The sequence below is a fragment of the Homo sapiens genome, chromosome 11, assembly GCF_000001405.40.
Source record: "Homo sapiens chromosome 11, GRCh38.p14 Primary Assembly".
In the NCBI taxonomy this organism is placed as follows: Eukaryota; Metazoa; Chordata; class Mammalia; order Primates; family Hominidae; genus Homo; species Homo sapiens.
Genome location: NC_000011.10, coordinates 33973522 through 34544658, shown reverse-complemented (window position 1 = coordinate 34544658; position 571137 = coordinate 33973522). Strand labels below are relative to the sequence as shown.

The window sequence follows — 571137 nt, the reverse complement described above, 5'->3', positions numbered from 1 at the left end:
CTCGGGAGGCTGAGGCAGGAGAATCACTTGAACCTGGGAGGCAGATGTTGCAGTGAGCCGAGATTGCACCATTGCACTCCAGCCTGGGCAACAGAGTGAGACTCCGTCTCAAAAATAAACAAATAAATAATAAAGATATCACTGGGAAGGAAGTTCTGGTTCCTTAGCAAGGCAAACAAGAGAGATAGATCGTCCCCAGCACGGCACAGGCACTGCGCTGTTTGTTCTTCATCACCTCCCTCCCACCCTTACATTCTGACCACAGTGGCTGACCTGGGTCCCATTTGCCATTTACTACACATCTCCTGTGTACTAGCTCCTGACAGTGCCTGGACATACAATCTTTCACCCTCCTTGCCTTCATCTTCCAACTAAAATGCACTGCCCCTCTCCATGTGGCAAATAACTTACCTATTTTCCTTTTTTAAAATTTTTGGGCAAAATAAGATTTATTTTTATTTATGGTTTTTGTTCTCTCGATTTGATGATCTTTTAATTTTGAGGAATTACAAAATGAAGTACAAAACAAATAATAACATAAAAAATTCATATTTTACCTCCCACGATTTTTTTTAGATTTTCATTTTAGTTTCAGGAGTACATGTGCAGGTTTGTTACATGGATAAATTATGTGTTGCAGGGGTTTGATGTACAGATTATTTCATCACCCAGGTAATAAGCACGGTAACCAATAGATAGTTTTTTGACCCTCTCCCACCCCCCATCCTCAAGTAGGCCTCCGTGTCTTTTGTTCTCTTCTTTGTGTCTATGTGTACTCAATGTTTAATTCCCACTTATAAGTGAGAACATGCAGTATTTGGTTTTCTGTTCCTGTGCTAGTTTGTTTAGGATAATGGTCTCCAGCTCCATCCATGTTGCTGCAAAGGCCAGGATCTTGTTCTTTTTTGTGGCTGTGTACCTGCCCATTTTTCAAAGCTCAGATAGCACCAGTTTTCAGAGCTTTGTCTTCCCTCTCCAGGGCATGCTTGATCAAGGAGCTTCTTAAATAATAAACAGCAAACACTTAACATAGCATTTATTATATCTTAGGCACTTTTCTAAGCACCTGACATATTTTATTTAACTAATTTAATTCTCACAACAACCCAGTACAGGTACTATTATTATCCCCATTTTACAAATGAGGAAACTGAAGTACAGAGATGTGAAGCCCAGGAGCTGGGACTGGAACTCCCTTCGATGATGCTCTTAACCACTGCCTGCTAAGAACATCTATCCAATACACATATTATCTGTCATAACAAAACTGTTACCATGTTTTTCAGAAGAGAACTATTTCCTTCAAACAAAATCTTCCTCTGATACCCCACCAGTTGCACAGAAAATAGGGGGCTAATCATGGTAGACAGAGAGAACACAATTCCCCGCCACCCGCCAACCCCCAGCACCAACTACAAGAGAATGCTAAGGAAACCCCAGGGCTCCAAAGAGGAGAGCGTGAGAAGCAAAGTCCTAAGATATCTTCTATTTGCCATTCTGCTGTTTACTGGCAAGATGGCCTTCATACCCAAATGTAGTGATGAGACTGCAGAATCTCCCCCACCCAGCAACACAGTTTCTGTGTGAAAATGTCCAAGCATCTTAATGATTAAAGAGCCCTGTGTCATTTCCAGATGGCTGTAGCTTCTTCCATGAAAAACCCAATAGGTTTCAACGCTTTTGCTTTTTCTTAAGCAGAGTATGCAAAGTATAATTTAACCTTCTTGTAACTCGGGACATTCCATTGAATATTAATTGTTGGGCTGTGCAGGAATGTCCTATGCCACCTAAATTTGCTTCCCATACGTGAAACAAGCCCATACTTGAGCGTTCAATTGTGCGTTTTGTAATTTCACTGTTCTTATCGCTATCAGAGGGTCAGGTGTCATTTCTGCTTTCAGTATGCTTACCTCTAACAGCTTCTTCCCCACCTCTTCTAACCTGTTCTTTCTAATCAGCTATGGTTAAAACAAAAAAAAACTTGTTAAAATTGTGCCTAAGGTAAGAATAGGACAGAAAAGCTTCTATCTTAGTAAACTGAATGTCCTTTAGAACAATGACTTGTGACTTCTCTACTGCGGTATTAGAAGGTCTCTTCCCATCTTCTTCATTCATTTAACATTTACTAAGCACTTGCTATGCCAAAAAAGAAAAACCTGGACTGGCTGCTGAGAACAAGAAGATAGATAAAACATAGTCCCTGCCTTCAAGGATTGCATTTAGAATAAGAGACAAGTAAGTAGATATAATGATGCCACCATGGTATAAGCCCTGTGACAATATATGTACAAAGCACAAAAAAAGCATTTAACTCTGCTGTGGAGAGAAGCAGCAGTCAGGGAAGGCTTCCTGAAGGAGGTGGTGTGTGGTCAGGAAAGGCTTCTCAGAGGAGGTGACATGTGAGCCAATTCCTGAAACATCCATTGACAAGAAGTCTCTCTGTCCCATCACCACCAAGACAAAGACAGACTGCCAAAAGGACACACCAGGAAAATGCAAAAGCAAAGAGGCATAACATAGCTCAATGAGTCTGGGAACCCCAAATAGTTCAGGGAAACTGAAGTATGTGTGTGCTTGTGGGAAAAGATGGGAATGGCAGCTGAATCTAAGAAGAAAACTAAGTTAGCAAATCGCTCATCTATTTTTTAAATGCTTGAAGGAAAAATAATGCAAATTTCCCAGAGCAAATTGATAATTAACTTTATCCCACCCATATGTATTTCATGAGCCAAATCAACTTGCTGCAGGGGAGAAAAGAAATCACTAGCAGTGAGCAATTCCCATCTGCTGGACATGCTGCTGTAAGAGCTTTACATGGATCATCTCATTTAATTAACCCAACAAACTGGGAATTCATATTATGTCTATAAATGAGGAAACTGAGGCAAGGAGAGGTTAAGTAACTTTCCTGAGGGCCCAGAGAAAGAAACAGCAATCTAACAACAGAGACAGGGACCTTAGCATTTTGGTTTCCGTGGAGTTGAAGTAGGTGAGCTGGTAGGGCCCAGGTCTAAGGGTGTGAAGAAGGAAATGAGGTGAGAGGAGGAGAGAGAAAGAGAAACAGCATGAGTGAGAGTCAGTAAAATAGGGAGAGAAGTGCAGGAGTGAATGTAAAGGAGGAAAGAAGAGACATTGCCATAGTTTCCCATGGGAGACCCCCTAAGCTAAGGCCTAGGGCTGGAGGCCCCACCGCCCAGTAGACCCTTTGGCAAACACCAAAGGAGAGTGGACCAAGCCCTAGATTCCCATATGTAGAGCCCGAAGGTGCCAGCCATGTAAGTGAGGGAGGAGCTGACCAGCAGCCAGAACGGTGAGCATGAGACTGAAACAGGAATGAGTCTTCCACCTCCATGACCCAGAGACAGTCAAAGGAGATGGGACTCGAGAACTCCTGGCTGGATGAGCTCTAAAGAGCAGTCAGCGCAGATCCCTTATTCTATCGTTGTTGAAACTGAGAGAGGCTGTGAGATTTGCCCACAGACTTCCAACACTAATATGTACTTTTTCTCTGTCTGCCTAAAATTACTCAACTGGTAAGAGAAGAAGCAGAACTAAACTCTAGAGCTCCCGATCTCTTGCAATCCGAATGTTTGTCACTAGCCCTTCCTTCCCTCAGGAGCAATTGCTTAGCCAAGTTCTGGAGACTGAAGTTTAGGACGCTCACAGGGAGAACTACTCTTCCAAAGGTCACAGCTTCAGGGGCAGAAGCAGAGAGGGTAGAAGGCTTTGTGAGTGTAGCAAACCTCGGTTGAGCTCATGAGGAACAGACATTTGTGTGTTACTCCCATGAAGTACCGGATGAATCCTAATTCTTTCTCATGCTTTTCTTGAATAATCTGGACTCCCACTGACTGAGCAAGGGGAAAAGAATTCTAGAAAAATAAGTGGTGAAAGCCTAGAAACCAGAAAACCTTTTGTAAGGAAATTTCATCAGGGTGTCCTGAAAACATTCTGTGTAATGCACTCTGCAAAATGGTCTTCTAATATTCAGAAGCATGTTCTAGGATTGCCTTGCTGGCTGCTAAAATTTTAACAAATACATGCCATCTCTCACTGTGCCCTGCTTCCCTGACTTCTATCCCTGGAACCCCCTGGACTTTCCCACAAGCCAGCTGGTAAAAGTTGCCTGTTCCATCGGGGGGGCTTCCAGAATCTCCAGGATAAGTTCTGATTGGTCCATGCTTGCGCGAGTACTATTTGTCAAATATTTTGAATATCACCTCTGCTTACAAAAACTCTGCAGTTCAGTTTGAGTAAGTTATGTGACATTAATGCTATAATTACTATATGTATACGCTTTCCACCAACCAGGTACAAATATCTATTGAGAATCCACAAGGGTCAAGCCCGGTCCTCAAGCACCAAAAGCAACAGGGAATAAAATCTGACATGGGTCTGTGCAGGGTTTGTGGAGTTTCCCCACTAGTGGGGAAAGTTCTAGGCTGGACCCCCATTGCCAAACAAGGAAACCTACTATAGACATACAGTATTAGCTAGTGATTCTCAACTGGGGCTGGTACAGTCCCTCTCCAGGGCTTCTAGAAAAGGGGGAGACATTTTCAGCTGTTGTAATAACTAGAGGGTGCTACTGGCTTTCACTGGAAATGCAAAAGACAGTCTCACAAAAAGAAAAGTTGTCCTCCCCAAAATGCTAATAGCACTCAGGTTTACTAGAGAAAAAATTAGAATCAATCAACATTAAACCACTATTCAACAAAGTGTTGTGCATATTGAACCACCACCTGCCAGAGTTTTTTAGGATGCTCGCCATTCAAAAATTGGGCAGAATCTACGGGGCAAAAAGTTCTAAGAATCAAATGGGCAAAAAGAATTTAAAGGGGAAAAGTTCTATTTACAGAATCCTACTTTACAGTCAGACAAAGTGTTGCATATAACCAATGCTTCTCCAACTGGAGTCAGGCAAAACGTGCTATATTCTGAACAAAATACCTACAAATCAAAATATATATATGTATATGTTTACTGAACACTCTACTACTACCAATCAAAGGCTATGGATCATGAATACTGAATTTCAGCCCAGTACATAAAGAGTTAAGTTCCTGGCTTGTTATTGATATATGTGTGTGTGTGTGTGTGTGTGTGTGTGTGTGTGTGTGTGTGTGTGTGTGTGTTAAGTGCAGTGTACCTGCTAATCCTTGTGGTTTCTTTCCTTACCAGCCAGAAAGTATTGTCTGAACCCATATGCTTCTCTCTTAAGCTTCCTTTACAGTCGCTGTGTTTAAGAAATAGCAGAAACAGAAGTATTATTTTCACCTTTAGCATTCCCCTAAAGTGAAGCAAAGGATCCCTTGTCCCTGACCACAGGGCTGGGAGCTAGCAAAGTAAATTCTAGTGAAGAAATAGATAGTCTAGAATGCTAACCCATCAGTCAGCCAAAACTACAAACTATTTTCCCGGCATTAATCATGATTCCCACACCAGGACTGTGAAAGCTGCAGTAGCTTCTATATAGTAGCCAGGCAATGAATATGTGTTGAGTGAATGAATGAAATGATGAAACAATGTACACTGGGTCAAGGTGAGGTCTGGATGCTGCCTCAAGCCACCTAGAAGTCAATTCCTAAAACTCTGCCCTATCTCCTACTAAATGTTCAGTAGATTTGTATTGATTTATAATAGCAACCACAGCTGTTACTAAGTTTTTCTTACATGTCAAGCGCTAGACTAATTCTCCATCATTTTGTTTAATCTTCACAGCAATGTTAAGCAGTAGGGTTCATCGTTATCCCTGCTGTACAGATAAGAAAAGTGAGGAGGTAATGAGGAGTTAATCTACATGCCCAAGATCCTATGGCTAGAAAGTGATGGAACAGGTTTTCAATCCCAATCGCTCGTCTCTAGAATTTAGCCACTCTGCCCCCTGGGAAGGGAGAAAAGGGAGTTACTGCCTTCCAATTAGTCAAAGCCCATAGGATTTCAACATGCCTCATTCCACCGTTTTTACAGGCTACCCAGAGAAATGGGAGTCGAAGAAGTTAATTCTGAAACCTGAAGCATCACTACCGAATACTTGAGGAGCACAGTGGTAGGCAGTGTACCCAAAACTCATTAAGAACCAAAGGATAGATAAAGAGCTCCAGAAACCCCACAGCTATAAAAACTAAACAGGCCTGAGAGGGAATAGGGTCAGGGATGGATTCCCTGAGACGGTAGCATCTGACAGCCCTGGAAGATAATGGGATTTGGGGAGTGAGGGGAGCCATGTGGGGAAGAACATTCCAGACAGAGGGAACAGCACGTTGAAACCCCCAGCTTCCAACATCACTACTTCCTGCTGTCAGGTTGGTGCAAAAGTATTGTGATTTTTGCCATTGTAAAACAAAGAAGCGGGAAGAACCATCTCGAAGGAAGAATTTCACTTTCCTGCCTTCTCATTCCTGCTGTTAAGACCCAGGAGCCAGGCCTCAACCTACTAAGAGTAATCGTCACAAGCCCAGCACCCAACCTCTGGAGGAACTTTTATGAAGGCATTTACAGGGTGACAGGAAAGAGCCTGGGACAGGCCACCATAATGAGAAGTTTAGAACTCTAGGGTCAAGAGTGGGTATGCACAGGTGCTCAGATCAGAAAAGGCTACACCTCTGCCCTTTTGAATTTAGGAGATTATACATTAGAAGCATATACATCTCCCCAGAGGTTCAGCTTTCATGGGATCCTTTAATTGCTTCAAACTGGCACTGAGCTCCAGTTTATTTATTCATGTGTATTCTAGAATTTCTCACCCAACAACTCCCTGAGTCCCCAGGCAAACCTGGGGCTCTGTTCAAGATGAGTCACTGGAGATCTCCAAGGTGTTCCTCTGGGTTGAGCCAGTCCTGTCCCCAGCAGGGGATGCTGGGAGCAGGTGTAAGGTGTTTATCCTCCAGCCAGGGCAGCCAGAGAAACTGCAGAGGTCACAGAGGGAAGACGGTGGAAATAGTTGATGAGGGCCCCTGGACCATCAAAGGACTGGCATTTTGGATGTGCTCATTAATAGTAATTGGCAGACAAGGCTCCTCAAGGTTATTCTCAGGGAAGGAGGATTAACAAGATCCTTGTTTCTTCATAGCAAAGAACAGTTTCAAAGGCTAGGTTCATAAACTCTGTGCTGCCAAGAATATTGTCCATTCTATTGGTCATGACTCTTCTAATACAGGTAAGAGACCCAACTCAAACTAGCTTTAAGAAAATAAGAAGAAAAAGAAAGAAGAAAGAAAGTAAGAAAGAAAGAAAGAAAGAAAGAAAGAAAGAGAAAGAAAAGAAAGAAAGAAAGAAAGAAAGAAAGAAAGAAAGAAAGAAAGAAAGAAAAGAAAGAAAGAAAGAAAGAAAGAAAGAAAGAAAGAAAGAAAGAAAGAAAGAAAGAAAGAAAGAAAGAAAGAGGAATGATTGACTCATCCAAGTGAGAATTCTAAGGGGACTTCAGGCATGGCTGGGTCAAGGATCTCAAACAATCAACAAGATTTGGTCTCTCTGTGTGTCAGCTCTGCTTTCCTGTGTGGGTGTCACTCTTGAGCATCCTCCTACCACATGATACATTCCCAGCAGCTCCAGGCTTTCACCTTCCCTGCTTCAAATCCAGGAGAAAGAGAAATTCTTTTAAATAGCTCCAAGAAAGATCCCAAGATCAAGTCTCTTCACAGCCTGGTGGCTGAGTTCCAAAGCAAACATCTCAAAAAAGCTATATAATGTCACTTCCACTGTAGTCATGGTCCCACTCAGACTTGGGGGAGGTGGGGGAGGTAGACTCCAGCTTTCAATTGTTGGCATGTCAAGGAAGAGTACATGGGGAAAGACATATTGTTGCAGCCATCTTTGAAAAATACAATCTGTCCCAGTACTTTGGGAGACCGAGGTGGGCAGATCATGAGCTCAAGAGATGGAGACCATTCTGGCCAACATGGTGAAACCCCATCTCTACTAAAAACACAAAAATTAGCTGGCGTGGTGGTGTGTCTCTATAGTCCCAGCTACTCAGGAGGCTGAGGCAGGAGAATTGCTTGAACCCGGGAGGCAGAGATTGCAGTAAGCCGAGATCACGCCACTGCACTCCAGCCTGGCGACAAGAGACTCCATCTCAAAAAAAAAAAAAAAAAAAGAAAAAGAAAAGAAAGGAAAAACACAATCTGCCAGTGACTAGTGTGCACATTCCACTTTGTGAAGCCCTGCACTACAACAATGTTGGGCTCACTGTTTATTTGACACTCTGCTTTCCAAATTTCCTAATATGTACAACCAAAGAAACATAGTGAATGTTATTTATATTGTAAATTCTCCCTCTGTATACAATAGCAAGTAGGAAAACAGGATATTTTTTAAAGTAATCTCCATTTTTCACTTATCTGTTCACTCAGTAAATATTTGTAGAGTGTCACTTACCTGGACAAGGCACAGTCCCAGGTGCTAGGATAGAATGATAAACAGGATGACATGGTCCCTGGTCTTGTGAAGCTCCAGTCCAGCAGGAAAGACAGTTTTTGTAGGGTAATTGCAGCTATAATGATTGTAATGACAAAGGAAATAAATATACCATGGAATCTAAAACAGGGAGCATTCACCTTGTCTTGGGGTTCAGGGAGGACCTGAAAGATGAGTGGGAGTTACTGGTCAGCTGTCACCTTTTTTTTTTTTTTGAGACAGAGTCTCACTGTCTCCCAGGTTGGAGTGCAGTGGTGCGATCTTGGCTCACTGCAAGCTCCACCTCCCGGGTTCACGCTATTCTCCTGCCTCAGCCTCCCAAGTAGCTGGGACTACAGGCACCCACCACTATGCCCGGCTAATTTTTTTGTATTTTTAATAGAGACGGGGTTTCAACATGTTAGCCAGGATGGTCTCGATCTCCTGACCTCGTGATCTGCCTGCCTCGGCCTCCGAAAGTGCTGGGATTACAGGCGTGAGCCACTGCGCCCAGCCAGCTGTCCCCTTCTTATTAAAATTCCCACCACTGGCCCCCACCTACCCACACACCCCATCCCCCTTTCTGGCTTTAGCTTTCTCTATATCTCTTTCCTTCATCTAACATACATATAGTTCATGCATTTATTTTTCTTTATTGTCTTTCTACCCCTACCAGGATATAAGCTCCATGAGGGTGGAAATTTGTGTCTCTCCCTGTGGTATCCCCAGTACCTATGCAAGTGCCTGGCACATAAAAAGCACTCAATTAATATTTTTTAGGTGGATGCAGAGGGTTCCTGGAAGCGGGACTGTCATGCACACAGGACTTGAGAGAAAGAGTGTGGAACTAAAAGGAGAAGTCCAGCAAATCCAGAATGTTGAAGGAGACAGAAAGTAGAGTCCACTACAAATAATCCAATCATGTATTCACCAACTACTTATTGGATGTCTACTACGTGCCAGGCACTGTTCTGGGCATACATTTTGAGCGTTCAATAAAAGGGCAGAATTCATCACTAGGCTTCAATCAATAACTAGGTTTTATATGAACGTGTAGTCAAAACCAGTTTGTAAAGGCACTGCCACAGTGAATTCTGTAAGCTTAATACATCCCTGCTATGGACTGAATTGTGTTCCCCAAAATTCATATATTGAAGCCCTGACTTCCAGCGTGATGGTATTTGGACATGGGACTTGAGGTAACTAGATATAGATAAGGTCATGAGGGTGGGGCCCTCACGATGGGATTAGTGCCTTTATAAGTAGAGACCAGAAAACTATCTCTCTGTCTTTCTCTCTCTCTCTCTCTCTCTCTCTCTCAGTCTCTGTCTCTCTCTCCATCCATCCATCTCCACATCTCCATCACTCTCCTTCTCTCAGATTTACTGCTCTTTGCACATTAGCCTCCTTCCCTCATCTGATGATGGCTTCCTCCAGGTAGTCAGGGAAAATGTCCCCGAGATTCACCAAGTTTATTGTCCTCACTATTTCTTCTCCCAGAGGAAGAGAAACCCTCCCTTTCTCAGGACCTCTATCTGTCCCTAGTGAGAACTCTGATTGACCCTGTTGGAGCATATGCTCCCTTCTGGGCTCATCATGAGACCCAGGAAATTGGAGAACTCTCATTGGCCATCCTGGAGAAGGGCCAAGAAGTGATTGGAGCAGGGAGAAGCGACTTTGATAAAGGAAAAATGAGTGTTGCCAGAAGAAGAGAAAAGGAATACTGGCCAGGTAAGAATTACTGAGATCCCCTGCATCACCCAGTGGCTACTTGCCTCTGGGCCTGTGTCCTCTATGGGACCAAAATGGCATTGCAAATGACAGTGTAATGAAGCCTTCCTCTGCATCTGCCCAATCCTGACACCCTACCCGCCTTCATGCCTCAATCCAAATGCTACCACCTCTGTGAGGCCTTCCCGATTCCCTAAGATCAAAAGTAGTCATCCTGCCCCCATTGTCAAGGATATACACTGGCCAATGATGGTGCTAGGCTCTTACATCATCTCCCAGATCCTCACATCTCCGGGAAATAAGTACGGTTATTGCCCCCTGTATTTGATGGCTAAGGCTGCCGTAACAAAGACTCATAAAAACTAGGTAGCTTAAACAACAGTCATGAATTCTCTTGCTGTTCTAGAGGCAAGATGTCCAAAGTCAAGGTGTCAGTCTGGCTGGTTCCTCCTGAAGGCTGTGAGGGAAAGTCTGTTCCAGGCCACTCCCCAAGCCCTAGGCATTCCTTGGCTTGGAGATGACCATCTTCTCCCTGTGTCTTCACTTCGTCTTCTCTCTGTACATGTCTGTCTCTGTTTCCAAATTTCCCTTCTTATAAGGACAACTCAACTTAGATATTGGATAGATATTGGATTAGAACTAACCTTAAGAACTTCATCTTAACTTGATCATCTGCAAAGACCCTGTTTCACATTCACGGGTACTGATGGTTAGAACTTCAACATCTTTTGGGAGGCATGTGATTCCATCTATTAAGCCCCCCTTTTTTCTCCACATGAGGAAACTGAGTCAGAGAATTTCGGTAATATTCCAGGGCCACAAAGCCAGTAGGCATCCTAGATGCTAAGGCCTGGGGGTCTTAACAACTTCACTATGTCTCTATTCTCGTTTTTCTCCAGAAATTTCATCTCTCTTCAGAACACTCAACAGACTCAACAGGACACTATTTATGGGATTCGTGTATAATTTTGCATCACCCGTCTAGACTGTAAGCTCCTTTAAAACAGGAATTGAACCTATTATTTCTTTTTTTTTCTTTCTTTCTTTTTTTTGAGACGGAGTCTCACTGACTCTGTCACCCAGGCTAGAGTGCAGTGGTGGGATCTCAACTCACTGCAACCTCCACCTCCCAGGTTCAAGCAATTCTCCTGCCTCTGCCACCCATGTAGCTGGGGTTACAGGAATGCACCACCATGCCTGGCTAATTTTGTGTTTTTAGTAAGAGACAGGGTTTCACCATGTTGGCCAGGCTGGTCTCAAACTCCTGACCTCGAACGACCCACCTGCCTCAGCCTCCCAAAGTGCTGGGATTACAGGTGTGAGCCACTGCTCCTGGCCTGAACCTATTGTTTCTGTTTCCCCAGCCCACCCAGCAAGGGCCCGGTCAACAGCTCTCAGATGAATAGAGGTGAACACCAAAATCAGAGGAAAAGGTGGCTGGTGTTCTTCCTGGAACATTTCATTTTTGAACCAGAGAAGGCTCATCTTGAAGCGTTAATAAAGAAGCTTTTATTTGTCCCTTTGGCTTATTCATTCTCTCAACAACTATTTAATGATCCCCTCCTATGAGTCGAGCATACTGCTAGGCACTGAGATAAATCAGGCAGAACCTACACCCTCTTAGAGCTTACAACCTGGTAAACAAGACAGATGAGTCAATAGATCCTTCTAATGCAATATCTCAGGGAGCACTTATTTCTCAAGTAAAGATTGTTTTGGAGTCAGGAGTCCTCAGAAAAACAATGAAGTCAGGACTTGCCTTCTAAGGCAAGGACTTGAACGACTTCTAAGAAGTTGGAGAAGAGGCCCTATAAGCCAGAGACCATCTTAAAACATCAAACTACAGGTCAGGCATGTTGGTTCACAACTGTAATCTCAGCACTTTGGGTGTCCAAGTCGAGGACATCACTTGAGCCCAAGAGTTTGAGACCAGCCTGGACATCATGGCAAGACTCTGTCTCTACAAAAAATAAAACTAAATTAGCTAGTCATGGTGGTGCCTGCCTGTGGTCCCAGCTACTTGGGAGGCTGGGGTGGGAGGATTGCTTGAGCTCTGGAGTTTGAGGCTGTAGTGAGCGGTAATCACGCAACTGCACTCCAGCCTGGGCAATAGAGTGAGACTCCACCTCCCAAAAAACCATTAAACTATAATACAAGAGAATTCCAGCAAATAATCTCCTTGCTCCTGGTATGGCAGAGAGCCAGACTGAAAAGAGTATGCTTGAGACACTACCTTGGAGCTTGGTCTAAGCCAGCAAACCATAGAAAAACCTCACATAGGTTTCAAATCCAGGCAAGCCTGGGTTCAGATACAGACTCTACTACTCATTAGCTACATGCAGTTAGGGAAATCTCCTAATCTTTGTCTTAGTTTCTTCATCTATAAAATGGGATGATAATAACAAATTGACCCAGTTCTTATGTGGATTAGGTGAAACAAATACACAAAGGACATCCTGTAGTAGAAAAGGCTCTATAAATGTCATCAAAGCAGATTTTGGACATATCAGACCTGGGTTTGAATTCCAGCTCTGCTCAATGCCACCTTGGGAAGCTACTAGACCTCACTAAATCTCAGTTCCCCCCTTATAAAATAGGGAAAATAATGATCTGCCTCATGGAGTTGTTATGAGATTCATGGAGTAAATATATAAAACACTTAGCACATAAAGGTGAGTCATTGCTCTGTTTTTCCTGTCTATGTGGCCCTGTAGCTCTTGCTATTATCTCCTGTTTTTTTCCCATCTTCTTGTCTGGGATTCCTAGATGAGCTCTGACTATTTCCTTTTCTTTTCTTTTTTAATCGTGATAAAATATATATAACACACAATTTTCCATTTTAACCCTTCTTAGATATGCACTTCAGCAATGTGGCGTATATTCACAATGCTGTGCAACCATCATCCCCATCCCTCTCTAGAACATTTTAATCATCCCAAACTGAAACTCTGTACCTATTAAACAACACCAACATCCCCTGCCCCCGCATTCCTCCTCCACTGTCCCACACCAGCAACTACCATTCTATTCTCTATTTCGATGGATTGACTCTTCTCAGCATCTCATGTAAGTGCAATCATACAGTATTTGTCTTTTTGTGGTTGCCTTTTTCACTTAGCGTAATGTCTTCAAGGTTCATCCATGTTGTAGCATGTGTCCAAATTTTATTCCCTGACCATTTCTTTTCAAGTTCAAGTCCATTTGTTTTTCCCTTCTCCAACTCAGGCCACCCCTCTGCCAATTGGAAATATGGAGGCATAATAACACACAAGACAGCATCTGTGTACAAACGAAACACAAACTGTCTTCTTCCTGACTACAAAAGTAATGCATATTCTTTCCTATGGAGCATTTGATGACAGTTCCAAATTCCTCTGAAGGCCACATCAATATCATCCATGCCCCTTGGATGAGGAATGTGTTTCTTGCAGGGAATGGCTTTGTTAGTTTTTCATCCTATAGGGTGGGGCAGGTCTGAAGCAACAGGCAGCTTCTAACCAATGTTTATTCCAAGCAACACCATCGCATATCAACAAATCTACATTCACTGCGTCACCTATCTTTCTCTGGATCCAAAGCTGAAAACACCCTATTGCTCTTCTCCTTTGGGACATAAATATTTCCTTGATCCTATTAATTTTTTAAAATAGATATTGTTGTGGGGTTTGAAACCACTCTATCATGCTAATGAGCTTGGCCTTGCCTGCCCACCACCTCCGTCCCAACCCCAGAGACTCATCCATCACTGGTTCACTGGCTGGGCTTTGGGAGGCTTACCCTGTACTCCTACCCCACCCTGCCCCCAGGAGCTATCATGGAAAAGATTGTGCAGTGTTGCCTGTAACAGTGGAAAGTGGAAGCAGCCTAAACATCTGACACTAAGAAATTAGTTAAATAAATGGAAGCACACTCATAAAACAGAATAGCATGGAAGCTGTTACAATTATGGTGAAGAGCAAAAAAGCATGGAAAGGTATTCAGAATAATCCCATTGTGTGTGTGTGAATATGAGTGTGCATGTGTGTGAACCTTCACTATGTGAAGCAGAATTACTGTGACTTTTCTTGTCTTCTTTGGCCTTGTCTCCATTTTTTGTGTTAGATTCCCAGGGCTGCCATAACAAATTATCACAAATTTAGTGGCTTACGAAAACAGAAATTTATTTTCTCACAGTTCTGGAGGCCAAAAGTCCCAAAACAAGATATCAGCATGGCCATGATCCCTCCAAAGGCTCTAGCAGGGAGCCCCTTCCTTGCCTCTTCCGTTTCTGGTGGCTGCCAGCATTCCTTGACTTGTGTCCACATACTCATTTCTCTGCCTCCACATCACATGGCTTCTCCTCACCTTCTCTTCTTCCAAGTGTCTGTCTGTAAAATCCCTCTGCCTCACTCTTATAAGGATACATGTGACTGCATTTAGGACCCACCCAGATCATCCAGGATAAACTCTTTTTCTCAAGATCCTGAATTTAAACACATCTTACTTACTCCTGACCACATAATGTAATATTCACAGGTTCCAGGGGATTAGGACATGGACAGATCTTTTGGGGATCCACCTTTCAGCCCAATTCACCTTATAATCAACAAAAAGAAACTTCATGTTTTCTTTTTAAGGACTCACTAGTTCGCACATGATTTTAGTTGGAATCCCCACTGCCTGGCTCATGATGGACACAAAGTAAATATTTGTTGAAAGAATGAATAAACTGCCCAGAGTAGGCACTGTGTTCAGTGTGAGAAATTATAAGTGGTTTCTTTCCTCTTTAATTTTTCTTTGTTATTTTTTATTACTACTGTTTTCAGATGCCAAAAAAGATATTTTCTTCTCCCTTTAAAGCTAGGAAGCTAACACTTTCCTGGAGTCCAATATTATAGCACAGGAGGGGGTTTCAGTTTTCTTGGTCTGTCTCCATCCAAAGAGGGTAAATACATGAAGAATTCTCACTCTCGGTGCCCTCCCACCCAGTTTCATTTCTGCAGCCACTTCACAGCAACGTGAAGCCAGACACTGACGTTTTAAGACAGGATCTCTTGTCATTTTGCTCTTCTCCCTTCTGGCACTGGGAACATTGCTGAGCACCAGAGCCAGAGGCTGAGCACCTGAGTGAGATTTATTACCCAGTCTCCCACCTGAGAACCCCTTCCACACAACATACCCCTTAATCCCATTTAAGCAAATAGCACTAAATCTCTACAGGGTCTAGTTTAAGAATGATGAATTGATGCGATTATGCTCCGCCTGCCACACACACACGTGCACACATACACACGCACATTGCAAATTGATTGTGACAATCTTTACATGGAGCAACAAGAGCCTTCTAAACACAGCTCCTTGGGCATCCATGGCCATTGGTCCAATTTGACATGTGAGAGAAAAGCCATTTGCCATTCCTCATCTAGCCTTGGTGAAGAATATCTCTTCATTATCAACAAACAGAAATAAATTGAGCTCCTAATGCTTGTAGGGTTTTACAACCCAGATGTGGATTCAGGGAATGGGATTCAGGGAATGTACAAAAAAAGAGACACAAGGCAAGCCCGGTGGCCTGAGCTAAGGGCCAAAAATGTGATGTACTCAATGTTTTGGAGTAATTGAGATGTCGGTGGAGGCCGTGAGGGCTCCAGGAAAACTGCGGGGAAAGTTAGACTAAAGAAGACCATGAGGCTGTGTGGGAATAAGATTTAGATGAGTGGAGGGGGGTGACAGGTTGACCAAAGTCTCAGAAATCACCACTAAAGTACTTATCCATGTAACCAAACACCACGTGTTCCCCAAAACCCTATTGAAATACAAAAACTAAAATAAAATAAAATGGGCTGGGCATTGTGGCTCACACCTGTAATCCCAGCACTTTGGGAAGCTGAGGCGGGTGGATCGCCTGAGGTCAGGAGTTCAAGACCAGCCTGGCCAACATGGTGAAACCCTATGTCTACTAAAAATACAAAAAATTTGCTGAGCGTGGTGGCAGGCACCTGCAATCCCAGCTACTCGGGAGGCTGAGGCAGGAGAATCGCTTGAACCCAGGAAGCAGAGGTTGCAGTGAGCCAAGATCGCACCATTGCACTCCAGCCTGGGCAATAAGAGTGAAACTCCATCTCAAAATAAATAAATAATAAAATGAAATAAGATGAGTGGAGGAAAATTGAGAGAAGAATTCAGACCTCAAGAAGAGTGTGACCTAAAGCTCAGAGACAGACAGGAATGCATGGGGTGTCTTCCGGGAATAGACAGCAAATCAATTTAGCTGACACCAAGGTCATTCAGGCTCCTGCCCAAAGGTCACCTCTTCAGAGAGGCCTTCCCCGACCAGTCCAGCTAAAACAGAGACTTTGATTTTCTTCCTTGTCATCTAGACTATGAGCTCCACCAAGACAGAGACCTTGTCTATTGCATTCCCCACAGTGCTCCCAGCATCTGGGACATCTTCTGCTCAGAAGATATTCATTGAATGAGTGAAGGGACCAAGGGCTCCTGCAGGGGCACTTGCAGGAGCTCAGTATGGAGAAATATGTGGGTTCAACTGCTATTGCCTTTGAATATCAAACTAAGGACTTTGGCCTACTGAAGAGTATTCCCATCCAACTCCATGGGATGTACTAGGTCAAAAACAGGAATGTCATGCTAAGGACACTTTTGGAATACTGGCCTAAACAAAGTTTAACGTTTTTTTCCTGTAGTTCTTTCATACACATTTACCATATCACTGTGGATATCCAAGTGTGCCCAAGTATTAATACATAGCACCCTTTTTTTTTTTTTTTTTTGTGGACACCAAGTCTCACTCTGTCATCCAGTTTGAAGGGCAGTGGCATGATCTCAGCTCACTGCAACCTCTGCCTCCTGAGTTTTCAAAGGATCTTAGTGCCTCAACCTCCCAAGTAGCTGGGAATACAGGCACGCACCACCACGCCAAGCTAATTTTTGTGTTTTAAGTAGAGACAGGGTTTCCTCATGTAGCCAAGGCTGGTCTCGAACTCTTGGGTTCAAGCAATCCACTCCCCTCAACCTCCCAAAGTGCTGGGATTACAGGCATGAGCCACCACAGCCAGCCCCTTTTCCCTTTTTTTTTTTAATACATCACTCTGATGACACTTTGGGAAATAGAGCTGCAGAAAATGGGAAGTTTTAAAAATGCTGGAGTGGGAGGTTTATGCATACACAATGACATGTTAGGATTAACCTGATAGTATAGATTGGCAAAGGGGAGGGACTTGAAACAGGGAGCCCAGTTTGGGGAATATAGCAGGAGTCATTCCCTCAATTAGTAAGCCACAAATATGATGTGCCAGGTACTGTTCTAGAAAATGAGGATAGTGTAAAAACCAAAACAAAGTCCACTCCACATGGACAGGGCAAAAACATGTTCTGGTTTGCCTAGGACAGTCCCAATTTCTGTTTTTTGGCCCTATATCACTATTAAATAGTGCCATATTTATTCTCAAAAGTGTTTTGGTGAAGTTAATAAACAGTCACCCAACTCATGGAGCTTACCTTCTATAGAAGAGATCATGAAGTTAGCCCACCTGGTGCCTCTGTGTAAATTAGACAGAGGGTCTTCCTCTGGGCAGACAGAGCTCACAGGTGTGTAGTTGGACAAGTAGATATGCCCCTTGTGCAAAGTGAATAAAAACCTTTTTATGGAACGCTTGGCCTGGGAGGCAGAGCTCGGTGTGCATTTCTGCCTCTGTTCCCTTATCAGGTGCAGGGATTTGCCCTCCAGGTGCGGATTCAGGAATGAAACAAAAAGACACAAGGCAATGACTGACCTATCCCTATATGTAGTGAACAGCCTGCATAACAACTAGTTGATGTCCAGAAGATGATCAATAAGCAAATAAATATATAAGCAAATACAATGTCAAATAGTGGAATGCACCCTGAAGAAAACGAAAGTGAAATAGGGACCCTGAGAACGATGAGGGCAGCCATCCAATGTGCACAATTCCAAAAAGCACCCATTGCATTGTGGTCTATGGAAATGGCACCCTTGGGATTGAGCAACATGGCCACCCTGACAGGAGGTGCTATTTTAGAGAGGGTGGTGAGGAAAGGCCTCTCTGTGGAGGTGATAGATAATCTGACACTGACTGTAAGAAAAGAGGGATAAATATGAAAGAAACATCACAGTCAATGTGACATGGTGGCTGGTTTCATGCAAGGGCTTGGGGAATGAGTGTTCAAGAGGACCTCAAGCTTCATGCCTGAGAAACTAGGGAAATGAAGGCGCTGCTCAGATCTGCCCAACATACCGAGCCTGCCACAAGTGGGTGGTGCAGGGAACACACCGGCTAGTGAAACAGGCACAGTCCCTTCTCTTGGGGAGTGGACTATCTCAATGAGGATTTCCCAATGTGCGTCTGGTGGAACACTAGCTGGGTGGTATGCTAATGGGTGTTACGAGAAAGAGTTGCCTAAATAAGTTTGGAAAATGCTGGGCTAAGCAAAATTAAACAGGTTTCTTTACTGAAAGGCTTCTTGGAGCTTTTAATAAGCTGATACGCTTTGTGAACCCCAAGCAGGGAATATGGAGGTCAGCGCCTCCTAACTTAGCTGCCCAAGGAAATTTTTCTTTGCAAGGTATTTCAGGAGGCTCATGTTCCCAGGGAGGGAAACTGGGCTCTAGACAAATGTCAGGTAGGCCAGAATAAAAAATAGAGTCAGGGGGCTGGGCACGGTGGCTCACGCCTATAATCCCAGCACTGTGGTAGGCTGAGGCAGGTGGATCACGAGGTCAGGAGATCGAGACCATCCTGGCTAACACGGTGAAACCCCATCTCTACTAAAAATACAAAAAATTAGCTGGGCGTGATGGCAGGCACCTGCAGTCCCAGCTACTCGGGAGGCTGAGGCAGGAGAATGGTGTGAACCCGGGAGACAGAGCTTGCAGTGAGCGGAGATCGCACCACTGCATTCCAGCCTGGGTAACAGAGCGAGACTCCGTCTCAAAAAATAAAAATAAAAAAAATAGGTCAGGGAAGGGATATGGGAGAGACACAGCCAGCAGAGATAAGGGAGCCACCTCGGTGCCTTCTGCACAGCCCCAAGGAGGGAAGGGGTTGGATCCCACAGCTTCATGGGGCAGAGGTGCCTGTGGCTGTCCCCGCAGGCCTGGCTTTACCCAAGCTCCAGTGGTAACTTCTGAGTCAGCCCCACTCAGGACCAAGTTTAGCCTCTGACTGACTGGCTAAAGTGGTTGTCTGACCTCCCTAGGCCTCCACTTGCCCTTCTATAAAATGGGGATACAAATATTGCCCTCCCTCTCCTGAGTGGCACGAGGCTGTGATAATTACTATTTGGCAGGGTGCTGAGGTACTGACAAGCCCTGTCTGACACATTTCTTTCTGGCTCCTCCAGACGCTGCACACCTCACCTCCACTGGAGACCACAGACCCATCAGCAGCACACGGAGACTTCAGCCACTCACCACAGAGCAAAAGTCTCTCTCTGGCTGTCTCTCTCCGTGGTAGCTCATGTCAAAACGAAAGACTTGCCTAACCCTCTGCTGACCCCTGGGCATTGTGGAGGTGGAAGAGCCGTCTGTCAGCTGCCACTCCAGGACCCTGCTGCGCCTGGGAGGCTGCTCGGGGCCGGGACACCCAGGGGTGGTGTCCCCTGCCTGGAGGCAGCCATGCAGTGTCCTTCTCACTGAGGAGGAGGGGTCGATCCAGCCGGGGCCCTCACAGGGCTGGGTGATGACTACATTGGAGGACCCGAGTCCAGCCCAGCCTGGTGGGACGAAGGAGCTGAGGTGGGTGCTGTGCGGGTCTGAGTGTGCAGGGAGAGGAAAGGGCACCTGGGGGGAGAGGAAATGCTGGGGTCCAGCGGGCAAAGCTGCCCTTGCCCCAAGCCATCTGCCAGGGAGGAAGAAGAGATGGCTCTCCTAGCAAGTGGCAAGGAAACTAAGGCCCTTTTCCTTACACCTTAGCCTGCAAGCCAGCCCCCAATGCCCTCCTAAGGGGTGGGACAACCCTCTTTAGGAAGCAGGACCATCTTTCATAGCTACTTTTTCCTATTTAGTCTGCCTGTGTGATGCATTTTTACTTTTACCCAATTTCATCCAGATAGGGAATGCCGGGAGTCACAAAGCTATGCACGGCACACTGGAGCTTGGGCTGGAGTCTCTTGGAGACAGCTCTGCATGTGGCTAACGTATGGCCTGGCCCCAGGTAGAAGAATGGAAACAGATGTCGGGTCTCCTTGCATGATTTTGAGATGCCAGTGTGCCCACCTGCAGAGTGGGACCAGAATGTGAGCTCATTCAGTTGGCTAGAATCAGAACTCATTCCCGTGTCTTGGGCATTTTACTGTGATCCAGTCATTCATATTGATGCATACCTTGCTTGTCTGTACAGACGTGCCTTCTGCTCAGCCCAAAAACATCCGCTTAGATAGTGGACTTTTGTTTGCATCCTTGGCTAAATTCAGCTGCTGTAAAAAGCATAAGATAGAGCTGAGACTCATGAGGATGCCGATCCAAATCTCCAGGCCCTTGGTATTGAACGCCAGTTTAAAATCAAGATTTCTTAATTCCCGAAAAATGGGAAGTGGGGTCGGGGCCGGGGGGGTGGCGGACAGGAGAGGGGCCAGATTAGGGGCCTGTCTAGCTGTTTCCAGACGCATGCCTTCTTTAAAAGTAGTCGCTGTCTTTAGCCCTAGCATGTTACCGACTGACTTGTCAATGTCAGGGTAGCCACGCAAAGAATCTCCGGCATGTCATTAACCTCGTTCCAACATGTAATTAGCCTGAAAAGCCTCCTTGCTGCCTCCATTCAGCATTACATCATAAAGAATAAGATATTTTACTATTTGCAGCACACGGTGAAGACTTTAAAGAGTTAATTATGGCTCACTGGAGTCCGTCCCCAAGATCCCAAGACCCAGAAATTAAACTGATTATTTTCAAATGTCAGTCTTCAAGAGAGCATTCCAGGCAACCTCCTCTGTGGAATCTGAGGTTGACGCTGGTTTGCAAGGTGACCCACCAGGATACACAAGGGTGGGTTGGAGGAGGTTATTTGATTTCGGCCTTCCTCTTGTATTTGGCCATGTATTTTCAGAGATCGCATCATCTGTACAGGCTTGGAGAGAAAAGAAAAGCAAGGAGAGCTGGAATTCTACTTACCTTCTTGGTTCCGTGGGGTGAATCCACCTAAAGCCATCTGTAATCTCTGAGCTGGAGAGACCAGCAATGTGGCCAGAGTTCAAAGGGAGTTCAGCTGTAATCTGGATGTTACAATCTGAGCCAATCTAACCATGCAGGCTCTGAGGACATTATTATCAGTCAAGTGTAATTATAGATAAAATAGTTTTATTAATCGGCTTCCTAAGGGGACTGTGTTTATCTGATGGCTGTGTGTATGATGTGTGCATGGGAGAAGAGGGAGGGGTCTGTGCTGTGTGTGGTTGGTCTGTACGGTGGGGAGGACAGGGTGTCTGTGGGGAGAGTGTGGTGGATGTAGGGGGTGTGTCTAGGTGCTAGGTGAACTCTCTGTATGAGGGATGGAAGTGTATGTGGTAGCACTGACAGCATGCACACATGCATGTGTGTGTCTGCTTGCCCAGGTTTATTCAGCTGGACTTGAAATTGTGCCTGTTTTATCCACTATACCTTGGATTTGTCATCACCCTTTTCCCAAAAAAGAGGCTTTTCTATATCTGTACAATAATTAGCTAGAGTCTATAGAGTTCCTAGTTGCAAACTCCACCTGCAGATGCCCTCCTTGGCTGCTAACTGTCAGCCAAATTTTCAAATCTTATCTCCAGACCTATCATGGTTTGTCTTAAATGTCCATCACCTTAAAAATGTTTGTCAGTTGCAAAGTATCTTGAATGGGTAGGGCTCCTCCTGAATATTGTTTGGTCTGGCCTAAAGTCAACTTCACTCAGCACTGGGTAGGAAAAATGAACTTTCAGGGCCCAGAACTGCAGGTTTGATTTAAATTTGATCAGGCATCAGTGGGGAGGTGGGTATCCAGTAACACTCCGAGGCTAGGTTCCCCCACAGTGAAGCTGAAGGCCGAGAAACTGCCCAGAGACTGTGGAACAGGCACAGCCAGCCTGGTTGCCTCTGCCCTTCCTGGCAATCTACCTGAATCATTAGTGCCTGGACCAGGCCTCTCCACACACAGCCTTTTTCTGCTGGCTGACTGTGCAACTTGCTGCTCACCCTAGCTGGAACACTTGACCCAAATTATTCCCCACTTCAGAGGGCCTTGTGCAAAATCTGCCCTCTGCCTTTAACTTGGCCCAAAATGACAGCTGAAACCTGGGGTGGATACAGCCTGAAAGCCAGAAACACCAAGTGGCTGCTTCCTTCCTGTAGAGGTAGATAGCATCCATTCTCCCATGGGCACCTCAAAAAGGCAAACTCACCAAAGCCCCACTATTAGGACTTCTGATGTCACACCTGTTGGCCACTCTGCAGAGTGATTTGCTGGGATTCCTGGAGTTTCTTTGCTCCCAGAAAGGCACATAAGGGCCCGGGGGAAAAAGAACAGTTTAGATAAGGAAATAAACATTTTATAAAACTACTGCTCCATTTAAGATGAAAGAGGACTGTTGGCCAAATAAAGTGGCCTTCTCCTAACTCCCAGGGTTTGTAAACTTTTGATGGATTCCAAATAAACTAAAGATGAAAAAATGGATGAATGAATATCTACCATGTGCCAGACACATACACCTTTATTATTTCAATTGATCTAGTGAGTAGTTAATATTATTTTCATTTTGCTAATTTAGAAATGGAGACATCACAGTAATAATCATTTATTGAGTATTTAATATATGCCAGGCACTGGGCTAAGTGCTTCATATATTACATATACCATGTTATCTCATTTAATTGTCACCAAAACTGTATGAAGTGACAATTTATTTTCAGATGAAGAAACCAAGTCTCAAGGAGATAAGTAACTTGGCTACCAAGGGATAGAACTGAGATTTGAACCTACATCAATTAGACTCAAATCCCAGTGCTCTTTCTGTTACTGGTTTTTCTTTAACTGCCTTCTTATGTAGCTTATGTTCCTTGCAAAACCATGGATATCTTTTTAAATTATTGCATCACTCAAAAATATTCAGCCAAGTTCCACATCTCACTGGTTCTTTGGAACCAGAGAGATATCACTGTCCATACAACATGAAACAGAATCCTACCCATCTCCCTTCACACATTGAGAAAGAATTAAAACATAGTTTCATGAACAGGGATGTGGGTAAGAGTGATGTCCAGGACATTGAAGACACCTGTCCAATTGCTTCACAATAATTTCCAAAAATTCCAATCCCAGACACTTACCTTAGGGGTGGACAAGTTCTAAGGGGAGCCCACTTAGGCCTACGGCTTGGGGTACAAGTGAGTCCATGTTGACATGAACCTGTGGGTGAGTCTTGGCAGCTTCTCAATTTTGAGGCCTCTCCCCTTGGATGTGTCAGTACCAGAATCATTGGATTTCTGTTGAGATATGATGTTAAACTCTGTAATAAAGTGACACATCAGAAAACTTCATAATAGTTTTGTAAAAGCATAATACCTAAATTCTTATACCATTCTGTGTTTGCAACAGAGACTTTCTCTAAACAAGTTCCCAAACAGAACCAAACTCAGGAAATTTCAGTGTATGATTTGGACACGTAAACTTTTTAATGGCCAATGAAACTGTGGAAGATGGTAAAAGATTGCAAAGACATGGATAAAAACAACAACAACAACAGTACGGGCCGGGTGTGGTGGCTCACACCTGTAATCCCAGCACTTTGGGAGGCTGAGAAGGGCAAATCACATGAGGCCAGGAATTAGACACCAGCCTGGGCAACATGGTGAAACCCTGTCTCTACTAAAAATACAAAAATTAGCTGGGTGTGGTGGTGTGAGCCTATAATCCCAGCTACACAGGAGGCTGAGGCATGAGAATTGCTTGAACCCAGGAGGCAGAGGCTGCGGTGAGCCGAAATCACAACACTGCATCCCAGGCTGGGTGACTGAGTGAGATTCTGTCAAAAGGAAAGGAAAGGAAAGGAGAGGAGAGGAGAGGAAGAAGAAATGAAAAGAAAGAAAGAAAGAAAGAAAAAGAAAGAAAGAAAGAAAGAAAGAAAGAAAGAAAGAAAGAAAGAAAGAAAGAAAGAGAGAGAAAGAAAGAGAGAAAGAAAAAGAAAGAAAGAAAAGAAAGAAAAAGAAAGAAAGAAGAGAAAGAAAGAAAGAAAGAAAGAAAGAAAGAAAGAAAGAAAGAAAGAAAGAAAGAAAGAAAGAAAAACAGTGTGACTCCCAGAAAAATGTAGGAGTCATATTTTATTTTTTGGGGGCAAGAGTAAGAGCAGAATCAAAGCTGGTGACAAAGTCTCATTTTGCTGCCCCACACAAGTTTGCTCCTAAATAGCAGACAAAATCAGAGGCCTTTTCAATATTGAGGTCCCCATTAACAGTCAGAGGTCCCCTTGTTCATAGGTGCTGATATTCCAGACACATGATTCACAACTTACCCAGGACTGTCACATAGTGACACATGTAAGACTTCCTACTCCCATGAGTAGGAAGTAGCAGTCATGAGCTATCCATGCCTACTCTCTCCTTCCATGCACGGCCAGGTTTCCTCTTGATTGAAAGCGCCCCCAAGACACTGCAGAACACAGTGGCCAATGGGCCTGAGCTTTGAGTTAGGTTATCCTAGGATTGAATCCCAGCTCTGCTACTTAGGTGTGTGACCTGGGGCAAATTACTAAAGCTCTTTGAGCCTCAGTTTTCTCTTCTGTAAAATGGGTATAATAACAGCCCCACTCCTACAGCTATTGTGCTTGGCACATAATAAGCATCCATTTCTAGCAGGTCACCCCAATCCTTCATCACCCAACTCAAATGCCAAATCCCACAGAAAGTTTTTTTCTGGCTGCTCCAGCACTATTAGCTCCTCTTCTCTGAAGTCCTACAGCCCCTAGTTCAAAATTTGGCTTGAAATTAATTAATGCCTCTCAATATTTCTTCTTGAATTCTCTGTTAGGTTATCTATTCCTTGAAGGCCACAACTAGGTCTTACTCTTTTTCACATCCCTCTTATTGATATTAAATACTGCCCTATTGGGTTTTTTATTGTTGTATTTATCAAATTCACATTTTAACATTTCTGAAATCAGGACAAGCTTTATTATCTATCTGCATATTTAACATAGCGCTTCCTCTAAGACAATTGTTTAAGTCGATGACGTATCTTATAACCAACAACATCTTAGCATTAAGTCTTGTTTGACTGATGAGGCTAGATCTGCGTGGATCCAGCATCACTTCTCACCTCCCATGCTCCATCTTCACATCCTTCCACTCCCATCTTTTGACCAAGGACATGCCTACGGGTGACAGTCAGCAGGAGTGAGGTGTTTAGTCTAGAGCTATGGAAGCCAATGTGTGTGGTCACACATGTTATCAAGCTGCATGTGCGATCATTCACACTGGACAGGTGAGGAAACAGGTTCAGAAAGTTACCTTCTCTCAGCAAGTCCAGTGTTCGCTTGCCTGCAAAAAGAGTAAGTGTTTAATAATTGTATGATTGATAATCTATTGATAACCTTCATTAGCATGAATCCCAGATTCGTCAAGCTAATTAGCCTGATCGAGAGGGACCACCCCATTCACTACCCAAGATTCCAATGGCAACACTGTTAGCCCAGTCCGTCCTCTAACAACAGTATGGGCTGGCCACAGGAGTCGTCCATTCCTCAGACTACCATCCCAAACAACTCTCTCAGAAAGCACACCTCATGTCTGCCACTTCCTATGTGTGGTAGGAAAACATCTAAAGAAAATCCTGTCTTCAGGAATCCTTCCTATGAGAAGGGTCCTCTTGGCTGTGCCTCTCAGATCTGTGCTTTTATAGAGGCATTATGGCTTCAGATTCACGGGGCTTACCCAAAATGTAGAAACCTCTAATAGATTGACTTCCAGTGTCTTTACTGGAAGAAGAAAGACCAGCAATATGGTCATGCAGTTGCATCAACTATTTCACAAACATTATCATAATTAAACCTATAACTATAAAATCATATTTTTGTTACAGATTTTAATGAAATCAAATTCTGTCATTTTATATTACAATATTCCCCATTGACTTTGCCATTGTTTAACCTCCAGGGTGCCTTCAGTACTGGAAATAACAGAGACCTTTACTGTCCTGAGGCTCATAGCCAAGGAAGGGTTATTAAGAGGGCCACCTAACTGTTGCTTCGATTGAATCGGGGCTTCTGGTCAGGAAGATGGTAGCATGAACAGCTAAAGAGTGAGTTGGATGTAGGAGGATGAGGGAAAACACCCAAAGAGGAAACAAAGCAAAGAAAGAAATCTGACCAATCAATCAACCAATTGACAATCAACGAATGAGAATTGCTTAAGCACCTACTTTTGCACAAGTCTGTGCAAGGCATTTGGGGGGACAAAAGATTCATGACTCTTGTCCTTGCTTTCAAGGATCCTACCAGCAATTTGGGATGTTTAAGAAAATTGGTATCTCTTCAACTTAGATTCTGCCTCACCGAGAGGTACCAAATGGTAGCATAATGGTAAAGCTTGTGGACTCTGGTGCATAGGCTCCATATATGGTGCATTGGTGTATCCTGCAGAGGCTCCAGTACTGCTTTAAGCTTCATGTGCTATGTGATATTGGGCAAGTTACTTCAACTCTCTATCCCTGTTTCCTCATCAGTAAATTTTAGGTGATAATAATGGTACCTACCTCGGAGGAATGATATAAGGATTAAATGACTTAATACCTGTAGCATGCCTAGACAGTTCTTTGCACCCGGTAAATGCTCAGCAAATGGTAGCTATTATGATTATTCATTGTGGAAGAGGAAGGGCAACATTATCCTACTTGTTATGGTAATGCCCAAAGGTTGGGGCTCTCAACCAATATCTGTGTCTCTCTCTATAGCCCATTACAATAACTGCCATTTATTGAAATTTACCATGCACCAAGAATCATAGTAGTAGATACTTCACTGGTGAGGAAATTGTGACCCTGAAAAGCTGATAGCTCATCTAATGTCTCCCAGGTGGCAGGTGCTAGGAGTTTGTTGTTATATACACCCACTGACAGAAATCTTTTTGTTCCCAAATATTTGAGCCAATAGAGCATAGAAAATTGCATTTTCTCCAACAGACTCTTTTCTAAAAATAATATGAGAATAATAGTGACAGGGGTCTAATCCAAAGCCAGTGCATTTCACCATCACACTGTAAATCTCTCCTTCCAATGGTATTATCTGTGAATTTACCTAAACTTGTTTTTCTAACTCGCTTTTGTTTTCAGCCTGTGCTGCCTCTTGGGATGGTGGTGAAGTTGGCAGGTTGAGGGAAAAAATAAATGACAAAGAAATGTTCACCTTGGTTAAAGAAAGCAAGTTCTAGGAAAAGCATCTGAGATGTGAAGCCTGTTATATGTAGTGAAAAGAATAGGATGGAAGCCTCCAGCCTCTGTCAGATGGTATGCCCTTTAAGTCACATGATTTTATGATCCATGTAGGTATTGAGTGCGTTCTTGATCCCAAGAACGATACTAGGCACCAGATTCAGTGAGGTACCAGAATTTCCACTCTATACTAACAGAAAGATTGTGCCAGCAATAACCATGAATCCTAGAAATCTTGAGCCAACAGAGACAGATGGGCCACCTTTTAGGCCAGTGTTGAGGCCAGAGCAAAAGAAGAGAGGCCAACTTAAGCTCCTGTTTCCACAGCTTGCCTTTAACATTGGTCAGGCCTGAGTTCAGTGCAGGTTTGGCCACTGACCAACTGGGTGAGCCTCAGCAATCATGGCACCTCTGTTTCTTTGTCTTAAAAAAGAAAATAGTGATAGCTACCTCCCACGATAATTGTGAAAAATTACCAAGGAAATACAAGTGAGTCATCCCAGCACAATACTTGGTACATCATAGATGCTCTTTAGGTGTGATTCTCTCCTCCCTATCCGCAAAGAACTGCCCCAGGAGCACCCAGAAACTGATTAGCACAACAGTTAAGAGGATGGGCTCCAGAGGCAGGCAGCCTAGACTAAAATACTTGCTCTACCACTTAGCTGTGTGACCGTGAACAAGTTACTTAACCTCTCTGTGCCTCAGTTTCCTCATCTGTAAATTAGAGATGATCAGTAACTTCCTTGTCGAATATGTATGAAAATTTAATGTAAGGAATATAACAGGTCAAAATGTAAATAAGCCACACTTAGTTAGGGCTCCTTCTACTCCCCAAGTTTTCACTCATTTAATTCACACAACAACCCTACAGGAAATGTATTCCTTTTTTCCCATTTTACAGATGAGGCAACTGGGATGCAGAGATGTTCAATAGGCTTCCCAGACTCACCCAGACAGCAAATGGCAGATCAGAGATTCAAACTTGGGAAGTCTCCTTCCAGAATCTGTTTTCTTAGCCACTACGTTACAATTATAAGCCCAATTGGTGTTACTTAATATTGCTGTATAGCCAGGACACCAGAAGCAGGATAGGCTGGGAGTTCTAAAATGTCTCATTCCTTCTTCTGCCCCCTCCCTCCACCCTAGTCCTTTTACCTTCCTCTTCCATCCCCAGTCCCCATTCTTGTTGTCATTCAACACTCATAATGAAGTTCTTAGATGCTTCATGTTCAATATCATCCAAGATCTCCATTCCAATCAAATTTAAGTTTAAAGTGATAGTTACACTTAATTAGAGTCAAATTCTTCTTTTATTTTGGGTTTATCTTAATCATCCCTTTTATCCACTGATCCAGAAGCCTGCAATTTCACACACGGGCACCCAGAAATGCTATATTATTCATTTGGGACCGTGAGACAAACAGAGTTCATGGTCTTGTACATCCATTGTCAGAAGACTTTTATACTCAAATAATTGAGTCAGTTGGGCAGCCACAGCCCCTGGGGAAAAAATTGAGCCAAAAGAGTATAGAAAAAATATAATTTCTCCAAAAGACTCTTTTTTTTTTTTGAGATGGAGTCTCACTCTGTTGCCTCGGCTGGAGCGCAATGGCGTTATCTCGGCTCACTGCAACCTCCGCCTCCTGGGTTCAAGCGATTCTCCTGCCTCAGCCTCCTGAGTAGCTGGGATTACAGATGTGCACCACCACGCCCAGCTAATTTTTGTATTTTTAATAGAGATGGGGTTTCACCAGGTTGGCCAGGCTGGTCTTGAACTCCTGACCTCATGATCTGCTTGCCTCGGCCTCCCAAAGTGCTGGGATTACAGGCATGAGCCACTGCGCCCAGCCCAAAAGACTCTTTCTAAAAACAGTATCAGAATAACATGTTTTCCCTAAAAACCTCTCCACTGAGAAGAATGTATATGTTCAGAAAGAAACACTGGTAACATTTCAGAAATCAATGACAAGATAGGCCAGTGCCCAACAATGGAAAACACAGTGTGTGGGACTATCACAGTGCACAGTCCCCTAGAAACCAAAGAGGAAGAGAAGTACAGAATTTTAAAGCTTGAAAGAGGCCCAAAGACCATGTAATCCAGTTACTTGCAAACCCTTTCTAAGGGCAGATTCTTTTGTTCAAATGAAATCTTACCCGGAAGATTTATATAAAAGCTGAGATGCTCTTATTGAGTCAGGAAGGAACGGGGTGGTCTAGAGCCTAACCCACTCTACTCCACTCCCATCCTCTCACCCGCAAAAGTCCTTGTAAGGGCTCCAGGGAGCCCCTGGGGTTCCTCAAGTCACAGTTTGAAAAAAATCACTATTTCAATCCCACTTCCTCCTTTTGCCACTGGGGAAAAATGAAGCCCAGAGAAGTCCAGGTTACCCAGCCAAGATAGGGGTCTAGGCAGTCACCTATCTTCCTTCAACAATTTTTCCATGATGACACCCCGAATCCTCTCACGAACTGCCTTTTGTTTCTGCAGACTATATGCGTATTTGTATTTGTGTGTTTGTAACCATGCCCGGTGATCCCAAGAAAACATAACAAACCAGTCCTTGCTTTCGCTTTAAAGCTTGGAGTCTGCCATTTGAATACAACATCTCGGCTGCCCAAGATGGCTAGAAGCAGAATGCAAAAAGGCACAGGGTTATAAATACCTGTCTCATAGATGACCTGGGACACTGTGCTTTGCAGCCTAAATTAGGCAGAGTTTCTGTTGTCACGAAGAAGTACTAAAAAGCGGGCAGTTCTCAGCGAGACACCTGAGAGCTGGCATCCACATGAGGAGAGGCCCCATCACTTACATTACACTCATGAAGCCCAGAGATGTTAGCTACATTTTTCTAGGTAGCACAGCTAGGAAATGATGGACACTGAATTTGAATCTAAAGGCAACTAGCTGCAAAACCTGAGGTCTTAACACTGGGCCTATAATGCTCTTCCTTCTCACCACATGGGAAAAACGGAGAAAGACATGATCTTACAAAAGCACTGGGCTCAGCCAGCCTGGGAGAGAGGCAGCGCAGACCGGCACCAGGGTGGAATCTCTGTGTTTCCCCTCCAGCTTGCACAGAGGAAAATTCCTCACCAAACGCACGATCCCCGCACAGCTCCCAGGGACAAGAATTTTCTGCTTGTTTACTGAGTCCCCTGGGCTGGGAGTGGGGGGTTGCAGGGCAGGGGTGAGCTGCGCACAAAAGCAGGATAAAGGTAAACTTTCTGCATATGAGAACCATTTCCCCCCCTCCAAGGAGCCGTGTCACACTGTATGTCACCGTCATCAAAGGGGCTGTGCGTAAACCTGAAAAACCAAACGGACCTGTCTGTAGGTGTCACTTATATCACAAGGCTACAGGTGTCTTTATTTCCACTGCACGCTGGTGCTGGGAGCGCCTGCCTTCTCTTGCCTTGAAAGCCTCCTCTTTGGACCTAGCCACCGCTGCCCTCACGTAAGCGCCTTTTCTTTGCTTTTTTGGATGAATCGTAAGGGGTGTCAGGGCTCAGAGGCTCGGCCTGGGGCCTGGGTCTGCTCGTCCATCTCCAGCTCCAGGGCCGGCACCTGCGCTGGGTGCAGTCCCAGGGCCTCCGGGAGCTGTTTGACACGGATGTGACGGCTTGCCTCAGAGAGACCTGCTTGCCTCCGCAGGCCGTGTGGCCACCAGCCCTCCTCACAGCCACCACTCCCTCTGGATCCCTTAGCTGAACCAAGGGGAATTAAGAGAACGCGCCCAGGCGCTCAGTTCTCTATCCTCCCTAAAGCTTCTTTAGGAAGGGAAGCTGGATTTTACTCAGAAAAATATTCAGCTTCAAGGAAAGCCCCCCACCTACCCTTCTCCCCTGACTGAATTCCTTTCCCCACCGGCCTGCCCACTGTCCCCCACCCCCTCGATACAGAGAACTCCCTTATTATAGTTTGGGGCATTTTCAGGAATTTGTACAAAACAGTTTTAAAAGAAACCCATTTGCCCTCTGACATCTCCCCAGAAGAGAATGCTTCCAGAAAAGCAATGGTTAGCGTTTTTCCACTGTGTTCTCAGGCCTTGTCAGACTCTGCAGTGTGTGGGGTTTCTGTGGGGTTGCCCCCTGCTGACAGCGACAGGTAGCACAAGCTCCCTCCTCAGGCTGAAGCCGGGCCTGCGTGTGGATGCCTTTTGTACGCCCGAAAGTGTGTCAGACATCACTAGGTGCAATCGCTTCATGTTACAGATGAGGAAACTGAGGCCAGAAAGGCTAGATGACTTAGGGAGGCAGCTCTGTGGTTCAGTCTAGTCCAGAGACCCAGGGAAAGGGGTGGTTTGCCCATCCGAGTGAACGCTTGATTCTGTTGTCTTCGTGTTCTCTGCAATACTGTTTTTCATAATCTAAGGTATTCTCGGGCCGGAGTTTTCAGTTTGGTCATCTCCCTTTTTCAGAAGTCACCAGAGTGGCAAATTTTTAGATACATTGTTGATGGCTGATTTTTCCCTCTAAAACAGGATTGAATATATGTATTATGCCCCGTCCTTTGCATATATCGGATTGCATGATTTAAAAAAAAAAAAATCCCCATTTTAGAGATGAGGAAACCGTAGTTCGAAGAGGGGCATGAATATTTATATACCACATCTATATGAAAAAAAGCTTAAGAATTTCAGCAGTCTGGGTAGTAAGAAATGTGCCCCACGTTCGCAGCAGCAGAGGTAGGATTTAACCCCTGATATATGTAATCCAAAACTGGTAAGCTTTGCATCGAAGCCTACAGCAAACTACATGGCATACCTTTTTGGATCTTCGCTGCACCTTCAGAAAAACAGCTACAAACAAACAAACACGCAAACTCCCTAAGCGAGCTAAAGAAAAATGAGGAATCACTTGACAAGAGGTCAGCAAATTGGTTCTCACAGTTGCTAGGGTTCCTCTCAGAAGAACAAACCCTCAAGCACCCAACCCTCAATCTTTCTTTAGCAGTAAGTGTTGAAATACTCCACTGGGTTCTCCTCAGTGGGCCCCTTCTTAGGGAGGTCCAAGGGCTGGGAAATTGACCCTCCCTTGCTCACAAGTCTTGGGACGGAGTGGACATTTGGGTATCACTGAGGCTTTAAGGAAGGAAAACCGATTTTCTTCCCAATGATACCACTCAGAGGGTGGGGTTGAGGAAGCCCAATCTTGGCCACTTTTTTCTATATTTTGCACCCTATGGCCTAGTTCTGCCCAGTGATGATTTGGCCCGTAAACAGCCAATGTGTAGATGCTTAATTGGGCCAATTTTTGGTCACATGCCCAGAGTGAAGTTGATGATCACCACCAGAGTCAGGAAGGAATTTTCCTCCTCTGGCAAACTGGCCAAGGCTGAGTGGTTTGCTCCTTCCCCTCTCTCTGGGAGGCTGAGCAGGGGTGCCGGGTTGCTCAGGCCATGGGAGCCACACCTGTTATTGCTGCCTCTGATTTGTGTGACACTGAGAAGCCCACAGGCCTGTCCCTCCAACTCGGTGGACCCTCTCTGTGTGCATTTGGTGTGTGAGCCAGCTCTGAGAAGGGTTCAGAAGCCACTGGAGGCATCTGGGGACCTCAGCTTCCATGCCATCTCTGCCTCACTCCCACAGGTACCTGCAGCCAACTTTCTCATGTGTGAAGTGAGCCCACCTGATTCCACCACCTTGTGTTAATCATTCTTGAGCTTTTCCTACTTACTAGGCAGCTAGAATGATGACTACATTTGGGGGAAACTGATTCCAGCTTCCACGGATCTATCGGTGGGCAGTGAGTGAGGGTCCAGAGTGTTTAAGGTACCCAGCTAGGCTGGGCAAAGAATATCCAGTTGTCCTGAGGTATCTACCTCCAACTGGGGTAGAAGGCAGTGGGCACAGGAGAAAAGGGAGAAGAGGAAATCAGGGAGCTTTTTCAGCACTAAAAGTTCAGTCTGTGTGTAGTGGTTGGATTTTCCTCCAATTTGGTGGACTTGCTTGACCAAAAAAATGCAAATATAATCAATGTGTATGCATATGTGTGTGAGTGCCCAGGTTTGGATGTGTTGGCTCAATCAGGTGGGTGTCTGCAGAAAGTCACAGAGTTAGGGCAGACCTTGGGGGCTGTTTTATCTGTGTTCTTGTTTAGTAGTTGAAGAACTGAGATTTGGAGAGGGGCAAGAGGCAGAATCATAACTCCAGGCCCAGGGCTCCTTCCATGATGAGCCAGCTAGTCCCTCACAAAATGAAAAGTATGTCCAGAACAGCAGGCCAAGAGACCTCCCAGCAGATCCCTGTCTGTACTGGCGCTGACACTAGGTGGATCTATCACAGCGCTTCTCCACCTTTTTTTTATCACTTCTCCTAAGGACACTTTTTAGGTCATTTTTTCTTAATCATCTCCCCACCAGAAATGTGAGTACCAGAGATAAACTATACATCTACTGTAGACCTTTGGAGCATGATAAAACACTGTAATTAATAACTCAGTTTTTTGATCCCCAAGAACTCATCTTTGTTCCCTAAAGAGGGGGGCAATATCACCCCCCTTGAGCAGGCCTGGCCTAACCTCAGGCCTGTGTTCACATATCCCTGGGCCTCAGTGTTACTTCTGAGAAAGGGGGCTCTGGACATCTGCCTTTTCACACCTATCCTGCTCTACCTCCACTAAAGAAGTCCTTAAGAGCTAAAATGTTCAATTATTGCAAGGACCTTAGAGGGCCTAGAGAAGAGAGGCTACTGAATACAAAGCAGCCATTATTCTTGAACTCTCACACCTACTGCATGCTGGCTAAGTAGCCAAGGTCTTTTGTGGAGAGCCCAGAGTTAATAACACCCACTCCTGCTGTAACAGGAAAAAAAAAAAAAAACACCTTTTTCTGCTTTTATAAAAGATATTTTTTCCAAAAGCAAGAAATAATTACAGAAGAAAAATAGCATGCTGTACACCTGAGAAGGCCCTTTACAAAAACTTAATGGATATAATTTGCCTTAGAAGGAATTACCAAAGGGAATCAGATACAGCATTGTGTATAGCACTAGAGAGATTACAGATCAAGTGAGTAGGCCGGTATAAAGAGGAGAAAGAATAACAATATTAAAAGAGGTAAAAATACTATTGATCAAAAAATATTTCTAGTTTTTATATAATGCCATTCAATTTACCAAATGACCTTTTTTTTTGTTAATACCCAATGACTTTTGAGAGCAATTAGTGAGGCATAGATGAGGAAGATCTCATTCCCACTGTCGTGTTTTGTATTTGATGGATTCCTTATTTGACACTGAAGACCTGGGGACTGTTTTCTGTTTTCTTCCGTGTGGAATTCACCTCTCCTTTCTCCCAACCCAAAGAAGGTCATATCACAGGCCTGCCATCCTCTTCTTTAGTTTTCTGAGCCTTCTGGCCCAGAAGAAAAGGGATATATTTGTCTTCAGCCCTCACTTAAAGGAACTTTTCTGAAGTCCAGTCCAGAAAGCAGAAGTGGCTTTCAGCTCCTGAGGCCCTTCCCTTCCTCATAACCTCTCACCCCATCCCTCAGCATCCTACCCCCTCCCTGCCCCCCTCACTCAGGATATAAAACCAGCCAATCCGTGGGAAAATCACAGCCCAAACCCAGGCAGCCTTGACATCTGTTTGATTGGGCTCCCAGGAGGAGATCCATGCCCACGATAATCTGCAGAGCACATTAACCCTCTCCAGGCATCAGCAAAGAGACTTCCCAGCAGAGTCTGGAAACTCTTGGGTGATGGCCCAGAAAAGGTGCCTAAGTGTCAGAATTCAAACTCGGTTATATATTTACATCTGGAGAGGAGTTCTCATGCACGTTTTTGTTGTTGTTGTTGTTGTTTTCGAGACAGAGTCTCACTCTGTCACCCAGGCTGGAGTGCAGTGGCACGATCTCAGCTCACTGCAACCTCTGCCTCCTGGGTTCGTGATTCTCATGCCTCAACCTCCTGAGTAGCTGGGATTACAGGTGTGCACCACCATGCCCAGCTAATTGTTGTGTTTTTAGTGGAGACGGGGTTTCGCCATGTTGTCCAGGCTGGTCTCGAACTCCTGACCTCAAGCGATCTGCCCACCTTGGCCTTCCAAAGTGCTGGGATTACAGGCATGAACCACCGCACCCGGCGTCTCATGCACATTTGATGGTGATGATGATGGTGGTTGGAGATTTTCAAGCATCTGCAAAGAATTGACCTTTGGTTTCAGAATCACACAATCCTGCCCCTCTTAGTACTGAGGTTTGATTTGCTATATAAGTGTGCCTTGGGGCTCAATTGTGTTTTCAGAAAGAGAAGCAGATGGGCTGAGAGTCAGAAAACTAAGGACCTCCCTGCCACTTAACTCTGGCATCCACTGGCTATGTGACCTTGAGCTAGTTACACAAATTCCCTGAGTCTCAACTTCCTCAACTGTAAAATGGTGGAGGCGAGGAGGGAAATTGGACTAACTCAGTATCTTCCAACACGTGGTACTCACATCAACTGGCAACATGCCAGATGAATCTGGTTAGGGGTTGCAAACTTTTTCTTAAAGGGCCAGGTATTTTAGGATTAGCAGGCCAAAAGGCAAAATCAAGGATATGATGTAAATATTTATATAACCACTTAAAATGTAACCACTTAAAAATGTAAAGTTTTTTTTATTTTTTATTTTTTATTTTTTATTTTTTTGTGAGACATAGTCTTGCTCTGTCGCCCAGGCTGGAGTGCAGTGGCACAATCTCGGTTCACTGCAACCTCTGCCTCCCAGGTTCAAGCGATTCTCCTGTCTCACTCTCCCGAGTAGCTGGGATTGCAGGCATGCACCAACACACCCAGCTAATGTTTGTATTTTTAGTAGAGACGGGGGTTTCACCATGTTGACCAGGCTGGTCTTGAACTCCTGACCTCAAGTGACCCACCCGCCTCGGCCTCCCAAAGTGCTGGGATTACAGGTGTAAACCACTGCGCCCAGCAGTAAAATTATTTTTAACTGCAGGCTTTACAAAAATAGGTGAGGGACTGCATTTTGCCTATAGGATGTAGTTTGCTAACCCCTGATTTAGGTGGCGCATGAACCATTTTTATTCAAATGCTTAAATATTTATTTTTATGTATGTTTAAAAAATCCTGACTTTCCATTTATATTGCTAATATAAAGTTTTCCTTTTAATTAGCATATTTATGTTAAAACAAAAAGGGAGTTGATGATTTTTTTAAGTATTTTAAGTAAATAATAGTGCTCGTAGTATATGGATTGAGTGAAATTATCACAGTCGTAGGCAAATGACTGAAGTTTAGGAAACACTGGACTAGATGAAGAATTCACTCCTGCCAATCTTAAAATTCCATGTGTTTAATATCCCAAGACACTTACCAGTGGTGTGATCTTGAGCAGCTATGTTCCCTTTGCAAAACGAGGAAAGAACTACTCTATGTCAACATTATTTCAAGAATCAGAAAAAAGAATTCGGGTGAACAGATTGTTTTAATCCACCAAACACAGATTATTATTTTTTCTGAATTGCGGGGAGATGGGATTCAGTAGAGAGTGGCATGTGGGAACATGGGAAGCAGCAAAGTTGAGACCAGCACAGGCAAGAATGTGTGCAAGCGGGGGCCCTAGGCCTGTTCTTTTCTGCCTTCCTTCCAGCCTCAACCACACACCCTGCCCCAGAGCTCCTTGCCGCCACCAAAGTGTGTGGGGACTGGAGCACAGCAATTAGAATGGGCTTTTTAAACAGACACACCTGAGCCACCACCCAGCTTCGCTGGCTTTGCATGTATTACCCGGAATCTCAGAGCCTCCATCCCTCACCTATGAAATGGAACTGCTGCCAGTACCTATCTCAGAGTGGTTGTTCTGAGCAGACCAGGAAGAATATAGCTAAAGTGCTAAAGTACTCAGCATGAAGCCCAAAGTGAAGTGCTTGTTGCAATTACCACAGGTCCACACTCGTCTCCAAAACCTTGGGCCGCACATGCTGCAGAATTCTGAATTCTTCACAGATTTAGGAAGGCGAGATAGTATATATACAGTGGAGTACAGATTACCCCTCAGGGTTTAGGGTTTGCTCTAAACATTAATATTTCTGCACTGCATCATAAGAATATTCACTCAGTGCAATAAATAAAACTGCAACCATAGTTATAAAACTGTATAACATATATATGTTGTATGTATGTGTATGTATGTATGAAACAGTATATAAAACTATATAACATCAATTCAGGACTGTTTTGTGCTAGAAAATAAGATTGCAGCAAACACACACACACGTACACACACACTTCCTTTCAGTTTTCAGAGCTTTCAGATTTCAGAATTATGGATTAATCACACACAGTAATTCTTACCTCATTTTTATTTATTTATTTTTTTCGGCCAGTTTCTGTGGCTCACACCTGTAATCCCAGGACTTTGGGAGGCCAAGAAGGGGAGATCACTTGAGGTCAGGAGTTCGAGACCAGCCTGGCCAACATGGTGAAACTCCATCTTTACTAAAAATACAAAAATTAGCCAGGTTTGATGGTACACACTTGTAGACCCAGCTACTCGGGAGGTGGAGGTGGGAGGATCGCTTGAACCCAGGAGGCAGAGGTTGCAGTGAGCCTAGATCACACCACTACACTCCAGCCTGGCGACAGAGCAGGATTACATCTTTTAAAAAAAACAATTTTATTTTATTTTTATTATTTCAACTTTTAGTTTAGATTCAGGGGGTATGTGTGCAGGTTTGTTACCTGTGTGTATTGCACCATGCTGAGGTTTCAGGTGCTATTGATCTCATCACACAGGTACTGAGTATAGTATCCAGTAGTTAGTTTTTCAACCTTGGCCCCCTTCCCTGCCTCCTCCCTCTGGTAGTCCCCAGTGTCTATTGTCCCCACCTTTATGTCCAGGAGTACTCAACATTTAGTGCCCCCTTCTAAGTGAGAAGATGAGGTATACGGTTTTCTGTTCCTGACTTAATTTGCTCGGGATAATAGCCTCCAGCTGCATCTGTGTTACTGCACAGGGCATGATCTTGTTCTTTCTTATGGCTGCATCTCACGCTGTTTCTAGAAGCATATTATTGAACATCATAAGTCAGAGTTCAGGGGTCAGATGTGAGCAAACAGGAAACATAAATAAAGAGGCAATATTGCATAATCAGAGCCTCCATGCTCCAGTCCCCTCTTTGCCACTTTCTAGTTATATCACTTTGGCAATTGTCTCAACCCTTTTGCCTCAGTTTTCTCATCTAAAATGGGGATAGACAGGATATGGCAAGGGTGGAATAATGTCACTCGTAGGTGACACTAGGCGGTGCCTGCTCCTAGTGAGTGACATATTTGTTATCATTTTTAAAAAACAAGTATCGCCCTGCTAGGGGCTCCTGCACAGTGTGGCTTCAGGAGTACCTCACCCCAGCCTCCTCACGACCTCTCCTGCTGTTGCAGGGTAATGTTGGACTCGGTGACACACAGCACCTTCCTGCCTAATGCATCCTTCTGCGATCCCCTGATGTCGTGGACTGATCTGTTCAGCAATGAAGAGTACTACCCTGCCTTTGAGCATCAGACAGGTGCGTACATTTGAAGGAGCCCATCTGAGTGCAGCCAGGATGGGCTAGGGCAGGAGGTGGTGCTGGCCGCAGGTGGAAGACAAAGCTGTGCTGGGGCCTAGGAACACCAGAGTTCAGGGCAGAGGGCTGGAGGGCTCCTGGATGGAAGGAAGGGCAACCTCTTGCAGATAAAAGGTGCTGGAACCCTCACCCCCAAACTCCCTAGTTCTGTGGCCTCGAGGCCGTGCACGGCTCAGCTAACCTCTCTGAGCCTCGTTTTGCTGCCAAGTAAAATGTACGTCTCTTGGAGTTATTATGATATTTAAACAATGTAGTAGAAAGAAAGCCCTTAGCCCAGGACCTGGTATGCTGTGTTTGCTTGGTCATGGTGGTTTTAGCCAACATTTACTGAACACGAGCTGTGTACCAAACCTTGTGCCAAGCACCATCTCATCCTTGCCAAAGCCCTATGAGATGAACAATTATTATCCCCATTTTATACATGAAGAAACTGAGATACAGAGAGGCTAAGTGACTTGCCCTGGGCCTCACAGTTAAGCTCCATGCAAGTTGACCCATCTTATAATTGATATCACACTGTGGTTATTGATATTAATATATCATTATTCTCTGAGCTTCTATTTCTTTTTCCCTAAACCAGGGGTGATGAGAGCTACTATAAGGACTAAGGGAGCCAAAGGGTGTAAATATGTAGCCTGGCACAAAACAAGTGTTCAGTAAATATGAGCCCCTCACTGTTCCCCAGGCCTCCTTCCCCACCCTCCCTCCTCTTTCTCAGCCTGGATTTCTCCACCTGAGAAGGCAGCATGGGACCTTGAGAAAATCCCATGCCGGAGGGAGGCCAGCCGAGCTTTGCCCCCAGAAACCCTCTGAGGGCCTCTGTCACTGAGGTGCTTGGGTGACCACATATCACAGCACACCTGGCTGACTGCTGGCACAACAGGAGCACACGCTGCTCAGCGGTCATGCAAGTGCCAATCAAGCTGTCAGTCCTCACTGAGTGTTAACCCCATGTAGGAGTCCAGACTCAGTGTCCGGAGGCAGGCAGTGTGCAAGAGAGGCCATGCCTCCAGGGACTGCAAAAAGTCCACTACCAGAAGCCCCTGCCTCTGGGGCCAGGGACCAGGCCACACTCACAGACTTGAGGCACTTACCTACATAATGCAATCCCACACCTGCCCCCACCCCACATGGACACACATACACACACGCGTGCACACACACACACGCACATGTGAAATCTCTCACCCTCATCTGTAAGGTCTAGATCATTGCATTTGGACTTGAATCAAACAGATACATCTTACAATTCTCCTTTAGGCCTAAGAAGCACCTTGTTTCCCAGAAAGACATGAGAAATGTACTGTGTCTCCTTCCCTTGAACTTTGGTTAACAGGTTAAATCTGAAGGAGGAAAATGAAAACTTTCAAGTCGCCGTGCCCTCCCTATGTTTCCCACAGTGGTGGGGCCCAGCTCCAGGCTCTCTCTCTACCTATGCATAAGGCCAGGCCTCACTTAACCCAGACCTGCCATCATGAGAGCCCCCTCTTTCTGCCTATTCTGCTGGGAAGTAGTTGGGGTGGCAGTGGGAGGGGCGGGCTACAACCAGCTGCCCCAGGCAATGGCCTGGGCAGTGAAGCAGCGGCTCTGTGTCATGAAGACCTGGTGTGTCCCAAATGGGAAGTCTGGCTCTGACACTAGCTGTGTCATCTTAACCTCTCATGTCCCAGTTAGTTTCTCATCTGTAAAATGGGAATGACCACAATGCTACCTTGTAGAGTTGTTATGCTAATGAAATGAGTTATCATATGGGAAGTGTTTAGGACACAGTCCGGTACCTGGTAAGCACACATAACTGTTTAAAAAATTGAAGGATTAGCTGGACGTGATGGCTTACACCTGTAATCCTAGCACTTTGGAAGGCCGAGGCAGGATTATCACTTGAGCCTAGGAATTGGAGACCAGCCTGGGCAACATAGTGAGACCTTGTATCTACAAAAAATTGTTTAAAAATTGGCCTGGTATGGTGGCACATGCCTGTAGTCCTAGCTACTTGGGAGGCTGAGGCAGGAGGATCCCTTGAGCCCGGAAGGCCGAGGCTGCAGTGAGCTGCAGTCACGCCACTGCACTCCAGCCTGAGCGACAGTGAGATAAAAAAAAAAGGTTGGGGAGCAGGCATGGTGGCTCCTGCCTGTAATCCCAGCACTTTGGGAGGCCAAGGCAGGCAGATCACCTGAGGTCAGGAGTTTAAGACCAGCCTGGGCAACATGGAGAAACCCCGTCTCTACGAAAAAATACAAAAATTAGCTGGGCATGGTGGCACGCACCTGTAGTCCCAGCTACTCGGGAGGCTGAGACAGGAGGATCCCTTGAGCTCAGAAGGTTGAAGCTGCAGTGAGCTGTGAGTATGCCACTGCACTCCAGCCTGAGCAACAGGGGGAGACTCTGGGTCAAAAAAAAAGGATTAGTTTCAGTTTGGGATAATGAACAAATTCTGGAAGTGAATAGCACTGATGACTGTGCAACAATGTGAATGTACTTAATGCCACTGAACTGTACCCTTAAGAAAAGTTAAAATGATTAAGTGTTATATTATGTATGTTTTACCACAATTTTAAAGAATGAGGTTAACAGAAGTGATCACCAGTGGCATTGCCAGAGTTCCTTAAATCCAACCAAGTCTTAGACATTCAGACACAGCTCTCTGGCCAGAGGCTTCCGCATTTCCATCAACGTCATGAAAGGTTAGACCAGGCCATTGCTAGGATCCCTTCCAGAAGCTTCTGTGATTCCTGCATCAGGCAATATCGAAGACACAGCCTTCTCCTCCCACCACCCACTGAGAAAACAGAAATTCCCATCAAGTCATGCGGCCAGTGAAAATAAAATAGCCTTCGAGACTGGCCCAGGTTCCTAAGGCTCCCTGAGGGATGGAGCCAGGCTTTCAAGTAGCCACCGGCCCTCGGGATTTCAGGGGAAGCTCAGTATCACTGACCTCCAAAAGGTCGAAGTTGGGTGTGAAATGTTCACCTGGAGTAAACACCTCTCTTGGAGCTGCCTGGGCACCGGGTGAGCCTTGTAGCCCCTGCTCTCCTCCACAGGTGGGAGGATTAGCAGGAGGGGCCTTCTGTCTTTTATCAACAAGGACGTTGCCACCCAGAGAGGTGCAGCCATTTGGAGTTTCTACAAAAGCCCCCTCTGGCAGGGGTGGGTCAGGAGACAGCCAGCTTTGCCTCTGGGCACTGCTCAGCCAACTTTCCCTGCTCCATGGCCAGCAGGCTCTGAGATACCTCTCCTGAGGTCCTTACCCACCTCCCAGGAAATACTATCTGGAATTCTGGGCCCTCCTAAAGATTGTTGCAGTGGCAGCTTCCTGTTCACCCAGGTTCATGGGCAGGCACTGCCACTTACCAGCCATGTGACCTGCAGCCAGTTTTTTGAGATATGCTTTCCTCTGCCTCCTGGAGTTGGGGAGATTGAATGATATTTTGTGTACGAAGTGTTTAGTCACGTGCCTGGCACTTGGGAAGTGCTCACCCTAGCCAAGAACTCCTCACCACTCCCTGTTGGGTGGAAAAACAGCCTTCCCTCTCCTCTCTTCATTGTCCATATTGAACAAAAATAACAACAAAACTCCATCTCAAGCTTCTCAGTTCAGAATTTTTAACAGCTTAGATATTTGAGACCTGAGGGAAGGGAAGGAAAAGGAGAAAAAAAAATGATGTGCCTTCTAGACAAATGATGTCTAGGAGAGGGAAGGGTGGAATACTCAGCCTATTTAGGAAAACCAGCTGTTCTCAAAAACCCTTCAAATGGCTTGAGCAGAGTGCCGCTGAATCTGTGCCCTGGTGTGGTAACCACAAAGGATTCTGACCTGCTCTTTGAAGCAGGACTTCTGCTTGGCTGCACTGCAGGCAGGAGGTTGGACAGTCCAGATTGCAAAATACTCTAGAATTTCATGAACTTACCCTGCCTTGCCTGTGGCTTTTTCAAAGTAAAGAACGATGACTACTGGAAAATGTATCCAAGTGGGCGGGAGAGTTGGTTGGGGGGGAGGCTGCATGTAGTTCACATGCATATGATATTTTTAAAAGATGGTTTCTCCAGTCGAGTTCCAGTAGCCAACCCTCCAGTAGTCATTGAGTACCCTGGCCTTGCCACTACTTTCTTTCTGGAATTCTTTCCTTAACCTCCACAGACCAACACCCCTCCCCTGACAGCCAATGTGCCACGCACACATGCAGCGCCTCCTTTGCTTTGGAATCTTGCTTATACTTTGTCAGCTGCAGAGGTTTCTAAACTGAGGTTCCTGAGAGGCTTTAGGGGTTTCCCAGAGGTTCCTTAGGGACCACCAGAGAAGGGAGTGGAAGTGACAGTTGAGAAGATGGGGCTTCAGTCCTTCTCTGTCCACCTCCATCCCTAAGCATGCTTCTCCACTTTAATTCTGAAGACGGTAGAGCACAGTGAGGCTGGGCTGCAGGAGCCAGAATACACCCAGATAACCCACTCCTAGCTCTGCCACTTACGGGTTACGTGAGCTTGAAAAGGGTCACACCCGTGAGCCTTACTTTCTCCCTTTGTAAAATGGGTAACATGACAGAGGACTTCATAGCATTGTGTTAGGGACAACATGAGAAAGCACAAATAATTTAGCATGATAACGGGCACATACTAAGTGCTCAATAAATATGTTAGCTATAATATTATTGCACAATGTGAGATTTTATTTGAAGAAAGCACTTTTTGTAAGAAAAAAAAAAGTGCAAAACCCACTGGTCAGAGAAAGAGGCATCTGCATCCCCACATGGGCTTTCCTAAGCAAGATTCATGTTTTATGTACAGAAGCTTGAGAGCAGATACAAAGGAAAGAATCTAAGAACTTCTAAGTCAAAACCAGATCAACAAATACAAAATCATCTGAAAGTCTGAGGTGAGCCCTGTGGCAGCGCCCACACCTCAGGAGGACTCACTGTTGGCCACCTCTAGCCCAGTGGACATGCACCTGAGCCTTCTGGGTGGCCATGGCCCCAGGACTGCTCAGGGCTTGGCTCTCTTGGCCCCTTCCTAACTCCACGCTCCCAAGGCCATGGCTACTTTGCAGCCAGCCCTTCTCCTGTTTTCTCTATACAGTTTCCTATGCTGCACTGGACTTAACTTTTCCATCTCATGGTCTCTTTCCATAGGCTATGCTGGAAAGCCAGGAAGGGGTATGGGATGGAGCTGGACTGGCTCTGGGAGGAAACTTGAAAGCCATTTATCATTTCAGGTTTTCCCTCATAAAGTCCTTCCTTTCAGTGACAAAGCTGCAATTGATGGTGCCCCTGCTATCCAGTTCATTCACCACCTCTCTTCAGTGCTGCCCCGGGCAAAACACTTTCCCAACTCCCTATGCTAGTAAATCATGCTAATTATGGTCCAAGTTTGTCTAACTCGGGCCTCCTCTGACCCAGACTGTCTGTCTTGTCCCAGCCAAGCCCTGAGCTTGCTTTACTGTAGTTTTTCCTCAGCTAGATTGAGGAAGGCCCCGTTTCCCTGAGAACAAATGTATTCCCAAAATAATAACCAATAACAGGTGACTTATACTGAAAACTTACTGTCATTCAGATACTAGGCTAAGTTCTTTACCTGCATCATTTCCTCTTCACAACAAACCTCCTAAGATATAGGTACTATTGTTATTTTTATTTTACCAGTGAAGGAAACTGAGGTCCAGAGAGGTTAGGACAGTTTGTTAGAGTTGCACAGCTAATCCATTGAAGAGCCAAGATTTCAAATCAGGAAGGTCCATCTCCACAGCCCAGGCTCAGTTGCCACACCCAACCCTGTGACTTCCATTGGAAGGTCCCTTCCACTCCAACAGGCTCATTGGCTGGGAACAAGAATTGGATTCTTGTACAGAATTCCTGTAGCTGGCAGGTTCATCTAGCTTCACAAACTTTCTTACCACTGCTCCCCAATCAGCAGAGGAAAAAGATCAAGTTCTGCTCCAGAGGGACATAACTGAAAGCTCTAAGCTCAAACTTCTTTTAGAACCTGCAAATTTTGCATTCTGCTGCATATCTATTTTGTTGTAATATAAAAATCAGGCCAGGCACAGTGGCTCATGCCTGAAATCCCAACAATTTGGGAGGCTGAAGCAGGAGGATTGCCTGAGCCCAGGAGTTCAAGACCAACCAGCCTGAGCAAAATGGTGAGACCCTGTTCCTACAAAATTAAAAAATTAGCCATGCATGGTGTTGCACAACTGCGGTCCCAGCTACTCAAGAGGCTGAGGCAGGAGGATTGCTTGAGCCCAGGAGGGTGAGCCTGCGGTGAGCCATGTTCGAGCAACTGCACTCCAGCCCGGATGACAGAGTGAGACCCTGTCTCAAAAAAACCAAAAATCAAAATTTTCCCTCAAAATTTTTGCTTTGAGTGAGGCTCCAAGAAAATGAACAGTGTGGGTTCCAGGATCTTTATATAGGAAGGGCTTAGGGACAACAATCCATTTGGAAGAGATGGCCAAAGGACATGTCTGGAAATGATTTTTTTTTTTTGGAAATGGAGTTTCCGTCCTATCACCCAGGCTGGAGTGCAATGGCGCCACCTCGGCTCACTGCAACCTCCACCTCCCGGGTTCAAGCAATTCTCCTGCCTCAGCCTCTCAAGTAGCTGGGATTACAGGCGTGCACCACCACGCCCGCTAATTTTTGTATTATTAGTAGAGACAGGGTTTCACCTTGTTGGCCAGGCTGGTCTTGAACTCCTGACCTCAGGTGATACACCTGCCTCAGCCTCCCAAAGTTCTGGGATTACAGGTGTGAGCCACTGCACCCGACCTGGAAATGATTTTTTAAGAACACTGCATAAGATTGAGAAGACATCAGTTATCTATAACAAAGAAGGAAGTGGGGGATTAATGGACTCACCCTCTGATCTTTCTCTTGAAGATGCATAATGAATATTATGTGACTTTCAATTACCTGCTCTGTGCACCCTGGGGATACAGCACCACCACCATCACCCTCTCCTCTGCTCAGTTTCAGAAGCTTGAGTCTTGTGTGTGTCCTGATGATTAAGAATTTTACAAAGTCACACAGACTCGCCTGTGTCCCCAGCTTTTAAACCAAAGATGGCAGCATTAAGGGACCTAACTCAGGCTGGCAATGCAAAGACAAATTAGCTAGGTTTGGTTTCTAAGCTTGGTTTCTAATATAACTCCTATTTTTTTATGAAGAAAATAAACCGAAGGTCTAGAAAGGGACAAAGCAGCTGGCTTACACATTAAAAAAAAAAATTAGAAGTGTTTGAAGGAATGTAATTAAAGTGGTGACACGGGAAGCCCAGGAGGTAACCCTAATATTGACAAGTATAAGTGGATGATATTTAATGAGCACTTGCCATATGCCTGGCCCTGTTCTAAGTACTTTCCATGTATTAATTTACATAATCCTTTTAATAGCCCAGATAAGTAGGTCCTATTATTTTTATTTTGCAGACGAGTCCAAGGAGGCAGGACCACTAAGTGTGAGAGACCATGTGCCCTTTCAACTTTGAAGGGGAATTCAAAATATAGGAATCCTGGTTTCAAGTTTGAGAACAGTGATTTTCAAGGAGCTTCCTGGAGCTAATACCTTCACCTCCACTCCCAGTAAAACAGGGTTGCTTTTTTCCAGATAAGTTTTAACTTGAAGAAAATATTATTCAACCATAAAAGAATCCTTCAAAGTCTTAGCATGCCCACTCCAAACAATAATCTTGAAGGAGACAAGTGGCCAAAAGCCTGTCAGATTGTTCATCACAAAGTGATGGCCAGGAGTGATCCAGCCCATGAAGACATTTTGACTGGGCTTCCCGTGGTGTTTTGTAAAAACCAAGCCAGTTGCCACACTTGAAAATAGAAATCAGGAGATTTCAGTTAGCAATCTGGTCCTGGCAACACAAGGCCCACCTTTCCACAAGGCAAGGGGTCGGGTAGCCATTGTGCACTTTGGCATGAACTTTCCAATCCCCACTGTCTCCACATGGGGCCACTTCAGGCATAGACATTATCTGCTGACCCTGCGGGCATCTGGTGCACCCACCCAGCTCTGAAAGCTAAAGTCCTCCTTCTGAATTTAAATGCATCTCAGATTATAGCATCACTTGTGAAAATTCCCCTAGAATTTCTGAAAACTCCCTCTAGTTCAATTCTTCCTTCCAATGCAGCTGGCCCTGAAACAAGTGTCCTGACCCACTTCAGACTTCAAAGGAGCTGGCAGAGCCTGCTGCTTAATAATAGTGACCTATGGGCATTCAGATCAAGCCTACCAGGCCCATGATGGTCTACTGGTCGACATAGGCAGAAGGGCCTCATGGCTCAACTTTCCCAAAATGTTGAGATTATTTTATAAATGATAGAAGCGTTGAGAAAAACACTTTACATTTCCAGACAACACAACCCATTAAAAATAATATATTCTGCGGGTATATAACCCCTTATTTGATTGCCCTGAGTTCATGTCTTCCAAGTAGCAAAAGGGTCTTCTTCATGTCTTCATTAAGGTTCTAAACACTATCATCTTCAGTCTCTCCATCCTCTTTCTGATTCTTCAAAGCTAGATTGTATTTTTTATTTTTTCTAGTCAGGCTCTGCTTATCCATTATTTATAATTACAATTACACATATCTACCTTCATCCAAATCTTGCTTTAGTCAGTCTTGAGATGTGTGCCCAACTTGGTCCTCCTCAACCAAGAAGAGTGGGGCGTGGTAAGAGGGAAAATGCCACTTTTCCCTCTTCAGTAGCTCCTTTACTGACAGGCCGCGTGACCTTACAGGGGTCCCGTCAGTCCCCGGAACGGCAATCTCCTCACGTGTAAAGTGGAGAGAGTGACTGTCAGTCACCTGGTCAGTCAGTCACACTCACTGAGGTAGGCCTGTGGTGGGCTAGGCCAGGCTCCAAGCACTCCTGGTTCAGGGCGAGCAAAAGCTCTAGGTCTGGAGGGGAGGGATGAGGAGGACGCCTGATGGGCACTCAGTGAGGAGGAAGAGACCTCTGCGAGGGGGAGTGAGGATGAGCAGAGATTCCTCAGGAGAAGGCAGATGGGGACCACGTTCCATCCAAAGAGAAGTCGCTGTGGGAAGACTCTGGGCCGTGGAGCCTCCTGAAAGAGAAGAGCAGGAGAGGGGCTGGTGAGGAGGGGCTGACAGCGGCGTCCCTCGTCTGGGCAGCCTCCGCTCTGCCACTCTCCTCCCGTCCTGAGGATGGGACCCCCGGAAAAGAGGCCTGCCATGGCACCCAGAGCAGCCATTTTCCTCCCAGTTCTGGGGCTTTGGAAGGAGCTTGCGGATGAGGAGAGGGAGCCTCCGCAGGGCTCTGGCTCCCCTCCAGGGGCCGAGGCCGCACACAAAGCCGCTCTGTGGGTGAGCTTCAAAGCAGAGCGCCGAGGAGCAGGGAGCCAGCGCCAGCAACACCTCCCCGGTGTGGGGCCGACTCCCCGCCTGGGCGTTTCTCCGAATCCTTGAGGCCCCCTTGGCTTCCGCAAACAATATGGCCCTCTTCAAGTGCCAAAGAAAATAACAAGGGGGTGGAAGCAGAGAGGGGAGGGGAGGGAAACGGGAACAGAGCCTTGGCGAAACCTTTCCATGAAATCAACTGTGCCCTCCGACGGCCGCACACCGATGGCCATCTAGGGCAGGGCCCGCAGCTGAAAAATGTCAAGGCTCATAAACATCTCTCACAGGACGCCAGTAAAGTCCAAAAGGCCCCTCAGGTTTACTAAAGCCAGAAATCAGTAGATGAAAGCTCAGGCCGAACTCAGGAATGGCCCCTTGTTCTGCCAGGAACCCCTGCCTGCCCTGAAGAGCCCCCACGGGCCTGGTAAGCCAGCTCCAGCCAGTGGCCAGTGAGCAAGACCTGAGTCATCGGTCTCACCGGCTCCCTGGCTCTTCCTATCTGCCAGGTAGAGGCTACGACATCAGCCTCAAGCACCCTGGCACAATATTGACGCTTTGATCTTAATGCATATAAAATTCTGAAAATTTTTAAATAAAATAAATCAACTGCCCCTCCACCCACCCTTCGGTGGTAAAAGAGATCTCTGGAAGACCTTTGAGTTTTAAGGGGAGCCTCTATTTCCTTTTTTGTGGAATAGCCCAATTACACCTACTGGATAGGATTGTTGAGGGGACCTGAGAAACTTGAGACGACAAGAACGCGTAGCGCCTCGGCTGGCTGAGGGTGCTGAGTGAGTAGTAGCACCTGACAGGCAGAGGACCCACCTCCTGCCTGGAATCATCAGCAACTGACAATGGTGCGAGTTCTACTCACCTTTAAACGCTGCAAATCGCACCACTGCTATTTGCTGTGGGGTATAACATGTGAGGGACCCTTTCTGTCATCGTCACCTTAGCCACTCTCTGCTCTCTGCCTTTCTTTTCAGGCCCTCGTGTTGTGTTCTCTCCAGCTTTCCCCGTGCCTCAGCCACTCTTCACGTTCCATCTCTGCTCTGTGCTGACCCGGTATGGTGGTGTGGGGAGAGCAATGGCTTTCAAGTTCAGGCTAGGGTTCAAATCCAGCTCTGCCACACGCTGGCGTGGGTTCTTGGGAAAGTCCTTCATGACTTTCAAGTTCCTCTTCTGTGATCTCCTGGGGGACGGGGGACCAAACCTGTCCACCATGAATCCTTAACATACAACGTGTGGCTGCACACATAGTAGATATTCAATAATAATGTTTGTAATAGCATTTAAATCCTCCAGGCTCTGTTCCAGGTACTTTTATGTATATTAAGTCATTTAATCTGCAGAACAGCACTATGATACAGGTGCTGTAATTATTCCAATTTTACCAGTAAGGAAACTAAAGCTTTTATTTATTGAATGAAATGAATAAATGAATGAATGTTTTCCATGGCAGATACAATAATTGTTTATGTCAAAGAGCCTGACCAAGTACCTAATACAGCACCTCTTCCATACCTTATGTCCACCCCACTTTCCATTTCTCCTAAGAACAGAAGGACAGAACTGTTGAACACCAAATCTCTACCCCTGGGCCAGGCAAAGCCACATGCCAGCCTCCCAGACAGATGGCACTCACAACTGTCTAGGCATGTACACGACTCCTCTAAAGGAGTGGGGGCTCTGATCTCAGGATAGAAATTACTCTGAACACCACCAAAAACACAAGAACAACAATACAACCAACTCTCCCATGACCACCTTCCTCTGGAGGTGCCTACTATGGTGACGCAAGGACTGTCAGACTCTGGGCAATGTCTAATAACCCAAGGTTCTTGGCACAAGATTGCCAGTAACTGTGCAGAAACAAATAGCCAGCATTGGGCAGCTGCCCTTTAAAGCATAGGGAATCAAAACCAGCTTCAAATGGTTTCTGACACACGGTAGGCATTTAGTAACTATTGAATTGGTTGGTAAGTTTCTGTGTGCCATTCTACATACATTAACCCCAAACTCCATAATAGTCCTGGGCATTGAGCATATTATCCCCATTTTACAGATGAGGAAACTGAGACTTCAATGTCCACAGACCTTGCCAAGCGGAAAGTGGTAGAATCAGAATTTCAACCCAGCTTGTCAAACAGCTGAGTTTGTGCTTTTGATATCATGTTATCTGGAATCAAATAACTGAAGGGCTGTTTTCTTTCTTTCTCCACTAAATGCCTTTTTTTTTGAGCATCAGCACCAAGACTGGTTCTTTCTTGCCCCTGTCATTCCCTCTATGATGCCAAAGTTCATCTGTAGGATCCAGTCCCTCTGGTTTTCTCTGCAGAATAGAAGGTGACCTGGGCTCTGCAGAACACCCAGGGCTGGAGGCCCTTTCAACTTATTGGCTGAGGAATGAGGATGTTACTTAACTGATGCATCCTTCAGGGGCCCTCTCGAAGGCTGTCTTGGGACTGTTGTCCCTCACTTCTTTCTCCTTTGGTGCAGCCTGTGACTCATACTGGACATCAGTCCACCCTGAATACTGGACTAAGCGCCATGTGTGGGAGTGGCTCCAGTTCTGCTGCGACCAGTACAAGTTGGACACCAATTGCATCTCCTTCTGCAACTTCAACATCAGTGGCCTGCAGCTGTGCAGCATGACACAGGAGGAGTTCGTCGAGGCAGCTGGCCTCTGCGGCGAGTACCTGTACTTCATCCTCCAGAACATCCGCACACAAGGTCAGTGTTCAGAGGGCCAGACCTCCAGGGGAGGGACCAGGATTAGGACCAAACAACTTTGAGAAGTCCTTTCCCATCGTGTGAATTGCACAGCAAAATTTTACTAACTGGAGTTCTCGTTAATCCAAACCTTCAATAACTGGAAGCTAGTATGCCAGAATTGGGGATTTTAGGGAAAAGGGAGCGAGTTACAAAAATGCAAATTGAGTGCATTTAAAAAAAGAGAAAGAAAAACGGACACCACGTTCAGGGACTGCCCAGGCACCAGGCTGATAATAATACAGTATATTCATAATGATTTGAAACCACACAGGATGGACAAAAAAGAGGTTTGTGCTTCATCTCTCATTAAGCAGAAGAGGAATAAAATTAAATAGACTACCTTCCCTTTTCTACAGGAGTCCAACTAATTATCATTTCATCACATTCCTAATGGTCAAGGATCAAGTGGCCAGAAGGTGGCGCCAATAGCATTATTTAACTCTTCAACAGGCCTTTTGCATGCAGAATGTCGATGAACATTTTTTCAATCCAGAAAGGTTCTTTGAGAACATCGAGCTCTAATGTCTCAAAGTCACACATAGATAAAGGAACTGATATCCTGAGACATTAAGTGACTTCCTCAAGGTCACACAGCAAACAGGGCTGATTCACAGAAAGTCAGTACAAAGCAAGGGCTTGGAGATCCGAAAGACCTGTGTTCCAACCCTGGCTCCAATACTCCGAGCTACGGAACCTCTGGCGAGTGGCTTAAGCTGTCTGAATCCCCACTGCCTCATCTGTCCAATGGGATAATGACACCTCCATGGGCTTTTTGAGAGGATTCAGGGAAATATTACCTAGAACAGCATATGAAGATGGAAATGCAGTAAATGGCAGCTGTTTTTCCATCATCATTAATATAATCAAGAGGCATATTATAGGATGTTAAAGGAAGCCTATCTCAGCTCAGTTTTAAGAAGGATCTTTTTAAAGGTTAGTACCTTCTTTTGAAAAGGTAATTCAGAAGATACAGGAGATAGGACGATCCCCACCACTGGAGATAATCAAGTAGTCTAATAGCCCCCTGCTTGAAGAGGAGGATATGACAGCGCCTCTTGTTTGCACAGAAAAACCACAGAGGACCCTCCTGCTCTGTGATTCTTTGGCCTCCTCTTGATCCTCATCCATCATGAGCGCTTGAAGGCAGAAAAGCTAAGAATGGTGGCCCTTGGGCACTACATGGCTGGGGCCCTGGGAGCCAAAACTCCAGTGACAATGACCTGCCAAGAGCTGGGATCTGTGTCCTGTGCTCAGAGTGGGCACTCCCTGAAAGAGGACAAGTTTGACCAAGTCACAACGGCTCCAGAAGAAGGAGCTTGGGACTCCATTTAGGATCCTCCCAAGGGAACAGGCTCGCACAAAAATCCTAGGGCCACAGAGAGGGGTGTATTTTATTCTGGAAAAAGATGCAGTTTGGCAATGCCAGCTTGGCCAAATGTCAAGTCAACCTCATTTGTCTCCATGCTCTTGTGCAGCCCCTGTGCTGGCATCTCCCACCACAAGCACCTCTCTTCCCTGGCAATGGTTGCATCAAAAAACAAACAAACAAAAAAAACCTGTTGGCCAGGCACAGTTGCTCAGGCCTGTAATCCCAATACTTTGGGAGGCTGAGGCAGGCAGATCATCTAAGGTCAGGAATTCGAGACAAGCCTGGCCAACATGGTGAAACCCCGTCTCTACTAAAAATACAAAATTAGACAGGCATGGTGGTGCGTGCCTATAATCCCAGTTACTCAGGAGGCTGAGGCATGAGAATCACTTGAACCCAGGAGGTGGAGGTTGCAAGTGAGCCGAGATTGCACCATTGCACTCCAGCCTGGGCAAAAAGAGCAAAATCCTGAAAAAAAAAAAAAAAACAAACCTGTCCCTGGTTTTATTACCCCAGGGCCCTGTGCAAAACTAATAGGCTAAACCTAAAAAAGCCAACTGCTTTTTAATAGGTCATACATTACCTCTTCTTATTGTAAGGAATTCCTGCAATCACAATGCCACCTTTAATGGTGGGATTTCAAGCACTCTCTAGGCCAGGAGTGTTCCATATTGAGCAGTAAAACTATCTACTCCACCAATCTACTCCATTCTGAAATTCCTCTTTTAATGTTTCTCAATCAGATATGTGGATTGTAGATTGTGGAGATATATATATTGTGATCAAAGTTCACACTGTCTCCCATTTGCCCAGGAGACATCGTTTCTGCCTGTGATCCTAGAGTAATTATTATTACCATAGCACTACCTTTCATCCTCAAAAGTGTCTCCATTTAGATCATAAATTCTACAGTTGACTGGGGGTTATTACCTCATGTATGCCTTATACTACCCCATAGGTTTTGACTCTGGCAGAACAGGACACAGAATAAGGCAGTTTTATGGAGGAGAGGAGCTGGAAGGGGGTTGTAAGGCCTCAGCACCATCCAGCTCGGTAGGTATTGCAGTAGGATTTAAGGGCCTAGCAACCTGGGGACACTGGTTGCTGGGAAGCAAGGTCAGAGGTTGGCTTCCACAGCCTAGGAGGGGAATGAGCCCCTCTTCAATCTCCCATCCTGTTCTCAGTCGGCCCTTTGGACAGAGTCAACTGAGGCGCGTGGCTGACCAAAACCAATGAGAACATGACGCCAAGAATAAAAAATCACAACTGTGCCCTGCTCCAGTCTGCTTAGCAAGTAGAGATTAGTCCTCGTGTTGGACCAAGCTAGGACATAGGTATCCTTCAGCCTAAACTGCTATGTGAAAACACAATCTCAAACTCCTCATTCAACCCCAGCCCACCCCATTCTACAGAGGAGAGAACCAAGGTCCTGACATCATCTTCCATATCCTCATTAAACTCAGCATTCACATAGAGCTTTGCACTTCTTGCAACCTCCTATGCCCATTCTCCCCACTGACCAGCACATAACAGGCATTCCAATCCCCAAGGGATTAGAGGCCATGTCAGAGACTATAGACTCTTAGCCACAGGGGAGCTTAGTGGGTATTTTATCTCGTGATGTCAATGAGAAAAACCAACAAGCCCAGAGACTGAGTGAGCAAGGCTGCACAGGGATCAGTAGCCCGGCCCAGCTCAGAGCCCAGCCCTGGACCCCAGACCAGAGCTTACTCCCCAGTGCCTGCTCAGAAAATCTGCAGAGGCTGCTGGGAAGCCTGGTTCTGGGTGCTCCCTCCAAATGACCTTTAATAATGAGGAAATTATCACCTCTCAGGGATGGCTTCAGGGTGACACTCTAAGACCAGATGGTCTCCAAGGTTCCCTCTAAATTGTAACCAACCTCAAGAGGGACAGTCACTCCACTTCCCTCCAACACCCCCTCTCCTGGCCTGGCCAGTGGAAACCAGGATTGCATGGTATGGTTTCTGGATTTCTTTTTCTTTCCCAGGTTACTCCTTTTTTAATGACGCTGAAGAAAGCAAGGCCACCATCAAAGACTGTAAGTAACCAAGCGCAAGCCACCCAAGGCTCTGTCAAGGTTGTCATTGGTACATGGGCTTGACCATTCTTTTAGGATCATACTGAAAAGCTGATGAACCAAAACAATCCCAGACCTGGAGAAAGCAGTGGGGAAAAGCGTGGTGGAAAGAGTGTGACAGAAAGAGCGTGGGTGTGGGTCTGTAGGACCATAGCTTGGGTCTATGGATTGCTTATCGTCTGAGACTCCATTCCCCTATCTGTAAAATAGTGTGACCCTTGTGGGTCGTGGTAAGTTTGAGAAATGATGCACACAAAGAGCCCAGCATGCGCCACCAGTGTAGATGCTCCCAAACCAGTATCCATTTGTCATACATTAATAATACTATTAGAAGCCTTGTGGTTCATAATGCTTAAGAAGACTCTGAGCTCACTAAGCAGGTAGAGTTTATAATTATAAGACGATGGAGGATCTCAAATAGCCTTGTTGATGCTGATGATTAACCTTCCCTGTTTCACTTGGGCAGATGAAGAAGGCTCGGGAAAGGGATCTTTGGTGCTTTCATTTTTCAAAGATGACAATGATGATTACTATTAGTTACTGAGTCCCTGGCCCAGAGGCCAGGAGGAAATGTGGTCCTGGGCAAACCCCATTCCCCCATGGGCTTCAGCTCAGTCATCTGCAGAGAGGGAGCAGAGCGCATGGTGATTTCCAAGGCCTCTGAGGGCTGCAAGCTGGAGGGGCAGACACAGAGGGACTGTTCTTATGGGTTATGATTTTTTCCTCCTTACAGTCCCAAACAATCAACTGAGGACTCACGTTACTTGGATCCTAGTTAACAAAAGTTTTTGGAATTTCGTTTTTCGTTTTGTTTTTGGTGCTTTAGCACAGGAATGGCCAGTTCGTGGACCACACGCTACGGGCTTAAGCAGGTGCACCCTGCTCTGCAGACCGCAGCTGCCCTCACACGAGCAGCTCTGCATTCTGCCAGGTTTCATCACTCGGGGCCCCGGGGTGTAGCATCTCACCCACCTGTGAACAAAGCTCACACACTGTTTCCTGGTGCTGGTAGAATCCCTTGTGATCCATCTGCAGCAGCCTGGGGGATGTAAATCCCAGCTTTTACCACCACACCTAACCCAGTCAAAGCCCCTGGAAGAAATGAGCCTGTGAAGCCTGGGAGACATTACTGTGGCCAAAGGCTTGAGCCACAGGCAGGCATTTGCTTTACTCTCTAAGTAGTAGTGACCTAGACCTGACCAACCCTTTCTCCAGGGGTCAGTGTCTTCACCTACAAATAGGAATCACTTACCAGCCTGCCTTCCACACGACAAAAGGAAGCTAATACAATGGAAAGAGAAGGTGTGTCCAGTAAGTTCTTTTGAAGTAGGTGTAACCTGAATATATAACTAGCCACAGTTAGATTCAATGTGCTGATGATTATGATGATGAGGATAAGGATGAGGATGACAGCTAGCATTTATTGAGTGCTTCCTATGAACCAGGCCCTGTGCTAATATCTTTATAGACATTGTGTCAGGTAATCTTCCCAATATGAGACAAGCCCTAGTGCTATAGCCTTTTTATAGGGGTAGAAACTGAAGCTTAGAGGTTAAAGGTGACATGCTTAGAAGGCAACAGATGACCCAGGTGTGTCTAAATCTAAAGCCCTTCATGCCTTTGCTCCCCTTACCCATTTATTTCTCTCCTGTTTCCTTCATTCTTTGAACAAACATTTATTGGACACTTACTATATGCCAGGCCCAGAGCTAGGCACTGTAGCTGTGGTGATGAGCACTATTTGAGTCTTGCTCTCATTGAGGCAAGGTCGGGGTAGAGATATTAAATAACCCAAATGATAAATACATAACTGCTCATCACGATGATATTATAAAGGGAAAGATCAGCATGTTTTGTGTGTAATGGGGAAAGATTGCATTTAAACTGGGTCCAGGGACAGCTATTTGGAGGAAGAGATAGTTGAATTAAAGCATGAGAAGAAGTTACCCAGGAAAAGAGAGAGAAGAAAAGGTTCCAAGCAGCGAATGGCCAGTGCGGAGGTCACGAGGTGGAACAATCTTGGTGTCTTAGAGAAAGAACCAAAGAAGGCCAGTGAGTCTAGCATTAGCTTGGCCAGTACAGTAGCCACTAGCCACACGGGGCCAGTTTAATTACTTAAGTTATATTAAAATTCAACTCCTCAGTTGCATAGCCAAATTTCAAGTGCTCAATAGCCACAGGTGGCTGCCATCTTGAACCGCTCAGATTCTACTGAGCGGTTCAATTCTGTGATAGTGGAGGCGTAATAACTTGTATAACACTCACGGCATCAGTAGTCTCAGCAGCATCAGCAGAAGGAGGGGTGGGAGCTGAGGCCGAGAGCAGGATAGGGCCAGATCACTCACCACTTTGTGGGCAGCAGAGTTAGGATTTCATTCTGAGCAAGCTGGGAAGCCACTGAAAGGTCATAAGCACGAAAGTGATCAGATCACATTTACATTTTAACATCTCTTGGGCTGCTATTGTCTGGGTCAGAAAGCAGTCTAGCCAGGATGCTCCTGCCCAGAGGAGTGATGATGATGGTGGCCTGGACCCAGCGATGGGGAAGAGATGGGGAGAAGTTTCTAGAAATAGAAGTGGTGGGGCAAGGGCTCTGGGCTAGCATCTCTGGAGCATGAACTCATGGAGACAAGCCCTCTGCTGATGGTTGGTGCCATGGGCTCTTCCCTGTCTGCTCCATTTGGGAGCCTAGAACTAGACTGAACTCAGGGTTAAGAAGTTTAAGTCCACCTGAGAGCCAGCCCCAGAGGCTTTGCCTTATTCCAGCCTCAATGCCCTGGCCAGGACACCATGGCCTTCCCCCGAGACCCCTGAGGACCATCTCTGGCTCTCCCCCAACCCTGATGATCATGCTTTCCCCAAACAGAAACCCTAATGGATAGTTTGATGGGCACAAGGGGAGGTATGAAGACGACAGGTTGGTAGTTTATACAATGAGCCCATTCCAGAAAGTCCAGGACACGTGATCATGGTGCCTATGGCTCAGGTGATGTTTCCTGATCTCAGATATTCCCTGACCCAAAAATGAGAGGCTGCCTTTCAGTGCTGATGTCCCATCCAAAGACCAAGACCTGGCCAATAAGGAAAGTGGCATCCTGGGGCTTTCAGCAATGTTCCCATTGGGTCTTCAACGAAAATGAATATAGCTGTCTTTACCATTTATTAAGCACTTACTATGTACTAAGCATAACACTGTGCCAAGTGTTCTGCTTACATTATCACATTTAATCCTTGTTCTAGCTCCATTAGGGAGTGTTATTATCTCCATTTGCATCTGAGGAAACTGGAGGTGTAATAACTTGCAAGTAAGTGCAGGGGTGAGATTCCAACACATTTCCTCAAAGCCTGTGCTTTTTACATTGTGTGCTATGCACACTCACACATGCACACACACACACACATATTCACATAGGCACACATGTTCCCATGCCCTTCTATTCACTCTGCTGCCCACTAAGTTGAGATCCAAGGCCTGGAAACTCCTCAAGTTCTGGGCCCAGCTTGACAATAATTCAAACAACAGGATGATTTTCAACTTAGTGCCCACTGAAGGTGCCCAGACACACAAGCTACAAAACTGTCAGAGCTGGCCAAAGTGAAACAACCCATTCCCTTTCTGCTTGGTCTCTTCTCTCCACCTGTCCCACTCCCCACCCACCTCCACTGCAGAAATGCCAGTAGAGGGTGTTCTGGGCCCAGGAACCAAGCCTACAGTCCTGGGTTCACTGCCAGGCACCTCCCTGCTCCTGAGCCTCAGAGCTTCTCTGCACCAGCCTGGCATGGGGTGTGGGCTCCATGGCTGGACTGCTAGTGTCATGGGGATACGATAAACTTGTTTCGGAAACCCTGCAACTCAGGCCCCCACCCCAGCTTCTGGAGTGCTTGCAATAAACAATTGAGGATACATCCTTTGGCCACATTTTAAAAGTGTCCAGGCTCAAGGCCAACCAAGCCTCTCCAAATCCCACAGACTGCAGAGAGCCTGGGCCATGTCTCCCCTCATCCCCCACCAGCTGCAGGGACATAGTCAAGATGACAAAAGTTGTGAGCAAGGGAGAGCTGCACCCTGAAACACAACTGGCATTTACAGAGAAATATAGTGGGTTCACGGTGGTGCTACAGATCCACCACCCAGCGCTGGTGGAGGTTGATTTGGGAACCTGCCTCAGTATTAACATTGCAGTAATGACTTTGGCCCCCTGCCCCTGCCACCACCAGCCAAGCAAGGCCTTGACTAGTCAACCAATGAGTACCTTCAAAGCCATCACTGCAGAACTAGGAACAGACAGAACAGGGTTATCTCGGCAAGACCCACGGAAGAAATTCCCATCAGCCTCATAAACCCCTCTCATGCTGATCTGTACTGTGTTCCTCCTACCAAGCCAGATCCCCTTCATCCAAAACATGGGAGAAATCATTAAAATCAAAAGGACAATGTTTTTCCTCCCACTTCTTGCCATTTTGGCATTTCAGTGAACGCTTGTTGTCTATTCACACTTAATAATTCACCTTTGTTTATGACTCCATTTGTTTTCTCTTCTCCTAAAAGATTAAATCAAAACAACAGATCGATCTGGGGGTAGTAATAGACATATCTCATAAGGGTGGGGAAGGTTGAGTGAGCATCTGACAATAGCAAATGCTCAACAAATCTTAGCTAATAATGGTTCATTAAATGTCTATTGAACACCTGCTGTGAAAGACATGATAAAGTAGTAGTTATGAACATTAGCTTTGCAATGAGAACTCTCTGGTTCCACCATCTGGAAAAGATTCTTAAGCTCTCTGGACTTCCAATCCCTCCTCAATAAAATGAAAATCATAATAGTATCACCCAGGGTTGTTATAAGTTTGAAATGAGATACTCTATGTGAAGCCCTTACCAAGCACTTGGCATTTAGTAAGTGCTCCGTAAATATCAGCTGATAGTGGAGGAGAAAAAGAGATGGATCTTTCCAGTAAGGTAGGCCCAGTGTTGTGATACCAAGGAACTCACAGGTGCTCTCTATGGGGCTCATAAGGGGTCTAACCCAGAGGGTCAGTTCAGAGAAGGCTTCCTGAAGAGGTCTTGTGAGAGGTCCGCTGGGTAGAAGTGGAGAGTGGGGAGTCTGTGCAAAGGTCCTGAGGCAGAAGAAAGCCTTGCCTCAATGGAACCATTTGACCTAAGGGAAGGGAAAAAGTTGGGAAGCAGAAAGAGATAAGACTGGAGATCTGGATGGGGGTCAGTCTGTGAAAGGCCTATCTAATGTGCAGCCTTCATCCTGGAAGAAATGGGGAACCACTGCAGGATGTTCAGCTGGCGAGGTGACATGACCCAGTGGCACTGAGAGAGGTCACCCTAAGCAGCAGTGTGGGGCACAGGATGTCATTCCTGCCCTTCCTTCATTCAGCAGTGACAGTGTACATACTAGACGATGCAGCAGGGATAGTTGTACAGTATAATATAGTATAGTATAGTATAGTATAGTATAGTATAGTATAGTATAGTTAGTATAGTGTAGCACAGTACAGTATAGTTAGTATACTACAGTACAGTGCAGTATAGTTAGTATAGTATAGTGCAGTATAGTTAGTATAGTATAGTACAGTAGAGTATAGTTAGTGCAGTCTAGTTCATATAGTACAGTATGTACAGTAGAATACAATATATGGTACAGTATAGTTAGTATAGTATAGTACAGTTATTACAGTATAGTGTGGTATGATTAGTATAGTATGCTACAGTATAATACAATATAGTGTAGTTGGTACAGTGCAGTATAGTTAGTATAATACAGTACAGTATAGTATAGCACAGTACAGTATAGTTAGTATAGTATACTATAGTATAATACAATATAGTATAGTTGGTACAGTGCAGTATAGTTAGTATAATACAGTACAGTATAGTATAGCACAGTACAGTATAGTTAGTATAGTATACTACAGTATAATACAATATAGTTAGTACAGTACAATACAGTTAATATAGTATAGTACAGTATAGTGTGGTACAGTAAATATAGTATACTACAGTGTAATGCAATATAGTATAGTTGGTACAGTACAGTACAGTTAGTATAGTATAGTACACTGTAGTATGGTGTTAGTACAGTACAGTAATAGAATAGTTAGTATAGTGCAGTACAGAACAGTGCAGTATGATATAGTATAGTATAGTTGTCATGGTATACTACAGTACAGTCAGTATAGTTAGTATGGTATAGTGCAGTATAATGTAGTTGGTGTAGTATAGTATAGTACAGTATAGCATAGTTAATATAGCATGGTACAGTACAGTATAGTTGGTATAGTATGCTACAGTACAGTATAGTTAGTACAGCATAGTATGTACAGCACAGGATAGTTAGTATAATATAGTACAGTATGGTGTGGTATAGTACAGTATAGTTAGTATAGTACAGTATGGTGTGGTATAGTACAATATAGTTAGCATAGTACAGTATGGAGTGGTATAGAACAGTATAGTTAGTATAGTGTGGTGCAGTACAGTTACTATAGCATAGCACAGTGGCTGCTCGATGATACTGAGCACCTACTATATGCCCGGCAGTGTGCTAGGTGCTGCAGGGTTATGTTGGGAAACACAAATCCCTGCCCCCTCGTGTGCACAGACAGACAGTGAACTTCATGAATAAATACACCATAGAATATGCTCGAATATTCTATGTAAAATGCGGAGCAGTGGGGAGGATGTGCAGACCCAACTTGAGTGGTCAGAGGAGACCTCACTGGAAGGTGATTTTGAAACAGGATTGAGATGAGGGCGTGCACCACAAGTATCCAAGGGAACAACGTGCAGGACAAGTGGAAGAGCAACTGCGAAGTCCCTGATGTGGAATGTGCCTGCACGTTTCTGGAGAGCCTGAAGCCAGGGTGGCTGGGGCAAAGCAAGCAGGGGGCTAAGAGAAGCGGTGGAGACGAGTGTGAGCTGGAGGGGCAGATCTGGTGCCACCATTTTAAAAACTCATATACTACTCTGGCAATGCTTGTCCTGGTGTCTCAGGTTGTGACTCACAGCCTGAGTTATTAGTTAAATCAGCACGGAGTTAACGTCTTGCTTTCTACCCTTCATAAGCTCTAGTCTCTTTGCTTCTACTTGTGTCTCTTCCAGTCTGTTCTCCACACAGGAGCAAGAGAGATCTTCTTAAATTGAGGATCTTTGCTCTACACTTTGATATAAAGTCCCAAGTCCTTACCATGGCCTCCTAGGAAGGCCCTGCACGGACCTCGATCAAAACCAGATTTATTTATTCTCATCAGGGTGGGGTGAGATTGAATACAAGTGCTCCTCAAAGGCACATCTTAAAGCATCTTGACACCTGCCACCTAGTAATCACCCCCAAAGTGCCTAATGTGGTGTCTTCTACTACAAAGGCATTCAATTAGTATTTGCTCATTTGGGTATGACTTGAGGTCTGAATGTGGCCTCTATATCCCTTTCCACTGCTATAAATTATTCTATTTCAGATGCTGATTCCAACTGCTTGAAAACAAGTGGCATCAAAAGTCAAGACTGTCACAGTCATAGTAGAACAAGTAAGTGCAGGATGCCAGTTTTCATTCTAATTTCTTAAAACCATTCCTCAGACAAAGTCATCTACTTTAATAAGCTTTGAAACTAAATGTTTGAGTTGGACCAGTTACTCCCCAAGGAAGGTAGTAAAGAAATCAGTGATTGCTTTTATACGTATTATCAAAGTCAGATTGATTTCTTCTCATACGAGTGGGTGAGATTAAGCATCTGACAATAGCAAACGCTAAACAAATCATAGCTAATAATTATCCATTAAATGTCTATTGAACACCTACTATGAAAGACATGATCGTAGTTGTGAACATTAGCTTTGGAATGAAAACCCCCTGGGTTCAAGTTCTGGCTCCACCATCTGGCGCCAGATCCAATCCTGGGTCCACTGTGGCTTCATCTCAGAGGAGGATAACAAAGAAAACACCGGGAATTGGCAATCCTATTAGCTTCCCCAGCACTAAGAGATCGGCCCAGAGCAGTGTCAAGCTTGTAATTTCACAAATGTGTGTGTAGAAAACAATTGCTATGTGCTGGGCATAATTCTAACCACTTGGTATGTATTAAATCATTAAATCCTCTAACCTGTCCTAGGAGACAGGTACTCTTTATTATCCCATTTTATAGATGAAGCAACCCTAAAAGTTTATGGTTATAAAGGTAGGAAGAGGTGAATTCAGGACCCAGACTCAGATAATGGGACTCCAGAGCTGGTCTTAACCACCATATCATAGAATAAGAGAAATACCAGCCTTTCATGAAAAACGAATTTGCAGGATCAGTCCACCCAGACAGTTGTGGCTGTGGAATCAGTACAACCATGCTGCCTGTCAGAAAGAAGAATGAAAAGATCATTTGACTGTCATTTCACTCATTCCATAAAAGTTAAACTGTAGTTCCATAGAACATCTGTGAGTCACAGTGTTGCCAGTCATGTAAATTGGGTGTCTCTGAATGTGTGTTTCACAATTGCTTCGATGGGAGACACAGACATGTCACAGCTCAGTAAGTTTCCAGGTAGAGCAATCAGTCATAACAATGGGAAATATTCCACAAAGCAGCAATTCTCATGACCTAGTGAGAAATTGTACATCTCTTCTCTTAAAATTAAAAAAACAAGCTGGGCACGGTGGCTCACACCTGTAATCCCAGCACTTTGGGAAGCTGAGGCGGGTACAACACCTGAGGTCAGGAGTTCGAGGCCAGCCTGGTCAACATGGCGAAACCCCATCTCTACTAAAAATACAAAAAATTAGCCAGGCATGATGGTAGGCACCTATAATCCCAGCTACTTGGGAGGCTGAGGCAGAAGAATCGCTTGAACCCAGGAGGCAGAGGTTGCAGTGAGCCGAGATCGCACCATTGCTCTCCAGCCTGGGCGACAGAGCAAGACTCTGTCTCAAAAAAATTAATTAATTAATTAATTAATTTAAAAAACAATGGTAAATAGTTAATGTTTTCCCCTTTTCAAAAGGCCTCCAAAGTTCTCATCTATGGGAATTTGTACGAGACCTGCTTCTATCTCCTGAAGAAAACTGTGGCATTCTGGAATGGGAAGATAGGGAACAAGGAATTTTTCGGGTGGTTAAATCGGAAGCCCTGGCAAAGATGTGGGGACAAAGGAAGAAAAATGACAGAATGACATATGAAAAGTTGAGCAGAGCCCTGAGGTAAGTTAATAGCATAAAATACTATGAGCCTTCAAGAAGAGTTATATACAATGGCTGGCTGTAGAAAATTACACTGTTTTTGCAGGTTTTTTACTTGATAATGGAAAGGTCATGAGACAAAACTTTGGTTCTTAGTTACAGGTAGGATTATGGTTTGTAAATTGACACGCTGTCCTTAGCATTCTTGGCAGCATTCCCCAGGGATCACTCTGAATCCAGGCCATCTCACACGCCCACACACACAAAGAAAAACACGTTTTGAGCTGAGAATGGTGAGGTTCAGTCTTCAAGATGTCTGGGAAAGGTTTAAGTGTAAGTTGATAACAGGGCATGAAAATACCAGGGTAACCAAAGACCAGCCTTGTCACCTGAGAGGAATGAGGAGACAGTGTTTGTGTTCTGTTGTTTTCCTAGGGTGCAAGCTCTCCCAGAATTTCTCTTCTGCTTGCTTTTTCAGATACTACTATAAAACAGGAATTTTGGAGCGGGTTGACCGAAGGTTAGTGTACAAATTTGGAAAAAATGCACACGGGTGGCAGGAAGACAAGCTATGATCTGCTCCAGGCATCAAGCTCATTTTATGGATTTCTGTCTTTTAAAACAATCAGATTGCAATAGACATTCGAAAGGCTTCATTTTCTTCTCTTTTTTTTTAACCTGCAAACATGCTGATAAAATTTCTCCACATCTCAGCTTACATTTGGATTCAGAGTTGTTGTCTATGGAGGGTGAGAGCAGAAACTCTTAAGAAATCCTTTCTTCTCCCTAAGGGGATGAGGGGATGATCTTTTGTGGTGTCTTGATCAAACTTTATTTTCCTAGAGTTGTGGAATGACAACAGCCCATGCCATTGATGCTGATCAGAGAAAAACTATTCAATTCTGCCATTAGAGACACATCCAATGCTCCCATCCCAAAGGTTCAAAAGTTTTCAAATAACTGTGGCAGCTCACCAAAGGTGGGGGAAAGCATGATTAGTTTGCAGGTTATGGTAGGAGAGGGTGAGATATAAGACATACATACTTTAGATTTTAAATTATTAAAGTCAAAAATCCATAGAAAAGTATCCCTTTTTTTTTTTTTGAGACGGGTTCTCACTATGTTGCCCAGGGCTGGTCTTGAACTCCTATGCTCAAGTGATCCTCCCACCTCAGCCTCCCAAAGTACTGTGATTACAAGCGTGAGCCACGGCACCTGGGCAGAAAAGTATCTTAATTAATGAAAGAGCTAAGCCATCAAGCTGGGACTTAATTGGATTTAACATAGGTTCACAGAAAGTTTCCTAACCAGAGCATCTTTTTGACCACTCAGCAAAACTTCCACAGACATCCTTCTGGACTTAAACACTTAACATTAACCACATTATTAATTGTTGCTGAGTTTATTCCCCCTTCTAACTGATGGCTGGCATCTGATATGCAGAGTTAGTCAACAGACACTGGCATCAATTACAAAATCACTGCTGTTTCTGTGATTCAAGCTGTCAACACAATAAAATCGAAATTCATTGATTCCATCTCAGGTCCAGATGTTAAACGTTTATAAAACCGGAAATGTCCTAACAACTCTGTAATGGCAAATTAAATTGTGTGTCTTTTTTGTTTTGTCTTTCTACCTGATGTGTATTCAAGCGCTATAACACGTATTTCCTTGACAAAAATAGTGACAGTGAATTCACACTAATAAATGTTCATAGGTTAAAGTCTGCACTGACATTTTCTCATCAATCACTGGTATGTAAGTTATCAGTGACTGACAGCTAGGTGGACTGCCCCTAGGACTTCTGTTTCACCAGAGCAGGAATCAAGTGGTGAGGCACTGAATCGCTGTACAGGCTGAAGACCTCCTTATTAGAGTTGAACTTCAAAGTAACTTGTTTTAAAAAATATGAATTACTGTAAAATAATCTATTTTGGATTCATGTGTTTTCCAGGTGGATATAGTTTGTAAACAATGTGAATAAAGTATTTAACATGTTCAACTGTCTGTGTATCATTCAATTCAGCATGGTAGCCTCAGCAAAACACTGACAACCTGTAAAACCTTTGGTGATTCTTCCATTTCCTAGCAGGTGTGGTTGGAGATTTATCTTTTATTTTTGGAGATGGGTTCTTGCTTGTTGCCCAAGCCGTCCTCTAACTCCTGGGCTCAAGTGATCCTCCCGTCTCAACCTCCCAAGTACCTGGATTACTATGAACTTTTGCTAAATCCACACCACACCTGGCAGGCTGGAGATTTTTAAAGAGCCCAAAAAGGTGCAAGAAATATATGGAGTAATCTTACCCTCCACCTTTAATATCATAAGACAGAGGTTCCCATGACAAAATGGAGTTCATTGACGCACATAGCCTACAGATGCATTTTTGTTTGGTGCACATAGTATTGTCTGTTTTCTTGAGGTTTTCTTTTATTTCTTACTGTTACTTCATTGCCTAATTTAGAAATCGAAAGATTCACCTAAAAATCCAGGTTTCTAGCTTCTCTTTTAAAATCATATCTGGCAACACTAGTTTCTCAGTCTCTTGTGGTGGTAATTTCCTGGAGCTAAATTGAAGTTGCACCTTTGGACAGAGGATTTGGTTACTTCCTACTGCCTTCTGGACACGCAGGTTGTCAGCTGCCATTCAACTTTGTTCTTGCACTATTGATGGTGGTTGTTAAAACATCCAGAATGCCTTTACATTTTGAATGTGGGACCCACGTCCTGGCCACCTGAAGATGTAAGTACCATGTTAATGGACCACAGTCAGGATGAAAGGAAAGACTGTCCAGGAGAAGAGAAATTAGCTAACAGGAGGGAAATAGGGAGTTTTCAGGCAAGAGCTTGGCAGTGACAATAAAGCAGAGCCAAGCATCTCAGGAGCATGGCAGGGACTGGGGTGGGACAAACAGGCAGAAGTGGGCAGGACTGCAGAGAAACACACTGTCTGGATGTGGATGCTTTCCCTCCCACTCCCTGGGCACCAAGCAGTTCAGAGAACAAAAACATTCGTTCTTCTTGCTACTCAAGAAATTTTCATTTTATAAAACCATTAAACTAGCATCCTCTTTGCATTAGCTTTCTAGGGTTGCCTGTGACAAATTATCAAAATTGGTGGCTTCAAACAACAGAAATATCTTCTTTCACCCTTCTGGAGGCAACAAGTCTGAAATCAAGGAAGCCATAGGCTCTAAGAAAGAATCCTTCCAAAAAAAAAGAAAAAGAAAGAAAGAAAAGAAAAGAAAAAAGAAAAAAAAGAAGAAGAAAGAATCCTTCCCTTCTTCTTCCTCTTCTGGTGACTCCAGGCATTTTGTGGCTTGTGGCTGCAAAACTCCAATCTCTGCCTCGGTCTCCACATAACCTGCTCCTTCTTCTCCCCTTTGGTCTCTTAGAAGGACACTTATTATTTGATTTAGGCCCCACCTGAGTAATCAGGATAACTTCCTCTTGATCTTTTTTTTTTTTTTTGACACAAAGTTTTGCTCTTATCACCCAGGCTGGAGTGCAGTGGTGCAATCTTGGCTCACGGCAACCTCTGCCTCCCGGATTCAAGTGATTGTCCTGCCTCAGCCTCCCTACCTGAGACTACAGGCACACACCACCATGCCTGGCTAATTTTTTGTATTTTTTAGTAGAGATGGGGTTCCACTATGTTGGCCAGGCTGATTTCAAACTCCTGACCTCAGGTGATTCGCCTGCCCAGGCCTCCCAAAGTGCTAGGATTACAGGCGTGAGCCACCACGCCCAGTTTCCTCTTGATCTGTAACTTATGACATTGCAAAGATCCTTTTTCCAAATGAGTCACACTCACAGGTTCCAAGGATTAGAACATGGATATATCTTTTGGGGGATCACTGTCCAATTCACCACACTCTTTAAAGTAAGAGTTTTACTTAAACATATAGCTCCATAATACAATTCATTGAAGGACAGAAAATACAAGGGACTGTTTAAAATGCCACACTTGGCCCAGCACCGTGGCACACACCTGTAATCCCAGAACTTTGGGAGGGAAAGACAGGCAGATCGCTTGAGCTTAAGAGTTCGAGACTTGCCTGGCCAACATGATGAAACCCCATCTCTACAAAAATTACAAAAATTGGCTGGGCGTGGGGGTGTGCACCTATAGTCCCAGCTACTAGGGAGGCTGAGGCGGGAGGATCGCTTGAGCCCAGAAGGTTGAGGCTGCAGTAAGCTGTGATGGTGCCACTGCACTCAAGTCTGAGTGACAGAGTGAGACGCTGTCTCAAAAAAATAAATAAAATATTACACTTTGAGCAAACAATACCAAAGCAAAACAACAAAAAATTAAAGCAATAGATAATGCAAAATTCAGTTATCAAATAGTCAAATGAGGGAATAAGTACTTGCTTTGTTAAAAGGATCTGCAATAGAACTTTCCATAGCAAACTTCCCATATATTAATATGTGATTGTTTACATTTTTCAGAGGTTCAAAATTATACAGAGCTGGCCACGTGCAGTGGCTCACACCTGTCAATCCCAGTACTTCGAAAGGCCAAGGCGGGCAGATCACTTGAGGTCAGGAATTCGAGGCCAGCCTGGCCAACATGGTGAAACTCTGTCTCTACTAAAAATACAAAAATTAGCTGGACATGGTGGGGTGCATCTGTAATCCCAGCTACTCGGGGGCTGAGACACGAGAGTCACTTGAACTCGATTCAAGCGATTACAGAGGTGGAGGTTGCAGTGAGCCCAAGATCATGCCACTGCACTCCAGCCTGGGCAGGAGAGTGAGAATCCACCTTAAAAAAAAAAAAAAAAAAAAAAAAAACGAATTATACAGAACTTTTTAAGTTGACTTCCACTAACCCCTCACATCTTTAAAAGCACTGATTTAAAAAAAAACGTTAAGGCCTTCAGTTTGGCTTACCAGAGAGTTTAAAGTGGAATTTGGCTCTTTGCCCTTTGGTAATGCCACGAACTAAGAGGCAAAGAAATGGCCCAAGTAGCTTGCTTGTGGCTTTTCTCCCAGAAAAATGAGTGCTAAGAAGTTCTTAAAACACTTCCATAGTACAAATCACAAATCAGAGTGATGCCCTTTACCCAGGAAAGAAAACATTAATGTGGTTGGTCTTGTTTTTGTTTTTTGTGATTGAGTCTCACTCTGTTGCCCAGGCTGGTGTGCAGTGGCACAATCTTGGCTCACTGCAACCTCTCCCTCCTGGGTTCAAGCAATTCTCCTGCCTCAGTCTCCTGAGTAGGTGGGACTACAGGTGTGTACCACCGCACCCAGCTAATTTTTTGTATTTTTAGTAAAGATGGGGTTTCACCATGTTGGTCAGGCTGGTCTCAAACTCCTGACCTCAAATGATCTCCCCTCCTCAGCCTCCCAAAGTGCTGGGCTTACAGGCATGAACCACCGTGCCTGGCCGAATTAATGTGTTTTTAAACCAAAATCCTGACATTTATTTGAAACAAACTAGGCAATCCTTCACAGTGCTTCTAAAAGCCCAGACCAAGCCCTCCTTTTAGAAGAGCAAGTCTCATGAGCAGCGTGAGGTCAGAGATGATCAGGTCCATGCACATTTGTGTCTTTCCACAATGTCTGACTTTCTTGAAGTAATCTCAATCACAAAAGCCACGAGCTGCACGGAGTTCCTAAGGAGGCAGTTTGCCTCAGTGCTTCCCATTTGCTCGATAGTCAGAGCTGCAGTCACACAGGCTCAAGCCACTCCACAAGTCAGTCAATGTGGCAGATCATACATAATAGTATACTTAAAATATAAATGTTATAGATTAAACATGCCACAACAAAGTAATATTGAACATCAAAAGAAGAAGGATAGGAAGAAAGGGTTAATGAATCAATTCAGGGAGAGCGACTAAGGCAAAAAGAATCTCCTGGTCTGCGCCAGGCAGTCCGAGAGCCTTCAGTGGCAGATGCCAGGTGATTATCATGATTAACAGCAAGATGGTGTAGTTAAGACGGCCATTTCAAGCTGCGCAAGTCCTGTTCTTTTTATAGCCACAGTCCTCTAGTGAGGACTGAGAGTGGAAAAGTGTGCTTGTTGATGTCCTCATCTGGTTGGATGCAGTCTTTATTTATTAAGCAAACATCTTGTCCCTGTTCGCAAAGTGCCCTATGAAATATAAGATGGAGTCTCTAAGATGGAGTTACTTATGTCAAGGGGCTTGACACAGCAAAAGAACAGATTTTTATATATTAAGAGTCTAATATTTACATTTTTAGATAGTGGTGTGGCAGAGTGTAGGTGAAAAACACCTTTTTTTTTTTTTGAGACGGAGTCTCGCTCTGTCACCCAGGCTGGAGTGCAGTGGCGCAATCGGCTCACTGCAACCTCCGCCTCCCAGGTTCAAGCAATTTTCCTGCCTCAGCCTCCTGACTGGCTGGGATTACTGGCGCCTGCCACCACGCCCAGCTAATTTTTTTTTGTATTTTTATTAGAGATGGGGTTTCACCATAGTGGCCAGGCTGCTCTTGAACTCTTGACCTCGTGATCCGCCCGCCTCAGCCTTCCAAAGTGCTGGCATTACAGGTGGCAGCCACCGCACCCAGCCAGAAAAACACCTTTTAAGATGAGAATGCAAGAAATGAAAATGTTATGTCCACACAAAAATATGTACAGAAATGTTCATACCAGCACTATTCATAATAGCCAAAAAGTAGAAACAATCCAAATGTCCATCAAATGATAAACGGATAAATAAAACATAGTAAATCCATAAAATGGAATATTATTTGGCAATTAAAAAAATGAAGCACTCATAGATGCTACAATATGTAAGAATCTTGAAAATATTATGCTAAGTGAAAGAAGCCAGTCACAAAAGACCACATACTATATTATTCCATTTAAATGAAACATGCAGAGTAGGCAAATCTTAGATTCATGATGGCCTAGGGCTGGGGACTAGGTTAAGAAAGAAATGGAGAGTGGCTGCTGATAGGTACAGGTTTCCCTTTGGGGTGATGAAAATGCTCCAAAATTGATTGTGGTGATGGTTGCGCAATTCTGTGAATATACAAAAAAAATTTACTCGTACACTTTAAATGGGTGGTTTTTACGGTATGTGAATTATATCTCAATAAAGCTCTTATTTTAAAAAAGAGAGAGAAGAAAAAAGGAAGAAGGAAGAAAAAAAAAGGAGGAGGATGAGGGCAAGGACAAGAAGAAGAGAGAGGAGGAGGAGGAAGAAAAATGAGGAGGAGGAGAAAGGGACGAGGAGGAAAGCTGGGCATGGTGATGTGTGCCTGTAGTCCCAGTTACTCAGGAGGCAGAGGCCACCCTGGGCAACATAATGATATGCCGTCTCTAAAATAAATAAACAATGAAGAAGGCAGTGTGAACGACCAACTGTGTCAAACACCGCTGAGAGGTCATGTAAGACAAGGACTAAGAATGGACCATTGGATTTTTTTGTGGGGTAAAATATACACAAAACTTACCATTTAGCCATTTTTAGGTGTACAGTTCAGTAGCATTAAATACATTCACACTGTTGTGCAACCATCACCACCAACCATCTCCAGAAGTTCTCACCTTTCCCAATAAAAAGTGCAGTGGCGCAATCTTGGCTCACTGCAACCTCCACCTCCTGGGTTCAAGCGATTCTCCCACCTCAGCCTCACGAGTAGCTGGGATTACACGCACATGCCACCACACCCAGCTAATTTTTGTATTTTTAGTAGAAATGGGGTTTCACCACGTTGGCCAGGCTGATCTCAAACTCCTGACCTCAGGTGTTCCACCCGCCTTGGCCTCCCAAAGTGCTGGGTTTACAGGCGTGAGCCACTGCACCCAGCCCGATATATCTATTTTCTATGTCTACAAATATAACAGTCTCAAAGCATACTCAAATACGGGGGGAATTAGGCAGGAGGGTTTGACAGAGGAGTAAAGAAATTTGAGCTAAAAGACCAAGAATGAGTTTGTATCTGTCTGCTAGTGGTCTGTTTCCTGAAGCCCGTAACTCAGGAACTCCTGAAAGTATAAACTGGTTTGGTTTTTTGTTTTTAGTTGTTATTGTTGTTGTTTTCAGACAAGGTCTCACTCTGTTGCCCAGACTGGAGTGCAGTGGTGCAATCACGACTCACTGCAGCCTCAACCTCCTGGGCTCAAGAGATCCTCCCGCCTCAGCCTCCCTAGTAACTGGGACTACAGGCATGCGTTACCATACTCGGCTAATTTTTGTATTTTTTGTACAGACAGGGCTTCGCCATGTTGCCCCGGCTGGTCTCAAACTCCTGAGTTCAAGTGATCCTCCTGCCTTGGCTTCCCAAAGTGCTGGGTTTACAGGCATATGAGCCACCACACCCGGCACAAACTGGTTTTGAATATGAACGGAATAAAGATTTTCAAGGAAAACAAATTTTCATTTAGTATTCAGAACTCATCTTTAAAGTCTTCCATGTGATTTTCAACCATGATAGGCAAATATGGGCTTTAAAAAGAAGGAAGAGGAAAGTGACCAGTGGTTCTGAGCCCTTGTTTTAAAAAGTCAATCACAGGTAAGTGAGCAAATGGACAAGAGATTTAAGTAATTTTCAAAGTTGGGGCATTTGCTATTTTATCAGTGTCTCAGAAGGCTGTCCAAAGGCTATAGATTTAAACAAATAACATGGAGTCCTCGAGATACTGGCATTTCCATTTTTAAGGGTAAACATCTGAAAATGATGATGTTCAAATTAAGAGTCTGGTAGCAGTTTACAGTTACATATGGAGTCGAAAGAAAGAAAATACCATCTCTGTTCTTACGTACAGATTATTTATTGTAAAAATGTAAGCAATTACAAATTGATCTGTTGTGAAATCAGTGCTGAATTAACATTAATGTAACTCCAGTGAAAAAAATGAATTTGATCAATTATTATCAGGAATAAACATTAAGCCATGACGGTGCTCAAGTTATCTTCTGATGACACTGCTGTATTAAATGTACTTTTCCTATGAGAACCTTAGAAAAATAAAAATTTCTGAGTAGATCATCTTTATCTTTTCTTTTTATATATTTATAGCCATATTTTAATATAATAGGCCATGAGGTGATATGTAAACATACATAATTTCAACAAATTTTGTCAAATAAAATCATATTTCTAGCTAGAAACTTGCCTTCTAATCATTTTAAATGAATAATCCAATCATCCGTCAAAACAAATTTTTTTTTTAAATGACTGTTAAATCCTAACCTTCATTTTCCCCTGGGGAAATAGCATTAAAATTGTTACACAATCTGCTATAGAAAGTGGGATTCTCTATTTTGAAGCCACTAGCTTGCATTTGCACATCTAGCACAGGAGAATCTTCATCCAGTGATGAGCGGGTTACACGGATGAACGCTAAGCTTCGCTGCACAGGTGCAGGGCCCCGGCCTCACAGATTTGCCTTCTCCCTTGCCGCCAAGTGAGATCCGGACTGCACAAAGGTGTGAATCGCATTCTGTTTTAAAAGAACAAGATGAGCAGGTTAATCACCTCATGGGCAGCAACGTGATATTTACTCAGTTTTAATATGTATGCAAATGAAAATAATAATTCAGAATTCATTCACTTTAACTGTCTTAAATTGCCCAGCGCTAAAATGAAGAGTATGTGTTTTGCCAGTGAATTCTTTATCTCTCAAATGAATTTCTGCACAGCTGCCTAAGAAATCTAACAGTGGCAGGTAATGGCCCCTGCAGACTGTAATGCTAAGTGGTAACTAAGTCATGCCTACTCCAACCCAGCACACACAGCCTCTGCATGGCCAGGCTGCTCCCAGCTTACCTTAGGCTTCTCAGCATTGTACTTGTCCAGAAGAGCCTGGATGTGGCTCCCGTAGTCAGGGTGGACCTCAGTGAAGTTCTTGACCTAAGGCCAAAGGAAAATAAATGCAAGCATTACTCTAACTCCCTACTATATCACTCCCCAGGGACTGTGGTTTCCCAGTGTTTATTCCATAGGGGAGGAAAGACGTTTCAGCAGGAGGCAGTACTACAGGTGTTTAACAATGCCAGCCTCAGAGTTAAGATGCAGGTCCAGTGAACACTCTGACATATACTGGCTGAGCAACCTCGGATAGGTCACTTAACTTACTGAGCTTATGTCCCTCTGCCGAAATGCGCAAGAAAATGACACCTAATCAGTATAATTTTAAAAATACTATTTGGTCTTTGTCCCCCATTCCTGACACAGATCTAAAACCCTTCGAATGTACTGTCTTTTATATACTACTAAGATGATTCATGGGGGCCTACATAGATTCCTGATGGAGGCTCACACCAGGAAGAACAAGCACGCGATCAGAAGGTTAGAACTTCTAGCCCCACCCCCAAACCTCCAGGGATGGGAGAGGGGCTGGAGATTGTATTCAATCACCCATAGCCAATAATTTCATCAATCATGCCTATGTCATAAAACCTCCAGAAAAACCCACAACTGGCAAGGTCAGGGAGTGTCTGGATTAGTGCACACATCCAGGAGCTAGAAGGGTGGTCCACTCAGGGAGGCACAGAAGCTCCGAGGCCTTCCCCCATGCCCCTCTTCCATTTGTCTATTCCTGAGTTGTATTCTTTATAATAAATTGGTAATCATAAGTAAATCATTTTCCTGAGTTCTATGAGTCTTTCCAGCAAATTATCAAACCTGAGGAAAGGGTTTGATTTGCAGTCAGAATCTGCAGAAGTGTGCATAGCCAGGGTACCTCATTTGTTATCTAAAGTGGGAAATGACCCCTAAATCTTTGGGTTCTGACTCTAGCTCCAGGAGCTACTGTTAGAATTGAATTGAGTTATAGGACACACAGTTACTGTCAAAGAATTACAGAATTGCTTATTGTCGGGGAAAAAAACCCATACAACCTAGGCCAGGCGCAGTGGCTCACGCCCGAAATCCCAGCACTTTGGGAGGCCAAGATGGGTGGATCACCTGAGGTCAGTAGTTCAAGACCAGCCTGGTTAACATGGCAAAACCCCATCTCTACTAAAAACACAAAAATTAGTCGGGCATGGTGGGGCATGCCTGTAGTCCAAGCTACTGGGGAGGCTGAGGCAGGAAAATCTCTTGAACCCAGGAGGCAGAGGTTGCAGTGAGCCGAGATCATGCCACTGCAGTCCAGCCTGGGTGACAGAACAAGACTCCATCTTAAAAAAAAAAAACCCACACAACCTACCTCACAGGATGCTGTGAGAAAAATGCTGAGAAGTGAGGTGCATTTACTGCATGAAAAGAGCTGACCTCAGAGTAAGCGCTTAACAAATTACAGTGATTTACATTGAGAAACGGGCCCAGACACAGCCTAAAGTTAATGTGAAGGATACAAGAACACTGGTACATGCAGCACAACTCCACACACTTCAGGCAGGAATTCCCCAGTGGACAGCAAGAGGAGGCAGGGCATTGGGAACCCATAAAAGCCTTACAGTTTCAGCATATGTGAAAGGAGAATGCCAAGGGTTCCAGCCCAGTTCTGCTATTTACAAGCTGTCGTATCCATTCTCTCCAGTAAAAGGAGATAAATCCTGCCCTGCCTACCACACAGAGCGCCTGTCAAGCTCTCTGCTGATACTGGAACCCAGGCTCTGGGACACAGCCCAGACAGCTGCTAGCCCAGCTGCCCCTAGGAACTGAGAAGCAGCAACTAGGGGCCAAGGAAAAAGGGGGATTTCTAGATTTGCAAAAAGCTTAGCTCTGGGACAGGCCAGGAAACCAGAAGTGAGAGGGCTTCACTCAGCTCGATGAGCGGCCATCAGAAATACCCCAGCACCTTAGCATGAAAGTCTAGCCTGCCTTTTGGAAGCATTGCAGTTCTTATTCCAGAAATCATGCAAATTTCTAGTCTGCATCTGAAGGAGGATCGAGGTATTATGACATTAAGCCTTTAGGCAGGTTTTAAACCATAAAAATGCAAAAAAGAAAGACAGACTGATTGACTGATTGACTGATTTTAGAGACAGGGTCTCCCTATGTTGTCCAGGCTGGCCCTGTATTCCTGGGCTCAAGCGATCCTCCCATCTCAACCTCCTAAGTAGCTAGGACTACAGGTGCATGCCATCACACCGGCTGATATATTTATTATCATCCAAAGTTTAAGTAGAATTGCAGCAGGACTCACATTTTGATATTGCACATTTACTATCTTGCACAGAACTTGGCTGCAGCTGAATTAAACAGAATAGGACAAAATTCAGTCTGAACACAACTAAATTAGTACACACTGGACAAACAGCTAAGGACGATGGATATGCCAGACCAGATAAAACATGGAAAGAAAATAATCAGAAGTTGGTTGGGGATTACTAGTTTATTTTTTTTTTTTTAAGTTCTCTTAAGTCAAGTAAAACAGAAATGGCACTTTCTTTTTAGGGTTCTCCCACACAGCTGCACTGTCTTCCTTAGCCAGCAGAGGACACCCTTCAGCTTACAAAGACTCACCGCTTTCTTCTGGATGAAAATTTGTGCATCCTTCAGGTGGCCGGCAATGTTCTCACACAGACGTTTCCTCTGTTCCTCATTCAGCACGTTCACATAGAATGCCCGCACCTGCTCAGAGAAAAGAGCAAGTGCAGAGAATTGAATCACCAGTTTATCACCAACAAAATTCACCTACTACAACACTTAGGAAATCAATGATAAAAAAAACTTTAGAAGTTAAGAATAATTTTAAATTTTAAATTTGGGTTGTGTCCTTCACTTTTTGTTTTAAGCAAAATAAGTAAAATTCATTTGTTAATAGCTCATACCTGCTTTCTAATAATATCCTTTATAGTAACTGCTATAAATCTCTTATAAATAGATCTACAATTTAAAACCTCACCACATTCTTAATACTGACAAGTCTAAAATGTGCAAGCTGCCTTTGAATGTAAACTTAGCACAATACCTTTGTTCAATTCTCCCAGAACCATGGAGGAAAATTAACTAATTTAGCTAGAGATATAATTTGATATATAGATAATTATATCTATATATAGACATCTAAAAAACTACCTCATTTATACATGTGTATCTGTAGTTATTCAGAAGCCAATATTTCTTAAGCAAGACATATTAATAGTGATATTTTGCTAGATTATTGGGTTGACCTCTAAAATAAATATCCATAAATTAAAATGAAAAATAGGAGCTTAGTATCAGATATGTGAATCCGAGCAGCCTCTGCCCCATTCTGAAATCAAAAGGTTGTAGCTATGATTTTATTCTTACATTTCATTCATTCATTCCACTCATTCAACAAATATTGAGTATCTATAATGTGCGAGACTCTGTTCTACGTGCTGTTCTATTAATGTTTATGAAGTCCAATAATATCCAATTATCCAAAGTATCAACTTCATAAAATATTAAGAGATGCATCATTTCCATAAGTCATCAAATATCAGGCTATAATTATGTTTTTAAATTTTTGAGTAAAGTTTAAACCTGATACCAAAGTTAATCAGACATTTTCGATTAACACAATCTAATCAAAGTACTATATCCTGGGGATTTCCTCAGACCTATCTCCAATTCACTAATTCTCTCTTCAGCTGTATTTGACATATTGCGTGAAAACATCGACTGGGTCACTATATCTGTTGACTTTTTATTTCACAGATTGTAATTTTTGTTTCTAGAAAATATTATTTGGTTATTTTTCAAATCTACCTGTTTTTCTCCTCATATCCTATTGTCTTAATAATATTCCTTTTTTGCATCTCTTTAAATATGTATGTTTATTTTAAAGCCTCTTTCCAATTATCATGTCTATGATTCTTCCATCTATTATTGCATGTGTAATTTCTCATTGGATTTCCTTGTATGTATTCTAATTTTTCACTATGACTCATCAGATGAAGTAGTCTTGATAACATCTATTGTTCTATCTTCCAATTCACTAATCTTCTCTTCAGCCATGTTAACCTCCTTTAAAAGCCATCTATTAAATTCTAATTTCAGTTGTTACATTTTCTAGTTATGTCCATTCAACTCTTTTTCTATAGCTTAAAGTTCTCTTACTAAATTCTTCAAGCAGTCATCTATTTTCTTTTTTTTTTTTTTTTTTTTTTTTGAGACGGAGTCTCGCTCTGTCGCCCAGGCTGGAGTGCAGTGGCGCGATCTCGGCTCACTGCAAGCTCCGCCTCCCGGGTTCACGCCATTCTCCTGCCTCAGCCTCCTGAGTAGCTGGGACTACAGGCGCCCGCCACCACGCCCGGCTAATTTTTTTTTTGTATTTTTAGTAGAGACGGGGTTTCACCGTGTTAGCCAGGATGGTCTTGATCTCCTGACCTCGTGATCCGCCCACCTCAGCCTCCCAAAGTGCTGGGATTACAGGCGTGAGCCACCGCGCCCAGCCCATCTATTTTCTCAAACCTATTAATCAGTCATTTTAAAACCTGTATCTGACAGTTCCATTATTTAAGCCTCCATTAGGTTTGTTTCTACTGTCAGTTTGTAGGGGGTTTTTTCTCCCTCTTGATTTTCAGTCATAAGGTCTTAATGTGTTAGGTGCCTGGTCATTTATTGTTGAATGCTGAACATTTCCATATAAAAAGGTCTAGAATCATTTGAGTTTCTATTTTCCACCAAAGAAAATTTTGTTTGCTTCTGACAGATGGCGTAGAAAGAGATCACCTTAATCCAATCTGAGACTGAGCAGAGGCAAAGTTATGTTTCCTGTATTGTGAAAGCAAGTTTATTTCATGTTTGCCCTTATTCCTAGGCATGGCCCTTTAAGGATTTCAACTGAAAGCCTTGAGTATAACTAGAGGCTCTGCTTCTTAGCAGACCTTGAATTCCAATTTTTGTCCCTTCAGACTCATGAGACTGCTGTAAACACCACTCAGCTTCTGGACCAGTGCTTACAAATTAACAAATACCTTAAGAGGAAAGGAAACCAAATGTCAAGCTTACTTCACTGCACTTTTTTTTCCTGCACTTCTTTTCCATCTTTGATCTTGGTCCCTTAAATCCTTGTTGCTTTGTTAGCTCTCCAAAGCCTTCAAACAAGTGCTTTATGTATTTTACCTACCTTTTCAATGTTCTCCATGAAACGGTAAGTAAGATACAAGCTAGTCTGCCATAGACAGATGCAAGCCCAAGTGAATCATTTTTAAGAGAATAAATCTGGACCTTCTTATGTATTTCCCATGTGATACATCATCACAGAATTATGCTATGAATCTATAACAATAGTATTGTGATTACTTAAAAACCACACTATATCCTATATAGTGATAAGAAATTCTCTCAATAAGAATGAGCACATAATAAATTTTCATGTGTAAGCAATAGCCTCATTAATTTTTGCAGGGGTTGTATGAGCTGGTTTAATACCTGTATTGACCTCACATAGGCAAAATTCTTTGAGAGGCAGGGAATGTACTGTAATATACTTGGTGTCATCTGCATCACCAAAAATAATGCAGTTACATAAAAGGTATGCAGGAAATGTTTTAAGCTCATCTAAAAATGGTTTATATCCCACAATAATGTAATTTCTTTTTTATATATACGTATATATGTATATACGTAAATGCTTTTCAAGCAAAGATATCCTCACAGCGAATTAATTCATGTATAAGTATTTTTTACTTGGAACCCACATTCACAAACTGAGAAACTAGAAATAGGTTCTAATCTAATTTAAATACTAAGTTTAACACTAACTGCTCAAACAGAGCTCTAGAACAACTATACCTTTAACTTTATTATTTTATTGTGTGTGGTATAAGTTGCACTGGACACATTAAGGAGGCAGCTGCCCACCTACAGCCCTTCCAAGTCCAAGGGCCTCCTTCATAGCATGTGCTGAAACAGCTCTTAGGGCAGCCATAGGCAACTGGAAAGAGGATGAGCATTTGCCCTGGGGCGGTTAACTAGAGCCTGACCAAGGCCAATGGTGCAACCTGGGGTGAAAAGATTAGCCAAGTCAATAGGATTCCATCTCTCTAGAATCTAGAGATAGACATGTTGAGAGAAGGAGTAAAAGGTGGTCCAAAAAAAAAAAGTAATAATGGAGAAAGACGCCATAAAGGAGAGTTTTCCATTGTTGTGGAAGAGCCACAACCATGATAAAACAGAAGCTCTGACGCAGATAGGAGAAAACAGGAAGCTGTGGTAAAAATAATCAATTAGCATTGGCAAGCAGAAGCAGACAGATGGAGAATAAGCCACGTGAAGGACGAGCCCTGCAGTGGAAACGCCCACACTCTTGTGGCCGAGGCTCCTGGAGCTATTTTGGATCTCTAGTTCTAGTCCTTGAACCTGGACTGTCCTGCCCAGATTCTTAGATTTGTCTCCACGTAAGCTGTACATGCTCATTTCTTAAATTCCCATGAGATAACTGTTTCCCCAATGCCCCCTCCCCATATCCCTTCAATAAAGTTTGAAGAAACTGAGACGGAGTCTGCATGCTTTGAGGCAAAAGACCAGAGTAATATAACCCTTCAACTCCACCCAGTAAGGGGCCCAATTTACTATTACAGATGAGTCTTCCTTGAATTCAATTTAAGATACATCAGACAGTTGGGGCATTTGCAGGGAGGGGGATTATGCAGGCATTGACAAGGAGAATTAGCAGGTGACTTCCATAGCAGATAAAGAGAAGTCATTACCTGAGTAACGTTATCATCATTGGCAGTGTTGAATCTCCGCACTTCTCCAGAATATTGGATGCTGTGCTCCAGGGCAGAAGGCTGTTGTTCCGGAGCACCAAAGCTGTTGGGGTAGTAATTTGGAGCACCACCTTCAAAACAAAACCACCCAGATGCACTTAGGAATAAGAAAAGTCAAGTAAGTCTGCAAATAATCACTGTGATGAGAAATAAATTCAAGTGGTAATCAAATACACACGTACACATACACAGATATAAACACAACGCACACATATTATTTTTAATTTCCCGCATTTAGCTACAGGTAGTATGAAGATTCTTAGGGAACGCTGCCATCTGCTAAATGCTTGCACAGGCTGCCGCACTTTATGAATGAATCTCAAAGTCCCTTTTGACACTTCAAAGGGTCTCATCTATCAAGTCTTCTGAGGGGTACAGCACATGTAGAAGTTTATACAGGCTTGATTTGGCCACCATATAGGGATGAGGCTCAAAGACACATTTCAAAATTGACTTGAAAAATTGTGTCATTTGGACTTGGGCTCAATTCAAACACTGCATCACAAAATTCTTGAGGGAAATCTGAAAGTTCTGGTTCTGCTCCTTGAATCTACAGACACAAGCATGGAGCTCTGTGATGGGACCTGACTGCTGCAAGGTCACACGGTAGCCAGTGGTAGATATGGGGTTGGAACTCTGGGTTTTTTGTCTCCTCCAGCCCAGCATATACAGTATTTCCATTACAGAACTCTACTTTGCTATTCCGTAAAGTGTTTTTAGGATTCTCAGGGTATCTCTCCTTTACTGACAATGATGACTTTGTTCCATTGTAGCTTCACTTTCATACCCTCCACAGACCAATAAACAAAGAATTTTTTAAAATGTGGTAATTGTATATCAGCACTTACTTATCTGGACTTATAAGAAACAGTGACAAATACAATCAAAATATTTTCTATGACTTTTGAAATAAATTATAAGGCTTTTTTTTCGTTTTAGCATATTTATTTTCTCAACTATGCTTTGGCTGACATTAGCAGAAGCTTTCATTACCCGAGCACACACTGCCTAAACAGGAGTGGCCCAGAAACATATTAAGTGGTTTGAGCAAACCAATCTGGGGTTGGAATTTTAGCCAGCTCACTGCCGTAATAGATTATCCACAGTGGATAATCAAGAGGTGCCTATGTATGACATTCATCAAGACACCAAGTGTGTGTGTAGGGGAAGGAAGAACACCATACTATTATAGAGCCCAATTATTCACTCAACAAATTCAACAGATCAGTCACATCTACATGAAAAGCAAAATGCTCCAAAAACCAGCCATCACAGTGTTTTCTTCATTAAGAACTAGCTCTTTGAAATGTGCCTAGTTAATTTTTAAAATCCTACTTCCAAATGAGCCCTGACCTTTACTCAAAGTGGTAGTTGTCTTTAAAGCACTGACCACAGGAACAATTAAGCTCTTTCACTGAGCTTCAGGGTCACAGCCCAAATGCTCTACTTTTACAATCAAGCCAGGCGCGGTGGCTCATGCCTGTAATCTCAGCACTTTGGGGGGCCAAAGTGGGTGGGTCACCTGAGGTCAAGAGTTCAGGACCAGCCTGGCCAATGAAACCCTGTCTCTACTAAAAATACAAAAATTAGCTGGCGTGGTGGCACACTCCTATACTTCCAGCTACTCGGGAGGCTGAGGCATGAGAATCTCTTGAACCCAGAGGCAGAGGCTGCAGTGAGCCAAGATCATGCACTGCACTCCAGCCTGGGCAACAGAGTGAGACTCTGTCTAAAAAATAAATAAATAGATAAATAAATATAGCAAAATGTAATAGCTATGACCTTTGGGTGTTGGGACTATATGGGAATTTTTCTTTTTTCTTCTTTTTCCTATATATTCCAAATTTTCTTTAGGACACTTGTATTATTTTTATCATAGAAAAATAAACTTTGTTTGAATATAGACATCTGTGGCTATAAATATAAATCATCAGTAAAATTTCTAAAGGGATCAATGCATGCAGTCTATATTACTAAAACACGTGTCCTAAATGGGAAAAGAAAATAACTAAGATCTATATTAAACTGTGGAATAGTAAAAGGAAAAAACTTTAATCAAGCATTCTGCTTGACTTATTAGAAAAAGTAATTAGAACCAGAGGCTGTTTGTATACGACACCAAAAAAAAAGTAGTTAAAAGAAAAAGATCCTAAGTTTGATAAATGAGTTCCAAAAAACAAAAAGTGGTAAGTTGATTCACCTAACTTTATTCACTTAGGAAAAAATGAAGGGAGGGGAATCCTTTGACTTGCTCTGCCTCCCCTACTCTCTTCTCCCCAGCCTTCCCTGCTAATTCTAGCTCCCCTCCAAATTCTAGCTAGACCTGCTCCTCCAGGGCCACAGCAGAACTGCAAAGAGAAACAGAAGACTCCAACTCTTGGCTTTCGCACTTCCAAGGGTCTAAGTCTTGGTGATTTCACAGTGAGTTAAGGAATTGTCCATTTTGGTGAAGTGTCTTCAAAACCTAACTCCCAAGCTGGATGTTACTGTACTCTAGCCAGTGTGAAAGATCTTTCTCCCTGCTTTTAACTACTGGATACAAGTAACATCTGAGGTGGAAATGCTCAATAAAATATATAAAATAGATAAAAAGCATGGAGAGTCCTCAGGCAGCCTAAATCTTCACTGCTGGGCAAAAAAGCGCCCAGTTAGCAGCACCTGGGGAGCACCTTTACCAAGCAGGAGGTCCTGCGGGGCCAGCTTGAGAGCCACTGGCCTGGCCTCCCGCCCATCTGCTCCACGTGCCCTCTGCCCACGCAGGGGGAGCCCAACGTCTTTAGGCCTACCCTGATTGTCCTGCATGCACATCGGGCCGTCACGCTGGTAGTTGGCCACTCGAGCACGGTAGGGACAGTTCACAGGTATATGAAGATAATTGGGTCCCAGGCGATGGCGGTGAGTGTCAGGATAGGCAAAAAGGCGGCCCTGCAGTAATAAATACAATAGACACTGACTAGGGGCAGTAACATATAACATAGGAATGGGCTGTAAACTTCATTCTGAAATTTGAAGTACAAAGCACTCTGTACATGGTTACCACAAAATTCTGCCTTTCCCGCTACTTAAGAGTGAAGCCTCTACTCTTATGAAACGAGTTCTCCCTAACTGAACAGTTCTGAATTTCCCAGGCCCTCTGGCCAACCATAAATCTTCACATCTGTTTTTGGTAATAATATCTTTTTTTTTTCCTTCTGCATAACAAGTTAGTGTCTTGTCTTATACAGTATTACTTCCTATTCCCAAGGAAGTATTGCATTATAAAATAAATGTGCTAGAACGTTAACTAACTGAAATATTGAATTAATTCTATTCCTCCTCATTCCCCCACTCCAGGGAAGGAACCAATCATTTGCTCTTTACAAAAAGCAACACATTTCTACAAAACCAACAGCATGGGAAATTCTTCAAATAAGCACTTCCAACTGGGCACAGTGGCCCATGCCTATTATAATCCCAGCACTCTGGAAGGCCAAGGTGAGAGGATCGCTTGGGCCCAGGAGTTTGAGACCAGCCTGGGCAACACAGCGAGACCTGTCTCTACAAAAAAAAAAATTAAAACATTAGCCGAGCATGGTGGCATGTGCCTGTAGTCCCAGCTACTCCAACAGGCTGAAGTGGGAGGACTGCTTGGCCCAGGGGATTGAGGCAGCAGTGAGCTGCAATCGTGTCACTGCAATCCAGCCTGGGCAACAAAGCAAGATCAGAAAAAAAAAAAAAAAAAAAAAAAAAGTACCGCCCACTCCCATGCTGCCTTCTGAATTATCTCAGAAACACTTTGAGCTCTGAGACTTTCTAGATATAAACAACAATAACAAAAAATCTGTGGTTCAAAATGAAAGCCCTACAATGCCAAAGGTAATCAATCTAAGATTAAATTATGTTCCATGTTAATCAAGGCAAAGATGGCAAGCATCTTGAAATTTCTTTCAGTTAATGCTCAAACAAAAGCTTTATGATAAATTCTGCATTAATCTTAATATCTAATTATTGAACTATTCTCATTATTCATACTCCTTTTCTATGAGCAATTTTTCTTCCATTGAATTTATCATTGGCCTTGAACCTTAAAAGTATTTTTATATCCCTAATTCTATGAGGCAAAATAAAAACCAAATTGAATAGGGCAACTTAAGCAATAACTTTGTTCCAAATCACTGATACCAACAGACTTAATCCAGTCCCAGTGTTCTGTCAATATTTTGCTTTTGGCTGAATGACTCCCTCTTATCATCATTTCAAATAGCCTAAGGTCATATTTAGATGACTAGCCATGCGGCCATGACCAAAACTCAGCTATAGGTTGGAAGCTGGTTGTCTCCTTTGGCTCAAAAAGTTGTGCTCTTGACTCCATCAACAGGATAGGAGATACAATCCTGCCATGGGCAGCTCCTGGATGTAGCCTCTATCACCTAATTCTGATTTTGTGTCACCCTGTGTTTATCAGGCAACCTTACCCCACCTATGGGTGGAGACCAACAAAGGTTGGGAAATGGGCACAGTGAGGCCATACCCTGACACCAGCTTGAATCTAGGCCTTCCCCAAGGCCCTGTGCCTGAACTCCCTTGCTGGACCTGCGTGAGTGGGAAAGCCTTTCCCACCCAAGCAACCGGCCCAACTTCTCCAACTCTTGGCAAAATGCAGAGAATGAGAGCAAGAAAGGCTGCACCTGTGTCCTCAGGTACTCAGGGGACAGGACAGTCTCTCTATGACTTGTATTATATTATTTGTCCATTTCACCATGGTGTGGCTCACCACTTTGGATAAAGTTATAAAACTTAATAACATGACCTTGTTAAAAGGCACCTGTAAACACTGCCCATTAATATATCAACCGCCACTGCCTAGGCTACAATACTCATGAGCTCTCAGCAGGAATAACCCCAAAGCCCCCCTAACTGGCTTTCCACTTCCTGTCCAACAAGACAATCTACATATTCCCTACTCACCTACTCAAAAAATCTCAAATCATTCCTTAATGGTCACCAAATGGCTAAATGAGTACAACAGTCCTTCCCCAACTGTATGGCTCCTCACAGGCTCCATGGTATTGGAACTGATAGCTAAATGACCTAAGAAGGATGGGGGAAAGCTAGGCTAGAAACAATAACTCGACAAACTTATGAAAGCTCTTTCGAACAGTTTCTAAAACTCATTTAAAAAAAAAACAACCTATAAAGAGTACACTGAATTTAAAATAGATATATTTGCCAGAACTAAAATTAATACTAACAGAAATTATATTACTTTCTACTTGTCATCCTTTTTCAGAACTCTCTTCCCCACTGTTTGAATAGCTGCCTTAGACATTTGCTTTCTTAGGAATGTAGAGAATACGTATTTGCTTTGCAGTCCTTTTCCCGGGGGCCTAGTTCTCCATTCAAATCTTCATTGTTCTTCAAATTATATGACTCAGTGCTGCTGACTGCCTCACGGTCCCACTGTGGTTCCAGAGACCCATGGTGACTTGGATTCTTGTGAAAAGAGTTTAGGTAACCTTGTATTCCTCAATCCGTTCCCTCCCTGGGTAACCAGGGTTATGCAGCCTCTGCTCTGCCCATGACAATTTCATGCCTTGGCAAATCCCATTAGCCTCATCCTCTCACAGTTCAGCCACCAGGTAGGGAGTTTTAGGGCCCAGGATTACCTTGTTTTGGCTTCCTCTACTCCCTGGTTTCAATGCAAACTTCTGCTTTTCCTCTGAGAACTGCCTGACTTTCCTTTTGCTATTCCCAATCCCTAGTTGTCGCTTTTTCTATTTATCACCAAGAGGAGTGATTCTACTCAATATATCCCAGACCACACTTCTCAAAACTGAAGAAAGCTTTTCACTCCTACTCAAGCATTTAAGGTCCCCTCTGACATATACTCAATGAACCTACCCAAACTCTATTCTTCTCATTCAGGAGAGAGTGACTGTTTATAGTTTCAACACACCTAACATGTCCCACCTTTGTGCCTATACTCATGTCCTTCTCCTGCCGCATTTTACCTACTAAAAATCAAAATCCTATCTATTCTTCAAAACAATCTCAAATGCTACCTCGTTCATGAAACTTCGTGGCTGACCTCCTATCAGACAAAATTTTGCTTTCTGGATCACCATGGCATTCTGCCTTACATTATGGCACCCAAGACAGTCCACCATACACAACAGACAGGTACTCAATTTGTAACAGTTGAATTGGACTAAAAACTAATGAAAAACTTACTTTCTATAAAAGCCTCAGATGTTCCCCAATGTCATAAGCAAAAAAGTTATTTTTTAAAAACGGAATCTTAGCTTGTCCTCCATGCAGACTGAAACCTGAACTGGAATCAGATACTTACATAAGAAGTAACCTTCAGTCGCTGTGGTCTGATTTAGGGTACAATCTTTAACCTTTGTTTCAAGGTCACAGTCTAAAACCACAAAAGATTGATTTATACAGTAATTATTAAGCCAATTATTTTCTTACTGATTCTGATCCAAAGTACAATTTTTCACTCTTGGTACTCTTGAAAGAGATATTAAAAAGTGATGTAAAACATACTGATGGCTTAACATTAGCAAGGTGAATGGTTAATCCACTGCTTTTATCACTGGCAGCATACATGTAGTTCATAAAGATCATCCCTAGATCTCTTTTTACAAATGGAAAAATTCAAGCATCACCATGAAACAGAAAATGAGGCCAGCCACGGTGGCTCACGCCTATAATCCAGCACTTTGGGAGGCGGAGGCAGGCAGATCACTTGAGGTCAGGAGTTTGAGACCAGCCTGGCCAACAGGGTGAAACCCCGTCTCTACTAAAAATACAAAAATTAGCTGGGCATGGTGGCGGGCGCCTGTAGCTAATCAAGAGGCTGAGGCAGGAGGATCGCTTGAACCTGGGAGGCGGAGGTTGCAGTGAGCCGAGATCATGCCACTGCACTCCAGCCTGGGCGACAGAGCAAGACTCTGTCACAAAAAAAAAAAAAAAAAAAAAAAAAAGAACAAGAAAATAAAGTTAGGCTTACCAAGGTATTATAATTAATTAACCATACTTCAGCTACAGACAGAACAAACCATGCTTCACTCTATCAATACTTAAGGTATTTCTATTATGTCTTTTTTTTTTAATTAAGAGAGTAAGTATTCTTGTCTTCACATATGTAGGGATCTTACCATGGACTTTTGTTTATACTTGGTTTACTCAAGGAATGCTCATTGAAGAATAGTTCACCTCAGTGAATCCCACAAGGTAACCAAGCACCCAGATTAAAGTTTAAGTAATGTTCTTGTTAATTCCTCACATAAAGATCATGCCAAGCTGCATATTTTGTGTGTGCATGCTCACATGGACACCTGCCTCAGAACATCTCAATCCACCAGGCTCACCTGAAGCATTTTGTCAGGACTGGCCTCAATGCCAGGTGGCATGTTGCTTGGGTCGAAGGCTATCTGTTCAACCTCAGCAAAGTAATTAACTGGATTCCGGTTTAAGACCAGTTTACCAACTGGGATGAGAGGGTAGTCCTTGTGAGGCCAAACCTGAAAATGATGTCATATTCACAATTACCAGGCAATCAACTGAAGGAAATCAAAGCTACCCACAAAAATACCAGATTTCAAATACAATCAAGCCAATGAAAATAATTTTTAAATCCAATAAAACATAAGAATTTAAGATGAGTGCCTTAGTTAAATCTTTCACAATAGTAAGTGGTAAATACTGACAGTTTCCCCAGGAAAAAGTACATCAGCTTTTCATAATCTGTTCCCTGTTAATAACAATATATGAAGCCACATACACATACTCAATGAAATGACAAACAGGAACGTGGAAGTAAGATGCTGGTAAGCACTCATTCACAGCTTAGGACACTCTGAAGTGGTACCCTCTGTATTTTGTATATGACTTCCCCATTATTATAATTGTTTGACTAGATTTTTTTTCTAATTAGGTAAGAAGAGACTTAAAAAAGAAAACAATATAGTTGTTTACTGACTCACCTTGGTGAGATCGAATGGATTAAATGGAAAAGTTTCTGCCTGATTAAATGTCATGACCTGGATGTAAAAAGTCCAGGAGGGGTACTTTCCTGTGGCAATGGCGTTAAAAAGATCCCGGATGCCATAGTCAGGATCTTCCTGGGAAAGTCTCGCCGCATCTTCAACAGAAAGGTTTTTGATGCCCTGGTCAGTCTACAAAATGAAAGAAAGAAGCTCCAATGGAAACTTATTGTCAAAGTTATCAAAATTTCATCAGTAATTCATTGAAGGATTATGAGTAACACTGCCCAAAGAATGAACTTTCTTTACAACAATACTTCTATTGTTCAAATCTGATACTAATGAATTTATCAACAAGAAATTCTACTTGATTATCCCAATACTTTTAAATGTCAAGGGAATCCCATCTACACATTTCATATTTAAAATCAGTCCTATCTTTCCCTTTATGTATTCTATTATTTGAATTTTTACACTCATGTTACTTTCCAAATCAGAAAAATCAAAATATACTTAAAAGTAGGCAAAAGATTAATAAAATTAAAGGACTACTTGCCTTTTATCATGAAGTAATGTTTTAATTCCATTTCATGACAGCTCAAATCAATTACTGAGACTGTGCTCGGCCAGTATCCCTTCACCCCTGTCCTATTCCTTTTTTTTTTTTTTTTAATAAATCATAGAATCATAGCTCATAGAGTTGAAAAGAACTTCAGTACAGCCACCTGGAACTAGTTCTCTGACTATGAGCAGGCAAAATTAATATTCTGACTTTCCAAGCAAGACATTAAAACCCAGAGAAGCTGTGTCACTTCATAAGTGCTCCTGTTATCATATCATACTGTTCTTTGATGGACTGACCATGTGATCTTATTCTCAAAGACCTCCCAACAAGCCAAGTGCCGCAGAAAGATTTCCTTAGCAAAAATCAACTCTGAACGCTGGTCTATTTCTACCACAGAAATCCCAACTGTCTCATCAGTGAAAAGGTTTGAACTCTTACTACTGAACAAGAAGTAAAGCCACCTTCAGGATTAAAACAATGAAGGTCACCATGTACAGATCGCCCAAAGAGCTAATATATTAAGTAGTACAATAACACTGCAATACCTTTCTGATTTTAACTGAATCCTTTAGGTTTAGAAAAGAATAATCTTAGGTCAGAATAATCCAGACTGATGAATCCATGTAGATCTCAGGCTACCTTAGGGCCCTAGGATAAAAGACCCACAAGCAATCCAATCTTTCCAGGACTTGTATAGCTGGTAATATTATGCCAACTTCACAGTGAAAAGAACTGGAGCTCAAAGAACTTTTAATACTATGCCCAAGGCCACAATTATCTAGGAGAGTAGAAATTTGAGTTCAGGCTGGCATAACTCCAAGGCTACCAACTAGACTGGCTGTCCTAGATACAACCACTTAGTCTTATTCTAAGTAATACTACATTGACCCTTTTGGCAATTACAAGCCAATGGGTCAACTGTTTCATAAAATTTTTCCTTGTCAAATATTATAGATCCAAGTTATGAATATAAAAAGAGGTGATAGTTTTCCTGTTTGATATACCTACATTAAATTGTTCAGATAAAGAAGAAAGCAGGATAGAAGAAAATAGGGCTTTTGGATGTCACTAAGAGAGAGATTATCCAGTACTGGTCACGAGCCCACTTCTTTCTGCTTATCTTAGCAGCAGTATTTGGAAACAGAGGTTCTCAGGCTTGTTTCTGACTAGCCCTTGGGAGTTCTCTGGGAATATCACTAACATGCCAGGGTTCACTGGCAATATTGCTCATTGTAACAAATGCCATGCTTATACCAAAAGAGGGCCCTTTATAATATTTCAGTTGATTAAAACATTCTCAAAACCCTCCCCAGATGTAACTGATTTGATCTGGCTATATGAATGCAAATTTTTAAAAACAGTATAATTTTGTTTTCTGACATTTGTAATTGATTTTACTTATATGCCTTGTTCATAATAAAACCTCAATAAATGCTAAGTAAATAGATGGATGACTTAAAAAGTTAAAAGAAATGATATTGGAAAGACACTATTGGATGTTGGAAGTGATAATGAGATTGGGATACGCTCCAAGGTCCTCAGATGGTAGCCAACAAAATCAGTACTGATCAATGAGATCAATACTTCCCAACTTTGGGGATGGAGGTGAGGGAAAAGTGGGAGAAGCCTTAATCTTTGCTCAATCCTTCAGGAAAAATAAGGAGGTATGCGGTAGGAGCCTTGTACCCTCTGCCCCAAAGGTAACACATACCTTATAATGGAATTTGCAATAAACTGCCTCCCCATTTGCATTAACCAGCTTGAAAGTATGTGATCCATATCCATTCATGTGGCGATGTCCATCTGGAATCCCCCGATCACTGAACAAGAAAGAAACCTAAAGAACAGAAATATAAAGCCTAAAATGTTTTCATTTAAATCAAAACATCCTTGATTTTTAAGATATTCCTTAGTTTCCAGAAAGTCCCTTAATGACATAAAACATACTAGCCAATTTCCCATGGGAAGGGTTACCATTATTATTTCACTTGTAGAAAATAACAAACAGAAAAATTTTAAATCAAAATGATATGCAAATCACTAATACTATGACTCAAAATTCTATGAAGGAAAGCCAAAACAACCTGAAAACTGGCCTAATTTGTTATTCAAAATTTATTTGCATAGCAAATTTGTTTGGTACTACTTTCCCCCCACTTCCTTAATACAGAGCTTTACCTTACACTACAGACTTTCATCCTTACTACTGCTAAATATCAACTGACAATGTTGCTAGCTATCTATCATCATCATCATCATCATTTAAGGCCGATGAATGGGGGATGATTAGTAAAGCCAGTTACTACAAAACTCTTCACGATCAAGAAATCTGAGGAAGCTGATTCCAATAAAATAGCCAAAACTGGAGAGACACTTTATGAAGAGGCATAATTAAACACTGCATCCCAGGTGATATAATACAATGGCAAAAAAGGGTTCATACCTGATGCAGAGACTCAGGACGTAGGCTCCAGAAGTCCCAGACCATGTCCGGATCCTTCAGATGTGTCTGAGGATTTCTCTTTTGGCTGTGGATAAAAGATGGAAACTAAATAGAAAAAAGAGAGAAAAAAATCCAAAAACTAAGTTTACAGGAATTATGGTGTCTTTCATTATATATGCCTATTACTAGGTTTATGGATTATAATTCTAAATACAATCCTAGAATTTTAAACTGCCAAACCATAATATGAAATTTACTCAGCATAGACAACTAGCATCTAAGATACCCTAAAGTATTTCAAATATACTCAAAACTATAGTCTTTTCTTTTTTTTTTTTTTTAAGACAGGGTCTCACTCTGTCACCCAGGCTGATTGCAATGGCATGATCACAGCTCACTGCAGCTTTGACCTCCTGGGCTCAAGCAAATCTCCCACCTCAGCCTCCCAAGTAGCTGGGACTATAGGCATGAGCCACCACACTTGGCTAATTTTTGTATTTTTTTGCAGAGATATGGTTTTGCCATGTTGCCCAGGCTGGTCTCGAACTCATGGACTCCAGTGATCTGCCTGCCTTGGCCTCCCAAAGTGCTGGGATTTATAGTATTTCTTCACGGAAAAAATATACCCACCCTCCCGCATGCGCGCACGCACACACACCCCCTCCTGCTGACTCAGAGCATGTAGAGACACCCTCTGCTTGTTTCCAAAGTAAAGTCCCTCTTTTTACTAATCTTCGATGCTCTGCAAGGAAAACTAAACTCACTTCCCATTAAGTCAATCTGTCTTAAAATGACAAATCTAAGACCAATGGTAACTGTTCTTACTTTATCTTATTAAATACAGAAAAATGTGTTGAAAAAAGTAGTCCAGACAACTCGCATTCTTTTCTTTCTGCCTTTCCCACGGCTTCTCCTCAAATGCCAACCTATTTGAAATCAATTTAAGTCAACAAACATTTGTTGAGTGCAAAATACTCTATTACCTACCAATATGGGATCCCTGATGAAGAAAATGGGGGTGTTATTTCCAACGAGATCCCAGTTACCATCTTCTGTGTAAAATTTCACTGCAAACCCACGAGGGTCCCGAACTGTGTCAGCTGAACCCGATTCTCCAGCTACAATATTCAAATGGAAACAGGAAGCATAAGCCACAGCACTTTGCATCCAAGAAGCCTGGAGACATAAAGAAGCACCTGGATCCATCCTTTCTAATCCACTTCCAAGAACTAAATTAGGTATTTAAGTGCCCGGGTTATTATTTCTACCCACCAGCTAATTCAGTCCACAAATCAAACAAAATAATTAATTGAGAGCAATAAGAGAACACATGTAATAACAGCTGACAATGTCATTCATTTACCATAATAAGATAACTTTGTTCAAACAGGTAATTGAACTTTTAATTAAAATAAGGGAAGAAAATAATTATGAGGCTTAAAGTAGTGACAAACAGAATAAGTGAGTTGTCAAAATGATGAGGTTAACATTAAGAAAATGAGTTAAAATATTGGTTCTTAGTTCTTAATTTCATTTATTTTTACATTCCACAGTATTTTTAAAATGCAGAGACTGACACAGAAACGGAACTAGTGAAGCACTAGGTATGTTGAAATATAGTATGATAGATCTAATACTATCTCTGTAACGTGAGAAACATCACTTAGCCTCTCAAAAATAAAAAGAATCCCACTCTGCAAAGTAGATCTACAAATCAGAGATTATATCTGTAAAGCACCTAACCACAGTTGGCACAGAATTAATTCTCAATAAAGGTCAGCTGTAGGCATAGTTATTAAATAAGATTTCCACTCTATTCTTCTGTTAGAGGCAACCACTTTTAGGAAAGCTCTTTCCAAATGTCACAGAATTGCAGAGGTAGCCTCTGTGTAAGTGTGATTTCCTAAGACCTCAACAAACAGAAATACAAGTAACTTCCTATGTGTCTCCAAATATGTCTTCTACTGTAAAACCTTGACATAATTTGGAGAAGTGCTTGCTTCCTATTTTCTAATAACTTTTTCTTTAAGTTATAAACATCCCCAAAAGGTGAAGTTGAGTTAAGCCATACCAATCACGCCAATAAACCAACTTACCAACAGTGGAGAACCGAACTGCGATGGGAGTCTTCTTTCCAATATGCTCAAATACCTTTGCCTTGGAGTATTTGGTAATGTCATGTGTGACCTCAAAGTAGCCAAAGGCCCCTAACGAGAAAGACACAGAAATCCTTACCATGAGACCATTACTCAGACATTCAGGTCCTCAACAGGCACCTGGGTGACAAGAGAAAATGATGGTTAGCACCAGCCTTCTGGGAGCTTCCAGTATGTTGGAGGAAGGGGAAATGCCCAAACACAAAATAAAGAGGGTGAAATGCAAAGCCCTATTCTATCATTCAGTGCTAAGTCGAATGCCACATAGCTGGAGCCAAGAGAAGGAGGTGAGTGAGGCTAGAAGTCGTCAAGGTTGGCCCAAGGACACAGGGTCTCAGAGGGGCCTGAAGTACAGGTAGGACCTATGAGAGAAAGTGAAGAACAGAGAGAAGAGGAGATGAAAACATAAGAGAAAGAATCTTTTCAACACTTAGCAACGATGATACAAAGCAAGCAATAAACTAAACAAGTCAAGATGGAAAAATACACACAAACCACTGGAGAAGATGGGGAGAAACCTTATCCAGGAAGAAGAGATGAAGAAATGCAGAAGTCCTAACTGGAAGTCCAAGTCAGCAAGCTAAGAGAAAAACTTCCTTTCTGTGGAGCTCTTTTTCCAACTGAGTTTTTCACTTTCTTTCAAATACCACCCCCATCTTTTGTGTCTGATATAACAGCGATAAAGAAAGTTTTACAGAAATTGTTGGAAAAAAGGAAAGGAAAAATCATCACAAACCCACCACCCTAACATAACTACCCCAAATTTTGCAGCTCATTCCAGTAATTACCCAGTAAGTACATCATTTAAACTTAGTTGCAATTGCAGTGCATGTGTCTATGTCTGTATTTCTGTACAGCAGGTCCTCAAACAACATTGTTTTGTTCAACGTTGTTTCATTATAACGTTGATGAGAAAAAAATCTATTCCTAGCTGAGGCCACCATCTGTGTGGAGTCTGCATGTTCTCCCCATGTCTAGATAGGTTTTCTCCTGGTACTCCAGCTTCCCCCCACATCCCAAAGATGTGCGTGTTAGGTGAACTGGCATGTCTGAATGGTCCCAGTGTGAGTCCACCCTGCAATGGACAGCATCCTGTCCAGGGCTGGCTCTTGCCTTGTACCCCAACCTGCCAGGACAGGCTCTGGCCTCCCACCACCTTGAACTGGAATAAGCTAGTAAATAACTATCTTATTTTACTAATCTTTCTTAAAGGTATGTATGGCTCACATTTATTTCAATGTTTAATATAAGAGGTATTTTGAGTCTCTATTTAGAAGTTTGATGATGTTTTATCAATCAGAAATATGCCATAGGAACTTAACTCTTGCTTACGTCAATTAGCCTATCATAAAATTGGTTTCATTACATGTCGTTTAAAGTCAAAGTTTCCAAGAACCTATTGATGTTAAGTGAGGACTTATTGTATTTTTATTCCTTCAATGATGGGAGAAATGGAAGACTGCTATTTTTAAAAGAAACTATTTTATATATAATGTTTAACCTGAGGAAATAACCATCATTTATTTACTAATTTCCCTACTGCTGGATGTTTTTCCTTTCTCCCACAAATGGAGATTTGACACTTGTGTTAAAGGTCTTCCAATCCTTTGGGAAATAACACTTGACCCAGGTGCTGTGAAACAATCTTTTTACAGCAAATAAACACAGCACTTACCTGCTCCTTTAGCATGCACAACTCTCTCAGGAATTCTCTCTCGGTCAAAATGAGCCATTTCATCAGTGAAAACCACATCCTGAACAAGAAGGGGCCCACGGGGCCCTACTGTAATAACATTAAGTTTGTCTCCTACTGGGTTACCAGCTCCAGTGGTCAGGACATCAGCTTTCTACAGGAACACAGAAAGAAAGTGCAGGAGAGTTAGCACAATCAAACCTTTCATTTACACTGTCACGGGTACATAGCTTTGCAATGTTTATACCATCTGCCCTCTTTTTTAATTTCCTGTGTCCAAAGTACTAAAATCTGACAGGATGGGCCATTGCCTGAAACTTTTAGTGATGCCCCAGAAACCCTTGACAAATCTCAACACTAATCTGCTAAGAAACTTGCTCTGAAGAGCAGAAAGATGATTTTGGAGCCTGAAAATGTGCTCAGCACCTGCTCCAGAGAAAGCCACTGGGTTCTGCAAAGCTCCCAGTCAGAGAGGTGCCCAAAAGCGTCCTACAAGCTTAACAGTGAAATGTCCAATCCAGCAATGAGAAGACGGTCTCCAGGGAAGCTGTGCTGGTCAATACTTTACTCAGAACTTACAAACGCTTTATTACTGCCACGATCTTCAAGTGCGCTACCTTGTTTAGTGCATCTCAAGAAATGTACACCAGCTATTTGCAACATCTCTTTTCAATTAAAAAAAAAAAGTCAATGGCTTTCACTGTCACTAAAAGTAAACTGTTACTGGTAAGGTGGATTATAGTATTAATGTTTTAAAGATAGCAAATGTCTCTGAAATGGGATAGGTTATTTTACTGTAATAAATAATTAATTTTAATCCACCTGATTCTCCAATTTCAGTTACATCAGAAGACACTCAGCTGTCCCTCCTCTAGGGTTAGAGCGGCATTCTTCTAGCCCCACATGATCCTGGAAGCTCATAGCTTCATCTAGTTCCATGGTCAGAGAATACTTTTGACCACAGACAACTGCCTCTGCAGTGTCTTCCCCGGGTCACTGGAAATCAGGAGAGACACGTAAGTGACGCAAAGCTACGCCACCTCCACCTGGGAGAGGAACTCAACGCTGTCTATGACAAAACTCAACAGACCAACTTCACACACAGAGAAAAGCACTATTTTTAGTATTTCCACACACCTAGAGTGGAGTCTGTAGTTTTACTCCCCATGCATGTCTGTCCTGTACATTAAAATAAATTCCTGCCTCTTCTCTAGAAGGCAATACGGTGGGGAGTAGGCACTTACAAAACCACAAAAGATCTGTGAGCTGTTTGAAAAAAGATATTGAATAAAGGAGACCGTGCAATTTGCAAAACTAATAAACAAGACCCTCTCACACACTAGTAAATGCCCTTGCCACTAGAGTTATATCTTCATCCAAGTAGGAAGAGGCCAACATGGCAGCAGGGAGAAACTATGAGTGCCAGCACTAGAGCCTGGGTCCAACTTCCAGTTCTACCAATTACCAGCTATGTAGCTGCTGGTAAGTTACTTATTTATGAGTCTCCATTTTCATCTGCAAAATAGAATAATAAGTACCTCCTAAGGTTAACACATGAATTAAAAGAGTTAAATGTAAAATGCAAGCCACACATTCAACACATATATGCTGTCACTTCACTGGCTGTGAGAACATGACCTCGCAGCAGAAGGAGCAAAGCATTTGAAGTTTTATTTTTCTAGTAATCATGACAGATGCATACTCCTCCATCCACACTCTCTCACTCTACCATCTCTGTCCCTAAACCCATCTAGCAAAGCCCCTTCTAAACTGTCACAGTTTAAGGGTCCAATCAACACTTACCACCCAGTCACATCACTCTTTTGAAGATACATATGTTGCTAATACGTGTGACCCTCTGTGACGTGCTAATACGTGTTACCCTCTGTAGGTTTATTTTTAATTTAAAGTAGAAAATGAACCAGAAAAAAAATTTCTACTTTCTAAAGTAGAAAATGAACCAGAAAAAGAGCAATTTCACCTTTAGTTTAAACCTAAAGCCTTGGTTTTCAACCTTGGCAATGCACTAAAATCACCTGAGGAGCTTTTTAAAGCCTCCTGATGCCTGGGCCATCCCCCCTAGAGATGTCTGATAGAAGTGCCCTGGGTGAGGCCTGGGCTATTTTTAAATGACTCCTGTTCAAGCTAGGATTGAAAACCACTAACCTAGAACTATTGGGTGATAACAAAGTTAAAATAATTAGAGAGCCAGAGCAAACCAAATCTGTTCACTCTTTAAATGCTCTTTTCAACTTACAAACAAGGTATTTAAGGAAGCCTTTAAAAAATAAAGGGACATCCAGGCTGGGCGCGGTGGCTCACACCTGTAATCCCAACACTTCGGGAGGCTGCAGCAGGTGGATCACCTGAGATCAGGAGTTCGAGACCAGCCTGACCAACATGGAGAAACCCTGTCTCTACTAAAAATACAAAATTAGTACCAGGTGCAGTGGAGGGGTGACTGTAGTCCCAGCTACTCGGGAGGCTGAGGCAGGAGAATCGCTTGAACCCAGCAGGCGGAGGTTGCGGTGAGCTGAGATCGTGCCATTGCACTCCAGCCTGGGCAACAGCAGCGAAACTCCGTCTCAAAAAAAAAAAGGGGGGGACATCCCATAAAAGGTACAAGTATGAGAAAAGATACCAAGAAGCTCAGTAAAAGGAACGCTAAACAGATGAGAGTGTTATTTACATGCCAGCATTCTTAACGTGGGGAGGGAGCTGCCCCTAAGGCAGAGATGAGAGCACATCACATGTTCCCTTCTGGTTACCGGGTCAGGGTGATATGGTCAAGAATAAATACCACACCCAAAGGCAGCAGGTGCAGAGTTGGATAAATGAATAAAGTACTAAAGCTTGAGGTGGTCTTTCCTGATGACACTGACTATTAAGAGTGGGAATGCTGGAATTATGGCAGTCCTCCCTCCTGCCCAATGAAGGAATCCCCTCCTTAACATCAATCCTGTTAAGAAATGAAACCTGAGTTTTTAAGTTACAAATGGAGGCTTCAGAATCTCTTCCATTTCCCCACTCTAACAGTTAGATCAATTGTCCTCATTTATATAACAGCTTTCCCCACAAGCTCATGTATATACAATTTACCTTCAAAGCCAGTGGGGCAGGAAAGCTTCAACAGTCAGCAACAGAAAAGGGAAGCCAGGGAGCAAAAACTAGAAAGGAAAAGATCCCCCAACTTCAGGGGATGTTTAGCGCAACATTGGATAAGAGGAACTGATCTAAACTGAAAGATAGAGTATTAATATTAGAAGGTGAGGAGCAGGATGCGGTGTATTTAAGATGAAAATAATTAATGCAATGAAGATTTACTAGATGAAATGAGAGGGTGGGGCTAGAAAACGGACCACGCAAGTTATCTCACTTAAGCCTGTCAATAATCCAGAGATCAATATTATTAATCCCATTTAATGGGCGATACTACAAACTCAGAAAACTTAAGTAACTTTGCAGAGATGTCAGTGTTGTGGCACAGGTTTACTTGTTACATGTAACACGTAAGGACAGGCAAAGAGATTTCCTCCAACTTGCAATTATTGTTTTTAACTCAATGAATAACTTTAGAGCCAGAATATTTTTAAAGAGAGAAAAGCTTCTCTATGGCTGGATAATTTTAAGACCTCTCTCTGGAGAGGTCCTTGTTAACATGTTTACATCTTCCTGGCTGCTAGCTCCCATGACATCCATACGTACCTCTCCTGAACTGCTCTCTCTACCCTGCCCCACACCACTCATGAAGCAGGGCCAAGGGCATCTTCTTGTGCCCCATATAACAAAATATTGTAATTGCCTGTTTATGTCACTGTTTTTCTTTTTTTTTTTTTTTTTTTTTTTTTTTGAGATGGAGTCTCGCTCTATTGCCCAGGCTGGAGTGCAGTGGCATGGTCTCAGCTCACTGTAACCTCCACCTCCTCCCGGGTTCAAGCAATTCTCCCGTCTCAGCCTCCCAAGTAGTTGGGATTACAGGCGACCACCACCACACCCAGCTAATTTTTGTATTTTTAGTAAAGACAGGGTTCCATCATGTTGGCCAGGCTGATGATCTCAAACTCCTGACCTCAAGAAATCCGCCCATCTTGGCCTCCCAAAGTGCTGGGATTATAGGCGTGAGCCACCGCGCCCAGCCTGTCACTATTTTTCCTCTCTAGACTGTGTACTCCTTTTACATCTATATACCTGATCCCTAATACACTGCTCAATATACTAACAAACATAAAACAAATGTGTGTGGATTCAGCATGCAAATAAACTAAACCACGGACCAATATGATATGGCCAAGAGCCTTTCTAACAAGCAGGAGGAAGCAGCAACAGTCTATCCCTCTCCCTGCATCGCCCCTCCAAAAAATGAGAGAAATATTTTAATTTATAAATTCTGATCAAACACCTTTAGACACACTTGTTATGAAAACTGCCACAGAAATTAGCTTGGCTAAAAACTAGCACAATTATTAGAAGTAGGGACTTAAAGTAAAATTCTATTTTGACTTTGCTGCCTTTATAGGCTTCTTTTGGCCAGAGCTAATACATAAATGAAGAAGTTTTCCTGGGAGGAGTAAGGTTGGCTTCATCTGGTGAAATATTTTATCAACATATTACACTTTCCACTTAGTAGTTCCCTTCACTCACAGAAGTTTCAAGAACCTAAACATATTCTTCCACTTTTAATTAAAAGATTGGTTAATGCAAATTGCCCATCAGTCCCAGAGGAGTCATAATGACGTCTTTTCATTCTGTGATAAAGAATGTGCCTAGCGTTTTCTAGCAAATAACTGCCTAACATTCTCCATTTATTCAACAAAGATTCAAGTGCCTACAACGTATACACCCACGTACAGGAAACCAAAGACTGTCCTGACCTTCAAATTTCTTGGTCTGTGGGAAAATAATAAGGGTGGTCTAGATATTGACTGCTGTGGAAGCTAAAGCAATTCCGTCTTAGATACTGATCCACCATGCTGACTTCTGATTAACTCCAGTTTTAAGATTTCCAGTTTATCTATTATTCCTTGTGAAAGAGCCCCTATTTACTATAAATCCTGCCCTGAGGTCAAACAACCTTGACATTATCATACTTCAGTCATGCCATACCTCCCTTCTGAATCGCCCTTCCCTATGGTATTAAGCCCTGGGTCTGAGGGGTAATGGTATGGGATCCACCATCTTGTCTCGCCAACACGCAAGACACAGACATGGTTTCTGGTCCTAAGTCCCTACTAAACATTTCTTTCTGAGAAACTTGATTTGTCAGCCTCTTTCTTTGGCCTCTCAGCTTCCTCAGACTTTGGGGGTAGGTTTGCATAGACCTACCCACCATGCAAAAGCTAAAAAAAAGAAATGAAACCTTAAAAATTTCTGTCCCATCTCCCATAGTCTCTCCCACTGCACATAATGACTTAGCGATTCCATACCTAGGTATATTTCAGGAGAAATGAAAGCACATGTGGACCAAGGGTTAAGTCACTCAGTCACCCCTTCTCCATCCCAAATGTTAGCAGTGTAACATCAATGCAGTTATTACCAGGATTACCCTAAAAAAATATAGACCCTCACAGGCTATAATGCATAGGCAACTCACTGACAGAAATGGATAGTCTAAGACTTAACCTCTCTCCCAGGTAATAAGAGAACTGTATAAAAAGGTAAGGTTTGAAATGTTCAAATTCTCCCATTTTAAAGGGATCAGAGGCTACTTATTAACATTTCCCATTTACCCCCAAGAAAAGAGCACTGGCAGCAAGCTGCACTTAAAAAAAAAAAAAGGAAATGGGTTAAAGGTAAGTATCTCAAAAGAAGAGCCCATGGCATTCTAAGCAGTGAGCAATAAAGTTCCCATTTAAGTTCCCTTCAAAGTGGCTGGGAATACCTGCACAACCACCTCCCTCCTGCCAAGAGAGAAAAAGAAATAAGAATTTTTAAGTGGATCGAGGTCATACTCATGAACACATCTGACTCAATGCTCACTTATTAAAGTTTACAAAACTCCCAATTCACCTGTCAGCAAACCAAATCTGACCACAGAAGATACGCCCAATAAATTGCTTTCACATGGTTGACTGTGTTTCCAAAATAGGACACTCTGATTCTTGAGAGAGGAGGCAACAGAGTGTTCGCCTATAGTAGTCCCAAACCATAAAGCTCTCCTAGATCAGTAAAGCATCACAACTAATTGGGAAGTGGAAGACATCATATTAGCACAAAGCTGCCCACTTAGATAAAAGCATTTACCAAGCAAGGGGAGATTTTTTTTTAATACCATCTGTTACTGTCATAATTTTCTAACAGAATATCTTAATGTCAGAAAGTAAAAATGACATATTCTTTAAAAAGAAATTATGTTGCATGTCCATTGCCGCATCACAAGAAAATGGCTGGACAGATTTTCACCAAATATGAAATGTACGCTTTGGATAATATAGTAGAGTCAGCTTCCTGGACAGGGGGTAGACTACCCCAGGTGTGGCCTGTAACAGAGTTCTAGCCAACAGAATGTAAGTGGCAGTGACCCTGGACCCTAAACCTTCCCACACTCATATACCCTTCTCCACGCTCTTGAGCCTTCTGTGCTGGACAGTGACGCCCATAAAAGCCATGTTTGACCAAGGGGGAGCTTCCTTCAGCCTGGTGCCCTCAATAACTGTGGGAAGCAGAGCACCCACCCACCTCCTTCAACCTCAAACCACTTTGGGCCATTCATGTAGGAAAGGAATACATTTCTTTTTTTTTCTTTTTGAGATGGAGTTTCACTCTTGTTGCCCAGGCTGGAGTGCAATGGCAGGATCTCGGCTTACTGCAACCTCCGCCTCCAGGGTTCAAGTGATTATCCTGCCTCAGCCTCCCAAGCAGCTGGGATTACAGGCATGTGCCACCACGCCCAGCTAATTTTGTATTTTTAGTAGAGACAGGGTTTCTCCATATTGGTCAGGCTAGTTTTGAACTCCTGACCTCAGGTGATCCGCCCACCTCAGCCTCCCAAAGTGCTGGATTATAGGTGTGAGTCACTGCACCCGGCCATAAATTTCTAATATGTTTATACCATGATACATGTTGAGATTTATTATTATAACACTTAGCCTACACATGATTCCACATGATTGAACTTAAAATATGGGCTATGAATTAATAATTTAAAAGCAATTCAATTTTTAAAAAGACAGAAAATTTGAACATATACTTCAAAGGAATATATACCAATGGTCAATAAGCATGTAAAAAGATGCTTTGCATCATTAGTCATCAGAGCAAAGCAAATTAAAACCATAATGAGATACCACTGCACACCCAACAACTAAATGTAAAAGACTGACAACACCAAAAGTTGGTAGGATGTGGAGCAACTGGAACTCCCATACACTGCTGATGAAGTATAAAATGGTACAACCACTTTGGAAAAAGGCTCAGCAGTTTCTCATAACACATTCACTTACCTTATGACCCAATAAATCTACTCCTAGGTATTTCCTAAGAGAAATAAAACCACCTGTGCACAAAAAGACTTATGTAAGAATTTTTATAGCAGCTTTATTTATTTTTAATTTTTAAGACAGGGTCTCCCTCTGTCACCCAGGCTAGAGTGCAGTCATGTAATCATGGCTCACTGCAGCCTCCACACCCCAAGCTCAAGCAATCCTCCCAACTCAACTTCCCGAGTAGCTGGGACTACAGGCATGTGTCACCATGTCTGGCTACTTCTTTTATTTGTTGTAGAGATGGGTTTTCACCATGTTGCTTAGGCTGGTCTCAACTCCTGAGCTCAAACTATCCTCCCACCTCAGCCTCCAAAAGTGGTAGGGTTATAGGCATAAGCCTTCATGCCCAGCCACAGCAGCTTTACTTACAATAGAAAAAAAATTAAATAGCCCAGGTGTCCAGCAACAGGATATCCAAATGGTGGTATATTCAAATAATGGAATCTTACTCAGCAATGAAAAGAACAAACTGCTAATACATGAAACAACTTGAATGAATTAAAGGATGGACAGACAGATGGAGTAACGTAATAAAAGACACAGGGCAAAATGTTCCTTGTAGAATCTAGATGGCAGATATATAGATATACACTGCAAAATTTTTTCAACTTTTCTGAATATTTGAAATTTTTCATTTAAAAAAAGTGTTTGAAAATTATATAGGCTATAAGGCATATGCATAATTCCTTTTGGAGGGCCCTGGGTGGAGGGAGAAGTGCCTAAAAGAAGTAAGCGGTTTTTACTAAGAGCAGCTAAAACTGAGGAACAGTAAGACATCAATGTGACTGCCAATCAGGACGATGTACACAGTGCCCTGAGATGTCATGGACAAAGGGGATGGCTGTATTTCAATTAAGAGCCTCCCAACTATAGATGTGTTTTGGAGTCAGCCATTTCTCACATGGGCAACTATGTAAGGTAAATCAACAGCAGGGACTTCAACAGTTCATGATTCTCCCAAACAAGGAAGAAGGCAGCTAGTCTCAGAATAAAGGGGAGTCCTTTAAAAATGAAAATATTACACCTGTAATCTCGGTACTTTGGGAGGCCAAGGCGGGCAGATCTCCTGAGGTCAGGAGTTCCAGTCCAGCCTGGCCAACATGGTGAAACCCCATCTCTACTAAAAATACAAAAATTAGCTGGGTGTGGTGGTGGACACCTGTAATCCCAGCTACTCGGGAGGCTGAGGCAGGAGAATTGCTTGAATCCGGGAGGCGGAGTTTGCAGTGAGTGGAGATCATACCACTGCACTCCAGCCTGGGCAACAGAGCAAGACTCCGTCTCAAAAAAAAAAAAAGAAAAGAAAAGAAAAAGAAAAAGAAAATATTTTGTTTTGTAAAAATCTCACTACTTTGTCCACACTTTTCTCAATTCACCGAGTATTCATGAAAACTTCAGTGTGAACCAGGATTTGCACCCACTGGGTAAGGAAAGAGTCTTGGGTCCAAGAAGCTGAATTCTAACCTTGTCTCTGCCACTAAGTAGTGGCACATCCTTTACTAAGACTCTACCTCTCTCTGGTTTACTTTAAGAGCTCATGAACCAACCTAATGGTATATAACAAAGAACAGGGCCAAGAGGGGAGATTTTCCAGGCCCTTGGAGGAGAATGGCAGCCTTTTCCCAAACAGGGAACCATTAAAGCAATCCATGAGCACTTAGCATTAATACCCCAGTTCACGAACCTGAGTTTTGAGCAAGAGCACTAGGCAGAATAGGGAAAACAGGGCTGCAGTCCTCTGTCTACCATTAACCAGCAGCCAGGGAACAGGGCAAGACCTTTAGACTCCCTGGGCCAATCTGCCAACAGTAGACTCAGACCAGATGTGGTCTCATCTAATCCAACCTCCTCATAGATGCCCTCTGAGACTCTGCAGCCGTGGGCACAGGCCAGGAATGCCTCCCCCACCACCAAGTTAAAATCCTACTCATTTAAAAAAATTCCTGTTCAAATGTCACCTGCTTTGTCCGGCCCACCTGGTCACTCCCTCTACATTCTACAGATAACCTCTATTAGAGCCCTCACCACGCTGGAGTGTAATCATCTGTTTATGTGTCTCGTCTCCCAGACTAGACTCTCAGCTTCTCAAGGGTGTTGTTCTTGCCGCACTGGAATTTGTACACCTTGCCCCGAACAGTGCCTAGCACCTACAGGTGCTCAAAGAATAGAATAAACGCATTAATCAATCCCTAATGTCACCCCCCAGCTCTAAAATGCTAGGCTTGACATTTTGAAGTGCAAATGAGACAATGAATGTAAAAGTTCTTTTATTTAGTCGTTTAATAATGTGCATAGTACGTACCAGTCACTGTGACTGGTGCTGGAGACCTCAAGATTGTAAAACACAATCCCTGCCCTGCTGGGACCCCACAACTATGAAAGCGTGTAAACAGTATTTCAAGAAGGGCACCATTAGAGCCTGGTTCCACTTCTCCCCTCACTGACTTCCTTGCAGCTGCAGCTCTCTGCCTCTTTCCCCATGAGCCCTCAATCTGTCCTCAAGCTGCGACCTCTGTCCCAGTTGGCAAAAGTGCAAAATTCTGAAGCAACCACCCGAGCCTGTCGCGGACAACAAAGCCTGCAGTCCCGCGCCCCACTACCCGGACCCCCCTCCCCTGCTTCGGCGAATGTAAAAGTCCGTCTGCACCGAAGGGGATCCCCCCTGCCCAGTGAGCCGCGGTACAGTCCCTCCAAGCGCCGCCCCGGGGGAAGCCGGGCCTTTACTTGCCGACGCCCCCGCTTTCTAAACGGACCTTCGGGCCCGCTCGGGGAGCACAGAGTGTACCTGCGCGGCCCGCTGCTCCTTCCAGTGCTGCATCTGGTCGCTGGCGGGATCCCGGCTGTCAGCCATAGCGTGCGGTTTGCTGTGCAGAACACTGCAGGAGGCCTCGGCTCGTGGGTCTCCACCCTCAGCAGGCAAATCTGCCTGTTGCCCCGAGTCCGTGGCGACTTCAGGCTCAGCCAATCAGCACCACCCCCTCGTCCCGCCCCCTCGGGAGGACTGCCTTCTGATTGGCTGCTCGGCGCTAGGCAGGCCAAGATTGGAAGCCCAATGGGCTCGGAGCAGGGCTCTCCGAAGGAGGCCTGAAGACCGGAGATACCCAGGAGGGTGCGGAAAGGAAGGGTCCCGCTCTGGCCCAGCAATTGGAGAGCCTCGCCCCGCCGGCCCGGGGTGCCCGGGATAGCCGAACCCAGGGCGGGGCTCCCGGTTATCAGCATCCTTCAGGCCGCCCTGGGACGCGGCCGTTGGTGGCCTGCCAGTTTTGCAGACGGAATACTTAGACCCTGCTGGGTGGGGCCTTGCGCTCCATAGCTATGCTTTCTCAGCTCTTAAAAAGTCAGCAATCCTGGGTTAAATTACTCTGTACAAAATTAAATTTTGCCATACGCTAATGTAAGTATTATTTGCAACCAAAGGATGGATGGATGCTTTTCTTTTTCTTTCTTAGCTCTTCTTAACTTATTCGTGGATTATCACTTACTAGACTAGTATACTAATTATTTAATATAAAAACACTCTGAAACGTTTATCTCCGTACAGATGGGTGTTGATTTCCTCCTTTACCAGAGAAAAACAACTTAACTTAGATGGGAAAAATGTATTCCCTTGTGATGGGAAAAATGTATTCAACTCTGGTACACTGCCAAATTGGCTTCTTTAAACACTGGAGAAATCTGCTTCCCCAAATTTTACCCCCAGGTAAGCAGGAATTTTGAAAAGCTTTGTGTCTTTAAAAAGCTATGTTGAAGAGTAAAATACTTAGTAATATATAGTACAATATTTAGTAAGTTACTGACTAGTTTGTCATTGTAATCAAAGAGTTTGAATGATTTCTACACCTCCTCAGGTGCTAGGATTTATCTTTAAGCACCTTAATATATATACATAGTATATACCATCATCTTCAAATTAAAAGTTATCAGCTTTTAATTTTTTCCAGTACAACTACATATAATGGGTGGATATATAATAGTGGAAACTTCACATGTTGTTCTTGATCTTACAAAAGTATGATAAGAATCTTGGGCATAAAAGTGGAACTTTAGCAGTTCATTGGAAAAGAAAGCCACAAATTGATCTTTAGCACCCTATACTTTTCCTATATTAAAAACAATTATAAAGATGCTGTTGGCTGTGTAATTTGGTGTCTTTTTCTACCTGCCCGATCCATACTGCCAAGACTGTAAACTCCATGTGGGTCAGGATCCTCCCATCCATAATTTATTGAGCACTTACTATATACCAGGGACTATTCTCAGCTTTTTGTATATTTGCTTAGTTAACCCTCCCAACAACCCTATGAGTTAGATACTAATATTATCTTCATTTTACAGATTAGGAAACAGAGGTATAGGGAGGTTAAATAACTTGCCCAAAGTTACACAGCTATTAAGGGATAGTCAGGATTCTAGCTTCAGCTGTTCATCTCCAAAGTCCACAGTTTGTTGAATAAATAAATGTTGAAATAATCGAGCAAATCATCTTCTTAACTAACCAACACAAATATCAACAAAATAAATAAGAGACCTGGAGTCATTTCTTAACCTTTATTCATTATATAAAAAAAAGCATGTTTTTTTTTCCTTTGTTTTTGTTACTATGGATTTGAATTCCTAAAGAATTATTTCTAGAGAAAGAAATGGAGAAACAAGACTGGTTTCTGATCTTGTCATATCTTGTATTTTAAAATAAAGGGCAGGCTTACAAGTAATGACAATAAATTTATAATGTTACATAGGAGGCTGGGTGCGGGGGCTCACGCCTGTAATCCCAGCACCTTGGGAGGCCGAGGCAGGCGGATCACTTGTGGCCAGAAGTTCGAGACCAGTCTGGCCAACATGGTAAAACCCCACCTCTGCTAAAAATACAAAAATTAGCTGGGCGTGGTGGCACACGCCTGTAGTCTCAGCTACTCAGGTGGCTGAGGCGAGAGAATCACTTGAACCCAAGAGGCGGAGGTTGCAGTGAGCCAAGATTGTGCCACTGCACTCCAGCCTGGGTGACAGAGTGAGGCTTCATCTCAAAAAAATTAAAAATTAAAAAAAGTCACATATTAGGTGGAAGTTCTATCGACTATAATTACAGCTTAAATGAAAACACTTCTTAAAATCAGCCCTAGTTAAAAAATACTTGAAACCAAACCAATACAATTACCTAAAGGTAATTGCAAGTGATTGGTTAGGTAAACAAATTGGGTTCTAGGTTTTAATATTTTAGTCATATGAATTCATGGGTATTTTTATTGATATAAATAAAAATGTTATTTTAAAAATGCTGTTCTCTGAAGTCAATTTTCAGAACTCAATGAAAATAAAATATACTGGCACAAGACATACTGTTATTAATCCTGGTATCAACAAATTTGAAACCAAGCTTGCAAAGTAGACCATGTAACAAATGTTCAAGAAAAACATTTGAGTACTCAGCTAGGAATCTTTATAGACAAATTTTATTTCATCAGTATTGCAAGAAAAGAATGGAGAGAATGAACATCATGTGTTGTTGGATGACAGGCATACAAGACAGCACAAGGGGTAATTACTCTGTTCTGATTCCACCCATCCTCAGAGAGGCCGAGAATGTTCTACATATTTCAGTTTCATTCTCTTCACAGTGGCCTTGTGAGGTAAATTCAGAGTTAGGCAAAAAGGAAGAGAAAAGAACACAACAAGAAACAAAGAGAGTTACAATTCAGTATTGGCTGTTGGCTTTAAGAGAAGAGAATAAACATCACCACAGCTCCATGACTCCTGTTCACTGTGGAACAGGCTTGAGCAAGCCAAAGAAGAAGGTGGGATTTGCTTTAAAAAGTAGCAGTGGTGTTATATGCAGTAGCAGCACATACCTTCTGCTCTGCCTATTTGGCTGCACCATATCTTTCCCGCTTTAATATGAATAATTGCCTACTTGGGAGGAGGCAACCCAGATGTCCTCTGGTGTCTGGTGATGGCCATAGCATGAGCTATGCTAAGGAGAAGAACATGGATGTGCCTTTTCCCGCCTCGGCCTTACGTGCCACGCTACTGATCTGGTGTTTGCAAAAAAAGGAAACATAGGCCAGGCCTGGTGGCTCATGCCTGTAATCCCAGCACTTTGGGAGGCCAAGACAGGTGGATCTCTTGAGGTCAGGAGTTCAAGACCAGCCTGGTCAACATGGCAAAACCCTGTCTCTGCTAAAAATACAAAAATTAGCTGGGCGTGGTGGCTCTTGCCTGTAGTCCCAGCTGCACGTGAGGCTGAGGCAGGAGAATCGCTTGAACCCAGGTGGCAGAGGTTGCAGTGAGCCGGGGTCATGCCACTGCACTCCAGCCCGGGTGACAGAGCAAGACTCCGTCTCAAAAACAAAACAAAACAAAAAACAGAAGAAACATAGAAATAATAATTGGGAATTTGTTTTTACCTTCACTTTTTTTTCTTTTTTTTTTGAGACGAAGTCTCGCTCTGTCACCCAGGCTGGAGTGCAGCGGCAAGATCTCGGCTCACTGCAAGCTCTGCCTCTTGGGTTCATGCCATTCTCCTGCCTCAGCCTCCCGAGTAGCTGGGACTACAGGCGCCCGCCACCACACCCAGCTAATTTTTTTGTGTTTTTAGTAGAGACGGGGTTTCACCGTGTTAGCCAGGATGGTCTCGATCTCCTGACCTCGTGATCCACCCACCTCGGCCTCCCAAAGTGCTGGGATTACAGACGTGAGCCACCTCGCCCGGCCCTTAACTTATTTTTTATACTTACTAATGGAGGCTTGGAAAATGCAGGATAAAATATCAAACAATCATTCAAAGATTACGATAAACAGGTAACATTTTTACCAATATTTTCTCTCTTATATGTTTGTAAAGGAGTGTGTGTGTGTGTGTGAGAGAGAGTTTTACAATGGATCCTATAGAATACATAATCTTATATCCTGCTTTTTCCACCTAACATTATCAGATAAAACTTTTTCCAAGTCATTAAATCTTTTTCCAAAATGTGATATTTTTCTCCTATGCCTACACAATTTGCAATCAAAGGACTATTCCTTTATTTACATACTCCTTTACTGAGAACATTTAAATTGTTTTCTTCTATAACAGTACAGTGACATCCTTCCTCTACATTTGTATTTATTTCCTTAGGACCTGTTTTCAGAGGTCATTTTTGGTTCAAGTCATTTGAACTTTTTAAGGTTCTTGTGACATGTTGTTGATTGTTTTCTGCAATGCTCGAGCTAGTTTATACTGTCACAGGCACTGAGAGTGTGGATTGGAAGTGCAATTTTCAAGACAGGTGAATATCTGGATTCTGGATGTTCATCAATTGCATATTTCATCACATTCTTCTGAGAGAGAAGGCCTCTCATGTTATGTTCAGCCATAACCACTAACCCATGGGAGTCATCCAATATACTGGATGTCTGCTGTGTCCTGGGCCCCCTGCCTATTGGGCTCTGGGAGTACAACAGCAAAGGACGTGGACATAGACAAATAATCAGACAATAACACGGGGAAAAAGTGCTGAGAGAAGGGAAGGCCAGCTGTTATTAGGATTACCTAAGAAGGTCGCCTAACCTGAACCTGCTAAGTCATGGAGGCTTTGAGTAAAGCTGAGAAACTGAATAGGTGTCAGGCGTGGTGTCAGGAGTAAGCATTATATGATCCACCCTGCTACCGCAGAAATCCAGATTGTTAACCACTTTTCCCTAAAAGTCTGACTTCATTCATGGTGATATGGAGATGGCTTGAGTAGGACTCAGTAGCAAGCAAATATTTACAACAGGTGTTGAGCCTTTTTCAAGTTTGTGCAGGTCCACTGGCCTCTGAACTTGACTTTGACTAGCTTAAGCTCCTGCGGCTCACCCACATTCCCTCCTTGCCTCTGGGCTCCTGCAAGGCCTGGGTCAACCAGTCATGTTTAACTACTGGGATTCACATGCTTGGATTGAAGTTATTTTTCCAGTGCTGCTCTCTCAGAGGTATTTTGCTTGCCTCCCTTGTTTATGCTTTAAATGTTGCACCTGGGCTTGACCTTGGGTTTAAGTCTGTTTGCAGAAACCAGACATGGGTTCTTGTACTCTGACAATAAAAATAAAAAGTCAAACCTCATAGACAATCAACACATTCATTATGGACTGAGAGCACACACAATTATGCATCTGTGGAGAAATGAATAGTTATGAAGTATACATGTTTGGGTGGAACCATTGGTCATAGCTAGGAATGGTCAACTAGGGGGAACGGAACAGGTAGCTCTCTTCTCCCTTTCTTTACCATAAACCCAGATCATTACCTAGTAGGGCTCAAGAGAAAAAATAGCATGGTACATGGTTAACAGCCCCAGCGCTAGCATCAGAGCACTTGGGGTCAAATCCCACCATGGCCATTTACAAACTGTGTGAACTTGGGCAAGTCACTTAATTTTTCTAAGCTACCATGTTGCTTTTGTAAAATGGAGATAGTAACACCTTCTATATTAGGTATCACCCAAGCTTCTATAACAAAAAGAGCCTCCCAAAAAACCAACAAAATAGCATAGACAAGATCAAAGCTTATTTCTCTCACAATAAAGCATTTCAGACCTAAATGGTACAGGGCTGGTTAGGCAACTCTGCCATCCTCAATACATAGCTTCCATCTCTGAGTCCAATGTAGCTGCTCACTTGATCATAACTGCATGCCAGCCAGTGGGAAGGGGGACAAAGGAGCAAAGGGAGCCCATGTCCTTTCCTTTTTAGGGCACAATTTGGAAATAGCACACTTTATTTCTACTCACATTCCATTGGCCAGAATTTCGTCACATGGCTATGCCTAGCTATACAGGAAACCGGGAAATGTAGTCACTGGCTGGGTGGCCATGGGCTTGACAAAACTCAGGCATTCTATTATAAAAGAAAAGGGAAGTGAATATCGGTGGCTGATCAGCAGCACCGGCCACACTGACCTCCAAGGGTAGTTGGAGGTTTAGGGAAGATTATATGAACCATATGAGTTAGTTATCTGTATTATCTGATTATTAGTATTTCTATTTATTCTGGAGTGCCATGTAGCTCTTGTATGAGTTGCAACGCTGTTCAGAAAATACAGCAAACTTTGTTGTAGGATATACTATTATACTCATCCTTGCGGGATGTGCTGTAGTTCAGAGACTGCCTCTGGACACTGAAGTTTGGCTCCAAGGTCACATTATGATGAACAAAGGCCAACCACTGCCCTAAACCAAACCTTCCTATCCCACAAAACCATCCTTTCAAAACATATTTTGTTTAATTGACAAACACTTAATATTGCTCTTACTATGTCTAGGCTCTACACTGAGGGATTTTCCAATATTAACCCATCTAATCCTTATAACAATCCTATAAGAGGGAATGGACTCTTACTACCTTCACTTTACATCTGAGGGCACTAAGGTACAGAAAGGTTAAGTAACCTCCCGAAGTTACCCAGATAGTTTGCAATGGGGCCAGGATTCGAACGAGACAGTGTGGCTCTGGAGATCACATCTCCACTCCTACGTTGTTCTGCCTGTGACAAAGTGGGCAGGAATAAAGGAAGATCTTGAGTGAGTGTTCTACATTCTTAGAATTTAACTCCAGCATTGCACTACCCTCTGCCCACCTGAAGACGCGGTGTTACGGGAAGCACCCTGAGTAAAGCAATTGTGAAATCCATGTTTTGTACCCACATAGTTGAGAAGAACCACAAGAAAATGACATTCTTCTCAGTCTTTAAAAGACAAAAAATGGGAAGTTGTTATGGATTTGTAATATAAGAGCATGACAGGCCTAGAGAGCCACATGGGATTGAGGAACAGCCAAAGGCAGGAATGAGAGTGCTGGAGAAGAGGCAGCTTGCAGAGCAGCAAGGATGAAGGAGGAGGAGGAAGATCTCTAGCTGCCTCTCCTTCCTGACAGCAAAGGGCAGGCAGAGACTTAGCTAAACAAGTTCATTCAAAGAATCATTTTCCACCAAGCAAGAGGACCTGTTGCCCTGTATCATCTTATATGCAGCTCCTGTTCCAGGATACGTGGACATAAACAGATTCAGTTCTGAGACACTGTGACATGAAGCAAAATTCTCCTTCTTGTGTCAGATGTGGAAAGCAATTGCTCCAGGCAACCTGAAAATGAAGATCTATTTACTTCTTTTTTTTTAACTGAGAAAATAAAGAGAAACGTTATTTTATTTCCTTGTTTGTCCTCTATATAAATTCTGAAACAAATAAATCATGTCTAGTGCCTACCTGCCTCATCAGTGGGAACTGAACTTGCATTGATTCCAGAAAGACCAAACAAAGGACAGTCTCAATCTGCAGTGACATGATCCCATTTGTGACATTTAATGCAGTTCATATTTCTAACCTGAATATCAAAGGGCTAATTTTTTTTGTTTATGTGATCTTTGGCATATTTTTCTCATGGAGCTTCTTTCTGCCATTTAAATTTGTCTTCATTCTCTCCTGTTTTCTTTTTTCTCTGTTTCCTTTTTTAGCTCCTGGTGGGGCCTCACAAATGAAATTAAGGCCATTCTTTACACATTCATCTCCCATAAGCAATCTATTTTCATATGATTATTGTTCTTTAAGATACTGCTGCCTTCATTCTTCTTGTTTCTTCTTATCATATATTTTCTGTTCTGCCATTCATACTTTTTTTTTTTTTGAGATAAAAGTCTCACTCTCTCGCCCAAGCTGGAGTGCAGTGGCGCCATCTCCGCTCACTGCAACCTCCGTTCTCGGGTTCAAGTGATTCTCCTGTCTAGCCTCCTCAGTAGCTGGGACCACAGACACACGGCTAATTTTTGTATTTTTATAAGAGAGGAGGTTTCGTCATGTTGGCCAGGCTGGTCTCGAACTCCTGGCCTCAAGTGATCCGCCGGCCTCAGCCTCCCAAACTGCTGGGATTACAGGCATGAGCCACCACACCCGGCCCATTCATACTTTTTTGATACTGGATTTGGAGGCAAGATGAACATCCTTCTTGCACATGACATTGTCAGAGGATTTCCCCATCCTTGAGCCAGAGCTGGGGAAAGCAGTGGCTAGCTCTGTAAGCAACATAAACGAACTACTTAGCAAGCACTAGCTTAATTCTCTGAAACTTTGTACTGGGATTTTTCCCAATCCCATCCCACCCAATATTCTAAATGTCAATGAATAACAATCACCGTTGCCTTTCTCTTGTCTGGCTGGCCCCTGAGGTGTGAAACAACTTACTCGATGGGCAAATTATAGATGATACAATATTAGGATTTGTATCATCTTTCTCTTAATGCCCTTTTAAACTCTGCATCCTCAAAAGAAGCCAGAAGCCACGTGGCTCAGCTTGGGGGCCTGTAGTTTACCATGTTGTCTTCTCAGGAAGACCTTTCTTGACCACTTCTTTTAATCTTATAGCTTCCTCTGGCACTTCCTGTCATGCCTTCCCTGCTTTGTGTTTTCTCTGTGATCCTTCTCCCTTTTAACATACTATATAACCGATTTCATTTGTTTATTGGGTATTTCTCCTACTAGAATAGAAGTCCATGAGGATTGGTGGGTTTTGTTTCTGGTTTTGAATTTTCTGCTTATTCTTAGCACCTGCAACAGTTTTCTGGCACCCAGGATATTTGACTAAATGAATGAACAAGCAAGTGAATTAATAGATGAGGTAATACCGGGATAAACCATGTTACAAATAACCAGAGTAAGTGACAATTTGCCTTGAGGGATTTGAGGGAGAATTTGATCAGATGCCTGGCTCAAATACAGATACCCTCCCATTTCATTTTTAAATATATTTTCCTTTAGGACTTGAGTACTTTCCCATATTCTCAAAAAGAGTCCTCTTTTAAAAAATAGATATATTGCCGGGTGCAGTGGCTCATGCCTGTAATCCCAGCACTTTGGGAGGCTGAGGTGGGCAGATCACCTGAGGTCAGGAGTTCGAGACCAGCCTGATCAACATGGAGAAACCTCATCTCTACTAAAAGTACGAAATTAGCCAGGCATGGTGACATGCACCTGTAATCCCTGCTACTCGGGAGGCTGAGGCAGGAGAATCTCTTGAACCAGGGAGGTGGAGGTTTCAGTGAGCCAAGATCATGCCATTGCACTCCAGCCTGGGCAACAAGAGTGAAACTCTGTCTCAAAAAAAAAAAAATAGATATATTACCCCCATTATGAACCTTCTGACATGGTACACCAGGAAGGACTCAACATCGCTTCTGTGGCATTCCTATCAAAAATGCATACTCTGAATCTAATCATGAGGAAACATGAGACAAACTCCAACTGAGGAACAGTCTACAACTGGCCTTTTCAAAATATCAAGATCATGGAAGTTAAGGACTAAAGAACTGTTCCAGTTTAAAAAAGACTAAGGAGACATGCCAACTAAGTATGAAGAGTGTTCCTGGACTGGGTCTTGGAACAGACGGAAAAGACTTCAGAAACATTATGGAGACAATTTATGAAATTTAATATGGGCCATAAACTTAATATGAATAAGAATATTGTATCAATGTTAAATTTCCTTGTTTTGATCATTAGACTGCAGTTATGTAATCTCTTACATCAGAGATTTCTTTTGTGTCTTAGAAAATACACATTGAAGTATTTAGTGGTAAAGAGGCATGATGTCTGCAACTTACTCTCAAATGGGCCAGAAAAAAATATACATCATATATATCCATATACACATGTAAGTAAAGAGAGCAAGCACTTGACAAAATAAATAGAGCAAAATCTGGGTAAAGGGTAAACTGGAGTTACTTATACTATTTTTGTAACTTTCTGCAACTTAGTATTATATCAAAGTAAAAATTTACAAATAAGTATACGTATATTCCTAGGGTGAGTCATACATGAGCATCTCAGGTAATACCTTCATTACAAGTTATTCAGTAGCTGAGAGCAAGAACTGGACACTCTCACTTTTGTTACTTCTTCACCCCAACCTGAGGACCCCCACATGAAGATGAGGAAGAAGTGGAAGACATTAAATTCAAACTTCACCTACATCACCGTTTTGCCTTGGACCCAGTGACTTTTACAGAAACAAATTGAGACACAGAGAAGTTACATAGATTAAAAGATAGAAATACGGGTTAGGGCCAGGCAAGGTGGCTCACACCTGTAATCCTAGCACTTTGGGAGGCCGAGGCAGGTGGATTGCCTGAGCTCAGGAGTTCGAGACCAGCCTGGGCAACATGGCAAAATCCTGCCTCTACTGAAAATACAAAATATTAGCCAGGCATGGTGTTGCATGCCTGTAATCCCAGCTACTCAGGAGGCTGAGGCAGGAGAATCTCTTGAACCTGGGAGGCGGAGGTTGCAGTGAGCCAAGATCATGCCACTGCACTCCAGCTTGGGTAACAGAGCAAGACTCCTGTCTTAAAAAGAAAGAAAGAAATACAGCTTGGGGTGGCAACTCACACCTGTAAGTCCAGACCTCTGGAAGGTTGGAGCAGGAGGATCTCTTGAGTCCAGGAGTTCGAGACCAGCCTGGGCAACATAGTGAGACCTTATCTTTACAAAAAAAATTAAAAATTAGCTGGGCATGGTGGTTCACACCTATAGTGCCAGCTACTCAGGAGGTTGAGGTGGGAGGATCAGTTGAGCCCAGGAGGTAGAGGTTGATCAGTCCACTGATGATAGCTCACTGCACTCCAACCTGGGCAAGACAGCAAGACCCTGTCTCAATAAATAAATAAGTAAGTTAAAAAGTAGGAATATATAAACAGTTAACCAGACAGGCTACACAGAGAAATGACCAAACTATTTTCTTAACCCTTATACATTATGAGATTTAATGTGTTAATACTTATAAAACCCTGAAGTCATCTGACAAAATGTACCCTAAGCTTGCCTTTTATTATCCTGAGATAAGGAATTACTTGACAATGAACATCGTTTCTGACTTTTTTATGACAGTATAATTGGTTGACATTAGTTTAATAAATATCAGTCACAATTTTCAAAATAGGCCCTGATTTTATGGCTGCCTTTGGTGATGTTTGGAACATGCCATCTCTTGCGCTATTAAGTTTACAGATTATTCTGTGTATTGTTCTGTTAGCAAGAACCCTAGCAACACAAGTCTTGATGTCTGAAGTTAACTAAGTGCAAGAAAGCACCTTATCTTATAACAACTTGCATTCCTCAAACATCTGAGCTTCTGTTGAGTGTCCTCAGTAATCATCAACCCTAAAGTAACCCTTGAGCAAGGGAAAGTAGGGTGTTGGAAAGGAGCTGGGGCAGCTGAAGCCCACGACAAAAAAAAAAAAAAAAAAAAAAAAAAAAAAAAGATGCCAAAAGTGCCAGTCATCAAAACTCTTGAGTGCTGTAATGAACGCTCCAGGGAGCATTGTAGTTGGGAGAATGATTCAGCAGTGGCTGACTCTAGGCTACATGGACAGATTCAACGAAGTTTATGGTCAAAAGCATTGCACTGGCTGGAGGCAGAGGAGGTGTGTGGTTTGTAACAGAAAAAGGCATTTGTCCTCCTTACATCATATTACCCTGTGTTATTACTCTCTGCCCCTCTCAAATATATCAACACGAAAGCTCTGTGACCTAAAGATGAAAAGAAATCATTTGCAAAGGTCAAACATTTTTGTGTTATGAAACACAAAAGTCTATGAAATCCACCACATACATTGTGAAACCAAAGTCAAGGTTCTATTTATTCTGTGCCAGTTCAGTGTAGGAAGAAAAAGAAGTGATGAGGCATATTTTTAAAGACAAAAAACTTAAAAAAAATGGACAAAATTATGACTGCAGACATGTGGAGAGTCCTATCTACACCCTGTCAGATGGTCCAAACACTCCACTCCCAACCATTTAGCCAAACTTTGCATCTGTTTATGGCTACATCTAGGAAATCAAAAGCAGATGACAACATCATCACTGCAGCCAATGTTTGTAGCAAATATTCCTTCTCTCCAAAGGCTTAGAAATTTGTGAACGTGGAGCCAGGAAGACGGAATCATAATTAAATGCAGATGTGCTATCATGTTATGCTATTATGCACCTAAAAGAAACAATGACCTGGAGTGCAAAACCAGTGTCTCCCTGAGAGAGCCCCAGATGGCACAGTCGGGCTAAGGACAGATTTCACTGTGGGGACCTGGCTGTGAAGGAAGGCCTAGAAGGAAACTAAAGAGATAAACATTGAGATTAGAGAGTCTACCTTCGTCAATTTAAAAAAAGAAGAAACAAAGATATTAGAGAAAACTCATATTGATCAAGACTAGATCTCAGTTCTGAAATTCGGAGGAAAGTACTGTTTGTCCAGAATAAAAGGAGGGAATTTGCAAAATCCAAAGAATAGTGGATAAGGCATGGATTAAAATAGCTTCAGGCCAGGCACAGTGGCTCACTCCTGTAATCCCAACACTTTGGGAGGCAGAAGCTAGAGGATCGCTTGAGCCCAGGAGTTTGAGACCAGCCTGGGCAACATAGTGAGACCCTGTCTCTAAAAAAAAAAATTAAAAATTAGCTGAGCATCATTGCACACGCCTGTAGTCCCAGTTACTCCAGAGGCTAAGGTGGGAGGATTGCTTGAGCCTAGGAGGTTGAGGCTGCCGTGAGCTGTGATTGTGCCACTACACTCCAGCCTGGGTGACAGAGTGAGACCCTGTCTCAAAAACAACAAATAAACAAAAAATAGCAGCTTCAGTAGAAGCACATTTATCCAGAGGTGGAGGGAAGGAGGCCTGGCTACAAGAAACCTTCATGCTCAACTGGCAAATTCAGCTCTGATTGTAAAGCATAAAAGGAAGTATTTTTAGAGCAATACTTACTCAGGAAACAGTAAAACTGAACATTGTGTTTCATCATAACTGGCTCTAACTTGCTGTGGCTGATTAGGACCATAAATTTTGAGTGATTCAGGTATGCCAGACCCTCAAAGAATCTAACTGAAAACTGTTTATTGACCAATGAACCACAGGACTTGTTTTAACCAACATACAGGCCTGTGGACTCTTTCCTCTCTATCCACAGTGCTAGTTTTCAATCCTTAATTTGTGGCCGTTAACAACCGCTGATTTGTACCCCCTCAGTGAAACTACTCAATCGACTTTTTTCTATAAAATATATTCCATTGTCTGGCAAGTTTTAAAAAAACACTTGATTTTTTTTAAGCACTGAGGACCTTTATATATATTTTTTTTTCAATATTTTATATATATTTTCAATAGCTTTAGGGGTACAAGTGGTTTTTGGTTTCATGGATAAATTGTATAGTGGTGAAGTCTGAATTTTCAGTGCACCCATCACCCAAGTAGTGTTCTTTGTACCCAATAAGCAGTTTGCCATCCCTCATTTCACTTCCACCCTCCCCCTTCTGAGTCTCAAATGTTCGTTATACCACTCTGTATGTCCTTGCATACACATAGCTTAGCTCCCACTTACAAGTGAGAAAACATGTGGTATTTGGTTTTCCACTCTTGAGTTACTTCACTTAGAATAATGGCCTCCAGTTTCATCCAATTTCCTGCAGAAGACCTTCTTTTGTTCTTTTTTATGACTGAGTAGCATTCCATGGTGTATGTAGACCATATTTTCTTTATCCATTCATCAGTTGACGAGCATTTAGGTTGATTCCGTATCTTTGCAATTGTGAATTGTGCTGCAGTAAACATATACATGCATGTATCTTTTTGATTTAATGACTTTTTTTTTCCTTTGAGTAAATAGCCAGTTGTGGGATTGCCAGATTGAATAGTAGATCTACTTTTAGTTTTTCAAGAAACTTCCATACTCTTTTCTGTAGAGGTTGTATTAATTTACATTCCCACCAGTAGCATATAAGAATTCCTTTTTCACCACATCCTTACCAACATCTGTTGTTTTTTGACTTTTTAATAATAGCCATTTTGGCTGGGGTAGGTGATATCTCATTGTGGTTTTAATTTGCATTCCCCGATGATTAGTAATGTTGCACTTTTTAAAAATATGTTTGTTGACCATTTGTATATCTTCTTTTGAGAAATGTCTATTCATGTTCTTTGCCCACTTTTTGATGGGATTATTTGCTTTTTTCTTGCTGATTTGTTTGAATTCCTTGTCGATTCTGGATATAAATCCTTTGTTGGATGCATGGTTTGCAACTATTCTCTCCCATTCTGTGGATTGTATGTTTACTCTGATTATTATTATTATTATTGCTGTACAGAAGCTTTTTCGTTTTTGTTGCATTTGCTTTTGGGGTCAGTCATAAATTTTTTATGTTAACCAATGTCCAGAGGAGTTTTTTCAAGGTTTTCTTCTAGAATTTTTATGGTTTCAGGTCTTAAAGATCTTAATCAAATATCTTTTTTAAAAAAGAGGAACGTGAACAAGAAAGATAAAGGATGATGTGTGTAAAAAGCTAAAGGTGACTGTAGCCCCTAAAAGCTGTATAAAGAAGGGTAGGGTTTGGAAAGTGCCAGCTAATGCTTCCCCATCCCAGGTGTGAGGCAAGGACAATGGAAGGGATGTGAGTACACAGGGATCATTAAGAGACATGTGGCCTCTTTGGATGTAATTCCTGGAGTCCCAGCCACCACTACTGGCCCCTACCTCCATCCCAATGCTTTGGATTTCCTGGTTACAACAGCAGTGGGAAAACTGAAAATCCATTCTTTTTTTTTTTTTTTTTTTTTTTTGAGATGGTGTCTTACTCTGTCACCCAAGCTGAAGTTCAGTGACACCATCTTGGCTCACTGCAACCTCCACCTCCGGATTCAAGTGATTCTCATGCCTCAGCGTCCCATGTAGCTGGGATTACAGGCACCCACCCCCATGCCCAGCTAATTTTTGTATTTTTAGTGGAGACAGGGCTTCACCATGTTAGCCAGGCTGGTCTCAAACTCCTGACTTCAGGTGATCCACCCACCTTGGCCTCCCAAAGTGCTAGGATTACAGGCATGTCTGGCCTGAAAAGCCATTCTTGCAAGAGCTGTTGGTTCGACTCTTCACTTGGAGTCCAGGTTTCTACTGCCAGGGGCACCACCACATCCTGGCATCTCTCCTAATACCACACCATCGTCACCATGGCAACTGTTGCCTCCTCTCGTTTAGTTGCCATCACCTCCACAAGCTTTCACCGCCCCAGTGAGGTACCTCTCCCAATCATGTTGATGTGCCCACAGTACAGGGAGACCAACCATCCTGGTTTACCTGGGACAGAGGGGTTTCCTGGGATGTGGGACTTTCAGTGTTAAAATGGGAAAAGTCCCTGGCAAATCAGGATAGTTGGTCACCTTACCACCATAGTTGCCACAACTGCCACCGCCACTGACTGTGTCTTTGAAGTCGAGGTGGGAACAGTGGAGCATACTTCTGTCCTATGAAACAGTGCTAGGGCAGCTTTTACTTCCACCTTGAGTGCCCTGCCAAGCCCTCAGGGGAAATTCACACATCTCCATTTCCTTGAATGGAATCACGCAACCCTAGGAGGCTGCACTGCCTTCCCTCAGGCCATTTCTCGGTGACAGCTGTGTCCACCCCACTGTCACCCCAGCGATGTTGGCTCCAGGCTGAATCTGCCCATCTTTCCCGCTCCGTTATCTCTGAGGAGGACCTTCACCACACAACCTGAGGAAGGCAAACTGGACTTAAAACTTACTGCAATTGTCTATACGTGTGCACCAATACAATCCATAGAATACTCATGATTTTTAACTGTAAAATCTGCTCAAGTGTTATGCTAAAAGGGTGGAGAAATAATACTTTCAGATAGTTTTTTTCAAAAGAAAGAATGAAATATTTAAAAGAGAAATTTGTTAATCTCACCAAAAGCCTCTTTTTAAAAAAATTGAAATGATACTAATATGCTGTTTTTTATAAAGCCATATATATTCCCTTCAAGTGCTTTAGAAAATAGAGAAAATCATATAAATTTAACCTCCCAAAATCACCCCCAAATTTTACCATCCCAAGATAACCATTGTTAATATTTTTTCACAATTTGATGAATACTCTTCTAGTTTTATCTATGAATGTTTATGCACTTAAATATAGAAGGCTTTAAATAAAATGAGATCATATATATTATTTACAAATATTACATATATACATACTATATAACTTGTGCTTCTCACTTAATATGTCATAAACATCTTTCCATGTTGACAAATAAAAATCTCCATGATCGTTTTTAATGGCTACATGATATCCCATGTATTCCACAGTATTCCATGGATGTTTATTCTAGGCCTTCTTAGCTGCGGTAGATAGCAGCAGAAATTCTCCAAAGAGAAGCTTTTAAGAAAGCATTTTTCTTAACGGCTGCCTCCACTTCATTGCAGTGTTGACATCTCTTAAAAGCCTGCCAAAACTCCAATTCCCACAGTTGTTTACAGAGTAGCCCATAAAATAAGATATCTGAAATGGCATCTTTATCAAACATCACCAAAAAGAGGAAATAGAAAACCCAGAGGCACTCTGGTCTAATAGCCGTGATTCTTGTAAGTAGACTATTCCAGAAAACAAAAACAAAGAGGGGAAAGTAACTGAACTTCCAAACACTGGCAGTGCAATCCAAAGAGGTGAAAAGCAAATTCACATGAGCTGAATAAAGAAACTAGCAATCAGGAAGGAAGCACAGGGGAAATCACAAAAGAAAGCAGAAGAGCAGCCCTTGAGATAAGAAAAAGGAGGCAAACATGAGAAGGGTTCTTCAGAACTTGGAGATCACTGTAGATAACAGCAGAAGCACGGCCCGGCACCGTGGCTAATGCCTGTAATCCCAGCACATTGGGAGGCCAAGGTGGGCAGATTACCTGAAGTCAAGAGTTCGAGACCCACATGGCCAACATGGTGAAAACCCATCTCTACTAAAAATACAAAAATTAGCGGGGCATGGTGGCACGTGCCTGTAATCCCAGCTACTCGGAAGGCTGAGGCAGGAGAATCACTTGAACTTGGGAGGCAGAGGTTGCAGTGAGCCGAGATCACGTCACTGCACTCCAGCCTGAGTGACAGAGTGAGACTTCATCTCGAAAAAAAAAAAAAAACACCAAGCAGATGCATGAAGAAAGAGAAACAAAGGTATAGGAAACAAATGCAGGAGTGCAGACTAATACTTAAATGTCTTTTTTGGTCAGGGCTTTTAGTTGTGAAATATTTTATACTTAAAAATTTGAATATGATATAATTTATATATATGCAATACATACACATATTATAGAGAATAATAAAATCAAACATCTGTGATTCACCACTCAGCCTAAATAGAATCTTACCAATATGGGTAAAACCTTTCGCATATCCTTCCCTGATATTCCCCTTCCTCTCCCTTGCTTTCTTTTATGGTTTAATCAAACATATGTGTTCTATACATAATATACAGAGGGGAGAGTTAGCCTGTTTTTAAACTTTATATAAATGCTATGTGTTCTTTTGTAAACAGAAAACCTGCCTGAACAGAGTCCATCTTTAAGATTTAGAATGTCTGAGTATGTATCATAAGTGGTGGGGGAGGCAAAAGGAAAGTCCCCTTGCATGAAGGCTAAGATGTCTCCTATTAACCACATCAACTGGATGCCCTGTCAGGAGTTGGATGTATATGTATCTTTACATGTCTAGTAAACTCGTAGAAAGGTCTAACACAAATTTTTTTGCAGGGCCCTGAGAATCCTCTTATGAAACGACTCATTCTAGAAACAGCATGAATTGCTGGACCCAGGAATAAAGCCTGAGTTAGGAAGGAGAAGCGGTGATTCTGTGCTGTGCAACCATTGGGTGCAAGTTTAATTCCAAGGGAGAGACAGTGCTATAAAATAAAAGATGGAAGACTTCTTCTCCTATATTCTGTAACACACTGGAGCCCAGGCAACACTGCTATGACATGCCATCATAACAGATAGCAACATAAAAGGGAGAGAGCCATTCTTCCACACTCTGCCCATGATGGCACCAGTTGGGCCTGGGGTGCACATGGTGCCCAGTGGCACTGACCAGAAACAATGGGAGGTTCCCTGGGACCCAGAAAAACAAAGTAGCAGCAGTCCTGGCCAATTTAGATACCACTTTAATATCTTTCCTTGCTGGGATTCTCATAAATATCTGGGAGGAGACTTGGTAGAGGTTTGGACTTCCGTGTCTGATGAAGAAGTGAAATTTGGGTATTGATGTCAATGTGGTTCTATTTTCATCCTGAGGCTGGTAAGCTCTGAAGAAATTTCAAATTACAACCATAATATGTCAGGAGGTAACCTAGAGAAGAAGTAAAGCACTGTTTGGGAAATACAGGGCTAATTCAGTTTGCCTGGAACTTAGAATCTATGGAAGTTATTGGAGAAGTTATTGGCATGAAAGGTAGGTTCCTTCAAGGTGCTATGCTACCAACCCAGAAGGACAGGCTAAGGGGTATGGACTTTTAAGACTTATTCAATAGGAAAAGGAGAAGTGCTGAAAATGTTTTAACATACAATGGCATGCTCAAAACTGTGTTTTAGGAAGATTAATTTTCCAGCAAGATCAAAAAATATCATAAAATGGAGAGAGCAAATGAAGATCAGAAAACAAGTTCAACCACCTCTAAAAGAGTCCAGGTTAGCCGAAATAAGGGCAGTCGCTATGGGATTGATTCAAGAGCAACTGTGAAGTAGAATTGATGAGGACTTGGCATTACATCAGACACATCACTAAATGATGTTTGCAATCACACAATATACCCATGTAACAAACCTACACGTTTACCCCCTGAATCTTAAATAAAAGTTGAAATTATTTTTAAAAAATAAAATAAAGGGCAAATAACTGATTTCATTCACAATGAAAAAAGTTTCCAAATAATGATATGCTATGACTTGCTAATATATATTAAACTTTCTGAAATTTAATGCAATTGAAATTGAATCCATAATGACACCTGGAAAATCTGTACCTATTAAATTCTTCAGTGTTGTCATAACTTGAGTATGAAAGCCCTAAAAGAGAAAAACTTTCTTTATATACATCCTACTTTTTTTTCTTTTTATTTATTTAAAAGGAAAAAAATGTCCTTAAAAGAGAGGTTAAAATATGTCATTTTCCAGACCTTCAGATTGCTACACTGGTCACGTGAAGAGAAATCTGAAAACTATACAGGTGTCTTGTTCTAAAGAATCTGGGAAGTCAGACTTCAAGCGTCATTTCTCCAGATTCTGTGTGTTGGGGATTGGAGTGGGAGTTGAAATAGGTCCCTAATCACACATCTATGAGACATCTGGGGGTAAGAACTGTGAATTTCATGATATTATAGGCTATGAGATTGTTTTATATACTGGCTATTAGACCTAGGGCCCTGTGAATAGGCTGAGAGTGAGGGCAAGCCTCAAATCTTCCTGAAAGATGACCACTGGCTCTGTTTTGAGATGGCAATTTCCCTAGTTCAGAGAAAAGGGATTTATACATCAATTGAATAAATCATTCTTCAATTAAGTGATTCCAAAACAAGATGAAGAAAGCAGCCTCTCCAATAAACTTAATAATTACACCATTCAAGGGTACATCTCTCCTGTTGGAAAGCCATTGCCAAAGATTAACAGAATAGCTGGTGTCCACTTGCTGAGCAGCATTCCTGTAACCTGTGTCCCAGGATTATGATGTGGTGAGAAGACCCGCTACGTAACAAACTGGAGGAGGAGGAACTCTTCTAATTTCTTTGAACTTTAAGAGTTATAAATAAATGTGTCTTTTAACCATGGGGCTTTTTATTTACTTTTGTTTTTATAGGTAAATATGCTTCTTGTAAAATAGAATACAACAAAATATAAATGTACAAAAACTTGCTTCCTATTACCCACTCTCACCCCCAAACTCCTCTCTCTTTCTGTCTTTTTCTCTTCCTCTTCCTCTCCCTCTCTCTCTCTCTCTCTTTTTTTTTTTTTTTTTTTTTTTCTGAGATGGAGTTTCACTCTGTCGCCCAGGCTGGAGTGCAGTGGCACGATCTCAGCTCGCTGCAACTTCCACCTCCCGGGTTCAAGCAATTCTCCTGCCTCAGCCTCCCCAGCAGCTGGGACTACAGGCACCTGCCACCATGCCTGGCTAATTTTTGTAATTTTAGTAGAGACGGGGTTTCACCATGTTGGCCAGGATGGTCCTGATCTCCTGACCTCGTGAGCCACCCACCTCGGCCTCCCAAAGTGCTGGGATTACAGGTGTGAGCCACTGTGCCCAGCCTGTTTATTATTAATATGTATAGCTCCACCTTGTTCTTTTGAGTTGCCACATAACATTCTACAGTGTGAACACATCCTATTTACTTAACCTTTCCATTATTAACAGACATATAGGTTTTCTCTAGTTTTCACTTTTACAAACAATACTGCCCTGAACATCCTTGCAGGGACAACTTTGTATACTGCTGTAAGTCTTCCTGTAAGACAAATTCCTAGAAATGGAATTGCAAAACTCTCCTCCCTTGTGAACAACACTCCATTCTGATTAATCCACAGGCTACCATACTGGCCAAATGTCAATTGTCCCAGCCTTAAAAGTCAGGCATCCAGTAGTTCTCTCCCCACTCTCCCTCCACCTCTTACTTCCTTCTGCATGCTGCCACTAGCTGGTCCTGCTTGAGGCAGCTCGTTTCACAGTCTACTAGTTTTATGTGCAGAGGATCTGGCTGAGCAAAAAGAAGCAAGAATTGGTGCCATAAACATAAAACCAGCTTTCAAAACAATGATCTGAGAAATAGGCTACTGAGAAATAATAGGCAATGAAATAGGTACCTTTAGATCATAAAGTAGACTAAATGGCTTCGTATAGTCCCCATTAGCTCTATTTTGATTCTTTGCCTCATTGCTTCAAATGCTGAGTACTGGGTAGAAGGAGGAATTTCTAGATGTTTTGGTAGATTATCTTTTCTAACTGATAAATTTTTTAAATTGGGCAACTTTTTCCTGATGTTTTCACCAGGAGAAACAGATGGACTGGTACCAAGTATTCACCATAGACACCATACCTCATTTAATCCTCAAAACACTCCTGGGAAGGAGTAGATGATGTAACTGAGGCTCAGCGATGATTAGGTGACTTTCCTGCTATTGAATGAGTCTCAACATTCTAAAGCATGTCACCCCTATGCCAAAGCCCATGTTTCTTTCACTATTTGATAAAAGTGTCATAGTCTTAGCCCAGACCACTTTCTCCAGGTAAGTCGTCAAACAATCTTTTACTAATGCATCTCCTCCCCAGGATAAGGAAGGAACCAAAAGACAGAATAGTATTTTATTTCTGAGCTGGACTCTTGGTCTGTTTTTTGCATTTATTTCTAACAATTATTTGCCATATTTTTGCATCATTGCTATGGTATTTTCTTCCTCATCTTGCTCATATGTGGGTAACTGTCCCAACATTTTATTTGCTCTGATACAATGTTGGTGACTTCTTTACTTTTGTTTTCTAATGAGCTGATATTAAAATAACAATGGAAGAGAATGTTGAAGTTGTTTGCTCTAGATTTAGGGATTAAATTTTTAATATTCCTAGTACCAGTTTTCTCTAATTACTAGAAAAACACCATACTGGCCATAGAAAGAGCCCCCTAGAGGCTAATTGGCATTTATTTGTTTCTGTTGGAATTCAGATCCCCTCTATAGACAGATAAAAGGATAGAAGATAAAAGGAGTTCAGATTCACAGTCTACAAAGTCATAAAATTTATACTGGCAAAATGTAAGAATATACAAGAAAGATTTCGATACATTTAAGAATGATAGCTCCAACAAGGAACTATAAGGAAGATATTAAGAATTTCTTGGTTATTATACATAAACAGAGACTGACAAGAAAAAGAACAACTGCCATATGCTCCCTCCCCTCATAAGTGCCTCGTGGTGAAACTGAGTAGTAATATGATCGATCTGAGACAGAATGGTATTTTTTATGTCCACATGTGTTCCCTTTACTTGCTCTGGCATTAAGGTTCTCTCTATCCAGTGATGCAATAGACAGTTGCTGGTTTTGCAACTCTATGCACTCTACATTTTGTAATATCATCCTAATTTTGCTTTGTAGAGTTATTCCCTCCTCTACTCTACCTTTTATTTACACTTGAAGTCTATCTGCACCAAGTCAGAATGAAACCTAAGCTAATGGGTGCATTCTGTTGCTCCTGCCATAGCAATACATTTACAGATAGACACGTGATCTAACCCAGTCCAATCAGAAACAGAGAGGCTCAATTACAGGACTTTTGTGTAACTTTTCATGAGAAAACAGACTTTCTGGCTGGGCAAGGTGGCTCAAGCCTGTAATCTCAGCACTTTGGGAGGCTGAGGCAGGTGGATCACCTGAGGTCAGGAGTTCGAAACCAGCCTGGCTAACATGGTGAAGCTCCGTCTCTACTAAAAATACAAAAATTAGCTGGGCATAGTGGCGGGCACCTGTAATCCCGGCTACTTGGGAGGCTGAGGTGGGAGAATTGCTTGAACCTGGGAGGCGGAGGTTGCAGTGAGCCAAGATTGCGCCACTGCACTCCAGGCTGGGCAACAGAGTGAGACAGACTCCATCTCAAAAAAAAAAAAAAAGAAAGAAAGAAAAAGAAAAAAGGAAAACAGACTTTCTCAACAGACTTGAATCTGAGAGGATGCAAGGCCAGAACAGCTGTAGCCATTTTATTGCCACATAGAATCTGAGAATAAAACTAACACATGGGGAAATGCAAAATAAAGCCAAGAGCTGGGAAGAAACTAAGACATGCTGATGATGTGTTTTCAGTCCTCAGTCTAGTTTCATCCTATCTACCTAGATATTCAGCCTGGATTTATTATTTATATTATCCAGTGCATTTTCTTCTTTAAGCTAATTTGAGCTGGGACTTCTGGTCACTTGCAACTGTAAAAGTCTCAAGTGATACAGAAATGCCCAGAAGTAGGGCATTTTTAAATGACAGGTTCTAAGATGTAGAATTAGCTGAACTGAGGTGATGTGGAATACATTCAACCCACCTAAACTACACTACTACTATTTTTGATAGGAAACACACAGGATGTTAGAATGGATCGTCTAACCTTGGTTATTTCAATAAGAAATAGAAAAGCTTAAGTTGGAACTGGTCCTTGTGAAAGTACAGACTGAAGAAGATACCTCTTTGCCTCGGAAAGCTCACCCTTTTCGGCATGTAATAGAATGTGGAGGCAGAATCCAAGTTCAACTGAGGGCTGGACAATGGACAAAGCCCTGTCCTATTTTTAGGAGAGAGAAAGTTTCAGGCTGGATTATAGAGTCAATGATTAACTAGTCATTGGTTATTTGGCACTGGAGTTCAGTAAACAGAAATAGGTTGAAATTCATTTTGTTTTAAGAAATGTATATTTCTAGAGAAACTCATGCTTGGCAAACTACAAGAACCCATGATTATTTGTCCATTAAGGCAATCCATCGACTCCTAAACCAATGAATTATGAAACAGACTTGTAATTGTTACAGCCCCCATGATAGCTTTCTCCCCAAATCCCTTTTTAGACGTGGCCACATTTGTCAATCAACAAGGTATGCCCTCCTGTAAATACGCCTTAAGTAAACTAGATTGGCTGACCCCAGAGCTAACATTTCTGGCAAGAAAAGGGAATCTTATTACTCCTCTTCATTAAGATTATGTGCTATAAAATGGTGGCCACTGTGTAATGTTTCCTATATTCCCTTTTTCCAAATGAGTTTAAATTATTTTTATTGTAGTTACTCTTTCCTTTTCTATCATTCTATATTGGGATAATCAAACATCATTCAGCAGTAATTCATCCAACCATGTAGAGCAACAAGAGCAACATTCATGTCCAACTGAGAGAACTGAACGCCGCTGAAGAATCTGTATGTTGAGGTTAGATCGAGTCACTTGATAATACTTTGGGTGTTCTTCTTTCAGGGGAAGGGGAGAGCTGGATGACAGGAACTAAAATCATCCCCATGCATAAAAGAGAATCATATCCAATGTCACACTGTGAAATAGGAGCTGAGGCAGAACTTGCCCACAGGGAAAGGGGGCATCGTTAACTGTGTATATGTGGTGGCTGGAGACAGAGAATGCCATGTGGACAGAAGCTGACAAGCTCCCTGACAGCTGAATGAGTGGATCTGTTGTCTCTACTACCGTTGCAGGACAGGAACCCTAAATTTCCAACTGTACACCTAGTTCTAGATTGCAGGTCCTGAGATTAGTGGAAGATAACTTCGAAAATGCCAAACAGGATAGAATTAGCATAGCGAAGAAGACAAGAAATTTCCACTCAAGATAAAAATGTGAATAAAAATTTCAGAGCAAGGAAAGAGAATGAACACAAAGAGCCAGCCAACAAACTTAATTATGGAGAAATTAATTCATGGCTCTCAAAATACAATTGTAGGCCAGGCATGGTGGCTCACGCCTGTAATCCAAGCACTTTGAGAGGCCAAGGTGGGCAGATCATGAGGTCAAGATTCAAGACCAGCCTGGCAAACATGATGAAACTCTGTCTCTACTAAGAATACAAAAATTAGCTGGGCGTGGTGGTGTGTGCCTGTAATCCCAGCTACTCGGGAGGCTGAGGCAGGAGAATCACTTGAACCCAGGAGGTGTTTGTCACAGTGAGCCGAGATCGCACCACTGCACTCCAGCCTGGGTGACAGAGCAAGTCTCTGTCTCAAAAAAAAAAAAAAAATACAATTGTAAACTGCACTCAAAAAATCACTTTAAGTATGTACATTTAAGAACTTCAAGAAAATAAGTGAAGCAATAGCATGCTTTACAATCAACAAAAAAAGTAGGGAAAAGGCAGATTAGATTAAGAACCAATGGACATGAAAAATAACCAATTGAAAATTCTGTAAATGAAAAATATAGTCATAGAAATACAAACATTTTATGAATTGGATATACAGGTGGTCCTCACTTTGCACAGTGTTGTGCTAGCCAAACCTCATGCAACCATGTCTTCACTTTGCATGATTCTGTGATAACTGAGGACAGGGTTCTGATATGCATAGGTTTCAGTTAACATAGCATCATGCAAACCAAGGATGGCCTGTACTCTGGCCTGGGCAAAATAAAAAACTGAATTAGTGAATACTGGAAACTAGCACAAAAATTTGATGATAAATACAGACCAATAAAGATATTAAAATATGAATGAGAAATGAAGAGAAATAGAGATTAGATTAAAGGATTTTACTAAATGTATAATATATGAGGCTCTCCAAAAGAATAGAACAATATTGAAAGACTGGTAAAGGATTAAGAATTGAAGAAAAATGTCAGATTTTTTAAGTGCCTATTAAATGATAGAAAGGATAAGTGAAATAAAACCTAGCTTGACAAAGCAAAGGTAGCACAGTTATGGAACGAAAGGATAAAAAAAAATCATAAAAGCTAACAGAAAAAAAGGACAAAAATCTTAGAAAGTAAAAATTATACTTATAGCAGACTCCCCTTTCCCAGCAATACATGCCAAAAGACAATGAAGTAAGGTCTTCAAAGTGCTAAAAAGAAATTACTAATAAAATGTAATTTTATACCCAGCTAAAAATCATTCAAGAGCACTTACATAATATAGACATTTAAAACCTACAAAACTCCACTGATGCTTGATAAAAGAACTACTCAAAGACATACTATAGCAAGGAAAAGAGTGAACCCTTGGAGAGGAATGCAATAAAGAACAAATAAAGCCTATGAAAGAGATGTCAGTGAAACCATGCAGAGAATTTGATGTCTGATTTCTAAAGTTCATAGATGTCTGACTCACATATGAGAAAGCTAAAGTAGCCTGGGACAGCAGAGTAGAGGCTATGTCTGGGAAGCAATGGACTCACCTCCAACCATAGGACAGAGGTGCATGAATCCAAGGGATTAAATAGGGATCTGGAATAGCTATGTCAAGGGAGCAAAAATCAAACAGAATTAGTAGAGAAATCCTCAAAGAGCCTGTAAAAGTGCTCATGAGAGAAAGATTTGTTCTTAAATACCTGTCAGGTCCAGAGAGCCCAGAACAATCTTTTAATAGTTCTGGTCAAGAATTTTCCAATCCCCATTTCCTTTCTCCCTCCTCTTGCTTTAACACAGGTGGGGAAGGCAAGAGCAATGGATGGATAAAGGAAGAAGAAAGAGAGGAGCTCATGATGTCTTTCCTTCCCAGATGGCATGTTCTTGTCTGCACCAGACGCTGAATGGGAGAAGAGCAAAAACACAAATACCACATTAAGATGGAAGTTTCACCTTAAAGTAATCATAACTCTTTTGTTTGTTTGTTTGAGACAGGGTATTACTCTGTCACCCAGGCTGGAGTGCAGGGGTACAATCACTTCAGCCTCAACCTCCCAGGCTCAAGCAATCCTCCCATCTCAGCTCCCAGAGTAGCTGGGACTATAGATGCTCCATCATGCCTGGCTAATCTTTTTTTAATTATTATTATTACTTTTTTTTTCAGAAACAGGGTTTCACCATGTTGCCCAGGCTGGTCTCGAACTCCTGGGCTCAAGGGATCTGCCAGCCTTGGCCTCCCAAAGTGCTGGTATTACAGGTGTGAGCCACAGTGATTGACCCATAACATTTTATTATCTGTAACCATTGACTACCCAAGTTTTCGACCAGGAGTAGGGAAAGGATCACCCTCACTGAGAAAGTTCAGCGAGAGACAAAAATGAAGTTGCTTTTGGCTTTTACCATAACACCCTGGTTCAACACTAATTTCAAATACTGCTAGTAGTTGGGGCCACAGATCTAAAATAGGCCCGTAGGCCCTGCCTTCACTCCTTCATGTGGCAAAGAAAACTGCTCAACCTACACAAGCAGAATATCTCTTTTCCCCTTCATGTCCCAGTTCCCCAAAAAAGGGAGGAAATCTTTCCCTCCCATATCCAACACCCCTTTTCTACTCCAGGATGATCAATGGTGGGAAAAGAAAGCATTTCCTTAAGAGAGAAATTCACTTCCTTCTCCCCACAGGAGTATATAATCTGACCGATGACTCAGACAAGAAAATGATGAGTCCAGAGTGAGTGACAATCCAGAGTGAGTTTCCCAAAGTTGTTTAGTCTTAACTAACACTTCACACAGAACATTCCTAGTTCAGTGCAGGTTGAGCTTGAAAGTACAACCAAATCTTTGTCATGGTATCTCCCGCCATGTGAAGTGGAAACAATCAGACCATAGTCCCTCCTTACATGGCCTCATTTCAGATTTTAACCTGGGTTTTAATCTCCTGTCAATTTACACATGAAGATATTAACATCCTCTGAGAACAAGTAATTGTCAGACATGGAATATTCAAATTCAAGAATAAGAAATAAAAAATATGTCTACGGAGGCATGGTTTTAAAGATGGACCCAAATTATATTCCTAAATACCTATCTGGGATAAGAAAAACACAGGTTTTTCTTATCTTTCACTCTCATTCTCATATCACTTCTGACACCAGATGTATGGGGACAGTTTCCCCTATATATTAAGCAATTCTCCAAAGAACACCAGCTGGGTGTCCTACAATTTAAGTCAATTCTGACACTATCTACTTGGAGACAGCATCAGATCCCACAGGTTAAGGGCTCAGTCTCACAAGTCTGCCCCACTTCAAATGCCAATTGCAAACCCCAGGCTGTGACCTGTGCTTCTAACCAACTGGCTATAAATCAGAGTTCCCCTGATATCTTCCTCAGGTTTGATTATTTTTCTGGATGACTCACAGAACTCAAGGAAACACTTAACACTTACCAGTTACCATAAAGGATATTACAAGGGATACAGATGAACAGTTAAATGGAAGAGGTGCGCAGGGCGAGGCATATGGGAAGCGGTTTGGAGAGAGTCCATGTCCTCAATAGGCATGCCACCCTCCTGGTACCTCCATGTATTCAACAATCTAAACCCAGTTCTTTGGAGTGTTTTTACAGAAGCCTCATTATGTAGGCATGATTGTTTACAATCCCTGGCCATTGGTGTTCAATTCAGCTTTCAGTCCCTTGCCCCGTCCCCTCCCTGGAGGTTGGTGGGGTAGTCCCAATCATCTAATCACACCTTGGTCTTTCTAGTGACCAGCCCACATCCTGAAGCTATGTAGGGACTACTAGCCACCAGTCACCTCATTAGCATACAAAAGACACTCTTATTACTATGGACATTCCAGGGGTTTTAGGAGTTGTGTGCCAGGAACCAAGAGCAGAGACCAAATACATATTTCTTATTATAACACAATATCACAATACCATTTGATATCTTAATCTAGAGTATCGCCATTCAGGTCATTGTGTAAATAAAGGAAATCTATTCAAAAGTTTTTTGAAACATTAATTAAATTAAATTAATTTAATTTAATTTAATAAAGTAAATTAAAATTTTCACTTCCAGGCCAGGCGCGGTTGCTCACGTCTGTAATCCCAGTACTTTGGGAGGCCAAGGCGGGTGGATCACTTGAGGTCAGGAGTTTGAGAGCAGCATGGCCAACAGGATGAAACCCCATCTCTACTAAAAGTACAAAAATTAACCAGGCATGGTGGGGTATGCCTGTAATCCCAGCTACTCAGGAGGCTGAGGCAGGAGAATCACTTGAACCTGGAGGCAGAGCTTGCAGTGGGCCAAGATTGTGCCACTGCACTCCAGCCTGGGCCACAGAGGGAGACTCCATCTCAAAAAAAAAAAAAAAATCTTTTCCAAAAACAGATATTAGTAGCATTTTTAAAGTGACATTTCACTATCTAAAGAACTAAAACCATTAGTCTCGCCAAGCGTCCCATTATATCCATCTTTTCAGCATCTGGAGCATTGACATGCATGTCTATAGTGGAAACCTCGTCCTTTTGTCACATATACAGAGGACACCTGATTCACTGATTAGTGTTATGTGACAGGGTGACAACAAATGTAAATAGACTAAACCATCACATTTTCCTTCCCAAGTCCATTTTATCTTTTAAGGTTTGACCCAGTGTTTTTGTTGTTGTTGTTGTTTGTTTTTTTGTTTTTAATATACTATGACTAGCTTTTCAGCAGAAGAAATTTTGAATCTATCTCCCAAAATTATTTGATTCTTGTAGGCAACTAGTTCTGCTCTGCCCCTTGAGTATCAGCTATTGTAGATGGCGCAGGACTGTCACAAAATTTGCGGCTCAGGTTGTTCTCATGTTATCAAATGGTCCTTGACACTGTCAAGTTGGGTGGGTGTTGTGCCATTGCTTTTCCCCCATCTGAGGGTAGTGCCATTTATAAAAATACTCTGAAATCTCTAATCCCCGCAATGACCACTCCTAACTGCTGCCTCCTTGAGCTCAACAGAGATTTGTGCTCCAACAACTTCTCTTACTAGCACCATAGCATGGATCTTTCTTCCTTCCACTCTGTGAACCTCAATAGTATGGCACCGCCTTTATCCCTCAAATGTATTTTTGTTTGTTTGTTTGTTTGTTTGTTTGTTTTGGAGATAGAGTCTTACTCTGTCACCCATGCTGGAGTGCAGTGGCACAATCACAGTTCACTGGGAGGATCACTTGACCTCCCAGGCTCAAGTGATTCTCCCACCTCAGCTTCCCCAGCACATGTCACAACACCCAGCTAATTTTTGTATATTTTGTAAAGACACTACAGTTTAGCCACGTTGCCTAGCTGGTCTCAAACTCCTGGCCTCAAAAGATTCTCCCACCTTGACCTTCCAAAGTGTTGGGATTACAGGCATGAGCCACCATGCCCAGCCTCAAATTATTTTCATCTTCTCCTTAATTATTTCCATCCATGTTGTGGGGCCAGGGATTGCCTAACTCCAGACAGGCTGTCACTCTTTTCTCCTTTGACTTCTTAGGTAACATCACTTTTTATGCTTGAGGCTGGCTTTGAAATGTTAATATCTTGTTAAGACTCCAGTCACATTTGAATGAAAAGGGAATTTTATGGGTAGATCTGGAAATCTATTGCTTATATCATCATTTTCATGAGAATGAATATTTCAAGTTTAAATATAAGTGGAAGGAGCTAGCTAGGGCTACCAGACATTTTTGCCAAGTCAGCAGACCTGTTAGAGAACCCTAAAGAAGAAACAGAAAGTAAGAAAGAAACAAACAGAGCCCACAGAGAACATTCAGGGAACATTCAGGGATCCAATAATGGACGATGTTTCTCCAGTGGCTCTTATGTAAACCCCTATCTCCTGCATACACTGCTGCACCTCTCCTTAGGTTAAAGCCCCTTCTTTCTCCCAGCCTCTGTTGCTCCCTGCCAGGACCTTTGATCCTTTCCAGCTTCCACTGTGAGTTGGATCAATTACAGTGTGTCTCCAGGTCATCGCTTAGCTTACTTCACTTGACAACTGGACATTTTCTGCTTGCTCCTCCAGATTTAATCTCCATCCTCCTCCATTCTAATCTGTACTCTGTGAGTCTTTTTTTTTAATTGACACAAATAATTGTATATATTTATTGGGTAAAAGATGATGTGTTTTGAAATACGTGGACATTGTGGGATGGCTAAATCGACTAATTAACCTGTGTGTGGCCTCACATACTTATCATTTTTTTGTTGTGAGAACATTTAAAATCTACTCTTTTAGCAATACTCAAGAATACATTAACTATAGTCTCCATATCGTACAATAGATTTATTGAACTTTTCTTCCTGATGAACTGAAATTTTGTGTCCTTTGACCAATATCTCCCCAGCACTCTTCACCTGCAGCCCCTAGCAATCACCATTCTACTTTCTGCTTCTATGAGTTCAACATTTTTAGATTCTACATATAAGTGAGAATCTGTGCCTGGCTTATTTCACTTAACATAATGTCCTCCAGGTTCATCCATGCTGTCACAGATAACATGTGACACTTTGTAAGTTAGTTAATGAGATGTCAGTATGGTCCATCTAAATATTAATGGAAGGCAAGTGCTCCCCTACTGTTGAACTTCACTTCTGAAGGCAGGTATCAGAAAAATAAAGGAGGAAAAAACTACAATGTATCTAACTATGACTTATGTTATTGAGAAATTAAAGTGCATATTGAAGCTGTCAATCTCAACATTGCCAACCATCATTCAAACATAGGATGTGTTTATGATGAAGCATCTTAAAGCATCCTGGGAAAATTACAATGATGACTCCCAACTTTCCATTAGCTAGGAATGTAAAGAGTTACAAATATGTGTCCAACCATAAAGATATTTGACATGAATATGTTGAGCTCTAAACAAGAAAAGTAATTTTGGACAAAACAATATCATTAAATGCTGAGAGAAGTTCTTCTATTTTAATAACTGAATTTAGGAAAAACAAGTCCCTCTGCTATTTGCTGGCTGGATTGGGCTAAGGGCGGACCTGGTTTTTGTAACTCTCCCCACCCTTCTTGGGATGTGTCCAGCCCAGTGGGCAGCCTTGTTCTGGAATATCCAGTTAAGCTGGATTGCTGTGGGGGGTGGAGTTACAGTTGCACTTTTTCAACCTAAGAACAGGATGCACCAACACAATCCCTGATTTTCCTTAATTTTTCCAGGGCCTTGATCTTCTTTTGGGATCCACAGAAAACTACCACTGGCACATGGGGGAGTTGATGGTGATAAATTCCAAGGGTAACTGGGAAGAAAAACAACCAAGATCCACTGGAGAAGTCAGTTATTGTTAGGTCAGGCAACATCAACACAATAGACATCTGTTCCATTGAGAAAAAAGAACTCTGTTGAACTGATGAAGCTGTCAGCATAAGTCATGCTCTTTGGGCATGTCATAAAACGACCTGACCTTCAGAGAGGAGGCTGGGGTATCAGAATCCTCATTCCTACCATCAGTGGAATCTGTCATGGTAGAATTTCTTTCCCTGTGTGGTTCCCCCAAATGTACACTGATTATTAACTTTTAAATTCATAGCTTAGGAACTATAGGAGGATCTAGCTCTGCACTGAAAATAATGAAATTCTGCTGGCTAGCCAACCCTCAGTTGTTCCAGATTCAACAGGTTTCTATTGGGTATCTATGCATGCAAATACCAGAGGTTCAACAGTTAACAAGACAGTCATGATCCCTGTGCTATGGATCTTAAGATCTAGTTGTCCTCCTGTTAGCAATATCACCGTATCAAGAATCAATCAACTGTTCCCAATTGACTGAGCTGGAATGAACTGCCCAATCCCCTCCATTTATCAATTTAAAAATAACTCTGAATAGGTTATATCTGTGTATATAGGGTTCAAAACTAATTAAAAGAGAGGACTAGAACCCAGGTCTACTGACTCCCAGACCTTCCCTGTTTGTTGATACTCTGCCCTCCTTTCTACCTACTCCCAAAAAAAGCTTAATTTCCCATGTAGAGTCCTTACACTGGTAAATGTCTGCTGACACATGCAGGAGTCAATGATTATTGACTCTGGCAAAAGCAATACGTTGTCTAGTATATTTACCAACTACTAGAACACAGTGGTGACATAAATTTGTTTTTCATGAAACTTTCTCTATTTCTGAAAGCAAAGTCCACTAGAAAGCCGAACTCGTGGAAAGTATTTCACATAAAATTGTATTTGATGGACATACTTAAAGGGCAAATATTAAATTATGGCTTTAATCTCTATTCTTTTATATATGTCAAGAAAGCCTCATCAAATCTTACCTTTCATATGCATGAAATATTCCTTTAAAGTTGGCTTATCAGATTACTAAAAGAACTTCTGTACCAAAGATTTTTTTAAAATGTGCTAGGCTAAGACAACATTGTGAGATATATTTAGGAGTAGGAAAAAAGGCTGAATTTCCCTTTTTTTTTTTCCTTCTTCTCCTTTCAGGGATCCAGTGAACTCAATGTCCTTTAGTAAATGTACCAGGTAGAGCAGTTGAATTCATGAGAAAATCATCAAGTAGTCAATATTCTGGTTGTCTCAAAAGGATTTCTTTTTAAAAAAAGAAGACCCAAGGAAAACACTATCAATAGAAAGCATTGAATGCTCATAAGGAATTTAGGCAATACCAGGAAAGTGTGTTTGGGGTGAGGGGAAGGGTGAAGAGGGAGAAGTGGAGAAATGGGAGGGTAGAGGGAGAGAGAAGTGGAGAGATGGGAGGGGTGGAGAGAGAGAGAAGTGTGGAGATGGGATGGTGGAGGGAGAGAGAAGTGGAGAGATGGGAGGGTGGAGAGAGAGAGAAGTGGAGAGATGGGAGGGTGGAGGGGGAGAGATGGAAGATTGGAGGGAAAGAGAAGTGGAGAGATGGAAGGGTGGAGGGGGAGAGATGGAAGGTTGGAGGGAAACAGAAGTGGAGAGATGGAAGGGGTGGAGAGAGAAGTGTGGAGATGGGAGGGTGGAAGGAGAGAGAAGTAAGGAGATAGGGTGGAGAGAGAGAGAAGTGGAGAGATGAAAGGGTGGAGGGAAACAGGGGTGGAGGGAGACAGAAGTGGAGAGATGGAAGGGGTGGAGAGAGAGAGAAGTGTGGAGATGGGAGGGTGGAGGGAGAGAGAAGTGGAGAGATGGGAGGGGTCGAGGGAGAGAGAAGTAAGGAGATGAAACGGTGGAGGGAGAGAGAAGTGGAGAGATGGGGGGTTGGAGGGAGAGAGAAGGAGATGGGGGTGGAGGAAAAGAGAAGTGGGGAAATAGGAAGGTAGAGGGAGAGAGAAGTGAGGAGATGGGAGAGAAGGGAAAAGGAAGTTACTTTCACTTTTTCTCTCAATCCAGTGGGGAAGATGTTGATATCAGTCCTATGTCATGGATGAGGAAATTGAAGTTCACATTTGTCGCTTGCTGAAGGTCACGTGACCAGAAATGCAAAGCCCGATCTGACTCATATTCTCCTAATTATAAATGTTACGTGCTTTCTATTACTCAGGCATTGCTACTCTTTCGGTTGTGCCAGGAATGGCATAACCAATATTGTGTTTGATTCTCACAGCAACCCCAGAAAATGAATGTTACTCTAAATCTCAAAATTAAGAAACTGCCTCAAAGAGGTTAGGTCATTTTGCATAGGGCCCCACAGTAAAAACAGCATTTAGCAAATAAGTGGGGGCAAAGCTCTGCCCTTTTTGTTACTTCAGTGTTTCCAAAACACACTCTGGGGATTTGAGGTGAAGAAATGCCACAATATCCTAATCCCTTTGAACAAGGTGATCTTTACATAAAGTTTGATGTGAAGTGTCCTGAAAACAACTGGAACAACCCAGACAAACGTTCTCAACTAGAAGATCCGCTGCCATCTAGATCAGAAGTTTCAAACACAATTGGAGAAAAAGTGGCGGTAGAGCTTCAGGAATGTGATAACACTTGAGGCTGAGGAGGTGGTCAGAGGCATGAAGCCTAAATCATAGCTCTGATGAAGAAAACAGCAGCCCTCATGTTCCTGGAGGTGTGTGCCTGCCCATCCGCAAACACTGCAAATGAATTGCACAGGAGGACTTTCCTTCCACACTTGCCTGATTTGTTCTCAGCGATCCCACTGGAGTGTCCCATCAATCCAGATGAACTGATGGACATCCATTGGTCTCTGCGTAACTTTTAAAATTGGTATAGTATCTACAGCGTGTATAATTGAAACTAACCACAAAGCTTCACATCTTCGTTTCAACTGTTCCATAGCAGAATAAAGCACTTGAAAGGAAATAAAACTCCCTTTCACATGTAGATTATAAGTTTCGATCCTGATATCTGTGCTTGATTTTTATCAGTTTTGTGCAGACTTTATGTCTCATATTTTAAATTCAAATCCCATATTGTAAAGTTTGTACAATTTATCCTGAAGCTTTGTGTTTGGCTGCACCTGAATAAGCTGCTACAAATAGAAGAAAGAATCTCATAGCCTGTATCTATCATTTAGATGTATGGGAAAAATAGGTCTTGCACACAATGAGTTTGGAGCTGAGTAGGAACAATGGAAAAAAATGACATTAGCTGTGGTTGTAAAGTTTTTTGTTTGTTTGTTTTTTACCATCTTGTGAAAGGTTTCTGAAACTCAATAACAAAAAGCAGTTGGTGTTTTAAAAAAGTTCTATTCTTAGAAGCCTGAACATTCTCTTCAAGAATTTTTACATTTTATATTTTTAAAGATAATACTTAAAAATTAATGGAAGCTTATTTTGAATAGCCAAGTAATGCAACAAAGTTTCAGTATAGGCTTTGTACTCATGTTTATTTATACTAGTGGTAACAGTGCTTAACTTCTAATGTGCTGACAAACATGTTTGGTTGCTATTAGGTCGGCACATCCTCATGTCAAAATGACAGCAATGCTCTCACATTTGTACCTAATACCTATTAGGTTTCTTTGTACATTGCACCTAGATACCAGTTAGCCAGCTATCTAGCACTTATCAAAAAGAAAAGTGCTAGACAATCACAGGGCATAAAGTCGTAAGGGGAGCTGAATTCAAGCTATTACCCAGGTTAACCATTGCACCAAAAATTAGATAACATGATTGCTCAATATATGAGCCCTCAGCGGCCAAAAAAATTCACAAAGACAATTGAAAGCAATGTTTAAAAAAATGACTAAAAAGATTGGGCACAGAGGTTCATGCATGTAATCCCAGCATTCTGGGAGGCCAAGGCAGGCGAATCACTTGAGCCCAGGAGTTTGAGACCAACCTAGGCAATATAGGGAGACCCCGTCTCTACCAAAAAACAAAAAAAGAAGTTAGGTGTAGTGGCTCATACCTTTAGTCTTAGCTCCTCAGGAAGCTAAGGCAGGAAGATCACTTGAGCCCAGGAGATTGAGGCTGCAGTGAGCCATGGTCATGCTACTGCACTCCATCCTGGGCAACAGAGTAAGACTGTCTCAAAAACAAAAAATTATAAAATTATAAACTTCATTAAGGCTTGTTTGCTTCATTCTCATGTAATTATTAAATTCTATAAATCAATGGGCAGTGACCAAAAATAGCTTTTATTATGTTTTAGAGTATCTTGTCTGTCACACTAGACTTTGCTGTTTTTGCCCAAGTATCCTGTTTACCTACAGGTAGAAAAACCCTAATGTTTATTTGAGTATCCACCCCTCCTTTATGCAGCCCATGTCTCTAGCAGATACCGTATTAGACAGCATATTAGAACATTCCCATCATTGCAGAAAGTTCTGTTGGATACCACTGATCAAGATCGCAACTGAGATTATATACTATTTATTAACATATTTTATAAGCTTCAAAGCACTTCTTTAAAAATCCTCATTATTATTTATTTATTTATTTATTTATTTTTGAGACAGTCTTGCCCTGTCACCCAGGCTGGAGTACAGTGGTGTGATCTGGGCTCACTGCAACCTCTGCCTCCTGGGTTCAAGCAATTCTCTCACCTCAGTCTCCTGAATGGCTGGGATTACAGGTGCAACCACACCCAGCTAATTTTTTGTATTTTTAATAGAGATGGGATTTCGCCATGTTGGCCAAGTTGGTCTCGAACGCCTGACCTCAGGTGATCCACCTGCCTCGGCCTCCCAAAGTACTGGGATTACATGCATGAGCCACCGTGCCTGGCCTCCCTTATTATTATGATTATTAATCATTTTAAGTCACAGGAAGGGAGTAATTTTCTACAAATAAATGGAGTCCTGTACAGAGCATGGCTATTTCCAATACTAGCTTTTAACACTTTAATAAAATGATCATTACTCAATTACTATTTAATCTCTGTCCATCTTGAAGACTTGTTTAAAATAGAATAGCTTCCTCCTAGAACATTATACAATTCTTCAGCTCTAGTTACTTTGTGCCTTTCCTGATTGCCCAACTTAAATATTGAAAACTATAAAGATACTTAATCAGGGAGCTTTGCTTCGGAGTTAAATCAGCTTGACTTTGAACTGCCAAACAGATTAGGAATGGTATATAGATTTTAACTATTAAAGTCCTAGTTTTCTATCATAGAGCTTTTGATTTTAGAACTATAACAACACAAATTCCCTGGTTACCTAAACTCATTCTCCAAACTATCCATACACAGGAACTGAATTCATCTGGATAGCAAGGAATAATTGTATAAAGAATAAAGCATGCCCCCGAAAGTTTTCTCCTTAGAAGTCTCTCCCATAGGGCCAAGAAACAATATTGGCCAATGACATTCATTCCATAAGAAAATAGATATCAGTGCTTTTTTTATTTTACTTTACTTTATTATTATTTTTTTTTGAGACGGAGTCTCGCTCTGTCGCCCAGGCTGGAGTGCAGTGGCGCGATCTCTGCTCACTGCAAGCTCCGCCTCCTGGGTTCATGCCATTTTCCTGCCTCAGCCTCCCGAGTAGCTGGGACTACAGGAGCCCGCCACCACGCCCGGCTAATTTTTTCGTATTTTTAGTAGAGACGGAGTTTCACTGTATTAGCCAGGATGGTCTCGATCTCCTGACCTCGTGATCCGCCCGCCTCGGCCTCCCAAAGTGCTGGATTACAGGCGTGAGCCACCGTGCCCGGCCTCAGTGCTTTTTTTATAAGTTCTTTCTGTGCCTTTTAAACACATATTGAAGGGAGAGAATCAAGTGGTTCTGATGTGTGCAATGAAGTCATTTATACCAATGGCGATTTAAAATAACGTATTTAGAAATGCAATTAAAAATAAAGTTAAAAATAAAGGCCGGGCGTGGTGGCTCTCGTCTGTAATCCCAACACTTTGGGAGGCCAAGGTGGGCAGATCACCTGAGGTCAGGAGTTCGAGACCAGCCTGGCCAACATGGTGAAACCCCATCTCTGCTAAAAATACAAAAATTAGCCAGGCGTGGTGGCACATGTCTGTAATCCCAGCTACTTGGGAGGCTGAGCCACAAGAATCACTTGAAGGCAGAGGTTGCAGTGAGCAGAGACCACACCATTGCACTCCAGCCTAGGCAACAGAGCAAGACTCTGTCTCAAAAATAAATAAATAAATAAACAAACAAATAAATAAATTTTAAAAATAGACTATGGGTCGGGCACAGTGGCTTAGACTCTCCTGCTTCTGGCTCCCAGGTAGCTAGAACTACCACACCTGGCTGATGTTGATATTTTGACCACCTCCCATGAATCATGAATGTTCTTTTTTTTTTTTTTTTTGAGATAGGGTCTTTCTCTGACACCCAGGCTGGAGTTCAGTGGCATGATCTCGGCTCACTGCAATCTCCGACTCCCAGGTTCATGCAATCCTCCTGCCTCAGCCTCCCTAGTAGCTGGGACTATAAGCATGCACCACCACACCTGACTAATTTTTGTGTTTTTAGTAGAGACAGGGTTCTACCGTGTTGGCCAGGGTGGTCTCGAACTCCTGACCTTAGGTGATCCTCCCAACTTGGCCTCCCAAAGTGCTGGGATTACAGGCATGAGCCACTGTGCCCAGCCTATCATGAATGTTCTTAACGGCATCTAAAATTGTGAATTATTTCCAGAAGTCCTCTGATTTTACTGTGCCCAGATTCAGCAGAGGAATCACTATCTTTGGCAATTATAGCCTTACAAACTGTATTTCTTAAATAATAAGACTTGAAATTTGAATTTACTTCTTCATCCATGGGCTGCAGAAGAGATGTGTTAACAGGCATAAAGACAACATCAATATCTTTGTGGATCTCCATCAGAGCTCTTGGGTGACTAGGTATGTTATCAACGAGCAGTAATATTTTGAAAGAAATACCTTTTTCTGAGCAGTAGGTCTTAACAGTGGGCCTAAAATATTCAGTAAATCATGCTGTAAACAGATGTGCTGTCATCCTGGTTTGACTGTTCCATTTATAGAGCACAGGCTGAGTAGATTTAGCATCATTCTTAAGGGCCCTAGGACTTGGGGAATGGCAATTGTGCAGGGCTACACCAGCCTTGTCCCTGGGTCCATCCTCCTAATTGTAGCCTATGGTGCTGGTAGGCATATCACTAGGACTAAGGTTTGCCTAAAGAGTGGCTGCTTGAAAGCAAATGGGTAAAACCTAGACATGCCCCAATGTCCACTAACACACGTAAGGCCCTTCATGTTGTAAAACAATGGAGGAAGGGGCATGGAAAAAAATACGGGGTGGACTATGGGTGGAGGTTGGAGGTGGGAGTTCAGCTCTCCCCATACTGCCGAATTCCAGAGGAAAACTAGAAGTCTCAGAATTCTAAATTTCAACTTCATGATAACTTCAGGTTATCATGAAGCCAAATTTGGCAATGCAGGAGAACGGTACATATTTTATTTAATAGTTTATTATCTGTTTAGACAAGGGATATGTGAGCCTCTATATTTATTCCTGCCCTGACCCTGGCCCCACAAATGTTAGGGGCAGGTCTGTACAAGGAAGACAAACCTCAAGTGAGATCAAGGGTCCTGTGGGAGCTGGAACTGGACAGAACGAAATCTCACCAGGAATGTGCAGAAATTCTGGCAAGGCTGTTCAATATGTGGTTTGAGCTGACATCTGGGTTACATTTAAATATTTGGAAAATATCAAAATAAGATAAGGCAAAATATGATAACACTGTACTCCATAAAAAGATGGTCTCATCCCCAGAAAACTTAAAATCGAATTAAAGAACATGGAAACAAAGTCAAAAACTACATTAGCAACAATTTATTTTATATTTTAAAGGATGAGAGGGACTATTGAATACACAAGCAAATTACATGCCACCTAAAACATCCAGAGTATTACATCTCGTTTTAGTTTTCCAGGTAATAGAGAAATGGTAAAAACCAGGTAATTGTCAGATATTATTTCGGTGGTCTGTGCCTGAATTTTCAACACAAAGCGTTAAGATGAGATGAGATTATGAAACCACAGTCACACCTCCATGTACACAGAAAACCACGGTGCCATAGGTTTTCTTCACAAGGCCATAGGAAGTCCTGATCAGCCAAATTCAGATCATACTTGCTTTCAGTGCTCATCACATTTTATTTTATTTTATTTTATTTTTTTTGGAGATGGAGTCTTGCTCTGTTGCCCAGGCTGGAGTGCAGTGGCGCGATCTCGGCTCACTGCAAGCTCCACCACCTGGGTTCACGCCATTCTCCTGCCTCATCCTCCTGAGTAGCTGAGACTACAGGTGCCCGCCACGACACCTGGCTAATTTTTTGTATTTTTAGTACACCGTGTGTTTCACCATGTTAGCCAGGATGGTCTCGATCTCCTGACCTCGTGATCCACTGGCCTCGGCCTCCCAAAGTGCTGGGATTACAGGAGTGAGCCACCGCGCCTGGCCCAGATTTTCTTTCTTATTGGCTAACTTCAGTGGCAAATGGAGACCAAGTTTGGCCAGGTTAATTAGGGGCAGCATGCAATGTACAGAGCATTGGTATAGAAGCCAAACTCCCTGAATGTTAGTCTCAGCTCTGAACCCTAACAATCTGTGTGACCTTAGGAGGCCATTAAACCTCTCTGTGGCTCATCTTTATTTTATTTTAATTTTCTTTTAGACAAGATCTCATTTTGTTGCCCAGCCTGGAATGCAATGGCACAATCATAGTTCACTGCAGCCTTGAACTCCTGGGCTCAAGCCATCCTCCTGCCTTAGCCTCCCCAGTAGCTAGACTATAGCCATGCACCACCATACCTGCCTACTACTTTTTTTTTTTTTTTTTTTTTTGCAGAGATGGTAGAGGGGGGCCTGGATCTGCTGCCCAGGCTGGTCTCGAACTCCTGGCCTCAATCAATCCTCTGGCCTTGGCCTCCCAAAAAGTTGGGATTACAGGCATGAGTCACTGTGCCCAGCCCTTCATCTTTAAATTAATGTGATTATGAAGCCTTAGGCATAAACATTCTATGGGATATATGAGTATGTTATTATTTTGTCTCTTTAAGTACAGCTGCTGATGGCATTACTTTCTATCACCAAAAGAACTGACATTTATATCACAGAATAAAAGAGGACACATAAACCAATTCTCATTTCTACTGGGGATAATATTGAAACTAGAGTTCAGAAGGAATCTGTATCAGTTATAATTAGTTGAGTTGGAATTAGAAAGTCCATGGATAAGCAAGGTTTTTAGGTGCACTTCTTCCTAGGTTTAATTTCAACAAAAGAAAATGCTTGCCCTTCTCAGTTACGTGAAGTCTAGGATCTTGTTTTAATTTCCCAAGAGCCCCCATGAGGTAAGTATTATTATTCCTTTATTAAATGTAAGTACCTGCTTCATGAAGTGAATTTAAAATAAAACCATGCATAAAAAAGTACTCAGCACGATCCCTGGTACATAATAAAAGCAATAAATGTTAGCTATTTTATATACATTCATACATATATATTTATATCTGTATATTATGCATATCTCATTTTTATTATGCATAATGTATTACATATGTTTTATTATCTGCACTAGTGGCTTTCAAATTGTGCTCCAAAGAAACAAAGGTTTTCATGGGATCTACAAACAATGAAATATTTGTCACTAATTATAAAAATTAATGAGGAGCATACTTATTGATTTTTTAAAATATATTTTATGTATTGCATGATCTGTGTAAGACTGCTAGAACAATGCATTTTGCTGCTAAAACTAGATTTTTAAACCACTGGTATAATATTCCAATCCATTAATTTTACTGGTGATAAAATGAAAACACGGAGAGCTGAGTTTTTTTAATTTTTGGCTTTGAACACGTTAATATATCTGTTAGGACATATTCAGTTGCAAATAACAGAAAATCCAAATTATCTGCCTTAAATAAGAAAGGCAAATTATCAATAACATAACTAACAGGCAGGTCCAAAAAGAGGGTCTAACTCAAAGTTGGCTTCATTCCACAGCCCAATGACATCATCATGGCCTGTCTTATCTGCTTTCCCCTGTGAGTTTGATCCTACACCTGGCTTCCCTCATGGATGCAACATGGCTGTAACTGTTCCAGGATTTAAAACCATCACAGGTCATTTACAAAGACAGTATGTTTGAATGTCAGCATTCCAAGTGAGAATTCTAACATTTACCCTGTTTAATTAATTTGAGTCTGAACCAATTACTGTTTCCTGGGGAATTGAATATGCCCTCCAGGGGACACCCTGGAAGTTGAGTTGGGTGTTGCTCAGCTTCCTCCAAAGCACACTGGTTTCAATGGATAGCTTATGTGCTCAAACAAAAGCCTGGGTATGGTTAGAAAGGAGAAAGAGGGAATGATCACTTGGTAGACAACGAACAAATGTGTCCTAAACTATGTGACTTTGGGTAAATTACTTCCCTTCTCGTACATATAGAATAAGATATTGGATTTGATGAGTGATTGCAAATGTGAATATGCAGCCAGGCTTGGTGGCTCAAGCCTGTAACATCAGCACTTTGGGAGGCCGAGGCGGGTGGATCACCTGACGTCAGGAGCTCGAGATCAACCTGATCAACATGGAGAAACCCCCGTCTCTACTAAAATACAAAGATTAGCTGGGCATGGTGGCAGGCACCTGTAATCTCTGCTACTTGGGAGGCTGAGGCAGGAGAATCACTTGAACCTGGGAGGCAGAAGTTGCAGTGAGCCGAGATCATGCCACTGCACTCCAGTCTGGGGAATAGAGTGTGGCTCGGTCTCAAAAAGAAAAAAAAAAAAAGAAAGAAAAAATTGGTAAATGTAATTTCCTAAATTTAAGCTCCTTTATCTAATCCCAGCAGAACTTTTGAAGCATTATCCCTGAATAATGATTTGTAATTGAACATGCCCCAGAGGCACATACAAGTAGAAGAATATACAATGTGTCACATAGAATGTGAGTCAGCAGGAAACCTAAATAAAACAAGGATTAGTACCAGCTTGCCCAGTTGCTCAGCCTTCAACAATGGCGTGAAGCCATTTCTGAATTTAGCTTCCCTGTAAATAGCTGCCTAATTCCAGAACCTCACATTAAGGAAGTTGGTGCATTATTTGGTTGGCAACAGTGGCATAGTGAGGGTAAAAGGCCCCAGGAGCCATGTAAAATATTTATGCCTTCACTATTTCAATGCTGCTACTTGAAGTGCTAGATTTTGCAGCATCTAGTGCCTTGTGGACTCCCATAAATCAGATCCCTGTATGTCTCACTGTGACCCATCTTCTCTTTTCTCTGATTGTCAGTGTCTGGTAGAAATGATCCCCTCAGAGAACTATTATTGGAGAACAAAACTCTACTATCATCCAATTATCAGTGCATAACTTCTTTTTTTTTTAAGACAGGGTCTGGCTCTGTCTCCCAGGCTGGAGTCCAGTGGCACGATCTCACTCACTGCAAACTGTGCCTTCATGGCTCAAGCGATTCTTGTATCTCAACCTCCTGAGTAGCTAGGACTACAGGCGTGAGACCCCATGCTTAGCTAATTTTTTTATTTTTAGTAGAGATGGGGTTTCACCACATTGGCCAGGCTGGTCTCGAGCTCCTGACTTCAGGTGATCTGCCCAACTCGGCCTCCCAAAGTGCTGGGATTACAGGCGTGAGCCACTGTGCCTGGCCACATTTACCAATTTTAATATCCTTGTATTTTAGAATTCGGTGTCTAGCGGGCAATAGGATCATCATGGCAGATGGGAGGCAAGACTAGATTGCAGCTCCGGACATAGAAGCTTGCGGAGACACACGTTGTGAATTTTAGCTCCAAATTAACTGTAAGAACAAACCAGCAATCCCAAGAGGACCCACAGACCCTCTGAAGGAAGCGGACTGCTCCTGCAGGACATGGGAGACACCCCAAATACTGTGGGTGCCCCAACTGTGGAAGTGGGAAAGGGAGAGCCTCCTCTCCTGAATACACACCCCCCCACTGGAGAAGCTGAAAGTATGTTTGCAGGAGAAGTTTCCAACTTTACCTAGAGCTGAGTCAATTTAGAGAGCCGAGCAAAATATAGGGGTAGAGGAAGCAGCAGAAAGGCCCTGGTAGCTCACTGGGTCCCCGAGAGGGCCATTCCTGCCTGGCACCATGGGGATCCATCGGCAGAGCAGCCAGAGGAGTGGGGTTGTGGGGGTAAAACTCCACAGGGAGAAGGAAATCTCTAGCTGAACTGTGAAACGATTTGAATAGGGCGAAAAGCCTCCTGGCCAGAACTTGGGGGAGGGCACAAATCCAGTGTGCAGATTCCACAGTTGGGGGAAGAACCAAGCCCTTTCCTTTCACAGCTGGGAGGCTGTAGCCTGAAGCAGGTTTTCAAGCCTGTCTTGCCCTCTGCCTGGAAACAGACTTGGGGCTATTGGGGTTGGGGTGGGGGCACAGTGGGAGTGAGACCAGCCCTTTGGTTTGCATGGGAGCTGGGTGAGGCCTGTGACTGCCGGCTTTCCCCAAGTACCCTGACAACCTGCATGACTCAGCAGAGGCAGCCATAATATTTCTTAGGTATACAATTCCAGTGACCTGGGAATCTCACCCCCATCTGCCACAGCAGCCATAGCAAGACCCACCCAAGGAGAGTCTGAGCTTAGACATGCCTAGCGCTGCCCCCAGCTGATGGTCCTTCTCCTCCCACCCTGGTAGTAGAAGACAAAGGGCATATAATCTTGGGAGTTCTAGGGCCCCACCCACCACCACTACCTCTCCATACTACCACAGCTGATGATCTCTGGAAAGTACCACCTCCCAGCAGGAAGCCAACCAGCACAAAATAGAGCATTAAACCACCAAAGCTAAGAACCCTCATGAAGCCCATTGCACCACCCCGCCACCTCCACCGGAACAGGCACTGGCATCCACAGCTGAGAGACCCATAGACAGTTCACATCACAGGACTCTGCAGACAACCCCCAGTACCAGCCCAGAGCTGGGTAGACTTTCTGGGTGGCTAGACCGGGAAAGAAACAATAATCACTGCAGTTTAGCTCACAGAAAGCCACGTCCATAGGAAAAGGGAGACAGTCTACATCAAGAGAACACCCCATGGGACAAAAGAATCTGAACAAGAGTATTCAGCTCAAGACCTTCCCTCTGACAGAGCCTATGCAAATGAGAAGGAACCAGAAAACCAACCCTGGTAATATGACAAAACAAGCCTCGTTAACATCCCCCAAAAATCACACTAGGTCAACAGAACTGGATCCAAATCAAGAAGAAATCCCTGATTTACCTGAAAAAGAATTCAGGAGGTTAGTTATTAAGCTAATCAGGGAGGCACCAGAGAAAGGCAAAGCCCAGTGCAAGGAAATCTAAAAAAAAGATACAAGAAGTAAAGGGAGAAATATTCAAGGAAATAAATAGCTTAAAGAAAAAGACAATCAAAAATTCAGGAAACATTGGACATACTTACAGAAATGCAAAATGCTCTGGAAAGTCTCAGCAATAGAACTGAACAAGTAGAAGAAAGAAATTCAGAGCTCAAAGACAAGGTCTTTGAATTAACCCAATCCAATACACACAAAGGAAAAAGAATAAGAAAATACGAACAAAGCATCTAAGAGGTCTGAGATTACGTTAAATGACCAAACCTAAGAATAATTGGTGTTCCTGAGGAAGAAGAGAATTCTAAAACCTTGGAAAACATACTTGGGGGAATAATCAAGGAAAATTCCCCAGCCTTGCTAGAGACCTAGACATCCAAACACAAGAAGCAAAAAGAACACCTGGGAAATTCATCACAAAAAGATCATAACCTAGGCACATTATCTTCAGGTTATCCAAAGTTAAGACAAAGGAAATAGTCTTAAGAGCTCTGAGACAGAAGCACCAAGTAACCTATAAAGAAAAACCTATCAGATTAACAGCAGATTTCTCAGCAGAAACCTTACAAGCTGGAAGGGATTGGGGCCCTATCTTCAGCCTCCTCAAATAAAACAATTATCAGCCAAGAATTTTATATCCAGCAAAACTAAGCATCACATATGAAGGAAAGATACAGTCTTTTTCAGACAAACACATACATGTCAAGAGAATTTGCCACTACCAAACCAGCACTACAAGAACTACTAAAAAGGAACTCTAAATGTTGAAACAAATCCTGGAAACACATCAATACATAACCTCTTTAAAGCATAAATCACACAGGACCTATAAAACAAAAATACAGGTTAAAAGCAAAAACAAAAAAAACACAAAGTACACAGGCAACAAATAGCACAATGAATGCAACAGTACCTCCCATTTTAATACTAACATTGAATGTAAATAACCTAAATGCTCCATTTAAAAGATACAGAACTGCAGAATGCATAAAAACTCACCAACCAATAATCTGCTGCCTTCAGGACTCACCTAACATGTAAGGACTCACATAAACTTAAAGTAAAGGGGTGGAAAAAGGCATTTCATGCAAATGGACACCAAAAGTGAGCAGGAGTAGCTACTCTTATAACAGACAAAACAAACTTTAAATCAACAGCAGTTAAAAGAGACAAAGAGGGACATTATGTAATGGTAAAAGGCCTTGTCCAACAGGAAAATATCACAGTCCTAAACATATATGCACCTAACACTGGAGCTCCCAAATTTATAAAACAGTTACTAATAGACTGAAGAAATGAGATAGACAGCAACGCAATAATAGTGGGGGACTTCAATACACCACTGACAGCACTAGACAGGTCATCAAGACAGAAAGCCAACAAAGAAACAATGGATTTAAACTATACTTTGGAACAAATGGACTTAACAGATATATACAGAACATTTCATCCAACAACTGCAGAATATACATTCTATTTAACAGTGCATAGAACCTCCTCCAAGATAGACCATATGATAGGCCATAAAACAAACCTCAATAAATTTAAGAAAATTGAAATTATGTAAGCACTCTCTCAAACCACAGTGGAATACAACTGGAAATCAACTCCAAAAGGAACCTTCAAAACCATGCAAATACATGGAAAATAAATAACCTGCTCCCGAACGAGCATTGGGTCCAAAACGAAATCAAGATGGAAATTAAAAAATTATTCAAACTGAACAACAATAATGATATACCCTCCCAAAACCTCTGGGATACAGCAAAGGTAGTGCTAAAAGAAAGTTTATAGCCCTAAACCCCTACATCAAAAATTCTGGAAGAGCACAAACAGACAATCAAAGGTTGCACCTCAAGGAACTAGAGAAGCAAGAACAAACCAAACCCAAACCCAGCAGAAGAAAGGAAATAACCAAGATCAGAGCAGAAGTAAACGAAATTGAAACACACTAAAAAATACAAAAGATAAATGAAACAAAAATCTGGTTCTTTGAAAAGATAAATAAGATTGCTAGACCATTAGCAAGATTAACCAAGAAAAGAAGAGAGAAAATCCAAATAACCTCACTAAGAAATGAAACAGGCAATATTACAACTGACACCACTGAAATATAAAAGATCATTCAAGGCTACTATGAAACCTTTACACATATAAACTAGAAAACTAGAAGAGATGGATACATTCCTGGAAAAATACAACCCTCCTAGCTTAAATCAGGCAGAATTAGATACCCTGAACAGACCAATAAAAAGCAGCAAGATTGAAATGGCAATTTAAAAATTACCAACAAAAGAAAGTCCAAGACCAAATGGGTTCACAGCAGAATTCTACCAGACATTCAAAGAAGAATTGGTACCAATCTTTTTGACACTATTCCACAAGATAAAGAAAGAAGGAACCCTCCCTAATTCATTCTATGAAGCCAGTGTCACCCTAATACCAAAACCAGGAAAGGGCATAACCAAAAAACAAAACGATAGACCGATATCCTTGATGAACATAGATGCTGACATCCTTAACAAAATACTACCTAACTGAATCCAACAGCATATCAAAAAGATAATCCACCATGATCAAGTGGGTTTCATACCAGGGATGCAGGAATGGTTTAAAATACACAAGTGAATAAACGTGATACACCACATAAGCAGAATTAAAAACAAAAAATCACATGATCATCTCAATGGATGCAGAAAAAGGATTCAACAAAATCCAGCATCCCTTTATGATTAAAACTCTCAGCAAAATCAGCATACAAGGAACACACCTTGTATGTATAAAAATGTAATAAAAGCCAACTATGACAAACCCACAGTCAACATAATACCAAATGGGGAAAAGTTGAAAGCATTCCCTCTGAGAAGCTGAAAGCATTCCCTCTGAGAACTGGAACAAGACAAGGATGCCCACTCTCACCACTCTTCTTCAACACAGTACTGGAAGTCCTAGCCAGAGCAATCAGACAAGAGAAAGAGATAAAAGGAATCCAAATTGGTAAAGAGGAAGTCAAACTGTCACTGTTTGCTGATGATATGATTATGTACCTTGAAAACCCTAAAGACTCCTCCAGAAAGCTCCTAGAATGGATAAAAGAATCCAACAAAGTTTCTGGATACAAGACTCATGTACACAAATCAGTAGCTCTTCTATACACGAATAGTGACCAAGTGGAGAATCAAATCAGAACTCAACCCTTTTACAATAGCTGCAAAAATAAAATAAAATACTTAGCAATATACCTAACCAAGGAGTCAAAAGACCTCTACAAGAGAAACTACAAAACACTGCTGAAAGAAATCACAGATGACACAAACAAATGGAAACACATCCCATGCTCATGGATAGGTAGAATCAATATTATGAAAATGACCACACTGCCAAAAGCAATCTACAAATTCAATGCAATCCCCATCAAAATACCACCATCATTCTTCACAGAATTAGAAAAACAATTCTGAAATTTATATGGAACCAAAAAGGAGCCAGCATAGCCAAAGCAAGACTAAGCAAAAAGAACAAATCTGGAGGCATCACACTACCTGATTTCAAACTCTACTATAAGGCCATAGTCAGAAGAACAATGTGGTACTGGTATAAAAATAGACACATAGACCTATACAGAATAGGAACAGAATAGAGAACCCAGAAATAAATCCAAATACTTACAGCCAACTGATCTTGACAAAGCAAACAAAAACATAAAGTGGGGAAAGGACACCCTTTTCAACAAATGGTGCTGGGATAATTGGCTAGCCACAGGTAGGAGAATGAAACTGGATCCTCATCCCTCATCTTATACACAAATCAACTCAAGATGGATTAAGGACTTAAACCTAAGACCTGAAACTACAAACATCCTAGAAGATAACATTGGAAAAACCCTTCTAGACATAGGCTTAGGCAAGGATTTCATGACCAAGAACCCAAAAACAAATGCAATAAAAACAAAGATAAATAGTTGGGACTTAATTAGACTAAAAACTTTTGCACTGCAAAAGGAACAGCCAGCAGAGTAAACAGACAACCCATGGAGTGGGAGAAAATCTTCACAATCTATACATCTGACAAAGGACTAATACCCAGAATCTACAACGAACTCAAACAAATCAGTAAGAAAAAAAAACAATCCCATCAAATAGTGGGCTAAGGATATGAATAGACAATTATCAAAAGAAGATACACAAATGGCCAACAAACATATGAAAAAATGTTCAACATCACTAATGATCAGGGAAATGCAAATCAAAACCACAATGCGATACTACCTTACTCCTGCAAGAATGGCCATAATCAAAATATCAAAAAACAGTAAATGTTGGTGTGGCTGCAGTGATCAGGGAACACTTCTACACTGCTGGTCGGAATGTAAACTAGTACAGCCATTATGGAAAACAGTGTGGAGATTCCTTAAAGAACTAAAAGTAGAACTATGGTTTGATCCAGCAATCCCACTACTGTGTGTCTACCCAGTGGAAAAGAAGTCATTATATAAAAAAGATGCTTGCACATGCAGGTTTATAGCAGCACAATTCACAATTGCAAAATGGTGGAATCAACCCAAATTCCCATCAATCAATGAGTGGATAAAGAAACTGTGGTGTATGTACATATATGATGGAATACTACTGAGCCATAAAAAGGAATTAATTAGCAGCATTTGCAGTGACCTGAATGAGACTAGAGACTATTATTCTAAGTGAAGTAACTCAGGAATGGAAAACCAAACATCATATGGTCTCACTGATATGTGGTAGCTAAGCTGTAAGGATGCAAAAGCATAAGAATGATACAATAGACTTTGGGGACTTTGGGGGAACAGTGCGAGAGGGGCAAGGGATAAAAGAGTACAAATATGCTGCAGTGTATACTGCTCAGGTGATGGGTGCACCAAAATCTCACAAATCACCACTAAAGAACTTTCTCATGTAACCAAATACCACCTGTACCTCAATAACTTACGAAAAAAAAAAGATGCACATTTCCAAACTACAAAAAAAAAAAGATGTTTAGGAAAGCAGTGTTGGATAATATAAAAAATCCAGACCTTGGTGATAAATAGATTTGGGTTCCAGTCCCTGTTCTTTTCCTTCAACTATAGCAGTTCGGCCTTAACTTATAACTGTGAGTAATATTTGTACCTACTTCTTAGGGTTTTTGTGAGAACTATGGGAGTTATTCATCTAAAGCACTTAGCACAATGCTTAGCACTTAATAAAACAAATTAAATTAATAAACCAAATTAACCAAATTAAATCGGCAATGGCAATGTAAGATTGGCCTGCAAGAGATATAGTGGGAGTACTGGTAGTAGTAAAGATCTGGGTTAATGTAGGGAGCTATCCTTTTATCTTAGTGCTGCTAACTGAACTTCAGTTTTCCTCTGAGGAGCCACCTACACCCTCCCCCGTTCTCAATCCATGAAATCCAGGATGAGTTGACACCAACCTAGGTTCCAGTAGTCAAGATGTAAGTAAAACTTGATCATCGATCAGTTCATTTTATTCCACTAGCACGGTGATGGCGTTAGAGGTGAGAACATGACCCAGTGAGAGCCAATAAGATACAATGACAGTTTTGCTTAAAAAGCTGAGAGAAAGAAGCCTAACATCATTCTGTTGTACTCAAAGCTTGAGTAGGGTGCCCTGTGGCTTTCGGCAGTTACTTTCCCTCACATGAAAAAAAAGCAGGGAAAAAGCCAACACAGAGAAATAATGATGAAAAGAAATAGTCCTGGTGACATAATTTGATGACTACATTCACTTGTGCTGAAGTTATGGTTAAACAAGACAATAAGTTCCATTTTGGGCTTATACTATTTTTGTAGTCAAAAGAACTGGAACTGATATACTCAGATGCATTTTTTAAAAATATTTATGTTAGAAAATAGCCCCACAAACTATTCAACACATTTCTAAAGGTAGTATGTAATTAAAGAGAAAAAGTGCATATGACCATTTCAATAGGTGCAAAAAAAACTCAAATTTTAATATCCATTAATTTTTTTTTTAAATAACAAACTAGGAAAAAGAAGGAATCTCTCTTAATCTAATAGGCGGTATCTGGAAAAATAAAACCATAGCAAATAATTGACTTAGTGGTGAATCATTTAAAAGCTTTCCCTTCCAGACTGAAAACAAGACAAAGATTACACTGATCACAACATTTACTAAACATTGTTGGTTATATTGAAGGCTGTAGATGGTGCAGTAAAGCAAAGAAAGAAAGAGAGAAAAAAAACAATTTGAAAAGAAGTAACCAAACATCATTTTTAGATTGTATAATTATGCACACAGGAAATCCAAAAGAATCTACTGATACATAATTGGAGTAATAAGAAAGTTTAGCATGGTTGCTGGATACAAAGACAATATACAAAAATCAACAGCATTTCTATACTAAAAATAAACAATTAGAAAATTAAATTTTTAAAGTGATAGTATAAACAATAGAATCAGTAATGGTAAGTACATAGAAATAAATCATTTTTAGAAGGTTCAAGCCTCTTCAGGGGTCTTGTGCCTTTAAAAAAAAAATTTGGCCAGGTGCGGTGGCTCACGCCTGTAATCCCAGAACTTTGGGAGGCTGAGGCAGGCAGATTGCCTGAGCTCAGGAGTTTGAGACCAGCCTGGGCAACACAGTGAAACCCTGTCTCTCCTAAAATACAAAAAATTAGCCAGGGAAAAAATTAGCCAGGCGTGGTGGCGGGCACCTGTAGTCCTAGCTACTTGGGAGGCTGAGGCAGGAGAATTGCTTGAACCTAGGAGGCAAAGGTTGCAGTGAGCTGAGATTGTGCCACTGCACTCCAGCCTGGGTGACAGAGTGAGACTCCATTTCCAAAAAAAAAAAAATTTTTAATTTTAATAAAATTTAATTATAAATTAGGTTTTTAAAAAATTATTATGAAATGTAATTATAAATTTTATAACTATGTTGAAGTATATTAAAGGACACATGATTAAATGGAAATTCATACCATATTCATTGACTGAAAGATTCAACAGGGTTTGGGATTTTGTTTTGTTTTAAAACTTGACAAGCTGGTTTTAAAACATATATGATAATGTAAAGGGCCAAAAGTATCCAAGACAATCTTGAATAAGTAGAAAAATGTCAGAGGATTTGCTCTAAGAGATATCAAGATATATAGATATCAAAGCTACAGTAGTTAAAACAATGTAGAATTGATACAGTGATAGACAAACCAAGAGCTAACATAAAAGAGAAACTAAAAAGAGACTCACACTTATGTGGACCTTGATTTAGACAGAGTGGCAATACAGTGTATGAGGAAAATGACAAGTATTTTTAATACTAATGCTGAGACACTCAATTATATATGTAAGAAGAAATAAAATTGGACTTGAAAAGATGCTGACCTCATTGGTAAGAAGGAAAATGCAATTTAAAAATCACAGTGAGACACCGCTACACACTCATCAGAATGGTTAAAATGTAAACCATCTGATGTTTATTGCGGCACTATTCACAATAGCAAAGACTTGGAACCAACCCAAATGTCCATCAGTGATAGACTGGATTTAAAAAATGTGGCACATACACACCATAGAATACTATGTAGCCATAAAAAAGGATGAGTTCATGTCCTTTGTAGGGACATGGATGAAGCTGGAAACCATTAGTCTGAGCAAACTATCACAAGGACAGAAAATCAAACACCGCATGTTCTCACTCATAGGTGGGAATTGAACAATGAGAACACTTGGACACACGTTCCCCACAGGGTGGGGAACATCACACACTGGCGCCTGTCGTGGGGTGGGGGGAGGGGGGAGGGATAGCATTAGGAGATATACCTAATGTAAATGGTGAGTTAGTGGGTGCAGCACACCAACATGGCACATGTATACATATGTAACAAACCTGCACGTTGTGCATATGTACCCTAGAACTTAAAGCACAATAAAAAAAAACGGTAAAAATAAATTTGGATATTAAATTTAAAAAAAATGTAAACCATCTGAAATACCAAGTGTTGGTGAGGGTGTAAAACAATGGGTATCCTCGGCCAGGCACGGTGGCTCACGCCTGTAATCCCAGTACTTTGGGAGGCCGAGGCGGGCAGATTACGAGGTCAGGAGATCGAGACCATCGTGGCTAACACGGTGAAACCCCGTCTCTACTAAAAATACAAAAATTAGCCGGGCGTGGTGGTGGGCGCCTGTAGTCCCAGCTACTCAGGAGGCTGAAGCAGGAGAATGGCATGATGGCATGAACCAGGGAGGCGGAGCTTGCAGTGAGCCTAGATCACACCACTGCACTCCAGCCTGGGCGACAGAGCGAGACTCCGTCTCCAAAAAAAAAAAAAATGGGTATCCTCATGTACTGTTGATAGGAGTGTAAATGGGTTCAAACACTTTGGAAAAAGATGGCATTATTTTTTAATGGGGAAGCAATGCATATCCTGTGACCTAGCAATTTAATTTCACTCCAGATACATAACATATAGGAATGTAGGTATGTCTGTGTATACAAGAATATACATAGAGACATGTACATGGTTTGTAATAACTGAAAACTGGAAATAATCCAAACATCCAGCAACAGGAGAATGCAACTTTTGTGTGATATTTTCATGCAATGGAATGCTATATAGCAATGCAAATAAACAACAGCTACATACCACATGAGTGGATGTTAAAAACAGTCAAGAAACAAGACAACAAAAACACTGCAAAATTACATACTAAAATTGAAAATGGGCAAACTTAAAATGCATTGTTTAGGATGCTTACAAAGGTGGAAAAATTATAAAGAAAAGCAAGGATGTGATTACTATAAATGTAAGAGAGAAAAAAAAGTGATGCAGACAGGAAGAAGTAGCAGGATGGAGAAATCACATAAAAAGTCATACAAAGGGAGGTCTGGGGACTGTCAATTTCCATTGGTGCTATTCAGCAGGACTTCCTGTAATGAAGAAACTGCTCTAGATCTGAGATGTCCAACACTACAGCTTCTTGTCATATGTGGCTACTGAGAACTGGAAATGTGGCTAGTGTGACTGAGGAGATAAATTTTAATATTATTTCGGCCAGGCGTGGTGGCTCAGGCCTGTAATCCCAGCACTTTGGGAGGCTGAGGTGGGTGGATCACCTGAGGTCAGGAGTTCAAGATCAGCCTGGCCAACATGGTGAAACCCCATCTCTACTAAAAATACAAAAATTAGCTGGGCATGGTGGCAGGCACCTGTAATCCCAGCTACTTGGGAGGCTGAGGCAGGAGAATCGCTTGAACCCAGGAGGCAGAGGCTGCAGTAAGCTGAGATCGTACCATTGCACTCCAGCCTGGGCGACAGAGCAAGACTCCGTCTCAAGAAAAAAAAATTAATATTATTTCATTTTAGTTATTTAAAATTTAAATATAAATAGCCCAATGGCTGCTGTTTTGGACAATGCAGCATCTAGTTTGTATCGATCAAGTTTCCAAAGGGAAACAGAGGGCTCACTCAAAATAGAGTAGTGGTCTTTAAAAGGTTTCAGAGAAGAAAAAAGAAACAAAAGAAAAATAGAGTCATTTAAGGAGGATTCATTTATGAGACAGCTAATCACAAAGGTACAGGTATAGGGGAGACACAAGAGATGGTTTTGCAACCTAAGGCTAATGGTAGCCAACCATTAATGTGACCATCCCTAGACCTGAAGGGACAAGGAAAAGATGTGATTCCTAGAAGGAGAGAAAATTAAGTAGATTCTGCCATGTTAAGAGGAGCAGTGACCTTTAGTGGAGAAACCCAGTCAGCCAGAGGTAATATCACATTAGGAGCCAAGGGAATATAAGCCTTAACACCACTCTCTTTTCCTCCCTACAATCTCCTGCTGTGTCTCCCCATCAGCCAGGCCCAAGAGGAAGTCAGAGGGGAAAATTGCTCACAGATCCACACAGGTCAGTCTCCCAGATCAATGTCAGATGGTGGCTAGATCTAGGGGACAAATAAAAGATGCCCAGCACATGGATCTTGACTGAGATGCTTGCTGCGTTATTATTACACTATACATTTTTTACTGTAAGAGATTATAGTATAAAAAAGAAAAGGGAGAAGAGAAGGTAGAAAGGAAAGAAGGAAAAGGAAGGAGAGAAGGGAAGGAAGGAAGCAAGCAAGGAGGGAGGAAGAAGGGAGGGAAGGAAGGAACTAAAAGAGGAAAAATTAAAAAGAAAGTGAATAGAAAGGAAAGAAAATAAACCCGACCAACTAGCTCCTGCATTATGTACTAGTAAGAATCTGATGGATTTATCAACTGAAAAATAGTAACCAAAAGTCTGAATAAATGGTTGTCATCAAATGTTTTTGTCAAGTCAGTAAAATAATACAGCAATTTTTTTTTTTTTTTAGACGGAGTCTCGCTCTTTCACCCAGGCCGGACTGCGGTGGCGCTATCTCGGCTCACTGCAACCTCTGCCTCCTGGGTTCACGCCATTCTCCTGCCTCAGCCTCCCGAGTAGCTGGGACTACAGGCGCCCGCCACCACGCCCGGCTAATTTTTTGTATTTTTAGTAGAAACAGGGTTTCACCATGTTAACCAGGATGGTCTCGATCTCCTGACCTCGTGATCCACCGCCTCGGCCTCCCAAAGTGTTGGGATTACAGGCGTGAGCCACCGCACCCAGACTAATATAGCATTTTTAATGCTATATATTGCATTTCTTAACCTATGATGAATCTTAGACAATGGTCTCCATTTTTTAGTCTTATTGTCTTTCTTTTTAAAGTCACCAGAAATTAAGTAAAGGACGTATAACATGCTCAGAAATGCTATGAACAGGTACCCACAATTGGGTGGGTCTTTGATTTTGTTTGCCTTCCTGTAGTGTTGGAACCGTACTTCAATGTTCTGGGTAAAACTAGAGCCAGGAAAATGAACTATGCGCACATAGTTCATTTTGAAATGCAAAATGCAAAATGAAAATGTGCACATCAATTAGGAATGCTTTGGCTGAAAGTGAAAGACAATCTGGCTAACTGTGGTTTAACACATAGGGATTATTTTTCTACCTATTAAAAAAGTGATATAGGCAACTGCTGGCGTTGATTCAGTGACCCCATAATTTCAGGTCCAGCATCTCTGCAGTTCTTCTGTTCTCTTCCTCCCAATCACAAATGACCAAGACATCACCAAGTATAAAGATTAAGGCACCAGAGGCAGGTAGGAGGAGGCATTGCAAGGTACAAGTGTCAACATTTTGCTTTTATCAGAAAAGCAAAAGCTTTCTCCACAAACCACCAACAGACCACTGCCCACATCTCATGGTCTAGAACTGTGCCACCCCTAGCTGCAAGGAGGCTGGGAAAGTGAATATTTAGTTTTCTCAGCCTTTATAGGGAAGTTGGCAAGAGATAAGAAAACTGGAAACAGCTATTAGTGAAGCCAGCTAAGCTTTAATGCCTAAAATATTCTCCCTGCAACGTCCAAAATATCTACCATGAAAATGAATTCTTTGGCATTAAAAATAACTTTTAGAAGGCATCTATTTACATATACATGTTTCCTGGAAGGATGATGTAGCAACACACTGGTGCCCATTATCATTTTAGCATTAATTTATTTCTGAAGATTTGCTAGTATTTGCCTAGTACAAAGCCAAGTGTTAAGAGAATAAGATAACTAGGCTTCAACATAGTAAAAATATGCCAGGAAAATTCCAGACACCATCAGTGAACCTTATTAGTTTCAATAAGCAGGTGAAGGCATTACATTTAGCAAGTAGGCAGGGCAGGAAACACTAAAATACATTTCACCCACTGCATTATGTCTAGGATCAGCCTCAAAGCCAGCTCCTGAAGGGCATAGCAGATTGCATCTAATATGTGCCATCAAAACTGGCCCACTACTCCTTTTCAGCCTATCCGGAATCAAGCAGGCATGAAAAATGGACATCATGGAGATGTGATGACAGAAGGCACATACCTAGATTTCTTTCCTCATAGTACAGTGGTTGTTAAGAGCACAGAGTCTAGAACTAGCTAGATTCTTGGGCTCCAAATCCTGGCTCTACTAGCTCTATGACCTTATCAAGTTACTGACCATCACTGTGCTTTGGTTGCCTCATCAGTGGAAAAGATCATAGGGTTGTGATGAGAAAAACAAGTTAATAAATGTAAATAAATATGCATGGTGCATAGTAGGTACTATATAAGAGCTGGCTGCAAAAAATAAGGCCTTTCTCCTGTGATCCCATTAGTATTATGCTTTCATATTTATATGTTTTTGGTAAAGTCTTCCTTTTCTTCTTTTTCTTATATAAGAACAACATAGTTTCACTACAAAGAACTCAGAAAGGACAGGGAAGCAAAATAAACTTTTTCAAGAAAAAAAAATCCACAATCCCTTTCCTCAAGGGAAAACCACTACTAACATATCATATTTCACCCATCTATGTATTTTTATTTTTGCAATAGTGTTCTGTAACACATCTTTTTAAAATTTGACAATATATTATGGACATCTTCCACATCTAGAAATATATTTCTACAGTGTCTTTTTAGTTATCACAAAGTATTCTGTTAAATGAGTATTTCATACTTTACCTTGCCAATTTTCTGCTGTTGAATATTGGCATTATTTCTGTTTTTGTTTGGTTGTTTTTTGTTTGTTTGTTTGTTTTTGTTATTACAGATAGCACTGTGATGAACATCTTTAGAGCTAATTTCTAGTGCATGTCCATAATATTTCCATAGGATAAATTCTCAGAAATAAAATTGCTAGGTCAAAAATCATGCGTATTTTTAAGGCTTTGATGAGTGTGCTTCAATTGATCTCCAGAAAAAAAAAATGCATCCAAGTATCCATTCATTTCCTTACCCCTCTTGAAAATACTATTATTTCTGTTTCATTTACAGTTTTCCTACAATCCTTACTAAGATCCCCAAACTTGATGGTGTCTTTGATATAGCACCCACAACACACAAATCTGTGATTTCTATGTATTATTTACCCTCAGCCCTTGGCCCCTGACCTTTCATCTTAGCTGCATCTCGAGGACTTCCTCTGGTGGACTGGATTTTTACCATGATGTATTTTATGGTGGGATTGTCAACACATCAGATGGACGATGTGATTGTCAACACATACCCTGACTAATATCTAAGTCTTCTGACACACTTTTATGTGCTGCTTACTCAATTACTCAACATTTACTCATCACCAGCTGAATTTGTGAACTACATGCTAGGGAAGCAAAGATGAATAATAATAGTCTTTGACCTAGAGGATCTTCAGCTAAAGGGAGGCAGATAGGTAAAAAGATAAATCACAATGCAATGGGAAATATGCTTTTAAAACATTTTTATCCCATGTCATGATAGCAGAAATTGCTATGCAGTTCATTCATTTATTTCCATAATACATAATAGGTCCAAGCTCTATACTTTCATTTTCAAAATTTATTATTTTTTTATAACAAAGCAATACATGCTCATTTCAGAAAGATCAGAAAATGTAGACAAACAGGAAAAAAACGCTACTTTTAAACTGTAATCCCATCTGTCTTGTCACCATTAGCACTTTCATATATTAAGTTGTTTTCTACTTTTTTAAAACAAAAGTTAGATCAAAACACACATGTTGGCTGGGAGCAGTGGCTCATACCTGTAATCTCAGCAATTTGGGAGGCTGAGGCAGGCAGATCACTTGAGGTCAGGAGTTCGAAACCAGCCAGCCAACATGGTGAAACCCCATCTCAACTAAAAATACAAAAATTAGCTGGATGTGGTGGTGCATGCCTGTATTCCCTGCTACTTGGGAGGCTGAGCCAAGAGAATCATTTGAATTCGGGAGGTGGAGGTTGCAGTGAGCCTGGGTGACAGAGCGAGACTCCGTCTCAAAAACAAACAAACAAAAAACATTTCTGTGATTTGCTTTTTTCACCTAATTATCATAAACATATTTCAAGACAAAAGATATATTTCTGCATCACTTTAAATGGCTCCATATTATTCCACTATATGGATATTTACTTATTTTTAACAATCTGCCATTGTTAGACAGTTACATGTTTATATCTTTTTATAATTACTAACAATACTGCAATTGATTTTGTTGCTAAATATTTGTGCTCATTCTTATTTCTTTACCACAAATTCCAATAAGTTAAGTCATGTGATATTTGAAATGCTTTTCTCATAGTCAGATTTAGAGGCAATGGCTGTAATAGATATCTCCCAGCTCAGTTGCTTTTTGTGGCTTTGGGTTTCAGTCCTACCTGCTAAAGATTAAACTTGATCAAAGGTGCATGTTCTAAGTGACATTAGCAGTGTAGTAATCTAGGAGGTCATAGCCCTTGTCCTGCCACAAAAAAAAAAAAAAAAAAAAAAAAAAAAAAAAAATTTCATAAGCTCCATAGACAAATATAGCCCCAGGAAAGCTCTGGAGTACAATTAAGAAGATGCAGCAATCTAAAAGAACTGAGAACACCCACATAGAATACGGTAGGAAGCGTTTTGCCTGCATTCACCTCATTCCCCAGACAAGCAGAGCCCAGTGAAGAAGAATTTCTTCTGCTGTGAGTCCCCCAGTTGGGAAAAAAAGAGAGCAAAAGGACTTGGCAGGCTTCACCATCGAGGACCCCAGCAGTCATTGTGCTAAGGCCCTGCAGTCTTTGCCAAGAGTAACCCCAGCTGCCAGAGTCACCCAGAGCCCATCAAGCTACTTCCTCATGCCAGCCACAGATAAAGGTCTTTCCCTACCAAAGACAGTCTGTAAAGTTTGAAAGAGGTGACTGTTTCTTCAAATGCACAGACACCAATAGGGTCATATCTTAAAGATATTGTGGTTTGGGTTTCAGACCACTGCAATAAAGTAAATATGCAGTAAAGTGAGTCACACAAATTTGTTGGCTTCCCAGTGCATATAAAATATGTTGATATTATACTGTAGTCTATAAAGTGTGCAACAGCATTATTTCCAAAAAACAATGTACATATCCTAATTTAAAAATACCTCATTGCTAAAAAAAAGGCTAATGATCATCTCCTTGATCCACGGGCTGCAAAATAGATGTTGTGTTAGCAGGCAAAAATCAACTTTAAGGCTGGGCATAGTGGCTCATGCCTGTAATCCCAGAAGTTTGGGAGGCCAACGTGGGTGGATCACCTGAGGTCGGGAGTTCGAGACCAGCCTGATCAACATGGAGAAACCCCATCTCTAGTAAAAATATGAAATGAGTGAGGCATGGTGGTGCATGACTGTAATCCCAGCTATTCAGGATGCTGAGGCAGGAGAATCACTTGAACCCAGGAGGCAGAGGTTGCAGTGAGCCGAGATTGCACCATTGCACTCCAGCCTGGGCAACAAGAGCAAAACTCCATCTAAAAAAAAAAAAAAAAAACCAATTTTAGTTTTCTTATCTATCTCCATCAGAGAGAGATCTTGGGTGACTAAGCACATTGTCAATGAGCAGTAATATTTTGAAAGAAATATTTTATTGTGATAAGTAGGTCTCAACAGTAGGATTAAAATATTCAGTAAACCATGCTGTAAACAGATGTACTATCATCCAGTTTTGTTGTTCCATTTTTAGAGCACAGGCAGTGTAGAGTTAGCATAACTCTTAAGGGTCCTGGAATTTTCAGAATGGTAAATGAACACTGGCTTCACCTTAAAGTCATAAGCTGCATTAGCCCCTAATGAGAGAGTCAGCCTGTTCTTTGAAGCTTTGAAGCCAGGCATTGACATCTCTCTAGCTATGAAAGTCCTAGATTACATCATCTGATAGAAGACTGTTTCATTTACACTGAAAATATGTTGTTTACTGTAGCTACCTTCATCAGTGATCTTAACTAGATATTCTGGATAACTTGCTACAGCTTCTAAATCATCTTTTACTGCTTCACCTTGCACATTTATGTTATAAAGATGACCTATTTCCTTAAACCTCATGAGCCATCTTCTGCTAGCTTCCGACTTTTCTTCTGCAGCTTCCTCACCTCTCGCTGCCTTCACAGAATTGAGGAGTGTTAAGTCATGGCTCTAGGTTATGGCTTGGCCTAAGGGAATATTGTGCCTGGTTTGATCTTCCATCCAGACCACTAAAACTTTCTTCATATCAGCAGAAAGTTTGTTTCACTTTTTTTAAAATATCATTTGTGTGTTCACTGGAGTATTACTTTTAATTTCCCTCAAGAACTTTTCTGGACAAGGCATGGTGACTCATGCCTGTAATCCCAGCACTTTGGGAGGCCAAGGCAGGCAGATCACCTGAGGTCAGGAGTTTGAGACCAGCCTGACCAACATGGTGAACACCATTTCTACTAAAAATACAAAATTAGCTGGGCATGGTGGTACATGTCTGTAACCCCAGCTACTCAGGAGGATGAGGCAGGAGAATTGCCTGACCACAGGAGGCAGAGGTTGCAGTGAGCCAAGATTGTGCCACTGCACTCCAGCCTGGGTGACAGAGCAAGACTCCATCTTAAAAAAAAAAAAAAAAAAAAAAAGCTTTTCCTTTGCATTCACAGCTTGGCTGTTTGGCACCACAGGCCTAGCTTTTGGCCTGTCTTGACTTTTAACATGCTTTCCTCACTAGGCTTAATCACTACTAGGTTTTGATTTAAATTAAGAGACATGCAACTTTTCTTTCACTTGAACATGTAGAGTCCATTGTAAGGTTATTAACTGACCTAATTTCTATACTGCTGTGTCTCAGGGAATAGGAAGAGAGATGTCTCAAGGGAAGAAAGAGAGATGAGCGAGTGGCTGGTTGGTAGAGTGATTGGAACATACACAACATTGCCGTGGCTCATGCCTGTAACCTTCCACTTTGGGAGTCTGAGGAGGGCAGATCATCTGAGGTCAGAAGTTCAAGACAAGCCTGGCCAACATGGCAAACCCCCGTCTCTACTAAAATACAAAAATTAGTGGGGCATGGTGGTGCACACCTGTAGTCCCAGCTACTCAGGAGGCTGAGGCAGGAGAATCACATGCTGAGGATTTCTCAGCAGAAACCTTGCAGGCCAGGAAAGAGTGAGATGTTATATTTAAAGTACTGAGAAAGAAAAAAAATTGTCAACCAAGAATATTATACCTAGCAAAACTATCCTTAAAAAAGAAAGAAAGATAAACTTTTTTTCAGACAAACAAAAATTGAGACAGTTTGTCACCACTAGATCTGTCTTGTAAGAAATGCTTAAGGGAGTTATTTAAATTGAAATGAAAACATGATAAACAGCAACATGAGAGCATATGAAAGCACATATCTCACTGTCTATATATTCAGTAAACCATGCTCTAAACAGATATACTGTCATCCAGGATTTATTGTTCCATTTATAGAGCACAGGCAGAGAGTGGATTTAGCATAACTCTTAAGGGCCCTAGGATTTTCAGAATGGTAAATGAGCATTGGCTTCCCTTTAAAGTCATGAGCTGCATTAGCCCCTAACAAGAGAGTCAGCCTGTTGTTTGAAGCCAGGCATTGACTTCAGGTAAATATATAGACAAATACAGAATAATGTATCAATGTAATGGCATTGCATAAATTACTTTTAACCCTAATATCAAAGTTAAAAGACAAAAAATATTTAGAATAAATATAACCGGGGCAGGTATGGCAGCTCATGCTTAAAATCCCAGCATTTTGGGAGGCTGAGGTGGGTAGATCAGTTGAGGCCAGGAGTTCAAGACAAGCCTGGCCAACTTGGTGAAACCCCATCTCTACTATAACTACAAAAATTATCTGGGTATGGTGGCACACGTCTGTAATCCCAGCTACTCAAGTGGCTGGGGCACAAGAATCACTTGAACCTGGGAGGCAAAGGTTGCAGTGAGCCACGATCATGTCACTGCACTCCAGCCTGGGTGACAGAACAAGATTCTGTATCAAAAAAAAAAAAAGGCACAACTATAACCACAAATACCTGTTAATGGATACACAATATAAAAAGAAATAAACTCTGGCTACAAGAACAAAAATATGTATGTATGTGGCAGGGGCAAAAGTGTATAGTTTTTGTATGTAATTAAAGTTAAATTGTTACAAACATAAAATATGCAGATATAGCTACAAGATATTCGATTCCAGCTTTGAGGTAAACACAAAGAAAAAAAATAATAGGTGCACAAAAGATAAAAAGAAAAGAATCCAAGTAAATCACTGCCAAAACAAAGAAAAAATCACCAAATAACAAAAGAAGATAGAAAGTAAGGAAGAGAACAAAATAACTGCAAAACAAGCAAACAGAAACAACAAGATGGCAATAGTAAGTCCTCACTTACCAATTTACTTTAAATGTAAAAGGACTGCAAGAGACTCACTTTAGATTTAAGGACACACATGGGCTGAAAGTGAAGGAATGAAAAAATATATTCCATGCAAATGGTAACCAAAAGAGAAGAGGGTTGGTTATACTTATATCAGACAAAATAGACTGATATAGACAGATAGATAGATAGATAGATGATAGATAGATAGATAAAACTGTTTCTAGAGATAGATGAGGTCATTATATGATGACAAAAGCACAGTTAACAGAAACATGTAATAATTATAAATACTGTACACACTCTACATCAGAGTACCTAAATATATATGCACATATTGACAGACCCAAAAGGAGAAATTAACAGCAATACAATAATAGTAGAACTTTAATATCCTTCTTTCAATAACAGAACATCCAGATTGAAAATCAATAAAGAAACTTGAAAAGAAAACTAACTTGAACAACACATTAGACCAAATGGACCTAACAGACATATATACAGAACTATCCAACAGCAGAATAAACATTCTTCTCAGGTATACACAACGCATTCTCCATGATAGATCACATATTAGTTACAAAACAAGACTTAGCAAATTTAAGAAGATTGAAATCATTCCAGGCATTTTTTGGACCACAATGGAATGAAACTAGAAATCAGCAACAGAAAGAAAATGGGAACATTCACAAATATGTGGAAATTAACAATACACTCATGAACAACCGTTGGGTCAAAGAGGAAATCAAAGTTAATTTTTAAAATATCTCAAGACAAATGAAAATGAAAACACAACATACCAAAACTTATGAGATGCAGCAATAGCAGAACTTACAGGGTGGTTAATAGTGATTAATATCTATGTTAATGAAGAAAATCTTGAATAACTCACCTAACTTTAAACTTTGAGGAACTAAAAAAAGAGCAACACTAAGCCTAAAGTTAGCAGAATGAAACAATAAAGATTAGAGCAGAAATGAATAGAGTAGAAAAACAATAGAAAAAATCAACACAACTAAGAGTCGGGTTTTTGAAAAGATAAAATTGACAAACCCTTAGTTAGACTAACAAAGAAAAAGAGAGGGGAGAGAGAGAGAGACTCAGATAAACCCAGAAATGAAAGAGGAGACATCACAAAGGGTGCCTCAGAAACAAAAAGGATTATAAAAGACTATTATGAACAATTATATGCCAACAAATTGGATAACCTAGAAGAAATCAATAAATTCTTAGTAATATACCACCTACAAAAACCGAACCAAGAATAAATAGGCTGAACAAACAAATAACAAATAAGGAGATTGAATCAGTAATAAAAAAATCTTCCAACAAAGAAAAGCCTAGGACCAGATGGCTTCACAGTGAATTATATCAAACATTCAAAGAAGAATGGTGTATATGTGACACATTTTCTTACATATACACCATGGAATACTATGCAGCCATAAAAAATGATGAGTTCATGTCCTTTGCAGGGACATAGATGAAGCTGGAAACCATCATTCTCAGCAAACTAACACAGGAACAGAAAACCAAACACCGCATGTTCTCACTTATAAGTGGGAGTTGAACAATGAGAACACATGGACACAGGGAGGGGAACATCACACACCAGGGCCTGTTGGGGGTGGGGGGCTAGGGGAGGGATAGCATTAGGAGAAATACCTAATGTAGATGACGGGTTGATGGGTGCAGCAAACCTCCATGGCACCTGTATACCTATGTAACAAACCTTCACATTCTGCACATGTATCTCAGAACTTAAAGTAATAAAAATATAAAATATAAAATAAAATATAAAATATAAAATATAAAATAAAAATATAAAAAAAATAAAAATATAAAGTAATAAAAAAATAAAAAATAAATAAACAAAAAAGAATGAATACTAATCCTTCTTAAAGATGTTAATAATAGGGGAAACTGGGTGTAGGGCCTATGTAGACTCTCTGGACTACCTCCACAATTTTTTTAAGCTAAAGGTATCCTAAAATAAATTGTTTATTATATAAAAGGGCATGTACCATGGGCTGAAGTTCCAAGACTTTTACCCCTGCAGCAGGCTGGGGGCTATCACAGGATGACTATTAGCTCTAAAATGTAATGTCTTCTTCTTTTTCTTTCTTTCTTTCTTTTTTTGAGACAGAGTCTCCTTCTGTCACCCAGGCTGGAAGTACAGTGGTGAGATCTTGGCTCACTGCAACCTCCGCCTCCTGGGTTCAAGAAATTCTCGTGCCTCGGTCTCCCGAGTAGCTGGGATTACAGGCGTGCACCACCACACCTCCTGGCTACATTTTGTATTTTAGTCGAGATGAGGTTTCTCCATGTTGGCCAGGCTGGTCTCAAACTCCTGGCCCTAAGTGATCCTACCTGCCTCAGCCTCCCAAAGTGCTGGGATTACAGGCATGAGCCACCGCACCCGGCCTATAATGTCTTCTTGAAGCCTGATTGGCAGGCTCCCTGGGATAAGTTGCAGACTACCTTCCCAGGTGTTTCTTTCTTCCTAATAGTTTTCTGATATCAACATTTACATCTCAATTCTCTAAGTACACTCTTGGTAGGGTTCTACCTGGCGTGCACTCAGTGTGGCTTACCAGACACCATGGGGGTGTTCCCTGCTGCAAATTTGTACATGATCTTGGTGGACTTCAAGCTGACTGTCATGTCAGCATGTTAGCCCTGTTCAAAGAACAGCTTACTCTCTGGGGGTTTTATTCCTTTTTTTTTTTTTTTTTTTTGAGACGGAATTTTGCTCTTGTTGCCCAGGCTGGAGTACAATGGCAAGATCTCGGCTCACCACAACCTCCGCCTCCCAGGTTCAAGCGATTATCCTGCCTCAGCCTCCTGAGTAGCTGGGATTACAGGCATGCACCACCACACCCAGTTAACTTTGTATTTTTAGTAGAGACGGGGTTTCTCCATGTTGGTCAGGCTGGTCTGGAACTCCCAACCTCAGGTGATCCGCCTGCCTCAGCCTCCCAAAGTGCTGGGATTACAGGCGTGAGCCCCCGCGCCCCGCCATATTCTTATTCAAAGAAAATGAGGGCGGACGCAGTGGCTCAAGCCTGTAATCTCAGCACTTTGGGAGGCCAAGGAGGGTGGATCACGAGGTCAAGAGATCGAGACCATCCTGGCTAACACGGTGAAACCCCGTCTCTACTAAAAGAAAAAATACAAAAAAATTAGCCGGGCGTGGTGGCGGGCGCCTGTAGTCCCAGCTACTCAGGAGGCTAAGGCAGGAGAATGGCATGAACCCAGGAGGCAGAGATTGTAGTGAGCCGAGATCGCGCCACTACACGCCAACCTGGGCGACAGAGTGAGACTCCGGCTCAAAAAAAAAAAAAAAGAAAAGAGAATGAGAAGCAAGATGATGAAGTGGTAGAGTCCTTGAATGACAAACACTAATGAACCAGGGCTTCTGCAGCAGGCCCTGTGCTGGGCATATTGGTACAATGCTTTCAACATGGCTTGCCTAACTCTTCTGGTGTGCAGCGTGCCTGGAGAATTGCTAGATTTAACCCAAGACCCCAGTTATCAACTTTTAGAAAAAATCTTGGAATCAGATTACAGAAAACGAAACAAAATGGTGCTCAAAATTATACCCCAAGAGGCCAGGCGCAGTGACTCACGCCTGTAATCCTTGCACTTTGGGAGGCTGAGGCGGACAGATCAACTGAAGTCAGGAGTTTAAGACCAGCCTGGCCAACATGATGAAACTCCATCTCTACTAAAAATACAAAAATTAGCCAGGCGTGGTGATGTATGCCTGTAATCCCAGCTACCCAGGAAGCTGAGGAAAGAGAATCGCTGAAACCCAGGAGGTGGAGGCTGCAGTGAGCCGAGGTCGCACCACTGCACTCCAGCCTAGGTGACAGAGCAAAACTCCGTTTCCAAAAAAAAAAAAAAAAATAGACAACAACAACAAAAAATTATACCCCAAAAGTTTCACTACACCCCTTTAGTCACCAGTTTCCAGGCTAAGTCTGAACAAGGAGCAGTTGTTTTCCTCTCTTCAACACCTTGAAAAAGCAAATGACAGCAGAGACAGAGTTGCATCATCAGTATTATTTCATCAACTGCTTCTCAAGAATTTCAGAAAGCAGGCTATAACCAGACTCATGGGATGAGTCACGTGGCATTTGCTCTTGTCATTAAGAGTCAGAATGTTTGCTAAAACAGCCATAGCCTGAGTCATCACTTTACAGAATGTCACACGAATAATGCCCAGGAATAAAGAACATTGATTCTCTTTCTTTCACTCCCTGGAAAATACAGCCTTTATAGTGGGGTTATAAGGTACGTGAGAGAGCTACTTCATTAAGTTATTTTTTATTGTAGATTAAATGTTTGAGGTTACTTTTACTTATTGCTGGCCTAAATAATGTCCCACACTGCAATCCTGTCCTTTTTCTAGCTAACTACCTGATCGTGACTTTTCCTTGTTTTGAAGAGAGAAAGTCTTCTAAATGTCCCAAATTGTGGTGTTTTGTGAGTATTTACACATCCTTTGCCAAGAATCTTCATAAGCAAAATATGTGTGGCCCTACAAAGAAAATAGAGCTTTCTATTTTTGATCAATGAGTACTGCATAATTCAGTTAAACTCAACTGAGTTTAATCCAACAAATATTTATTATCTATTCTAGGTTTAAAGTGTACTAAGCTCTAGTGGGGAAAGAGTGTTTCTGTCTTCAAGAAACACAGAACAGTAGGAAAGAAAGACATACACCCGTGAAACAAATTATTAGCTTTACATGATAAATGTCATTCTTTCATTCAACAAAAATATTAAATATTTTCCATGAATCAGAGCCTGTGCGGAGTAGGAACCAGGGATACAAAATTAAATGAAATAGCCTCTGCTTTCAAGGTGCACACAATCAAATGGAGAAACACAGACAAGTAAACAATAGTTACATTAGACTGTGATGAGCGATGATAACAGCAGAAATGGGACCAAAGAGTTGGCAGAGGGGTCTGGGAGGCTTACAGAAAACTTCAGAGAGGAAATGACTTCTGAGAGTTCCCACTAAAAGGAAACAGAGGCAAAGCATGGTGGCTCATGCCTGTAATCCCAGCACTTCGAGAAGCCATGAGGGGCAGATTACTTGAGGCCAGGAGTTCGAGACCAGCCAGGCCAACATGGCGAAACCCCATCTCTACTAAAAATACAAAAATTAGCTGGGAGTGGTGCCTCACACTTGTAATCCCAGCTACTTGGGAGGCTGAGGCACAAGAATCACTTGAACCCAGGAGGCGGAGCTTGCAGTGAGACGAGATCGCACCACTGCACTCCGGCCTGGGCGACAAAGCCAGACTGTCTCTAAAATAAAGAAAAAGAAAACTGTGTTCCAGCATTCATCTGTTGAAATAGGATCACCCCTAATCCCACTAAACCTCTTCAATTTCGACTTGACTCCTTACTTTGATTTGGAATGTTTAAAGAAAAGGTCCTGGCCGGGCGCAGTGGCTCACGCCTGTAATCCCAGCACTTTGGGAGGCTGAGGCGAGTGGATCACCTGAGGTCAGGAGTTCGAGACCAGCCTGACCAACATGGAGAAACCCATCTCTACAAAAAAAAAAAAAATACAAAAACTTAGCCAGGTGTGGTGGTGCATGTCTGTAATCCCAGCTCCTCAGGAGGCTGAGGCAGGAGAATCACTTGAACCCAGGAGGCGGAGGTTGCAGTGAGCCAAGATTGTGCCATTGCACTCTAGCCTGGGCAACAAGAGTGAAACTCTGTCTCAAAAAAAAAGAAAAGAAAAGAAAAGGTCCTAATTGGGGCTCAATTTTTACCCTTTGTTACTGAATTAAGACATATCTCCACTATATTTGTAGGCTTGATTGTTTTTAAATTAATTATGCATTGAAAAGTCTAAAAAAGCTACTATCTTTTAGTTCTTTAAGAAATCTCCACACTGTTTTCCACACTGGTTGTACTAGTTTACATTCCTACCAGCAGTGTAAAAGTGTTCCCTTTACACCATATCCATGCCAACATCTATTTTTTTTTTATTATGGTTATTCTTGCAGGAGTAAGATGGTATCACACTGTGGTTTTGATTTGCATTTCCCTGATCATTAGTGATGTTGAAGATTTTTTCATGTTTGTTGGTCATTTGTATATCTTCTTTTGAAAATTGTCTTTTCATGTCCTTAGCCCACTTTTTGATGGGATTGTTTGGCGTTTTATTGCTGATTTGTTTGAGTTCCTTGTAGAAAGGTTCTGGATATTAGTCCTTTGTTGGAAGTATAGATTGCAAAGATTTTCTCCCATTCTGTGGGCTATTTACTCTGCTCATTGTTTCTTTGGCTGTGCAGAAGCTTTTTAGTTTAAGTCCCATCTATTTATCTTTGTTTTTGTTGCATTTGCTTTTGGGTTCTTGGTGATTAAGTCTTTGCCTAAGCCAATGCCTATAAGGGTTTTTCCAATGTTATCTTCTAGAGTTTTTATGATTTCAGGTCTTAGATTTAAGTCCTTGATCCATCTTGAGATGATTTTTGTAGAAGATGAGAGATGAGAATCCAGTTTTATTCTTCTACATGTGGCTTGCCAATTATCCCTGCACCATTTGTTGAATAGGGTGTCCTTTCCTCCACTTTATGTTTTTGTTTGGTTTGTCAAAGATCAGTTGGCTGTAAGTATTTGGGCTTATTTCTGGGTTCTCTATTCTGTTCCATTGGTCTATGTGCCTATTATTAAGCCAGTACAATGCTGTTTTGGTGACTATGGCCTTATAGCATAGTTTGAAGTCAAGTAAAGTGATGCCTCCAGATTTGTTCTTTTTGCTTTGTCTTGCTTTGGCTATGCAGGCTCATTTTTAGTTCCATATGAATTTTAGGATTGTTTTTTCTAGTTCTGTGAAAAATAATGGTGATATTTTGATGGAAATTGCATTGAATTTGTAATTGTTTTGGCAGTATGGTCATTTTCATAATATTGATTATATCCATCCATGAGCGTGGGATGTATTTCCATTTGTTTGTGTTGTTTATTATTTCTTTCAGCAGTGTTTTGTAGTTTTCCTTGAAGAGTTCTTTTGACTCCTTGGTTAGGTATATTCCTAAGTATTTTATTTTATTTTTGCAGTTATTATAAAAGGGATTGAGTTCTTGATTTGATTATTATCTTGGTTGCTCTTGGTATATACCAGAGCTACTGATTTGTGTACCTTAATTTTGTACCCTGAAACTTTGCTGAATTCATTTTCAGTTCTAGGAGCTTTTTGGAGGAGTCTTTAGGGTTTTCTAGGTATACAATCATATTATCAGCAGTGACAGTTTGACTTCCTCTTTACTAAATTGGATGCCCTTTATTTCTTTCTCCTGTCTGATTGCTCTGTCTAGAACTTCCAGTACAATGTTGAATAGAAGTGGTAAGAGTGGGCATTCTTGTCTTGTTCCAGTTCTCAGGAGGAATGCTTTCAACTTTTCCCCATTCAGTATAATGTTGGCTGTACTTAATTATACATTTAGTATAATTAAGATATGTCCCTTCTGTGCCAATTTTACTGAGGGTTTTAATCATAAAGAGATGCTGGATTTTGTCAAATGCTTTTTCTGCATCTATTGAGATGATCAGGTGATTTTTATTTTTAATTCTGTTTATGTGGTGTATCACATTTATTGACTTGAGTATGTTAAACCATCCCTGCATCCCTGGTATGAAACACACTTGATAATGATGGACTATCTTTTCAATATGCTGTTGGATTCAGTTAGCTAGTATTTTGTTAAGGATTTTTGCATCTATCTTCATCAGGGATATTGGTCTGTAGTTTTCTTTTTTTGTTATGTCCTTTCCTGATTTGGGTATTAGGGTGATACTGGCTTGTATGATTTAGGGAGGATTCCCTCTTTCTCTATTTGTAGAACAGTGTCAGTAGGAATTTGATCCAGCAATCCCACTACTGGCTATCTACCCAGAAAAAAAGGAGTCATTATATGAAAAAGATACTTGCACACACATGTTTATAGCAGCACAATTCACAATTGCAAAAATATGCAACCAGCCCTAATGCCCATCAATCAACACATGGATAAAGAAATTGTATAGATACACCATGAAATACTACTCAGCCATAAAAAGGAACAAAATAATGGTATTTGCAGCAACCTGGATGGAATTGGAGACCATTATTCTAAGTGAAGTAACTCAGGAATGGGAAACCAAACATTGTATGTTCTCACTCATAAGTGGGAGCTAAGCTATGAGGACGCAAAGGCATAAGAATGATATAATGGACTCTGGGGATTTGGGGGAAAGGAATGGGGGGGGTGAGGGATACAAGACAACAAACTGGGCACCTTGTATACTTCTCAGGTGATGGGTACACCAAAATCTCAGCAATCACCACTAAAGAAGTTACTCATATAAGCAAACATCGCCTGTTCCCCAAAAACCTATGGAAATAATTCTTTTTTTTTTTTTTTTTTTTTTTTTTTTTGAGACAGAGTCTCACTCTGTTGCCCAGGCTGGAGTGCAGTGGTGTGATCTCGGCTCACTGCAACCTCCACCTCCCAGGTTCAAGTGATTCTGCTGCCTCAGCCTCCTGAATAGCTGAAATTACAGGTACACGCCACCATGCCCAGCAAATTTTTGTATTTTTAGTAGAGACAGGATTTCACCATGTTGGCCAGGCTGGTCTCGAACTCCTGACATCAGGTAATCCACCGACCTTGGCCTCCCAAAGTGCTGAGATTACAGGCGTGAGCCACCTCGCCCGGCTGGAAATAATTTTTTTAAAGGCTACTATCTGAACTCTGAAGACCACTTCCTCCAGTCCCATCTGCAATTCAGCCATCCATCCCTGTGCTGCAGCTGTCTACAATCATTCCTAATATTAAGCACCCTTGCTTAAGGGCAGACAGAGACATTTTCAGATTTTTTAAAGAATTTATCATTAGGAATAGTTATGTGGTTCCAGATCTATCCTCTTGGGAGATTCAAAAGTTGTTTGTTTGTTTGTTTGTTTGTTTTTACTTTAAATCCTGCTCATGAGTTTTAAAAAATGGCTTCTTAGGTGCAAGTTCATAGCTAAATGATTGAGAGTGCCACCTGCCGGGAACACCTGAAATTCCTGGACTTGCATATTGAATTGCAAGTTTCCTGGACCCAAAGCATTTGAATCAAACTGAGACCCTCTGGTTACAAATGAGGACTCAGTCTCTACGGCTACAGAATTTGCATTTTAAAACAGTTTTGGGGTGCCTTGAGGTTTAAGAAACAAATGTCTTAGTTCCCAAACTTGCCTGATAAGAATCACCCGGGAATTTTTGTTTGTTTGAGACAGCGTCTCATTCTGTCCCACCCCAGAGTGTAGAGACACAATCGTAGCTCACTGCAGCCTTCAATTCCTGGGCTCAAGCGATCCTCCCACCTGAGCCTCCCAAGTAGCTAGGACTAAAAGCACCCAACACCACGCCCTCCTGATTTTTGTATTTTTCTTTTGTAGAGATGGAGTCTTGCTATATTGACAAGCTGGTTTTGAACTCCTGGGCTCAAGTGATCCTCTGGCCTTGGCCTCCCAAAGTGCTGGGATTACAGACATGAGCCACTGTGCCCAGCCAGAATGCTTGTTTAAAATATTTTTACTCCGGATCACATTACAGACTTACTGAATTCGTATTTCCAAGAAAGGTGCCTGGGACTTGAGATTTGTATAAAACCATCAGATGAATATTAAAAGCTGAAATAGATTCTCTATACCAGGGTAGAAGAGCACAATTGTTGATTTTGTTTTTTTTTTAAGCAGATAATTGATAACTAGAATATGAAACATCTAGGTCTGGGAATATGGCAACACTACCACAATCAAGTTGTCCCTGGATTCTCTGTCCCATAATTCAGCTCTGTGGTCTTAAGTGCCAGCCCCTTCCCTAAAATTCTTGCCATTAAACCCCAGGCTCCCAGGCTGGGCAGGGTGGCTCAAGCCTATAATCTCAGCACTTTGGAAAACCGGGGGGGGGTGGGGGGGGCGTGGATCACCTGAGGTCAGGAGTTCGAGACCAGCCTGGCCAACATGGTGAAGCCAGGTCACTATTAAAATACAAAGATTAGCTGGGCGTGGTGGCGGGCGCTTGTAGTCGCAGCTAATCGGGAGGCTGAAGCAGGAGACTTGCTTGAACCTGGGAGGTGGAGGTTGCAGTGAGCCAAGATCACACCACTGCACTCCAACCTGAGCGACAGCAGGAGACTCCATCAAAACACACACACACACACACACACACACACACACACACACACAATCAAAAAAACTCCCAGGCTCCCAGTGGCTTCCTCTGATACCAGCTAACACATTTGTGATGCCAACTGCCTGACAGGCAGAGCTCCTGTTGGAAAGCCCTCCTACAACCTATCTTGTTTGCTTTGTGAACGGTTTTATTAGGTTGGTGCAAAAGTAATTGCGGTTTAGCCATTACTTTCAATGGCAAAAGCCACAATTACTTCTGCACTTACCCCAATTTTTTTTTTTTTTTTTTTTTTGAGCCGGATTCTCCTGCTGTTGCCCAGTCTGGAGTGCAGTGGCGCGATCTCGGCTCACTGCAAGCTCCGCCTCCCGGGTTCACGCCATTCTCCTGCTTCAGCCTCCCGAGTAGCTGGGACTACAGGCCCCCACCACCACGCCTGGCTAATTTTTTGTATTTTTAGTAGAGACGGAGTTTCACAGTGTTAGCACTTACCCCGATTTTCTCCTGTGAAGCAATGTCCTAGGTTTGGAACTACCTTTGGGATCGCATTGTGTCCAAAAGAACCAAATTCCAGCTTTGGGCAATGGTCAGATACTGAAACTGACCAGTCCTAATATCTATCTGGATTTGGTCCAAGGTCCTGCCCTATCACAACTACTTGAGCGAACACATAAGATGTGTCATTGTCTTCATAAGACACAGAAGATAGTCATTGTCTTCTCTTCTTCAAGTTAAATAAAAAGTCCCAGTTACTTTAAAATAGCCTGTGGTATTTGAAAAAAAAAAAAAAAAAACTCTCTGCACAGTTAAGCCCAGGACCAGGATAGCATGGGTTACAAGAAATACAAACAGAGCCTTAAATATTGTAGGTCATGAGTATAGTAGAGGGAGAAACAGAATGCAAAATTTCCCAAAGTTAACCACAAAATTCAATTCTTTTTTTTCTTTTCTTTTTTCTTTTTTTTTTTTTTTGTAGGCCATCTCATGAGACTAGCCATCCTGCGGAACATACCTTGGGGAAGTATTTTTTTCTTCTTCTTTATAACCATTTTGGGGCTTTGTTTTGAATTGTCTGTGTTTTTCTTTAGTCGTGAGATTCAGAACAAATACCTGTGTCAGGAATGGGCTAATCTAGGTTGCACAGGATGGAGGAGACTTTACAGTTTCCACACCATTGGTTTCTTTTTCAACAACTGAGTGTTCTGTTTGATCAACTTCAAAGCAGCTCTGCTAACCATAACACTCCTGTTTACCACGTTTCTCAGCTTTCCTTGCATTCCACAGTATTTCCTTCCTTATGTTTGACCCATTTCTCCCCCAGATGTACCAACCCGCATAGTGAGTCAAAGAACTGACAATGGCTTTTGGTCAGTGGTTTTCCAGTAGCTCTGCAAAGTTTTGGGCTTCCACTGAGTTTCTCAGAAGCTGCCTGAAAATTCATGAATTGGCTCTAGACCCTTCCACCCACAACCCCAAATCAAGCTTTCTGCTTCTTTGTATTTCATATCAAGGCCTGTGTAAGACTGGAAAAAGGGATTTCTCAACTCGGCAATTTGAAAACGACTCATTTAAGTTATCACCTGTTCTCAGGCATATTATGTTAAGTGTCCAAAGAACAACCCAGATGGTTTTCATAATACCGCGATGTAGCAAGCAATGCTTTTGAAATCATCTCTGTGCTCCCTGCTTAGTGACTCTCTAACCCTTGCAGGAGGAGCTATGGAAGCCCCACTTCATCCCAGATTCTGAGACAAGCCTGGCACCTGTCAGCAAATAGTTAAGGAGTTCCCAAACCAGTAAGTTAAGGAGTCCCAAACCAGTAAGTGCCTCAGAGATTCAGGACGTGATTACGCTGCCTGCTACTCCTGACCTGGCTCTGAAAACCTTGTGTCCAAACCCCCGCCTGGAAACCCACAGTCCCAATAACTGAGTCCCTGTCTTGACTCTCTGCACCATCCTTCAGTTCCTACAGGCTCAGCCTTTCCTTGCCCCCTCCCCCAAGGTTTTGGAAATTAGAGTCTTCTACCAGCCACTCTGGTAGGGGCCTGTTTGCTGAATGCTATTTACCACCCGTGTTCTTATCAGTTGCCAGGGCTAGGCACTGTTTGATGTCTGGTTCTGAGCCATTTCTGGTTTGATCTGCTCTCCACCCTGACCTTCCCACTCATCTAAGCAGCTTATTGTCTCTGCCAAGCCCAGACTTAGATTGTCTTTAAAAATCCAAATTTATGGCCAGGTGCAGTGGCTTACACCTGTAATCCCAGCCTTTTGGGAGGCCGAGGAGGGTGGATCACCTGAGGTCGGGAGTTTGAGACCAGCCTGACCAACATGGAGAAACCCTGTCTCTACTAAAAATACAAAATTAGCTGGGCATGGTGGCGCATGCCTGTAATCCTAGCTACTCGGGAGGCGGAGGCAGGAGAATCGCTTGAACCCGGGAGGCGGAGGTTGCAGTGAGCTGACATCATGCCATTGCACTCCAGCTTGGACAACAAGAGTGAAACTCCATCTCAAAAAAAAAAAAAAAAAAGAAAAAAAAAACAAATTTATATGTATCTATGTAAATAGAGGGGCCTCCTCTTCCCTGAGCCTTGAACAGACAGCAGACCCTGGACCTTGCATACATAGGAGCTGGTTCTATGTCCCCAGGACTTGTCTGCCTTTAGCTACCCTTAGGGACAAACCTACCTCCTCACCATGTACTCTCCCACCAATTCAACATGGACTGTGATGTCTTGACAATGGAAGGATGTCTTACTCCTTACACATGGGCTGAGTTCACATCCCATTTAAGACTTTGTATATGCCTTTTCCAAATGGTTTTCTTTGTCCAAGGCCCTAACATTTATCTCCTTTCCTAACATTGCGCTGTGGCGCTGTGACCTAACAATGGGCCACTGTGTTCTGCCATCATTTTGGAAAAACTTCTCTAACAACCATCATTCTTATTTCTCACCTCTTAGGATCATTGGCCTCATTGAGATCTTCACGAAGGCTATAGACCCGTGCTGTCCACTATGGTAGCACTAACTACTTATAGCTATTCAAGTTTAAAATTAAATTAAAGGCTGAGGCAGGAGGATCACTTGAGCTCAGGAGTTCGAGACCAGCCTGGGCAACATGGCAAAATCCTGTCACTATCAAAAATACAAGGAATTAGCTGGGCGTGGTGGCGTGCACCTGTGGTCCCAGCTACTCAGGAGGCTGAGGTGGGAGGACCACTTGAGTTAAGGAGGCAGAGGTTGCAGTAAGCCAAGATCATACCACTGCACTACAGCCTGAGTGACAGTGAGACCCCATCTCAAAAATAATTAATTAATTAAAATTTAAGACTCAGTTCTTCAGTCACAATAGCTAGATTTCAAGTTGCAGCCACAAGTGGTTAGTGGCTTCTGTATTTGATAGCACAGATATGGAACCTTTTTCTTTATCTCAGAAAGTTCTATCAGACAGTCCTGCCTAGAGGCATTGACCCTCTCTCCAGAATATGCAAATATGTACTCATATTAAAAATGTTGTAGGCAATTTTAGGTGATTCAAAGACACTCCCCACTTCCTAAGCCCACCTCCCCAAGGTGTTAGGAACCCCTTTCTGATGTGGGTGGGGGCTGGGCATAGTGGCTCATGCCTGTAATTCCCACACTTTGGGAGGCTGAGGCGGGCAGATCACTTAAGGTCAGAAGTTTGAGACCAGCCTGGCCAGTATGGTGAACCCGTCTCTACTAAAAACACAAAAATTAGCCAGAAGTGGTGGCACATGCCTGTAGTCCCCACTACTTGGTAGGCTGAGGCAGGAGAATCTCTTGAACCTGGGAGGTGGAGGTTTCAGTGAGCCGAGATAGCACCACTGCACTTCAGCCTGAATGACAGAGTGGGACTCTGTCTCAAAAATAATAATAATATGGATGGGGAGCACATGACTCTCCTAAAGTCTATGGAGGAGGCAGGTATCAGGAAAATCTCAGTTCAGATGTCAGTAATCCTTTTCCCTTAACACACAGTCTTAAGCACCTGCTGGTTCCTTGAGAGTTTAAAAAGAAACCTAGCTGTTCATTACATTGCCCCATTCATCCTGTTAGTTTCATTCATTCACTTATTCAATATTTATTGAGCTCCTACTTTACGCTCATACTGACCTAGGCAATGGGATACAAAAGTGAACTCAATGGAGAAGATCCCTTCCCTCATGGAGCTTATATTCTTGTAGGACAGAAAGACAACCAACAAACAAGCAGGTAATGCTCTCTGCTCTATAAACTTAGTTTTCTCCAATTAATTTCAAATCTATTTCTGTAAGCCTGAACATGTTAATTCTCTGCTTAAAGACATTCCCTCCTGACTAGGAGAGTTGATTAAAACCACCTGTGGGAGTTAAAGATCTACATCTGCCAAATGCACTGAAGGTGATCCACAAACTAAATTAAAATTTGGCCACTCTCCAAAGTCAAGGCCATAATCTACCTTTCTCATGAGACAGTTCTGTCTGTAAATAGTTGGGATTATAACACCCTCACTTTCAAGGTAAATTCCAGGGTATTTTATCTCCTAATTTCCAGATTGTTTTTGATTGTGTAAGCACATAGAAGACCTCACACCAGGTAAAGTTTCTAAAGTTTACTTCAAGCTACCTCTGTTACATGATTTTTGCGTGGGTAATCCGAGATCTGCTTCTTAATTGTCAACTCCACTTGGAATTGTTCCAATGTTTGCCAGTGTTCTGTTATGTTCTTTTCTCCTTGTCCAGCTTAATGACAGCTGTTTTTCTTCAAAAACAATGTTTCTTCAAAAATAATGTTTGGGTAAGGCCCGAGTTGGGATGACATTTTCTCTTAATATAATTTGCATTCTTAAAATCAAACACATTACCAGCAGATTGGCTTAACTGAACACATGCACGTATATATAAGAAACCATGTCCTTTCTTTCCTTGACCCAAAGTTTTGTATTTCACCACACTGGCCAACTCCCAAAAGTTGAACTGAAATCAAAGAATTGGTTCATTCTAAGATGGCTGGATATATATATATATATATATATATATATATATATATATATATATTCATCTCTATCTATCTTCCTCCTATTCTTTTTCCCATATCACACAAAACACAAACACAGACACATTCTGGGTTTACTTGGTACTGCCAGTCCTCAGGCTGACTAGAAGACTGAGGAAAATTTGAAAGACAAGAGATCTATCTACAGTCTTTCCTAACTTCCTAGTCCCTTTACCAGATTTTTCCATGAGGATTTGTCTTCCTTTTTTCCTTGAGGAAGCCAACTCTTGAGGGCTACAAAACACTTATTTCAGCATGTGTCTCTAAAAGATAAGAACATTTGATAAATATAACCACACTACCATTACCACATCAAAAAAAAAAAAACAGTTATTCTTTAAGAGCAAACATCGAGGCAGTGTTCCTAATGGTTTCATAATGTCAAATGTTTACTGGCTTTTTAAAACAAATTCAAAATACACATAAGTTCCACACCTTGTAATTGGTTATTATGTCTTTCAAGTCTCTTTAAATGTGTAGGTCTTCTCTCCATCTCTTTCTTTCCTTGAAACTTATTTATTAAAGAAACTCAGTTGTTTGTTCAGAAGCATTTCCCATGGCTGAATTTTGCATAATATATCTTCATGTTGCAGGTCAACATTCACAGGATTCTCAGATTCAGTTGGAGGCATGTTTGATTATCTACACTTTAAGTCATCAAGTAATTTGAATATATTAATATAAATCCCATAGGCTCTTTTTCCCACTCCAGATGATTCCTCCAATAACCTTTCATTCAGTAAGTTCCCCGTTGTAAATTTCCAGTTAAGTAATTCTCTTTAGGTTTGATGGGTGCGCACAACGAAGAAAAGGGGGGACAGGGAAACCTTTCTGAAATTCATTTCCTTTGAATATATCCATTAGAGGGCGACATTGCCTTTAATATTATATTTCCCCAATAAAGTTTTAAATTGCATAAAATTTACTTTTGTATTTTTGACAAGTTGGACCTCATTGCCTACTTTAATTTCTAATCTCACGTCTGTAAAGTGTGACTGCATTCTCCTTTGTTAGTTTGATCTCTGCTGACTTGCGTCTTTGGTATTACAGTACTTCCATCTTTGACTCTGTTCCCAATTCTAACCATCGGGCGGCGATGTTGCATAAATAAAGACCCGCGGAAAGGCAAAATTAAGCGAAACTGCCAAATAAAAAGCAGTTTCACCGGGGGTAAAGGCCATTAATTTAAGAAGGAAAGAGACAAACCAGACATTTCTAGTTCATATCCAACTCACGGCCCAAGGTCAGAACTGTGTAAAATGCAACACAAAGGAGCCATTCAGGAGTGGGGGAGGCTGACTTGGGGAGAGCGAATGCACAATCCCCGCCTTGAGCCTGCGGTTCCACTGGAGGGGGCACAGGTCCGTTTGCGCACGTGCGTGTGAGTAGCCACAGGGCAGCGGCGGGACATGCCTGCACCGGGCATGGGACTGCTGAACCAACAGCGCTCTGGCGGACCGTTTGGGACACCCGCCCGGAGGCAGGTTGGCACTGGCGCTGCCTGGAGGTCAGCCACTCATTGTACCCCGGAGGAACTGGGTCCCGCGGGGGCATACGGCTCGCCCACCGGCACGCGTTAGGAGGCGAACACCTGCATCCAGCTAGGTGTTCCGAGCTCAGCCCAGGGCGAGGGACTGCTCTGCCACCTTCTTCTCATTCTTCCTGTAAGAACACTGTCTATCTCGGACAAAAAGGACCCACCTGACAGCAAGTGGTATCGTCACACAGAGGTAACAGGGAAGTCACGGATCCTCTTGAGAATCTGACAAAAGTTGGTGCCCCTTCCCCATAGTGGCACTCAGAAAACTGCAGGTGAAACCACAAATGGGCGGAGGCACTCACAGGCTTCCTGGGGCCCGTCCATTGATCAGATACCAGGTTAAGAAATTCTGTCCTTATTGGAGCCTAGACGGCAGCGCAAAGGAACCAGACGGACTTGGAAAGAGAGGCAGGGACTCCCTCCTCCCTCCAAACACAGCCAGCGTTTCATCTCGGATTGCGGGAGGGGCCTGGCGGAAGGTGGAGGAGAGGTGGAGCGCCTGGATGGGGCCCTCCCCATTCTCCTGGCCCCAACCCCAGGACGCCTGGCTGCGGAGGGCTCGAAAGCGAGCAGCGAACGCCCAAAGCCTGGGTGGCGGGAAGGTGGCAGCGCCCTGTAGCTTTTCCTTTGCATTTTTCTTTAAATCGTGAGCTCCGGAGCTATCGTTTCGACCGCTGCTTTCCGGTCTCCACCTCCACCTCCCAGTTGGCTGGCTCGCCCTTCCCCCACCCCCCCATCCCCCCCATCCCCCCCCATCCCCACCCCCATCCCAGCCGCGTGCCCGACCCTCGGCCTCCAGCCCCGCCTCCTTCGCCGCGGGGTTTAACCCGAGGCAGAGTGAAATCTGCATAGTGACCGCCCCCTCGGAGATCATTGGTGCAGCCCCGCCCATCGCGGCCGGTGATTGGTAAGCCGCCCGGGGTTATTTGCATGTCGGACGCAGCCGGGTACCCAGCTGTGCTGCCGGCCGGCGCAGCGCAGAAGTTTGCAGAGCGCTTTCTCGCCGGCTGGTCCCGGACTCGCGCTGCGCCCTGCGCCCTGCGCCGCCGCCTCCTCCTTCTGCCGCCGCCGCCCTGTTCTCCCGGGATTCCTTCTCTGTGGAGGACTGACTCTCTGCTTGTGGGAATTAGAGGTGGACAAGGGGGAGTGCCGGGGGGTAGCGACGGGGTTCTTTCCAGTGGCAGCTGCGAGTCGGGACGCCGGGAGCGTGGGGCTCCTGCTGGCCACGGATCTCGGCCACCTTCCCGCGGCCTCCGGGCAGGCAATGCGGCCGCCGAGCCCCGCGACGCAGAGAGGAAGGAGGGTGGCCCGGAGGGCCTAGAGCTTGTTTCTGCCCACTTGGGAAAGAGGGCATGGAGTTGTGAGTGCCCCTCGCTCGGCGACGCCGCCCTCGGCAGGCTCCCCATGGCCGGGACGTACAGCTCGACTCTGAAGACGCTGGAGGACTTGACCTTGGACTCCGGGTATGGGGCCGGGGACTCGTGCCGCTCGCTCAGCCTCTCGTCCTCCAAGTCCAACTCGCAGGCGCTCAACTCTTCGGCGCAGCAGCACCGCGGGGCGGCCTGGTGGTGCTACTCCGGCTCCATGAACAGCCGCCACAACAGCTGGGACACGGTGAACACGGTGCTGCCCGAGGACCCCGAAGTGGCCGACCTCTTCTCGCGCTGTCCGCGGCTCCCCGAGCTGGAGGAGTTCCCCTGGACCGAAGGAGACGTGGCCCGGGTGCTCCGCAAAGGCGCTGGCGGCCGGCGGCTGCCCCAGTTCTCCGCCGAGGCGGTGAGGCGCCTGGCCGGGCTGCTCCGCAGGGCACTGATCCGCGTGGCCCGCGAGGCGCAGCGCCTGAGCGTGCTGCACGCCAAGTGCACCCGCTTTGAGGTGCAGAGCGCCGTGCGCCTGGTGCACAGCTGGGCGCTGGCCGAGAGCTGCGCGCTGGCAGCCGTCAAGGCGCTGTCCCTGTACAGCATGAGCGCCGGCGACGGGCTGCGCCGGGGCAAGTCCGCGCGCTGCGGCCTCACCTTCTCAGTGGGTCGCTTTTTCCGCTGGATGGTGGACACCCGAATCTCCGTGCGCATCCACGAGTACGCAGCCATCTCCCTCACCGCCTGCATGGAGAACCTGGTGGAGGAGATCCGGGCCAGGGTGATGGCCAGCCACAGCCCTGATGGCGGAGGGGCCGGAGGCGGGGAGGTGTCTGCTGAGGCCCTGGAGATGGTCATCAACAACGACGCCGAGCTCTGGGGCGTCTTGCAGCCCTATGAGCATCTCATCTGCGGCAAGAACGCCAATGGTAAGCGCGCGGGCCTCGGACTGGCAGACTGGGTAGGCAAGAAATCCCGCCCTGGGCTACTGGGGGAGTGAATTTCCTGAGACAAAGCTGGTGGCTGTGCCAGTTCTTTGGGAGAAAACGTTTGGTCTGAGGATAGGGTTCATTACATGGCACTTGCCAGAGATTGTTCTAAGGGTGTCTGACTTTTGGAGGGTAAACTTGTGAATGATCTCCATCCTGTTCTGCGTGGCATTGTTACTATCTGCGGGCTGTTCATTGATTGGGTGAGATTGAATCTCTTGACCAAGCCATTCCTGAACCTCTCTTGAAATGAAACTTACTGCCCCGTGGCTCTTTACCGTGATTGACTAGGTCTCTAGCTGCTGTCTTTCCCCAACAGCTGGTTAGATTGACTGATTCTGCCCCCTAGTTTTCCCCAGCTCAATAGCAGCAACCAAAGGGTCCCAACTTAAAGACCTGAACCTTGGATAAGTAAGATGGGCGGAGGGAAGTGGGAAGCCCAAGATCTGGTGCTGCGCCTTGTGCTTTGCTGGGCTGAAGGATGCTGTCAGGCGCTCTCTTGGGGGATGGAGGGGTAGTGGTTCGCTCTTACCTATATGTGCCCAGGAATGATGAAACCTGGGGACCCCGACTCCCCTTCCCAGAAAAGTAACCACAGATTGTCTCCTGAGACCTGATTTTTCCAAGCTGTCACCAACCAAGTGAGCCATTGGTTAAAACCTTGCATTGTATTAAATGTTCTTTCCTGAAAAGAGTGGTGGCCCATCAAGGGGAAGAGATAGGTAACCGCATGGGGTCAAGTCTGGGAAAGGAACCATTGGGTGGTTGCACTTCCCTGAAGATAGCATGGATTTGGTGCAAAGGATGGAAACAAAGCACATGACCTTTTCCCTGACAATGTTAGGGGGTGTGACATTGCATTCAACTGCAAACTACCTACAAGACTTCAGTTTGAGAAGTCAGCACCATAAACTGTTCAGAATGGTATTATGGTTAAACAGCCTTACGATCTGATTGGAAGGCCATTTGGGGGGCAGCTTTCAGTGGCAAATAAGCAGGCAGTGGAAGAGGTCAGGTGGGGACTGGAAAGGGATAAAAGAAGTCAAAACATGGTTTAACATAATCATAATAGCTGAAATGCAAAATAACCCTTAATGTGTCGTCATTATTCTCAGCACTTTGTATTTAACTCAAGTACTCCTAGCAAGCCTATTAGGTAGGTACTTACTGCATAGTATGATGCCCATTTTACAGATAAGGAAACCAAGGTACCCAGCAGTTAAATAATCTGCCCAACATTACATAGATGTTAAATGGCAAAACTGGAATTTGAATCCAGTTTGAATCCAGGTAGGCCCCTTTAAGGTTCTAGATGCTGGTGGAGAAGAAACAGCTTTGTTTTTCTGGTTTGTTGTTGTTGTTTGTTTGTTTGTTTTTCTTACTGGACTATAGCTCTCAGATCTTATGCTTTGTTTTTTGATTAGCCCAGTTTTCGAGAACAGTTGACATGTTAGGCCCATTTTGAAGACACTCTGTACCAAGCATGGCTTACTTTGACATTATTGGTTTTGTTTTTAAATTCTGGCACTGCCAAAGGAGATGCTGGGAATTGAAGAGCATCTGCTGCTTAATTTTCTTCCTCTTAGGTCAGAGCTAAGGTCAGTCCTGAATCTCAGTTGATGATGTCACAGCTGCTTGTTGTGCCTCACCCTCCAGGTTTGTGGCATCAACACTGGGAACAGCAGCTCCAGGGCAGGAAGTGGAGGGCCAGGGGATTTCCATCTCCAGTGGTCATAATTGAGGGAAAGAGTTCTGTACTTTTGGCTGAGAGGAGGCCCAAACTGAACTCAAAGAAGTAAAGGCAGGCTCCTAGGAGAAAAGACTGAAGACCTAACCCTATAAGCCAAACAAGAATAAGGGTGGAACTGTAAATGCAAAACAAAACAAAAACATATATTCATGCAGAACAGGTGCCCAGCACATTGAGAAGCTTCTCCCAGCTTTTCTAACTGCAAATTGAAATAAGGAAGACCAACTCCCTGCCCAGGACACCCTGAAGATGCGAAGTGGCCAGAAGCTGCTAGAAAACAGATGTCTTCTGCTAAAGGGCTTCCAACCAAAGAACTATTTCTTATCTAGGGTCAGCATTCCTTGGGATTTCCTTTATAAGTTGGTCTTTTGGCACCACCTACCCCCCCACCCCCACCCCCCAGCTCCACCACCACCTTTTGTTTTTTTAAATAGAGACAGGGTTTTGCTATGTTGCCCAGGCTGGTTTCAAACTCCTGGGCTCCAGCAGTCCTCCTGCCTCGGCCTCTCAAAATGTTGGGATTACAGGCGACAGGCGTGAGCCACCACACTCAGCCACGACCCCATGTTTTAACCTCCTCCTTGCCCCCCCTTTCCAAACAATCCTCCTTAATCCTGGGTAGTCAAGAGAGCAGGATTCTCTGTGGCAGACAACAAAGCTCCCCGGATGCTCAGAGTCAAAGTGTCTCCCTCTGTACCTTCTCGGGTCTCCAGGGAACTCTCTTGCAGGCGAGGTGACCATTCACTTCCACTTAGCAACTGGATGCTCATTTTTTATACATGAAAACCAGGGGGTGGCCACATTAAACAATAACCAGGCTGATTTATTAAGTCCCTTTAGACAAAGTGAAATGAATGTTTAGTAGAGGGGCAATGAATTACTTATGTCTGAAAGCTGGCTTCAGAGGGAAGCATACACTGCTTAGGAACAAAATGGAGTGGTCCAAACCTTTGTTATATTAAAATTACCCCAAGGCCAGCAAGGTAACGGTTTACACAGCTGAAGACCAACTGGGGAATGACTGCGTATGGGAAGGAGAGTGCTGGTTAGAATTCTTGTCCTGCTGGTCTTCCCTTTAAATTATAAATTTATTGTTGATATGCCTGCTAATTATACAGCATGGGCACATGCATTTGACTCAGCTATATAGGGCTTTTAAACTTAATGTCTTCCAACCAAGAATTTAAGGGCCGTAATCCATCTATTCCTGTCCATTACTCAGAATGCAGGACAAATATGGTTTTGCTCAGCACAAGATGGATAATAAAAGTTCTGCAGTGTTTACAAAACATGATCCCAGCTCCGTAGAGCAGCAGGAGTTATATATTGTTGCTCATTTGGTATTGATGTCCCCAATCCCATGGCAAGGCCATTAAATGATGATATCTTCATGACTTCCTTACGGGAGGTAGAGAAACCAATTTAATAGAGCAGTATTTATAAACAGGTAGTTTGCACAAAATAGAAACTTTTCGCATCCACTCATATCCCTCCCTACTCTCCTCTCTCCTCTCTCTCCCTCCTCTCCCCCATCACTTCCCATAGGTGAGTTTGATGCTGAGCATCACTACTAGGTTTCTTCTTGGTCATTCTTCTTACTAAGCTTTTGTGAGTGTCTGTGGCATTTTAGAAAATCTTCCTCAATTTCTAGATTCTTGATTAAGTGATAGGATATTGGTGAGAATATTCTTGCTCCAAAGAAGTATCCAGGGTGTACAAAAGGATTGCTCTATCCTAGTGGTAACATGCACAAGACTTTGGATTCACCATGAGAGTTTGAAGCCTACCTTTGCCATTTATTTTGTTTTATTTTGTTATTTGTTTATTTTGAGACAGAGTCTTGCTGTATCACCCAGGCTGGAGTGCAGTGGTAAAATCGTAGTTCACTGCAACCTTGAACTCCTGGGTTCTAAGGGTTCCTCCTGCCTCAGCCTCCCAAGTGGCTGGGACTGCAGGCATATGCCACCACACCCAGCTAATTTTTAAAATTTTATTTTTGTAGAGACAGGGTCTTGCTATGTTGCCCAGGCTGGCCTTAAACTCCTGGGCTCAAGGGATTCTCCCGCTTCAGCCTCCCAGAGTGCTGGGATTACAGGCATGACCCATCATGCCTGGCCATACACAACTTTGCCATTTACATGAGTGGCCTGGTGCAATTTTCTTAACCATTCTAACCTTCAATTTTGTCATCTGCAAAATGGGACATAGTAAGAGCACCTAGCTTATATGGGTGGTATGAGAATTAAATGAGACTATAGATTGAAAGATCTTAGCACATAGTAAATGCTCAATAAATAGTAAATTCATTCAACAATTATTGAGCACTGACCCTGTACCCACCACTGTTAAAAGTGCTGTGGACTAAGTGATGAACAAGGGGAAAAGCCCTCCTCTCATGAAGTTTATAATCCAGTGGAGGAAATGAGAAAAAGTAAATAAGCAAGGATTTTCTCTTGGTAATGAGTGTTGTTTAAAATATTTTTTTTAAAGGGCAGGGTAATGGGATGGTGTGACGGGGCTAATTTAAATGACAGTCAAGGAATGCTTCTCTGAAGGTTTATTAGTAATAGCCAGTAATATCAATACTACTAAGGACCTTTAGGCCAAAAATAGTGACTGAGGACTTTTCTGAATGATTCAGTTATTCACCAGCTGAGAGAAGTCTCAACATCTCACTTAGAGCTGAGAAAGAAAAGGGCTGCATGTAGAGCAGGGACGAAACCTCTTCTGGTTGTGGGATTTATTTAGTGATGAGATTGTAGGATGAATTTCTACTGAGAGAAGCAACTGAAGCAGCAAGGGTTGATTGAGCTTGTCAGGTGGTGTTTAATCAGTTTCCACACCTGGGTAGTCTGAAGGATGAGGGCTGCTTCCTATCTCTTTAACCATTTTATTAAAGCCAAGAGAGTTGGTAAAACTGAAACAGAGCAAGCTTTGGAAATGAAAAATTTTTTTTTCTCGCACGCCTGAGAAAGGCAACCCTAGCCTTAAGTAGTAAGAGGAACAAGGTAGAGTTGTTCCACTTCCTCCTACTGAAAGCTCTACCTGACTCCCCCAGCTGGAAGAGCCACCCCTTTGTGATGTTTCCTCAGCACCCAGGACATATTCTTAAATCATTTCCTGCTTGTGTGTGTCTCTCCCATAAAACTGTGCACTTCATAGGCATTGCTGTCTTCCCTGTACCTCTCATGGTGTCTACAATATGTGCTCTATAAATGATGGGCAAATGATAGATCCCGCCATACAGGTTTAAAATTTGTATTTGAATTCCTTTGATATATCAGAACCGTCCCCATTTCTACCAAGGCAGAAAATTTCCAAGTTGTTCTCAATGAATAGAGTCAGCATTTTGGGGCTACATCCAACCTTTGGGTACCCTGCTTTCTAGCAGGGTTCCCAAGTCTGGCTTTGATGTGCAAGATGTGAGTTGGGGGAATTTTCAGTTTAGGAGAATGTCTTCAGTGTACAATACCCAAGAGGAAGGGCTTCACAACAGACGTCTGGTACAGCAGGCCACAGAAAAGTCAACAGGAGGATTGAGTTGAAGGTTTCCTTAAGAATGGAAATACCAACCGCCCCCTTGCCAACAGAGCTGCCCCAGAGGACAATTTATGTTGATGACTATTGCTCAGAAGAGTTTACATCTGTGTCCCACTCCATCTGCCTCCAGTCTGAGGACTGAACCAAGGTAATCAATTGCCAAGACATTCCTGGGTTGGCATCCCAAGAATGGGAAGTTCTGAAACAAACCAGAGACACTTGGTTGCACATCCTCAGCTTTGTCCTTATCCCACCTCACCATCAGTATTCATCCTTTGTCCGACAGGTCAGTGGGTAGATGCTTCGCCTCTATTTCTACTCTTATGCAGCTGTAGTAATAGGTCTGACTTTTCCACAACACCTCAAGCTTATTCTCATCTGTGAGCTTTCTAGGTCCCCATGAGAATCCTGTGAATGTGTGTCCTTTCACTGAGAGGTCTCCATGAGTCCAGAATTCACAGCTCAATAATAACTAAGCTCAATAATGACTAAGTCCCATTTTGCTCAAGCCCCAGGCCTGTGCTTTTCCTATAAAGAATTACAGAATCCAAGGTAGCAAATACAGGTCAGTACTTGGCCCCATTCAGATGGCAGCTAGGGTCAAACTCATAGCAAGAACAACACTTGTTATAGGTCTTGTTTGTTAATGGCCTATGGTGTCCAGACACTTTACATTTGTTAGGCCAGTGAGTGTTCACGACCACAGTGAAAGAGCAGGCACTGACACCCAGGGGTGTATCTTCCTCCAAAGGTTGCTGTTACTCTGTTTAAATGCTGCTTGCTGGCTCTCCCCACCCTAGAGGTGCCACTGATTTTAAAGAGCCATTATTGCTGCTCCTGGGGATGGAAGAAGAGGGCACAGAGAGCTCTGCTGCCCAGGGAGGGCCTTTATAAGTGTCACCTGCTGGTGACCAATAAGCTCAGCTGAATAGAGAAGCCGCAGAGTACACTGCGATGCTCTTCTAAAGGATGGGCGGGTCAGCTCAGCAAAGGCTAATACATGAAGGAGAGAAGGCACCAAGAGGGATTTGAGTCTAGGTCACTGGTCTTGGGGAGCTTGGTGCACCTGTCCTGGAGTTGGCAGAAGAGCCTGTATGAAGGGGGCTTTGATTTCCTCCGAGTCCCCCATGGTGTCCGGCTGCTGACTCCATCTCGGTGTTTAGAGCACAGGGAGAGAATGAGTCAGCGATGTAGCAAAGCAGTGAAGGGCCCAGACTTTGGAGTCTGAATTGAGTCCCAGATTGATTTGCCTCTTACTGACCTAGGCCTTCAAGCAAGTCACACTATGTTTCTATTTCCTCTACTGTAAAATGAGAGGCTTGTACACATGCGGTTGTGCCTTATGCATACTCAGTGCCCTGGGATGTGAGAGATGCAGCCAGGCTTACTGGTGAGAGCACAGCACGGGGTGGGGCTGCCTGGCTGTAATTCCTCATAACTTCACTTGGGAGCTGTGTGACCCTGGGCAAGTTGTTTCACTTCCGTGCCTTAGTTTCTTCCTTGATCACAGGGCACCATTGACATTTTGGACTGGTTAATGTTTTGTCATGAGGTTGTCTTGGGCATTGTAGGATGCTTCATAGCCACCACCAGTTGAGACCATCAAAAATGTCTCCAGACTTTTCCAGATGTTCCCTGGGGAGCAAATTCACCCTTGGCTGTGAAACACAGCTCTATAAGATAGGACTGAAAATAGTACCCAACTCATAGGATGGTTGTGAGAATTTCATAAGAGTCCCTGTGAGGGACTTTGTGTTATGCCTGACACATAAGATATTCTAATTGTTTTTAACAAACTTGTGTTGGATCCACTGATTGTGTTCATTTTTGCCAAAGTCTCTGGTGCAAGGAGGGTCACGACCCAAATCTCAGGGAGATGGGTATTACTCGCAAGGCTTTCCTTGGTGGCTAACAGTTTGTTTGTGGAGGTAGGAGGAAGTTATGGAATCTGGAAAAGCACCCTTGCACCTTGCTCAGTTATGGCTCGATTACCCCCAACAACAAGTGGTCTGGCAGTGGGCAGAGAGATTAGATCTCACCCTCTGAGCTCAAGCCCATCTCTGCCAGGATGACAGCAAGAGTGCACATTCAAAGCTCCAGGCCCCCAGAGAGCAATTCTCCTGTGGATATTGGACCCTGCTTGTGGCAGCCGCCAAATCCTCAGCCACAGATCATAGCAGGTGTTTTGTGTTTTGCTGGCCTGTCATGTAAACACACTTTGTGGTCTTCCTGCTTGTTTTAAAAAAGGCCTAAGTGCTTTTGCAGCTTTGGTTGTGTGCTTGGAGCTGCATGCAGGATTGGGAGGAGATACATAAGGAACACAGCCCAAGTACTCCTGAGGAATGCCATGCCGGCATCATTAATCAACTGCTCACTGAGTGCCAGCTACATCCAAGGCAATGGAGACAGATTAGCAAGGGACAAGAATCTTGACTGTTTTGAGTTTAGAAGTGTTTAGAATCTAGTAGGGAAAGCAAAGCATATATACAGATAGTTACAAAGAAGTTTATAGTGACCACCTTCAAACAAAGAGGGGAGCAATGGCGATAGACTCCACTGTCTAGTCTTCATTGCTGGTTCCCCATTGCGGGTGCTTTTCAGGAGCTGTTTCATTTAATCCTCCCAGCTCCTCTGGAAGGTAGATATAACTTCCATCCCATAGTTGGGGACCTTAAAGCTTCTGGTGATTAGAAAGCTTAAAGGGAAGAGATGACTCCTGGCTGTCTGGGTGGAAGGAAGTCAGGGTTTCTTTGTGGAGGATGTGGCAGGTGTGCCAGTGATTTGGGCAGGTAGAGCTGCGACTGCGGAGATGGGAGGGGATGCAGAGCCCCCAGAGGCTTCCAGGCAGAGGGAACAGTGTGAGCAAAGACCTGGAAGCCAACGCATATGTGTTGGAGAACAGCAAGTTCTCCTGTTTGGGTGGAAGGTTCAGATACATGACAAGCAGGAACAGTGGAGATAACACAGGAAAAAGGAAAGCTTTCCCACATCTTTTATCCAGATGTTAAGAAGCCTGCCAGAGTACAGGATGAGAGTTTTCCAAAACTTATTTTCATAATTCAGAAATTGAGTGTGTCTTCTCCCTAGCTCATCTTAACCATGGCCCCAGACCTCCAATTACTCCTCTTGGTGATTGAAAGCTTGACCTCAAAAATGCACCCGTCTGCTGTCCTAGCAGTAAAAGCATTAAAAGAAGACCTTAACTGAGCAAACTTGGGTTGTGAGGGGTTGAAGAACAAGGCTTCTATCAACCCTTCTTTTCTTGTTGAATTTGGCTCTGACTTTGCATTTCTTCCGTGGCCCTGAATGTAGCATTACAGGCCAAAGCAATCCCAGTACAGAATGAAGGTCAAGACTGGCAAATGTGTTAAACGAGGCCATTGGATCGACTCTTGCCAAAGCAGGATTCTTAATCGTGGAGCATAAAACAGGGTGAGAGAAGATGGTCCCAGAACTTTTTTTTTTCGGTGTTAAGTCCGACTGATGTATACGATATTCGACTTCCAGTTTAGGGTTTATTATTTTGGACAATAAAAGCTCAATTCTCAGAGATGCTGACATTTTAATTCTTAGTTAATGTGTTTCCAGAGCATTGATAATAAAGATTTCAAGCATATTAAATGCTTAATATTGTGGAACCACCTTATAGCTAATTGTCTTCTGAATTGGAGTCCCTAAGGTGCAGCTGAATTCTGCTGATAATAATAAAATGTGATAGGTCATCAATGGCTTAGCTAATAACTCAGGTGTCGGTCTTTTTCCGGACTCCAGTGTTATGAAGGGAAGGAATTTTCTTGTCACTTGACAAAGATAAACTTCATGAACATATTGCAAAAATACATACACAGTCATTTGTAGTTAGTGACTTGAGGCCCACAGTTTCCTTTCTTTCTTTATTTTTATTATTATTTTTTTGACACAAAGTCTCACTCTGTCACCCAGGTTGGAGTGCAGTGCTGCGATCTCAGCTCACTGCAGCCTCCTCCTTCCAGGTTCAAGCAATTCTTCTGCCTCAGCCTCTCAGTTAGCTGAGATTATAGGCAGGCACCACCACACCTGGCTAATTTTCATATTTTTAGTAGAGACAGGGTTTCACCATGTTGGCCAGGCTGGTCTCGAACTCCTGACCTCAAGCGATCTGCCCGCCGTGGCCTCCCAAAGTGCTGGGATTACAGGCATGAGCCACCATGCCCGGCCCATGGTTTGCTTTCTAAAAGTAAGCTGAGGAGAGTCAGGCCCATGATGGAAAAATTAAACAAGAAAACTAAACTTGGAAGCCTGGACATACAAGGTTAGAGTTGAGGAGACATTAAACTGGACCTCAAAGAGGTTGAAATGGGCCTCTCAGTGCACGAAAACCCTCCCTACAGTTGAGGCCAAGCTTTTATTGAAACCTTTACAACTTTTTTTAGTCTGTACATTTTAAAATATGAAAATTAGTATTTGCTGTGAGGAGAGCTATTAATAAACACAAGCCTGAGGCTCACACACCAAGTGGGTGTACGTGCACAAGCATCCGGAACAATCCAGTACAGAGCTATGAGGATTTGGATCCAGAAAATTCTGGGGTGGAGCTTGCCCCGTCTGTGACCTGGCATGAATCATTCCATCTCTTGGATCTCTGTTTCCTTATCTGTGGTGTGGAGAGGTCAGACTAGATTCCCCAAGGGCTTTTCTGTCTCTGATAGTGTTTCTAGACCCCACATGGACACTGTGCAGTCATTTTCCTAAGGTCGAGCGCTGTAATTAGTATCCTTGGGAAAGAAACACCCAGGATGGTGCTGGACGAGCTCTTTGAAGACCTGGCTTGGTAATAGGGCTGGACACTGTCTTTTTAATATTAAGATTAATTGTGATTACTGTACTCAGGGTTTTCCTGTGCCCCTTTCCCCAGAAAGATGAGTGCTACATGCTTTTGGCCGACCTCATGCTTCAGTGCTTGACAGCTGCATCCAGGTCCTGGCAGGCCGGCACTGTGGTGAGATCCAGCTCCGAGGTGACTTCATATAGCATGTGCTTGAAGCCCGCCTACCCAGACTTGGATATTTATAGCAGGGGAGCAGCTAGAAAAAAAAAATTAAATATGCTACACCCTTCTTTATACGATGTGGGACAGAGACAGGCATTGTGAGGAATTTCAAAGGCAGAGCTGTATAATCCAGCAGGATATTTTTAAATGCTGTTTGTTGCCATTGGCAGGGCCGGTGTTTCAAAGAGGAGGGAAAATGAGAGTAACTGAGGATGACAGGCTGCCAGGAATGCTGAAGGCCGAGACATGGAGCTCCATGCTCCGAGGTATACAGGCTCTGAACCCTGATGTACTTCACAGTCACATAGCTTGAATAGGGCTTGGGCAGGTCAGTATGAGAGGCTGGGGAAATGGGGTGGCTTGCCTGTTTCTCTTCCCCAACCGGCCCATCTACCCGTCAAATCCCAAGTTGAAAATTGATGAAATCTTCTGGAGAGGCAGAACATATGGCAAAAAAAGAGTTGCTTTTGTGAAAGCCAGGGACCTGGTTGTTTCTTCTTCAGCCCATCTCAGCAGCCGGGTAATTAAAGTTGTACATGGGGACACAATTTGGAAGCAAGTTGCTTGCAGCTGTTCTTCTGGACTTAATCCACTTGAGTACCAGCTGGGCAGGCCAGGACTATGCTGGGACCCAATTCAGTAGCAGGTGAGAAGGCCTCAGGGGTAGGGCTGCCTCTGAGAAGGCATCGCAATGTCCCCCACCTGTCCAGTGGGTGCTTGTAAAGTATTCTAAGTAGTGTTTTCTACCACACTGGTCTTTGAGGAGACAAATGATGATGGCGGGGGTGGGGAGTCTGAGGACTGTGTAGGGGAGAGGCCAGGAGTTCTGTTTGGGTTACATCCGTTTGTTCACCCAACAAATATTTATTGAGGACTGTGTGCTGGGCACTGTTCCAGGAGCTGGTGATGCAACAAATGAATAAAAGGGGCCTGAAGGAGGGCAGGGTGCAGGCCCTGTGGATAATGAGGCAGAGTGAGGGGAATCACCTGAGGCCAGCCTGGCTGGAGAAGACAGCTCTAGGCAGAGGGAATAGCAAGCATTCCTGGTGGGTTCAAGGAGCCACCAAGGAGAAGCTCCTTCCGTGCGGCTGGGGCGAGTGTAGCAGGAGATGTGGTTGGAGAGGAAATGGTGGGGTGGTTAGTGGGGTAGGCCATTGGGTAATAATTCATTGGCTTTTAGTTCTGAGTAAGCTGAAAAGCATTGGAGGGACTCAAGCACAGAGTGACTTGATCTGATTTGTATTTCCACAAGGTCACTCTCTCTATTGTGTTGGAAATTGACTTTAGTATCAAGTGTGGACGCAGCGGGACCAGCCACTGGCACTTGCCAACAGCTTGGATGTGTGAGGTATGAGAGAGGAATCAAGGATGACACCAAGTTGCTATGGTCTGAGCCCTGGAAGGAGGGAGTGGCCATTGACTGAAGTGGGGAAAGCTGTGTATGGAAGAAGCAGGACTGCACCAAAGATCCTAGTGCGGTTTTAGTTGTCTGTCTCAAATCACATACAGATATCAAATAGGTTGGGCCGGGCACAGTGACTCACACCTGTAATCCTAGCACCTTAGGAGGCTGAGGCAGGTGGATGGCTTGAGTCCAGGAGTTCGAGATCAGACCGGGCAACACGGTGAAACCCCGTTTCTACAAAAAAATACAAAAACTAGCCAGGTATAATGGTGCACATCTGTGGCCCCAGCTACTTGGGAGGCTGAGGTGAGAGGATTGCTTGAGCCCAGGAGGCAGAGGTTGCAGTAAGCCGGTATCACACCACTGCATGCACTCCAGCCTGGGCAACAGAGTGAGACCCTGTCTCCGAAAAACAAATAGGAAGTTGGCTGGGAGACAGGCCACCTTGAACTTCATTAGTCATATGATGGATTGAAATATTGCCCTTCTTTGCCCTTCCAGAGGGTGGGCTCAGTATAGCAGGGCTGCATAGAGACTCAGACAATAGAGATTTAATTTTCAGTCTTACGATCTTTGGCTGATGGCCATAAAAGCCCCTGAATTTTGCTTTCCAGCTTCTTTGTAGGCAGCCAGCAGCCTTTAATAAAGATCATCAACTCTGTTGTTTCCTGTCATTAAAATGGGGGCTGTTTAATTAGTCCAATTGTTCTGTGGATCATTGTGACTTTGCGTCTGTGTCCTTCAATTCTGGGAAAGCAAGACTCCATTTTTCAGGCAGCTTTGGATTCCTGGAGGTCAAGTGTGGGTCTGAAATTTGGCCGGAAAAAGAACGCTCTTAGGTGGCTTGAGAAGGCATGGGGCCTGGAGTGGTGTCCGAATGGTTTGGGAGTATCCAACCGCCTGTTGGATGCTTTGACCTCGGCTGCTCAGGAGGGGCAGGGTGCAAAGCCTGGCTAAGAGATGGGGTCTGAAGGAGTTGTCACTGTCTGATTGCCAGCTAGATAGCTGAGGTCTCTGCCCTCAGTTTTCCTCTTCTGTTAAATGGGGTTGCCATAGTTCCTAGCTGATAGGGTTGTTGTTTCAGTGGTTTTCAATCCTAGATTCACGTTAGTATTATCTGGATAGCTTAAAAATAAAAGTGTCAGCCAGGCATGGTGGCTCAAGCCTGTAATCCCAACGCTTTGGGAGGCCAAGGCAGGCAGATCACCTGAGGCCAGGAGTTCGAGACCAGCCTGGCCAACTTGGTGAAACCCTGTCTCTACTAAAAATACAGAAATGAGGCGGTGTGGTGGCAGGCGCCTGTAATCCCAGCTACTCGGGAGACTGAGACAGGAGAACTACCTGACCCTGGGAGGCAGAGGTTGCAGTGAGCGCAGATCACACCACCACACTCCAGCCTGAGCAACAGAGCGAGACTCTGTCTCAAAAGAAAAAAAGTGTGTGTATGTGTGTGTGTGTCTGTCTGTCTGTCTTAAGGCCCTACCTCCAGATATTCTGAAATAAATGGTCTGGCATGGGGCCCAGACCATGTGGGTAGCATTCCTGGGAGAGCCTGGTATGTAGTGAGGATGCAGACATTAACTATTATTAGTGGTAAAAGCATCCTTGTTCTGGAGTATGTCTTTTCGCCCCACCTAGGATGGTGACTTTCCTTCATTTCACAGCCACAGCAGCTTTGGCTAACTCATCTAGAGGGATCACCAAAGAACACTCAAGAGAAGCTTGAACTGTTAGGTTTACATGGAAAGGGCATGGCTAGATCTAAAATGGGAGCAACATATTAGCCCAGAGTGCTGGCGCACACCTGTAATCCCAGCTACTCGGGAGGCTGAGGCAGCAGGATTGCTTGAACTCAGGATGCGGAGGTTGCAGTGAGCCAAGATCGCACCACTGCCCTCCAGCCTGGGTGACAGAGTGAGACTCCATCTCAAAAAATGAATGAATGAATGAACGAATAAATAAATAAATAAATAAATAAATAAATAAATAAATAAATGAAATGGGAGTGACACCATAAGATGTTATTTGCCCCACTGGTAAATGAAGTGAATACTGTGATTCCCATCTTTAAGATGAAGAAACAAAGTCACAGAGAGGTTTGGTAGCTTGCTCACGGTCATGCAGGTAATAAGTGGTGGTCCAGGCAGTCTTACCCCTGATTCTCTACTCTTCAACCATGTGTGTTCCCTCCCCAGCCAGAGAAGCCAAGAGACTGAATTCTCAACTCTGATACCCAGCACAGACCTACCGTGGGTCAAACTTTTACGAAGCACCAGACCCCGGCCCATGTGCTTCACATGTATTATATCATGTGATTCTTACCATCATATATACTCTTACTCCCATTTTGCTGCTGAAAAACAAGCTCAGAGAAGTTCAGGTGACATAGCTAGTCAATGACACAGCCGGGCTCTTTGAGCTCTGAAGTCCTCATTTGCCCTGTGGCCTCCTGTCCTCAGGAGTGGCCTGGGTGGGGACGAAGCACATGCAGTGATTTCCTGAGCAAAGAAATGAATGGGTTGGCCCAAGAGGACAAGAGGAACTGAAGCAAGGCCAAAGCATCCCTCACTGCATCTCAACAACTGAGCCACTGGGGGCCTGAAAATAGTAACATTGCCCAGTAGGGTGGCCAGCCAGCTGCGCCTGAGAACTGTGGGGTAGGTATTTGTTTCTCTGCGTGTTTAAAGATAATACCGTATGAAGCACATTGTTTCTCTTCTGTTAGTGTGAATGAAATTGCCTCTGAAAGGTTGTGTGTATTGGTTGCTTAAAATAGCTCAAGAGGAAGAATGTTTGGAAGCTGTTAGCTCCTTGAGTCTATTTCCTTGATTTATGATACCTTGGAGAGTGTGGGACCTCTTCTTGTTTACCCTTCTGGCTTTTTCTTTCTACCGTGTTTGAGTCCTTGTGTCATCATAAGCCAAAGGCATTTGTCACCAGAAAATGTGGCAACCTTTCCTAAGTAATTTAATGGGGGACCCTTTACACGTTTAATCTTTTTCCTTAAAGGGAGGAAAATGGGGAGAGGTCATTTGTTTTGGAAATGGCCATTTCTCTCTTCCAGCTGAAAACGTTCCAAGATCAGAGCAATGGCATTTGCTTGGGAGTAAGAAAAATTTGTTTTATTTTTCCGTTCACACTGAGGCCTGGCCTGGGAACTCATGAGTTTTTGTAGAACTTCCATCTTGTGGTGCCCAGGAGACCTGACAAGCTGTGAGTGAGAGGAGCCACAGAGCTGCTCTGTTCAATACGGCAGCCACTTGCCACAGGTGTATATTTAAATGTATTCAAATTCGATAAGGTTAAAAAAAACCATTTCCTCAGTCATGCAAGTCACATTTCTTGTGCTCCCTCGTCATATGTGGCTAGTGGCTACCATATTGGACAATGCAGATATAGAACATTTCCATCATCGCAGACAGTTCTGTGCAACAATACAGCCATTAGAGTGGGTCAGTGGTGGGTCGCTTGGGGCCAGCTTTCTGGGTTTTCACAGGTCTAAAAATTTCAACCATTCCCCAGCTTCTCAGAAGCCCTCTGTTTGCAGAAACAAGAAGATTCATGGAAATGGAGATTAAGGCCATTGGTTCTTGTGGCTCTAACCTCTGGACCCTTGACACAAGGTCGGGTTTTATCATTTCCAAGCTGCGTGGCCTCAGGCAAGTCACTTAGCCCCTCTCAAGTTGTTTCCTCCTCAGCAAAATGGTGTTTTAAAAAATACCTCCCAGGGATGATGTGACTATTTAAACAAAATAACAAAATGTATATAAAACAGTTAGCATAAGGCTTGGCACACAGTAAGAACTTAGATGTGTTACAATGTTTTACCTGCATTTTCTTCTTTGAGCCACACAGTATCCCGCAGAGGTAGATACTGTTGCTGATTTCAAGATGATGGAAGGGGCTTTAGGGAGTGCTATTGCTACCATCACTGCCACTGTTCCTACTGTTGATATTCCTAGGCTTGGGTTCTGCTTTTTCCTCTAAGGCTCATCTTTCCTACTGAGCTTGTTGACTGGCTTCTTGTCATAAATCAGAGGATGTTTGTTTGTTTGAACTAGGAGGTCTTCTGAGCTTTCATTCAGGGACTGTTTCTTCCACCATGGGAGGTGAGCTCTTTCAGAGGTGTTTGCCTAAAGCTGGCCTATTGGTATCTACCTGGAGAGCCGCCACCTGGACAGCTACTGCCAGGATCTGGGGCTCCTTGGAACTTGAGGTTAAAGTTTTTAGTGCTTCACATGACCTGTGGTCCTTTGGCTGAGTCTAACAGAGGCTTCACTGAGATCTTAGCTGAGGGTGGCTTTGGGAGGAGTATCTCTGAGAAGAGTAGGACCAAAAGAGTCCTCTCTTGAGCTGTAGAAAGGATCCTTCTGAAAAGATATTTGGTCACACCTGGGTCCTGGGTTGGTTCGCACCTTGACTCCCCCAGTCACTTGGCTAGATCATATAGCTAATTATTTAACTTTGCAATACCTCAATCTTCTCATCTGCGAAATGGCGATTATACTAAAACTACCTGGCAGGCTGGTTGTGCGAATTAAATGGGATGATGCTAAGTAAAGCATTTAGCCCAGCACATGGCAGGTAGCAGCCACCAGGTATGAGCTACTGTTGCCATCTTCATTATTGTTGCTTCCCAGCAATGGCATTTGGTGCACTATTTTTTCACGTATTGTTCGCATTTTCTCCTTGAGAATGTCTTATCTGTCTAGTCAGAAAAAGCGACCCAGAAGGGGTTTAGTGTGTAAAGTGAGTGTCTAAGTTAAACTTGCATATTATGGACTCTGTGTGGTCTTTTATTCTTCCTTCTTCCCTTCCCTTCCTTCCTGTCCTTTTTTCTTTTTTTGTTTTTGTTTGTTTGTTTGTTTGTTTGGAGGATGGTGGGGCTAAGAAGCATACTGTGCAGTTATCATAAAGCATGACTGTGCAGTTGTCATTCTGGTACCCCACATGGTGACCAGCCTGCCTCCTTCCTGCTGGTTCCAGCTGTATAACAAGCTAACAAGCACCACCCAGTCAAACAGTGTAATCAGAGCTGGATTATTTCTATAGGATTAATTTGTGGTGTGAAGTGCTCATGTATTTATGCAATTGCCACTCGTTTGCCAACATCCAGAATGTGCTAAATCTGCCACTAGTGATGAAATCCAAATAACTTGGAATCATATGTAGGGAATCCAGTAATTTTCATCACCATTGTTACAAGAGAGGAGTTTAAACTGGGGGAATCCAAATGGCACCGAGAAATGATGATATCCCTGCTTTCCAGGGATGATTCTACTCAGGGAAGCACCAATCTCAAAGAGAAAACAGGAAGGACACAAGGCCAGGATATTGCATGATTGTGTTGCCATTGGTGTAACTGGGTCCTCACTGAGGGCCCTCCCAGGCGACCACACCATCGTCTTTTGTGAGGCTTCTCTGGCACTGACAGATCACTCATAGTTAATGGGTAACTCAGACTCTTCTTGCCAAATAGTTGCTTTGTTTGTTATCTGTGCTGTGGTCGCCTTCATTGTCCCCACAGCCCCTCAGGCCTCAGAAGGATGTGGTGTGGAGTGGGGTGTGGTGACCTCTAGCATGAGCCCACACACTTCTTCCCCTTTCCCTTAAGTCACTCATTGCCGGAGCTGGCTGGTTGCAGAAACATCTTGAAGCACTTTAAAAATTGATGTTCTAGACTGGGTGCAGGTTCTCACACCTGTAATCCTAGCACTTTGGGAGGCCTAGGTGGGAGGATCACTTGTGGCCAGGCGTTGGAGACCAGCCTGGTCAAGATGACGAGAAATGGTGTTTTAAAAAATACCTCCCAGGGATGATGTGACTAAACAAAATAGCAAAATGTATATAAAACAGTTAACATAAGGCTTGGCACACAGTAAGAACTTAGATGTGTTACAATGTTTTACCTGCATTTTCTCCTTTGAGCCACACAGTATCCTGCAGAGGTAGATACTGTTGCTGATTTCAAGACGATGGAAGGGGCTTTAGGGAGTGCTCTTGCTACCATCACTGCCACTGTTGCTACTGTTGATATTCCTAGGCTTAGGTTCTGCTTTTTTCCTCCAAGGCTGATGAGACCCTGTCTCTATATAAAAGTAATAGTAATAAATAAGTTTTGAAAATAACATTAGTATTCTGGAACCCACCCTGAATCTATTAAGTGAAAACCTGTAAAAGTGGGGCTAAGACATCTGTTTTTTTGTTTTGTTTTGAGAGGAAGTCTCCCTCTGTCATCCAGGCTGGAGTATAGTGGTGTGATCTCAGCTCACTGCAAGCCTTGCCCCGGTTCAAGTGATTCTGCCACCTCAGCCTCCCAAGTAGCTGGGACTGCAGGTGCACCCCACCACGCCCGGCTAATTTTTTTTTTTTTTGTACTTTTAGTAGAGATGGGGTTTCACCATGTTGGCCAGGCTGGTCTCAAACTCTTAACCTCAAGTGATCTACCCACCTCGACCTCCCAAAGTGCCAGGATTACAGGTGTGAGCCGCCATTCCCGACCAGAACATCTGTATTTTTTTTTTCTTTTCTTTTTTGAGAAGTGGTCTCACTCTGTCACCCAGACTGGAGTGCAGTGGTGCAGTCTCAGCTCATTGCAACCTCCATCTCCTGAGTTCAAGCAATTCTCCTCCCTCAGCCTCCTAAGTAGCTGGGATTACAGGCATGCGCCACCACACCCAGCTAATTTCTGTACTTTTCATGGAGACAGGGTTTCACCATGTTGGCCAGGCTGGTCTTGAACTCCTGATCTCAGGTGATCCACCCTCCTTGGCCTCCCAAAGTGCTGGAATTACAGGTGTGAGCCACTGTGCCTGGCCGACATCTGTATTTTTAAAGCAACTCTTGCGGCGATTCTAGATAAACGGGCAGGTTTGTGAATTCCATCTACATCACTGGGGGTGGATTTTATTCTGCGCTCCTCTCACAGTATGTATGGGGCAAAGGACCCTCTTGAGGATGTACAGTTTGGGAAAGGCCAGTCTTTGAGGGTCTTCTCTGTGGGTGGTAAGATGGAGATCATGGTTAGGGTGATTTGAGTAGGGGGAGGTGGGGAGAGGTGTTAGAAAGATAACCAATGTTTATTGGATGCTATCTCGTTTAATTTTTCCAACCAAATGTGATGAGTCGGTGGTGATAAAAATATAGGTTGTTATTTGCCGAATGCCTACTATGAGGTGAGCAGGACACTAGTGATTTGCATGCAGTATCTTGTGGAATCCTCACTACAGCCTGTGAGCTGTAGGTCACATTATTTATCCTCATTTTACAAATGAGGAAACTGAGGCCTTGAGATAGTTGAAATGACTTGCTCGAGGTCACCCATACACACAAGTAGCAGAGCCAGCGTTTGAGATTAGTACTGTCAGACTTCAAAGCCCACGTTTTCCATGCTGAAAGTTTTAATCAAAAGCATTAGGCTATTGGGTCAAATAAGAATCCTGCATTATAAGTACAGTGTCAGAATTTTTTGAGAAAGCTGCTTGTGCCATCTTTCCTCAAGGTACGGCCCTTTGGCCTTTCCAGTCCTGGCTTTGAGAACCTTGTTATTTCCCTAGGCTGAGACCAGCAGCCAGTCAGCTGTGCCCGTCCTAAGGCTGTCTGTGTTGTGGTCTGCTGTTCCTCCTCCTCAACCCCTGCCTCCTTCCCTACACAGCCCCTGCATGCAACTCTTCTCCCCAGACAGGCGCAGAATCGGGGCCTTCCTCAACAAATAAGCCAGGTTCCGGAAGTGCTGCAGTTTCCACCCAGGTGCAAGCCCAGCACAGGCCTCCTCTTAGCCAGCACTCATCCGAATCCACTCACTTGCACTCAGGTGGTTGTCCTCCTCAGTAAACTGAGAAGCAGTAGGGCCTTGTGATTGACGGTGTGGGTATGAAGCTGGACTGCCTGCATTCAAATCTTGGCTCCACTTCTTCTTGGACAAATTACTTCATATCTCGGTGCCTCAGTTTACTTGTCTGTAAGATAGGGATAATCCTGTTTCCCTCATATGATAGTTGTGGACAAGATTAAATGAACTACACCTCGTAAAATGCTTGGAACAGGACCTGGTGTGTGAGTCTCCCGTATGTTAGTCATGATGATGGTGATGATGATTACCAGTTTGGGGGTTATCTTTGGCCACCCTTCCTTTGGCATGGGGAGGGAGCCCACCCATATGCAAGCATTAACCCTGAGTCTTACAGTAGGGAAATAAGGGCTTTGGAAACAAACCCGGGTCTAACTGCAGGTAAGCTGCTTTTTTTTGTTTGTTTGTTTGTTTTGTTTTTTTTTGAGACAGGGCCTCCCTCTGTCACCTAGGCTGGAGTGTAGTGGTACGATCATGGCTCATGACAACCTCAAACTCCTGGGCTCAAGTGATCTTTCCACCTGATCCTTCCAAACAGCTGGGACTACAGGCACAAGTCACCACACCCAGATAATTTTTTAAAATTTTTTATAGAGATAAGATCTCACTATGTTGGCCAGGCTAGTCTCAAACTTGTGGCCTCAAGCAATCCTCCTGCCTCAGCCTCCCAGAATGCTGTGCCTGGCCTGGCTGCTTTTTTAATGTGGTGCTAGGCAAGTACCTCAACCTATTTGTTTTTTAATCTATAAACTTGGAATGATAGTAGTACCTGCCTTATGGTGTTGTAAATGTGAAATGCAAAAGTGTAAACAATGCTTCTCAGAAGGTGCATGGGCTCAGCTGACATTGAATGAATAGGAGGAAAAATTAGTTGAATAAGCTTTAGTAGTAAGTGAAAAAAATAAGCTCAAAAGATTATATTACAGCACAATACAATGTAGAGAAATTAAAAACAAATATTGGATGGCAGGAACGTCAGGTTCTGGGACAGCTGGAGACAGTGGTGGTGACTGGAATAACTTTACCAAAGGAAAGCTATTTAGTGAACTGTCCCCTCCAGTAGAGTTGGCCAATGTGCTTTGTAACAGAGCCAGACTGTTTTCCTATCTCCCAGGATTTTACTCTTTAGTTAAAACGTTGGCAATCCCAAAGCCTTTTCAACCGCAGGATTGTCAGGTTTAGGTGTCTCATGTGGCCGCTCTACCTCCAGATATATGCTCTCAAAAGGTGTGGCCTGATGAAACTATGGGACCGTTTGGACCTCAAGATCAGAGGTTCAAGCTTCCTGGGATCATAGGTTTTGATTGTCACCTCAATGGGACTGCTTCACAGAAGAAAAGCCTGCTTTATAAAACTTTGCCTGATGTTCTAGCAGAAACTTTATCAAGTGAAAGACACAAGTTTGTGATGACACAATATGTGAATGAATTTCAGGGTAATGATGCACCTGTTGAACAAGAAATTAACAGTGCAGAAACTTAACTTTGAAAGTGCCAGAGTGGAGTGTGCAATACAAACGTGTCCAGAATTGTGGCGAAAAGATTTTGAATCACTGTTTCCAGAAGTAGCTAATAGCAAATTAATCATTCTGACTGTAACACAGAAAACTAAGAATAATATGACTGTTTAGAGTGAAGAAGTAGAAACTGAAAGAGAAGTGCTCTTAGAAAAGTTCATCAATGTTGCTAAGGAAATTTGCTGTACTCTTTGTGCTGAGGGATATTGGGCTGACTTTACTGACCCATCATCTGGTTTGGCATTTTTTTGGACCATATACAAACAACAATCTTTTTGAAACTGATGAATGCTACCGACATTTAGGATTCTCTGTTGATGACCTTCGATGCTTAAAGTGATTCGTCATAGTCTCTGGGGTACCCGTGTAGTTGTAGGAAGCATCTTCACTAATGCAACACCAGACAGCCATATTATGAAGAAATTAAGTGGAAATTAGCGGAAATGTCCATTCATTTGCTGTATTATTTGTATGTAATATTTGGGTTGATCTATAAACACTGTCAGACTAAAGTTTTTAAAATATACTTATTTCTATTTATTTCAGCATTTATGAATTTACAACATTGGTAAGTGATATGGGATTTTAAAATTGCAAATGTTCATTATTCATATCATTGAATACATGTTGAGCACACCCACATTGTATAGGTTGTGGTAATTAGCTTGTAACTAGGGTATTATCTGTTATTGTTATTTCTCCCCTTTATTGGAAAAAGGCCTCAGTTTTAATTACTTTCTTCCAAAAATAAATCACACATTTGGTTACGAAAAAAAAAAAAAACCCAAATATTAAGATGTGCTGAAGGAGTACATTACAGGCACAGTAAATACCATGTAAGAGAGAAAGTGAGGGGATGGGAAACACGGTTGATGGTTATGCCTCATGGGAAGAGGGAAAGGGAAGGATTAGGGGAGGGAGGGTCATATGGTTTAGATGCATGTAGATGGTTGCCAAGGCTCTAGCTTTTGTTTGGGAGTTGAGTTCACATTATAGCTAATTAAAAATGGTCATGAACCAAGGATTATGATAAATCCAATTTGTGCACCTGAGGTTAAAAAATTAGTGGGTTCTCAATAGGTGGTAGCTATTTATTATCCCATGAACCACCTGAACCATGCCACAGGCCACCATTCATACCCTTTCTGATTGCCTCTCATCTGTGCAAAATGCTCTGAGAAGTGAGTTTTCTCTTCCAGCCACAGTGGCTTTCACATGGAGAACACAGAACAGTAGGGATATTTAAGTTGCCTGGATTCTTAGGTTGGGGCAGGTCTTAGGCATGAGCTCCCGTATGTGTCTAAAACAGTTGAACAAAGACAGGGTTGTTTTTGTCCTTGCTGTGCCAGATGTAAAGGCTTTCATTAGAGTCACCTTAGGAGCATTCATGTTAGCCAGGAGATTTTCCTTCCAAGAGAAGGAAACGTTTGGGTTGGATCTGATAGTGTTTGCCTTGGTGTGATTTTAGACCTTTCTGTTTCCATCGTCACCACTCAGCATCATGACTTTTGCCTGTGGCTTTTTTTTTTTTTTTTCACCTGTGGCTCCCTTCCCTTAGTGGAAAGGGGAAGCACCAAGATGTTTGAGACACATCAGTCATGTGCTTGCAGATCCCAGCATCTGGGTATAACGTATCCTCATGTCCTGCCTCTGAATCTTGAATTTGACAGAGTAAAGGAGACAAGAACATAGGTTTTGGAATTAGGGAGACCTGGGTTCAATTTTGGGATCTTCACTGTGTGATTTGAGCTGGAGGCATTACCTGTTTTTCCTTTATTTTATTATATTTTATTTTTTGAGACAGTCTCACTCTTGTCATCCAGGCTGGAGTGCAGTGACACAATCTCAGCTCACTGCAACCTCTGCCTCCCGGGTTCAAGCAATTTTCCTGCCTCAGCCTCCCGAGTAGCTGGGATTACAGGTGAGCACCACGATGCCCAGCTAATTTGTTTATTTTAAGTAGAGACAGGGTTTTGCCATGTTGGCCAGGCTGGTCTTGAACTCTTAACCTCAAGTGATCTGCCCACCTTGGCCTCCCAAAGTGCTGGAATTACAGGCTTGAGCCACCATACCCAGCCTGTTTTTCCTTTATTTTTAGTTTTTGGGAATTTTGTTTGTTTGTTTGTTTTTCTTATTTATTTGTTTTGTTTTGTTTCTCCTTTAGTATAGATTGGGATGCATAAAGACCAGAGTCTTAAATGCACAGCTTGATGAATTTTTACCCAGACATGCCGCTATGTAACTTACCCAGGTCAAGATCAAGATTTAAAACACTCCTGCCTAGGAGACACCCTCATGGCCATTCCTTGTTAGTGTCTACCCCACATAACTATTATTCTGACTCCTGCCACCTTCAATTACTTTTACCTGTTCTTGAACTTCTGGGGGTAGGTAAATTATTAAACCTTTCTGAGCCTCAGTTTATTTTTTAAAGTGATAGTACTTGTGCTATAGGGTTGGATTAGGAGAATCAACTGAGACAACACATGTAAAATCATTCGAGAAATATTTGTAAAACCCTTGATGCTTAATAAGTTAAAGCTGTTTGTTTATGAATGGCCATTGTTGACCTCAAAGTCTTTGCCTGTTTCTCACCCAGACGAAGCAGGCATTTCCCCAGTGCTCACCATAATTCATGTTCCTGTGCCCTCCATTTCCTTCCATGTCCTGTGACTCCCTGAACGCACTTCAGAGACTGTTCCATCAGTGGCTTTCAGGATTTTTTTTTTTTTTTAACTGAAACCAGTTCTTCTTGCTTAATAAGGCAGAGGAAATGGGCAGGAAAGCAGAGTTCTCCTGCCTTTGCCTCTTTTTCAAAGAGGGTCTGTTTGCTCTATTAGCAAAATCAACAGAGGCATTGCTGGACAGCGGGCTAGGCTGGACCAACTCCCCTGGGCTCGGGGGGTGGTCCCTGGATGCTGGGTTTGCTGAGGGCCAGGAGTGGGTCACTGTGTGCTTTCAAAAGCAGCTGGAGGAGCCAGTTTTTCTAGCTCCTCCTCAAAAAACCCAACCAAAATATCTACCCCTGTGATTGGCTAAAATTATCCAATTATAATTTAATTCCCTTAGGTCAAGGGTGGATGGGTGCATAATACCCTGAGTGTGAGTGTGGGGGTTACATTTTCGGAGGGAATAATTTTGCGTGTAGGATTCCATTTGACCTTAGTCTGAATGATTACTAGCGTAGCCTTTCCTTAAGGTAGGTCTTCATGGAGGAGAAGGGAGAACTGTGCAGTGGGTAGGTGGCAGTGAAGATGCAGGAGGCTGGGACAGGTTAGAGGGTGAATGCTCCAAATTTGTGATGTGATCTAGAGCTAGGTCTGCCTACAGCCACATCACATGCATTTACAGATGCCTCCTTTACGTTAAGTGCTGCATCAGAATAGAGGCGAAAAGTTACAGTCCTGCCCTTCAGGAGCTCTGGGTCCGAAAGCAAGAATCAAACAGGCAGTTGTAATACAGGCTATTGCATACTATACTGGGAAGACCATGGCTACAAAATCAGATTGGGGGCATGGAGTTGTCATAGTCCCAGAGGTGGTCATTTGTGTTGAGATCTGAAAGATAAATAGAAGTTAGCCCTCAGGCTTGTAAAACCTGTGACTCATGTCACCATATCCTTGGGACTCTCACCAGGAAATACATTTCCAAGGATAACTTCTGCTCACTCCATAAATGAGGTTTGGCTTTTACTGAACTACTTAACACTTTTGCTAGCAGCAAAGCTGGGGTTTTTAATTTTTCTTTTTCCCGCAGTCTTGCAACCCTTCTACCCCGTGCAATGTAAACTTGAATACATAGATCTTCTGGCTCTGCAAAAGATTATCACTTCTTCTGGGTGAGTGAAAGAGGCTGGATGGGAAGATTCATTTATCAACTGAAGACTTTATTAGTAAGAGTTTATGAGTAAGAGAGTAACCTCATTACAGAGCCAGAAGAGAGAGATGTTTGTTATGGAAGAGATACCCACTTGGCATCCCTCACGTGGCCAGTCATGGTGTTTGGGGCCAGCATGCCAAATTGCTCCAGTTACCATGGGACCCAGACTTAGACAGGAAATCATGGTAGGATGGGAAGGAGTCCAAAATACACATGGCTGGTATATAGGCTACAGTTAGAAAAGAGAGTAAGAGAACAGTGTATCTATTTTCCTGAAGGAGTATTGCAACCTCAGATGGGGTTGTTTTTCCACAACTCCTTACTCCTTGCGTTTTATGGTCCTGATTTTTCAAGCTTTAATTTTTTCCGCGTTAAGCAATACTTACATGAGTTGAAGTGACCCTTTATATGCTTGTGGTAAGCACTTCTTAGGCTTGTCATGTATGCTTTTTAAAATGCCTCCAAACTAAAAAGAAGCCAAAGTCCCTTCAATCAGGAGGACTTTATTCTTCAACACGTGGAAGGAATATCTTTTTGGTTTTACCACAGCTGTCTCTTTCCTGCAAGCAGCCCATTTGAAACCCAGAACTCCCTCGTTTTATGGGATGTGCTGGTGGAACATAGGAGGGGGTCCACTGGAAGGCTGGATTTCTTGGAAATCTCTGCTGCCAAGCTCAGCAACTGAAATTTCTCATTCATAAAGAGGCAGATTTGCATCCTGCCCATGAAGTTGTTAAAAGAAGTTGGAGAATCAGGAAGGGGATCTTACCTGTACTTTTGCAGATGTAGCTCTGGAAAAGTTCCAAAGGGATCTGACTGCATGCACATAGCTTGGGAACAGTTCCAGGCCTCCAGAGGAACATTTAACAGGTCACTATTGATAGCATTTTCCATGAACCACCCTAACATATTTCTTGGGAGTGTGCTAAACTGTTGATGAAATGACAGTTATAGCATGGGGTTTGCACCCCTATGCCTCATTGACAACTATCTCTCTGCTGGATTGGGTATAATTTATCAATTGAATTTATTTCATAAGTTTATTGCCTTTACCCCACACTATGATGTTATAACCATGGCCATTTTAGGAATGAGAGGTGATGACAATAATCCCTAATACAGGTACAGTTTCTCATGGTTTTTACAAAGCACTTTCACATTCTTTCTCATTTGATCTCACAGCTATTATAGCTACCATTTATTGTGTCTTTCTATATATCAGACACCTTACTAAACACTTTATAAACTTTACCTTATTTAATTCTTAAAATAACTCTGTGCAACAATACTCTGATTTGTTCCCATTTTACAAAGAAGGAAACTGAGGGTCAGAGAGATTGGGCCTCTTGACCCAAATCCTAATCTTGGATCTAGGGTAGACTAGGGATTTGAACCTAGATCTACCCAACTCAAAGCCCAAAATACCAGGCAGTACTGGCTCCTATTCTCCCTGTGTTAGAGGCAGAGGGCTTTGTTTTCCTTTAGAAGAAAATGAAGTGCAGAAGGGTTTACTTGAGGTCCCATGGCCAAGGAGTGACCCAGCAGGGACCAGAAGTCAGGAGTCCTGAGATCAGTGCTTTGTCGTTACCCAAGACCTGTTTATCTAAGCAGTATTCCCCAAGTGAAGTCCCTGGCACTTCCCAGCCAGCAACCACTTGGTCAGAAATAGCCAGTCCTGGACTCATACTTGGGCACAGAGATGGGACGGAGTTCTGGGAATCCAGTGCATCATTCTCATTTCCTAAGTAATTTAAAGCTAAGAAACCATAAAGTAGCTTCTAAGTACACTTCTGTTTACCATTTCAGTGTCAGGACTCTGCAGGCTACAGACACAGTTGAATTTACTGGCTTGTTTAAAAGTCCCAAAGTAGGATTGGCTTCAGGTACACTTTGACTCAGAGGTTCACTGGTACCTTTGGGACCCTGTTTCTTTTGCTTACTCTTGCTTCTGGATTCTGCTCCTGGGTTGGCTCCATTATCTGGCAGCCTTTCTCCTGTGGTTGCAAACTAGCTGCAGCAGCCTCAGCTTTGAAGCTGAGTAGGAAAGGGGACCAGTTGGCTTCTTGTGATAGCTCAAAGATTCTGGACTTGAGTCTCGTTGGCTCTGATGGGCCTGGCCTAGGTCATGTGCCCCATCATTGAACCAGTCATTGTAGTCCATAACCACATGCTCCACCCCATGCTGAGAGGGAAGGTTGGGAGCCCTCATGGCCTGAGAACTGTAGGTCAGCTGTGGATAGAAGAGGAAGATTGGATGCTGTGGAGAGAAGATGCTGGGTGATCTGGGCAGGGGGGTGGAGTGGGAAGTGGGATGGAAGATGGATCTGGAAGGAAGTGGAGTGGAAAAACCAGTCTTCTAGAGAAACACATCACCACATTAAGTAGGGCAAGGGTAACTTTATTTGAAGAGTTTCAACAGACCATTAATGAGAGTATCTTTTGGTTGCTGCTGTTAGAGCAATTATTTGTTATATTCACTGACTTCAGTGTTTATTTGTTCTAATGAAACCTTTCCTCTCTGAAAGAGAAGCACTTCTTTAGAGGGTGTCTTAAATATTCAGATTACAGGTTTGAAGGAGTGAGCCATTTAGGTGCTGAATAGCTTGCAGGCTGGGTTTATTTCTGTCTTAATGGGATCTTAAATTGTGCCAGATGAATTTAAATGTTACTTCTCTTCTAGTCTATCTCTGACCCAGTGCTACCTTGACATACTTGAAGTTTTAGTTCAACTGTTTGGTCTAAACTGAGTGTTGACAATTATTATTGAAAAGTTCATCTCGTAGATTTTTGCTTTTAATCAGCTGTAGATGCAAATAGAAGGTGTGACCATATGAGAGGCCACGTGTTTTCAGGATTCTGGATGGCTAAGTGGCCAATTTGCTTTCCATTTCAGAACTAAACCAGACAAGGAGGGGTGTTATAAAATGTTCCTTTTGAAGTACCTACAACTAACTAGATCCAGATAGTGTGAATGTTGAGAGCCAATAAGGGTTCCTTGAATGCCTGCCCGGTGGCCGGCATCTCTAGAGGCATCATGGAGAACAAAAAGGTGGTTTCTGCTCTGGAGGAATGAATGATCCTGTTGCAGTAATAACAGAAACTGTTTATTCAGCAGTTACTAGCTCAGGTACAGTGCTAAGAATTTTGCATACGTTGTCTCATTTAATCCTCATCACACCAGTAGAAGGGCAGATACTGTTCTCCTCAATTTTCAGAGGAAGCAGCAGAGGCTTGGGGAGGTTAGGCAGCCTGCCCCAAGTCACCAAGCAAGTGAGCATCAAAGCCAGCCTCACACCAGGCTCCCTCCAGCTGCAAAGCCTGCGTCCCTCACTCCGATGCTGTGGATAGAGACTGTCATTGCAGGATTTCTCACAGTCAAAAAAGCAAGTACTCCCTTGATAACAGATTTCATCACTCTTGAAACTGGAAGCCTGGGAAGAAGGAAGATTGCCTGAATGCTGAAGCCAGTGTCTTTCCAGAAGGGGGGATACTGAGTGGGCCTCCTTCCAACCTGTCTGACCCACGTGATCTCTCCATCTGTCTGACTTTGACTGCCAATCCAGCCTGGACAGCAGGACCAGTCCAAGCACAAACCAAATCTTTATTCTGGAGTTGGACAGAGTCAGAGTTGCTTAGGGCTGATGAGGCCACCTTAATCTCAATATTTTCACACACTGTGCTAGATGACACATTTCAGAGTACAGGCAGAATGAGGGTTGGAAATGTTAAACAGCCAGCGAGGAGTTGGGTCTGGGAGTGAGACAGCAGACAAAGTGCATTCTAACCATGTACACGCAGCTGCCGGGGGATTGTTTAAACCAGATTCTGCCAAGGTCATAGCAGCAGAAAACATAATCCAGAACTCTTTCTCCCAGGCAGGATCATTTGGTTTCTAAAGTTTTTTTCTCTGTAAGTTTCTCTTGGGAGAAACGTATCTGGGAGAGGGGGAAGAGTGGAAATACGGGAATTTTATTTTAAATCCTTAACAACATGCATATAGAGTCCCACTTATAGGATGATGCTATAGAGTTGACATTTTACCCCCAAGGAAGGAGTATGTAATCCTGGGCTGAGGATGACTTTTTCCAACAAGGTCCCTGACTCCTGTCACTTTTGGGGTTGCTTTCCTTCAAAAGCTAATTGAGAGTGGAAAGGAACTGGGGTGAGTGAAGATAACCAAATGTGCCTGAGGCCTGAGAGTGAGAGCCAGGCCACGTTTCCCCTGCTACTGGGCCCTCAAGTGGCTAGGGGGGTGGATTCCTAGGGTGGGACACAGAGGATCTTCCTGAATTGCTCCCACTCCTTTCCCCTAGAAATATCATCTTCTTTGATGCTTTATATAAAAACTAGGATTGCAATGTCCCTCTTTATCCTTAGTAATCTTCTTTGCTGTGAAGTCTACTTTATCTGATATTAGAGCCACTCCAGCTTTCTTTTGATACGTTTGCGTAATGTTTTTCCATACATTTAATTTTAACTAGCCTATATCGTATTCCAAGTGAGTTTCTTGTATACAGCAAATAGTCATGTTTTGTTGTTTATCTGTTCTCATAATCCATTATCTCCTAACTGGTATGTTTTTTTCTTATTTTATTTTTGAGACGGAGTCTCGCTCTGTTGCCCAGGCTATAGTGTAGTGGCGCAATCTTGGCTCACTGCAACCTCCACCTCCCGGGTTTAAGCGATTCTCCTGTCAGCCTCCTGGGTAGCTGGGATTACAGGAACCCACCACCACGCCCAAATACAAAATAATTTTTGCATTTTTAGTAGAGACAGGCTTTCACCATGTTGCCTAGGCTGATCTTGAACTCCTGACCTCAAATGATCTGCCTGCCTCAGCCTCCCAAAGTGCTGGGATTATAGGCATGAGACAACGCACCCAGCCCTAACTGATATGTTTAGAACATTTACATTTAATCTAATTGTTTATGTATTTGGATCTAGTTTCTGTTATTTTATTATTTGTTTCTGTTTGTTCTGTTTTTGGCTACTCCCTTTCTCCTTTCCTGCCTTTAGATTATTTAAACTTTTTTTTTTTTTTTTGAGACAGGGTCTCCCTCTGACACCCAGGCTGGAATGCAGTAGCATGATCTCGGCTCACTGCAACCTCTGCCTCCCAGATTCAAGTGATTTTCATACATCAGCCTCCCAGGTAGCTGGGACTACAGGCATGTGCCACCACACCTAACTAATTTTTGTATTAATATTTTTAGTAGAGATGGGGGTCTCACCACGTTGGGCAGGCTGGTCTTGAACTCTTGGCCTCAAGTGATCCAACTGCCTTGGCCCCCCAAAGTGTTGGGATTACAAATGTGAGCCACTGTACCTGGCTAGAACATTTTTCAGTATTCTGTTTTAATGTATCTATTATGTGTTTTGACTATATCTCTGTGGTTTTTTTGGTGGGTGGTCTAAGGATTAAAAACTACATACTTAATTTTCCATTGTCAACTTAGAATCGGTATTTTCCTAGATGTTTAAGTGGAATGTATAGAAAGCTCACCACTATCCCTTTACCCTTTGTATAAAATCTAACATTGTAGGAGACTGCTAGCCTATTAGAGTACAGAGAGAGAAGAAAGACCTGGAAGGAATTAAGAGTTGGTTTTACCTCACTCATTCATTCATTTAGTAAACATTTATCCAGCTTTTTCTTTATTTTATTTTATTTTATTTTATTTTATTTTATTTTATTTTATTTTATTTTATTTTATTTTATTTTTTGAGACTGTCTCACTCTGTCGCCCAGGCTGGAGTGCAGTGTTGCAATCTCAGCTTACTGCAACCTCCACCTCCCGAGTTCAAGTGACTCTCCTGCCTCAGCCTTCCAAGTAGCTGGGATTACGGGCATGTGCCACCACACCTGGCTAATTTTTGTATTTGCAGTAGAGATGAGGTTTTGCTGTTTTGGCCAGGCTGGTCTCGAACTCCTGGCCTCAAGTGATCTGCCTGCCTCAATCTCCCAAAGTGCTGGGATTGCAGGCGTGAGTCACTGCACCCGGCCTATCCAGCATTTGACCAGGCAGCAGAATCCCCTCTCCTGGGCTGGATAATCTATAGATCAATACAGTAGTAAGAGTAGTAATAGTAATAGCTAACTTCATTAAGCACTTACTATGTGCCATGCACTTTTCTAGGTTCTTACAGGTAGTATATTGCTATTTCAATAATGCTATGATGTTGGTGCTATGATTATCTGCACCTTATAAGTGAGGAAACTAGGGAACGGAGAGCTTAACTTGCCTAAGGTCACGTCGGCAGCAGATAGCAGAACTTTGGGCCCACTGATTTTTAATCCTGCATTATCACAGAACCTCCATGGGGAAAGAACACATACTGGAAGGTATAGCACTGGTTCTGTCTTGGAGAGCATTTATTCTCCACCACATTCAGACCTTCCTCTGATAGTGGCCACTGATGGACCACTAAAGAGGCTCTTTTTTCCCAAACTAGTTATTTTTCCTATCCTCCTGTAAATATTCATAGGATATCTTCTTTGTGTCAGGGATTATGCACATAATATCAGAGCTCTGAGAACTTTGACTTTGAATCTGAAGTTAAAACTGGGAAGTGTCCAGGTATGGTGGCTCATACCTGTAATCCCAGCACTTTGAGGGGGCCAAGGCAAGAGGATTACTTGAAGCCAGGAGTTTGAGACCAGCCCAGGCAACCTCAACAACAAAAAAGAACAAACCAAAAAAAGAACTGGAAAGCACTCTAACTGTGACCGAATCAGTGCACTTTTCAGATGTGGACTCTGAGGTGGAGGGAGGTGATACAGTCTGCCACGGGCACTCCAGTAGAGGCTGAGCCTGCCGGGACATAGGCCTCTGACTCCTGCTTTGGTGTCTTTGTGCGTCTTTGTGCTTTCTTGGCAGAAAGGTAGGGGAAGCTAAAAAGTAGCAGAGCTGGAAATTCTGATCTGTAACTGAACAGGGACAGCCAGCGGTCCCCAAAGGGGAGCCTCTACTTGCATGCCAAGCCTCAGAAGGCTTTGGCAGCTGGGCTGTGCTATTTAATAACCTCCTGGAGGCTGATCCAGTGGTCTGGCAGCATTACTGACCAATGCTGAGGTTTATTTGTAGGCTTGGGTTTTGCATTTCCTGAAGAGGCAGGAGTGGACCCTAGGAAGAAGTGTTGGAGGGGTAGCTCAGTCTAACTGGCACCTGTTTTTTTAACAGCATGACTTACTGTGGGAATGACAAGTAGATATCACCTCATGGACCAAGCCTGATCAATCATCACTGTCTGGAGCACTGTGGTGAATTCAGGCTCAGAAGAAAGAATTCAGAAATCCATTGATGATGCCTATCATGGGCCCAGGAATAGGGGCTGGAAACTTGTCTGGCAGATATTTACCACTAGTGTGAGGGTTAAAGTAAGCCTGGGATTTTAATTATAGCACAATAATATCTGTCCTCATAGGACTGTTGTGAGGACTAACTAAGAATTTATGTAAAGTAGCTGGGCATGGTGGCTCATGCCTGTAATCCCAGCACTTTGGGAGGCTGAGGCAGGCAGATCACTTGAGGTCAGGAGTTCAAGACCAGCCTGGCCAACATGGTGAAACCCCGTCTCTACTAAAAATACAAAAACTAACTGGGTATGGTGGCAGGCACCTGTAATCCCAGCTACTTAGGAGGCTGATGCAGCATTGTTTGAAACCAGGAGGCAGAGATTGCAGTGAACCAAGATCATACCATGGCACTCCAGCCTGGGCAACAGAGTGACACTCCATCTCAAAAAAAAAAAAAAAAAAAAAAAAAGAGGGAATTTACGTTGATGTAAAGTGCTCATTAGCTTAGTCATTTGTTTTGCTTTGTGTTGGTAAGGGCTTTTCAAAAGAAAGAAAGTTCAGTTTATTCATTCAAATATTTGAGTGCCCTCCATACACCTGGTGCTAATTTGGCCCTGGAGAAAGATTGTGCAAGCTATACTAGGTCACTCTTCTCATGGAGATTGTTCTACATGGAAGAAATAGACAATAATTAGTAAATAAACAAGTAGGATGACTTCACATAGTGATAACTGTATTGAAGAACAACAAAAATTAGGCTAATACGAGACAGAAGGACTATGAAGGGGGAGGAAACCCCTGTGACAGGGTGACATTTGAACAGAGAACGAGCCGATAGTGCAAAGATCTTGGAGAGAGAAGAAAAAATGTGAAAGACTCAAGGAGAAACAGCCTTAAGGCATAGTGAACTTACAGAAGGCAGGCCAGAGACACCATGCCCTAGTTGCTAAATGCTTTCATTATAAAAATTTAAAAACATTAAAAAAGTATACAGGCTTACGTAATAACCTCTGTATATCCATCACATAGATTGAACTGTTAGCTCTGTTTTGACTCTTGCTATCTGCACCTCCCTTTTTTGGCTGTACTTGGTTAAAGCAAATCCCAGACATCATGACATTTTATCCCTAAATACTTCAGTATGTATCCCTTAAAAAATAAGCATTTGCGGCCAGGCGCAGTGACTCACGCCTGTAATTCCAGCACTTTGGGAGGCTGAGGCAGGCGGATCACTTGAGGTCAGGAGTTCGAGACCAGCCTGGCCAACATGGTGAAACCCCGTCTCTACTAAAAATACAAAAATTAGCCGGGCATGGTGGCAGGTGCCTGTAATCCCAGCTACTCGAGCTAAGGTACAAGAATTGCTTGAACCCAGGAGGCAGAGGTTGCAGTGAGCCGAGATCGTGCCACTGCACTCCAGCCTGGGCGATAGAGCGAGACTCAATCTCATAAATAAATAAATAAGCAAGCAAGCATTTGTTCCCACCTAGGCAACATGGTAAAACCCCATCTCTACAAAAAAATACAAAAATTAGCTGGGTGGGTGGTACGCACCTCTGGTCCCAGCTACTGGGAGGGTGGGGGGCTGAAGTTGGAGGATCACTTGAGCCCAGGAAGCAGAGGATGCTGTGAGCCAAGATTGCACCACTGCATTAGAGCCTGGGTGACAGAGAGAAAAAAGCGTTTCCTTACATCCTAATGTAGTTTCTTGCATTTAATTCTCACAATGCCATTGTCATGATTAATAATTTATTCTTTTTCTCTTATTATTTTATTTATATATTTATTTATTTATTTATTTGAGATGGAGTCTCACTGTGTCACCTAGGCTGGAGTGCAGTGGTGCAATCTCAGTTCACTGCAACTTCCACCACCCAGGTTCAAGTGATTGTCCTGCCTCAGCCTTCCTAGTAGCTGGGATTACAGGTGCATGCCACCATGCCCAGCTAATTTTTGTATTTTATTAGACGTGGGGTTTCACCATCTTGGCCAGACTGGTCTCGAACTCCTGACCTCAAGTGATCCACCCTCCTCAACCTCCCAAAGTGCGATTAACAATCTCTTAATACAACCTAGTACTTAGTCTATACCCAAATTTTCCTGCTTGCCTCAAAAATATAAATTAGTTTGAATCAGATTCTAAACAAGGTCTGTGTATTGCATCTAGTTATTAACCAGATCATGTGTTTCATGATGAAAAGGTATTTGACGTCAGACCTACCTTATCTGGATGGGTTTTGCGTGCCTTTCTGGCCAGATATGTAGCTTAGATCGTTAGAAGCCCTGAAGGGCTGTGAACCCCTGCCAATACTGTCAGGTTATTTCCCAGAGGGATATTCAGAAATCCTCTGCCCTTCCTTCATTGTTGCTAACAAAACTGTGGCTCTTTCGGTGTCAGAAGCAATGGGGGTATGAGTTTGGGCTTTCTCTGCTGACCCAGAGGTGAGTCCCGACTGTCCTGAAGGCTGTCACGATTCTAGTCCCATTGAGAGTGATTGGTTTCAGAACAGGCATGTGACCCAGTTCAAGCCATCAAGGCCTGAGGGAAGGATGCTAGGTGGAGCTTCTCTGGAAGGGTTTCTTTTCCCTTGGTTTGGGGTCTTGAGACTTGAATGGTATATGCGAACATCATGTCTAGAGCTGCGGCAGCTGCCATCTCATGACTGCAGGGAAAATCAGGCAAAACCCAACATCTTGATGCAGGCCAAGGTGGGAGAAAGGACATAACTTGGGTCCTTGATGACACTGTTGAGTCACAGAACCAACCAACCCTGAAACTACCCTACCCAGCTCTTCTTACAGGAGACAATAACGCCCTGGCTGTTTAAGCCACTTTTAGTTGTTGGCTTTGCATCCGGGTGCATCCCAATGATACATCACAGGCATCTTTCTGGATAAAGCAATATTGTCTCTAATAGGTTTTTATTTACTTTGAGACAGAAAAGAAGTAACCTTTAAAGTCTATCCTTATTCTCTTGCTTAAACCACTGTTTTTATTTTTTCCAATTGGTTGGTGAATATTTCTCCTTTTTCCTGTTGAACTTCAATTGAATATGGCACACTCTCATGAGTTGTCTATAAACATTTAAGAAGCTTTGGCTTCTGTGGAATAAGAAATACGCAGCTGTTCATTCTCCCTTGCAATGACTTGACCCAAAGTAAAACATCTTTTTTTGTTTGTTTGTTTGTTTTTGAGATGGAGTTTTGCTCTTGTTGCCCAGGCTGGAGTGCAATGGTGAGATCTCAGCTCACTGCAACCTCCGCCTCCTGGGTTCAAGCGATTCTCCCACCTCAGCCTCCCGAGTAGCTGGGATTACAGGCATGCGCCACCATGCCCAGCTAATTTTGTATTTTTAGTAGAGACAGGGTTTCTCCATGTTGGTCAGGCTGGTCTTGAACTCCCGACCTCAGGTGATCCACCCACCTCAGCCTCCCAAAGTGCTGGGATTACAGGCGTGAGCCACCGCACTTGGCCAGTAAAACATCTTTAAATGGCGCAAAGTAAAACTTTGTGGAAGATTTTGGTGCACATTGGCTGAAAGACAGATACAAATGGTATTGGGGAAGATTGGCAAGCTTGAATGTGCTGCTTGCTAACCAGAAGTAAGGCATTCTCAGTAGTGAGCTGGGATTGCCCAGGGGAGATAAAGTTAGTCTGGTATGTTCTAGAGAGTTCCACGGACGTCTAATGTGGACACACGACACCCATATGCCTGCCTGTGGGGTAAGTCCTTCGTGAAGGTTAGGTGAGAGAATTCAAGAGGCAGCCAGCCCACCCAATGGCACCTTGAGCTTTCAAGTTCTACTTTGCTTTGGAGAAGAAATTCTACTGTGGTGAGGTATATCCATCCAAGTGACTTTTATCATAAATCTCTGTACACCTGTGGAGGCATTGAAATGGTCTACAGCTGAAATGGCCTTTTCAGCTCAGATCATCCAGGGATAAGGTTTTAATCATCAACCAGACTGCTTCGGCCACTGAGTACATTTTTAGGACCCTGCCTTCTGACTTCAATTCCCCCAGGAAATACAAAGCATTCAAATGTTAGCCCAAGGGTAACATCCTTAAGAAATAAAATCTGCTCTTTTCTCAAAACCTGAGTGCCTTCCAAAGCCAGAATTAAATTTCTATTTGGGTCATCTGTGCACATATTTTGGGGAGACATAAATCATATGCAGCTCTGTTAGAGATCTCAGGGAGTGAGCTGTGTGTTAAGAATAAAAATAAAATTAAGTAACGTGTGCTAATAGATTAGTATGTTTCAAGTACTGAACTAAATGCTTTATACTCACTAGCTCATTTTAATACACCTGCTCTCTAAAAAGTGGCCAGGCACGGTGGTCACGCCTGTAATCCCAGGACTTTGGAAGGCCAAGGTGGGTGGATCACCTGAGGTCAGGAGTTCGAGGCCAGGCACAGTGTCTCACACCTGTAATCCTAGCCCTTTGGGAGGCCGAGGTGGGTGGATCACCTAAGGTCAGGAGTTCGAGACCAGCCTGGCCAACATGGTGAAACCCATCTCTATTAAAAATACAAAAATTAGCTGGGCGTGGTGGTGCATGCCTGTAGTCCAACCTACTTGGGAGGCTGAGGCAGGAGAATCACTTGAACCTGGGAGGCAGAGGTTGCAGTGAGCAGAGATCACGCCACTGAACTCTAGCCTGGGTGCCAAAGTGAGACTTCATATAAAATAAAATAAATATAAAATAAAATAGTCCTGGTGTCTCATTTTCCAGCTGATAAAACAGAGGCTGGGAGGGGTTAAATAACTTACCACACAGTGTGAAGAGTGACAGTGGGAAGCTCACGCTCAGGTCTGGCTGACTCCACAGCCCGCCTTGGTAATGACTTCAGAGGTGACAGACAGCACTGCATATACTTGGTGTATGTTGGCTGTTCCCTTTTTGTCCCAAACCTGTCCTTGGCTTGGAGCTATCCCACACCTAGGTTTCTCCTCCCCTGCTGCCTAGATACTGGCCAGTGCAGGCATCAGCTGGTCCTGGTGGGACCTGCCCCTTTATGATAAAGCCAAAAGAGATCCCAGTAAGCTTTGGGGTCTCTTCTGACTTTATCACAAAGGGGGAGGTCTCTGTGACCTTCTTCACCTGGCTGTATAATGACCATCTGAAGTCGGTGGGGTTGTGGGGAAGAAGGCCTGAGCCAAGGCTTCTTGTGTGTCAGATCCAGGAAGCATTTTATTTCATTTCATTGCCTTTCCCTGGGTCATCTGTTGTAGAGTCTGAGGTGGTGTCTACTCCAGCGCTGTTCCTATTACTCTGTGGGGCTGACAAGATGTTATCCCCCAGCTCCAGGGGCCTTGGCCATCATCCTTGCTAAGACAGTGCCAGTCTCTGGCTCCAGGATTTCAGTCTGGAAAGAGGTGCCTTTGACATTACAGCTGACTCAGGCTAATAACTGGGCAGTTCCTTTGAAAGGCATGCAAGCTTCCTTCCTTAGCCCTGAGATGACACTTCTTGGTATTTCTCCATCAAAACATCTTGTTTCTCCAAACAGGGGGGTTTATAGATTACTTAGACTAGTGGTTAAGCTGCCCAAGGATGACCTGAGAGCAACATGCTGGATCCTTATCACATTATGGGTCACCTCCCAACTCAGAACATTGAGTTCTGACTCCCCAGCTGGCATTAAATGGAAAATAATCCTCTGGACTCTTGGACTCTGTACTTACTGGCTGATTCACAGTCTAGTAAAACCACCTTCTTTCAACTGCCTAGAAATCTAAGTTGGAATTTTTATTATGACGTCATTGTGTATTTAGTAGCTGAGACTCAGGTCCATCCTGGCCCTGCCACGAGCCAACTGAGTGTCCTTAGACCAGTCCCTTGGTCCCTCAGACCCCAAGCTTCCTCCTTGGGAAAGTGTTGAGAATGACTTTTCTAGATGGTCTCTGGGTTGCCTTTAAAATAAGTCATTCCTTGGAATCATGTCTTTTGCAGTAACATGGGTGGAGCTGGAGGCCATTATCCTAACTGAACTCAGAAGCAGAAAATCAAATATCACATGTTCTCATAAATGGGAGCTAAACAATGGGTATGCATGGACATAAAGATGGAAAAAATAGACACTAGGAACCAAAAAACGTGGAGCCAGGCACAGTGACTCATGCCTATAAATCCCAGCACTTTGGGAGTCTGAGGCAGATGGATCACCTGAGGTCAGGAGTTTGAGACTGGCCTGGCCAATGTGGCGAAAGCTTGTCTCTACTAAAAATGCAAAAAAATTAGCTGGGCATGGTGGCACATGCGTGTAGTCCCAGCTACTTGGGAGGCTGAGGCAGGAGAATTACTTGAACCCAGGAGCTGGAGGTTGCAGTGAGCCAAGATTGTGCCACTGTACTTCATCCAGCCTGGGTGACAGAGCGAGGCTATGTCTCAAAAAAGAGGTAGGGGAGGGGGACGTGGGGAGGGGAGGAGTGGGGGTGAGGGTTGAAAAATTACATATTAGGTAAAGTGTTCAATATTTGAATGATAGGTATGCTAGAAGCCCAATCCCCACCATTATGTGTGTAATACCCATGCAACAAACATGCACATGTATCCCCAAATCTGAAATTTTTTTAAAAAGCCGTTATTAATTTTTTTTTTTTTTTTTTGAGACAGGATTTTGCTCTGTTGCCTGGGCTGGAATGTGGTGACAACATCTTGGTGCACTGCAACCTCCGCCTCCCAGGCTCAAGTGATCCTCCCACCTCATCCTCTCAAGTAGCTGGGACTACAGGCACCTGACTAATTTTTGTATTTTTTTGTGGAGATGGAGTCTTGTCATGTTACCTAGGCTGGTCTTGAACTCCTATACTGAAGCGATCCTCCTGCTTCAGCCTCCCAGACTGCTGGGATTATAGGTGTAAGACACCATGCCTGGCCCATTCTTAATTTCGTTGACCAAGTGTTTCTCTTACTGTTTTCGCACTCTCATTGCCAGTGCCCCCTTATTGAGCAGTCTGTGGGCAGAGCGCAATCAAGGGAAAAATACAAGATGCGGGAGAGGAGACAAACCCCCAACTCCCTTGCCCAGGAAGATTATAGTCTCCAGGGTAGAAAGCCTGTAAACACTGTACTAATGATTGTGATGGAGATCTGAACAGAGGGCAGTGGAATCAGAGGGCAAGATTGCCTAAGCCAGGCTCATCAGGCATATCTAGAATATAAACAGATGGCACAGGTGACATGTTTAACTTACACAAGAGAGGTCATGTCTTTGTTAAACATCCAAAAACCTATGGCATGAAGTACCAAGGGTTCTTGCATGTGTCTCTGGTTGGAATTGTTCTAGTTCTGTTGGTTTTGTAGTCAGTTGCCTATGAGCAGAGCAGAATCAAACAGGCTTTGTGCCTCTACCGCCCTGAGTACCTCAGGCACAGTAGTTTTGAAGCAGACACTGATGGGGCTGGAGTGTTTCGTCCAGATCTTTCTGTTCTTTCCCATGTGCCTCCCGGGCTTCCCCAGTGAGGTCATTAGTGTGTCCAGGGTAAGAACTGTATCACAAGCTTCCCACATATCTTCTGTGCTACCACTGTCTTGGTCACACACAGGTCCTTTGTATACCCTTAATGTAGTCAATTAGGACAGGCTCAGCCAAGCTTTATTTATTCTTGGAAACTCTGTGTGTGCAGTTGTTATTGGTGCGGTTTTTATCACATTCAAGTACACACTGTATTTTTTTTTAAAAACATATTCTGGGGCTCATGGATTATCTTAAAGCTGGGCTTCAGCAGCACCAGTGGCAACAGCAACTTGGCCTTGGTATTTTCACTGCTCAGCCTTGTAGTTGATGATGAAATATTTGCGACAAACACGTTTGCCACTCGGTCACTGACAAGCCTGTGGGTTTTGGGGTAGCAAAAGAGCAGAGTGCAGGAAATGATCCAGTGAGTATCTTTTACCTCCCAGAGGAGCAGAAGGCTCAGCCCATCCACTGTGATTATAGTCAGAGCTGGGCTGGATCTGAAGTTGAGTTTAAAATGAAATCATTGCTGAAAGGCGAGTGCTAACCTACTGTGAGGAGTTCTTGTCTATCCAGAGAGCCCCAGTTTGCTGATGGTTGAAAGAAAGGATGAAAGGGAGCCATTTGCGACTTTTGCAGTGTCCGTATGATCCGTGCCACTGTGATGGCCAGAATCTGGGACTGACCACAAAACACAGCCTCACGTTGGGTGCTGTCAGTGAGGGCTGTCTCCCCTCCTCCTTGCCCAGGGACGGGGTGTCTGGAATGTTAGTTTCCTTGCTGCAGTGTGAGTGAAGCAGAGGAACATCGGCATTTTTAGCCTTGTTCTAGCAACCCTGGCCACTTGATCCCAAAGTTAGTTCTTGTCAAGTGTTGGATAAAACAAAGCAACATATTTTTTCTTTTGTTCTTAACATTTTAACTGCAAACATTTAATCAGCAGTTTGACGATGACTGGTTAGAAATTGCCGCATAAGCTCGCCTTGAAGAAGTTATGCTAAGCCACCTCAGGTTTCTCCACTGTGAGGGGTAGATGCCTGGCACCTGGCTGGCACAGGTGTTGGGAATTCTGTGTGTCAGAAGCACTGAGAGCCTGCCATGAAAGGCAGCTGGAAACCTGGGGGGTGGCTGCTCGTGTCATTTCTGATAGGAAAAGGGAAATTGAATTTAAGGAGACCTGCGCATTTCAGAACTATACTTACCACAGTAAAGCCTCCGGGCTACGGCCAGCCAGAATGTGCCCTTCTCTCCCTGCCCATGTCTGCTCAGCGCCGAGGGTGAGCTATGATTGGGGCAGGGGAGGAGGGATGGAGGAGACAGGCACTGGATGCCAGGAGAGGAGAATGGGAACCCAGAACACATCCCTGGAATCAATCTAATTGTTTCCATTCCTCCTCATGAATGATTGGGGCCTGTATTCCCCAGAGCTTTTTAGCTGCCCAATACAGCTTTCCTTTGTCTCAAAAACCTCCCAAAGATGGGCTTCTAAACCTCGGAAAGCCAAGCCCCAGACCCTCAGAGCCCCATGTCAGGATGGCCCCGGACACAGGTTATTTCAAATAGACTCATTTCTCCCCATCAGCTGAAACCAGTCAGCCTGAACTGGGCGTGTTTATTCAGTGAAACCCAGGAACCTCAGTGCCCTGGTTTTAATCAGGAGACTTGCTCTGTGGTAATTTGGGGCTCCTCGACCAAGGGTCTGGTCCCAGTTAGTTTCCAAATGCCAGGCGTGCTTGTTTCCACAGACAGTGTCTGCGCTCACGTGGCCTCATGCAAATGCACTGTCCAGAAGGCAGGCTCGCGCGAGTGCAGGCCTCTTTTTAATATGGAATTTTGAGCCCTTCTGGCGAGGACTTTTCCAGTCTTTGTTTTTTGAAAAGAGGGTAAGATAATCTGCAGCGGCCTTTCTGGGGAAGTCATTTGGAGTGTTGGGTTGGAGCTTGGCAACATGGAAACCATTAGGGCCATCACAGGGGCTGACTGTACCTTGTAAGTGCGGCATCACCCTCAGCCTCTCAGAACAGGGTTAGCCTCATGGACTCTCAGCCTGTGCTGTCACACAGGGCCCCCCACTCAGAAGGGCTCCACACTTGGCTTAATGATCAGCTATCACTGCCTTGAAATTCTTAATTTTTGAACAAGGAGCCTCCCATTTTCATTTTGATCTGGACCCTGAAAATTATCTAGCCAGTCCTTCTAAGAGGATCCAGGCACCAGCATCGGATACCAGGGGGAGGTTGAGCTCTGCCACTCACCAGTCATGAGCCCTTGGTCTGAGGGGACACTGACCTCCTAGCCTCAGTGTCCTCCTCTCAAAAGAGAGCCATCAGCACCTCTCCCTTGCAGCTGTGTGCAGAGAAGAAAAGATCATGCCCCTGTGGCACCTAGCACAGGTGTGTCACATGGTAGGTCCTTAAAACACACACATCTATTTGACTTTTCTAGTCATTCCTTTCTTCATGCAACAAATACTATTGAACATGGACTATGTGCCAAGCGCTGGCTCAGCCTTGGAGTACAGATACCCTAGTAAGAAAAACAGACCTGGTCCCGCCCTCATCGAGGTTAGAGTCTAATCTCTGACCCACTTAGTGAACAGGTTGCAGAAGCCTCTTCTCTGTTTCAGCATATCCGAGAAGAACAGCCTCAAGTCTGGTGAGACCAGCTGCTCTGGAAGATCTCTTGGGCATGCGACATGGCCATCTATCCAGCCTTCCACATGACCCTCGAGGGTTTTGGGGTGCTGGATATCAGGGAATTAAAGCCACCTGCATGGGAGTATCTCAGGTAGTAGTTTCCCTCATCACTCTGTGACCAGCATTAGCCCCTCTCCTTTGCTGTTGTAAATTTGGGGACCTCCAGCCCCCTCGGTTTCCAGAGCATGTTTATCCATTCACCACATAACAGGCAGCACCCACACCCTAGGACCGTGTGGGAGCCAGGTTGTGCCCTCCAACCTGCCCCACCTTGAAGGAGAACTCGGCCTTAACGTCAGCAGTGCTGGGGCAAGTCCCTTGCTGAGGACGGTGGGGAGGGCTTTTACACAGAGAATCTATGATTATAAGGGTGGTAAGAAATACTAGTAATAATAGTTGGACATAGTGAGTGTGTGTTCATCATCAGGCACTGAGTGCTTTACACAGATCCACTTGTTTCTCCGTAGAGTTGCAAAGTCCTATCATAACCTCTATTTTACAGATGAAGAAACTGAGGCAGGTGCGCCCTCCCAGTGGCATCTCTCCCACTTTCGTGGCATGGCTGATATCACCGTCTACATGAAATGTGTATTGTAACAACTCCATCTCTCAGGGCGTTTGAGATATTCTCCGCACATCCTCCTTGTCCAATGGTCTGGGTTACAATGACTGGGCTGTGTATGAGGCCAAAAGAGCTTCTGCTTCTCCGGGGAGCCTGGGCCCCAAGGGGCAGGAGGTGGCACTCTCTGGGGGGCCTGATGGTGGTGCAGGTTGCTGCTGGGGTTGCTGGCTTGCCTTCTCAGCCAGGTGGCTTGTAAGGAGCTACCATACACTTCAAAGAATGTGGTCAGACCACATCCTACCCAGGAGACAGCTGAGGTGCTCGGGAGCCGGCCCAATGGGACACTCCGTCTGTCCGGGAGCCAGCCTTTCAGAGCCAGCACCAGAAGCGGTTGGGGTGTCTGGTCATTCTGTTACTCCTCTTTCCACTGCTAGCTGCTCTCCAGCTGCTGACCTAATTCCAGGGAAGGTTCCAGAAACCCTTGAGCAAGAAAATGCACATGGGCTCCTGTATAAATTGTTCCACTGACAGTGAGCTATTGTTAACTCTTTCAGTTCCTGGACCATTTCTAAATCATGAATATAGATTTAATTTTAGTGCAGGTAGTTTCACTTGCTAAGAAATTGGGTCTTTTCTATTCTTTCTTTTTTCTTTTTTTCTTCTAAGAACATGGATTTTAGAATCATTTAGGCCTGTGTTTCAGGCCCCAGCTCTGCCACTTGCTAGCTTTGTAACCTAACACAAGTTACCCCTTCTGAGGCGATTTCTCCTATAAAATGAGAATAGTAGCCCAGCATAGTGGCACACGCCTGTAATCCCAGCACTTCGGAAGGCTGAGGTGAGAGGCTTGCCTGAGCCCAGGAGGTCAAGGCTGCAGTGAGCCATGATTGCACCCCTGCCCTCCAAACTGGGTGACAGAGTGGGACCCTGTCTCCAAAAAGAGAATAGTAGAACCCAATACACAGCATTGTTCAGAGGAGTGGGCTTATTTTCTCTTAGACCAGCTGAGAGATGAAAGAACAAATGGGAACTCTGAGGATTGCAAACCAATCTGACCCTGGATACAGTTTAGAGAATAAACTTTTTGATTCAGAAATAATAAAGCGCTGAATGCTCTCCTGGGCACAAAAGCCAGAAACTGGGTTCCGAAGCTGCGTATCCCTGTCAAGCCCTGCGGAATGGCCAGCAATGTGCTTTCATCTTGTTTATCCCTTATAATCCTCAAGGTGACCCCCTACAGCAGTCACCACCCCCGGTTTATAGTGCAGAAAACTCGCCCAATTTGAGCCTGAATCTTCTGGCCCTAAGTCCAACATCACTTGCCTCGTAGAGACCCTCTGAAATGAATGAACAAGGTGTGTTTTCCTGGGATTCCAGTGTTTAATTAAAAAGGGACCATTTAGGGGTATCTGGAGATGCTGTGTCAGGTTGAAGATGCCTTTCCAGGCAGAACCACCTGCTTGTTCCATTGGCTTTCTCTTTTTCTTTTTCTTTTTCTTTTTTTTTTTTTTTGAGATGGAGTCTTGCTCTGTCGCCCAGGCTGGAGTGCAATGGCACAAACTCAGCCCACTGCAACCTCCACCTCCTGGGTTCAAGCAATTCTCCTGCCTTAGCCTCCTGAGTAGCTTGGATTACAGGCGTGCGCCACCATGACCTGCAAATTTTTGTATTTTTAGTAGACACGGGGTTTCACCATGTTGGCCAGGCTGGTCTCCAACTCCTGACCTCAGGTGCTCCGCCCACCTTGGCCTCCCAAAGTGCTGGGATTACAGGTGTGAGCCACCATGCCCGGCCCCCATTGGCTTTCTCTGAATGAACGGGTCATTAGAAGTCCTGCTCCAGCAGAGTAGTAGTTGATTGCTCACTTGTAGCACCTGTTCCATCCTTTACTGTAGGGTTTATCTCAAAAGAGAAAAGTGTAATAATTACCCTAGGAAAGAATACTAGTAACTGGGGCTGGGCTTAAATAAGTGCCTCCCAGTATAAATGGACACCTTCTTTTCAAAAAAGATTTTATACTCGGCCTGGAGAACAACCTCAGCTTATCTCTGAAAGTATTATGTGTTCTCTCTCTCCCTCTCTCTCAAAATATTAGCAGCGGCTTCAGAATTTCTATTTACGTGAGGCGCTCTGCCTTAATCTGGTTCCGAGAGTGGCCGAGGGACTTGTTTGAAGCACCCTTTGCACTGCAAGATGAGATGTTTTTAGAGTGAGCTTATTTGGATTGGTTTGGAGCTGAGGGTAATGATGAGGACAGCTGAGGCCTATCCCAGCCACTCTGGTGTTCTCAGGACTAAATATCACCTTCAGTATTTTTAGATTTCTTGCCAGCAGATAAATTTAGAAGCACTTGCAATGTGCTTTTCTGGGTCTGCAGCATGGAAGTGTTAAGTTCCTGTCCAGCTTCACCTCACAGGTGGCAGCTCTTAGGAGGTCAGACAGCCCTTCCGGGGCCTGACAAGCCAGGGTGTGCATGAGGTCTGTCAGGGTCCCCTGGAACGAGATGCAGCATCCTGGAGCCAGTGAAAGCTAGAGCTCTGAGGAGCCGCCTCTTCTCCCAAGGCCAAGAAGGTCAGAAACTGAAGGCAGTGGAAGGGGTCAGGCTGTGCATACAGCCCCTTTGACATGGAGAAACGGCATCTCTCTGTGGTTTCCTCAGGACCAGCACAAGTCTGACTGGTATCCTCCATCAGGACCTTGGCTGAAGAGAGGGACCACCGGGGAAATTGCTTCCCTTCCAAAAACAGCACAAATGCACACATTTGCTCTCACAGCTGTTTTTGAGTGTGTCGTGTGGGGAGCTGTGCAAGGGACTAAGGATATGAGATGCAGGTGACCATCAGTGGATTAATGAAGGAGACGCACATTAAAGAGCATAACCTCCATGCAGTCCACCCACGGAGGAGAGCCATGTTCCTTCTTAAACAGGGGTCCGTGACCCAGTTGGGTAGGAGGACTTGACTAGCAGAGGGAGGGTGCTGGGGGGTGAGGGAGGTGCAAGGAAAGGGAACAGCATGTGTGAGGGGCCCTGAGGCTGAAAAGAACAGGAACTTAAAGGCTGGAGGGATGCAGCGGAGGTTGATGTGGTCAGAACTGTGCTCTGAAAGGAGGGCTTGCTCTGGCTGGAGGGATAGGTGTGTGAGGAGGAAACCCACAAGGGCACCATGGAGTACTTCAGGGGAGAGGCAAGGCAAGCTTGGGGACGTGAGGGTGGCGGTAGAGAGAAGCAGCAGTGACAGATTTGGAAGTTGATTCGAAACTCAGAGGGTTGCAGGGAGGGGTAGGTGAATCGGGACTCACATTTCTGGCACTCACAGCAGGGTAGATGCTGGAGCTTTAATTGAGAGAGGGAGAGACACAGGACAGGGGCCAAGTTTAGGGTATCTGTGGAATAATAAAGTGGTAAAGTGAAAATGGGATAATGGATCTGAAGATAAGGATTTGAAAGTCATCTGCATATGGATGAGGGATTACTTCTCGAGCCCTTCCTGGGCTCTCAGTGCTTTCCTCCCTGAGCTCCTGTCATTGATGAGCAGGAGACATACATACTGTGCTCCTCCCCCTTTTAGATGCAGGGCGATTGCTCAATGTAATAGAAGTTACTATCACTGTTACTCAATGTCAAGGTCAAGCCCAAGTGATCGCTAGGCCGCTGTCAGGAGTGATCCGGGTTTCCTGACACCTGAAGTTAATACAGTTAAGGAAAAGAATCCAAAATTACAAATGCACAATGAGATATAAAAGTGAATATTTATTTAAAATGAGAAAAATTTGTTAAAGCTGACACACATATCACAAATCAATAACTTTAACTGCCTGACACACCTTGACAATACTGTTTTTCCCCATCTTTTTTTTTTTGACTCTGATCACCTCTTCCTATGACAATGATTCTGTACTGTTTTCTAAAGGAACAATTGAGACTTCCCTTTAAAATAGTTAACCAAAAGTTTGTTTTTCTTTTCTCCAATGGTTTTGAAAATTTTTTTTTTTAACTTCATAACTCATTATTGGTGATGTCAAGTATTAGGATTGTTGTCAAATTTGGGGAAATCGTGGCCACGTTTCTTTCATTTCTGAGCAGTGAGATTTGGAAGAACTTTCCACAAGCCTAGCTTCTGACTCTGTCCGTCATGAGTTTCGTTTCTCCTCTGCTCCCAGCACTGCCTCTGGTGTTGAGCACGGTAATGCCCGTTCATATCTTGATATAACCTCTGACCTGCACCCTTGTGTCATAACACATTTTGCAATAGGAGTCCTTCTGGAAGTCATTGGCATAAGGGATTGTTAGTGATGTATTAACTCTAAGTGGATGTGACTGCTAACCACTGAACCCAGCTGACTGTATCCCCAACTCAATTTCCTTCAACAAGGTCCCCAAAATGCCCACCCAATGCATGGGAACATGTGGTCAGTTGCAGTGGAAAGAGACAATGGTATCAACTGACAGTGGCTAATCTTACTTTGGCAAAAAAACACACGTCCATGTGAACACATTGCCAGGCCCCCTCCAGAAGTTTTGGAAGCAACCTGTATAAGTAGAGGCTGCCTGAAGTTTACGCTTCTTTGGCTTCGTAGTAAATCTGCCTCTGCTGAAATCTCAGCCTATCAGACCATAGAGGCATTCAGGATTGCAGCACATTCATGCCTTGTAAGTGCCAAAACATTGTCATTGCAATAAAATTTTAATTCTTCGAGACCAAAGCATTTGAAAAGCATTTCACACAGTTTCCTGTTTTCTTTGCTTTTCTTTCTTTCTCTTTTCTTTTTTTTTTTTTTTTTTTGAGACAGTTTCCTCTCATTGCCCAAGCTGGAGTGCAATGGCATGATCTCAGCTCACTGCAACTTCCACCTCTTGGGTTCAAGCAATTCTCCTGCCTTAACCTCCTGAGTAGCTGGGAATACAGGCGCCTGCCACCCACGCCCAGCTAATTTTTGTATTTTTAGTGCAGACAGGGTTTCACCATGTTGGCCAGGCTGGTCTTGAACTCCTGACCTCAGGTGATCCACCCGCCTCGGCTTCTCAAAGTACTGGGATTACAGGTGTGAGCCATTGCACCTGGCCAGTTTCCTGTTTTCTTAAACAGTGAGTGAGCTGCATAGATGTGACTATGTTCTTGATGACTCAAGATCCATGAGTATTCTTACAGTGCTTGTGCCCTCAGGGAGTGACCCCAAGATGTGATCGAATGTTGGTCCCAATATTAAATGGCCCCACACTGCAGTCTTAAGTTTTTATGCCTGCTTTTTGTGTTGTAAATGTTTAAGCCCTTCTAATGCTGTTAGCTGTCATTTCTTGCTGCTTTAAACAAGCTGTGGCCTGAGAAATAAAATCAGCCATCTTCTTTCAGTCAGTAGGCTGTTTTGAGGACTTGTTATGTGTCAGGTGATGGGCTGGAAATTTACATATAGTAGCAATGACTAATAATCACAAACATCCATTGCATGCTTGCCCTGTATCCTGTATTCCAAGCTCATCACATGTGTCCACACATGTAATCCTCACAGTAACCTAGGAGGTCGGAGCTACTGTTGTTATCCCCGTTTTGCAGATGAGGAGGCCCAGACACAGAGAAGTGAAGTAACTTGCCCAAAGGGTCCTGATTCCAAAAAATCCACCTTTTGATTCCATCATGCTGTGACTTAGAGAGTCATCTAGCTGGGTGCAGTGGCTCACGCCTGTAATCCCAGCACTTTGGGAGGCCAAGGCAGGCAGTCACGAGGTCAGGAGTTCGAGACCAGCCTGACCAACATGGTGAAACCCTGTCTCTACTAAAAATACAAAAATTAGCTGGGCATGGTGGCGCGTGCCTGTGATCCCAGCTATGTGGGAGGCTGAGGCAGGAGAATCGCTTAAACCCGGGAGACGGAGGTTGCGGTGAGCCGAGATCGCACCACTGCACTCCAGCCTGGGCGACAGAGCGAGACTCCGTCTCAAAAAAAAAAAAAAACAGAGAGTCACCTAACTATGAGGCCAGACTCAAACCATTAACATAAGAATCAGACCAAGAGAGCACAATCTGTGTCCCCAGGGAAATTACACTTTGGAAAATGTGTGAAAGGAAAGAATTTGTAGTGCCCTCTCTCGGAGAGCCATGAACAGGGTCTATGGCGTTTCTGTTGACTGCTCAAACTCTTTCCTTCATTTCCTGCTCATTGGCTGCATTCTGGATGGTGGAGACTGCTGAAGAGCTCAGTGCTGGGGGTGTGAGCTGTTCTCCAAGCATTTTAGGATGTAGTGGTAATACAGGTTATGCATATGAGGAGGTGGGGGAAGATGTAGGGATAAACATGTGATCTCGTTGAGAGAATGTGGCTGGTCACTTCTCAGTTCTGATCTCACAGGTGTTTTAGAGAAGTGACCTAATTGTGCTGGACTCCTCCTTTTTGTGACCTAGCAACCTGTTACCTTCAGGGAGCACTAGGAGCATTGGTTGCTGTTGAACAGTTCTCACAATACCAGGATGGAGGGCTCTCACCCACAGAAGCACAGGCCTGCAGGAGCCTAGGTGACTTGGGTTGTCCTTATGACTTAGGATACCAGGATCTAACAGACGAATTCATTCAGGGAGACATGCAGGGAAGTGTACCCTACACGCAGTGGCCCTTTACTGAGTCTTCTTAAAGTTCGTCTGCTTTTTTTCTTTCTTTTTTTTTTTTTTTTTTTTTTAAGTTTCCTGACATGGTGCTAGCTGTCATTGCTTGCTATGGCTGGAAAACTAGTAAGCAAGCTTCACTTCAGTCCAGAGGCGTCTTTAAGTACCTGCTATGTGCTGAACTCATCAGAACTTTCACACAGCAGAATTTCCCAAATAACTTCTTTGAAGAATTCTATAAAGTAATATTTGTCTATAAAAAGGAAAAGATAACTAAAGAAAGTGGTGTACCTTCCAATCTTTCTTTTCTCGGTTTTACTTATTTTTTTTTTAGAGACAGGGTCTCACTGTGTCACCCAGGCTGGAGTGCAGTGGTGCAGTCATGGCTCACTGCAGCCTCACACTCCTGGGCTCAAGCCATCCTCCCACCTCAGCCTCCTCAGTAGCTGGGACTACAGGCACACACCACCACATCCAGCTTGGAATGTCTTTTTAAAAAACAGCTTTCCAGTCTGGGCGCAGTGGCTCACGCCTGTAATCATAGCACTTTGGGAGCTTGAGGCAGGCAGATCAGCTGAGGTCAGGAGTTCGAGACCATCCTGGCCAACATGGTGAAACCCCACCTCTACTAAAAATACAAAAATTAACCAGGTGTGGTGGTGCACGCCTGTAATCCCAGTTACTCAGGAGGCTGAGGCAGGAGAATCCCTGGAACCTGGGAAGCAGAGGTTGCAGTGAGCCGAGATTGTGCCACTGCACTCCAGCCTAGATGACAGAGAAGACTCCGTCTCAAAAAAAAAAAAAAAAAAAAAAAAAAAAATCAAACTTTCCAGGCAGCTAGTGGGAGCCATTTGCTTCAAGCTTTGTCCTCCCCTGTTGGGTCTACAATGTTGTATAAGGAGAAAATTAGTTTAGAGTCATGGTGCTGAGACCTGTAAATACCTAACTGTATTCTTAGAGAATGTGACTGTTAACTTCCTGTTCTTAGAGAATAGACTTTGGTATGTTTTAGAATTATTTTTTTATACGAACAAATGAATCCAAATTGTATCATTTTATTTAGTTGAGGTTTTGCTGACTCTTAATATTAAGAGTGAATATAATGATGTGGATTGATATTAGATAACATTACTGTGTCAGTATTAACTTTCTTGAGAATGGCAATGTGATATAGAAGAATGTCTTTTGTCTTAGGTGATACATGTTGAAATAGTGATAGAGGAAGCCATGTGTTTGCAACTTTCAAATTGTTCAGAAAATAAAAGATGTTAACAATTGGTGAGTCTAGGTAAAGGGTATATGAGTATTTATTGCACTATCCTTTCTATTTCTCTAAGTTTGAACATGTTCAGAATGAAGGTTTAGAGGGAGGAAAAAGTAAAATTCTACTCCCTTGTCCTCTCCTGTCTCTCTGAAGGTGGAAATCATCATGAATGAAATATATTAAGATATCAGATCTTTTGCCTCTGGTTCCCTTACTCCACACATTTCCTGTCAAGCTCCAAAGCCACCAGTGGAATGTTTATACAACGTGCAAGATGATTTTCTGCTAGGAAGGCGAAACCTCAATAATCGCCCCGTTGACTGGCTATTTCAGTTTGTTGGGAGGCCCATGTGGTGTTACTGCCCCTCTGGTGATGCTTCATGCATAGTGAATGTTTCAAACTGCAAGATTTTCCTCTTTGAGGAGAGAAGTGTGCCAGGTATCAGAGCGAATGTGTGCATGCGGGAGCAAGCCTGTCCTGTAAAACCATCGCTGTTTACACACTTAGGAAACTAACACTGCCAAGAATGAGCATATGGCATGCACAAGGTCTCTCAGGCATGTGTTGGTGGTTTAGTGTGGAGACCTAGCTTAATGTTTTGATTTAAACCTGGGGATGCAAGAGCCTCTTCTAGATCAAGTGTACTTATGTGGGGTCTTCATTCAGAGCCCATGTTTTCTTTAGCCTGAGATGTGTGCCCTGATGTGGAAGCTGCTTGTCCACATAGAAGCAGACACTGCTCTGAGGAGTATTACCTTGCTTAGGTATTAGGCTTGGATGTCAGCACAAATTGCATGTGGCCAAAATAACTCCTGAAAACACTTTGAGTGGTCCATGAATTACACTGACAGGCACCTGGGAACTGAGACTGGCAGAGGAAACACACATTCACTCTGGGTCTATGCCCTTGGAAGAGAGTGGCAGCCAAAACTCCTACACCATGTCAGCCAGGGCCTCTGTGGCTTTTGGGTGGTGAAGAGCCCTCTGCAGTGGACTGCCCGAGTTTGAATCCTGGCCCCACCACTCTTACCTATATGTCCATGGACAAACTATTTGACTCCTCTTAGTCTCTTTCCCTCCCCTCCCTTCCCCTCCATTTCCCTCCTCTCCTTCTCCTAGTCTTCTCTTTCTTTTCTCATGTGGTTTGTCTCCCCATATTGCCCAGGCTGGTCTCAAACTCCTGGGCTCAAGTGATCCACCTATCTTGGCTTCCTGAAGTGTTGGATTACAGGCGTGAGCCCCTATGCCTAGCCTCTGTGTCTGTTTTCATCTGTGAAATGTGAATGATACTTACCTCATGGGTTATTAGGAAGATTAAATCCATTCATTTGTAGGAAGCACTTGTGACAGTATTGGCACATAATTACTTTAATACAATAACTGCCAGGTGCAATGGCTTACACCTGTAATCCCAGCCCTTAGGGAGGCAGAGGCCGGAGAATAGCTTGAGCTCAGGAGTTCAAGGCCTGCCTGGGCAATATAGTGAGATCCTGTTCTCCATAAAAAGAAAAAATAAAGACAAAAAGAATACAATAATCTTTTATCCACAGAGCATATGTTGGACCTCTGATGGATGCCTGAAACTGCGATAGGACTGAGCTCTAGATATACCATGTTTTTTCCTATACACCAATGGGCAGATAGCATATACAGCATGGACCAGCTGGACAAAGGGATGATTCCGTCCTCAGCACCACAGAGCCGGACTGGGCAATATTTCATCATGCTACTCAGAGCGGCACTCGATTTAAAACTTAGGAATTGTTTATTTCTGTATATTTCCCATTTAATATTTCCAGACCATAGTTGACCTCAGGTAACTGAAACCAGAGAAAGTACCCATAGCTGAGGCCAGGCGTGGTGGCTTACACCTGTAATCCCAGCATTTTTGGAGGCCGAGACGGGTGGATTACCTGAGGTCAGAAGTTCGAGACCAGCCTGGCCAACATGGTGAAATCCCGTCTCTACTAAAAATACAAAAATTAGCTGGGCGAGGAGGCACACATCTGTAATCCCAACTACTCGGGAAGCTGAGGCAGGAAAATTGCTTGATCCCAGGAGACAGAGGCTGCAGTGAGCTGAGATCACGCCACTGCACTCCAGCCTGGCCTACAGAGCGAGACTCTGTCTCAAAAAAAAAAAAAAAAAAAAAAAAGCACCCATAGTTCTTTGTAGATAGGGGGACAGCTGTATAAGCATTTATTACTATTTTTTTTCATTTAAGTTAAATGCATTCAAAGTGTGGCTAACCTATAAAGGGTAAAAAGTGTGCATTAGAATTGGCAGTTAAAGAAAGAAAAATTGGATTTCTTCCTCCTGTGGGTGGAAACCTCTACGTGATGCTGCTCTTGTATTCCTTGCAATTGATTAAGAGTGCCTTAGATGTGGGAAAGCTGTTTCTGATCCTCTTATCAGAGTGTAAAGTAAAACATGCTTGACTGGTTAATAAAAACGGAAGACAGTTAGAAAACATTTGTAGGCTGTGCGATGGAGTGGTCCAGAATTGCAGCCAGTAGTTGGTGGGCTGGCCTGTGGCTGCTCTAGGAAGTGCTCAGCACAGGAAGTGACCTTTATATTTCTTCCTAGCCTTACTGTGGCTCTGTCTCTTGACCAATGAAGTGAGCTGACTACTGCCATCTTCCTAAGTACCATAAATCCAACAGCACCGTGGCAAGTGGGAGATGCTAATTGTGTGGTCTATTTGGTTCCTACCTGAGAAAGTGTTCTGTGGCCTCTGCCTAAAATCAAAGGCCTGAAGACAGGAATGTTGAGAAGGAAAGCCATCAGGAATCAATCTGCCAGAGCCAGGAAATTGGGCTGGAGGTGTCTTATCAGGTCCTTATCTTAACGCTGCCCTCCCAGTGAAGCACCAACTACCCTAGATAGAGGTTCCCATTTATAACTGGGGACTTTGCAGCCCCAGACTCCTGAGTAGCTCCCAATCCCCTGGTGAATCTGGGTAATGAACTAAACTGCTAGGAATGCCCCAGCTTCCCTTCTGACTGGGCCTTTGATTATGTCACCTAAGCCTACTACCCCTCGCAAGCGCTAAAGAGGTTGTGGTCTGGAGGGAGTGAGGCTCCTTAGCCTTAGCTGATCACAGGAACATCTTTTTTTGCTTGCTGCCCTTGAGGTATTTTTTAAAGCCACAAACACTGACTCATTCAAGGGCCACAGCCTCAATGACCAACAAACTGTTGAGAGAAATAGCAGGCCCAGGTCAACCCTTGATTTCAGGTCTTGGCAGTGTTTCTGGCTGCAGCCTGAGCCCCTCTGTGGTCTGGGGAATGAGCAGGCCTTCTCATACCAGAGGCTCAGGGCAAGAATTCCTGCTCTCAAGTTTCCCAAGTAGAGTATTCCTTGATGAATTTGAATCTGACCAGTCATGGATTTCAGATAGGAAGAGGTAAGAGTTTAATTTTAGTAGCAATGCTAGGGAAAGATTAAAATCCTGTCTACATATCATCTGAGAATGGTTAAATAAATCATAGCACTTGGATATGGTGAAATGTATGCAGCCCTCATTAAACATTACATCTTTGAAGGAAATGTAATAGCATAGGAAAATACTCATGAAATATCCAGTTGTGGTGGGGAAGAGGGTGGAGACAAGAAACTGTAGCTGTACTGTGGTCCAGTTCTGTAAAAGCATACACATACGTGAGGTGTAGAAATACACCAAAGTGTTACCTAGTGATTATCTTGGGGGTGTACACACACGTGATTTTTATCTTCTATGTATTTTCTAATATTTGCCAAATGTCATACCCTGACATGTATTATGTTTGTGATGTTTATTTTTTTTGACACAGGGTCTCACTCTGTTGCCCAGGCTAGAGTGCAGTGGCACCATCTTGGCCTCACTGCAGCCTAAACCTCTGGGCACAAGCGATCCTTTTGCTTTAGGCTGGAAAGTAGCTAGGACCACAGGCATACACCACCACACCCAGCTAATTTTTGTATTTTCTGTAGAGATGTAGTTTCATCCAATAATTGCCCAGGCTGGTCTCAAACTCTTGGGCTCAAGCCATCCTCCCGCCTTGGCATCCTAAGGTGTTGGGATTACAGGCATGAGCTGCTGCGTCTGGCCTATATTATGTTTAAATGTTTTATTATGTTAAGCCTCCCGTAGCAAGAGGAAACTGAAGTTTTGAATACTCAAAGGTGGATCCATCTCTGGGTCACAGGCAGAGGGAAATGCTAAAATGTGTTATTCAGAGAACAAAATTCAACAGCATTTATCTATTCTCTTCTTTCAGTGTTGAGGCTAGGCCTTCATGCTTTGTTGGTGGATCTGATTGCCCCAATTTATGTAAGCTCATTGTTTATGCTAGCTTTTTGTTTGGCAGGAAAATTACATATTCATCGATTTAGATTTTTTTAAAATCTTGTTTATAGTCAAGTGATCATTCGAAATATCTAGTTCAAGTACACAGGGCCTTATCTGCTATCCCAGGACCTGAAAACACAATTTTTTTTTAAATTCATTTAATGGCAAGATGATGTTCTTTGAAAAACACTAACTACGGGAAAGAAGGAAGCACTGTTTAGAAGCATGTGGGCAGCTCCCTTCTCTGACTTCCTTCCTAACTGCAAGTGACCCAGGTGGACCAAGATGCTGTCAGAGGCCTTCAAGGCTGAAATTCCATTTTCTCTAACAGCTTTGGGGCTGGAAGGCTAACCAGCCACAGAAATATCTGGCAATCGGACAGAGAGACATGAGACCACAAAGATGTTGATAAAGCTTCTTATCCTCTGCTTCCCCCAGCCTCCTCATTAATGGCAAAGATTAAAGACAATTATATCTACCCACGGGAACTAGATGGATCCTCCTCTGCCCTCCACACCAGCCCCCCAGTAAATTGGGTGGATGGATGTATAAGTAAGGTTAACCCAACTGGAAAGTAGTTTATGATTCACTTTCATTTCATGAAAAACAAATCCAAAATGCAGAGCAAAGGAAGGAAAACAAAAGGGGAAGCATTTACAGTCCTTAGTGGGTTGCTCCAACCTAAAACCCCTTCTCATTGGTTATCTTTATTGCGTACCAAGACTTCGAGCACCTCCCCCACCCCCCAGTTTTCTTTTTTTAAAAGAACAGAAGATGAAAACGCTATGAGATGTATGAGCTCTGATTATGCCCAATTACATTTGGCAAGCCTAAGACAAAAATTAATGGGACCAGATTATTCTTCTGTGTGAGATGTAGTATTGCCCAGCCTAACTATTTTAGCTCTTGCCATGCTGTAGATCGTCAAACAAATTAATAACATGCTAATGGGTGCCTTTCAGGCTTCTCGTTTATATTAATGAGTTCCACTCCATCCGATAACCAGTGATTTATAGCACTGGAACTTGCAGCCTGGCTCTATAGATTGTCTTTTGTCACTCTTTCTGGGGTGGAGCAGCCAGCCTAACAAGCTAAATGGTAGGGTTTTGTAATTGAATTCTAAAATGTGAAACGCCTGATGCAAGAACATTTCATTCTGATCATGGCTTTGGAAATTGAAAGGCCTTCAGTACGTCTCCCACTACCCAACGCTGAATGCAGTCTGATTTGGGTTTCCACAACTTGTGAAGCAAGGGTGTGACAAGATTCTTAATGGAGGGTATTCATGCTGAGCTAGCATGGCAGTTAGATTCAGCGGGCTGTAAAATAGCTCCTCTAAAGAAAACAATATATTCTTAAGAGCCATAAAAGAGAACCCTTCCTCACCTTGAAGGTATTCCCACCCCTCATCTTCCCCCCACCAAGCGTAGGAGGCAGAGAGCTCTGACTCTGTGCCAGGCACTGTGCTAACTACTTTATTCTTGACTCATTCAGTCCTCTGTGTGCCTTTATGAAGGAGGCAGCAGTGTTATTCCCATTTTACGGAGATGAAACTGGAGCACAAAGAGGTGAAGTAGCTGACCCATTCTGAGAGCTGCTAAGTGGTGGAGCAAGGCTGCCAGCCCAGGCAACACTCTGCTCCTTTCCGGCTCACCCGCTGCTTCTGGCTTTGTAGCCCTCTTATTTCTAATGTAAGAGGAGTGCAGATTGGGAGCCCCAGATGAGCAAACTCCAAATGCCTTGGCTATGAGGGCCCCGAGAGTAGTTGCTGTCAGTTGAGCCTGGGAAAAGAAAAGCCAGTTAGCAAATGAAAAAATCCGTCCTCCTGAAGGTTTCAGTGAGGGTTCATGTGCTGGTTTAAAATGTCCCATCAGGAGTGGTGGGCTGGCAGGCTCCTAATGGAGCAGGATGGGCCGAGCTGCCACCTCCAGCAGCCTGCAGCCTCCTTGGGCTTTGCAAACAACTGCCTTCATTGTTTTCTGGGAGGAGTATACTACCGTGGCTTTCCAAACACGCAGCTCCTCCAAATAAGGGAACCTGATACCCTTGGAGATCTTGGCTTAAACATCAGAGGAACGTCTTGCTTAAATGATTATTTTTTTAAAAAAAACCATCAATTTGGATTTCATTTTCTTTGGTCCATGACCATCGTGTATAGCCGTGTCCTAGAAATGATCCGAAGACAGCTTATTTTTCATAAGCAACAGTCTGGAAATTTAATTGATATGCCATTCCTGCCCCCCAGTCCAAACCCCTGCCCAGTCTATCCTTTTTACCTACTTTGACTTTGATTCTTTTAGTTCTTCCTATTTTACAATCACCAGCCATTCCAGAAAAACATCTGCTAAAAAGATCCGTTCCCTGTAGTGGGAATTAAGTACATATTTTAACTTCAGACAATTTTACTTAATGTTTTCTACATTGCATGGAGCAGAGGATTAATGCAGACGTCCCTGAAAAGCTCCTATGCAACCTTAAGCTGTGTCTTCAATCATTCAAACTGTTCAAGGGCTGGAATTTGAAAGAGGGTGAGGAAGTACCAAGAATGAAATTAGATAAGGGATCTTTATTAATTTAAACATCTATGCAGGCCCAGTTGTTCATAGGAAACACTGAACTCTTTTGCTTTTGTGTCCCCAAGCCCACCAGTTTTTTATGAGAAGATCACAAATAAAATGACTTTTAAAAGTAATGGGTTTAGGCTGGGTGCTGTTGCTCACACCTATAATCCTAGCACTTTGGGAGGCCGAGGCAGGCAGATCACTCGAGGCCGGGAGTTTGAGACCAGCCTGGCCAACATGGCAAAACCCCATCTCTACCAAAATACAAAAATTAGCCGGGCATGGTGTTCTGCGCCTGTAGTTCCAGCTACTGGGAAGGCTGAGGCACAAGAATCGTTTGAACCCAAGAGGTGGAGCTTGTAGTGAGCCGAGATCATGCCACTGCACACCAGCCTGGGCAACAGAGCGAGACTCTGTCCCAAAATAATTTTTTTTTTAATTTTTTTAAATTTAAAAGAAAAAAAGTAATTGGTTTAAAAAAAAAAAAAGAAACAAGATCATTCCTCACCCCTACCCCAGGTTTCTTTCTATAACTTTTTTGCATTTTGAAATTAGAAATTAAGGCCTTAGTTTTATGCTAAGGCTATGCCATGAATGATTGAGTCTGGTTGGTAATTGGCAATGAAATGTGGATATGTATTCTGTGGTGTGTATTGGAGTAGTTGATAGCCAAGAGTCCTGGGTCTGGTTCCATTTCATACTCACCAAGTGAGATCTTGGGCAAGTCAGTTTGGTTTCTCTGAGTGTCTTAGTCTGTTTATGCTGTTATAACAAAACACCTGAGACTGGGTAATTTATTTAAAAAAAAAAAAAAACAGACATTTATTTCTCACATTTCAGGAGGCTAGGAAGTCCAGGATCAAGGTGCCAGCTTGTTCAGTTGTCAAGTGAGGTCTGCACCCTCCAGAAGGGAATTACAGTGTTTGTATATGGTAGAAGGCAGAAAGTCAGGATAGCCCAATGTCCCTGGGAAGCCTCTTTTATAAGGGCCTTAATCCCCTTCACAAGAGAGGAGCTTTCATGGCGTAATCACCTCTTAAAAGGCCCCACCTTTTAATACCATCACGTCGGCAACACCTGAATTTTGTTTTTTTCTTTTTCTTTCCTTTATTTTTATTTTTTTTTTTTTTTTTTGAGATGGAGTTTCACTCTTGTTGCCCAGGCTGGAGTGCAATGGCGTGATCTCAGCTCACTGCAACCTCCACCTCCCAGGTTCAAGCAATTCTTCTGCCTCAGCCTCCTGAGTAGCTGGGATTACAGGCATGCGCCACTACGCCCAGCTAATTTTGTATTTTTAGTAGAGACAGGGTCAAACTCCTAACCTCAGGTGATCCACCCACCTCAGCCTCCCAAAGTGCTGGGATTACAGGTGTGAGTCACCACGCCCAGCCAACACCTGAATTTTGGAGGGGATACATTAAAACCATAGCACTGAGTCTGAGCAAGATGATAAAAATTGGGTAGATTGTCTGGTTATATCCAGCTTGGAAATTCTCCAGTAGGGGTATGTTTTTGTTTCCGGATATTCTATGCGAAAGCACCTTAGAAACAGTTCACCAGAATTTGGCTGGCATTCTTTAAGTTAACCTCTTAAAAAATATGTAGTTGAGAAGACTGGAGAGAGAGAGAGCAAGCTCTAGGTACAAAGACTAAAGAGAAGCAGGGGACCTTTAAGGAAAAGCAAATCATTCATAAATCCGTGGAACACCTACTGTGTGCCGGGTACCAGGCTAGGAAGTGGGGATATAAAATGAATACGTACAGAAAGTGCCAAGACTAAATCTAGATTTCCTTGTGAAATACTTTTAAAATGTGTTTTCTTTGCATGGTAAGTCCTTTTCTGGCTACACTGTATGTATAAATAAAAGCCTCACTTGTTGAAAGTCATCTTAAAACTCATGAATAGGATAGGTGGTAAATTTCTCTAGGTCTTTGAGCAAGTCACAGGTCAGAGCTGTGCAGAAGTTGGGCCTTTTTAAACCAAAACATTTTCTTCTTCATCCTGCCATAACTGAAGCCTGGAGGACATCACTGTCCCTACAGCCTTCTCCAACTGTGGCGATTTATTTCTGCAATGTCTAGATATGAGTCAGGATCCTCCTTATTGCCATTTCCAGACCATTTCTCTGTTTACTCCTTTAAAAGAAATAGTTTTTTTGAAGCGTACAGCATTTCAGATTATGCCACCTGCTGTCTCTCCTTATTTCAGTGGTGTGCAGTTCTGAGATTCCTGTCTCTGCCCCTTCCTGGAAGATGCTGGCCTCTGCCTCACTGCCTTGCTTTGCACAACTCCCACCTCATTCTTGGCAATGTCAACATCCACAGGGCACACTGGCCTTGTGATTCCTTGACCTACTCACTTCCAATGGTCCTGTCCTTTATCTGACTTCAGCTACCTGCCCTCAGGGTTATACCTTGGGCCTTATGACCAGTAACTGCATCATCTCTGAAATTATCTTATTAAACTTCCTTTTCTCTGACTACCATTCCCATCTTTCCAGCTTAATTTTCTTGGTCCTAACACTCTAGTAGGATCTTCCACTGTCCATGAACTCTCCCACCCTCCTCCTTGTCTCCCTCCCCTCCTTAGATTTTATGCCCCATCACACTGCCTTGCCTTTCATCCTCTTTCACCCTTTCTGGAAAATCCTAACCCTGGTTAAACCCAACTCTGCCCTCTCCCTGCTGGCATCAAGGGAGCTCAATGTGGTTGAAGAATACGCACACACCATGCTGATTGGATTCACTTTATTTTTATTTACTTCTTTAGAGACAAGGTATTGCTCTGTCACCCAGGCTGGAGTACAGTGGCATGATCATAGCTTCCTGCTGCCTTGATCTTCTGGGTTCCAGCAATACTCCCGCCTTAGCCTCCTAAGTAGCTGGGACTACAGGTGCACATCACCATGCCCAACTATGAATTCACTTTCAGTTTTTAGCCTGTTATGGACTGAATGCTTATATCACCCCCAATGTGATGGTGTTTGGAGATAGGACCTTTGGAAGTGATTAGGTCATGAGGGTGGAGCTCTTATGAATGGGATTAGTGCCCTTATAAAAGGGACCCCAGGTAGCTCTTTAGCTCTCTTTCTGCCATGTGAGGACACAGTGAGATGTTGGCAGTCTGCAACCCAGAAGAGGGCCCTCACCAGAACCCAGCCATGCTGGCACCCTGATCTCAGACTTTCAGCCTCCAGAGTGGTGAGAAATAAACTTCTGTTGTTTATAAACTCTCCAGTCTGGGACACTGGTTATAGCAGCCTGGGCTGACTAAGGCATGGTCATGGTCACAGTCACATAAGAGAGCTTTCTGCTTAGCCTGACCATCCCATTCATTCCCTAGCCAGCTCACTCTATTTTCCCACACCTCTCCTCTCTGAAACCTTAAAAGCCTGCCATCCCTTCACATTCAACTACTGACTTTGTTTTACATATCACTGAAAATATATTACAGAAGCAATCAGAAGAATTTCCTTATATTACCTTTCCCAAACAGAGCACTCTTCCTGCATCTGTCTCCATATACCCTGTCAGCCCTCCAGCAGGGACTCGTTCCTCCTCCTGCCTGTGGCCAACCCCCAACTTGTACGTTAGGGTCCCACGACCTCTAGCCTGTGTAAGATCATTGCTCCTGTACTTCTCCCCTCTCTGCTGGATCATTCTCATCAGCAACAAATATGCTATCTTATATAACAATATTTTTATTTTTAATTTTTAAGGATAGGATCTTGCTCTGTTGCCCAGACGAAAGTGCAGTGATGCAATCATAATTCACTACAGCCTCAAACTCCTGGGCTCAAGTGATTCTCCCATCTCAGCCTCCCAAGTAGCTGGGACTACAGGCTTGCACCTCCATGCCTGGCTAATGTTTAAATTGTTTTTGTAGAGGCCCGGCGTGGTGGCTCATGCCTGTAATCCCAACACTTTGGGAGGGTGAGGTGGGTGGATCACGAGGTCAGGAGTTTGAGACCAGCCTGGCCAACATGGTGAAACCCTGTCTCTACTAAAAATTAAAAAAAAATAGCCGGGCATGGTTTGGGCACCTGTAATCCCAGCTGCTCAGGAGGCTGAGGCAGGAGAATCACTTGAACCCGGGAGGTGGAGGTTACATGAGCTGAGATCGCACCACTGCATTCCAGCCTGGGTGATAGAATGAGACTCGGTCTCAAAAAAAAAAAAAAATTGTTTTTGTAGAGACACGAGGGCTCACTATGTTGCCCAGGCTGGTCTCAAACTGGCCTCAAGGGATCGTCCTGCTTTAGCCTCCCAAAGTGCTGAGGTTACAGGCATGAACCACCACACCTGGCAAGAACCATCTTCAAAAGTCTTTTCACCTGGCCTCATGCACATTGTCTTTCAATTTCCGTCTTCTAACTCATAGCGATACTCCTGGGAAGCATTGGCCGTAGTCAGCACCATCATTTTCCCACTGATTCTCTCCCATCAGCAACAATCAAGGTCTCATCTCCACTGCTCCTTTGAAATCACTCTTCATATGGTATCAACAAGTTGTGTATTGTCAGACTCAAAGGCCCATTGTCACTTCTTTCTTGATCTCTCTCTTTTCTTTTTGACAGCGTCTCGCTCTGTTGCCCAAGCTGGAGTGCAGTGGCACAATCACTGTTCACTGCAGCCTCAATGACCCCAGGCTCAAGCCACCATCCCACCTCAGCCTCCTGAGTGGGTGGGACTATGGCCCTCCACCACTCCTGGCTAACTTTTTAAATTTTTTGTAGAGATGAGGTTTTGCCATATTACCCAGGCTGATCTCTAACTCCTGGGCTCAAGGGATCTGCCTGCCTTTGCCTCACTTAAAGCCTTGAGCCACTGTACCCTACCATTTTGTTCTTTTAACATTTATTTTGACATAATTTTCAGATGTATAGAATGTTGCAAGACTAGAACAAAGAATTTTCATACTTCATTTACCCAGATTCCCAAGTGTTAACATTTTACCGACCAGCCTGGCCAACATAGTGAAACCCTGTCTCTATTAAAAATACAAAAAATTAGCCAGGCATGGTGGCATGCACCTGTAGTCCCAGCTACTTGGGAGGCTGAGGCAGGAGAATCGCTTGAACCCAGGAGGCAGAGGTTGCAGTGAGCTGAGATTGTGCCATTGCACTCCAGCCTGGGCGACAGAGGAAGACTCCATCTTGAGGAAAAAAAAAAAATTTACCTTGTTTTCCTTACCCTTACCCTTACCCCAGTCTCTCTCACAGGTGCGTGTGGGTCCACATGTGCAAATTTTTTTCTGCACCTTGGAAGGGTATCTCAGCAGCATTTGACACAGCTGGGCACTTATTCCTTCCCGGAACAGTTCCTGCACTTGGCGCCTGGGGCATGACACCCTTGATTCTCATCTTTCCTCAATGGCTTCTCCTTCTCAGCCCCTTTTGAGAATTATTCCTTCTCCTGAGGGTTGAGAGAGCTCTCTAGGCCCACCCTTGGGCCTCTCCACCCTGGGGCCTCTTCTTCATCTGCTCCAGTTCCCTAGGTGACCCCATCTGGCTCTGAGAGTCACTTCGCAAGTACTACCAGCCAGGACGCTGCCCTCAGCCAGGACGCTGCCCTCAGCCCCAACTCTCCTCCAGCCTCCTCGTGTCCCATCAGGTGTCCCCTGCCCAGAACTGCAGTCCTAGTCTCACCTCCCCTGCTTCTCTCCCTGGGCCCCCCCTCGACATCAGTAAATGGCATGATTTATAGTTACTCTGCTGAAAACCTAGCAGCTATCCTCGATTCTTCTTTCTCACACACCATACCCAGTCTGTGAGCCAGCCTGTCAACTCTGCCCTCAAAAAACACTGTTTCCACTGCTGTTGCTCTAGTCTGAGGCACAGCCCTCACTCTTCCACTGCATCCATGACCTCCTAACCTGTCTCCTTGACCCCACTCTTGCTCCTCAAAACCAGAGCCAGGTTTTAAAAGTTCAACTCTTACCATGCCACTGGTTTGTTAAACTTAGAATAAAATCCAAGGCCCTTCCACAGTGGACCAAGTCATTTGTGATTTGGCCCCTACCTTCCTCAGTGACTCCTTTATTACCACCCTCTGGGGGTTTGTACCTGCTGTTACCTTCACCCAGTGGCCCCATCACAGGCTCCCTGACTTAGTGCAAGTCTCTGCTTCATTGCCACCTCCTCCAGGCAGCCCTCCCTGACCTCCCTATGAGGGAGCTCCACTCCCCTGTCCCTCTCCGTTCGCTTTCCTGGCTTGACTTTTCTTCCTATCAACAACTGCTATCTGCCATACCTGTATTTTCTTATTGTCCATCTTCCACCCACTAGAATATAAGGTCCTTAAGGCAGGACTTTGGTCTGTTTCATATCAACTAAGTACCTTGCCACATAAGAAGTATTTCATAAGTATTTGTTACATGGACAAACCAGTAGGCAAAGGTAAGATGACTGACTGGATTCGGACCACAGTAGAGACCAGTGGTCCTGGCCAGCCTTCACATGGTCTGTGAAGGCTGCCATCTTCACAGACCATGACTAAAAGAACCCGAGGAAAACTAGCTGTTTTCAGGCCAAGGCCAACATCTTAACACTTTGCAAAGTAGGAAAGATCATCTTTGTGCCATAAGGCATGTAGCTTCTGCAGCTGTTTTAGAAGTTTCCAAGTGAGTCTTTGCTAAATCACTCCCAGTCCTCTCAGAGAACACTGCGGCTTTTCCTTCCCTCATTACTGGGGAGGGAGCAGGGTATAGGATGAACAGAAGGAATTTAGCCTTGGATCCAGGGGACTTAGGCCAGTGTCTCAAGCAGAATGAAATACACTATATGCTTGACTTAAGGTCTATTTAGATTTGCTCCTCCCTTCCCTAATTTGGTAGATTTCAAAAATATATGGGCTAGGGTCGCAACTTGGCAAATTAGTATATATGGCTTATGTTTTAAATGTGTAAATCAGTTGCATTCAGGTTCCTAGTGCCTTCGTTTAAATGATACCTTTGTATTATTGGTGTAAGTCACTCTAAAAGCCAAAAAAAAAAACCTCTTATTAGCTACAAGCAAGGATGTTTCTTTACAGACCACTTTGCCCAACCAAAAGCAGCCCATATATGTTAAATAATTTTTTAAAAATTAAAAAAATAAACATATCAGGCCGGGCGTGGTGGCTCACGCCTGTAATCCCAACACTTTGGGAGGCTGAGGTGGGTGGATCACTTGAGGTCAGGAGTTTGAGACCAGCCTGGCCAACATGGTGAAACCCCGACTCTACTAAAACTACAAAAATTAGCAGGGCATGGTGGCAGACGCCTGTAATCCAAGTTACTCGGGAGGCTGAGGCAGGAGAATTGCTTGAACCCGGGAGGCAGAAGTTGCAGTGAGCCAAGACTGCACCATTGCACTCCAGCCTGGGCAACAAGAGCAAAACTCCATCTAAAAAATAAAAATAAAAATAAACTTATCAGTTAGAAGGATAGTTTTCAGTCCTGTGCCCCACGCCGAAGAACACTGTGCCATCTCTGTTCTACTCTGTGATCTTGGAAACTAGAATTGCCAGTTTTACAGCCCATGTGTTCTGCTGATGGAGGGGTCTTCAGCTTTCCCTCCTCCACATTGGGAATGTGCTTACAGACCCCTTCATCCCAGTGGGAGAGGCTGGCTGGGAAGCAAAAACTGGTCCACTTGGGATGAAGACATCAAAGCTGATTCTGATCCAATTAGAAAAAGAGACTATTGTCCTCTTAATTCCCAAAGTTATCAGGCTGTTATGAATACTTAGCCAGTTTCCTTGGGGATTGCTGTGGCATTGACTTAGATCTGAAGCTCATTGATATTCACACATAATGACAAACCCCATTCCCCCATATGTGCAGGGAGCCTGGGAAGGCTGGGAGCCACTTGCTCTGTTTCCACTGGCAGATGAAGGCTTTCAGATTTGCACAGTGGCTGTAAAATGCTGTTTTTCGTCAGTTGGTCTTAAATGAATGTTAGTCTCTTGTGTCTCAGAAAGAAGAATGTGAACACTTTATTGGGAAAAAAATTTATAACTGTTTCCATTTATAGCACTTCAGAGAATGAACATGAGAAATAGTTTAAGCTGGTAATTTTAGCTATTAGGCCTGTCTGTGGAATTCCTGGAGACACTTATCCATCCGTGTTCAAGACAAAATGATTCTCTCCTCTGCAGCACACACTCTTCTTTTGTTCCATGGTGTTTCTGCCTCTGGTTTTTCTTTCTTTCTTTCTTTGTTTTTCTTTTTTCATTTTTTATAGAGACGAGGATCTTGCTATATTGCCCAGGCTGGTCTTGAACTCCTGGCCTCAGGCAATCCTCCCACCTCAGCTTCCTGAAGTGCTGGGATTTACAGGTGTGAGCCACAGCACTTGGCACTCTGGTTTTTCTTGAAGGCATCCTGCCCTTGATGTCTAGATGATTTTCATATCTGCCATATGTGGTTAATGAGCTTCTTAAACAATCTGCTATCTTCGATTACTATCACCTATTACAGAGAAGAACCACACATTTAAAGTTTACCAAGTATTTTCCTGGGGTTACTGGGATTGGCATGGACTGCTGAGGTCAGGGAGGAATTAGATACAATCTTGGCAAAAGAAACTTTTGGCCTTCTCTGCTCCGTGGCCACAATGTAAACCTTAAGTCCAGGTACAGTCTTGAAAATGCAAATTATTCATGGGATCGTGCAAGGGAAGATAGCTACTTTGATACAAATGTAATCTAGAAAGACACTTGCTGTAGTTCTGTTTCTTCTGTACTTCACCATTTGATTATTTCGGTTTCATCTCATGATTTTTTTCCACATCCAAAATCCATCCTAAGGCCAATAGAACTGATTTGCTGCAATTTAGGAATCCCTTTCAAATGTCTTCAGGGACTAGGTCATTTATCTATGTTAATTTGTTTTAAAGAAGCTGTTGGAGGTGAAATAATTGGAAATTGTAGAAGACAACTGGGGAGAGTGAGGACTATAGTTAGTTACAGGCCTTGCCTAAAAGTTACTCAAATATAAACCTTAAAAAGGCTGTGTGGGTCAACCAACACACATCTGATTAGTCCCAGGAGCTGGTTGTTTCTGGGATACTGGTTGCCTAGAGGGTGTGTTTTTATCATCTCTCAGGATTTGGTTACCTGTCCCCAGGCCTCCTTTGTTCTGGTCTGAGGGTCTTGTGCTGAGGGCAAGACCCACTCTGTCCAGCCTGCCTCGGAGGGTGTCTCATGCATTGCCTCTGAACTCCAGAAGAAGCCATTTGGATGGGAAGGAAGACTTGGGGTCAGGGTAGCTTCAAGTTATGGCCTGAGCAGAGTGGGTTTGTGGGCTCATGAGAAATGCCATTAGTTTCCTCCTTACGGTCCTGGAGTCAGGCATGGGTAAATTCCAACTCTGCTGCTTACAAGTAGTATAGCTTTAGGAGGCAAATTGCTTGGCCTCTCTAAGCCTCATTTTCTACCTTTGAGAATGGGATAATGATAATTGAGTTTTCATGAGATAAAATAAAACAATGTAGGTCAAGCACTTAGCACAGTGCCCAGTGCATAGTAAGCACGACATTAGCATTAACCATGGCTGTTGGGACTTAGAGACTTTCTAGATGTGCCATGGCGAACTCCTGAAATTAATTGCAAAATGCTGTGTTGATGTGTACTTTGTTTTTTCCTGCTCTATTACCCTTCATCAGATTCTAAATATGGACCAAGATAGAATAGGAACTTTGATGTTAAGGGAAGCTGAGTAAGTTGTTACAGAACTCAGATGTTTGAGAATTGACAATCAAGTCCTCCTGGACCTAGAAGCATAAGAATTCTGTTAGATTAGCTCTTGCCACCCCTGTCAGAACTTAACTGTTCATAGATTTATGTTATTGACCCACTTTCTTCAAGAGCAGAGGCAGTTTTTCAGGCAGTGCTGACGCCAGAATTGGAAAAGCAGATTCTCATTTAACAAACATGACCTCAGTAAAAACAGCCATGTTGTTGGTCTCCATTTGAAGGCAGAGGTAGGGATTGGGAGTATGTGATTAATAAACCCAGAGGGACTATGAAGGTCACTGCTGATGTTATGACCAGATGCAGGAACGTCCAGAGGAAGGCTATGCTTCGTGTCAGGGCCATAGAGCAGAGCGTTTCCATGTATCTTCTGTCACAGCCCCTATACCTTCCTTGTGCACCCAGGAGAGGAGTGATTTCTGCAACAACACAGAGGCCTAGCCTGCAGGAGAGTGACCTTGGAAACGTGGCTGAGGGTCATCCTTCACTGTCATCTCCCGGTGGGCCTGTGAGCTCCCTAACTACCCCCTCCCGCCCCTACCCTCCTCCTGGGCCGAAAACAACCAAGAGACTAATGAGGCAATGGAAGAATCACACTCTGTCTGTTCTGGGCTCTGTCTGTTCTGTTACAATTTTTTTCAGACCTGATTTAAAGTGCTCAGAAAACTTGCAAGGGGCACATGGCTTCTAGGGGACCCAGCTATTGGAAATCTTTGATTGTTCTTGCACTTAGGATAACTCTGAAGAGTGACCTTATCTTTTGTTTGTTTTCTTTGTTTATGCAATGGGGTGTTTTTAGGTGATTGAATAGAAATTCGTGAAGAAAAAGTAAGATGGATAAAAGGATGGATAGAAGAACAGATCTAGCTAAGTAGGTGATAAGACAAGTATAGCAAAATGTAAATGATAGGCTGTAGTCTAAATAGTGGTTATAAAGGTGTTCACTGTAAAAAAGCTTTCAACTTACTGGCTTTTTTCTGGAGTATGTGAAAAGAAATGCTTTCAACTTTCCTATATGTCTGAAATTTTTAATAATAAAATATTGGGGGAAATGAGTTGAAATATCTGGAAAAATAAAATTTAGATAATGGCTAGAGAAAATTTTCATGGATTTGGGATTCAACATACCACCCCCAGCCTCATTATTATCCCCATTGTGTTCAAGCTCTCTCTTCCTCGTGGCTTATTCATTCGGTCTTGATCATCTCTGGCCATCATGTTCTAAGTGATGTGGATACGATGGTGGGACAAGGTGGCTCTCTGACTGTGGAACATGCATCCTTTCACTTTTCTGGGGGAGTGGAGACAGACAAGCAATAGTGAGATGTTCTATAAAAAAGAAAAAAAATACCACGGAAACAGAGTGAGGAGAGGGTTCAGCTGCCTTACGGAGAGGGCTCAGGAAAGGCCTCTCCAAGGTAAAATAGAAGGGGACCCTCGAAGTCAAGTAATACCTGGGGAAGCCCTAGCTTGTGCGGAGAGCCTCTGTATGTTGTGCAGAAAACTGTCTTCAAAAATTGGAAGATTTCTGAAGAAGTAGGTCTATTTGGTGACTGGAACCAACTGCTCATTCATAGTTGCAGAATTGCCCCAGCCATATAAAGAGGAGATCTGTTTATTTATTTATTTGGCAGAGTCTTGCTCTGTCACCCAGGCTGGTGTGCTCTTAGCTCACTACAGCCTCCACCTCCCAGATTCAAGCGATTCTTCCACCTCAGAGTCCTGAGTAGCTGGGACTACAGGCGCACATCATTAATTTTTGTATTTTTAGTAGAGACAGGGTTTTGCCATGTTGGCCGGGCTGGTCTCAGGCTGGTCTCAAACTCCTGGCCTCTCAAAGTGCTAGGATTACAGGCATGAGCCACCACACCCAGCCAAGAGATCTCTTCTTTTGCTGTGTATATTTTTTAAATTATCATACAGTAAATTTGACTTTTAAGGGTGTGTGTACAGTCCTATGAGTCTTTTTTTTTTTTTTTTCAATAAAGACAAGGTCTTACTATGTTGCCCAGGCTGGTCTTGAACTCCTGGGCTCAAGCAGTCTTCCCACCTCAGCCTCCCGAAGTGCTGGGATTACAGGCATGAGCCATGACAGCACCCAGCCCAAGTCCTATGAGTTAACACATGTATTCATTTGTGCAACCACCACCATGATGAGGAGGCAGAACAGTTCCATCCCTCCAGAGCTCCCTCCTGCTATGCCTGATAGTCACACCCTTCCCTCCCCCAGCCCCGGCAACCACCAATCTGTTCTCCATGGTGGTAGTTCTGTCTTGTGTGAATATCATATAAATGGAGTCATGCAGTATATAAGCTTTTGAGGCTGGTTTCTTTTACTCAGCATAATGTCCGTGAATATGTTTCTAAGCCTCCAAGGGGAGACATGTTGAGAGTCCTAGCTAAAAGGCTTTTGTTTTGCTGGGAATGATGAGAAGAGCAGAAACAGCATGAAAATGGTGATGGATGGTGAGAACCAAAAACAGGAATGGGAGATCTAGAGGTGGATGCTGGAAGAAGGGTGCTGGCGAAGGAACCTAGGAATGGAAAGGGGGATCTTTTTTAAAATATTTTGAGGCCGGGCATGGTGGCTCATGCCTGTAATCCCAGCACTTTGGGAGGCCAAGGCAGGTGGATCACTTGAGGTCAGGAGTTCAAGACCAGCCTGGACAACATGGTGAAACCCCATCTCTACTAAAAATACAAACATTAGCTGGGTGTGGTGGCGGGTGCCTGTAATCCCAGCTACTCAGGAGGCTGAGGCGGGAGAATCGCTTGAACTGGGGAGGCAGAGGTCGCAGTGAGCCGAGATCGTGCCACTGAACTCCAGCCTGGGTAACAGAGCAAGACTCCGTCTCAAATAATAATAAAAATAATAAAGTAGGGTCTCACCGTGATGCCCAGGCTCGTCTTGAACTCCTGGCTCCAAACGATCCTCCTGCCTCTGCCTCCCAAAGTGCTGGGATTACAGGTGTGAGCCACCACATCCAGCCTAAAATTTTTCTTTACTAATTTTTTTTTTTTTGAGACAGGGTCTTTCTATGTTGCCCAGGCTGGCCTCAAACTCCTGGGCTCAGGCAGTCATCCTGCCTCTGCCTCCCAAGTAGCTGAGACTACAGGCGATTATAATGTTTTCTTCTATAAATGTGCAATGTAAATCTCTTTTGTTTTCCCCAACTATAGTATTGGGTCATTGAGTTGAATTTATTTGGGCAATGTACCAAGAGACTCCTTTCCCAAGGTGCAAGTAGGCCCAGGACAGAGGCTGCCCATCAAGTTTAGACCATCCCAGTTACAGACACAAGATGCAGGAGGGGAACTTTTAGCTTAGTAAAAGAAGAAACAACGGAGTAAAAGAAGTGCTTGCCTCTCAGTAACCTGGGCATCTCTTCCCAAAAAGCAGTCAGAAGCACCCAGCCAATTGAGATGTCATAGAGGCCCATGCTGGGAGAGTGGTTGGAGAGCGCTACCCAGCTCTTAAAAATACTGAAATCCCTGAGTGAATCTAGCATTTTGTGCACGTGTGACGGCTCCAGGGTAGAGCAGCAGGCCCCTGTGTTCCCAGCCATGCTATCTTAAGGATGAACCCTCGCCTGGCCTCCCTAAGATTGCACGTATAGAATGGCCTTGTAAACTACAAACCTTTTGAGGTGTTTTTGTTATTACTGTCCATTTCTGCACCTTTGTGGTTAAGAAGGCCTGCAAGATAATTAAAAGAGGGGAAAAAAGGGCCACCCTGTTTTCCGTTGGCAAGGATGCATTGCCATGTTCCTCTGGTTACCGCCAGAGCAAAGCACGCACTAGGTCCTGCTATATAATGATGAATCCCCAGGGACCCCCGATAGTGATCGATAGCACCCGCCTAACTCTGGGGCTTGCATAATGAGCTGCGTAGCCCTGCCAGAGTCATCATCCAGCCTCGGGGAAACCTCCCCTCCCCCACTGTCCACTTGTACAGCAAATGTCCCCCTCCCCACCGGTCCCCTCGGTTGGGTTTCCTTTTGATTGGCAGAGACCCTGTGATTTCCGCCTGGATTGCCTGACAGCCCCCCTCCGCCTGGTCTAATTATGCCAGGGCTGTTCTTGGGCCACAGCGACCCCAGGAAGGCTTTATCAGATTGTCCAACTGACCGTGACCAGATCTCCAGCACCTGCCTCTTTTGCTGACTGAGGATGGAAGGTGTTTACACACAGCGGAGCTGGCAGCTGATTGACTGGCCAGGGTCCTGGGCTGAGGACGGCCAGTCTGAGTGTCAGTGATGAAAAATGGGGTCTGCCTCTCCACCCAGCCTCATTAACACCCCTCTGGCTCCAGGCGGTATCAGGTGGGGTGTGTGCAGGCACACAGCCTGCTGCCAGTGTTCAGGGCCTCCTGACAGATTTCTGGCTGCAGTGCTGGACTTGGGTCCATCTCTTATCATTTTAATTTATTTACAAATATTTATTTATTTTATAAATGTTCCTATGTGTGTTTAAGCCCTCCGCTTTCTCCACCTCTCTGGTTACAGTTACCCATCCCCTGCTTCTTGTTCATCCGTCAACAACTCACCCTAAGTATGACCTCCTCACCTCTGTCTTCCACTCTCACACCTTTTCTTCCAGCGTCAGCTTTCATGGAAGCCAGTCAATAATTCCTGTTTGCAGGCCGATTTATTAGTGTGATTAAAGTTCTGTTTCTGAATAGAAGCTTTGGTGCTGCCTGCCTTTTCCAGGTACCCAAGGGTGATTCTGGTTATACAAAGAGGTTCTGTAAGGCAGCTCAGACATTGGGGCCAATCCTTCTGGTCACTCTGGCAAATGGCCCATTTTGATAAGAACATTAAATCATCCAAATCCTTTAGGGTTACACGGGGGTCATTTGCTCATTAATCACCAGTGGCCTGAGAAGCTAAAGGTTTCCCAAAGCTGAGCCATCTCTGCCCTACAGGATGATGTGACGTGGCCCATTGTCTCAGTTCAGCTGAGCATCCCTGGGCTGAGCCCAGTTCTTCTATCTGAGACATGGATTGGGCCTTACAGCCCAGAGTGAGGTCTCTGCACCAGCAGCATCGGCATTACCTGGGGGCTCGTTAGAAATGCAGACTCTCAAAAGCCCCACCATAGACCTCCTGTATCAGAGCCCTGTTTGGACAAGATCCCAGGGATTCATGTGCATGGCACAGTTTGAGATGCTCTGCATTATCAATCCAGGTAGGGAAGCCCTCCTTTAGATTTACCAAGAAGCTGGAGAACTCAGCAACTTACTTCCATAAAACTGGCTAGTGAAGCATTCTCTCTTCCTTCTGGCTTTAGAAAGGATCTTATTAGGAGATAAGAAAGCCAGTTGGAAGCCTGGTTGCTGAGAGTAAGGAACCAAATGTGGCCCCTGGGACTAAGTTTCCTGGCAGCTGTGTCTCCTTATTCTTGGGGAAATATTTTGCAGTTGAAAGACCACCTACAAAAAATAGTATCCTCAACGGTCACCTTGTGATGCTACCCTCTATGCTGGCTGGCATTTAGTTATAATATTCTGTCCTGACCCATGCTCTAATTTGCCTTTGATTAAATTTGGAACTTTGAAGCTTAGATTTATGAGATGGTATTTTTTCTCAATATATACTTTGATACTTGCTAAATGGATATATGCTACTTCTTTAATCAAGACTTTTTTACAGGCTGGGTGTGGTGGCTCACACCTATAATCCCAGAATTCTAGGAGGCCAAGGTAGGCGGATCACTTGAGGTCAGGAGTTCGAGATCAGCCTGGCCAACATGGTGAAACCCCATCTCTACTAAAAGTACAAAAATTAGCTGAGCATGGTGGCACGTGCCTGTAATCCCAGCTACTCCAGAGGCTGAGACATGAGAATCACTTGAACCCAGGAGGTGGAGGTTGTAGTGAGCTGAGGTCGTGCCACTGCACTCCAGCCTGGGTTACAGAGCGAGATTCCATCTCAAAAAAAGAAAAAGATGGCCGGGCACGGTGGCTTACGCCTGTAATCCCAGCACTTTGGGAGGCCGAGGCAGGCGGATCACGAGGTCAGGAGATCGAGAATGTCCTGGCTAACACTGTGAAACCCCATCTCTACTAAAAATACAAAAAAAAAAAAAAAATTAGCTGGGCATGGTGGCGGGCGCCTGTAGTACCAGCTACTTAGGAGGCTGAGGCTGGGGAATGGCGTGAACCCGGGATGCGGAGCTTGCAGTGAGCCGAGATCGTGCCACTGCACTCCAGCCTGGGCGACAAAGCGAGACTCCATCTCAAAAAAAAAAAGAAAAAGACTTTTTAAAATTTTATAACTAATGCATTCAACATAGACAAACTTAAAAAATATGGATCATGAAAAGCACATTACAAGGCCAGGCACGGTGGCTCATGCTTGTAGTCCCAGCATTTTGGGAGGCCGAGGTGGGCGAATCACCTGAGTTCAGGAGTTTGAGACCAGCCTGGCCAACATGGTGAAACCCCGTCTCTACTAAAAAAAAGAAAAAAAAATTAGCCAGGTGTGGTGGTGCATGCCTGTAATCCCAGCTACTTGGAAGGCTGAGGCAGGCTAATTACCTGAACCTGGGAGGTGGAGGGTGCAGTGAGCCAAGATTGCGCCACTGCACTCCAGCCTGGGCAACAGAGTGAGACTCTGTCTCCAAAAAAAAAGAAAAGAAAAGAAAAAAGAAAAGTACGTTACATCAATCTATCTCACTGCTTGGAGTTTGTGTCAAGATGTTGATGTGCATATAGATATTTTCTTTACAAAAGTGTGATCTCACTTTTAATACTATTTTAAAACCTGCTTTTCACTCAATGTATTATAAATATCTTTCCAAATCAATAAATACAGCTCTTCTACATGTTCATTTTCAATGCCCTACAAGGTATTTCATTATATGAAATGTTCTATATTACAATGGTCTTAATGTTTGTGTCCCCTCCCCACCCCAGATTCATATGTTGATACCTAATCACCAATGGGATTATATTAGGAAGTGAGACCTTTGGGAAGAGGCCCCAGAGAGCTGCTTCGGCTCTTCCACCGTGTGAGGATGCAGGGAGAAAGTGCCATCTATGAACCAGAAAGCAGGCCCTCATTGGACACTTATCTCCCTTGATCTTGTACTTCCCAGTCTCCAGAACCATAAGAGATGAATTTCTGTTGTTTCTAAGTCACCTACCTACATTATGGTATTTTGCTAGAACAGCTCAAACGAACTAAGACATATATAATGGACTTATGTAATCCATCGCCTATTACTAGGTATTTTGATTTATAGTTTATTTGTCCTCTGTTATATCAGCACTGCTGTGAACTTCATCTGTACCAAAATATTTCCATACAGTCTCAATGACTTGTTTGGGATAATTTTTTGAATAATATCAAAGTGTGACATTTGAATAAGAGAAGAGGCACAGTGTTCCAAGAGCTAGAAGGTGAAGGTAAGCCTTGCTTCCATCCTGCGATGTAGCTTCGTGTCTGTGAATAGCAAGCAACTTCAGATGAATAAGCTATCAACATACTGGAACTCGGTGGTGCAGCTTCCTTGTGGGGATGACTCTTAGGAATCATCTGGATTTTCTGAAGAAAACAAATCATTTGGGTTCTGGCCTTCATTGCCCTGCCCAGCGGGAGTCCCCGAAGGGCTGTGCTAGAATTTCAGAGCATGGTTGGCACAGCGTTGGTGAAGGTTACAGGATTGTCTAGACAAAAGGGCCCAGGGGAGGCACAGAGGCTCTGTTAGTGGGTGGAAGGGATGATGCTGTGTGTATGTATTGAGCCACACCCTGGATTTCAGTAGGAGCCAGAATAATTCTGAGGCTTGGGTGTGGGCAGCTGTGCTAAACAGGGAACTCAGGGTGGTTTCAAGCCAGTACAGAGCTAGGACCTGGGATCTAAGATTGGAGCAGACACACATGGAGAAGCAGATAGCGGAATCAGGATCAGCTGTCTGAGTGGGAAGGTCTTAGAGAACCCTTGCTAGGTGTTCACCAGGAAGATGCCCACACCTGTACACTGGATGGGGGTGCATGTTCCTGGGCCAGGAGGGACCACGCTGGGTGTTCTGCTTGCTGAGACAGTGGTTTGGGTGGAGGTTCCCATTCCTGGAATGCCTAGAACTTTGCTGCTTGGCCCAGTATGTTCTGGGCTCCCCCATTTAAGGCAACTATGACCACTTTCATTGCCACCACCTCCTCCTAGCTTGAAACAACCTCCCCTGCTTTGCTCTATCTGTGCCACAATTAAGGAGCTTCCCATTTTCTTCATTATATTGCGGGTAGTTATATGTGTATCTTAGGAAAAGTAGTATGGTGTGAGGAAAGCACCCAAGGACTTTGAGTCCACTGCCTCTTCACTTAATGTTCTGGCTCCTCCAATTGCTGCATCACCCTTGGGTAAGCTAATTAACTTCTCTGAGCCTGAGCATCCGCATTTATTAAACAGGGATTAGATACTTACCTCGCAGGGTGGTTGTAAGGATTAGAAGTAATGACATATAAAGCACCCCTCCCACAATTTAGTGTCTGGCCAGATGGTGGGTGTTGAGATTGTCCGTTATTACTGAGGACTTAATGTGGTCTAGTCTGTAAGGGTTGACAGATCATTGTGGCAGATCCCAGACATGCTTATTATGTTAGCAGTAGGGGCCCTGAGGTCAAAAGGCTTAGGACAGCTATCCTGCCTCCCAGACCTGGGAGGAAAAGAGAGAGAAAGAGGGGCTCCAGGGCAGTTGTCAGAGTTAGGAAGGTGCTGAGTCGCCACAGGCATCAGAGGAGGATTTTCTGAATGGGTACAGTGAGGACCCAGTGGTGCTCTCTCCTCAAACCTACCTGTTGGGAACCAGATCAGCCCAGCAGGCTGGTAGCAGAGCCATGGCCTGGGAACCTGGGTCAGCCTCACTGTCTTAGCTCCAGACTCACCCACTCCCTTTGCAATGCTGTGCTGTGTAGTGGTAAAGCCTGCACACGCTAGGTCCCATTCCTGCGCCATTCTTCCTGCTTGTGTGACCTCAGGCAAGCCCCAAACAGCCTTGTGACTCAATGTTCTCATCTGTACAATAGGGATTATGGCACCTATCGCATAGGGTCCTTGTGAGGATCAAATGTTTATTTATGAAAAGCATTTAGAGACTGGGCACGGTGGCTCACGCCTGTAATCCCAGCACTTTCGGAGGCTGAGTCAGGTGGATCACTTGAGGTTAGGAGTTTAAGACCAGCCTGACCAACATTGTGAAACCCTGTCTCTGGCCAGGTGTGGTGGCACGCACCTGTAGTCCCAGCTATTTGGGAGGCTGAGTCAGGAGAATCACTTGAACCCGGGAGGCCAAGGTTGCAGTGAGCCGAGATCGCACCATTGCACTCCAGCCTGGGTGACGAAAGCAAAACTCCATCTCAAAAAAAAAAAAAAAAAAGAAGAAGAAAGAAAAGAAAAGCATTTAGAATAGTCACTGGCTGTAAAAGTTATTTTCTCTGTGAGTGTTAGCACCTTCTAGAGTTTAGATCTTTATGTGTCGGGCCTTTTGTCTTAACATCTGATTTCTTCTTGAGAGTAGAATCCCTGTCTGGTCCATTTAACCCCCACTGTACATAGTATAAAGTTAAGGATTCATAAATAAGTGTCAGACAGATAGGTTGGGGAAGCTCAGGCTATGACGCCAAATAGATCTGAGTTCAGATTCTGGCTTTGCCCCTAACTCTGTCTGGATCTTTGACTTCTCTGGTCTCATTTCCTCATCTGTATAATGGAATAAAATAGTAGGCTCTTTATAGGATTATAATGAGGATTAAAGTAAAGAACAGACCGGGCATGGCAGCTCACTCCTATAATCCCAGGACTTTGGGAGGCTGAGGCAGAAGGATGACTTGAGCCAGGGGTTCAAGACCAGCCTTGGCAACATAGCAAGACCCCATCTCTATTTAAAAAGATAAATATAAATATATAAAGAACACATTGCAAAGCATGTGGCAGTAGTGAGCTTTCAGGAACTGGTGGTGCTAATGAATAAATAGCACCTTAGTAATGCTCATTCTATCTCACTCACAAACTGGACAGTTCATGCATTTGCTGGGGTTTCATTTTGAAGTAAGAGGATGGTTTGTTTCTGCTTAGTTTTCCCCAGTGACTGAGAACCCTAGCAAGAAAACGAAACACCTGTGCAGACACATTATACCCATGGAGCTGCATTTCTGTATGTACTTTTTGCAGGCCATTATCAGACATTACACTGCCCCAGAGGTTAATTGTAATCTCCAGAGTCCATTGCACTTCCACAGTGGCTGGGATCTTTGGCCACTTTCCCAGCCTGTTTATGGGGAGCCTGACCTGAAGCACATCTCCTAAGTGTTTTCCAAGTTGGCACTGAGTCTCTCCGACTTGGAAATGCCAGCACACAGCTTTGTGTGTGCAATGATTTAGCTCTTATGAAGGCGCCAGTGAAATGCCCACTCCTACCCGGGTGTTGGACATTTTGGAGACCTGGAAAGAAGTAAGCAGTGTTATTGACAAGCACAGGCCCTGCAGGGGACTGTGGGAAGTTAGGCATGATTCTGTCCCTTGTGCCTTAACAAGGACTGGTGAGGACACTCAGCCATTCCCTCAGTGCATCAAAATGGAGGCCAGCACATTGTATAGCCTTAGTTTCTCTATCAGGGATTAGGGTGATAATGATTAACCAGAGGACTTAGGGTCAACTAATCCCCAAAGTGGTTCTCAGAATACTATGAAAATGTAGCACAGGAAAAGGTTCCATGGCCAAATATATTTAGAAAATGCAATGCACTGTCTTTCCTTCTTTGCATTTTATAATATGCAATTTGCATATTCAAGGCCCTGAGAAGTCCTGCAGTAAGGAAACAAACTTAACCTTGTTCAGTCCAGCAGCACCCAAATCAAATTTCCATGAGCATCTTTTTCCCTTTAACATCCCCAGCAGCTAGGAAAAACACTGAAGAAATTCTAGATTATCTAATTATCCCCAAAGTTTATTTTTATTTTTTTAACTTTTTTTTTTAGTTTTTTTGTATTATATCCTGCTCCTTCTGTAGATTGCAAAAGTTTATAACAAGTGATATGTGAATATTAAGAAAGGAGAATCTGAGCCAGGCGCAGTGGCTCACGCCTGTAATCCCAGCACTTTGGCAGGGCGAGGCGGGCAGATCACAAGGTCAGGAGTTTGAGACCAGCCTGGCCAACACAGCGAAACCCTGTCTCTACTAAAAATACAAAAATTAGCCAGGTGTGATGGCAGGCACCTGTAATCCCAGCTACTTGGGAGGCTGAGGCAGGACAATCGCTTGAACCCGGGAAGTGGAGGTTGCAGTGAGCTGAGGCTGTGCCATTGTACTCCAGGCTGGGCAACAAGAGCACGACTCCATCTCAAAAAAAAAAAAAAAAAAAAAAGAGAATCTGTTGTTTTGTTTCATTTTGTTTTTGAGACAGAGTCTTGCTCTGTCACCCAGGCTGGAGTGCAGTGCTCATTATAAGCTCTGCCTCCTGGGTTCAAGCGATTCTCCTGCCTCAGCCTCCTGAGTAGCTGGGATTACAGGTGTGACCACCACACCTGGCTAATTTTTGATTTTTGTAGAGATGGGGTTCACCATATTGGCCAGGCTGGTCTGGAACTCCTGACCTCAAGTGATCCACCCACCTTGGCCTCCCAAAGTGCTAGGATTACAGGCATGAGCCACCGTACCCAGCCAAATCTGTTTGTTTTTTTTTTTAAATAAGACATTTAGGAAATGAAATGAAAAGTATTTGATAACTTCTTTTGTAGCCACTCACTCCTAGATTTTATCATGAAGAATTGCATGACTTACCAATCCACCACCCTCTTGAAATACCAGGGTCATGACATGCCAAAAGCTACCTCCACGGGCTAAGACCTGAACTTGAGTAACAAAGGTAAAATTTGAAATTTCAAAGATGTTCTTTATGAGACCCTAGATTAACTGGGGTTGCATCCAAATGGTTTCATTTGAACTTTTAAATACATACTTCTGGCTGGGCACGGTGGCTTACGCCTGTAATCCCAGCACTTTGAGAGGCTGAGTCGGGTAGGTCACCTGAGGTCAGGAGTTCGAGACCAGCCTGGCCAACATGGTGAAACCCTGTTTCTACAAAAAATACAAAAATTAGCTGTGTGGGGTGGCAGGTCCCTGTAATCCCAGCTACTCAGAAGGCTGAGGCAGGAGAATCACTTGAACCTGGGAGGTGGAGATTGCAGTAAGCTGGGATCACACCATTGCACTCCAACCTGGGTGAGAGAGCAAGACTCCATCTCAAATACGTACATACACACGTACTTCTCAGCCAAGTGGGCACCTACTGTTCTGCTAAGGGATGGAGACATGGACCTGCAGGTTCGCATTCTCCTGGATCTGAGAGGTTATTAGGTCACGTCTGAAGCCTCCATGCCAGCTAAACAAGGAACAGTGGATCAGCAGCGCACCTTGTTTATTGTTGTAGTGCTCCAGTCGTCCATCCCTCTCTCCCCTTGTCTTCTGTGACTGGTCAAGCTAATTTGATTTGACGTCCTGGCATTTGAGATTTGTCAAGTATTGTAACCCTAAGCAGTACTAATATTGAAACCCATACTTGAAATTTATGTAATCCAGATGTGCATGCCAATAAAGCAGAGATGAAATGGCAGGCCCGGATGGGGGAGAGCCAGGCTGGGTGGGGACTGTGTGTGGGGAAGAATTCTGTGGCCCTATATTTTTTCCACATGGTATATACAGCCAAGTAGGATTTTAGGAATTAATATTTTCCCTTAAGAGTAGTAACTGGATTATGAAGTATAGCTTCAAGTAAGTACCAGTATTGGTTTTATTTGTAGCCAAGAATAACTGATTAAGTTTTGAGGAGAAGGAAGGCAATCTATTTTGAGTGCTTTTTAAAACTTTTAAATTGGTTAGGACCCTTCAACAGTGTGGTCTTGGGACTTATTAGTCACATCGAATCAGAACTTTTTTTTTTTTTTTTAACCAAACAAGCAGCACTGGTGAACCAGGATTTGTGACATGGCTCTCTGATGTTGAATTTTTTCTATTTGAGCATATCATTAGAAGTCCCCCCTAAGAAACAAAGACTGTGACCCCTGAGTTGTCAATTCAAAGCCCTCCCACACTGGTAATACCCAAATGCCATTTCTATTTTCTGAGAGCTCAATGAGTAGGTGGATTAAATGTGAAAAGGTTTCTGTTCAGGTATTTGACAGTGGCCTTGATTGGAGCCTCTCTACCGTCTAGCAATGGCCCTGTTGTGTGACTTCCAGGACGACAGCTGTCTTCTCGGGCCATGACCTCTTCCACCTGTGGGATCACAGGACTGTGTCCAGCTGACCCAATGAGAATGGTATAAGTGCTTTATCTCATAGGGAGTTCTGAGTCAAAAATTTTGGTGTTCTTGACATGAAAGATTGGCAGAGTGTATTATTATTCCTTAGTGTTCTGTGCATAATTAACAACCACCCTTAACTAGACCTGGTAGCCCAGGGAAACTGGTCAGACCAGCTAGTGAAAGCAGGTGGAAAATGATCTCGAGGGAAGCACGGAGTCGGGATCCACATTGAGTGGAGGTGACTTGTAGTGGATTAGGGTGCTCATAAAAACCGTGGTTGCAGTTGGTACCAGTGTCATCTGTGGATATTTCTAGGCAGGATATCAAGGGTCAGCTTGCTACTTTAGCCCCCTCTTAAGGCAGGATACAAAAAAAAAAGAGAGCCCTGTATTCAGGGGAGGCATGTGACATGCCATGGTCCCCCATTTCCCCTGCCCTAAACATCTCTGGAGAAAGTCAAGTGTGTGTGGCTTCTACAGCAGGGCTGGATGTTTTTCCCTGGGGTAGGAGGGGCATTTACCTGCTTTTCTTCAGCCATTATTAATAGGGCTCATTCCAGGAGGGGAGGAGAATGGTGCCTGTAACTCAGACTCCCCAGCACAGCCTCGGCCTGCAGGCTTCAGCCCTGTTGGAGTCAGGGCTTGCGTAAGGAATGCTGTCATGGATCCAAGCCAGATAGATTACAAATGATGGAATCTGATGTTTCCTGTTGGGTTTGGGGAAGGGATTCAATGTGGTGTGGGCTTAGGTCCCCACAGTTTACCTCAGAAATAGTCAAGATGCAGGGAGCTGAATGAGGACTCTCGAGGCAGCTTTGCCAGCCTGGAGCCCAGGTGAGTCACTACCACCTCAGAAACATCCTTCAGAGGCCAGGATTCAGGCCCCAGGCGGGAGTCGGAGCATCCAGGCTGCTGGTCCGGTTCTCTCCACTGACGTCATCACCCCCGCTTAGTCTGGAATGGCTGGCAACCTCTGCCTGAGGATGAGAGCTGGCTGGAAGTGGAAAAGCAGGAAATGTTTCCAGATTGGAAACTCAAGGCACGTTTGCGCAATACTGCACTCGGCCAAGACTGTGTGGCTGACCTGCATGCCTAATGGGATCCCAGGTCTGAAACAGGGTTCTGCAGAACCATTGGTCTGACCTCATACCTCCCACCTAGACACAATGATATCTTCTTGGCCAAGAAAAAATGACCTGTATTTTTCTTTTCTTTTTTAATGTTATCCAGCTGAGGTGTGCCTTTAAAAAAAAGAAAAAAATATATACATACACACACACGCGTGTGTGTGTGTGTGTGTGTATATTCCAATCCACTACTTAACGCAGGGATGCAAAGATCATATTAAAACGGCTATAACCAGAAATAAGACAACTGAAAGAATCATAGTATTAATAAAGGGCAAACTGAGAGTCCAGGTGAGAGGAACTGCAGTCTCTGGTGATGGAGTGCAGCCTGGTGGTTTAGAGCTCCAAAATGGAGGCCCGTCAGCCTGGGTTTGAATCCTGGCTCTGTGGCTTACTAGCTGTGACCTTGGCTTCTGTCATCTTCTGTTCTTTTACTTATTGTAAGAAAGGGTGATAGTGCCACATCATGAATTAGTCTAAGACTCGAGTGCACTTCCACGCAAAGTAAGTCCTTAGTAACTGGTAGCTGTTATCATAGTTAAATATCTTTTTTTTTTTTTTTTTTTTTTTTTTTTTTGAGACGGAGTCTCGCTCTGTCGCCCAGGCCGGACTGCGGACTGCAGTGGCGCAATCTCGGCTCACTGCAAGCTCCGCTTCCCGGGTTCACGCCATTCTCCTGCCTCAGCCTCCCGAGTAGCTGGGACTACAGGCGCCCGCCACCGTGCCCGGCTAATTTTTTGTATTTTTAGTAGAGACGGGGTTTCACCTTGTTAGCCAGGATGGTCTCGATCTCCTGACCTCATGATCCACCCGCCTCGGCCTCCCAAAGTGCTGGGATTACAGGCGTGAGCCACCGCGCCCGGCCAAATATCATTATTTTTGAGGCAGGGTCTCACTTGTTATAATTATTGTTATTCCTTCCCTCCAGCCTGCTTTAGAGTGATGCCCATGATGCAGTCAAAGGTGTCTGAGTTCCTTTCACTTTTCTAGATCGTTGCCCCAGTACTAGTGCATAAAGGGATGCAAGGTTTTAGGAACTTTGACCTTGAAGCCAGACTGTGTAGCCACCGTCACTTCTCTCTGGGAGGCTGTTGTCAGATCAGGCCCTGTTCCATCCCTCTCCTCGGAGGTCTGCCAGTGTTACTCAGCCATGAAGCCCATCAAGGGGCCACAGTTCAGATGGAGGAGGAGTCTTTAAGCAGAAGACAGAATGCCTGGGGATGCTGTTGTCTGGGGTCAAATGCTGGCTTCGTCCAGTGGAGAAGTGAGTAGAACCAGCCCACTGTATCCCTTCTGCATCCCCTGCCAGCTTACTCTCTGAAGCAGCAAACCTGGAGTCGGTCGAGGTTCCCCAACAGAGAGACCCCGGGCCTTGCAAGAGCAGGCCTGGACAGCCTGGAGTTTTCTCTCAAAATTGTAACATGGGTTTATTCCAAAACAAAGCAACAAAAGTAGACCCCTGGTGTATCCTTGGCTCACTTCCATAAAGCATCACAACCATTAACCAAAGGAAAAGAAGGCCTGAGCCCTGTGGCGGAAGTCAGGCCAAGATTTTCCTCACTCCCCTCCCTTTCTGGGACCCAGGAATAGTAAAAATAGTAAACATAATTATAACAAAAAATTTAAAAAAATTTTTTTAATTTAAAAAAAGCTAAAAATCATGGAATGTTTGCTAAATGTCAGGACGGTTTAAGTACTTTATATATATTAAGTTATTTAATCTTCCTAGCCTTTAAGAAACGCTATTATTGTTGTTTCCCTTTTACAGATTAGGGGACTAGGGCACAGAGCAGTTATGTAATTTGCTTAAGGTCACACAGCTAGTAGTGGCCATGCCAACTTTAGAACTCAGACAGTCTGGAATTAGAGGCTGTACACTTAACCACAGCTCTGAACTGCGTCTCATGATAGTTATCAAGTTGTTATAGAAATAAACCATATATACGATAAAATGATATCAAACTATACATACACAACATTATTCCAGTGTGTATGGTTGGTTGGTTTTTTTTTTTTTTTTTTTTTTTTTGAGACGGAGTCTTACTCTGTCGCCCAGGCTGGAGTGCAGTGGTGTGGTCTTGGCTCACTGCAAGCTCCGCCTCCCAGGTTCACGCCATTCTCCTGCCTCAGCCTCCCGAGTAGCTGGGACTACAGGTGCCCGCCACCACATCTGGCTAGTTTTTTGTATTTTTAGTAGAGACGGGGTTTCACTGTGTTAGCCAGGATGGTCTCAATCTCCTGACCTCGTGATCCACCTGCCTTGGCCTCCCAAAGTGCTGGGATCACAGGCGTGAGCCACCACGCTTGGCCTGCCAATGTGTATGGTTTTTTAGTTTTGCTATTATACTCTAATTGTGTGAGATTTAACCATCTGGGGAAAGTGAGCAAAGAATACACAGGACCTTTCTGTATTCTTTTTTTTTTTTTTTTTTTGCAGCTTCCTGTGACTCTATAATTATTTCCAAATAAGAGGTCAGAACAAAAGCAAACCACAATCAACAGTGTATTGAATTCTTATTGTATGCCAAGCACTGTGATAAACATTTAACATTTATTATTTTATTTACTCCTAACAGCAACCCAATAAGATGTGGGTACTATCATTATCTTTAGTTACAGATGAGGAAACTGAGGGTTGGCAAGGTTAATAAGTTGGATACCATCAATAAGAAGTAGTATGACCACTGGGTAGTACCCACCTAGATTTATTATAAACATCAAATCAGAAAAAGCACCTGGTATATGGATGTTCTGTAAATGTTGATTTCCATGTGTTTGCTTGGCAAGCACAGAGCCCTGCTAGGTGCCATACACAGTCTAGCATTAGCCAGTCCAAGCCTCTGCTGGTTTGGCTCACAGGATGCTAGGGATATAAGGACAAGTACAACATGTTTCCACCATCAAGGAGCATATAGTTGGGGAACAGTGACTTCCATGGTTCCAAAGGCAAGTTGTATGTATGTATGTATGTATGTATGTATGTATGTATGTATGTATGTATTTGAGATAGGGTCTCACTCTGTCGCCTAAGCTGGAGTGCAGTGGCACAATCACAGCTCATTCAGCCTCAACCTTCTGGGCCCAAGCAATCCTCCTACCTCAGCCTCCCAAGAAGCTGGGACCACAGGTGTGTGCCACCATACCCAGCTAATTATTTTTTGTAGAGGTGGAGTCTCCCTGTGTTGCCCAGGGTAGTCTCAAACTCCTGAGCTCAAGCAATCCTCCCATCTTGGCCTTCCAAAGTGCTGGGATTACAGGCATGAGCCACCACTCCTGGCCTAGTTGTATGTATTTAGCATATGAACCCAGAGGAAGTACCCTCCTACCTCAGAGCTCCCTCCCCTGGAGCCAGAGTCTGGATGGTTGGACCCAAGCCAGGCACCTTCCTGGGACTCAAGGACACAGTGAGGGTTTGAAAGAGGGAGCATTATCAATCACCATGTTGGATGGCATCAGTGATTATTATCTTCATTTCCATCAAAGGTGTCTTGTGAAAGGGTGTCATCAAGTTCAATTTAGTCTGAATCAGGACATGGCAAGGACTTATTTTCTATTTCTGCCCTGGGCTGGACCTGTCTTGAATAATTCAGTGTTCATCATCTACTTCTAAAAGCCGAGCTTCCTGCACTTCCCCGCCATCACCCGTCCCTATACAGCTTTATCCAGGGTCATGTGGCTGCTTGTTACTCCCTGTCTCATCTCCATCAAAAACCCACCCATCCCCACCTCTGGCTGCTAGTAAATGAGTGTTTTCAGGAAAGAGAATCAACTTTAGGTATGTAGTACAAGGTATCAGCTGCCTAAAGTCAAGAGGCAGCCCTCAGGGCAAAAGGCGTCACACAGTAGCCTAGGGACATCTTTCAACCTAGCACTCTTTAAAAAAACGAAGAAAACCCAAAACTTGACGATATGCTATCATCTAAAACTTGGGAGAGTCCCTGATCTGGCAACAGCTGGCTAGAGCTGAATAGCATCTGCCCCCTCTAGATAGGCAAATGCTGTTCCCACCCCCCAAACTCCACTTGTTTACCTTGCATGCCTGGTCCCCAAGAGCATCTGGTTGTCAACCTCTGAGGTGGAGGAAGGAAAGCCCTCAGGCTGGGCACGGTGGCTCACGCCTGTAATCCCAGCACTTTGGGAGGCTGAGGCGGGCGGATCACCTGAGGTCAGGAGTTCCAGAACAGCCTGGCCAACATGGTGAAACCCCATCTTTACTAAAAATACAAAAATTGGCTAGGTGTGGTGGTAGGTGCCTATAATCCCAGCTACTCGGGAGGCTGAAGCAGGAGAATAGTTTGAACCCAGCAGGCGGAGGTTGCAGCGAGCCGAGATCGTGACACTGCACTCCAGCCTGGGCAACAGAATGAGACTCCATCTCAAAAAAAAAAAAAAAAAGGAAAACCGTCTACAGTGGTGAACAGATTAGATGTTTTCAAAGATACGTGGGCTATGTTTGATCCTGAAACCATGCAGGAAGCTGCCCACCCACCCTTCTGAGGCCAGTGTTACATCTAGTCCTCTTGGTCGGGGAGCTAGGATTCTAGAGGAGAATTCTCAGCCCTGCATCAACACCCTGACTGCGGCAGGATTTCTGAAAGAGCCATTGGGGGAACTACATGCTGACTTGGATCGTTGTGCATCCGTGCATGAAGCATCCATGAGAAAAGGGCTGGTCTGGAGTGTTTCTGGCTGATGGGTCACCAGATAAGGAGCCAGAAGACGTAAGTTTCAGTCTGGCTGTACCACTTGCTAAGTGGACATTTGACTTGTTTGATTTTCTTATCTGTAAAATGGGGATAATGTCCACTGTGCCTACCAACAGGGTGGATGAGAGGATCGAGTCACGTGATTGTATGAAAATGTTATGAACTGTGGAGTTGTATTGAAAAATTAGGTGGTGTGACAGCTATGGTAGGCTGTGGAAGCACACACAACCTCTCTGAGTGTGGAAATCAGGAGTTGACAAGCTAGGGCCAGTGGGCCAAATCCCATCCACTGCAAATGGTTTTTATATTTTGAAATGGTTGAAAGATAATCAAAAGACAAATGATGTTCCATGGCACATGGCATTTGTGTGAAGTTCAAATTTCTCTGTCCACACATGAAGGCTCGTTGGGACACAGCCTTACCATTTGGTTGCAAGTTGTCTGTGGCTGCTCTTGCTCTACAACAGACGAGGTGGGGAGTTGTGAGAGAGACCACATGGTCCACAAAGCATAAAGTATTTGCTACCTGACCCTTAGAGAAAGCTTACCAAGCTGTGGCCTAGGTCATGGAGGGGCAGAGGCTGAATCCCCTCCCTTCTTTTCCTTTGTTTCTTCTGCCACCCAGAAGTAGGTGCTACTGCAAATGGGTGGCCCAAGCAAGGAATATCTTCAGATCTCACAGAAGCAAATCTGCTGTGACCACAGCAAATCTGCCCTAAACAACAGAGCCAGGAATTTCTCCCAGTTTAATTCCTATCGAGTGCTTCCATCCTCTGAGCTCCAGCTTAGAGGCACTTCCCGATGAAAACCACAGCATTCGTTTGTAAAACCAATCCCCCTTTTAGCAACAACCACAAAAAGAGAAGGGGCTGTTCCTGTCACAGTGGGCATTTCTCCATCGTGTTCACTACCCCAGGGGCCTGGTCAGTGGTGCTTCCTCTCCTTGGCCACAAACTGGCAAGAAACACAAAGGGCAACTGCTGTTCTGATAAGGCTGTGGGGGGCATCAGCGCTGAATCATGTCCCCCAGAAGATATGTTGAAGTCTTAACCCCTAGGACCTCGGAATGTCACTTTATTTGGAAATAAGTAGGTGTGGATGTAGTTAGCTAAGATGAGGCCCCACTGGGTAGGGTGGGTCCCCCATCCAACATGCCTGGTGTCCTTAGAGTAAGAGGGGCATCTGAATACAGGGTGAGGCACACGTGGAGGATGCATGGGATGTGGAGGGCTGTGTCTAGCAGACGAGGAAGCTGGGAGGAGGCAACGGAAAACTTACCAGGGTCCCAGAGGAAACAGGGCCCTGCCGACACCTTGATTTCAGACTTCTTGCCTCCAGGAGTGTAGCAGAATAAAGTTCTGCTGTTTAAAGCCTCCCAGTTCATGGTACTTTGTTACAGAAGCCCCAGGAAACTCACGCAGTGGCTGGCCCACCCTGCCGGTGCAGCATTCCAATACCCTTCCAGTACCTGTCATTATCCCTGTTCTACAAATAAGGCAGTAAAGGCACGGCAAGTTCCAATGACTGCCTGAGGTTTTGGCTAGTGGCAGAGCAGGAATCAAACCCAGGCCCTCTGATTCCACGCTGCTGCAGTGGATGATCTGGGAAATGTCAGCCGTCCTGTCCCCATCCCTAGCATCCACTAAGAGGAGAGAGTGGGTTCTCAGACTGATGGCATCTTCTGCTTCGTGTTCCTCATTCCAGGAGCTCTGAGGTAGTTATTTTTCTACTGTGAGCATCTGAACTTATTTACTTGACTTCTTAAATATGTACAAGAAAAACATCAGGCCAGACACAGTGGCTCAAGCCTGTAATCCCAACACTTTGATAATCCAAGAGAACCCAAGACAGGTGGATCACTTTGAGCCCAAGAGTTCAAGACCAGCCTGGGCAACATGGAGAAAACCTGTTTCTCCAAAAAAAATTAAAAAGTTAGCCGAGCATGGTGGCTGGCGCCTATAGTCCCAGCTACTCAGGAGGCTGAGGCTGGAGAATCACTTCAGCCCGGGAAGCAGAGGTTGTAGTGAGCCGAGATCAAGCCACTGCACTCCAGCCTGGGCAACAGAGCCAGACCCTGTCTAAAAAAGAAATCTTAAAATAGGGAGCATGTTTTACATACATTTGTGCATTATTTATAATAAAAATTGAAGAGGAGTGAACTCTCATTTTCTTAGCATTTACAGTGTATCTGAAGAATGTGCTTAAGAGATCCTTGGGGAGGTACCCCAAAAAACCCCCGTGTGCAAGGCAATTTAATAAGGGAAGTCTCCAATGTCCTCCTGGAAAGCATAAGAACACTGATACTTCCTTCTCAGATAGCACCTGGTTGGCCAAGTCCTTGTGTAACAAACATAAACGAAATCCACACCAAAAACTGGAGATGATGCACTTTCCCCCACTAGGGTGATTCCTTTTCAAACCTTCAACTCACCCACTGGAGAAGAAACTCAGGTTGCAAGTGAAATCTTACCATTCAAAGTCTAGGATTTTTTTTGTTTCAAATATTGCCTTTTCTCTGTGTTACAAGTATTTTCAAACATGCAGACATGTATTCAGGGCCCAGGTTTAGGGTTTCTCAACTACGGGGATGGAAATGTGGGATGGGGGCAGGGAGTGATGCCGTCAGGATGGGGAAGAGGCCAGGGTTGGGGTCCAGGAAAGAGAATGCCAGGGACCTTCAGAAAGTCAGCAAGACTGAGCCCCAGTGGGGTGTTCCTGGCCAGTTGAGTCTGTCCCTGTCTGCCGTGGTGACCCAGGTTTCTCCATGGAATTCCACCAGCATTGGCTTGCTCTTCTGAGGGCTGCCGCCTCTCGAGCACCCAGAATTTGAATGCCTGGCCTCAGCTACAGAGTACTTGGCCGTCGTGACACATGGCTGGCAGCATCCGACGTGCACGTCTGCTGCTGCCAATAAAGAGAATTGTTTCTTTCTCTGAACAGAGTCCATTTACATTGAGAGAATTTTCCTCTCCTACCTCCACCAGCACTTCCTCCCCGCCCCGCCCCTCCCTCCCCTACCACCCCACAAAAAGGAAAAAGCTTTTGGGGAATTTGTTTTTAGTGGGCTCACTCAAAAGGAGCTTTATGTTTATTTTCTGAGTGGCCTCTGGACTGTTGTGTCCATTTATCATACCTCCCCCGCCTCTCCCTCCCCTCCCACCCACTGGCCCCCATCTCTCCTCTACTCTGAAAACCTAAACTTCATCAAACTGTTCCTAACGACTACCACATGTCTACAGAGGGCACAGGGGGTGGGGGAGGGGGATCTGGGAAATGAAGAAACCCTCCAAGGAGCACAGTAGCGTATTAAAATTCAATGGCTTAGTCATCAGAGTTTTCAGCCCAAGCACCGAAGAAAAATAAATGAATGTTCTGTAACAGTCTTGTGGATCTCGGAGGAAGGGGGTGGCAGGGGAGGGAGAGGAGAGGAGATGTTGTGGTTTTTAGATAGAGGAGTTCATGCTGTAGAGAACAATTAAGGCCTTTGCTCAGAAATAACAAGACACACTACTGTTTTCCTGCTTGCTGGAGGAGTGCATAGTGTCAGGGCTGGCAGGGATTGGTCTGATCGGCCAGCTCTGCTCACGGATGAGGAAACTAAGGCCCAGGCCAGGGATGTGACTTCTTTAGAGTCATATAAGTAGAGGCCAGGTGCAGTGGCTTATGCCTGTAATCCCAGCACTTCGGGAGGCTGAGGCAGGAAGATTGCTTGAGCCCAGGAGTTCAAGGCCAGACTGGGCAATATAGTGAGACCCCATACTTCCGAAAAAAATGTAACAATTTGCTAGGCATGGTGGCATGTGCCTGGAGTCCCAGCTACTTGAGAGGCTGAGGTGGAAGGATTGCTTGAGTGCAGGAGTTTGAGGTTACGATGAGCTATGATCGCACCACTGCACTCCAGCCTGGGTGACAGAGTGAGACCCTGTCTCTAAATAAGTAGATAAATAAATAACAAAAATGAATTCGTGGTAGAGATGGAACTGGATCCCCTCAATCATTCTTTCCTCCCAACTCAGGCAGATCTGCTTGGAGTTTCTGATGGTGTTTTATTCTGTTTTTTGAGATGGAGTTTTGCTCTTTTCTCCCAGGCTGGAATGCAGTGGCGTGATCTTGGCTCACTGCAACCTCTGCCTCCAGGGTTCAAGCGATTCTCCTGCCTCAGCCTCCCGAGTAGCTGGGGTTACAGGCACCTGCCACCATGCCCAGCTAATTTTTGTATTTTTAGCAGAGACAGGGTTTCACCATGTTGGCCAGGCTGGTCTCGAACTCCTGACCTCAGATGATCCACCCACCTCGGCCTCCTAAATTGTTGGGTTTACAGGCATGAGCCACCGTGCCCGGCTTTTTTTTTTTTTTTTTTTTTTTTTTCTTGAGACAGAGTTTTGCTCTTGTTGCCCAGGCTGGAGTGCAATGGCATGATCTCGGCTCACCGCAACCTCCACCTCCCGGGTTCAAGCGATTCTCGTCTCAGCCTCCCAAGTAGCTGGGATTACAGGCATGTACCGCCACGCCTGGCTAATTTTGTATTTTTAGTAGAGATGAGGTTTCTCCATGTTGATCAGACTGGTCTGAAACTCCCAGCCTCAGGTGATTTGCCCACCTTGGCCTCCCAAAGTGCTGGGATTACAGGCATGAGCCACCACGCCCAGCCAATTCTGATGGGTTTTAAGAGCATCAGCTCTTGGGCTGAGAACTGCCATGGTGTCCGCAAGGTACTCACCCCATTGAGGGTAGCTGCTTCAGTGACATTGCACCAATGCTGGTGGGCCTTTCTCCACCCATCCTCTCCCCCAGCTAGGCCGGTGAAAGGGCCTGGGTGTTTGTGAGTTGTCTTATATGCTCAGGCTTCAAGGACTCAACCTGCCTCTGGAACTTGTTGCTTCGGTTCTATTTTTCCTTGTATCCCTGCATCTTCCTTAGGAAGGATAGACCAGATTGCCCTTTCCTTTGCTTTTTTCAAATGAAGCGACTGAGTCACGAGGAAGTGAGAGGACTTGGTAAAATCCTGAGTTGATAGTGAAAGAAATGGTTCTGCAATGCACATCTCCCCTTTCCCTGTCCTCCATGCTGATTCAGATCCCTCATTTTGGTGACCAAGGACATTGAATAGGAGAGATATTGTGAAATCTTTGAGCTCAAAGTTTTAGAGGAGAATGAAGCCAAGCCCCTGTTCCGAGGATGAGGAAGTGGGGTCGGGATGAGGAGGGGTCTGGCCAGGGCCAGCAGGCATTACAGGCTCGGGCCAGCAGAAATGTGGCATTCACCCTGGACTAGCTGTGGGACACGCTTCGAACAGTTTAATGTCCCAGGAGGGATTGAAGTGTGGCCAGTCCATGCCACCCACCACTGGTCCCAGAACAGGGAGAGCATTGTAGTTGACTATTATATTGGCTTTGAGTCTCCGTTTGGGCTTCTTTGATCAGCTTGGGAGAAAACTGAAAGAAAAAGGTAGACAAAGTAACCACCCAACTCAGCTAAATTGCTGGCAGCAAAAAGTCAAAGAAAATCAGATTTTCTGAGCAAGTTTGAAAGGTCTCCCTCGAGTAGCTGGGCAAATTCCCATGGATCTGGGCCATGAAGCAACATTTCCAAAGGCATTGGTCTGCTCTTGCTTCCTCTGTGTTATGGCAGAAACACTGGCTGTATCCAGACCTCTGACCGTTCTTCCTGTCCACAGCACAGAGACACATCGCCATGTGCCTGATGTGCTGCCATTGAATCCTAGGGATGGTGTGAATTGAAGAGCCCATCTCACAGAGGAAGAAACTGAGGCCGAGAGAGCTAGGGAAACCCTGCTTTGAACTCTCGGCCTCGAGACTGCTCACTATACTCCCTATTCAGGGCTTCCCTCCAAGCTGCTTCTAGAAGATCAGATGTGTTTGGAGACTCTCCTGATGGCCCTAAAACTCTCGCCCTTTTTCTCCTGCTGGAGAAGCCTAGTAAGAAGGCCTGTGTTACTTCCCTTAGAGAAAACATTGGGAAACTTACCCTGGAAGACCACTGATCTCACAGAGCAAAGCCAGCCAAACGTCAGACTCCATAAAGACGTCAGCATGTTAAGGAGAACCGTCTGGGCCTGCAGTACTCACACACACCAGCCTTGTTAGCAGATGGGTTTATGTTCTCCCTCCCGTGCCACAAATTGCAACCTCCATGGCAGATACCAGTGGGGGACTGGGGTCGGGCCTGAGGACAGTGTCTTGCGCATGCCTGATGTGTGTCGTGTGTCACTTTGTGGGCTAGGAGATAGGGCTCCTGGGGGTAGGTCAGCCCATTCATCCTTGTTTCCCTACTGTGCCTAGAATTGAGCTCTGTCCCCAGAGGGTGCCTACAACATGCCTAGGGAATGAGTCCCTGGGCTGGTAATGGAAACTCTTAACCCACTGCTGCACCTGGCTGGCTTCCCAGCCTCTGCAAGAATGAGTCAGCCACCTGCAGGAGAGCCTCAGGGAAGAGCCTAGCACTTCCAATCCAGATAAGCTTTGGCTACCTGGGCCTGTGACAAGTGACAATAAAAGGAAAGCCTGAGCAGACCTGTGTTTATAAGCATGAGGGAGGGGTCTGCACTCAGGTGTGCTAATTAAAAGCTGAGAACCTGCAAAAGAACTTATGTTTAAACCACACCTCCTCTCTCCATCCACCCTGCCTTATCCTGCTGGTTGCTTTTGTTGCAATAAAAAGCCGATTTTATTTCCCCCACAGAGCCTTTGTTAATGAATTTCTAACCAGAACCTAAAGTTAGGGAATGTGAAGGGGGAGTGTGGCCCTCATGCAAGCGCATGCACACATATGGACTCTCACACGTAAGACCAAACACTCCATGGCTCCTCTCTGTGTCCCCCCAACCCCCACCAAAAGCAGCATTTCTTGAGAGATGGACCCTTAACCTCAGTGTATCCAAGGCCCAAAGGACCTAATGAAAACCAGAGCTACCACCAAAGCATTTCTGATGCTAAACCGGCCTCCGGAGTCCTTTAGCATCAGGGCCCTGGGCTGTGAGTGAGCTCAGTTCAAAACAAATCTGGGGCCCATTATCTCCCTGGCCTGATTTCGTCTCCTGTGGCTGCCCTATTAGACCTTTCCTGGCATGATGACATGTTTTGCCGGGTCCTTCTCCTTTGTCCAATTTCCAGGGCAGTGTTTAGGCAGCTCAAAGTAGAGCGCAGTGCTGGGTACTGACCTCCTGGGCACCTGAGGGTTTGCAGGTGACAATCGCCCACAAGAGGTGGCAGGAAGTAGGATGGTGTTGACCTGGCAAGCTCTGGTGGAAGCCCTTGAGAAAACAGTATTGCATTATTGTCACTGTTAATAATGGCCCTTTATTTGAGCTTTGCTAGGACAATGCTCTAAACAAAGCTGAGAGGAAGAAACAGTCCCTGCTGTGGGGCCTTGTAATTTATCAAGGCTAATGGAGGAAGAAAAATCCACTGGGGAAAGATTGTGGGGGTGGGCTGGCGATAGATTTGATTGTTGCTGGAGGTGTAATTGGACGATACCCACAGCCTAGCTATGCATCCCTATTTGCTTTGTTGCAACAGGACTGTGTTTCTAGCCCCTCCTTTGTCTTGTCTAGTTCCGCTGGATCTGAGTCCCTTGAAGGCAGATTGAGGTCTAAGTCCTGGATCTGATGTAGCAGCATGACCTCAAGCGGGTTCCTTTACATCTGAGCCTTAGGTTTCCTCGTCTGCAGGGGAGGTACCCAGATTGGAAATCATGAGAGTCCAAGCCCCTTAAATTGCTAAAGGAATACTAGCTGCCAAAAACAGATGACAAAAGTATTGAGGAAAGAGGACTTGCTAGAAGTGTCTTTGCATTTCTTAGAGGATCCAAATCCCAAGGTTGGACCTAACTGAGGCCACCATTTACTGAGAGTGCAAGCATCAAACCTGTTGCATCTCTGGACATCATTTATTTCTCTATCAAAGAACTGTTGCAAGAATGGTTGCCTCCCACCTTTTCCACACAAGGATGTGAGTCGGTGTTGTTTTCTTGTTGGGTGCTGGACTCACTGTACCAGGGGTATGGTGGCATTTCAGGGCTGGAAGGCCTCTATGAAAACCAGCACCCCACCCTGCCAAGTTGGAGGTCCTGCTGTCCTCCAGAAATGCTGGCAGCCACAAGCTGCAGCTGTGTTGCAACAAGTCTGATTTAATTTGGGGGGTGGTACAGAGATAGCACTGTGATGTTTTTTAAAAGCCAGAAGAATACAGCTTATTCACCAAACTGTGAAACTGGCTATGCCTTGGGTGGGGGAAGCCAGAGGAAAATGTGTGATAGCGTTTTTTAAAAGAGTAAAAATGGTGATAATTATAAATTTACTATAATGCCCATTATTGCATGAGATCTAAGTGGATTAACTCATTATAGCTAAGTCAGCATCAGGTTTTCTTAAGGCCTCTTCCCTTCTGGGGTTTATAATTCTGTTCTTATCTTTCTATTAATTTATAAGGTGGGAAGCCAATCATTGTCTTTTGTAATCCTTGTTATCACCCCCTTGTTTCCTCAGAAGTAAAAATCAGGCAAAAAAAAAAAAAGTACTTTTTTATATAATGCAATTGGAGTAAACCTGAAAATGTTGGTAAATAGGAGGATTTCTATAAGTTAAATTTTCTTTCAAATGTATGAAAAAAACAGACTACCTTGTAGAATCCCATTGTAAATAGTTTTGTCAAGCAAGGATGTGTCCATATATTTGTCTTTGTGGTAAGCCTGGATCTTTCCTGTCCACAGCTGTGACACTGTGTACTCAAGCTGATACATCAGTCACTCTAGCAGCATTTCTGTTTTTTATATTAACTTATATCCTTTCTCTATAAAATTTTCTAGGTTATTAAACCTAGGTGAGCGTGATTGAGAGAGATGTGAAAGTGCCTTACAAAGTGTCTTTTTTTGGGGGGGGCAGGCGGGGAGATGGAGTCTTGCTCTGTTGCCTAGGCTGGAGTGCAGTGGTACAATCTCTGCTCACTACAACCTCTGCCTCCCAAGTTCAAGCGATTCTTCCACCTCAGCTTCCCAGGTAGCTGGGATTACAGGCACCCACCAGCACACCCAGCTAATTCTTTGTACTTTTAGTAGAGACAAGGTTTCACCATGTTGGCCATGCTGGCCTCAGGTGAGCCACCACACCCAGCCTTAGAAAGTGTCATTTAGATGGGAGAAAGCTATACACCCCACAGGACAAGGACGTGTGGCTGTACAGTAGGGTGGAAGAAAGCCTGGAATGGAAATGGAGTCTCAGTTTGCCCTCAGCTCTGCCCTCACCTTTTGCATGACCCTGGGCAGGACACTTAGTCTCCATGGGCTTCCATATTCACATCTGTAAAATGAGGGGTACCGATTGGATGCTTTAAGAAAACCTGTGAGATAAGCGTTTCAGAATTCTTCCAATGGTGCTATCCCAGACCAAATGTCCATTTAAGAAAAACTATTAATCCCTTATCAATACAATTTATCCTTTGAAGGAGGTAGCTGTGTGTTTCTAGACAACATCCCGAGGAGTAACTCTATCTGGGGATTCCGCTGCCTTTTCAGAGCCCTGCACTGCAGTGTGTGCTGACATGTCCTCTTCAGAGACCCCTCATTGAATTACACCGTGATCAGCGGTTGGGACCTTCTGTGTTTATTATTCAGGAGGCAGTACACAGCCCTCCGCCCTGCAGAGTGCAGGTACTTTATCAGCTAGGATCAGATGGGTTATTGAATTCAGAAAATCTTCATTTTGTATTCAGCTTGCTTCTCCCTGTTCCACTTGATCACGTTCCTCATTGACTCTCAGGGCCCTTGGGGATTTCATGGCGAGAAGCCTCCAAGCGCTGAACGGTGGGTACACTTCTGTCCTCTTTGTACTTAGGCAGGGCACCCAGGAAAGCAATTATTCCAGAGCCTTACTTTACATTTAGCAGAGATTTTCTTTTTCATTTAGGCCAGGCGTAATGGCTCATGCCTATAATCCTGGCACTTTGAGAGGCCGAGGCAGGCAGATTGCTTGAGCCCAGGAGTTTGAGACCAGCCTGAGCAACATGGCAAAACCCCACCTCTAGAAAAAATACAATAAAAAATTAGCCAAGTGTGGTGGTGTGCACCTGTGATCTCAGCTCCTCGGGAGGCTAAGGTAGGAGGATTGCTGGAGCCCAGGAGGTCGAGGCTGCAATGAGCTGTGATTATGCCACTACGCTTCATCCTGGGTAACAGAGACCCTGTCTCAAATAATAATAATAATAAAGTTTATTTAGGGGAAGGTCTCTGGGATTTGTTGACTAGTCCTAGTTTTCTAGGGGTGCTAAGCATTTGAGGACAGCTATGAATGTGATCCAGCCAGTTTTGAAACGCCATTGATAGGTTATATTTCTGATTAATGTAACCGGTCACCTTTCTTTAAGGCTGCAGGCCAGATCCCAGCTGCTGAAAGGGAGAGAAAGAGACAGTGATACCCCACAGATCTGAAAGTCAAGGAAAGGCTGAACTTCTATATCACCCAGAGGAGAATACCTGACTATTTCTGAGAAGGAGGGGAGCTGAGTAGGGGAGAATTTCCATAGAGTTCTGCATTTCCTCTTCATTCTCCACAAAACAAAAATCTGTTCATCGTTTGCAAGTTTCTGTGGTGGTTCTTACCTATTCCCCAAACTACTTTTAAGAGCTTAGGGTTGCTGGGTACATTTCCTCCCTTATCTTCCCTGCTTTATTCCTGCTATAAAATCACCACACTTAATTCAAACCAGAGTTGTTTGATCTGCCCTGCCAGGCCTCGTTCAGACTTGGTGGTGCTGACTAGCAAAAGCCCAGGCCAGACACATGAGCTTATGACCTCACTGTGGAGGACAGGCAGAGAGCAGAGGGCGGACTAGGGTGGAGAGACATACCTGGGCTATTAGACCAAAATGCTAACAAGCCTGACCCCAAGAACAATTGCAACAGTAACAGTAACAACAGCAAGAATTAACAATAGCAGCAAACATACATTGAACACTTAGACTTCACCAAGCAAATAAATGTTCAATCCTCACACATAGCATAATGTGAGCAGAACAGCAGGTGAAAAACAACCAGGTATATAAATATAAAGTGATATGCCCCACCACTACCACACGCATATGTACTACACTTCCCTAACAAGAGCAGGCACTTCTGGCTGGGCACAGTGGCTCACGCCTTTAATCCCAGCACTTTGGGAGGCCGAGGCAGGTAGATCACCTGAGGTCAGGAGTTTGAGACCAGCCTGGCCAACATGGTGAAACCCCGTCTCTACTAAAAATACAAAAATTAGCTGGGCATGGTGGCAGGTGCCTTACTCAGGAGGCTGAGGCAGGAGAACTGCTTGAGCCCAGGAGGTGGAGGTTGAATTCAGCTGAGATCGCCCTGCTGCACTCCAGCCTAGGCAACAAGAGCAAGACTCCGTCTCAAAAAAAAAAAAAAAAAAAAAAAGAGCAGGCACTTCTGTAGTGCTCACTAGGCACAGTTCTAAGGACTGTGCATATTTTAACTCACAACTCTAAGAGGCAATTCCTACTGCTGTTTCCATTTGATAGATGGCACCAAAACACTGAGAAGTTAAATAAGTTGCCTAGAGCAACACTGGATTGTCTTCAGTCTACTATTGTGTCATTAATTCCATCTCTGTAAATCTTTGACAGGGGTATTTCTCATCTGTAAGACAGGTGTGATGGTACCTCCTCTTACCTCTCTCTCACTGTGAGGATTAAAGGGAAAAAAAAATGAAGTGGGATAGATATTTGTAAATTGTCATTCCATATTCAAATGACCTGTGGGGAAAACCTGTGAGGGATACACAGTAATAGTGGAGAACTGTTGGGATCAGTGACACAAAGTTTATAGGCCAACATCACAATCCATAAAGTATGCCCTGGGACCCTTAATCCTGAGATTTCTATGGGGACAACACAGATTGGAGTTATTGAGGCGGGTCCTGACAGTGGAGTTGCAGGGGTCATTAGAGAACTGCCTGAAGGCTCTGCTGCCCCTGCCTGGGCCTTGCCTCCTTGAGGGACTCTGGGCTGGGGACTCAGGGAGACTGGGGTAGCATGGCCTGTGACTGATTGGGATGTGCTTTGGAGGGATTAGGTGGGTCCATGTGATTATTAACAACCCCTAGGTAGAGAATATCTCCTCAAGGCCAGGTGCAGTGGCTCACGCCTGTAATCCCTATACTTTGGGAGGGTGAGGTAGGTGGATTGCTTGAGCCCAGGAGTTTGAGACCATTCAGACCATTCTGGGCAACATAGCAAGACCCTATCTTTACAGAAAATAAAAATAAATTAGCCAGATGTGGTGGTGTACGCCTGTAGCCCCAGCTACTCAGGAGGCTGACATAGGACAATGCCTGAGTCCAGGAGGTCGAAGCTGCAGTGAGCCATGTTTGCACCACTGCACTCCAGCCTGGGCAACAGAGCGAAATCCTGTCTCAAAAAAAAAGAAGTCACTCCTCAGTCGTATTAGCTGCATTTCAAATGCTCGATGATTGTGTGGGTTAGTGACTACTGTGTTGGACAGCACAGATACAGAGCACTGTCACCATTACAGAAAGTTCTAGAGGCTACCTGATTCATCTGAGTATATGATGGCAAGCCTTCTCTTTCCTTGGCTGGGTTCTGTGCCCGTTTCTAGTGTAAAAACTCTCCTCCACCTTCACCTCTTAGAGGCCTCCTGGAGATGTGGCGCTCTGGGTTGCTTTTGATAAGTACCAATTCTAAATGCTGCAGTCGCTTTTTCTTCCTTCTCTGCTGCCATAGAGCCACATCTTCCTGAGCCACGTGTGGCTCTTGGGTTCATTTTCTTTTCATTTTTTCCACCATGGTGTTCTGAATGGACAAGTCAGAATTCAGAGGTTGGTATTAAGACCTATCTTCATAACAAGCCCACTTCATCGGACCATAGGCCACCTGCTATTTGTACTAACACTTGGGGTCATTTCATGTGTGAGGAATAATGAAGTTGCACTGTATATTCAGAACTTTAATATTTCTTAAATAAGTTTGTGTTTTACCAGCTAAGCTGCTCAGAAGGCATTTGACTACTATGAGTGGCTCTGTGTGTAGATGAGCCCTGGTTGGGTAGCAGTTCAGAGCAACTCAAGAAATCTGGCCAGAGACAGGACAAACTCTGTCTCATCCTTGCAGCTGCACAGCCATGACAGTCCACAAAACGGAGAATTTGCCAGCAAGATTTTTTAGGTTGTAATTTTCCTCTTGGTTAGCCTGTGGCTCTCCGTCCGTCCCCTCCGGAGTGAAAGAGCGTGAGTGTTGAGATAAGAGACTGGGAAAATAGACTTCATGAACCATTTTTCACTTGGGAAACAAAAAAGTCATTGGTGATTTTGCCTTGAGTGTTTGGAACCTGACACCAACCTCGTCCTCCACCAAGCCCCCAAATGTCACACTGTACAGGTTGCCGACACCATGTCTCATTAGCGACTTGATTCTCCCCCAACCCTGGCTTCTTTTCCCAAACAAACCCCCTACAACTGGAAGGTCAGAACCCCGGACAGCTTTTTACACAGCCACCATATGGTGTTTGCTTTAGCACGGATCCACAAATGATGTGTTATTTCAGTGGAGGTGCAGAAAATTATATGACAAAACCGGGTTTGTTTCTCTGCTAGAAACCCAAGGCTGAAATACTGCAGTATTCCTTCAAGACTGACTCAGAAGACGAAAGGGAGCCTTTCCCAGAATTAGGGGGCATTCACCAGGGACCAGAAGGGAGGGGGGAGAAAGACAACATTGCACTGGTCACTAGTGGCTGGGCCAGTGGTTTATTTTCTGTCTGTGTTTTATTAAGTTTATGTTTTCCATCTGACTGTTCCTCGTGTGATTTATTTGTCTCTAGGTGCCCCCCGCCCCACCCCCCACAAGTAGATGATAAAACCGACGGCAGTGTGGACAACACAGTTGCTGAGACTCTTTGGTTGGATTTTACGCAGGAACAGAAATAGGTGTTGGGCTAGTGCCAGGGTGTTTTGTGAGGACTTAATCTCCACCTAGTGGGTTCTGCACCATTTTGGACTGAATGCTGATGTCCTGAAAACTGGGCTGGGTAGTGATGCCCGAAAGGAAATGATCAGGAGTTGGGTTTTACTTAAGAAGACATTTGGAATGTCCTTGAGGCCATTGTGGGATCACATTTCTCCCCCTCTATTTTTATGGCTCCTCGGATAAGACCGGTAGAGGAGGGGAAAAAAAATGTATTTAATTTCTGGGCGGGCCTGGTGGCTCACGCCTGTAATCCCAGCACTTTGGGAGGCCGAGGCGTGCGGATCACTTGAGCTCAGCAGTTCAAGACCAGCCTGGGCAACATGGTGAAACCCTGTCTCTACAAAAATATAAAAATTAGCCAAGTGTGGTGGCACGTACCTGTAGTCCCAGCTACTTGGGAGGCTGAGACACAAGAATTGCTTGAAGTTGAAGTTGAACTTGAGTTGAAGTTGAAATCGCTTGAGGTTGCAGTGAACTGAGATTGTGCCACTACACTCCAGCCTGCGCAACAGAGCGAGACTGTGTCTCAAAAAAAAAAAAAGAAGTTTTTAATTTCTGACTCACTTTTCTAATTTTTAGAAATATAACTTAGAACCATGGAGCAGCTTAAAGGATTTTGAATCCTGAGCACCTTGTCCTTTTTGATCTGAGGAGATCCCTGCCATGGGCTGTCTGTACCGTTCTCTGCTGGGTGCATTCCTTCCTTTTACTTCCCAGAGTTGAGGGGAAAGGTGAGAAAGTGATGTGGATCCTGATAGGGCTCCTGGGCAGGACAATTACTCTAGGCCCTTAGGCTAGAGGTCAAGTTTAGGAGAAGATCACACAATGGAAATAGTTTAGGAGTTTAGAGAGTGAAGTGCTTAATCCGATTCAGCTTGAGCCAGATCTCTGAATTTCAGTTTTCTCATCTGTAAATGGCATAAATGTGCTCTGTTTGCTTGTTGTGAACATTGAATGATATGGTATGGATGGAAGTAATTTGTGCAAAATTTGGCTTTATGCCTTTGTTGTCCGGTATAGTACCCACTAACCATATGTGGCTATTTACATTTAAATTAATTAAAATAAAATCAGGGCTGGGCATGGTAGCTCGCACCTGTAATCTCAGAGGTGTGAGGCTGGCAGATCACTTGAGGTCAGGAGTTTGAGACCAGCCTGGCCAACATGGTGGAAACACTGTCTCTATTAAAAATACAAAAATTAGCCAGGTGTGGTGGCAAGTGCCTATAATTCCAGCTACTCGGGAGGCTGAGGCAGGAGAATCGCTTGAACCTGGGAGGTAGAGGTTGCAGTGAGCCGAGATCATACCACTGCACTCCAGCCTGGGCGATAGAGCAAGACTCTGTCTCAAAAAAAAAAAAAAAAAAAGTTTCTAATATTCACTGGCCTTATTTTAAGTGCCCAAAAACCACATGTGGCTAGTGGCTACCATATTCAGCAGTACCACCATACATGAATGTAAGGAAACAGGTTTTAATAAAAGCTTCCATTGGCCGAGCACGGTGGCTCTCAAATCCCATTACTTTGGGAGGCTGAGGTGGGAGGATCACTTGAGCCCAGGATTTGAGACCGGTCTGGGAAATATGATGAAACTTCCTCTCTACAAAAAAAGAAAATACAAAAATTAGCCAGGTGTGGTGGCACATGCCTGTAGTCCCAGCTACTTGGGAGGCTGAGGTGGTAGGATCGCTTAAGCCTGGGAGGTTGAGGCTGCAGTGAGCTGTGATCATGCCACTGCACTCCAGCCTGAGTGATAAAGTGAAAGTCTGTCTCAAAAAAAAATCAAAAAGCTTCCCTTTATTTCTCGGTGTCAGAAAGAACACGAGTTTATGAGTTTACAGTCATGGAAGAGATTCTGCAGTACAAATGGGGGTAATAATACCTTCCTTATGGTGTTGTTGTGAGGATTTAATAAAATAGTGTCTGCAAAGCATTTGACTCAGTATCTGGCCTTGATAAGTGCTCAAGTGACTTAAGTCGTTTAAGTCATGACTTATTAAGCTGTGGGTACTGTTACACTGCCACTGCTGTACCACATAGGAAACTACAAATCTACATGGCCAGTGCTCTCACGGTCCACCTGGGGAGAGACCCACGAACTTCACTGAGGGAGGATTGGAGAGGGGGACATGGTAGTTTTAAGCTCAAGGGCCAAACAAGGAAGTTTTCTCTTCAGTGCCCTGCATACCAGAGAAAGATCCCTTCCTTGGGAGAATGAAGAGTTTTGCTCCCTTCCAGCAGGTAATGAAGGAGGAGAGGACACTGTGCCCAGGCAGGAAAAAGCAGCAATAACTACAGACATTTTGCTTCCTCTGTGGCTCCCTGGTAGGTTCCCCTGAAAAAAAAATTTTTTTTTTTTTTTTGAGACGGAATCTCGCTCTATTGCGCAGACTGGAGTGCAGTGGCACGTTCTCTGCTCACTGCAACCTCCGCCTCCCGGGGTCAAGGGATTCTCCTGCCTCAGCCTCCCGAGTAGCTGGGATTACAAGAGTGTGCCACCATGCCTGGCTAATTTTTGTATTTTTAGTAAAGATGAGGTTTCACTATGCTGGCCAGGCTGGTCTTGAACTCCTGATCTTGTGATCTGCCCGCTTTGGCCTCCCAAAGTGCTGGGATTACAGGCATGAGCCACTGTGCCCAGCCTTGAAAGCAGGAATTTAATTAATTTAATGAGTGGGGCTGGCTTCTCAGAGCTGTGCAGGTCTGTCTGCAACAGGGCAGGGGCCACAGGAGTTGCCGACATGAACAGTGCTCCCTGTCACTCTGAAGGAAGAAGAGAGAAGAATCCCAGGCCTCTAGTGTGTCTTCTGGCCCAGGTGAGGCCTCTGGGCCTGTGGAGATGGCAAGTGACCCAGGGACGGGTGTGAGATGGGAGAAGGGGGTGGAGATTCTCCCAGACTCTCCTGTGCTTTCCACCTGGAGGAGCTGGGGCTTCTGGTGTGGCATAGAGCAGCCTTGCCATCCTCTGGGAGGAGCATTGAGGAGATCACTTGGACTGAGCCTTTCCCAGGTGGAGATGGGGATTTGCTGGAAAACAGAAGAGGGGACCTAGGGGCTAGCACACGTAGGTTTCTCCACCAAGGGCAGCTGCCAAAGCAGCTCTTCCTCCTGGGGGTGGAGGGGTGGAATCGGGCCCTGAGCCATGTGCAGGCCAGGTGACAGCCACCTGGGTTGGGCAGGAGAGGCCCAGGTGTCCAAGCTCCCAGGAGGTCCCCCAGCCTCCTCTGGCCCAGCTGGGAGTCCAGTTGGCCCTGGTACTAGGTTAGGGAGGTCTCTGGTGGTTGCACGTTATAAAAACATGTTTGAGTAGAAGGTGGAAAATAAGACAGGAGAGGATTATTTGAAGTAGGGGAGCCCCAGGGCAGGAGAGCTTCTAAGCCTCAGGAAGGTGCTGGACCAGGACCAGGAGGCTGTCTCCCAATCCCCCTCCTGGCCCCACCCTTCCCCCCATTCTCTCTCCCTGCTCTCCTCTCTTTCAGGCAGGTTGGAGGGTTGGGGGAGTGGCACAGGAGATGCCCTAGCACAGGTTAGGAATCTAGTCTTTCTCTTAGGGTCATGCCCAGCGGTGGTGGGGAGGTCATGATGTCCAGATGGCACTCTCCCCCTGTGACTGAGGAGGGCTGGTTAAGCAGTGGTCATTATCAGCTGCCTGGATGCTCCAAAGACACCTATTCCTAAAGGGAAGTCAGCCCCAAGCCAGGGAAGAGATGGGGCCAGTCCAAAGAAAAGGCTGATAGGAAGTGGGGAGATGCGATGGTTCAGGAAGAGGCTCGTGCATCTGGCCTCCTCGCTGTCACTCCTGCCACGGCTTTCCCAGGCATGGAGTCGTGGGGCTCTGGCCAGCTCTGGTGTGGGGGCTCATGCTGTGTCAGGTGACTTCCTTTCAGCTCAGCCTCATGAACCCCTGGAGCATGAACTCCGAACCACCATCCGGGCCTTGCTGTGAGTTTTGCAGCTTTCATGAAACTCTCCTCTTCCCTGGGATTGCAAGCCCCTGGGTGGAGGGGATGGGAGTGGGGTGGGGCTGACTTTGGCAGCTTAGATCCCTGAGTGCCCTAAACACTGTGACTCCCAGGATGGGACTGGGTGAGGAAAGTCTCCTCCACTGGCTGCAGATTTCCAGTGAGCACAAGAGGAAAACAATACCAGGAATGATTTGGATCTTTTTCTATCGTTCAAGCTCCTGTTTTTTTAGTCTGCGGTGAATCACTCCTCATGTCTCTGTAGATAGCCTCACATTCTGCTTTAGTTGTTTCCTGAGGAACAGTTGTGTCCTCCACTCCATTTTAACTTTCTTTACTGTAATTCCTTATATCTGTGTAGTGCTCTGACTTGAAGAACATACTCACCTTTTTGCATTGCACCTGGTCCCAGCAAATAAAAAAAAGTTCAGGAGTCTTACACAAATGCACGTCAGATAATGAGAGAAAGTAAAGAACCCTCCATGTACTCTCTTATAGCTCAGAGAGTGCGCGGCTTCCCCCAGCATAGCTGACATCCTGCTGGGCATGGCATGGACACCGGTCAACAGTTGGCCCAGGGGAAGGAGGAGGACAGGGTCCCTTTAACAGAGCCAGCCACCCTAGCATTTCACTGGTGCCTGAGACAGTGTCGGGAGCTGTGTTTCTGGCTGTATTTCTCTGTGTGGTCCCCCTTTGGAGATGAGCCCCGCCTCTTCCCCTGGGGCTGTCACTCAGCCAGAGCAGAATCAGTGTCAGCGCTGTCTGAGCAGGCTCCTTGCCTGTCACTAAGGCATGATTCACAGCTGAGTGATGCCCTCTGAAATCAGGGTGCAGAGCCCACGCCCATGGGCAGCCTCACCCGCTCTATTTTGGTGTTGGTTGTCACAGAATATGGGAGGAGCCATTCTCCTTGCCTCTGAGAGGCTCCTCCTACTTCCCCTTTACAACAGCCAGGCCAGCCCCTATTAAGAAGCCAGGGTAGAAGATTTATCTCTTAGCCCACCAGCTTCTACCTGCCAACTCCATGGGTGTAGCCTGAGAGATCAGAAGGAGGAGTAAATATAGGGGTAAAAACACATGTTTGATGGCAGACAGACCTGGATGTGAGTCTTGCTTTGCCTTTAACTAGCTGTGCTTCCTTGGGCAAGTTACTTAACCTCTCTGAACCTCGGTTTTCTCATATGTAAAATGGCAATGATGGTTTCTACCCCCCTAGTTATTCTGAGGATTAAATAGGCAGAAGGTAATTTGCAAAGTGCCTTACACACCTGGTAGGATCTCAGTAATGGCAACTTTAGCTTTATTAGAGGGAGCAGAGCATTTGTAGCCGCAGAAAGAAGTTTGGGGTTGGTGCTCTCTCTCTCAGGGAGGGAAACTTAGTGAAGGCTTCTGAGGATTGGGAGGAATTGCTCTGGAGACTAGAATGATGAAGCGTCTTTCTGCCATGTCTGTTCACTTTCCACATGCATCGCTCCTCTTTCAGGATGAAGTTTTATCTCTGTTTCTGCAGAAAGCTTATCCTAGGGTTTGTTTGAAAAATTGTTGCAGTTGGCCACAACCCTGCCATTTGATGTCAATAAATTCCACTTGTTTTCTCCCATGAGAAACTAAGCTATTTGGGCAAGGAAGGAAGAGATTTCAAGATTCACATTTATCGTCACTTTGTTGAGCAAGTATTTATTGCATATGCACTACATGCCAGACATCTTCATGGGTGCTGGGGATGATTCCCTGGCCCTACAGATTGCAGTCTGGTTGTACTAGAGGACTCTTATGGCCCCTTAAGAAGAACTGGGGAGTCTTCATTTGCCCCTGCTCTTGCACTGAAACCTTCAATGTCTACTTATTGCCAGAAGATACAAGGTCCTTAATGCCTAGATACCCTCAGCCTCCATCTACCTTGCCAGCCTTCCCTCCTCTGTGCTCTTAGAACACCCAGCTCTCCAAGACCCCTGTTCTTTCAGTTCCAAGGCAGCTTGTGCTTTTCTGCCTTGGCTCCTCCCTAGAATCCCAACTCCTATCAATCTTTGCCTGAGTTTCCCAGCTCTATCTTCCAGGACCAGCTCAAGGTGTCACCAGATCCCCAGGGATGCTTTTATAGTCACTGAGCACCATTGGGGTTATTCTGCCAGAGCCATGTAGACCACTCTATACCAGCAAGGTCTCATTTCACAGCCAGGCCACAAGCTTTGTGAGAACAGGACTGTGAACTGGGCTTCTTCAGCCCTCCTGATGTTATAGAGTGATGGATGCTGAAGAAATATTTACTTAGCTAGGCATGGTGGCACATCTGTAGTCCCAGCCACTCAGAAGCTGTGGCAGGAGGATCACTTGAACCCAGGAGTTCAAGGCTGCAGTAAGCTGTGATTACACCACGGCACTCCAGCCTCGGCAACAGAGCAAGACTCTAACAACAAAGAAAAGACATTTCATATATTTACTTAACTGGGACAAAGCTCCGAGTTAGATGTTCAAGTGGGGTAGTGGGGTCAAGCTCAAATGACCTCCCCCTTTCTGGAAGGTCATGAAATGACCTGCCAGGAGGCCTGCCCTCTTGTAAACATTCTAGGCCCTATTGTACTAGAGGATATTCCCCAAGTGCTTTCTACTATTTGAGAAGCCTTGGTGGGGATATTCTTGTCAAAGCTACTTTACGGCTGTTGCTTTTGTAGAACCTGCAGCCAGCTCTGGATATTTTTATGTGAAGCTATTATTTCACCACTTCTTGCCAACTTTTTCATTAATACATATATCGTCCTACACTGACCACAGTTGCAGTTCAGGGCCAGATTCTGAAGCTTGTCCTTAAAGGCATGAGCTTCAGTCATTGATTCAGTGGTGGTCCCATTGACCCCAGCTCCCCTCAAGGCTGCGCATTCACGAGGGTGCAAGTCATGACCACTTGCAAATTCATGTTGCGAGTGTCTTTCATTTTGTTTGTTTGTTTGAGACAGAGTTTCGCTCTTGTTGCCCAGGCTAGAGTGCAATGGCACGATCCCGGCTCACTGCAACCTCTGCCTCCCTGGTTCAAGCGAATCTCTTGCCTCAGCCTCCTGAGTAGCTGGGATTACAGCATGTGCCACCACGCCCGGCTAATTTTGTATTTTTAGTAGAAACAGGGTTTCTCCATTTTGGTCAGGCTGGTCTTGCATTCCCTACCTCAGGTGATCGGCCCGCCTTGGCCTCCCAAAGTGCTGGGATTACAGGCGTGAGCCACCGCGCCCGGCTGTGGTATGCCTTTATGCAGTGTGTGATAGTTTTCCTGTATTTACTAGACATCAGATTGTGACTGCTCCCATAGATTTGGCAGTTGAAATACCCACAACCTCAATGTGTCCTGCTTTGAAAAGTTGTATGTTTGTGTTCACTTATGAAAACCACACTTGTGAACTAATTAACTTGTTTTACGTTCTTAAGGAAGCTGAGGGGAGGGTGTTATGACCACATCAAAGGCCCAAACAGTACCTTTGGTTTTCCTCTGAAGGCAGAATCACCCCTGAAATGGATCAGGCTGTAATCCACTTTACTTTCTGCTTTTTAAATTCCTACTTTCAGTAATAGCCTTCCTGGTTTCTAGGAATGTAGAATGGAAATGAAGTCATAATTAAAGGTAGTAAGGAAGGGTTTTTTTTGTTTGTTTGTTTGTTTGTTTAATAGGAAACTGGTAGTTAACCCTTTAAAAAATGAACAGAGGCCAGGTACAGTGGCTCATACCTAGCACTTTTGGAGGCTGAGATGGGAGGATCACTTGAGGCCAGGAGCTTGAGACCAGCCTGGGCTACAAATGAGATCCCCCACCCTCTACAAAAAAATTAAAAATGTGCTGGGCATGATGGTGCAAGCCTCCCCTAGCTACTGGAGAGGCTAAGGTGGGAGGATCACTTGAGCCCAAAGGCTGCAGTGAGCTATGATTGTGCCATTGCACTCCAGCCTGGGTGACAGGGCAAGACCCTGTTTTTTTTTTTTTTTTTTTTTTTTTTAAGAAAAATTATAGATAAGTAAATTGAATGATTGCTACCTGGTGTTCCCTTTGGGTTTTCCCACAGTGGATCCATAAGCTGAGCAAGGACCTTGCCCACCAGGTGTAGCTATTCTTTCTCCCTGTGCTTGTGTAATACACAGCATATACATGCCTTCTTCCTCGAGTTAAGACATAAATGCCCAACAGATATGTGTCTTTCTCCTTTATGCCTCTGAACCGATTTCCTCATGTACAAAATGGTGCCGATAATTACTTTTCTCATAGAGTTGTTTAAATGTTTTCTCATAGGAGGTTTAAATGAAATGGTACATGTGAAGTGCTTAGCAGAGTATCTGATTTGTAGTCAATGCACAATCTGTATCAGCTATTGCTATAATTGGTGGTGTCATTGGTTTGCTAAGATTTCTTGGCCTGCATTTTGGCCCTGGCTGGGCCTTGACTCCTCAATACATGTACAGATGCTCCTTGACTTAAGATGGGGTTATGTCCAGATAAGCCCATTGTAAATTGAAAATATAAATCAAAATGCACTTAATACACCTAACCTACTGAACGTCATAGCTTAGCCTAGCTTACCTTAAACATGCTCAGAACACTTACATTAGCCTACAATTGGACAAGATCATCTAACCCAAAACCTATGTTATAATAAAGTGTTGAATATCTCATGTAACTTATTGATTACTGAAAGTGAAACACAGAATGGTGGTGTGGGTACTTGAAGTACTGCTGCTACTGAATGTGTATGGCTTTCCCACCACTGTAAAGTCAAACATCATAAGTCAGGGACCAGCTGTCTCCAGCATTCCTCCTTCGCAGCTTTGGGAGGGGGTGGTGCTGGCATGAGAACTAAGCTGAGGAACCTGTAGCGGTGGCTCCACCAGCCAACAGGCCAAGACAGCTGCACACCAGAGGCCTTGGCCCAGCTTAAGAAATGGAACTTCTGGGGGCCAGGTGCAGTGGCTCACGTCTGTAATCCCAGCACTTTGGGAGGCTGAGGTGGGCGGATCACCTGAGGTTGGGAGTTCAAGACCAGCCTGACCAACATGGAGAAACCCCGTCTCTACTAAAAATACAAAATTAGCCGGGCATGTTGGTGCATGCCTGTAATCCCAGCTACTTGGGAGGCTGAGGCAGGAGAATTGCTTGAACCCGGAAGACAGAGGTTGCGGTGAGCCGAGATCATGCCATTGTACTCCAGCCTGGGTGATAAGAGTTAAACTCTGTCTCAAAAAAAAAAAAAAAAAGAAAAAAGAAAAAAAGAAAAGAAATGGAACTTCTGGCAAAAAGTGATTTGTTGAGCATTCTGAGGCTCAATACAAAGAAACTCATTTGTGTAGGTATGAACTTTGGAAAAAACCACCTAAAGAAGTATGTGAGGTTTTCTGTTGTGGTAGGGTTCAAAGCAAGTTGAAATGGCGAAGAGTACAGATATCAAGAAAAAGGTCCAGGGAGACAAGATTTGTCTTTTTTTTTTTTTTTTTTTTTTTTTTGAGATGGAGTTTCACTCTTATTGCCCAGGCTGGAGTGCAATGGTGCGATCTCGGCTCACTGCAACCTCCACCTCCTGGGTTCAAGCGATTCTCCTGCCTAAGCCTCCCAAGTAGCTGGGATTACAGGCATGCACCATTACGCCCAGCTAATTTTGTATTTTTAGTAAAGACAGAGTTTCTCCATGTTGGTCAGGCTGGTCTCGAACTCCCAACCTCAGATGATCCACCTGCCTCGGCCTCCCAAAGTGCTGGGATTACAGGCGTGAGCCACCACACCCAGCCCAAGATTTGTCATTTTAAAACCAAACAAAAAAGCCCTTGTATCGAAGTTTGGATAAGAACCTATCCAACCTTGGCCAATTTTGTTGAACTCTGTGGGTTTAGGAAACCCACAGAATTGCCTGAGGGGATTTTGTTGTTACTTTTTTGTTCAGCAGAAGAGTCTCCCTTTGAATAGAATTGTCTTTTAGGAAGAGAGAAAAGGAATGAGAGGTGTGTCTCCTGGCTGATCCAGCAGGCCCCACGCCCCTCATATCCTTATAGGGGCTTGTGCCAGGCATTGGCCTGAACGTTTTAGAAGCTGGCAGCAAAGCCAGTCCCTGAGTGACAGATATTTGTGGCCCCAGGATGAGGAGGGCCTCTCTCCCCTGCTGGGGCCCATGTGTTTCCGTGGCTGCAGCTTCAAGGCCTGGGTTTATTACTCAGTTTACCATTTAGTCTAGAACAGCACAGTGGCTCCTGATACTTTGGGGACAGCTTTGGATTGGAGCTGGTGAGATGGGCTTTTCACCTCTACTGGTGCTCAGTGTGGAAGCAGCAGCCCACCAAAGAGCTTCCATTTCCCTTCATTGTGAAACACCATGCTTTGGAAGGGACCCCAGGGTACATCAGAGTGTATGAGCCCCAGAAGCAGGCTGTGCCGTGGTCTGGAAGGTGGCAGCCCCGTGAGCCACCCAGACACCAGCTCCTGCTCATCTCATGCCTTCCCTCACCTCATCTGGATCAGAGGAGAAAAGCAAATCCACAAAAATCAACACAACTAGAGATCAATTGCTATGCCAGACCCAGTTAGTCTGGTGAGTGCCGCAGGTGTCTCCACACCTCAGATAATTGAGAATTAGGCCTCAGGACTTGCACAGCCAAGCACTGCCTGAGACTGGTCTGCAGTCGGCTTCCATAGAAAGATGCCGGAAGTGGATACCTGGTCCTGGGTGGTTTGCTGTAGGGGGTGATTTCCTCCATGAGGAAAACCAAAGAATCCAAAGCCCTCTGCCTGCAAGGAAAGTTCAGTGGGGAGGAGGCTGTGCTGGTCCTCAGCTCTCGCCAGGGTGGCAGTGTGGTGGGGTAGGCATATCACAGCAGCCTGGAGAGGAAACGGTGCTGAACCTGAGCCCTTCTGACCTTGGAAGTTTTGGTTTTAATGTATGTGAGACAGAGATGAGGCATGTGTCAGTCAGAGGCTGTTATCAGCCATTATAATAATAGTAGCCAGCATTTATGGAGGACTTGTGTTCCAGATCCTAAGGCAAGTGCTTTATGGAGATTTATTCATTTAGTGTTTAAAACAATCTTTTTCTTTTTTTGAAAATTTTTTGAGACAGGTTCTCACTCTGTCATCCAGACTGGAGTGCACTGGCGTGATCTCTGCTTAATCCAGCCTTGACTTCCCGGGCTCAGGCGATCCATCCACTTCAGCCTCCAGAGTAGCTGGAACCACAGGCACACACTACCAAGCCTGGCTAATTTTTGTATTTTTGGTAGAGACGTGGTTTTGCCATGTAACCCAAGCTGGTCTCGAACTCCTGGGCTCAAGTGATCCACCCTCCTCGGTCTCCCAAAGTGCTGGGATTACAACAATCTTATAAGGGACCCTAGAATCGCAGTTTGATAGATGAGGACATTGAGGCCTAAAGCAGTTAAGCAAAGTGCCCAAAGTCAAACAGCGAGTACATTGGGGGTTGGGAGAGTGAATATTTAGAACAATCCAGGCCAACAACTCTAAGCCCAGCTCTTATTCACCATGGGGAAGAGTAAATGAAATTAAATGAAATGATCTTCATAAAAGGCTTAATGCAGGCAGCAAGTAAGTGCTCGTTCAGTTACAATGAGATATCCCTGTTTTTCTGCGTATTTTATTGTCCTGCATTTTGTGCTAGGGGCCCTGATGTGGATTATTCTAGTCACATGCTAAAAATGTGCAGGGTTTTCAGTCTCTTTGTATTGTGGTGAAACTGCTGCTGATCTGCTTTTCCCACTATCGGTCAGCCTGGGCCTGCTTCCATTTTCACTTTGAGTTTTCAAAGGTCAGGGGAGTCCTGATAGATTGCCTTCTTATCTCCTAAGTGTTTTAGAGTGGTTTATTCATTTAACAACTGAAAGTGATTTTTTTTTTTTTAAAGAAACAATTACCTCCCTTGGTCAGCAGCAACATCTCCAGAGGTCAGCATCCCCCTCCTGGGGAAGGTTTGGCCTGCTGAGTCCAGGCTGGCTGCTAAGGGAACCAAGTCTCTTTTCTATCTCCAGGGCTAGCACAGGGCCTAGCTTGGGACAGGCACTGAAGGAAACAGTGGTTTGTGAATTTCAGCGGGGGGCTGTTTTGCAGTTCTGGACTTCAGAGACAAAGCTTCAAATTCCTATCCTTTCTCCAGACAGGTCCCCTGCTCTTCTAGAGTACTGAGGGATCTTGGCCACAGTCAGGTGGGGCTTTCCCAGACAACTTTTTTATAAGCCTGTGGAATGCCCTCTGCTGAGTCACCACGCTGATACCCAGGGCTGGGGTGTGTCTGCGAAGAACCGTGCTCTAGACATTCAGGGCTTGGTCCTGGGTCTGGGTGGGTGGCTGACCTTAGGTCTAACCATAGGCTTCAAGCTTTTATCTTTCACTGAGTCTGTGCCAAGCACATTCCGTAAATGATCTCATTGACTCTTCAAGAAAGTTAAGAGAATCAATATTGTTGTTCCCATTTTCACAGATAGATAATAAATCTGTAAAATCGCGTAAGACTAGGACATATTTTCTAGGATTATCCTTGCGGATCAAAGGTGATATCAAGTGGGATGTCAGGAGCAAGGGTGCTTGCAGTGTCAGTGATTTCTGTTGTTGGAGGAGGGGCAGGGTTATGGATGAGGAATGTGGGGTTTAGTAGGGTTAAGAGATTTGCCAGAGGCTGGGCGTGGTGGCTCACGCCTGTAATCCCAGCTACTCAAGAGGCTGAGGCAGGAGAATCACTTGAACCCAGGAGGCGGAGTTCAAGTGAGCTAAGATCATGCCACTGCACTCCAGGCTGGGCGACAGAGCGAGACTCCATCTAAAATATATATATATATTTGCCAGAGGTCAACAGGCTAGTCTCTAGTCCTTGTGCAGAAGCAAGATTTGAAATGGGTTGCTTGTTCTCACACGTCTCTTTGCTGGTCAGTGTAGAGATAAAGAACCCTCTCCCCACCTACAGTGTTCTTAAGAAGCCATGGTTATCTTGGGTGTGATGATCTTTGGAAGGTAGAAAGTTCCACTGGCAGGCATTTCCTCCTGGAGTCCTCAGCCTCCTTATCAGGCTCCCAGATTCGGACTGTCAGTGAGGTGGGCAGGGCTGTGGAGGGGAGAGGTCCTGTCACAAGAGACACCCAGCTTCCTCCCAGCTTTGGTTTACCTCAGGCCCGGCCTGAGGTGAAGTCCTCATTAGGTTACCTCCCGCCTAGCTGTGACTGGGTTAAGTTGTTGGACTTCTCTAAGGTTCAGCTCCCTGTTCTGGAAAATGAAGACAAGGACTGTGCCTGTCCTGTAGACTTTGAGGATTAGCTGAGGCAATGCCCGCATGAGCCACTTAGCTTGATGCCACATAAGTGCCCAGGAGACATCATCCTGTGGTGATTAGTTAGATCTGTCATACACCCTTACACCAGGAAGACCCCACCTGGTCATTCTTTTCCCCACAATCCTCTTCTCCCCTAGGATACCAATGCCTCTTCTTCCCTCAGAGTTAATGCAGTTACAACTATTCTAGAACTTTCTGACAGCATTCCTACTCCTTCAGCCACCCCCCTCCATCGCCGGGCAAAAATGCCATGGTCCAGCAGCCACTCAGCTCAGTGGGGTGGTACATACAGGGGCGCGTGACAAGGATGAGGTAAGTGCTGGATCACCAACCTCCCTGCCCCTCCTGTGGCTGCGTGTCAGATACTGTGTGCCAAGCTCCCTTCAGCCACTATCTCATGTAAAGCTCAGACCCCACGATTTCCGGAGTCCTAGAGTAGTCTGGGTGTCCTCGTGGTGGGAACTGGCTGTCCTCCTGGCCCCTTGCTCCCACCCTCCTGCCTTCTTGGTTCAGTGATAAGGCCTTAGATCAGGAGGGTGTGGCTAGGTCTGACTCAGGGGTGACCCAGAGGCACTTCACAGATCTGCGGCAGAAGGCCTCATCACAAGCATGACCGAATCTTGACTTTATTTATAAAAGGCAAAAGCCCACTCTTCTGTGCAGTTGTTGTGGGCCCCAGAAGTGAGGGGAACTCCATAGCACAGTTGAGGTGGGCAGTGGCCATGGAGAGAGATTTCCAACGCAGGGCCCGAGCCATCTCCTCGCAGCTTCTGCATTTTGCTTCTTTCATTTGTTGAAGCAAACAAGGGGCCAGGAGGCTCAATCAATGTGTGGAACTTTCACAGACCCTTCAGAAGAGTCCAGCTGTTCCCAGCAGCTCTTGGGGACTGTGGCCTGTTTCTGACTTAAACTCAGCCTTAGATTCTAAATTCTTGATATGGTTCAGTGATGATGAAGGGGGGAAACATTTACATGTTAGAATGAAAAGGTAACCAATTTTACATTCTATCTAAAGGTGAATACAAGATGGGGATTATCTTGTTAACTTCTGAAGAAAATTGAGATGGGGGTCTCGCCATCTTGCCCAGGCTGGTCTTGATTTCCTGGGCTCAAGCGATCCTCCTGCCTTGGCTTCCCAAAGCGCTGTGATTACAGGCTTGAGCCATCATGGCCAGCTAGTCTTTTAATAATAACAATAAATTATCAGCATTGGAGCTCTGGATGTGGGAAATGCAAAACAGTCCTGCTGGGTCATCATCTCAAACCTGGACTCTTGGGAGAGATACCCTGTGGATCATTACATCTTTTCAATTCCTTCCACTCCTGTTTCCTCACCCCATTTGTGGTACTCAGGCAACAGAGATGTCCTCTGGCTGGAAATCCAGAGGATGAGGTGGGCACCCTTGGACTGTCCCTGGTTAAATGTCACCTCCTCTCCCCACCCCCTTTCCTGGCTCTCTCAACGCACATGGGGATGTTTAATGACATTCTCCTTTTCCCCTCGTTTAGGCCTTGGGAGCAGTGATATTAACTCACTCAGTCCACACAACTTTCCATGGAGATTACTGTAATCTGTTATTCCCGCTGTACAGATGAGGAAACTGAGTCAAAATAAATTATTTGCCCAAAGCCACACAGGAACTGCTAGAGCTGAGACTGGAACTCAAACCATCAGGCTCTCAAATCCTCCTTTTAGCCACCATGCCCTAATGCAACTCGAAACAGAAAAAGGACAGCTTGACTAAAAAGTCTCCCATTTCCTTTCCCCCTTGCCCTAAAAACCCTGTGAACTCAGCCTCTGAAGAGTTCAGCCCTTCTCTCAGGTGTGAGAAGTAATTTGGCAAAAGAGAAAAAAAATTAAAAAGAAGAAAAATAACCTAAAAAGGGGGGAAGGCCAGGTACGGTGGCTCACACCTGTAATCCCAGCACTTTGGGAGGCCAAGGCGGGCGGATCATCTGAGGTCAGGAGTTCGAGACCAGCCTGGCCAACATGGTGAAACCCCCCTCTCCACTAAAAACTTAAAAAATTAGCTGGGTGTGGTGGCGGATGCCTGTAATCTCATCTATTCAGGAGGCTGAAGCAGGAGAATCACTTGAACCTGGGAGGTGGAGGTTGCAGTGAGCCGAGATCACACCACTGCACTTCAGCCTGGGTGACAGAGTGAGACCCCATCTCAAAAAAAGGCGGGGAGGAGAATGAAGATTTCGGCCCAAGTGCTCAGGAGCAGGGGCCTCTTGATAGAACTGGGCACTGGAGGTGAGCAACCCAGATGTCAATTATTAGGAGATCTTCTCTGCTTCTGGCTTTCCCAGTGCTGACAGGTGGGATCCTTGTCAGGCAGCAGGGCAGCACTGAAGGAAGCAAAGCCGTTTCTTGGGGGCCCCACTCAGTGAGTGAAGCCATAGCTTGTGCAGTGGCCAGGTGGATCGCTCGAGACTCCCTGGAATTGCAGCCTCCAGCTTTGAGCTGCTCCTGCTGGCCGCTTGGCTTCACAGTCACCACCAGCCGATGGAGACGGTTCATCAAATGGAAAAGTTTCGGTGACTGTGGGAAGGAGGGCATTCTTTGCGAGCTCTCTTGGCTTTACACTTTAAAGAGGGCAGTGGGGGGAATGCACACACAACCTTTTTCTTCTCATCTGTTCTCAGAAACCCAGGGGAAAAAAATGGGCTATAATGAGTAGCAGTTGTGGTTATGATGATTTTCATATGAATTGTCAAATCTTCTGTGTCCATTAACTATCTTTTGTGGTGAGGAAATTGATTATGGAACTGAAATAAGAAACTCCACCTGACTATTAAGTGATAATTCAGTCCCCAGCCTCTTGGCTCTTTATCCAGTATTTAGGGGGGAAATGCCTCTGTGGAAACAGATGCCTTGCTTTTTTGGGAAGACAGTCCATTTGAATGAACTAGAATGTCTTCCTGCCAGGAGTGGGTCTCCAGTGGATCCTTGTCAAGAGGTGGGGGAGGGGCAGAGTGACAGCTGCAGTTGGCCCCCCAAATGTCAGTGTTCCCTGTAGATTCTTGTCAAAGGGCTTACCTCGTACTGTGGTACAAGTCAGGGCTACACAGAAAGGCCTGTCTTGCAGTCTGTTTGCATAGCTGTGTCTTGCTTGCAGAAAGCCCCGGGTGGGGGTAGAAAAAAGGCAGAGACAGGCCGGGTGGTGGCTCAGACCTGTAATCCCAGAACTTTGGGAGGCTGAGATGGGAAGATCACTTGAGCTCAGGAGTTCGAGACCAGTCTGGGCAACATAGTGAGACCTCACCTCTACTAAAAATACAAAAATAGCTGGGGCTTGGGGGCGCATGTCTGCAGTCTCAGCTACTCAGGAGGCTGAGGTAGGAGGATTGCTTGAGCCCAGGAGTTTGAGGTAAACCGTGATCATAATACCACTGCACTCCAGCATGGGGCACCCTGTCTCCAAAAAAAAATAAATTTAAAAAAAGACAGCAGCATCAATGAAGCCTTGGTTGGCTCAGCCTCAGGGTAGACTGCATTATCCATCCCTGACAAGCTCAGAGGTGGGCGCACAAACCCAGGCGCTACGTAAAGGCCAAGACAGTGAATCATCCACTCAGAGCCCACTTCACCTCCCACCCCTGGTCCTTATCAGGTGTTGTCGTCCCACAGATACTTACTGGGTACCTCCTGGGTCCCAGACAGTCCTGGCTTTCATGGAGCTTCTAATCCAGCAGGGAAAACAGATGTCAGAGATTACAAAAAGAATGTGGGCTGGGCGTGGTGGCTCATGCCTGTAATCCCAGCACTCTGGGAGGCCGAAGCAGGCAGATTATTAGGTTAGGAGATCAAGACCATCCTGGCTAACATGGTGAAACCCCGTCTCTACTAAAAATACAAAAATTCAGCCAGGTGTGGTGGCACGCGCCTGTAGTCCCAGCTACTCAGGAGGCGGAAGCAGGAGAATGGCATGAACCCGGGAGGCCAAGGTTGCAGTGAGCCGAGATTGCATCATTGCACTCCAGCCTCGGCGACAGAGTGAGACTCCGACTCAAAAGAAAAAAAAAGAATGATGATTAATGGGATCAAACACAAGGAAAGAATAGTCTTGGGAAAGAGCGAGGCTTGAATCCCAGCTCAGGCTGTGAGCTCAGGCCAGTCACTCTGCTTCCATGTCTTAGTTTCATCATTTATAAAGTGGCTGTTGCAAGACTTAATGGCTCATATATGTTGAGTACTTGGCACGTGGTAGGTACCGGATTGGTATTTGTTCAAATGCACATGAATAAGTCATGGCACATCTCCATTCAACAAATATTTATTGAGTACCTACTGTATCCCAGGTACTGTGCTAGATACTAAGAATATAGCAATGAATAAAACAGACAAAAGCCCTGCCCTCATGGAGATTACATAGTATTTGGGAAGACAGGCAATAAAATAATAGAATGAATCATATATTTGATGGTTAGTTTTATGGAGAAGTTATTGCAGAGAATCTGACTAGGGAGAGCTGGAAGTGGGCAAATACAGGTCAGAGATTTGGGAAAAGCCCTGAAGGTCGTGAGGGACCTAGCCATGCAGATGCCAGGGGAAAGGAATACTTCAGGAAAAGGAACAGTAAGTTCAAAGGCCCTGTGGCTAGCATGTTTGAGAACAGCAAGGAGGCAGCTAGTGTGGGTAGCCAGAGAGGCTGGGAGTATGGGAGATAATATAGGGCTTTGAAGCTAATTTAAATATTTTTTAAAATTTATTTAATTTTGTGGGTATATAGCAGGTATATATATTTATGAGGTACATGAGATATTTTGATACATGCATACAATGAATAATCACACATCAGGGCAAATGGGGTATCAATTTAAAGACTTAGTGAGAGTGTGGTCCAGGGTGGTGGTGGGTGGCATAGCGTTTTTTGTTTGTTTTTGAGTGGAGTTTCACTCTTGTTGCCCAGGCTGGAGTGCAATGGTGCGATCTCGGCCCACTGCAACTTCCACTTCCCACCTCCCAGGTTCAAGCGATTCTCCTGCCTCAGCCTCCCAAGTAGCTGGGATTATAGGCGCCCACCACTATGCCCAGCTAATTTTTGTATTTTTAGTAGAGATGGGGTTTCACCATGTCAGGCTGGTCTCAAACTCCAGACCTCAGGTGATCTGCCCACCTTGGCCTCCCAAAGTGCTGGGATTACAGAAGTGAGCCTGGCCTTTAGTGGGTTCTTACTGAAGCCAGCCTGAACTGGGAAATGTCCAGATTTATACAAATAATGATTCAGAAAATGAGACTACCCTTTAAGAAGACCATATTCTGATCATAATCATAAATCTGGCAAATTCATTTATGGAGATAACAGGAAAACAATTTGAAATCAGAATATCCAGGAAAGGCCAGGCGCAGTGGCTCACGCCTGAAATCCGAGCACTTTGGGAGGCTGAGGCAGGAGAATCACTTGAACCTGGGAGGTGGAGGTTGCAGTGAGCTGAGATGGCGCCACTGCCCAGCCTGGGCAATAGAGCGAGACTCGGTCTAAAAAAAAAAAAAAAAAAAAAAAGAATATCCAGGAAAATCACGAGGACACAGCCGTGGTAATCAGTATGAAAGCATGAAAGCCCCCAGTATGGAATGTTTACTGTGTATCTATTGCATATTTAATCTTCATAACAACCTGATAGAGGTGGGTACTGTGGGCTCCATTTTACAGATGAGAAAACCTCAACACACACAGAGGGGTTCGGTAACTTGTCCAAGATGATCCAGAGGTACATATTCTGTCCCCAAAGCCCCTACTCTTGGCCACGACTCCATAAAATACTTCTAAACAGCTTGCTTCCCTTGTACAGTTTAAATGATTTTGTCTTTTTGCATACATTCAACTTTCTCATAAACTTGAGGTTCACCAAGGAGAGAATTATTTCCCCCACAGATAATAGCTGCCAAAATAGAGTCCGAATCCCTGAGGGTTCCCAGATGGCTGGGCACACCCAAGCTGCAGAGGCTGTCTGGAATGATTAGGGCAGAGGAAGGTGCTAATCTATCTAGGAGCGAGCAGCTTTGCGGCTGATGCGATTTCGTTTATCTACCCTCCTCGGTTCTTTGTCTCTTTATCCTCCTGTCTCCCTCCTGGCCTGGCTAACAGGCCTGATGTATCGGCATCTCAATCACTTCTGCTTCCCCAGGAGATCAAGGCCTGGCCTTGGGCCCTGAGGCCTCCCGGAGTAAATCAGTGGATTGAGGGGAGGGGGTGCCGGGGAGGCATCAAAAGAGAATGGGGTCCTCTGGCTTCAAGCTACCTAAAATCTGCTGCTTAAAATGCTGCTGTTAGGGAAAACTGGCGGCACAGAGTCCTTCTCCAGCCCTAGAAATAACCTCTCTGAAACCTGTCGAGTGACCCACCCCAAATTAGAAAGAATTTTTTGTCTTAAAAGGCACATTAAAGAGAGTCCTGTGTTTTCTGCCCTGTGCCTTCTGGAGGTAGAAGACAAGTGTGAATTCTCTACCCTTCTACAACAAGAGCAAAGGAAGAAGAAAATTTCCATATTTTCTCAGCTATTTCAAAACACATTTTTTTACCTTTCATATGAAGTGACTGTTCCAAATGACCTCTTCTTTCCAGGGAAAAAACTCTATTTTAATACTTTTTCTCCCCTCCTCTTTCTCCAGCCCTGTCTCTTTTTTCTATTTTTAATCTCCCTCTGCCAACAAGAATATCCACGGACTTCCCACCTGGCCTTTACCCTTCTCTTCCTTGCAGGGGTGTACCCACCAGCCTGCACCCGATGTCCACGATGTCTGTCCACCCCAGAACCCAGCAGCATCTCTCCCCGTCTGGCGCTCAGCCTGCTTCTGAGTGTGGGCAGCAGGGAAGCTAGGCGCTGTGCTTGCCCAGACCACACAGCTGTCTCTGTTTAGGGCTTTGCTGCCTGAAAGTTTGTTTCAAGGAGGAACAGGCTCTGCTCTGCCTTCTCAGCTTGGTCTCCTTACCTGGGGCACAAAGAGTGTTCACTTAGCTAGCGCTGACCTCCTGCAGCTAATTAATGCCTCTAGCATGGATCAGAAAAAGCTCTGCAAAGTGCAATTAGCGATGGATCACTTGTTGCTACTTCATAGGAGTGGTGTCAGCAGTATTCATGGCTTGTGGCTTAAAAGCCAGAAGGAGATCCCCAATCAGGTCCTGGATGGCTCTGATAGGCAAATCCTCTTAGGAAGGTGGGATCACAGGCACCAATTCCTTTTGACCTCCCCCGCTCCCCTTCCTGTGGGGCTTATTGAACAGAGGCTAATTCATTCAGTATTGGAGATGTAGCAGTTTATTGTGGGGTTCAAGATCCTTGTCATCTCTGAGGATAACAGAGAGAGCCCTTTTATTGAACTCTTGCTATGTGTCAGGCATTGGGTTTAGTGCTTTATGCGATATGTTCATAACCACTACAGAGAAGAAACCATATCCGCTTTACAGATGAAGAAACTGAGGTCTAGAGGTTAAGTACTTACCCCGGGTCATGGTCAGATATTTGGCTGATGGCATTCATTTCTTTTCTAGAAATGTCTTGAGCATCTATGTGGCTGACATTTTTCAGGCAATCCCTGCTATGCAGAGCTTGCATTTTAGAGGGAGTAGGGGCACCAGATACTGAGCAAGTAAGCAAATTAATAAACACAATAATCTCGGCCGGGCACGGTGGCTCACGCCTGTAATCCCAGCACTTTGGGTGGCTAAGGCAGGCGGATCACAAGGTCAGGAGATCGAGACCATCCTGGCTAACACGGTGAAACCCCATCTCTACTAAAAATACAAAAAAAAAATTAGCCAGGCGCCGTGGCGGGCGCCTATAGTCCTAGCTACTTGGGAGGCTGAGGCAGGAGAATGGCGTGAACCCAGGAGGCAGAGCTTGCAGTGAGCCAAGATAGCGCCACTGCACTCCAGCCTGGGCGAAGGAGCGAGACTCTGTCTCAAAAATAAATAAATAAATAAATAAAATAAACACAATAATCTCTGTATAAGTGCTTCAGGGAAACTAAAAGGGCCCTCTTCTGTGGCAGAACTGGGATTCCCAGTCTCTGAGGTTAAGCAGGAGCAGGTAGCATTACCCTGTAAGCTGGGAGTCGCAATAGGCAATTAGTTACCTGACTGTCCCAGGGCTTGGCACTGCCTGGTAGCCCTGCCTTTTCATAAGGAAAAGATTCCGCACAAAGCACTTTACCTAGGTTTTGTGAGAGGCGGAGCCAGAGCTGGCATCCGAGGTGTTCTCACAATGCTGGACTTTGAGGCACAGGAGAGAATTGCATTTCTCCTCTGAGCAGTGGAACCAGCCCTGGTGCCTCCCTTGCCCAGCCTCACCCTGGGACCCTGGGTGTGAGTAGTTAGTCTTGTTATCAGTGAGAGTAACCCAGGAATCTCCCTGATGGGGAAATCCCAGGTAATTTACTGTGTCTCTGATATTCCGGTTACAGCCTCTGCTCTAGAAAGGCCAGGGAGGGGAGAATCTAAAAGTTCTCCATTTCTCGCTTGAGATGGCATCCCCCCATGCTTTCCTTAGGCCTCCTTGAGTAAGGTGTCTGCAAATAGCTTCTCAGCATGACTTCACCCGGAAGCTCATCTGAGTGACTCACAGCCTGCTTTAGGCACCTCCTCCAGGGAGACGCTCTTACCCTTGCCCCCACCCCAACAGGGGAGGGGAGGGGAGAAGGGAAACCCCCTAACTGAGCCACGGAGAAGGCCTTGCCAGAGCACTGTGGAAAATACCTGCAGCCCAGCTTGGCCCTGCTTCAGGTGCCCTGGGATGTATGGTTTCTCTAGTCTTCTGAGAGGGATCAAGCTGACAATTCAAATTTGAGGGAGCGATGACCCTGGAAACTGTGTAGGTCTTAAAAAGAAATATATATCCAAACACACTGACCTGAAAAGATGTCCACAAAATACAGGATTCAGCATTAGGTGAAAAATAATTTCATTATGTTCCTGTTTCTCAAATTCGGTTTGTGATTTTAAAAAATTGATAGGTTAGTACATGTATTTGTACATGTACTATTTGTACTAAAAGCCTATTTGAAGAAAAATTATAATATATTAATAATAGTTATCTCTGGGAGGTAGTATTAAAAGAAACTTTATTCATTATTCCTTTCTGATTTTTAAAAAATAATCATAATTACCTTTATAATAAAAAAAAAAAAGGTGGGCCAGGTACAGTGGTTCATGCCTATAATCCCAGCACTTTGCAAGGCCAAGGCAGATTGCTTGAGCCCAGGATTTCAAGACCAGCCTGAGCAACATGGTGAGACCTTGTCTCTACAAAACATTTTTAGAAACTTAGCTGGGTGTGGTGGTGTACCCCTGTGGTCCCAGCTAATTGGGAGGCTGAGGCAGGAGGATTGCTTGAGCCCAGGAGTTTAACGCTGCAGTGACCTGGGAGGCGGAGGCTGCAGTGAGCCAAGGTCACACCACTGCACTTCAGCCTGGGCAACAAGGAGGCTCTGTCTCAAAAAAAAAAAAAGCTGCAGTGAGCCATGATCATGCCATTTCCCTTCTGCCTGGGTAATAGAGCAAGACCCTGTCTCAAAAAGAAAGGGTTGTTTTTTTGTTTTGCTTTGTCTTCAAAAAAATAAAAAGAAAAATCCTCATGCACCAAGCCCAGGTGTCCTAATTGTGTCCTCATTATTAAATGCCTAACTTCCCGTGGTGGACTGTTAGCAGGAAGCGACTGGGATGGACTTAACATTCACTTAGCAAACAGCTACCTCCCTAGCCACTGGAGGACCAAACCACTATGACAGGGTGTCTCCCTTCAGTGGCTCCCAGCATGATGGAGGGGGTAGTATATGTTTTGCGGGGCATTTGGGGTTTTGGGGGGAGGTTAGGGGGTTTTTTGAGACAGAGTCTCCTTCTGTCACCCAGGCTGGAGTGCAGTGGTGTGATTATGGCTCACTGCAGCCCTGACCTCACAGGCTCAAGAGATCCTCCCACCTCAGCTTCCCAAGAAGCTGGGACCATTACGCCTGGCTAATTTTATTTATTATTATGTATTTTTTTTTAAGAGACAGAGTCCCACTATGTTGCCCAAACTGGTCTCAGTGATCCTCCCACCTTGGTCTCCCAAAGTTCTGAGATTACAAGTGGGAGCCACCATGCCCCCTGACCAACCACCACCCTGCACCCAAGGCCAAGGGCTCGATAAATACTTTGCAAACAAATGGATATGTAAATGAGTAGATACTAAGTGGTCTGTGAGAGAAGGCTACAGATTGTGGTGGGGCTTCAGAAGGTCTCGAGAGGTCCCTTGCTGGGGATTAGGTTAGGCCTCGTGATGGTGCTTCTGGGATATTCCTTTTCTCTAGGATTTAAATGTCTCATTTAAGAACAATTTTTTTTTTTTTTTTTGAGACAGAGTCTCCCTCTATTGCCCAGGCTGGAGTGCAGTGGCGCGATCTCAGCTCACTGCAGCCTCCGCTTCCCAGGTTCAAGTGCTTCTCATGCCTCTGCCTCCCAAGTAGCTGGCGCTACAGGCGTGCACCACTATGCCCTGCTAATTTTTTGTATTTTTAGTAGAGATGGGGTTTCACCATGTTGGCCAGGCTGGTCTTGAACTCCTGACCTCAAATGATCCACCCACCTAGGCCTCCCCAAGTGCTGGGATTACAGGCATGAGCCACCACTCCCAGCATAAGAACAATTTTAGATTTACATGAAAGTCGCAAGAGTATTACAGAAAGTTTCCAGATACCCCACACCGTTTCCCCTATTAACATTATTAACTAAAGTTCATACTTCTTTAGGATTTCCTTAGTTTTTACCTAATGTCCTTTTTCTGTCTCAGGAACCCATGCCATATTTAGTTGTTATATGTCCTTAGATTCTTCTTGGCTGTGACAAGACTTTCTTTGTTCTTGGTGAGCTTGACAGTTTAGAGGAGAGCTGATCAGATATTTTACAGAATATCTTTCAGTCTAAAGTTTTTCTCATGACTAGTGTGGGGTTATAGGGTTTTTTGCGGGGAAGTCCACAGAGGTAAAGTGTCATACTCATCATATCAAGAATACACACTATCGGCCGGGTGCGGGGCTCACCCCATCTCTACTAAAAATACAAAAAATTAGCTGGGCATGGTGGCATGCGCCTGTAATCCCAGCTACTTGGGAGGCTGAGGCAGGAGAATCGCTTGAACCCAGGAGGCGGAGTTTGCAGTGAACTGAGATTGCGCCATTGCACTCCAGCCTGGGCGACTGAGTGAAACTTCGTCTCAGGAGAAAAAAACAAGAATAAGAAGAATACACACTATCAACATGACTTGTCACTGATGATGTTAACCTTGACCACCCGATAATGTTTGTCTGGTTTCTCTACTGTCAAGTATTATTCCCCACTCCCGCCCCTCAGGCCACGTCCACTCTGTAGTCTTTAGAGTGAAGTCACTGTGTGCATTCCATAGCTAAGGGATGGGAAGTTATGCTCTACCTCCTGGGGGAGGGTGGTATCTATTAATGCATAGATTAATTGGAAGATTGATTGGTTTATTCTCCCCTAGTTATTTTTTCAATCAGTAAGCATGCATATATGGGTATTTATTTTATACTTTGGGTCATTATGCAATATTGTGTTATTTATTTTGTTATGCAAATTGTTCCGGCTTTGCCCGTTGAGAGCGCTTTCGGTTGGCTCCCATCTCATCATTTTAGGATTCTTTGAGCACTCTTACTTTCTGGTACCACAAGATGCTCCAAGCTCATTTTCTGTTTTCCATGCCCTGTTCCTAAAATCAGTCAATTTCTCGAAGGAGCTCTGGTTCCTTTTATTGAAGAATGCTATTAGAATCTAGGATCTGCTGTGTGCGGTGGCTCATGCCTGTAACCCCAGCACTTTGGGAGGCCAAGGCGGGAGGATTGCCTGAAGCCAGGAGTTCAAGACCAGCATAGGCAACAAAGTAAGACCCTGTCTCTACAAAAAAGAAAAAGAAAAAGAGAAACCAGAATCTGGGCACTGGATATACTCCTTGCTACTGGAGTGTCTGGGACATTCCTTTTGAAAGAAGGTTTTCGGAAACTAGGTAAAGAATTTGCAGATCATACTGAGATTTCATGATGGAAATAAGAGGAAAAGGACTGGAAGAGGCACTGTAAGCCTCTTGTCATATCAACAACTTCAGGCAGACACCATGGAAGGTCCTGTGGCATCTGTCTGGTGGGAGGGTATTATAAACAGTCAAATAAATGACCACAGATGCTTTAGGAAGGGGCCATCAGCATTTAGGGACTGTAAGGGGGCAACTCTCCCCATCGTCAACTTACCAGAGCCTTCCCCGTCCATGTCCTTGTTCCAGGTACCATTTTTGAGTCCATCCTGTGTTCCAGGCACTGCCCTAGGTTCTCACTCAACCCTCAGGGCTCCCCGAAAGTTATTTTAGGTATTGTTGGCCCCGTCTTACTGCAGAAAGGCTGAGGACTTGTCTGGGTAAGTGACTAACCCCTCATTCAAACCCAGGTACAACCCTCAAATTCTCCCTCACTGAGCTGACTGCCACTTAACGTGGTTTGGGAACTTCTTAGCTTCAAAATGCAACACTCCCCCTTTGATAGAGATGTGGATGTTAGTGCAGGCAAGGACTATGGTGTCACCAAGGTCACCGGTCCCCCTGCTCTGATCACAGCAGTCATCACAGGGAACTGTAAAGAGGTAGGGTGTGTTTGCGCATGCATATGCGAGTGCTGAGTGCGTGTGCCACCTCCCACCTACAGGCTTCCCAGGAGCTTCAACAGAGAACCCTTGCCCATTGCCTGGCAGGTAGCTGTATCCGACTAGGGGCCCTGCTGTTGAGAACTGAACAACAGTGAGCTTCAGAAGAGAGGAACGTGAACATATCTAGAAAAGCCATAGGAAAGTGGCTGGCAAAACTGAAACCAGTGGCAAGAACTGGGTAGACATTTAAAGGCCCGTTCCAAAGATAGCTAATGCCATAAGAAAATGCTGTTTGGTGTAATAAGTGAAATGAAACAACACTGTAGGTTTAAAAATATATGAACAATATTTAACAAGTATCAATACTTCTCTCTAAGTGATGGGATTATGGGTGATTTTTATTTTCTACCTTGCATTTGACTGTATTTTTTATATTTTTCTGTAGAAAACATGCATTAATTATTCTTATAGTGCTAAAGTAATTTAATATGAAACTAGTGAGAGAGCTTTATTCTTAAGGGTCATCCTAACTTTGTGTTCAATGTGCTTCCATTTTATGTGCCTCTTCCGTGGCCTTTGTGGTTGCACTTGTTTTAAGGAAACCCATTCTAGCACAGAAGTCACTGCCGATTTGGTAGCAAAGAATAAATAATTTTCTTTCTTTTTTTTTTTTTTTTGAGATGGAGTCTCACTCTGTCACCCAGGCTGGAGTGCAGTGGTGCGATCTCTGCTCACTGCAAGCTCCACCTCCCGGGTTCACGCCATTCTCCTGCCTTAGCCTCCCGAGTAGCTGGGACTACAGGCGCCCGCCACCACACCTGGCTAATTTTTTGTATTTTTGGTAGAGACGGGTTTCATCGTGTTAGCCAGGATGGTCTTGATCTCCTGACTTTGTGATCCGCCCACCTCGGCCTCCCAAAGTGCTGCGATTACAGGCGTGAGCCACCGCACCCGGCCAGAATAAATAATTCTGTTAAAGAATCATCACTAAATGAGATACCACTTTCTTTTTCTTTTTTCTCTTTTTTTTTTTTTTCCAAGACGGAGTCTTGCTCTGTCTCCCAGGCTGGAGTGCAGTGGCGCGATCTTGGCTCACTGCAACCTCCGCACCCCCAGATTTAAGCAATTCTCCTGCCTCAGCCTCCCGAGTAGCTGGGATTACAGGTGCCTGCCCCCACACCCAGCTAATTTTTGTATTTTAGTAGAGATGCTGTTTCACCATGTTGGCCAGGCTGGTCTCGAACTCCTGACCTAAAGTGATCTGTCCACCTTGGCCTCCCAAACTCCTGGAATTACAGGCATGAGCCACTGCACCTGGCCCCTGAGATACCACTTTCTTAGGACTATAACCAAACAGACAGATAATAAGTGTTGGTGAGGATGTGGAGAAATTGGAGCCTTCATACACCACTGGTAGGAACGTAAAATGGTGAAGTCACTGTGGAAAACAAGCATGGTGGTTCCTCAAAAAATCAAACATAGGCTGGGTGCGGTGGCACATGCTGTAATCTCAGCATTTTGGGAGGCTGAGGCAGGCGATCACCTGAGGTCGGATGTCGAGACTAGCCTGGCCAACATGGTGAAATCTCTACTAAAAATATAAAAATTATCTAGGTATGGTGGCGGGCGCCTGTAATTCCAGCTACTCTGGAGGCTGAGGCAGGAGAATTACTTGAACCCAGGAGGCAGAGGTTGCAGTGAGCCAAGATCATGCTACTGAGCCAAGACTACACCACTGCACTCCAGCCTGGGCAACAAAGTGAGACCTTATCTCAAAAAGAAAACAAACAAAAAAGTAGGCCAAGTGTGGTGGCTCACGCCTGTAATCCCAGCACTTTGGGAGGCCGAGGCGGGCGGATCACCTGAGGTCAGGAGTTTGAAACCAGCCTGGCCAACATTGCGAAACCCTGTCCCTACTTAAAATACAAAAATTAGCCAGGTGTGGTGGCACGTGCCTGTAATCCCAGATACTCAGGTGGCTGAGGCAGGAGAATTGCTTGAACCTGGGATGCAGAGGTTGCAGTGAGCCAAGATCATGCTACTGAGCCAAGATTACACCACTGCACTCCAGCCTGGGCAACAAAGTGAGACCTTATCTCAAAAAGAAAACAAACAAAAAAGTAGGCCAAGTGTGGTGGCTCACGCCTGTAATCCCAGCACTTTGGGAGGCCGAGGCGGGCGGATCACCTGAGGTCAGGAGTTTGAAACCAGCCTGGCCAACATTGCGAAACCCTGTCCCTACTTAAAATACAAAAATTAGCCAGGTGTGGTGGCACGTGCCTGTAATCCCAGATACTCAGGTGGCTGAGGCAGGAGAATTGCTTGAACCCGGGATGCAGAGGTTGCAGTGAGCCAAGATCATGCCATTGCACTCCAGCCTGGGTGACAGAAGCAAAACTCCGTCTCAGAAAATAAAAAAAAAGAAGAAAAAAAAAGTTACAATTACCACACAACCCAGCAGTTCCACTCATATATACCAAGATAAATGAAAATGTATGTTCACACAAAAACTTGTACATGACTAGCAGCATTGTTTGTAATAGCCAAAAGGTAGAAACAATCCAAATATTCATCAATAATTGAATAGATAAACAAAATGTGGTATATCCATGCAATGGAATATCATTCGCCCACAAAAAGTATAGTACTGATACATGCTACAACATGGATGGACCTTAAAAACATTATGCCACATAAAAGAAGCCAGACACAAAAAGCCACATCTTGTGGGATTCCATTTATGTGAAATGTCCAGGAAAGGCAAATTCGTAGAGACAGAAAATAGCTTAGTGCTTTCTAAGAACAGAGGGAAATGGATAATGGGGAGAGACTGATGACTTCCAATGGGTACAGATTCTTTTTTTTTTTTTTCTTTTTTTTTTTTGAGATGGAGTCTCACTCTGTCACCCACACTGGAGTGCAGTGGTGCAATCTGGGCTCACTGCAACCTACGCCTCCTGGGTTCAAGTGATTCTCCTGCCTCAATCTCCTGAGTAGCTGGGATTACAGGTGTGCGCCACCATATCTGACTAATTTTTGTGTTTTTAGTACAGACGGGATTTCGCCATGTTGGCCAGGCTGATCTTGAACTCCTTTTTATTTTGGAGACAGAGTCTTTTTCAGGCTGGAGGGCAGTGGTGCCATCTCAGCTCACTGCAACTTCCGCCTCCTGGGTTCAAGCAATTCTCCTGCCTCAGGAGAGTAGCTGGGACTACAGGCGTACACTGCCACACCATGCTAATTTTTGTATTTTTAGTAGAGATGGGGTTTTGCCATGTTGGCCAGCCTGGTCACCAACTCCTGACCTGAAGTGATCCACCTGCCTCGGCCTCCCAAAGTGCTGGGATTACAGGTGTGAGCTACCATACCCATACCATACCAAACGTTTTCTTTTTGGGGTGATGAAAATGTTCTGAAATTAAATAGTGGTTATGGTTTCATACTCTGATATACTAAAAACAGCGAATGAAATGTTTTAAAAGGGTAAATTTTATAGCATGTGAATTATATCTCATTTTGAAAAAACAGCCTACTTGGACTCATGAACGCTGAGCCCAGTTTCTCTATACTGGAGTTGTGAGGAGCATGGTCCTACTCTGTGGCCTTGGGCAAGTAGCTTAACTTCTCAGGTTATTGTCCGTGTTTTATGTTAAAGCCATATGTGATACCATCATGTCACAGAGTCCTTAGGCAGTTTGTACTGACCCTGCCTGTAGTCTGCACTTGTTCATTGCTCCTTAAGGAGGCAGCTTCCTCATTTGTGTGAGGGGATCTTGGTTTTGCTTTCTATTCCCATAGGAGAGCTCCTCTTTTAAAACATCCCTTCCAGGAGACTGGGCTCTGGATCAAGGAAGGGCAGTGGTGGCCCATCCTGCCAAGCTATTCCCAATGTTTATTTGAGGCAATAAAACTCAAATAGGTAGTGGCTTCTTTTTTTTTTTTTTTTTTTTTTTAATGGACTCTCAGCTCAGTCTTTCACCCAGGCTGGAGAGTAGTGGTGCAATCTCAGCTCACTGCAATCTCTGCCTCCCAGGCTCAAGTGATCCTCCCACCTCAGCCTCCCAAGTATCTGGGACTACAGGCGCACGCAACACTCGGCTAATTTTTTGTATTTTTGGTAGAGACGGGGTTTCACCATGTTGCCCAGGCTGCTCTCAAACTCCTGAGCTCAGGCAATCCACCCGCCTCGGCTTCCCAAAGTGCTGGGATTACAGGCGTGAGCCACCGCACCTGGCTTGATAGCGGCTTCTAAAACCTATAGTTACTTGGAATGTCCAGGGACTTCTAAGCTCAAAGCACTCATGTAACACAGGTTCTTATTTTTCAGATACTTTCTTCTTTCTCCTTTTCTCTGCCCACCCCACCAGCCCTTTCTTTTTATTTTATTTATTTATTTATTTTTGAGGTGGAGTTTCACTCTTGTTACCCAGGCTAGAGTGCAATGGCGCGATCTCGGTTCACCGCAACCTCTGCCTCCCTGGTTCAAGCAATTCTCCTGCCTCAGCCTCCCGAGTAGCTGGAATCACAGGCATGTGCCACCACACCGGGCTAATTTTGTATTTTTAGTAGAGACGGGGTTTCTCCATGTTGGTCAGGCTGATCTCGAACTCCTGACCTCAGTTGATCTGCCCACCTCGGCCTCCCAAAGTGCTGGGATTACAGGCATGAGCCACCGCGCCTGGCTAGCTCTTTCTTTTTAAGGGAAGGGAAGAGGAAAGCTAGAGCCCAAGAGGGTGGGCTCTGCAGTCTACAAGCCCTGTGTGGAGTCTGAGCTATTGTTTACAGCTGGCGACTTCAGCCATAACAGTGGCGGGGTCTTGCAGCATGACAGTTTAATTCTTTGCTCCCCAGGCCGGCTTTTGGCCCAGGACCAGGGCCAGAGCTGGAGACCAGGCTGACAAGCCCACTCTTTCCCCTTCTGCTCTAACGCGTCAGAGCAGTCAGCCTCTGCCCTCTGCCCTCCCTGACGGCCACCTCCTCATTAGCTGAGCAATTGGAGGAGACGGGTGTCATGAATACATTGCTTTTCCTTTAACTTGTAATGCCATCGGAAGTCAGAACTATTATTCTAGTTTAATATTCAGAATATCTCAGTATCTCAGTTTTGACTGCATACCTCAAGTTTAGATTTAAAGCTAAAATAAATCCACATTCTCTGAACATGGATTTTTTTATACTTATTAAGCACCTACCATGTTCTTGGAACTGTGTGAACTGCAGAGATGACAGCAAGAAGGAAGTGTGAAGAAAAATATAGTTTTTGCCCTTCCTTAGCCAAAAGCCTCGTTAAAAAAGATTACCACTATCTCAAATCATTCCTACCTCAAGCCTGAGAACCAGAGGAGAGGGGCAGAGTTCAGTGGTGATTAGAGACAATGGTGCCTTCTGTCTTTTGTATGCCCAGTCTTTGCCAGGGACTATGTTGAGTACATATATGCATCATCTCATTTGATGTTCGCCCTCAGTCTTTGAGAGTAGGTGCTATTTCCACTGTGCAGACGAGCAAACTGAGGCTCAAAGGTGGTGTTATGTGTTGGAGGCCACCCTGCAAGGTTGGGTCCACCTAACTCATGAGCTGGTGCCTTTTAACCAACACGTCATTGTCGGGGGAGGCTCTATGAAGACCATGGCAGCCAGTCACTTGATAGAAAGAAAGGATGGTCAAAGAGAGGGGAGGCCACCAGTGTTGAAACTGCAGTCATCAGCATTGCAGTATCCAGAAAGGGGTACACCACGCCTGTAATCTCAACACTTTGGGAAGCTGAGATGGGAGGATGGCTTGAGGTTAGGAGTTTGAGACTAGCTGGGTAGCAGGACAAGACCCCATTGCTATGAAAAATTAAAATTAGGCTGGGCATGGTGGCCTGCTCCTATAATCCCAGCACTTTGGGAGGCCGAAGCAAAAGGACTGCTTGAGTCCAGGAGTTGAGTCCAGGGCAATATAGTGAGACCTCATCTCTCCAAAAAAATAAACAAAATTAGCTGGGTGTGGTGGCATACACTTGTAGTTTTCAGCTACTCAGGATGCTGAGCCCAGAAGTCAAGGCTGCAGTGAGCAGATTGTGCCAAAGCATTCCAGCCTGGGCAACAGAGCAAGACCCTGTCTCAAAATTAACAAAAACAGAAAGAGGGGCATGATCCTCTTAGTCTCTTCTGAACCACTCAGGGTGGACACAAACACAGCATACCCTGAAGTTGTACGTGAGGTCCTGGGCTCCTGGATTTAAGAGGGTAGTGAATAGGCTGAGACTGGAGCTGGGTTTACAGGGTGTAGACACAGTACCAGAGAGTGGAAGCTGCAAAAAGACAGAAATAAGGAGAATGTTCTAGTAGTTTTCTCCACCCTCTGGCAGTTGACTTGAGGGGTGGACAATCAGATCTCACTGGAGGCAACATAGTGTTGGAGCTCTGATGTAACTGGAGGCATGCTAGCGGGTCAGCAATTTGAGTAATGAGGCTGAGGCTGATGCCGGGGCGCAGGAGACTGCTTTCCTCTGTGCTCCAATCCCCCAGGCCTGCTGCCTGCAAGGCACAAGCTGCAAAGCAGGGGTGACAGTTCCCAGAGCTAGAGCATGGGCCACCCAGGCAGGAGCAACACCCCATGCAGAGATAGGGTCAGTCTGCTCAAAGCATGAGTGAGTGTGTGTGTGGTTGGGAGGGAGGTAGCAGCAGCCTACGCTCCTAATGATGATTACGGGGCAAATGTGAATGGAATGGGGTGGCGCAGGGGAGACTCCAAATCAAGAACTAAGAAAAGGCTTAGGGGAGCAGGAGAGCGGAGAATTTTGGGGTACAGACTTCCTCTCTGTCAATTGTGCTGTGCAGATCCAGGAAAGATCCAGGCCAGCTGTCCTGGAAGGACCGATGGGGCTGCCTCTTTGGGACGTTGCCACCTCTGCTCCAGTCGGGAGGGCTGAGGAAACAGGTTCTGCTGAAACAGGCTGATTCACTGTTTCCACTCGGTCCTCGGCTGTGTTGGTGGGCAGATCACACGCCAGCCTCGTAAACTCACTCTCCGCTTGTCCATGTGACGTTTATAGCCCCACAGGGAGCTGGCTTTTTAATGAGCCTAATTTGAGACTGTAAGTAGGAGTTTGTAAAACAAACAGCGAGGGGCTTTGGGTCAAAGCCCAAAGTTTCAGTTTAAATACACAGGGTCACATTAGGGCTGTGCAGACAGGCCAAGACTCCTCTGTGCCCAGGGCAGCAAGAAGAAGGTGCTCCCCAGGGAAAGGCCCACCTTCCCAGGAGAGCTTGCTGCAGGCTCTGTCGTTCCCCCAGAAACTGGGGAGACTTAGAGGGAGACCTTCCTATTTTGGTTCTGTGTGCAAAGCACTCGAGAGCCCTAGTTTTCCCATAGGGAGGCAAGGACTCCTTCGGGGTAGGCCTATGTGCAAGCCCAGGGTTAGAAGTCAGTGCACCGAGGTCTCCAGTGCCTTTCTGCAAAGCACAGCCCCACATCCAGCCTTAAGAGGCTTCTGGGAGGGAAAGTCTGTTATCCACAGGCACTGCATCTGAAACTCAGCATCTCCCTGTAGCTTGATTTCATTTTTGAGAGCTGGTTTTCAAATTAAGATTAAGCTGGAGGGTGCCTGTTATGAGGCCTGTTAAGGTAACCTCTTTCTACAGGGCTCCAGGTGGAGGAGGAGGCTCCTCACCTCCCACTCGGATGCTTAGGGCTCTGTGAACCAAAATTAAAATTCTAAGGCTCCCCAGCCATCTGAATGGACTTCCTCCACAGCCAGGGCACTCTTAAAATTTAACCTGAAAGACTAGTTCAGGCCATGAATGGAAGTGGGGTTGGACATGCCTCACTATACCTCTCTGGCATTAATATCCACACAGACCTTAAGTCTAAGCAGAAGCATTTATCATCTATTCTCTTTGAAGCCTGCTACCTGGAGGCTTCATCTGCATGATGAAACTCTGGTCACCACAACCTCTTATGCAACCCAGACATTCCTTTCTATTGATAACCCTTTCAACCAATTGCCAATCAGAAAATTTTTAAATCTACCTATAACCTGGAAGCCCCACCCCTTGCTTCAAGTTGTCCCACCTTTCCAGACAGAACCAATGGTTTTTTGTTGTTGTTGTTTTGTTTTGTTTTTTGAGATGGAGTCTCACTCTGTCACCCAGGCTGGAAATGCAATGGTGCGATCTCGACTCACTGCAACCTCCGCCTCCCAGGTTCAAGCTATTCTCCTGCCTCAGCCTCCCAAGTAGATAGGATTGGGATTACAGGCATGCACCACCATGTCCAGCTAATTTTTATATTTTTAATAGAGACAGTGTTTTGCCATGTTGACCAGGCTGGTCTGGAACTCCCGACCTCAGGTGATCCACCTGCCTTGGCCTCCCAAAGTGCTGGGATTATAGGCATGACCCACTGCACCCAGCCAAGTTTTTAAATTAAAATTAAGTGAGTGAGTGGGACTCCACAGACTGCCTAGCAGCAGGTGAATGTTCTGGCCAGAGGATTGCCCCGTGAGGGGAGCGTTGAGCCCCCCTATTCAAGCTGAATGAGGGCTAGATTTGCCGTCACCACCTCAAGCCCTCAGGGGACTTGGCTAGAGCCACTCTGTTCTCAGTAGTCTAAGGGACACAGGCACAGCCAGCCAGGCTGGACAGTGTACTCTGAGCAGTCACTTTAGCCTGCTCCTTGGAAACTTGGGGAATCACTTCATCTGCAAGTCACAGAAAACCTGACCTTTAGGGGCTGAACTATGTACCTCTCAAGATTCCTGTGTTGAAATTCCAGCTCCCACTACCTGAGAGTGTGACTGTATTTGGGGATGAAGTCTTTAAAGAGGTAATGAAGTTAAGTGAGGTCATGAGGGTAGGCCTTAACTCAGTATGGCCGATGTCCTTATCAGAAGAAGAGATGGGCCAGGCGTGGTGGCTCACGCCTATAATCCCAGCACTTTGGGAGGCCAAGGCAGGTGGATCACGAGGCCAAGAGTTCGAGACCAGCCTGGCCCACATAGTGAAACCCCGTCTCTACTAAAAAAATACAAAAATTAGCCGGGCGTGGTGGCGCATGGCTTGTAGTCCCAGCTACTCTGGAGGCTGAGGCAGACGAATTGCATGAACCCGGGAGGTGGAGGTTGCAGTGAGCCAAGATCGCACCAGTCCACTCCAGCCTGCATGACAGAGTCAGACTCCTTCTCAAAGAAAAAAAAAAAAAAGATTAGGACACAGGCACAGAGAAAGATCATGTGAAGACGTAGACAGAGAATGGGCCACCTACAAGTCAAGGAGGGAGGCCTCATGAGAAACCAACCCCTGCCAACACCTTGATCTTGAACTTCAGGCCTCTAGAACAGTGAGAAAATAAATGTCTGTTGTTGAAGCCACCCGGTCTGTGGTATTTTGTTATGGCAGCCCTAGCAAATTGATAGACCAACAGGGGGTTATTTATTTATTATTTATTTATTTTATTTTTGCAACAAGAGGTTCAGGGATAGGCAGTGCCTGGTGTCTTTTAGCTGCTGGGTGAGACTGCGAGAGAGCCAGGCTCTTTCTGCCTTTTGCTCTGCCATCCTCAGCACGTTGGCTCTGGCCCCACTCTCTGAGAACAGCTTCAGCCGTAGCAGGGTCCTGCCTCCTGGTTACACAGTGGCTGCTGCTGCACCTTCTTCAAACAGTATGTCACAGTTGAGGCAATAAGAAGAGCAAAAGCCCTGCCAGCCAGAGAGCTGATTATCCCTTTTGATCAGGAGAAGTAGTATTTCCCAGAAACCCTGAAGTCTTGAATTGATGTCTCATTGTCCAGAACTGTGTGGCACGGCCATAAGAGAGCCTGGGAAGATGTCCACCAGGGCTCCTGGCATATTGCATGGCCACTCGAGACAGAACGGCATGTCAGCCAAGAAGGAGAAGGAATGGAGCTGGGTAGGTCACTGAGAGGTCAGCCCGGTTTCAAGTGTCCAGTGATCGTTTTCTTACTTCTTTGCAGGGAAAGATCATAGTGTCCTCCAAGATGCTGGGAATGACATAGTGACCTCTGGCAGGATATACCCATCTGGGAATGAGTGTCCTACTGGGACAATAAACTAGCTTCCTTCCCTATACCTCCTCCACCCCTTCAGTCCCTCTGGTATTGCATATTGTTGCTTAACTATGAGATAACCAGGGAGTGTTTGCTTCTCATAAAGTCTGTAAAATCCCTTTGGAGTTCTTTGAGTAAATGGGGGCTTTTTGAAACATCCTGTTATTTTTCCTCCCTTGCTGACGATAACAGCACATAGCAAAAGTCCTCTTTTCAGGCTGTCCTTCCAAGTTTCTACTACAGCCATGCATTGCTTAATGACAGGGATAGGTTCTGAGAAATGCATGGATAGGTGATTTTGTTGTGGGAACATCATAGTGTGTACTTATGCAAACCTAGATGGTATAGCTTCCTACACACCTAGGCTATATGGTATATCCAAGTGCTCCTGGGCTATAAACCTGGACAGCAAGTTACTGTACTGAATGCTGTAGACAATTGTAACACAATGGTACATATTTCTGTATCTAAATATAGAAAAGGTAATGCATTGCACTATGATCTTATGTTGGCTACAACATCACTAGGTGATAGAATTTCTCTTTTTTTGTTTGTTTGTTTTTGGAGACAGGGTCTTGCTCTGTTGCCCAGGCTGGAGTACGGTGGCATGATTGTGGCTCACTGTAGCCTCAACCTTCTGGGCCCAAGCAATCCTCCCTCCTCAGCCTCCCACAGCTGGGACCACAGCTGCATGCCACCATGCCTGGCTAATTTTTAAATCTTTTGTAGAGACAGGGTCTTGCCATGTTGCCCAGGTTGGCTTTGAACTCAAGCAATCCTCCTGGCTTGGTCTCCCAAAGGGCTAGGATTATAGGTGTGAGCCACCATGCCTGGCTGGTGATAGAACTTTCCAGCTCCATTATAACTTTATGGGACCACCATCGTATATGCTGTCTGTCACTAGCCAAAATGTCATGCAGCACATGACTATTCCTACTACAGACTCCTCCTCTAGTATTTATCATGGTCTACTTAAATTATTTGTGTACATGTTTTTCCTCCCCTCCAGATTAGAAAACTGGGTCTTACTCACCTCTGTATTCCTAGCACTAAGCTTGGTATAATTAGTAGGCGTGTAATGAATATTTGGATAAGTGAATGAATGATGAGAACAGCATGGTAAATTTCCCTAGACAAATAGATCAATGGAACAGAATAGAGAGCCCAGAAATAGGCCTACATAAACATAGTCAACTCATCTTGACAGAGGAACAAAGGTAAACAATGGATAGTCTTTTTTTTTTTTTTTTTTTTTTTTTTGAGATGGAGTTTCGCTCTTGTTGCCCAGGCTGGAATGCAATGGTGCAATCTTGGCTCACAGCAACCTCCACCTCCTGGGTTCAAGTGATTCTCTTGCCTCCTCTCGAGTAGCTGGGATTACAGGCGTGCACCACCACCCCTGGCTAATTTTGTGTTTTTAGTAGAGATGGGGTTTCTCCATGTTAGTCAGGCTGGTCTGGAACTCCCGACCTCAGGTGATCTGCCCACCTCAGCCTCCCAAAGTGGTGGGATTACAGGCGTGAGCCACTGCACCCAGCCAAAGATAGCCTTTTTAACAAATGGTGCTAGGAAAACCAGACATCCACATGCAAAAATAAATAAATAAATGTAGACACAGACCTTACACCCTTCCCAGAATTAACTCAAATGGATCAGAGACCTAAATGTAAAACACAAAACTATAAAACTCCTAGAAGATAACATGGGGAAAAAAATCTAGGATGACCTTGGGTTTGATGATGACTTTTTAGATATGACACCAGACACCAAAAGCATGATCCAGGAAAGGAAGAATCAATCAGCTGCACTTTATCAAAATTAGTTTCTACTCTGTAAGAGACAGTGCCAAGAGAGTGAAAAGACAAGCCACAGACTGGGAGAAAATATTTGCAGCAAAAGATTCATCTGATAAAGGATTGCTACCTAAAATAATATGCAAAGAACTTTTAAAACTCAGCAATAAGAAAACAACCAATCAATTTAAAAATGGATCAAAGATCTTAACAGACATCTCACCAAAGATGATATGCAGATGGCAACTAAATTTGTGAAAAAATGTTCAACATCATCTGTCATTAGGAAATTGCAAGTTACAATGACCATACTAGGACATACCACTGCACACCTCTTAGAGTGGCCAGAATCCAGAACACTGATACCACCAAATGCTGGTGAGGATGTGGAACAACAGGAACTCTCATGCATTGCTGGTGGGAATGCAAAATGGTTCAGCCACTTTGGAAGACAATTTGGCAGTTCCTTAGTTACTCATAGGTATATGATACCAATACAATTCAGCAACTGCATTCCTTAGTATTTGCCCAAAGGAGTTAAAAACTTTTATCTGCTGGGCACGGTGGCTCATGCCTGTAGTCCCAACACTTTGGGAGGCCGCGGCAGGCAGATCATTTGAGGTTAGGAGTTCAAGATCAGCCTGGCCAACATGGAGAAACCCCGTCTCTACTAAAAACACAAAAATTAGCCAGTCATGGTGGCAGGTGCCTGTAAGGCCAGCTACTCGGGAGGCTGAGGCAGGAGAATCGCTTGAACCCAGGAGGCGAAGATTGTGGTGAGCCAGGATCACACCACTGCACTCCAGCCTGGGTGACAGAGTGAGACTCTGTCTGAAAACAAAACAAAACAAAAAAAACTTATATCTACACAAAAACCTGTGCACAGTTATTTATAGCAGGTTTATTAAGAATTGCCAAACTTGGAAGCAACCAAGATGTCCTTCAATATGTGAATGGATAGATAAACTGTGGTACATCCAGACAATGGAATATTATCAGAGCTAAAAAGAAATAAGCTGATGATGCACGACAGGCAAACCTCAAAATTAGGACTTATCCCAGGAGAGTTGTTGGCTTCGCCTAGGAAATAATTCAAGGGTGAGCCAGTGGTGTTAAACAGCTTTTATTGAAGTGGCAGTTTACAGCAGCAGCAAAGGTACTATTCCTTGTGGGTCAGGGGTATCCCATAGGCAGTGTGTCCAGAATAACAGCTTAGAGGCAGTTCCGTACTACTAGTACAGTAATATTTGTACCCACTTTTAATTATATGCAAATTAAGGGGTGGCTCGTGCAGAAATTTCTAGGATGAGGTTGGTAACTTCCAGGTTATCAGGTCATTGCCACGGAAAGAGGCAGGAACATCTAGGTGTTGCCATGGAAATGGTAAACCAACCATGGCACACTGGTGGGCGTGTCTTAATGGAAAGCTGCTTCTGCCCGGGACCTGTTTTAGCTAGTCCTCAATTTGGTCTGATGTCCAAGCCCTGCTTCTGGAATATCAAGCCATGCAGACATGGAGGAAACTTAAATGTATATTTCTTTTCTTTCTTTTTTTCTTTTTGAGATGGAATTTCGCTCTTGTTGCTCAGGCTGGAGTGCAACAGCACAATCTCAGCTCACTACAACCTCCTGCCTCCCGGATTCAAGTGATTCTCCTGCCTCAGCCTCCTGAGTAGCTGGGATTACAGGCACCTGCCACCACGCCTGGCTAATTTTAGTATTTTTAGTAGAGATGGGGTTTTACCATGTTGGCCAGGCTGCTCTTGAACTCCTGACCTCAAGTGATCTGCCTGGCTCGGCCTCCCAAAGTTCTGGGATTACAGGTGTGAGCCACTGCACCCGGCCTTGAATGTATATTTCTAAGTAAAGGAAGCCAATCAGAAAGGGCCATGTATAGTATGATTCCAACTATATGACATTCTTAAAAAGGCAAAACTATGGAGACAGTAAAAAGATCAGTGGTTGCCAGGGGTTGGGCAGGGAGGGATGAATAGGCAGAGCACAGAGGATTTTCAGAGCAGACTGATACCTGCTCATCATCAACTGAGGTGTCCCTTCTTCCAGGAAGCCTTCCTTGACCACCAAGCCTAGGTAGTCTGGCTTAGAGATCCTTAGTTTGGATTCCTTGTGCTGACTGCATCACAGCCCTTTGTATCCAATATTTATTTGGCTGGCATACTGTCTTCCCTCCTCCACTAGACTGCCAACTTCATGAGGGTAGGGACCCCCATTCACTTTCATATCCCCAGAGCATAGCTGCTTCTGGTGTATTATTAGGTAATCATTACACAGTTGTTGAATAAATGAGTGAATGAATGCAGAATAAATGAGCCATCTGTGGTGAGTAAATCACAATTTTTTTTTAAATCACTGTGGATCCTAGTGGCCTTTAAGAAAATAACAGAATCGAGTGGCCTTGGGTCTATCCCTCCTTCCTAATAGTGACAATAACTTTTATATAGTATCTGATGACTTCTTTGTCTTGAAGCCATCAGCCCTAGGAATCAGGCTATTAATAAAAATATTTTTATTTACTATATGCTTTACTGTGTGCCAAGCCTTTTGCTAAGTGCTTATTTACAAAACCTGTTTTAATGCTCAATCTTGTGAATTAGGAAGTATGATTAGGCCTATTATCCAGAGAAACAAATTGTGGCTCAGAGAGCTCAAGTAACTAGTCCAGAGTCACACAGCTAGTAAGTGGCAGAGCTGGGTTTTGAACCTCATTGCTCTGACTCATGCCCTTTAATTGTCTGAAGAGTCTAATGATCAATCCCTTTTGGAATTGGAACCGAAGCTGATTGAAGCAGGTTATGTTTATAAGCAGGACTCCAGTGCAGTAAATCTCTGATGAATATTCTCTGATGAATATACTCATGTTCTGTTAATAAACATCTTGGCCATCTGCCCTGGGCCTTGTGATGTTTGCATCTTTTCCTTAAACTCTCAAGGAGAGACTTGTGTTTGTGCCCTTTTGATCCCTTTCTTCCTCTCTGAGCTGGCACTGAGAGGTCACACCCACTGCCCTCTTTCTGTCCCTGGCAGCACTGATCCCTAGCAGGGGAAGGATGCAGCTCAGCTGTCACTCCCTGCGCTGGCTTTGCCTCCTCTCCCTCCCTCACCCCCTGCCCAGCAATGGCAGCATCCCACCAGTGGTGATTCGGCCACTGTAGCTGTAGAATGATCACACAGGCTCAGAGCAGTAGGTACACGGCAGGGCAGAGCATCAGCAAGATGCCACAGAAAGTCCCACTGGTGATGCAGTGCCTGAGTCACCACCACCTGGGGCCAGGCGAAGGGGCCAGATGATAGATACTTGGAATGAGGCATGCAGACAATGTCTCATCTACTGGTTAGCAATTTAGAATGGGTTCTCCCTGAGTTTCTTCCAAAAGCAGTACCCCCTCATTTTTTGGTAAAATTTCTATAAAACAACCAGGTTTTCCTTTCATGTACCTTTTTCTTTTAACCTCCATGAGCTCATAATAATTGTAATATTAGTTTTGTTAAAAAGTATGAAGAATAATGGGAGAAGAATCATCTAAAAGTATACCATGCAGAAATAAATTCTAGGCTCTTTATAGGTAACAAGATAATAGCGATAGTTTTGGCTGGGTGCAGTGGCCCACACCTGTAATCCCAGCACTTCGGGAGGCTGAAGTGGGAGGATGGCATGAGCCCAGCAGGTGAAGGTTGCAGTGAGCTGAGATTGCACCACTGCACTCCAGCCTGAGAGACAGAGCAAGAACCTGACTTTAAAAAAAAAAAAAAAAAAAAAAAAGTGGTATTTTTAACATTCACTTTTTCCTTTATCTAAAAATTTAATTTCAGATAACAAATGTTATACCATAATTCAAATTATGGGTGTTCTTTGCTCAGAAGAAACATTTTGTCACCCTCCTCTGCCTCTGATTACATCTCATCCCCTCTCTCATATTGCTCAAAACAGTCATTGTTCCTATGCCAGTAAGCCATATTCATTATAAAAAGTTTGGAAAGCATAGTAGGGCAGAAAGCATTTTTATGACCCTAGCATCAAGCGAACCACTCTTTTAGTGGCTGTTGAGAAGAAGGCTGATATTTAAGGTACTGAGTCTACGACTGCTTCATCTCCATCCTTAATTTCTCCATTTACTTTGTGTGTGTGTGTGTGTGTGTGTGTGTGTGTGTGTGTTTTGAATGTGCTGCCTTAATAGAAAAGTGGCTCTGTGTTGTCATTGGCTTACAGGAATTAGTGTGCTCACCCACTGCGGGTCAAGGACAGCGTATGACAAAGGACCGTGGTCATGTGGCGGACTGTTCTTTTCAAAGAGGCAGTAGTTCCAAGACTCATGCTCCCTGGGTCACTAAGTTCTTCATGTGTTACATCAATACTTTGGAGAGAGGCCACCCAGAATCTCTTAAAAAGTATTCTAAATAACACAGAGATATTTTTCCACAGGAAAAAGCTCAGTAGCTCGAATGTTAGTTTTCTGCCCCACATTGCCCAATGTTGTGACTATTGCACTGGTTTTTCCAGGGTTCACCTTTAGGTTTAATTTCCTGAAATTGATCTGCTTGGTTACACTGGCTTTATTTTATACTCTTTTGCAAAGAGGAGAAATGGCAGTGAGCAGATGGCATTTTATTAAGTTTTTGCTTCAAAAAAATTAAACAGCAATGTAGCATCCCTGCTAGTTTTCTTACAGGCACCTAATAGTCATCCTCTGGGTCTGTGTCAGAACTGATATTTACCATAGATGAATCACCAAAGTGCCACTGAGCCAGCATTCCCAGTGGGGATTCCAAATTTGCCACACTTGTGGGGCTGTCTAGTTTTGTTTGTTTGTTTTTGAGATGGCGTCTCGCTCTCTTGCCCAGGCTGGAGTGCAGTGGCAGCGATCTCGGCTCACTGCAACCTCCGCCTCCCTGGTTCAAGTGATTCTCCTGCCTCAGCCTCCTGAGCAGCTGGGACTACAGGCACCTGCCACCACGCCCGGCTAATTTTTGGATTTTTAGTAGAGATGGGGGATTTCACCATGTTAGCCAGGCTGGTCTCGAACTCCTGACCTCAAGTGATCCACCTGCCTTGGCCTCCCAAAGTGCTGGGATTACAGGCGTGAGCCACTGCGCCTGGTCAGGGCTGTCGAGTTTTATAGTAGTTCCTCCATCCTTCTAAATTCTAACCCTGCTGGAGCCCCTCTGAGAATTGGAGGAGCCAGCTGGATGGGAGAGAGGCAGTCCCCACACCAACTCCACAAGCAGGTGCACCCCCAGCAGGCCCAAAGGATTCCAAGAGGAAGTGAATCCAGCCCGGTGTTCGGAGTGAGGTTTACTTTGCACCACTCTTTTTTAGGAAAATTGGGGTTGCTGGCCCTGAGCACATCACCCTTTGCCAGCCTTTTATCTCCCCCTGGGTTCTGTGGCCGCCAGCTTCTTAAGCAGTTGTTAAGTGTGTGTTATTATTTTACTGTTTAACAGTGAGCTCCTGGGCCCCGGGCCTGACTTCACCAGAAGACCACCTTTTGCCAGTGCTGTTCTGATAACTTAGCCAGAATGAAGTGTTAAGTGGAGGATAATTGTTATTTGCTTTTAATTTCCTGACCTTAGAAAAAGAAGGAAAGCACAGTGCTGATGGGGTGGTGAGTGCTGAAGGAAGAGTGCTGTCTCTGAGTTTGCATGGGGAGAGCCTCGTGTTCTCCTCCTTCAGACTGAGCCAGTGTGGACTCCAGTATCAGACACACTGGGTCTGAATCCCACCTCTGCCATTTTCTAGCTGTGGACCTCAGTCAAATGACTCAGCCCATCTAAACTTCAGTGTCCCTCGCTGGCAAATGGGGTTAGTAATAGTACTCCACTGCGAGGGTCTTTCTAGGGTTTCAAATGCTCGTTCATCCAATCCCTGGCAGAAAGGACCTACTCAATGCATGGTAGTCCATGTCCATTTATTATTAGCCATGGTTAAAACCTGCTTCTCTGGCCAGGTGCAGTGGCTCATGCCTGTAATCCCAGCACTTTGGGAGGTCAAGGCAGGTGGATCACTTGAGGTCAGGAGTTCGAGGCTAGCCTGGCCAACATGGCGAAACCCCGTCTCTACTAAAAATACAAAAATTAGCCGAGCATGGTGGTGGGTGCCTGTACTCCCAGCTACTCCGGAGGCTGAGGCAGGAGAATTGCTTGAACCTGGGAGGAGGAGGTTGCAGTGAGCTGAGATTGCGCCACTGCACTCCAGCCTGAATGACAGAGTAAGGCCCTGTCTCAATAAATAAATAAAACCTGCTTCTCAAACTTCCCCTTATCTCTCCTGTCTCCCAGCATTTTCTCCCCATTTGAATTTTTGGGCCTCACAGTATCATGGTCACGTCTTGAGATGGGTTTTGCCCAAGTATTAGATGACTTTTTGATTATCCTTTTTTTTTTTTTTTTTTTTTTGAGACAGGGTCTCACTCTGTCACCCAGGCTGTGTCGCCCAGGCTGGAGTGCAGTGGTGCAATCTCGGCTCACTGCAACCTCTGCCTCCCAGTTTCAAGCAATTCTCCTGCCTCAGCCTCCTGAGTAGCTGGGATTACAGGTGTGCACCACCATGCCTGACTAATTTTTGTAGTAATTTTTGTATTTTCACCATGTTGGACAGGCTGGTCTCGAATGCCTGATCTCAAGTGATCCTCCTGCCTTGGCCTCCCAAAGTGCTGGGATTACAGGTGTGAGCCACCACGCCTGGCTTGATTATTCCTGATGAATCACTTTACATGGATGATTGACAGCTCCTGGGGCATATTCCATTCCACTTCAGGTTTTTCCTCTTATTTCCCTCATCTTGCTCTTGTCTCAACACCCATCCCCCCAGCCTCTCTGAACTTAGAATGTCATGTGGAATACTATTCAGTGAAGGGTTTGGGGGCTTTTTTAAAGAATTGACTGTCCTGGCTGGGCATGGTGGCTCACACCTATAATCCCAGCAAATTTGGGAAGCTGAGGCGGGCAGATTGCTTGAGCCCAGGAGTTCTAGACCCGCCTGGAAAAGATGACAAAAACTCCATCTCTCCAAAAAATACAAAAATTAGCTGGACACGGCAGTGTGCCCCTGTACCCCAGCTACTCAGGAGGCAGAGATGGGAGGATTGCTTGAGCCCCGAAGGTTGAAGCTGTAGTGAGCTGTAATCCCATTACTGCACTCCAGCTTGGGTGACAGAATAAAACCTCGTCTCAAAACAAACAAAAAGAATGAATTGACTGTCCTTACACTCTATTTGGGTCTCCCTGAAAACTATTCATGCTTCAACTTTTCTACACTTTGTTCTGGCATGACTAATATATAACAACTGGGCATTAAATGTACTATATATAAAATTCCAGATCAGAGAATGGAAACACTTAAAAATAAAAAAATTTTAAAAAGGGGTTGGCTTATCTGGGCTATTTGGAAACCGTTCAGTGGGGCAGTATAATTTTTATTTTCAGAAGCTTATGGATTGCACCCCACCCAAGCTTCCCGCGCACCTAAGAAGGCTGGCAGAAGACGCCCTGCCAAGTTTCCTTGCGAGTGCAGTAAAGGAGTAATCCTCTGCCCTCTGGTTTTCCTTTCAAAGAAACTAGGGACAGGCGGTGGCCTTGGCTGCCTTGGCCATGAGCTTCCCTGAGCCGGGTAGCTGGTGGGCTAGTGGGGCCGTTGGTGGCAGGTGCAGAAATGGTACCACACTCACTGTCCCATTGCCCAGAAAGAACATTTACAAGTCTGGGGAGAGCGCTCGTAATGGTTGCTGAGTTTGGAGGACAGTTATGTTACAGTCTTGGTGGCTTTTTGATGAATGGTCAGATAAAGCTTCACTATAAACCTATCCAGTTTTACACAGAAAGGACATCTTTTTTACATTTAAAGTTGTGTGTGTGTATATGGGGGAAAGTGGTGGTGTTATAGCTCTGGAGGAAATTAAACCATAGGAAATAGTAAAAACAAGGTCTCTGTGTTCCCACTGTTGACAATTCACAAGTTAAATGGTGGAATGAGAAGGGATAAAAAGGATTTCAGGGGTGCACCTGAGTGCTGTCGCACACATAGGGGTCAGAGTCTAGAATCCCAGTGCTGGGAGGACTTGAGAAGCCATAGATTCCACCCCCGTGGTTTACAGAGAAGGGAATGAAATCCCCATCAATTTGGCCTTTGGCCTAAGCCCTGCTTCTAAAAACCCTTTAGAAGTCTGGCTTGTCATCCCAAAGTGCAGTCCACCAGCTTCCGTCAGCTTGGAAGAGACAGCGCCTCTGCAAGCTAAAACTCAGCTCACGTCCCGGTTGGCAACTGGCAAGAAGGCGGCTTCCCAGTCTTCTGAGAACTGGGTTTCCCTTCTAACTCAGTGGCACCCTCTCTGGGCCCTGGTGGAGAATCACTTAGGAAAGAAGCAGGCTGCTGTCCTCCAGAGTTCCACCCATACCCCTACCATTGACCCTACTCCTACCACTACCCCTCACCCCCATCCCTCACCCCCACCCCCACCCCAACCCCTCACCCCATCCTCACCCCCACCTCTACTCTCCACCCCCACCCCTACCCCCACCCCTACCCTCCACCCCCACCCTACCCCCACCCCTACCCCCACCCCCACCCCTGACCCCCCAACCTCTCACCTCCACCCCTACCCCTCACCCCCACCCCTACCCCTCACCCCTACCCCTCACCCTCACCCCCAACCCTTTCCCTCACCCCCACCCCTACCCCTCACCCCCACCCCTACCCCTCCCCCTCACCCCCATCCTCACCCCCACGCCTACCCTCCACCCCTACCATCACCCCTCTGGGCTAGAGCAGAGCAGAGTGAAAAGTAGCTTAGAGAAGCGAGGATCAGGTGTGCACAGGGTTCCTAACTCTGCTGATATCTTGGGAGGTGCTGGGAAATTTTCCAGTTTACTGGCAGAATTACTCTCCTCCCTAAATTTCAAAAAGCAGAGAAGGACGTTATCTATTCTCTTTTCTGGGGGAAAAAAAAAGTTTTTTTTTGGAGACAGAGGCTCACTCTGTTGCCCAGGCTGGAGTGCAGTGGCACGTTCTCATCACTGCAACCTCCACCAGGTTCAAGTAATTCTCCCTCACCTCAGCCTCCTGAGTAGCTGGGATTACAGGTGTGCACCACCATGCCCGGCTAATTTTTGTATTTTTAGTAGAGATAGTGTTTCACCACGGTGGCCAGGCAGGTCTCAAACTCCTGGCCTCAAGTGATTCACCCGTCTCTGCCTCCCAAAGTGCTGGAATTACAGGCCTGAGCCACCACGGCCAGCCAGGATGCTAACTATTCTTAAAGGATAGTTAGATGTGCAAAGGAGTTTGGACTTCTTTGTGAGGCTAACAGAGAGTCATTGAAGAGTACAAAGCTGGAGCAAGGTGACCAGAGTAAGGGGAAGGGGGTAAGCCTGGAGGCAGGGGATGGGTGAGGAGGCTGCTGCAGGTCCAGGGGGGCAGGGGAAGATGGCAGCCTGACTGGGGTGGTGGCAGTGAAGGATTTTTGAGATATGTTGGTGGTAAAAGCAGCAAGGCTTGGTGGTTGATGGGAGGTGGATGAGAAGGGAGAGAACTGATAAGGGTGACTCACAGGTCTCTCCTTGGGCAACCGGGTGGCCACGGTGCTGTACTCACAGAGGGGCTGGTGGAAGAGGAGGTGGAGGCTTTGAGGAACAAGGTAATGAGTCTGAGATTCAAGGGTTGGGCAAGCAGAAAGAGAAAAGTTGAGCAATGGAAGATTAGGGTTCTGTGTAGAGATTGAGAAATGTTGAGGCTTCAGCACAGTCCACAGCACATTCGAGTACAACACTGAGCAGAAATGCTGCTGTTTTAGAAGAGGGAGGCAAAGGATCACTCGATCATGCTCACTGCTCCACACTCCGAGATTCACTCACAGTCATGGGTACAGGGTGGTGCATGCGGTTCCCTCCGTGGCTTTTACATGGTCCCAAAGCGGTTGTCCCTCTTCCCTCTAATAAAGGAATAAAGGCAAATGTTCCCGCATGCTTTCTTCTCCATCATGACAGAAAGGAAGAATTTTTTTCTAAGGATTTTACTAAATAGAAAAAAATAGATATGTCCTTTCCTTTTTTCTTTTTTAAACTCCTTTTCACTAGAATGATCTTGCCCTGGGCCCGTTATGCTAGAGCTGGGAATTTGTGTGGGGAAAGGAACACATCGAGGTGTTAAGAGAATGTAAAGAAAATATTTTCCATCTCTGGTGAGAACTGCTGAGGAATGAGCTGATGTGGGAGAGAGAATTTAGAATTGATGTAGAGAAGACTTTCTTACAGAGCAGACTTGGAAGACAAGCTGTGGAACTGTGTTCTGCAAAGATCAGAGGGAGTCAGAGAGACAGCTTTTTGTCTGTAGAGTTTCATGGGAGGCCTCCAGGAACCCTTGGCAGGAGGTGCCTGGAGACCCATGAAAGGGAAAGTCCTACTTCTGGGCCTTACTTTGAATTTCCTCCTCTTAAACCTCAGGCCCAGACAAAACCTCTTTCCTCTCCAATATCCTAGGCGCTGCCTAGCTCGAGAAAGGACAAGGTGGGCAAAGTTAGAATGTCATTTATTTCAGCAGCTTGAGAAGAAATTGAAACTCCAGTCCCTGTTCCGTTTCTGACCCTCAGTGACCTTAGGCAAGCCACTAAACTTTTCAGGCCTCAGTTTTCTCAGCTGTAAGATGGGTGGGAATAGTACCTCCTGCAGTTCTGGGGTGTTAGATAACGCATGTAAGTGCCTGGCACATAGTAAGCCTTCAATAAAAGTCAGCTGTGGTTGTTACTGATCATGACTGTCCTGTCTCCCTTGCTGGAAGAACAAATTACTAGATGTAAAAAGTCATTTAAAAGCAAAAGGTACTAGGCAAAAGTTGTGATGCTATCAATTACTATTATTAATAATAGGTTCCTAATTACTTTTGCCACGGTATTAAGTGAAGGCCTCTTTGGGTGGGTGATGACTGAGAAAATGGGAACTATTATTAATGGAGCTGACAGCTCCTGTTACTAGCTCCATTGACATAATATTTCTCTCTGGGAATCCTTTGACAAATCAGCTGAATTTCCTATTCCCTTACCCTAAGCTCTGTAAATTTGATCCACATGTCTCCAGTGTTGTTTCTGTAGATTAATAATGGAGAAAGGAGGAGGAGTCAGGCCTGCACTGGGCTCTCCCAGCTGTTTGGCCTGTCGTGGGTTTCAGCCTGTAGTTGGGGTGGTTTTCCCTTTTGTTTTACTTGTTTTAAAGCTTACGGCCAGCTCTTCCCAATGTGTTTGGTTACTCAGCTGTCAGGGAGAGTTTCTGCTTTAGGGACTGGGGCCCTGGCAGGGGGCTGCGGGGGAGAGCCCAATCATGAACTCTTCCTCCTCCTCCAACAGAAACAAAGCTTGAAGGAAGTGCTTTGAAGCAGTGCTTTGCTAAGTCAGCACTGGATGTGATGAGAGGGGTCGCTGCCATCCAGGAGAGGCAAAGGGAGATGGAGAGGGGGCCTTCACCACATCAGCCAGGAGGAGAGCGGGGAGGCCTGGGTCAGGGGAAGGTCAAGCTAGGAGGGCAGGACTGACCATCAGCTGAACCTGCAGAACGGTCAGAGAACACACTGAGGCCCTGGGCTGGAGGAAGACCTCTGTGTGCATTTCCTCAACAAAGAAAAACACATGGGGTTCAGCACAGGGTGTCCATGAGTGAAATGGGCAGTAATAATACAGCCATATTGTCATATGCACCAGCCACACATAAGGACAGCCATGAGTGAGCTTTGGTGATGTGTTCACTGGACTCTGAGCTCACAGAGGAGTTAAGTATATGCATTGTGGAACCAGTCCATCCCAGATTTGAATCCTAGCTCTTCCACTTACCTGAGCAAGTTACTCAAAGTCTCTGAATGGCAGTAGCCCAGTATCTCAAATGGAAGTCAGTAGTACCCATCACACAGGGTTTTTTTGTTTTGTTTTGTTTTGTTTTTTGAGACACAGTCTCTGTTGCCAGGCTGGAGTACAGTGGCGTGATCTCAGCTCACTGCAAACTCTGCCTCCCGGGTTCAAGCGATGCTCCTGCCTCAGCCTCCCGAGTAGCTGGGATTACAGGTTAATTTTGTATTAAAATGAAAAAACTAGCCACCACACCTGGCTAATTTTTGTATTTTTAATAGAGATGGGGTTTCTCCGTGTTGGCCAGGCTGGTCTCAAACCCCTGACCTCAAGTGATTTACCCACCTCAGCCTCCCAAAGTGCTGGGATTACATGTGTGATCCACTGTGCCTGGCCCTTATAGGGTTGTTGGAAGAATAAATGAGATAACGTAAATGAAGCCTATGTTCCCAGCACAAAGTAAAAATAATAGCAACAGCACTTGGTAGAGCATGTACTCTGAGCCAGGCATTGGTCCAAGCATTGACCCCCAGTTACTCAGTTAATCCTCACAGCAGCCCTGTGAGCTAGGTACTCTAGTTATCTCTAGTTAACAGATGATGAACTGATGTAGAGTCTAAGTAACCTGACCAAGATCACACCACTGGTTACGTGACAGCCAGAATTACGAACCCCAACATTCTGCTCCAAAGCCCTGTCTGCTGTACCTGTTGCTGCTGTTGTCCTTGTTACATCACACGTGTTTAGGGACTTCTAACCCAGACTTGGCCACATCCCGGTGCTCTCCAGTTATCTCTAGGAATTTTCAGAGATTTTCTCCAAAGTGATTAAATTCCTGTGGGTATTTTTCTTTAAAAAAGAAAAAAAAAAAGTTTGTGGGTGAGTGTTGGAAAAAGAAAATCTGTCCATCAAAGAAACAGTGGTTACCAAAAGTTGGGAATCCCTATCTAGATTCTGACTGCAACTAGAATCTCTGTGGCCACATGCTCTTAAGAGCCAACATGTAATTTTAAACCAGTCTGATTTCACTTTTCTGGTGCTTTCTAAGAAGCCACATAGTGAGTTGGAGAAATTTACAGGCTGTCACCCTCTGGGATTGATTCTGACAGTTCTGCTCCACTGCTGTTGAAGTGTTAATGAAAAACATTAATTGGACTTGGCCCGTGGCTAGGACACGTCCCCTTCTTGAAGTGGAGAAGGCAGCATCCCTTTTGAATGGTTGCTCCCAGCATGGGGAAAGGAGAGGACTCAGGGCGGCACTGCCCTTCAGGAAGTCAGGATGGGCATTTACATCTGACTCAGCCATCCCTGAGCTGCATGAAAACAAAGTCAGGTCTCTTTGTCACCCCAGAACCCTAAGTATAGCACAATACCTGGGCTGAGTCAGGCACTCTGTAAATATTCAACGAGCGAGTGAATGAATGCTTGTATGATCCAGGAGCCTGGGCTGAGTCAGGCACTCTGTAAATATTCAGCAAGTGAGTGAATGAATGCTTCTATGATCCAGGAGCCCAAGAAGGCCAGTTTCTTGAGTACCTCCAAGAAACGATGGTCTCCACGTGCTTAAAACCACAGCTACGAGTGAGCTACTTCTCATTCTGGCCCCTATAGCACCGTCCACAGTCAAAGTTCTCAAGTCCTCAAGGCTCAGAGAGATTTTACCTCCTGAACCTCTCTCTGTCAAGAGCAGGGGAGCAGGGCTGAGCCCTGCCTGCAGCAGGCTGGGGCCCACTGAACTTCCACTCCTTCCTAAGTGTGACCTGTCTGCCTTCTTTCCCCATAGGTGTCCTCTCCCTCCCCGCATACTTCAGCCCCTACAACGGCGGGTCCCTGGGCCATGACGAGCGAGCCGATGCCTATGCCCAGCTGGAGCTCCGAACCCTGGAGCAGTCCCTCCTGGCCACCTGCGTGGGCAGCATCTCGGAGCTGAGTAAGTGTGGCCTCAGTGTCTAGCTGGATGGTAGAGCAACGGCGAGGTCTCAGGGCTGGGGGAAGGCAGGGAGAGCTCGCCTCCTCCTCCTCCAAGTGCTCTGGCCTCCTCCTCCTCCAAGTGCCTTGCCTTCCCTGAAAGCTAGATCTTTCTAGACCAGAGGTTGCAAATACACAAATCTGGATTTCTGGTTTCTCTTGAAAAAACAAATGATCTAGCAACATGGTACCCCATTCCTGCACAGCAGTGACCCACGGGAGCTAAGTAGCAGCAAAGTGGGTGGCATGTGTTCCCCACTTTGCCACAGACCTGGGTTTCATCCTGGGGAGGCTGTTTCATTAATTTCACCTGCCTGGCCCCACAGGCTCTGAATTCACAACTGGTGCTCTTTCTCGAAAGAAAGCACACCCAAAGCCTCAATATAGTAAAAGGAAGATAACAATAGAGCCCCTCTGGCTGAAGGCAGGTGTGGCCAGGTGGCATCTCCCAGGACTCAGGGCTCTGTGGCACACACTTGGAACTTGATGTGGCTCTTTACCATTGACAGCTGCTTCCAGGGTGTTAGGAGAGATGAAATCCCATGCCAGCTCCTGAGCTCCCCCTCTCATTACCCATTTGATTTGAGAAATCTGACTACATCCTCTGCTGCCTTCATTCCCCCTCGCTCTGTTGAGATCACCCAGTGGAGGGCAGTGACACAGCAGGGGTCATAGCACACAGCATGGGCACACCTGGAGTTTCCCTCTGCTCCGGCCTTCTCCGTTTGTGATTCCCTCAAGTCTTCTGACCCCTGAACAATAAACGGCAAGCCTCTGTTTCTTCAGGTCATGGCTTCCTCCTTCCCTGCATTCTTCTGCCCCCTCTACAGACAGGAAATGAAGGTGCCTGGTTCAAGGTCACAGAGCAGAGCTGCAATAGGGCTGGGAGAGAAAGCAGGATTTCTGACTCCCTGTCTCCTGGTGACATTACAGTAGGCAGGGCCAGGATGTTGTTGCCTGGGTCCCCTGTCCCCTGAGGGGCCCCACAGGAAGTGGGTTCTGGTTTCATCTCCGTCCCTGAGAAGTGTCTCCTGGACAATGGGCTGTCTTGGGCCCTCGCACAGTCATGCTTTGGTGAGTTCTTGTGCCCTGCAGACAGTAAGGGACACAGCCCCTGGTCCACTGGAGAGCACCTTGGTTTTACTTTACACTTGAACATTAAGTGAGCGCCTTCTGTGTGCAAGACACCATTGTGAAGCACCATATTCACTTTTTATCTCATTTGTTCCTCAGAACAATGCAGCAAGTTATGTCCTGATGAGAGAACTGAGGCTTAGAGAAGAAAAGTGATTTTCTCCAAGTCACACGGATCAGAGCTGGGGGCTTGACTCTGGACGTGTCTAGGGCTGTTGGCCCCCTGGATAAGACTAGCAGCCCAGCCACCAGCTCCTTGGGGCAGCTGAGATCAAGATCGGGGCTGATCCTTTGCCTCTTCTCATGGTGGCCTCATGCCCATTACAACCCCAGCCCAGCCTAAGGGAGGAGCATTTAGAGGCCTCCCCTAGGTAAGGGCTTGACATCATTCTGCCATTACCGCTAGCCAAGGGGCCAAGACCTGTTGGCTCTACCACTTACAACAATCCTGAGTTTTAGTCTGCCCCTTTCACCAACTCCACTGCTACCAACTGAGCCCAAGCTGACCATTTGTTTTGTTTTGTTTTGTTTTTGAGATGGAGTCTCGCTCTGTCACCCAGGCTGGAGTGTGGTGGTACAAACTTGGCTCACTGCAACCTCCGCCTCCAGATTCAAGAGATTCTCCTGCCTTTACCTCCCTAGTAGCTGGGACTATAGGTGTGCACTACCACACCTAGCTAATTTTTGTATTTTTAGTAGAGACGGGGTTTCACCATGTTGGCCAGGCTGGTCTCGAACTCCTCACCTCAAGTGATTCCCCACTTTGGCCTCCCGAAGTGCTAGGATTATAGGCATGAGCCACTGCACCTAGCCCCAAGCTGCCCATTTAAAGCTTAAATTGGGTTGTGTCACTCATCTGCTCGATATCTATCCCCTCTATCCCCCGACAATGGCTTCCCGGCTCACTCGGTAAAATCCAAAATCCTCACTCTGGCCCAGGATCCATATATGATCTGACTTCATCACTTCATCCTCTTCTCTGTGGACTGCACTCCAGCTGCCTGGCCTCCTGGCTAAGGACCCTCCCACTCCAGAGCCTTCACACTGGCTTTCCCTCTGCCTGCAACACTTTCCCCTTGATCCTCAAGTACATTGGTCCTTCACATTTTCAAGCCTCTGCCCAAATGGCACCTTCTCATTCAGGCCTTCCATGAGTACCACACTCTCATTCCACTGTCTTCCCTCTTGTGGCTTTGATTTTATTAAAGCACTGATCACCACTTGACATGTATTATATATTTACTTACGAATAGTTTATCATCTCTCTCCTCTGACTAGAAGAGTCAGCTTCCTGAGATTGGAAACTTTATCTCCTTTGTCCACGGCTGTATCCTCATTGCTTAGAACAGTACCTGGTACAGAGAACAGTACCTGAGGTGCAGCGTGCACACGTGTGTGTGTGTGTCTGCACACATGCATGCCTGTGAGTATGCATGTTCATGTGTTAGGAGGAATGAGGTCTATCCCACCAAATCTTTTCTCCTAAAACTCGCCTAGGATTTGTCCACATCCTGGCCCAGCCACTCCTCAGGGCCAAAGGAAGAAGCCTCCTTACAGCATCTTTTCACAGACCAGAGAACAGGCTGTGTCATGTGCCAAGTTGCCCTGTTCCTCCCTTTGAAACCAGGGCTTTTGCTAACCTGCTGTGGAGGAGGGAGGAGACAGAGGTGGAGGCAGATATTGCAGTTTTTCTCCCTGAGACTAAAGAACTTAATGAGGCTAGTGATACTTGGCACTGAACCCCTTGGACCTCAGAGTGTACCCTGAGTTTACATGCATTAACTCCCTGAGCCTCTCCAACATCAGGCTGCCAGATAGGGTGAGAAGTTTCACTCTTGTATGAGATCCAGCTTCACACGGAGTTTTGGGACTTGTGCTTTTTCTTTGTCCCTCTCTACCCGCAAAAATTTTAAAGGGAGAGAATACAAAATAAAACAAAACACTTCTTTTTGAAGGGAGCCAGATGTTCTAGGCCTTATTTTGAAGACGGTGTTGAATTCCAGACTCTCTCCTGCTGTTTTTATTTGATGGCTCATAATGAGAGGTGGAAGGACCAGAGTGAAACCTAGCACCTCTAATCAAGTCTTTCATGGTTAACAAGGGGGGAGGACTTGTTTTTCCTTGCCTGGGGGGTGTTTCTGGGCTTCAGACTAAGGTTTCATTGAGTGTAGGATCAATTGAAGTTTCAGAAGAAGCTCTGAGTCCCTGCCATGCTTAAACTGAGAGCCCAGCCTAGCCTGCATCAGGCCTTCTCAAACTATCCATGGTGAAGGTCCAGAGATTTTATTCCCCTCAGTCTGCTGCAGAATGAAACCTTTATAATGAAAAATCAAAATAAATGTCTAGAAAAAGGAAATAAGACATGTGAAATGCAAGCCCGATTTTTAAAATTATTATTAGCTAGATATAAAATTACTGTCAATTGCTATGTAAGTTTTTAAAAATTCACTCTTCACTTCTGAAATTAACTTACTGCAAACCAGTAAGTTTGTGGACCTGTCCCGGTTCACAGACCACACTTTTAGTAGCAGCCATGTGATGGTCAAGAGCATGCGTTTGGGAAGCAGGGACCCCAGTTCAAGTCCTGGCTGATTGACTTACTAGTTGCAGAACTGGGACGGGTCATTTAACTCTTGCAAGCTTGCTTCCTTGTCTGTAGAGTAGAAAGACCTCCTTCACAGGGTGGCTGAAAAAGTTAAAGGAAATTTTGTCTATCTTTTCATGTCTGTCATGAAGCCTAGAAAATACAAAGTGGCAGGGAGCAAAAATCACCCTAGGAGAAGGTTCCAAGCAAGCCGCTTTCTTTGCCATAAGTGGGTTGCCACGCAGTGTAAGTTTTTAGACGTCACAGTCAGAGTTCTCTGCAGCCATTTGTCTTTCTGGTCTGAGAGAAACTGACCATAGCAGGGCTTGGATCGAAGAAGCCGGGGACCTCCATCTCCAGCTGCCTTCGTGGTTTTTCTGAACTTTTGGGTTATCTGCTTCTGTTTGGATGGGAGATTCCATTTCTTTCTTGATTTTCTTGTCTACATGAAGCAGGAAGTGTGCTGCCAAAGGGTTCTCCACCAATAACAATAAAACAACAATAAAAATAATTAAAGATAATGACTTCTACCTTGTTGAGCCTTTGAAATGTTATTTCAACAAGGTTTCTCTTTGATGCTATCACAGACTCTTTGATTTCTCCTCCTTGTGGTCCTGTGGTTCTGCCAAAAGTTATGACATTTAGACCTGGAGAAACGGGAGCCAGGTTTCAACTTATTAGCAGCCAACTTAGCTGTACAACTGGCTGCTGTGAGGCGGGTTGGCTGGTGGTTGTGAGGCCAGTTTCTACCACCCATGGAGCCCAAGGGCAGGGTTGGGATCTGGCATTTCAGGGTGCAGACTCCTCCTGTCCTGGGAAATGTGGGGCAGAGTTTGACGGCAGGCAGTAGTCCTGGAAGGAAGAGTCCACAGGAGGCGGCCCGTAGGATAGAGGAATAATAATAATAGGACATTAATTATAACAGTGCTATGTTCAGCCCTACCAAATACTTACTCTGTGCCAAGCAGGATGTTAAGTGCTTTACATTTATTGTTTCTTTGAGCCCTCAAAATCAGTAGGGTAGATACTATTGTTCCCATTTTACAGATGAGAAAACTGAGGCTCTGATAACTACGTAAGGGATTTCTCTTTCTCTGTAAGGAATCGCCAGGGGTGGGGCTTAAGCTGACCTCCGGGGGAGCCTCCCTGAGTTCTCAGGCCTAAGGGAATATGGGCTGGAATTAACAGTAACAGGCCCTGATTTGAGGCCAACTGTGTCTGACTTGAATCAATCTATCAGTTCACCTGGTGATTTTCAAACCTGAGTGGACATTAGAATCACTGAGGGAACTTCTACAAACTAGAGATGCCCAGGTCCAGCCACAGACCAATGAAATCAGGGTCACAGGGATGGAAACCAGGTGTCAGTAACTCACTGCCCTCAGCCCTCTTGGCCCTAGGGTTTGTCAGGAGCACCCAGGCAGCTGAACTCCAACGGTATGGATGAGTAGTCAGGAGTAGGGAGGAGTGAGGAACCAGGGGTGGTGGTGGAAAGGGACAAGGAGGACTTTCCTGGTGGGGATCTCAAACTCCAGGGGTGTCATTTGTCCCTGCCTGGAAGCCAAACACCATCACCGTGGCTGTCATGGGAGAATTTAGCAGCTAATGAGCTCAAATCAAGCCTCAGCAGAAGTTGTATTTTAAAAAGAAATGAATGTGTAAGGTGAATTCTTCATTCTCCAAATATCTGCTGAGAACCTAGTATGTAACAGACCCTGTGCAGGGCTCTGGGACACAACGGAACAGAACACCAGATTCCCAGAAGCAGCATGAAGGTTAATTGAGTAAATGAATGAACTGGTTCTGCCATGCATTTCATGGCACTTCACCGGCCAAATTAAAACCTGTTCATTTCTTCCACCTTAAGGTTAGCCGTGCCCGCCTGTTGAAGGGCTCTCTCTAAGGAATGGCCAGGGGTGAGGCTGAAGCTGACCCCGAAGGAGCTGCTTTTCTTAGAGCGGAGGTGCCTGCAGGTGCCAGGGCTCCTTCAGCCCATCCTTTCTCAGCATTGTGGCCTCACACAATGATGAGCCGTTTCCTGTCTGGGGCTGGTGAGATATTGAAAATACTTAAGTAGAAACACATCACAGGATATGGGGACCTAAGGATCCCACAGACTCCAGCAGGGCAGGCTGCAGCCCAGCTCACAGTGAAGTCCATGGACTTTGGAGTCGAACAGACATGAATTCAAGTCTAGACTACCATTTTCTAGCCACACAGCCATGGCTGGTTAACTCAACCTGTGGGCTCTGAGGTGTCCCTGTGGCCAGGAGAATGAATATATGGGGTCAGGAAATGTTTATCAGATAAGCCTCAAGTTTTTGTTTTTTTTTGTTGTTGTTGTTTGTTTGTTTTTTTGAGACAAAGTCTCACTGTCACCAGTCACCCAGACTGGAGTGTGGTGGCACGATCTCTGCTCACTGCCACCTCCGCCTCCCAGGTTAAAGCGATTCTCCTGCCTCAGCGTCCCGAGTAGCTGGGACTACAGGCGCCTGCCACTATCCCTGACTATTTTTTGTATTTTAAGTAGAGACAGGGTTTCACCATGTTGGCCAGGCTGGTCTCAAACTCCTGGCCTAAAGTGATCCACCTGCCTCGGCCTCCCCAAGGGCTTGGGATTACAGCGTGAGCCACTGTGCCCAGCCATAAGCCTCAAGTTCTTCATCTGTAAAATGGGAATAATACCCCCTAGCACTGTAAGGATCAAATTAAATCATATTTCTGGGGAATTGCATACTTTGTACATAGTGAGTCCTCAACAGGTGATGATGGTGGTGTTGGTGGTTGTAATTGGTGCTGAGACAGAGGGACCTTCTCCGCTGAAATACTTTGGGTTTTGTACAAGACAGTGCAGGGGAGAATTGCCACAGAGCCTGGCCCTGGCTGGTAGAGGCTGGGAAGAGAGACCCAGAGAGATTCCCTTGGTCAAAGATCTGGGGAGAGGCCCATGAGGGTGGTGGAGAGAGTGGGGATGTCAAAAAAGAAACCAAATTACCCTAAGTTCTGGAGGAGACAGGCCCTGCCAAGTATTTAATTCAGCAAGAGTGAAATGAAAGGGAAACGAAATTGCTATTGTGCATCTAGGTGACAGTTTCCACCTCCGCCTGTTGGCTGCAGGGCAAACAGTAATTATGCACTAAGGCAAGGGAGCTTCAGCCAGGAACATCCTTGGAAGAATGCAGGCTGTGAACTCAGACTTTGTCTTCTTTTTTTCTCTTCCTCCCCTCTGCCCTCCCCGCCCCCCACCAGGTGACTTGGTCTCCCGTGCCATGCACCACATGCAGGGGCGTCACCCCCTGTGCCCGGGTGCCAGCCCTGCCCGCCAGGCCCGCCAGCCGCCACAGCCCATCACTTGGTCCCCCGACGCCCTCCACACGCTCTACTACTTTCTGCGGTGTCCACAGATGGAGTCCATGGAGAACCCCAACCTGGACCCCCCGAGAATGACCTTGAACAATGAACGGTAGGGATCTTCCTTGGGCTGAGCACCTGGTGGGACGTGCTCCCAAACGTGCATTGACCGACTGACTGACACTGACTGACGACTGACCAACAGGGCGAGGAAGGGGCCCTGGAACTGTGCTATGCCTGTGAGGAGGTGGCCCAGGAATTCCGATGGATGAAGGCCTGCACTGGTGTGCAGTGGGATTTTTTTTTCCTCTGAGCTGATGCAGCATGGGGCCACTGAGGCTCAGAACGTGTGCTTCTGCCTCTGTGCCCAGTCTGGCATGAGCTCACTGGGCTCTCTGAAATTCAGCTGCCTTGTTATAAAATGAGATAGTCACACCCACCTAGAAAGGTTAGTGCTCTGAGTAAAAGCATGTAGGATGGGGGCTAGGTGGGAACTGGCCCTTGGCCAGTGGTAGCTGTCACCTCTTTTCATGGGTTTATCCCATTCAAAAGTGATCAAATGATCATTGCTGCCGTCATTGTTATGAGGGGTCCTGGGTGTGTTTTGCCCCATCCATTCATTTAACACAGGAGACTATCCTGGCCCTGGCAGCTCTCTGATCTCCAGCAGGTTAGTGGTTGAATAGCCCCTGGACCCAAGCCTGTGGGCTTCTAGTCAGGTACTTTCACTAGAGGGTCCCAACACTTTCCTAGCTGGGAGCAAGGCTGCAAAGAACAGATGTGCAGGTTGTATACTGCACAACAGAACCCAATGAGGGGCATGAGTAGGGGATGCACGTGGGGCCATGTCAGCCTGAGGACAGGATACCTTTTCTTTTTTTTTTAGACGGAGTCTTGCTCTATTGCCCAGGCTGGAGTGCAATGGCACAATCTTGGCTCACTGCAAGCTCCACCTCCAAGGTTCACGCCATTCTCCTGCCTCAGCCTCCCGAGTAGCTGGGACTACAGGTGCCCGCCACCACGCCTGGCTAATTTTTTTGTATTTTTAGTAGAGACGGGGTTGCACTGTGTTAGCAAGGATGGTCTCGATCTCCTGATCTCGTGATCCACGCGCCTTGGCCTCCCAAAGTGCTGGGATTACAGGCGTGAGCCACCGCGCCCGGTCTTAGGATACCTTTTCTAATGGGTTTTCTCTGAGGGCTGCCTTTTGAAATTTTCTACCTGGAAAATATAATATTTTTTTTATAACTCGTACCAAACATTGTATATGCTGGCATGAGCCTCACATGGAGGCCACTGCTTGGCCACTTAAGGTAAGGTCTGTCCATGGGCTCAAGAGTTGTGGGTTTGAGGGTCCAGGAAGTGGGAAAGGCTTGCACTCAGTTTAGGAAGCCCCATCCACACACATTTCACCACTCAGTGAAGCCCAGGAAAGGCAGAGCCCACGGGCCTCAGTGCCCCACCTGGAGGGAGACGATCTGAGACCTCAATATTGGAAGTCCCAGGGGCTCTGCAGTCCCCTTGCCTGGCTGTCCGCTGTCTTTGGGGGGCATTGAGTCTCATCAGCTCTGTGATCCACAGCTGGCTCCACAGCCAGGTCTGCTTCCTCAGTGCCCCAGAAAACAAAGGCACTAAGGTGGATTTACTGAGTGTTTACTATGTGCTAGGCACTGTGCTGAGCAGTTTGCAGGCGGATGCTCAGTTAATTCACACACTACCAAGAAAGAGGTGTTCTTCAGAGCCCCATTTACAGATGAGTAAGTGGAGGCTTGGAGAGACTAACTGGCCCCACGACACAGGCTCATAACCACTACACTGTACCTCCTGTCACTAAGAGGAATATAAAACAGCAGTGGCCCAGTACACGCATAGTAGGGTCCCAGTAAATGGTACCATTGCTGTTATCAGTACTAGTATCCTTATGTCATCATTGTTTTACTTCTCTGGGAGTTGGAGGGCAAATGCAAGTCTGAGGAGGGCCACCCTGGGCCTGACACAGCAAGAAGGCTGCAGGTGGAGCCCTGGGCATCCTGAAAGACACCTTTGGCGGGAGCTGGGGCCAAAGCATAGGCCCTAAGCCCCAGCTGTTCCTGCTTTGTGGAAAAGTGTTGTGGTTGAAGGAGTCAGCTGGGAAGGAAAAAGAGCAGGGAAGATATCTGGGAGGAAGAGGCAGGAGGCTTGCTTGCTGTTTGGTAAGGTGCTGGGCTGAGGCCGGGTCATTCACACAAAGGTGACTGGGAGGACAGGCGCCTTCTTCAGGCCTGTTGCCCTGGCTGCTGGGCCCTCAGGCTGTCATGGCTATAGGCCCAGGGGCAGTCATTCCTCTGCTGGCACTTTCTCCCGCCCCCACTCCCCCCCCCCGCCGGGCATCTTTGTCATGTCCTGTGGCTTTCCCCCAGGAGGGTTCCCAGCCCCCTGTACTCTAATACACAGCATCAGGGTTTCTTCATGATCTGAGTTGCACAGCCCTATGTGGTTATAATAGCTGAGCTTGCATGGTAGTAGACACACGTGCATGTGTTTACGTAGCCATTTATTTAAAAACCGCACTATCTGTAGCACAAATAATTTGGTAGCAAAGATATTTTTCCATGAATCATTTCAAATGAATATCAGACACATGGGGAATTGGAACCCCCATTAGGAAAAAAAAAAAAAAACCAAATTTTTAAGTTATGACACAGAAAGGAGGACAACCCTAAAAATACCTGAGGGAGCCAACAGCCCGACGGCGCCCTGGTGGCCTGGCTCCTGTCGCTGAGCAGATCTGCTGCCCTCTGGCTCACTGACAGGGAAGGCCCTGGAGGCTGTGGGGATCCTTCCTGGGAGCGCTGAGCTTACAGCATTACTGCAGGCTGGGCTGGGCCAATGTCCCATCAAGGCCCCAGCACCCTGATACCCTCACCAGAGCTCTGGGGAAAACCTCTCCTGATGCAAATAGTAGCTGGAGTTTGCTAGGGTTCCAGAGTGGCAGAGCTTTGCTTTTGTGAGTTTGGGGATGTGCGACGTCTGTCTCTTGCTCCACTTCATCCTCCTGAAGCCCCGTCCTCTGTCCCACCTGGAAGCATGGCGGACTGAGTTCACCCAGCCAGAATTGGACGGAGCCCCTGATTTCAATGTGACCGTGGTTGTCTGGCTGTAGAGACTGTCTGTTTGGGGATTGGTGGCTCTCTGGGTTTGTTTGGGATTAAGTGACCTCCTCTACTGCCTTGCACACATGGGAGAGGGAGCTCAGTTTGGTGATATGGGTTTGGCAGCATGACATCATTGATGGAACCACTCAAGTCTGTCCTCATATTTCTGCTTTAAAGAAAGGTACCCTGATTCCTTCAATTAGGGGCTATGTGTGACCACATCCATGGCGACAAAGGGAAGGGACGTGTGTTCATCTCTTTTGTGTGGAGCTCACTGTGGCATTCCCTGCTAAGCCACCTGCTGCTTCTGCAGTGTTTGGTGGGGACTTCACATCTTTCCGTAAGGGGCCTTCTCCCCAGAGCTCTCTGCTCTGGTTTGGGAGAAGAGACAGTGGGAGGAGGGAGGGGCAGAAGCAGCAGGAACTCAGAGTGGTGAGCGGGCAGCCTTGCAGGGAATGAGAAGCCTCTAACCTCCTTTCATCTACTCCTGCAGTGAGCCTGGTGCATCAAGAAACAGTACAGGCTTTGGGGCAGAGGCCTGGGCTCAGAGGGCCCTTCCATGCCTTAGGCTCCTCACCTGTAAAATGGGGCTAAGTAATTCTATCCGGTAGGACAAAGTCAGATAACATACGCCCTTCTTTTAAAGCCCATTTCTACCTACTTCTAGGCCCAAAGAACTTCAGCAAGTTTGGTGCTATCATTACCTCCGTTTCACAAGTGAGTACAGGAGGCCGCGGGGTACCTGGCTGATAAGTGGCGAGGCCAGGATTCAAACCTGAGGTCTCTCTCACCTCAAGGCCTTTGCCTTTCCCTGTGCCAGGCTGTGGCTTTCCCAGCTGGCTGCTGAGACCTGATCCTACAGCACTGAGGCATGCTGGGTGGGCCCTGGCCTTTGGGGCCACCTTCTCTGGGGCCATTCCAGCCCCACCCCCTCACTATCCTGGGAAAGCTCTGCAGCTGGAGCCTCCCTGCACCCTTCCAGGGTGCCTTTCTCACTGGCAGCTTTGCATCCCAGGCACCAGCCAGGCACAAGGCAGAGTCTAAAACACAGAATTAGTCACAGCTGCTGCCCTGCAGGGTGTGTCATCACCGGAGATCAAGCTTAGAAAGTGAAAGAGCCTCTTGTCAGGGATCCAGGTTGCCCAGGGAGATCGGGAGCCTCCTTCCTCTGAGGTCTGGAGGAGAAAGGACAACCATCTGGTTAGATGTGGCCCTTGCTGGTTGTGCCTGGGGGCAGAGGGATGGGCTAGCTGGAACAGAATCTTTGGCAGAGGATATACCTCCTCAGCCATCACCCTTCTGGGGAATGAGAGGTCTGGGGCAGTAAGGATAAAGACTACGCAGACACGTAGGAAGGCAAGAGGGCCGCCCGCTTGCCAGCAAATTGCTGGAAGGCAGCGTCATCAAGTAGAGGAGACAGAGGGAGACATGCAGTCAGAGGTGCAGAGGGCCTGAGGTCGACAGGAGGTGACCATTTCTCCACATCAGAACCTGGGCTGCTGGAGGGTTTGGGGTCCCCCAGGCACCCTTCCAGACTGCATCTACTGTGAGCAGCAGCAAAGAAGCCAGACCCTTGAGGAGTGGCCAGGCAGAGAGAGTGGGAATGGCAGAGGGCCACTGGTCCACAGAGCGGTCCGCTTGCTAAGCCTCAGATCCTGGCCTCTTGCCTCGTTCTCCCCAGCCCTGCACAGCACGTCTCCGCCTCTGTGGAGGGTGGCACACTCAGAAGGCTTGGAGCCTGCTGGTATCCAGGACATGAAAACAGGAGGAGTGTGGAACCCTTCCCAGAGTTCTGATTGGGGGTCGGGCCTAGAAACCTCTGGTGTCATGACTTCGTAGCCAGCCAGAATAGCCCCATCTGAGGAGGGCCCTGCTATTCAAAGGCGTGCATTTGAGATCTACCTTGCCACTTTTTATAACCTTCAACCAGTCATTTAACCTCTTCAAGGCTCTTAATCATCTGTAAGGTATGCGGACCCAATGAGTTAACATATTTGGGGGGTTTTCTTGGAAACAGGGTCTTGCTCTGTCTCCCAGGCTGGAGTGCAGTGGCACAATCTCAGCTCACTGCCTCTTTGACATCCTGGGCTCATGCAATCCTCCCACCTCAGCCCCCCCAGTAGCTGGGACCACAGATGTGCCCCACCACACCTGGCTAACTTTTAAAAAATTTTTGTAGAAATGGGGTCCCACCATGTTGCCCAGGTTGGTCTCAAAATCCTGGGCTCAAGGGACCCTCCTGCCTTGGCCTCCCAAAGTGCTGGGATTATAGCCATGAGCCACTGCACCTGCTCACTACATACTTTTAGAACAGGGCCTAGGACACACTGAGTATCTGTTCTTATGATTATCAGCACGATGGTTTGTATCAGGCAGGGGAGCAGCATATACAGAGTCCAAGTGGCTAGAGGCAGCAAGGCACCCCAGAGAGACCGGCGATGGGGAGGAGCAGAGCAAGGGAACACGGGCACTGTTGTGCAGGATGGAGCACAGAAGTGGGCGGACCTTGTTGGCCAAGACACACAGGGCTGAGCTTGTGGCTGAGAAGGTCCTGCCCCCATTGGTGCAGCTATTTGTGATTGGCTGGGTTTTATTTGTCCTTCTTCCCACACTTCCCTTCTTGGGGCCTGAACCCTTCTAAGAATAAGGGCAGCAGAGGGTCCAGGAAGCCCCTCCCATGCTGCTTGTCTTGATGCTCCTATAAAGGTCTGCCCTGGAGAAGTCTGATATGTAGTTCTGCACCCCCAGACAGGTTCAGGAGAGACGAGACCAGGGTGCTGATGTTATACTAATCTTGTTCTCCAACTCACATAGAGCTCTTTTTGCTAGGGCTAGCAGGACCTGCTCAGAGGTTGAAGCTCTTGTCCAGGTGAGATCCTGGTAGACGATAAATGTGTGTCTGGCCCAGCTCTTGGCTTCCCTGTTCCGTATCAGGCTAGACAGAATTTCAAAGAGCTGGAGCCAGCGAACGTGTCAGTGCTCTGGGTTCCAGCCACTTTGTTGGAAACGCACACCTGGGGCTTTTTTTCTCTTTAAGAGACTGGCTCACTCTGTCACCCAGGCTGGAATGCAGTGGTGCAATCATGGTTCACTGCAGCCTTGAACTCCTGGGTGCAAGTGATCCTCCCACCTCAGCCTCCCAAGTAGCTGGGACTATAGGTGCATGCCACCATTTCACCTGGGGCTTCTGATGGTGACCAAGGGGAGGAGGGTGCCATAAGCCTCTTGGGTCATCCCAGAGGTGTTATCTCATCTACCTTCTAGGAGTATGACCATGTCAACTCATCTTCCTGGGCCTCAGTTTCCTCATCAGTAAAATGGTGAAGATAGTAGTATGGCTTCTACGGTTAAATGAGATAATACAGTAAAGCACTTAGCTAAATGCTAGGCACATAAAAAGTGCTCATTAAATGGTGTCTCCTCCTCATTATAATGGCCATAAACAACATTTAGATGGCATGTTTGACACTCAGAGCAGGCTCTCTTTATTGAGGTAGCATGACATTTCCTAAAATGTGATTCTCAAGTGATATCTGGGTCAGTAATACTACTACTACTACAGTTATTAATACTACTACTGATGATATTACTACTAATTAACCACTACCACTATGACTAATAATAATACAATTACTAAGATTACTGCTACTACCAGCATTACCACTACTGCTAGTTATAGCGAGCGTTATAGAGCACACATTCACAGACAGATACTGTCTTAAGTGCTTGACTTACTCCTGTTTCTCCCTGGACTCCTGCGGATCCATGGAGAAGGGCTCTAGGAGAATGATAAAGAGTGGCTTATGAGTCTCCAGCCTAATGAGGGAGACAAAAGCAAGACGGAAGTAAACAAATGAGCAAAACCCACCAGACAGTGCAGGAGGAAGCTCAGGTGCATGATGGTGCATGAGGTCAGCCCTCAGGCTCTGAAGTCTGCCTGGATTCCAATCCCAGCCCTGCCACTCACGAGCTGGGTGGCCTCAGGCATGTCATTTACCCTCTGCATCTCAGTCTCTTTTTTTTTTTTTTTGGGGGGGCAGCGGGGCAGGGGTGGGGCAGGGGCTGGATGGAGTCACACTCTGTTACCCAGGCTGGAGTGCAGTGGCACGATCTTGACTCACTGCAGCCTCCACCTTCCAGATGCAAGTGATTCTCCTGCCTCAGCCTCCCGAGTAGCTGGGATTATAGGCACATGCCACCATGCCTGGCTAATTTTTGTATTTTTAGTAGAGACAGGGTTTTGCCATGTTGGCCAGGCTGGTCTCAAACTCCTGTCCTCAAGTGATCCACCTTCCTAGGCCTCCCAAAGTGCTGAGATTACAGGCATGAGCCACTTGCGGCCAGCCCAGTCTCTTCTTAATAGGTGATTAATAGTGTCAACTTCATAGGGGTGTTGTGGGGATCAAGTGAGTTAATATACATAAGGCACTTAGCATAGTGCCTGGTACACAGTAAGAAGCAGCAGCAGCAGCATCACATTTAAGAGGATTCTGAGAAGGCTGGAGTAGGTGGGGGACATGTCGGAGCAGACCTGGGATTTTTAACTGGGCCTTAAAGGACAGCCACAGAAGATTGGGAGAGGTGAATGGCATGGGCAGCAAGAGTCATAGAAGGACTTTTGTTGTTTCAGAGCATGAATTTTATAACAGAAATGGACCTACACTTTAAAAACATAAAAATTAGTTGAGTGGTTGTTGTTGTTGAGACAGGGTCTCACTCTGTCACCCAGGGTGGGATGCAGTGGCGTGATCACGGCTCACTGCAACGTCGACCTCCTGGGCTCAGGCAATCCTCCCACCTCCACCTCCTGAGTAGCTGGGACTGTTGGCCCACTCTGCCATGCCTGGCTAATTTTTTTATTTTTTGTAGAAATGGGGTTTCGCCGTGTCACCCAGACTGGTCTTGAATTCCTGGAGTCAAGGGATCTGCCCAGTCAGCCTGCCAAAGTGCTGGTGTTACAGGCGTGAGCCACAGTGCCCAGCATTTTTTATTATATATATATTTCTTTTCTTTTCTCTTTTCTTTTCTTTTGGCTAGTCAAGTGAAACAGTGGGAGTGGCGAAGGAACAAGGAAATCTGTAACTGGTTGTGATCGATTAATTGTAGAAACCACTGCACTCAGACCAGCAGTTGGTTTTTTAAGTCATCGCTGATTGTTGTTTATCTAGGCAAATACTTCAAGGTCAAGCTGTAGGTCAGTGGTTTCCCAGTGGAAAAAGAAGTGCATCCTCTGAGCCGCTGTGGGATGAGGATCAAATCCCAGCTCTTTTCTTCTGGCTCTATGATCCAAGCAAATCATCTTACCTCTCAGAGTCTCCGTTTCCTCCTGCATAAGGTAGAGATCTGAACTGTGCCTGCTTCCTAAGGTGGGGAAATGCCCTGATACGAGTGAGGTACCACATCAAGGCACCTCTTTGTTCCATTCCAGATGCAGCAGGGAGAATGTTTCCCTCAGACAGCACTTTACATAAAGAGGACATGCCCACAGATAGGCTGTGTGTTCAGTCTGAAGAAGTGGGCTCGTTAATCTTTTGCTCAGCTTGCGAAAGTGTTTTCTTATCAAATAATAGAGATGATGGCAGTGGTGGCTTTATGCTACTGACTTCTGAGTTCCTTAAATACCATTTCAAGAAGATTTGCAATGTTAAGCTCTTTTCTCTCCTTTCCTCTCCCCCTTTTTGTGCATTAAATTTCCATCTGTTTACCCAAAATGGAAGTAAATGAAATAAGAATAGCTATTGGGTGAATTAAGTACTTGTTTCCGTGTATTCCCCAGGCTGGCACATCCACTAGCCTCTGAAGGGACTTGTTCACAGTCTACGGTGCACACAGGGAGCTTCCTTTCCACTGCCAGGAACCTCCCTCACTGTACGCTCTTTTTGTTTCCTTCAGAGCACCTTCCTCTATCTGAAGTCACCTTGCTCATGTCTGTTCCCTCCCCACCCCTCTGGAATGTAAGTGCCCTCGGTCTGCCCTGTTCCTGCTGTGTCCTCAGCACAGTCCCAGGCATGTGTAGTAGGCAGTTAAATATTTTGCTAAGTTAATGAAATAGGTGGTAGAACCTAATGGTTGGGTTCTTTGGAGTTAAAAAGGCCATGATATGGGGTCCCGGCTCTGCCATTTCCTAGCTGTGTGACTTTGGGCAAGTTACGTGATTTGCCAAGTCTCAGTTTCCCTTGCTTGAAATAGAAAATGACTTGAAATATTTCCAGAATTTTTTGTGAGGGGCGAATAAGGTAGCTACATGTTAAGGATGTGGCAGAGAATAAGGTGTTTGTGCATGGCAGCTGCTATTATCAGAATAATCACTGTTACCATAAGCCTGCGTGAAGGCCAAAAAGACCACGTTGTGTTCAATGAACAAGCAATCCAGAAACATTTGTAACAGCAAAAATCATATCTTCTCAACATGCATGTCTTCTCTCCTTCTCATCCATCCCTCCCTCCTTCCCTCAGTCCCTGCTCTTTAGTCCATCTTAACTCAGCCCTCAGAGTAGCTGGGAGCCAGGTGAGTGAGAAAGATGAGAGGCTCACACCTGTAATCCTAGCACTTTGGGAGGTTGAGGTGGGAGGATCACTTTAGGAGTTCAAGACAAGCCTGGGCAAAATAGTGAGACCCCATCTCTATAAAAATAAAAATTAGCTGGGCATGGTGGTGCATGCCTGTAGTCCTAGCTACTCAGGAGGCTGAGTGGGAGAATCTCTTGAGCCCAAGAGTTCAAGACTGCTGTGAGCTATGATCTCACCAACTGCACTCAGCCTGGGCAACAGAGCAACACCCCATCTCACCAAAAAAAAAAAAAGGCAAAGAAGATAAGGTAGACGAGAAGACCACATCACAGAAGGCTTGTTAAACGAGGCCCATTTTGGACATCTACGAAATTTAGCCTTATCACACCCTACCCAAGGATTTCAAAGAACTCTACAAACTGGATTCCATTTAGCTATGGGATCAAAGACGAAGCCAACTATCAGTCACTCTTTAAAGTTGGTGACGTCCCTGGCCCCACGCCTGCTGGTTTAGCCATAGTGCCTATGTGCAATGGACTGCGGCTGCTGAAGGTTAAACTTGGAAGAGACCTGATCTATCTTTACGTGGGCTGGAAGCATCTAGACAAAGTTTTACAGTTTACAGAGCTTGTTTAGTACACAGCTCTCTAACAGGTCCTTACAGTAGCTCTTGGAGGAAACTATTACATTCCCATTTATAGCGAGCAGACTGAGGCCTTGAGGAGGTCCGAGGCATGCCCACCATCACAGCTGGTAAGAGACAGATCTCAGCTCAGGAATGGAGGTCGGTTGTATCAATAATAATGCAATGAATTCACATTGCTCAGAGTGGTAAATCCCTTCCCCTCCCAGGAGGGGAGAGGGTGAGACCCCGGAGCCGGGGATCTCGGTCAGCACCTCCTTTTCCCAGAGCGGTGTGGGCAGCTTGCTCTCAGCTACTTGGGGCCTCTTTCTCAGCAGGCTTGCATTGGCTGGCTCTGGGAGGCCAGCCTGGGGGTGGGCGTCTGCCCAGCATCCGAGAAGGAGCGAGCCAGGGATTCGGGGCAGGAAGTGTCAGTGCCACATAACAGGGATAGAGACAGGACAGGATCCTGGCCCGGCCTCTGACAAGCACCCCCCAGGGCTGGCTGTTGCATGGGACTTCCTGTCCCATTGTTGGACCCACCGGTCCTCGCAGAAAAGAAGACTGGGAACTGCCGGGCCCGAGGAGCTTCATTCATTTGGAGTGTTTTTGTAACACGGGCAGCAACAATCCCCTTTGTCTGCAGTCTTGCCAGGATTCTCAATGCAGGGAATTCCCAACTCTAAAGGGAATTGATTTTGCTTTCTTAAAGAAGCCTGCTTCCGAGGCGAAGCTGGAGAGCATTCAGACCCTCAGGATGGGGGGAGGACAGGAGCTGGGTGGTATCTGGAGCCAAGCCGAGCTGGTTCCTGGCGTGCTCTCACTTGCCTGCCAGGCAGCTCTTGGGATTTCTATCCTCTTGCAAGACCAGCCGCCCTGACAGCTGTCTGTGACTTGCCCCTCCCCGCTTTGACTGCTTTAATATTTGTGGATTTGAGGGGAAAGGGCTCTTAAGGTGCCTGGGGTGCACCCCCTGAGGCACTGGAGCCCAGCCTTCTGTTCCCGGCCGAGTTCAGGGCCTGATGAGGCTGAGAGAGCAAAAGCTGGAGGTTGGGCGGAGCGGTGCCGTGGGCCCCAAGGCAAACCTTTCTCCATCACGCCTCCTTCCAGCTTTCCACCCACCAGGGCTCAGAGCATTTCATGCCTGCAGTTTGGTATCCTGAAAGACCCCCAGGGTGGTTTGGGGGGTTTTGTTGTTGTTTATAATTGACACATAATAACTGTATATGTTTATGGGGTACAATGTGATGGTTAAATACATGTATACATTCTATAATGATCAAATCAGGGTCCTTAGCATGTCCATTGCCTCAAACCTTCATCAGTGCTTTATGGTGGTAACTTTCAAGATCCTCTTTTCTAGCTGTCTTGAAACATATAATACATTGTTATTAACTATAGTCATCATACTGTGTAAGGGAATACCAGGACTTATTTTTCCAATCTAACTACAACTTTGTACCTGTTGACCCACCTCTCCCCCCAACCCCACTCCAGCCTCCAGTGACCATTCAGAATGGTTGTTTTTTAGAACCAGACTAATCACCTTTGTCTAGCTATGTCACCTTGGACATGTGACCTACCCTCTACAAAGGCTGTTTCTGCATTTGTAAAAATGCAGACTAATAAGTATATCTCCCTCGCAGGGTGACTGTTTCAGAGGTAACATATGCAACCTCACACCCACCTGGCACAGAGTAGGCCCTGAGCACATCTCAGCAAGGTGGCTTTGCTGCTCAGAAGCCAATGCCAGTCTTCCCTGCAGCTGCCCTTGTGATGTGGATGCACAAAGCAGGGTCAGGCCCTGTCCTCTGAGCTTGCACTGTCTCTTCCTCTCTCTCTGTCTGGGCTGGAGTGTACCACCCCTCCATGACCCCCATCCCATCAACAGCTCAGGTCAAAACACTGCTTGCCAGTCAAGAATTTCACTCTCATATCAGGCTTCAAGAGCCCTCACGCCACTGCTTCTTCCTAGAAGTTTCTAGAAACTCTTCAGCTGACAATCTGAATGGGTCATCTTTCTGCCTTATACTATGAGAGTTGGGGAAGGTGAGTGCTGTGTGATTACAGTTAGCTGAATCCAAACAGGATTACCTATCCCAAGAGCCTAAACAAAAGTCCCCCAACCCTGGCCCACAGCTCAGCAGATAGGATAAACCTCGGGGTCCTCCCACGTCTGTCTTCTTGGCAGAGGCCAATGGGTGGTGGCAGGTGCCCTCGGGAGGGAGGTATGTTTGAGCAGGTTGGAGGTCCCCGCCTGTCTGGTTTCCATGTGGTGAAAGAGCTCGTGGTCTCTGGTGAGCCACCACAAACACCGCTCATGGGAGAAGAAAGCGAGTCCCTGGCACATGGCTGCAGTGAGCCCCATGGGTGGGGCGTGGCCAGTAGGCCTGGGAGCTGCTTCCCAATGAGGTGGAGAGATGCCGGCTTTCACACCTGCCACCCAAGGGTGTGGGAAGCACTGAGGCCCAGGCCTGCTGGACCAGCTGCCTGCCCTTGTGCTGGGGCAGCCATGCTGGGGAGTTCTGGCCTGAGAAATGAGGCAGATGTCCTGGCCCTTGCAGGGCTAGGAGCTCTCCCTGCCGTGTGGGAAAGCGAGGAGGGGTGGAGGCCCATGCGCAGTCTCCACTGGAATCTGTACCATCTCACCCACACGAAATGCCGCCCTGGAACCAGGCCTGATTCCTAAGGACAGATGGCTGTGTACCCTCCACTGAGGCTCAGACACGGTAACATCTGCAGAACCACAGCCACCTTTTCCTATTCCTGGTGACAGCTCCATCCCTACATCCTAGCTGCCTTCCCAGAAGCTGCCTTCCCAGAAGCCACCTTGGCCCCGGGCTGCCGTGCTTCCCCTAGGAAGTTGTTGCATTTGGAACACTCTCCTGTGCAATAGCTGTCTTTTTACTGGGGAATTATTTCCTTTTTTTTCTGAAAAGAACTCTTTGCCAATACCCAAGCCAACTCAAGCTTCTAGGAATGAAAGACGAAGCAGCTCCCCCTTTCGTGAGAGTGCTCTGGAGCCCTTAATGAACAGTCCTGGAGGCCGGACGCAGCAGCTCAAGCCTGCGCAACATAGACCTGTCTCTACAAAAAAAAAAAAACACTTTTTAAAAATTAGCCAGGCCTGGTGGCTGAGATGGGAGGATCGCTTAAGCCCAGCAAGCAGGTTGAGGCTGCAGTGACCCTTGATTGCACCACTGCACTCCAGCCTGGGCAACAGAGGAAAACTCCCCGTTTTTTGTTTTTTGTTTGTTTTTGTTTTTGTTTTTAAAACAAAAACAAAGTCCTGGAGTAAGAGCAGCCCCTGAAACCATGGTAGCAGCTGGAGGACTTTGCCTCCAGGAGTGAGAAACATGCCTTGTGTTTATAAATTCAAAAATGAAGTTTCTAACACCGGCTTCTGTGCGGAGAGATGGGGAAACGTCAGTGAGCAAAAATGCCTCTGCCTTCAGAGAAGATATAGTCCAGAGGAGAGACCGTACAAAACCATACCAACCAAATCATTGCAAATTGGACGAGTGCTGTGCAGGCACTAAGGTAGGGCTGAGTGCTGGAGGGCAGAGGGAGGCCTGCTTCTGAGGGGGTGAGCAGGAGGACCTCCTCCTGCCTGCAGACAGCATGAGCCCGGCAGCAGGCCACCGTGGGCAGTCTCTCTAGCCGAGGGCAGTACGGTGACCATATGTTCTGGTGTGCCCAGCCCAGTTCTAGTTTACACCCGGTAGTCCCAGTGCTGGCGGTAGCTCTCTTTTTCCCTTTCAAAAGTCATCCAGCTGGGCACGGTGGCTCACGCCTGCCATCCCAGCACTTTGGGATGCCAAGGTAGGCAGTTGGCTTGAGTCCAGGGGTTCAAGACCAGCCCGGGCAACATGGTGAAACCTCGCCTTACAAAGAACACAAAACTTAGCCGAGTCTGGTGGCACACACCTGTAGTCCCAGCTACTTGGGAGGATGAGGCAGGAGAATCACATGAGCAGAGGAGGTTGAGGCTACAGTGAGATGTGATTGTGCCACTACACCTCCAGCCTGGGCGACAGAGCAAGACCCTGACTCAAAGGAAAAAAAAAGTCATCCAGTTTGCATGACAAATTGTGGTTACTGTGCCTAATATCATCATCCCTAAGATGGAGGAGTTGGGCCAGCACCAGGTGAAGAATCTGAGTGGCTGTGGAATGTCATCTTCAGAAGCTTAGACTCAGGGACACTGCCCAGGTTCATATCCCAGCTCTGCTCCTTGGCAGGTGCATGACATAGGGCAAGTGACCTCACCTCTCTGGCCCTCAGTTTCCCCATGTATAAAACGGAAATAATAATAGTACCTGCTACATCAGGCAGCTCTAAGAAGCAGATGAGCCACTAGATGTCCAGGGCACTGTGGCAGCTGCTTAGTAAACGCTCCAGAAATGTTAGCTGTTTGCATTTTTCTATTACTCCTGAAGGCCCTGATTGTCACACGGTGGACCTCCCATCTCACTGCTAACAGAAACTCTCAGGCTCCTATGGGGACCTGAAGGGTGACCCCTGGGGAGACACAAGGGAAATCACCCAGAGCTAGTCATGACTTGGTTGGCTCTAAATTTCTGTCCCTATGTGTATCTGGGCAAGCTTCATCTAGTGCCTCTAATCTGTACCAGATGAGTTTTAATAGGAAAAGTGAATTTCCCCCCCCCCCCAGAGAACCCAATGCCCCACCTCAAGCAGAAGTCACCTGGGCACAAGTGGAGATTCTGCTGTGGGCTCAGCTGCGGTTCAGAGGCAGCCTGGCTGCTGGAGGAGATGAGGCTGGGGGTCCGAAGAGGGAACCATGCCCAACTCTGCCTCCAAGCCATGCCAAACCATTCTGGTTTACCCAGCAGTTCTAGAAAAATAATGAGTACAAGATGTGAGCTGGACTAGAAATGTTTCTTTGGTGCAGAGTGAAATCTGACTTAGCGGGACAATGTTGGTTTTTTATCCTACGTGGATGTTTTGGCTTGGTATTAGGCCGTGGTGGCTGTGTGGAAATCTCAGGGAAGCTATGGTGAGGGCCTCATTGCTGGCCCTGCAGAGCCAGCCCTGACCTTCCCAAAGAAGTCTGTTCGTGGAGCCGTCACTTGCTTAGGAAAAGCTTGGCATCTTTGCAAGTTCCTGACGGTGCCACTTGGCACCCCCAGCCCAGACAAGACAGGGAGGAGCATGGGAGCAGTGTGTTTCACGGCATGATCCATGAGAAAGGGTGAGTCCAGGGGGATGTGACCCCATTCAACCCCAGTGCTTGGCTCTGACTCCCACTGAAGGTGGGGCAAAGTTAGTGGAAGAATTTAGGGCTGAAGGTAGGAACCACTGGGGCCATCCTCTCCCTTGATCGTCATCTCTTGCCTGTCCTTTCCTGGACTCCCAGGGTGCTTGCAGGTGGGGCAGGCCACAGCTTAGCGGGTGATGGGGAGCTCTCTTGGAAGCAAGCCTGTGGCACAGTGTACCTCCCAGCCCTGGGAGCCGGGCCTGCACCCCAGAACGTTGTATGCTCACACCCACCCTGTCTTCCCAGAGCTAAGCTTGGGCCTGGTCTCGAGGCCCTTCTTAGCTTGTGGGTGTGTCCAGGGTCTGCCTGAGTCTTTGTATTCAGCTCCTCCTGGGTGGATGGAGAAGGGCACAAACCGGCTGGCCTCATTTGCTTGGCCTGCCAGGATGGGAACAGAGACCCGAGGCTTGTGCTTGGGGCCCGGGTCATGTGGCCTCTGGTTACAGGCCTGTGCCCCATCTGCCAACCTGACTCACTCTGGGGTCCCTGCCTACCCCGGGGAAGAACAGAGCCTGCTTTGAGCTGGAAACTGGAGGGGTTTCCTGTTCCATGTTGTTAAGACACCACTTATAGGACTGTAATCCCAATAAATCATATGCTTTCTGAGTGCAACAGGGTTGTTTTTTTTGTTTGTTTGTTTGTTTGTTTGTTTTCCAGGCTGCAGGGGCCTCTTAAAACCAAGGCCTTGGCTGGGCATGGTGGCTCACGCCCATAAGCTCAGCACTTTGGGAGGCCGAGGCAGGCAGATCAGGAGGTCAAGAGATTGAGACAATCCTGGCCAACATGTTGAAACCCTGTCTCTACTAAAAATACAAAAATTTGCTGGTCATGGTGGTGCATGCCTATAGTCCCAGCTACTCAGGAGGCTGAGGCAGAAGAATCGCTTGCACCAGGGAGGCGGAGGTTGCAGTGAGCTGAGATCGTGCCACCTCACTCCGGCCTGGGTGACAGAGCAAGACTGTCTCAAAACAAAACAAAACAAACCAAGGCCTTAAGAAGCTTATACTCTTTCATTTTTTAAAGGGGGGAATAATAGCTTTCTCAGTCCTAGTTCCATTGAGGGGCCTTAGGAGACCCTTGGATTGAACAATCAGGCTCACCTGTATGATTAACTTAAAGGCAGATGAGAGAGACTGTTATGGCACCTGGGTCTAGCATCCCTATTGCAGCTGAATTGGCCGTGTAACCTTGAGCAAGGCGCTTAGCCTCTCTGGGTTTCCTTTTCCTCCTCTAGCAATGAGAGGAGGTGGTCAGGGATTTCCCATGCTTCTCATATAAAAAGACCCATTTCCATTGGTCTATTTCATGTGCTGCCCTTTATGTACACAAAGACAAATGCTACCAGAAAGCCACTGACCTTTTTAAGTGGCTTTGTCCATCTCTGGGATTTGTCTGCATGTATGCATATGACGGTATTTAGGTTAGGCCTTTGGGCTGTTTGCAGCATTTGAGGACAGATCAGGGGTTGCTGATCCCTTGAAGTAATTCTCTGCTCACCCACCCTCGCCACCACACACGTTCATGACCCAAGGCCTCTGGGTCTGTGTTCCTTGCTGTTGCCCCTTCCCTTGTGTGAGTTTTTTCACTGCCAAGGCCAAGAGGCTGCACTGCCAGAAACAGTTTCCAGCTCACACTCGACATAGTGGTTGCATTTGTTTTCTCTGTTTTATGAGCTGGGATGGAGTGGGTGGTGGGCAGCCTGCTGGCAGACTTTTGCAGGCTTTACATGTTTATACTTGCTGTGGGGGGAAGGCAAAGAGTTGGCTGGACTTTCAGAAAGCTGGAGCTGAGGCATTTAATAGAACCAGATTCCTATAGCCCTTTTTGCTATTATATATTTTCTCTGTCAACAGACACTAAACTAGTAATAATAGTTAACATTTATGGAGAAGTTACCATGTTCCAAATATGATGGTAAGTATTTTACATGCATGCTTCTAGCTGTTTTGTGAGGTGGTCCTATTATTTATAACCATTTTGCTGATGGAACAACTGAGACCGGGAGAGGTGAAGTAACTTGCATAGACCCACATAGCTGAACTCATTGGGAATACACTGGATTCCAACCCAGGCCATCTCCCTCAGGAGTCCGTGCTCTTGGTCACCATGCAGTAGGTACAGCTACTATCGTATGGAGTCTGTGAAATAAAAGCAAAAGGGCTCTCACAATGAAAGGAGTTAAAAACCACGAACTTTGGCAATTTCTTCTTTAATACAAAATATGGCCCACAGAGGATGACGATCTGCCCAAGGTTATAGAGCAAGTTCAGTTGTATAAAAGAAACTAGAACTTTCTCCCAGTGAGGATGCCACAGGGAAGGGGTCTAGGACCTTCGGATCCCTTTGCCAGGAGCATGCATGCAAGCCATACACCACTCTAGGATTCACCAGACCGTGTGCCACCAGGGGCGAAATGCCAGCTCTGTGCCAGCGCCGCCTGCCAGCCCCTACCAGCTTTGTCCTAGCCATCAGCTGTGGTCTTCCACAGCAACAGTCCTCAAAGTGTGGTCCAGGGACCCCTGAGGTCCCAGGGACTCTTGCCAGGAGTCCACAGGGCCAAAACTATTTTCATAACAAGAAGTTATTTGCCTTTTCATTCTTGTTCTCTCACAAGTATCCAGGAGACTTTTCTAGAAGCTGTGTGATATCATGATGTCATCACTCTGACGGCAAATGGGACATGAGCTTGTGCGTTCATGTGTTTAACATTTTCTCAGTTTTAATTTCTGATACAGCCAATATCCGTAGAATAACACACATAAACAAAAGCTCTTTGAGGTCCTCATTAATTTTTTTTTTTTTTTTTTTTGAGTTGGAGTTTCACTCTGTCACCCAGGCTGGAGTGCAGTGATGTGGTGTGATCTTGGCTCACTGCAACCTCCACCTTCTGGGCTCAAGCAATTCTCCTGCCTCAGCCTCCTGAGTAGCTTGGACTACAGGTGTGTGCCACCACACCCTGCTAATTTTTGTATTTTTAGTAGAGATGGGGTTTTGCCAAGTTGGTCAGGCTGGTCTCAAACTCCTGACTTCCAGTAATCCGCCCACCTCAGCCTTCCAAAGTGCTGGGATTACAAGTGTCAGCTGCCATGCCCGACCAATTTTTAAGAGTATATATAGAGTCCTGAGACCAGGGAAAAAATTGAGAACCACTATTCTGAGGTATCAGATCCAGCTAAGGAAAAATTCAGCAGGCAGAAAGGCTGAACAAAGGGAGCTTTTTCAGCCCCGACCCGGTCTCCTGGCTCTGGCCCTGCAGATATCTGCATTCGGGCACGGAACGACCAAGCTCAGCCTACGGGAAACGCAACAAGCGGGGAATGAGAACTTCTTTGGGATCTTGAGGATGGTGCACACATCAGTCATTCTCAGCCTTGCTCCTTCAGGCCCTCTCACCCTGGAGTTCTCACACAGCCACGCTGTTGCAGATGGGAGTTTTTAAAGGGGTTTTCCAGAATGGCCAGACATGCAGGTCCAGCTCATCTCAGCCTGCCCAGCAGACTCCATGGAATTATCAGGAAGGAAACAGTAGCCTGGAACCCACAGCCCATGGAAGGCATGTTCCTGAGAAAGTCCATGAATTACTTCTCTTTTTACCTTCCCACAGATCCCAGGCTGGGGAGGTGGGTGGACCAAGGAGTAAGGCCTGAAGGGATCAGTTTGGGGGCCTTGTTTGTACATGTGGGCACCAGCCCCTCCCCAGAGGCAGAGGGCTAATCTAGATTTCTGTATATTGAAAGAGGCAGAGGGCTAATCTAGATTTCTGTATATTGAAAGTATTAATCAGTTTTCATTCAGGAAGCAGCATTCTGGGTATTGTAAGCAGGAGATGATTTAATGCAGGGAGTTGGGGGTTCACAGAATCATTGGAGGAGCTCGTGGAGCAGGGTGTAGGCTGAGCATCCAGGAATGACGAACTCGCCCATTAGGGGAGCTGCTCCCTGAGACAGCGCCTGGAACTGTGAGTTTGAACAACACCTCTGGAGCTGCAGTTCAGGAGTAAAGCTGGAATCAAGAAGGCGTTGCAGCCAGGCACGGTGCCTCATGCCTGTAATCCCAGCATTTTGGGGGCCGAGGTTGGCAGATCGCTTGAGCTTAGGAGTCGAGACCAGCCTGGGCAACATGGTGAAACCCCATCTCTGCTAAAAATATAAAAAATTAGCCAGGCATGGTGGTGCATGTCTGTGGTGCCAGCAATTTGGGAGGCTGAGGTGGGAGGTTAAAAAAAAGAAAAAAAGACTTTGCTATTGCTTTTATCATTTCACCATCACTACCACTACTCTGAAGCCTCAGATAGGTGGAAACTGGACTGGAATGTTCTGTAGGAAAAAAAAACCCTCAGTTTTCATGACCTGGTTTGCTAGCAAAAACAGACAAAGGGAACACAAAGGTGGCCTCTGCCTCCCATTCACTTACCAAATTTCATGCAGCATATCTTAATGATAAAACCTAATTTCCAGAATCCCAGCTGCAAAGGAGACTGGGAAATGCAGTTTTCAATTTTCCACCTCACCAGCCAAGATGGTAAAGTGAGGGCTGAATGAGCCCAGTGTATACCCAGTGAGTCCAGTGTATACCCACCAGGACTATCAATACTGCATTTTCTCAAGTGTTGAGTTCTAAGGAGCATGAGGCAGGGGGATGAACCAAGATGCCACCTGATTAGACTTCATGATTTCCCGAATTCCCTCTTGGATTTCCCCTAGTGCAGCTAGGAGATGCCCTCTTAGAGTTTTAGTAGCCACACGTGGTGCTTTGTCTTGGCTGTTGGCCACAATAGGGAAGAATGGCTGGCAAATCCACGGATTATCTTTTTGTTTACACTTCAGTCTCCAATGCTGATGGTTGAAATAAAGGCTTTTCCTGCAATCAGAAGGACTGATATATAGAAGCATGTCTGTAAGCTTGCCTTCCAGCCCTGTAATATAAGAATTGTGAAATCTAAAAATATTTGGGGGGAATTGGGCATTTATGTTTAAGGGAACTCTTATAAACAGAGGGATAATTCATGAATAGATTGTTGTTTCTTCCTAGACTACACAAGATCCCCCCATAGAATCTCAGCTTCCTACTCTAATGAGTCAACACTAGGCTCTTGAAAATTATACACCATTCTTTTCTGGGCAGAAACATGACTTGGTCCATAACTGAAAACCTGGGTACACTATAGTAAGTTACTGATGTTCATCCATACTTTTTGTCACTCAGCAAAACTTTCTACTAATAATTTTGTTTGTTTGTTTGTTTTCTTGAGACACGGTCTCTCTTTGTCTCCCAGGCTGCAGGGGAGTGGTGCGATCATAGCTTACTGTAGCCTCCAGCTCTTGGGCTCAACCTGTCTTCCTGCCTCAGCCTCCCAAGTAGCTGGGACTACAGGCGTGTGCCAGCAGGCCTGGCTTCAGTGAACATTTATTGAGGACCTGCCATGTCAGGCCCCAGGCTGGTCATATTTCAGAGAATACAGAGATGAGGAAGTCATTGTTCCCGTGCTTAGAAGGAACAGTCTGGTTAGGAAGACAACATGCATTCATGGCTATTGCTGTAAAGGAAAGTTTTCAGTGATCTCAGAGCAGGAAGATATTTCTTTCTCTTTTTTTTTTTTTTTTTTTTTTTGAGACGGAGTCTCACTCTGTCACCCTGGCTGGAGTGCAGTGGCATGATCTCGGCTCATTGCGATCTCTGCCTCCCAGGTTTAAGCGATACTTATGCCTCAGCCTCCTGAGTAGCCGGAACTACAGGTGAGTACCACCACGCCCGGCTAACTTTTGTATTTTTAGTAGAGACGGGGTTTCACCATATTGGGCAGGCTGGTCTCGAACTCCTGACCTTGTGATCCACCTGCCTCAGCCTACCAAAGTGCTGGGATTACAGGCGTGAGCCACCGCACCCAGCCCCCCTTTTTTTTGGGGGGGTGGGGAGAGAGAATCTGGGAAGGCTTCTGAAGCAGGTGGCATTGGAATGGAGTCTTGAAGGATAAATAGGATCTAGACAAGCAGGGGTGAGAGCTGTTCGTTCTCATGCATAGATGGGAGCAGGCAGGGTGGGCCTGAGGTCCATGAGTGCTGGTGGTGTGTCCTGGTAACAGGGGTGAGTCACGGCAGGAGATAGGGTGAGGTGAGGTTCTGGGAGTCCTTGAGGGCCAGAGATAGTGAGGCTTTACTGGCCTGTGGCCCTCCCCTTCATACAGATTGGTATGCTCAGTGGACCAGTTAAGTGGTTCAAACCCAGGAATATTGGAAATGACAGAACCAGAACATCAGAATACCTTCCCAAAGGAAAGACCTTTAAGATCACTTCTGATTACAGAAAATCCCTAACTTATGATGGTGCAACTTACAATTTTTCAGCTTTACAGTGGTGTGAAAGCGATATGCATTTAGTAGAAACTACTTCGAGTACCCACACAACAATTCTGTTTCACTTTCATACAGTATTCAGTAAGTTACACTGATGTTCAACATTATTATAAAACAGGTTTTGGCTTATATAATCTTGCCTAACTGTAGGCTAATGTAGGTGTTCTGAGCATGTTTAAGGTAGGCTATTCAGTAGGTGAGGTGTATTCAATGCGTTTTCGCTTAGGATATTTTCAACTTACTATGGGTTTATTGGTATGTAACCCCATCCTAAGTCAAGGAGCATTTATATTTGTTTGCCACTTTTTAAAATAAAAGCATTCTTTGCCCTCAAGGAGAGAAGAAACTTTTAGAACTCTGGAGATGACCCGAGCTTTTGGAGACCTGAGATAGGGGTTCCGAGGGCAGCCCAGGCTGACTCCCTGGAGGTGGCTTACTTCCTAGCCAAGGAGAGAGAATGGACATCTTTTCCCTGGCGGGAGCACTTAGCTGCATGTCAAGGGGAGAGACCACAGTGACCGCACAGGCGGGACGCTCCAAGAGCCCCGAGGGAGTTGGGGTGGCTGGAGGCCTGGCCGCCTGCCCCTGGCTGCCTGCCCGCTCCCTGGCTTAATTTGTAAGGAAGGACAAGAGTGGCATCGGGAAGGGCTGGGAACAGGCAGGAGCCGGGAGGCTGACTTTTGGGCTGTCATCAGAGAGAACAGCATGAGTGAGGGACAGGGCTCCAGGGCTGCCTTGTTCCTGTGATGGAGCAGGGAAAGAGCTCCGTCCATTCTGGGCAGAGCAGGTGGGTGTCCCACGAAGTCATGAAGCCACAGGCTGCCATCCGGGCCCCTCGGTGGCGGGGAGGTCTGTTGGACGGCGAAGTGGTCTCCTGAGGGGGCTCCAACACGGAGCCTTGCCAGAGCTGGCAGAGGACAGAAACGCGTCCCCGCCCCCCAGCTGAATCTGAGCCGCTCGCCGAGGGCAGGGGCGGGCGCGGCCTGAGCCGCAGTCAGGGCCCAGCACAGGCTGTGCACATGGCGTCCCCTGGTGGCACAGAGCGGGCCTCATGAGCGGCGCCCCGGGAGTTTGCAGCTCTAAGCCTGCCGCCGCCTTTCCCTGCTTTTGTGGGCTCTTAGTGATACTCGGACCCGCTAGGACCATTCCTCCCTGTGGGACTTGAAGCCGCTACTCTTTTTCTTTCTTTTTTTTTTTTTTTTTTTTTTTTTTGAGACGGAGTCTCGCCCTGTCGCCCAGGCTGGAGGGCAGTGGCGCGATCTCAGCTCACTGCAAGCTCCGCCTCCCGGGTTCACGCCATTCTCCTGCCTCAGCCTCCAGAGTAGCTGGGACTACAGGCGCCCGCCACCAAGCCCGGCTTATTTTTTGTATTTTTTAACAGAGACTGTGTTAGCCGGGATGATCTCGATCTCCTGACCTCGTGATCCACCCACCTTGGCCGCCCAAAGTGCTGAGGTTACAGGCGTGAGCCACCGAGCCCGGCCGAGGCCACTACTCTTTTCTGAGCACCAAACTGGGGGCAACCTGGCCTGGCACACGAAGTGGTGTCAGCCCACCTCAGTCTAGGTGCCAGATGAGGAAGGAGTGGTCATTAATGTTGTACAACAGCCTAATATGCATCATCCCATTTGGCCTCATGACAGCCTCCATAAGGAGGTATCACACGTGTGCTACAGATGGAGAACCAGACTCGAGTGTGCTTGTCGGAGGGGATGGTGACCTGACCCTGCTGGTGGCAGCCCTGGGTTTGGACCTGGGTCTGTGAGACTCTTAGCTGTGCAGCCTCTCCCCTCTGCATAGAAGAACACTTGGCGACCCTGACTGAACTCTTTGGAGGGGGAAAGGTCCCCAATTCCACACACTGGGGAACTGCTCCTTCCCTGGGCCACCTGAGGGCCCTCAGGTTCTGCTAATGGCCCATGATGGAAATTCCTTCTGTGCATTGCAGGTAGTCGGGGTCTCTGTGAGCAGAAAGAGCAGGTCCCTTGCAAGGGGTGATCAGCCTTGGTTGCCACTTGTGAGCATGTGTGTGCTTAAGGGGTCCCCTGCTGCCCTTCAGGGAGCACTCTCTCTAGGCCTGACCCTCTGCTGCCCAGCAGGGAGCCCCCCACCCTAGGACTGACCCTCTCTCTGCTGCCCCACAAGAAGCACCCTCCCAGGCCTGACCCTCTCTCTGCTGCCCTGCAGGGACCCCACCCCAGGCCTGACCCTCTCTCTGCTGCCCCACAGGCCCTTCATGCTGCTGCCGCCCCTCATGGAGTGGATGCGCGTGGCCATCACCTACGCAGAGCACCGCCGCAGCCTCACCGTGGACAGCGGCGACATCCGGCAGGCAGCCCGGCTGCTGCTGCCTGGTCTGGACTGTGAACCTCGGCAGCTCAAGTATGAACCAGGGAGGAGGGAGGGCCCCGGCATCCATGACCTGCCCCCAGCGGCTCCCCTCTGCTCGCTTCTTCCCCAGATGGCTGGGCGGGGGTCAGAGAGCAGGGGCTGCAGCACATTTGAGCTGTTCTAAGGGTGTCCTCTGCAAAGGCCAAGCCTGAGTATGGGAACAGATCTATTGTAGACTTTGGCTGCTGTCTGGAAACGTCTCCTGCAGCTGCTGGTCTGCTACACAGAGGAGACACACATTGGGACTGGGGCAGGAGAGCCCACACATCTAACTCTTTGGGATACTTGGGGACTGAGGGGCAGAAGTGGGCCCGTTCTTTCCTCTGTTCCTGTAATTGACACCACATGGAGCCCTTCCTGGGTGCAGGTGCTGTGAGCCCTTCCTCTTTATGTGCATTATCTTAGTCCTCATGACAAGTGCAGGGAAGAGGCAATCATGCCCATCTTACAGATGAAGAAGCTGAGGGTCAGAGGGGAACAGTAGCTTGCCCACAGATACTCAGCTAGCACTTTACCGTGCCCAGATTTGAACCCAGGTCCATACGGCCTCCAAGCCTGTGCTCCTAATTTCCTTCCCTAAATGCCTCTCACAGTAGACTTGTTTGCTGAGGAGCTTTTCTAGAGAAGCGTCCCTGGCCATCCTAGGCCCATGAGAGCCTTTTATCTATCTATCTATCTATCTATCTATCTATCTATCTATCTATCTATATACACACACACACACACATATATATATATATATATATATATTTTTTTTTTTTTTTTTTTTTTTTTGAGACAGAGTTTCACTCTGTTGCCCAGGCTGGAGTGCAATGGTGTGATCTCGGCTCTCTGAAATCTCTGCCTCCTGGGTTCAAGCGATTCTCCTGCCTCAGCCTCCCAAGTAACTGGAATTACAGGCACGCACCACCACGTCTGGGTAGTTTTGTATTTTTAGTAGAGACTGGGTTTCATCATGTTGGTCAGGCTGGTCTCAAATTCCTGACCCCAGGTGATCCACCCACCTTGGCCTCCCAAAGTGCTGGGATTACAGGCGTGAGCCACTGCTCCTGGCCTTATATCTTTTTTTTAACCCTCTGCCAAAACCCAGGTTATGGCCTCCTCTGTCTTCATACGGAAGGCCCAAACCCCATTCTAGGACATGAATTTTCTACACTTTGGCCCAACCAAGGCTCCAGACCAAAGCTGCCAACTGGACGTCTGTGATGCGCCCCCTATAACACAGGCATTATCTGTGACTTTCCTTGTAGGTTGCGTTGATTGCAAATGGCAGTCTATGCTACTCTCTACCATCTCTTTGGTACTTCTGAGCCTCACCAGGAAGCCTTAAAGAGAGAGAATGTAGAGCTAAATACTAGAACCTGGCCATGGTGACCGTTTATAGGCTGAGTGCAGCCTGCTCAACACAAACAGTATACAGCCAAGTGCTGAGGCATGAGTCTGGGTGGGAGCTGCTTCCTGCTTGGGGCAGACCCATAACAGATTGTTTTACATGAGTCTTTGTTTTCTGCCAGTTGAAGCAACAAGGGCTCAGAACACTTACTTACTTACTTACTTATTGATTGATTGATTGAGACAGAGTCTTGCTCTATTGTCCAGGCTGGAGTACAGTGGCACAATCTCGGCTCACTGCAACCTCTGCCTCCAGGGTTCAATTTATTCTCCTGCCTCAGACTCCTGATTAGTAGGGATACAGGCACATGCTACCACGCCTGGCTAATTTTTGTATTTTGAGTAGAGACAGGGTTTCACCATGTTGGCCAGGCTGGTCTTGAACTCCTGACCTCAAGTGATTCACCTGCCTTGTCCTCCCAAAGTGCTGGGATTACAGGTGTGAGCCACTGAACCTACCTCCCAAGCAATTTTTTAATGTACTTATAGAAAAGCAGAAATGTGTGCTCTTCATATGACAGAACATGATGGGGACAGTAATTGCTGATCTGATCATAACTCCCTGGTGCTTCCCACCCATCCTCATCCTCACTCTACACGTAAAGCTCACACATGTGTGTCACATCATTGAAAGTTGCTGTCTGCATACAGTCACACGCACCTTTGGGTCTCTTCTGGGCAGACCCGAACACTGTTTCAGTTCCTTCCGGAGGCTGGATGCCCGAGCAGCTACTGAAAAATTCAACCAGGACCTGGGTTTCCGCATGCTCAACTGTGGGAGGACGGACCTCATCAACCAAGCCATCGAGGCCTTGGGTCCGGATGGGGTTAACACCATGGATGACCAGGTACGTCCTGAGAGCTCCACAAAGACAGGCACGAGGACCAGAGTTGGGAATTCTCAGCTCCCAGCATTGGCGGCCCTCTGTCCTAACCCTGAGATTTGCTCAGCTCTGTACTTCGAAAAGGCGGGCTACCTCCCTGAATCCTGCCCTGCCTGGTCATGTGGAATGTCAGCTTGGAGACTTCTAGTATCCCTTGGAAGAACTTTGTCATGTGGCTTCCGCTTCCCTGGCTGGACAGCTGGCCACTGTTTCAGGTGGTGCAAGGCTAGGAACGAGTCTGGGAGAGTGAGCTTCATCTCCAGCTAGGGACACGATCGCTAACCCTGTAGTACAGCCTATTGTGTGCCAACTACTTGCCAGGGCATGGAAACCCTTGTCCTCATGGAGATACCATTTTAGTGCAGGAGACAGATAAGAAGAAACACAGACATGTAAAATGTAGAGGATGTTAAAGTGCTGAGGACTAAAATGAAGCATGAAAATGGGTAGGAAATGTGGGAGGTGATGTAGTTTTAGATAGGCTTTAACTTGAGTTTCGCATCTGTTTTGTTTTTTACTTTTGCTGTGAACAGCTACCATTTATATAGCATTTACTATGTTCGATGCATTGTTCTAAGTGCTTCACATAGATTAACTCACTTCCTCTTGACAGCAGCCCTGTGATGTAGCACTATTATTTTCCCCATTGTATAGATGAGGAAATTGAGGGACAGAGAGGTTGCTTTACCTAAGGTCACACCACTAGTAAGGAGCAGAGCTGGGTGGAGAATCTGAGCAGCTGGACCCAGCCTCTCAACCACTATGGAATATCCTGTGTGTTTATTTGACACTGTACTGAGAGCACTTACAGTGTGCGGAAGGGCACTGTGGGGTTTGGAAGGCCACACAGAGCATGGGGAGTTAGATGACAGTGGCGAGTTAAGGCAGTGTTCTCAGATGAGGTGACGGCACAATGCAGCCTGTGATGAAACTCCAGGCAGACCGTGAGGCCAGGGTGGACCCTGACAGATGGGATGGGCTGCAAGGGGAAGCTTCCTGCTGGAAGCGGTTGAGCCGAGCCTGGGGGAGGGCAGGATGGGGACGGAGCAGAGAGGAGTCAGGAAGGGATTCCAGGGAAAGGGACATAAGGAGTGTGGGGTGGGGCAGTCAGGGCGTGGACCCAGGCCAGGGGTTGGGGAAGGACCACAGGCCCAGCACTGGACTTCCAGAGGGCAGTGGCAGGTGACAGGCTGCTGTGGGATCTCGTGGGGGCCTCTCCGTCCACACAGGTTCCCGGGCTTTGTGGGAGCTTTTGTCCCAGTGGAGTCTTCCTTCTTGAACAGCACAGTGTGGAAGCCCGTGGACTTTAGCTTCAGATAGACCTAGGATTTAGTGGCCATGTAAGAGCTGTAGCATCTTGAACAAGTTACTCTGCCTCCCTGAGGCACTTCAGTTTCCTCCCCTCTAAGATGGGGGATGGTAGCACCTGACACATAGGGTTGGGGGAAGTCTGCATCCAGCACATAGTCAGCACTCACTAAATGTTCATTCCGGTTTTTATTGCCAATATGATGATTATTGTAGTCGTATTGCTGTTGATATGATGATGATGCCTGATATCTGCGAGCCGGCCTGGTTTTATTTGGCCTCTTTATATGTCTGGAGTGCGTGGGGACAGGGACAAGGGAAAAAGCAGTGTCTCCTCACCGGGCCCGTCATTTGGTTTAAACTCCAAATTGTATACAGATGTGTGGAGAAAAAAGTAAGTCAAGTCTGTCCGCAGGGAGATGAAACAAAGCCAAATTTTTATTCTGTGGTGTTGGCCTTTGTCTAAGTGCTCAATCCTGTTTGTTCCCTAAACCTTAGTATTTATAGAATGATCTGTGGGTAAACAGCTCTCTCACCCCATGATTAATCTCAGGCCATTGCTTTATCTCTGGCCACTAGGCAAGGATTTATGAGGTAAGGAGATCTTGTCTACACACAAATATCCTAATAAATAACATCACGGGACACCAGGCAAACACTTGCTGGGATCCAGCCGTGGAATAAACAGTTTGCACTGCCTTTGCTGTTGCCGGCCACAGAGGAGGATTCCCAGCCAGGGAGGCGGCCCCGCCAACTGCCCACCTAACCCAGGGAGACAGCAGGACTCAGCTTGCAGGAATGCTCTGAACTGCTCAGTAGCAGAAGATGTTGAAGTCAAATGCCTCCTCTACCGTCTCGTGGGACGGCGCAAAGCTTGGGCTTCACAGCTTATGGAGGCCTGGTTCCTGCCCCGAGTTCAACCTCTCGCTAGTTGTGTGACTTTGGGCAGTCAGTTCCCCTTCTCTGCTCCTCAGCTGTAAAATGGGGAGGATGGGAATATTACGATGATGGAGGGAGATGCTGCATGCTCATCACTAGCAGGGTGATTTCCATGCACAGGGCCTGGGATGGCGGCTATGAGGCTGTATGGCATAGTAGCCATGAGAGTGTTGTTGGTATTTTAATTACATAGCTCTTAATCAAGGTAAGCTCATTCTGAACTAAGCACTTTATACATATTAATCCACACTCTACAACAACCCTTTGAGGGAGATAAGATACTGCTGTGGTTCCCCATTTACAGATGAAAAAACTGAGGCACAGAGAGGGCAAATGACATGTATAAAGTTTACAGCTCCCCATGGCAGAGGAGACCTTGGCACCGAGCCTGGCTGCACGGCCTGTGCTGGGCCCTGCTCCAGTGTCCTGCAGTGCTCATGGCAGTGCCCCCACTCACCTTCCCCATGCCCTGTGCCCAGCAGCCCAGGAAGCACAGAGCCTGGGGGACCACAGGATGCTCGGCTGGGGTGGCGGGGTGCCCGATCTGTGGTTTCTGGGGCAGAGGCCTGTGGGCACATGGTGTTGTGTTCTGTTTGCAAACAGTTTAGCACGTGCATTTGATTTGCTCAGGGTATGACGCCACTGATGTACGCCTGCGCTGCTGGGGACGAAGCGATGGTCCAGATGTTGATTGATGCTGGGGCAAACTTGGACATCCAGGTGAGGAAGCCCCACAGAGCTGCACCCAGGCCCTAGGCCAGCAGGGATCACTCCGAGGGCTCCAACAAACACGCTGGGCGTGATGTTTTGGGCAACTGAGTAGATGTGTGTCAAAAGACCGGAAAGACAAGATGCACAGAGGCCACTGTTAGCCAGGGAAGTCTCCTCAAGATTTGGGCTTTCTGTCTGAAAAGGAGTGGACTGAGGCGGGAGTGAGTGGAGAGATGGGCTGTGATTCTGTTTTCATGATATCTTCCTCCTTTTACCAGCCTAATCTCCAGCCATTCCTTCCATCCCCAAATACTTCTAGCTCTGCCTCCCTCTGAAGCATAAAGCACTCCCCATCTGCCCTCTTTTGCCCAGGGCAGACATTGCTAATTAAATACCTATCCTCTCTTTTTGAGCCTTGTCCACTTTGTGCTCCAGGCAAACATTATCAATCGAATGTAGAAAGCACTTGTTAACTCTGGTTCACCATCCCTGCAGGGTACTCCCTTCGCTCGGGTGCCCAGAAAACACAGATGATTTGTGGTATTTTCCAGGTTCCAAGCAACTCCCCCAGGCACCCTTCCATCCACCCCGACAGCCGGCACTGGACCTCACTGACATTCGCTGTGCTGCATGGACACATCTCTGTGGTCCAGGTGAGCTCCTGCCAGGTGAACACCATGCCCCCCAGCTTACCAGGTGACCTGGGCCCCAAGCACAGCCCCAGCCTCAGCTGAGTGGGCAGGTGCCCTGAATCAGAGATCCCAAAGGCACTGCTTGAGGCCAGCTCACCTGATCGATAGAGCAGCAGCCCACCTGAGTTGCCTCAAGGAAAGGGGTTAGTGCAAGGACAAATGGAATTTTAGGAAACAAGACCCAGGTCCAGGCAGCACTAGGGTCCTGTCATGCCCTCCCGGCATCTCTCTCTCTCTCGTGTCGGGCACACTGGGGGCTGTCCCAGTCCCACTCAGCTTTCTCGCCTACAGCCGCCTTTCCGACCCTTCCCTTTTCTCCTCCCTCGTGAATTCTACTACAGGGCCAACTCTATATCATGGGGTCTGTGCAATTCTGTCCCCTCCTTAGTTCCTGAGAGAGGTTTCGGATTGGCATGGCTCACCCGTCGAGCCAAGCCACAGGTTGCCCACCTCAGCTCAGGTAGCTGTGCTGGCGTGGGGACAGTGGTGGTTCTAGAAGCAGAAGCTGTGGGCAGAGCAGCTCCCCATGCCAGCAGGGGCTCCAGCCACGTGCACTTACTCCCAGGTCCTCAGATCGCTGGCATGCGCAGGGTTTCATGGCACCCCTTCCAGGGAGTTAGCGTGACACCCTCGCTCCCCACTAGGTTGCAAGACCTCTGAGGGCAGGGATTGTGTCTGGCTGATTCACAGCCCTAGCCTATCACAAGGACTCAGCGAGTGGCTGTTACCCACTGGCCACCACATCCTGCCGCCTTTGCCTTATAAGAACCGGAGCAAAATCCCAACCTCAGTTCAGACTGGGCCTGCAGGGCTGTGCCCTGAGCTTGCCTGGATCCGTGCCTAGTTTTGCCCCAGTGAGCAGGCCCCCGCCTCCACGGCCTTGGCACTGGTACAGGGAGTGACTGATTTCTGACTGCTGCATCTCCAGTGATGTCTGTCCTCCATGCCACAGTCCATGGGACTGAGAGGTCAGCCTGAACTCCACTCCTGGTATCCAGGGGAAGGGCGGTTGGGCTCCCCTAGACTGCCATGCATGCTTGGAGGAAGCTTTGGTCTTCAGGAGCCTGGGAGGGCTGGAAGGTTGCTCCCTCCAGAGCAGCTGGTCAGGGAAGGTGGAAAGGGAGCTGAAAGTCACCAGTTGGAGTAATGCAGGCCCCACCCCTGCCCCAAGGCAGAGCCAGGACCGGCTCATCTGGAACTGCCTGGTATCTGTTAACCCTGCCCCGTCTGTCCCCTGTCAAAGCCCGCCCTTGCTAGCATGGGGAGAGGCCCTCTGCTGTCCTAGACTGGGACTTCCTGCTTCAGCCCCACCACCTGCCTTCCTGGGGTACCTGCTGTACCTCTCCGACAAGAAGCCTAAGGGAAGCAAGCCCCTCTTCCCATTCTGTGAATGAGGAAGACTGAGGCTCTGGGAGTTGAAGTACCTGCTCGGGGTTACTCATTGGCCAGTGGCCAGCACTGACACCCTGCTCCTTCTGACTCCAACACGTGCTGCCACCCAGAGCCATGGTTTACCATAGATTGCGGGCAACATTTTCTGTGCTGCTCATCCACATGTGTTCTCAGAAAGGTGGCTGCAGTCAGTTCATGGGAAAGCATTTGAAAGACGGAAAAAGCTCAGAGGTCCTCACAGCTTAGGGGCTTGGTCTTGGACCACAATAATGGAGTTGAAGATTCTAGAAACTTTGAGCCCTGAGGATAACCTGGAGTTCTAAAGTTCCAGTTCCTCAGCTGCTGGGGTGAACTGTGTCTTGGTCACATGCCTGGAGAGAAGCAAAGGCCCTGTCCCCGAAAGCACCCTGGCCCTTCCCAGGTGCTCCCTGCCACGCTGAGCAGTGCCCTCCTCCTCTGTGCCCCTGGCAGTTGCTGCTGGATGCTGGTGCCCATGTCGAGGGCTCGGCAGTGAACGGCGGCGAGGACAGCTATGCGGAGACGCCCCTGCAGCTGGCCTCTGCGGCAGGTAGGCACCTGCTACCCGGAGGCTCTGTCTACCCTTCCCTGCAGTGCCCCCCAGCCTGGCCAGGCATGTAGCTGGACGTGCAGGGGTCTCTTTAGCACACACGGACCCCATGCAGGGGCCTTAAAACCCCTTCTCTGGACCACTGGGGGCTTCCCCTGGCCCCACCCATCAGTTTCTGTTGGGCTCAGCATCTGGCAGGACCCAGCAGGGCAGGGAGGCCCTTCCCTCTGGAGACCCAGGGAGGGGGAGCAGGGGCAGGGCACGGCCAGCCTTCTTCCTCTCCCTTCACTTCGTCCACCAAATGCAGATGAGTGTGGGGTTTACTGACTTATTCCAGCACTCAGAGCTGCGAGAATCCTGCTCTCCCTTCCCTTTCGCCTCAGCTGCCCTGGCGGCTACTGTCTCAGTGTCCTCCGTGCTGCCCACCTTCTCTTTCAGGGAACTATGAGCTGGTCAGTTTGTTGCTGAGCCGAGGCGCCGACCCCCTCCTCAGCATGCTGGAGGCCCACGGCATGGGCTCCTCCCTCCACGAGGACATGAACTGCTTCAGCCACTCAGCTGCCCACGGCCACAGGTACCTGCCCGGGATTCCCACCCTGTGTGACATGAGGGCACTGAACTAAGCTCACAGGAGCCTCAGTTTCCCCGATGGGAGCAAAAGAGCTAGGCCCGGAGACCTTTCCCAAAACAGGGGGCCTGTGTGCTAGTAAACCAGAAACATGGGGGAGTTTAGCCTGCACAGGGCCCAGAGATGGGGGAGGCCCCACAGCTGATTCCTGGCAGACCTGGGACTGGAGCCTGGGCCTCCCGACGCCCAGGGCAGACCGTCCCATTTCCCAGTGAGATGCCACTCTGCAGCTGCCAGAGCCCACTCAGGACCACATTGCTTCCCATGCCTGCTGGTGGTCCTCCAGTGCCCAAGTGGCCTTGGACGTCCAAATAGCATACGGCTCAGCTGTGCAGAGGCTTCTGGTGCAAAATTGCACCCTGCCCCAGGTGCAGATGGTAGAGCTTGCTTTGTGGGGACCAGGCCTGCCCAGGGGTGTGGCGGGACAGCAGCAGGCTGAAGTCAGGGACAGCACGGAGGGGCAAAGGGAGACCAGACAAGGGCTTATTACAGGGCAGAAACGGGGCTGGAAAAGCGGGGCTGGATAAGCAGGGCTGGCAGGCAGGACACTTACTTCCAGTTCCCCGACACCATTCTTGCCACCAGCCTCATGTTCTGGCTGGGGTCCCCTCCCCTAGAATGCTTTTCTCTCCAGCTGTCTCCAGCCCACCCCCACATTCACCCACCCCAGCCACCCTCACCCTCCAGGCGCCATCTTTCACATCACCACCTCTAGGCCGCTCCACCCCACCCAGTGCCTGCATCCCCCATGGAGGCCTCTTCACCCTGCGTGGAGACTGCCTGCCTGCTCATCTGCCTGTCACTCTGAGCACAGGACCCTTGGGACAGTCACCGTGGCTAGTTCACCTTCACATGCCAGCGCCTGGCCCAAACAAGGTGCTCTGTAAACTGCCTGAACTAGCAAGTCCACACGTGAGGAGGAGCCCTTGGGAGGGACCTTGGGTCCTTGGAAGGGCACCTCCAGGCCATGGGCTTGGCAGGTAGGAGGAGGATCTGCGGGGTAGCCGTGGAGCAGGTCAGCCCCCAGGAACCTTGCAGCACCACCCATGCTGCATCCATCCCAGAGCCCCAGGCCACAGGAGGTGACAGAATGAGCCTGGGTCTTGGAGCCAGAAGTCCTGGGTCTGTACCCCCACCTGGAGTGGCCTTGAGCAAGATGGATCCATCGCCTATGACGGTGATGTGTCTGGGCTCTCACGAGGCTAAAAGCAGCAGCACGGGGGAGCGTCCTCTGTGGGGTCTAACATTCTGTGTCTTCATTCATAAATATGAATACATTCTACATGACATCCGTCTTCAGTTCATCCTTATCAACATGAAGGGACCAAATGAGTACTTACTGGGCTCTTCCTGTGTTTTAGACACTTTCACGTGCATAGTCAGCTGCTATTTAGAAAGACCTGCTGTGTTTCAGGCTCTGCATTTAAACCCTTTACATCAGCCTCACATAAGCCCCAGGAAAGTGTGATATAGTGACACCCTGTAATATATCCCAAAGCAGTCAGGGCTCAGAGAGGTAGAGTGACCTGGCTAAGGTCACACAGCCAGGATGGCAGAGCTCGCTCAGCCCCGAAGCCTATGGCTTCTCTGCAATACGGGGATGGTAGAAGGGTGGGTTCCCCTGCACCCTGCCCTGCCTCTCAGAGGTATATGGGGATTGGTGACCCTGGGACCCCTGGCCTGCCTGGAGGAGGAAGACCATGAAACTCCGAGCCCTCGGGTACCCCAGAGCAGCCCGTCGGGGCAGGAGGGCACTGGGGGACAGCTCAGGTGGGCACTGCCTGTGGGACTTCAGCCCTCACCTTCATTCATCCCTGGGCCTGCAGGAACGTCCTGAGGAAGCTCCTGACGCAGCCACAGCAGGCTAAAGCGGACGTGCTGTCCCTGGAGGAGATCCTGGCCGAGGGTGTGGAGGAAAGTGATGCGTCGAGCCAGGGCAGTGGCAGCGAGGGGCCCGTGCGGCTGAGCCGGACCCGCACCAAGGCCCTACAGGAGGCCATGTACTACAGCGCTGAGCACGGCTACGTGGACATCACCATGGAGCTGAGGGCACTGGGTGAGGCCTCACGGGCATGCACACCCATGTCCATGCATGCATATGGACACACACGGTCACTCCCTGCTGCTCTTCAGCAGGCCTGAGAGGGCCAGGGCCTGCAGGGACAGACAAGCCCCAGGGCAGCTGAGCACAGACTGGGTGGAGGCTGGGACCCCCCTGCTACACGGCCAGTTCAGGAGGGGCCCTGGGCCTCAGACAGTGCTCAACAGTGCCACGTCTTGGGGTCATGGCCCAGTCCCCTGCCCTCGGGCCCTCCACCCTGCCTGGCTGGAGCTTCGCTGCCCCCTCCCCAGTCACAGCCCAGGGATGTCGAGCACTGGGAGCCTCTGAAGCCCCGGGACTCCACGCTGTGAGGCGGCAGTCCTGTCACTCGGCTGACCTTGCACTCCTTGGGTCTGCGAGTCTGTGGACTTTTGGTGTCCTCCAGGGAGGCTAGTCAGACAGACTTAGGTCAGGTCCTGTGTTAGCTGCATACCACGTCCTCTCTCCAAGCCTCAACTCCCACCTCTGTGGCTTTGGTGCTAATGATCCTTATCTAAGAATGAGGTGACATCACCTGAAGTACAAGGCGTAGTGGCCACCGTGAGCACTTGGTGGATGACAGCACCGTCACTGTCATCACAAGGCCACAAACCCCCAGGGCCGGGCCAAGACAGCAGTGAGTCAGCCTCAGTGTTCTTCACCGTAAAACAGAGACGTCACTCCCACCTGCAGTCAATAACCCAAGGATACTAACACACCACACTACTGTCAATGTGTCGCTGGGGAATGCCGTCAGTTCTTTGATCCACAGTGAGGTTGGGGTAAGAAGCTGTCTCTCTAATTACCAGGGACAGGACTAGTTTATGTCATGAACTTCCCACAGCAATGTTAAGTTACAGCCCCACTGACACATGCTGGGGAACTGTAAAACAGTCATTATGTGCCTGGGGATGTGCAGCGGCTTTCCAGTGCTCTGTGTGCTGGAGAGCCCCTCGTGATAGGACCGGGTTCGTTTCAAGCTTCCGTGCAGACAAGGAGGCCTGTGTGTCCTTGAGTGCCTGGCATATTCTCTGGCCATCCAAGCCCTCCTGGCCACCCCTCCACAACTAATGAGACCTCTCTAGCAAGTAATTCTTGAGCCCACTAAGCAACAAGGCTACTTTGGGTGCTGGGCCCATACTTCCAAATCCCCAGGCTGGGCGGTCAACTTTCAGAGCTTGAGTTCCCTGCATTTGGGCCGAAGCCATTCCTCCACCTCATCTCATGAGAACCTGAAACTCCACTCTGACCTGCCAGCAAGACCTATTAGAATGAATTAAAGCTTTCATTCTATGGCCATCCTGAGAGGGCCACTCCATGCCCAGGAAGGGGGCAGGCGGGAGGGGGCGGGCGGGGTGCTCTGCAGACAGCGGGGGCATCCCGAGAGAGTCTGCCCAGAAAAGGCTGTGGTCTGTGCCGGGAGCGCTCAGCTGTGGTGCGTGACTGCCTGCCCTTCCCTGCCTGGACCAGGAGTCCCCTGGAAGCTGCACATCTGGATCGAGTCTCTGAGGACCTCGTTCTCGCAGTCGCGGTACTCGGTGGTGCAGAGCCTCCTGCGGGACTTCAGCTCCATCAGAGAGGAGGAGTACAACGAGGAGCTGGTGACCGAGGGCTTGCAGCTCATGTTCGACATCCTCAAGACCAGCAAAGTAAGTGTGGCCAGTGGCCAGTTCCCAAGCCCACGGCCCAGACTCAGACCACGGGACACACAGATGGACACACAGGCAGACACGTGGACAGACACAGGGACCCCCTCACCCAACGCACACACACTCACACGCCTGCCCTCAGCACCCAGGGACCCCCCCACCCAACACACACACACGCCCGCCCCCAGCACCCAGGCCCCCCCCCCCACTCAACACACACATACACACACACACGCGCGCGCGTGCACGCTCGCCCCCAGCACCCAGGAACCCCCCCACCCAACACACACACACACAGCACCCAGACTTAGACTTGCGCTGCCTGGCTGTAGAGGGCAGGGGCCATGGGCTGGAACCTGACCAAAAAAGCCATTTCGGGAATCACTGATGAAGGAACAGGCATCTCTTGCCAAGCCACATCCAGCAGGAACAAAAGATAGCGGCTGCACTACTCCTGGCCTGGACTTTTGAAATTAGCCTGACGTATCTGCATCTGTGAACAGCCAGCCACAGCGGGCAGCTCACAGGCCCTCTCTCCTCTCCCCACAGAACGACTCCGTCATCCAGCAACTGGCTACCATCTTCACCCACTGCTATGGCAGCAGTCCCATCCCCAGCATCCCAGAGATCCGGAAGACCCTGCCGGCCAGGCTAGGTGAAGGCGCGCCCCCTGCGCCCTGCATCACCACACGTCCTCCCCCTCTTCCCTTTCCTGCTTCCTCCCCACTTTGTCATCTTTCTCCATTTCCAAGCGCCAAGGCCCCAGCCTCAGTTTCTCTGTTCCTCACCTCTGTGTCCCACCCCCAACCCCAGACACGCACCTCACAGCACACTCAAGCAAACCCCAGCAGGGGACTCCTCAGCCATATCCCTCTGTCTCCCCGCTTTTCACAGATCCACACTTTTTGAACAATAAGGAGATGTCAGATGTGACCTTCCTGGTGGAAGGAAAGCTGTTTTATGCACATAAAGTCCTGCTGGTGACAGCTTCTAACAGGTAGGCAGCCTCAGATAACAAACTCCCAGCCCAGGGGCACAGAAGCACCTTGTTTCAGATTCCAGGTGACAGAGAGTGACTCGCTGGGGCTGTACCCTGCAGCCTCTGCCCCTCAGACTGCAGTCACATTGCAGCAGAGCCCCACTCGCCCCACAGCGGGATGAGACGGGGTGGACCCAGGGCAGCAGGAAAGGGGGGCTCTGAGGTGGTGTTCTTTCTGGCCTAGTTATTGCTTTTATTATTAGAAAACATAAATATCCTGGAATGAAGAGTCAGCATTCTGGCCACAGGCGTCAGGTCGCTTGTAGGGTGGGTGGTGGGGACAGAATTGGGCTCAGCTCAGATGTCTTCCTAAGATGGTGTAAAATGGCACTTGCTGAAAATTATTTTAGGAGCACAGCAGTAATTTTTAAAATGTTCCGTCTTGTGGTAGCCGGTCAGGTGACAGATGGTGCCATCGCCACACAGTGGTGAAGTAAAAGGTTCAAAACCCACCTTGCTTTGTCTCCTTTGCTCCAGGTTCAAGACACTAATGACCAATAAATCAGAACAGGATGGGGACAGCAGCAAGACCATCGAGATCAGCGACATGAAGTACCACATTTTTCAGGTGTGTGGGTCTTGGTGCCGCCCTCTTCTCAGAGGGATGACCCTCCCCCAGGAGCCCACCTTGTGGGCAGCTGTGCATTGGTTGTCATTGTTCACTCTATTCCCAGTGCCTTCTGTATTCTGTTGAATGAATAGAGCATCCAGGTCTTTCCCTGTGCAGAGGTAGCCATCCGTTGTGGGGCTGCAGCTTCAGAGCCTGTCACATGGGTCCTGAGCTCTAACCGCTGGACAGGTGGTCTGGGCAGCCTGCAGACAGACGTGCAAGGACAGATACAAGCCACACAGCTGGGGTGTGAGTCCTTGTTATCAGGGTGGGCTCCCAGCCAATGGGCATTACTGAGAGCTTGTTGGAAATGCAGAGCCCCAGGCCCCACCCCAGCCCTCCTGCATCTTCACAAGCTCCCCAGGTGGCCATGTGCTCAGTGCAGTTTAGGAAGTGCTGGTGGAGGCTGCGTCACTTCTCCCAAGCATCAAACCCCGGCCACATTGGTCAAACACGTGGCCGTGAGGCACACATCCTGACTGTAGATCAAAGTCAGGTCTTTCGGGCTTTAAGCTTTGCAGAACATACAAGGTTACATACTAGAAACTCCAGTCAGGGCAGACAAGGTCCAGAGGAAGACCTGGCTGGGATCTCAGCTGAACCCCACTGAGAGGAGCTTTCTAGAAAGTAGCAACTGCAGGTCTCCAGGCTGTGTGGTGGGCTCAGGGCTGCAAGAGCTGACCCTTATGGGCTGGGACTGAGGCCAGGAGGCAGCTGGCAGGTGGGTCTAGGGCCTTGCCCTGCACAGGAGTGGTTTGTGATATAATAGGAGAGATTGCAAACCCCAGAGTCTCACAGAAGCACATGGGGCCACCTCTAAAATGGCTTTTTTTTGTTTTTTTTGACACGGAGTCTCACTGTCGCCCAGGCTGGAGTGCAGTGGCATGATCTCGGCTCACTGCAAGCTCCACCTCCCGGGTTCACGCCATTCTCCTGCCTCACCCTCCCGAGTAGCTGGGACTACAGGCGCCCGCCACCACACCCAGCTAATTTTTTGTATTTTTAATAGAGATGGGATTTACCATGTTAGCCAGGATGGTCTCGATCTTCTAACCTTGTGATCCACCCGCCTTGGCCTCCCAAAGTGCTGGGATTACAGGCGTGAGCCACTGCGCCCAGCCTCTAAAAGGTTTTAAGCAGTAGGAGGAACTCACCATTACTAACACTTAGGCAGGCAGGGTTCTAAGTGCTTTGCTTGGTTTCCATTGAGGCCTCACAGCACAGTTCCAGGGAGGTAGGTATGTTATTATCCCCTCTTGGTAGAGGAGTCAGAGGCATGGAGAGGTTGAGTAACTTGCTCAAGGTCACATAGCTGGGAAGTGATGGAGACAGAATTCAAACCCAGGATGTGCAAAACAGCCAAGTTTGCATTTGCAGCGGTAAGAAGGGATGGAAGGGGGCATGGCCACCTCCAGGGGACCAGTTAGGGGCTGCTGAGGAATCCAACTGAGTGACAGTGGTGACCTGGATTGGCAGTGGCTGGGGGGATGGAGGGAAATGGACCAGGGAAGAGTGGATGGGACTTGGAACTTGGTAACTGACGGATGTGGGAGGAGGGGAGGCCCAGGGTCTGGCATAAGCCAGGTGGCGTCTCCCCTTCCCTCTTTTCTCACCCCTTAATCCAACTCACTGGAGAATGGGCAGCTTTAGGAACATGTCCAGGTGAGTGGGAGCAGGAGGTGGAGTCATGCTCAGATCAGGCAGGAGGCAGGTCCTAGAGGGGCTACAGGGATCGCTGGAGACTGGGGAGCGCACTTGTGGCCATGGGTGACCACTGCCTGTAAGGGGACCTGTGCGGGCTCAGTCGCCTGTGCTCACCTGCCAGGCCAAGGGAGGGCATCTGTCATAGAACAGGCTCAGCAGCCCCTTGGCACCTCCCGGGGTTGCTGGGAGGGCAAATAGGGGACAGGCTTCAGGTCCACAGCACACACATGCCTTCCCCTGGGCCTCTTGCCAAGTTCTGGCCGACTGTTCTAACTAGGCCCAGGGCACTGGCCTTGCCCCGTGGGTCTCCTGGGTACAGAATTTTGCCATATCCAGGGCATCATTTCAGATGGGGCTTCCAGACCTCAGCTCCGACTTTCCGGGCCTCCCTGGAGGGGTCAGCCTGAAGCCATCAGTCTGGGGTCAGGGCTCCCTAACAAAGCCTGCAAGTTTTCCAGCAGCCCCTAAATACCGCATTGACTCTCATGCAGGCGGGGTGGGGTGGGGGTGTGTGGATCATTATTTTGTTTTCTGGAGGAGGAAACAGAGGCCCAAGGACATCTAGACAGTACTGTCGGATACAGTGTGAGGCATACATTGTAATTAAAAATTTACTACTAGTCACATAAAAAATAAAGAGCAGGTGAAATTGATTTTAATATTTTTGAACTTACAGTATAGCCAAAATATTATTTCAACATGTAATCAATGTAAAAAGTTACTCACAGCCGGGCACGGTGGCTCACGCCTGTAATCCCAGCACTTTTGGAGGCCGAGGTGGGCAGATCACCTGAGGTTGGGAGTTCGAGACCAGCCTGACCAACATGTAGAAACCGTATCTCTACTAAAAATACAAAATTAGCTGGGCGTGGTGGTGCATGCTGCATAATCCCAGCTACTTGGGAGGCTGAGGCAGGAGGATCGCTCGAACCCAGGAGGTGGAGGTTGCGGTGAGCCGAGATTGCGCCACTGCACTCCAGCCTGGGCGACAAGAGCGAAACTCTGTCTCAAAAAAAAAAAAAAAAAGTTACTGAGCATATAGCCCAGAGGGCCCCAACCCTGCCCTTCCCACATGGTTTCTGCAGTATCAGCTTCCAAGTGGCCCACTCAGGACAGAAGGAAACCCTGCTGCCCTTCTACAGGTGGTCCTGTCTGGGGCCTTTCCTCAAGCAGCCTCTAGCCCCACAGGCTGCCTGGCTCCAGGAGGCACATGACCTGTATCCTGCTAGGGACTGCCAGGCTGTGCAAAATTCACCCACCTCTGCCTGCTGGCTGCCCAGCTCCCATAGCAAGGCTCCAGGTGAGCCGTTCTGATCTGACTTCTGTGGCCTCATATGCATTCAAGTGGCCTCAGGGAGATCCATGTGCCACGGATGCCAAGACTGGGCCTTGCCAAAACCAAATCCTAAAATGCAGCAGGAGGTAGCCTTCCAGGCCAGGAAGGGAGCTGCAGCCTAAGGTGGCTGGTAGGCCTGGCCCTAGGGGCTGCCCTGAGGCCATCCCTTAGCAAAGAATCCCAACAGGAAGATCTGACCTGCCTGCCTGGTGCTCTAACCCCAACCCTGTATGAGGGGCATTCCAGGCACTGCTCCTGCTGGTGCCTCACCTTACTGAGCACTCACTCAGTGCCCTGCATGGGGAGGGCAGAGGGACCTGGGCATGGCCTGCCCAAGGCACACACTATCTGGAGGGAGCAGACGGACACTTACTGTGCAATCATGAGCTCACCACCCAGGCTCCAGCAGGGGCTGCAGAAGGCCGTGGGAGCTTCCCAGACCTCTAGAGGTGGGAAGAGGCTGACATCTCCAGGGTGGGCCTTGGCCAACATCTCCTGATGCCTGAACAAGGCTGGCAGGCCTGTCTCCCCACTTCTCTCCCCACAGTTGGGCCTTCTCCTAGACCCTCTGGTGCCTCTGCAGCCTCAGGGCCGGTCTTGACAGAGCCCGACTGTGCCGGCTGGAGCTGTGTTTACTTACACACTTGCCAGCTCCTTGCTGGAGCCGTTTCTTCAGCCAGCCAGAAAGAATTGTTTTTCTTTTTCCAACTGGGAACCTCACTAGGCTCCAGCGTGATGGCAGAGTTTGTAACTGAAACCTCAGCAGAACTAAATCGTTCCCGGTCCTGGACCACCTCATCTGGGAGCCCAAGGCAGGGCTCAGCCTGTCGAGGGGAGCTCCGGGCCTCCGGGCCTCCGGGCCTGGGCTCTGCGCTTTCTTTTTGAGGAAGCACACCTGAGACAGAGCCCAGATGGGGCACTCACCTCCACATTGGAGTCCTTGTGCAAACAGGGGAAGGCAGGAGGCAGCGTCCTCCAACATCCCTTCAGAGACCCTCCCACTGCTACTCCCTGTGTAGAATTTAGATCACACCAGCAATGAGCCACACGGGGCCAGGCATGATGCGAGAGCCCTGCTGCAGGCATCAGGGGAGCTGAAGGACTTGAGCCAAGTCATCTTCCTTCCCTGGGTCTCAGTTTCCCCAGCTGTGAATAGGAACTTCCCTCCTGGGCTCACCGTGTTCTCATGAGGATTGTAGGGAAAACATTCCAAGGAGAGAGCCTGTTATCCGGGCAGGGACTCAGGAGAGAGGGTCTTGGAGTTGGCTTCCCCGGGAAAACACAAGTCTCAGCCTGAGCAGGAGAGGGAGGGAGAGACAGAGCTGGGGACCTGCAGAGGGACAGGCCCCTGGAGGCGGCAGCTGGAGCAGTACCCTGTGGGGCTGGCAAGGACTTTCATGCCTCAGGTTCACGTGGCATTCACATGGGCCTCTTCCCACCACAGATGATGATGCAGTATCTGTACTACGGAGGAACAGAATCCATGGAGATCCCCACCACTGACATCCTGGAGGTGAGACTCGGGAGAGGGGGAGGGGGCCTGGGCTAGGGTGCCCAGCGGCTCGGTCTCCCATTCACCCCCTTCAGAGGGAAGGTGGCTCTTCCTCTCCATCTGACAGGAAGAGCAGTTCCCAGAAAGAGGAACTGTGCACACCACTGAGCCCAGCCTCAGTGCGTGTCCCAGCGGGGATGGTTAGGCCCAGGAGTATCAGAAGGTAGTGGGGCCTGAGGGTGGAGGCAGCAGGGCACACGGCACTCGGGAGCTTTCTGTTCGGTGCTGTCTGGGCCACTGGTCTGGCCATGGGTCCCCAAGACCTGCTCTGCCTCCCTACCAGCTGCTGTCAGCTGCCAGCCTGTTCCAGCTGGATGCCCTGCAGAGGCACTGCGAGATCCTGTGCTCCCAGACCCTCAGCATGGAGAGTGCCGTGAACACCTACAAATATGCCAAGGTGAGGGCCAAGGATGCCTGCTGGCCACCTCCCACCACATGCTCTGCTCCACGGGGGCCTCGGCCGTGTGGCTGCACTGGGGATGAGCTAGGAGATGCAGGTGACCAGGCTGCTTCTGAGGGCAGTGTAGAGGCTGAGGGAGGGTTAGCAACTCCCTGTGTTGCCTGGGGTCACTGCTGCCCACTGGCCATGTGGTAGCTTGGGAGGTGAGCTTTTGAGCCAGCTGCACCCTAGTTCACATTCCAGCTCTGCCACCTGGGCTGTGGTAGCTGGACAAGTTGCTGAGCCTCTGAGTCAAATCAAAGCCATAGGTATTTACTTTTCTCCCCTACCTGTCTGTGCCTCCCTAGCTGTCCCATCTCAACAATCAACATGGTCACTGCTCAGTTGCTCAGACTCAAAACTCAGGAATCATATTTGATTTGCAAAAACCCTCCCATATGCAAGCCACCCACCTCTGAAACACACCAGCGGTTTCTCCACTTCCCTTCATCTCCACTGCCCTCGCCTTGCCCTAAGCCACCACCATCACTCTCTTGGACAATGGCATCAGCCCAGCCTCCCTACTTCCTGGCTTTAGCCCTGCAATCCACAAGCTTCTTTCAAAAGTTCAAAAACCATGGCCAGGCACAGTGGCTCACACCTGTAATCCCAGTACTTTGGGAGGATGAGGCAGGACCAGGAGTTTAGACCAGCCTGTGAAACATGGCAAGAACCTGCCTCTACAAACTAGCTGAGTGTGGTGGCGTGCATCTGTGGTCCCAGTTGCTCAGGAGGCTGAGGCAGGAAGATCAGTTGAGCCCGGGAGGTTGAGACTGTAGTGAGCTGTGATCATGCGCACTCCAGCTTGGGCAAGAGCAAGACTTTGTCTCAACACAACCCCCGCCCCCCAAAAAAGTACAAAGACTGTGTTACTCCCATACTTAATCCCACCAAAGGTTTTCCACCTACTGCAGGCTAAATAATAGCCAGCCCTTATCATGCCTTCCAAGGCCCCCAAGGTCCTGCCCACATCTCCCCTCACTCTGCCATGCTTCCTTCTCAGCGTGCCCAGACCCCAGGACTTTTGTGACACTTCCCTTTTCCTGTAAAGCTCTTTCCCGCCCTTCATCTTCACAACTGGTGTCCCCAGGCCTCCCCTGGCCTCTCACAAGCCATCCTGTCACGTTGGCTTTACCTCCTTCACAGTCTTCTGCAGTTACCTTGTCTTTGGTTCCTCAGATTCTGTCTGTCTCTCCCAAACTAGGACATCAGCAGCACTGCAGAGATCTTGACCTCAGAACTGAAAACCCAGAGCGGCCCCTTGATATGTGTTGAGTGAACATCTTTATCCAGCATTTACCATGTGCACAGTCACATGCCAGGCCTGGTGCTGAGCCCTGGACACCCAGTGGTGGACAGTCCCCGTTCCCACCCTTAGGAAGGGAACTTCCAACCCAACAGGGATGACTGCCACTTAACAGGGCAGCATGACAGTATGACACAGGCAGGAAAATGACGGGGGCTGAACAGTTCAGATATAGCAGAGGTGGCCTCAGGATGCAGGGACAGGGAACGCCTACCCTGGCCAGAGTGGGGCTTAATCAGGGCTGTGGCCATGGGTAGGTAGTATTTGGGGGTGAGGGTGAGTGGGGCTGTACTAAGGCGATGGGCTTCACCCCTCCTCTCTCTGCCCTACAGATCCACAATGCCCCAGAACTGGCCCTGTTCTGTGAGGGCTTCTTCCTCAAGCACATGAAGGCCCTACTGGAGCAGGATGCCTTCCGGCAGCTCATCTACGGCCGCAGCAGCAAAGTGCAGGGCCTGGATCCACTGCAGGACCTGCAGAACACCCTGGCAGAGCGCGTGCACTCTGTCTACATCACCTCCCGGGTGTGAGGCAGGGGGCGGAGGCTGCCGAGGCCAGGGCCTGTGGAGGTGCCAGGGCCCACCATGTCGGGGTATGGTTGTAGGCCCTCTTGGAGCCAGGTTCACGGGGCTGTTTCCTCCTCCTCCCCCAGATGTCCCCCCTGTCACCGGGCAGCTCACCCTCATCTCCTCTGCCCTAGAGCTGTTTGTTCAATCACTGATGGGCAAAGGGGAGATGTAGCTAACTGGTGGCCCTCCTCCCCATCTCAGTTTGCAACTCAAGGGCAGCCATGCACTCCCCCGGGGTGTCGCTCTCCCCTCCTGCAGGTCAGCAGCTGATCCTGATCCACCTCCGCCCAGGCCCTCCAAGCTCTACTCACCCCTAGGGCCTCAGTAAACTCAGACCATCCCAACTGGGGCTCCTGGGGGTACAGGAATCCTTATGAATGTATAGAATGCATACTGCCTAGGCCCCCAGTCGTCTGCAGTAATTCAAAAGCTGGTATTTTTCTTCCTAAATGTCACATAGCAAAGGCTGCCCAAATCCCCAAACTTGTTCTTCAAAGGTTTGACAGGCTTAATGTGGGCATCCAGTGGCCTGTGGACCCCCCCCTGCCACCACGACTGCTGCCACCCGGAGTTCCCCCATTGTCTTTGGTGCCTGGGCTTCCAGAGTCCCTCCCATCAGGACTACCAGCTTGCTCAGTTAGCAGCAGAGGGCAGTTCCCCAGCTTGATGGTTTCTGAGCTAAGTCTGGCATGGAGGGGCAAGGGGTAGGGGATGGGGTGCTGTGTAGGAATGGCCTCAGCTCTTGTTTTGCTGCTGGTTTTAGGGGCCAAAGTAAATGGGTGGATTCTGGAACCTCAGGCCTAGACTAGGTTGCCTTTGTGGGGGCGATGAAGCAGAGTCCCCTGGTCAAGTCTCTCGGCTCCTTTAATGTAGGATTGAGAGCTGGGCAAACAGGTCCCACTGGGGACTGTGACTCTTGGAGATTAAAGGACAGGGCATTGATGGAAGGTAAGGGCCAGGAGAAGAGGCCTTTCTGCTGTGTCCCCTCACGGCCTTGCCCTCGAATTCTGCAGGCCCTGGGCTCCCCTGACACCTGTCATATTTATGGACCAGACACTGGGGCAGCATCAGGCACAGTCTGTCTGGGTGCAACTTCTTCAGCTGTCTGGCCGCACCTTAAAAACTATTTATTCACCAAAAGCCCCAGGCATTTCAGAAGGTGGCACTCAGGTCACCCTGAAAAGCCCCCAGGGGCTTGCAATTCTGGAAAATATTTTGACTAGCTGCTTGGCTGGATGTACAAAGAAATAGGCATTATTTTATTGCTGTAATATTGTATGATACTTTAACTGTACAATAATGTTGTCACTTACTGTAAATGTACTATGGTTTTATTAACAATAAACACTCATTAACAATGACCTTGGCCTCACTGCTCCTGGTAGAGGGTTACTCAGAGTTCAGAACTGGGGAGGAGCCCCTTAGGACCAGGAAGAGATCCCAGAGCTAACGCTGTTACTCAGGTCTCCCCCCTCTCAGAGCCAAGACCCTACCAAAGCCATTGCTGTGGCCACCCAGCACTCGCCTCTCTCCAGAAACGAAGCCTGGATCCATTCCTCACCCGCCCACGCTCACATTTAATTAAGCACATGTGTGCCACTGAGCTGGACAGACACCAAATGACTGAGGAATATGACACTATCAGGCTTTCCTGATCTCCACTCCCATCCCCTCCACGGCCCTTTATGTGGGAGCTATTTTGGGGGTTGTCTTCAGAGGCACATCCCCAAATGGCACAGCCCACCAAAGTGGCAGCAGGGCCTCCTTCACCCAGGCCTGACCTGGCCTGATTGATTTGAGGGACCTATCCCTGGGTGACTGCTGCCCCCAGGCCCAGCTAAGCTAAGCTGGCTGTACCACCACAAGGCCACTAGCAGAGGTAATGGAGGGAGATGGTGAGGCGCCGACTCAGGTCCAAGAGTGTACTGGAGTTATGGCTGTAGTTTTAGGTGCAAAGTTCAGGCACAAATATAAGTTTTTAAAACATTCCCTGCCAGTTAGCTGGGCATAGTGGTGCACATCTGTATTCCCAGCTGCTCAGGAGGCTGAGGTGGGAGGATCACAGAGCCCAGGGGTTCGAGGCTGCAGTGAGCTATGATCACCCCTGCACCTCAGCCTGGACAACAAAGCAAGACTCTCTCTCAAAAAAAAAGTCGCCTGCCTGCCTGCCTGAAACAGGTATAGAAATTCCTAAGGTCACTGAGAACCTGAACCAAAGTGGCTGTGGGTCAGTGACCGGCCGTGACTCAGGCGTTAGGGGAACGACATAAAGATCCCAGTCCCTGGCAAAGCCCAATTCCAGCAGGAGCTGCGCAGGGCAGCTCGAGGCCCAGCCTGGGGACCTGTGGCCGCACAGACCCATGGTGCCCTCTGGGGGCCACTAGGAGGGGGCGCACTCCCCCACACCATCTTCCTGTGCAGTGGCCCAAGACGGTGGTGGAGCGGGCTGTCCGTCCCCAGCACTTGCCATTCAAAGTGGCTGCCCTTCATGGGTCTGTGTCCAGCGTCCCCACAAGTTCCCCCATCCCTGCAGGACATGCCTTGGTCCGTACCCAGCCTAGAAAGCAAGATCTAGTTGCATTCTGGCTCCAGATGAGGGATCCACCATTTCCTCTCTTGAGAGGGTGAGTGGGGGGTTGAGAGAAAGTGGAGGTAGGAAGGAGGGAGCGGGCCCCTTGGAGCCTGTGGGTAGCAGGAATACATTTTTGAATAAACATTTAAAATTAAAATAATTACCAAAAAAAAGCAGACATGCTTCCAAGGGGCTAGGACTCAAACAGAAATGATCACTTACCCAGGCAGCTGGACCTCCTAATTCCGGGCCACTGCTCACGGCCTGCCCTGCTCCGCCTGCTATGAGCAGCCACAGGCAGGCTTGGGGGAGTTACCCTCTTACTGGAGCCCTTGAGGACCCAGGTGCTGTGAGCATGGGTTGCATCTACAGGGATTTCACTCGGCTCCAGTGGGTCCACAGGCAAGCATAAGCTGGCGCCTTAGCCGTCTCCAAAGAAAACACCTCTCCAGAGGTGGCAGGTACCAGTCTGCTCCTGCACCGACAGGGCTAACACTGAGATTGTCCTTTTTGAGGCTGTCTGGTTTCTTTCCTGCATTCAAATCTTCTCCTGAAGCTTTCCTTTAGGCTCTCGGCCTGGAAGGCCAGTTATCCTTTTCCACATTAGTCCCCGTGCCAGATACCAGGTGGCTAGAGCTTTCTCAACGGAACCAGCCCAAGCAGGAAGCCCCGGCCTCTCCCTTTCAGGCTGCCTTTCAAGTCCGCTTTGCAGGATCCAGATGATGTTTAACTGGAACCAATTGTTTGTAGAATCAAGGGCATGCCCCCTCAGGGGCAATCCCCTGAAATTGTCTATTCCAGCCCAAGGGGCTTCCGACCCCACCCCCTCCTCCAGGCCTGCAGAATGGCTGCGGGTGTTGTAACAGGCCTCAGATAATGAGTCTACATTTTTCCAAGGTGACGGTCACTTATTTCTGCCCCTCCCCCACCTCCCAGCCTCAGCGGCCCCCTTTGTGTCCCGTCTCCTGGTCATCCGGAGTCCTCCGGGACTTCCGGGCCAGATGAGCAGTGGAAGCACTGAAGCAGGCCGGCATTAGCCCCGCCTGGCGAGGGGGTATGGGGGGTGACCATTTAGTAACCTTCTTTGTTCAGGCTTCTTCAGGCTCTTCCCCTTCTGGTGACAGCACTCATGGCTGGCCTATCTGAATTCATTTCGCAAGTGACATTTCCTAAGACAGCCAAGCTTTACAGATGTCACTCTGTCTGGGGGCCAGATGGTGAGGTGTGGGGGAGACATGCCTTTTCAGGTTTGAAGGAGAACCCAAGATCATGACCATAAAATGCAAAGACCCAAGCGTGTGTTTAGGAACACACACTTTGCAAATAAAGAGGCCTTGTCCAAGGATACAGAGATATTATACAGAGCCAGACAAGTCTGACTGCAAAATGCATGCTCTTCGCTGGCCAAGGGAGACTCCTTTTCTAGCTTAGGTTGTGGTTTTATAACATGGCCAGTCCTGGCCAAGTGTGGTGGCTCATGCCTCTAATCCCTATACTCTGGGAGGCCCAGGCGGATCACTTGAGGCCAGAGTTCCAGACCAACCTGGGCAACATATTGAGACTCCATCTGTACATAATTTTTAAAATTAGGCAGGTGTGGTGGTGAGCACCTTCCCAGCTGCTTGGAAGGCTGAGGTGGGAGAATGGCTTCAGCCCAAGAGTTCAAAGCTGCAATGAGCTATGATTGAGCCACCGCACTCCAGCTTGGGCAACAGAGCAAGACCCTGTCTGTTTTCAAAAGAACACCACAGCTAGTCCTTATTGAGTATTCTTAGAGCTGGCATGTAACTGAACTTGAGCGGCTCCTCTAGTTAGATCTGATGAGTGCCCAGAACCCAGAGGCACTTGCTATGTGCCAGGCACTGTTCTAAACGTTTCCCATTCTACCCCACCCACTTCTCACCACAGTCCCGTGACGGAGGTGCTATTCCTACCACTCAAATTTTGCAGAAATGGACCTGAAGGGCAGGTAGGATGAAGTAACCTGCCCAAGGCCACGGTGAGCGTCAGGGCAGAGCAGTCTACCTCCAGAGCCCTCACCTTGCACCCCAAAGCAGAGCCAGCCGGGGAGACTTTGAGGGTAGAGACACTAAACAAAAGCTTCCTTACCTGTAGGATGATATGCCTGGACAACTTGCACAGTCCCATCCAGCTCTGACCATTTGAGCATGTGACTCTGCTTCTGGCCACGGTCTAAGAAAACCCTCTTTGAAAGGCAGGTTCAGGCACCCACCTGAGAAAATAAATAAAAATTATTTTCATGCCCCCTCCCTGCCTCCAGCAAAATTTCCTACAGACCTAACAGAGGTCTGTGGCCAGGAAACTTCAGTCCCAAGAAACGAAAGACCCCTAGGCTCATGTCCTGACAGCCTCGGTGACAAGCCTCAGCAGCCCTAGGGTCGCATACAGAACCTGCTCTTCTCCCTGTGGGGACGAGTCCTAGGAGCTGTATATGAAATACCCTTAGGCTGAGAAGTTACCGTTTCCTTCCCTGTCCTTCTCTGAACCTAGACAACATATCGGGGCTGCAGACTCATTAGCCTGGATACCATTAAACAAACATACCAAAGTATGTGTAAAGCCACCAGGTTACCTCTGTTCCCAACAAATGGAAGGGACCAAGTGACCTGGAAGGAGCTGGGAAGGAAATGAGGCAGTTCTAGCTGGCTTCCAGCCACCACACCAAGCCCCTCGAGGTGACCATAGCCACCTGCCACTTCTCCCGCAGACTCCTGGGCTGGGAAGCCCTAGACACACTGCTCACCTTTGACCTTGATACCAACACCTTCCAAATTCCACCAGGCAGCCAAGACCCACCAGAAGAAACGTCCAGGTGCGTGGATTTCAGAACACTCACAGGCAGCTGATCTTTCTAGAATGTTATTTATTAAAAATAGATTCTCTATCCTTCCCCTCACCCCTGCGAGCAAAGTGGCCTTTCCCAACATCTTTTCCCAAATGGATGAAACAGGTCTTGAGGACGCAGATGTGGCATTCTACATAAACTACAGGATCAGGCTTTTCTGGGACAGTGGGTCTGCTGGAGCCAAGAGTGGAACAGCACAAGACAACATCAGCAAACCCTGGCGCACCTAACCGCGGGCTGCCATGGATGCCGGGACGGACTGGAGTTCCTCCTGCTCCAGGTACAAGTCCACAAAGAGAGACCCAGCGGCCCAGCAGCAGCCTCCTGGGCACCACCAGAAAGCGATGTACTTAAGGGCCTCAGGCGGTCGAGAGGCAACGTGGCTTCCACATGTGTGGGAATGAGACTAAAAAGCTGGCTCAAAGCAAAATATGAACTTATAGGAAAGGAGGGCCCTGGACTGGGCAGGAAGAGAGAGACTCGTGGCAATTCTAGAGATGGCAGTGCCCAGCCATCAAGTTCTAAAGAGACCCATTTGGGAGTGACTCTGCCTTTAGCCAGGTTGAGCTCACAGACACACAGGCCCAGAGGCCGAATTCGCGGCCAGCTTCCAGGTGTGCCGGGGCCTCTCGTTGCTTTTAACAGTCCAGCCAGAGAGGGTTCAGTTAGTGAGAGTATCTTCCCATGATCAAACACAGATGCCCGAGTTTCTCTTCACTATTTCTTCCGCTTCAGTTTCATATCTTTTTTGTTCTTTGTCTCTCTGTTCTTCAACTTCTTGCTCTGTTTGGGTTCTTGTTTGGCCTCTAACTTCCTTTTCTTGTCACTAGAGAAAAATCAAAAATAGAAAGAATGAAATATGTACAGATCTGAACATCTGAGACTGCTTTAAGCTTGCTTTGCTTTGTCAAAAAGGGTTTCCACCGTCTGAAACTTGATGTAGGCCACCCAATTGGACATTAATGTTCTCTGCAAACCTATTAGGGGGCAGGCATTGTGCTGGGGCTGGGGACACACCATACAGACCAGCTCCTGCCCTGAGCCAGCTCTTAGTCTGTGGAAGAACAAATCTCGATCTTAACACCTGAAATCCGGGTTCTCCTCAGGGTGCAGTACACTCTGCTCCCCTCTCCCAAGACAGACCTAAGGCACCACAAGGATTCCCCACCACCACTCTCACCACTGCAGTGACTCTGGAAACTAGACATATTCATCCCAATGACCCTGAAGACAGTCCTTAATACAAGGCATGAGACTCCAAGGAAAACCCTGCCATACTTTCTGATGTGCTACTATTATTTTATTTTTCCTATATGAGAAGAAGAAAACCCAAACAACAGTAACTCAGGTGACACCCTGCGACCAGCCCCTGGATTCTTCATTGATATCCTGGCATAGGAATCACTCAGCAAACGGCCACCTGCCATTAAGAAACTTACAGGTTAAATTTTGCTCTGGGAACAAATACTTCCCTATAAGGAGACCGTGAAGAGTTCAGTCCAGAGACCATTAACATCATATGAATGAAGTACCTCTCAAAGGAAGAAAAAGAAAGGCCTCAGAGGACTTAATGATAGCTACCAGTATTTTTAGCTCACAAAGTTCAAGCTTTCACATTTACTCAGAGCCATCAAGCACATGAACAACCACACAACACTGGTTTGTTGGGCTCGAGAGGCTTCTCACTACCAGCAATGGCCAAACAAATGGCAGGAAAGGCCAAGCTCTGCAGAGTGAGGAGCTGAGGCCGTCTCCACAGCAAGCATGCTCCCCGGCCTTTTGTTCCAGTCAAAGCCACCGTGCTCAAGGCCAAAGCCATCATGGGCCCTGTGCTACATTTGCCATACTGTACAAAACAGAGACAGGTCACACTGACAGTGGGCTTCTGTGCTGCACCACAAAGCATCTGGGAAATGAGGCCGGCATCGATGCTGGATCCTTCAAGATGCCACAGTGACTAACGGAGACTCTGGAAGACAGTACCTGATTTCTGGGATCTATAGTTCCTAGAGACACAAGGTTTCCTCTTCCCGAATGTTTCCAAAATATAAGCTTTTAAGGAAACCAATAAATAGGGGATTGCCAAAATCTCACCCTCCCCATCAACCCCCAAATCAGCTGTGAAAGCCTCAATTCCAGTGGCTCTGGGCAGGGGAGGCCTCATTGTACTCCCAGGGAAAACTGATGAAGGTTCCAGCCTAAGTTATTTACAAATGCACCACTCTGCAGATAAGAAGCTTGGAGTGAAGATTTTCAAAGAGTGGTCTAGGGACTGCTGGGGTCCCTAAGACCCTTTCAGGTGTCCACAAGGTCAAAATGTATTTGGATTAGTATGAAAACAGTTATTTGCCTTTTTTCATTTTCATTCTCTCACAAATATTCAGTTTTCCAGAGAGTATAAGATATGACAGCAAAATAGTGTCAGTGAAGACACAGACATTAGTATCCGGCTGCCTTCTGTTAAGCCAGATATTGAAGAGATTTGCAAAAATGTAAATGTAAAACAATGCCACTCTTCTCACCAAAATTTTTATGAAAAAGAGTATTTTTCAAAACGACTGAGTCCGTTATTACTGTGAACAAATGAATTTTTTTTAAATTTCTCAGTTTTTCATTTATTTTCTTTTTAAAATTTTTTTGCAGAGACAGGGTCTGCTATGTTGCGCAGGTTGGTCTTGAACACCTGGGCTCAAGCGATCCTCCTACCTCGGCCTCCCAAAGTGCTGAGATTACAGGCGTGAGCCACTGCACCTGGCCAGTTTTTCATTTCTAATATGGGAAATTTCCATAGATATAACCAACAAAAGTCCTTTGGGGACCTTAATTGTTAAGAGATAAAGGAACTCAAAGACCCAAAACCTTGAGAACTGCTGGCTCAAAGGAAGGACAACGTAACAGTTAAACCTATGGCCTTGCAGTGGAGAAACCTGGACTTGATTCTGGCTCCGGCTCTCACTAGCTGTGTGCTTCTTGGGAACTTAACCCCTGAGAGCCTTGTTACTTCATCTTAAAGCAATGACAGTAATAAAACAGCCCCCTTATGCTGTCATCCTGAGGGCTGAATGATGAAAGCCCATAAGCAAGTCTCAGCCAGTGGCAGCTTCTGGACTGTTCCCTCAAGCCCTTCTCCATGACAGGCCCAGTGCCCTGGCATGGCTGACAAATACAAAGAGTGAAGAGATCCATGCCTAAGAGATGGCCCTCCTGGTCTGTGGGACATGCACTGCAAGGGTAATGGCCAGGGGACTCTCAAAGGGAAGAACCATGACTTTTCTGTCAAAGCTTTTGCTCCAACCTCCTATTTTCTAGTCAAAGTTAAAGAGAAGCAGAGAGGCCAGAATGCCTCTTCCGCCAGATGCACATCAGACCCTGGGCCCTCACCTTTTCAGGCTGATGATCGAGGCGTTCGGCCCAGCTTTGTTCAAAACTTCATTCCACTCTTCATCGTCCCCACGGATTATGTATCTAAAAAAAAGAAGGGAACTATCAAAGCCTGCTAGAAAGAAGAGGGGACTGCTTAAGAGAAAATAACGACAGTGACAACATTCTTATCAGACACTTCCTGTCATGAAAGCCAGGCTGAGCTGTGTCAGCATTTGAACAGCAGAAAGGACAGAGGGGACAAGCATGCAGGAGGGCCAAGAGACATGGTGCTTAGCTCTATGGATAGAAGCTCCACAGGAGCGAGGGTCACCAGGCCTGCTGGCAGGGGTCAGTGAGGACAGTCCTGCACAGAAGGCAGCCTGCCTGGCTCTTCCCACATGACTCTCATTAACATCCACCAAAGAAGCTTCCTGTCACCCCCACAATCTTCTCACTCACTCCCACCTCCAAGCATTTGTCCACAAGCCCTTGAACTGTGCCTCTCCCCTCCCTCCCTTCTCTTTCAGATTTAGCAGTCCTGGCAAATCAAGGTTTTGATATTGCAAAGCTGAGGGCAAAAACTAGAGCTCGATTCTCTGTCCAAGGACTCCTGGCCACCTCCACCTCACATACCCAGCAGCCACCATCACTAATGACCCAGAAACAGGACTACAGGTCACAGAGGCTCAGAGGCCATGAATTCTGGAGTTATTATTCACATCAATCCAGGCAGTGGAGGGAGAGGCAGCACCACTACAGCTGAAGCACAAAAGGGACTAGGATTCCCAGACGGTTTTAGAGCAAGGGGTGTTTTGCTTGTTTGGTTGGTTTTAGCAGTAGAATCCTTTCTTCAAACAAAGTCACACGTAAAAGCCAAATAGAGTAAGTAACCATTAAAGGGCCTGCTCATCCAATCGGCACCCCCACTCCTGGAAGGACCCGAGGTGTGACCTGGAGCCTTGGGGATCAGAGAGTGCAATGTGTAAGTCAAAGTGGCGGCACTAGTCTCCGGAACCCAACTCTTCCAAAATTATACAAACAGGCAATTAGAAGGTCAAATAGAACTGTTAGCATCCCTAAAACTGATCCCATGAAAGACACTTTCCAGGGCACGTGGGATATGATTAGAAGAAACGTGTAGGCAGATTCTTAGGGCCCCAGAAGCCAAGGCAAACCCTCTGCTTCCCACAAGCCTTACTCAGAGAGGTCCATGCTCTTCAGCTTCCCTACTTCCTTCTTGTGTTTCTCCTGAAATTCCTTTGCTGCTTCATCCTGTGGTTAAGGACCCATAAAGAGACTAAGTCAGAGTCAAGGATTGAACCAAACACAGGAAAAGGTGAAGCTGGGGTGGAATGGCACAATGATGAGAAAACATTTCCTTCTCTTCCATCTACCTGCAAAAACCTTGTAGGCAGCTTTGATTATTTTAAGGTAGCTCTGTTATAAACTATGCATTTAAGAAGTCACCAAAAAAGACAAAACATTTCCAACAGATGCTGGAATCCTACATTCACAACACACACACACAATCAGTGGGAGGCACAACTCTAGGCCTGTGTGTGCTCAGACAATGCTGGGTCCGTTTGTCCAATTAAACCTACAGAATAGCACTTAGCTCAATTAGTGCAGAGGACTCTTTCTAAAGGGGAAGGGGAAGACAGTCTGAATTCACAGCCTAAGGCAACTGATGGAAATGCTGGGACTCCCGAGGCCATGAGCAGGGACATACTAGGTCGTCACTGAGGGTCTTCATCGTGGGCTCCATGACCACATCCTTCGCTGCCACCATCTGCTCCTCAATGGCCTTTTCCTGAACTTCATTAAATAGCTACAAAAGACAACCAACAGAGAAGCAGAAGATGAAGGAGCAGCAGGGACCCAGTCACCCGTGACCCAGACACTTGGTGTCTTATAGAAAGGTGTGCATTTTGAAGACACAAAGCAACACTCTACAGTTTAGGAATGTGGATATTAGCGGGAAGAGCTGAAGAACACAGACTGGATATGTACCAAATTCCTAATAGGGATGCCTCTGGGAGAGGACACAGAACTTCACAGATTCTTTAGAGCTGAAGTCCTGTATTTGCGCGCGCACGTGTGTGTGTGTGTGTGTGTGTGTGTGTGTGTGTGTGTGTGTGATGTGTGATGAGATGCAGCAAACACAGCTAAATGCTAACATGTGTTCTGAAGTCCTGGATTTGTGTGTGTGTGTGTGTGTGTGTGTGACGAGATGCAGCAAACACAGCTAAATGCTAACATGTGTTCATCTCGGGAGCAGGGAGTGGGTTTGTTGCACTATTTGAGAGACATCAAGCCCCTGCCCTCAGGCTGAGGTTACCTTCACAACTTTGCGGATGATCCGGTTGAAAAGTCCCATCAACTGGCCCGAGGGCAGCTCAATCTCCTTTTCCAGCTGGTCCACAGACTTATGCTGCAGGCCAATCCCCAAGAGAAGAGCCTAAAGGATGGAAAATCTGCTGGGTGGGCCTCTAGGACACGCCCTTGCCCATTAAAATGGCGCCAAGAACCAGAGTACTCTCTTGACCAAAGCTATTGGTACAAAGGTAGACTAGCACTGTGTATATTGGCATCTTCTCTTTCATCCTGTTACTGAGACCACCAAGAAATGCTGTCTTCCTAAAATCCCCAAAGTAACTTTTATCCTGACAAATACCTGCTTCACAACTACATTAAAAGTTTGGGATGTTCCTGAACCTCTGCTAAGGTGGAGTTAAGTGTCAAGGCAACGTAGTGGGGTGGAAGCTGCAGCTCTCTCACTTTGTATGGCTGGACACATTACTCGACTTCAGAGCCCAGGTTTCCTGACCTGTAGAATGAGGATGCCACTACCCACCTATCAGATGTATGAGGAATTAAAGGCACACAATTATGTCCAAGTGCCCAACCCAACACCCAGCAAATGAACAGCTCCACAATCCTCGCTTCTCCTCCACGCAAGCAACAGATAGCATACCGACTGAGCCGCAGACAGGGCCAGGTCCCCCAGCTGGTTCAGGAAATAGATGCGAGAGATGGCCGGGATCATGTCCATGATGAGGTGATAGTCCACCATATTCCGTGAATACATCTCCAGCCGCTTCAGGTCATAGGGGAGGAAGAGTGCTTCCAGCTCCTCCCGGCTCAGGGCTGTCCATGGGATAGAGAGCTAGACAGGTTAGGTCACCCGGCGCCCTCATGAGATAGCACACAGCCCCCAGGCGGCACCCTAACACACAGGAGCATCTAACAGGGCCTGGCAGCCATACCACACAGCCCTGGCCCAGAGGGGCACCAAACCTGCTCCTGCCATAGAAGGGGCGGCTCCAGGCCACGTGTGGGGAGGGGACGGCTGCCACAGGACCCTTGCTCAGTTCCCATACTGAACACATGGACCAAGGAAAAGCTCCCTGTGGCCCAGGGTTAGGGGAACACAACTACACTCTTTCCCTGCTTTGTCACTTCATTTGGTGTCACAGAAAGTGTGTAAGCTCTGCCCAGCTCAAGATATACGGATTTCTCCATCAAAATATAATTGGCAAAAAAGTATATACACACACATATACACATATATGCATGCTATACCTAAATATTTATATATAAAATATGCAATAAAACTAATCTCTTACACATTTTTTGTTTTTTAAGTATTCAAACAATCTGTATGCACAAAGCACTTCTGTGTGCTGTTGGCTACAGAAGGCTAGCAGCATATTCTTATTACAATTTCATGAATCAGGAAACTAAACCTCAGAGATGGAGCACCTCACTCCCCTAGAGCACAGATGTAAATCGGCCTCCATAACCAACCAGCTACATGAACTAAATGGACACCTCTGACATTAAATTGCACAGCCAGAGTCTTACCATGAAAATGAAAGACAGCACAGCCTGGGACAGAGCAGGGGCCTGGCAAGCGGGTGGTGACCAGCGAGTGACTGCAGGCTAGAACCAGTCCCTCAATTTCCAGCCCAAACCCTTCCTAGGACACCACACCCACCTCCCACACAGCCAAGCCATTCCCAACCCTCCTCCCTGTCCCCACCCGGCTCACCAGGCTGGGCTGGCTTCCCCATGTTCCTGTTCTGAATGATGTTCAGAGCCAGGGAAGGAGAGAAGGTACTGAACTGGTAGGAGAGCAAGGCTAGGAACCGCCGTCGGAAATCTGTGGGGTGCCATCACGCAGAGTTAGAGGTCTGGAGGCATCCCCGGCAGCCCCCAATCACCTCATTGTCTCCCCCAAACCCCTACTCCTCAGTCACCTTTCCAGAAGGCTGCAAGCCAGCCTCCCTGGTCAGCCTCATCCTCATCAGTGAGCGTCTTCAGCATGATGCACGAGTGCTCTCCGGTCAGGTCATTCTGGGCAACACAGAGGTTTAACTGGCACCAAGAACCCCCTTTTTTTGAATAACCCATCATTGATGAAGGGTAAACACTCAGAGAAGAAAGGCTTAGTGCTTCCGCAGGCCTCTCCTTCTTTCCAGGCTGGGGGTAGGCGCCCTTCTCAAACAGCCCTCGCCTTCACCTTCCTCATATCACCTCAGTTCACACACAACAGCTGCAAAGATCACTGTCCTGCAATCTCCTCAAAAGTGTCACAGACACAGAGAAGAGCTGCTGGCTCTTCTGGGCCTGCCTCTTGCTCGGGACGTGCGGGAGGGAAATATGTGCTCCTCTCAGGTAGATGCTGAACTCAGTCATTAGGGCTTAAGCGCCACACAATCCAGTCAACATGGGTTTGATGCCTCACAGCAGGAACTCCAGGGCCAAAACCTACACCTCAGTGCTGGCAGCCAGTCTGCAAGTGCAGGCTTCTTTAGGTGTTAAAATTGTGACTATTTTTACATTTTTTACTCCATAACAACAAAGCCCCACACCATAAAAACACCACCAAGTCACAAATGAACAGTGCACAGTGCAAGACCACACGGACACACCGCAGACCACACCACAGCTCACTAGCTTGCGTTCTCCTTGCAGCTGACAGCCAAACTTACATCCTCAGCCTCCACCAAATGTACTGACAGAGACTCAACCCATCTCTGCAGCTCCCTGCCTGCACGGAAGCAGCCCAACACCCAGCAGTCCTCACCAGTCCCACTTTAAACCCTCGGACGGACACTGGACACTAGCCTCTGATACTGACTTTGCCCTCTCCAAAATCAAACCTCCAACACTTCCCTCTCAGCCGATGGACTCCCCTCATCTGGGAAGACAGAAGCACTCAGAAGACAATGTCTTCATCCTCCCAACCCCAGATCAGCCAGCCAACTGATGCCTTCCATTCCCACGCTCTCTGCCTTCCCTGTTCCGAAGGATGAAGTAGGTGGTCACCTCTCTTCCTGAATCTCGAGTCCCACCCACCACCTCCTCAAGGCCTGCACTCTGGCAGTCAGCCCCCCTCACCCATACCACTAATTGCAGGATCGAACCCAGCAGCAAAAAACATTCTCTAGAATCTCCCATCGGACAATCCTTCTTTAGCGCCCATCTCCCTCCAGCGACCTTGTTTCTCTGCTCCCTTTCGCTTCCTGAAAGAGTCGCCTGTTCCCCTTCTAGTTCTTCACCTCCTCTTCCCTCTGGCCAGGCCAAAGCCTCCACTCCACTGCAGCTGCTTCAATGCAGCTCACCGCTGCTGACAAATCCAATGGCCAGCTGTCCTCATCCTCCTCATCCTCTCAACAGGGCTGACTCCCATTCCCACTTTTTCACCTTGACGTGTGACACCACACCCGACTTTCTCTTGCGCATCAGGGCTGTTCCTTCTCAGTCTTGTATGTGCTGTGTCCTCCTCTTCATTCCTCTAAACGTTAGGGTCCAAGGAGTCACTCTCACATCCTTTCATTGGCTCCAGATATTTTTCATTCACTCAACAAAAGTATTTACTGAACACAAACTACACAGCAATTGCTACTCTAAGTGCGAGGAATACAGCAATGAACACAACAGACAAGAGCTCCGTGCCCTCCTGCAGTGCATTCTATTATGAATATGCTGATGGCTCCCAAAGCTCCATCTCTAGCCCCAAACTTCCCTACCTCCAAATTCCTGTAGTCAAATGAATGCCTAGTCCACATTTCCACTTGGATGTCCAATAGGCATCTCATATTAACATCAAAAAAGAACTCCCACTCTTCCCTCCAAATCTGCTCCTCCTGCAGTGAGTCCCATCTCCGACAGCACCTCCAACACCCAGTTTCTCAAGCCAAAACTCTAGGAATTACCCTTGATCCTCCTGTCCACTCTCCTTTCCCAGAATCTGATGAACAAGTCCACGTGTACCTCTGCCATTTTATGACTAAGCTCAACGCATGCACCGTGTAGTCGGAGAAGAAATGTGTGATGATGTGGCCTGTCACTGAGGATGGCTGTTTCCATGTCCATCAGAATAAACCTCTTCAGAGGCACAGCCACCTGCTCAGAGCGATGCAGCAGGGAGGCACTAGGGCTCTTTGCAAGGACAGGCCTGTCACCTACCATAACGGTAAACCTAAACTTCTCCTCTGCTGGATGCCTCACTCACCGGGGTCTGTCTCAGATAAACAGGAACAAATCCAGCTCGTTTCCAGAACCTGCAAAGATACAAAGACAGTAGGTCACTGTGTGTGGCCTCTGGGGAGTGGCTGATAGACACACAAGGGCAAGAGCCAGGAAGAGCACGCCACAAATAGCAGGCTAGCACCGATACCAGCTACCAACAGAGACACACAGCCCACAGAACTCTTCTTTCTCAATGCCAAGGAGTGATGCCGTGGAAGGAGGGCAGGCACTTACTTGAGGAGCCTGGGGGTCAAGCCATAGGAAACACCCAGGTAATCCAGGCGTTCGGCAGGCCTCTCATTCAATTTGAGGAGTAAAGGAGGCAGGTCCTTCCGGGGAGTGATGACCTCTTCCAACAAGCTGACAGCCTGGGAAGATGCCAAGGAGAGAACACAGTCCATTCAGCAGAGGGAGAGAGACATCGTCAAGCACCCTGCCGCAGCGCACTCTGGACTTAGCACAACAAAAACTGGGAGAGGTTTCTTGGTTTATTGCTGTGGTTTTCAAACTATGAGAACACCGGAGTCAAGCAATCATTCTCAAAACACCTCAACATGCATAGAATCACACTGCTTCAGACCTCTAGAATGCAGGAAGACAGCCAAAGAGTTTAGAAACGACTGACAGAGGCCGGGAGTGGTGGCTCATGCCTGTAATCCCAGCACTTTGGGAGACTGAGGCGGGTGGATCACCTGAGGTCAGGAGTTTGAGACCAGCCTAGCCAACATGGCAAAACCCCATCGCTACTGGAAATACAAAAATTAGCTAGGCACGGTGGTGTGTGCTTGTAGTCCCAGCTACTCAGGTGGCTGAGGCAGGAAAATTGCTTGAACCTGGGAGGCAGAGGTTGCAGTGAGCTGAGATCACGCCATTACACTCCAGCCTGGGAGACAGAGCAAGACTCCATCTCAAAAAAAAAAAAAAATGCCCAACAGATTTACAAAGGGACAGGCAGGCTCCTGTGATCCAGCATGAAGTCCAGGTTCTATCACCTGACAGCCTTAGGAAGTGACAAACCTCTGAGCTTGAACTTTTTTTTTCATTGCTTGAGACAGGGTCTGGCTCTGTCACCCAGGCCAGAGTCCAGTGGCGAGATCACAGCTCACTGCAGCCTCAACCTTGGGGTTCAAGCAATCTTCCCACCTCAGCATCCCAAGTAGCTGGGACTACAGGCGTGCACCACCATGCTCGGCTAATTTTTGTATTTTTTGTAGAGATGGAGTTTCGCCATGTTGCCCAGCTGCCTCAACTTAAATAAAAGCCCCTTGTCTAGCTCTCAAATATACATACTATGAAAATCAATGAATGCACATGAAAGGCTGTCACAGTTACTAGTATTAGTCATTCTTATCAAGGAATGACAGAACTTCCCTTAGTCTGGTGTAGGATGAAAGAGATTATAGAGCAGTGATTCTCAAACTTGAATGAGCATCAGAATCACCTGAGAATCTTGTTAAACTACAGATTACAGGGTCTACCCCAGAGTTTCTGATTCAGTAGGTCTGGAGTGGGGCTCAAGAATTTACATTTTTAACAAGCTGCCAGATGATCCCAATGATACTGATCTGAGGATCTAAAGTGTTCGGTAGGAGAAAGCAGCAGAAGAAAATGAGAGAGGGGTCCAAAGCTCTGGACTGGTTTTTGTTGATGCCCCTAAAAACCCAGAGAATTATCCTCCCAAGAACCAGGACACAGGAGGTCTGTCGAAAGATGCTTACCTCGCTGCTTACGGTGTGAATTTCCTGTGGTGTCTCAAGGACCTTTTCCTCCAGACAAGGAAACCTGCCTTCATAGTACATCTGCAGCAGCTGCAGAGCACGGCTGCCATAGCCCATCTAGGAGCAAACGTGAAGGGGAAGAGGCCGAGGGAAGAGAGCTGCTCTCAGTCTAAGCCACAGTGACTCCCCTGCATTGCTTCTAGAGAACCTTCCCTCCCTGTCAAACAGCACGGGGCAAGAGAACCAATGAAAACCCTGAGTGAGGTCAAAGCAGAGACACTTAAGACTGAAAGTAGTGTGACCCGAGTTCTTAACACTGGTCTAGCTCATCAAGAACAGCCACTTGAGGGTAAGGATGGCTGTGCTTTCTGGTCTCCAGATGGGCAAGCCCAAATGAGAGGCAGTTTCTGTACCATTGCCTGAAAAGGAAGTTTCTACAGCCAATTACTCAGTGAGGTGTTCTAAGAAGGTAATTTTGTTATGCAGGTCTGGTTCACAAGTCCTCGTTCTCACAAAGGAAGAGTGAGCATATGCCATCATCCTGTCCACCCACCCACCCCGAACCCTGGCTCAATTCTCCAGAGCAGGGAAGTGCCTACACTTCACTTGCTTCTGCTTGACCAGCTTCTTATTCCAGCCACCAAGTACCCCCACCCTAAAGCACCGCCAGCAACACGGCTTCAGGGGAGCCTGAGGACACATTACCCCTTGATAATCTGGGTGAACAGCAATGCGAACGACCCTTCCACCAGACAGACCACCAAAGTCTGGATCTTGGAACTGTGTGGGAGACACAAACCAGTAACTTAGCAACACAGACATCTTTGGACACCACCAGCTTCCCTCAGACACACCAGGGAAAGCCCGTCACCTGTTCTGACACTGTCCATGGAATCAGGTCCCCTGAAGCCTTCTTGCCTCGAGACAGACTGTTCAAGATGGACTGGCGAGAAATCTCCCCTTCAAGGCACACCTGTGGGGGAAGCAGGACAGTGCAGGCAGAAAGGCCAACTCTGATACAGAGCCCACTCACAGAATATAGCTTGTTTCTCGAACTAGGCCAGTTGTTTCCACCCCCATGTTCAGGTTTAACCCTGACACTGACACATCCATTCCCCCCGCTCTTTTGAGATGGAGTCTCACTCTGTCGCCCAGGCTGGAGTGCAGTGGTGCTATCTCGGCTCACTGCAAGCTCTGCCTCCTGGGTTCATGCCATTTTCCTGCCTCAGCCTCCCGAGTAGCTGGGACTACAGGTGCCTACCACCACACCCGGCTTATTTTTTGTATTTTTTTTTTTTTTTTTAGTAGAGAAGGGGTTTCACCGTGTTAGCCAGGATGGTCTTGATCTTCTGACCTTGTGATCCGCCCGCCTCGGCCTCCCAAAGTGCTGGGATTACAGGCGTGAGCCATGGCGCCTGGCCTGACACATCCATTCTTAACAGGAGCTTAATTACCAGGCCCCATGTTACAGGGCAGAAGACTGACAGCCTCCTGACCCAAAAAGTAAAAGCCACATTAGAAGAGAGTCTCTATGTATGCTGTGCGTGTGTGAAGGCCATCAAGACACAGGATGCTCATGAGGCTCTGTACAGAACAGCACAAGTTCAAAATAACTAAAATGTCTAACAGGTGAATGGTTGAACAAATCATGGTACATGTATATAATGAAATACTACACAGCTTTAAAACTTATGTAGATTATGAGTGTTTTATACACTGCCTAAAAATAAAAGCAGATTACTATGTATATGAAAAGGAAAAGTGATATAGAAATGCATAAATACATCCATGCTAGGCATTAAAAATTTGTTCCCCAATCTGTAGCCTCTAATTCAAAATGCACCATGTATTGCTTTTGTAATAAAGGGAGAAAACAAACAAGTCTGTTTGTGGAAGAAGCTGTGAGTCAAAATAAGAGAGCGGTCGGTTCTGGCTTTTCCCCGTCCGTCAACAGTGGAGCTTTGGGTGTCTAGTGGCGCTAACCTCTTCCAGTGCACCCTAGTCACCTGTCTCAGCAGACCCAGCCCCTTGGTTCCAGACCAGGACTCCACAGTTTCAAAACTCCCACAATGCAGTTATTAAGCCACTAATTCCTGATGCCTCAGTGGTTCCCCAAATCACTGCCACAAGGACGCCTCTGCTCCTATACCTGGATAACAGCAAGCACTTCTGGAAGGGCATTCTGGGTGGGGGGCACGGGAGGCAGAAGGCAGAAGAGATGGTGAGCAGGTGCATCGGAGAGCATCTGGAGATCATTGGGAGAGTTCTGTGGAAGCCAAACACGGGTCAGTGAGAAGCACTCTTCCTCTTGCCCTTTACGCAAAAGGTTCGATTCAGAACCACAGGATGACTGCAGTATGGCCTTCTCCAAAGCCAAGTGAGGAGCAGAAGTCCAGCAAAGCACCTTTCTAGTATTTTGGCAAGCCTGAGACTCTTCATAACAGGTTAAGTGGAACTTAGCCTCAAATGCCTACTGTCCTCTCACCCCGAGCACTGAGGCTGGACAGAAGAAGAGAATTTATTTAGCACTACTTATTTCACAGCTAGGAAGTGAACTTTTTACAGATAAGAGGCTGCTATTTCAGGAAAAACTGTCACCACTTCTAACACCAACTCTTCAAGCCTTCCATTAAAAGCTGTTCATAAAAATACTATCTAGACATTCAAAAAGTATCCTTTTTAACCAACCCTTTTGTTTTTAAGAGTCTCAGATATTCTAAACCCTCAAATTCACTGTTCCATAAAAGTAGCCCAGAGCTATAAAGCTGGTCTCAGGTCAAACTGCACCACCGGGCCACAACTGCAATGTCACCTCATCCTATCAGTTTAGTAGGCAGGCAAGAAATGAAAGCACTCCTTTAAAAATGGACACAGCTTTCCACCCTGTCCCGTTACTGCATGGAGCTACATGCTCTATACCTACACACAGCAAGATCAGTGGAACTCATCAATGTCCCAATGGAACAGTCACCTAAGCCATTGGGTAATAAAATATGCAAATCAAGTAAAAGGGGACTGCCAAATGCTGAAGCTCCCTGCTACCATTCACACAAGGGCTAGCTGCAGTTACCTTGTAGTGAGAAGCCACGTAGAGGGCCATAAGCCGTTGGAGGAAAACTTCAGAGGCCTTGTGGTAGCAAAAGAGGGTATCTCTATTAACATAGTACCTGGGTCTGGAGTTAAGAAACCAAAACAAAACAAATAGCCGAAGACAGGTCATACTACTCTCTGGAGGCAGAACAAATTTCCGTAGCTGGGAACAGGAGCTCAGTGTCCTAAGCAGAAACACATAAAAGAAGGAAGAAGAGGGCCAGGCGCGTTGGCTCACACCGGTAATCCCAGCACTTTGGGAGGCTGAGGCAGGCAGATCACAAGGTCAGGAGTTTGAGACCAGCCTGACCAACATGGTGAAACCCTGTCTCTACTAAAAATACAAAAATTAGCCAGACGTGGTGGCTGGCACCTGTAATCCCAGCTACTCAAGAGGCTGAGGCAGGAGAATCACTTGAACCCGGGAGGCAGAGGTTGCAGTGAGCTGAGATTGTGCCACTGCACTCTAGCCTGGTGACAGAGCGAGACTCCATCTCAAAAAAAAAAAAAAGAAAGAAAAAAAAAAAAGGAAGAGAAAAAGGAAATTGAAAATGTTCAACTTTCCCCTTTCTCTAGAGCAGCATCCTATGAAACAAAGGACTCAAGTCCTTTGAATTCTTTCACCGCCCCTCTCCTTTTCACAGGGCCAGTGAAACCCAGAGGAGGATACAGTTCACAAGCTTCAGGCAAGGGGCAGCCTGAGACTATCCGAGTGATGTTGAGGCAATCCAGGCACAGCAAGTCATTCAGCCACTTCTCCACTGCATCCCCAGGGGCGTATCGGATTGACTCCTGGAGGGAAACCTCATACAGTGTCCGCGCTGCTCCCCACAATCACACACACAAAAGAAGAAACAATGATTAAATATGTATTGTCTAAAAAAGCAAGGAAAAATGTTTCACTTTATATTTGTCCCATGGTGGCCAGAGACGTGTGGTAAGAATTTAAACTGGGTGGTTTAAAATTGTTTTTGGTGGATATTCAACTTGCCACGATACCAACCCCAAAGGGATCTCAATGCAACCATGCCCTGAGACAAGGACACACAAGGGCCCCACCATCAGAAGGCCCTAGTCTGGCTCCCATCTGGTCACTGGACTGCTGTTCCTCCGAAAAAAGCTACTTCTCCTCTTGGGGACTCAACCTCTCAGCCTGATGGTGGGAAGGTTTGGTGCTTCCCATGATGTCACAGGGGAAGCGAGGATCAGTAAGACTGAAGGGCCTTGCTGTGAACCGCGGGACCCGGGTCAGGTTCTGGGGTACCTGATGCCAATCTGGCTGTCGTCGTGGTCTTATTCTCAGCAGTGGTGCTGACCTGGCTCTGGGCGCTCTGTTGACGGAGCTGCTGAATTAGCTTGAGGGACAGTGACCGGCCAGTGCCCTCATAGCTAGAAACAAAGGCAAAAGGAATCAGGCACAAGGTCCCAAATCCACTGTCTAGGAGGGGACAGAGAGCTGCTTTCCTCCACCTGCTGAAACACCAGACCCCTGCTTCCCCCAGGACAGCCTTGCTCATCTCTGAACTTCCAGCATAGCAGGCACCTGTCCAAAGGAGGCAGGGTGGCACGGTGGCTGAGCTTGGGGCCACCCAGGCCTGGGCTCACGTCCTGGCTCATCTACTTAGTATCTTTGGGCAAGGAGCTGAATCTCTTTTCGCCTCATCTTCAAGAGGGGATTATTCTATACACCTCACAGGACTGTGATGTGAACTTAAAAAATAAGGACTGGAAAAAGGATGTAAGTAAAGCCTTTAGCATAAAGGCTTTAGGCAGTTTTAGTGAAGCTGGAACAAAGTTAAATGGTCAACTAACGGAGCTGCTTTTAGAAGTACGGTGCATAAGGAAATGAACTGAGAACATTTCCAGTTTGGAAAATAAAACAAATCCACCACCTCAGTAATTCTTTTCATTGCTATGCCCACTTATAAGGTGACATAAAATAGCTAAAAAATGTTGAGAAAAAAATTAAATCACCTATAATCTGATAACTCAATCAGCTTTCATTGTTGAGTTTTCTTCTCCTTGTCTTTAGTCACAGGCATATGTCACCACAGGGTACACACAGCACTTTTCATTACATCATTTCATAGTACTCATTATTATATTCAAAGACTGTAAAATACTTCCTCTTACTCAAATAATGATAAAAGCTAGATGTTTTATGCCCACTCTCCACACCACATAACAAAGCTCTCCCAAAAGTATCCTATTTATTTATTTAAGAAAAAAGAGTAAGCACAAGCAACAAAACTTCAAAACTTTTGTCGTTAAAAGACATTATTATAAAGAAAGTGGCCGGGCATGGTGGCTCATACCTATAATCCCAGCACTTTGGGAGGCCGAGGCGGGTAGATCACCTGAGGTCAGGAGTTTGAGACCAGCCTGACAAACATGGTGAAACCCCGTCTCCACTAAAAATACAAAAGTTAGCCAGGCATGGTGGTACACACCTGTAATCCCAGCTACTCAAGAGGCTGAGGCAGGAGAAATGGGTTGAACCTGGGAGGTGAAGGTTGCAGTGAGCCAAGATTACACCACTGCACTCCAGCCTTGGCGACAGAGTCAGAGTCTGTCTCAAAAAAAAAAAAAAAAAAAAAAAAAAGAAGAAGAAGAAGAAAGTGAAAAAACCCATAGAATGTGAGAAAATTTTTGTAAATCATATCTGAAAAGGGACCTGGTATCAAGAATATATAAAGAACCCTTACAAATCATTAATAAAAAAGACAACCCAATTGGAGAGATGAACAGAGGATACGAATACACATTTCTCCAAAGAACATACGTGAGTGGCCAATACGCACATGTAAAGATGCTAATATCATTAGTCACCAGGAAATGCAAATGAGAATTATAACGAGAGGTCACTTCACACCTATTAGAATGGTTATAACCACAAAGATACATAATAAGTGTGTGAGAGGATACAGAAAAGTCAGAACCCTCATACTGCTGGTGGGAACGTAGAATGTGCAATTGCTTTGGAAGAGTCTGGCAGCTCCTCGCATGGTCTAACATAGAGTTAGCCCAATAGTTTCACTCCTAGGTGTATCCCTAAGAGAACTGAAAAACATGTCCACGCAAAAATCTGCACGCTAATGTTCAAAGCAAGATTATTAATAATATCCAAGAGGGAGAAATAACCCAAATGTCCACCAACAGATAAATGGAAAAATAAAATGTGGTATATCTATACAATAGAATACTATTCAACCATAAAAAGGAATGAAATACTGATACATGCTACAAGTCAGTCATGGAAGACCACATATTTTATAATTCCATTTATATGAAATGTCCAAAATAGGCAAATCTATGGGTACAGAAAGTAGATTAGTGACTCCCTAGGGTTGGGGGGTGTGGAGGAACTGGAGGAGGATGCACAGGCTTTCTTTATGGGGTGATAAAAATGTTCTAAAATTGGTTGTGGTGAGCACGGTTGCACAACTCTGTGAACATACTAAAAACCATTAAATTACACATTTTAAATGGATAGATAGTACAGTATGTGAGTTATATCTCAATAAAGCTGTTTGAAAAGTAAAAATCCATTTTATTTCAGTATTTTCAGTGTAAGCAAAGCAGTCACAATAAATCTGCATACAGAATAATCTCTTCAAGATGTGATTTCTATACAGAAATCTTCCCAATATTGGAGATACATATTTACTGACCTCAAAAGATTTCACAATATTGTTATATTCAAAATGCAAATTAAAAATGTTTTTCTTGTTCAAATGAAAAAAGTAAAATAAATGCAGAGAAAATGTACATCAAAATTCTAACAAAATCTATCTCCAGATGGTTGAATTACAGGTGATTTTTCTTTTTTTTTTTTTTTTGTTTTGTTTTTGAGACAGTCTCGCTCTGTCGCCCAGACTGGAGAGCAGTGGTGCAATCTCGGCTCACTGCAGCCTCCACCTCCTGGGTTTAAGCAATTTTCCTGCCTCAGCCTCCAGAGTAGCTGGGATTACAGGCACGCGCCACCAGACCCAGCTAATTTTTGTATTTTTAGTAAAGATGGGGTTTTACCATGTTGGTCAGGCTGGTCTCGAACTCCTGACCTTGTGATCCGCCTGCCTCGGCCTCCCAATGTGCTGGGATTACAGGTGTGAGCCACTGCACCTGGCTACAGGTGATTTTTCTTTTGCTTACCTGTTCTAATTTTTCAATAGCCAACACTAAATATTTCTAATTAAAAAATTAAATATTTCAAATTTTAAAAAAAGTCATTATGAGCTTGCTTTCTTATGATAATTATAGTACTTTAATACTGTATTTTCTAAGATATAAGATATTGGTATCACCATCCATGTATTTTTCAACATTTTATCACACCTACAGACAGAAGCAGACACTCAGCACATCAGACTAAAATTCTTCAGTCTTACACTGCCCATTTCATGTCGGGCCAGAGACGTGTAACAGTTCATTAAGAGACCAGTTTCCATTTGCAGAAGCCCAGTAGAGAATGAAGCAGCCTCAAACACTCAGAGACTCTGAGAATCAGACTTGGCTGTCCAGGCCCAGGCCACATCCACTACATGCCCCTAAATCTGCAAGAGCCTGCCACGGGAGTAAGGACTCCTGCCCACAGTACCTTACCCATTGATGGTGGATGCCATGAAAACAAGGTAGGGGCCAAGTAGGCTCTTCACCAAGGGGAGGGGGATGGCGGCAGCTTCATCAATCACAACTAGTTCAGCCTGGCCCAGCTTCACAGCATCTGCAGGATGTATATACTATGGGGAAGGAAAATTTAGATTATTAGCATAGTGAACTCATGTCACAGCTGTGATTACTGGCGACTCATCATAAAGGATGTTCTCTTTCCTCTCTCTCCCTGTTTCCTTCTCTCCTCTCATTCCTCCTTTCTACTTTTTCCTGGCAGGGCAAAAATGGGATGGGCTTGGAGTCAGACACCTGGGTTCAGAGAGTTCGGCCACTGATCATATGACCTTGGACAAGTCACTTAATCCCACAGTGCCTCAGACTCCTCCTCCTGTAAAATGAAGGAAATACCTATCTTATGGCTGCTTGAAGGAAAAATAAAGCAGGTATATAAAGATGCCCTGCCCAGTGCCTGACTCACAGTGCTGAGAGATAGATGGTGGCTCCCTTTCCTTTCTCTCCTTTGTCTCCTCACGTTTTCCCCCAGCCTCAGATAAGGAAAGCCGATGAGCTCGAGGCATAGCTCGACCCCAGTGGTGGCTAAAGAGGAGGATGTCGGATTTCTCATGCCGGGCACTGTGCTCCCTGCTCTGATGGCATGATTACAAGGGCCAAGTCTCCCTGCACTGACGGACATTTCTAGAACTTGTTATTTTCTTAATACATAAACACTTACATATCTTTATGCATACAAACAACCTCTTCAGTTTCTTCAGGGCTTCCTGCTAATTTTAAAGTGGTTTGAAAAGCAATGAAGAGGTATCTTATAGGAAACCTGAATAACCAATTAACATAAACAAAGATATTCAACCTCAACAATAATCAGTGAAATGCTAAAGACAGCAGGGAGATACCATTTCACAAAACTTAAATAGCTGTTAAAACATCCAGAGTTGATGAGGTCTTAGAGAAATTAAAACTCAAATGAATGCTGGCATGGGGGTAAACTGGTATAAACACTTTGAAGGAGAATTTGGCAAATTTTAAGCAAGCTGGAAAACTACACAATCCTAAAACCCAACAACTCCACTTTGAGAAACATACATGTAAATATAATTTACTCATATAATACCTAAAGATCAATCAACCAGATCTACAAGCTTTAATCTGCATAGATCTTGAAAACAAATGTTAAAAAAGGAAAGCTGAAGGAGGACAAGTACAGTATGTTTCCACTTATGGACAGATAATTACGTAGTAAACATAGAAACACATGAACTGAAAGGACACACACCAGTATCAGAACTAAGTCACCCATGGGGAGGGACAGAAGGAAATAGGATGGAAAGGGGTTGAGGGACTTCAACTGTATTTGTGATGTTTTAGTTCTTTAAAACAAAAATCTAAATGACATTTGAAATATGAAACAAACACAGCAAACATCAAAATGTCAACAATACTTAAACCTGAGTGTTGGGTGCCTGAATGTTATATTGGTCTCTGCACGCTCCTATACATTTGAACTATTTCATTACAAATAAGATGTTCTGCTTTGCTACAAGCTGATGGGCCAGGGAGGCGGCAACCCCACCCATTTCTTTTTTTCATTTTTTGAGACAAAGCCTCACTCTGTCGCCCAGGCTGGAGTGCAGTGGTGTGATCTCGGCTCATTGCAACCTCTGCCTCCAGGGTTCAACCAATTCTCGGGTTCAACCAATTCTCCTGCCTCGGCCTCCCGAGTAGCTGGGATTGCAGGCGCATGCCACCACGCCTGGCTAACTTTTTTAAATTTTAGTAGAGATGGGATTTCACCATGTTGGCCAGGATGGTCTCCAACTCCTGACCTCAAGTGATTCGCCCACCTCAGCCTCCCAAAGCGCTGGGATTAGAGCCATGAGCCACCATGCCCGGCCAACCCTGCTCATTTCTAGCAGCAGAATGTACATCCTCAACAGGGCCCCAGATCTTGTCTTCTTCAAGGGAAAAACTAAACAAGCATCTCATAAAAGCAGCAGAAAGCAGCCCCCCAGGGGAGGTGAAGCCAACTTTTATCTAATATTCTTCTTTTTCTCAATCTTGAGCCCAAAGAGAGGCCTGAAAGGTACACAAATGGAGTCTCATAAAGTAAGGTCACCTCCTCTGTGCTCACACTGGAGACAAAAGAACTCTGGTAATATGAGAGAGTATTTGATTACAAATTCAAGAAGGAGCAAGGCCCGAGGCAGGGTATTTCAGGGAAATGTTTTCCTTCTTTGGTTTGTGTATTTTTCTTGAGTTTTAACAGGTCTCCGTGTTCTCATTGCCTGCAGCCTGACCCTCACCAACAGCAGCCTTTCCTCCTCCCAGCTGGGGGAATCGAGCAAAAGTGAGCAGAAATGTACAGAATGAAGAGATTCTAGAAAGAGGCTAGTAAGAAAAAATTAAGGTGAAAGGCATAAACACTTAACATTGTTTATAATCTGGCCTCTGATAAAAAGGTATAACTTCTTGACATGCATATACATATGCTTTGACAGGCATAAAGTGCTAGGGTATAAACTGCCAAATTCACCTGGCTCACTTCCCAACCCAATTCCAAAAATAATCAATGAACCTCCTCCAGTAAGAGCCCATTAGTCTCAGTCCGTCTGTAAGCCCATCACCTCATGCCTCTCTTAGAGATTTAGCAAAACTGCAGCCTTTGGACAAGTGCAGACCATTCAGGCTTACAGAGTGCTAGAGATTTTTAGAACTTTTGGGAAAACACTGTTTAAAAAAGAAAATAGGCCACTGGCTAAACCACAAAGATTCAGAGCACATTTTGCAAAGTTCTTTTTTTCATTTAAGCTGTAAGGTTATTGTTCTAGTTACAGATGCAACATTTCAAAAACTGCAATAACTAAGCAAAGTTAGAGCTGATGTCAGAAGAAAGATTCTCTTTTAGTTAATCAGCGTACTTTCCACCCCACTTATTCCATATTCAAAGGACAAAAACACAACTTTTCAATCTAACTACATATATTTGTTAGTTTGCTGAATGTTTTTCTTTAGAAGAGTCTGAAAATCTGGAACAGGTTTAGCATACAACACCACCATTGTCTAAAAGACATGCAATTACACAAGACATACATGTCTATAACAGGAAACATCTTAGAGCCAGTTAAATACAGCAAGACACTGGCCCTGCACATCAGGGTCTGAGAACAAGCCTCACCTGAATAGTCTGCCTGTGTTCTCGAAATACATTCACTCTGATCACTGCTTTGTTAAATTCAGGATTTAGAGACTGGATAATCTCATAATCCAGATGTTCCTGGTGGGGAGTCAAACCAATGACAAACTTTAGAAACAAGTTTCAGAAACTAAATATTATGAAAGTAAGCAAGTATTCTAAAGACTTCACTTGGATTTAAACCCAGCACTGTATCAAAATAAAAATCCTTTTTTTTTTTGAGATGGAGTTTCGAGCCCAGGCTGGAGTGCAGTGGCGTGATCTCAGCTCACTGCAACCTCCGCCTCCCGGGTTCAAGCGATTCTCCTGCCTCAGCCTCCCAAGTAGCTGGGATTACAGGCATGCGCCACCACACCCGGCTAATTTTGTACTTTTAGTAGAGACGGGGTTTCTCTATGTTGGTCAGGCTGGTCTCCAACTCCCGACCTCAGGTGATCCGCCCGCGTCGGCCTCCCAAAGTGCTGGGATTACAGGCGTGAGCCACCACACCAGGTCCAAAATAAAAATTCTTAATCCAAATTTCCTACCTGATATTGCAGAGCATCAAATCCTTTAAATACAAATTCAAACAGAGTATGGAGGTTATCAGGGCTTGGGGAGGTAACAAAGATATTGGAGTACCTACAGAACAAAATAAAAGAAGGATTTTTAAGAAATTAGGAACATCTTAAAGAAACAATTTAAAAAAGAAAATATTTTTGTTTGCTCCTGTCCCAAAGGTGATAACCAGAGGTAACAGCAAGGGAAAAAGTCAGGACACCTTTTGGGAAGGAAAGTAAAGCAACTCCAGACATTTAGCTACCAACATCTGTGAAAGCAAGCTGCTTAGAAGCACTGTGGAGACAACGCCCTCGGTGTGCAGAACAGACAGACTGCTTCCCAATCCAGTGCACTGCTACAAGAAGTAGTTTCATGCTCATCACTAGCTGTGCTGACGCTTTCAAATGGTGAAGCTGGGGAGCTCAATCGGTGCTCAGGCCAAGGCCAAAGCTAACCTCCAAGTTAGCTTTGCCTTGCTGAGTATAAAGGATGCTAACAGCAGATGCTAATGGCTAAGAGGCTGACTGTTACAGCTAGAGCAGCAGGAAGAACGAAGGACAAGGAGTCAGGAGCTAAGCTCAAGCCCCAGCTCTATCAGCACTGACTTGCTGGGGGATCTTGGGTAAATCACTGGAACTCCCCAAACCTAGGTTGATTCATCTATAAAATGCCCACAGAGCTCTAAAGAGCACCAAGGAAGATAATGCACAAAGGCAAACACAGTAAGTTCTAGGTTCATTATTATGGCCGAGAAGTTGGAAGAACATACTCTATTGGCAGCTGCATGTATCTTCCAAACCCAGTAGAAAAAAACAGAAACTAACATCACACCTAAAACCAGCTCCTCAGAAGCCAAAGAAAGCTTCTTTTAATCAAAATCATTAAAATGTCAAACTTGTACTTTTCTCAGTCAGCAAGGCTGGTCATACACATTCTCATGCCCTGAGTTGTAAAGTTTCTTACTCCCATTTCTTTGCCTCTGCATGTTTGTTCAACTGTAAATAGTGATTACAAAGGCCCTGGTATATATGTGTCTGTGTGTACACACAAGTAAACATGCACCTTTAGGGTGGGTTGGGGAAACAGTGCTGCTGTTTCCTGGCAGGAAATCAAGACCTAGAGAAATCACACACTGAACCCACTCAGAACTCAGAACTAGGAACGTGAGATACCAGTCCTCTGACCCCAACCCTGCACACTACCCCCACAGAGCCCAGAGTTCCTAAAGATGGGGGACTGAATCCCCTTACCCAAATGCCACCGCCCCAGCAATCGCCAATCCCAGGGCTGCAGATTTTCCCCGTCCTCGAGCAGCTGTGAGTGCAACAGTACTCCTCAGGGTCTTTTCAGAGATGCCCTCGATAAATTTCAAGACAGCTTTGGCCTGTGGAAACAGAAACATATTAGGTGAACTCCAAGAAAGACCCAAGTTTCCACCATTCATCACCATCACTGTGGAGAAGTGAGGTTGATGCCAGGCTAAATAAGAGGGCGGCAGTTCTTGCAGGCCAGAAAGCACTGCTCAGCACCTGGACTTCTCACTCCCTTGGTCATCTCATTTCAGTCTCAAGGCCTTTGGTACCAATTTTTAATAGATGCTGATAACTCAAATTTACAGCTTCAGTCTGGACCACTTCCCTGCACATCAGACTTTTTTTTTCCTTCTGAGATGGAGTTTCACTCTTGTTGCCCAGGCTGGAGTGCAATGGTGCGATCTCGGCTCACTGCAACCTCCACCTCCCAGGTTCAAGCGATTTTCCTGCCTCAGCCTCCTGAGTAACTGAGATTACAGGCGCTTGCCACCACGCCCAGCTAGTTTTTATATTTTTAGTAGAGACAGGGTTTCACCATGTTGGGCAGGCTGGTCTCGAACTCCTAACCTCAGGCGATCCGCCTGCCTCAGCCTCCCAAAGTGCTGGGATTACAGGGGTGAGCCATGGCACCTGGTCCACACCAGACCTTTTTTTTTTTTTTTTTTTTTTTTGAGACAGAGTCTCGCTCTGTCACCAGGCTGGAGTGCAGTGGCATGATCTCAGCTCACTTCAACCTCCACCTCCTGGGTTCAAGTGATTCTCCTGCCTCAGCCTCCCAAGTAGCTAGGATTACAGGCGCACACCACCATGCCCAGCTAATTTTTGTATTTTTAGTAGAGACGGGGTTTCACCATGTTGGCCAGGATGATCTCAATCTCTTGACCTCGTGATCCGCTCACCTCAGCCTTCCAAAGTGCTGGGATTACAGGCGTGAGCCACCACACCTGGCTGGCCCACACCAGACTTTTATACACATGCAACTGCTTCCTGTACATTCCCATTTGTACACTACAGATCTCAAACTTTAAACTGAACGCCTAAAGTTGCCCCAAACCTCCTCCACCTAGTCTTCCCCATCTAACTGTTCAACTGCTTGGGCCAAAGCCTCCTCAATTCTTCCCTGATAACTTGATTCGTCAGCGAATCCTGTTACCTCCAAAACATATATAAAATCCTACCATTTCTTACTTACACCACTATCCTCCTCTACTGCTCTGCTCAAAGCCACCACCCTATCCTTCTTCCATCATGACAGCAGCCTCCTGATCAGTCTTCCTGCTGCCACCCTCACTCCACCAGTCTATATTCAACACAGCAGCCAGACGATCCTCTTAAAAAGAAGCCTGGGGATGCCTCTGGCAGCTGTGCTGAAAGGAGACTATGGGCATAAAAGCCTCCACTGCTCCCATCTGTTATAGAGTAAGTGTGAAAGCCCTGCCAGTGGCCTGAAAGATCCTCCAAAAATCTCCTCCTCCACCCCTACTCACCCTGCTTCAGCCCCTCAGCCTCCCTGCCAGGCCTAGGACACCGGAGGGACACCCCTCCCCCAGGCCCATGCACATGCTGCTTCCTCTGCCTGAAGCAGTGGCTCCCCAAGAGCCACAGGGCTTGTTTCCTCACCTCGCCTCCTTCATGGCTTGGCTCCAAAATCACCTCCTACATGAGGCCACCCCTGCCCCTGTATGTAGAACCACAGCGCCCCACCCTCATCTGGCATGCCCTATCCCTCTTTGCAACTTTTTCTTTCTTCCCATTGTACGTAGCATCTTCTGCTTCACCATATGGTCTGCTCATGTCTTTTATTTACTGACTGTCTCATCTCACTAGGAGGCAAGCTCCATGAAGCAGGTGCATCCCTCTTGTCTACTGCTGGGCCCCCAGTGCCTACAGGAGCGCCTAGAAGTAAAAGCAAGATGCCAGTGACACTGAAGGACAGGAGCCACTAACTACTTAGGGGCCAAACTTTGCTCCTCAGCTGGATCTGTGCTGGGAATAGGTGTTTGAGGGTGGGAAGAAGGCCAGATGGTCCTGAGAAGTTGTCATGCTTGCCTAGGCAATGATGCTAAGAAGACACTGAAGAGACACAGGCCAAGGTAGATGGAAGGGGAGAGGCTTCAGGAAGCCAGAGTTTCTCCAGATGAAAATACTCAAAGGGAATCCAGGTCGTATTTAACTTGGCCTTGCCTGAAGGCTGTATTTTATCATTTTGTTTTATATTATAGAAGTTATAAACTCTGAAAAATCCAATGACATAACAGAATGGTACCAAATCTAGACTAAAATGCATCCTAAAATGAAGAACCAATACAAAAAAGGCCAAAATCCAAGTAAAAAGTGGGCAGAGGAAATAAGCAGACCGGCTCACCAAAAAAAAAAAAAAAAAAAACCAACAGCAACAACAACAACAACAAAACAACAGATGACCAATAATTATATGAAGAAGGTACCCTCCTCTCTCCTAATTAAAGCAGCAACACAAATTAAAACGGTCCTATGTTCTCATATCAGATTAGTAAAGACTTACAAGTTTACTAGGAATCACGGCTGCGAGGGTGTAGAGAAAAAGGCATTTCCACACACTGGATAGTTCCATCAACTGGTACAACACCCATTTGAATACACACAACCTCTCATCCAGCAACTTCTCTTCTGGAAACGTATCCTAAATATAGTGCCCACAGACTTATCTGTAAGAATCCCCTAAGAGCACTGTTTCTAACAGTGGAAATGCTGGAATCAATCGAAATGTCTAACAGGGGACCACTTACACTCTGTAGTATGACCCCTTCGCATTTAATTCATTTATGTGCATGAAAAAAGAGGCAGCAGGATACATAATAAACTGTTAATAGCAGTTGTTTCTGCAGAGTGAAACTGCCAAGTGGAAACACCACTTCTTATTTTTTTATGTACTCTTTTTCTATTAACTTTTTGGTTTTTTTTGGTCATAGGCCATTTGTTTTCTTATAACACTACTTAACTAGAATCAGTTTCTCCTGCTTTATCCTATCACTCACTCCTTCTCTTTTGTGATAAAGAGGGTACCAGGAAGTGAATCAAAAAAGCCTAGGGCCTGCAGCTGGAGCTGCATAGAGAGCTATGTAGCTGCTGATCATATTTCCAGAATGAAAAGGGAAGCCAGCCTGCTGGGACTCAGCCCTAAGCGGGAGGTGTCACTGCAGCTATCTTCCCTCTCAAGGGCAGCGACCCATGCTGCTCATTTGGCTCAGGGTGACCTAGAACCCTGAACACACCTGACAGTTCAAAGACCTCTGGGCTGTGCCCAGTCAGTTCCCATCATGGCCCAGGAACCACCAGAGAAGCCAAGTTTACCAGTGCAGACCACCTCAATGAGCACAGAAATGCAACCTGTAAGCTCTCACCCAGCCTGCTATTTGCACTCAAAGACCAGGTACGTATTACCCCAGAGGGCCCTCATCAGGCCTCGCACTGGAACCAGGGTAAATACCAGACTAGGGGCCTCAAGTTCTCCTCTCACTTCTGAATAAGCTATAGGCAAAAGCCTTTATATCATCAAAACTTAACTGAAATTTCAGAACACAGGTATGTTGCCCTCTCTTGGAAAAAGTGGTGAGAGGATTCCTCTTTCAATGTAATCTGTCCAGATGTAGTGGATCATGCCTGTAATCTCAGCACCTTAGGAGGTTGAGGCAGGAGAACTGCTTGAGGCCAGGGGTTCGAAGTTACAGTGAGCCGTGATCATGCCACTGCACTCCAGCTTGGGTGACAGAGTGAGACTCCGTCTTTTAAAAAATAATAATAATAATAATTCATCTGCTCTATCTGTAGCCTGACTAGGGGGAGGTAATCCCCAGACTTCTTTTGGGAACCCACACAACATGAAATAGCCCTACTGTTGCTGAGCACACACGAGTATGAGCAAGGGGAAAAGTCCCCTTCTCCAGGGAGGGTCTGGGTCTTGAGTCAACGTACCTTGGCTTCTGTTACGCTCCGTATGCTATGTTTTACTACCTTTGTGTTGGAAGTGCTGAGCACCACACTCACCTGGTCTAGAGTCTTACAGCAGTCCACCAACACACCCACAGGCTGGGTGTCCTGCAAGCTCTCCTTCAACTCCCTCAGCTCCAGATCAGAAGGACCAAGACTCTCATCCTACCAGAGAGAGGAGAAGGGGAAGGTCTGTCACTGTCACAGGAGGAACAACACAGAAAACGTAGCCTCCCCCAGATTCCTGGACCCCAGCACAGACTCACCGGAGTCTGGGGAGGCAGGGCCTCCATGGTGGCAACGTGGGAGGAGATGGGCAGGATGTTGAGCTGGTCATCAATGACGAGACACTTCTTACAAGAGGCCAGAGACAGAATAAACCTGAGATACAAAACCGCTGCAATGAAGTGTTGGGGAGGGCATGCAATGTCTATACAGAGTATAACTTTTCTTCAAAAAAATTAACTGGCCCCAAGTGTCTCTAAGAAAGCCAGAAAAAGCTAAAACCTAGTTGGAGAGCAGTGTGAGATGATTCAGCACCTCCTCCACAAGGCACCTGAACATACTTTATACAGCAAATCAGAAAACCAAGGACTCATCCCAGGAGATCAATTAGAAGCCCTCCTGTTGTGCATGACTGCCACTATTCCCTACACCACGTGGCCCTCTCCTCATCCTCCCAGGCTTGCTCTTTAGCACTGAGGTGTTTCAGGCCATCCTTAAATGGGGAATTCCAAACCCAACCCCCATATGATCACCAGTCACACAGGGAAAAAATACAAATGAATTCATCTTTTGTCACTAGGAAAAAGAAAAAAAAGGAAGAAGGTGAAAGGAAAGCTCCCCAAAGAAATACAATACAAACGTTCTTGCAAGCAGGGAAAAAAATGCGTTTGACTATAAAATTCAAACATCCTCCCACTGCAAGAAAAGGATTTCATAGGCTTCTGTTGTATTCAGTAGCACACAGCTGCTCCTCCTGATCTGCTCATTCTACTGACTTAGTGCATCACAGATGGTTAAAATGAGAAAGGCCCCCAGGGTTCATCAAGGCTCGGATTTCTACACCTCAGCACTACTGACATTTTGGACCAGATAATTCTTTGGTGTGGAGCTGTCCTGTGCACCACCAGTTGTTCAGCAGCATCCCTGGCCTCTACCCACCGGATGCCCACGGCACCCACCACCACCCTCCCAAAGTCATTACGATCAAAACATTTCCAGACATTGCCAAATGTCCCCAGGGGGCCAAATGGCTCCAGATGAGAACCACTGATTTAGGTCAAAATTTCCTAAGGTGTTTCACAGGGTGCTAACTGGTGTTCCCACACCCCTCAAAAAAATAAATTTTTTTGGTAAAATAAATTTGGGAAACAATCAGTTAAACAGGTCCCTGCTGCTGCAAGACTTTTCAGAGATTACAACAGGCTGGGGCAAATCTTCATAAAGGAAAAAACGGTATAGGTGTTTCCCAGACATATATGGCCAAACCCTCCTCATATGTTCCCTCTTAAAAGACTAGTGTTCTATGATCGGGCACGGTGGCTCACGCCTGTAATCCCAGCACTTTGGGAGGCCAAAGTGAGCAGATCACTTGAGGTCAGGAGTTCGACACCAGCCTGGCCAACACAGTGAAAACCCCACCTCTACTAAAAATACAAAAAATGGCCAGGCACGGTGGCTCATACATGCAATCCTAGCACTTTGGGAGACTGAGTGGGGCAGATCACTTGAGGTCAGGAGTTCAGGACCAGCCTGGCCAACATGGTGAAACCTTGTCTCTACTAAAAATACAAAAATTAGCCAGGCATGGTGGTGGGCTCCTGTAATCCCGGCTACTTGGGAAGCTGAGGCACAAGAATTGCTTGAATGCGGGAGGCAGAGGTTGCAGTGAGCCAAGATCGTGTCTCTGTACTCCAGCCTGGGCAACAGAGCGAGACTCTGTCTCAAAAAAATAATAATAATAATACAAAAAATTAGCCGAGTGTGGTGGCGGGCACCTGTAATCCCAGCTACTCGGGAGGCTGATACAGGAGAATCACTCGACCTGGGAGGCAAAGGTTGCAGTGAGCCAAAATCGCACCACTACACTCCAGCCTGGGCAACACAGCAAGACTCCATCTCAAAAAAATAAATAAATAAAATAAAAATAAATACATACAAATTTAATTTCAGATAACAAACCGTACACCATATTTGAAATTATGGGTGTTCCTTTGCTCAGAAGAAACACTTTGTCGCCTTTTTCTGCCTCTAATTACATCTCACCCCACCTCCCATATTTCTCTTAATCATTTTTACTATGCCAGTACGTCATATTCATAATAAAAAGTTTGGAAAGACTACTGCTCTATGAAATATCTTCTGGGAAGCAGTGATCCAGAAAAATCACTCATTTAAAAGATGAGTAAGCTAAGAACCAGAGAGAGTAACCTGGTTTAACTGAGCTGTCAAGGCCAGCAGCAAGACAAAATTGAGGTTTCCTGGCTCCAACTTTCCACCACGTTTCACTGCTTCCAGTTAGTCTCACAACTGCTGCTGCTGTCAAGAATCTCATCATTTTTGGAATATTGTACTACTTTCCCCAATATAAAAGCAAAGTTTTCAGTTGAGTCCAAGATAAAAATGTCCCTCCCAATGTGGCTGCCCCACAATTGGGGGGAACTATAGAATTACCTTTCATTAAATCTTCCCACCACATCCTGATGGGCCTCAGTTCTGTACCTGGAATGCACATCCTAACAAAGAAAGACAACATCCATTAACAAAGGCATGCAAACAGTGCTGAGGACCAGGGTCCAAATACAAAGCTCTATCCAAGGAGACATGGGCAATCTTGCTGGAAACAAAATCACTCCCACACACACTGCTGTGCCAAATGGTATTTGCTGAAACTGGGATCAGACACTGAATGCAACGTTGCTTATTAAAATCTTTCACTTTTCCACATTTTTCCTAGCATCCTAAGTTATATTCATTTATTTCATAAAATTGGCATGCTGTGTGCCAGATATGCTGTGCATACACTAATGAACAAAGCATGACCTCTGTTCTCATGGCACTTGGAGTATAATGGATGGAGGAAGAAAAATTAGTAGATAAATACAAATTTTGACAAATGCTACATATGAAATATAGACTGCACGGATAGCAAGTGGGGGTCACTTATGTAGGGTAGTGAGGGAGGGCCTCTCTGAGATAAGCTGAGGCCTGAAGGGTAAGTAGGTAGCTATGTCAGAGGGAGAGGAAGAACAAACTGATGTGAGCACAAAGTCATTCATTCACTCTCAACTATCTAAGGAATGCTTACTAAATGCCAGGAACTCTTCTAAGATCTGGAAATGCAACAGCAAAGAAAACTAACTCTCTGTTCCCATCAAATTTATTTACTTATTTATTTATTTTGAGACGGAGTCTTGCTCTGTTGCCCAGGCTGGAGTGCAGTGGCGTGACCTCAGCTCACCGCAACCTCCGCCTCCTGAGTTCAAGCAATTCTCCTGCCTCAGCCTCCCTAGTAGCTGGAATTACAGGTGTGCACCACCACACCTGGTTAATTTTTTTTGTATTTTTGGTAGAGACGAGGTTTCACCATGTTGGCCAGGCTGGTCTCAAACTCCTGACCTCAGGTGATCCGCCCACCTCAGGCTCCCAAAGTGCTAGGATTACAGGCGTGAGCCACTGTGATCGGCCCTCCAGTGAAATTTAGAGACTAGTACAGGAGGACAGACAAATAATAATAATAACTTTAGGTCATTGTCAAGTGCTTTGAAGAAAAATAAAGCCGGTTAAGGAGTGACAGGCGGAGCTGCCTACTGTAAACAGGGTGTGAGGAAAGACCACATGGATGAGGTGATATCTGAGCAGGGGCTTGAATGCAATGAGGAAGCGAGCCAGGCAGAGGTCCAGAGGAAGCACATTCCAGTGGGAACAGCAAGTGCCGAGGCCCTCGCAGGAGTGTGTGCTGGGCATGTCTGAGGACATTTGAGGAGGCCAAAAGGGCTGTAGTGCAAGTGATGAAGGGAGAAGTAATGACAGGAAACAGCCCCTAAGATTTGAGGAAAGTCCATTTCATCAGATAAATGCAGCTCAGGAAACCCTAAGTCCAATCCGACCACCATTACTGAGCTGCTGGACATGGGCATGACTTAAAACTTGCCTCTGAACACTGACTTGGCAACGCTGATAAAGTGAGGAGACCAGCTCTGCATCAGGTGAGACATATCCCTAATTCCTCACCATGTCCTCAGTCAGTGTCTTTTGCTTTGGGAGAACACAATCTCTGCTGGAGTTGAAATTCTTGCCAAACTGGAGTACAACTGGCAAATGTTCCTTCGTCATCCATTAGGATAAGGGCCAGTGAGCAGTCTGCACATGGTCCTTTTTTTGCAATACACAAATTTAGGCACTGGCATTGCTCCTTGTACAATATCATTCCAGAAAATTTAACTACATAAAAGCTGTATCATATCTGAATCTCACTGGTGTAGAATTTGCAAGTGCCTGAAAACAAAGGTGAAATTCAGAGATTCCTAGGCATACTCATGGACCCTGAGATTTAACTGTAGTGACTTTTTCATTAGTTAAAATCAAAGAGCTCTTAGCCCAGAGGCTGTGCTGACTACTCACTGGAGCTGCCCAACAGGAATTCTTTAAAGAAAGCAGAACACAGCAAAAACAGATTTACTTGAACCCTCACAATTAAGTTAAAAAACAGATGCTTACCATAGTCACTGTGTACAATTGCTTGAGTGAGTTCATGGTCCGTAGGAGGATGACCACTAGCCCACCACCTTCCACTGTTTCTACAGTCCTGGCCAGCAAGTTTGGAGTTAAGGCTTCAAAATCCTGGAAGAAGGGGGCGTTAGAAAGGGCTGGTCATGCAAATAGCAACCCAAAGGACTTTTTTTTTTTTTTTTTTTTTTTTGAGATGGAGTCTTGCTCTGTCGCCCAGGCTGGAGTGCAGTGGCGCAATCTTGGCTCACCACCCACCTGAGCCTCCCAAAGTGCTGGGATTACAGGCATGAGCCACCGCGCCTGGCCCAACCCAAGGGACTCTTAACCAAAAGCCAGGTGATAAGGCAAAAAGAAGACTTCAGAGCACAAAGCCAAGACCATACCTGTTCCCACCTTGACTTCCCAGGATACACACACAGGGGTACCACAGAAGAGGGCCAAACCCTCGAATATACGAATACCTGGTTTTATATGCCAAAAACGGGTCTCTTATTAGAGACGTTGTTAGTTTTATATGTCAAAAATGTCTCTGATAAAATCCTATTTGGAAACAAATTTTCCAACCTTCACTGATTCATACTTGAATTTCAGAAACATCTTACATTTTCTGACATTTATAGCTCAAACCTGTTTGACAAAACTATACTACATGGGGGAGCTACTGCTCACAGGAGTCATTATTCAGGCAATTGATCATGGCAGCAAGTAGAAGACCACTCCCTACCAATCAGTGATAACCCAGGGCATTTCCCTGAGTAAAGGTGAAAATGAGGCATAATGCCCTCTTTCTTGGCCTCCAAGGTGAGATGCAAGCCAGCAGTATAGGAGACAACCCATATTTTGCAAGGTATGTAACTTGACATAATAATGGGCACAGTTGTAAGTGTATATGATAAACACACAAAAATGTGAGGATTTGTGCTTAATTTTGTCTTGTCTTTTTTGGGAGAATGGGGAAGGGAGGTGGCACAGGAATCAAAGAAACAAAGAATAAAACAAAGACCACCAGTGCTTACACACACATGCACACACACACACACAAAGTGAAACTTAGTCTATTAACTTGCCAGGCAAGAGAATACACACCAGTGCAGAAATTCACCAAGTAGTCTCTGAGAGGTAAAGTGAGGGGTTTTTAAGGGCTAGAAAAGGGGAGAGGGGCCTTCATGGTGGGTATGCCACTCAGGCACTCTGGACAGGACATTTAAGTGCATTGGTCTATATCCGGTTGGAAAACAAGTCCCATTGCTCACTGGACAAAAAAAGTCTTTGGTGAATGCCAATAAGGACCTAGGGTCCTAGAGGCACTCAAAGTCTCTGGCATTTGCTTTATCAGCTTTAGCTAGTTAGAACCCGTTATAATAACTCATCACTTCAGTTCTGGTGTCTCTAGACAAGTGCTGATTTAAAATTCTCTTTTTATATGGGGTAGGTGACCGAGTGTACTTTGGAAAGTGGCCAGGACTTCCACTAATAATGCTTGGGCATAGGGAACATGGGACTCTCCTCTCCTTACTGTACATCTGTTCCCAGTGGAAAGCCAGGCAGCCCAAGCAACCCTCAAGACTCTGACTTCAATCACAGGTTAGAGGAAGCCACCCACCTGCAGCACACACATGCCGAAGGTATTGCCCAGGATCTTGTGGGTCTCGTTGTAGTAGCAGTAGCGAATGTTTGTGGCTGCTATGAAGAGTTCAAAGGGGTCGTCCTGCTTTATGTTCAGTGTTCCATTCTTTATTTTCTTCTGCAGCTGTCGCATTCTTTTCTTCCGGTGACTGCAATCACACACCCCCAATCCCATGAGAGCCAGTTAACCAGAGCAGCTAAAGAGCTGGAACCAGGGGAAAGGCTCAGTGATCACCCACTTAGACTTTCAGAGCTAGTAGGGAACTTGAAAGTGTGAGGCCCACTTCAGGTGGAGGGCAGTGGAGAGGCATGAGAGGCATTAGAGTGCTTAAGGGCTTGGAGTAAGTGATAAGTCTATGTGTGAACTCTGCTATTTTGCCCTGTGACCTTGAGCAAATACTTTGCTTTAAAAGATGGGTAATAGGGTAGCTAACCCTCACATTTGGCCAAAGCCAGAGCTTGAAACCAAACCTGAGTGGCCTCATTATCTCAGTCATAAGCCAATGCTTCAACTACACTGTGCTGTTCCCCAGAGATCCTAGGAAAGACAAGGTGATGGCACGTTACTTTATTCATCCTTCCTAGAGGACTTCCTCCCCGAGAATGTGGGATTATGTCTTCAAGGGCAGGTCTTACATAAGACAATAATGATACAGGACACAGGGATCAGAATGGAATCTGGACATCTCTAAGGAATTCCTGAATTTTTTTGGTCTTAAAAACCCTGCATATCCAGTTGCTACTTACCTTTCCTTTACCAAAAGAGAGAATTAGAATGTTCTAGAATGGAGGATTACAGCTGATCAAAATTTTACCATAGTTCTCTAACTTAATAGCTAGAACAAAGGCCTTTCCTCCTGTGGGCCTCCACTTCCTCATCTATGAACCAAGGCAGTGGGTGAGTTTGTCTCCACTGTCCCTTCTGGCTCAGGCCTTAAGCCCGTGACTTACAAACAGGCATTAGCTTGAACACAATGCTCTGCCAGACTAAGACAGGGGTGGGGCAGAAGAGCTATAAGAGGTACAAAAGTAGATTTTTAGAAGTGAAGCCAGGTGGTTTAAATTCAAAAGGCAAATCTGCCCAGAAGACTTTGAACTGCCTAATTCCACACCCATCTCATATTTGCCAAATGAAAAATAGTGAAAACCAGAAGCCCTAAAAACTTAAAATTCTGGGATAGACAACAGGCCTTATTCTCAATCTGTATTAAAAATGCCTACCTCTCTAAATATGAGAGTATATACAACAGAATACCAATTATGGTTCAAAACTACATCCCTGTAAGATACACCTAGATGCTGACAATGCCTAGACAGTGAGATGTTTTTTATTTTCATCTTTGGGTTTTCTGCACTTTTCACATTTCATCAGTAAGGCTCTTATGATTGTCTGGTTTCCTTTAGGCAGAATCCCTTCACTTTAAGACCACAGGACAGGGGCAAGTTTAGCCTCTGGTACTAATTTAAATTAAAATAATTTTAGAGCCTGTTAACAACACATCCAACTCAATGTATACTGAGTACCTATGATAAACATGCTAAATCAGTTAAAAGTATGAAAATACAAAGATAAATAGAAGAGGGCTCCTAACTAAATAAGCTTATCACCTGAAAGTAAAAAAAAAAAAAAAAAAAAAAAAAGGGAAAGAAAAAAAAATGAACGTAAGTCACAGTATGTAAGTGACTTTACCCTAAAGCAAAAGCATCCATTGGCAAACATTATAGGAGAAGGACAAGTGCAGAGGAAGGTAGAGGAACCACCAGGTATGACTGGGGGGCTCAGGAAAAGTTTCACGGAGGAGGCAGGCCCTGAGAAACAGGATTTCAATAGGTGATACCGGGGAGGTGGAAGTGGCATTCCAAGCAGAGGAGACAGCATGAGCAAAGAAAAGGAGGGAGGTTAGTCACAGCATAAAGCAACCAGAGCTGGAGACAGGCTTTCAGAGTCAGATCGGAGATGAGCACATTTGGAAATTAGAAGAGGCTCAAGGACAGAATCGCACAAGCCAGCTAGGTTTAGAGTAAGGAGACGAGATCCAGAGAAAGAGAAGAGCTCCGGAAGGTGGTCTGAGTAAAGACACTGAAGCCAAAAAAGGAGACTATTTCTTAGGTGATGCCATGGTGGTTATCTGCCAAGGAACAGCACTACCCACCCCATCCAAACTTCTCCAAACACAAAGTTGTAGGTAGAACTTCCAACTTTGTATTATGCTATGACCAACCCCACCCTCCTCTGGCCAGGTGTGGGCATTTTTCCACCAGAATTTTGGGAAAAAGTCTGATTTCCACATGGCTGGGCCTGAAACAAGGAAAACGCAAGTGTTGTTTCTGCTAGGGGGACAACAGAAAACAGAAAGCTGGTCTGCAGTGAGAAAGTTGGTCTGCATAGAGCAGATACACTGAGATGACAAACTGAGCTGGGAGCATTAGTACTGTGACTCTAGATCACCCGTGAGCAGAGCTGAAATCTTATCCCCTTGGATTCCAGGAAATATCCCATATACCTCAATGAAATCCCTTTGTGCCAAATTGTATTTGTGTTGAAAGTATGTTATCTATGACTAAAAGTCTTGACTACCACAGCTTCAAATAGCCAACTGTCAAATACAGCAGTGAACTGGTAGAAGAAGAGGCAGAGCTCTGAAAAGGAGGAGAAAGAGAGAGAAAAGTTGACGCATTAGGCATCAAGCTGCTGGGGATGTCTAACTGCACAATTTGATCACAATTATAGAAGCAGAAACCAGACTGCAAAAGTGGCTACTAAGTGCAAAAGATTTCTGTTTTAAGGTATATGGCAATAAAAATCGGGGGAAATGCTAACCTGAGAGAGAAATCTGGGTATGTAAGTAATCAGCTTTTGATAATAGAAAAATCTGAGCATGTTTACAGGAAGGAGAAAGTTTCCAAAGGGTATTGGGTGGCCAGCAGAGGAAAGACAATACAGGTCCTGAAAGAGGTGAGGGAGGAGACACAGGGTACATAAAGGGGTTTTCCTTGGACATGGGATGAGGCATATACCCCCTCCATGAAAGAAGGGGAGAAAAAGAGAGAGAGTGAAAAGTGGAATAAATTTGAGGTAGGAAAGACAGTTTGAAGGAACTTGCAATGAGATGGGCTTAATCAGCCTAGAAAAGCAGGAAGGAAAACCATATGCAGAAGGCAAGGCATTGGATTGGTGACTTAAAAAGCATGAAAATGATTTGAAACTTATTTTCAGGAATGAAGAAAGGATATCAGCTCCATTTGTCCTCAGAGATAGCACCTCCACTAAAGACCCTTAAAAAATATGTGAAGGAATCATTTCCTGGCATTTAACTAATGAGCAGGAATTGTAAGTTGGATAAAACACATGAAGAGCCCAGCTTACCTGCTAAACCCCAGCTCTTTCTTATAACACCACAGCACTGAAGGCCGAGCCTTCACAGTTGCTTTGGATAACATGTGATGAAGTATTACCACCTGCCAAACAAAAAAGTCACAGAATTTCAGGCACAAAAGAGACTTTAGAGACCGCCAGGCTTAAGACCTCATTTGACGGATGTGGAAACTAAACTGAGGGCCAGGGAAGGGAAGTGCCCAAGGTTCTAAGGCGAGCAATGACCAGGTTTGGACTAGAAGCCAGGTCACATACAGTTCACTTTGTGGTCAACCCACCACCCCAGGCTTCAAAAGGTATTAGCTTGTCTGCGAATCAATCTAAATACAGAGAATTCACCACTTCCAGGAAATAAAGAAAGGTTCCCACTAGGCATCTTACCAGCCAAAGAGATCTTAATGCCATTATGTCCTGAAACAGCAGAGTGCTTAAACATGCTGATTCTTTGGACAAGATAAAAAGTAATTCAGGAAGCATTTACCAGGCCATACCTGATCTTTTCCTCGATCCCCAACTACAACAAAGAGAGATCTTTGCCGCTCAGCTACTCCATTCTCAATGAGAATCCGGATTCGGTTATCCACCTTTTTCCGATGCATGGTGAAAAATTATTACTAAAAGAGAAAGAAATACAACTGGCCATGCGCACTAGATTGTCTAAGGAACATTAGCTGGCTGCCTTTTGTGGGGCCTGGGACTGTGCTAGGCATATCTATAAGTATTGTCTTACTTAACCCTCTACGAGCTCCACAGGAAGACATCAGCCTCTAGTTTTAAACTCAGGAAACCTTAGGCTTGGGAGGTGAGAAAACCTTCCCTCAGCCTGGAAAGCCTGTAATTCACCTCTATTAAATATTTTTTAAAAGCCAGAAACTTGTATATTCAAAAAAGTAGAAGAATGACTAAAATACATAAGGAGATATCCAAATATCCAAAGCATTGTTTGTTTTTGAGACGGAGTCTCACTCTGTCGCCAGGCTGGAGTGCAATGGCATGATCTCGGCTCACTGCAACCTCTGCTTCCTGGGTTCAAGCAATCCTCCTGCCTCAACCTCCCAGGTAGCTGGGACTACAGGCGCATATGTTGGCCAGGATGGTCTCGATCTCTTGACCTCGCAATCTGCCCACCTCAGCCTCCCAAAGGGCTGGGATTACAGGTGTGAGCCACCATGCTGGGCCAAGCATTTTTAACAACTAAGGATATGGATATAGATGCTTATGACAAGATCATGACAGAATAAAGTATGATAACATTTCTTATGCATACACATAACAGAGGGAAAAATAAAAAAGACTGGAAGGAAATACCAAAGTATAAAGTAGCTACTTCTGGATGGTGGGACTTTTATTTTGTTCTTTTGTTTTTGTGGAATCTTAAAAAATTCACGTGTTACTAATAAAGTCAGGGAAATCAATAACCATCAATGAATAATTCCATGATGTAATGTGTCCAACTGTTTCCTCATTTTAGGGAAAACGATATTGAAGCCTTTGTACAGACAGACCTCAAAAGTTCTCGCCGGGAGTGGTGGTTCATGCCTGTAAGCCCAGCACTTTGGGAGGCCGAGGCGGGTGGATCACCTGAGGTCAGGAATTCAAGAGTATGGCGAAACCCCGTCTCTACTAAAAATACAAAACTTAGCCGGGAGTGGTAGTGGAGCTGCAGGAGAGGCTGAGGCAAGAGAATCACTTGAATCCGGTAGGCGGAAGTTGCAGTGAGCCGAGATGGTGTGCCATTGCACTCCAGCCTAGGCGACAGAGTGAGACTCCGTCTCAAAAAAAAAAAAAAAAAAGTTCTGTGATTACCTACAGTAAAATACTGCATCATCCCAATAAATACATCAAAAAAACCATCAGAAATATCACTGTAAAAGTAACATGCTACTTAGATGTAAAAGTGACATGCTACTTAGAAACTCTGGTACCTACTGCATTATAAACATAAAGCTCATTTACTGAAACTTACCATACCTTAACTGTCCCTTCTAACCTTCCAATCCAAACAGATTTTAGCATATGTCTTACTATAAAACACTAAGTCACTGTCAAGGACCCCAATTTATACGTAAAGGAGAAAGTATAAAGAATTCAAATATCCCGAGGCAGAAAAACGACAGACAGAATTCACACTCAAGTCTTCCTGACTCCAAAGCCTGAGCTCTTCCCAGTTCGCCAATCTTCCCAACTTGTAAACCTTGTGTTGCCGGCCACATAAAGATCCCGCAAAAATCAATCAACAACTAATTAATGGGGGCTGCCTTTTGCTCTAGCTACTGTGGGAGCCCCAGAAGTAGTACCACAAGGCCCTTGACTTCAAGCTTGCATTCTTCTTGAAGAAGGTATTTAAGAGAATGAGATGAGGAACAAGAACACAGGTAAAATTAGATGTAAAAAAAAAAAAAATAGCTATACTGAGGGACCGGTCAGATGAAGGAAGGGCTGAGATTACTATGGGCTGAAGCTGTCATGGAAGGCCTGGATGGGGAAGGCCTTGAAGGAGATGATTATTTTTCGCTCACTCATTCGTCTATCTACACATAACATCTATGTGGCAGGCACCATTTTAGGTGCACTGGCAAACAAAACCAAGTCCTGAATGTGACTGCTGAATAAAGAGTATAAAGGAATGTGCACAGTGAAGGATTTAAGAACGTGGAAGGATCTGGAATCAGATTACCCTAAGTATAATGCCCAGACCTGCAGCCAGGCACTGCGGGCAAGCTCCACGGAAAACAACTGTTGTCACCCACCCATTCACCCCGACTCCCCAGTTACAGGCACTACTTAGAGGTGGTTATCGAGCCACGCAAATCCCCGAGGACGCTCGAGAAGCACGCGCCGAGAGCGGCTGCGTATTGGAGAGGTGATTCTGTTATCTTGGAGCGCCCCAAAAGAGGGGTGGAGGACAAACGGCGTAGGCCAGGTATCCGTCCGGATGCAGAGCCTTCATCCTGAGGCCGGTCCCCTCTCGACCCAGGAAGAACACAGACACCGATCTTGGCATCCATACCCGGCCCTCCCGCGTTGGGTACCTGCGCCCCGAGCCCGGGGGATCCCAGCCAGTGGAGAAGGGGAAGCACGTGGGAGCACGGAACAACTCCGAAAGAGAAGGCACAGCTGACTGCCCCTAGCGTATGCCTGGTGTCCGGGTCACGTAGTAAGCCTGGCTCCGCGGCACGCGTCCCTCTCAGGAACTGGTAGACAGCACGTGCGCAAGCGCATTAAAGTCGCAGAGATGGCGAGCGAGAAGGGACCTTCCTCAAGGCTGTCGCTGAGTAATGACGTAAGCCACCAGAAGCGGAGCTGAGGCCTAGATGTCCACTGCGGTTGCGCATTTTAGTCCCACTGCTCGCGGTAGCTGGGTGTTGGCTGCGGTTTGCCTCTTCACTCTTCATATCCCAGCTAAAGTACCTCGGCTAAGAAGGGCAAAATAGATGTCCGCACCCCAGGGCCTGCCCACGTAGGTCCAGGGTTTTCAGCGTCAGCCTGGTTACGCGAAACGCGACGGATCCAACGATTTGTGTTCAATTTAACCGATCCCCGTTAAGTTGAGGAAACTCGGCCAACAGACCTATTTTATTGGTTTCGCTTGGCCCTCCACCCCCACAGTACTGATCTTACAGATGGGAATCCTGTAATCTACCCATGACTGCGGCCGCTGTACTTTGCAGGCTCCCATTAGGCCTGTATATGGTCGTCAAATGAAATTACTCCCCCTGGGCTTCCAGTGAACTCCAAGAACATGACTACAGGGACAACCTATACATAGTGTTGCATTCTTGACTTTGGGGCAGATCGCTGAACTTCAAAAAACATTATCAACTGCTTGATGTTTCCTCCTGGATACCGCAAATGTCTGAATCCAAACCCCTTCCCCAGATACACTTTTAATGTCATCAGCAGCACTACCCATTTAATCCAACATCCATCATGAAATTTTTTAGTTCATTCAGCAAAATGTGAATATGCCCACGCACTATTCTGCTCACAAGGGATAGTGTCCAAAATGTTCCTGCCCCTCGTGGTTAATTCTAGGTTAAGTTTTAAATGCTATTAAGCAGAAGTATCCAGTGAGTAAAGTGACTAAGGATACTATTTTAGAAACGAACACTGAAGGCCTCTGACGGGGTGACACTGGATGGAACAAGGACCTGAAATTTAGAAAGAATGAGCCCTGAGAATATGAGTGAAAAACTTCCCCGTGCCAAAGATGTACATACAAAAGCTCCAAGATGGGGGAGTCCTGGCAAAGCAGTCAGTGTGGCCAAAGCAGTGGGCAAGTGAAGGACCAGATTTAGAATTTAATTCTAGTCATGATGAGAAACCACTGGAGTTTGTGGGGGACAGGGAAATGAGAAAATCTGCTTTGCCCTCTTAAAAGGCTTCCTGTTATGCAAAAACTAAATCACAGGAAGGCAAAAGTAGAAAAAGGAGAACAATTATAAGCTATTGTAGTCACCTGTGCTAGGATGGTAGTTGTGGTAGTAGTTAGAAGTATAAGATAACTCTGGATATTCAAGTTAGAACCACGTGGACTCACTTAAGGATTAGATGCAGGTTATAAAAGTACATTGAAGATGGCACCCAAAACATTTGCTCTGAGCAACTGGATGAATGAACAACTGGTGTTGGGTAATCAAGGAGTTGACTTGGAATATTGAGAAATTCATATCAAGATGTTGAATATGAGTTTTGAGAGGTTTGGGGCCTAGAAATATTCAGGACTAAAATGCTGATCATATTCAAAATCATGGGATTGGATCAGATCACCCAGGGAAGAACACAGCTAGAGATGAAGTCTGACATCCAAGACCTGGAGAAATCAGCAAAGGATACTGAGTAGTGACCAGTGAGATAGGGAATCCATAGAATCCATTCACTACCACCACCCCATCCGCACCTTAAGTTGGAATCCATTTCTCACATGGGCCACTCCAACAAGCCTCCTTACCATCTCTTGGTCCATATATGTTGTTCATTGCATTGAATGTTCTTTAAATGGTAACTTTATTAAGTGAGCCACCAACCCCACCCCAAACAATACAGCCTTTTTTTTTTTTTTTTTTTTTTTTTTTTTTTTTTTTTTTTTGTGAGACGAAGTCTCGCTCTGTCGCCCAGGCTGGAATGCAGTGGCGCGATCTCTGCTCACTGCAACCTTCACTTCCCGGGTTCAAGCGATTCTTCTGCCTCAGCCTCTCAAATAGCTGAGACTACAGGCGCATGCCACAACGCCTGGCTACTTTTTTATTTTTAATAGAGACGGGATTTCACCATATTGGCCAGGCTGGTCTCAAACTCCTGACCTCGTGATCCACCCGCCTCGGCCTCCCAAAGTGCTGGGATTACAGGCACAAGCCACCACACCCGGCCCAACACACAGCTTTAAAACCTTCAATAGTTTGCAACTGTTCTTAAGAGACAAAACATGGGATGCAACTATTATGCCGTCCATAGTAGCCTTTACCTGTTTCTCTAACCTGTAACTCTGCTAGTCCTTTCTCTTTCCACTTGATCCTGATAACTTTCTCAGTCACTGGTGATCAGATGTTTAGGTATGTTCTTCTCTCCCTTTCTTTGACTAGTCTGCTACTCCTCATCCTTCAAATCTAGCTCAATTACCCCTTTCAGTTAAGTCTCCCCTGATCATTTTAACTAGGGTATACACTCAGTCATGGCTTTAATATCTGCCATCAACCACATTGCTCCATCATGGCATCTGCTACACTTTGGTGTCATCAGTCTTTGATTAGACAGTTCAATGAAAGCAGAAACCACAGTAATTTTTGTCACCACTAAATGCCTAGTGCTTGGCATGATGCTGGGCAAAGGATACCCTAATTTGCTGAATAAAGCCTTAGTTTAGTTGCTTAATACAGTGTGTCTCCCTATTAAACACAGTACTTAAAATTGGTATTTCCAAATAAGCATTAATACACAAATGCCTTTGCTAGATGATCAGGAACAAACTGCTGATCTTCCACTGCCTCTACTCAAAACAGCCGTACTGCTTATGTAACTGGATTAAGCTTCAGAACAGCTTGTTAAAAGTAGGATATTAGTAGCAGAAGCTGAGAAGTGTATTAGATGAGGCTATCAGATTGCTTTTATAAACCTTTTCCTCTCTTCACACCAGTAGCACTTCTTCACCTACAGCTTTTGCTGGATGGTTTTTAACAACTTAAGCAGACTGCGTTCAAGGACAGTGAGAAAACCAGACTTTCATATTATTTAATCTAGTGTAATTTTAAACATTCACTAGTCTTTTGCAGTATTTTTGTAGGATTCAAAATGGAAAAAGGTATGAAGATGAGCCTTAACAATTTACTTTCGTTTTCCTGAGGGGTCTTCCTCCCCGTTAACTCCATAAAAAGGACAAGATCAAGGGCAATACTGATTCTGTGAAATCTAACTTATAATCAACTAAAATTTAGAATGCTTAAAAACAACCCAAGTGGAATGCAGATTCAGGAGCTTAAACATAAAATGAAGGGTTTGAATTCGGCACTTATCTGCATTCCACTTCCTCTAGTTATATGACGGAAAATATAATGAACAAATGTCCTAAAACACTTAGGAAGCTGACTGCTCAACTAGTTGTTAACTCATCACCTCAGTTAATGAACCTTCTGAGAATAAGCACACATTCTATGTCTCCTTTAAGTGGAAAAGTCTCCCACGTAAGAGCTGCATATAAAAGGAGACAAAAGAACTGTAGAAGCTAACTGATTAGAAATACTTAAAGGATATTTGTTTTAATATCAAGGTACAATGATTGAAAAAAAACTTTTCCATATTTTTTAGGAATTATTAGGATCTGGAAATAAAACTGCCCTAATCAAGGTAATCAATAACATTCTACCTTTTTAAGTTTTAAAAAAGAAGTTTCATATCCACATGAGATGATTTATATTATGCATATACAAAAGTATTTTGTATGTGAGCTTGCTACACCAAGAGGCTACAGTGACATGTGTGACAATCATTTCCTTGAAACTCTGCTAAAATATGCATTTGACCAAACAAAAGGCCTTCTGCAGCTAGGACAAGCAATCACATATTATACAGAATGCTTAGAACCAAGATTCAGATCTTAATGAGACTTATTGAAAAGTTCTCTGCCCCATAATGAGGCACCCCTTTAAAAATATGGTCTGAGTAGAGACATAAAAGATATACATTTAAACTGTGATGGTAAAATAACCAAAAAAAGAAAAATTATAGTTCAAAAAAAGGAACAATTCTTTGAAAAAACATACATAGAAACAGTCAAACTATGAACACCTTTACACATTCACAACATCTGCACTAATGCATAGAAGTTCAAAACCTAGAAGGCATTTTCTCCCCCATCCCTTCTCTGAAACTGATTCAGAGGTCACTGTGTGAAGAACTTACTTCAGTCCTGATTGTAAATGTCATGAAATTATTTTCTACACAGATAGCAAATTTAGTTTTATATAGGACTGCAAGCATACATCATCTAGGGATTACCCAGTAAACCACAAATATTTTATCCATTCCCCTAAGATACAGGTAACATATGGTTGTGGTACATCCCAGGCAGATGTCATTTAAAGCACGCAAGGGGAGGTGCTAGCAAAAAAATACTCATTTGCCAAAGTAACAGGTTAACCCTTCCAATATGATGTACCACAACCACACATGAGAAAAGTCAAGAACTTATTTTATTTTATTTTAAAATAAACATTGAAGATCCCCCATTTCCCACCACCCTACAAAACTTTTGAATGTGGAATGTTCAACAGCCTATCCATTTTGGTAGGTTACAAAACCAGCAAAAACTCCAGTTGTCTAATGATGAATGTTTGAGAATAGTTTTGTTTTTAAATAGCTGAGCACCTACTGGAAGAATTCCTGGGCTAAATGCTGAAAATAAAATTTAATTTCTGCACAGAAAATACCATTAACTTAGTAGCCTTTGCTTAAAGGTGGGATTAATTCTCCATGAAGTCAGAATGAGACAATAAGCAGCATTAACTTCCTAGGCACACAGAACTAGTGCTCAAACTGCTAGCACAAATTCCAACAGAGTACATAAGGCTAAGTCACTACTCAAGTGTCCATTTCCATCAAATTTAGAGACTCTCCCTATGCATCTAAGGGAAGGAATTATCACTGAATATAAATGCCTCCAGGAGAAACGGAGAATTCAGTTAAGGTTAAATTAGACAAAAGATAATAAGTGCAAGTACTAGAGAAATGTTGCTGGAGATAAACCATAAAATTTGTGACACTAACGTGGCATGGGGTGAATCACATAAGCTGCTAGCTGTTGAACACCAGTGTTTCAAGATACAACTTTTATAAACGTTTTATTTGTTTTGCTTATACCATCAGAACTGAAACTACTGTCCGTGATTTCCCTGAAACAGGGAAATCAATCTAAAACACATACTGGTGCCTTTCAAAAGATAGCAATTGAAAAGGGTGGTAGCAGCAGGCATTTGGTATCTTTTCCTTTTAAAAAAAAGCTTTCAAGCTGAAGGAAAAACATGTGACCGAGAGTGTTATGATTATCCACTAGAGATTTTCATCAGTACCTGTACCAATTTAGGTGACAATACAGCAAAATCCAAGGATTAGTGACAGACAATGTACATGTCATAAGGAATGATAGATAGTACCAATCCTTACAAAAGTCATTGTCTCAAAGAAACTGTTAAGTGTTCAAAAAGGTATCTAAATATTTCACATTAAGTACAGAAGCGGCCATCCGGATTACATCCCATATTTGTTGCATATTTTTCAAAAAGTGCCAATCAAAGCCTAATTTTGCATCTTGGCTTTGTCTTATACAGTATCAGCTGTTAAAAAGCATTTTACATGTGTTTTTAACCACAGTTGTTTGGCCAGATGAACAGTGCTGTGTCAAAGCTGGTAGCCAGCCTTATATGTGTGATTAGGACCCATGCATAATTTGGTATGCATCTGAACGTTCAGTGCTCCAATTTAACTGGAAAAGCTGTGAAATGCAGTTGTTCTGCCAAACCACACTCCACTCCTTTCATCTTCCTTTCTAGGGAAATAATTTAGTTTGTCAGTTATCATTGAATAACTCGAGGGCTGATTTGTAGATTTTATCCAATGTCATAAAAGTCAATCTTGCCTTTTTCAAGCCACTTCAAATAACTATGGAGATTATTATCACCCTGTAAAGTATATTGTTTTACTCCTAAGCAAGGGTGAGGAATCTGAGTATCATGTGCAAGGCTCAAGATGACGCTTAGGACAGAACATGCAGAGTAAAAATAGTTTCCTTCCATATCCAGGTAATAGAAAGCTGACAATTGTAGTCCTGTCTTTATGGGATGAAAACAGTCCCTTTACAATAAGTTTCCTGAAAGGGAGAACAAATAGATAATAACTCTTCTGGTAACATATTATGGTACACTGGCCAGTGTGTTTTTGGCGATTAAACATAATCCTGTGAATCAGATTAATTCACTTGCTGAGTGTTCATTTGCGGCATCCCTCTGTTGGGTCTTGGGGGCCCTCCACGACCTAGAAGACAAAAATGGCATTTGATTTTTCTTTCAAATATTATTTGTTTTGCCTTCAAGCAGATTTTCATCTGAAGTCAAGAAGCATGTGGGCAGCCTGTCACCACATTATTAGGCTTAAGAGGTCAATTCTTCAGTGTTCAAGTTTCCCCTGTCCTGGAAGTTGTCATGCGCAAATTTGCTCATGTTCTCTTAGCTAAAAGAAGAGTAAAGCTAATGGAGTATTCCACCAGTACTCATTCATTCATTCATTCAACAAATATTTATTGAGTGCCTACTATGTGCCAGGCACCATCATCAAGCGTTGGGAATAGATACAGCAGAGAAGACAGACAAGGTACCTGCTCTCATGGAGCTTACATTCTAGTGTACACTCTAGCTTACATTTCAGTAGTAAGTAACATCATACTATCAAAATTAATAAAAGCACCAGAATGAAAACAGACCTTATTACCTAAACTGTTAAAAAGAAACTACATAACATTCAAAACTGTATAATGACTTTTAACAGATAAAATAACTTTTTACATGCTGTTAAAACAGATTTTTAGCTATCAGTTAACTCAACTTTCATCGAATATGCTACAAGGTGGGAAAGAACATAACCCACATTCACATGCAAACATCCTTTGATACTTCTAGTCAAGTCAGTAATTCCCAAGTGATCCATTAATTTTTAGAAAAATGTACCTTTTTCCTGGCCAGTTTCTACTAGTATTCAAATCAAAGTACGTTGTAATTCCTCCTTAACACACATTTTATACATGTTATGGCCAATAGAGGAAACCTGTTTGATGTTTAACCTCCCTCAAATCAGAGAACCATTTAGAATTTCAGACTACATGAAATGCTAGCTCTAATTGTTAAATAGGTTAACTTCCTGCCAAAATGGGAAGTAGTTTTCCAACAGTAAAAGAAAAACAAAAAACTCTCTAAACCTGTAATTTTTTTTAAGTATAGCTCAATAAGTTAGGAATTTGGGAGTTTTGTTTAAAAGTCAGAAATAACTTGATATTTATATCACTAATAGAGGTCCAAAAGGCATTGCAAATTCCATTAGTTCTATCACTTCTAAATGGTTCTCTAAATGTTAACTATGGCTTATCCGGCCATTAAAGGGTGTCTGGCCCTAAAATATAATAGGCATGTTTCAAAAAAATGAAAGAGGAATAATAAATTTATATAAATGTTCAATCTCATTCCAAAAATGTCTTACAAAAATGTTTCAGTAAGTACTTCCTAAAAACATTTAGCAGGTTTTAGGACCTGAAAAATAATTTTCAGTTGGAAAAACACTTTTTCTGAGAAGAGAATATGTTCTAGTTTTCAAGACAGTTTATATAGTAACAGGGAAAATTAAATCATTCAAAAATTAAAATTTGGGTCCAAGATTAAGTTTTAGAAACAGAGCATTTCATTTAATCCCTAGCAACAAGTCTGGAAAGGATAAATGTATTCCTAACATGCAGACTATTAACAGCTCTTCCAAGGCCAGAACAGAAGCTCCACTTAGGAGCTAGGATCACCACCACAAAATATTACCTCGTGGGGCTCCCCGTGGTCCACTCTGCCCAGAGCCTCGCTTGAAATTCTGCTGATATCCATCCTAAAAGACAAGCTAGTTAGTATTGAAAAGGTACTTTTTAAAAAATGCTTACCCATCTATTCTTTCAGTCTAACACTCAATACAGAATTCTTCCTTAATCTTTTAGACACTTCAGTATCAGTTTATCACAGCTACACCTTGTTCTGTAATTGTTGTACTTCTACTATTCTCAAAGAACATTCAGTGAAATATATTTCTCTGCTCTTGGAAATCACTGTCTTTAACAGGCTTTACTAAAGGAGTACTGATGTTGAGTGCTAAAAGCTTTTGTTTCAACAGAGTGTCTTGGACACCACAAAGTTAACGCCAAATTAGTTACTTAGGTTCATTAAGCAACAACACTAAGTCACTTTCATTGGTATATTTAGTTCAGGTTTACACTTTAGAACTACTTTACCTACCCGTTGATAGCCAGAGTAATCCCGGGGAGCACTGAACTGAGACTGTGTATAACCACTGTTTGGAGTGTTAGAGAATGAAGGGCGGTAACCATCATATCCTCCTAAAATTTAGGACAAGAAAAGAAATAATTTTCTTATCTTCACAAGGAATTTTTACTTTTTTATTAATGAAGACGGGAAGAACTAGAAATTATAAGCCAGGCTAGTTAATCAAATTAATCTCCAATTTCCTATCTTGATCCAATCTGTTTATAAATTTCTGTAAGTACTAACTGCCCCTCAGAAGATAAACTTTTAACCCATCTATGCATGTAAACACACATCTGTACAAATATAATAAACAATCCCCGTAAGTTTTGGTAATGTGGAAAATACTTATCCTCCAGGAGATAGTGGTAGACATTAATTTGACATAACCAAATGAACAAAAATTCCATGATCTGTTATTTAAATAACAAATTATACCAAATACACAAATTGTACCAAAATATACATTGTTTAAATTGCACATAGGAGGCTAATGCAGATACATCCTTCCCAAAAACTGTGTGATATATTTTACAAATCAAAAAATAATTTGAACTAGTAAAAGGTCATTAGAACCTCCTTTTTTATTTTTTTACCTCTGAATCCATTGGCAGGGCCCCGGTATCCATTCATCAAGCCTCTAGCACCACGGGAGCCTCCACGAGACACACCACGACTATTGTAATAGGGCTGATTGCTACGTGGAAATCCAGTGTTCTGCTGAGGAGGCTGCTGGTGGTTACCAGTCACTTGATGGGACTGGTCTGGGGAACCATGGTAAGTGCCAACCACTATAATTTAAAAAAGAAAAAGATATATACATAAACAGCTCATTACCGTTTGTTCTCCCACGCACTTTCTAGTTTAAGAAGTGTCTTATACAGTCTCCTTAAAGTTTAATCCTTAAATTTGCATACAATGATAAGAAAAACTACACATGAATAAAGTCTCTTACCTTTCTCCTACCCTTAGACTCAGCTATTGGGGGTAAAATTCTCCAACCACAATTCCAAACCTTTGAAAGCAGGGTGCATGATTGATCCTTCCAAACAAATTATTTGAAAGGCTATATTAACGTCTTCTGAAAGGCATCTACTTTTTAGCACAAGAGACCCAAAATAACTCAAAAGATTTACTCTTAGTACATTACCATTTTGTACCATTTAATTACTTCTTTTCATTATAAAGCTCCTTAGTGGTAGAAGTTTTCTTATTCTTTTAAATATCCTTTTTTTTACTTAGTAAAACATACAAAACCACTCTCTCATATTTAAGCAGCTAGATGGTAGAATATGTCATCAACTACATAGTTTAATCAGCAGAGGCCTTCGACTTGTAGCCCTTAATGCCAAATTCCATTTCAAAGTATTTAAAATGGCAAGTATAGCCAATTTAGAAAACAATCACATGGTACTCACATTGGCACTCAACCCACTTGAAGGTTCTAGACTAAGGTACACACTAACATATATACAAGCTCCATCCACAATGGACAGAGTTCTAGAATCTAGAAATTTTCAAAAATTCAATACTACAGAACAATGTTTATAATTCAAAGAGGAGAAAAAAATAGGGTGCTAAAAGTACCTTTGGGAGGTGAGGAAGGCAACAGAACAAAGGAAGGCCCACACACTAACAACAAGGGTCAGAAGCTGCTGGCCAACCCAAATCTCCCCTTTTGGGGCAGAGAGAAAAGCAGCTGTATGACTCTTGAAAATCTTTACTTGACCTATTTTACACCCTTAAGAAACTCCAAATACATTAATAGTTGTTAGAATCCTATTTTACGATGAAAGCACTAGGGAATACCTAGAGAAAAAGAGAGAGCCACTGCTCCTCTTGAATTACTTAGTAAACCAACTACATCGGTGTCATCTTTTTACATAGATTGCCTTTTATTATATTCCCAAAATTTAAAATTGTAAGTGAATGACAAATACACATAACATTTTCCTTGTAAAATGGTTCATGTGTATCCATGTACAAAGTAGCCAAAAGAACTGAATTTTAGAATCATTTTATCAATAACAGCTTTTAATCTTGATCAAATCTCACTGTAAGAAATTCATAGCCAGGCTGGGTGTAGTGGCTCACACTGGTAATCCCAGCACTTTGGGAGGCCAAGCTGAGCAGATTACTTGAGCTCAGGAGTTTGAGACCAGCTGGGCAACACAGTGAGACCCCATCTCAACAACAACAACAACAACAAAATACAAAAAATTAGCCAGGCATGGTGGTGCATGCCTGTGGTCCCAGCTACTTGGGAGGCTGAGGTGAGAGGATGGCTTAAGCCTGGAAGGAAGAAGTTGTAGTGAGCCGAGATCGTACCACTGCACTCCAGCCTGGGAGACAAGAGCAAGACTCTGTCTCAAAAAATGAAAGGAAAAAGGAAAGGAAAGAAAGGAAGAAACTCACAGCATAATAACTTAAGTGTGATCTTTATTTTATTTAATTTTCACTTTTAAGACAAGGTCTAGCTCTCTCACCCAGTACTGCTGAGGTTGGAGTTCAGTCAAATAATCTTGGCTCACTGCAACCTTGAACTCCTGGGCTCAAGTGATCCTCCGGCCTTAGCCTCCTGAGTAGCTACAACTACAGGCATTCACCACCTCACCCTGCTAATTTCTGTATTTATTTTATAGAGGTGGGGCTCTGTGTTGCCCAGGCTGGTCTCAAACTCCTGGTCTCAAGTGGGCCTCCCAAAGAGCTGGGATTACAGGCGTGAGCCACCACACCCAGCCTTCATTTTATTTTAAAATACCCAAATTCCTACTTAAATTTTGGTAAAGTATAAACTTGTAGGCCATTTTAAAAAGCCAAAGATTCTGTCATGTTGTTCCTGATTAGACACTAATTCAAAATAAAATTTCTAAAATGATGGGACATACTGAAATGATTTCTTCAACAAATATCAGGCCGGGAATGGTGGCTCACGCCTGTAATCCCAGCACTTTGGAAGGCCGAGGCGGGTGGATCACCTGAGGCCTGAGGCAGGAGGCCGAGGCAGGAGAATCGCTTGAACCCAAGCGATTGAACCTAAGAGGCGGAGGTTGCAGTGAGCCGAGACTGCATCACTGCACTGGACAACGGCCCACAATGTATACATATTATTTCATCATGAACGCCTGGCCTCAAGCAATCCTGCCACCTCAGCCTCAAATGTAGCTGGGATTATAGGTGCCAGCCATGAAGCCCGCCCACAACGGACACACATTTCAACACATCATGCTGTATACCATAAATACACATATATATAGTTTCTACTTCTCAATTAAAAATAAACAAATGAACTTTTTTTAAAAAAATAGAAAAAGCAATCCATGTACTTATCAGTGGGAGAAAGTTTTCGGCAAGAAGGAAAGTAAGTATGAAGGCCCTGAGATTAAAGAGAACTTGCTGCGTATGTGACTGGTGTTCGAGACCAGCCTGGACAATATGGTGAAACCCTCTCTCTACTAAAAATACAAAAAAAAAAAAAATTAGCCAGGCATGGTGGCCTGTGCTACTTGGGAGACTGAGGTAGGAGGATCCCTTGAACCCAGAAGCAGAGGTTACAGTGAGCCATGGTGATCACACCACTAGTTTTTATCATTTGGAAGCTGAGCATAGTATAACTGATAACTTCTATCAGAGTATGGAAGATTCGAGCTTCATATTAGTGATACTGAATACTACAGGATGTGTAAGAATTTACTACTGAAAAATCTAATGCTGATCCAAGTTTACCAAGAAATTGAATAATTAGAAAATTTTACAACTTTTCAAAATCGGGCTGACAAAATGAAAGTATTAACTCCTCTGACTGCTGGTTTGTTGTGGGATTCCAATTAAATTCTGAGGAATTAAAGAACTAAAGAAGACATCATGGTGGCTCATGCCTATAAGGTAGAGGTGGGAGGACTGCTGGAGGCCCTGAGTTTGAGAAAAGCCTGCAGTCCAAGCTACTTGTGGGGAGTTAAAGGCTCCAGTACAGGATTTGAGCCCCAGAGTTAAAGGCTCCAGTATCTGATTACACCACTGCACTCCAACCTGGGCAACAGACAGAGACCCCATTTCTTAAAAAAATATATATATAAAAAAAAATCTAAAGTATCTCTATCGAGCTAGACAAGGTAGTTCATGCCCATAATCCCACCACTCTGGGAGACAGAGACAATAAGTTCGCTCAAGGCAAGGAGTTGGAGATCAGCCTGGCATCATAGTGAGCTCCTGGAGACCCTATCTCTACAAAAAAAAAAAAAAAATTAGCCAGCCATGGCGGTAAGCACCTGTAGTCCCAACTACCAACTACTCAGGAGGCTGAGGGAGGAGGATCATTGAGCCCAGGAGTTTGAGGCTGCAGTGAGTTATGCTGGCATCACTGCACTCCAGCCCGGGCAACAAAGTGAGAACCTGTCTCAAATACATAAAAGCGTCCCTACCTACATTACTATCGTGACAGGTATGGTAACTAGCCAAATTATGACCTTACTTGACAAAATAGATTATGTTTCAACCCAGTCCACGAAATGCAGCCACCATGAGTTTTTTCTTAACTTTGTCTAACTGACTCAATGCCAGATATCATGCTAAAAGCCTTCAATCAATTAACAATTAAAAGTATAGTTTATCACCAGGTGCAATGGCTCACGCCTTTAATTCCAGCACTTTGGGAGGCTGAGGTGGGCAGATCACGTGAGCTCAGAAGTTCAAGACAAGCCTGGGCAACATGGTGAAACCCCAACTTTACCAAAAATACAAAAAATTAGCTGGACGTGGTGGCACATGCGTGTATTCCCAAGCTACTTGGGAGGCTGAGGTAGGGAGGATTGCTTGTGTCCAGGAGGCAGAGGTTGCAGTAAGCCGAGATCACGGCACTGCGCTCCAGCCTGGGTGACAGAGTGAGACCCCATCTCAAAAAAAAAAAAAAAAGTACACTTTATGGTAATTCAAGTAACAAATTTAATTCCATATAAATTATACAATGCAACAGGGATATTATGTAAGTTCAGTGACAAAAGGAAAATGGCTATAAAGCCTCCAAAAATTGCACATAATTCACATATACAAGTACAGACTCAATTTAACTCATGATCTGAAATGAAAAATTCATATGGTCTGCTACTAAAACAGAAACTCTTGGACACCACCACTCTGAAGTCTAAACTGTCCTAACACTGTCAATAACTGTGCTGGAAAGCAAGGAGCCAATGAGGTGACACTGGATTTCGTACCTGTTTGAAGCTGTTCTTGCTGAAGCTCTGTTTGTTCTACTTGGTGAGGCTGACTAGAAAAGCTCTGGTTATAACTGGCCTGGTACTGATTTTGCTGTTTTAAAGTTTCTGGTTCATTAACAGGAGGAACTGGGGCATTCATATTGAACACCTGTTAGTAAATAAAGTAAATGATTAGTTCATCCTTTTATTCTCTGGTTTATAACATGGCCAAACTCAATGGTGGTTTTACCTCAGACATAAATAAAGACATCACAGAGGTCTCAAACACAAAAACATCACACACACATACAAAAATCCCTCCAAGTGATTCAATGTGGAAAAAGACATATATACCATATAGTACTTAAAGGGGAGTATAATATGCTGTGAAATGGAAGTAGGGAATTAAAAAAAATAAAAAGACATGCAATCAGCAGCCTTGGAAATGCTTTTACATATATGAGAAATCTTTTTAAAAGACAAACTCTGGCCTGGCACAGTGGCTCACACCTGTAATCCCAGCACTTTGGGAGGCTGAGGCAGGCAGATCATCTGAAGCCAAAAGTTCAAGACCAGCCTGGCCAACATGGTGAAACCCCGTCTCTACTAAAAATACAAAAATTAGCTGGGCATGGTGGCTTATGCCTGGAGTGTCAGCTACTCCAAAGGCTGAGGCATGAGAATCGCTTGAACCCAGGAGGCGGATATTGCAGTGAGCTGAGATCACGCCACTACACTCCAGCCTGGGCGACGGAGCAAGACTTTGTCTCAAAAAATAAATAAATAAGACAAACTCCTGGATGCAGTACCACTTACAGAAGTTTGTTCTATGAACTTTAACAGGGTTGAATGTTTTTTCATTTTTATTAACATATTAATCAAAAGTTATTTTAATATTTAATCTTATGAACTTTCCTCTCAGCACCGATTTAGCTGCACCCCACAGATTATAGTATTATTATTATTTTCTAGAAATTCTCTAAAGGTGCTTGCTCAAGAATCAAGGTAAAGCATAACATCTGAAACTTCAAAATACTTCAGTAAAATAAAAGATTAAGCAAACAGGGCAACTATTAAATCTAGGTAATGATTATATGGATGTTATATTAGTCTATTTCTCTGAATGTTTAAGCTTTTGTTAATCAAATCAAAAGGGTAAAACTACAAATTAAGATGATACAGGCACATCACTCATAAGGCTAAAATTTATCTCTAGAATATCCGTTAGTATCAGTTAATCTCTGGAATAATCAGTTTATGTTCAATTAAATATACCCTACAGTTAATGAAAGATGCAGACTCAAGCACAGTTAAATGAAGACCTTTAAAAAAGAAAAGAAAATCTACCATGATTCATATTACATACTAGGCAATTAATGTTAGTTAATTTGCTTACCGTTTGCATGGATTGGAATGGAGCTGCATTTACATTGATTCCACTGCTATGTAAAGGTTTGCTTGTCCCAGCCTGAAATACTTGAGGCTGAGACGCAGCAGGAAGGGATGATGATGCTGTAGTCTGGTCTGTATTTAAAGAGATTGTTGCCTAAACACAAAGTGAATAGATGCACTTTAGCGGTAAACTAAACTTAGCCAAACAAAAAGTGAACAGATGTACTAAAGTGGTAAATTAATCTCAAACTTATATGTATTAACAAACTCAAATATTTCATGAAAGCAAAGTAGGTCCAAAAAGAAGAATCATTATATTAATGGTAATGTACATCTGTTCAATTCATGAGTAAGTGCCTCATCAAATGTATGTGACCCGGTAACAGAACTTGCCTGAATCTGATCAATTGGTTCCTTCTGTGGTCGTTGCTCTGTAGCATGAGAAGGCTGGTACAAGGGTTGAGATGCTGTGTACCCCTCACTTGTGGATGATACCAAAGGAACCTAGACATAAGTAAAGAAATAAAAGCTTCTTCCTGCTTACAAAATTGACTGTTAAAAAAACAAGTTACCTCTAAGACGCATAAGGCTAAGAAATAGATACAACTGCTAAAGAAGGGAGAAATTAATATTACCATCTCTCTTTAAATTTGTATAATATAAAACCTAAAAATTGCAAAAATATATATATTTTTGAAGCTCGACGTTAAATAAACCCAAGTCTCGTTATAAAAGCCCTCCACAAGTACTTCTAAGATGGAGAAATCTGCACTAAATTTTAGAATTATGTCTAAACTATGTCTTCTGAAATTCTCAGTTCTAAATAAAAAAGGCTTATTATATTATAATACATTATTTAAAATGCAAGACTTAAGAAAAACTTAAAAAGTCATCAAGAGGAAAAATGAACCTAAACATAAAAATAAAGGCTGACAGCTATCCACAACAATAAATTTGCTGAATTCCAACAGAAGACTTGGACACTGATGAAATTCTTATTTTCTTTCATAAGCTAAGAAAGAAACCAAGGAACCAATTAAAACAAAAGTGAAAAAATATTTTTTAATTATTTTTTTAAAATAGAGATGGTGTCTCGCTACACTGCCCAGACTGGTCTTGAACTCCTGACCTCAAGTGATCCTCCCATCTCAGCCTCCTAAAGTACTAGGATTATAGGTACGAGCCACCTAACCTGGCCCTGAAGAAAATAGTTTTATCACTCTTACCTGTGTCGCTTCTGGTTGTACAGGAACTTGATTAGGCTGAGCAAGTCTAGATTCAGAATGAACTGCAAAGGTGACCAAAACATTTTTGTCAAACAAAATTAAATTTTTAGAGAGACGCGTCTAAATACCTTTTATTTCGCTATTAAAGGCTTTTTTTTTTTTTTTTTTTTTTTGCGGGGGGGGGGGGGGGGGGAGTGTCTCACTCTGTCACCCAGGCTGGAGTACAGTGATGTGATCTTAGCTCACTGCAACCTCTGCCTCCCAGGCTCAAGTGATCCTCCCACCTCAGCCTCCCAAGTAGCTGTGACTACAGGTGTGTGCCACCACACTCGGATAATATTTGTATTTTTAGTAGAGACAGGGTTTCGCCATGTTGCCCAGGCTGGTCTCAAACTCCTAGGCTCAAGCAATCTGCCCACCTCAGCCTCCCAAAGTGCTGGGATTATAGGAATGAACCACCATGCCCAGCAATTAAAGGTAAATTTCTATAGCCAAACCATAAATAAACTTTTTAGCAATCATGAAAGTAAATTGGGAAATGCAGATAAAATTTTAGCTTTCAAGTGAGCATTTTGGTTTACCGGCAGTGGTTATTATTTAATAGTTTACTTTCACAATTGGTTTCATCTTGTTTTTTCCAAAAGTAAAGTAAAATGTTAATAGAATGCACTAACAAATAATCAGTGCCATGAAAAAAGACTTTTAAAGCTGTACAATAAAGTGGCATTATTCATACTCTAGACCTCAGACAGATAGTATTCCATTTTGACCTTTTGTTTCTTCTGAAACAGGGTCTCACTGTGTTGCCCAGGCTGGAGTGCAGTGGCGCCATCATAGCTAACTGTAGTCTCAAACTCTGGGCTCAAGAAATCCTCCCACCTTGGCTTCTTGAGTAGCTGGGACTATAGATGCATGCCACCCTGCCAAGCTAACTTTTTTATTTGACTAATTTTTAATTTTTTTGTAGAGGCGAGGTCTATGTTGCTCAGGCTGGTCTCAAACTCCTGGGCTCAAGTGATCCTCCCTCCTCAGCCTCCCAAAGCACTGAGATTACAGGCATGAGCTACCATACCCGGCTCAATATATGTTAACATAACCAACTTTCAATTTCAAGTGTTTCTAGAGAAAAAGAAAATTTAAAATATGTACTTTTCGGCCAGGCACAGTGGCTCATGCTTGTAATCCCAGCACTTTGGGAGGCCGAGGCGGGTGGATCACGAGGTCAAGAGATTGACACCATCCTGGCCAACATGGTGAAACCCCATCTCTACTTAAAATACAAAAATTAGCTGGGTGTAGTGTGGTGTGTGCCTGTACTTTCAGCTACTGGGGAGGCTGAGGCAGGAGAATCCCTTGAACCCGGGAGGCAGGGGTTGCAGCGTGCCGAGCCAAGAATGCGCCACTGCACTCCAGCCTGGCGATAGAGCGAGACTGCGTCTCTAAATAAACAAATAAATAATATATACTTTTTAACAGCCTATATTCAACTCAGCATGCATCTTCTTAACAATTCCCATCACTCTCTCACCTCCCTTCCCAACAATGATTAAACAGATAATCAAAACGACGATCTTTGGTTAGTCATTTAGAAAGTACCCATTTTCACTGGAGAGTCTAATGGACTCAGCATTATGTAAATAACTAAATAGCCTTACAGGTTTTATCAGTGCTATGTATACTGACTTTCACACAACTCCCCAGCTGAGAAAACGACTTACTCTCTTCCTTTGGTAGAGCTCAGAAAATGAACACTAAAAACCATGATTGCTCTCTTGTAGGTGTCACCTTTGATCTGTTTTCTAAAACTCTTGATAGAAATGTGAGAGCCGGGCGCGGTGGCTCACGCCTGTAATCCCAGCACTTTGGGAGGCCGAGGCGGGCGGATCACGAGGTCAGGAGATCGAGACCATCCCGGCTAAAACAGTGAAACCCCGTCTCTACTAAAAATACAAAAAATTAGCCGGGTGTAGTGGCGGGCGCCTGTAGTCCCAGCTACTTGGGAGGCTGAGGCAGGAGAATGGCGTGAACCCGGGAGGCGGAGCTTGCAGTGAGCCGAGATTGCGCCACTGCACTCCAGCCTGGGCGACAGAGCGAGACTCCGTCTCAAAAAAAAAAAAAAAAAAAAAATGTGAGAGATATGAGCTCCCTTTACTTCAGAAAAATCCTAACTACCTTACACCAAATTAACTGTCATTAAACATACTTTTACTCAGCAATTTATTTTATGATATTTAACATCATGCAACATTAAATAGGTTATTTTATTTAGTTCCACTTTTGTGCAACTAAAACTGATGTGTTCTGGGAAAAACCAAGATGACTCACAATCACTAATAGTCCTGGAGAGAAGGTCCACTTAACCCAATGGAAGGCACCAACTGTATTTAGTGCTACTACTTCAAATAATGGTGTAAGTCCAGAAAGAGTCTGAAACTGTCTTGTGGTTTCTCTCTTCCCTTTGCCTCTTACATATTCCCTTACCCACTTCATTGCTGTGTATTTTTTTAAGGTAATAAAATCCAGAAATTCTCCTAGAAAGCTAAAAGCATTCAAAAAAAGGCACCTCTATTATTTTTACTCCTAGATTAATTTTGAAATTTTAAAAGCCAAGCAAAATTTCACTTGTTAAAGTTACAAAAACAGACAAAACTGGTCTATTACAGTTACAAGTACGGAAGTGGTTGCTATCGCTAGGGGTGAGGGTAACTAGTGATTGAAAGGAAACAACGTAGGTTTCTGGGGTACTGGTAATGTTTCATTTCTTAATCTAGCTGCAGGTGTTTTCAGTTTATAAAAACTCATTAAACTTGCGTATATTTTTCTATATCTACATGCCAATGAAAAGTTTAAAAATAAACAGTTATAAACTACATTTTTAATTCAAATCATAGGAACAATAACATTCTTTCTATCAAATTAAAAGACCTAAGAGTCAAAATTAAACAGTCATTAAAATAAACAAAATTTATTTTCACAATCTTTTTAAAACCTGAAAGTACTGGCCTTATATTTCTCTCTCACATAAAAATGTACCACTACTAACCTGGAGGGCAAACCAGCTGGGGCATGTCCATGTTTTGTGTTGGATTCATAGGCTGTGCAGATACAATGGCAGGATCAAGTGTCTGATTTTCAAAATCCAGCATTGAATCCTACAGGTTAAGTTAGGATAGAATAAAGTCAAATAATATAAACACTTAAACTTTCTGTTACAGAGTCTGACTAAAATGAACATACCTGTATGAAATTATAGGGACCCTGCATTTGTGCCATAAGGTCTTGTACTCGCTGTCTTCTCACAAGGGGATCTGCCTGAGCCACTGGAGTCAAAGAGTGGGGCTCTGGTACTGAAGGGGATGCAGCCTGAGGTTGCTGCTGGAGTGAATTTACCACCTAAGGTAGAAAAAAAAGGATTAGAAGGAATAGGAGAGCAAAAAAGCTCCACTCACTACCACCATGATGGGTCCCCCACACTACATAAACCATCTATACTATAAACAGAACGGGCTTTAATGCAGTTACCCAAATGAATTACATTTATGCCAAATTTAACATTCTGAAAAATGTCATCACTTCTACAGTGTTTCAGTTCCATAAGACCACTATGTAGCATTTCATGTTGATTTACTTATTTATTTATTTTTTTTTCTTTCGAGACGGAATCTAGCTCTGTAACCCAGGCTGGACAGCAGTGGCGGGATCTCGACTCACTGCAACATCCATCTCCCGGGTTCAAGCAATTCTCCTGCCTCAGCCTCTCAGGTAGCTGGGATTACAGGCACCCATCAACACACCCGGCTAATTTTTGTATTTTTAGCGGAGACAGGGTTTCACACCATATTGGCCAGGCTGGTCTTGAACTCCTGACCTTGTGACCCACCCGCCTTGGCATCCCAAGTGCTGGGAATACAGGCATGAGCCACCATGCCCAGCCTCAGATTTATTTTATAAGCTGCTTTCAAAGAAAGATTACCTGTGTTTACATCCTAAAATAATGTATTTTTCTTAAAACTGTTATGCCTTCTATAGTAACTGGATTTATATATCTATGTCAAATATATATCTATCTCACAACCTGGTACATAGCACTCAAGAAATGTTAGCTATTATTATCATCAAGATTTGGGTTTTTCCCATTCCATTTTCTCAGCCAACACCATAGGATCAAGCTTTACCAACTCATCTAAACTGCTACAGAAGCCAAAGCTCACTCTATTAGCCTTTTCCCAGCTCTAATAATTTCCTCTGCTTATTGTTCTTAGTAATTCCCTGCTCTGCAAGGAAATCCTATCTTTTATTACATCAAATTTATATTATTCTGTCTGGATTTAAAACTGGACAAGTCATACTGGTTGAAACTAGGCAAAATCAGCTATTCCCTTTATAAACAACACAGATAAAAATCACTACCAAAGCGAAACCAACAATCTGTGTAATACCAACTTCAGGATGCTCCAAAAATTCGTGGAATCTCATGTGGATAGCCTTTAGAAAGGCCCACCTACTAGATACAAAGAACAAACCACACTGGCACAGTGGCAAGTAGTATGCTCTTCTCAAATAAAATCCAAAAAATACTTAACTACAAAGCACTGTATACTGCTTCCCAACTTCTTCCTACTATGTCAATATTTACCTTGCATTCTATGTTCAATAAAACAAATATGTTAATAGTTCATTTCTACTTCTACATCCATGCTATACATCCCTATTACCTGGCTCCCCTAAAAACATACATCCCATCGACTTAGTCAAGGCTCAATGGGTTTGTACACCTCATATATACAGCTGACATTTGAACAACATGGGCTTGAACTGCACAGGTTCACTTATCCTCCAGTACTCTTGAGATGTGAAACACCTGTATATATGTGGGTCCCGCAGATACATGGCACAACTTGAGTATGAGCAGACTTCGGTGTGTGGGAGTGTCCTAAAACCAATGCCCCTGGTATAACAAGGAACAACTGTAAATCACCTCTACTAATCTTTTTGATTGATTTCTCTTCTAATCCTCCTATAACATTTCTGAACTGCATTCTTTAATTCAGCAAATATACACTATTTTGTTGGGACTTCCTGAGCAGTATTTTCATCCCAAGTACCTTTCTGGGGTAAGTGCCTACTCTCTTTACCTTACCAATGGGACATTTTGGTGCTCCAACAGAGGGATGAAGTTGCTGGCACAATTATAACATCTATGGGCCAGGCGCAGTGGCTCATGACTGTAATCCCAGCACTTTGGGAGGCTGAAACGGGCAGATCACTTGAGGTCAGGAATTCAAGACGAGCCTGGCCAAAATGGTGAAACCCCATCTCTACTGGGCAAGAGTGAGACTCTCAAAAAAAAAAAACTTTGCAATCTCTTTGGAAAATGGGTTTTTTTCTTCTTGAGACAGAGTCTCTGTCAACCAGGTTGGAATGCAGTGGCACGATCTCAGCTCACTACAACTTCTGTCTCCCCAGTTCAAGTGATTCTCGTACCTCAGCCTCCCAAGTAGCTGGGATTACAGGCATGCACCACCATGCCCAGGTTTTTGTTTGTTTTTGAAGTAGAGACTGGGTTTCACCATGCTGGCCAGGCTGGTCTCTAACTCTTGGCCTCATGTGATCCACCTGCCTCAGCCCCACAAAGTGCTGGGGTTACAGGCATGAACCACCGTGCCCGGCCAAGAGAATGGTCTTGATATAAGAATAACATATTAAAAGGAAAAGCATATTACCCTCAGCTTACAGCTATTTTCCTGCACCTTGGGGGTGTAAAGAAAGACATCTAAAAGAAGATCAAAAGGAAGGCCAGGACCAGTTGGTAAGGTTTTTAGACTGTATCTTACAGGTAACAAGGCATCACTGAGAGCCTCAAGTACAAGTAACTTAAAGCTAACTTTTCCAATAATTAAGTTGTGACAATGAATAGGATGGTCTGGAGGCAGTCAGAGAGGAGTAATATGAAGAGAGTCACTGAACTAGACATGAGGACCCGAAAAAAATCATCATTATCAGTTGAGAGACAGCATTAGAAAACGCTAGAGGAAGTCTACAGCCTGGTGACCAAACAGCATTAGGGTAAAGGAGGAGTGCAAGATGATACCCCAAAACACAGCTATCAGTGTGGGAGCCCAGATTTTTACAGAGCAACCTAATTTCAGTAAGAGACAAATCATGGTAACAGATTAATCCACAGATAACTTTGTATAAAATAATTTTTTTAGATTGGTTCAGCAAAGCAGGGATCCTATTAAACATCCACAGGGATAAACATTCATTTTTTGGAAGTAACAGTCTGGTGTAATGAGTCTGTTATTATAATAAATGTACTAATAATGCAAAAAACAATCTTAATTTGTTCTCAGTAGAGATAAAAATTACTAACTGAAGACAAAGACAACAACTTTGCAATACAGAGAACTCTTACCTCAACCGTTTCAACTGTCCACTCATCTACCTGCTCCTTTTCACCACTGGTGAACTGTGTTTCTGCCATGAACTGTCTATTTACATACTGCAAAGCAAAGTAAATGTTTGAGACATTTGTTTGAAAGGCAGCAAAGTAAAGGCAGCATTAAATTAAAATCATACCTCTGTTGATTCAACTTCACTTTGCTCAGTGTACTCTTCTGCTGGCTCAGGTTCTAAGAGGTTAAAAAATGGTGCAAAACAAAAGGATTTTTAGGTCAGTGATACTACTCTACTCTGTGTGATATTGGTAGATACACGTCATTATGCATTTGTCCAAACCCAGAGAATTATTAACAATAAGAGTAAACCCATATGTAAACTATGGACTTTGGGTGATAATAATGTGTCAGTTTGGGTTTATCCATTGTTAACAAATGTACCACTCTGGTTGGGGGGATGCTGACAATGAGGGAGGCTGTGCATCTGTGAGGGTAGAAAGTAAATGGGAAATCTCTACACCTTCTGTTCAGTTTTGCTGTGAGCCTAAAACTGCTCTAAAAAATAAAGTCGGCCAGGCACAGTGGCTCATGTCTGTAATCCCAGCACTTTGGAAGGCCAAGACAGGTGGATCACCTCAGGTCAGGAGTTCGAGACCAACCTAGCCAACCTGGTGAAACCCCAACTCTACTAAAAATGCAAAAAATTAGCCGGGCATGGTGGCGGACGCCTGCAATCCCAGCTACTCAGGAGGCTGAGGCAGGAGAATCGCTTGAACCTGGGAGATGGAGGTTGCAGTGAGCCGAGATCAGGCCATTGTGCTCCAACCTGGGAAACAAGAGCAAAACTCCATCTCAAAAAATAAAAATAAAAAATAAAAATAAAGTCTATTTTTAGAAATGATGCCATAAAGTGTAATAAATCTTTTTTAAAGTTAAGAATTCAACTAGGCCAGGCGCGCTGGCTCACGCCTGTAATCCCAGCACTCTGGGAGGCCGAGGTTGGGGGATCACCTGAGGTCAGGAGCTTGAGACCAGCCTGGCCAACATGGTGAAACCCCGTCTCTACTAAAAATACAAAAATTAGCCAGACATGGTGGTGTGTGCCTGTAATACCAGCTACTGGGAAGGCTGAGGCATGAGAATCGCTTGAACCCGGGAGGCAGAGGTTGCAGCAAGCTGAGATCGCGCCACTGCACTCCAGCCTGGGTGACAGAGTGAGACTCAGTGCCCCCTGTCCCCCACAAAAAAGAATTCAACTTAAGGCCGGGCATGGTGGCTCACGCCTATAATCTCAGGACTTTGGGAGGCCAATGTGGGCAGATCACTTGAGGTCAGGAGTTTGAGACCAGCCTAGCCGATATGGTGAAACCCTGTCTCTACTAAAGATACAAAAAAAACTGAGTCAGGTGTGGTGCCATGCACCTGTAATCCCAGCTACTCGAGAGGCTAAAGCAGGAGAATTGCTTGACCCTTGGAGGTGGAAACTGCAGTGAGCCAAGATCATGCGACTACACTCCAGCGTGGGCGACAGAACTAGACTCTGACTCAAAAAAAAAAAAAGGCTGGGCACAGTGGCTCATGCCTGTAATCCCAGCACTTTGGGAGGCCAAGGCGGGTGGATAACCTGAGGTCAGGAGTTCGAGACCAGCCTGACCAACATGGTGAAACCCCATCTCTACTGAAAATACAAAAATTAGCCTGGTGTGGTGATGCGCCTGTAGTCCCCACTACTCAGGAGCCTGAGACAGGATAATCGCTTGAACCCGGGAGGCAGAGGTTGCAGTGAGTCAGGATCACACCACTGCACTCCAGCCTGAGTGACAAACAGAGACTGTCTCAAAAAAAAAAAAAAGAATTCAACTTAAATTCCAAATAAGTAAATAGTTTGCCATCACATAATCTGAATTTACTTACAAACTTATTTATAAAGTTAATTAACAGTGTTTTATATTTTAGAAAGTTTTCTTTACCATTTATTCCAGAATTACTTTAGGTTCAACAGTAGCTATTTCAGATAATGTATAATGCAAATAAAGAGCTACTATATTAAAAGCCCTCTCCCGTCTCATAAGTAGTAGTATGAAGCAGCATACAGATTAAAAATCTTACTTTACTTAGTAAAGTGGTAAGAGGGGGAAAAAGATTGCCTTATATTAATCTCCAACTATTAACTCCACCAATGTACAATCTTCACTTCTAGTTTCAACCTACTAGCTACCAGTTACTAAGTGCTTACCACGTGTCAGGCACTGTATACACACTTGACATATTTTCTAAACGGGGAACCTGAGGTACAAGAGTTTCATTAACTTGCCCAAAGTTACAGAGCTAGTAAGTGTTGAAGCGAAGATTTAAATTCAGGCACTCTGATTCTAACAAAACTTATGCTCCAATGTTTCCTTGTATTCAGAATTTTACTCATCAACATAAGAGTTATCATAAAAGTATTCACAGTTAAGTGTCTAGCTATATAATTAGTGTTGTGCTACATGATAAAATTAACTGGAAAAGACCCCTTGCCTTGGAGGAATTTATAGTTCAAGATTATGGAGCTATAATCTCCCCATGATTAAAACAAAACAAAAGCAACTCATACTATTCCTCCAATGCACTGGCATAGTAAATAGCAAATCTGGGCATGTCAGACAGAAACCTATTTGAAAATCCTTGTAACAGCTGGCCCTCACCCATACTCCTGCCCATCAATACTACTGCAAAAGAACTATCTATCAGTTTATAATAGTGATCAAGACTAGTAAGACAAATGACTACTAAGACAAATATAATGAATACTGGTAGGAATTACTCTTGATAATCTGTCTTAACATTTTGTCAAGGCCGGGCGCAGTGGCTCACGCCTGTAATCTCAGCACTTTGGGAGGCCGAGGCGGGTGGATCACGAGGTCAAGGGATCGAGACCATCCTGGCCAACACAGTGAAACCCCGTCTTTACTAAAAATTCAAAAAAATAGCCGGGCGTGGTGGCGGGCGCCTGTAGTCACAGCTGCTCAGGAGGCTGAGGCAGGAGAATGGCGTGAACCCAGGAGGCGGAGCTTGCAGTGAGCCGAGATCACGCCACTGCACTCCAGCCTGGGCAACAGAGCGAGACTCTGTCTCCAAAAAAAAAAAAAAAAAAAAAAAAAAAAAAAAAAACTTTGTCATGCTTAAAGTCTCTTTAAAAATAAAATCTAGTGTACATATATGAAAACTAAGTAAGTGTATAGTTTAAATTTGTAGCAAAATCAAATAAAACCAGGACCCTAAACTAAAGTTGATATCCACCTAATACTCACCAGCTTCAGGTACCTGGTCTTCAACTGCAGGTGCTGAGGCTGCCTCTTCTTCCTCACACAGCCCATTCTGGTGGTTGTGGGTGCTGTCAAAGTAGTTTGACTGAAAAACACGCTCAACAATTTCCTTTAGAACTTTATCTAAGAAAAAGAACATGAATTATAATGTAAGACTTATCTGAGGATGCCTGGCTTGAAGAAGATCCAACATTCTATAAAATATTGTGATTAAAAAATAACTGTTACTAAAACACATATACACATAAAAAGATTACATTTCACCAAGAACAGAAATGTATTACAGAATGATAGGGAACAAGAAGAATGTAGTTATATTAAACTTTACGGGGTTTTTGTTTGTTTGTTTTTGAGATACAGTCTTGCTCTGAAACCCAGGCTGGAGTGCAGTGGCGTTATCTCAGCTCACTGCAACCTCTGCCTCCCAGATTCAAGCAATTCTTGTTCCTCAGCCACCCAAGTAGCTGAGATTACAGGCGTGTACCACCACGTCCAGCCAATTTTTGTATTTTCAGTAGAGGCAAGGTTTTACCATGTTGCCTAGTGAAGGTCTGACCTCAGGCGATATGCCCACCTTGGCTTCCCAAAGGGCTGGGATTAACAGGCATGAGCCACCATGCCCGGCCTGAACTTTATGTATTTTAAGTAAACTAGTTAGGTGGAAAAAGATGACATTTAACATTTATTCATTCAAAAGTATTTATTCAGCACCTACTACACATTAGACAATATGCTAGGCACTGGGAAAACAAAAAGTTATGTAAAGACACAATATATCCCCTCAATAAGCTTATGGTCTAACAGAAGTGGTATCAAATACAACTACAAAAAACTTACATCTGTGAAAAGTACTACACAGAACTACAATGGACTGGACCCAATCAGAGTGAGGCCACAAAAGGTTTCCCTAGGTAAGTGCTACAAGAGTTGAAATCCAGAAGAGTAGAGGGGAAGAAGTGTTTCAAGGGAGAAGAAAGAGCATTACAAAGTCCTATACAAAAGATGTCAAATACAAGAAAAGGAAAGGAAGCCACTGTGGCTAAAATACAGGGAATAAAAAACAAGCATAGGGAAAGATGTGGCTGGAGAAACTGGTAAAGGCCAGACCATGAATGTCCTTGAAGTTAAGGACAAACTTATATAAAATAAAACTGAGATGAAGCCACTAAAGATTTTAAAGAGGGAGAGGGGTGGACTCAGTTAAGCAACTGCGTCAGACAAGAGAAAGGTATAAAAGTAGAAGAGAAAAAAGTAGACAATCGAAAGATATTCAAAAACAAACAAAAACTATCAGAATTTGGTGTACCAGGGTATTTTTTAAAAGTGCAGGGCAGAGGGGGAGATGTATGAAGAGTTATTACTTTCAATTTTCTTAGCTTGTGTATTATTAATAGATACATAGTAGGGCCACTCCCCGATAGGTCACTGTGAAGAAAAATAAAACTTTGAGGACCATATTGTATCAAAAGCATTGGGAAATTAATCTTAATAAACTACCAACAACTCTTTAGATAATGAACACTTCATATGTTTTCCTTATTTCACTTCAGCGGCTCCTGGCTCAAAACTGTTTTCAAAAAGTTATAGATACAAATCAAATGTACATAAAAACACTAATTTGGGTATATTAGTACCTTCCCATTATAAAGATTAGTACCTTTCCATTGTAAAGATGTTACATTCCTAAGATGTGGGAACAAGATTAGGTAGAAAATAACCCCAAAACAAGCTATAAGCTTAAAGGTTTAATAACACCTTTGTTACTCTTCAACAATGCTCATGAAAATCTGATGAAGCTTGACCTAAAACTACTTTTTTAAGTTAACAAGCTTATACATATAGAACTTGCAGAACTAAAAGCAAAAGGGTAAACACATATTGTACAAAGAAATACAGACCAGAGTAAATGTTAACAAACCAAGAAAATTATTTCTTAAATGAAGAAAGGACAGACAAGGACTGGCACCCATTTCCTTAAAGCAAATATACTCTTCTAAATTTTGCCAATTAAAGCTCATACCATTTTGGTGATTAAAGCTTATAATCCAATCTGATTTCTTTTCAACCAATAGCTAAAAATGCATAAATACAGATACTTTCATTTTATGTTCAAAAATCTACCTTCCTAATGCAACCTTATAAATGGCAAAGATAAGAATCTATTCCCTGATTTCACAGAAGGCTAAAAACGTAAATTCCTATACTGAAGGAGTGAAACGTAAATGTCCCTTTTTAAAAAAATCAGTTCACAGTTGCATGTTTGAGAATAAGGAGCTCACAAAGAAAACTAGACCAAGTATCAGCATATTTTAAATACAGAAAAAAATTAACATCCTCAAATTAGCAGATGTCTAAGACAAACTAAAGAAAAACTAAGGCAATAACCATGAGCAGAATGTATGAAATGCAATAATTGTTTCACAAAACTTCAGCCATAAAACAAACAGTCCCTATCTATTACCAAAAGCTGTGGAAAGTCAATCTAATGTTAATCTGTCCACCTCAAACACAGTTAAGTTACATACAAGACCATGTGAAGTTAGGACTATCATATTCCCAGTTTTAGTTGTTTGTTGCTGGTGTTCTGATTTCCACATTACAGATTAAACATACAAAGAAACAAAAAAGAAATAAACCAAACAGTAAATAGCAGATGAATGCTATGTATACATTTCTAAATTTTATTCAATTAATATTAATTTTAAATAGGAAAACTAGCTGGGCGCAGTGGCTCACACCTGTAATCCCAGCACTCTGGGAGGCCCAGGCAGGTGAATCATTTGTGGTAAGGAGTTCGAGACCAGCCTGGCCTACATGGCGAAACCCTGTCTCTACTAAAAATACAAAAAATAGCCAGGCGTGGTGGCGCATGCCTGTAATCCCAGCTACTTGGGAGGATGAGGTGATAGAAATCACTTAAACCTGGGAGGCGGAGGTTGCTGTGAGCTGAGATCACACTACTACACTCCAACCTGGGCAACAGAGTAGACTCTGTCTCCAAAAAAAAAAAAAAACTAATTTTTTTCTTCCAAGTGAACTATAAACATAAGAAAATTAGTTTTTAAAGATTCCTAGTTATAAAATCAAAGTTATCACAGTGATACTCACAGGTGGTTCCACATACAGGTTTTTCCTTCCCTTCCAGCAGGTCCCACAGGTGAATGGAGGCATGTTCATACTGTTCATTCAACCTTTTAATAGTAAATAGCTAATTAATAACCTTTCAGTTGTCAACTTAAATACTCAGAAGTTTCTATTATCAAATACCACTAATACCTCAAGCTCATGTCCCGTTCAGGGTCTACTAGCTTATAGAATTCATCCAACAATGACAACTCCTCTTCGGACAATATTGGCACTCCATTCAAACCTTGTTTCAGGTCAGTCCGCACTTCATCATCTCCCAATTTGTCCAAAACATACTGTAGCTCAAGTACAGTTTTTAAACGTTTCTGTTCAGCTTCTTCTCTCATAAGCTGCTCCCGACGTGCTGTCTTCTTTATTGTTTTCTGAATCTGCAAAACAATATAAAAGTAAAACACCAAAATTAGTTATATAAAACTTAGTTCAATCCATTTCAGGTCCAGCTTAAATAAAACATGTTTTACTCAATGAGTGAGATATGACCTCAATACACAAAAGGATGATTCCTGACTTACAAATAGTTTTAAACATAATCTATTTTAAGCAATTGTTAAAAATTCAGAACAGCTCTTTCCCTAGAAGGTATTTTACTACTGAACTATTACTGATGAAACAATGTGTTTGGGGCTTGTTTGAAAATAATCTAGAGGGCAAAGGGAGCAAGGAAATGAATGTGGATTTATATGAAATACGATTGACCATGAGATGATAAATATACAAGCTGGGTACAGGTACAAAGAGTTTCATTGTATTGTTTTCTTTAGTTAGGTATATATATCTGAAGTTTTTCATTATGCATATAAAAAGTAAAAATTTAATGAATTTAGAAATTATACAGAAATGTAAAGGCCTAGGCCAATTAAAAAAGAAACCCAACCACAGCAACAATAAAAATCTTACCTCAATCTAGCTCCTCTATGGGCAAATGACCCAAAGTTCTAACTTTGAGTATCTACTAATGACTCACAAGGAAATGCCAAAAACCCACAAGGGCCCCTTTGTCCCAAATAATCCGCTGCCAGTCTCAGAAAGTTATTCCATCTTACTGAAAAGAGTGCCTAATTTGTTTTTATGAATAAGATGATGCTGGTGGAGAAAAATAGATAAAGCTAAGTATGAATGTATTTTTCCCACATTCCTTTTTTTCTTTCCTGGAAAGGCTGAAAGGAAAGCATCAGCCAAACTCAATTATTCCTCTCCCTCTCCCGTGTATCTAACATGAGGTTGGGAATAGAGGAAGGCTAGTCTTCTCAAAAGCCATGGTAGTGCTTTCCTTTCCACCTTTTCCCCCTTCTCAAGCCTCACTAGGATGAACCAAGACACAGAAAACCAAAATAGGGACATATGAAACCTATACTAAAGGGAAAAATGGGGAAGGAGACCTGGGAAGAATGATGAAGGCTGCAAGAACAAGACAAATCTATAATGGTAACAGAGTGTGCAGAATAAATATCTTAGCAATAAATGGCAAGTGATAGCTACAGTGAGCTGAGATCATGCTACTGCACTCCAGCCTGGGTGAAACAGTGAGACTGTCTCAAGAAAAAAAAAAAAGTCTTTTTTAAAAAAATAATTTAAAAAAAGTTTTTTGAGGCAAGGTCTATGTTTCCAAGGCTGGTCTTGGGTCTTGAACTCCTGGCCTCAAGCGATCCTCTCACCTCAGCCTCCTTAAAATACTAGGATTACAGGTATGAGCCACCATGACCAGCCAGGAAGGTGTTTTTTGTTTGTTTTTTGAGATGGAGTCTCACTCTGTTGCCCAGGAGTGCAGTGGCACGATCTTGGCTCACTGACACCTCTACTTCTCGAATTCAAGTAATTCTGCTGCCTCAGCCTCCTGGGATTACAGGTGTGTGCTGCCAAGCCCGGCTAATTTTTGTATTTTTAGCAGAGACAGGGTTTCACTATGTTGGCCAGGCTGGTCTCGAACTTCTGACCTCAGGTGATCCACCCACCTCGGCCTTCCAAAGTGCTGGGGTTACAGGCGTGAGCAACCACACCCTGCCCAGGAAGGTCTTTATAGGTAGGTGGAGGCAGGAAACACAGGAAGAGGGACAGGAATATGAAAGGAAGTTAACAAAGCAAAAGAAGATAAGAAAGAAAGCTATTCTGTATGAAATGAACAGTTCAAGAAGGAAAAAGGTGAAAAGGTAGGCTGGAGCCAGGCTAAAGAAGTTCTTGAATGCTAAACAAAAAGCATGTTTAATAATTGTGTACAGTATACCAAAGGATCAAAGATAAATAACAGCTCTGCTAATGAAGTTAAAGCTCAGAGAAAGGTCCTGAAAATACCAGTGTTACAAGAGAAGCAAAAAAGGATACAGGTATTTTCATTACACAGTGATAGTAACTTCCAAAATAGATGTTACATTAAACTGTATAGCAATCCTGCTTCTATTTTAAAAAAGCAAGAAAAAGAAATTGGGCAGGGTTCATTAAGCTAAGTGGAATAAATCTCTCCTTTGGTGCTATGGTCTGAATGCATCCCCCTAAAATTCAAGTGTTAGAAACTTAACCCTCCCAACGCAATAGTGTTGGGAGGGTGGGCCTTTTGGGAGCTATTTAGAATGAATTAATACTACTATAAAAAGAGCTTGCAGGAGTATGATCACTCTCTCTTGCCCTTAAGCCTTCTACCACCAGGTGAGGACACAGTAATGCAACAAGATGCTGGTACCTTGATCTTGGACTTCCCAGCATCCAGAAGTGTGAGAAACAAATTTCTGTTCTTTATATAAATTATCCGGTCTCAGGCATTCCATTATAGTAACACAAAGTTGACTAAGACACTAGGTACAAAATTAAATTACTTTTTTTGTTTTCAGCAAAGATTTTCCTTCCCTGATCAGATGTAATAAGTAATTCTAAGATTAAGTAATTGAAGCTAGGCACGTTGGCTCACACTGTAATCCCAACACTTTGGGAGGCTGAGGCAGGCCGATCATCTGAGGGGTCAGGAGTTTGAGACAAGCCTGGCTGACATGGTGAAACCCCATCCCTACTAAAAATTAGAAAATTAGACTGGCATGGTGGCGCAGGTCTGTAGTCCCAGTTACTCAGGAGGCGGAGGTTGCAGTGAGCTGAGACAGCGGCACTGCACTCCAGCCTGGGCGACAGAGCAAGACTCTGTCTCAAAACAAGACAAACAAACAAAAATGATTAAGTGCTTGAAATATATTAGTTATGCATCAAATACTGTTCTAAGCACAACCGTATGAGGTTATTATTACCACTTTACAGATTAGAAAACCGAGGCACTGTGATGGCCTCTGCCCATCAGCCCCCTTTCTATCCTATTGGATCTGTTTCTCTGGAAAACCTTGACTAATACAAGAACAGTGAAATTAAGTAACTCATCCATGGTCAAACTACAAAGTCAAGTCACAAAATTAGGATTCAACTGGGCAGTCTGTTTCTAGAATCTGATCTCTTAATCCCTACACTGCATTGTCTCATATAATAAACTTTTTTGTTTCAGCAAATTAGAGGCAACTTTACATAGTCACACATTACTTAACAAGGATACATTCTGAGAAATATGTCAGTAGGGAATTTCCTCATTGTGCAAACATGGAGTGTACTTACACGGCCTAGATAGTACAATCTACTACACACCTAGGCTATGTGGTATAGCATATTAGCTCCTAGACTACAAATGTGTACAGCATGTTACTGTACTGACTACTGTAGGCAACTGTAACACAGAGGTATTTATATATCGAAACACAGAATAGGTACAGTAAAAATACAGTATTACAATGTTATGGGACCATCATCATATATGTGGTCCAAAGTTGACTGAAACATCATTATGGAGTACATGCCTGTATTTCAATGTTATTAGTCTTCTCCAAAGAAGATGACACTTATTCAGATGGCTTAATTTTCTGGCCTCAACAAATTATCTGACTTTGCTTGCATTTAACTTTTGTCCTTATTCCCAAAGGTTTTTGTCACATCAAAAACCCACTATTAAGTTGGATCGAGTGCTGATATAGGAGCACATCAGTTTGCCATACCCCTTAAGGTTCCTAAAGCAGAGAATAATTACCAATTATATAAACGAGCCTCTTTATTTTCTGACAGTTTAAATTGTGAGTCATTAGACATAAGGAACATGATAAATAAAAAACATTTATGTATTTCTAATGACTATCTGATTTTTATGTATTTGCAGAGCTAACATTTTAAACCAATGAGACCTTTAGCATAGCTACTATACATGGTTGTCAAATCTCAAACTTGGTCCTTTTAAAAAAATTTTTAAATTTAATGTTTTTTTTTTTTTTTAGAGATGGGGTTTTATCACGTTGCCCAGGCTGAAGTGCGGTGGCTATTCACAGGAACAATCATATGCACCACAGCCATGAACTCTTGGCCTCAACCTATTGAGGAGCCAGGGCTACAAGCACATGCCACCGCCCCCAATTTCAAACTTAGTATTTTTAAAAGACATCTTTCAGGTGTTACATTTTACTTTACAGAATGTGAAGGCATCTTAGATATAATTGGATACAACTGTCTCACCTTGCAGAGAGCTTATCAATAGTAATGGAAGGACTAAAACCCAAAGAAACAACAAAAGTATTTCATAAATATGTATACTTTCTTTTACTTACATCTTGACTTAGTGCCATGAAACTCCTCTGTAATTCTTTTGCAAACTCCAAATTATTTGTGACTTCCTGGTACTTAGAAACGGCATCCTAAAATGACAAAGAACCCAAACTTTACTGGAAAGACAAAAAACCACAGAATTAATTTTTGTCTTTAAAATAGTGAGCATTAGGTCTAAAATAAAAAATATAACATCTTTACCAGCTGATCTTGATTAAGCCTTTCCCCTTTGTTCATTCGTTCCTGGTAATCATCAAGCTTACCCTATGTTAAAAGAAAAAAAAGAATTACATTCCGTTTTGAAGGTATATACCAGCTTAAGCATGCTTGACAAAACCCTCACAATCCTCTAAGTTTGTCTCAAATTTTGACTTAAATAAACTTTTAAGATATATTCCAGTTTAAGTACATAAATTTTTTTTTTTTGAGACAGAGTTTCGCTCGTCACCCAGGCTAGCGTGCAATGGCACGATCTTGTCTCAATGCAACCTCTGCCTCCCACGTTCAAGCTATTCTACTGCATCAGCCCCTAAAGTAGCTGGGATTACAGGCACTCACCACCACGCCCAGCTAATTTTTTTGTATTTTTTGTAGAGACAGGGTTTCACCATGTGGCCAGGCTGATCTCAAACTCCTGACCTCAGGTGATCCACCTGCCTCGGCCTCCCCAAGTGTTAGGATTACAGGCATGAGCCACCGCGCCCAGCCTAAGTACATAAAACTTTTTAGATATACTCCAACCATTGCTGAATGATATCAAAGGCTGTACTGTAAACCAATGGCACAACATTATTCATTCTTTAGCTTAATCAAGAAAGAGTATTAGATGGACTAGGCATATGGCTCCTACCCACATGGGTAAGGGCCACAATTTGGTTAGGATCCTGCTTATACCCAAGTGAGCATATCAGACATTTATCAAGTTAAATTTTTGCCTCTCCCTCTCCCCAAAGAATTCATGTGACTAGGTGATATAAGAGTATTTTTAGGCTGAACACGGTGGCTCACACCTGTAATCCCAGCACTTTGGGAGGCCAAGGTGGGCGGATCACCTGAGGTCAGGAGCTCGAGACCAGCCTGACCAACATGGAGAAACCTCGTCTCTACTAAAAATACAAAATCAGCTGGGCATGGTGGTGCATGCCTGTAATCCCAGCTACTCAGGAGGCTGAGGCGGGAGAATCACTTGAACCCAAGAGGCAGAGGCTGCGGTGAGCCGAGATCGCACCATTGCACTCCAGCCTGGGCAACAAGAGTGAAATTTTGCATCCAAAAAAAAAAGAGTATTTTTTCGGGCCAGGCACGGTGGCTCCTGCCTGTAATCCCAGCATTCTGGAAGGCCAAGGTGGGTGGATCATTTGAGGTCAGGAGATTAAGACCAGCCTGGCCAACATGATGAAACCCCATCTCTACCAAAAAACACAAAAATTAGCTGGGTATGGTGGTACGAGACTGTAGTCCCAGGTACTTGGGAGGTTGAGGTGGGAGAATCACTTGAACCCTGGAGGTGAAGGCTGCAGTTAGCTGAAATAATGCCAAAACTCCAGCCTAGGCGACAGCGTGAGATGCTGCTCCCCACCCCAAGGGGAAAAAAAGTATTTTTTTTCTGAATAAACTCATGGGCATATTGTCTTTAATGTACTTCATCCATTTATCTTGAACAAGATAGCTACCACCTCACTAATACACAAGTCAACAGCTTTGCTTTGTTAGTTCAAGGGTGAGGACAGAAAACTAACATCTGGTTTAAGATCCCATTTTCTTGCTAAGATTAAAACTTTGCAGGTTTCCCAGGCTACTATTAAGTAAGACCCCACAGATATTCAGGTAATGCAACAGAGTCACAAACTATTATTATTGTAAAGGTCAAGAGGACAGTGAATGAGGATAAATCTAAATTAACAGGACAACACTTAATCCCAATAAATTATGAACATACATAGTTCCTTACCCCCTTACCAATAATAAAATTGTGAAACAAAGTACAAAGTTAAATTCTAATAAAGGGCATTCAGAAACCACAGAAGCCAGTTTAAAAGCAATGGTAATAAGTTTTGTTTTTTCTTTTTTTTTTTTTTTTTTAGGTCAAATGATCTATTTTCTTTGTACCATAAACAAATGTCAACTTGCCTAGCCATTCTACCCCAAATTGAAAACCCTACCACAATTCCTTCCTAACACTGGAGGTAAATAAAACCAAGATAATCACTAAGACATTAAAGGCTTTTAATAGTACCCAATTTTATTATTAGATGAACTATTTCACACCATCTATAAGCCTCCAAATAAACAGGTATAAAATTTCAGTCTACTGATTTGAGGGAAAAAAATTTTTTTTTACACTGATATGACAGACCTGACCCCAGGTGCAGAAGATGTGTCCAATTACCTCACAAAATACTCTGAGGATCAACAGATAGTTCATTCTCTTTTTTAAAAGGGAAGAAAAGGGAAGACTCATAAGCTTGGGAAGCTAAAAATTTTTAAAATAAAAAATTCTATTTGCTTAAAGGGTAGGCTATTTTTAAGAAATAAAAAACTAGACCAGGCCCGGTGGCTCACACCTGTAATCCCAGCATTTTGGGAGGCCAACGTCGGCAGATAACAAGGTCATGAGTTCAAGACCAGCCTGGCCAACACTGTGAAACCCCGTCTCTACCAAAAATACAAAAATTAGCCAGGCATGGTGGCGCGCACTTGTAATCCCAGCTACTCAGAAGGCTGAGGCAGGAGAATCGCTTGAACCCGGGAGGCAGAGGTTGCAGAGAGCTGAGATCATGCCACTGCACTCCAGCCTGGGACAAAGCGAGACTCCATCTTAAAAAAAAAAAAAAAAAACTAAATAAGTTTTGAATTTATGATTTAGGATATTCCAAAATAATAATATTATAATCACAATTCCTCTATTTAAAAATATACAAACAGAAAATACGCAAATAGGAGGGCCTAAAGTTCAGTGCTAGTACACAGTTCATTATTACTGAACAAAAGAAACACTGTTATTAACTTATACCTGGTATTTACTATCTTCATTTTTCTATAGTATTGTACATTTTTCAAGAAAATTGTTGCTAAATCTAGAAATACACCATACATCCCTCATGGGGTAGAGTTTGTATATCTAACCAAAATGGAGGTAGAATCAAACTCCTAAAAAATGTTTGTGTAGCGATGAAAATAAATATAAAAAGATAAACAATGAAAAAGGTAAGAATGGTACCTGAGTGGTAAAATTATAGCCAGAGCTGTGTTCCTTTTGCTTTGTTTTATACACTTAACTACTGTGCAATGAACATATAGTTTGTTTAATGAAAACAATAAGAATTCCACGCAACAGAAAAGATACTAAAATTGACAGACTTCAGTACATTGTTAGGACTCTCACCAATAACAATCCTTAATTATGAACCTATACTATCCTATAGTAGGACAAGCTATCCTAGAGTAGAAAACCTCCAATTTTCTACACAATAACAAATTTAGAATTCATCCAAACCGAGAGCTATCGCAGATTACATTTTCCAAAGATAGCTACAAAATCTGCATGCAGTCTCACATACTGTTCTAAAATGTGACCTTGGCACTACTCCATTAACAACTAGTCTACTTCCCCTGCCATTGTACTTGAGTGAGCTTCAACCAAGAGTACTGTATAAGTGATGCTGTATGATTTCCAAGGCTGAGTCATAAAAGCAATCTATCTCTGCCTTGTTTGCTGGTGATCCAAACACCTTGTATTTGGAGCCTTCAGCCATCATACAAATACAGTAACTCTGAGACTGCCACATGATGAGGAAGCCATGCCATGAAGAAAGGCCTCTTGCTTCTGATCAGCAATCCCTGTGGTTCCACTCATTTTAGTCCAAGCAACAAACATATGAATGAACAAGTCTTAGTCTTCCCACGAGGCCCCCAGTGTCATCGAACAGAAACATCAAAACTCCTGTGTGCCCTGTCTGAATCCCTGACAGGCAGAATCTTTGTGCATAAGAAAATCATGGTTTTAATCCCTTAAATTTTGGATTAATCTGTTACACGGCAATAACTGGAACAAGGTTAAAGGGGAAATGAAAAGGGAAACAGCCAGTATGTGAAACTCAGCTTCATGGTACACATCTTCATGGAACATTATGACAAAAGAAAGTATGCAAAAAGAACTCTGCATAGCCAAAATAAAGATCTACACATTATGGCCAGGCATGGTTGCTCAGGCCTGCAATCCCAGCACTTTGGGAGGCCAAGGCAGAAGGATCACTTGAGGCCAGGAGTTCAAGACCAGCCTGGACAACATAGTGAGAACCTGTCTCTACAAAAAATTTAAAAATTACCGAGGCGTGGAAATTTTTTAACTTAGTGCCTATGGTCCTAGCTACTTGGGAGGCTGAGACAGGATGATCACGAGACCACAAGTCGGAAGTCGTGATGTGCACGACTGCTCTCCAGCCTGGGTGACAGCACAGTATCTTGGCCAATAAAATAAAAATTAAAAAAAAAAAACAACTGTGCATTTTATTAAAGCTCACATGCCTATTTATTCTGATTTAGTATTACTATTAACATATTTCTCATGTTTCAATCCAATAACTGAGATTTTTAAAAGGTGAAGAACTGATGAGTTTACTGTAAGGAAATAAGTATGTAAATCATAACTCAACAATCTCAAGACTCTTTTACAGAATTTTCAAAGAGCAGACCACAGTTCCTTATACCCAGCGAACTGAATTGCCCAGTCAAAAAAATGTAGTAAATCAAAGGTACAGGTCCCGACGCCATGGCTCACACCTGTAATCCCAACACTTTGGGAGGCCAAGGCAGGCAGATCACTTGAGGTCAGGAGTTCAAGACCATCTTGGTCAACATGACAAAATCTCGTCTCTACTAAAAATACAAAAATTAGCTGGGCGTGGTGGCATGAACCTGTAATCCCAGCTACTCAGGAGGCTGAGGCACGAGAATCACTTGAACCCAGGAGGTGGAGACTACACTGAGTCGAGATTGTGTCACTGCATTCCAGCCCGGGAAACAGAGTAAGACTGTCTTAAAAAAAAAAAAAAAAAATGCTGGGTGTGATGGCTCACGCCTGTAATGCTAGCACTTCGGGAGGCTGAGGCGGGTGGATCACAAGGTCAAGAGCTGGAGACCAGCCTGGCCAACATGGTGAAACCCTAACTCTACTGAAAAAAAAAAAATACAAAAATTAGCCAGGCATGGTGGCATATGCTTGTAGTCCCAGCTACTCGGGAGGCTGAGGCAGGAGGTGGAGGTTGCAGTGAGCCAAGATCATGCCACTGCCACTGCACTCCAGCCTGGACAACAGAGTGAGACTCCGTCTCAAAAAAATAAATAAATAAAAAAGGTGGCCAGGCACAGTGGCTCACGCCTGTAATTCCAGCACTTCGGGAGGCTGAGGCAGGCGGATCACAAGGTCAGGAGTTCGAGACCAGCCTGGCCAATACGGTGAAACCCCGTCTCTACTAAAAATACAAAAATGAGCCGGGTATGGAGGCGGCCACCTGTAATCCCAGCTACTCGGGAAGCTGAGGCAGGAGAACTGCTTGAACCCAGGTGGCAGAGGTTGCAGAGAGCCAAGATCGTGCCACTGCACTCCAGCCTGGGTGACAGAGTGAGAATCTGTCTCAAAAAAAATAAATAAATAAATAAATAAAAATAAATTAAAAAGGTACAGAAACTACAGGTCTTGGCCGAGCACAGTGGCTCACACCTGTAATCCTAGCACTTTAGCACTTTGACAGGCCAAGGTGAGGAAACCATCTGAGCTCAAGAGTAGGAGTTCAAGACCAGCCCAGGCAACATGGCAAAACCCTGTCTCTGCAAAAAATACAAAAAGTAGCCGGGCCTGGTGGCGCGCACCTGCAGTCCCAGGAGGTGCAGGTAGGAGGATCACTGAGTCTGGGGAGGGTGAGGCTGCAGTGAGTAGCCTCAACGTGTGATCACGCTATCACACTCCAGCCTGACCAAGAGTGAGATCAAAAGAAACTACAGGTCATCCATATAACATTTTTCTAACCACAATAAAAAAAGAAAGTTTCATCATAGCATTACACATGTTCTTCCATGGCTGTTAACATTTTCTACACTACTATTATAAATATCCTATCCCCTGTCCTTGCCTAAGCTTCAGGAAAGCAGGATCCTAAGTCTGATCAAAGTTTCTAAGAAACAGCACTCATAAGAGGAAATACCAAAACTTATTAAGAAAACTGCAGGATGACAATAAAAACTTAATTAAAAGGCACTAGTTTTTCCCTTATCAGTAAAATATAGGATTTCCTGATCTCTCAGCTATTGAGGTATACAAAGAACTTTATCACCATGGAATCTGAGCTGGGAAGGACTTTGTTTCACTATTATATATAATCAGATCTCTGCAGAGCAGAGACCCTATGTTGGTTTACGTCAGTGATTTTTAAAACTGTAGGCCCCAAACCAGCAACATCAGCATCAACTGGCACCTTGTTAGAAACACAAATTCTCAGGCACTACCCCAGACCTACTGAATCAGAAACTCAGTGGTGGCTGGGGGAACCCAGCAATTTGTAGTTGGTATTGAGTCTTCTGGGTGATTCTGATGCATGCTTAAGTTTGAGAAACACTCATCTCGTTCAAATACATTGTAATTAACTTGTAATAGCCCAGTAGAACCTGGAAATAAATTATTCTGAATCAAACATATGGTATGATTAGTGACCTTAAAAACCATTATACGGGGCCGGGTGCAGTGGCTCACGCCTGTAATCCCAGCACTTTGGGAGGCTGAGGCGGGCAGATCACGAGGTCGGGAGATCGAGACCATCCTGGCTAACAAGGTGAAACCCTGTCTCTACTAAAAATACAAAAAAAAATTAGTCGGGCGTGGTGGCGGGGACCTGTAGTCCCAGCTACTCAGGAGGCTGAGGCAGGAGAAAGGTGAGAACCCGGGAGGTGGAGCTTGCAGTGAGCCGAGATAGCGCCCCTGCACTCCAGCCTGGGCAACAGAGCGAGACTCCATCTCAAAAAAAAAAAAAAAAAAAAAAACCATTATACAGCAGCTTTAATTTGGAAGTAAGTTGTTTAATAAACTTTAAAGTTGAAACTTTAAACAACCCAGAAAACTTGAACTGTGGCTGGATTTCTAGACCAGTTTACGAATCTAACCTAGTAACTATTTCATAAAGAGAACACTCGTTTATGATCTGAACACTTAGGGGTTACCACCTTTGAGAAGGAGAGGTGAGAGAGAAAAAACAAAGGCATACCACTGCCATTTGTAAGTAGTACTTTTGTTAAATCTTGCATTCTTAGCTGACACCTCAGAAGTTAAACTAAGTGGTAAATACCAAAATGTACACTATAAACAGAAAGCCTCTTACGACAATTGGTCTAATTTTTTACTTTTCAAAATGAAAGTAGCTATTACTATAGCTATAAAGATTACTATAGCTTGCAATCTCAGCTTACTCCTTAAGTGGCCTTCCATGATAAGGAAAAGGATATGGTATCTGCACTTCTCCAAATACAATTTGCCTAATCTTTGAAAGCACAGACTACTCAAGAGAAAAATGATGCCATCTTAAGTGGCTTCATTCCTATTGTCACTTCCTATTCAAATGGTTTACATTAAAGTCCAACTAGAAAATTTGTCCACTGGTGTTAAAATTTACAGCATGAACTAAGCGAATATACAAGGAATAGCTTGTCACATTGACAGATCCAACATTATACTAAGAACAGAATGGTAAGATAGGAGTAATAAAGGGCTCCAGACAGACACAGCTTTATTCTTTCCTGGGCTGGAACATGGCTAACAGCAGCAGAAGAGGTAACAATAAATTGGTCAGCTACTCATGAAACAAATAAAATAAGATATTAAGTATTTTTCCTAGAGAATGAAACCATTTTCCTAGCATAAAAATGTATCTTCAGGCCAGGCGCGGTGGCTCACACCTGTAATCCCAGCACTCTGGGAGGCCGAGACAGGTGGATCACCTGAGGTCAGGAGTTCAAGACCAGCCTGACCAACATGGAGAAACCCCGTCTCTACTAAAAATACAAAATTAGCCAGGCATGGTGGCACATGCCTGTAAACACAGCTACTAGGGAGGGTGAGGCAGCGGTGAGCTGAGATCACACCATTGCACTCCAGCCTGGGCAACAAGGGCGAAACTCCATCTCAAAAAAAAACTATCTTCATCAGAAAGCCTACTACGTTACAATGTTGATAACACACACCTGCCCTCTTAGATCCTTTCTAACTTGAAATTCAATTTAGAGTTCCTTTTCAGCTGAGTATCCTAAGTGTATTAAAAATCCATTTACAGCACACATATGAGCAAGATAAAAATCAGGCCATTTCCCAGATTACCCAGAGTCTTTAAGGGGGAATCATGGGAGAGGTGTGACCACACCCAGTAGATGTCAGAGTCATGTGGTACTGGGAAATAATTATCCCAACAAGTGCTATCCAGTCTCGCTCTATATCCTGTTTCTTTACTGCTTTTAATAGTTGACAGTATTCACTATGTAACAGACATTCAAATTTAAAAGGTAGCTAAACCTATCAGGGAGGCATTACTATCAATCATATTTCACCTAACTGTAAATTGAAAGACACAGTTAAATAACTTACCTAAGTAAGGTCTTAAATCCCAGAAAAATCATTTGTGCCTTAACAACCCTCCCCCTTAGAATGTCATTCTGGATTCCAGCTGTTGCTACATTCCAGCTCTGCCTCTGCTGCTGCTGTTTTCTTCCTTTCTCCAATCAGATTATTATGTTGTGCTGAATTGCAATACATCTAGATCTTCCATTCTTCCCAAGAAGTTTTTCATCACCACCAAAGTTACTTTCTTGAAATGGATTTTTTAAATTAAGTTCAGTAGGTGCCATTAGGGTGCCAGAAGAGGGATATCCATGATAGATGTCCTCCTGGGCTTTGCTTCTTTATTGTTATAGCCAACAAATTCCACAAATAAAAAATTTAAGAAGAAATTTTTAATTATGCAATTAAAAATAAATAGCAAAGAGAGATGATAAACTCCAAAAAACCCTAAAAATTCTTCAACTAGACAATTTTAAATAGTCAGAAGGAAGATTAGGAGGAAACATCTGAAAAAAACTAACTTGGCTTTCCAGGAAAACTTCGTAACTCCTATTCTCAAATAAGGAGATGTCTAAACTGAGAGGGAATACTTAAAAATGAAGCCTAAAATAACCAAAGTAGTTAAGAGCACCTAGCTATACTTTATGTATCCAGGCCAAATAAATCACTTCTAGAGTACTGTACCAACTTTTGCAAAAACAAAATATTTCTTTTCCTCTCAACTTTCCATAATCTTTAGCAGTTTTCCTTTTTTTTTTTTTTTTTTGAGACGGAGTTTTGCTCTGTCGCCCAGGCTGGAGTGCAGTGGCGTGATCTCAGCTCACTGCAAGCTCTGCCTCCTAGGTTCACGCCATTCTCCTGCCTCAGCCTCCCGAGTAGCTGGGACTACAGGCGCCCACCACCACGCCCGGCTAATTTTTTTTATTTTTAGTAGAGACGGGGTTTCACTGTGTTAGCCAAGATGGTCTTGATCTCCTGACCTCGTGATCCGCCCGCCTCGGCCTCCCAAAGTGCTGGGATTACAGGCGTGAGCCACCGCGCCCGGTCCAATCTTTACCAGTTTTTCCAGGTATTATTTCAAGTCCCCAATCCCCACATTCTCTGTTCTTCACTTAGACAATTACGAGTTTTGACTTTGCCCACAATGGTAGGCAGCTGACTGTCTCCTATTTGCCCTCCACAAATTCAACTGAGTATTGTTAGCTAGTGAAATCCCCAGAAGACAAAAAAGATAGTAAGCAAAAGTTTCCTCAATTTTTAAAAGCAGGGTAGAAAGAACATACACTACAATCCATAGCTGATCCATGGCAGCTTTCTTCAAATGTTGAAAGCATGCTCATGTAGCGGGAGTCTATGCTGTTCCAGAAAACAAAGACTATTAAACAGTGGTGGTAAGGATATACTTTTTTTTTTTTTTTTTTGAGACAGACTCTCGCTGTGTCACCCATGCTGGAGTGTAGTGGTGCGATCTTGGCTCATGCAGCCTCTGCCTCCCAGGTTCCAGCGATTCTCCTGCCTCAGACTCCCAGGTAACTGGGATTACAGGCATAAGCCACTACGCACGGCTAATTTTTGTATTTTTAGTAGAGACGGGGTTTCACCATGTTGGCCAGGCTGATCTCCAACTCCTGACATCAGGTGATCTGCCCGCCTCAGCCTCCCAAAAGTGTTAGGATTACAGGCATGAGCCATTGTGCCCGGCCGGTAAGGATATACTTCTACCACCAAGAACTTAAAGAGTGGCACACCAATGAAACAAATTTTCATTGAGAAACGAGCACTCTACCAGGCCCTGGAAGACTGGTTAAAGCAGAGGCTGAATGAACACCTGTCAGGAATGCTGGATTTCTGAACGCTAAGAATGGCATAAGAATGCTAACCTAGGCCAGGTGCAGTGGCTCATGCCTGTAATCTCAACACTTTGGGAGGCCAAAGTGGACGAATCTCCTGAGGTCAGGAGTTTGAGACCAGCCTGGGCAACATGATGAAACCTGGTCTCTACTAAAAATACAGAAAATTAGCCGGGTGCGGTGGTGGTTGCCTATAATACCAGCTACTTGGGAGGCTTAGGCAGGAGAATCACTTGAACCTGGGAGGCAGAGGTTGCAGTGAGCTGAGATTGCGCCATTGTACTCCAGCCTGGGCAACAAAAGCAAAACTCCATCTCAAAAAAAAAAAAAAAAAAAAAAAGGATGTTACCTAAGGTTCCATTGTAAGATAATTTTTCAAGCAGGTTAAGTATCCAGGAGTTTAGTTTCACAAGCCGTTTGTCCAATTTTTTAAAAAAGATAAAAGCCAATCCTGTAAAAACCTTTATTCCTTGTCCAAGGTTATAATTATGCAGGTAAGTCTGAGTGAATTGAAGCAGCTGACTCTAGTAGGAAAAAGAAATGTTAACAAGTTCCAGCATCACCTACTTTGAACTATATTCTTAAAAAGTCTAAAGCTTCTAGATTTGAAAAGCAAATTACCATAAATAATCTTAAAGGGCATCTTTCAAAATATTAGTTGCTTTAACCAAGCTATTCCTTAGCATAATTCTGTACAACTTATTTATATTAATACATTCCTTGGGAGTTAAATGTAAAAAAATTACATCCCCACCATCACTGTTTTAATACTTTTTCGTTTTCTAAAACAGCACAGACTCCTGCTACATGAGCAAGCTTTCAGCATTTGAAGATAGCTGCCATGGATCATCTATAGATTGCAATGTGTTCTTTCTACCGTCGTCCTTTTAAAAATTGAGGAAACTTTTGCTTACTATCTTTCCTGTCCACAATGTAAAAAGAAGTTCAATGTAACTCAAAGTGTAAGCCCAAAGGGTTTTTTAATGACTAAAATATATTTCAGTTATTTCTATGTTTAGATAACAGTATTGAGGGGGGCCAGGCACAGTGGGTCAACCCTGTAATCCCAACACTTTGGGAGGCTGAGACAAGAGGATCGCTTAAGGCTAAGAGTTCAAGGTTGGAATGAGCTATGATTGCCCTGCTGAACTCCAGCCTGGGTGATAGTGAGACCCTGTCTCTAAAAAATTAAAATTAAAATATTTTTAGAACAGTATTGAGGAGAATGCAATGAAATTTCCAATAATGTACAATGGTTCTAATAATAAGAATTATCTGTGTTCTCTTAAGACCATTCACATATCTTGCTAATGCTACCCAGCTTTTTTTTTTTTTTTTTTTTTTTGAGATGGAGTATCACTCTGTTGCCCAGGCTAAAGAACAGTGGCGCGATCTCGGCTCACTGCAACGTCTGCCTCCCAGGTTCAAGCAATTCTCCTGTCTCGGCCTCCCAAGTAGCTGGAACTACAGCTGCATGCCACCATGCCCAGCTAATTTTTCATATTTTTAATAGAGGCGGGGTTTCACAGGTTGGCCAGGCTGGTCTCGAACTCCTGACCTCAGGTGATCCACCTGCCTCAGCCTCCCAAAGTGCTGAGATTACAGGCGTGAGCCACCATGCCCAGCCTGCTACCCAGCTTAAAAAAAAAAAAAAAAAAAAAGTATTCTTCTACTTGCCTACTCATCAACTCTACACACCTGTAAAAAGTAAAAAACCCTTCAGGAAAAAAATCAATTTCAATAAAAAAACACTGCAAGTAAATAGTTCTGTGCAAAAAGCATTTCCTCCCTAACCCCATGGATTAATCCATTTTAACAGGGTTGTTAATGAAGCTACAGATATTTCTATGTAATGATTTGGCCAAACTACCAAGTACTTATTCAGCATATACCATGTGTGAGAAAGCGCAGCAAAGTAATGTTAATAGTCTCTGCCCACAAAGAGCTTATTACCAATTTAGAAAAACATGTAAGGTTAACAACACAAGGCAATATAAAAATGTCAAGAAGTTTTGGACGCCGAGGCAGGCAGATCACAAGGTCAGGAGTTCAAGACCAGCATGGCCAACATGGCGAAACCCCGTCTCTACTAAAAATACAAAAAATTAGCCAGGTGTGGTGGCATGCACCTGTAGTCCCAGCTACTCAGGAGGCTGAGGCAAGAGAATCACTTGAACCCAGGAGGCGGAGGTTGCAGTGAGCCAAGACCACACCATTGCACTCCAGCCTGGGCGACACAGCAAGACTCCGTCTCAAAAAAAAAAAAAAAACAATGTCAAGAAGTGTACAGACAATAGGTAACAGGGGAAGTTAAAGGAAACAAACTACTTTAGCTGAGCATGGTCAAGAAGCACACCCTCCCCTTTCCTCAGGAAGTTTGAATTTTGAACTCTACTCAGTAAATTATCTTTCACCCACGTTTTTGTACTCATAGTCTATCTAACAAAAGCACTGTAGTAGAGCTAGTGAAAGAAAGAAATAAATGAGCTAAAACAAAGCAATTTACAGTTCCAACTTTGGATGAATTTCTCTTCTGCTACTCCTCTCACTCTTCTATACTGTATACACACACACCATTCATTTCCCCCAGAAAAAGGAACCAACTACCAAAAAATACCCAGAAGCTTGGAATACAGTAATTTGGATGAAAAGGTTGTCACACTTCTTATTTCTCTCTACTGGTAATGCTTTTTCCAGATTTTTCCGGTCTACAACATACCAAGCTGGAGTAGAGTCTGACAAATGTACATAGGAAGCTAAACATAAAGAAAAACTTCAGAGTTTTAACTTTATAAAAGTTTATTTCATTACAATATGGATGTCCCAATGATACCTGACACACTGGGATTTTACCTTACCGATATTCTCAGAACCCCATTACCCGGACAATGCAAACACAAAGTTCAACAATGAGACATTAATAAAAGTCTAATAATAAGGAAATGGAAAGCATTTTTCTTTTGCATTCAGTTTTTTAAAACAGAAAAACTCTAAGGATTTGAAGCAAAAGGCTTTACTTGATTCTACATAATTAAACATGAAAACTACACTTAGGCCGTGGAACATTACAAATTCTAATTACTCCCATAAAACATTATTTAAGAGGCCGGGTGTGGTGGCTCACGCCTGTAATCCCAGCACTTTGGGAGGCCAAGGCGTGCAGATCACTTGAGGTCAGGAGTTTGAGACCAGCCTGGTCAACATGGCAAAACCCCGTCTCTACTAAAAATACAAAAATTAGCTGGGCGTGGTGGCATGCACCTGTAATCCCAGCTACTCGGGAGGCTGAGGCATGAGAATCACTTGAACCCAGGAGGCAGAGGTTGCAGTGAGCTGAGATTGCACCACTGCACTCCAGTCCTGGGCGACAGAGCAAGATTCTGTTTCAAAAAAAACTGCGAGAATTTTGGAAATCACCCATTCCAACCTAAGTCATTCCATATAAACATCTCAATTTTGTCTTCTATAAAATGAACTGGACTAAATTCTAAGGTGGTTTAAGCTCTAAAAAAAAACTCTTAGGCCGGACATGGTGGCTCATGCCTATAATCCCAACACTTTGGAGGCTGAAGTGGGTGGATCACTTCAGGTCAGGCGTTTTGAGACCAGCCTGGCCAACATGGTGAAATCCCATCTCTACTAAAAATATAAAAAATTAGCCGGGCGTGGTGGCGGGCGCCTGTAATCCCAGCTACTCAGGAGGCTAAGGCAGGAGAATAGCTTGAACCTGGGAGGGGGAGGTTGTAGTGAGCCGAGGTCATGCCATTACACTCCAGCCTGGGCAACGAGAGCAAAACTGTCTCAAATAATGATAATAAATAAAAATTAAAAATCCTCTAAATTTTATAACAGTGTAAGATTATAGCTATGACAAAATTGCTATAAGTTTAACCTTTTGCAAAAGTATTGCAAAAATTAACACTTTTACTAAAGGAAAAGTGTTAGTTTTTCTAAAAGATGAAACAGTACTAGTCTTCATCTAGCCCTAAATGTAAACTAGGAAATTAATTACATAAAATTTTGGCAAATTGTATGCTTAATCTGTAAGTCACACAAAATGCATTCTCAAATATCTGCCACATGGGTAGTATCCTAGAGTACACTAATTTGGCCACGTTAAAACAATACATTCTCAATGTAATACTTAGGCTTCGACTCTCACCCTAGAAAAAGGTACCCATTATCACTTGGGGGAATTCACAGCTTTAAATACTTCCCAGTGCTACACATACAAACACACACAGTCAAGCAAAGGGAAACAAATTAAGCATTACAGCTTTTTTCTATGACAAGGTGAATGCAAAATAATCTTGCCCTCTGCATTGCAGAAGAATAGTTCTTGCAACCCATGGAAAAGCAAACACATCAAGAGATCTTAAATGTCAAAGAAGGCTTCAGGTAATAGCCTCAAGGAAAGATTTTACTTATAAAATAGTTAAGAATGTTTTTATTTTAAAACACTGAACACATAAGTTCTGCACAACAGCTGCAATGAAAATTCTAAGCACAGACACACTGCAACGTTCTAGAAAGAAATGTTACCCTCACAACAACAGCATTCTTTTTAAAGAATACTACTAACTGCAAAGATGAAGTGCAGAAAGCCTTCAGGAAAAAGTATTAAAAACACTACACTTCTGGCTATCAGTTTTGGTCACTTAGTGGTTAAAAAGCTGTCAGGCTATTTTTGCATTTTACGCAAGTGATCATTAGTTAATCTTTCACCTACCAAAGTCACTAGAGTCTAAACCTATTATATTCACAAAGAATATAACAATTTTAAATGTCATCTATTAAAACATCCTTTATTCTATATCACAACTGATTACATCTAATAATATCAAATGAGGTCTCTCTTCAGTTAAAATTAAGACTTGGTTTTGAAATATCTTGCATAGCCTAGGGCCCAGTTCAGCACCAATGAACTGATAAAGAAAACTAGGCAGTTAATCATTCAATTCAATATTACCTGTAAGATTTGCAAATGGATTTTACACTTGATTATCACAGCTGTATTTCTTCTCTTTGCTAAACATTCATGTACTCTTTATAAGCCTGAATTTAAAAACCCACCAAGCCTTTTAGTTGCATTACATAACACGATCATATTTCATCAACATTAAGAGCATGCATTCTCAATGAGCAGATGCTTAGCTTTTTCTTTAATGGCTCAAATTATTAGGAAATAAACAACTTTGTTTTTTAAAGTACAATAAAATTATTTCAATTCTCTGTTTTAATTTAAGCAATACTACATATCCATAGTCATTTTTGCCAGGATATTTGATTTTAAAATCCATAAAAAAAGCATTTTGGTCCAGAAGGCTCCGATAAGAATAGGTCAAGATTGAAATAAAGCTCAAATGTAAGTTGCTAAATGGACTGAAGTCAAAACAAATCTAATTGTAAATAGTACCTCACTTTACTCCACAAGGGTTTCTAAAGAGGAATTCAAAACTGATTTGTAAAGCAATCCTATTTTAGTGCATTAGAAATGCTCACTTATACTTAAAAACAGTTAAGTCTTCTCACAAGTAAATCATCTAAATATAAAAAGGATTTAAACTAAAAACCAGATGTGCTTAAATTTAGGGCAAATCCAAATGCCCTGGGTTTTTCAAAGGGCAAAAGATATAGTTTTAATAGCAATTAAGTCAACATCAATACTGCCAACTTAACTACTTAACATGTAGGTAGAGTTCAGTCTGTGGCTTATCAAAGTCTCAAGACTTAACTGTAACTTGACCTTTTTGCTGCTATCTACCACTTAAAACACTGAGAAGACAGAAAAAAAAGTTACTTTGTGCAGTTTGTTGAATCTCCATTATTAACACGGCAATCTTTCAGTATGTATTAGCCTAGTTAATAACCTATGTAATAATTACATTATTTTCTCCTTTATGACTTTAGGGGAGGCCCGGCATGGTGGCTCACACCTGTAATCCCAGCACTCTGGGAGGCCGAGGCGGCTGGATCACCTGAGGTCAGGAGTTCTAGACCAACCTGACCAACAAGGTAAAACCTGTCTCTACTAAAAATACAAAAATTAGTTGGGCGTGGTGGCAGGTGCCTGTAACCCCAGCTACTCTGGGCGGGGGGCCGAGGCAGGAGAATCGCTTGAACCCAGGAGGCGGAGGTTGCAGTGAACCGAGATCACATCGTCGCACTCCAGCCTGGCGGACAAGAGCGAGACTTCTCAAAGAAAAAAAAATTGCCTGGGGTGGTGGCGCACACTTGTAATCACAGCTACTTAGGAGGCTGAAGCGGGAGGATCACTTGAACCCGGGAGGTGGAGGTTGCAGGAAGCCAAGATCATCCTACCGCACTCCAGCCTGGGCACTCCAGCCTGGGCAACAGAGATTCATCTCAAAAAATAAAAATAAAATAACAAAATCACTTGAGGGTAGGGTATGACAGAGTATAGTAATTCACATACACCTATACACATTTAATGACCAGTCATGGTTCAAGTCCTCAGGAGGGGCTTATAAACTAGATTTATATTTTTTTTTCAGAAGTACTTGAACACTAGATTCTAACAGCCACCTCACAACTAAATTGGCTGCCAATCAGCACCTACCTTTATATTAACTTCTCTGAGGAGTTATCTTTCAGTCATTAATGTCTCTACACTTTATATCACTAATCATTAATGTTCATAATTAGTATTAACACATTATTAATGTTCACAATCATTAATATTTTATGTTCAATTACTGTCCTAGAAAAAAACATTTCCAAGAAATTCTAAAGAATCAAAAACTCAAGTAGCAGCCAGATCAGCAGGCTTGCTTACTGCATTAAAATTTTAAAAAGAGGCCGGGCACAGGGGCTCACTCCTGTAACAGCACTTTGGAAGACCAAGGCGGGCGGATCAGGAGGTCAAGAGATCGAGACAATCCTGGCCAACAGGGTGAAACCCTGTCTCTACTAAAAATACAAAAAATTAGCTGGGCGTGGTGGCAGGCACCTGTACTCCCAGCTACTTGGGAGGCTGAGGGAGGAGAATCGCTTGAACCCGGGAGGTGGAGGTTGCAGTGAGCTGAGATCGCGCCATTGTACTCCAGCCTGGGCAAAAAGATCGAAACTCCGTCTCAAAAAAAAAAAAATTTAAGAAGATACCCAACAGGGTAAACTAAATCATGTGTCAGACTCAGAAGATACTGGCCTTGGGCATGCTTATTCCATTCAACATTTGAATGTAGCTACCTTACACTTAAAATACTTTTGTTACTTTCTTGATGTAACTACATTTACTATTCCAATTACCTATAATAAAACATACATTTATCAAAATAAAGGATTGGGAAAAAAAAGAAATCCCAAGTCCATGAAATTCAAGTAAAACTTCCAACCTTCAATACCGAAGATGAAACAGGGAAGTATCAAATCTAAATGTTTTAAAACTCTCCCAAAATGTAAAATATATAAGTAAAATTAATAAGACCTAAACATCACCAGTTTTCTTCAACTTATTTCCCACAGCCCAAGTTTTAGCCAGTTACTATATCAGCACCTCAAGTAACACTATTAGGTGTCTGGCCACATAAACACTGCAAAATGATTTCCTGGAAATTCAAGATGTTATAAATATGTTTTCCTAGAGGCAGACAAGTAGAAGTTATCAAGGCTTCATTTTACTTTATAAGGTAAAATTCAAGTTAACATGATAGTCACAGACGTAATTACCTCGTTTTTACAAACGACTAATTTGTTTCTCCCCTTCCACCTCTGATCTTACTCATTTTAATTATTCACTCTGCCCAGACCTTTTCTCTACATACATACACACGCCCCTCTAAACAAGAGTTTACACTGTCCTGCGATGAAAGCATAAAACAAAAGGCTGACTTGCAGATGAAGATATACCTCAGTAGTTTGATCTACAAGGACTAAATATTGAATCCAAAAAATCGTGGGTGTGGCTCGATTTTTTTTTTTTTTAGAGGGGGGCCTAAGGAGGCCAGTCGGGGCGGCTGCCTGGTCTCTGCCCTCCCCCTCTGCTTTCGCTTTGTGCTCACAATGCAGCTCCAGTAAAGCGCTTCCCTCTCCCCGCAGCCGCCGCCATGTTAGACGCTCTCTCCATGTGCCCCGAGTCCCAGCCATCCTCTCCAGTCTCCCCAGGACCCAGCCCCCAACGAATCTAAATCGTGGCAGTCCCCCGCCCCTTCACAGTCCCCTAGGAACAAAAAGTCGCTGCAGAAAATCATCTCGCGATTGAGCTGAGCCTGAGGCTCGGGGGGACACCTAAACAATTGAAACAAAGAGGGAAACGCAGGGGAGCCCATCGCATGGGCGCGGGGGTAGCAAATCGAAGACCCATTCAAAATGGGCCTGCCGGAAAGGCAGTTCTACCTTAAGATTCTAAACACACTTCTCTCCTACGGAAGAAGAGGGGACGCTCGACAGGTCTCGAGTGCATGGTAACCGAGCGGACAGACCCCAAGGCTGCAGGACGCAGGCCGCCCCAACTCCACGAGGCGGTCGGTTGAACCCGGAGCCCCCCGCGCAGGGACCTCTTCATTTTGGGCCCTCGTCAGAGAAATCGGGCCTCAGAGACGGAAAGAAGGGCACCATACAGTGAAGTCCTGACGACAGGCCCCCACCCTCACATGTCCCACTCCTAAAGGCCAAAAAGCCGGACCCACAGCGGAAGAGTAATAAAGAGGCCTGGGGTACAGTGCCGCGTCCGAGTCAGGTGACAAGTGCCTCTTCCAAGAGCCCGTTTTCTGGGCACGAAGCTCCCGCTGAACGTGGAGACGGGGCGTGTGGGCCAGGGGGTGGGAGGAGGGGACCTAGTAACGCTCCCGAGACGAAAAGAAGCGAAGGCTCCAGCGACCAGGGTCGGAGGGGCCGCAGAGCCCGGCCGCAGCCACCCCTCCCTTCCCCGCCAACTCCTGGCACCTTTTTCTTCTCCAGGTTCCGAAGTTTCTTGTCGATCACCCCGAGAATCTGCTTCATGGCCTCGGTCTGGACAGCGCCGGTGCCGGTTGCGGGGTGCTGAGAAGCCGGCGCGGCGGCCCCGGCTCCCGCGGCCGCCTCACTCCCGGAGGAACCCGACGGCGGTGGCGGTCCGGACGACTTGCTGCCGCTCCCGCTGTGGCTGGTGGCCGAGGGCATCTTCAGACCGCAAGGAGAGAGAAGAAAAAGCGGGAGGAAGGACAAGAGCGGCCAGTCAGGAGACGGACGGGGCGAGACGCGGGACAAAACGCGCAGCGAGCGGTAGCCTACGCGAGCGGGTGGGGGAGGGGGCGCGGCGCGCCTCGAGGGCAGGAAGAGTGCGCGGGCGCGCGCGCGACCCGCCAGCGGGGCGCCCGGCTGGGCCTCGCACCGCCCCCCGACCCGCCCCTCCCCCGCGGAGCCGCCGGCTCGGCCTACCAGCCCGGGGGCTCCGAGGCTCGCGCCGGAGGCGGGGCATCGCCGCGCCGGCCGCCAACGGCCACTGCAACGGTCCCTACCGGGGAGGGCCGGCTTTTGCCGGCTTCCGGAGAAGGGAGGAAAGAGAGAGGTCGGGGCTTGGGGGCAGAGAAGGGCATGGGAAATGACCGGGGTGGGGTGGGGGGACTTGGGGGCAAGCCCCTCGGAAGCTCCAGCGGGTCCGGAGATAAAGGACACCCGGGCGCAGCGGCCCTCTTCCCCTGCAGCGGCTCGGTCCCGGGTGGCGCTCACCGTGCGCGCGCGGAGGCCGCTGGAAATCACGAGTGGGCAGCTGAGGGGGCAAGGGTGGTGGTCCCTTCCGGGCAGTGTCGCGCGCTCCGTGGGCGCAGGCCGCTTCGCCCTGTCCCGCTGCACCGAGAGCCGCTCCTAGTGAGGCGAGAGCCGGGAGCGGGAGGGACTTAGCCAGCCAGCAGCCCTCTGGGTCGCGAGGGGCGGGAGAAGCGGAGAGCGGGGGCCTTCGCGGCCGCTCGGGCTGCCCGGCGCGAACGCCTGCCCGGAAGAGGCCGCCCGCTAGCTTCTCCGCCGTCCCCCGGCCCCGGCGCTGTGGGGCGCCTCCTGGACGCAGGTGGGGATGGCCCCGGCAAGGCCGAAGGAAAGGCCCCTTGAGTTTTGAGAGCAATCGACGCTAGGGTCCTTCAGGCGAAATCGTTTGACGCCCAAACGGGGACAATAGGTGTCAAGCAGCTGGCTCTGGAGCTGGCAACTGCCCCTTGAAGAGCCCTTATTTGGGGTGGGGGTGGGGGTTGGGGGGCAAAGGTTTCTGCAAGTAAGGGGTGCGTGGGGTGGGTGGTGCGATCCCAGCTTCTAGAATTCCTTCTGTATGCAGAGCGAGCAAACTCCATACCCCAAAACGTCTTTTGAAAAAAAGACAACTCGCCGCTTCCCCACCAAACAATCACCCAGTAACCTAGGAGTTCTCTGTAGAACGTGTCGGACACGGTCATGGTTGGTGGCTTTTTAAATCCTAAAGCTCTGGCCTCACAAAGAGTCTTCAGCTACCCTATGATGTTATACATCCAGTAGGCCTGAGTATTACGAATTATTAGACTTTTGTTTCCTTTTTTTTTAGGTTTACCTAACACTGTAAAGAGAACGTTCAATGAAATACAAAGAAAAAGATGATTTTTTTGCTCCAAGAGAATTATTCCAGCCTTGGGGTGGAGTGGGTGTGGACAGTGAGCAGAAAAACAAGAAACCAAGTTCTGGGAGGAAATAAAATGAATATAATCAGTGGAAAATTCAGCAACGCAATATTGTGTGACAACAGTAAATGACCAATTTATAATTTAAATTCTATGAAAAAGAGATTTAGAAGAGAGTTCTACCAAACCCACTGTTCCCTAGGGAATAAAATGAGTAACGCTGACTGGCAACAGTGCATCCTGAGGGAGCCTGGAGAAACAACAGCAGCCTCCGACCTCAAGATATCCTGGTTAGCTGCAAAGTCTGTTATATATTCATTCAAATATTTATTAAGCACCTTACTGTGTGCTGGGAACTCTTAAGTGCTAGGGATTATGAACAAAACATATTTACATGGAGCTTACAATCTAAGTAAGGGGAAGACAAGTAAATACATGTCAGATAGTGAAATGGTAGAGAAAAGAAAAAACGGTGGTCAGGGAAAGCCTTACTGACATTTGAGCTAGTACTGAAGGAAGTGAGGAAGAAGGCTAAGCAGCTACCTTGGAGGAGGAATTTTCCAGGTAGAGGAAACACCAAGTACTAAGATCTGAGACGGAGTGTGCTTTTTGGGTTCAAGGAACAGCACGGAAACCATAGTGGCAAGAGCAGAGAGTAGGAGATGAGGTCAAACATATTAAAGGGGGCTGGTCTTGTAGGGCCTGAAAGACCACGGTAAGGACTTTGGCTTTTGCTGCATTAGATGGGGAGTCATAGTTTCAAAATTTAGTCACCTAAACCATCCTTAGCACTACGCTGAGCAATTATGCCAGGCCTAGAGGCTAGAAACGGAGATGATAATCCTTTAGCTCCTTGCAACTCAAAGTTTATTCAGCCCAACCTCTCTCACTACCACTATCACTACTATCTTGGACTGCATAGCAGACTTAACTGAATCTACATTTTAACAAGATCTTCAGGAGATTTGTGTGTACATTAAAGTTTCAGAAATCACTGTTTTGTTCCTCGGAATTGACCAATGTCTAAAGTTTTATTGGGAGACATCCAATCCATCTATGCACATCCATTCTATGACTGCCTCTCTGCCATAGCACAGCAGAGTTGAGTACTTGGGTGTGCAACAGACAGTAGGGTGTGCAAAACCTAGAATACTATCTCTTCTTTTACAAAAAAAGTGTTTGCCAATCCCTGGTTTAAAACTACAAAGGGGCCAGGTGAAGGGGCTCATGCCTGTAATTCCAACACTTTGGGAAGCCAAGGCTGGCAGATCACTTGAGGTCAGGAGTTCGAGACCAGCCTGGCCAATATGGCAAATCCTGTCTCTACTAAAAATACAAAAAAATTTGCTGGGTGTGGTGGCGCATGCCTGTAATTACAGCTGCTCAGGAGGTTGAGGCACGAGAACCCGGGAGGCAGAGGCTGCAGTGAGCCAAGATTGTGCCACTGCATTCCAGCCTAAGCAACAGAGTGAGACTGTCTCAAAAAACAAAAAACAACTGCAAATGGTACACATCCATCACAGTTCAACAGAGGGCCCTGTTCGTAGTAGTCACTCAGTAGATTCATGCTGATGCCATATCTCAAGTGTTGCTGATCACTGTACCACAAGAGAACTCAGGAATATCTCAGTCAATTAAATGCTTTAGACAAGTAGATATGCATCACATCTGCTTAAATTCATTGGCCAAAAAGAGTCACATGACCCTATCCAACTATAAGGGAGTCAAGAGATGGTATTCTATCAGATGCCGGGTAGGAAGCAGATGAGCCAGAAATATTTGGTGAATATATGAAGCTGTCACGCTTTCACTTCCTATATCATCCCAATCCCATTTCATTGGTGTTCTGACATTCTGCGTTTGTCTGTTCAGGTCAGCAAGTCCAGAAAGACCAATAAATTTAAGGCAAAGCTGTGTCCTAAAGCTCACTTCCTGCCCAGATCAATGCCAAGGTCTCAGTCATTCAAATTTGTGTATTTCCTACTTGACTGAAGCTATGTTTATGTGAATTTTAAATACTCATTTTTTAAACCCTTTTTTCTAGTACAGAGCTATGCAGTAACTTGCAGTCATTGCATCATTGAAGAAATAAAGGGTTCCCAGAAAACACACTGGAGGAGCAGAATATGTTTATAAATGGTTTATAAATTTAAAAACCTTGGTATACTTTAATATATGCCAATATTAAATATATTAACATAAAGCAAATACAACAATATGCAAAATAATATATTTCAATAACAAATCTTTCAAGCTGACATTTGCTTGTTCAATTCATTAGACCACAGCACTTTGAAGTTTCCACAAAGTGAATAATTAAACTATTTATCCTGATCATTTTAGCAAAATAATTCAACTGCTTGAACTTGAGTCACCCAATAAGCTAATGCTTATTTGTAGCAAAAGAGAGGAATCTTCATCTGAATTATATGAACTGCCTCTTTGTTTCAGGTTGACAGAAACCTGACCAAAGTGTGAACTACACTGTTCACATAGCTAAGGCTCTTAAAGTTTCTTAAATTTGTTTTTCCATCATTTTACTACAAGTCAGGAGTAGACATTTCTATCATAATTTTTCCAGTACAGTCTTTTTTATTGTAATTCAATCAATGATTGTCTATGTGTCCATGAACCACCACTAAACTCTAAGCTTTTCAAAGAAAAAGAGCAGTCGTTTTGTTTTTCCATCTCTGGATCCTCATAAGCAATAGCATGCCTGGCACAACTATTTTGTCACTAAGTATTGCCTACTGTATTAACATATCAGTACGGTTTTAATATTATTATTACTATTGGTCCATACTGTCTCTGAATTCTTACATTTTGGTCATCAGCTGAGATAACATCCTTTTCCGCTTATATTTTCCTATGTCCACCTTTTCTTGCGTGTAATATTATGCTTAGAAACAGGACTTCATGTTTTGTAGAGGTACAATATGTTCAGAATAGTTATTTCAGATTTCACGAAATACTGTTGTTTGTTATTGAACACTCTTAGAAGCTACACACTTTACTCAATGTAAAAGTAAACACAGTGGTATGTGCTTGAAATCCCAGCTACTCGGGAGGCTGAAATGAGAGCATTAGTTGAGCCCAGTAGTTCGAGGATGCAATATCATGTCACTACACTCCAGCGTGGACAACAGAGTAAAACCCAGCATCTAAAAAATAAAAATTTTATTTTTATTTTATTTTATTTATTTATTTTTTTGAGATGGAGTATCATTCTGTCGCCCAGGCTGGAGTGCAGTGGCAAGATCTCAGCTCATTGCAATCTCTACCTCCTGGGTTCAAGTGGTTCTCCTGCCTCAGCCTCCCGAGTAGCTGGGATTACAGGTGCATGCCATCATGCCCGACTAATTTTTGTATTTTTGGTAGAGACAGGATTTCACCATGTTGGCCAGGCTGGCCTCAAATTCCTGAGTTCAGGCAACCCACCTGCCTTGGCCTCCCAAAGAGCTGGGATTACAGGCCTGAGCCACTGCGCCCAGCCTAAAAATAAAAATGTTTTAAAAGCAAAAACACCTTGGCCACAGGTACTAAAATCTTTCATATAGTTACTTATATGAATTGTATGTTGTCTTAACATCATGTTTCTATTTCAGTGGTTCCCAACCTGTGGTGATTTTGTCCCTCGGGGACACTTGATTTAAAGGTCTCCTAAGCACCAAATCACTAGCAATGTCTAGAAGTATTTAGTTGTCACAACTTGAGGGGAAGATGTTAATTGCATCCAGTTTGTAGAGGCCAAAGATGCTTCTAAACATCTTACAATGCACAAAACAACACACAATTATTCAGACCAAAACATCAATAATGCCGAGTTTGGGAAATGCTGTTCTATTTTATGAGATAAAAGATGTAGTCACTGGCCAGGCACGGTGGCTCATGCTTGTAATTCCAGCACTTTGGGAGGCCAAGGCAGACGGATCACCCAAGGTCAGGAGTTCGAGACCAGCCTGGCCAACATGGTGAAACCCTGTTTCTACTAAAAATACAAAAATTAGCCGGGCATGGTGGCGGGTGCCTGTAATCCCAGCTACTCAGGAGGCTGAGGAAGGAGAATCACTTGAACCTGGGAGGCAGAGGTTGCAGTGAACCAAGATTGCGCCACTGCACTCCAGCCTGGGTGACAGGGCAAGACTCTATCTCAAAAAACAAAACAAAAAAGTAGTCACTTGTTCTAGCACTTTACAAGTAAAGCTACTCTGATGACACTGGCGCCCCAAATTAAAAATGCCTTTAGAAATGCCTTATTGAGGTGGCTCACGCCTGTAATCCCAGCACTTTGGGAGGCTAAGGTGGGTGGATCACCTGAGGTCAGGAGTTTGAGACCAGTCTGGCTAACGTGGCGAAACCCCGTCTCTACTAAAAAAAATGTAAAAATTAGGCGGGTATGGTGGTGCATGCCTGTAATCCTAGCTACTCAGGAGGCTGAGGCAGGAGAATCACTTGAACCCAGGAAGCGGAGGTTGCAGTGAGCTGAGATCACGGCACTGCACTCCAGCCTGGGCAACAGAGCAAGACTCTGTCTCAAAAAAAAAAAAAAAAAAAAGGAAGAAAGAAAGAAGGGGGGTGGGGCGCGGGTGGGGGAGAGAGAGAGAGAGAAAGAGAAAGAAAGAAAGAGAAAAAGGGGGGAGCGTGGAGGGGGGAGAGAGACAGGAAGGAAGGAAGGAAGGAAGGAAGGAAGGAAGGAAGGAAGGAAGGAAAAGAAAAAAAAGAGAACTAACTGCATTATGCATGTTGCCAAGATGCAAGCTGATCTGTTCGTAGGGTGATCTTGCATCTTGGCAATATGAATAATCATGGTCATTTCAGGCAATAAAGTATTCTGTGTATCAATTCCCCTACTAATACATACAACCACTGTGAACAATAATTTGAGAAAAATAACTTCCTTCAAGGTAACAACTAACTGCTCCATGAATTTTGGAAGGAATAAAACTTTATGTATCTCAGTTAATACATACTAGGGGAATATAAGTATAGAAGTAATCAGCTTATTCAAGATTGTTCCTATAGCTGGTCAGGATAGTATTATTTCAAGAATAATTTTCACACCTAACAGCACAACTCCCCCTATATTAATGGTTTACTCTTTGTGTGTTGATAACTTGTTTATCTTGAGAGCCTGAGAACTTGATTTAAAGGTCTCCTAAGCACCAAATCACTAGAGATGTGAAAAATGTCATGAGAAGATGTAGGTCCTGTGTTTGTTTTTTTCTTGCATAGATTTTCAGTGGATGTAGAATTTGCAAAGGAGAGAGCCCTACCCCCCACACCCCAATTCTCGTCTTTGATGCAGTGCTTCCCAAAGTAGGCAAGGACCACCAATTTCCAAATGACCTGGGGTACTTGTCAAAATGAAAATTCCTAGACTCCCCCCCAGACATTGCCTCTACATCCCAGAATCTGAAACCTAGGAACATCCATTTAAAAAACGAAACTCCCCTTTGCACATTCAAGCTTGTGAATCTCTGCTCTATAGACGTAGAGTGTACATGCTACTCATTTTCACAAAAATAAGTGCCAAAAATGTTCAAAAACATCTTCTTTTCATGGTATCTTCCTATCTTTCCTCCCAGGTAGTGCTGTGACAGTGTCTTAAGTAGGGCATGTTGATAGATGGAAAAGGACGGCAAACTCGAGGTGCTGATTCAGGAAGAAGCAGATTCCAAGATGGAAGAGAAAATATCGAGAGAAATATGCCGAGAGAAGAATCCAGGCAGAATGGAATCCAGGCAGAATGGTGAATGGAAGGTTCGGGTGACCAAGAGAAAGGAAGGGTGACTCAGCAAGTCTGTAGTTTCAGCTCTTGTATAGTACGTTATACTTGAAAAGCTGAAGCCTTTTCTCGGGGAAGAGTCAGAACGGCCTGGAGGGCTTGCTAAAGCGCTGCTGGCTGGGCCCCGCCCGCTGAATGACTAATGGAGACTCTGAGGGCCGGCTGGTAATTTGAGTTTCTAACAAGCCCTGTTTCGATGCTGGTACAGCCGATCTAGGGAAAATATTGGAACAAGGAAAAAACTAAGAAGAAATTTTAAAAAGTAATCAAAGGCGGCCAAGTGAGGTGGCTCACGCCTGTGATCCTAGCGCTTTGGGAGGCCGAGGCGGGCAGATATCTGAGGTCAGGGGTTTGAAGACCAACATGGAGAAACCACGTCTCTACTAGAAATACGAAAACTAGCCAGGCGTGGTGGCTAATGCCTGTAATCCTAACTAGTCAGGAGGCTGAGGCAGAGGAGTCGCTTGAACCCAGGAGGGGGAGGTTGCAGTGAGCCGAGATCGCGCCACTGCACTCCAGCCTGGGCAACAAAGACTCCATCTCAAAAAAAAAAAAAAAAGTAATAAAAAATGACAGTAGTGTACTGTAATATGTATGTTTTCTGCTGCTACTTTTTGTTTTGCATTTTCCTCTTAAAGAGACCAGAAGATGGCTGGGCTCAGTGGCTCATGCCTGTAATCCCAGCACTTTGGGAGGCCGAGGCAGGTGGATCACCTGAGGTCAGGAGTTTGAGACCAGCCTGGCCAATATGATGAAACCCTGTCTCTACCAAAAATACAAAAATTAGCCAGGCGTGGTGGCAGGCGCCTGTAATCCCAGCTACTCGGGAGGCTGAGGCAGGAGAACGGTTTGAACCCGGGAGGCCAAGGTTGCAGTAAGCCAAGATCACGCCATCACACTCCAGCCTGGGGGACAAGAGTGAGACTTCGTCTCCCAAAAAAAAAAAACCAAAAAGAGGGCAGAAGAGAAAAAATAGAAGGAGATATTGGACATCCTAGTCATACCCCATTTAGACTTTGCCTACAGAGGACAATGAAAGAAGGCAGCAACCTTTTCTCTGGGCCCTCCTTGTCTAAACCAAATGCAGATCTGGCAGCCCTATAGTATTGCAAGATCATATTCCTTGGCGTTCTTTGGAGCTAGAGCTGGTGGTGTTTCTCCTCGTGAATGCTGTGCTAACATCCACCTAAAGCGGAAAGAAGACAGTTCTTTAGGATAGCTAGGGCTGATTTGATGTGAGAAAAAGAAATGATGGTGTGACAAGGAATGCGTTTATGCAGCCTTTTCACAGAAAAAAAGTATAAATTATAATTAAATATTTTTAAACCTTCATTTTTAAAAAATTGCAAGAGTAATACAAGTTTATTGCAAATAATTTAGATAAGTAAATTATGCAAAACTAAAACAACAGCTCAGTGTGTTGTATAACTTTTATTGGGCTCTAATTTACCTATCATAAAATTAACCCATTTAAAGTGTACAATTAACTGGTTTTTAGTATATTTGATATTTGAGAGTAATGCAACCATTGCCATTACCTAATTTTAGGACATTTTTATCACCCCAGGAAGTAACATGTACCTCATTAGCAGTCATTCCCCATTTACCCCTCCTCCTAGCCCCTGGCTACTGCTAATCTACTTTCTCTATGAAATTGCCTATTCTGGACATTTTAGATAGCTGGAACCCTACAATATATGGCCTTTTGTGCCTGGCTTATTTCACTTATCATAGTATTTTTAAGATACATCCTTGTTTTGGCATGAATTTCATTCCTTTTTATGGCTGAATAATATTCCATTGAATAGGTATACTAGAGTTTGTTTGTCTATTCATCCATTGATAGACACTTGGGGTGTCTTCCACTTCTTGGTTGTTGTGAATAATGCTGTTGTGAATATTTGATATGGTTTGGATTTGTGTCCCCACCCAAATCTCATGTCAAATTGTGATCCCCAATGTTGGAGAAGGGGCCTAGTGGGTGGGAGGTGATTGGATCATAAGGGCAGACTTCCCTCTTGCTGTTGCTGTGATAGTGAGTTTCACGAGATCTGGTTGTTTAAAAGTGTGTAGCACTTCCACCCTCACTCTGTCTCTCCTGCTGCACCATGTGAAGATTGTGCCTGCTTCCCCTTTGCCGTCTGCCATGATGATAAGTTTCCTGAGGCCTCCCCCAGCCTGTGGAACAGTAAGCCAATTAAACCTCTTTTCTTTATAAATTACCCAGTCTCAGGTAGTTTTTTTTTTTTCAACGGAGTCTCACTCTATCACCAGCCTGTAATGCAGTGACGCGATCTCGGCTCACTGCAACCTCTGCCTCCTGGGTTCAAGTGATTCTCCTGCCTCAGCCTCCCAAGTAGCTGGGACTACAGGCACGCGCCACCATGCCTGGCTGATTTTTTTTTGTATTTTTAGTAGACACGGGGTTTCACCATGTTGGCCAGGATGGTCTTGATCTCTTGACCTCATGATCCACCTGCCTTGGCCTCCCAAAGTGTTGGGGTTACAGGTGTAAGCCACTGCACCTGGCCTCAGGTAGTTCTCTATAGCAATGAGAGAACAGACTAATGCAACATTCATGTACAAGTTTTTTGTATGAACACATGTTTTCAATTCACTAGGTATACACCTACAGTAGATTGCTAGGTTATATGGTAACTTTATGTGTAATGTTTTTGTTTTTGTTTTTGTTTTGGGATGGAGTCTCGCTCTGTTGCCCAGGCTGGAGTGCAGTGGTGTGATCTCGGTTCACTGCAGCCTCCACCTCCCGAGTTCAAGCGATTCTCCTGCCTCAAGCTCCAAAGTAGCTGGGCCTGTAGGTGCGCACCACAACGCCCGGCTAATTTTTTTTGTATTTTTAGTAGAGATGGGGTTTCATCATGTTGACCACACTGGCCTCAATCTCCTGACCTCGTGATCCGCCCTCTTCAGCCTCCCAAAGTGCTGGGATTACAGGCATGAGCCACTGTGCCTGGCCTACATGTAATATTTTGAGCAACTGCCTAAGTGTTCTCCAAAGTGGCTGCACCATATTCAGCTTTGTATGAGGTTTCAATTTCTTTACATCCTCATCAAACACTTGTTATTAGCCATGTTTGTTTGTTTGTTTGTTGTTTTTGTTTTTTTGAGACAGAGTCTCGCTCTATCGCCCAGGCTGGAGTGCAATGGCACAATCTCAGCTCACTGCAACCTCCACCTCCCAGGTTCAAGCTATTCTTCCGCCCCAGGCTCCCAAGTAGCTGGGATTACAGGCACCTGCCATCATGCCCAGCTAATTTTTGCATTTTTTGTAGAGACAGGGTTTCAACATGTTGGCCAGGCTGGTCTTGAACTCCCGACCTCAGGTGATCTGCCCACCTTGGCCTCCCAAAGTGCTGGGATTACAGGTGTGAGCCACCGCGCCCCGCCCTTAGCCATGTTTTTGATTATCGCTGTGCTAGTGAATGTGTCTCAGTGAGAAGCAGTACCTTATTGGGGCTCTATTTGCATAACTGGTTGTCTTTAAACAAGGATTAGATTATTCCACTCTTTGTGGGATTTACATATGATTTTGGAAGAAAGTGGGGGAAATGGAATCATATTTCAAGGGTTCTTTTACCTTTATGATTAGGACTGTCACAGCTCTAGTGTCTACATTGCCAGGCAATGCTATGAAGCACTCAGCTGATGAGGCCTTGGGAAGAAAGTATCAGAAGACTAATACTGGCAGTGAGTGGACACTCAGGCATGTCTGTTGACTGGGATTTGATGATGATTAAACTTAGGCAAGGTCGATTTTTATGTACCGGAAATGTTTGATTTTAGCATTTGGAAGACTTCTCAGCCCCTCATTACTTCTGCAACAAGAACTTAGCACCTTGTGCATGCCAGGCACTGTCTGTGTTTATTCACATGTTGAATAAGACATAATCCTATGGCCTCCAGAAAATTAGTATTAAGAAGGGTAGTCAAATATATAAAGAGATACAATTTAATGTGATATACTTCAGTGAGATACTACTACATAGTCACCAAAATGGCTAAAATTTAAAAACTGAAATGGGCCAGGCACATTGGCTTATGCCTGTAATCCCAGCACTTTGAGAGGCCAATGCGGGCAGATGGCCTGAGCTCAGGAGTTAAAGACCAGCTTGGGCAACATGGCGAAACCCCATCTCTACAAAAACTACAAAAATTACCTGGGCATGGTGGCACGTGCCTGTAGTCTCAGCTTCTTGGGGGGCTGAGGAGAGAGGATCTCTTGAGCCTGGGAGGTTAAGGCTGCAGTGAGCCATGTTCGTGCCACTGCACTCCAGCCAGGGTGACAAAGCAAGACCCTGTCCTAAAAGCAAAAGAAAACAAAACAAAAACAAAGCAAAACCTGAAATAAACAAGGAATGGCAAGAATGTAGCGCAACTGGAATTTCCATGCAGTGTGGATGGGAGTATAAATTGGCCCAGACAGCCGTGCGCGGTGGCTCACACCTGCAATCCTAGAACTTTGGGAGGCTGAGGCGAGTGGATTGCCTGAGCTCAGGAGTTTGAGACCAGCCTGGGCAACACGGCGTAACCCATCTCTACTAAAATACAAAAAATTAGCCGGGCATGGCGGCGTGCATCTGTAATCCCAGCTACTCGGGAGCCTGAGACAAGAGAATCACTTGAACCTGGGAGGTGGAGGTTGCAGTGAGCCAAGATCGTGCCACCGCACTCCAGCCTGGGTGACAGAGTGAGACTCTGTCTCAAAAAAATAAAAAATATATATAAATAAATAAATAGGCCCAGCCATCTTAGAACAGTGTTTGTCAGTATCTCCTAAAGCTGAGTATTCACATACCGTATAACTCAGAAATTCTGCTTTAGGCATATACTAATAGAAAAGCATAGATATGGTCATCAAGAGACATATACAAGCATGTTCATGGCAGCATTGTTCTTAGTAACCAAAAATGGAAACAACCCAAATTTCTATCAATAGTAGAAAAAGATAAATATATGGTATATTTATTTAATACATATAGCTGTGAAAATGAACAAACCACTGCTACTAGCAACAACATGGATAAATTCAACACACATAATGTTGAATCAAAGAAACTAGACACAAAAGTATGGAACAATAAAAACAAACTAATCTATGGTAAAAGAAATCGGAACAGTGATTACCTTTGTCATTAGGTAATGACTGGGATGTAGCACAAGAGAGGCTTTTGAGGTCCTGGCAATATTCTCTTTTTATTTTTTTATTTAATTATTTATTTTTGAGACAGGGTCTCACTCTGTCAGCCAGGCTGGAGTGCAGTGGTGCGATCATGGCTCACTGCAGCCTAGACCTCTCCGGGCTCAGGTGATCCTCCCACCTCAGCTTCCCAAGCAGCTGGGACCACAGGTGTGCGCCACCATGCCCTGCTAATTTTTGTTTGTTTGTTTATTTGTTTGGTTTTTGAAATGGAGTTTCACTCTTGTTGCCCAGGCTGGAGTGCAATGGCGCAATCTCGGCTCACTGCAACCTCTGCCTCCCGGGTTCAAGCGATTCTCCTGCGCCAGCCTCCCAAGTAGCTGGGATTACAGCCGCCACCACGCCAGGCTAATTTTTTGTATTTTTAGTAGATACAGGGTTTCACCATGTTGGCCAGGCTGGTCTCGAACTCCTGACTTCAGGTGGTCCACCCGCCTCAGCCTCCCAAAGCTCTGGGATTGCAGATGTGAGCCACCATGCCCAGCCTAATTTTTGTGTGTATATATATATATATGTTTTTTTTTTTTTTTGGTAGAGGTGAGGTTTCCCCACATTACCCAGACTAGTCTCTAACTCCTGGACTCAAGCTATCCACTCACCTCAGCCTCCCAAAGTGCCAGGATTACGGGTATGAGATATTATGCCTGGCCAATATTCTATCTCTTGTTCAGAGTGATAGTTACATAGCTGTGTTCACTTCGTAAAGTTCATTGAGCCATATGCCTACAGTTTGCACACTCCTGTAGGTATGTTATGCTTCAATATAAATGTCTACTTAAGATATTTTCTTTTTTATGGCAAAAATATGGGCAACCCAGAAGGCTGTACAAGAACAGAGGTGACACATAAGTGGAGTGGGTAACTCTTTATGGGTGGGAATCAGAAAAGGCTCTCTGGAAATGTTGCCAGAGCTGAATTTTGAAAGATTTTTTTTTTTTTTTGAGGCGAAGTTTCACTCTTGTTGCCCAGGCTGGAGTTCAATGGCATGATCTCGGCTCACTGCAACCTCCGCCTCCCGGGTTCAAGCGATTCTCCTGCCTCAGCCTCCCAAGTCGCTGGGATTACAGGCATGTGCCACCAAGCCCGGCTAATTTTTGTATTTTTAGTAGAGACAGGGTTTCTCCATGTTGGTCAGGCTGGTCTCGAATTCCCAACCTCAGGAGATCCGCCCACCTCGGACTCCCAAAGTGCTGGGATTACAGGTGTGAGCCACTGCACCTGGCGAAAGATAATTTTTACAAGAAACAAAAGTGGGTAAAAGAAAGAGGAAAGGCATTGCAGGCAGAGGGAACAGCATGCTCAATAGCACATGAAAGCATAAAATCATATCGTGTGGTTTAGGGATCCCAAGTGTTTCTATATTATGGGAGTATTAATTGGGGAGGGATGGCAGGGAGAGAGCTGCAGATAATAAGACTAGCCAGGTAAGCTATGACCAGGTCATGAAAACTCCTTTTATCCTAGTTACACCGCTTGAACTTGAACTATAGGTCTTAGCCTTCTTATGGAAATACATTCCCCTGAAGTTCTGATTAAAATTACAGACCATCTCATTGGAAAAATGCACATGTAAATTCCTACATATAATTCAGTTCTTCTGATGCTCATCTGTTGATTCCTGGTTCATAGATGTCAGATTTGTAATCCTATCTTTTCTTTTCTTTTTTTTTTTTTTTTTCAAACAGTCACGCTCTGTTGCTCAGGCTGGAGTGCAGTGGTGTGATCTTGGCTCACTGCAACCTTTGCCTTCCAGATTCATGAGATTCTCCTGCCTCAGCTTCCCGAGTAGCTGGGACTACAGGCACGTGCCACCACACCTGGCTAGTTTTTCATATTTTTAGTAGAGATGGGGTTTCACCGCGTTAGCCAGGATGGTCTCGAACTCCTGACCTCGTGATCCGCCCACCTAGGCCTCCCAAAGTGCTGGAATTACAGGCGTGAGCCACCGCGCCCAGCCTAGAATCCTATCTTTTCAATAGACAATTGGAATTAATTAAAAGAGATTTAAGAAGAACAGAGGCAGGATCAGATTTACATTTTAGAAATAATAATGGATTCAATATGGAGGTTAGATTAGAAGCTGAGTCAAGGTAACCTGTAGGAACTGATTAAAATGGTAAAAGAACGGATAAGACATTTAACTACGACAGTGTCCCAGCTTAATTCTAAGTATATTAATAGATCGAGTCACCAAGGATTGGTGGCTGATTAGATGTGAGAAGAAGGTGGCTTCTGGGATTCTCCTGTTTCCAACTTCAGATAGTGGTCAGGCCACCTACCAAAGATAGGAACTAGAGTGTTAGGGACATTTTGGTTAAAAATGAACTGAGGTGGGCCAGGCGCAGTGGATCACGTCTGTAATTCCAGCACTTTGGGAGGCCAAGGCGCACGGATCACAAGGTCAGGAGATCGAGACCATCCTGGCTAACACAGTGAAACCCCATCTCTACTAAAAATACAAAAAATTAGCCGGGCATGGTGGCAGGCGCCTGTAGTCCCAGCTACTCGGAAGGCTGAGGCAGGAGAATCACTTGAACCTGGGAGGCGGAGGTTACAGTGAGCAGAGATCGTGCCATTGTACTCCAGCCTGGGCTACAGAGCAAGACTCTGTCTCAAAAAAAAAAAAAAGGAACTGAGGCAAGATGCTTCTTGGAAAGAAGCAGACCACACCCTAAAGCCAAAGGTTTTAAGTGCATTCTGACTGGTGTTGCAGCCCACACTGCTGGCCTCCTGTGGAACTATATGTATTGAGCCTGGCAGATTGCTGGAGTAGACTTGGGCAGAAAAATCAATTTACATGCACTAAATCACAAAGCCATTAAGGCTTTGCCTTGGGGAATAAAAGCTGATTCTGACACCTACCAGCACTTCTTATCCCTGTGTATAAGCTAGAAGAGCTATGCAAGGGAAAAGACTGAACACCATGGCATTGAGCCACCATAGTTGAATGCAACACTTTGAAAGAAATATATATATATATATATATATATATATATATATATATATATATATATATTTTTTTTTTTTTCCTAGTTCTAGAATTGAAACACTGTTGGGCCCCTAGATAATCAAAATTCTTTCTTTCTTTGAATAAGGATTACCCTGGGCTATTTGGTAGACGTCTGTGCCTAGTCACAGCATATCATAAACCCAATGGATAAGGACTACATGAGGATGGAAGAACACATAGAATTGGGTATTTTACTGACAGTCACAGCAGGCAAAAAGAATATGAGCAAATTTCCCAGTTCCACTTATCAAGACAATCTGTACCTTTGGAATCTAAAGTTACCACACAAGGGAGACAAGTTGAAGGCTCCAAGTCATCTGATTTGAACATTGAAAGGAATGTGACCTCATTTTGAACCCCAGGAGAATGAAAAAGGATATATTGGTCTAATCAGATTTGCATTTTTAAAAGATAACTCTGGCTGCTTTACAAAAAAATAGATTGGAGAGAGGCAAATATGGATGCAAGAATACAAGAGGCCACCATAATCATAGGGGCGATGGTGGCTTGAGCAAAGTACTGGCAGGGCATATGGAGAGATTTTAATGGATTTAATATGCAATTACATATATTTTAGAGGTAGAATAAATAGAACGTGGTAATTGATTGAATATGAGAGGGCAGTAAGGGAGAGAGAGGAGTCACAGATGACTCTTAGCTTTCTAGATTCATACATCTGGTTGGATGGTTAGAACCATCGCGGTAGAAGGACCAGAAGGGCAGCTAAGAGATGGGAAGTTCAATTTTCTTTATTTATTTATTTATTTATTTATTTTGAGAAGGAGTTTCGCTCTTTTTGCCCAGACTGGAGTGCAATGGCGCCATCTTGGCTCACTGTAACCTTTGCCTCCTGGGGTTCAAGGGAGTCTCCCTCCTTCAGCCTCCTGAGTAGCTAGGATTACAGGCACTCACCACCACGCCTGGCTAATTTTTTGTAGTTTTAGTAGAGACAGGGTTTCACCATATATGCCAGGCTGGTCTCGAACTCCTGACCTCAGGTGATCCTACCTGCCTTGGCCTCCCAAAGTGCTGGGATTATAGGCGTGAGCCACCGCATCCGGCCAGGAAGTTCAATTTTATACATGTTAAGTTTGCAGGGGTTATGAGACAGCCAAATGAATGTGCTAAGCAGACATTTAAGTCCAGCCTGAGGTTCAGAGAAGTCTTGGATTCAATGTGGAATTCATTCACATATTGATAGTCATTGAAGCCATGATGTGAGAATAGTGAGATCTATTGAGATATCAAAGCGAAGAGGACTGAGGGCAATACCAACAATTTAAAGATTATATGGATGGGGAAAGTCAGTCTAGGAAACTGAGAAGTAGAGGGAAAAATATCAAGAGAGTATGGCATCACAGAAATCAAAGGAAGAGAGTATTTTAAAGAGTTGACTATGTTAAATGATTCTGAATAGTCAAGATGGAGACTGGAAAATTTGCTGAGTTTTGCCAGCGTGGGCTACACTAAAAATATTTAACAACTGATACGGCTTGAATACCAACCAATCAGAATGAACATTAGCCTGATATGGGACAGGATGAGGCGGGCCTGCGGTGGGTGGCATTAGCTCTTTAGTTGCTAGATGATGGGAAGCTATGGAGGAAGGTCTGAGGCAGTGACCAGAGAGGAGGTACTGAGGGGACTTGGGGTGGCAGTTCTTCTTAAAACTGGCGCAAAAGTATTTCAATAATTTAACAGGAAGTACAGGTATACTTGTGACATGACTGAATGTTTTCCCTGTTTTTAGCAGCAAGAGATCATTGGGAACCCTGGTGAGAGATCATTCAGTGGAATGGCAGGAACCAAAGCCAGGTTCAAGTAGTCTGGGGAGGTGATTAGAGAGTAGACAGAATGAATGTAGACAACTCTTCCAAGATGTTTGGCTTTGGGACGGACAGGGTGATGGCTGGAGGCAGAGGTAGGGGAAATTATTTATTTGTTTTAGTGTGTTGATGGAGACTTGAGCACGCATAAATGGTAAGCACAGACAGAGGGCTCAGCCACAGTTAGAAGGCGGGAACCCTCTTTAGTATGAATGGACCTGAAGAAAATAATTTACAGGCGTTTATAGGTATGGTGGTTGGAAATTGAAGGAATTCCTGCACAATAGATTCTTTTTTTTGCCCACTGTGAACTAAGAGGTAAAAGTTATTTCATGGGAATGAGAGGGTTATGTAAAGAATCAGAAGTTTCATAAAAGTAAGCAGGTAAGTGGGTCAGGGCCTGAGAATTTACATGACAAATTCCAAGGTAATGTTGGATGCTGCTGGTCCAGGTACTGCACCTTCAGAGAAAAGTACAAGGACAGCATGTGGTTAAAAGTATAGGGTTGGCTGGGCGTGGTGGCTCAGGCCTGTAATCCCAACACTTTGGGAGGCCAAGGCAGGCGTATCACCTGAGGTCGGGAGTTTGAGACCAGCCTAGACAACATGGTGAAACCCCATCTCTACTAAAAATACACAAATTAGCCAGGTGTGGTGGTGCATGCCCATAGTTCCAGGTACTCGGGAGGCTGAGGCAGGAGAATCGCATGAACCCAGGAGGCGAAGGTTACAATGAGCCGAGATCACTCCATTGCACTCCAGCCTGGGAGACAGGCAAAACTCCATCTCAAAAAAAAAAAAAAAAAAAAGTGTAGGGTTACCTCCCTAGCCCACACCTTCAGCTTCCAGCTCGACCACACCCAAGTTCTGTTCACTGTGTCTCAGCTCCATCCATGCCTCCCCCACAGGCTATTTCCTGCATAGTAGCTAGAGTGCTCTTTTCAAAGGAAAGTCAGACCATTTCAATCAGCTGATTAAAACTCTTCAGTGGCTTTCCACAGCTCATGGAAAGAAGTCCCAAGTGTAAAGTACAAGTCCTCGAGTTTGAAGGCCCAAGAACCAGGAGCTCTGATGTCCAAAGGCAGGAGAGATGGATGTCCTAGCTCAAAATGAGAGAGAATGGGCCGAGCATGGTGGCTCACGCCTGTAATCCTAGCACTTTGGGAGGCCAAGGCAGGCGGATCACCGGAGGTCGGGAGTTCGAGACCAACCTGACCAACATGGCAAAACCCTATCTCTACTAAAAGTACAAAATTAGCCAGGCGTGGTGGCACATGCTTGTAATCCCAGCTACTTGGGAGGCTGAGGCAGGAGAATGGCTTGAACCTGGGAAGCAGAGGTTGTGGTGAGCCGAGATCACGCCATTGCACTCCAGCCTGGGAAACAAGAGCAAAACTCTGTCCCAAAGGAAAAGAAAGAGAGAGAGAGAGAGAGAGAGAGAGTGAATAATTTGCTCTTCCTCCTCCTTTAAAAATTTTTTTTCACATAGAAATGGGGTCTTGCTATGTTGTCCAGCCTGGTCTCAAATTTCTGGCCTCAAGCAATCCTCCCACCTTGGCCTCCCAAAGTGCTGGGATTACAGGTGTAAGCCACTACATCCAGCACTTCCTCCACCTTGTTTTTCTATTTGGGCCCTCAAGAGATTGACTGATGCTCATCCACATTGGTGAGGGCTGATCTTCTTTACTCAGTCTCTGATTCAAATGCTAATCTCCTCTGGGAACATCCTCACAGACACACCCAGAAATAATGTTTTATCAACTATCTGGGCATCCCTTAGCCCAGTCAAGTTAACATATAAAATTAACCATCACGGGGCATAAGCCTCAAAGGAGTAGGAGTTTTTACAAGAGAGTAGAGAAGAAGTAATGATCTAGAAATAGTGATGAGAAGAAAGGAGGACAAGAACCTGTCCTGTAGTGGATAGTTGTGAGCACAGATTTAGTATCACAGAAGGCTGCTACAGAAGAGAACAGGCTTTAAGTCTGGGCATGGTGGCTAATGCCTGTAATCCCAACACTTTGGGAGGCCAAAGTGGGCAGATCAGTTGTGTTTAGGAGTTTGGGACCAGCCTGGGAAACATAGCAAGTCCTCATCTCTACTAAAAAAGTTTTAAAAATTAGCCGAGCATGGTGGTGCATGCCTGTAGTTCCAGCTACTTAGAAGGCTGAGGTGGGAGGATTGCTTGAGCCTAGAAGATTGAGGCTGCAGTGAGCCATGATCGAGCCACTGTACTCCAGCCTGAGTGATAGAGGGAGACCCTATCTAAGAAGAGAGAGAGATCAGGTTTTAATTAATGGAATGAAGTATGGAGAACGTTCCCAGAAGAGACGTGTAAGACACAGAGAAATTTGTTGATCACAGAGCAGGTGCTTCAGAGGCTACACTGGAGAGCTGGGAGTGGGCAGGTACATTCCAACAGTGGGGAACTGAGTCAGGAACAAGGAAATATGGAGTACTATGGGGATGATGGTGTAGTTGCAGTCATTCTCAAACTTTAATATGTATCAGAATCACAAAGAGGGCTTGTGAAAACACGGAGCACTAGGCCCCAGCCCCAGAATTTCTGATTGAGTAGATTTGGGGCTGGCCTGAGAACATGCATTACAGGTTCTCAAGTGAAATGGATGCTGCTGGTCCAAGGGCCACACTTTCAGACCACTGATGTAATGGAAGACCAGTGACAAATGTGGCAGCAGAAACAGTGATGAAAGGCCAGAGTGGATCACTCTTAGCCATCTCCTAAAGGATGTCAGGATCTAGCCTAATGGACAGAGGGCTTGGCTCCACTCATTGCAGGTGGTAGCAGCTTGACATCTGTGGCCTCAGTCCATTAAGTTGAGGCAATATTGAGGGTTTGGTCTTAATTTCAATAGTGTCAGCTTAGTCCCAGATAATATACCATGGGCTCCAGAAATCTGCTGCTATGGAGTAACTGTGACACATCCGCTTCAGGGGCCTAACACAAAGCAATGGTATCTTGTGAATTGGAGGATATTTATACTGAGTCCAGTGGAATCAGAGACCAGATTAAAGCTGCATCCTGGTAGGATTGTTGGTGCTTGGATTTTGAAGTCTCAGCAGTGATATAATCAGATGTCTGGCTCCGCCGACAAGCAGCAGTGGTGCTTGAAGCAGTCAAGGGCTGCCAGGTAATAGACAACTTGATCAGAACCCAGAGCTGCCAATAACTCTTAGGTCTTGGACTTCACATGCTGGCTCATAAAAATGAAGTCACAACTATGCCAGTACACCTCATCTTGATGCTCAAAGGCCTTACTGGATTGACTAGCAGGGATTCCAATCATTTCCAGTGTTTTCTCTGAAAGTATTTGGAAAGGGGTTGTAGAACTGAAAATTGGGATGCTCTTACAAGAATAATCTCATTGATACTTGGCTTGAATTCTGGGAAAGCTCCAAACCCTGACTTACTTGATTTGAAGGTGGTATGTTATCACTCAGGTTTCTCTCTTTCCTAACATTTGTGAAATTCCCAGGGAAAATTATACGTGCCCATAAATCACTCGTGGCCATTGTTTGCTGCTAGCCTGCTAGTAGAGGGACAAGTCATGTGTGCCCTTTCAGGAACAAACACAAATGGGAGTCACGATCATGCTGGAGGTTCAATCCTAACAGAATGTTAGAACTGCAGTAGGGAAAGGGGTGGCATTTGGAGTCAGAGAGCAGCCAACTCTCTGAGGACTGCAGGTGGAATCTTCCTCTGGCACCAATGTCCTAGAGGGGTACAAAGAACTCTACAAGGTCTTCTGAGGAGGCTAATGAGCCAAAGTTGATACTAACTTAACCTGTTAGTCCTCATGAAGAGAGTACAACTTGGGATAATTCTCCCTGCACTCATTTTGTGCGCACATTAATTAAAAAAAAATAGATACATGGTCTTGCCATGTTGCCCAGGCTGGTCTTGAATTCCTGGGCTCAGGCAGTCCTCCTGCCTTGGCTTCCCAAAGTACTGGGATTACAGGCATGAGTCACTGTACCCAGCCCTGCATGTTAAATTTTTTTTAAAAAGAAAAGAACAGGCTGGATGCAGTAGCTCATGCCTGTAATCCCAGTACTTTGGGAGGCCGAGTTGGGTGGATCACCTCAGGTCAGGAGTTCGAGACCAGCCTGGCCAACATGGTGAAACCCCATCTCTACTAAAAATACAAAAAATTAGCCTGGCGTGGTGGCAGGCGCCTGTAACCTCAGCTGGGCGGGAGGCTGAGGCAGGAGAATTGCTTGAACCCAGGGGGTGGAGGTTGCAGTGAGCCAAGATGGTGCCATTGCACTTCAGCCTGGGTGACAGAGCAAGACTCTGTCAAAAAAAGAAAAAAAAAAAGGGAAAAGAACAAAACCAACTTAACCAACTTCACTTCTGTTACTTCTCAAGATAAGACTAGATTTTTATTGCCCCCCCCCCTTTAATTGGCTATGGAAAAACAGTGGGGCCACTCAGAAATACCTGTGTGTAACCTTGCTCGGGGCTAGTGCAGGGCAAGTCCTTACAGAGCCAGGGACTTACCAGGACATAAAATATCTGCCTCATGAGTCTTAGAAGGTCTAAAAGTATAGTACTATGTGCCCTCTGGGCATGCATGCTCAAGTTAACTGGAAATTAGGGCAAGTAAGCAGAGCTTGGCAACAGAATTTGAATATACTCCCAGAGGTTCTCCATTGTGGAGTTTAGGGAATTAGGCATCCATTCATTTAAATAAATATTTATGGGCACAATCAGAATCACCAGGAGCAGTTTTTTTCCCCTAAAATACACATGTCTTTATAAGCTTGCTTTGCACAGTCCTTCAGAGGCTATTTATTTCTTCCCACACACTATGCCTGAAATTTAAGTAATATAAAAAAGATGAATGATGGTACCCATGTAGGATTACATGTCAAAATGGATTGTTATTCTTAAGTCTTAGGTAACTACTCTGATAAAACGTCCTCAATAGATTCTCTGCAGAAATCATTAATAAAGCAATTGCTAATTGTAGAGAAAAAAAGAAATAAACCCAATAAGGTCAAGTACTTTCTTATAATAATTATGGCCACCATTTACTGACCACCTACTCTGTGCCAAGAACACATCTTGTATGTTTTCTTTTCTATTCTATTCTTTTTTTTTTTTTGACAGAGTCTCACTCTGTCACCCAGGTTGGAGTACAGTGACGCGATCTTGGCTCACTGCAGCCTCTACCTCCTGGGCCCAAGCAGTCCTCCCACCTCAGCCACCTAAGTAGCTGGGACCACAGGCGTGCCACCATGCCCGGCTAATTTTTTGTGTTTTTTGTAGAGACGGGGTCTTGCCATGTTGCCTAGGCTGAGCTTGAACTTCTGAACTCAAGTGATTCACCTGCCCTGGTCTCCCAAAGTGCTGGGATTACAGGTGTGAGCCACCATGCCTGGCTTATATGTTTTTATTTAATCTCTACAATGACCCAGTGAGGCGGGTTACTCTCTCCATTTTACCAAAAAGAGAACATGGAGACTTGGAGAGTTTACATGTTCAGCTTAGTTTACATGATCTAGAGCTACAGTTTAGATCAGAGTAAACTGAGGCTTTGTCTGATGTTGGGCCTAAAATTTAGAGGGACAAGAAAACAATTATTTTAAAATGCTACATTTTAAAGTGGCTTCTTCCTTTAGGAAAGAGTTTCCACCTTTATATCCCTACCTCTGGCTTTGGTGGCAAGCTTTCCTGTATACTGGGACACCGCCCTTTGGCAACCTACCGAGATCTGACTATGTGAGAACCCTCACTGCCTTTCCATTTCTGCTTTAAGATAAATGTTATGCTCTTTGTCATGGTGCTGGATTTGAGCCCAGCTGAATGTTTTTTGTTTTTTGTTTTTTTTTTCTTTTTTGAGACGGAGTCTAGCTCTGTCACCCAGGCTGTAGTGCAGTGGCATGATCTCAGTTCACTGCAACCTCCACCTCCCGGGTTCAAGTGATTCTCCTGTCTCAGCCTCCCAAGTAGCTGGGATTACAGGTGCCCACCACCACGCCCAGCTAATTTTTGTACTTTTAGTAGAGATGGGGTTTCACTGTGTTGGCCAGGCTGGTCTCGAACTCCTGACCTCATGATCTGCCCGCCTCGGCCTCCCAAAGTGCTGGGATTACAAGTGTGAGCCACCGCCCCCGGCCCTGAATGTTGGTCTTTAAAGACCAAGGAAACTATCTTTTCCTCCTGTTCCTTTTCTTCCTCTTCCCCCTCCTTTTTAAAAATTAAACTTCTGCTACTTATAGAAAACAAATCTCATCTAACATAGAAACTTCACTTAGAGCCAAAAGCCTTCTAGAACTTGGGGCCTTAACACAGCTTGGCTTTCAAAGCTTTGGAGCTGGAAGCCAGACTGAAGTGCCTGAGCCTGGAGTTTGCTACATCTGCTCTTGGATGCTGCCAGCTCACTCAGTTGAAATCTGAGTTCTGTAAAGAGAAGTTTCTGCTCAACAATGTCACCCTGGCACTCGGCCTCTATGCCTGCTGAAACTCTGGCAGGCTACAGCCTGGACTAGGGCTGTTGGTCATTTCCTCAAGGTGCTCTAAGCCAAGATCACCCTGCATTCCCTCTGCATAGCTCCTCAGTGTCAACTCTTGAAGCCTCCCTTCAAGGGCATTGAGGCACGACCCAGAACCTTCAGTTTCCTTAGCATGAGGCAGAAGTGAACCCACTGGTTCAGGATCTTCAGGCTCTTCCTATCGTCATGGGGAGTTTTTCTGTTTTTTTTTTTTTTTTTTTTTTTTGGTCTTTCCTATCATAAGTGCTTTGTAAGGGTCACCCAAGTCCACCCTGGCAGGTTCCATTAACTTTCAGTTTCAGACTACGAAGGTGAAAAACTTGATCTTTTCCAGAAGATTTCAACTCCAGGAAGGTATATTGAGATGACGTAAGGCCAACGGTGCTGGTGAATGTTTAACAACCAGCTCTCTGGGGGAAAGGTGTGTGCACGTGTGTGATATTGTGAAATATGCATTTGGTCGTCTTCCCTATTTTCTGGCACAGAACTCCCAAGACCTTTGTAAATAGGGGTGCTAGGAGAGTCTTTTGTTCTGCTATTTGGTCTTTGACCCCAGTTCCTGACACAGAGCTCCTAAGACATTTGCTATTTCCTGAATAGTAGCAGCATCTTTCATTCGAATGAGGTGACTCTCAGTGGGGCTCCTGGATAGCCTTGGGATGGGGGCTGGTTGCCAGGGGAACCAATCATGTAATTAGAGGACTAAAATCTTCAGGCCCACTCCCTGATCTCTGGGGAGAGGAGAGGAGAGGAGCTGAAGATTGAGCAGATCACCATTAGCAAGGCTTTAACCAGTCGTATTTACGAAATGAAGCCTCCATAAAAATCCAAAAGGACTGGTTTTGGAAAGCTACCAGGTTGGCAAACACATCTGTGTGCCAGGAGAATGGTGCACTGACCCTCCATGGGGACGGAAGCCCTTGAGCTTGGGACCCCGCCAGACCTCACTCTATGTGTCTCTCATCTGGCTGTTCACCTGTCTCCTTTATTATATTATTTGTTAATAAACATAAGTAAAGTGTTTCCCTGAGTTCTGTGAGTGGCTCTAGCAAATTAATTGAACCTGAGGAGGGGTCTGTGGGAACTCTAATGTATATAGCTGGTCAGTCACAAGCACAGTCACACTCTGTGATTGCGACTGGCAGCTGAAGTAGGGGGCAGTCTTGTGGGACGGAGCCCTCAACCTATGGGATCTGATGCTAACTCTAGGTAGACGGTGTCAGAAGTGAATTGAATTAGAGGACACCCATCTAGTGCCTGTTAGAAGATCTGCCAGGGAATTGCTTGGTGTGTGAGGAAAAAAACCCCACACATCTGGTGTCAGAAATGTTGAATGACTGTATGAAAGTAGAGAGTAGGAAAAACAGTTTGTTTTTACATGTGTATATATGTATCTATATATCTATATATATAATGTATATATGTGTATATATATCTATATATCTATACATATATATCTATATATCTATACATATATCTATATATCTATACATGTATAGATATACATGTATAGATATACATATCTATACATGTATAGATATACATGTATAGATATACATATCTATACATATCTATACATGTATATACATATCTATACATGTATATACATATCTATACATAGATATACACGTATACGTATATATCTATACATATACGTATACACACATACATACATGTATACATGTACATACATACATGTATACATGTACATACATATATACATACACACGTATATATGTACATACATGTATATATGTGTATATATACATCTATATATCTATATATCTATATATACATATATACATGTATATATGTGTATATATACATCTATATATCTATATATAGATGTATATATACATATATATGTATATACGTATATATCTATACATATATACGTGTATATACGTATATATACGTCTATATACGTCTATATACGTGTATATACGTGTATACACGTATATATGTATAGATATATACGTATATACATATATACATATATATACGTATACGTATACGTATATATCTATACGTATATACACATGTATATATAGATATATACATGTGTATATATACACATATATATATAGATATATACATGTGTATATATACACATATATACATGTATATACGTATATATAGATATATAGATATATAGATGTATATATACACATATATACATGTATATATGTATATATACATATATAGATGTATATATACACATATATACATGTATATATGTGTATATATACATATATGTACATATATACGTGTGTATGTATATATGTATGTACATGTATACGTGTATGTATGTACATGTATACATGTATGTATACATGTACATATATACTTGTATGTATATATATCTATATATAGATATATATTGATATATAGATATATATACATGATATTTAGCTTGCATTTTAATGTAATGAATAATACACAACTTACAAATAAGATATATAATACTTTTTATTTTGTTTTTTATTTGTTTTGCTTGTTTGTTTTTTTGAGACAGAGTCTTACTCTGTCCCCCAAGCTGGTGTGCAATGGCACAATCTCGGCTCACTGCAACCTCTGCCTCCCAGGTTCAAGTGATTCTCGTGCCTCAGGCTCCTAAGTAGCTGGGATTATAGGTGCACGCCACCATGCCCAGCTAATTTGTTGTACTTTTAGTAGAGATGGGGTTTCACCATGTTGGCCAGGCTGGTCTCAAACTCCTGACCTCAAGTGATCCCCCCGCCTAGGCATCCCAAAGTACTGGGATTACAGGCGTGAGCCACTGCACCCATCCAATATTTTTTGTTTTGAATTATATATATAGCCAATTGATTATCACAAAATGCTTTTATTGATTTTTGCCTCTTATGTCCATGGCCAACCCATGGTTGTAACTGACAAACAAGAGTAGTTCTGGCGTGAATGTTGGTTAATGTTTTCCTTACCACTAATCAGTGAGAAGAAAATGAACCAATAATGATGTCAGAACTTCACTTGTTTATCAATACATGAATGACTTCTTTACTGAGTGAGATAATATATTTTGAATATTGGAAGAACATTTCTTCAATTTTATGTGCTGTTCACAATGTAATGGTTATAGACACTACACTCTTTTAAGTTTAAACTACATTATTTACATTTTCTACATCACTTTCTTAAGAATAGACAGTAAATCAAACCCTGATTGGTAGTGTTTGCTGATTTCCCTGGTGTAAATATACTCCCACCACAGCCAATTGTAAGCTAACAACGAGATGTCACTGAATGAACAGTTGGGAAGAAATGTGCCATAGAACACTATTATGAAGTTTTGTACTGTGACAGATAAAATAGGTGTAAAAACCTCAAGAACATAGGTACTAGCAGAATGTATTTAATAGTAAAATAATTAGAAAGCAATGCATTTTGAATATATGTGATCTTTGTTTTAAATATAACTTATTTAATGGCAAGTTTACATAATGTAATTTTTAATAACTTCTAGTTAACAATTGGCTTGCAAATTTCCTAAAAATTTAACAATTGATCCTAACAAGCCAGTACAAATTGGCCTCTTCAACACCACTGGGTAAATCAAACCAAAGGCAATACATTCAGTTTAGTGTTATTCTCAGTCATGGGGATCATATACATATTTCCTGTTTCAAGTATCTGTGATGGCCATTAGTGCTATTCCTATGAAGTATTTCTAGTTCTCCACCTTATGAATAGAGAAATATGATAAGAGTATACTTTCCTGATTCTTTGGAGTTAGTAGTGGCCAAGAAGACTTGTTTTAGCCAAGGAAATGTGAGCAGAAATAGCATATGTCACTTTAGGGTGAGAGCTGAAGAACTACGGTTTGCTTTGGCACTCTCTCTCTTCCTCTACCACAGTGCCAGCAGTGCTCCATTTAGCGTCTTCTCCATTGGTGTGGGCCCCAGAGCGAGCAGGGCCTGAAGCAGACCCCCTCAGCTAACCCAAAGTGAATAGGTAGTAGGAGTGATAAATCAAATTATTGTTTTCAGTCACTGAGATTTTTGGAATTGTTTTTTTTTTTTTTTTTTTTTGAGACGAAGTCTCTCTTGTCCCCAGGCTGGAGTACGATGGTGCAATCTCGGCTCACTGCAACCTCCACCTCCTGGGTTCAAGCGATTCTCCTGCCTCAGCCTCCTGAGTAGCTGGGATTACAGGCACCTGCCACCACACCCAGCTAATTTTTGTATTTTTAGCAGAGACGGGGTTTCACCATGTTGACCAGGCCGGTCTCTAACTCCTGACCTCAGGTGATCCGCCCACCGCGGCCTCCCAAAGTGTTGGGATTACAGGCATGAGCCACCGTGCCTGGCTAGAATTGTTCGTTACTGCAGCATGACCTCAGAGCATCCTGGCTGATACGGTACCTAATATTTAAGAGAACTGGCATATTAGAGAGTCTCACAAATTAGCTTGTTTTACCTGAAATATGCAATTTATTTTAGACTAATTTTAAGCTGCAGGATGTAAAATAGTTTTTAACAGAATTAAACTCTTTACAAGAGAAGCTGATTTACCACATTAATGGATTTGATTTGTTACATATATAAGAACTACTTAAGTGCTTAAAAAGATTTTACAAGTATGAGTTGTAAGTCTGTCCTGTAAATTACTTGAAGTGCTTGCTGATGGGAGGTATTATGCAAAGTTATTTCAAAATATTTAAATGGATTTAATTACTACATTTGTAAACGGTACTAGTTATTTGGGAAAATTTCATCTGGTAAACTTTAAGTAACTAAATATCAAAGAACATTACTTGATTTATAGCTAAAACAAGATTTATAAGTTAAACATAAACTTAAGAAAAAATATTTGTTAATTTATACATTTTAAAAATTGAATACTAATTTAGAGCCTAAGTAACTGTGAGTAGTCCTTTTCAAGCAAAACTACCCTGTTTGATCATTTTTAAAAATTCAATTAATGGGCTGGACATGGTGACTCATACCTGTAGTCTCAGCACTTTGGGAGTCCGAGGCAGGAGGATCACTTGAGTCCAGAAGTTCAAGACCAACCTGGGTAACATGGTAAAACTCCATCTTTACAAAAAATTAGCCAGGCATGGTGGCACATATCTGTAGTCCCAGTTACTTGAGAGGCTGAGGTGGGAGGATCACCTGAACCCAGGGGGTTGAGACTGCAGTGAGCCATGATCACACCACTGCACTCCAGCTTGGGTGACAGAGTGAGGCCCTGTCTCAAAAAAACAAAACAAAACAAAACAACAACAACAATGAAAAAAACCTCATTTAGTGGCCATTTTTCACATTTCAAGATATAGTGAAAAGAATGTTCAACTAAAACTTGAGACCAAAATTTTATTTCTGATCTATCCAACAAATAGTTAAGGCCCTTGAAGAAGTTTTTAAAACTTTTAGAATCATGCCAAATGAGAAAGTTGGCTGGATAATCTCTCTGATTTAATTTTTATGATGCCTTTTCTTTTGGTTATCTACTGTTGCATAACAAATTATCACAAAATTTGATGGCTTAGAACAACTTTGTTTGTTTGTTTGTTTGTTTTAAGATGGTGTCTCACTCTGTCACCCAGGTTGGAGTGTAGTGGCACCATCTTGGCTCACTGCAACTTCCGCCTCCTGGGTTCAAGCGATTCTTCTGCCTCAGCCTCCCGAGTAGCTGGGACTACAGGTGCGAGCCACCACGCCCAGCTAATTTTGTATTTTGATAGAGACAGGGTGTCACCATATTGGCCAGGCTGGTCTCAAACTCCTAGACCTTGTGATCTGCCTGCCTCAACCTCCCAAAGTGCTGGGATTACAGGTGTGAGCCACCACGCCTGTCTGGCTTAGAACAACTTTTTAAGAAATCTCACAAAAATTAGCCGGGTGTGGTGGTGCATTCCTGTAATCCCAGCTACTCAAGAGGCTGAGGTAGGAGAATCACTTGAACCTGGGAGGCAGAGGTTGCAGTGAGCTGAGATTGCGCCACTGCACTCCAGCCTGGGTGACAAAGTGAGACTCCGTCTCAAAAAAAAAAAAAATCTGGCAATTCTGTGGGTTGACTGGGCTCAGCTGGATGGTTTTTCTGCCTCTTGTGATGTCATCTGGAACTGTAGTCATTTGGAGGCTCAATCAGGTTAGAATGTCTGATAGGGCTCACTCACATGCTTGGCACCCTAGTAAGGATGGTTGGGATATTGGATTCAGCTAGAATGTTGGGAGAACTGGCCCTCTTTCTCTACAGTCTCAGAGCTTCTCTCTCCCCACGTGGTCTCTCCAACAGAGCAATCAGATTTCTTTTCATGGTGACTCAAGAATCTTCAATGTGCAATGCAATGCAGAAACCATCAGACTTTCTCAAGGCTTAGGCTCAGAACTGAGACAACCTCACACTTTCACTGCATTCTATTGGTTAAAGCAAATAGCAGGGTCAGCCCAGATTAATTGTGGGAAGAGACTGCACAAGGGTGTGGCTACTAAGAGGAGGAGTTTATTTCAGTCATCTTTGGAAAATGGCTACCAAACCTTCAAATGTGAATATTCTATGACTTAATTTCCATCTAATCTCTACTCTTATCAATACTCCTTCCCTACTCTGGCAGATGAAGCATTTCACATATATAGTGTATGATTTTCACATTTTTTTTAGTAGGATTAGAGTGAAATATATCTGTGCATTTGTGTATTTACATGTGCCAAAAGCAGAGTGGAAAGATATAATATAAAATTTAATTTCATTTATTTGTGATTTTGTATTTACAAGTGATCCATTTTGTGGGGTACCAGAAAGGCTTTAAGAATAATATAAAAAGTCAAAAAGATTTAAGAATAAGATATGTAGGCTGGGTGTGGTGGCTTACGCCTGTAATCCCAGCACTTTGGGAGGCCGAGGCAGGTGGATCACCTGAGGTCAGGGGTTTGAGACCAGCCTGGCCAACGTGGTGAAACCTCATCTCTACTAAAAATACAAAAAATTAGCCAGGCATGGTGGTGGGCACCTGTAATCCCAGCTACTCAGGAGGCTGTGGCAGGAGAATTGCTTGAACCCAGGAGGCAGAGGTTGCAGTGAGCCACGGTTGCACCATTGCACTCCAGCCTTGGCAACAAGAATGAAACTCCATCTCAAAAAAATAAAAAATAAAAAATAAGATATGTAAATGTGTGTGCACACATGTGTAGGTGTATCTCTGCATGTTTGGTATAAAGATTTTTTCACCCAAAGGAGCTTCACTTGTTTCAGTTTCTGGAATTGCCTTTGAAGCTGACTCCTTGGTTTTGGGATGCTCACCACAATGGATATCTTATTCATTTATATACAAGGCTAGTAATATTCACCCATTAATCTTGAAGAAAGCTGTACAGCTCACCTTAAGTTTGCATGCTCATGCTACACACTGAGATTTTTGTATTCTGCTCAGTAACGCAAATTGAGCTTTCCTTTAGCCAGCCTGCACGCCTTTGAAGAAGGTGAAGAAATGGCTTTCTTAAATTTTAGTGATTTAGATTAGACCGTTTAGCAACTATAGGGAAGCACAGTAAACTATCGTGATTGCCTCATTGCATGGTGAGGTCTGTGTTTAACTCTATGAGAATTCAAGGGTGATAACTGTTCCTGCTTGGGGCAAACACTTCTATGTTGAGCAAGGGGTGAATGCTAGATGTTTTTCTGACCAGTTACCCCCACAGGTCATTGCTGAGGGACGTGGTGATGGCAGCAGTGAATCACTAGTTCCTAGGACTGACTAGGTAGCTGGGTTTCAGGGGTAATGACGTGCAACAGGCCCAACAGACATCACCGAGAATGGGCACCTGTGAGATTCTAAGAACCTCAGGACAAAAAGACTTCCTGCAAGTCCAAGTCCTGACTATGACGAGATATGACCTATGTTATACTCCAAACTAGTGAAATGGAATATTTCCATCCTTTTAAGACTTATGCTTTTTTATTATTAGCTTTTTTTTTTTTTTGAGACGAAGTCTCGCTCTTGTTGCCCAGGCTGGAGTGCAATGGGTGCGATCTTGGCTCACTGCAACATCTGCCTCCCAGGTTCAAGTGATTCTCCTGCCTCAGCTTCCTGAGTAGTTGGCATCACAGGCACCTGCCACCATGCCCGGCTAATTTTTGTAGTTTTAGTAGAGACAGGGTTTCACCATGTTGGCCAGGCTGGTCTCTAACTCCTGACCTCAGGTGATCCGCCCATTTCGGCCTCCCAAAGTGCTGGGATTACAGGTGTGAACCACCACACCTGGCCTAAAATTGTTTTATTTCAATAAAGCACCAATAGAATTCCATTTGCAGTGGTATAGTGTGTATACCTTTGTAATTAACAACACCAAGTAGATAGATAGGCTTCCTTCACACTGTAAAACATTATTTATTTTGAAATTATTAAAGAGTCACAGGAAATTGCAAAAATAGTACAGAGAGATCCCTTGTATTCTTTATTGTTTGTTTGTTTCCCATGTACCCTTTACTCAGTTTATCTCATGGTAACATCTTACATAACTATATTGGTATTTTTCAAATTTTCTATAAGATTTTATAATAGAAAAAGAAAGTCTTTTTCCAGTTATTGAAGGTTTTTGTTTTAAACTTTTGTTCTGAATTAGGTCTCTATCCTTGCTATACATACTTCATCTAATCTAACTCTCTGCGTATCACCAGAGGTGATATTCGAAATATTTAAAGATATTGAAAAATTAGTTCTGCTTTAAGTATGTCCAGTTGGAATACAGCCTGGTTCCAAGAACTAAAACAGAGCCCTGGGCATTCATGCTTCAGCTCTTCAGTCTCTAGATCATGAAGATATCTGGGAAAGGGAGGTAGGGAAGGTGGCTCTTGATCAACAGTATGGACATGTTTCAGCATCTGGACCATCATGCAGCTGTGCTGGAGAGCACCAGCTCATACCCAGCCCATATTTTCCTGTAATGCATTCATCCCATTGCTTTGAATTCATTGGATTATCCTTATTTGCCTCCTAAATATATTATCAGCTCTTTGAAAGCAAAGGCATATGCTTAATTTAACTCTAGAGCTCAGCATTGTGCCTTACTCAATATGTGACAAATTACTATTATTATTTTGAGACAGAGTCTTACTCTGTCGCCCAGGCTGGAGTTCAGTGGCACGATCTCGACTCACTGCAACCTCAGCCTCCTGGGTTCAAGTGATTCTCCTGCCTCAGCCTCCTGAGTAGCTGGATTACAGGCACATTCCACCACGCCCGGCTAATTTTTGTATTTTTGTAGAGACGGGGTGTCACCATGTTGGCCAGGCTGGTCTTGAACTCCTGACCTCGTGATCCGCCCACCTTGGCCTCCCAAAATGCTGGGATTACAGGCGTGAGCCATGACGCCCAGCCGTGACAAATTATTAATACATAAATGAAATGTTAAGTTCTAGTCCTGGGCCTGTCCTTAAACTAGCTGCATGAGCCTAGGCAGGTAACTCACTCTGCTCTCAGGATCCTCTTCTGTAAAATAAGATTCTTAAAATTTTCGGTCCCTTTGAGCTCTAAAGCTTCATAAGGAGTTTGCTAAGAGTTTCAAGAATTGCAATACTAATGGAAAACCTAGTGATAAAATAAAATTAAATCTTGGCAAATATCTGAGTGTCTATTATATGCAAAATACATAATTTTAAAAAATCTGGTGGGAAAGAAAAATGACTAAACAATCTTGCTTATGAAGAAATCAGTCTAGTGAAGACCATCTGCTATAATACTGTGATACAAGACAGAATGAAATAAGTGCTATAGGTGCTATAATATTATAATAAGGGCTATAATAGGCACACAAATAAGGCATTTCAGAAGTACATAGAAAGGAGCAATGCACTTTAATTGCCATCTAATTGTCACAACTCTGTGACATTTGTAACCAATTTCTTCCTCAAATTCCATGATTTAACTAATAAAGATTGAAAATATGGTATTGAGTGAATAAATAATATTTTAAGGCCATCGTTATTCATGGCACATGGTAAGTTATCTTTAAATATTTTTACAGTAGCTATCATCCTTTGAGCTGCTATTATCAACAGTTTGATAATATTTATGTGCATTGGGTTAAGAAATTTAAACATATCTCAGTAAATTTTCATCACAATCCCACGAAGTAGGTATATTAATTTTACAGATGAGGAAATCAATCAAGTAATTTACCTGAGGTCATACAGTTAGTAAGTGGCCATGCCCAGATTCAAATGAGGTTTGTCAGCTCCAAAGCTCTTGCTTTTTTTTTCTTTGTATATACAGAAAGAAAGTATAAAGCATTTGCTCTTAACTGCCATTTAAAAATAATGCACATCATAGCACTTTTAGTGACAAATATAAGATCATATAACTTTCACCAATATCAATAACAGAAAGGTAATATTAGTAAATGGGATGTCCTGGTACAAATTTTCCAGGATCATGAACCATTTGTCAGATTTTTACCCAGTATATGATTTTATTATTTATTTTATTTTATTTTTCTCCACCTGGCACTGAATTTGCACAGATTTTATCAAATACAGCACTTCAAAAATGTGAATTTAGTTTGGGTATAATTTTCCCAGGAAATACCAGTCAAAAATATTTTTACCAGTTCTTGTGTGCCAGTTACAGATTTAATGCCTCACAGCTCCAAATTCAACCTTTTTGCCTGTTCTGTGAAAATAGGCCTGGGCCTTTAAATATTTGTCCTTTGCCAGCTGACACTGAAGTTTGTCATAGAGGGAGCTGGAGAGACATTGCAGGAAAAAAGGATTTTTTTTTTTTTTTGAGACGGAGTCACCCAGGCTGGAAGCTCTGCCTCCCGGAGTCACGCCATTCTCCTGCCTCCCTAGTAGCTGGGACTACAGGCGCCCGCCACCAGGCCCGGCTAATTTTTTTTTGTATTTTTAGTAGAGACGGGGTTTCACCACGTTAGCCAGGATGGTCTCGATCTCCTGACCTCGTGATCCACCCGCCTCGGCCTCCCAAAGTGCTGGGATTACAGGAGTGAGCCACCGTGCCTGGCCAGAAAGAAGGATTTTATTTCTTGGTTCCTGCAGCATGCTTGAGTTACTGTGTAGCTTCCTCTAATACCAGGCCCCTTGGGCAGCACACGTCACTTCCCTGGTGGCCAGCTCCTATTGCATGAGGTGCTTCTCTAGTGTCCTACCCTTGAAGTGCATGGCAGCTCAGCAGCCAGGTTCCCCTGGTATCCTCCTCAGTGCTTCTATAGTGGCATGCACTCGAGGGAGCAGATTTCCAGCATGCTTTACTAATATAGCACCATGATGGACTTCTAAGCCATCTAATAAGCCATGGCCAAGCCCTCTCCAATAAGACCTGGATCTCAACTTTGGGGGCTATGGGGAATGGCTATTAGATGTACTGTTATATATTAGACCTGCATATATATATGTGCATATTTCCTATATTCTTTAGATTTCTCTTTTTACTAATGCATCCGTCATTACTCCAATCTCCTGTCCTGCCTCAGCCTCCTGAGTAGCTGGGATTACAGGCATGTACTACCACACCTGGCTAATTTTGTATTTTTAGTAGAGATAGGGTCTCACCATGTTGGCCAGGCTGGTCTTGAGCTCCTGACCTCAGGTGATCTGCCCACCTCGGCCTCCCAAAATGCTGGGATTACAGGTGTGAGCCACTGCACCCGACTTTTTTTTTTTTTTTTTTTGAGGGGGAGTCTCATTCTGTCGCCCCAGCTGGAATGCAGTGGCATGATCTCAGCTTACTGCAACCTCTGCCCTCCTGGGTTCAAGCGATTCTCCTGCCTCAGCCTCCAGAGTAGCTGGGACTATAGATGCGTGCCACCACACCTGGCTAATTTTTTTTTTTTTTAGTATTTTTAGTAGAGACAGGTTTCGCCACGTTGGCCAGGCTGGTCTTGAACCCCGACCTCAGGTGATCCGCCCGCCTTGGCCTCCCAAAGTGCTGGAATTATAGGTGTTAGTCACCGCACCTGGCCATATTTCTATTAGGCTTTCTCTGCCGTAATTCCTATTTGGTTTCCCTCTCCTGATTACACCCAGACTGATATACCTTGGTAAAAATCACAACTTATACCCTACTCTCTTATTTCTCAGTCAACTCAAAAAAGATAAACAAATGCCATGCATTTTAATTTCCTTTTGACATCTGAATTGTCCTGGAGTTTTACCTCCTCCATTTTGCTCCCCCTCCCACAAAGTCCTTCTTGATATACCCTATATTTTAGCTTCAGAGACTGTGGTGCTATTCTACAGAACAGACTGTGTTCTTGCCCATTCTCATAGACCCCAGTTCTTCTGCCCAGAATCTGTCCTTCCTGTAATGTTCTTCTTTTTTTTTTTTTTTTTGAGATGGAGTTTTGTTCTTGTTGCCCAGGCTAGAGTGCAATGGCGCCACCTTGGCTCACCGCAACCTCCGCTGCCCGGGTTCAAGTGATTCTCCTGCCTCAGCCTCCCAAGTAGCTAGGATTACAGGCATGTGCCACCACTCCTGGCTAATTTTGTATTTTTAGTAGAGATGGGGTTTCACCATGTTGGTCATGGCTGGTCTCGAACTCCCAACCTCAGGTGATCTGCCCGCGTCAGCCTCCCAAGTGCTAGGATTACAGGCGTGAGCCACCGTGCCCGGCCCCTGTAATGTTCTTAAAGAATCCCCACTTACCTTCAAGATCCAACTCCAGTATTATCTTTGCGAAGCTTCTTTGGCAGAGTTTTTCACAGATCTCTATTTTAGCAGTTAGCACACAGTATTTTATTTTTTCCAATAGACTAAAAGCTCCTTGAAGACAAGGACTGTGTCCTGTTTATTTTTATACTCCAAGCTCCTAGAATAGTGCCCAACACAAGTAGGAAATCAGTAAATGTTTGTCGAATAAATGTGTCTGCATATGATGCAAGAGATGGAAAATTTTCAAAGCCATTATTATTTATGATAATTGGCTATGACACAACTCAGCATTTCCTTTCTGACCATGTTATGAAAGTTATGGCAACTCAGGCCAGGCACAGTGGCTCACGCCTGTAATCCCAGCACTTTGGGAGGCCGAGGCGGGCAGATCACGAGGTTAGGAGTTTGAGACCAGTCTGACCAACATGATGAAACCCCGTCTCTACTAAAAATACAAAAATTAGCCGGGCATGGTGACGAGCACCTGTAATCCCAGCTACTCAGGAGGCTGAGGCAGGAGAATCATTTGAACCAGGGAGGCAGAGGTTGCAGTGAGCTGAGATCGTGCTACTGCTCTCCAGCTTGGGCGACGGAGTGAGACTCTGTCTCAAAAAAAAAAAGAAAGAAAGAAAGAAAGAAAGTTACGGCAACTCAGAGAATCAATTCTGCTCTCTGCTCTTGCAATTATTAGGACCTCCAGAGTCTGACTTACTCTGATCAGCTTAAAACCAGAATAGTCTCAAGTTTCTGTCCCTGGACCAACAAGGCAAGATGCTATTCCTAGCCTCAAGGTCTTATCTCAGTTCCTTACCTAGGGCGACTATATCAATAACCATGTGTCTTTAGTTAGCCAGCCTAGGGAGATCTTGGTGAGTTAACTACTGTCTTTTTTTTTTTTTTTGAGACATGGCCTCACTTTGTTGTCCAGGCTGGAGTGCAGTGGCACGAACATGGCTCACTGCAGCCTCAAACTCCCAGGCTCAAGTGATCCTCCTGCCTCAGCCCACCAAGTATCTGGGACTTCAGGCACGAGCCACCACACCCGGCTAATTTTTCTCTGACTTGTAGAGATGGGATTTTGCCGTATTTCCCAGGCTGGTTTTGAACTCCTGACCTCAGGTGATCCACCCGCCTCAGCCTCCCAAAGTGCTGGGATTACAGGTGTGAGCCACCATGCCCAGCCTTAACTGTCTTTTTAAACTTCACCTTTCTCACCTATACCTAACTCATGGAGGATGATTACATGAGACAATGCAAATAAAGCTTGCATGGTGCCTGACACCAAATGATCATTCAAATATTAGGTGCTAATAACATTCCCTTGTGCCCAGGGTTGCCAGAATTCCAACAGATCCTCCTTGTTCTTTTTCCCGGTTTGGAGATGGATCCCAGCCTGGACATTCTGACAGTGCATTCCTGGCAGCTTTGGAGATCTGGACAGCAGTCTTTACCCATTCTCTGCTACATAATGCCCAATTTATGATTTGGGCATCTCCAGTTCATCTCCTTGGAGCCCAGCCCATGCCACATCTCAGATTCACCTCTGTAAACCCACAGGTTTTATAGGTCATTCAGGATCCCTCAAGTCTCTCTCTGTCTCCTTTACCAGCTCTTGGCCTCTCCCACCCTGTATTCTCTCCCCACAGCTGATCACAGTCCAGCACATACAGTGACAGTTCAAAAGGAACAAAAGCAGAAGAAATTTCAGATCTTTTCCTCCCCAAAGCAGAATTTGTTGGGAAATTTCTAATCAGAAATAAATGATCCTGGGGTTTCAATATAATTGACGCGGAAGTAAGTGTGCTGCTAACCAGTATCTGTTTTTCTGTTTTCGTTGCCTGGAGAGGAGGAAACATTGGCTAGAGCTTCTCTATGCCTCAGAGACTTTGGACCAGCCTCTCTGGCTTCCTTCACTGATAACTGACTTTCAGCATGGCCCTGAAAGAGTTTAAGTCCTAGCCCTGTCTCTTGCTGTGTAAGCACGGGCAAGTTTCTTAACTCCTCTAATTCTCAATGTTTCCATCTATAAAATAAGATGGTCATAAGAGTGGTGGCTACTAGAAAAAAATTAGGCCCGGCATGGTGGCTCACACCTGTAATCCCAGCACTTTGGGAGGCCAAGGCGGGTGGATCACCTGAGGTCAGGAGTTTGAGACCAGCCTGACCAACATGGAGAAACTCCATCTCTATTAAAAATACTCAAAAATTAGCTGGGCGTGGTGGTGCATGCCTGTAATCCCAGCTACTCAGGAGGCTGAGGCAGGAGAATCGCTTGAACTTGGGAGGTGAGGTTGTGGTGAGGGGAGATCGTGCCATTGCACTCCAGCTTGGGCAACAAGAGCGAAACTCCATCTTGTAAATAAATAAATAAATAAATAAATAAGAAAATTAGATGATACACAGAAATTACTCAGCAAAGTACCTGGTACAGAATAAGCACCCAATTGAGAGTTAGATCTCTCTCTTTTTTTAAAATGGAGCCCAAATGGTCCAGAAATAATTAAAAAAAGGGAAGACACTGCCATCATGGTAGAATGCTTATATAGACCTGCAGAAAACGTCTTCCTGGAGGCCTATGGCAAAGGTGGGTTTTGAATAACTGTGTGACCTTTTTAGGTACCTTATGGATACTCAGAAGCTCCAGACTCATAAACTCAGGCATCTTTTTTTTCTTTACTGCCAGACATTACTGAGTTTTTCCAAATTGTGGTGAAATTTACCATTTTAACTATTTTTATCTTGGGCCATATTTAGCACTGTCCACAACTCTTGTAAAATGATCACGGATTAGTTAGGACTCCTTGTATTTCAAGATATAGAAAATTCATTTTAAAAAAGAGGGGAATAATGGGTTTATTTAACTGAAAGTACGGTGAAATCTGACTTTATGTATAATTTGATCCAACAGCTCAACTCATTTCAACTAAGGACTTGTTTCTCTCCATATTTTTTCTCTGCTCTCTGCTCTACTGGTTTTATTCTCCACAAAGTGGATTCCTGGCAGCCCCAGGCACCCCACTCTTGGTAATAAAATGGCTGCCAACCAGGTCATACCTCTAGTCCTTATAGCCACTCTTCAGGAAAGAGAGTGTCTTGTGGAACTCTTACCCCCTCAGAGGTTCCAATATCTCCTTCCACTGAGTTGTCTTAGATTGCATTGTTTGCTTATTTTGGAAAGACCAGTGCATAGTGACTGGCTTAAGCCAATTACAAGCCATCCTAGGATGAGAGTAGGGGCCAGTTGCACCTAAACCACATGGCTGACCAGGGGGAAGGATGCTTCCCTCAAAACAAAACTGGGGTTATTACCAGGAGAGGAAATGCCCACCAAAAACACTTCATCCTCGTCCCCAGCCCAGGAGTTCCCACCCACCATCCCAAATAGCATAATTTCATGTTTTCTCATCCTTAGCCTTACTCTAGCACACTTTTTTTCCCTTGCTGGTGTTCTGATCTCATTCTCCACTGCTATTCATATAATGACAAGAAGATGAGACAGGGATGGTCACTGAGCCTCAGAGTTTTAAGTTTTCAAACTACTCCCGAATGAAGGGGCTCTTTAATGAATTTGAATACAGCTGGAATTGTCAATGCCTCCCCACAAAAGTTGAGTCACCATGTGCATGAAACTCAGCTTTGAAAACTCACTGCCTGAGGCTGGGCATGGTGGCTCACACCTGTAATCCCAGCACTTTGGGAGGCCAAGGCAGGCGGATCACTTGAGGCCAGGAGTTTGAGTCCAGCCTGGCCAACATGGCAAAACCCTATCTCTACTAAAAATACAACAATTAGCTGGGCATGGTGGTACATGTCTATAATTCCAGTTACTTGGGAGGCTGAGGCACGAGAATTGCTTGAACCTAGGAAGGTTGAGGTGAGCTGAGATCCACCACTGTACTCCTGCCTGGGTGATAGAGTGAGACTTGGTCTCCAGAAAAAAACAAAAACAAAAACAAAAAACAAAAAAAACCTCACTGCCTGTCTGCCTGTAAAACAAGAAAAGTCAACTTTAGAACTTAAAGTCAACTTCAGCTGTTAGACAGCAAACCCTGATGGCATATGGCCTTAACCTTGTTGCACACCAGTTTAGTGTCCCGAAAACAGAAAACATTTTGAATTTTTAATTAAGAATGTGTATATGCTATTACATAAATTAAGCTCATCTTCTGCTACTTATTTCAAATCCACAGATTTCTCCAGAACAAGGGACTTTTGTTTTTAGCTTCTCTGACACACTTTTCTCATGCCCTCTGTTTGAGCTGCAGTGCTTGCTTCTTAAAAACAGATAACTAAAAGATGTAACAATTAGGCATTTGCAAGAAAAGAATACGTCTATATTGATTTCTAGAATTCTTACCACATTTAAAATGGAAACAAATGGACATAATCAGTATTGATAAACATCATCGCAGTTATTTATTTAGTCTTTTAAAAAGTTGAGTGCTTGGCCGGGTGCAGTGGCTCACACCTGTAATCCCAGCACTTAGGGAGGCCAAGGCGGGCAGATCGTGAGGTCAGGAGATTGAGACCATTCTGGCTAACACGGTGAAACCCCATCTCTACTAAAAAAATACAAAAAAAAAAAAAAAATTAGCCAGGCATGGTGGCAGGCGCCTGTTGTCCCAGCTACTCGGGAGGCTGAGGCAGGAGAATGGCGTGAACCCAGGAGGTGGAGCTTGCAGTGAGCGGAGTTTGTGCCAGTGCATTCCAGCCTGGGCGACAGAGCGAGACTCAGTCTCAAAAAAAAAAAAAGTTGAGTGCTCATGGCCAGGCGCGGTGGCTTACGCCTGTAATTTCAGCACTTTGGGAGGCCAAGGTGGGCAAATCACCTGAAGTCAGGAGTTCGAGACCAGCCTGGCCAACATGGTGAAATCCCATTTCTACTAAAAATATAAAAATTAGCTGGGCATGGTGGCAGGCGCCTGTAATCCCAGCCACTCAGGAGGCTGAGGCAAGAAAATCGCTTGAACCCAGGAGGTTGCAGTGAGCCGAGATCGCACCATTGCACTCCAGCCTGGGCAACAAGGGTAAAACTCCGTCTCAAAAAAAAAAAAAAAGAAAGAAAAAGAAAAGTTGAGTGCTCATTTCTGCCACTTCTTCTCAGTTAACCGCACTTGAGGTGGGAGATCTGCCATTTATACTGTGTGGCTATAACTGAGACATAATTACATAATTGCCCACTGGTGACAGCATACTTTAGTTGTAGGCAAAGCATCCAAAGGAAACTAAAAACATCTCAAGTACTAGTTGCACAAAACCTAAACAAAGGACAGTATTACTACTTAAATTTTTGAAGTTTAAGTATCTCAAATCATATATAAATTAGAAATACATGGCGTCTTATGCTTTAACGTTTTGTTCCTTTGTGGAATGTTTTAAATCTTGCCTATCTGATTTCTGTGTTTCAATAATTAGAGGGTAAGGCCTTATTAGAAGACACATAATTGTATGTGTATACAGACACACAGACACACACACACACGATACATATACATATATATGTCATATATTTATACACTCTCTTTTATTGTTTTTTCCCTCTCATATATAACAATTAGAAGTTAACATTTTTTGAAATTTTTTTCTTTTTTCTTTTCTTTTTTTTTTTTGAGACAGGGTCTCTCTGTCGTCCAGGCTGGAGTGCAGCAGCATGATCATAGCTCACTGCAGCCCCCAACTCCTGGGCTCAAGTGAGCCTCCTGCCTCAGCCTCCCGCATAGTTGAGACCTCAGGTGAGTGCCACCATGCTTGACTAATTTTTTAAAAATATTTTTTGTAGAGATGAGGTCTTGCTATGTTACCCAGGCTGGTCTTGAACTCCCAGCCTCAAGCGATCCTCTCACCTCGGCCTCCCAAAGCACTGGGATTACAGGTGTGAGCCATTGTACCCAGCTAAAATGTTTATTTTGGCTAAAGCTGACAAATGAAGAAATGCATCATCTTTAACTTTTAAAAATTTGATTCTTAAAAAATAGACTTATTGACATATAAAGGATGTATAGTAAGCTGCACATATTTAAAATGTTCCATTCATAAGTTTTGACATATGTATGCACCCATGAAACCATCACCAACAATCAAGATAGTGAATATATGCATTGCCCTCAAAACTTTCCTCATGCCCCCTTTGTAAGTGCCCTTATGGCCCCTACTCCCTTCCCAAGCAACCATGATCTGCCTGCCACTATAGATAGAAAGTTTTGTATACAAATGGAATCATCATACAGTGTGTACTTTTTTATGTCTGGCTTCATTCACTCAGCATAATTATTTTGAGATTTATCCATATTGTTTCACATATCAGTAGTTTTATTACTGAGTAAAAGGAATATAGAGCTTTAATAGCTGATCTTAAAATTCATAAAATAGAAGTTTGCTAATTCTATTAATCTTTTTTTTTTTTTTTTTTTTTTTTTTTTTAGACGGAGTCTTGCTCTGTTGCCTAGGCTGGAGTGCAGCAGTGCGATCTTGGCTCACTGCAACCTCCCCATCCCAGGTTCAAGAGCTTTTCCTGCCTCAGGCTCCTGAGTAACTGGGATTACAGGCGTGCCACCACGCCCAGCTAATTTTTGTATTTTTAGTAGAGACAGGGTTACGCCATGCTGGCCAGGCTGGTCTTGAACTCCTGACCTCGTGATTTGCCCGCCTCAGCCTCCCAAAGTGCTGGGATTACAGGCGTGAGCCACCGCGCCTGGCTCTATTTAATCTTTTACTTGAACATAATAACAGAGGGGATTTTTGTCAGAAGTGGTAGTTCTGAAATTCATTAGACATGAGGCCTTATAATTCTGCTGCTCCTCTGGGAGCTACCAGGTTTCCCCGTGACCTTAAGTATCTAGCACAAGGTTGTCCAACTTGAAGCCCATGGGCAGCATGTGTCCCAGGATGGCTTTGAATGGGGCCCAACACAAATTCGTAGACTTTCTTAAAACATTATGAGTTGTTGTTTTTTTTTTTTATAGCTCATCAGCTATCATTAGTGTTCGTGTATTTTATGCGTGGCTCAAGACAATGCTTCTTCTTCCAGTGTGGCCCAGGGAAGCTAAAAGATTGGACACCCCTGCTTTAGCAGTTCAATTAGTTTATATTCATATTACAAATTACATGTGTTAGGAGAAGGTTTGATATTGACTTGAATTGTAGAAACATAGAATTTCTTTTCTTTTCTCTTTTTTTGAGATGGAGTCTCACTCTGTTGCCCAGGCTGGAGTGCAGTGGTGTGATCTTGGCTCACTGCAGCCTCTGTCTCCCGGGTTCAAGTGATTCTCCTGCCTCAGCCTCCTGAGTAGCTGGGATTATAGGCACACACCACCATACCTGGCTAATTTTTTGTATTTTTAGTAGAGACGGGGTTTCATCAGGTTGGCCATGCTGGTCTCGAACTCTTGACCTCAGGTGATTCCCCTGCCTCGGCCTCCCAAAGTGCTGGGATTACAGGTGTGAGCCACCGCGCCCAGCCTCAGACACATAGAATTTCATGACTAGGGTGAGCTTTGGAGATTATCCTGCCTGCCTCTTCATTTTACAGATGAGAAGTTGGAAGCCCAGAGAGTTTAAGGGGTCTGTCCAAGGTCACACAGAACTGGTTTCTTTCAACATTACAGAGAGAATGACAGGGGCTCTAGGTGGAGGATGCAGTCAGATCTCTCCTGAGCTGCATCATTCCTGGCTGCAGACCTCTGAGCCTCTGCTTCATCTTCCTCTGTCCGCTACCAGCAGTTCACCCCCACCAGTGTCCCACCAGCTTCTGTGATGAGGTAGACGACCTTGCTCCACCATAGCAAGCTGATTGCAGCCCTCTGATGCTTGAGAGCAGCTGAGAAACCGAAACTTCAAGAATGATTCTGCCCAGCCAGGTGTGTTGGCTCATGCCTGTAATCCCAGCACTTTGGGAGGCCAAGACAGGTAGATTACTTGAGATCAAGAGCTCGAGACCAGCCTGGCCAACATGGTGAAACCCCGTCTCTACTAAAAATACAAAAATTAGCCGGTGTGGTGGCATGTGCCTGTAATGCCAGCTACTCTGGAGGGCGAGGCAGGAGAATCGCTTGAACCCAGGTGGTGGAGTTTGCAGTGAGCCGAGATCATGCCATTGCACCCAGCCTGGTTGATGGAGTGAGACTTTGTCTCAAAAAAAAAGGCCAGGTGCAGTGGCTCATGCCTGTAATCCCAGCACTTTGGGAGGCTGAGGTGGCTGGATCACGAGGTCAGGAGCTTGAGACTAGCCTGACCAACATGTTGAAACCCCGTCTCTACTAAAAATACAAAAATTAGCTGGGTGTCGTGGCGCGTGCCTGTAATCCCAGCTACTCAGGAAGCCAAGGCAGGAGAATCGCTTGAACCCGGGAGGCGGAGGTTGCAGTGAGCCAATATCGTGCCACTGCACTCCAGCCTGGGCGACAGAGCGAGACTCCATCTCAAAAAAAAGAAAAAAAAAAAAAAGAATGCCTTTGCCCAGCCCAGCTGAGCTACCAAATTTAACGGGTGTGCCTGCTCTCCTAGTTACCTTAGAACAGCCTTCAAGGTGTCTCTTTCCTAAACAGAAACCCAAATGGACAACAGAGCAAAAGATTCTTGCCGAAGCCTAGAGAGGAAAGACTGGGATCCATATTTAAACACTTGGTTTATCCCCCTCTCTTTATTCTTCCTCCCACAATACCTCTGAGGCCAAGAAGGGGCAGCATTGTCCTCCTTCTTCTTCCTGTATGGAACGCTACAGTTCACTAGCCTGGACCTTGATAAATAAAGATAGACGTAAAGGAAGATCCACAGTCCTCTCTTGCTAGAGTAGTGCATGAAAATCCTATTTTTGAGTGTCAGAAGCTGGATTTCCTCTTTGCATTCCTCTGTAACACTTTTAATCTCCCCAGGCAAAAGGATGCCTCAGGAAGACAAGGGTGGAAGTCATGTGTTCTGACAAGCTAAATATAAAAGCACATGAGTAATTTTCAAATGACCAGTATTACCTCCATTTCACTTGTCATCAGAATGTCCTAATTAATACCCACCTACTCAGACTTGCAATAAAACTACAGCTGCCCCAAAGCCAGGCACCTCCATAATTGATCCTCTTTCCACTACAATGGTGGTAATAGCTAACATTTATGAACATTTACTATGTACTATGCAGTTTATTTCGTTTAATTCTCATAACAACCCTATGTTGTAAATACTACTGTTACACCCATTTTACTGATGAGGAAACAGCCTTAGTGAGGTGACCTGCTCAAGGTTACATACGTAGTAAGTGATAGAGGAGGAATCTGAAGCTTGGTTTTCAGCTTCTAGCTGCTTCCTTCCTAGTTTTTACCTACTAGTCTCCACTGCTTCCCATTTGATCACCATATACACAATGGTTAGGTCTTTAGACTGAACCAACCAATTTAACCCAACTGGAGTAGAAGCAGTTTTTCCAAGATCTTTCCTACCAACTGAAGTTAATTGAAATGTACAATAAAATCTGAGAGGATGTGTTTATGTCAAAACTACAGTTGGCTAACTTAGAAGTTATTGCTTCTAGAAATCTTGGCAGTAGTGATAGTTTAATTACCTTAAGTGAAGATACTAGCTTAAAAACAGGACAGGTGTGGTGGCTCACGCCTGTAATCCCAGCACTTTGGGAGGTTGAGGCAGGTGGATCACCTGAGGTCAGGAGTTTGAGAGCAGCCTGACCAACATGGCAAAACCCCATCTCTACCAAAAATACAAAAATCATCTGGGTGTGGTGGTGGGCACCTGTAATCCCAACTACTTGGGAGGCTGAGGCAGGAGAATAGCTTAAACCTGGGAGGCAGAGGTTGCAGTGAGCCAAGATCACGCCATTGCACTCCAGCATGGGTGACAGAGCAAGACTCCATCTCAAAAGCAAAAAACAAAAAACAAAAACAACAGGCAATGCTTCAATAAGAACAATGCAATGTACCTTGGCTTTAAAGCCAAAGCATGTTGCAATTAAGTTATAGATTAATAAATCATTGTTCTAACCTTTATTTTCCCTTTGCCCTAATTCTTCATCTGTACTTTATCCTTTTATATGGAATGATTTTTTAAAGCTTCTGCAAATACTGTTGGGAATGAAGTAGGAAGAGTTAGTAAATGAATGAATGAGTGCATGAATCACTGCATTGAAAAGGTTAAATAATAACAACTAAATTTTGTATGCCACTTTGTAGTCTTGTACACATTCTTTACCATTAACTGTGAACTTTTCAGAGACCAATTCTGCACTTATCTTTGTGTCACCAGGATCTGACACAATTCATTCATTCAATAAATATGTTTGGAACTTCAGAAAAAATGATAGTACAAAGAGCTTGTCTTCAAAGCGCTTATAATGCACCGGATAGTGCCAGGTCTATTGGAAGAACTCGGTGAATATTCACGAAATAAATCTCTCTTCATCTCCACAAAAGAACCTTGTGTGAAAAATCATTTCTAGTTTTAAGAAAGATGTAGAGAAACCATATGTCCTGTTCGTGGTGGCATATTGGAAAGAGAGATGGCCAGATATTCGAATCCAGGTATTTGGACCCCAAAGTCCTTGCTCTTTCTACCACATTAACAAAAACCACACAAGGCAGGTGGACACAGGTTTTTTCCATCTGTCTAGCATTTCTGTGGGTACCCACCAAGGTGCCGAGGGAGGATGCAGGTGAAGCACACCTTCCCAATCAGAGGCCTGCATGCTCCTGGGCATGAAATATCCAGAAATGTGCACATTACTCATGCCAAGCCAATAGCAATAACTGTCTTCCCCCAAACTTGGCATCTTTAAACAAGGATGCATTATTTCTTGTGATTCTGTGGGTTGACAGGGTGTTCTTCTACCCTGTGTGGCGTTGGCTGGATTTACTCACAGCTGCATTCTGCTGTCAGCTGGGCTGAGCTGAAAGGTCCAGGACCCTAGTAATGACTGTCTGCTGAGGTGCCTCGATTTTCCTTCATGGGCCTCCTTCCATGTGGCATCTCATCCTTCAGGGCCTCTCTGTGGGGCCTCCATCCAGTGACATAGCCTGGACTTCTTTACAGCATGGCAGTTGGGTTCCTAGACAGCAAAGCAAAGGCTGTTTGTCTTTCAAAGGCCTGGGTTCAGAAGTTCCAGAATGCGTGTTGGTCAAAGAAACCATCTCAGGTTCAGGAGGAAAGGAAATAAACTCCACCTCTTGACGGGAGAAGTGGCATGCTCACACAACAAAGCGAAGAACTGTTCATGGGAATCTACCCCGGAGCCCTCTCCATGACAATTATAACACCCATTTTCCTGGGAATCACAGAGGCTAAGAATCACACACACCCAGAGCTGCTAGGGCCATCTTTGCAGCCCGGGGACAAAGCCTGCTTGAGGACGAAGCCATTCCAGAGGAAAGCAGAGCCAAGAGGTGGAGAAAAAATGGTGAAACTCAGTTTTCCACTCAGGTGGAACACAGAGGCGGCAGAGCTAGTGATTAAGAGTATAAGATTTGGAGTGATATGGCCCTTAGCTCCCATCCTGGCTAATTATTAGCCATGTGACTTTGGGAAAGTTATATAATATCTCCAAGCCTCAGACCTATCATCTGTACACTGTGGATGAAAATAGTACCTGCCTCCATAGGATTGTTGTGAGGATTAAGTGTGATAACTTTTGTAATGAGCTTAGCAAAGTGCTGGGCATAGTCTAAGCTCCAGTAAATGATTGTTGCATATACTGAGATAAATTTAGAACCTCTTTCCCACAGACATTCTCCTTCCTGCGCTGGACCTCAAAGGTCCCAATCCAAGTAGAAACTTGGAAAATCTTTAATGTATAGCAGGAGATATTGTATGCCAGAAATCTTGTAATTAACATATTCTTTTTTAAAAAAACGTTTTAATCTCTTAAAATTTTGGTAGAGACAGGGTCTTGTTATGTTGCCCAGGCTGGTCTTGAACTCCTGGCCTCAAGCAATCCTCCCACCTTGGCCTCCTGAAGTGTTGGGATTACAGATGTGAGCCACTACACTGGACCAGTTAACACATTCTTTTTCTTTTTTTTCTTTTCCAGACAGGGTCTCACTCTATCACCCAGGCTAGTGTGTAGTGGCACCATCTTGGCTCACTGCAACCTCTACGTCCTGGGTGCAAGTGATCCTCCCACCTCAGCCTCCCAAGTAGCTGGGACCATAGGCACACACCATCATGCCTAGCTAATTTTTTTTTTTTGTATTTTTTTGTAGAGATGGAGTCTCATCATGTTGCCCAGGCTGGAACACATTCTTATTTCTACTTTAAATATATGAAGCCAAAAATAACCAATGCCTGACTTTAATTGTGGGAAAAGAACAGTCAGTAGATTTTATGCTATTCTTAGGAAATGTAAGCTCTACACCAGGCAACTTTGATAGACGGAAGGACAATGCTCCATTTCCACAGGCAAGAAAGTGGCACCATATGCACCTGTTACATTTCATTTATTCCCATAAAGCTGAGTCCAAATTGTACACAGTTACTCCTTAGAGGTCATACAGATCCAAGTTTCAGGTCTCCTTGATAAGCTAAAGGTCACTGTTACTTCATCATGAATGTATGACATTATATTAGTCCATTTTCACACTGCTAAAAAGAAATACCGAAGACTGGATAATTTATAAAGGAAAGAGGCTTAATTGACTCGCTGTTCCACATGTCTGGGGAGGCCTCAGGAAACTTACAGTCATGGCGGAAGGTGAAGAGGATGCAAGCACCTCCTTCACAAGGTGGCAGGAAAGAGAAGAGCAAAGGAGCGACTTCCAAACATTTATAAAACATCAGATCTTGTGAGAACTCACTCACTGTCATGAGAACAGCATGGGAGAAACCACCTCCATGATCCAGTCACCACCTTCCCTCGACATGTGGGGATTACAAATCGAGATGCAATTTGGGTGGGCACACAGAGCCAAACCATATCAGACATGGAATACTTTCATCTTTTATGCATGACACGTTTATGCATCTCTGTCAATTTGTAAAGTGACTACATGTTTCTTTTGTTCTTTACTGGAATCATAGCCCAAGTCTGTGTTTGTACCTAGCAGATTATTCTGTGAATCTCAGGGGTCAATCTTGCACCATTCTGTCTATCTCTTTTATTGTGGTAAACTATACATAACATAATTTACCATCAGTAACATCTAGTATATTCACCATGTTGTATAACCATCACCTCTATCTAGTTCCAGAATACATTTTCTCTTAATTATCCTTCTGCCTGCACCCCCCACCCAGTTCTCCTTCTTTACCAAGCGTTAGAACCAAGTTCCTTGATTACCTCAGTTTATAGACTGGCCAGAGAGGGAACTAAAACAGATTACTTGAAGCCATGTGACCTAATCGGACTGGTTTGACAAGGCTGATGGCATCTGTTATGACTGCCAGCAGAGGACAGGGCTCTGCTGCCTGGAAGCACCATATGGCAGCACCTGTTTGCAAAGGGACTGGCCCACAAAGCACCAATTTTGTCTTTGGCTAATTGAGTGATTCGTATCATCTTTCCTGACATTACTCTGGAATTTTTAAAAAGTCAATATTTGGTAAAATACATTGTTGTTTTTCGATGACTGATAATCTTTGTAGAACCATGCTATAATTATTAGCAGTGTTTGCAGAAAACAATCAACATTCATTAAGCGTTTCATCTGGTGAGCACCGAGCTGCTAACTGATTTCTTTCTTTTGAGATGGGGTCTTTCTGTCTTGCCCAGGCTGGTCTTGAACTCCTGGACTCAAGCTATCCTCCTGCCCCAGCCTCCCCCACAGCTGAGATTACAGGCACGTGCCACTGAGCCCGGCTTGATTTCTTTTTTTATTATTTTTTTTTTTTGTCTGTCTCACTCTGTCACCTAGGCTGGAGTGCAATGGCACGATCTCAGCTCATTGCAACCTGCAACTCCAGGTTCAAGTGATTCTCCTGCCTCAGCCTCCAAAGTAGCTGGGATTATAGGCACACACCGCCATGCCCGGCTAAATTTTTTTTGCATTTTAGTAGAGACAGGATTTCATCGTGTTGCGCAGGCTGGCTTCGAACTCCTGAGCTCAGGCAATCCACCTGCCTCGGCCTCCCAGAGTGCTGGGATTACAGATGTGAGCCACCGTGCCTGGCCCTTGATTTCTTTTTCTTTTTTTCCACATAGACTTCTGTGTGCTACAGAGAACCCAGCTTGATTTATTACCATCCCAGTGGAGGAGGCCCCTTCATTAGCCTCATCTTACAGATGAAAAAAAAAATGAAGGCTCAACTTTTCTAAGAACATCTTAGCTACTGTGTTTTAGAGTCAGGATTCGAAATCTGGTCTGTTTGACCCTAGAGCCCAAGCTCTTAACTAATGGCAAATGTAACCATTTTTATTCCACAACAGAAAGCCAAACGTAACAGATATGTGAGAAATGCAGTCTGAGACTCAAGAGGAAAAGGCATCGTCAAATAAGCTGCCTGAACAAGTGAAACAGACCCTACAGAATGGCGAACTAACATTTCTTTTTGTTTTGTTTTGTTTTGTTTTGAGACAGAGTCTCACTCTGTTGCCCATTCTGGAGTGCAGTGGCACAATCTTGGCTCACTGCAACCTCCACCTCCCAGGTTCAGGCAGTTCTCCTGCCTCAGCCACCCAAGTAGCTGGGATTACAGGAGCCTGCCACCATGCCTGGCTAATTTTTGTATTTTTAGTAGAGATGGAGTTTCACCATGTTTGGCCAGGCTGGTCTCAAACTCTACTCAAACTCAAACTCAAACTCTACTCTCAAACTCTACTCAAACTCAAACTCACATGATCTGCCTGCCTGGGCCTCCGAAAGTGCTGTGATTACAGGTGTGAGCCACCGCGCTGACCACAAAGGAACATTTCTTCTTCTTCTTTTTTTTTTTTTTTTGAGACAGAGTCTCGCTCTGTCACCCAGGCTTGAGTGCAGTGGTGTGATCTCGGCTCACTGCAACCTCCACCTCCTGGATTTGAATGATTCTCCTGCCTCAGCCTCCCGAGTAGCTGGGATTACAGGCATGCACCACCACACCCAGCTAATTTTTGTATTTTTAGTAGAGGCAGGGTTTCTCCATGTTGCCCAGGCTGGTTTCAAACTCCTGAGCTCGGGTGATCCACCTGCCTTGGCCTCTCAAAGTGCTGGGATTACAGGTGGCAGCCACCGAACCTGGCCCCTTTTTCATTCCTGATATTGTTTATATCTTTTTGATGTATCTCACTAGAGGATTATCTAGTATGTTAATCTTTTCAAGTAAACAAGCTTTTGGTGTTGTTGTTGATACTCTTTCTTATTTATGTTCTATTTTGTTAATTTCTGTGCCTATCTTTCATCTTTCTTTCTTTCCTTTTCTTTTTTGGCATACACTCTGTGGTTTTTTCCAACATCTTTAATTGCATGATAAATTAATTTTAATATTTTTTCCCCAAATATATGCATTTAAGGTTATAAATTTCTCTTCAAAAACTACTTTAGGCTGGGCACAGTGGCTCATTCCTGTAATCCCAGCACTTTGGGAGGCTGAGGTGGGCGGTTTACAAGGTCAAGAGATCGAGACCATCCTGGACAACATGGTGAAACCCCATCTCTACTAAAAATACAAAAATTACCCAGGTGTGGTGCTGTGCACCTGTAGTCCCAGCTCCTCAGGAGGCTGAGGCAGGAGAATCACCTGAACCCAGGAGGCAGAGGTTGCAGTGCCACTGCACTCCAGCCTGGCCACAGAACAAGCTTCTGTCTCAAAAAACAAACAAACAAACAAAAAAACAAAAAAAACTACTTTATCTGTTTTGATATATAGTGCTTTGGTTGTCATTTAGTCATAAATAGTTAATAAGTTTCCTAATAATTTCTTAATTGATGTATTTATTTAGAAAAGTGTTTTAAATTTTCTAACTATATTGGGAGTATAGTTAGAAAAAAAACTGACTCCTTGTGCACCTTACATTCCCCAGTGTGCTTACACAATGTCATTATTACTCTAAAGGTGTGACAAATGACAGGCAATGTGCTGAGAGGAGATTAATGATATATAGGAGATCACTCTCTCTTTCCCTATGTAAGATGGTTATTATACAAAGAGAACCATCCTTCAGATTTCTTATTTGAAATTTCAGTTTATAGGTTCACCCGTCTATCCTTTGACATGGGACAGTTTTATAGCTAATGCAGGAATTGTAATTGCACAAATTTCTAGTCTACTGCTTCAGCCTTCCAATCACGTTTCTTACTAATAAGGTTGAGATCCCAAGTGAAACAGTTTGTGGACAGCTCACCACCACCTATTGTTATTCTAAGAAAGCTAACAAAGCCCATTGAAGATGAAGAGTATCACATTGTCATCTCTGTTCATGAAAGACAGACCAATTTTCACATGGGAAACAAAGAATGTATTTGAGGACAAAATGTTGGTGAAATAGTTTGGCTGAGTGAATGTTCCTGCAGCAACGATTATTGCCTCATCACCCAAAGGTGAAAGAACAGGGGAAAAATGGCACAGATTACATCCACCAGGTAACAGATGAGAGAAAGAAGAATATAGTTCAAAAGTTAGCAAGTACCCATATAGTCTTCTGTAGACCCTGTAAAAGGATTATTGCAATCATATTGAGCACTCAACCTCCACCCCCCATTTGAAAAACAAATCATGATAAGATTTAGTGCAATTTAGATGGATTCAGGAAGAACCATTTGGACAACACATTCTTGGCTGGCACTGGAAGGAAAGAACCAGCCGGGCATGGAGGCTCACACTTGTAATCCCAGCACTTTGGGAGGCTGAGGCAGGCGGATCACTTGAGGTCAGGAGCTTGAGACCAGCCTGGCCAACATGTGAAACTCTGTCTCTACTAAAAATACAAAAATTAGCCAGGCGTGGTGGCTGGTGCCTGTAATCACAGCTACTCTGGAGGCTGAAGCTGGAGAATCGCTTGAACCCGTGAGGCGGAGCTTGCAGAGAGCCGAGATTGCACCACTGCACTCCAGCCTGGACAACAGAGCGAGACTCCGTCTCAAAAAAAAAAAAAAAAAAAAAAAAAAGAACCAGACCAAGGATGGAATAAGTGCTAAGTGTCTCCCTGTGTCAGGCCCTGTGCTAAGCACTTTACATGCATTATGTTAAATTTTCTCATTAGTCTTTTGAGGAAGGTTTTAATATCCTTTATTTGTAGGATATATTGAAGCTCAGAGACTTGAGATGACATCTAAATTCGCATAGCTAATAAGTGGAAGAGCTGGATTTGAACCAAGCTCGGCTTGGCCAGCAGTCCATATTGCTTTTAAATAAAATGATGTGTGTCGTTTAGCAGTTTAAAAGGTTAAAGGTGTGATTACAAGGTATTCATACTGGATCTGTTTCTTTCCCACCTCCCTGAGCCACTAGAAGAGGAATTGAGGACAGGTATTTTTTCCCCTGATTTCACTGTTCAGTTCTGCCAGACTCCATCTCCCCCTCCACTATATAGTTAACACCATTTTAAAAAGTTCTGCAGCCCCCTTTCACCAGGTCTCAGTTTTGTTTTTTGTTTGTTTGTTTGTTTGTTTTGAGATGGAGAATCTCGCTCTGTTGCCCAGGCTGGAGTGCAGTGGCACGATCTCGGCTCACTGCAACCTCCGCCTCCTGGATTCAAGTGATTTTCTTGCCTCAGCCTCCCAAGTAGCTGGGATTACAGGCGTGTGCCACTATGCCTGGCTAATTTTTGTATTTTTACTAGCAATGAGGTTTCACTATGTTGGCTAGGCTGGTCTCGAACTCCTGACCTTAAGTGATCCGCCCGCCTTGGCCTCCCAAAGAGCTGGGATTACAGGCATGAGTCACCACACTCGGCCTCACCAGGTCTCAGTCTTGAACCTCTTGCCCTAACCCATTTCAAAGGCTGTGGACTGATCTGAACTTCAACTTCTCCCTGCCCTGCCACCCCCATACTCTCAGGTTGCTATCTTCACTGCTTTTCTCCAGTTTCTTATCCCTCTCTGCTCCCCTGGACAGCCTGCGTTCCAGGCACAGCTTTCCTGGCTAAGGGCATGATTCCTATCTCCTCCGTGGCTGTCTTGCCAGGGCCCCTTAGGCCACTCTGACTCCACTTCATTCCCCTCCCCCTCCCATCCTAATGCCATACAGTCTCCACCCCTCCTCCTTTCAGTTTCTGGCATTGACGAGTGGGAAATGCACTAAGCAGCTTCTATGTGCCAGGCACTAATCCACACATTTGCACCAGGGATGCAAATATGAACAAGTAGATCATTCTGTAATGAAGGAGGCCAACAGAGTTCTGAAACAATGAGACAAGTGTTCAAATACAGGCATGCACGGGATGTCCATGTCATGATAACAGTGAGATAGTCTCTTCTGATGCCAAAGTGGAGACTGGTGGAGCCTTCCCAGATAAGGTGAAGACTTACCTGAATCTAGGAGAATGAGTAGGAGTTTCCATAATTTCCCACCAGCTGGGTTGCTATGGTTATAGCTATAGTAGGCAACTGAAATTTAAGGAGTAGGGGTAGCAGGAGAGGTGAGAAAGTAAAAGGGAGGGTACTTTAGGACTTTTCATTTCCTCTGCACAATCCTTTAAGGTTAAGGAAAAAAATCATATTCCGGACTAGAGTTTCATTCTTCTGCTAACAGGGAGAAATTCCTTCTCTTCTTTCCATTTTGCAAAAATAAAATAGTGAGGGGGAGAGGAAGTTGTTACGTGAATAATTACCTTTCCCGTAATAACTACTCATTTTTAAAGGTGGTTACCGCGTGTTAGAGACGGCGCTGTGTGCTCTTACTGGATACAACGTTCTCAGTCTGTTCTGGAACTGCATTGTTTGGGGTTCCACCTGCTGGTAAGAGCTGGAAGTTCAGAAGTTCAATCACCCTGTCCGCGGGGCTCCATCCTCCTTGCCTTTAGGTGTCCTAGGGCCGAAGAGCCCTGACAGGTGTCTCGAGGTGAAGCTCAGACTGTTTGGACCTATTTCAGTGGGTTGACTGCAGCGAAGGGCCTGAGTGCTGCAGAAGCTGGCCGTGGCGTGGCGGGCAGTGGCCAAATCCAGGCCCCGGTTCTCTGCTACTGGAGCAACCATTGTTGCTAGAGTGGAATCTGCCGCAGATGGGGGTAGGGAGATCCGAGGATGGGTTGCAATTCCCTTGGGGTTACGCTCACGGAGGCAGCTCACAGCCCAAACGTCCAAGGTTTATATTTAATTCCTTCATGCAGCTCCAGGTGGGGAGAAACAGCAGATCCGGTGCGGATGTGCACCCCAACCCTTCAACTGAGAAGGAGCCAGAGCAAAGTGCAGAGGTGGGGCCTCAGCTCCCCAGTTCAGGGAAAGGGGATGCCTGTGCTCTGCAGAGGCCTCTTGTCATTGCTAAGCCGAGACTCCAGGGTTTGATTACTAATGTAATAAGCTTATTTTGCAAATTCAAGGTCTTAAGAGATAGACCAGAGCCAATTCCAGCATCCAGGACTTAAAGAACACAAAATCACCATCTACACTCTTCCTCTGGTTTATTGCCAAGGATGGCCACATGGTCTGTATCTCTTTACCCACTTGGACTTGTTTGTTGCCTTCTCCTGTCTCTGGATTCTTTCTGGGTTGCCCACATTCGCCTCAATATATCTAACTCCAAATCCCAGGGAGAAGGTTTGAGACTGGGGAAAGGGGTTAGTTGTCCTCACCCGAAGATCCCTGGGCTCACTCTGCAAACTTGCCCCTAACTCCCTACTGAAGGGAACCTCCTTCACTCAGTTAAGCGTCAGGCCCCTAGATGTTTCCTTGGTGTTCCTTGGTGGACAGGTCTATGCGACTTCATCCCCCAAAGTCCAAAGAAACTTGGAGAGGCTGAAGAAAGAGGCTGACAAATCCAGTTCCTTAGAAAGAAACATTTAGGGCTGGGCATGGTGGCTCACGCCTGTAATTCCAGCACTTTGGGAGGCTGATGCAGGCGGATCACCTGATGTCAGGATTTCAAGACCAGACTGACCAACACGTTGAAACCCCATCTCTACCAAAAATACAAAAATTAGTGGGCCATGGTGGTGCGCACCTGTAATCCCAGCTACTTGGGAGACTGAGGCAGGAGAATCGCTTGAACTCGGGAGGCAGAGGTAGCAGTGAGCCGAGATCGTGCCACTGCACTCCAGCCTGGACCACAGAGTGAGACTCTGTCTCAAAAAAAGAAAAAAAAAAAAAAAGAAATATTTAGTAGGGACTTGCCAACAGAAGCCATGTCTGTGTCTTGGGTGTCGGTTAGACAAAATGGTGGATCCCTGGGTCATCACCCTCCAGACCCAGGGCTTATGTACTCAGGGAAAGGGTGTTCGTGCTTCAGAAAAGATATGTAGGACAAATGAAGTACAATAACATCAAGGTTGTTTTTTAAAATAGTTAATAATAATCCATTTTATATTTCAAAAGAGCTAGAAGATTTGAAATGTTCCCAATACAAAGAAATGATACATTTCAAGGTGATAGATATGCTAAATACCCTGATTTGATCATTACACATTGCATGCATGTAGCAAAACATCACATGTAACCCATAAATATGTACAAATGTCATGTATCAATACAAGAACAATTAGGAAGCAAAATCAAGATTGTTAGATATTTTCATATTACATCTTAAGAGAAGAACTCTTTGAAATGACAGTGTCTCCTTTTTTTCAATTCTTGTAATACATTCAAAATTACTAGGCCAATTTAAGAAAACCTCATAGTCAAATTCACATTTTATTTTCTGGCTATTTCAGGCAAAAGAGAGGTTTGATTTAACTTAGCCACATGATTTACTCATGAATCAACAAAGTTGTTTTGACCTAAGGGCAGGATTTATAGTAAGTAGATGCTCTCACACAAAGAACAATAGATAAACAATATTTTAGAGATGTTCCTGGAACTGGAGTTAATCAGAAGTCAACATGGTGCAACATGGAGTCAACTCCAGGACGGCATTGCTTTGGCCTCCACATTTAAGGAAGGAAGACTCTAAAGATATCTTCAGGTCAGGCGCAGTGGCTCATGCCTGTAATCCCAGCAATTTGAGAGGCTGAGGCAGGCAGATCACTTGAGGTCAGAAGTTCGAGACCACCAACATGGTGAAACCCCGTGTCTACTAAAAATACAAAAATTAGCTGGGCGTGGTGGCACGTGCCTGTAGTCTCAACTACTCGGGAGGCTGAGGCAAGAGAATGGCTTGAACCTGGGAGGTGGAGGTTGCAGTGAGTTGAGATTGCGCCACTGCACTCCAGCCTGGGTGATGGAGTGAGCAAAAAAATACAAAATAATAATAATAAAAAAGATATATTTAAAGGTAATCTACAGGCCGGGTGAGGTGGCTCATGCCTGTAATCTCAGCACTTTGGGAGGCCCAGGTGGGCAGATCACTTGAGCTTGGGAGTTCTAGACCAGGCTGGGCAACAGGGCAAGACTCCTGTCTCTACAAAAAATACAAAAATTAGCTGGATATGGTGGCACGCACCTGTAATCCCAGCTACTCAGGAGGCTGAAGCAAGAGGAGCACCTGAGCCTGGCAGGTGAAGGTTGCAGTGAGTCAAGATAGAGCCACTGTACTCCAGCCTGGGTGACACAGTGAGACCCTGTCTCAAAACAAGAACAAAGGTAATCTATATTAAACTGCTGGCAGCTTCTTTTGCTGAATAAGAAAGAAAAAAAAATTTGTTACACACAGATTATCTCATATAATCTTCACAGTAATTCTGTGAAGTAGGCATTATTGTTATTCTCATATAGTTAAGAATACTAAGGCTTAGTGGCACAAAGTAATTGCCCAAGTTTTCAGTGGTCCATAGCAGAGAAGCAAATCAAAATAAGTTCTGTTGGACTGAAAACTCTCACACATGCTGCCTCACTTCCATGGAAAGAGCCCCCATCCTCAATGAATAATATTCACTTAAGAATAAAGGATATAGGCCGGGCGCGGTGGCTCACGCCTGTAATCCCAGCACTTTGGGAGGCCGAGGCGGGCGGATCACGAGGTCAGGAGATCGAGACCATCCTGGCTAACACGGTGAAACCCCGTCTCTACTAAAAATACAAAAAATTAGCCGGGCGAGGTGGCGGGCGCCTGTAGTCCCAGCTACTCGGGAGGCTGAGGCAGGAGAATGGCGTGAACCCCAGGGGGCGGAGCTTGCAGTGAGCCGAGATTGCGCCACTGCACTCCAGCCTGGGCGACAGCGAGACTCCGTCTCAAAAAAAAAAAAAAAAAAAAAAGAATAAAGGATATATTGCAAAGAATGCAAAAATCAAGGATGGGTTTCATATTAACTCACTGATATTATTTATGTTTGGGTTTGTCCTCTGTGTTTGTTATGGGCTGAATTGTGTGCTTCTCCCTCCCAATTCCTATGTTGAAGTCCTAAACCCCAGTACTGAACAATGTGACTGTATTTGGAGATAGGGTCTTTAAAGAGGTAATTAAGGTAAAATGAGGCCATACGTATGGGCCCTAATCCAATGGCTGCTGTCTTCATAAGAAGAGGAGATTAGGTTCGGCTGGGCGTGGTGGCTCACGCCTGTAATCCCAGCAATTGGGGAGGTGGAGGCTGGTGGATCACCTGAGGTCAGAATAGCTTGACCAACATGGTGAAACCCTGTCTCTACTAAAAATACAAAAATTAGCCGGGTGTGGTGGCGGGCACCTGTAGTCCCAGCTACTCAGGAGGCTGAGGCAGGAGAATTGCTTGAACCAGTAAGTGGTGGCTGCAGTGAGCCAAGATTGCATCACTGAACTCCAGCCTGGGCGATAGAGTGAGACTCCATCTCAAAAAAACAAAAGAAAAGAAAAGAAAAGAAAAGAAAAGAAAAGAAAAGAAAAGAAAAGGAGATTAGGACACAGACGTGCATGGAGGGAAGACCATGTGAAGTTGTAAGAAGAAAACGACTGTTATAAACTGCATGTTTGCGTTTGCCCCAAAGTTTTTTTTTGTTTTTGTTTGTTTGTTTGTTTGATATAAGGTCTCACTCTGTTTCCCAGGCTGGAGTACAGTGGCATGGTCACAGCTCACTGCAACCTCGACCTCCTAGGCTCCAGTGATCCTCCTACCCCAGCCTCCCAAGTAGATGGTACTACAGGCATGCACTACCATGCCCAGCTATTTTAAAAATTGTTTTGTAGGGATGGGGTCTTGCTATGTTGCCCAGGCTGGTTTTGAACTCCTGGGCTCAAGCAATCCCCTGGCCTTGGCCTCTCAAATTGCTGGGATTACAGGTGTGAGGCACTGCCCCCGGCCTCCCCTCAGATTCTTATATTGGACCCTAACCCCTCCTGGGATGGCATTAGGTGGGGGAACTCTTGCAGGTAATTCAATTGTAAGCATGGAGCTCTCGTGCTGGGACTGGTGCTCCTATAAGAAGACAAAGCTAGCTTTCTCTCTGTCTGCTTTCTGCCATGTGAGGATATAATGAGAAGGTAACCACCTGTAAACCAGGAAGCATGCCCTCACCAGACACTGGGTCTGCTAGTGCCATGATCTTGGACTTGCCAGCCTCCAGAATTGTGAGAAATAAATGTTTGTTGTTCACACCAACCAGTTATGGTAATTTGTTATAGCAGCTTGAACTAAGAAAACCACCATTTATGAGCCAAGGAAAGAGGCCTTAGCCTGAAACCAAACCTGCCAATGACTTGAGTTTGACCATTTATCCTCTAGAACTGCAAGGAAACAGATTTCTGTTGTTTAAACCATCTACTCTGTGCTACTTTGTTATGACAACCCTAGTAAACTAATCTTGTATTTATAGCTCTTGTTACTAATAATATTTCCCATGAAATCAACAAAATAGTTTTGCATAAAGAATAAGTTGGTCCTGGCTGGGTGCAGTGGATCATGCCTGTAATCCCAGCACTTCGGGAGGCCGAGGCAGGTGGATCACTTGAGATCAGGAGTTTGAGACCAGCCTTGCCAACATGGTGAAATCCTGTCTCTACTAAAAAAATATGAAAATCACCTGGGTGTGGTGGCATGCACTTATAATTCCAGTTACTTGGGAGGCTGAGGCAGAAGAATCGCTTGAAACCTGGAGGCGGAGGTTGCAGTGAGCCAAGATTGCACTCCAGCATGGGTGACACAGCAAGACTCTCTCTCAAAAAAAAAAAATAATAAAAAATAAGCAGGTCCTATGATATTTCCTTTACAGAACTGCTGTCTCCAAGAGTGTTTTTTCCTAGGTGCAAGGAGGAGAGACTGGAAAATGGGAAACACAATTAACATGAAGAAAGAAGCATCCTGAATGTTTTCTTTTCCACCATGGTCTTATGTTTAGTTACCATTTAAAGCTTGAAAGTAGCTGTCTTTACTGAACACTGAATGTGAAATGCTTTACACACATTTAACCCACACAGCTATTCTACAAGGTGACTGTTATTCTCATTTTACAGAGGAGGAAACTGAGCCATCAGGAGAAAAGCAATCTGTGGTATTGTGTCCAGAATTGTGGGGTTCTTGGCCTCACTGACTCCAAGAATGAAGCCGCAGACACTCGCGGTGAGTGTTACAGCTCTTAAGGTGGTGCGTCTGGAGTCTATCCCTTCTGATGTTCAGATGTGTTCGGAGTTTCTTCCTTCTGGGGGGTTCGTGGTCTCGCTGGCTCAGGAGTGAAGCTGCAGACCTTCGCAGTGAGTGTCACAGCTCTTAAAGCAGCGTGTCTGGAGTTGTTTATTCCTTCCGGTGGGCTTGTGGTCTTGCTGGGCTCAGGAGTGAAGCTGCAGATCTTCGCGGTGAGTGTTACAGCTCATAAAAGCAGCATGCACCCAAAGAGTGAGCAGTAGCAAGATTTATTGCAAAGAACAAAGCTTCCACAGTGTGGAAGAAAACCTGAGCAGGTTACCAATGCTGGCTCGGGCAGCCTGCTTTTATTCTCTTATCTGGCCCCACCCACATCCTGCTGATTGGTAGAGCCAAGTGGCCTGTTTTGTCAGGGCGCTGATTGGTGCATTTACAATCCCTGAGCTAGATACAAAGGTTCTCCACGTCCCCATCAGATTAGTTAGATACAGAGTTTCGACACACAGGTTCTCCAAGGCCCCACCAGAGCAGCTAGATACAGAGTGTCGATTGGTACATTCACAAACCTTGAGCTAAACACAGGGTGCTGATTGGTGTGTTTACAAACCTTGAGGTAGATACAGAGTGCCGATTGGTGTATTTACAATCCTTGAGCTAGACATAAAGACTCTCCACGTCCTCACCAGAGCAGCTAGATACAGAGTGTCGATTGGTGCACTCACAAACCTTGAGCTAAACACAGGGTGCTGATTGGTGTATTTACAATCCCTGAGCTAGATATAAAGACTCACCACGTCCTCACCAGAGCAGCTAGATACAGAGTGTCGATTGGTGCACTCACAAACCTTGAGCTAAACACAGGGTGCTGATTGGTGTATTTACAATCCCTGAGCTAGATATAAAGACTCTCCACGTCCCCACCAGACTCAGGAGCCCAGCTGGCTTCACCTAGTGGATCCCGCACCGGGGCTGCAGGTGGAGCTGCCTGCCAGTCCTGCGCCGTGCGCTCGCATTCCTTAGCCCTTGGGTGGTCGATGGGACGGGGCGCCTGGAGCAGGGGGTGGTGCTCGTCCGCGAGGCTCGGGCCGCACCGGAGCCCATGGAGGGGGTGGGAGGCTCAGGCATGGCGGGCTGCAGGTCCCTAGTCCTGCCCGGCGGGAAGGCAGCTAAGGCCCGGCAAGAAATCGAGCGCAGCGCCGGTGGGCCAGCACTGCTGGGGGACCCAGTACACCCTCCGCAGCCACTGGCCCGGGTGCTAAGTACCCCATTGTCCGGGGCCAGCAGGGCTGGCTGGCTGCTCCGAGTGCGGGGCCAGCCAAGCCCACGCCCACCCGGAACTCCAGCTGGCCCGCAAGCGCCGCACGCAGCCCCGGTTCCGGCTCGTGCCTCTCCCTCCACACCTCCCTTCAAGCTGAGGGAGTGGGCTCCGGCCTTGGCCAGCCCAGAAAGGGGCTCCCACAGTGCAGTGGGGGGCTGAAGGGCTCCTCAAGTGCCACCAAAGTGGGAGCCCAGGCAGGGGAGGTGCCGAGAGCAAGCGAGGGCTCTGAGGACTGCCAGCACGCTGTCACCTCTCAGTATTTTACAGAGTAAGTAGTGGTAAAGACCCACGCTTTTCACTATATTATTTTGACTGCTGTGATTCACTGCCCTCCTTCTCTACTGCTTCTTAAACTTTCCTGGTTAAGTGTTAACAAACAGAGGTATAGAGAGAAGGGCTGGGTCTTGCCACTCAACGTGTGGTCTTTGGACCAACAACAGGTATTACGTGGGAGCTCGTTAGAACTGCAGAATCGCAGCCTTAGCCTAGCCATGCTGAGTCAGGATCTGCAAGTGTAGGTGCGACTCCACAGGCCTCACACCCATGGAGCTGGCCCTGCCTACAGGAGAGACATCTGCACGTGAAAGCATGAGAAGCATTGTCCTAGAGGATTTTGTGATGCAATCTTTCACCAACGGGATGGCTTTAGTTTTATCTTTTTGCCTTTTTATCTCAAAGTATTTTAAAATGTTTCATTTATGCTCCTTAATATATCCATTGGTCTTACTATAAAATAACATTTACCCCAAAAAACCTTGAAGGAAAACTGATACTCTGATATGGTTTGGCTCTGTGTCCCCACCCAAATCTCATCTCAAACTGTAATTCCCATATGTCAAGGCAGGGATCTGGTGGGAGGTGATTGGATCATGGGAGTGGTTTCTCCTGTGATGTTCTTGTGACGGTGTGTGTAAGTTTTCATGAGATCTGAAGCTTTGAAAGTGTTTGGCAGTTTCCCCTGTCTTCTCTTTCTCACCTGCTGCCATGTAAGACATGCCTTGCTTCCCCTTGGCTTTCTGCCATGATTGTAGGTTTCCTAAGGCCTCTCCATCCATGCAGAACTGTGTGTCAATTAAACCTCCTTTCTTTATAAAGTATCCACTTTTGGATATGTCTTTATAGCAGGGCGAAAATGGACTAATACATACTCTTAGATGATACACTGTGTTTACTTACCGTATCAGTACCTACAGGATTCTGCTTATTCCAGAAAGTCCACACATCCTAGTGTGGAAAACCTGGGCTTAGCCCATCCTAGGTGTAGACTGCAGAGCCCTTGCGTAGATGCTTTTGACAGAATCACCTCCATATGAGTTTCATGTCCTATTTGTCCAAGAAGTTGAGCATTCATGCAATGTCTCCTTAAACCCCTTATTTAAGCTCTCCAAATCTCAGTCTTCTCATCTATAAAATGGGAAGAATAGCACCTATCATCGAGGTATGTTGTGAAGTTTAAACAAATAATACATAAGGCCGGGCATGGTGGCTCATTCCTGTAATCCCAGCACTTTGGGAGGCTGAGGGGGGTGGATCGCTTGAGTCTAAAAGTTCAAGACCAGCCTGGGTGACATGGTAAAACCTTGTCTCAAAAAATAAAAACAAAAACACACAAAAAACTAGCCGGGCATGGTGGCGCATGCCTCTAGTGCCAGCTACCCGGGGGGTGGGGGGTGGGTGGGGAGGCTGAAGTGAGAGGATCGCTTGAGCCCGGGAGGCGGAGGTTACAGTGAGCTGAGATTGTGCCATGGCACTCCAGCCTGGGTGACGGAGAGAGAACTTGTCTCGAAAAAAAAAAAAAGAAAAGCTTAGAGTCTGGTGAAGATGACTTTTATATTTTTCAGTGAGAGAAACTATTTCTAAAAAGAACTCTAAGGTCACTGGGAGGAGCAACAGCAGCAGCATTGACAAGAGGGTCTCTTACACCAAGTCAACGTTCGTCGGTTGCATATTAAAGAATAAGAGCTGGGCAGCACTGTGGATGCCCCTCAAGGCTCAAGGGGGCGCTCTAAGCTTCAATTCTAGGGACTTGGCAAGCACATTCAGCCAGGGCTTGTGCTTTGAATACAAGCAGAGGCAGGGGAGTTTTGCAGAGAAGGAGGTAGGTGGGCTGTGCTTAGGAAAATTGGATTTTCTGCCAGTCTGGGCATGTGGAAGCTTGAGAGATGCATTTGGGAACATTTTTGGGAAAATATTTTTTACCTCTCAAATTCTACAATTGAATATGGTAACTTAAATATATGTATATATTTAGGTTATATACATTAAACATGCTATTGTAAAAATTTCAAATATTAGAGAAAGTGTAGCTTTGAAGGTGAAAGTCCCCCCACTATGGCCCTTCCACTTAAAGAAGAAAAAGTGTTAAGCGTATTTGTTATGCATATTTGCTATGTAAAGTGTTAAGCGTATTTGCTATGACTAAATTAACTACTCAGCTAAATCACTATATGTATACAAGAACATACGCATATGTTTTTATATAAGTATAAGTGCTGACATTTATTTTTTATTTATTTATTTTTTGAGACATGGTCTTGCTTTGTCACCCAGGCTGAAGTGCAGTGGTGCCATCTTGGCTCACTGTAACCTCTGCCTACTGTGTTCAAGTGATTCTTGTGCCTCAGCCTCCCGAGTAGCTGGGACTACAGGCATGTGCCACCATGCCTGGCTAATTTTTAAATTTTTGGTAGAGACAGGGTTTCGCCATGTTGGCCAGTCTGGTCTCGAACTCCTGACCTCAAGTGGTCCGCCTGCCTCGGTCTCCCAAAGTGCTGGGATTACAGGTATGAGCCACCATGCCTAGCCATGAATGCTGACATTTAGCTTCACAAGGCTAACTTGAGCTGTGAAGCAAAAGCCTGGAAAGCTTGTGTCGTGTGGCCCAGGACATGCTCTTCCCATGAGCAAGTAGCACAAAAAGCAAATTATCAGAAACTTACGATCTGAGTGTGGAAACAAAACAAAGGGAGGAAATTAATCTTCTGAAATTTCTCTCAACTAAGAGGGTACCCTTCTCTTACTCCCCCTCCAGCACATCCGGGAACTAGTATCTCACAGCACATATTTTGAAAAATGCTGACTTTCTGTTTGTCATTTTTAGGTTTCCTTAAAGCAGAAATTATAGCTAGGTTATGTTGTTGCCTTTTAAATTATTTTTTTTTTAGTTTATTTTTTTATTGATCATTCTTGGGTGTTTCTCGCAGAGGGGGATTTGGCAGGGTCCTAGGACAATAGTGGAGGGAAGGTCAGCAGATAAACAAGTGAACAAAGGTCTCTGGTTTTCCTAGGCAGAGGACCCTGGGGCCCTCCGCAGTGTTTGTGTCCCTGGGTACTTGAGATTAGGGAGTAGTGATGACTCTTAACGAGCATGCTGCCTTCAAGCATCTGTTTAACAAAGCACATCTTGCACCACCCTTAATCCATTTAACCCTGAGTGGACACAGCACATGTTTCAGAGCGCACAGGGTTGGGGGTAAGGTCACAGATCAACAGGATCCCAAGGCAGAATAATTTTTCTTAGTACAGAACAAAATGAAAAGTCTCCCATGTCTACTTCTTTCTACACAGACACGGCAACCATCCGATTTCTCAATCTTTTCCCCACCTTTCCCCCCTTTCCACTCCACAAAACCGCCATTGTCATCATGGCCCGTTCGCAATGAGCTGTTGGGTACACCTCCCAGACGGGGTGGTGGCCAGGCAGAGGGGCTCCTCACTTCCCAGTAGGGGCGGCCGGGCAGAGGCACCCCTCACCTCCCGGACGGGGCGGCTGGCCCGGGCCGGGGGGCTGACCCCCCCCACCTCCCTCCCGGACGGGGTGGCTGGCCTGGCGGGGGCTGACCCCCACCTCCCTCCCGGACGGGGTGGCTGCCGGGCGGAGACGCTCCTCACTTCCCAGACAGGGTGGCTGCTGGGCGGAGGGGCTCCTCACTTCTCAGACGGGGTGGTTGCCAGGCGGAGGGTCTCCTCACTTCTCAGACGGGGCGGCTGGGCAGAGACGCTCCTCACCTCCCAGATGGGGTCGCGGCCGGGCAGAGGCGCTCCCCACATCTCAGACGATGGGCGGCCGGGCAGAGACGCTCCTCACTTCCTAGATGGGATGGCCAGGAAGTGAGGACTGGGCAGCCAGGCAGAGAGGCTCCTCACGTCCCAGACAATGGGCAGCCAGGCAGAGACACTCCTCACTTCCCAGACGGGGTGGCGGCCGGGCAGAGGCTGCACTCTTGGCACTTTGGGAGGCCAAGGCAGGCGGCTGGGAGGTGGAGGTTGTAGCGAGCCGAGATCAAGCCACTGCACTCCAGCCTGGGCACCATTGAGCACTGAGTGAACCAGACTCCGTCTGCAATCCCGGCACCTCGGGAGGCCGAGGTTGGCGGATCACTTGCGGTTAGGAGCTGGAGACCAGCCCGGCCAACACAGCGAAACCCCGTCTCCACCAAAAAAATACGAAAACCAGTCAGGCGTGGCAGCGCGCGCCTGCAATTGCAGGCACACGGCAGGCTGAGGCAGGAGAATCAGGCAGGGAGGTTGCAGTGAGCCGAGATGGCAGCAGTACAGTCCAGCTTTGGCTCGGCATCAGAGGGAGACAGTGGGGAGAGGGGGAGGGGGAGGGGGAGGGGGCCTTTTAAATTATTTACATTTGAGTGAAAGTTAATATTTTTCTTTAACCTACCTATGGGTTCTTTGAAAAGATGTTTAATGACCTATTTAAGGTGACTAAAACCATCATATTAATTTTTTACTCCAAAGATAGTAGTAAAAGGGAAATTTCCGATAGCAGTTATTTAAAATAAATTGACAAGCCAAAAATATAACATATAATATTAATATTATTATCTAATAATTGATTATTAATTATCTAATATTAACATATTTTGGCTTGTCAATTTATTTTAATAATATAATATTAATAATATAATAGATAATATTAATATCTATTAATATTAATAAATATAAAAGTAAACTTTAGCCAGCCATGGCGGTGCACACTTATAGTCCCAGCTACTCAGGAGGCTGATGCAGGAGCCCAGGAATCCAAGGCTATCGTGAGCTATGATCACCCTCATGAAAACCACTGCACTCCAGCCTGGGCAACATAGTGAGATCCCATCTCAGAAAATAAATGTAAATCCTTGCCATTAGCTATGACTATAAATATCTAAAGTGTTTCTTTAAAATTAATCGTTATTCCTGTATCCTTTATCTATGTAAACCTAACGATGTGGGTTATGATTACTTTTAGGCACATAATAGGTGACAAACGGCACCTCTGGTACCAAAGTATTCCTCATCTCATCCACCAGAGGGTACTTGAGAGTTATTCAATAAAAGAACTTGGGAGAGCAAATTTTAAAATTTTAACTAGAAACCACAGTCCTAAAGTGATATATACACACACACTTCTGTTACATTATTAACCAAATTCATTTTGCTAAAAGATAGCCACATGTTTTTTTCCACTAAATTATAGAATTCTGATACTCTTCCATTTGCTTTTTGTTTGTTTGTTTGTTTTTAATTTGTTTTTTTTCAGAGACGGGGTCTCACTATGTGTTGCCCAGGCTGGTCTCAAACTTCTGGACTCAAGCGATCCTCCTGCCTTGGACTCCCAAAGTGCTGGGATTACAGGTGTGAACTGCCGTGCCTGGCCAAGTTAGAATGTCATTCGTATTCTTATACTCAATTTTGAACATTTTTTGAATCTAACCTAGGTTGGGGGTGGGGTACTGTGTATTTTACACACTATATTAAATGTGTTTTTCTATTGAAAATTGTGGTACTTACATTTACTAGAAAAGGCTAGTAATTTTATTATTATAATTCCAGAATTGTTTCTCTATTCTGTGTAATTAGCATATCATTTAACTGGATTTATCCTGGAGTCTCATGAAAGATGCAGCGTGTTATTTTTCTTTCATTAGGTTCATCTTCCACTTTTCTTTCCCATTCCATGTTCCAGTAAGAGCAAATTACTGTACTGTATATTAAAAAACTAAAAATTAGGCCAGGTGTGGTGGCTCACGCCTGTAATCCCAGCACTTTGGGAGGCTGAGGTGGGCGGATCACAAAATCGAGAGTTCAAGACCAGCCTGACCAACATGGTGAAACCCCGTCTCTACTAAAAATACAAAAATTAACCAGGCGTGGTGCCGTGCGCCTGTAATCCCAGCTACTCAGGAGTCTGAGACAAGAGAATCACTTGAACCCGGGAGGTGGAGGTTGCAGTGAGCTGAGATCATGCCATTGCACTCCAGCCTGGGCGACAGAGCGAGACTCCATCTTAAAAAAAAACAAGCAAAACACACACACACAAAGTAAAAATTAGAAATAGCCCAAATGACCAATAGTAGTGAATAGGAAAGCCAACAGTGGTGTTATGGCAATGGATATTTATATTGATCTATTAATAATATTATGTATACATTATAATACTGATGCAATAGCAGCTACACAGGAGGCTGAGGTGGGAGGATCTCTTGAGGCCAGGAGTTTGAGACTGCAGTGAGCTATGATTGTGCCACTGCACTCCAGCCTGGGTGACAGAGCAAGATCTCGTCTCTAAAAAATAAATACATAAAAAAGTTAATTAATAGTACAATTGCAGCTGGGTGTGGTGGCTCATGCCTGTAATCCCAGCACTTTGGAAAGCTGAGGCTGGCGGATCACTAGAGGTCAGAAGCCCACGATGAGCCTGGCCAACATGGTAAAACCCCGTCTCTACTAAAAATACAAAAGTGAGTGCGGGCGTGGTGGTGAACACCTGTAATCCCAACTACTCAGGAGGCTGAGGCAGGAGAATCACTTGAACCTGGGAAGCAGAGGTTGCAGTGAGCTAAGATCATGCCACTGCACTCCAGCCTGGGCAACAGAACGAGACTCTGTCTCAAAATAAATAAATAAATAAATAAGAGTACAAATGCAATAGTACTAGGAATGCATTCACCAAAATGTGCTGATATCCACTCAGCATAAGTCCCTGTGCTTTGTGATGATAAACAAAAAAAGATTCCTAGCTCTTAAGGATTTTATAGAACAAAAATAAACTCCTAGCTCTTAAGGAGTATATAATTTTGTGTGTGGGGGTGTATGAACGCACTCATAATCAAATATTTAGAGGGTAAGGGTTGTGAGCATGGGCTTTGGAGTTAGAAATGCAGGCTCTCCTACTCATTTGTTATATGACCTGGGGCAAATTCTTTCACCTGTCTCTGAGCCTTGGTTTTCTCAACTGTTAAATAAGAATAATAACCTACCCTGATTTTACTGTGAAAATTAAGCAAGATGAAAAAGCAGTAGACACCTAGTATTGAGTAATAGGCTCAGTACATGGTAATAGTATTCATGGGGTTTTATTATTGGTGCTTTCTTTGTGAAGCAAGGAATAGGGCTTCAGACCATTGTGTAATATCATGCCTGACAGACTGTTCCAGTTGGCCACCATTGGGATGAGATGGATGTATTGTTCCAGGGCCAGACAATTTCTCTGGTCAGGTGAGCTTTAGCCACATCCTGACAGTCCAGTTTTATGGATAGCCTAGTAGTTTTGGCTGCTTGCCATATGGAAAATCACAAAAAAGGAACCTTCTGCATGGGCAACATAGTGAGACCCTCATCCCTAAAAAACAAAAAAAATGTAGCCAGGCGTGGTGGCATGTGCCTGTGGTCCCAGCTACTGGGGAGGCTGAAGTTGGAGGATTGCTTCAGCCCAGGAGGTCAAGGCTGCAGTGAGCTGTGATCATGCCAATGCATTCTAGCCTGGAAAACAGAGCAAGACTCTGTTTCAAAAAAAAAAAATTAAAAAAAAAAAAAAAAAGAAAGAAATAATCTCACATCCCTTGGAGTGGTTTGAGTTTCTTTTTTGCTTTAGTTGCTTCAAGTGGGCCTATTCAGGTGAAGCCTTCTTTTTTTTTTTAATTGAGACAGTCTTACTCTGTCACCCAGGCTGGAGTGCAGTGGTGTGATCTTGGCTCTCTCAACCTCCACCTCCCAGGTTACAGCGATTCTCCCACCTCAGCCTCCTGAGTAGCTAGGATTACAGGTGCCTGCCACCACGCCCAGCTAATTTTTTTTTTTTTAGACAGAGTCTCGCTCTGTCGCCCAGGCTGGAGTGCAGTGACACGATCTCGGCTCACTGTAAGCTCCGCCTTCCTGGTTCACACCATTCTCCTGCCTCAGCCACCCGAATAACTGGGACTACAGGCGCCTGCCACCACAACCGGCTAATTTTTTGTATTTTTAGTGGAGATGGGGTTTCATTGTGTTACCCAGGATGGTCTTGATCTCTTGACCTTGTGATCCGCCTACCTCAGCCTCCCGAAGTGCTGGGATTACAGGCGTGAGCCACCACGCCCTGCCAAATTTTTTTTTATTTGTATTAGAGACGGGGTTTGGCCATGTTGGCCAGGCTGGTCTCAAACTCGTGACCTTAAGTGATCCTCCCACCTGGGCCTCCCAAAGTGCTGGGATTACAGGTGTGAGCCACTGTGCCTGGCCTCAGGTGAAGACTTCTTACAGTTTATAGGGCCAGTTTAGACTGTTGCACCCTATGGGCTAGCTGACCTCAGACAGAACTCTCTTCACAGAGAAATAGGTCTGGGGCCCAGGATGGCAGAGGAAGTGTCTGTCAAGCAAGGCTTTGAGCACTGCTGAAATACAGGGAACCTGTTGAGCCAAGAGTCAAATGGGGAGCGGGCGTCAAAAACCAGACAATGAAATCCACATGGGTCACCAAGTCATGGTAGGCAGAAGCTGTGCTGAAATCCGAAGTGTAGAGCAGGGGTTGAAACCAGGGAGGGGCGTGCAAGCCACAGTGTGTGCCTCTGCTCACCAGCTATGATTCCCGATCCCAGGAGTTTATATGCCAATGAGACTAGGTGAATAAATAAGTTAATTTCACATGCTGCTGAGTCCTGTAAAGAAAGATAGCATAGGATAACAAGTGGAGAGTTCATAGGGAGGCTGTTTGAATTAAGGTGGTATTCTAGGCAGGAAGAACAGCAAGAATAGAGGCCCTTAGACAGGAATGACAGAAGGCAGCTGTTGTAGCTGGAGTGTAGTGAACAAAGAGGAAGAAGGAAATGACTGGAAAGGTAGGCAGGACCATAACACAAAGGATTTTGTAAGCCGTGACAAAGAGGCTGGGTTTATCAACATAATGAGAAGCTATCGGAGGTTTTAAATAGGGAAGCGGGCTTGGCATGATCCCAATTACACCTTAGAAAGATCACTCTGGCTGCTGTGTGGAGGATGTATTATAATTAAGACAAGAGTTATGGCCATGAGACTAGTTAGGAGGTAGTTGAAACAGTTAAGGCAAGAAATGGTGGTTGTTTGGGATATGATGGGAGCAGTTGTCACAGAAGGAAGTTGGATTCAAGATCTCTTATGGAGAGTGATCTGATAGGGTTTACTGATGCATTGGAATTGGAACACAAGGGAAAGGAAAAGCAAGGGGACTCTTGGGTTTGGGGCCTGGGCAAATGTGTAGGCAGTGGTGCCATCTACTCGGGTGGCACAGGATTGAAGGGGAGTGGATTGGGGGAAAGACCATAGCTTTATTTTGGCACTGTTGAGTTTGAGGCACCTGCTAGGCATCCTTCTAAGTGGAGATGTGAAGTGGACAGTAGTAGTAGTATCTGCATCTGGGTTCAGGGATGAGATCTGGACTACAGAGGAATGTTTGAGAGCCACCGGTATTCACAAGGCATCAGTGAAAGGTATTTAAAGCAGGTGTTGTGGTTAGGTGAAATTAACTTGGGAGTAGTGCCCATAGAGCAGAGCTTCGAGGTGGCTCATGCCTGTAATCCCAGCACTTTGGGAGGCTGAGGCAGACGGATCCCTTGAGCTCAGGAGTTTGAGACCAGCCTGGCCAACATGGTGAAACCCTATCTCTATTAAAAATACAAAAATACTTTTGTATTTTTTTTTTGCAGCCATAAAAACGGATGAGTTCATGTCCTTTTCAGGGACATAGATGAAGCTGGAAGCCATCATTCTCAGCAAACTACACAGGAACAGAAAACCAAACACCACATGTTCTCACTCATAAGTGGGAGTTGAACAATGAGAACACATGGACGCAGAGAGGGAAACATCACACACTGGGGCCTGTCAGGGGATGGGGGATAAGGGGAGGGAGAGCATTAGGAGAAATACCTAATGCTGCAGGGCTTGAAACCAAGATGACGGGTTGATAGGTGCAGCAAACCACCATGGCATATGTATACCTGTGTAACAAACCTGCATGTTCTGCACATGTATACCTGTGTAACAAACCTGCATGTTCTGCACATGTGTCCCAGAACTTAAAGTAAAAGAAAAATAAAAAAATTAGCTGGGCATGGCAGCACATGCCTGTAGTCTCAGGTACTTGGGAGGCTGAGGCAGGAGAATCACTTGAACCTGGGAGGCAGAGGTTGCAGTGAGCTGAGATTGCGCTACTGCAAAGCCTGGGCAACAGAGTGAGACTCCATCTCAAAAAACAAAAATAAATACATTAAAAAAAAAGAAAGAGAAGAGTTTTGAGGATGGAGTCTGGAGCACTCCAACATTCAAAGGTCTGGTGGTGAATGAGAAGACAGCCAGCAGATGAAGGAGGTATAAAGTAAGGTAGGAAAAGACCAAGTGAGCAGGAGTTCGTGGAGCCCTCAGGAGGAATACATTTCAGGAGGAAGGAGAAGATCAAGCGAGGGCCTGCTAGTAAGGCAAGTAAGATGAAGACAGAGGCGTGGCCATTGGCACCTTGATTAGAGCTGTTTTAATGGAATGGGGGGTAGCTGGGGCACAAAAGCTTCATCTGAGTAGGCTGAGAAAAGGAAAAGGATGGGAGGTGAGATATAAGCAACTCTTCCAGAGCTTTTTTGTGCAAAGGAGCAATGTAGGGAACAGATAGATGGTCCAGATAATTTTTTTCTTTCCTTTTTTTTTTTTTTTTAAGACAAGATCTCTGTCACTCAGGCTGGAGTGCAGTTGGGTGATCACAGCTCACTGCAACCTCTGCCTCCCAGGCTCAAATCATCCTCCCACCTCAGCCTCCCAAGAAGCTGGGACCACAGGTGCCTGCCACCATGCCCGGCTAATATTTTGTATTTTTGGTAGAGATGGGGTTTTGTCATGTTGCCCAGGCTGGTCTCGAATTCCAGAGCTCAAGTGATCCTCCCACCTTGGTTTCCCAAAGTGCTGGGATTACAGATGTGAGCCATTGTGCCTGGTGCCAGATAACTTTTAAGAGATATTTGTATACAGATAGCAATGATACAGAGGAGAAGGAGGACTTGAACGCTGCAGAAGATAAAAAGATAACCTATAGAAATAAAATCCTTGAGAAAGTGATGACAGATGGGGTCCTGGGCACAGGACCTGGTTGCTTTTTTCCCCATCCTAACAGGAGGGAAGGCAGAGTGTGTGCTGCAGATCCAGGTGCTTCTCTCCTGATGGCGTTGGTCTTGTGGGTCCCTAGCTAGACCACCTTCAGCTCTCATAACAGAGGGAAACTACTGGTGATATTTATGCATGCAGGCGAAGTCTTGGATCAAGGAAGAAGTACAGATTGCTGTCTCAAACCAGACACAAATTCCCAAGTGCCGGGCCCGCAGAAAATCTATGTGTCAAATACCTATCTCTCCTCTCCAACCCTGAGGTTGTTCTTGTACTTAAACCAGGCTGGTGGGTGGGTCTCACCTCTTTGGACCAGGCTTTCTTGCAGGTGAGAGCCACCGCACCTAGCCCGTGGGCTAGAGGTTTTATAAATAAAGTTTCCTTGCCTGGAGAGCTTTGAGGGGGTTCCTTTATTCAGATTTCCAAATTAGTACAGATTAGTCTAAAATTTTGTTTTATTTTTTATTTTTTAGAGACAGGGTCTTACTATGCTGCCCAGATTGATCTTGAACTCCTGGGCTCAAGCAATCATCCCACCTCAGCCTCCTGAAGTGCTGGGATTACAGGCGTGAGCCACCATCCCCGGCCCAATCTAAAATGTCGAGGGAACAGAGCTTGGTGCTGCTACAATGGGGCTTCTGCTACTCATCCTGTTCTGTTTTAGTGCAAATTAGTAGAAACAGCTTAGAGGTTTTGAAAAGAGTAGGGGTGGGGGAAAAGTAGGATGATTGAAATAGCATTTCAATTAGATTAATTGGGCTAGTTATGTAAAGATATACCTTGTAAAAAAAATAGTTATGATAGCTACAACTTACTGAATGCCTACCATGGGCTAGAGGGTTTTGTTTGTTTGTTCTTTTTTAAAAAATTATTTTTGTCCAGGTGTGGTGACTCATGCCTGTAATCCCAGCACTCTAGGAGGCCAAAGGTGGCAGATTGCCTGAGGTCAGAAGTTTGAGATCAGCTTGGCCAGCATGGTGAAACCCCCTCTCTACCAAAAATACAAAAATTAGCTGGGCATGGTGGCAGGCACCTGTAATTCCAGCTACTCGGGAGGCTGAGGCAGAAGAGTTGCCTGAACCCGGGACGTGGAGGTTGCAGTGAGCCAATATTGCGCCACTGCACTCCAGTCTGGGCAACAGACTGAGACTTCATCTCAAAAAATATATATATAAATCTTTTTTTAATTAAAAAAAAAGTAGAGACAGGGTCTTGCTGTATTGCCCAGGCTGGTCTTAAACTCCTGGCCTCAAGATCCTCCTACCTCAGCCTCCCAAAGTGCTAGGATTACAGAGGTGAGTCACCGGGCCCAGCCCATGGGCTAGGGGTTTTAGAAATGAAACAAAACAACAATTATTGACATTGGAGTCTTTTTCCTCCTGCTGTGCATTGAAAAAAGGATTTGGATTCTGGGACCCATCCGTGTGGGCCTTTGGATGCAATACGGTTACACAAATATTTCTTTCTTTACTTCCCTGCAAGCTGGGTATTAGTGTCACCACTAATTTTTGCAGATGGGGTGACTAAAGTTTACAGAGGTTGTATACCTGATCCAATTGAGTGATGCAACAAGAATTTGAATCTAGGGCTATCCAACTCTAAAATTCATGCTAGAGCTACTCTGCATGGATCATACAGGTAGGGTGCAGTGATCAAGCGTGCGGACTGTGGTGGAAGAGGGCTTGGGACTTGAGTTATGCTCCACCATTTACTAGCTCTATTGTCTTGAGCCGGTTACTCAACATCTAGCAGTCTGTGTTTCTTAATCTGTAAAACGGGGGTAGTAATGGCCCCTCCCTCAAGGGTTGCTCTGAGGATTATGTGAGACATATGGCTCAGAGCTGACAAAGGGAAGAGGCCCAATAAATGCTGGTTATTATTATAAGATACCATGCTGGCCTCTGTCTCAACCAGTCTCACTGCTTGCACCAGAAACTTACATCCTGTCTTGGAAATGTCTCACATAATAGATTGTATCCGCTTAACTTACTCTGTCCTGTGCTTCCAACACCAGGCATCTAAGAAATGCTTCAGATGATTATATTACCCAACTGCATGAGTGGGTTTGATAGCTTTTCCAAAGGGCTGGTATTTCAGTTGTGCAACTGTAACTGCTCCATGGCAATAGAAAAGATTTATTTTTTGGACCCGAATCAACCCTCAGCTCCATTTCTCAAACTCCAGCTACATCACAAGATGTCAGCGTCATGCAATATTAACAGTTGGTCAAAGGTGCTAGTGGCATTTTGCAGAAGTAATGAAGAATCCATATTGTCTAAGATTGCTTTGTTATGCCTTCTGCCCTGAGCCCTGCTCAACCTTTGAGACCAGGCTGGTGGGAAAATTTAGCTGCAAACTCACCTAGAAGGCAGTGGAAGGGCAAAAAACTTGTTTATTCAACTTTGCAAGAGTCTGGTTAAAAGGTGCCACACAGTCAAGGAAAGGGCCAAGTCACAACCTTTCCTTAGACCTAAGGAGGCAAAGAAAAAGATCTGTCAGCGCTTTTTCTTTTTTTTCGAGACAGAATTTTGCTCTTGTTGCCCAGGCTGGAGTACAATGGCACCATCTCGGCTCACCGTAACCTCTGCCTCCCGGGTTCAAACGATTCTCCTGCCTCAGCCTCCTGAGTAGCTGGGATTACAGGCATAAGCCACCTCACTTGGCTAATTTTTTGTATTTTTAGTAGAGACAGGGTTTCTCCATGTTGGCCAGGCTGGTCTCGAACTCCCGACCTCAGGTGATCCTCCTGCCTCGGCTCCCAAAGTGCTGGGATTACAGATGTGAGCCACTGAGCCTGGCTTTTTTTTTAAAAACTAAGCACAACAATGCTGGATGTGGTGGCCCACCCCTGTAATTCCAGCACTTTGGGAGGCCAAAGCCTGAGGATCACTTGAGCTCAGGAGTTTGAGACCAGCCTGGGCAACATGGTGAAACCCCGTCTCTATCAAAAATACAAAAAAAAAAAAAAAAAAAAAAGGTTTTTTTTTGTTTTTGTTTTTGTTTAAGACTAAGCACAATGAAGTAGTTTTCAAATGTTGATGATGGCCTGGCTCCTAAAGAGGAATCCGGCGTCGGGTAGGGGCGAGAAAAAGGAGGAATTTTCTCTTAGAAGGCCACTGCTATCAGCGAGGTAAGCAGTCAGCTTCATCATTTTAAACTGGTTTGTGGGACCAGATTTCTGACCTGAAGGGTGAAGAATTGTGTGCTTGCTTCAGTTGGGGTCTCTTCTAACCAGTTTGTCCTTGCTAACATTGAAGAAATTGAGTCAGCCTTTTCATACTTTAAGAACCACTTCTTCAGGGGACTTTCTCATGTCCTGAAGCTCAGAGTGTCCTCATTCTTCTTTACATCTTAGTGACACCAAGATGTGAAGTCAGAAGGGCCTGATTTAAACAACGGTCCAGTCAGGCATCTGCCTTGGTGCTTCAGGCAAGTTATCTGACCTCAGTTTCCTCATCTATAAAATCGAATTAATAAAATAACCTACTTGGATAATGTATGTGTAATGGAAAATAAAAATAGTATATTAAACCAAACTGACTACAGCTACTTCTGCCTTTTAAGGGAGGTAGACACACTTTATATCAGCAAGGAAATTCATTTTTCCTTTGTGCCTTTCCCCAGAAGTGATAGAGAGTACACATGACACAGAAGCACACAGGGAGGGAGAGAGGGAGAGAGACAGAGAAAGAGAGAGGACGTGTGCATGCACTAGCATGAGATCAGGTAGGTCTGCTATTTAACAGAGCACGGCCATGGCGTTTGGATGTACTGAGGTGGGGCAGCAGTAGAATATATGCATAGAAGCTGGAAAGAGCTGAATTGCTCCACCCAGCAAAATAAAAGGAGTATCTAGTTTTGGCGGTTTCTAAAGGTCAGTAAGTAAGGGAGAAGACAGGGATAGCCTGCACAATATTGCAGAAGGCAGAAAGAACTTAAAGGTCTAGGAGAGACCAGTTATTATTGGTTTACATGCTTATATATGTCAAATCTCTTGGAATAATTCTTGGCACCAGTGAGCCCTTAATAAATGGCAACCAGTAGCCAATGAGATAGCAAAGCTATCTCGTTGGCCACGTGTAGTATCTCTCCATGGAGAAACTGTGTCATCTGTGTGTGTGTGTGTGTGTTGGGAAAAGGAGGTAGATGGCAAACAGGGATGTAATGGGTCCAAATTCTGGCTCCATCAGGTTTATTTCTCTGTTTCTTCAAGTTGTTTACTTATTTATTTAGATGGAGTCTCGATCTGTTGCCCAGGCTGGAGAGCAGTGGTGCAATTTCAGCTCACTGCAACCTGCGGCTCCCAGGTTCAAACAATTCTCCTGCCTCAGCCTCCCGAGTAGCTGGGATTACAGGTACGCACCACCATGCATAGCTAATTTTTGTATTTTTGGTAGAGGTGGGGTTTTGCCATCTTGGCCAGTCTGATCTTGAACTCCTCACCTCAGGTGATCCTAGCCTCTGAAAGTGCTAGGATTACAGGCGTGAGCCACCACGCCTGGCCCTTCATCTTTAAATTGGGGCAAGAAAATGGTACCTTGTCTTATAAGATTTACATGAAGTTTAGATGAAATAGTCTAGGCAATTCATAATCCAGGAATTTAGTTATTCTTCACTAAATATTAGCTCTTAGGAGTGTAGATGGTCCCTGACTTATGATGGTTCCATTTAGAATTTTTCAACTTTGCAGTGGTGTGAAAGCGATACACGTTCAGCAGCAACCATACTTCAAGTACCCATGCAACCATTCTGTTTTTCACTTTTGGTAATGTTAAAATGGAAATGAGATATTCAACACTTTATTATAAAATTGGCTTCGTGTTAGATGATATTGCTTAACTGTAGGCTGATGTAAGTGTTCTGAGCATGTCTGAGTAGACTAGGCTAAGCTATGATGTTCAGTAGCTTAGGTGTACTAAATGCATTTTTAAAATTTATTATTTATTTATTTATTTATTTTGAGATGGAGTCTCGCTCCATCGCCCAGGCTGGAGTGCAGTGGCGCCATCGCCATTCACTGCAAGCTCCGCCTCCTGGGTTCACGCCATTCTCCTGCCTCAGCCTCCTGAGTAGCTGGGACTACAGGCCCCCGGCTAATTTTTTTTGTATTTTTAGTAGAGACGGGGTTTCACCTTGTTAGCCAGGATGGTCTTGATCGCCTGACCTTGTGATCTGCCCGCCTTGGCCTTCCAAAGTGCTGGGATTACAAGCCTGAGCCACTGCGCCCAGTTTTAAATGCATTTTTGACTTAGGATATTTTCAACTTAGTTTATCA

At 44.6% G+C, this 571137-nt stretch overlaps 5 protein-coding genes, 3 long non-coding RNA genes and 2 pseudogenes across 22 annotated transcripts, besides 51 other annotated features; 4 read left to right on the top strand and 6 right to left on the bottom strand.

Annotated features, from left to right (window-relative positions):
- Window positions 30865-65868, top strand: ELF5 (E74 like ETS transcription factor 5). 6 transcript variants are annotated; one of them, NM_001422.4, is made up of 7 exons: window positions 30865-30982; window positions 38906-39030; window positions 50947-51180; window positions 54600-54650; window positions 62160-62228; window positions 63692-63887; window positions 64345-65868. In NM_001422.4, the coding sequence occupies exons 2-7, from the start codon at window positions 38910-38912 to the stop codon at window positions 64439-64441; spliced, it is 768 nt and encodes a 255-aa protein (NP_001413.1). In that variant the 5' UTR covers window positions 30865-30982; window positions 38906-38909; the 3' UTR covers window positions 64442-65868. The 6 variants fall into 6 exon arrangements, with proteins under 6 accessions (NP_001413.1, XP_016872797.1, XP_016872798.1 ...); NM_198381.2 differs by lacking the exon at window positions 30865-30982 and adding an exon at window positions 32935-33115; XM_017017308.2 differs by lacking the exon at window positions 54600-54650.
- Window positions 48012-48511: an enhancer, noted in NCBI's record as "H3K4me1 hESC enhancer chr11:34517695-34518194 (GRCh37/hg19 assembly coordinates)". NCBI's record gives its function as "activates a minimal SCP1, AML or CMV promoter by ChIP-STARR-seq in naive and primed H9 embryonic stem cells {active_cell/tissue: H9 hESC(naive and primed)}" and the evidence as "EXISTENCE:reporter gene assay evidence [ECO:0000049][PMID:30033119]".
- CAT (catalase) lies at window positions 72599-105725 on the bottom strand. The gene is made up of 13 exons (NM_001752.4): window positions 105580-105725; window positions 95296-95467; window positions 93561-93671; window positions 92452-92582; window positions 91465-91569; window positions 90733-90858; window positions 88457-88648; window positions 87842-87994; window positions 83270-83408; window positions 80424-80554; window positions 76264-76371; window positions 73618-73701; window positions 72599-73291 (listed from the first exon to the last, which is right to left on the bottom strand). Exons 1-13 carry the CDS (start codon window positions 105643-105645, stop codon window positions 73226-73228), a joined length of 1584 nt encoding a protein of 527 aa, NP_001743.1. The 5' UTR covers window positions 105646-105725; the 3' UTR covers window positions 72599-73225.
- Window positions 105393-105692: an enhancer, noted in NCBI's record as "active region_4604". NCBI's record gives its function as "activates an Ori minimal core promoter by ATAC-STARR-seq in GM12878 lymphoblastoid cells {active_cell/tissue: GM12878}" and the evidence as "EXISTENCE:reporter gene assay evidence [ECO:0000049][PMID:35858748]".
- Window positions 105863-105912: an enhancer, noted in NCBI's record as "active region_4603". NCBI's record gives its function as "activates an Ori minimal core promoter by ATAC-STARR-seq in GM12878 lymphoblastoid cells {active_cell/tissue: GM12878}" and the evidence as "EXISTENCE:reporter gene assay evidence [ECO:0000049][PMID:35858748]".
- LOC105376622 (uncharacterized) lies at window positions 108337-112370 on the bottom strand. Its single transcript, XR_931180.3, has 3 exons — window positions 112212-112370; window positions 111542-111647; window positions 108337-108413 (listed from the first exon to the last, which is right to left on the bottom strand). It is a non-coding gene; the product is annotated as an uncharacterized LOC105376622 (long non-coding RNA).
- CIR1P3 (CIR1 pseudogene 3) lies at window positions 113011-113836 on the bottom strand (annotated as a pseudogene).
- Window positions 132590-132790: a silencer, noted in NCBI's record as "peak1252 fragment used in MPRA reporter construct". NCBI's record gives its function as "represses an SCP1 promoter by STARR-seq MPRAs in K562 erythroleukemia cells {active_cell/tissue: K562}" and the evidence as "EXISTENCE:reporter gene assay evidence [ECO:0000049][PMID:32103011]".
- Window positions 172822-173197: a transcriptional cis regulatory region, noted in NCBI's record as "candidate enhancer chr11.1764 targeted for multiplex CRISPR interference". NCBI's record gives its function as "positively regulates LMO2 gene expression in K562 cells {active_cell/tissue: K562}" and the evidence as "EXISTENCE:mutant phenotype evidence [ECO:0000015][PMID:30612741]".
- Window positions 186464-186663: a silencer, noted in NCBI's record as "silent region_3251". NCBI's record gives its function as "represses an Ori minimal core promoter by ATAC-STARR-seq in GM12878 lymphoblastoid cells {active_cell/tissue: GM12878}" and the evidence as "EXISTENCE:reporter gene assay evidence [ECO:0000049][PMID:35858748]".
- Window positions 186649-393672, top strand: ABTB2 (ankyrin repeat and BTB domain containing 2). The gene is made up of 17 exons (NM_145804.3): window positions 186649-187958; window positions 339969-340115; window positions 347121-347334; window positions 371352-371504; window positions 373588-373753; window positions 376667-376756; window positions 377299-377400; window positions 379303-379399; window positions 379838-379973; window positions 381854-382083; window positions 383578-383756; window positions 384306-384411; window positions 384651-384753; window positions 385273-385363; window positions 389890-389958; window positions 390281-390394; window positions 392075-393672. The coding sequence occupies exons 1-17, from the start codon at window positions 187076-187078 to the stop codon at window positions 392270-392272; spliced, it is 3078 nt and encodes a 1025-aa protein (NP_665803.2). The 5' UTR covers window positions 186649-187075; the 3' UTR covers window positions 392273-393672.
- Window positions 187614-187723: an enhancer, noted in NCBI's record as "active region_4602". NCBI's record gives its function as "activates an Ori minimal core promoter by ATAC-STARR-seq in GM12878 lymphoblastoid cells {active_cell/tissue: GM12878}" and the evidence as "EXISTENCE:reporter gene assay evidence [ECO:0000049][PMID:35858748]".
- Window positions 192464-192513: an enhancer, noted in NCBI's record as "active region_4601". NCBI's record gives its function as "activates an Ori minimal core promoter by ATAC-STARR-seq in GM12878 lymphoblastoid cells {active_cell/tissue: GM12878}" and the evidence as "EXISTENCE:reporter gene assay evidence [ECO:0000049][PMID:35858748]".
- MMADHCP2 (MMADHC pseudogene 2) lies at window positions 208551-209875 on the top strand (annotated as a pseudogene).
- Window positions 215071-215271: a silencer, noted in NCBI's record as "peak1251 fragment used in MPRA reporter construct". NCBI's record gives its function as "represses an SCP1 promoter by STARR-seq MPRAs in K562 erythroleukemia cells {active_cell/tissue: K562}" and the evidence as "EXISTENCE:reporter gene assay evidence [ECO:0000049][PMID:32103011]".
- Window positions 259141-259641: an enhancer, noted in NCBI's record as "H3K4me1 hESC enhancer chr11:34306565-34307065 (GRCh37/hg19 assembly coordinates)". NCBI's record gives its function as "activates a minimal SCP1, AML or CMV promoter by ChIP-STARR-seq in naive H9 embryonic stem cells {active_cell/tissue: H9 hESC(naive)}" and the evidence as "EXISTENCE:reporter gene assay evidence [ECO:0000049][PMID:30033119]".
- Window positions 259642-260142: an enhancer, noted in NCBI's record as "H3K4me1 hESC enhancer chr11:34306064-34306564 (GRCh37/hg19 assembly coordinates)". NCBI's record gives its function as "activates a minimal SCP1, AML or CMV promoter by ChIP-STARR-seq in naive H9 embryonic stem cells {active_cell/tissue: H9 hESC(naive)}" and the evidence as "EXISTENCE:reporter gene assay evidence [ECO:0000049][PMID:30033119]".
- Window positions 293183-293477: a silencer, noted in NCBI's record as "tiled region #14004; K562 Repressive non-DNase unmatched - State 4:PromP". NCBI's record gives its function as "represses a minimal TATA promoter and a strong SV40 promoter by Sharpr-MPRA in K562 cells {active_cell/tissue: K562}" and the evidence as "EXISTENCE:reporter gene assay evidence [ECO:0000049][PMID:27701403]".
- Window positions 300432-300591: an enhancer, noted in NCBI's record as "active region_4600". NCBI's record gives its function as "activates an Ori minimal core promoter by ATAC-STARR-seq in GM12878 lymphoblastoid cells {active_cell/tissue: GM12878}" and the evidence as "EXISTENCE:reporter gene assay evidence [ECO:0000049][PMID:35858748]".
- Window positions 300586-301257: an enhancer, noted in NCBI's record as "H3K27ac hESC enhancer chr11:34264949-34265620 (GRCh37/hg19 assembly coordinates)". NCBI's record gives its function as "activates a minimal SCP1, AML or CMV promoter by ChIP-STARR-seq in naive H9 embryonic stem cells {active_cell/tissue: H9 hESC(naive)}" and the evidence as "EXISTENCE:reporter gene assay evidence [ECO:0000049][PMID:30033119]".
- Window positions 301450-302649: an enhancer, noted in NCBI's record as "MED14-independent group 3 enhancer chr11:34263557-34264756 (GRCh37/hg19 assembly coordinates)". NCBI's record gives its function as "activates an origin of replication core promoter dependent on BRD2, BRD4, P300/CBP and CDK7 cofactors, and independent of MED14, by STARR-seq in HCT116 cells {active_cell/tissue: HCT116}" and the evidence as "EXISTENCE:reporter gene assay evidence [ECO:0000049][PMID:35650434]".
- Window positions 303814-304313: an enhancer, noted in NCBI's record as "H3K4me1 hESC enhancer chr11:34261893-34262392 (GRCh37/hg19 assembly coordinates)". NCBI's record gives its function as "activates a minimal SCP1, AML or CMV promoter by ChIP-STARR-seq in naive H9 embryonic stem cells {active_cell/tissue: H9 hESC(naive)}" and the evidence as "EXISTENCE:reporter gene assay evidence [ECO:0000049][PMID:30033119]".
- Window positions 305038-305537: an enhancer, noted in NCBI's record as "H3K27ac hESC enhancer chr11:34260669-34261168 (GRCh37/hg19 assembly coordinates)". NCBI's record gives its function as "activates a minimal SCP1, AML or CMV promoter by ChIP-STARR-seq in primed H9 embryonic stem cells {active_cell/tissue: H9 hESC(primed)}" and the evidence as "EXISTENCE:reporter gene assay evidence [ECO:0000049][PMID:30033119]".
- Window positions 310128-310457: an enhancer, noted in NCBI's record as "active region_4599". NCBI's record gives its function as "activates an Ori minimal core promoter by ATAC-STARR-seq in GM12878 lymphoblastoid cells {active_cell/tissue: GM12878}" and the evidence as "EXISTENCE:reporter gene assay evidence [ECO:0000049][PMID:35858748]".
- Window positions 310128-310658: a biological region, named in NCBI's record as "OCT4-NANOG-H3K27ac hESC enhancer GRCh37_chr11:34255548-34256072".
- Window positions 310134-310658: an enhancer, noted in NCBI's record as "OCT4-NANOG-H3K27ac hESC enhancer chr11:34255548-34256072 (GRCh37/hg19 assembly coordinates)". NCBI's record gives its function as "activates a minimal SCP1, AML or CMV promoter by ChIP-STARR-seq in naive H9 embryonic stem cells {active_cell/tissue: H9 hESC(naive)}" and the evidence as "EXISTENCE:reporter gene assay evidence [ECO:0000049][PMID:30033119]".
- Window positions 339522-340128: an enhancer, noted in NCBI's record as "H3K27ac-H3K4me1 hESC enhancer chr11:34226078-34226684 (GRCh37/hg19 assembly coordinates)". NCBI's record gives its function as "activates a minimal SCP1, AML or CMV promoter by ChIP-STARR-seq in naive H9 embryonic stem cells {active_cell/tissue: H9 hESC(naive)}" and the evidence as "EXISTENCE:reporter gene assay evidence [ECO:0000049][PMID:30033119]".
- Window positions 341015-341084: an enhancer, noted in NCBI's record as "active region_4598". NCBI's record gives its function as "activates an Ori minimal core promoter by ATAC-STARR-seq in GM12878 lymphoblastoid cells {active_cell/tissue: GM12878}" and the evidence as "EXISTENCE:reporter gene assay evidence [ECO:0000049][PMID:35858748]".
- Window positions 349674-350502: an enhancer, noted in NCBI's record as "H3K4me1 hESC enhancer chr11:34215704-34216532 (GRCh37/hg19 assembly coordinates)". NCBI's record gives its function as "activates a minimal SCP1, AML or CMV promoter by ChIP-STARR-seq in primed H9 embryonic stem cells {active_cell/tissue: H9 hESC(primed)}" and the evidence as "EXISTENCE:reporter gene assay evidence [ECO:0000049][PMID:30033119]".
- Window positions 350670-351555: an enhancer, noted in NCBI's record as "H3K27ac-H3K4me1 hESC enhancer chr11:34214651-34215536 (GRCh37/hg19 assembly coordinates)". NCBI's record gives its function as "activates a minimal SCP1, AML or CMV promoter by ChIP-STARR-seq in naive and primed H9 embryonic stem cells {active_cell/tissue: H9 hESC(naive and primed)}" and the evidence as "EXISTENCE:reporter gene assay evidence [ECO:0000049][PMID:30033119]".
- Window positions 352024-352209: a silencer, noted in NCBI's record as "fragment chr11:34213997-34214182 (GRCh37/hg19 assembly coordinates)". NCBI's record gives its function as "represses an EF-1alpha promoter that drives an FKBP-Casp9 reporter gene in an ReSE screen in both phorbol 12-myristate 13-acetate-treated (for megakaryocytic differentiation) and untreated K562 erythroleukemia cells {active_cell/tissue: K562 | K562(+PMA)}" and the evidence as "EXISTENCE:reporter gene assay evidence [ECO:0000049][PMID:32094911]".
- Window positions 357376-358139: an enhancer, noted in NCBI's record as "H3K27ac-H3K4me1 hESC enhancer chr11:34208067-34208830 (GRCh37/hg19 assembly coordinates)". NCBI's record gives its function as "activates a minimal SCP1, AML or CMV promoter by ChIP-STARR-seq in naive H9 embryonic stem cells {active_cell/tissue: H9 hESC(naive)}" and the evidence as "EXISTENCE:reporter gene assay evidence [ECO:0000049][PMID:30033119]".
- Window positions 360692-361191: an enhancer, noted in NCBI's record as "H3K4me1 hESC enhancer chr11:34205015-34205514 (GRCh37/hg19 assembly coordinates)". NCBI's record gives its function as "activates a minimal SCP1, AML or CMV promoter by ChIP-STARR-seq in naive H9 embryonic stem cells {active_cell/tissue: H9 hESC(naive)}" and the evidence as "EXISTENCE:reporter gene assay evidence [ECO:0000049][PMID:30033119]".
- Window positions 361192-361693: an enhancer, noted in NCBI's record as "H3K4me1 hESC enhancer chr11:34204513-34205014 (GRCh37/hg19 assembly coordinates)". NCBI's record gives its function as "activates a minimal SCP1, AML or CMV promoter by ChIP-STARR-seq in naive H9 embryonic stem cells {active_cell/tissue: H9 hESC(naive)}" and the evidence as "EXISTENCE:reporter gene assay evidence [ECO:0000049][PMID:30033119]".
- Window positions 363748-363947: an enhancer, noted in NCBI's record as "active region_4597". NCBI's record gives its function as "activates an Ori minimal core promoter by ATAC-STARR-seq in GM12878 lymphoblastoid cells {active_cell/tissue: GM12878}" and the evidence as "EXISTENCE:reporter gene assay evidence [ECO:0000049][PMID:35858748]".
- Window positions 369233-370153: an enhancer, noted in NCBI's record as "H3K4me1 hESC enhancer chr11:34196053-34196973 (GRCh37/hg19 assembly coordinates)". NCBI's record gives its function as "activates a minimal SCP1, AML or CMV promoter by ChIP-STARR-seq in primed H9 embryonic stem cells {active_cell/tissue: H9 hESC(primed)}" and the evidence as "EXISTENCE:reporter gene assay evidence [ECO:0000049][PMID:30033119]".
- Window positions 370154-371076: an enhancer, noted in NCBI's record as "H3K4me1 hESC enhancer chr11:34195130-34196052 (GRCh37/hg19 assembly coordinates)". NCBI's record gives its function as "activates a minimal SCP1, AML or CMV promoter by ChIP-STARR-seq in naive and primed H9 embryonic stem cells {active_cell/tissue: H9 hESC(naive and primed)}" and the evidence as "EXISTENCE:reporter gene assay evidence [ECO:0000049][PMID:30033119]".
- Window positions 383895-384395: an enhancer, noted in NCBI's record as "H3K4me1 hESC enhancer chr11:34181811-34182311 (GRCh37/hg19 assembly coordinates)". NCBI's record gives its function as "activates a minimal SCP1, AML or CMV promoter by ChIP-STARR-seq in naive H9 embryonic stem cells {active_cell/tissue: H9 hESC(naive)}" and the evidence as "EXISTENCE:reporter gene assay evidence [ECO:0000049][PMID:30033119]".
- Window positions 384396-384896: an enhancer, noted in NCBI's record as "H3K4me1 hESC enhancer chr11:34181310-34181810 (GRCh37/hg19 assembly coordinates)". NCBI's record gives its function as "activates a minimal SCP1, AML or CMV promoter by ChIP-STARR-seq in naive H9 embryonic stem cells {active_cell/tissue: H9 hESC(naive)}" and the evidence as "EXISTENCE:reporter gene assay evidence [ECO:0000049][PMID:30033119]".
- Window positions 388602-389103: an enhancer, noted in NCBI's record as "H3K4me1 hESC enhancer chr11:34177103-34177604 (GRCh37/hg19 assembly coordinates)". NCBI's record gives its function as "activates a minimal SCP1, AML or CMV promoter by ChIP-STARR-seq in primed H9 embryonic stem cells {active_cell/tissue: H9 hESC(primed)}" and the evidence as "EXISTENCE:reporter gene assay evidence [ECO:0000049][PMID:30033119]".
- Window positions 389696-389745: an enhancer, noted in NCBI's record as "active region_4596". NCBI's record gives its function as "activates an Ori minimal core promoter by ATAC-STARR-seq in GM12878 lymphoblastoid cells {active_cell/tissue: GM12878}" and the evidence as "EXISTENCE:reporter gene assay evidence [ECO:0000049][PMID:35858748]".
- Window positions 390286-390335: an enhancer, noted in NCBI's record as "active region_4595". NCBI's record gives its function as "activates an Ori minimal core promoter by ATAC-STARR-seq in GM12878 lymphoblastoid cells {active_cell/tissue: GM12878}" and the evidence as "EXISTENCE:reporter gene assay evidence [ECO:0000049][PMID:35858748]".
- Window positions 394210-394739: an enhancer, noted in NCBI's record as "H3K4me1 hESC enhancer chr11:34171467-34171996 (GRCh37/hg19 assembly coordinates)". NCBI's record gives its function as "activates a minimal SCP1, AML or CMV promoter by ChIP-STARR-seq in primed H9 embryonic stem cells {active_cell/tissue: H9 hESC(primed)}" and the evidence as "EXISTENCE:reporter gene assay evidence [ECO:0000049][PMID:30033119]".
- Window positions 397751-439030, bottom strand: NAT10 (N-acetyltransferase 10). Of its 2 annotated transcripts, NM_024662.3 has the most exons (29): window positions 438867-439030; window positions 436326-436448; window positions 435826-435917; window positions 432436-432607; window positions 430821-430943; window positions 428775-428836; window positions 426365-426479; window positions 426156-426263; window positions 422067-422200; window positions 420804-420897; window positions 420259-420357; window positions 417060-417196; window positions 413722-413846; window positions 413128-413278; window positions 412438-412534; window positions 411517-411633; window positions 410239-410340; window positions 410073-410147; window positions 409368-409484; window positions 407884-408017; window positions 407633-407681; window positions 405372-405468; window positions 405164-405274; window positions 404087-404259; window positions 403451-403570; window positions 402842-402940; window positions 402311-402384; window positions 401131-401214; window positions 397751-398575 (listed from the first exon to the last, which is right to left on the bottom strand). In NM_024662.3, the coding sequence occupies exons 2-29, from the start codon at window positions 436431-436433 to the stop codon at window positions 398467-398469; spliced, it is 3078 nt and encodes a 1025-aa protein (NP_078938.3). In that variant the 5' UTR covers window positions 436434-436448; window positions 438867-439030; the 3' UTR covers window positions 397751-398466. The 2 variants fall into 2 exon arrangements, with proteins under 2 accessions (NP_078938.3, NP_001137502.2); NM_001144030.2 differs by lacking the exons at window positions 435826-435917; window positions 436326-436448.
- Window positions 399049-399218: an enhancer, noted in NCBI's record as "active region_4594". NCBI's record gives its function as "activates an Ori minimal core promoter by ATAC-STARR-seq in GM12878 lymphoblastoid cells {active_cell/tissue: GM12878}" and the evidence as "EXISTENCE:reporter gene assay evidence [ECO:0000049][PMID:35858748]".
- Window positions 399449-399688: an enhancer, noted in NCBI's record as "active region_4593". NCBI's record gives its function as "activates an Ori minimal core promoter by ATAC-STARR-seq in GM12878 lymphoblastoid cells {active_cell/tissue: GM12878}" and the evidence as "EXISTENCE:reporter gene assay evidence [ECO:0000049][PMID:35858748]".
- Window positions 438818-439277: an enhancer, noted in NCBI's record as "active region_4592". NCBI's record gives its function as "activates an Ori minimal core promoter by ATAC-STARR-seq in GM12878 lymphoblastoid cells {active_cell/tissue: GM12878}" and the evidence as "EXISTENCE:reporter gene assay evidence [ECO:0000049][PMID:35858748]".
- CAPRIN1 (cell cycle associated protein 1) lies at window positions 442049-492928 on the bottom strand. 5 transcript variants are annotated; one of them, NM_005898.5, is made up of 19 exons: window positions 492788-492928; window positions 492023-492238; window positions 472871-472933; window positions 472672-472758; window positions 468185-468423; window positions 468017-468099; window positions 464894-465031; window positions 461782-461834; window positions 461618-461704; window positions 458440-458595; window positions 458246-458354; window positions 455203-455264; window positions 454370-454480; window positions 453981-454130; window positions 452603-452753; window positions 447986-448180; window positions 447363-447463; window positions 446898-446961; window positions 442049-445356 (listed from the first exon to the last, which is right to left on the bottom strand). In NM_005898.5, the coding sequence occupies exons 2-19, from the start codon at window positions 492236-492238 to the stop codon at window positions 445292-445294; spliced, it is 2130 nt and encodes a 709-aa protein (NP_005889.3). In that variant the 5' UTR covers window positions 492788-492928; the 3' UTR covers window positions 442049-445291. The 5 variants fall into 5 exon arrangements, with proteins under 5 accessions (NP_005889.3, XP_047282915.1, NP_976240.1 ...); XM_047426959.1 differs by lacking the exon at window positions 492788-492928 and having other exon boundaries at window positions 492023-492359; NM_203364.3 differs by lacking the exon at window positions 442049-445356 and having other exon boundaries at window positions 445599-446961.
- On the bottom strand, window positions 480428-484181 carry LOC124902660 (uncharacterized). Its single transcript, XR_007062651.1, has 2 exons — window positions 483468-484181; window positions 480428-481607 (listed from the first exon to the last, which is right to left on the bottom strand). It is a non-coding gene; the product is annotated as an uncharacterized LOC124902660 (long non-coding RNA).
- Window positions 491055-491334: an enhancer, noted in NCBI's record as "active region_4591". NCBI's record gives its function as "activates an Ori minimal core promoter by ATAC-STARR-seq in GM12878 lymphoblastoid cells {active_cell/tissue: GM12878}" and the evidence as "EXISTENCE:reporter gene assay evidence [ECO:0000049][PMID:35858748]".
- LOC101929918 (uncharacterized) lies at window positions 491332-500072 on the top strand. Of its 5 annotated transcripts, none has more exons than XR_931177.3 (3): window positions 491332-492340; window positions 493626-493988; window positions 499284-500072. It is a non-coding gene; the product is annotated as an uncharacterized LOC101929918 (long non-coding RNA). The 5 variants fall into 5 exon arrangements; XR_007062650.1 differs by lacking the exon at window positions 491332-492340 and adding an exon at window positions 492535-492626 and having other exon boundaries at window positions 493901-493988; XR_931179.3 differs by lacking the exon at window positions 491332-492340 and adding an exon at window positions 492535-492626 and having other exon boundaries at window positions 499288-499787.
- Window positions 491365-491434: an enhancer, noted in NCBI's record as "active region_4590". NCBI's record gives its function as "activates an Ori minimal core promoter by ATAC-STARR-seq in GM12878 lymphoblastoid cells {active_cell/tissue: GM12878}" and the evidence as "EXISTENCE:reporter gene assay evidence [ECO:0000049][PMID:35858748]".
- Window positions 491505-491574: an enhancer, noted in NCBI's record as "active region_4589". NCBI's record gives its function as "activates an Ori minimal core promoter by ATAC-STARR-seq in GM12878 lymphoblastoid cells {active_cell/tissue: GM12878}" and the evidence as "EXISTENCE:reporter gene assay evidence [ECO:0000049][PMID:35858748]".
- Window positions 491645-491714: an enhancer, noted in NCBI's record as "active region_4588". NCBI's record gives its function as "activates an Ori minimal core promoter by ATAC-STARR-seq in GM12878 lymphoblastoid cells {active_cell/tissue: GM12878}" and the evidence as "EXISTENCE:reporter gene assay evidence [ECO:0000049][PMID:35858748]".
- Window positions 492325-492624: a silencer, noted in NCBI's record as "silent region_3250". NCBI's record gives its function as "represses an Ori minimal core promoter by ATAC-STARR-seq in GM12878 lymphoblastoid cells {active_cell/tissue: GM12878}" and the evidence as "EXISTENCE:reporter gene assay evidence [ECO:0000049][PMID:35858748]".
- Window positions 492665-493214: a silencer, noted in NCBI's record as "silent region_3249". NCBI's record gives its function as "represses an Ori minimal core promoter by ATAC-STARR-seq in GM12878 lymphoblastoid cells {active_cell/tissue: GM12878}" and the evidence as "EXISTENCE:reporter gene assay evidence [ECO:0000049][PMID:35858748]".
- Window positions 492665-493273: a biological region, named in NCBI's record as "ReSE screen-validated silencer GRCh37_chr11:34072933-34073132".
- Window positions 493074-493273: a silencer, noted in NCBI's record as "fragment chr11:34072933-34073132 (GRCh37/hg19 assembly coordinates)". NCBI's record gives its function as "represses an EF-1alpha promoter that drives an FKBP-Casp9 reporter gene in an ReSE screen in K562 erythroleukemia cells {active_cell/tissue: K562}" and the evidence as "EXISTENCE:reporter gene assay evidence [ECO:0000049][PMID:32094911]".
- Window positions 547195-547695: an enhancer, noted in NCBI's record as "H3K4me1 hESC enhancer chr11:34018511-34019011 (GRCh37/hg19 assembly coordinates)". NCBI's record gives its function as "activates a minimal SCP1, AML or CMV promoter by ChIP-STARR-seq in naive H9 embryonic stem cells {active_cell/tissue: H9 hESC(naive)}" and the evidence as "EXISTENCE:reporter gene assay evidence [ECO:0000049][PMID:30033119]".
- Window positions 547696-548196: an enhancer, noted in NCBI's record as "H3K4me1 hESC enhancer chr11:34018010-34018510 (GRCh37/hg19 assembly coordinates)". NCBI's record gives its function as "activates a minimal SCP1, AML or CMV promoter by ChIP-STARR-seq in naive H9 embryonic stem cells {active_cell/tissue: H9 hESC(naive)}" and the evidence as "EXISTENCE:reporter gene assay evidence [ECO:0000049][PMID:30033119]".
- Window positions 554339-554910: an enhancer, noted in NCBI's record as "H3K27ac-H3K4me1 hESC enhancer chr11:34011296-34011867 (GRCh37/hg19 assembly coordinates)". NCBI's record gives its function as "activates a minimal SCP1, AML or CMV promoter by ChIP-STARR-seq in primed H9 embryonic stem cells {active_cell/tissue: H9 hESC(primed)}" and the evidence as "EXISTENCE:reporter gene assay evidence [ECO:0000049][PMID:30033119]".

What these genes read in the sequence shown, in the direction of transcription:
- CAPRIN1 (NM_005898.5), bottom strand. Translation starts at nt 492,238, where the DNA reads ATGCCCTCGGCCACCAGCCACAGCGGGAGCGGCAGCAAGTCGTCCGGA. An exon ending in TCATGGCACTAAGTCAAGAT is followed by an intron (nt 468,424 to 472,671) that starts GTAAGTAAAAGA and finishes ATTGTTTTGCAG; the next exon opens with ATTCAGAAAACAATAAAGAA. An exon ending in GAACGGGACATGAGCTTGAG is followed by an intron (nt 468,100 to 468,184) that starts GTATTAGTGGTA and finishes TACTATTAAAAG; the next exon opens with GTTGAATGAACAGTATGAAC.
- ABTB2 (NM_145804.3), top strand. Translation starts at nt 187,076, where the DNA reads ATGGCCGGGACGTACAGCTCGACTCTGAAGACGCTGGAGGACTTGACC. An exon ending in GGGCAGCATCTCGGAGCTGA is followed by an intron (nt 340,116 to 347,120) that starts GTAAGTGTGGCC and finishes GCCCCCCACCAG; the next exon opens with GTGACTTGGTCTCCCGTGCC. An exon ending in TGAAGTACCACATTTTTCAG is followed by an intron (nt 385,364 to 389,889) that starts GTGTGTGGGTCT and finishes TTCCCACCACAG; the next exon opens with ATGATGATGCAGTATCTGTA.
- ELF5 (NM_198381.2), top strand. Translation starts at nt 33,090, where the DNA reads ATGCCATCTCTGCCTCACTCCCACAG. An exon ending in CAAGGCCACCATCAAAGACT is followed by an intron (nt 54,651 to 62,159) that starts GTAAGTAACCAA and finishes ATTCTATTTCAG; the next exon opens with ATGCTGATTCCAACTGCTTG. An exon ending in AAGTTGAGCAGAGCCCTGAG is followed by an intron (nt 63,888 to 64,344) that starts GTAAGTTAATAG and finishes TTGCTTTTTCAG; the next exon opens with ATACTACTATAAAACAGGAA.
- NAT10 (NM_024662.3), bottom strand. Translation starts at nt 436,433, where the DNA reads ATGCATCGGAAAAAGGTGGATAACCGAATCCGGATTCTCATTGAGAAT. An exon ending in ATGGCATCCACCATCAATGG is followed by an intron (nt 413,847 to 417,059) that starts GTAAGGTACTGT and finishes CTTTGTTTCTAG; the next exon opens with CTATGAGGGCACTGGCCGGT. An exon ending in CATGGACAGTGTCAGAACAG is followed by an intron (nt 410,148 to 410,238) that starts GTGACGGGCTTT and finishes TCTCCCACACAG; the next exon opens with TTCCAAGATCCAGACTTTGG.
- CAT (NM_001752.4), bottom strand. Translation starts at nt 105,645, where the DNA reads ATGGCTGACAGCCGGGATCCCGCCAGCGACCAGATGCAGCACTGGAAG. An exon ending in TCATCAGGGATCCCATATTG is followed by an intron (nt 91,570 to 92,451) that starts GTAGGTAATAGA and finishes TTTTCTATTTAG; the next exon opens with TTTCCATCTTTTATCCACAG. An exon ending in ATTGCAAATTCCATTATAAG is followed by an intron (nt 88,649 to 90,732) that starts GTATGTGTTACC and finishes TTCATTTTGTAG; the next exon opens with ACTGACCAGGGCATCAAAAA.